Genomic DNA, 542,964 nt, shown 5'->3' with positions numbered 1-542,964 from the left:
ACTTTATGGGCTAGGCGAGTCTCCTGGCAACAGCTTAAAGAGCCAATAGGTGAGATGCAGGTGAACCCCGTTAGTGCACTGAGGCTCGGCCCCTTGTAACGGAGAGCTGTTCGTCACCTGCCGTGAGGCGGTAATAGACGCGGATCTGACAGTGTATATATATATATACATATATATATATATATATATATATGGGTGATGCGAGACACTTTCTTGTTGATATTTTGGTTAGTTTTATAGGAGATCTTTCACCATGATATCCATCAAATCAAGTCTCCTGTACTAAATTGTAAATCTATACTGAAGCGCCACTGCTTTCGACTTCAAATCATATTATGGATTTTCAAGACCACTGTGATAAAACTAGTTTAATCTCATTAATATTTTTATGGTCAGCTTCGTTTAAAGCTGCTTATAATCAACATTTCTTTTAGATTAAAAATAGATCTAATGACTATATGTGATGTGAAAGGAGTCGCCTGTGATAAACCCACAGAAAACTAACACCCAACTCTGCAGCTCCCCTCAGCTCTACAGCTTCTTTTAACACATTGTTTTGCTGTTATGGCTGCAGCTCTACTGTTCTGGTTCAGTTTCACCGTTTTCACCAGCCTTTTTTCCAGACACAGTTTGTATTTAGCAGAAAAAATAAATTCACAGTACAGCACCTGCCCAGCACCAAACAACGGACAGACAAAGTTAACTCAGTGAGAGTAAATATTGGACGTATATTCATCAGGTGGCCTGAAACACCTGTAAAGTGGAAGTTAACAGCAGGTTTGCCATATCACCTGAAAAGATAACAATAACACAGTTACTCCCAAATGGCCAAAAAATCAGTCAGTACAGGTTTACGTGATAGTTTAACTATTGCAATCTACCTTGACGGATATTGAAAAGATATAGTAACAGATTTTTGTTCTTGAGAAGAAAAACAGAATATATGTGAAAACGTTCCTTCCTTTTCAGTGTCGTGTCTCTTTAAATCGTCAGTACCTCTGCTTGTGTGCATGTGGAAGGGCATAAATCACATTGTCATAAATCAGTAAGCGTTTTGCGCCTCCTCAGAATTTACTGGAAGACATCTGTTTGTGCTCCTCAGTTATCTTCCATGTGAAGGAGGGACGAACCATGTCTGGAGGTCCAGCCGAATGTACAAAACTAATTACAGGAATAGAGCAGCAGGAGAACTAAATTGAAATTGTGCCTTTGAGTTGGAGCTTCCCCTGTGAAAGCGACCTTACCTCAGCTGCACCACTCCTCTCTTTTGATGCTCCAGGAGTTGTCTGCTAAGTGGCAGATGGCAGCGAGCCAAAGAGGTTATTGCAAGTTTAGAGCTGGCTCCCTCTGAAAACACAGCCACTGCAGGAGCTATTGATTGACGCACGACTCACTCTGTGGCTGCAGACGCTGCCAGGGTTCCCCTTCTCCTTTCACTGCATCTCTGCCACACTTTCTGTTCCAAGCTACTGAGAGGAATCCAGCTCACTAAAACTCTGCTCAGTTGTTGAGAAGCCTAGAGGGAAACACTTGCTGTTTGCATAAAATTACTACTGGCTTGACTTGCACAGCGGTGGAGAAGCTGCTTGTTTACCAGTCGTGAACTACATTTTATCACATGCATTGAGATCCTTTCATTGGTAAATGCATTACATTGAACTTTCTAAGGTCTGACTGTTTCCAAGTCACTGCAAAAACTCTGAGGTGATTCTGACCTGAAAAACTAGGGATGTTTGCTCCACCATCAGTGTCAGGATGTGTTCAGAACACTTTCTGAGACTCACATAATGACTCCGCACTGAATAACACAGCGGTGTCTCTCCTGGAGAAGTTTCAGGTGAGAAATGAAATGTGGCACACAGCAATTCCATTAAAATTCTAATTTTCAGTATTAAGAGGCAGATGAACAAACTAGCCAGGAGTTAGCTATAATATAAAGTACCTTTCCGGTAAATGGTGCTCATTAGTCGGCAGACAAATGGAACAAACAGACAGTGTGGTTTATAAAGAGTATAAAAGATAATGAAATAGCAGCAGTGGGGAAAAGCTCTCATTAAGTATTAATTCAGCAGGACGCCGTGTGAGATGAGTCGATTGTAATCCACAAATCCAGCTGCAGGTCGGTGATGGTGGTGTCCAAGTCGGTCTTTGAAGGACTGTTAAATCCTCTATGACCTTCATCGACCACTTTTGGGCAACCAGCAGGTCAATCGAATTTTTTCTCCTTCTATACAAAGTTTTTCTCTCCGTGCTTTTGAATTCCAGTTGCCTGCAAATGATGCAATCCATGAAGTCACATTTTTTAAGTGGTGGATATTTTCTGTAGGTTTCTTTCCAATACAAACTACTGGATGGAAAATAGCCAGAAATTTCAGGCCCTGGCTGTAATCATTAAATCCCAGGTACTGATTGCCAACCTTATCAACCTCCTGCAGTATCGGTTTATGCACTCAAGTTGAAAAAGTGCACTTATGGGCATTAAGTACAGTACACGCTCACCCTTTAAACTGTTTGGTCCAAGTCTAGTGAAGTGTCTTTGAACAAAAAATTAATTCCCTACCAAAGCGTTCCTCATTAGCTCTGGAAATAGTAGCTGTAGGTGTAGTCCAACAATCACATGGCCTCCATCAGTGGATGGAGTTTTCTCAGTTGTCATGGTGATGGATCTGTTGGGATGCTGAGTTCATCCCACTTTTATGACTTCTCGTCCGTGTTGCTGATCCCATCACGCAGCCTTCATCGGCGGATTCAAACCATATGATGAAGTTCCAGTCAAAGCAGGTAAGGCGGGTAAGGCACTCTGCCAGGTTCTCAAAGTCAAGAGTTAACTTTCATGCTTACAAGCTGACACGTGCAGAAGTCTTAACAGAGCAACGCTTCAACTCATTAGAATTGAAATGATGAGTCAATTAAGCAATTTGTTGGTCGACAGAAAATTAATTGCCAATTATTATTATTAGTTATTTTTCATAACTAATGAATCGCTTGAGGTGATTTCTTAAACTTAGAATGCTGAACATCTCTGCCTCCATTTTCTCCACCTGTTGTTTTTCTGTTTTATTTCATTGCAAACTATTGGTAGGAAAAAGCAAGACATTTGAAGACGTCACATCAAATCAACATTTTCAATTCAGAGTCTATCTGCTGACGAAGACCATGTAATATAGCTGAAAGTCCTTGGATAAAGCGTGTAAGTGGACTTTGAAATTGAAATAAGCATTTGTATCATCACATCTTAAGCAATGTGCTGCTGCAGTTTGCCACGTACTGTGTCCAGGATGCAGCTTTGCAGAGAATAATATGCTGAAAGCACACAGCGGCTTCAGCGAGCCGTGCCACACCCACCACATAGTGCACACTGGGATAATACAGTCTGAGGGCATTCGGTATCACTGAATGTAAGTGCCCCCTCGTTAGCTGAAAGCGGCTTTTGATTGAGATTCCAGCACATCAAGCTACAAGCAATAATTTCATGATTATCCTTAAATAATATGAGCACAGGGTGCACACCGGTGCGCTGGTGCCTTGTTGAAGGGTTTTTTTTTTTTTTGCTGTTTTGCTCATTGTGCATTCAGTCATAACAAGAGCTCTGACACTGTTGCTCTCACGGACGAGAAATAAAAATCAGAATCTTCAAAGAGAGTTTAAAGGAGAATCAAGCTTTTCAGAAATTGGCAGAAGCGAGTCTAATGGCATGGAAGCTCACACATAGGTAGTGAACCACATTTTTGAAGAAAAAGGCTCAGACTTGGCTTTTAAAAGCCACTGGAGCGTTTCCAGACACAACTTCCCTGGCAGCTGCACACAGACAAATGGATATGTGTCTAATGAAAGGCTTTTAGGGGGTATTGATTTTTTTTTCCATAAGTATGGCCAGCAGTTTTGTCCTTGACATACAATCAGACAAGTATGCAGATGGAGAGAAAAAATGTAATGCAAGATCCGTGTGTGAAGACTGCCTGCGCTTCTCCCCGTAATGCAACTATGATTGGCTCTAAATGAGCGACACTACAACATTCAAAAAGTTATTACACTCGTTAATGAGCTAATTGTCGAACCAAGCCTCAAGTAGCACCAAAGACACTTTTGATCTCCCCTCCTCGCCTCCGACGGCTCACCCCTGCTCTACGCTCCTGTCCACGCACATCATTCATCCAAATATCTGCAGTGTAATCACTTGTGCAGAAACCCTCCCTTATATTCCTCAGAGTGAAGAACTTTGAGATGCAAGTCAGCGTTTTTTACTTTGTGTGACCAGAGCCGGAGGCTGTCATTACACTAATGCAGCACTGCTATCCAACAAAGGATCTGCCACCAAGAAAATAACCTCCAGACCACAGAGAAAACAGATCTTAAGATAATACGTTGCCCTACATTACAATCTGACATGCCTTTGCTTTTTTAAAATGTGCAATTACTCATCATTAAACCTCTGAAGTAGCAGGATTTTTTCATATGGTAGAAAGGATCTCATGAGCTATCTTCAAAAGCACAACTCATACATTAATGGAAGCAGGCTGATGGGAGCGATCACTTTCAGATACATGCTGTCAGTGGCGTTTTAAAGCAGTTTCAACATTGTATTAGTGTTTAGAGCTAGAGTAAGACACAAGTCATTCTTTACAGCAGCAGCCGCCTCAGTTAGAACTCGCGAAGGTTTCAGATGTTTGAAGTGACCGGGTCAAATCTCATGACTAGATGCCCCCAAGCAAGTCACTTCACCCCTATCTCCTCTCCTGGAGCGACTCAGTGGCTGATCAGGAGAAGACAATGGCTGCACTGGGCTCTCAGCGTGAACGTGTGAATGTGAACTGCTCGTAAACAGCATCCCGGCTCAGTCAACTCCCCTGGATAAACACAGATTAGATTTATTGTGTAATCTTGTACTTTCCTTCCAGTGAACAGGCAGGTGACATTTGTTAACAGCCACAGAGCACAGATGCATTTGTCATGATAGACAGCAGGTTATAAACTGCTCCAGCTGTGGTGACTTTTAGATGTTTAATCTCTCTGTTTTGCTTGTAAGGGTGAATGCACTTTGTCACTTCATCATTATGTATGATGGAGCTGATATTTAAACACAGCAGCACCGTGGAGCACGCTGCAGTCAGACTCAACTGGGAGTGCTTTCCAGTGGGAGATTTTCTTGGGTCTTTGGTGTGCCGTGTGCCTCAGGCCTGAGTGCATGATGGGACATTTTGAGCACAGAAAAAAAAAAACTGCAAGCACATAATTTCTATCTTTTAGAGAAATAACGTGATGTGACGTGATGAACAGTTCGGTATGAGCGGACAAAAAAAAACATTTTCTCACTAAATTATTTAAAATGTTACAGCGTTTAACAATTTCAGACACTGGGATAAATGGAGTAGCCTTCGTTATTTCTCAAGAGCTGTTTTGTCAATTGGAAGGAGGGAAGTCTTTTATACAGTTTTGGTTAAATACCTAGTGTATGAACATTTAGAAACTTTCATTTGTAAATCAATCTGTACTTTACTAGCTCGCAACCTTTGCTCCCCTTTGTAGGAAGCTAGCTAACTTAGGCCAGATAAGCTGTAAATTACCTTAAATAAGCCAGTAGGCTGACTTTGTCATCAGCAGTTACACAGCCAAGGCAGTGTGATTACATATACAGTTCAAAAAATGAATTTAATGAGCTGAACTTTAAATGTATCCCTAAATGTTTTAAATCTAGTAGCAGAGGTACAGAGGGATGACTTGATCAAATGTTTATATAGCTCACTGATAGCTGATAGCCTGCAATACCAAGATATGAAATACTGTGTTGAAAATGAAAGTATTATCAACAAAACTCTTATTATCATTACTCTTATTAATAATTAATTAGATGAACTCCATGTAGGAAAATTACCGTGTGAGTGCTACGCAATTGCATATTATTTTACTGGATTATTAGTAGTTAGTCAAGGCAAAGCTATTGAGTAGTTTTATATAAGATTATTGTAAGTTTATAATACTTAGTATAAAATGATAAGATTATCATCATGAAGATTATCATTGGATTATTATATGTTTTGCTTATGCAAAATCTTAATCTGTAAAACTATAGATGTTTGAGCAAGAAGGTTCCAGGTTCGAGTCCAGGTTTGAACCTGGGGTCTTTCTGAGTGGAGTTTGTATGTTCTCCCCATGCTTGCATGGGTTTTCTCCAGGTACTCCAGCTTCCTCCCACAGTCCAAAGACATGCAGGTTAGTTGGTGACTCTAAAAAGTGTGAGTGTGAGTGTTTGTCTGTCTCTGTGTGTTGGCCCTGTGATTGGCTGGCCACCAGTCCAGGGTGTACCCCGCCTCTCGCCCAGTCAGCTGGGATTGGCTCCAGCTCGCCGCGACCCTGATGGATAAGCAGTATAGATAATGGATGGACGGATGGTTGGATGGATGGATAGTTGTTTGATCGATGAAGTGAAGTAAAATGTACACTCTAAACTGTGGTGGAGTACTTTATGTTCCTTCCACCACTGTGACTTACTCATTTTTATGCCTTATAGATGTTTTTGAATGAGATGTTTTACGCCAGGAAAATCATATATGATTACTGATACAGATTTTACACAGTTTACTCAAGTGATAAGAACTTCTCTATAGTATTATGTATATGTATATAACAAATCTATATGTATATAAGAAATATAACATCACAGAACACTGTATTGTTTCAGACTGATGGGTTCCACACTGTCTGACTAAGTGGGTCTGCGGTGATGGCAGTAACTACAGTATGTTGTTAAAAGTGCTATAATTGGGGCTGAAATGGCCAGCTGATTTCATGGTGCTGTCAACAGTGATCCTAATAGGAGCATTGACGATTCTCAGTCTTCACTAAATCACTCAGTATTTCACCTAAAAGAAAGCCCTTTGCTGTTAAATCTGCTAAATAACCTCCCCGTTTTATCAATGCAATAGATTTTAGCAGTAAATGTCAGAAAATGTTAGTCTGGGCAGCTGCATGAGTCTCACTAAGCTTGAAGATATAATCAGTAATTTATCTACATTTCATGATGGTTTTACTTTTTCATTTACTCCATATGCAAAGACAACTTCCTGAAAATATATGAGATCTCTAAGCTTAGGGAAGCAAAAAAAAAACAGCTTCTGTCATGTAACTCCCAATGCAAACACAGCCAGTAGTGAGTTCCAGGGATTTGATAGGGGGCATCACAAGAGTGCCACAATTTCATCTCTAGTTTATTCACCGTCTGACGTTGTAGGTTTATTTACACCACATTAAGTCACGTAAACATCCTATTCATCTGCAGTTGGGTGAAACCAAAAGACGCCTATTTACATAAGCTTCTTGCCATCTTATTTTGACCTCAAGGGCTGATGCCGCACCATTTTTCATAAGTAACAAGCCCCATGCATGATAGAAAATCCGTAATGGAAACAGCATTGCGCCATTGCACCGTTTCCTGAAAGATGATCTTTACAAAATCTGACATTTTACTTTATTTCAAGGTGTTAAGAGGTAAGAATAAGGCAAAAACAACGGCAGACCACCTGAAACATATCCAGGCCAGCTAACTCATTATGCTTGGTGTTATACTGCTGACCCGGGCGTCTGTGCTCCGGGTTGAAGAGTTGCTGCTGGCAAGGACACACACCTTATTTGTTTGAAAAGGATCTGAACCCAAAGTCTTGCCTTCTTTTCTGGTTTTCTGTCAGTGCACTGTGCTGATGCACAGCCACAGCAGGTGACTTTTACAGAGCCCTTAACCATTAGCTTTGTTTGGGAACCCCTCCATGAAACTTTTAGGACACCAGCTCCCTGAAGACTTCTTTTGTTCTCCGGCCGCTTGCTGAGTTAAACTTAGGTTATAGCTGTATCTTTTAACTGGCATCATATTTTAGGGGAAAGAGAAGAACCCTAACCTGTATTCAGCTCTGGCATGCAAAGCCCAACCTCAGTGCCATGAATGAGTGAGTGGAAAGCATCATCATATGGTTTGAAAAGGATGCAAGGAGGATTATTACACTGAGCAAGTACAGTGCCCCTTAAAGTTTTCCCCTCAAACTGCCTCCGGAGAGACGTTTGGCCACAGATGCTCATTTGAGGGCTTTAATTTGAGTGAAAAGGGACTATTTCAATTTAATTTACCACAGAGAAGAGTTGACTAAAGGTGGGCACATAATGATGACAGCCAAATCTATATCTTTATCCTGTCACTGTTCAAGCCGCTAAGTGAAATTAGTAACAGTGAGGCTGTAAAGGGTATGATGGTCCCGGGAGGATCCACGCTGAGAGCTGACGTGGTTATTTGTCTGTGCTGGAGTTAATAAATAATTTCAAGTCACAACAAATGCAACAATAAGGGAAGCAGTGGCTTTCAGTGTCAGTCTTTTAAATTAGAAACGGTGTGGGACCACCTTCAGTCCGTATCATATCCGGACAGCGTGTTACATCTCTGGGTGCATTTAAAGACTCCAAAAATGAGGGATTTCGTGTCATTACCTCGTGTGCTACTTTAAAGCAAATGGTGCATTCAGGCTCAGACTGTCCCTCGGCTTCTTCCAGCACACCACATACTCATTATCTTTAACAGCAGTTATAGGATTCTGACCAGTTTAGCTTTGATCTTCTATCATTTCCACAGAACTGAACTTAAAGGTGAACTCCACCAATTTTACACATGCTCGACTTGAGAAGTACTACTAATGCTGGGAAAACGGGTATATATTGTCTTCTGTGGCTTTGAATGGAGCTCTCCAAAGTGTGAAAAGTATGACCCTGGTGATGTCATGGTGATGTCATTGGGGTCAGTTTCAGCTTGGGCTTGGAGAACACATTTATAACAAAAAGCCTGCATCACAAATTGAGGTTGGGGAGTTTTAAAGGTGGTTACCAGACAAGGGGGGTCTACTGAAAAATGCTCCCTGGTTAGACTGTGGGAAATGTAGGATCCAGCACTTTTAGAGTTTGACCCACACTCAGAACTAAAAGTTGGATTATTTCAGCCTCCGCTACTTCAATTTTGAGCATATTTTTTCTATATTTGTCCCCAAATTTCTTTAAAATGACATAATAGATCACTGCATTGTGCTTTTAAAGTGAACACCACACAAAGTGAAAGATGCTGACTCTTTTTTTTTGTCTACATTATGTCATGATGCTTCAGGTATTTTCCCAATTAATGATCATTCATGGTTTAGAAAATATCTCCAGAGTAAACGTCTAATTCTAAGGATAAAAAGGTTTAGCTGATGCCATCAGAAGAAGTTGGCTCAACCCTTGAAAACGAAGTTTAAGTTTAACCACAGCATCAACAGGACTTTCACAGGCTGTACTGGCAGCAGCTTCATGACGTCAGATGAGGTTAAATACACTTTTTATTCACAAGTAAAAATGTTAACAGCAAACATTCAAAACACAAACTCTGCTTTTGTTATACTGGCAAGCTGTTGCGTTTATGGGCCTTGTCTTTTCTGCCTGCACTGTCTGGGCCTGTATCACTTTGATCTGCTCATCTACATCAGTCTGACTGCTGTTGTACAATATAAGCTACCAGGCAGATGTAAGAAAACATCAGAATGAGAAGGAATCAGGTGAATTAAAATCCACTGCCTCGCTGGCCTCGCTTGTAACTTACTGGTTGTTGTTTGGGGGGGGGGGTGTAGGAAGAGGAGCAGAAGAGGGGGATTGTTTAAGCACAAAGTCACTGATTGTCACAGCACTGGGGAGCTGCTCCAGAGCGGCTATGTGTTGCATGCCTCAGCGGGGAAAATGTCTTCGTATGCGGGCGGCAGTTCACTGGGGAGCGGGAAGGAGAAAGGGAAGCAATGATTGAGCTCCGGGTCCGTGGGCGAGTATCCCGGCAGCTCGATTGAAGGGTGTCCCCCGCACTGCACCTCTGCACCTGTCTCGTCAAGCACATTAAAAACACCCAAATTGATGTAAGACACCGGCTGGAAATCCGCCGAGGAGCAGTCCCGCTCCTCTCTGAAGATGATCGCTCCGGCGCGCTCCCTCCGGCACTGTCGGCTCCTAGAAAACTGCGCTGTTTTGTACCTTTTGATGACCACCAGGTTGATGAGCCCCAGGACGCACTCCAAGGTGCTGAGAACAGTGGAGATGACCAGACTCCTCTGGTAATCCCTCAGCTGTTCGCAGGCAGGGTTCAAAACCACAGAGTGAAAGCAGTAATGGGAATATTTCCTCTCCACCAGAGAAGCCGTGTCCCCGTCCACCACCGCGCCGGAGAAGGCGGTGAGGACCCCCAACAAGAAGACCACAACGCCGAGGAGAAAGAAATTCCTGCAGCCGGGCTTCTCCATGCAACAGAGCAGCGCGGAGCCCAGCAGGACCTGCCCGATTCCCACAAGTAGCCCGGAGTAGAAAGCCCCGGCCGCGGCGCCGAGGTGGAAATGCGCTCTCACCGTAGATCCCAACGAGACGCATCTTAATCCAACGACAACTTCGCAGAAGGCGCACACGAAGAGGAGGGTGCTGGAGAAGACGGTGCACAGTCCTTTCCCACTCAACTTCATTATATTCCACCTCTGCCGCTCTCGATCCCTCTCCCCCCTTCTTCATCCTCCTTCGTCTCCTCTGGAAGCACTCTCACTCTGGGACATCATCTGCCGGTGACTCCTCCGGTTCAGAGCGGGCGATCCTCGCCGCTGTGGCGTCTCTCTCGCATCCCCGCCGCTTTACAGGAATATATAAATAACTAATGCCAACAACGCGCTGCTTTCCCCCACTTATTGGCAGGCTGATCCGCACACAAGCGACGACCACTTTACCCCAAACCAGCTAACCGCCCATCAGACTCCTGAGGCACTCTCCTGACGAAAAGTTTTTCCTTTTTTTCTCCTCCTGAAAAGAGAGTCTCCTCTGCAGTCCGCCAAGTCCTCGGATTGAATGGTGTGTGGCGTTTTTGTGGCAGAGAAGGAGGCGGCTGCCTGAGCCGGAGATGCTTGAGGGTCCTGTGGACCAATGACCAATGACCCACGGGCCTTCAGATCCCTGCAGCACTCCTACAGGGACTTTAAACGTGCCTAAGGCGCCCCGTGGGGACTTTATAGCGTGCGTGGTGTTAAATGAAAAGGTGGTGAACGACTTTTAGATTGGTGATCGGGAGAACAAACGCCAGCAGGAGCAGAAATCATTGGCTCTCAGGAGCATTAATTCCTTTACAGCCCGTTAAAGCCCTTAGCCCTGCAGTAAAAGCAGTTTGGTAGCAGTAAATGTGAGTTCATGAATTTCATTTCTACGTGTGGTGAACAGTATTCCTCCAAATAAAAGAGTTTTGGATCGTTTCTGCAATGATCTCATGAGATATGTCTGCTCCAGTGGGTATTATATATAGACTGCATACATACTGTGATCACTGTGCGTCATCCTTGCATAATTCCCTCACAGAGGTTGCTGTTGTTGTTTGTCAGGTGGATCTTTGTGTGATCAGAGGCATTAATAATAGAGCAGAGACGGCGCTGTCCGTGGTGCTGAAGCGTCCAGGCCAGGCCAGATGGCAGCTGACTGGACTCCTCAACATCCACCCCCCCCCCCACCCCCACCCTCAGCAAAACACACCAGCAGAAACTGAACTTCTCACGTGTTGTTGAGCACACATGTAATCACCTGTTGTGTGGCTGGGGGGCGAGGCAAACCTCCATGGCGTGCTGGAGATGCAGAGGACAATCAGAGAGAGAAGGACTGTGAGGACTGTCTTTAGTCACCACACACATGTAGAGGGACATACCGCCTGAGTCATCCAGAGTCCGTGTTGTAATGCCTGACAGGAGCTGATGCAGCCCACAGTCTAAAAGTCAATGTAAATGAGCACTCAGTCCAATATGTTTCCTATTAAAAGACGAACAGGCGGGTGGAGGGTGTAGTCCACACACTACTGGTGTGCAAACACTTTCAGGAATACGTATGGAGATTTTATTTTGTCCCACAGTCCATATTTTGTCTTTAGGGTGTCAGATTAAGTAAAAGCAAGATAAGAGTCTGCAGCCATGGTCACCATCTTAGTTCAATTTGAATAATTGTAAATAATACATACAAGAAATAACACAATAAATGGTTGAGAAGCTGGAATGTATTTCAGTGAATATTACAAGCAGCTGTAGTTAAAAGTCAGTAGTACTAAACACATAGTAGTAAACACTGATGTCAAACTCATGGTGGGACAGAGTCAAAGGTGAAGGGATCCCCGAGGTCATTAGGATTCATCCTCTGGGGTCCATGAATGTCTGAACAAAGCAGATCAAGTAACTGTTGTGTTATTTCAGTCTGGATGGGAGCGGCGGGCCGACCGACAGACTGGCACATTGCCCTCCACAGAGCCGCACTGCTAGCATGGCTGAAAACAAAGACTTGTAGAAGAACCAGAGCTGGGCGAAAACATCAGAAAAAAATTACTTTCAAAACTCAAGAGTCAGCCATTTGAGAAAAGTTCGAGGATATGTAAAATGACTCCATGGCGTGACCTGCTGGCTAATTGTTGCAGCTTGTTGGACTCGATCTGTTTCCAATTCATTTACCCTGGATGTGAAAACTTTCAGAGGACAAGCACGAGTTTTTGACTTAATGAACCAGACGTCTGATGGGTGCAGGTGAGAGAATTACTCCAGGGAAGGCCCTCGCCCATCCATTCATCACAATGAGCCACCTCATTGACTGTACCAGTACAGCTGCCAGTAAGTGTGTGTGTGAGTGCCAGGCTAATTAGGTCATTACTACTCTGCATAGGTTCGCAGATAAGAGAAGGTGCTGTGAATGATATGTTGATGATCTCCCGATTGGTTGATTGATTGGCAGGCCTGCTTGCTGGCAGTGGGTGTCTCCGCCACTGTGTGTGGGTCCATTGGCAGCGATGTGGATGTCAACACCATCCACAGCTACAATGAGACTGACTGGATCCGTCACCTCACATCTTGTGACCGGGACAGACCAGGCTTCAGCAGGAAAAACCAAAGCTCTCGGCCTGTTACAGTATTGTATAATGTCCACAGTTTGCTGATCAGCAGATTCAGACCAATTTTCACATTTGTTGCTCCATAATGTGGGCGTTGTGAAGCCTTTTGAGACTGTAACTGTGATTTAGAGCTATACAAATAAACCTGGACCGGGCCAGCTCTGAAAAAAGGCTTTAAAAAGGCTGAAAAAAGGTTTTAGTTAACCAGCGCAGTTGGAGCACTCACAGGTACGCAGCGCACGATTTAATCTTAGGGGACACTACTGAATTCAATTGTCCGTCAAATTTGATGAAGCAGAAGTTGTTAACAGCATATGTCTTTCATCGGGCCACAAGGAGAGCCCAGCTCACCTCCTTAACACAGACGATTTCCCTGTCATGGTCACAAACCTGGAAGATGCTGCTACCGAAGAGGAAACTAATTCTCATCCTCAGAGGTACGAAGGCCTCTCTCTCTCTCTCACACACACACACACACACACACACACACAAGGCTGCAAGAGGTGGAAGGCTGTGGAACACTGTAAAACTGATTTAATTTCAATGTGGAGGACAAACTTTGGATCAGTGTGTTAACACCACAGAACATTGTTTTTACTTGGCAGTGGAAGGAAAACATGATCAACCAAACATAAACCCTGGAATATTCCTCACACTGTGGTAAAATCACCTTTTCTCCTTCAGGAGCAGCTTTTTTTACTCCGTACAAGTCACGGTGTGTGTGTGTGTGTGTGTGTGTGTGTGTGTGTGTGTGTGTGTGTGTGTGTGTGTGTGTGTGTGTGTGTATGTGTGTGTGTTTTGCTTCAGCTGTGCCAGGAGTCTGCTGAGAAGGGACTGCTTCAGCATCTGAGATGCAGTTTTACGGCAGCAGTTACAACAGCAGTGACAGGTCAGCCTGTAAAATCCTGTGTTGGCCTATAAATATTAATGAATCTAAAACAATCTCCACTGTTGTTGGCTTGAACTGGGAGGAACTCAAACAATGTTTTAGGAATTGATTCAGAACTATATAGAATCGATATAGAGGTGGTCTGGCCAGGATAAGACGGGGGACAGGTCCTGTTGAACAGGCAGGGCTGTGAAAAGTTAGCAAAGAAGTAAGGTGGCCAAGGGGCAAGAGTATCATTTAAAGCTGCACTGACCAATATTTTTTTTATTATTACACGGCTTTGTTGAATACTTGATTCTGATTGGTCAATTACAGCATTCTATGGTTCTGATAGTGAAAGCAAACAAATCATTATTAAATCAATAGAATAGTCAGTAGTCTATTTGTTTTGTCAAATTGTTGATTTCTTTAGCGTGAAGTCACGTCATAGGTGAGATAATGTACAGCGAACAGCACAGAGGGGTCCTGGGTCACTCTGTTGGGGTCTTGTTTTGCAATAATGACCAGCTCGCTGTACATTAAGCCTGACTTAGCAATGGATCAAATAACAGTTTGTAATGTGTTTGTAAAGGTGATGCTTGTTACAGCGTGCAACTTCAACGCTGTTGAACCCACAGACTGCATCCTACCCAAACTCCAAACAGAAACAACAAGAAAATGGTAGAAACAAACATAAGCATTTAGCAACAAAGAGCTAGATATTTGTTTCTAGGGAGTTGGTGGAGACCAAAACGGAGCTTTTCTTGTGTTTGAGCGAGCTCTGCTGCCCCCAAGTGTCAAAATTTTTATAAGCCAGTTCAAATATATCTTTAGGTTTCCATTGTACAATTGCCAAAGTGTTCAGATTAAATGATTGTTAGTAGACTGGGTTCAGTGGAGTGTTACATGTACCATTAGTAAATGCTCTTTGAAATGTTGTTTCACCATGAGGAGATTGACAGTCGGAATCTTTGTAGATTCTTACTTATACATTAACTACTGACATGCAGTTCTGGGCTCAGTTTCAGTCCTCACAATAATGAATAACCACCACCTTTATCACATCAGCAATGCTGTCACTAGTGTTACAGCTGTCAGTCACTGTCTAAATGAAATTTATTGCAAATTATTACATTTTTTTCTCTCCAAATCAAAAGTCAGTTTTCCTTAAACATTTTAATTTACGCTAGTCCATGTAATGATAGACTTAATTGGCTAACTGTTAATATTTCTCCTTGGTTTTAATGCTGTGATTATTAATCAAGGAAATTTTGCAAATTATGTTTTTCAAAGAATAAGAGTAAAGAGCACAAAGAGCCACACTAATCAAATCCAGGAGGAAGTAGAATTAAACCATAAAGACCAACAACAATTAATGTGAGAGCAGTTTCTTTTCATTCAGCATCCCTCTCAGTCCATTTTGTTATGCTTAAAAGAACTGAAGTCAATTATAAATCATCCTTCAGACATTGACTGGCTGGTCTGGACACAGCAGATGCAGAAACTTGATTAATACTTTTAAGTACATTTCTTCCACATTCACTGCCATTATTGTGATTGTTCCTCTGCGTCATAAAGAAGATTAATAGCGGTATTTGCGTAATCGATATCCATGTAGTTTTCATATATTTCTTTCCCTCTCCTCTCCAGTGCTGGGATGACGATGATGATGGTAATGATGGTCAGACAGACAGGGCTTTATTCAAAAGAAAGAAAAGGTGTATGAGGTTAAAACACAGTCAACAATGAGGTTTTCATGCAACAAGGGGCTGGACTGAACAGGGAAGCTGTGGTTATATGATATGAATTTTAATCACCTGCCCACTAGGACTTAGAGGGAGTTAAAAATGCGCTGATCCCGCAAACCAGGTGATCTGGTTTTAGACATGTTAGCCAGGATGTGGAGGAAGGGGGAGCAGTTGGTCTGGCACTAGCAGCCAGGTAGCGGAGCAGAGCCTACATATTTCAGATAAAAAGGGTCTCAAAGCTCAGCAGGGCTTTTTCCCTGCATCGCAAGAGAAAGCAGCTGAAGTGTGAAGTTAGTTTACCAAGAACAATGAAATATTTTACATTTTAGATCTTTTATTGTGTGATTCCTAAAAGAATAATGCAGATGCTATTCTACATTTTCCTAACTGTCAACAAATTTTATGTAAAGGCCAAAACCTCACTAACAATGTCTCTCTTTGATGTCCCACATCCCTACCCCTCTGTAGCTCTCAGCCTCAAGCCCACCGATTCCTCTTTCAAAATGGGTCAGAAATGAAAAAAAGGCTAAACAACTTCCTGAAAGAGCTGGGCACTGTAGGTGCACAGGAGTAAATTGTGCAGAAGTGCATTTTCAGCGGACTCTTTCTGTCACGAATGAATACCCACTTTGTGCACGAGTGAGTATTTGAGGCACCAGAACAGTACATGTGGGATTGAAATAAACTGTGTGCTCTTACTGTAATGAAGCGACATGTTAGCCAGGCCAACAGCGTGCCTCACTGATGTGTTTTAATAGTTTTTGGACAACAATGGAGCTCCATGGCACAGAGGAGTAAGTATGCATGCTGTAGGGAGAATTTATTGTTGGTTTCAAAGCTTTTGTTGATATTTAAAACAACGTAGAATAGCATCAGCCTCAACCTTTGACCATCACATCCTATTACAGAGACTGGAACACTTCATTGGCATAAAAGGAACCGCACTAAGTTGGTTTAAGTCTTATTTATCAGATTGATTTCAGTTTGCACACATTAACAATGAGTGGAGGACTCATTGGACGGAGGGTCCACACTAAAGTTAGACATGGAGTTCTACAAGGTTCAGTGCTTGGACCAATACTATTTACCTTATATATGCTTCCTCTGGGTAATATTATCAGGAAACACTCAATTAATTTCCACTGTTATGCAGATGATACCCAATTATACTTATCAATAAAGCCAGATGAATCCAATCAGTTAACTAAACTTCAAGTCTGTCTTAAGGACACAAAGTCCTGGATGAGCAACTTTCTGCTGCTAATGATGAATGAATGATGCAGAAAAATTAGTCGACACATTTGTCACTTCTAGGTTGGACTATTGCAACTCCTTACTATCAGGCTGCTCCAATAAGTCGTTAAAGACTCTCCAGCTGGTCCAGAACGCTGCTGCTCGTGTTCTGACGAGAACTAAGAGAAGAGACCACATTTCTCCTGTACTGGCTTCTCTTCATTGGTTTCCAGTAAAATCTAGAATAGAGTTTAAAATCCTTCTCCTCACCTACAAGGTTCTTAATGGTCAGGCTCCATCATATCTTAAAGAGCTTATAGTACCGTACTACCCCACTAGAGCACTGCGCTCCCAGAATGCAGGCCTACAGGTGGTTCTTAAAGTCCTCTAAAGTAGTGATGGAGGCAGAGCTTTCAGCTATCAGGCTCCTCTCCTGTGGAATCTCCTTCCAGTTTGGGTTTGGGATGCAGACACCCTCTCTACATTTAAGAGTGGACTAAAAACCTCCCTTTTTTGATAAAGCTTATAGTTTAGGGTTGGCTCAGGCCTTGGATCAGCCCCTAGTTATGCTGCTACAGGCCTAGACTGCTGGGGGACTCCCCATGATGCACTGGGCTCCTCTCCTCTCTCCTCTTCTCCCCTTCTCCTCCTCCTCTTCCTCTCCATCCTTATGCTTCATGTCTCTTTAATGTCTGTTACTAACTTGGTATCTTCCCTGGAGTCTTTCTGTGCTTTTCTCATCTCTCAGGTTCCTGTGGATCCTGGTCCTGGTTCTCCTGCTGTGGTTCTCTGGCTTCATATATTAACTATGGTCATGTTTTTCAATGTTACCATATTGCTAGCTATTAGTCATATTCCTATTGTCTGCACTATAGTCACTGTTAGTATGTTGGTTGCTGTTTGTGTTGTCCCTCTCTCTCTCTCTCTCTCTCTCCCTCTCCGTCCAACCTCCACCCAACACGGACCCTGACAGAAAGCCCCGTTAAAGGGGAGTTTTTCCTCCACTGTTTCCTAATATAATATCTGATGCTTGCTCATGTGTGGATTCTTGAATCCTTCATGTTGAATTCCTGAATCATTGGGTCTGTCTCTTAATCTAATAGTCTGGTCTAGACCTGCTCTTTATGTAAAGTGTCTTGAGATAACGCTGTTATGAATTGGCGCTATATAAATAAAGATTGATTAATTGATTGATAGCAGGTTTATTGTTTTAGTATTTCAATATGCTTCTGTTTAATTGAGCATTTAACTGTACGGGACATTTTGTATTTTTTATTTTTTTTTCTAAATAAAATCTAATTAATTAATTTTTGCTATAGAAGTCTGGCTTCCGTTTATTCTTCGTTTCTGGTCACCTCTTGATCATAATAAAAACTCTTTTAACCTTATATAAGACATTGTTTTTTAGATGCTCAAACTGTCAAAAGTTCATTGAGACAGTGGAGAGAAATATCACGTGGAGTCACGAGTTAGTTTGTCACTGCTTTTGGCCAATTTACAGCTTCCTTTCATCTGACATCTTGCTGCGTGTATTCTGTATTGAACTACATTGTGAAAATGCAGTACTTATGCAAACGTGTGCCCCCTCAAACATCTTATATGTGCTGAATGGTTCTGGTATACATGATCCTGTCTCTCAGTGTGAAACAAACACACAAAACATGTGGCTGACTCTATGATAAACGGAGAGGCTGTAGAATCCCACAGAGGATTATCTGCCTTTTCCACCATTTATAAGAAACAGATGTCTCAGAACCAAGCTGGATCTGGTCCAGGACTCTACACCGATACACTGGTCTCCTGTTAATCCACTGAGTGTGTGCTCGCATCTTAAAAAGTAGCCACTGGCATCACGAGCCTTCGTGACAACTGCTGTTGTAGAATCCACATATGGACCCCAGGACAGAGGACAGATTCTTGGCTGCAGTCTGTCCTCTTCACCTGTATTTAATAACTCCCATAGCCTGCAGACTGAAAGGGTGGTTTGTTTGGATTTGTGCTGGGTTTAATTAGTATTTTAATTACACGCTGTCTAGGACCCCTTTTCTTTTTTTTGTTCTGAGTTTAACCACTAGGGAACACTGTCCTCCAAATAATGCTTGGAGTGCTGCAGCAGGAACCTGATCTGTATTGTTTAACAAGCTGAAACGCTGTGGCCAATATCCATATTCACTTGGCTGCCTGGATTGTGCGTCGTGTGGCCTCTTTTGTAATGTTAAACAAAGTAGCTGCTTCGCACTCATGCAGACTGATCCAAAGTTACATCGATGAAACCACTTCAGGACAAAGGGGGAAATCTGTTCGAATTACACACTAAATGAATCACAGCTTTCTCACAGTGACATATGGCCCTCGTGCTCAGTCGTGTCATAACTGCTGATGACGTGAACTTGCAGATCACAGTGTCCTCCACACTAAGGAGGAAAAGCAGAGAAAAGCAAGCCCTCCTGCTCTAATATCAAGTATTTAGAGAAGCTGTAATTACACACTGCTGGCAGACCAACTGCTTGGTTAGAAACTGGAGGGATGGATTGTGTTGTAGTGTCAGCAGAAGTAGAAACAGCTGCATCTAGTGGAGTAAATCCATTTCCTAGCTCCAAGGGAGTCCAGGACATGAGGCTGTGAGTGTCAATACATGTGCTGTATGCTCCCTGCCTCGCTGGTTAGTTCAGTTTTCTCCTGGCAGCACAGCTCAGAGGACCAAACAGAACAAACTCTGCCCAATAGCAAGAAAGTGGCTCATTTAGAGCAAATGATATAGATTTGGGAAAAAAGAGAAAGCTGTGATGTTGTGTGAGTCATTGATCAGAATACAGCAGCATACTACAGCCTTTCATCTGCTTTACCACCAGCAATTTTACAAACCACTCTCAATGTAACTACAAACCGTTTTATTTGTATGTTTTCCCTCCATTACAACATAATTACATGTATTCTCAGACGGACAACAAACAAAAAAAATTCCATTTATATGAAGAGTGGGTTTATATGCACACAGCAGTCCTTTTAATGTCTTGTTTGGAGTTCGGTCACTAATGAGTGTTAATTCAGAAATATTCCCGTATTTAGTACTTAGAAATCATATTTAAAAACAACACAAAAGAATAGTAGTAAGAGTAATAAGTATAGACACTTTTTCTCTAACCAGATATGAATTTATGTGTAGTTACCCTCACTCACAGACATTAAACTGGGTTACGTGTGCATGCAAGCACACTCACAGAGGTTTGTCAGTACTCATGGCAGGGGGGCTGCTGTCAAACACAGATTTCTAGCTTCAGAATACAGAGACTGATGTATTCAGATTCAAAGAATGACAGTCTAATAAATCTAAAGGTGCTGATAACTGGCTGAATGATTTCTTAGTGCAGTTGTATGACACAGCTTAATTAAGTAGTTATTTTTCAAGTTCCTTCTGTGAAAAAAGGTGAAAGGTGAAACAGCTGACATTTAATCCACTTCTCTACCTCCCGTTTTAAATGTAACATTGCTTTTCTTATGCAAATGTTATCATTACACTTCAGTGAAAGGAACATTTCCGTATATTATTTGCTGCGTATCTGTCTAATTTCACCTCAGTCTCTCCCCCTGGGTGACCTCATGTTAGTGGTTATTTTAAGAAACTTCTTCAGCACTATACAGCAATAGCAAGTTATAGTGATATCAAACTGTGTGGATTGGTTCTGCCGACGGTAGTGATGGAGCGGGACAGGAGTGGCGATGGTGTGAGTCTCCTGCTGGTCTAGCTCATCTCCTGCTGCCCTGATGCTGGGACTGACGGTTCAGGATCGTCTGCCAGAGGCTCATCAGCGGGGCCACTGCCTCCAGACTTGCTCTTTAAAGAACGTCCCAAAAACAGCCAGTACTCCTTACGGATGGTGTCCTTCTCCTGAGCCAGAAGTTCGCAAATCTTCGTGGGAGGGGGGGGGGCAAACACGAGACAGATCAGAAAACAGCAGCACGTCTTTCAGTTAATTTCTAAGACAAAATATTGCAGACAAAATCCTTACTTCTAGAGCCTTTTTTAAAGTTTCCGTTCGTTCTTCTTCCTCCACATTTTCTTTTTGGTTGCTGCTCTCCAAGGCGTCCTCATAGCAGTCAAACAGAAATGCTAGAAGATAAGGAGAACAGTGCGTCTCCTTCAGCTCCAGGACCCTCTCCACCAGGCCTGGCTGAGATGATAGACCTCTGTCTTGTAACATCCTTGAAAGACAAAAAAAAAAAAAAAAGTGGGGGGGGGGGGGGGTTACTGTCAGTGAGCTTTTCCATTTTCAATAGCCGAGTGTCCACTTGGTTTTTCCCCTGCAGGATGTCACATATTGTGAATATTTGAATTTGGACAGCACACTGAAATATCAGTGATTTCACTGGACTCTTTCAGTCCAACCAAACAGATTTATGTATCAGAGAAAACAACTTTCCTTTTATATTTAGATCAAGAATCTGAAGCATTATATTTTACCCTTTCAAATAGTTCCATGCGCTTTCATTGTGAGGAGCCTTCCTGATCTGGTTCAGACAATACCTTCGCAAGAGAGGAAAATCAGTCAAATGCATGCAGCAGAAAATGTATGACACACACGCTGAAGCACACAGGTTGTTCAAAGGACACCTAGTAAATACACCAAGTAAATACAGGAAATGATGCTCAGCACACAAGATCATATTCCTATTATTAGCTTTGTGCCCAGATTGTCCAGAGTTTTAGGAAAAGTACTTACTGAATCTCTCTTTCCACGATGGCTGGATCAGAGAAGCCTGTGGTGTGAGAAATTACAAAATGCCTCTGGTTCCATGCAGAGTTATTCCTCACATCTTCTTCCAAGAGGCTCTCCACAAACTCCAGCTCATTGTCCCACAGTTTGTACTCCTGAAGATTGAATAAGACAAATGTTGGCAACGCACTTGTTTATGTAATCACATGGTGCTTTTAGCGGTGGCCCTGTGATGCATGAGACGAACACTGACCACAGAAGGACTCGCACAGGACATCAACAAACAACCAAATTAATAAGTTAAATATTCATTCTGGCAAATTGGCTCCCTGTGGGCACAAAACTGGATCTCAGTCCTCATTTTCGAAGCCAAACTCTGCAAAGTGCTCCACCACCTACCTGGATGACCCACTGTCTGTGCTGCCAGGCGTGGTAGTTCTTTGCATCTTGGCTGAGAATGTCTGCAATGAAATCCAGTTCCTCTGAGGGGTCGTTCAACCACTCTACCACCATACGTCTGTGATGCCTGGAAGAGGAGTTTAGAAAATAAGTCTTATTTCCTAATGTTTTCACTAAACTGAAACATTTTTGAAATGTCTTGTGCTTTACCACATCTGCCTACAACAAATCTAATCTTTTTTTAAAGAAAAACTAACATTCCTTCTTCAACCCAGTCTTATTTCTTTATTCATACTGGATTAAAGGTTAACAAAAATAAGAAATAGACACAGGCACCCTTTTCAAACAAATACTTCACATATATCAATGAGACCCGGATCATGATTTTTTTAAAGTCACATTATTTAAGAACTGCTACATAAACATGTACACATGAGATGAATTTGTCAGCACTCACCAGACTTGGTAGTTTTTGGGTTGTTCCTCGATGATAGCAGTAATGTAATTCATCTCCTCCCTCAGGTCCTTAGACAGGGCCTGCAGTAGTACTCGCCTGTAGTGCCTACACGTCCCCCAAACCCAAGAACTGTTATAATACAGTGTCAAAGGACACTATCATTTTTTTTTTTAAATCAACAAACAGATGTACTGCGACATTTTATTCAGAGGGTAAAATAAAGTGATTGTTTGACAGCTGAGAGACTGTGAAATCTTTGATCATGTCTATGCAAGCAAAACTTGAGGTTATTATTAAGATTATCATACTGTTTGACTGAGGCAGCTTTTACGATCCACAGCACAGCATTAGTCTGAGGCTTTATCAAGCATTCTCCAAACTACCACTTTAAAATTATACATTTAAAATCATATAAATGTATAATTTTATAAGCTATTATCTTAAACAGTAAAATACACACGACAAAAATCTAATCTCAATAAACAATGCAATCTCTATTGTTCTTTGTTTTCCACCCTATTATAAAAATTAAACAATACTAATTAGTATTGTTTTCCATATTCCAAACGTGCAGCGTGCTCACCAAACTGTGTAATTGGCAGCATTCAGCTCAATGGCCTCTGCTGTCAAGGTGAAGGCCCGCTCGCTCTTTTCATCATTCTTCAGGAGTGCACGGAAATAGTCATAAACATCTGAGACTGTTGGGAGAAAAACGTGGTCAGTGGTTATAAAAATCTGAATTTCACCAACCAGAACCAAGTTCTGACTTAAACTACTACTGAATATTTGTTTGGTCCAATGTCTGTGGTACCAGATTAGCATATTGCCAGAATGAAAACTAAAACTGTCCATGTCGCTTTCTCTTCTGTGTGACTTTCATCTCTTACTAACAATCCCAACAATCTTACACTTTTCAGAGTAGGCGATCTTCACAACAGGATTTGGTCCATCATCCTGGGGAACAGGCTCCAGGTCTGCCCACTCCTTTCGGTCTCTGAAACACAGAAACACGGGGGTGGATCTCCTGGCTGCTGATCTACAGTACTGCCTGAAGGTAGCTCATGTAGCTAGCTCTCCTTACAGTGCTTTGATAAACATATGCGATAGAGATGTAAATTCATAATGCAAACATTAAGATAACCTTATTGGTACGGCTGCGTCGGAACAGTTTATTAGCATCATTACTTTCTTATGTTCCTGCTTGGCAGGGGCGGGGGCCAACTTTCAGCGTTTAACCAATTAGCACAACACTAATCCCATTGATAGCTGGTTAACGTTTACTGTATATTCCCATGACACCAGTGGTTACATTATAATGGTAAACATTGACAAAACTCACTCAAAGATGACTTCAGACAACAAGTTATCAGACATGAGCCAATTATTGCAAACTAAAGTTGACAGGGAAAGTAGTTTCCGTCAGAGCAGCTACCAAGCTAGCCACCCAAGCACTTATCATCAACAAAACACTACCTGTAAAACATATATCGCGTCGGGTCAGCAAAATAATCATCCCCGAGGTGGTACTCAGCCTCTACATCAAACTCTTTGTCTTCTTTAAGGTCTACAGATTCATTTGAAGTTTCCTCGACACCTGACATCGCGAGCTTAGCGTCCTAGCTTAACCAGACTACTGTTCACTGAGGAAGGAAGGAACGTCATATCCGGCGGAGCGGAGCGCTGCCTTCAGGGACCGCGGGAAATATGTGTCTCCTGATCAAATGATCTGTTTGAGAATAGTTGTCTGACGATTAAAGCAGCATCCAGTTGCAGAGCCGCAGCGCCAGCAGGTGTGAAACAAACAAACTGATCTGATCTGTTCGTTTGCGAGAATGTCCAGGAATTTGCCATCACATAAACCGCTGACCTTTCCTCTGATAAACGAGCTGCCCAGATTTGATATTTACGACACAGACATTTCGGTTGCCTCTAAGCTCGATGGGCCTGAGAGCGGTCACACATTTTCCCATGCAGGACCCGCTTGGCTCAAACGTGTCCTGAGACACGGTGTCACATCCAGTGTACAAGATTTATTATGGATGTGGGCCACTCATTAGTGGATCCAGTGAACTAGATCTACATTTCGGTATCACTGCAAGTGTTCGTTCACATTCAATTAAATCTGAAGACATTTATTTTGGACCTTTTGCCAACAGGATATGGCTAATTTGCTCCTTCATATTTGCTCATATTCATGCATGAATCACTATTACTCACCAGTCTCTAGTGTTGGACATTTTTAGTTTCATTCTTTATTTTTGTCAACAGACCAAAGAGGACTGAAGAGACTCCAGTTCAGACAAGTTTTCTCTGGACTGTTGAAGGACCACTGAGTTTCAGTGGTTGTTATAATTACTCTCTGGCTCCCTCTTATGGCAGGAGCTGGTTGTCCTGCATTTAATAGAAACATAGTCAGAGCAGCTGTCCTTACATTTAAAAATCAACATTCAATATACCAATTTGCAATTCACATTTAAACTTTATAATTCACAAGCCAAACTGTGGACATCTGAATCAACGTCAAAAGAAAAATGGAAAGAGAAACTTCTTAAGGTCAAGCTGAACTTTATTTTGTCGACGACTCTGGACATTATAAAAATAAATAGATGATTCACAGTCAGTGGATCGTAATACAAATTGTTATCAAAATTATGTATCAGCCAGAATGAAGAATTAAACACATGCATAATCACTGTTCCATCAACATGTACATGTTCTGAATACTTCAAAATCTGTTTTTCAACAGAACCTGTTGACAGAATATAAAATCACCATTCAAATTAGACAGCTATGCAAGTGGAATATGCTTCTCTCTGACAAGCTTTCAATGATGGCTTGACCCAAAGTGTGTTCTAGTGACTGTCTTCTTGATCCAGTCCGTGCTTTTCAATGTAGCGCCTGGAAGAGGAAAAACAGACAGAACCAACAATGTTTACTTTGTAAGATTTAGTATATTCTCCCAAGACTAACACACACACACACACACACACACACACACACACACACACACACACACACACACACACACACACACACACACACACACACACACACACACACACACACACACACACACACACACACACACACACACACACACACACACACACACACACACACACACACACACACACACACACACACACACACACACAGGATAGATGCATCATTTTTTAACTGCTTCTGGACTCATTGTGGCTACAATCAATGCGATCCCTTTCAAGAACGGCTTTCACCTACAATATACAGTACATCTAAATTCTTTGTGTTCTGCAGGTACAGCTCGTCCAAGCTAGCGGCGGAACACAAATACGCTGCTAAATGCTCATCTATGTTCACCAGCCAGTCAATAACTTTGCTGTTAGCTGATCAGCAGGCAGCATTACAGTCTGTCTATCAGAGCTTTTTAAAAGGAAATAGCTGCCTGCTCAGACTGGAGACAATGCTGATGAGAACAGCGAGAGTGATTTGAAGGCCATTAAAAGCAAACGAGACAGTAAATGCTCCGTACCGCTGAGCCAATAACTACAGTTGGATGAAAACTCTGAGGGCCTGTTGGTACCACAGATCCCTTTCATGTTGCAGTTATTTGACCCAATGTTAATAAAGAAATACTGATTAGTGTAGCTTTTTAGTTACACGAGGTGTCTGTCTGCAGTACCAACTACAACATGGTGATGCATCAGGTCAAACCCATGAAACTTCTCGACCCCGAGTATTGTCAGCTTCTGTATCTCTCACTGGTTGACTGTGCTTTATGTTAAAGACACAAGACAGTTAGGAGACGTCATGTTGGTTAATCCACTTTTGACTTACTCCTTCATTGCTGTTTCACAGACAGTCTGAATCTCACACCAAACCTGTAGAGTCTAAATTAGTGAAGACAGATGTGTTTTTGCATAAGACCTTTGCCTGATGGAGCTGTAACCGTTTGTAGAATCAGCATGAAGCAACAGAAATGGTCCTCGGAAGGAATTCAAAGGAAATCTCAAACCAAATTATTATTGCAGAACAGTTCGCTTCTGCACAACTACAAGATGTTGTGCATAATGAAGCAGCTTTGGCTTTTCTCCGAGGCGTCTTATTACCATGAACTGAACAGACATGGAGTCTTTTTTAATATGTCCAGAAATATTTGATCAATTGAAAATTTAATTCCACCATGTAAGGCTGACCTTTCTGCCATTTCTGCAGCAATGAGTTGAAAAATTCAGCTCCTCTTGCAAGTAATAAAATAATCTCTTTATAATGCAACATTGCTAACAGCAAGAAAATCTCACCTTCTTGCAAAATTATACAGCGCTTCTTTTCTCTCTTGGAGAGACAAATGTCTGTCAGCTGGTGATCTCCCAAAAGTTTTGGCAGCAGGCTGTGGATAAAAAAAACTGGAGTTATCAACAAAAAGCTACACAGATCACATTTGAAAACAAATGTTTGTTTTTTTTAAAAGTTAACATTTTCATTATTTTATTAAACTAATAATTCCCTTGTAAAACATAAGGAAAAATAAAGTTCATATGTTTGCGTGTGAGTTAGAGCTCAGACACAGCAGCATGCTGAATGGTCACACCTTTATGGTGGGAGAAGAACCAGAACAATAGGAGCTGTTCCTTGAGGACCCAAACGTTGACGTCCCAGTTGCCTCCATTTGAGTTTCCTCCTTGTTCTCCAGCAGATTTGTTATGGTGGTGTCAACACAATTGGTTTTTGCTGCACACAAGCAAGAGACAACAATAAGCAGGTGGTAATTAAACACTATTCAAGTCTTTAAAGGATGTCACACTGGAAGAATGGACAGAGCAGTGAGCGGGCTCAGAATGTTAACTGGCATTGAAACTGGGCCCTACCTAGGTCCTTTACGATTACATTCAGTGGGACATGAGGCAGCACGTCCTTCACCTGTTGGGCCATTTTAGCAATCCTACGATCATCTGTGCCCAAACTCTGGACCATGAAACCAAGGCCAAGAGAGGCAGGTCTGACAACTGGAGAAAGGGAAAAGAGAGCTGACACCTCCCAAAACTCAAGGGCAATCTGCTGAATCATATGTACTGTGCTGATGTCATTTACTCACCTGTAGACGTTTGTGGTAGTGTGTGTCTTTTCCTTTTGATGTGCTCTGCTTTATCAGCTTTGGTGATCTTGGTGGAGACCACACCAAGTTCACCGGCAAGTAGCTGAAATTAAAGACACAGATTTAGTGCACAAATGCAGCAAAAAGACAGAAAAGAGTCCTTGTAGCTTACTAAAGTGATCTGGTGAAGGTTCTGGGGAAACTGGATAAACTGCCTAATCTGCATTACTGTAGAACGCCTTTTTTCCAACATATTTATTTTTAACATTTCAAATCGAATCCAGTCAACTAGGAAACATTGGTTTTACCTCCTGGACTTTGTTGGCAAACTCCTGCGTGGACTCGCCCTCTTGTCGGGATACTGGTGGGAGCCAACTGGGGTGGAAATAGTTAACAAAAACACAAAATAAGAAGTCATTCTGACATCAAGTATGTTACAGAAATGTTCAAAAGCAGCAGGAGACTATTTTACAATTAAATTTGGAGCTCAAAGCATTAAATATTATTCATAACAAAAGCAATTTAGTTTTAAAACCATTTGAACCTCATGCTCATTAGTCAACATTACTGGCCAGAGAAGATGAGCCAGGGGCTGTTAATCGTGCCAATACCAAGTGTTTACATTAGCTTATGTATTTTTCTGTCCTCAGAGGATCTAGTTTTCTCCACAAAACGAGTTTAAAAGAAAAACAAACTAATCTATTGGATTATTATTGATCAATAGGCTGCAGAATGTCAGGATTCAACTTAAAGAAGGAACTGCTGATAGAAATAATGATACAAATTATTTAGTACCTTACATGATACACTGTACATGGAGCAAAAAATGTCCACAAGAGCTCCATCAGCCAACTTGACTCTGGTGTGCTCTGTGGACAGACAGGACACAATGAAGTCCATCACGTTGTTATATTAGAGCATAGTGTGAAATGCCCTACATTCTACTACACAGAGAGGATATGGTCAATGATCGCTGTGGCACTGTGGTGTCACGGTGGCCCGAACAATCCTGGAACTATTTATAAATACTCTCACTGAAAAAAAGCCAACTTTAGCTGCTGCTGCACACAAGACAGAATTATTGCTGGTGCTGAGATGGCTGGATTAGATTTAAGCGGTCCACACTAATCAGCTTTCTGATACTTCCAGGAAATTTCACTCATTTTGTAATGATTTTCCACAGCTGAGAAACGGTATATAACATGTATTATTTTCCCCTATTGATTTCCTTTCTTCCCTTGAATGTTGGCATTTTATATTTCAGTGTCTCGTTAAGGACAGCCAAATTGTTAGATGGTTTAAAAGTCATTTCCAACCACATTAAGAAGCTTCCCCTCCTACTTGTGAAACGCTCAGATATTTGAGACTCTATTCAAGATTCATGTGGTGAATGCTGTAAATACATAATCATATTTTAATGATGTCTCCATCTTATTTTTGTATCTTCTCCGTGCACTCTATTTTCACCTTTAAATGCAAGATCAAACGGCATTACCAAAGCAATCAAAGGTCTGGTCACCCGTAAGGCCACAGGCTGAATGGAATCAGTCAGTGAGAAAGGCCAAGAACTGAGAGGAAACAAATATTTAGTATGTTAGTTGGTGAGTCTATACACTGTGAACAAATATGGTTAGATAAGCAAAATCGGGCTTGTTTTCACTCAAGAGACATAGAATTCTGAACAGAAACACATTTCTAAGTGTCATGAGACAAACAGCCAGTAAGCTGGTGGTGTGTTTTGTTCATAAGGAGTTTTGGTCTGTCTTTAATCACTTTTAGTGCATAGTTGGAAAACTAATAAAAAGTGACCTCTGCAAAGAAACATACTCTTTAAGTTTCAGTGCATCTGCAGGAGACTTCAGCTGAAGATATAGTACACACTTGCTTCTGAGTTACTCAAATTAACGATAGAAATGAATCAATTTTGCAGCTGTTTTCACTTCCTTGCACTAATTTGCCCATAGAAGTCTAGGGGGAAATTAGTAGGGGGAAAGAAGCGCCAAAGTAATTCATCTCTATCTCAAAGTGCCATGGAAGAGGAATGATAATTTGTGGCTGGCTTAATTAAATCACTGTTTCCTTTCACAACCAAAGTCGTGAGCATGAAGCCGAAACACTGTCTCCATGCAGATCCTGAACGATCCCAAACAGTTACTGCTGTCCTATAGGACCAGTTAGAGGTTTGTAGGTAGATATGAATGGAAGCGTGGAAGAAACAATGCAGTCAAAGCACAATTTGTTGGGAAGAATGCCTTATTTCCTCAGTGGGTCATACTTCCTGCTAGTCTTACATCAACGATATCCATTCACAGATAATACCTGTTGTCCTCAGTGACATGAATCAAACAGGGGATTTTACACTGAGTAGTTAGAAATGTTAGCACTAACCTGAACTTGAGCAGACCAGCACGGCCATTTGTGGTGGCCTCTTCAGGAAACAGGAGCAAAGGAGGGGTGCCTTCAGTGGAGCAGTACCTCTGAAGAGACTCTCCTATTGCTCCCTGGCCAGATGCTGAATGGATTTCCATGAAGCCTCTGGCCCAGCACACAAAGCCTGTGGAGCCCTCTAACTGGGGCTGCCGAGCAGAAAGAGAAGGCGAGATCAACTAACAATGCATTCACGTTTTTTTTGTAAACTGTAAAACACCATAATGTGCACTAGAAAAATAAAAAAGTCAAAGATGGGGTAGAGAAATATCCTGGGCACTGAGGATATAAGACTTTAATATGCTTCATGCACCCGTGCACACGTATCATCTGCAGCTGCTGAAGTTTACATACAGAACATGAGGTACTTTCATCCTTGCAGTTTCACTAGGAGAGCATTCAGTGCTTCAAACGTACACTGACATGTAGGTGATCTAAAAAAAAGTTGTGCACCAGTTCTTACCACAAATAGAAGCACAAGGATAACTGCTGAAATTAAGTCACTTAAAAGGGTTCACCTATGAAGGCCAACACAGCTTTGAATTAAACACTGTTCAGTTATCAGCAAGAGTTTAATATTTTGAGATGTACGTGAAACATCCACATCAGTGCCGGCATTTTAGTTGGTGCGTGCTGACAGGTGTGACTGGTACAGGAAGCATATTGCATTCATACAAATGAGAGCTGGCTAAATGTTTAAACATCCTGTATAACATAGTGAAGCAAGGAGGATTCTAAAAGTCAAACACTCACAGTATTGCAGGCGGTCAGAAGGTTGATTATGTTGTGGTCGAACTCTGTCACGTGATTGCATATGTACAGCTTGGTGTTTCTGTCTCTGGACCGAGGGTTCCTCTGTCTCACATGCATCCCAAGAACTGAGCACATAATCCTCACGATAAATCTAAGAGAACAAACAAATAAGGGAGGATGAAATAAGGTTTTTTTGTCTCACTGCTCTTGCACCTGAACTGAATGCAGCCATTACAGGCCTGAGTAAAAGCATGCAGCAATAGTTTTTAATGGGACACACAATAGGCAATAAAGTTAACTATCACAGTTTCTCCTTACATTTCTAAGACTATTAGTACATCACATCTTATTAATGCACACTTCGATTTATAGTAATGACTCACAAGTGACTGCTGCAGCTATAGGCACCAAAACTACAGCTAAGATGTGTCAGTAGAAAAACTGATACTTAAAAATACTTGCCTTCTAATAAAACTTTCAGGAAGTGCACAGCTGACCAAGAACACATGGACACCAATAAAAATCCGTAGTAACATCAAACAAATGCCTACTGGACAGTAAACCAGCAACATCAGGAGAACAACTGCATCTTTGGGAAACCTGTGAGACAGACAGAAACAGAGTGGTAAACAACATTTTAGATGTAGTTGATGAAAGTTGAAGAGGGTGAAAAGTCACTGCTGATGTGATCAGACTGACACTGACAGGAACTTCAAGAAATAAATAAAATGGAAGCAAACAAAAAACATTTATTTCAATAACTAACAAATAAAGCCACATCAAGATAACCTGCAAACTATCACTCCTAAGTTGTATAGCCATCTTATGTTACCAAATAATAATTATCTTTTAAAAAAAAACAATGATAGAGGTACAGTGAGAATTAGATTCACTTGGATTTCAACAATAACTCCACATTGAGTACCTATGTACTGTACTGAGAGTAATACTGCTGTACATTGGAATAATCATCCTCAGTTACCTGCAAAGACAGCAGCACTAATAAAAACCTGTCCTACACATGCTGTTTAACTTACTTATCCATTTTATTAAACACGGGTTTAACGCCTTATTCAGAGTTTGGCCATTTCTCCCAAGTTTAGAGTATTACAATGAATCACTGCTGAAGACCAACAGTCACTCGCCTCCTTCATTAGAGTCCACATTAATGAGAAATTCAGTGTGACTTCTAACCATGCCCGCAGCTTTCATTTCCTACTCTTTATTACACGTGTCCCTGTGGTCTGGGATGGCTCTTATGATGCTGGTCTTCTTCTGTCCTACAATCCGACACTATAATCAGAACTGCTGCACCTACAGGGTTTATGTCCCACCTGTATTCATGTGAAAGATGGCCCATTTATTTTTGGAGTGAATGATCGAGGCACAATTTAGCGTTACTTTTCTAATCTGCGGTGGCGTTAGTGGTGAAGTTTTTTTTAAAGTTATTCACTCCACACACACGCAGAAGTACAAATGTTTCCTCATCCTCCGCTTCAAAGAGGTTAGCTCTTCTAGAAAACTTCACTCTCAGTTTACTCAATTTAACGGGTGAAACGATCATCTGTGGTGAAGCTACATGTGTGGAGCTGATGTGTAAACTTGACTTCACATGTGAAAATGTTGCATAAAAAACGTTAGCAATGAAACATTTACGTTAACGTCATCGCCTCGCGGCTAGGCTAGGTTAGCTAGCTAGCTAGCTAGCTGCATGTTTTACAAAGTGGTTGATATTCATCAGCTTGGTTAGTTACAGTAGTTAGCTAGCAAACAATACGTGTCACCGACAACATTGTTCAGTATTTTAGTAACACGCAAGACTGTAACTGTGCTCCAACTGTGGCTAATTAGCGTTAACTGAAGGTTAACAGTAGCTTAGCTGCTATTAGCTGACTTACCGACGAAAGTCAAACATGTCTTCGATCCCCCGAGTCTCCATGTCTGGCAGTCAGACCTTTGCTCAGAGGCTAATGCTAAGAATACAACCTGGGCACTAAAAATAAATTAGTCATAACGCTGACGACAACTATTTTTGTCGTACGGGGGTTAAAGTGGCAGGCAGCGTTTTTTGTTCTCCAGAGACCGAGTAAAACTGTCGGTCCGCTTGGAAATAACAGCTTAGCAGTCGTCAGTAGTGAGGTGTTCCTGTCCGCGGAGCTAACAGCGCTAGCCTCTCTCTGCTGCAACGACAACAGTACCACTTCCGGACAGGGTCCTCCACAATAAGAGTGCCTCCTCCACAAAAACAAACTGACTTAAAATCTCAGCTAAAATTGCCATAAAGATGCACAAACTGTATGTCTGAATAGTCACAACGTGTATGTTATTATCGTTCTTCCGTGCATTAGGTGGCTGTTTAATTTCGTTGGGCTTTTACTGTCATAATAGTCCACTTATGATAAAAGCGTAGAGAATATACGGTGTGTTGCCGTCCTCTAGTGGTACATTAGATACTCGGATCACTGTGTGATACTAGGAACATTACAGTATGGTATAGACTCTATACTATACTCTAGTTTTATACTCCAACTCTATACTATAGAGTATAGTATAGTCAAACCAAAACTTCTATGGTAACAAATACATTAATTACACCTTCATCTGCCTAAACACTGTAATGTGTTCTGTTATTATATTACCTAGCAGTTCCTGATCAATGTGACCATCCGGTCATCTGTCTTTTCACCTCTTTTGTCTATTTAAGTGCTGATGTTATCTGTTCACCGGTTATTACGGTTTGCTATGAGACAACACTGTTAGGTCGTGTGTAACCTCGGTGTCCCGGTGTGTCTCTTGAACACACCCCCACAGTAATGCTCCCTGTCTCCTCCCACCGTTGGATTTGTTTGGCAACAACACTGAGTCCGCTTGTATAATCACGGCTGGCAACTCGATATCGACCTTCCTTCTAGGAAAGCAAACATCTCTCTTTTTAACGGAGCGAACAGTGAACATCGGTCCTTTCTCTCAGTGACAACCAGGACCAGCATGATGGTCGGACTCCGCAGCTGTCCGGTACCCCTGTGGCTGGCTCTGGCCGCCGTGCTGGGCTCGGTACTCGGGCTGGGTGAGGACCTCGATCGGCCTCTGTTCGGGCCTCCAGGCTCTCCTGTCCGCCTGCAGGAGTCCGACCCCGGCCTGAAGAAGGCTCTGGGGTTCGCCGAGGAGCGCTACAACCGGGGCTCCAACGCCATGCACCTCCGCAAAGTCAGCCGGCTCATCTCCGCCTCCAAACAGGTACCAATAAACAAAGACTGTCTCTCAGCGTTTATTGTGCGTTTATTCACATCAGTGTGGCGTTTTCTTTTATAATAACAGGTGTGGATGGAGAATAGTGGCGTCATAAGGATTTATTATATAGTAGTAAGAGATATTTATGCGCCATTCCCTGTAAACAACAGAGCAGCTGGGGGGCTTAACAACGGCCGGAAAGAAGGTGACTCACCTTCAAAATAATGGCATGATTTGGTCACTGCGGAATAAATTCTCTATATGTTCACAATAAAAAAAAAACAAGGGGACATTTTTAGTTTTAGTTTGCGATTCAGCTTAATTTTTGCAATTTCTGAAGAGCCTTTAAAGGAAGGCCACAGGCGGCATATATGCCTCTTAATGTGTTCGCTTTTCAATTGTGGCCGGAAGTCTTATCATTGAGTCACCTTGGCTTGACACTACCACCAAACGGCCTCAACAAAGTTGCGCTGCACTGTAATTCATGAGCGCATCCATCATGTGCAGCATGTGGCCTGGTGCCAGCAGAGTGTCCATACAGCAAAAGAAGCACCCAGATACTACAACAATACACATTCACAAAAAAAGCTTAGTGAGGCTAAATGTCATTCAAATACACACATATTGCATGATTAGATTTGAGCTCAATGCGAAAACTGCCTGAATAAGCATTTTATTAAGGGTTTTATTAATTAAAAGTGACTGTGTTTGTCTGCTTTCCAGCTTGTGAAGGGTATCCGCTACACTATAACAGTGGAACTGAGTAACACTCAATGCAAGAAATCCACCATGCTGAGGACATGTGACTTCTATCCCGAGTTAGAGAAACTCAAGGTAGGATGTGTTTGTGTGTGTGTGTGTGAGAGAGAGAGAGAGAGGGAGTGAGTGAGAGAGAGGGAGTCAGTGAGAGAAACTAGGTCATTGTCATGGTTTTAAAATAGCAGGTCGCAGTAAGACACATGCAGTATCCCAAAACAAGAATCTGCATGTGTGTGCATGTAACAATGCAGCGCTTTATTGTTGCAGCATCAGAGATGTGTTTGCTCAGATGTCACCAGTCATCTGATCTCCTGATTTAAGTTTGACTTGAAGTAACCCCAACCACCCTCATGCCTCGTGCCTATATTGCAGGCATGCGCAGCACTGACACATCACTTCTTTTTGTCTGTTCATTTGTTTCTTCTTCTTTCCTCTATTCCCGAATTTAAAGTGGAAACTTATTCCCATCATAAAAAGCATCCTCTCTATACGTTTCACTCTTAAAAATGTAAAGACACACAAGACACATAAATAACTTGCTGTGTTTGATGTTGTAATGTAGCATGTTAAACAACATTATTCCATTGACTCAATGAAAATTCAACAGTCTGCATGTTCTGTTTATGACAATATGATAAAGATAATTCACTGTTTATAATTTGGAATATTTCTGTCCTTGGTGTGTGTTTCTGTCAGACGGAGGTGTGTCTGTTCGAAGTGTGGGACGTTCCCTGGCAGGGCACCTCCACTCTGCTCAAACAGAAGTGCCAGCCGAAAGGTCAGACATTTATTATTAAACAGCCCACATTCATGTTTTTTCAGTTTATAGCTCTGCTGCAGTCAAACTACAGAGAAGAAGACAGCTACGGCTCACAGTGAATGACTGTGGCTCATCTGCGCTTGATCTAATGTTCATGTGTGGTCAGTACTGTCGCATGATGCTTTGCTTCCCAATGATGACTCTGTCAAACTGTCAGAGCTTTGCATGCTGCTAGAAACAGTTTTGATCAATTTGATCTTCATTGCTCAGTTATTCCAGTGTTTACCTACCCAGACAGTAAGTGTCTCTATACCACAGAGATAAATGAAGCAAAAGGTTAAATAGTGAAGAGTCCACCATTGATTTTTTTTCTTTCTGAGAAAAATCTATATATAGAATTTATTTAATAATCTTCTATTTTATCTTCTATCATTACTTAATGCTTTGTTTCCCCCTATATCTGTTATCAGTTGAACCTCAGACAGAAGAGACCAACAAGGTCGCGGATGTGTCCACCAGTCAGCCTCTGGAGGTAAAAATCATCCCATATTCAGATCAATAACAGGACTGACAGCAGTGTTGACGTTCCATCTTGTTATCTGCCACCATTTGTTGTGTAAACTGCTCTTATCAATTTGGACTTGAAATTGAAGATACGGTCTGTGTTGTTGATTCTGCGTGTTTGTCTGCTTATTATCTGGCAGGAGTCTGTGGAGCTGTTGGGCCAGTTCAAAGAATTCATGGTTAAATACAATAAGGTCTACAGCAGCCAGGAGGGTGAGTGACAGAGACGTGTATACTGTGCATACCAATGATAGCAACGTGTGTGGTGTGCTTCATTTCTGTCTGCACACCCTGAGCCCATCAGTACCCACAGCATTACAGTTAACAGTGAATTTACTTCACCAGCTTTAAAAAAGGCAAAGAATACCAGATGAGACACTGAATGCAACACAGCTGTGAAAATATAAGCTCATAATATGAATGTGATTTTAGAAATAAGAAGATAAACAGGTGCAGATGGAGGAAATGTCAATGTCTCAGTCAGTAAGTGGCAGATAATAGATAATGACTAAAGGATGAGATAAGGACTGACTGCTTGTTTTCGAAAAGAGATAGGAGGCTGGAGTGATACTGCTATATATATATATAAATACTGATTGATCTGATTATTGGATTCAAATATATTTATTATCAAGTAGAAAATTTGTCAAACGCATCCCCAAGTCAGTACAAGAGAAGCTGTCACAGGAAACCAAAGGCAGCGGGTTGGTTTGCATTCACAGTCGTGTGTCCTGTCAAAACTGCACAGAAAAATCACTGGACATGAAAATACATGGCAGTGAAATAGAGTCTGTCAGTGTCAGTGTTTTTAAAATGTGTTTTTTATTTGACCTTTTAATCCTGCAGAGGCAGACCGTCGTTTGCGCATCTTCCACGAGAACCTCAAAACTGCTGAGAAGCTCCAGTCTTTGGATGAAGGGTCAGCTGAGTATGGAGTCACCAAGTTCAGCGACCTGACTGGTAGGTGTAGCGTGTGTGTGTGTGTAGCGTGTGTTTGTGTTTGTGTTTGTGTTTGCATGCTTGTATTTCCACACAGTCTCCAAAGAGGAAATGTATCTTCTGCTTTTCATGTGTTGCACCAGCTTCTGTTCAAAAATCTTGTTAAGTAACACAAACTTTGGACTCCTTCTGTTTTTCTCCAGAGGAAGAGTTTCGCTCTACATACCTGAACCCTCTGCTGAGTCAGTGGACTCTTCATCGACCAATGAAACCAGCCCCTCCTGCCAGAGACCCCGCCCCCGCCAGCTGGGATTGGCGGGATCATGGAGCTGTCAGTGCTGTTAAGAACCAGGTACCAACAAATAGAGTTAATTATGGGGCAATCACCCTAAATAGCCGGTTACTAATGAATAAATGATGCCTCCAGTCTGCTTCATGCTGATTCAGGTGTGTGTATATGATGTGTGTGTGTTTCTTGCAGGGTATGTGTGGATCCTGCTGGGCATTTTCTGTTACAGGCAACATTGAAGGCCAGTGGTTCCTTAAAAATGGGACGTTGCTGTCGCTCTCTGAACAAGGTAACACACACACACACACACGTGCACAGTAGCAAACAAACACAGATGATACAATTCAATAACTTTCTCCTGCAGAAAGAAATTGTTTACATTTTAAGATAAAAAGCCATGATCTGATTGGTTCATTGATTTGTCCCTTACAGAGCTGGTCGACTGTGATGGGCTGGACCAGGCGTGCAGAGGAGGGCTGCCGTCAAATGCTTATGAAGCTATTGAGAAGCTGGGTAAGAGAGACATGACTGGAGGACATGTGATGTGTGCAACCAGTTTGAAAAATGTCAGCTTTCAGTCCCCAGTTTTTTCTTAGGAAATTGCACGTATTTCTTCAGCTTGAGCAGCCAGCAGAAGCAAATGTACCTGTGATTCTAATGCCAGGTGCAAGCTCTAACTTTTTAATCTGCATCCCTCGTGTGTTGGTTAGGTGGTCTGGAGACAGAGACTGACTACTCCTACACTGGTCACAAGCAGACGTGCGACTTCGCCAACGTGAAGGTGGCCGCTTACATCAACAGCTCTGTGGAGCTGTCCAAAGACGAGAAGGGTGAGTGAGCTGAGTGAACGACACAAAACACGGATAGATATGTCAATAGAAATTCCACCTAAAATACACAACAAGAAGCTTATTTTATGTGAAAGTAACGAGACCGTAATTAGAGTGGGTGTCAGATAGCTGTTGATTTAGCAGGTATATTAATTGTGACTAGAAAATGGCAGCAAATGGCTGGTAAATGGACTCATTTTGGTTCTTTTCTCCTCAGAAATTGCAGCTTGGCTGGCTGAGAATGGACCAGTCTCTGTTGCACTGAATGCCTTTGCCATGCAGGTAAGCAGTTTTGTCAGTGCTGTATTCATCTACTACTGTAATGACTGAATCACTCAGACTTGACACACCACTAACACCTCCATGTAACAGCACAAGAGAACATTATCGTGCCAACACACATCTTCTTTTCACTAGACTGTAACCACAACTGTATCTAATTAATCTGAATTGTCTTTTGAATGTCTGTAGTTCTACAGGAAGGGTGTGTCTCACCCTCTGAAGATCTTCTGCAACCCCTGGATGATCGACCACGCAGTGCTGATGGTGGGATACGGAGAACGTAAGCGGTTTTATCCTCTCTTCATTTACCTCGTCCCTGCTCCTGAGACAGACACGCTTGTTTGTCCTGTCCGGCTCAAGCTTCTAAAAAAACAAGCATATCAACATAAAGGATGATCATTTTGTGAATTGAGTTCACTGTATGAATGCGTCTGTGCTTTCAGGTAAAGGTATCCCATTCTGGGCCATCAAAAACAGCTGGGGAGAGGATTATGGAGAGCAGGTAAGACAACCCCACCTACTACCAGTCCAGAGACAGATTGAATTGAGAAGATGATGCATAACAACCAGTCACCAGTGTAAACCTGAAATGTGTCCGCGTGCATTCTTGTGAGCATAAAAACCTTTTTCTCAGGTGTGACTCCATGTTTTATATTCACCTCATACTGGGAATGGACACAATAACATGAACGCTTACATCTTTACTGTCTAACAGAATTCAATACCGCTGCATACAGCAACGTACTGTAGAAAACTTAACTGCTGTTTTCTATCATGATGCATTAAACTAAAAGGTTTGACACAAGATTAAAAAAACCTAACCCTAGAAAAAGAAGTTCTTTTTCTTCACTGCCCAAACAAAGTTGTGTGAGTATGTGAGTTCACTTATTGTTCTCTCTCTCTCTGCAGGGTTACTACTACCTATACAGGGGGTCCAATGCGTGTGGGATCAACAGGATGTGCTCATCTGCCGTAGTCAACTAAACCACACACACACTCACATACACCATCTTACTACATCATACTACATGTGCCAGTTGACCAGCGTTACACTACACACACACACACACAATCAATCACACACATTTGATCCAGACTGCATGATGGTCACAGTCAGACACACTTCAAGTCCTGCTGTTACTCTTCCAATCAACCAGACTAGTGTTCCACTTTGAAACCTCACACATTGTGTCAGTTTACTAAACACATAACAGCTCTAATAAAGCTAGCTTTGCTGAGAAGTTTTATAGTAAATTTAAAGTAGATTTTATGTGCGCATTTCATTCCGTTATTACCGCAGGTCATATTGATTGCTGTGTTTTAGGCAGTATTGGTTTTAATTCATCTTTCCTCACTGTAACTGAGCCCATGTTTGATAAAGAGTGTGCACTAATTGTAGTTTGACTTCTGTCTTGTCAGTTTTCTTGGATGTTTTGTTACCAGTGGTAGATCTTAAGACGGGGGTTTTGAGAAATGGGGGTTGTACCTTATATATACAGTCTGCACATGACTGCAATGCAATTGTAGAAACTGCTGAAAGATAGTGAGAGATGAATGAAGGTTGAATAAAACCAGAGGAACCTTATTCTTTGTGTACTGTGTTCTTATTTCCCCCGGAACAACAAAATGAAGCTTGAACTTCAAATACAAAGAGATTCAGAATTACATATTACTGTCATTAGATTATACTGTTTTTATTATGACATATAAAGAAACCACATTTAACATCAAATTACTGTAATGTCATAGTGCCATAAAAGGAGGCAACCTTTTACTGGATAAACATACACTGCTATTACGGTGACCCTGCTAGTATTTAATGATTAATTGGCCTTAAGCAAAAACAGCTGAGATGTGACATTAATAAAGAACAGATTATTTAAAACCAATGTTACCTTGTGTGGGAGCACCAGCGTCATTGATCTGAATGCTGGTGAACTCAAACTCCACTTCCCAGAATGCCAAAGCAACTCCAATGTCATGGAAGAACTGTCGAGCAGGTTTAAGAAACAACATTACATATTAAATAATTATGACTTGATTACACAGTCAGACAGTAAATACCAATTGATGCAGAAGAGTCAAAGTTAGATTCTAATGCCCACTTCTTTATCTGTCAGCCTAAGCCCGCTTGCATCAGATTGCCCTTTAGCCGACTGATAACAAAAAATAGACGACTTTTATTTTGAAAAGGCCAGACTACTTGACACCGGAAGTGAAAACTCTGACGTTTTCAGAAAACACGGACGCATGTGGCTCCTCTTCACTGCCTAAATATCTCAACGTGTCTTGTCTGTAAAGGATTGTTATCCGCTGCCAAGCTGCCCAGAAACGCGTCTGGCTTTGAGGAGACATAATTACTCTTTTCTTTCTTTCAAGGTAGTCATGTGACCTGCTTGCGCGGCTGAACGTGGGGATACGTTTTCAGATAGCTAGCGTTAGCTTAGCTGAATCACTTGTTGTGTCATTATTAATTTTAAATAAGCAGCTATTTACTGAAGTCTGTTGCCAGATATTATAGTAAGTCAAATGTGAAGTGTTGTCGCTCGTCCAGCCATCGCTGACATTACTGAGTTTTATAAAAGTGGCCAAGTGAAGTGGTGACTAATCAGTGTGAGCTTAGCTAGTGCTGCATTAGCTCGGTCTTAGCAGCACCCTGACCATTCTCCTCTGTCCCCAGCTGGCGAAGCATCCTGAGGATCACCTTGTACAATGTCACAGGCCACCAAGCGCAAACACGTGGTGAAGGAGGTTCTTGGAGACTTTGTCACCCCCACAGAGAACCAGCAGATTGTGAAGGTGACCACACTGTATACTGACAGTAAACAACCCACCACACTACAGTTAACTGCAGGACACTCTCCTGACTCTGGTCTCCATCCTCTGCCTGTGTCCTGGTAGGTTATCAGTAGCCGTGGCAACAACCTCCATGAAGCTGTCACGGCACAGGGGGAGACTTTCCTCGTGAGCATGCCCACGAAGTTCCGCAAGAACATCTGGATCAAGAGAGGTAACAGATGGAGCGGGCTGTTTGGATTATTGTAGATTATAACAGAGTCACATCTACCATCCAGCTCAAAAACCAGAATCAGCTTTTTTTGTCTGCGTGTGTTCACGTACAAGGTGTTTGAGTCTGGTTCTAAATTGCTCTCAATGTACTTACACACAGTTATGATAGAAATGGAGGCAGACATCTAAACAAGGACAACAAAACTGAAGAAACATAGTTAAAACAAACACTTGTTTCACGTTGGAAACACGTGGCTGCGTTTCACAGAGAAACACCATGTAAATGTTTAATATTAAGAAGAGATGTTCCAATACCATTTTTTGCTCCCGATACCTGAACCTGTGTACTGGCTGATATCGAGTACCAATCTGATACCAGTGCACCTTTAAAATATATATTGTAATTGCTATTGTTATTTAACACCTGTATAGCACCAACCCTGTGTGGATGTGACATGAGGGCTGTCACTATCACAGGGCGGCCCTGTCGTTGTGTTCCCTGTGTCGTAACTGAGCCAATATCACGTCATAACTTACCAGAAGTCGGTTGTTCTTCACTGCTCTAAAACGCACTGCAACTTGGTGTGTAGGCTGCTGTTTTTGAGCAGCAAGGAAGAATTGATTTCTGGGAAAACAGCCATTTTATCCTGATGATATAAGACCTTTTTTTTTTTCTGGACTATCAAATTATATCATTTTGGATCAGTGCGTGAGGATCAGGCATCACATACTTGTTGATGCCTGATCCAGCATTTTAGGCTCTTTTTTATTAATTATTAACTTTGTGAAAATCAGACCGTGTAGTTTTGCACGCTTGATTTCTCAAAGATGTTAAATGCTAAAATATTCTCTGTCGTGATGTTTGCAGCTGTAAATCTCTGCCCTCTGCATTTGTAATGACCTGTGTTTTTTGGTTCGTGTTTAAAATCTGTCTGTTCTCTGATGCCCCAGGTGACTATGTGATCGTGGATCCTATTGAGGAAGGAGAGAAGGTGAAGGCAGAAATCAGCTTCATTCTCTACAAAGATCACATTCAGTACCTGCAAAAACAACAGTGCTGGTGAGGGGGAACATGCACAAACACACACATTTAAACACACTTTACACAACCAACATCACGTTGTTGAGTTTAACTGAGTGGGTCGCACGTATTCCTTGTCTTCCTTCAGGCCAGAGGGGTTTATGGAGGAGACGACGGAGCAGGACAAGACTAACAAACAGCAGGACGAGGACAAAGATGAGGAAGAGGAAGTTAGCGACTCCGAAGACGATGAGAGCGATCTCTTCGTAAACACCAACCGCTGTAACTACCAGTACAGCGAGAGCGAGGAGGAGGACGACAGTGAGGAAGAAGACGATGACAAACAGGAAAGGACAGAAAATGGTTCCTAGTGGCACGAGGAGATGGACAAGATGGAGAGGGAGAGCCGGGAAAATAAATAGACATTAACCCTGACTGATCTGACGGCGATGATGATGATGATGGTCCTCATTCCTCATGCAACAGCTCCCTCTGCAGTTCTTGTGAGACAATGTTGTAGTTAAACAGCTGGGCTCTTTGAATGGACTTGAACAAAATTGAGCGAAACAATTTTTGCTTGTTGAATTGATTCCAAAAAAATCATTAATGTTGAAATTGAACTGAAATTGAATAATTTCTTATTCTTATGTCATTTCTGTAGTGTACCTTTCTACTGTATTTTCACAGACTCGATGAGCATGTGTGTATATACTGACCTCTGGTGTAGCTGTGACTATATTGCCAGTACATTAGAGTGTACAGTATACCCAGGCCCTACTTATGTCAATGTCAACAGTTCTATCCATTCATCCTCCCCCACAGAACAAAATAAACCTGTTAGAAACTCACACAAATTGCACAACTCCAAAAAGTCTCTGTTGTCACCACTGATATTTGTGTCACATTGGATCTGAGCTGCCAGCTTAGAATGACTGTCGGAGGAGAATACCTGTTTCACCTGTCCTCTCAGGGATATTATTTTAGGGCTGTTACCACACAGTGCTGATTGCAATGACATGAATATCAAATGAATACACCTACTGCTTCATGCCCCATGTTGTACCGGCATTCCTGAGCCAGTTGCCGATTTTGGTTTGTGTAATGATGACAAACGTTTTGGAAATGGGTTCATGTTTGAGCTGTGTTTCTCATCACTTGGACTCGACATCTTGCTGTCTGCATTCCCCACGACAAGAATTCAACACTTTGTTTCTGTTAAGAATGTCTTTTTTTGTTTTTTTTTCACTGTCAAAAAATCCTCTCCTCTGGATTTGCAGAAGTCATAAAAGTATGAATGCTATGTGTGAATTCCCAGAAGATGAGCTCATAATTTTTGATACGAGGCCAGCGAGCAGCATATTCCTGTTGCCAGTGGAACCAGTTGTATGGGATCTCTCTCCTTGACGTGTTTTCCCAGAGGTGGGAGGAGACCGCTTCAAATACACAACCGAGCTGCTCACTTCAACTCTCCTGCTGTTCGACCACTTTCGTAGTTAGGAGGCCCATAATGCGGTGAACTCACTTTGCATTGTGATTTTACAAGTTTTTACGTTTTTAAACAGAGATGGGAGCTCCTGAAGTCTTAAAATGTGCAAAATCTAACAAAAAAAATCCTTAAAAATATATGACCTGCGTTAATACATGCATATTAATAATCTAGCAGAAAATACATTACACTGAAACCGATTATTGAGCATACATAATAATGGTTGTTGAACAAAACAGACATTTCTTACTATTGTCATTGCTAGATAACATTGTACTTGTATCCTTATGAATAAGAACATGGTTTTGCAAAAGCCCAGATTAATTTCTCAACATTTTCATCAGCTCCTCTCTTCTCTCATGTCAATACCACCAGCTGTGGCACAGATTTTTAGAGAGACTTGTAATGTGCATAATGTAATGGATGGCAATCAGAGGCTGAAAGTAATTCCAAAACACATTTAAAAATAGAAAAAATGGCTAAAATAAGCAAAAACATTGATTAAAAAATGGTTAAATGTTGTCCAGGCTGTTGCATGTTAATAGTTTTCACATTGCTCACTGTGATTGAATATTGATGTAAATAAATACGCATCTCCTCCTCATAATTCAGACAGTGGCTGGAAGCGTTATCCAAGGATAGACTCACTGTTTTGTTTGGTGTTTGTTTCTCAGGGGCACGTCCCAACACTGTGTTTGTGTTTCTTTTATGTGGGCCCACAGTCTGATTATCTGTTTGGGGCTTCGCTTGTGGACCAATAGGATGGTGTGGTACGAACACGGCTTCTCCTCCTCCTTTCCAGGAAAGTCAAACGTGAGGAAGGCGGGGTGATGGACAGGGAGTGCGTTAAGCCGAATCATGCACATCCCTACGTAAACGTCGTCTATGGGGAACAGATGAACCCTTTTTGACATGTTGTGTAGACGTTTGGTCAACAGGCCAGAGTACACCACCCCACCACCACCTGCATACGTGGGGTAGAGGCCCTTGTAGAAAGTGTCTGGGACAAAGTACTTGGAGTTGTTGAATCGGTTGGGTACGGCTGCACCTATGACGTCTCCAACCATGAAGTCTTTTAGGGTGTTGCGCGCTTGTGGCTTCTTTAGCTGGTCCTGGAGGTAGGTGATCATATTTGGGGTGTTGACGAAAACATCGTCGTCCCCCTTAAAGACGAAGCGACTTTGGCCGCAGAAGCGTGAGAACCACCTCCAGAAGAGCACATCTTTCAAGGTGAGGTTGAAAAATGTGTCCTCGAAGTCCCACTGCAAAATATCTCCATAATGTTGACTCTCTATGTGCAGTAACTCCGATACATCCACACCCAGCTCCTCAGGGTTTTCTTTGCCCAGCAGGAACACCCTGCGGACATATCCTCCACCTTCTTTTCCCCCACTGCTGTTCCTCTTCTGTCCTGCTACCCATCCCGTCTGACCCCAGGTCTGTCGAATGGCCTGTCGGTTCTTAAAATTCAGCTCTGTTGTCTTGATGGCCATCAGAAGCAGAGGGTGTTCCTCCTCATCCTTTGCTCCAGCTCCACACACTCCATCTGGCTGGATGAGGGCTGGGTAGTCCCTCTGTTGCATGTGGCTCATAAACAGTTGCATCTGCTGTGGCAACTGGTCAAGCTTTCTCCTTGTGCTGTCCAAATCGATAACTTCAGCGAAACTTTGCCTCATTAGTGACTCCTGAAAGTTTTTCTCTTCATTTTTTTTCTTCTTGATGTTGGGGTGCAGGATGGGGTTGAAATGGCGGTCGATGGTCAGCTGGACCTGGTTCCAAAAGGCATCCCCGTACAGTTGTAACGCCCAGAAAGTTTTAGGCACCGGGGGAAAGGTCCTGTTACGCAAAAGTCCTGCGGCCACAAAGTGAGTAACACTCAGGGTGGATACCTGGCCTTGGGCCCCTGGTGTTGCTGTGCCTTTCATGGATATACACAGCACGACAGTAACATAGGCCAACAGGAGGGCCAGGAAGATGCATGGAGTGCACACACAGATGAACACGTTACGCCAGCGACAGTGGCACCGCGCCATTCAACTGAAAACACACAAAGAGAATGTTAGTTTGGACAAATCCTAAATCTCTGTGGAAAGAGATGTTTTTCATTATCAGAACACATTAAATGCTCAGTGAAAACCCAGAGCTGGTGTGTACATGGACAGAGGCGGAGATGCAAAGCAAAACAAAGTCAGGAGGAGTCATGAGAGAGAAAGGAAAAGGTTATATTTGAACACTGACAAAACAGTCTCAACAAAAGGTCCATTTAGTAGCTGTTCTGGAGTTTTTCACCGTATCACATGCTCTTCATCGGCAGATGGATTTTGCCCAGTTGGATCAGAATCATAAATTTCCCATTTTTCTGAGGACATGTGCATCTACAATCCCATGACAACTGGGTTTATGCCGTCTGCTGAGGAAGATCATGTAATGTGATTAAAAGCTCCTGATCAGCGACTAAATGGACCCTGTGGTAAGACTGTTCTGTCGAGTGCTGTTCCAGAGGTCCAAAATGAACTCTCAAGCTTGACTTTAAAATGATGAAAAGAGCCAATCGTTCACACTTTGAAGAGTAGAATACAGTCATACCAGCAGACGGACACAGGAATGGTCACACAGCGCTGTATGGTAGTCATCATTCCAGTCATTACAGATAATTACAGCTAATTCACACTCAGTCATTTTAGGCAATCATGAGCTGATCGTCCTGTTCCTCTGCTGGATGTGTGAAATACAAATGGGAAGTGTGAGTGTTTTTCTTCGCTCACCTGGTTTAAGTGAAGGCTCCTTCATTCACAGAACACTCATCTGTTTGGAGAAGCAAAGCTGGTGGTCCACTAGTAATCTGACGGCCCCATTATCGCCTCATTTCCCTCTCTAACCAGCGCTAAAGATGTAAATCCACAGAATCAGTCCAGGGTGATTTTCCTTTTCTAGCCTGAACTCATCTGCTGACTGATGAGGCTGCTGCGTTTCATTGAGATTTCTGTGGAACAATGATAAAAACGTTCTACGGGGCAGCTTTACCAACAAAACCCAGAAAGGCAGGTGTGTGCACAAGGGACACGCCCACTGACAGGTAGAGAGCAAACAGGAATGACGTGTGTGACGAGAGAAGGGCAAGTCAGCCATCAACACTATGACCTGAAAGCCAAAGAATTGTTTCTTAATTATATTTTGTATCTATTAATCTGAAATTGTTATATAGAGCAGTAAAAAGAACTATTTATCCCTCTGAAATGTAATGTATTAGAAATACGAAGGAGTTTAAAATTGTTTAAAATGTTCGTAGTGACTTTCTACTGTTGTCTGTGAGAGAGAAATCTAAATCTAAAGAAACAGACCTTTATTCCTCAGCAGGTGAGGCCCTGTGGCTGCACATTAAGCACTACAATGTCAACCAGTTCATCCTTCTGTCATCTTGAATTGGGCGAATCTTGTTGTGCAGAACAAGTCTAGCAGCTCTCTGATACCTCAATCATTCAGACAGATTAATTGCTCATCATGTAGGTGAGCAGCTTCTGTCTTTACAAAGTGACATCTGGTCTCAGCCTCATCCAGTCAAACAGGAAGAGGGAGGAGGGACTCATGTTTGAAATGTCTGGCATCCTGAAACTGTTGAGACACTTTTGGCCTCAGGGGAACCCACTGTTGCTTTGATTGAAGGGAAGCACCCAAAACCAGTCCACATTTTCCAGTCATGAGTGGGAGGCACCGTGGTGGTAGCAGTTTCAGTCCGACCTGCACCACCCGTCAGCGAGGAGAGGAACTGCCCTCCTGGTCAATCTGGAGAGGCCAGAAGAAAACAGTGAAGGAAATTAAACGGTGGTGTTATTGAAATCATTTACATATCTGTTGTTTACTGGGGGGGTATTTAGCTAATAAATGATTATTCTTATGGAGAATAGGCTTAATGTTAAGTCAGGGTCATGGATGATTAGACAGAGAAAATAAATGCACTATTTTGGATTACATACAGCATAAAGCTTCCCAATTAACAGTGTAATAATTTGTGGCAGCGGTGCACCTGTAGAGTATACTGATACACACCTGTGGGTACAAGGGGACAGGATGTAAAGTTAGTGAATCATGGGGTAACAATTTGGGAACTTTAAGAGAAGTTATACTGCGTTTAGTATTTAATTATACCAGGTTACTTGCTCTGATATTAAAGCATCAACAACAATCCGGTGGTTTGGAGGAATTTTAAAAACTTGTCCTGTCAGTATCTCCAACTTACCTGTTCTAACATCAGCTGTGTCCACCGCCAACAACTGCTGCTCCCCTGACGATACACATAGCATCCTGTGTGACATCCTGTGTGACAACAGCGGTGTTGTGTCCCCTGGAAGTACGTCCTCACCCTGGAAGTAGGCCCACACAGTAACAGCAGCACACAGGCTACAGGCCTACTGTACGTTCCTGACAGTGCTCGTTTCCCTGAACCTCTGTTTAAAAGCAAAAACACAACTGTACCCCGTAGTCATTTAGGAAATATGTAGTTAGTCGTCCCCATCTTGTTGTCATCGGTGCCCTCAAGTGTATGTATCAGTGTGTACCGTACTGGTACACTGGGAAGAATGGCTCTGTGATATTGAAGTGTAGCACTCAGCCACGACAGTGAGCTCTCATTTACACTAACAAGACTCTGGAAGTAGCAAAACTAAATGGAATACAGCCGTGATTAATTATTATCATTATTATTAATCACACCTGTGATTTTCCTGTCATGTCAAAATGTCTGCTGCTGTGAAAAAGGCCCATTTGACAGTCATCATATTCCACAATGGGCCATTATCTAAACTTTACTACTAATTTAAGTACAACAATCCAACCTATGTATTTCTCATCATGGAGTCTTCATGGATGTATAATATTTCAACATACAGAAGTCTCCATCCTGCAGTCCATGGCACATCAAATTGTAGACGAGGTAAATGGTGCCACCTAGTGCTCCTGTCTGGTGCCCCTCTGACTTTTGCCTTCTTGATTTTAACACTCGTACTTTAAATAAGCAAAGACGTAACAGATTGTGAACACCTGCCAGTTAAAAACAAGCAGTTGTTTTTTGTTACAAAGATGACAGGACTGTTTCAAAATGGTAGGAATAGAGTTTTATTTTTCATATGAAGGGGTGGTTTGGGATTTTTCTTCTTTTACAAGTAGTATGTTTTTGATAAAACTTGCAAAAAATCTTCTAGCATATTCCAAGAATGATGGACATGAAGAGAAGGGGATTTATTGCTGAATGTTAAAATGAAGACACATTTTTATTTTTTCACCGAGTGGAAAAACGATTTGCTTGCTGCTTTATCCATGCACCCAACTACCAGTACCACTAGGACATGCAGAGGGGTTGGGGGTGAGAGGAGAGGAGAGGAGAGGAAAGGAAGAGGAGAGGAGAGGGGGGGAGAGAGGGGGAGGAGGAACGGGGAGGGAGGGGAGAGGGAGGAGAGAGGAAGTCGGTAGGTAAAAAAGACAGAGGCAAACTGCTTGACAAACACAAACATGGAAGGGCTGTGTGTGTGTGTCTGTGTATCTGTGTATGTGTGTGTGTGTGTGTGAAACATGAGGGTGTGTGTGTTCATTTCAGTGTGTGCTTCATTATGTGTGACGTGTGAAATGTATGTGTGTATGTAAAGGCCAACGGGGGAGTGCAGGGCGAGGATAGAGAGGGTGGGGGGTGTTAACAATTCAACTAGCTCTAGAAGCACACTACCCTCACTTGCAGTATTTCCACATTGCAAATCCAAGATTGATTACAGTGATAATAAGACAAAACTAGCCAGACCTTTGGGCTGTGAACCCAAATAATGTTTTTATAAATTTCTAGCATGATTCCCCTGAATCGGAGGGGTTTGACGCCATTTTTTAGATACTTTCTATATCTGTGATCCATGCATCTTCTGTGTGAAAAAAGAAAACAACCAAAGAAGTCTACTTATTGGAAATTAAGTGTAATTGGGACACGTATTGTATCTGACATAGTATCATTTTCCTCAGTGAGCTTGAAAGGGTCACTAAACCCCATGTATATCTGAAGAGGAAGAGTTTCTGACACGATCAGCTGACTGTTAGTGTGCTGTTCTGTATGTACTCATCTGGAGATGGGGTCTAAATTCATCTGCTAGTTGCTCCTGAAGGTTGGTAAGAGGGTGAGAAAGACATGAAGGTGAGGGGCAATGTGAGGTGGAGGGGGCAGACAGAGACAGACACGTAACAGATCATTCAGTCAATATGACCAAGCAAAAGAATTTCAATCAATAAAGGTATAAGAATGCAAATCAAGGATGCAGTAATCAGGATTATCATATACCACCATTTGGCTGTGAGCTAAAGAAAAAGTAGAATCAGATGCAGAAACTCGCTCTCTAGCAGTGTGAACCTGCTCACAGTGACCCGCGAGCGATTTTCCCCATCAGAGCAGTGCCATCGCTACAGGGGTGAAAGGAAGTGGCGATTCCAGCCAGAGGCCCACAGCTGGAGAGGGCCCAAAAAGTTTCCAGTTGGACTATATAAGTAAAAGAAAAAAGGGAGGGAGGGGGGGCCCAGAACAATATCCTCCTCTCAGGGGACCCAGAATTCCTCGCTACACCCCTGCAAAATAGTAAGCAGATGTGGTCTGCACACAACATTGGTTGTTTCATCATCGCCATCATCGTGACCCACACACAGCGACACCCAGGCTCACTTACACACACACACAACCTTTTGAAGTAAAAAGAAAGCAAAACCAAAACAACAACTGAATCTCCCTTCTGATTCTAAGAGTTTTTACCCACGCTCCCTTAATCATGGCCACGAGTGAACGCAACAAAGCTGACAGACAGACAGGAAGGAGAGTGAGGGGATGTGGATCTGGCCTGCGGACTGAACTGTGACTGAGATGACGTGCGCTCTCTGCTTTGAGTCTTTTGGCTGTGATGTGATGGGGAAGTCCTGAGACACAGTGCGGCTCTAAGCTGCTGGCATAGGAAACGGGCGGGCTGGGCAGTCCACGGGAGGCCAGAGTCAGGCTGGATTACAACTGGATTGGTTAGGTTCGGTTTGGATCGGCAGCTCCCTGGCCAATGACTGCTCATGGAGGGAGGTTCTTACAGTGCAATGGAGCTTCTGGCAGCGTGAGGATTGGTGAGAGGAGCATGTCAGTCAAACAAGAGACCACACCCTCCAAGGTGAACAGAGGCGAAAACCAAACGAGGCTCCATGATGTGCACATACAGACAGGCATGCACACACACACACACACACACACACACACACACACGCATTGCAACCACCACCAATGTCAAAGCAGCACCCTGAACACCTGCACAGGAATCTGGAGTCACTTTCCCTAAAAACTCCCTAACACTCTTCTTTTTACAGAAATAACAACAAATGACTGAGAGGCAGCGAACGAGGACATAAATGACCGATGTGATTCATCCAAAAACCATCCCAGAAAAACTACCCTACACATCCGGTTGCGTCAGTGACTAATGTCCCTGTGAAGCGAGCGCATCGTGTAGATCATACTCATGTAAACAGACACCTTTTACACAGGAGGAATCAATATTGCATGATGACATAATCAGATCACAGTTCAAAAAGAGGAAGATCCCAAATCAGAGAAAAAACCAAAGCAAAAGGAAGGAAGAGGGTTGGTCTCTATAAAAACGAGGAGTCTTTATAAGAAAGGCTACAAAAACTCAATGGGACCTCCGACTTCAGCATACAGCAAAAGGCACCACAATATTATTCTATTTATCTAACTTGTGAAAAAATTGGCACGTAATTCTCTTATTTTTTCATCTCTCATAATGCTGTAAATCAAAAAACTTTACATATAAATATTTCCCCCCAGTTATAAAAAAAGTCTTTGCTGTTAGCTAGTAGACAATTTTTGCTGAAATGAAAATAAATATTTCATTTGTTTAGAATATCTGTCTGTTATACAAAATAAAAATATTTCTCCTAGGTGCAGGTCTCTAGTCCACTGGTTGTGTGTAGGAGGAAGGGGAGTGTGTGAGGTGGAGGGGGTGGGTGGTGGCGGGGGGGAGGTTAAGTCTTAAAGGGGCATGTTGTCAGCCTTGGAGCGCTGCGACTGGGAGCCGCGGCTCTGCCCGTTGCTGCGTGTCCCCGGCCGACTCAGCCCGCGGTGAGTCCGTGTGTCCGCGCCAGATGACGAACGGTAACCCGGGACGGTTAAGGGCGGGTCCATGTTCATGTTCTGCATACTAAGGAAAGGTGTGCTCTCCCCATGAGCATCCTCTTCCTCCTCCTCTTCCTCCTCCTCCTCTGACTGGCTGAAGCTCTGTGAGCTGTAGTCCCGTAGGCCTGCTGAACGCTGGGAGATGTGTCCGTTGAGGCGGTTGCGTCGAGGGCGGCGGCGGCTCCGGATGGGTTCCCGTGAAGAGGCGTACTCCTGTGTGGTCTCATAGGCCTCATCGTCAGGGAGACGGTAGGGGCTGGACGGTAGACTCCCTGTGCTCTCCGTCAGGTAGGGTCGCCGTGGACGCCGGGGCTGCCTGTATAAACTTCCATCCTAAGACATAAAAACAGAGTGGTGGAGTGGTTGTCAGTGGTTTGCTCAAAAGAACTTCAGCAGGGTGGATGCTAACACGGGGATTCAAACTATCAGGTTAAAGAAAAAGTTCAGTTATATGCGACAAGTCTAAATAAAAAAACAAACCAACAATTCATCCTGATTACAAGTATTGTCTGTCTAAAGCCTGACATGCAGCAGCTTATTCCTGTGGAGCTTGTTGTTAAAAAAGCACGCTCCTTCAGTATGATGAACATGGGCACTGTAGTTTATTTTGAGATGATCCCACATAAACCATCCTGCTGCTGTAAATACTAGCACACCAAATTGTAAATGTATTAATCCGCAGATGAACATAGTCCCCAGTAATGGCACTATTTACTCCTGTTTGAGTGATATTATCTAAAAAGTACAGGGCCCAGCTGTTTTGGGAAATTATTTAGTCTTAAAAAAATGAAAATATATATTTGTGACCCACTTTTAAAGATTTACGTCTTCAGCAGGAATAAACAGGCCACAAACAGGAGAACGAAGTTGCAAAACATTGAGAGGTGGATTGACCCACTGCTGGTTTTGCTCTGCTCAGTGAATTTGTTGACAATGACAACAAACAGACCACAGATCAGAACAGGCTATTTGTTATAAAGAGCATACACCCCTGTCTGTTAACTGATGGCATGTCGTGGCACCCGCTGATCTGCTCCAGTCATATGACAGTCGATGTATGTACGATATTTGCCTACGTACATCAGGGCATCGTAGCAGCGGCTGGTCGTCATCTCTGTGGTAGGCGGCAGCGGCGGGGGGCAGGGAGAGAGCGTGGCTTGTGTTGGGCGAGGTGATCTGGAAGGTGGGCACCTGGGGCGGCAACGGGGGGTAGTGGAACTCAACCGGAGACAGGCGCGCCGGTGTGGTCAGCGCTGATACATACCTGGACGGGATAGACGACAACAGATTATCACAGTGTCTGAATGTAACCTTGAACACATACGTGCAAATGTGCCAATAGTAGCACACATTTGGTCACAATTAGAATGGACCATCATGCTTAGCTTTCTGTAGGCCTGCGCTGCTTTATACTGAAAGACCTCAAAATGACCAGAGAGGACGAACTGACTGTTGGTGAGTATCAGGATGCTCACTCATCATTATTTAAATACAATTTTATATCATGTCGCTATAGTATGTAGTATGTAGCCTACCCAGCATGCACTGGGCAAGAGTAGGGGTGCACCCTGGACAGGTCGCCAGTCAATCACAGGACTAACACATACAGACAAACAACCACATTCACACCTGCAGGCAATTTAATATTTCTAGTTCACCTGATCTGCAAGTCTTTGGACTGTGGGAGGAAACTTCACACAGAGACACTGCAGCCAGCTGGCTCAGGCTCGCACGCAGGACCTTTTTGCCATGAAACGACAGTGATAACTGCTGAGCCACCTCGCCACCCACTCGGTCAGTCCCAAGAATATGAGAAATATTACTTAACATGTAGCATCACAGCTGCAAGGGTTGTATGACTGCTGCACCTCACTGAGTTGAACTTGGTTGTTAATACAGAGTTTGAACACAGCAGAGATCCCAAATTCTCCCAACACTGACACTGAGTCATTTTAGAAACAAAATGTGGTTTACGCTCAACACGAATAACATATTTCTTGCGTTAAAATCTAATGAAAAGCTACATTTGTTTGACATGATATAAGACGCCCAATAGGGAGACTCAAAGCAGATCACCACTAGTTCTATGTTGTGCAGACAAGCCACTCTCTAAATAATACGGTCTAAAACAGTTCCTCCAAACTTATCATGCTTTTTACTACATTCATTTTTAAGCTATTCAATGTGACAAACATCAACAGAATATTCATTTCACTATAAAGAAACTACTATTCTTTGCACACAGGTAAACATACATACAAACATTCATTCTGTAAATAAAGGAATGTCAAGTCTTCTTGTTAGTAAGAGGGCATTCTGGGACATGTAGGAAACTGACTAACTATCTAACTAATTAACTGGTACCACCTCACATAAAGAACTTATTTAGGTGCCATGTCAGCAGTGGTTTATTAAGACATTTTACAATATCCAGTACTGTATCTGGGTAATGTAGTGCTTGTCCTTGATGCATTGAAAAATTCATAACAATTAACTGCTACATGGGGTTGCCAGTGGGTAAAGGGGCCAGTGTGACAAAAAATTAAACAAAGCAAAAGCATTTTATAGTCATGACCATAGACAGAGTTAACTTCAAACACCATCACCTACATCACCACACACACACACACACACACACATTACCACGTGCCCTACCTGTCACTGTGAGGCGAATCTCTTAGAGAGTCGTAGGAATCCCCGTACTGCATTCCCGGTCCCGACACGTCCGTACAGCCCCAATGGGCGGCCCTCCTCGCCATGCATGCTGGACTGCTGCACTTACTGGTTCCCACAGAGCTGGATAGCCCACCGGACTGGCAGTCTGAATTCATACTCTCTGTTCGCTCCATGCTCCACGTCTGCTCCTCGTGTCTGCAGGTGTGGGTGTCAGCAGAACAAGTCTAAAATGTTACAACGGCACTGAGGAGGCAGGAGGATACAGAGGTGGAGGGAATGCTGGGTAAAGAGACCATACTCCAAAAATGATCAAATGCGTTGTAAAGCACCATCAAGTGATGATTCAGATAAGAAATACTGAGACAAATCATCCCCAGCTCCCCAGTGGCAGAGCTGTTTGTACTGCCGGTCCCAGTGACAATCAACAGCCAGCTCTACACAGTCTTTATACACTGCCTGTCCAGCATTAGAATAGCGACACGACAAAAAGAACAAGTGGCTGGTGAAGTTAAATGCAGCATTAACAAACTAAAGACGACAAACTTTTCTCTTGAGTTGAATGCTGATCAGTATTAGACTTATGGGATGCTTATGTTACTAACCTAGTACTAGCTTAACAAATTAGCCATAAAACATGATATGGCCATACAGTGTCCAGTGTGAGTCTCTATGATAGAGTGTTTCTCCTCTTGATTCAACTGATATTAATGTGATACTTGTAGAATAAAGTGCTGCAGTATATTGAGTAAGTTTTCCAAACAAGTTGAACCACACAGTCAAAGCCAAATCACATTTTCACATTAAGTAGACATAGTGGTTTCTACCCATGCAGGTAGTGTCGGCTTTAACTTTCCATGTTCATCAATGTGAGATTTCTGCAGCCATCCCAATACAATTGGGGTGAATAAAATTTTATTTTTGGCACAAAAGCATAAAAAATTCTCACAAAAAAAATTCACTACAGTTCTCAGTGGAGATACTTCACTATGAACTGAAAATATAAGACCTTATATAAAGAAAAATAACCAACATAGAGCTCGCTGTGTTAGCCATGTATGCATGCCCCTCTGCATGTGCACGTGTGGTAGGTCTACCTGGAAGCATGTGAGGCTGTGGTAGAGTGGTGTGAGCGGGTAGACATTCGGCTGCCTGCGTAGTTGCCTGCACCCTCAGCTCCGTGGCTGATCACACACTCCGTCGTTGGGACACTCTTGGAGATGTACTACACACACACACACACACACACACACATTTTAATAGTTTTGCAATGTTTTTTTAGGTAAATATATCACACAGTAAACATAGGTACATTATACATAAATATAAAGCCATATCTAACGATGAAAGGATTGCTCGCTACAGATCTGTTGTAGCACTGTTTTCATTGTCGCTATTATGCTGACTCATGCTCCTGATGTCTCCAGGAGAATGGTGGGTGTTTTCTGCCCTCTCTTTAACGTCTGTCAGCTATGTGCCACCATATTTCCCAGTGTTGTCAGTGGATCAGAGTTTTATTTACACAAAGTCTCTTTTTGGAGGAAAAGCAACTCTGAGGGCTAAAAGAACCTTCTGGGTGGAGTTAAATCGAAGTGCCAAAGCTAAATAGAGTCTATCAAAACTCCACATAAGGAGACATGAACCAGCTGAGCATACGTGGGTCTTCCTGTGTAGTTTACTGGGGTGTAGCCGACATCCAGCTTGAGAGTCTTCTTCTTCTTTTCACCCTACTTTAACATTAATAGATATCTGGGGGTATTCTGAACATTTTGACACCAAAATCCTATTTATAGGACAGTAATATTTAATTAAAAGCCCTGATATATCTGGCTTTATTTCAGCAGAGCCTGCGCGCTTTGATAGGAAAGCGACATCAGCCTGGAGATTAAAAAAATATGACTTCTCTGCCTACTGATTGGAAGCAAATAGATAAGTGTACATTCATTCGACTGTATTATTGTTACTGTTGGCTACATGAAGCTAAAACAAAATCAAAGATGCCCAGTTGGTGGTACAGTTTGGCAATCGCACCAACTCTGGCACAAACTTTATGTTTAACCAGTGTCTCAAATAAATGTATTTCTCTTGCCGTAAAATGACTTTTCCTCATTTAAACTTTCGTTCTGGTCACTTAATTTAGCTTAATTTTCAAAAGAAGGTGGTTACTTATTTATCCCTGCCTCTGAGAAAAGCTCAAGTCTGTCTGGGGAGACCTGCTGTGAGTTTCGTCTCAGCATGAACTGCAGAGTTGTCAGGAGGTGACTTAACTTCCAGCCTGTCAGTTAAATCTGACCTCAGGTTCATCTGTACCTGCCTCTGCTGTGTGTTTCTACAGTTTGGACTCACGTCAACCATGGGGATCTCCTCCGGACCGGGCCCGGGGTGGTTGGGTCCGTTGGCCAGCATGCGGTTGGGTTGCTCCACACACTGATTCTGGTTCTGGTGTAAGTGACTGTGCATCTTCTTCCTCTGCTTCCTGGAGGTGTGATGAAGAGGGAACAATATGTTATCTGGTGCTAAACTACAGACAGTGACTGATATCATTTTGCTACTCACTATAATTGCTCTTTAACAATCCCTTCTCTCTCTCTCACTCTCTGTCTCTCCTCAGCTTTCATTACTTCTTTTGCTTGCACTTCACTTGTCACATGATCGTTTTATGGTCACAGCAATATTGTCAAAGCACTGCAGCACTCTCTCTATTGCACATCTTTTGGCCACTTAAGGGAATTAAAGCTCATTCTTCTTCTCTTGTTTTCACTCTAAATTGGTCACGATTGGACGTGAAACAAAATTCCAGATAATAAAAAATACACCACAAAGAGCAGTTGGTATTAAAGCTCTTTGTCCACTTGTTGTGACTGAATATTAAGCTGTCTTAGAAATAACCGTTCCCTTTACTTTAGATCATACTGCCCACATGACCAACTAGCCAACAAACAAGCAAAAAGAACAAAGCATTTATCTGGTAGAATGTAATGAAGTGAATTATTTACCACAGCAGAAGTGGAAAGTAACTTAAAGTACATTTACTCAAGCACTGTGATATTTTGAGGTATTATTGGTACTATATACTACGAGGTACTATATTTGAATATTTCCAATAAATGCCACTTTATACTTCTACTCCTCTACATTTTAGAGGGGCATATTGCACTTTTTACTCCACTACATTGACATTGATTTGACATTGCATTGTTAAAGAGTTTTCTGACCCTCACCAAGAAGCAGAGATGCTATGACCTGAGCATCATGTGACCGATAGCCAGACAATAACTTAATAACTTAACAGACCATAGTGGCGGTGGGTTTGATGATATCGTTTTATGGGTTGTTTAAAAAAAGTTGTTTTCATTACAGTTGTATTGAGCTGTATCCTCTTCATCGTGTTATTCGTCCAGCCAGACATTCGGGGGGCTGGAAGTCTTTTGCTTGCATTGCAAAAGAATCAGAGGGAGAACTCAAACGTGGAATGTGGCACTTAAATGATACAAAGCGTTACATTAAATTATACTGAAGGGATTGTTAATTGTGGTTAAATTCTGTTAAATAGAAATATGCATTTATTTGAATAATCATGAGAGACATACTGTAATACTTTGGAGGGAAATCGGCTTGTTATAAGTCTTTCGTTAGTTTGCTTCTCCCTTTTCAAATATATTGCCTTTATTACATTTGAACCACAATCTGTCAAAACGTAACAGAGTCAGCAGGTTGATAAACTACGATGTGCAGTCTTGCAGCCTTTTCATGCACAGGTTTTGTGTGCTAGCCTTGTGGCACCTACGCCAGTTTCCGTCAGTCACATGACCTTGAAAGTGACATTTCGACTGTTTAGTGTTTGAGGTCTAAAAATGTAAAATTGATTGCAATATTTCTCAAATAAACAAAGATTAGTGAAAAGTGAGGAGAATTAAGATTATTTTGTGTAGCAGATCTTTCTGTATTTCCAAAATCTTCTCATAACCCCTCATAGTTATCGTGTGACCCTCTGGAGGAGGTCTGACCTGCCCAGATGAAAAGCAACTTCATGACTTTTGTAATGAATTGGGGCTATATAAGTACAAAATAATTGAGCTGAGTGATTGATTGGACTAAACTACATGTCAGTATGCAAAGTAATCAAACTAGTACCTTCGCAGGCAGCTTCAAAAGTTAAATGCCATTCACACATTGAGGCATCAGTAACCATCTGCAGAACACACATTTTGCTGGCTACTTTTACTTAAGTCAGATTGTGAATTGTAAATGAGTATTTTTTCTATTCATGCTATTACTAAGGAGAAGAATCTGAATGATGCTTCAAAGCATAAAAGAAGCAGCTTATTGATTTGTTTTTTTCTTCCAGTAGGTTAATATGGATGTTTGGAGTCCTTCATAAATGGGGGTTCAGTTATCATTCCTTCTTAGACACATACTTGGTTTTGCAGTAGGCCACCACACAAACGATGCCGACCACCAACAATGCGACACAGATGCCTGTGATCGTCAGCACCCGCCTCTGGTAGAGCTCCTCAGCCTCTGTGGTGGAAACACAAGCACATACAAACACACACATGTTCACATGCGCACGCACACCCAAGCATTGCAGAGGGACGATCACAGACAAGGATATGCACACACAGACACACACAGACACACACACAAACACACACATACAGTATGAGCGCTACTCCATTGATGGTAACTACAGAAACAGATTTCTCACTATTAACTGCTGCCATCCTATCCACTGTGCTGTCTATAAAACAACTCCTGCTCTATCATGTCACATTAGTTTTAACTGTAATACAGTCATACAGGGCTACTACAACACAGGAGCAATTCTACAAGTTCATAAATATTATGATGAAAAGCAGATCGGTAAACCTGCATCCTGACTTCCTGCTGTCCCTACACAAGTGTATTTACAATGGCCATGGAGGTGTAATCCTACAGATGGCACTGGAGGGGGTCTGAATGCATGCCTACATGGATGGAGTCAACAAAAGACCAGTCTTCCAGATGAAAAAATAAATTAAGCATTTTTTTGTTCAAAGTGTTAACACCACAGTGGCCCAACAGTATATAAGTTTCGTATTCACAAAAGCTCACCATAACTATGACTTAAAGCAAAATGCAGAAAAAAAACCTTTTTTTATTTCATTTTGACATTAATGAGAAAGGAATATATATGCTTTAATTATCTGTATTTTACTTTTTGTATGTTCCTGTGCTAGTATAAACAGGTTTTAAGCCGGACTATTCACTGTATAATGCTTTTAGGTGACCCTGTGCTGCTAATACTGGAGGTTGAGCATCATATTCTTGTTTGCTTTTTAAGCAACAGTGTGTTACAGTGGGCTGAAATGTTCTGCTGTGGTCTCTGGTTGAAAGTTTCAGGCCCATTTCAGGCCGAGATCATTGATGGTTGTGATAAATCTGGTGGGAAGTGTGTGTCTGTCTGTTGCACCTGGAACCACACTTGTGATGTCCCGAGGTTCTGGAGTACCCTTCCACATTAGTACAGCCAGCAGACTTGGGTTAATGTAAATATTTTCAAACCGGTTTGAATTAAGCCCAACACCGGACTGGTAGTACCAGATGTTACCACTAGGTGTCGCATGTGACTCAGCCACTCCTGAGTGGAACATAATGAGAGCCAACGAAAGAGTGTGGCGTGGTGGCGCCACAATCAGGACACCTGAACTTAACTCAATTTAACTTTTTTTTCCCCTCTAAAAATAGACTAGAATGAATTAGGAATTAGGCCCACAGGAGGAAATCAGCAGGGTCGCGAAGGAAGTGAAAGTTAGCAGTGTTGTCTGTTCTGCCCAGCTCATTATTGTTTTTAGCCTCTGCGGCTAACAGGGCTAACGTCAGCATCTGTCACATGCAACATTAAACAGCTTTTAAAGTCTAGTTGGAGAATTTTTAACTGGTTTAAACAAACACAAGAGTTTTAGGGGGTGTTAAACTCTAAACCTAATCCCAATTTTAATCAGAGTTGCTTTAGTTAAAAAAAAGTAACCATAGCTTGACAGGCACGTTGAAATTGTAATCCGTGGTGTTATGGAATTGGTTATTTTTCTGTGTGTTGGAGGGAAGTTGTCATAAAATATTTTATAATAACAAATAACTGTTTCAGTGTTCCCCATGAATGTTATGTAATCATTAATTATAAAACACTTCAGATTTAGACACTGTCACTAACAGTTGGAAACAAATATAAACTACCATAAAAGGCAATGAATACATTTTTCCTACAGAAGATACTGAATTGACCAATAGTTACACAAAAAGATCTTCTTTTTGTGTAACTATTGGTCAATTCTATTAGCCTGAATGGTTTTTGTATAATACATTTTGCTATTAGCTCAATAACAGTTCTCCAGACAACACTTCTGAGAGATTTGTCAGATGTCTACAAAGCCTGTGCTGGTGACAGGGTTGAGTCGGTTGCAGCATTTTTATGTCAGAGTCAGAACTTGCCTTTGAGAGCATCTCTAGACAGATTTGGATCACTTTGCTCTGCATTACATTAAACTCATTAAGTTCTAGCAGGTTTGTGGTGATGCTATGTAAATACTACGTCATCTCGGTGTATTTAGGTTAATTCAGACTTCTGGGCCTGCTGTGGTGTGACACTCTGTATCAGAACAGCAAGCGCAACGACACAATGACAGAAGGAGCAACAAACAGAACATGAGGGGAAGGGGAGGGGAAGGGGGGGTCAGGTAAAAGCAGAAAAAGCTAAGTGGTGAGGAAGGAGGAGCAGGAGGAGAAACGAAGACAGAGGGAGAGGAGGGATCTTAGAGGGGAGCAGGGGCGTGTCCAGGAGAAAGGCCCAGGGAGAGTACCAGTCCCCAGAAACCAGAAGACTGGTCTGACTTTGCCCCCTTATCAACTAAAACTGGATTATAGAGGCCCTTGGATTGTTAGTTATGGTCGGATTAAAGTCCCTGAAGATCAATCATTGTTTTTCAATGTCATAAACCTTATGAAACACAAATAATTTATTTGTTTCAACGTTTCTTCTCTGTTTGGACTAAAACTGAAGCTGTCCACTAAACACAGTGACACCTATGAGCACTCAGTAGTTTAAGACCATCTGTCTATGGTACTTAAGGAAAAAAGTTAATTGAATATAAGGCAAAATACATCACACAGCTGAACTTATTGATAGCATGTCTGAAATCAGCTTGAAACAGGGGCAGGTGGATCAAAAACTGTCCTCTTTACCTAATTTATCATCTCACCTTTTCCCCTCTCTCCTCCTCAAAAAGCTCTAGACACGCCACTGAAGGGGAAGGAAGGGGGCGAGGGAGGGGGGAATTTTCTAAATAAAGGGCCTCTGTAGGGATTGACAAAGCCTACGAGAGCCTTGGCCCGGCATTGTGTGTGTGTCACAGGGTACTGATACAGAAAGGCAAAGGGAAATGGGAAGGCGAGCTTGCTGGCACAGTGGAGCCAACAGCAATCGTGATTTAGGACAGCCGAGCTCTTGACTCCGACACTGAGTCAATCAAGGGCAGAATAATAAGGACAGACTATGTGGTCAGGCTTTTTTGCTTGCTTTTGGCACTGCTTTGCAAAAGCACTCGCAGCTTGCATGTTTTTATTCGACAGGCTGCTGAAACCAATATGCACATTGCCAAAGCCAGACACTTGTATTTATGGATGATGTGAAACATTCTGATTTTTGGACAAGGAAGGAAGAGCTTTTGCCCTGATACGGTGTCTAGATAAACACAATTTTGATTTGTAATAGGCCCATTACATTGTGTTTTAATTCATCTCTACGCTTTATTTCATTAATGTATATTTCCCAGTTAATGTGTCTCTTTCTCTGATGTCTACTTTTTCAAATTAGTCAGACTGTAAGACGAGTGCATGCAGAGAGGAGGGGAGGGGGGGGGTTACATGTCTTAAAAGCAGGTTAGTGGGCAGGAGAAAAAGAGGGACAGGTTGAGGGGGACCCAGTTGTTGGTTTTAGAGAGAAGATGGCACAATAATGTGTGACTGTGAGAGGATCTTGGCAAACCCTTTAAGCACAGCAAAATGAATAATAATGTTCCATACCCATAAATTTAATTCTGAGAAGGTCTGCCAGCGCAGAAAGTTGTCGTGGTAAAAGGAAAGAGACAGATAGGGTCAGGTGTAATGTCCACTTTGGAGCAGATATATTATTTTCATGTCCTGAATACGCTGAACCAGGATATAAATTAATTAGTGCTGTCAGCCATAGCGATTGACATGTGTACCGTCCAGTAACAGACAGACAACTCAGACAGCCTCAGCTCTGTGACCCCCAGAAATGACAGGAAAACAAAACTGAATGAAAGAAAAAGCGAAGGGAGAAAATGAACCAAAGGTAGAAGGAAAGAGAAGCCAACAGGCAGGAAAAAGGCATGCAGAGACAGACGGACAAAGACAGCAAGACAAGAAGCCACATCACTTACTGCTATATTTACTAGACCTCATTTCTGGAGTAAACAACATTGGACAGAAATATAAAATAAAATTATAATAGTAAAATAAAACAAGACAAAAGAAAAAAAACAAGAAAACAAAAGATAAAAAGCAGTGAGTTACTCTCCAACATAAAAACACAGTACAGTCGATGAGGCTGGCACAGCAAATGGGGGTGGGTGCTGTAACTCGTTTGACTAATGGCAATTGTGTGCCTTTGTATTGATTACAGCATACCTCTTGTATAGCACTTTGTCCCACTAGTGCTGCATATAGCTATTATAACCTTTCATGTGATTTACAAAGAAATCATCTGAGCATTCCCAATTTCCATGGCTTTGCATGCATTACTGGCCATACAGAAAAATGCCCTTGTGAAAAGTCAAGCAATCTTCTGTCCACCCTAACCTTAACTACTCTACATTTTGACAGTGCTTTACGTTTGCACCATTAAAAAAGCAGGCAGTAATAAATCAACATGGATTTAAAACAGCGGAAAGTGTTCCTTCAGTTGACTGAAAGAGCGTCACAATGCAAAATAAAAGCACAGCGTCACACAGACAGATTTCAGCATGTAGACAAGGCTTGATGATGGGGTCATAATAAGCAGACATTACACATAGTGCGATATTGTATGATGTAAAACCTGTTTTTGGTTTAAGTTTGACATTATTCAGAGTGGAACTTTCACAACAGTCAAACAGCAAAACAAGACAACATGGCATGGAGCAACAGTGTTTAACCCTGGAAACAAGAAGAGGGATATTTTTACCCCTCTATTTGATCTCCCTGTGATTGCTGGGCCAGCGATGGGAGCATGACACAGCCAGAAATTTGCTACGTTGTTATGCACGTGTCCGGGCATCTCTGGTTATCCTCTGATTATACCAGTACTGACTATATGTTTCTCAGTATCACCGCCCTTGCAATCACAGGAGAGTGACAAGACTAGCCCCATTTGCATCCCTATGATTTAAAGGAATAGTTTCCCATTTTGGGAAATCTGTGCATTTGCTTTTTTGCTGTGAGTTAGGTGGGAACATTGACACCACTCTCGTGAAAGTACAGTAACTATGAAAGCTAGAGTCAGGAGACTTTTAGCTTAGCTTAGCATAAATACTGAAGACAGGGGGACACAACTAGCCGATGAGATGGGAAGCCGCTGCTCCTGGCCAAGAAATGTTTTGGCACATTGCCTCCTGTTAAGACGCAGCCTGCAGTTTTTAGATGTTATTTAGTTACAGTTCAGCTAATTAGATATAATGTGTTAATGAACCAGACAGGCTGGCCCCATCTCTCCGGTCTTTGTGCTAAGATGGGCTAAACGTGTCCTGGCTGTTGTTTCATGTTCAACACACTAACAAAAGTGAATGAATGTATTTCACAAAAATATCAAACTATTCCTTTAATTCATTTACACTGTGATGAGAAGCAAAACACTTGACAAAATTTTGAACATATTACAAGTCAACCTTAGAACATTTCAAGCAGCACTTAGCCACATGCCATAATGAGAGATTTTATCAGATGATCCATGGATGCTTGAATTGAAAAGGACAGGTTATCATATTCAGCACTGTGAGCTTCATCCTAATCTTTTAGTTCAGGACAGATTCCACTGACATGATATCAAGACACTCAGCTTATATGAAAATCAATACCACAAAGGGACTCAGACACAAGTCTGATTACATAAAGACTTGAAATGTTGAACATATTCTAACTCTAAATCTTATTCTCATTCACTTGCCAAATTATTTGGATTTTGGATACGCTGAAGCTTCTGGTAACGACTGGCGGCTGTTCAAAACAATGTCAGAAGTACTTTGTTCTCCATCTCAAGCTTTCATTTGTCAGTCCTGCTCCAAAAAGTAAAATCAATGGAAGATTTTTCTCTTTGTTTAAAAGAGAGGCATGACCATGTATTTGTAGTTTCTATCCACATTGCCTTGATCTTTTAGTTTTTTTTTTTTTTACTGCTAGAAATCTAAACAGCACCGATGGACCATCTCCAAAGGAAAGTGACAAAGTGTCCCAATAAAAGCAAATAACCTCAACCTCCTGTATAGCTTATTGTGTTAATTCTCTGTCTCCTCTGTTTCTTTTTGTGCAGTTCTCTGGAGCGAGCTGAAAAAGAAGTATGTTGTGTGCAATTTACAGCTTAAAAATAAATTTAAATGTAAGAGTTAGAAAACATAAACAATTGGTGCTTGTTGTTGAGCTGTCAATTCTGGGGCTTTTTAGCAGATTTCTAGGTCAAGTATCCAGTTTGTGATGTGCTCTGAATAAGATTTCAAGCAGAAGGACTAGAGTGAAAAATGTCTTATGTGTAAATGATAAAATATCTTGATTGTTTGTTTCTAGTGACCAGAGGAGCACCACAGAGGAACCAGGGGAGACAGGGAGAAGAAGGGGTGGACAAAGAGGCATGCAAACTCACATCCACACACACACACACATATACAATCACTCACATTAACTTACATGAAACATAAGAGCAGCTTTGCAAACACACACCCACCCCCACCCCACACACACACACACAGACACAGACAGACACACACACACACACACACACACACACACACACACACACACACACAGCGCTCCATCCATCCAACCCCTCCGATGTAGCATGCAGCATCTCAGTGAGAAGGAGACAGACAAGAGCAAATGGACATACTGTAGAAACCGGCCATGACGGAGTTTTGACAGCGGTCCCCCGTATAGTCATTGGGACACCTGATGGAGGGAAAACAAGACACAGAGGGAGGTAAGGGACGTGGGGAGGGTTAAAGATACAGAGGGAAGAGAGAGGGGTCAAACAGGAGGAAAGAGAGGAGAAGAAGTACACAAAGACAGATAGAAAAGAAGGGAGAAACGAGAGAGGAAGGGAAGGAGGGAAACATAAGAGAGCAGAGAGATGAGGGATTAGAAACAGCACAATCCACCAACTACAGAGAGAGAGATGACCTGCATACCGTGACATCACCGCCATCAATATGACATCACTGCTACAGTTAAGACATCATCACAGTCATGAGGGTCATGTGATGGTGGTGCAGGAAGTAGGAGGGGTCAAACGTACAGTCGTTAACCTCCAACCCCTCTCACACACAAACACAGACGTACGCAAGAACACTCACACACAAATACACACTCACTATTGCCTTATAGAAGATTATGGACTCTCATTCATTGCATCCGTTTCATAACCCCTGACCAAAGCCATGATGGAATAGAAAAGCAAAGCAAAGGAGAACTTTTAAGTAGATCTGATTTATAATAGACATCAATTATTTTGATGTCCACTGTAAAATATGCCTATAAAAACTGTAAAAACTGTGAAACGGCAGACGAGGTCAGTTTATGCTGACTTCGCCTGCCATTTATTATTTGTAAAACTTTCTCAGACTCAGGAAAGTGTTTTTTTTGTACATGATGTCATCTCATTGTAAAGTCTATGCTAGACATCAATGACAGGGTGAGAGACATAATGCACATGTTGGAAATATGTGGAGAGAATACTTCTCTGGCATATACTGTATGCTGGCTGAGCCATATTCAATCCTCCTTCATACATGTTCTCATGATGCCTTTACTTTAAAGCTAGAGTCTGACATGGTCCACAAACAACGAATCCAGCTAACTGTGTCAGATGGATGACATTAACAAGATCAGTTTCACAGGCTAACATGTTAACAAGCAGTATGTAAAGAACAAGGCCCTGGTTGTGTTTCCATAAGTGTGTTTTAGAATCTGTCTGTCACCGTATAGCAACAAAAACACATATTATCCCCTTATACAGCTAATGAGGCAAACCTGTTATTAAACAGTTCCATATTTAAATGTCCAGCAGATATGGAACAACGTTAGCATTTATTTAGAATCAGGTTTCGTAGAATTTATATGAATGTAAATTGAATTTAGATTTTGGTCTCCACCAAGTGCTGAGAGAAATATTTGGGTCTTTAGGTGCTACATACTTCACTTTCTTCACCAGCTTTGTCTGTTTGCTGTTTAACGCTGTGCAGGTGGGGAAATAAGGCCGATGGGAGCTGTGAGAGTGAACCAAAACAATGAAACAATAACATTTTGGAACATGAATCACAAACAACGACCTTAAAGACACCATAATGTTCTGTGGAGGTGAAGGGCAACTGCAGTCTGGTTCTGATGAAGGACACCTTTCACATTACAATCATTTGATCCGCTGCGTTACTAATGACTGGACCAGCTTTAAAATACTTACCACAAATAAAGTGCACAACTAATTGCTTCCCATCTAGCATACCAAATGTGGATGAGATATGGAGGATGTAAACAAGCACTCACTGGCCTCCCGCATATTTTCTGGTACTTGACTATGACTTTATCAATACGATGTTGTTGTAGCAACCCACACATACGTAGTCAGAATGTCTTTGGACAGTCTATTTTGAGATGAAAGTTTAATGAAGCTGAAACTTGGGGTGTAAAAACCCAGAAGGAAATCAAAGCAGTATGTCCTTTTAAGTCATCTGCAACTACAATCTCCATTGAAAACAACATTGTTGCTCTGTAATGCTGAGCTTGCGTGTTTGATGTGAAAGCCTGCTAACACATGGCAAACTTAACAGTTAAAATACAAATGAACTCTGTAAACTGAGCCTTAACGAATGAGGAGCGGTCAATTGCAGAAAATGGGATGTATAAAATGTAAGTGGTTTTCACAAGAACATGAATACAAGAGCGACACACACACAGAGCAAAGAGAGAGAGAACAACAGAGAGAGAGAGAGAGAGAAAGACAGCCCTCCACAGTGTGTGCAAGCATGAAAATGGTTGGAATAGGTTTTGGTATTTCTTGGGCATGAATAACAGCAACAGTTTACATGCAGCTGCAGAATGTGGTGTTTTGTTTCTGGATGGGTGGCGAGCTGTCAGCGATACCTCAGGCTGAATATGATTCATATTCAGGCATCAGCCATCAAACTCACAACACTGAAACTAACAAGCAGGCTCCTCACTGCATCACAGTAACTAGAAAATTGACACACATACATGGTCCAAAATGTTGGTATATTTGATGCCAACTATTCCTTTCTATTCATTCTTATCAGCTCTTTACAGGAATAACTACAGGACCTCACTTCAACTGAAATAAAACATCTTTTTGAGTGCTTCAAATTCTGAAATGTCTTGAAATGTGTGTTATAATGGGTGTTGTGGCTTTTACCCAGCCAGGCATAATTGATTTAATCTTTTTATTACTATAATTGATAGTAGATCATCTTTTACTGCAGTCAAATAAAAAATAGGCATGTTACAGAAAATCTGATCTAACTGCAGTGCACATTATCCTGTAGATGAATCACAACAATTGATGAACCACAGTGTTATGACATTATGGGTGTGGCCCCATTATGGTCATTATAGGATAAAGAAGCTCTCTGGCTCTAATAACCATAGTGTATTTATTACAGTGATTTAGTATCTGGTCAACAAATTTATCCCGCTTAAACTGCAAGGACCTTCATCTTATCCGCATGCATATACTGTCCATGTAACTGACTGGGTATCCTTTTCTCCTCTTTCTCACCACTAAAGAGACAACTTGCATTTTGAATCAATTACAGCAAAAACCCTCGGAAGAGCCCACTCAGCAATTTCCCATAGAGTTATAAATAGAGCAGAGAGAGAGAGGTGGGAGACACTCGGAGCAGAAGCAGCCCTATGCCGGCAGAGCTTTTACTGTATATCATTTCTGTTCCCTTTCGCCTCCTCTCTTTCTGCTTCTCATTTCCCCTCTTCTCTCCACCCTTTCTTTATCTACCCGTGCTTGCTTTCCTTTTTTCCCCGACTGTACTGTTCTTTCAGCACTGAGAACGAGCACAGAGGGGAGAAAAAAGCCAGCACACCTTTTGTTCCAGCCATCTGAATGAAAGCAAAGCCCGTGTTTCATTTTGTTATATTCATTACACAAAGGCTCATCAAATTTAAGAGAAAAAAACACAGACAGCCATGGACATTATGTTCAGGCATCAATACTAGGGCGAACTCATGGCATTTGTAGATTAGATTAGATTAAATGAACTTTATTGATTCAAATTGGAAATTTGGCATTTCCAACCTATAGCTGGGAATTCACGGGCTAATGTTTCCTGCAGGCTGCCAGACTGCAGTTTACCAACAATGCTCAGATTAATCAGAATCAGAGCCATCTGCAGCTCCACATAGAAAACTATAAGATAGGCTGAAAGGAACATTGAGTAAGCAAGACACGCCAAGCTTTAACTGCCAACACTTTGCCAGGGGCCATGTTTGTATGTGCTGATCTCCACTTTAACCTCCACACTTTGTTTTAGCCAGGGTGCCTTTCTCTATGTGCTGTCCTCCACTTTAACCTACAGACTCCATTTTGCTGTACAGCATTACTTTACCCTTCAGGGAAGAGGAGATTATATGTTTCCATGGTTTGCACAAAACAGCTTGCAAATACCACCTCAAATTTCAGGGATATTAACAATTTTTTGCTGCCTGCCTGTGCCATGAAGTGCACTGATTTGCAGCTGTTGTGCCGAATCGTGAGTGTCTTCCTGTGTGAGTGTGAGCGGGGGTCTACATATCTCTGAAGGGAACAAGCCGAGCAGGCAGTCTACAGACAGCAGTCTTATTTACATCCTCTTATCCACTGGCCCAAACAGACAGGCCAACAAAGGATGACAAAGCTGAGAAGCTACAGTAACTCTCTGGAAACTGCTGGCTAGTCTGCTGCTACCTCCCTAGCCTGCTCTAGCATCTTGAAATATGTGTGTTCGTATGTAGCACAATCATGCACAGAAGGTTGTACAATGCTGCACATTTTGTACCAATAAATTGCTATACACGCAGCGCGTAATGTCTATATGTACCCTCTCAAACAAAGTTTTCTGCTTGTCAGCACCATGATTTATCCTTCAGCAATGACCGGAAGGTATATCAGATGAGAGATAGAGAGCAAGGCAGGGAGAGAGAGAGAGAGAAGAGGGGAAGCAAGGGATAGGAAAAAAAAGTTTTATATATATATATATATATATATATATATATATATATATATACACACACACACACACACACACACAAATGGAAATAAGACACAAAAAAACAAAGAGTGTAGATCTGGAACAGACACCAAAGGATCTAAGGATGGATTTCTAGCAGATACATTCAATTGTACAGGAAGCATAACAACAAAGCTCTTGATCGTGCATGACTATACATGCCATCTGTTACCCACACTGTTGGGGGAAGTGTTTGTTGCACATCCTCAAAATGACCAAGTATGTATGACAAGTGAAAGATTACAACCTCCAGTTTAGATACACATTTAACAAAGTGGAAAACAAAGACTTTTTCACAGCTTAGGTTAATGCAAAGCTTTGCTTGCAAATACAGTTTGCATTAAGCTTACGGACGCTGGCATACTGTACCATTTAATGTGTTCCAAAGAACAGCAATGTCACCAGATAGTCGTCAGTATGATACCATTTTCCTCCTCCACTACACTAGCTTAAGATGCAACATGGTACAAGCAGGGTGGGGTCAGATTACCTTGAAATGTGGCAATGTTTGTAATTAGTAACATAATTCATTGGAGTACAGAAAAAAGAAAATCGTATCTGAATACTTTTGGATCAATTCGAAATCATTATATAATCATTATATTATAGATATATAATAAAAAAAAAGGAAATGTACGAATACACTTTTTTCTCTTTAAATGTCAAAACATTTTCAATGCAAATAAAATATTCAGCATTTGGTCAAATCAAGTCACCCTTCTACAACAGGACTGGCACAAACTACAGGTGCACTGTATGTATTCTGCAACATGTGAGATGCTGTTTCTGCTTGTTTTCTGTTTGTGTAAATGTAAGTCTTGTGTAAGTGGCGGCAACATTGTCAGAAGATTTTTTCCAGTCTTTTTTCCCCTCGACACAAAGTGGAGCACTGGTCCATAAACCCTGTATGTCAGATGTGCTTTTCACGAGTAATTGGATTGGTTATTACAAAAAAATGTTGGTTGTCATGGAAAAATTATTTTATTTTTCATTTTCATAATTTTAAAACACAACAATATCTTAAACACAAATCTAATTTAATTTAATTTTAAATTTTATTTAATCAAATAATGGACAATGTAAGTATAATCTCATCTGATTACAGTTACTTATTTTTTGTAATCTGATTACCTAATCCCAATAACCTGTAATCCATCACCTTCATGATGAAGCCATGTTTTACTGTTATACCACTTTGCCAACATGCACTTTGTTTTAGTGTATTTGCTGGAACTGGAACTTGTGACATTTTCATATAAATAAATATCTGTTTTTCTCAGTAATAACTTGATGTAACACAGCAGTGATTCATCTAATATCCAGTTCATGGAAATTTTTGCACTTGCTGTTCTAAACACCTACCAGTCTGGTAGCTCTTTCCTGGGAAAAATCCTCCCACTCACAGGAAGTGATGCATTTTATTTTAACAGTTTATTTCAAATAAACAGAAGAAGAGGAGCTAGATAATTTGCATGCAGTCAACTCTGTTAACAACTCCTAGTCTGCATCAACGCGTAAATAGTTATGGCATCACTACTACTACATTTCAGATCCAGCTTGCCATTAATGTGACCGTTAGTTTGTCAAGCAGCTCGTCCTGTCTGCTCCCTACTGAGACTACACAAAACATGGTGACACAAACATTCAGAGAAAAGGAGAAAAAGAGGGAAGGAGATATTTGGAAGACTAATGTTTGTCAGACCTGAGCTGTGTATGTCTTGCTCACATTATCCCTATACAGAATCCAAGCACCTGCTCAATGTGTTAAAAGTGAACAGTGTGAGTCCTTGACATCCAAAGCTTGAGTGTTTTTTGTCACAAAATAAAAGCTGTGAAACAAATAATAAGAAAAACGGACGTTGTTGGGACGATGCGATTTGGTAGCTTCTTTCATTGAAATGAGCATCAAACCACTCTCAGCTCTTGGAGGACTGAGGTTGACACGGCACGTGAACACACCACAGCACAACATTAAGTGTCAGCTACACAATCACAGATCACATTTTTATAACAAAGGTAGAGAGCAAGGTAAATATAACATATTATAATTATGAAAAAGGGACAATGCACTGACAGTATTGAAGTCATGTTTTTAGCAGCACCAGCTTCCCCACAATGCATACGGTTAACTTTAGAGTCCAGTAGTGATCCATTACGTCATATCTGGACTTTTCACTGCTAATAATCAAATTATTAGCATCAACATGATTATAGTTGCTAAATAACTGTCATAGCTGTGGCATAACAGTGACTAATGATAGATAGTGGTGAGTATAACCGGTCATGAAATGTAAGCTAGCACAGCCTCAACGACAGCTGAATAAGATGGATACTAAAAAATCAGGACCAAAAGTTTAAATCCCTGTATTTTTTTGACACTTTAAAATCTGTTTTGTCTCCCCTGTCCTCTTTGCTTTACTAAGTGACTTGAGCATGGAAAGCGTTTCGTGGTCACATGCCAACAGAGTGACCGACTACAGAGTCAGCAGCTAATGTACTACGTCAGCGGGATGTCCTCTTTAACTTTTCATGACTGTGAAGCTCTTCTGAGCAATACTGTGCTCTGCATAAAGTTTGCTTTAGGGTAAGTAAAAGTAGAATGAGCTACCATGTTACACAAGTTAGCTGCTTGCTAATTTCTATAAACACATATCTTGCACAGGAATGCAGATATCTGCTAAATTGTTGATGGGTTCCAAGATTGTCTGCTTGCTATTCTAGACCACAGAACACAGACCAAGGAGACAAGGGTCTGCTGCACTGTCTGATATGAAACATGTTAAAAACTGGCTTGTTTTTATTGTATTACTGAGAACACCAATAAAGCTGCCCCACATACATTGTCATCACCCTGCATATTGACTCAAAACAACCCCAAAAACAAACAAAACCTGAACATTTTCCTTGGTGATGAGAATGCTAATCATTAACTGTTGGTTTCTACTAGCATATCGCTAACAGGTAGAACACACACCACTTGTTTTGTTGCTGTAATTCACGTCTCGCTTAAAATAGTGAGACATGAATTTCAGCAACTACATTTGAAATGCAAATGCATCACAGTTTAATTGTTCGTTCTTTTTTAATACCTTTGCATTTCTTGCCATTTTCTTCATGACTTTCTGTTACCAGCAGGATTTTCTGAGGTCTTGCTCTCACAAGCAAACCTCACTCATAGTAAGCTACACTCCAGTACAAACTGATACAATACATTTTCAATGCATGCGGACATAATGTCCAAGTCGAGATCTGTTCAAGCCATCTGCTCTATCCAAAAAAAAACACCTTTTCCCCTGTGACAATTGGTAAAAATGGAAAACACACGCCTCAGACATAGTGCATAGTGAGAGGCTAAGTGAGCTGCAGGTGCATGTATGTGGGGAGGGTACAACCAGGAAACAGAAAACAAGGTAGTGCAGTGCCCAGCGACACAGTGTCTGAGCCCAGAGAGACAGAGAGAGGCAGACAGAAAGAGAGAGGGAGGGAGGAGAGACGGGGGGAGCGACTACACAGTGATGGCTGAGGGGACGGGGGCCGACTGAGCAACCAACTTACTTGCAAGACAGCTGGTTAATACCATGTATGAAGTAACAGTCTCCTCCGTTGACGCAGTGGGCCTTCACCGAGTCGTTGCAGCGCCTGGCATGACTCACACCTGGAGACGGGGTGGTGGTGGTCACTACGAGGAGGACAGTCAGACAGGAAACACACGCAAACAACGCTGTCACCTCTTTGTTAAAATAAGAACGTGCTCAAATCTTAGTGCTACATATTATAGCACACTATGTCACATACCTTTCAGACCTCCTTAGTGAATTTCAAAGAGCTTAGTGTGACAAATATATCTACTTTTTGGGCAGGCATCAGTCACTTCGCTGTGCTTACTGCAGCTCTGCACTCCACTCACAAGCTGCTGGTTTTGTGAGTGGAAAGACGCAGGTTCAGACCAGTACACCTGCTCCCTCTCCCCCAACACATCTTCTTCCTTTCCAACTTGAGACTTGAAAACTTGAAGTAATACAAGTAATATTACTATGATAATGCATTTTTCCTCTTTTCTCTCATTTCAGTGTTATATTTCCTGGGTTCTCCTTAGAAAGATTTCCACAGCCTTTAAAATACTCTGATACAAGAGCTGTTCAGTACTGACACACAGAGAGACTACTCGTAACCCAACAGAGTTCGACCACAGTCAGCAAATTAGGTTTGTGATTGCAGGATCAGATTCCTGCATCTTTGATATTAAATAGCTTTGGAATACACACAGGATTCTATCATATTCTAACCCTGTTATTCTGAAAAAGGCTCTGAAAACTTTGTGGTGAAATGCTGAATGAAAACAGAATAATAGCTCAGGACGGTCAAATTTTACTATTTTACCAGTACATCCCCACTGATGTAAGAAAATGGACTGAAAACCTAGATAGATAGATAGATAGATAGATAGATAGATAGATAGATAGATAGATAGATGTCTCATTGCTCACAGATCTGCACGCTGATTATACTCGTAGCGTTTTCTTGTCCTAGTGAGTTTTCTGCCACACAGGTGTAGTTGCCAGAGTCTTCCACACGGACACGACTGATCTGCACCTTTGAGTTTTTTCTTCAGTGAAGGGGAACAAGAGCCAAAGACAGAGGAAAGCGAGAGGGAGACACAGTGAGACAGAGAGAGAGAGATACAGAGCAGATATGAAGACACTGTCACTTATCGTTGTTTCAGCAGACTCATCTCTGTCTGGATGAGAATTTAATTCTCGTTTTCAGTCCAGACAAGCAATAAATGACTGATCATTTTCTACAAATGTTCATGGTGAGTAGCCAGCAAAGCTAATGGACAATGGTTGAGTCCAAACCAGAAACAGACGACCTAATCTTTACTGGATTACAGAAACTGATTACAAGAAAAAACCCTGGACTCCCTTAAATTGCTGTAACTGGACTGAAAACACAAACCACAGAGCAGATACTTAAAAGCTGGCGATGTCTCCAAAATCTGTATCAATGACAATGACATTCAATCAGAGCATTAAGAGAAATATAGACTTTCTATACAACAGTGAAAAAGAGGGTAATATATCACCACATTTCAGTGCAGTGAAATTTTGAACAGGTGAATGCGTGATCTGTAATTATACCAGGTAAGCGCTTAGTGTGTGTGTGAGGTAACCAGTGGAACAAAAATAGGACAACGGCTGATAATATTGTTTTGGAAGATGTGTTGAAAATGATCTGAACAATGTAAACGAGGTACAAAATGAAAGCCAGCCAAATTCCACCATGCACATAAAAGGATAGGACTGGCTCAATCCATCCATCCATTGTCTATATCGCTTATTCTTAAGGGTCGCGGGGGGGCTGGAGCCAATCCCAGCTAACACTGGGCGAGAGCTGGGGTACACCCTGGACTGGTTGTCGGCCAATCAGACAACCATTCACACTCACACTCACACCTGCGGGCAATTTAGAGTCACCAATTAACCTAACCTACATGGGAGTGTGGGAGGAAGCACAGGGAGAACATGCAAACTCCACACAGAAAGGCCCCAAGTTCAAAGACTTGGACATTGAAAGAGGTCACTGTATTCATTCCTCCTCTCCGTAGTGGACATGAAGGAATCCCTCGAATGAAACAGCTAATATGAGGCTTCAGTATTCTGACTTAGCTTAAAGGAGTGAATATCTCCGTTCTGACAGGTGAATGTATGTATTGTCTGTGTTTTGTCCTGGCAGCAGACCTACATGCATTTACCACCAGGTATCCCTGCGCCATGGCTCAACAGGAGGGAACTTCATACTAAAATGGTCATAACTTTGTAAAATACCCACTTGATTGAGCTTACTCAGACTGCTGAAGCCTGATATGAGCTTTGACTGAATTTTACGATGCATTTTTACGCAGAACGAGGACTGTGGATTTTGGCCCTCTGCTCCCACAGTGTAGCTTAACAGCTAAGTATTGCTTAATGGCCAGTATGGATCGGAGGAATGATTATAGCAATCGCTGACTTTCTCACAGTACATATAGACATGTGGGAGTTGGATCATAATAGGCTTGAACAAAACTGCAAACTACGCTTAAACTTGCATGCTTTTACTGTCTGTGTCGATAAATGAAATGAAAAGGAAACTTGGGTCTGGGAAACATGTGATGAACATCCAATTCTGAACTAATAAAATGTACAAAATGAATTTTGGACCTTTTCATACACTCTCTTTTGTGCATATAAAAGTGGGGTGTAAATATTTTTTTAAAAAATCCAGTCAGACAAACTCACTTGTTGGTCTTTATTTTGAGGTCTCTGCCTTTCTGGAGCTCGTGTCCATCTTTGTACCAGCGAAAGGAAGGGCTGGGATTCCCCGTCGCCTCGCACTTCAAGTACAGCTTGTCCCCTTCCATCAGAGTCTGGCCGCGCATCAGCCGGAGCTTTGGAGCAGAGGCTGGACATAGAGAGGGAGACAGAGAGAGAGGGAGACAGAAGAAGGGGGGGGTGCAGGGAGAGAGAGAGAGAGAGAAAGAGAGGAAGGGAGAGGAGAGAGAAAATCAAAGCTTGCATTATTGAAATTAACTACAGACATCTAATTAATCTATCCGTTCAATTGTGTGAGTGTGTGTGTATATGTGTCTGTGATTGTTTATGTGTGTTTCTGATGAAAATCTGTTAGCGAGGGTTCAGATGTCAGGGTCAACACCTGCAGCAACAGGTCAGAGTTCACATGAGAAATGGCCAAAGAATGGAGGAAAATCAATGCTACAACACACATACACGCACACAGAGTGGAAAAGCACTTGGGTAAGGTCTGAATCCTGAAAAGTAAAGACAAACTGAAAGCTTACAGAGAAAAAAATCTTTCCTCAGAAACTCGCTGCAGTAGATTTTCGCTGTGGAGCAATGTGGGTGTGTTAGCGTGTGTGTGTGTGTGTGTGTGTGTGTGTGTGCGCGTGCTTCATCAGTCTCAGGAGAGTTAAACTCTCTCTCTTCTCTCCTTAAAAACTACAACAGACTGCATCACTGACACCAGCACAGGCAACACAAGCACACAGACGCTAAAGCAAAGAGACAACTCAGCACCATCTAGTATCATTTACACACACACACACACACATACACAGCCAATGAAGCGACCGGCGTATCTTACACACGTCTGTGCACAAATGTGGGCCTAACACAACGCATGGGCCTGCACACGCGCACGCGCGCGCGTGCGCACACACACACACACACACACACACACACACACACACACACACACACACACACACACACACACACACACACACACACACACACACACACACACACACACACACACACACACACACACAGTTTAAGTGCTAGGACACGCTTGATGCAACTGTTGTATAGACCCAGAGCTCCTCACAGCACTGCTGCATTCTCCCATTTACTCCTCACAGTAGATACTGTAGATGCTGAGCTTCACCAACACACTGTATGTCTCATAAATCTGGCAAATTTTGCACAACATACTGAGTACCTCATAACTCCGATTTTAGTTTTGTTTTCATTTCTTTCAGTACAACAACTTCACAGTCCTATATGTTGAGACACAGTTCAGGATTTCATATCAAGAAGTGATAAAGATGAATGTCTATGTGGTAAATTAATCCGAGATTGTTGGGTTTGTTGGGACAGTTTTGACAAAAGAGAGTAACATGAGAGGGAACATGTGGTTAACAGACTTGAACTGTAGGACCACTAAAGTTGGACTGGACCTCTCAGTCAGAGCCCAGACCAAAGTTCCTTTCAATGACTTCAGTGGTATTGTGGTCATTGATGGCTGTTTTCATGGTTAGAAATACAACTAACCAATCAACCATGACAGCTGAGACACATCAGGGAGGGGATGACCCCATCCTAGAAAAAAGCAGATCAAATGAACACAATGTCAGATGGAATAATGAAGTGAAAACAAAATGGCCAAACAGCTAATTTACCAGGTAACTAGGCAATTACACCAACCCCAGCTTAAAAGACAAGGCTGGTGATATTCTTTTTTTCATCTTATTCCTCTGTGCCAAAGGGCTCCATTTTTGACTAAAAATCTTTAAAAAACGATAAATGCACCTTTATTTTGTATGAACACACAAACTGTAGTTAATGTTTCCTTGATTCCACATACAGCAGCACTTCAGAGAATATCAAATGTTTATTAATCCACCACTAAAAAGTCCCCAACAAATGCACTTTTTATTCCTGTTCCTGAATGATTTGCTAAAATCTTCGGTGTCCAGCTATTTCAGGAAATGACTGAGCATTTTTTGACTGTGACTTGTTTTTCCATCTCCAGTAGGAACAGCCATGCTTCAGGCTGAGTACCACAGACAGAGTAGGGACGTCAGAAGGCACTGAGAGACAAACTACTACATTGGTGATTTAGGTCTTTTCATGGGATTTATTCATATTAACATAACATACATTAATAGGAGCCTTGTCCTTACATTACACAAGTGGAAGTTAATGGGGGGAAAAACAAGCTCAGAGTGAAAGTAAAAGAGGAGAACCTCTATGAAGTACCATCCAGCAGCTTGCAGTTATGTAAGTAGGATTTAAGAAGGATTTTTACACTCACAACGGAACAAGCAGCACATCTTGAAATCCAGTTCTCACATTTTGTGAGATTTAGTCTTGTCACAGGCTCGACACACACTGTTGATGTATAATTCCACGTCACACCAAAGTAAATCATCTCAACATCACCAGATGCTCTCTCTCTCTCTCTCTCTCTCCCCCCCCCCTTCCTCTCTAGCCTATAATGAGTTATGCTGAAGAATCGCGCTGAGTGTCACTGTCATCATTTATTATTCTGAATAGTTTGCCTCCTATTCTGGTATTTTGGGCTCCAGATGCCACCGTCTAAGTTAGGACTATATCCACTGTTGAGTCTTGACTCAACTAAACTCGGTCTTTGCTTGTACTCTTGTGAAACCAAACAAAGAAAAACATGAGTGCTCATTTTTCCAGGTCTAATGCAGACAGCAGGAAGCTGTTTTTGGAAAAAAAAAAGGCTCTGATTAACTTTCTGCAACTACCTGCTCAGCACCAAGTGACAGTCAGCAACTCGCTGGTGAACATAGTGGAACATTTAGCAGCAGCGGCACTTTTCTCAAGAGTTGGTAGAGACAATACAAAGCGAAAAGGAAAGTAAATATTGGACTTACATTCGTCACATACCAAACTGCTGCAGATATCATTACATTTGTCAACTGTAAGTGGGGTTTATTGTGCGTAAAAGCATCACTATACTCCATTAGAACTACTCCTCACCCTACACTACACCTCTGTGACGTCAGACTGGGGATGTCGCGTCCAACCATTTCTGAAACCGATAATTTGACATTCACACCCACTTCTCACTGTGATCTGTCGGCTGTGCAGAGGTGAGAAAGGAGCCAGGGTTTGGGCTTTCCTCTCTGGCTGCACAACTATTTCCTTCACTTTTCACCAGCGGATTTCAGTGCGACCATTCAGAACAGCTTTAAACACTTTGGTCTTCTGATGTCGTCAGACAACGTGTCATATGAACATCTTTTTGAGTAGAATCCAACCTTATATTCCCTCATTCTCTTAAATCAGACACAATAGGTCATATCTATAGTAAATCCAACATAGCGTGAATGCAGCATTAAACGTTGGTGAGTCATTCCACGGCCTTACTCCAGAAGGACAACGCCAGCTAAAAGTCAGCACAGAAGACATTCTGTGTGTAGCTCACAATTAAAACATAGAAGAGTTACCAGGATCTTTTATTATTTTGGCAAAAATGCATAAAGGCAGAGCTCGGCAGTTTACTCTGTTTACTCTGGTAATGACAAATTGTTTTTCATAGGAAATGGAGCAGCCTCCTTGTTGTTTTCATCCAGCATTTTGCTTAGGATATTTTGCAGGACACAATGAGGAAATCATGGGAACTGTAATCTAATAACAATGTACCATATGTGGAAAAGAGATGAGATTTCGTTGTGGGAGGAGCGACTTTAGGCCAATTCCAGCAGTACAGATTTGACATTTAGACTCACAATGACAAAATACCTCTGAGAATAATATTCTCTGTGTGTACTGCACTTTCCAAAAGCAAGTTAGAAAGTGCTTCACGGTCAGTAAATACATTAGAAATAATCAACAGTAAATTAACTAGAAATGCCACCAAACAAAAGAAAGAAAATATAGTAAGGGGACACAAAAATGCCGTTGAAATCGAATGCATACATAAAAAGTCTAGTAAAGATACTGTTTTAGCTTTGGTAAAAACACCATTTCAAAGTCTGAATGACTAGAAAGTTACTCTGCACAGACATTTGTACGGTGTAATTGTGGCACGGTAGCACAAGAAACATGAAGCACAACTAATAAACCAGAAACCGGTAAAAAAAAAAAAAAAACAGACAGAAATGATAGTTGTGACTTCTCTGAAAACAGGGAGTTCATTTAAAATTTGTGTGGGAGACAGGGAGTGAGGTGTTAAAATGAAATGTAGGTCTCCGCAGATTGGAATATTTTTCTAAAGCTTGGCAAAACACACACACGAGTAGGAGGTTAAGACACACAGGAGGAGAAGGAGAGGACAGCCAGTTTGTCCATACATCCAGCGTTAAATAACAGTCAATCCTTCTGTCATCTATTTATCAGTCCCAAACTACCTCAAGTGGTCAATTCAATCACATTTGCAGGAGCACAACACAGCTTCTTTTTCAGTGCTGCTCCCACCAGAACTCTGCAAGATGCCCACTTTAAAGGAAGATCCTCTTTAGCTGCATCTATCATGAGTCTGTGTACATCATCACATTGCATTTACTGTTTTTTTTCCTATGGAGGATTTCCTACAATTCCCTGGAGTTTCTTTTGACAATTCTCAAAACAAATGTGCAAACTCTTTGTACTATGCTGCTGTTTCCTTTTTAAACATACAAGTGAAGTGAGTGACAGTGACATCAATAATAAGAGTAGGAGAACCACAAAATTGATTAAGGGAATGGAATGATTAATATCTTAAGCGTTGGCACTTAGTAGAGTTATGGTAAAAATCATTGCCTTGGTTAAGTATTGACAAAGTCAATGCTGACTTGAGTCACAAGGCAGGATGTGTTTACTTTTTCAACATACAACCAAAACCACAACCTTTCCCCACCTTTTTAGAGGCCTAAACCTAACCTCACGCAAAACACTCAGGATGTGAGCCTCAAAGTCAAACACCTCATACCCTGACTACCTCCTTATGACCTCTGTGCAGCACAAGAGCATGAGACCTCCTTGGACAAAAACGTTGTCTGTGAACATAATCCAGGCAGCAATTATGTTTCCTAATGAAAGATAACTGGTAAAGTAAATTATAAACATAATTTCTCGTAGAAATGGTTGGAGCAGGAGAGCCACTGATTTTTCAGTTGAGACAGCAAGACAGAATTATTAGATTCATTTTTCTTTACAATATAGTTCTTCCTGTGTGACTGTTCAATGTAAATCCAACAATGTGAGTGGACTAAAACCCGACATTTACTGTTTTGTTTCAGGTAACTTAAATCTATTGTAGAGTTTCTACTCTGCCCACACACTGGAATCACAGACCTTTAATTGTATTAGCAATGTTTTGACCGACAACAGGTCTTCCTCAGGCAAATACTCACAGGAAGGAAATGAGGGCTATATATATAGCGAAATGACCATCATAATCCTCTAATCAAATTCAACTCTATTGTACCTGCTGTAAATATCCTGACATGTTATACTGCCATCGACATATTACCATGAAAGGAGGGGGGATTGTCCTTTAACAACTAACCTACCGTAAAAAAAAAAAAAATAAACTAAATAAATGAAAAAGAAAAAAAGAGAAACATTTTTTCTTAGAACAAATTAAAAGATTTTGCCAATTGGGTGTAATAATGTGATAATCCAATTTGCATTTCCATTGTAATAAGTGAAATCATTTTACCCCGCTGGCAAATATTTTTTTACTTGTTTTAGGACAATAAGACTTCTAGACTATATTTCTAAGATAGATAGTACTGCAGCAGCTCCACTTAACAACCATCCAGATGAGACTCATCACCTGGCGAGTCTGAGGTGAGGCTGTCAGGCTTTTATGCAGGTAAGTGTGGAGATGAGTGGTGGTAGTCAGCCTGAAGCAGCTGTGAGTGGTGAACCTGGTTACCAATGAGCTAATCCCTCCCTGGGATGCTCTCCTCAGGCAACATGGAAGTTTATTCAGCCTGGGAATGTCTGCTGAATACCAGAAGGAAATTACCCTTCATGGATGTGTCATCCACATTTCATGGATGTGACAGTGTCGGATTGATTGAATGGCGACAAATTCCCACTCCAATTTTGACTCATTTTTAACATCTGACATAATATGTCAAAGTCACTTTAGGTATTTAAACATCCTTTTGAGTTTGTCCTTTCAAAATAATAAACTGAAATTGATCCCAATGGAAATAAGCAATAATGTGGGAAATGAAAATGTTCCTGCATGTGCATGTGTTTATTGTGTAGTTATTTGAATCAGACATCAAAATGACAACCATTCATCATCAAAGACCTTCCACACTAATGCCCAAGAGTTTTAATTTCACTCGAAATTTAAAGATAAATGATCACCACAGTCCTCCATGGATCTTATTTTAGATTTGAGGATTTATCAATATATGACAGGTAGATTCTTTTATGGGTTTATTTTTAATGGCTGAAATTTAATTACAGTTACTCATAGGTTTAAAAAGCTGTAAAACACTGCTGCACACCACCGATGCTGCTTGATGTTCCAAAACCAAATCACAAATGCTGAGGAGGAGGAATTTACTGTGAAGGGTTCTCCATTAAGTCTTAAAAACACTGTCTTTATGCCAGAAACACATTAGCACCTATAGGATACTTTAGGATGTTGGACAGATGAGGTTTTAAATAAGTAATTCAATTGATATTTCCATCATTGCCGAGATCTTCATTTTCACTGCATTAATTACCAGAAACACATGTGAGATAGCACTACAGGGCAGACAATTAGACTCTGAGTGCGCATAAAAGACAACATCTTATAAATATCTCACCTCCAATAATAAATATATGAAAATGTCTGTGCGTCATTAATCAGTCTGATTCTTTATCAACTGGGCAAACAGTGAAGGTTTTTCAGGGATTTATAGGGTCGAACATGAAAAGCTTATCATTTGTGAGAAATTTACACATTTAGAGACATTAGCAAACAAAAAAGCATTAGAATAACTTAAACCCTTTCAAAGATTGTCAAACCTCCATATTGCAGCAAGTCCAAATGGGAAACCCCACTTACCATCGTCTTTCTAAGTTTTTACCTGTAAAAGTTTTAGTAAATACACTGGAGAACATCCAAGTCAGCTAATAAATCCTGCGGTCCCTGTCACAACCTTCTCTAAGGTCTTGCAAAAATGGCTATTTTTGGCAGCACTGCTTGCTAAAAAGTCCAGAGAAAATACTGTGGATGAAACAGAAATGCATTTTAAATGCACTTAATTTGGATATGTTTTAGGTTGGGGTTTAGTGTGATGAGAAAATAATTCTACTATTGCCAACATTAAAAAAAAAACGAAGCCTGCACAACAATTTCCCAGTTATGCATACAAGGAGAGTGAGAGAGAGAGAGACTCTGAAATACATGTGCATGAACACAATTAGAGTAGATTCACACATCCCACACACCACAGGCACCAAGCAAGCCATAACAAGTCTAATTCTGCAGCTGCAATTTACACACAGACACTGAGATTTTCCACAGCACCGTGAATGTGTGTGTGCGTGTGTTTACATGACAACATGTGTGATACACAGATGTGCATGTGAGCATTTTATTGTCTAATATTATATTGTATAAATACGAGTGTTGTCTGTGTGTGTAAATGTGTATTGAATGTGTGTGTGTGTGTGTGTGTGTGTGTGTGTGTGTGCACTGTAAGTTGCTGATCCAAGCCTTCTGTATCACTGAGTGATGGGAGAATTCCTTGGTGAGAGCACTGAGCGGTGGGGGAGGTGGGTGGGGTGGGTGGTAGGGTAGCCACAAATGGACAGCAGCGTCTGGCCAATAGCCTGTGACCGGCCTGCTCCACGAGCCAATCACATGTGACCAGCGTTCCCATCAGCCGTCCATCAAGAGGTCCTTCTTTCAAGGTCAGCTGATGCTCCCACCCTCTTCTCTCCCTCCTCTCTCTCTCTCTCTCTCTCTCTCTCTCTCTCTCCTCCCTCCTCTCTCTCTCTCTCTCCCTCTCTCTGTCCAGCAAAGCAGGCATCAACAAAATTGATCTGATTTCTTGCTAACCATGATCCAATAAGAGAGAGTGATATGGAAGCCAAACCAATTAGGTGTGTTCACAGACAGGTATGGCACCCGGAGAAGGCATGGCCAGCAACATGCCTGCACACATGCACTGAACGTGTGTGAGTCAGCTGACACTCTAGTGAGACAGTGAGCGAAGAGGCACAGTACATTCATAAAGTAAAAGACATGTGGGGAGGAAACTGATCTGTGTGCGTGTGTCATAGTGCAGGAATCTACAAACATACAACATGTATTACATTTGTTGTATATGTTGACTGTGAGTGTGCATACATGTGCGTGCAAGCGTGCCTGTGTGTGTGTGTTCATGTATAAAAGAGAGAAGCTCCTTCTATCTCATCCTCCGATCAGTGTGATTTCTGCAGCGCGCAGCTGTCACCATGGAAACCAGGGAGGGAGAGGGAGATGGAGAGAGAGAAAGAGTGAGAGAGAGGGGATGTAAGGCAGAAAGAAAAGGGAAAAAAGATTGAGAAAGAGAAGGAGAGTGAGAGAGAGACAGTGTGAGAGAGAGGGGGAAAGAGTGAAAGGGAGAACAAGAGGGAGGGAGAGATGAGCATTGGTTGTTGAATGGTAGCAGCCACAACAGGCCTTCATGCAGTATCACCAAGCTAACCTCTGCACAGCAGCAATACCAAGCCCAGGGCAACCTGTCCGTGTGTGCGTGTGTGTTGCAAAAAGAGAATACTTGGAAATGTGTGTGTTTGTGTGTGTGTGTGTGCCTGTCACATCCACATTTGATGAAGAAAATCATTCTGTGTGGACGTGTGTGCATGGCTGCAAGAGTGATTGTCAATAAATCATTCCCTTCCTCCCCTTTCTGTTTTTTTGGAGTCACACAAATACACACACACACACACACACACACACACACACACTGACTTGACCTTGTCTCTCATCGCTGGTGTTGTGCGTTGTTCTATTGGCTGCAGAGAGATCTACTTAAGTATAAATACACCCTTTCAGATTCAACAGAAATCACAAACACACACACTCACAACTACACACATATAGAGGGAAATGTATTGATAGATAGATAGATAGATAGATAGATAGATAGATAGATAGATAGATAGATAGATAGATAGATAGATAGATAGATAGATAGATAGATAGATAGATAGATAGGGAGGATGTGCAGAGTTGGTAATGAATAGTTAATGAAGGGCTTGCGGGCAGAACGGTGGGGAAAAGCTATTCTCTCTGTCTCTTCTTTCTCCTTTTTCTTTCTCAGGGCTGGGAGTCGTGTGCAAGTCATTCTGTGCCCCACCTGTCCTCCATTTATCTTTTTTCTTTCCCTCTCTCTTCCTGTACCCCCCCAACACTTTCTATTCTTTCTCTCCGCTCTCACCTCTCCCCTCCTCTCATCCATCTATCTTCCCTCCTCTCTCTCTCACCTCTGCCTCCTTTCCTGTTTTCATCCATCCTGCTCTCTAGCCTCTCCCTTCTCCATCTCTTATCCTCCACCCCTCACCCCACCTTTTCTCACCTCTCATCTCTCCTATCAACCCCCCCCCACACACACACACGCAAACACACGAAAACACAAACACACACACACAAACACACACACACACACACACACACACCATTAACTGCAGGTTTGTAAAGCAGACTAACAGACACAATTCTCCTGATAAGGGGACTGAAACATTGATCACATCTGTCCTCCATGAAGAGCTAAAGATTCTGCAGAAGAAAGAGGTCCCACTGCCCCTTTGGGAGAACAAACAAAGAAGATGCTAGATGTTAGAGGAAGATGCCCTACTGCAGCACTGAATGACAAAAACAAAGATGGTGAGATTTAATTCTTGTGGTGCACCCCAGGGCTCTGTCTTTGGTCCCATTTCTTTCTTTCTGCACAAGCTGCCATTAGGTTCCATCATTTTGTAAATATGGCATTGGTTTCCACTGTTTCACAGAGGACACACAGCTCTACATTTCTGCTGCACCCTGAATATCTGTGAGTACCAAGTGTACCATTTCTGGTATCTGTGAATGAATTGCATAAAATATTTTACAGTAAAAGGAGGACAAAACAGAGATTATTACTTATGGGGCAAAATGTCAAAAAAAGAACCTCACTGGACCACTTATTTTTTGGGACAACTGTGAAAATCTTCACCACGTCTCTCATTTACACTCATCATGATTATTGCAACACACAGTTTGAAGCCTTTTCTAAGAAGCTGCTCAGACATCTCCAATTGGTTGAAACAGGTCAATTGGTTTGGCCAGGATCCTTACCAACACCAAAGTAAGTGCCAATACTAGACCTACACTAAACTCTCATTGGCTGTGAGTTAAAGAATTGAGGACTGCAAAACAGCGATAATAATAAAGGACATCAGTTAAAGTGTAACCCAAACTGTCTATTAGCAACATTGAAGTTTACAAAACCATATCAAGACCCTGAAAAAAGCATAAAGAACAAGAGTGAGCTGCAGTAAGCTCCCACAGGAAGTGACAAAAGTGTTTCGGGAATTATGTGTTTATGTTCATGTACATGTGTGCTGTCTTTGCATCTATCAAGAGTTGCTCCACAAGACACTTTTCAACCTTCTTTGACTGAGGTTTTTGGATGTGTGGGTTGCTTAGCAGACTGTTCACTACATGGACATTGAAAATAGGAAGAAGTGCAAACTGTTGCTTAAAAAGTTCACCTGAGGGTAAACGCTCTATGGACTGTGGGTGTATTTAAGTCTGACACATTTCTAGTTTTGTTTCTTTTTTTACTGAGGCAGAAATGTATAAACACTAAATTAATGTAAGATCTGGAAGAAAAAAAACTAGCCTAGTGGCCTTTTGTTTGATGGGCACTGCTGTGCACTGGAGTCCCACTGGCATTTCCATATCCACTAAAATGAACTTGCCGAACTGACTAAGGTTTATTGAGGATTAAATCTGCACTTGGCAACTTTGCATGTTGGCAGCACCAAATAGCAGTGAGGGGAACCAGGTTTTTATGTTTGTAGTTAATTTCCAAGAAACCCTCTAATGTAGCCTCAGTACAGTGATCACTGCATGTTCTTTTATCAGTCGGTCAGCCTGTGATGCTTCGTACCAAAGAGACAAGAGCAACAAAGGATTTATTATGAATGAGTTCAACTTTCACTGTGCGGCGCGCTCATTTACTGCTGCTGAAGAGACAGTTTGTATCTCACTTTTCAATTGTGTTTTGTCAATTCCAGTTGGTTAAAAGGAGACTATACATGCCACTTGTTTCTTTTCAGCAAATATAATGCATCTATGGGATATAAAACAATAGGGATGTGATTTTGGATGTAAGTTGTATTTTCGCAAGCTATTAGCAAGCTAAGCTAGCAGTGCTCATTAATGAAAGTCAGAACGCTGTGGGGAACAAAAGAATATGATGACTCAATCTCAGTCTGTGTTAGACACCTCTTCTTTGACAACATGATTATAATTGCAGATAATATAAATACTGATGATCTATGGGGTCAAGCTGAAATGTATGCAGTGGTACTCTGGTGACACATGGCAGATAATGGATGACACTAATGAAGACAGACAGCAGACCTTAGTGAATGAGGTTAATAAAGGTACCGACACCCTGGACCACAGAGAAGAAGGACCCTGAAAACAGCAGAATAAATGATCACATGCACCATGGGATTATTTCCATCACCTTCTCTGATGAATCCTCTTCAAGGAAACTTCCAAATAGTGTAAAAACATATTATCGGGGTGACATGTTCCTTCATTAACATGTACACAGCCATTGTAGTTTTTTTGTTGTTGTTGTTGTTGTTATTGAGTCAATCCCTCGTCCCCAATAAGAACTACAGAGGCCATTTTTGACAGAGATTGTCATCCTCAGTAGGAATGAATGGGCTTGGGATAATGAGCCACAGACAGGACGTTGGAAAGTACAGTTTCCAGTACAAGTTTCAGATTTAATCAGGCTACAGAAAATTACTACAATGACTACAATGACTACATTGGTCAGTTGCTGTTTCTTGCACACTTGCACTTTTCCAGAATATTTAATCAAATTATAAAGCAACAAACACTTTTCTCTGCTAAGAGATGTTATCCTAACTCCACCTTAAGTTTCTTTTAATCATTTTTGACAAAGTGTGAAAGATTCACTGCTCTTAATGCCGATGATGAGGATACACCTGCTGTGCAGCTCCACAGTGTTTTACTTTGGTGCAGATAGACATGAGGCAAATTTGGTCCTGGGAGTTGTTGGAACTCCAGCATAATTGAACAAATTGCAAATAAAGAGCTTCAATCTCTCAAAGCAAGCTGACAAGGGAAGCTGAAATATTGTTTCATAAGTTAGAATTAGACAATGTATTGCCAACATCTTCTCAATTAATGATCAGAATGTTCTTCTTCAAAAGAAAATGAAAATCCACTTCTCAAAAGCAAACGTACTATTTCTGTATGGTCAAAGATATGTGAAGCATAAAAAGATGCAACAACAAACGTGTCGTACACACAGTATCCACCACAATCCTATAATAGTTCCAAGATAACGTCTGAAGAGGCAGAGTAGGACATCTGGAAGACAGATGAAGATACTCCATCTGTCAGCATCAAAGATCACCACAACAAAGAGAGATAAAGATAGCCCACCTTTCTGAGCCAAAGATAGCCTGATATAGAACAAAAGGGATGTTTTAACTCTTTTTTTTGCCCAAGAGATGTTTGGAGAGCATAACTTCCGTTTCAAAAAATCCTTTCCTCTGGTTTACATAGAAGTTGACCAGAACAGTTGCCTTGCTCAAAAGAACCTTGGCTGTGAGAAAGAGAACAGTTACCTCTGTTGCCCAGAGTGACGAAAATGCCATTTTACAACTTCATGAATATCAGGCGTCGGAAGACTGCATGCCAACTCCTTACAGTCTGCCACAGCAGGGCTACCGATGGAGAAGAATGCCAAAGATTAAAATGGCTTTCCAAGAAAAGAGTAGGACGCCTCAGATTTATCAACACAATAGCAAACTTGTTATTTTTAAATGTTTTACCTGAAATATCTACTGACACATTCTTGGCATAAACATGTCTAATTATTTAATTTTGAATTTGATCTAATTCTGTGGTAAAATAATCTAAACAGAGACATTGAGAGAGCATCAGCCAAATCCATCCTGTCTGAAACAGGCACTTTGCTGATGCAGTGAGGAGGGTGTGTGCAGCGGCAGCCGCATTAGTGTGTGGGTGGTGTGTGCAGTACATCTGCATGTGTGTGCTTGTGTGTGTCTATGTGCGTGTGTGTGTCTCTAAGTGGGGTTACACAAAGACCTCTCTCATTCACAAACTGAGCCATGTGGCACTGAGCTGGTCCCTTTAAGAGGCATGTGTCAGAGTTTTCTACTAAGGCTGACTGCTGGAAAAGGTGAGTGCTGATACATTATTCACAAGCAAGGGCACACACACACACATTCTCTCACACACGCTACATAACTGAAGGACATGTACATGAGTTAGGCCGTTGTGAGTGTGCTGAGCCACGGAGAAGTGCACTAATACCCACACGTCAAAAAGCGAAGTTGATCAGTATGATGTCAGTTGCACATAAATGAGCAAAGCATGGTCTATACATTCTCTCTTTACACACACACACACACACACACACACACACACACACACACATATATATATATACATGCAGGCAGCAGAGGGGAGAAATCCTCAGCCTTCTGTTATTCAGTGTGCATAATTTATAGCAGCCCCAGATCTCCCTGCTAATGACAGCACACTGGGGCATCTGCAGCACAGCAGCAACAGCAACAGCTAACTGGCATGGCTCTGTGTGTGTGTCTGTGTGTGTGTCTGTGTGTGAGTGTGTGTGTGTTTGTAGAGGTATAATGCTCTGTTGAGACAAGGACAGTGAGAGACAGAAGGAGAGAGAAACAGAAGAGAAAGAGGCACACAGAGGGTGTCTGAAATAGACACAGATAACGCAACAAAGAGGGGAAAAGGATGAGACAGACAAGTGAGGGACCTCTCACAACACACACACAAGCACACGCAGTACTGTCACTGATTCAACTAGTGAATCTCCCTGAATGTACATTCATGTTAACATACATACATACATACATACATACATACGTCTGTACGTTAGTCTGAGCGCCAGCTTTTATTTTGGTGTATGGTGCAAAGCCTCTTAATTTAAGAATTCCCAAACTATTGTTCCCAGTGCAAGCTGCAGTGTTTGCATATGATGCACATGAGAGGCCAGAAAAACTCAGATTCTGTTATGGCCCCACAAGCACTTCTCTCTCACTCCTGGCTAATAGAGACAATGGTTCACTGCACACCTAAAGGTGTTAACTACAAAGAAAGCCATAATGGGATTGCTTTAACGACTTGTTCAAGGGTGTGGCCTTGGATATGTTTCCTGCTACAAGGATTGTTTTGACATGCTGCCCCTGAGCAAAAATCTCCTAAATCTGGGATTTGGAGATCAATGCCACAGCGGTTTTGCCCTCCAGCTGCTGTGCACACTAGTGTGAGCCTGAGCTGAAAGACAGCAGCGCATGTTAGCCTAGAAAAGTTATACTGCTGCTGACACACATGCAAACACAGTCTCTATGCACAGGCAGTCAACATAGTGGCATATGCATGCATATTACTCTGTAATTACACACCATCACTAGCTATACACATTTATACTACATACACACAAGTGCTCTGAGTCTTCTCATAGACGACTTGGTTTAAATGACAACTTTAAAGGAATAGTTTATAGCACTTTGGTGTTTGTGTGTTACAGTAAGTACTGAGCTTAAGTCACAGTTAGTCTGGCTGCATCCAAAGTGAAGAGAAAAGCACTCCGATCCACACCTCCAAAGCTCGATAAATAACACAAAATATCTTGTTTGTTTAACCCATACATGGCTGGAGTAATATGCTGTAACTAGTTCCGTTTATCCATTAGCCCAGTGCCATACAACATAACCCAGCTATTGCACATGTTGCCCAGATGAAGCTGGCGAGCACAGGTTTTAAATTTGGGATCTGTGCAGGCATAACTGTACCAAACTTGGCAACCTCACTGTGACAACAAGAATTAAAACCCCCAGCACAGTCTTTAGCCCAACAAGTCGCTCCCTCTAAAACCACAAGTTGTAGTTTTTACATTTCTGTATATGTATACAGACGCAAGTGAGGAAAAAAATGTCTGTCTTGTGTTTAAGACTTATGAACAGATGGAAAAAGGATTTGTAAGGATAATTTATCTATTATTTACTATTATTCTATCATCTATTCATTTACTTTTCTGTTGAAAGGAAGCTGTTACTGTGCTGTGTAACACAGCCACGGTGCTATGTGCCTTCCAATGCCATGGAGGTGAGGAGAACATTAAGGAGAAAAGTAATCCTTGAACGTTTTTCTTTCCTCACTAATCTCTTAGGGCATCTGTATTACGGTTTACACAACGCAGACACAGTCTGTGAATTAGTGAGCTTCAGAGGTAGACATATCTTTTAAGTAATCATCCTACATGGTTGAGATGACTCCAATTACATACTTATATATATGATTGATGTCAATCTCCTAACTAAAAATCCAATAATCATATTTCCCCAAATGTTTAGGCCGTCACTAAAAGCACGATGACTTTAAGCTAGAGGAGGGTACAGCACCACAGCACCACAGGAGTTTACAGAATGGCGTGAAATTTTTAGAAAAACAAAACTATCACTAAACTTAATGTTCTCACTGTCAACGAGGTAAAAAGAGGCTCTGGCTATTATTACGTTTTAAAGTGTACTTTCTAATTACATCTATTTGTAATCACGAAGCTAAAGATCTCTCCCTCTCTTTCCCTCTCCCCCTCGCTGTTTCTCTCCTACTCGGCGTGGCTGACTGACAGGAGGGCAGGCATAAGCTGAACCACACACTCCAGCTACAGTCAGCTACAGCATGAAGAGAGAGACAGAGAGAGGGGGGAGAGTTGAGCTATGTAGCAGTAGATACAGCATCAGTGACAGGAGCATGTTTGGGCATCAGATAATGCTATTTTAGGAATTAACTGTCAATGTATCTCAAAAGGCATGCCAACAGCAATGATCAGAGGAGACCTACATTACGCTTAAGACTGCCTGGGATGTTGGATAGGATTGGTTTTGTACTTTTTAAGATGGGAACGTGAGTTGTCCACAGTAATTTTCTCTGAGAAAAGCAGGGAGAGAGTAGTGAGGGGAAAGCAGTGAAAGACAGCAGATCTGAGTGCAGACATACGTGTGCTCTCAGTGGTTCAGGACAGAACAAAGATTCCCTATCAATTACTCTTCTGTAGCCGCGAATTCCTTGTAAAGAAAGTTTGTGCTCCGTTCGTTCACTTCAGGTGCTGCAGCCAGTTCGGCAGAGTCTGATCTGCAATTTTGCCTCATCAAGCTGGATACTGTCTTGGTCAGAGGTGTGGCTTGGAGGGTGGAGTGGAGGCAGGGGAGAGGTTATTGGATTAGCTATGGCAGACTCAATAGCATAAACGATAAGAGAGAGAAACCTGACAGCTCTCGCCATTTAATCAACATTGGCTCTGCTTTTGGAAGATGGCTCTGCTATCTTTTATAGTGCAAAAAAGATTTACTGTCTCATAACTTCTCTCACAGCGAGGGGTCTGTGCTTCTAACGCAGCTTGCTGTAAATGTCAACATTACTGCAGAAAGTCTGAATTAAACCTCGAGACAGTAACCTAATAAGCAGTTGTTTTAAACAGATATTAGCATAATATTTATATCGCAGTCTACATTAAAATTAACAAAGCTGACATCATGTGGCTTCTATATATTCACGTTATCACAGAAATATAAAGAACACGTCTCTAAATCTCAGCAAGCTGGTCCGACCGGTGCTGGTCATGAAACATTGCAAACGAGCTTAACAATGTAGCTGTAATGGCCATTCTTTTCTCGTACAATGGCTCGGTGACGCTTTTGCAGTGTTGCCGTAGTGAATGCTCGCTCGCATTTAAGGCTCTGATATATGTGCCAGAGAGGAGAGTATGTACTGTCATGGCAGCATAAAAGTCTGACAGGTTTGTTAAGCTGTGTACCTCGTATCCAATTGTGTTCAACGAGGAAAAGTAGTGCTGCATCTTCAGTCTCTCCACATTCATTTTCCCAGCACTTAACAACAAACACTGTCTTTTACTGGGTTTTCAAAGTGGGAGAGAGAGGACAGGTGTACCGTGATCCTGTGGGCACACACCATTCAAACATTCAAATAACAGTTTGCCGAATTACAGACAACAATTTAACACAGAACTGTATGAAATTGTCTGAAAGATCTAAACTAGTCTCAGCTATGAACTTGTATGCTCAATACAGCCTATGAGCATTAAAATACTGAAAAAATGAAACAGACTTTGGTAACTGCAGCCAAAGAATGAGTAGGAGTGTGCACAGATGTGGGCGTTCCAGCTGCTTGGCTGTGATTGGCTGTGTTTAGACTTTAGGATTTGGGATTGGTTAGGCTCAGGGTGTGTGTCTGCTGACACGCCCCTTACCCCAACCCATCTTTAAGCTGCAGTTACTCCTGCCTCAAATGAAACTCCTCTACAGCATCCTCTCACAGGCTGATCACTGGCCAGGAGTCGTGCACGGCCGTACCCTGACTTTACTGCGTCCGCCCAATGAGAAGTGCGAGGGGGAGTCCTTGCCAACAACCAGTTGTACGCATTTTGCAGGGAGGGATTATTTTGTTATGCTTCACTGAAGGTCTATATGGCTGAGATGTAATAAGCATACAAGTAGACAAAAGTGGCTGCATTTGTCCTACATAGACAGTAATAATGTTTGAATATTGATTTCCAGTTGTTAAAATGGGCCCCAACTCAACTTCACCACAGTAGAATTGTCTTAAGAACTGGAGTGCAAACATTTTCATAAATCATTCAAGGCTACTAGGTGCAAATAATTGTTATAAGAAATTATGCATTTTTGGTTGACGTGTTCCTTTAACCTTGTGGCTGTTTCTGGGCATAGATTTTGCTCTTCTGCGATTCATTTTTGCAGATGAATCCAATCAATCGGTGGAAAGAAACAGAAGAGATGATGGTAGCAAACGTTAATGCTCGTATGACGCTGTGGACACTGGTTGCCACAGTGCATCTATAGTGTCACCACACACTCTGCGGTGTCTAATTAGGTTGTGTTTCTCCCTCTGTCTCTGGCTTTTGGTGTGTGTGTGTGTGTGTGTGTGTGTGTGTACAGGGTGAATCAGCTCATAAGTGGGTATCTCCTCTCCTGAGCTCTTATCCCTGCCTGGAAAATGTGTTTTAGACTGAAGCCTGATTGCAACAGCACTGTCATAAATAAATGACTTGATAATTTTAGCATGTCACAGAGGTAAAAATAGAACATCACATCGTTAGTTCAAATGCTGGATGAACCCTTTGTTAAGACATCTGAGTTATTCCCCATTATTTCTATTCCAACAATTCAACACTTTATAAGCACTGGTGGTTTGCATAGAAACTGTGTTGATTCTGGATTTGAGGAACTTAAAGACAGAAAATGAATCTTTGCATAATCACATTGTTTCAAGGTTTTTTTTCATCACGTTCACGTAACAAAGATGATGAACCCTAAAAGGTTTACAGTTGTGCTCTTAAAGCTTGTTTTAGATAAATGTGTGACACTTCCACAGTTAAAATCTTATCCCCCTCTTTTGTGCAGTAGACTACTCCCTGCCCGTGTACTTCAGCACTCAGGTTTACCACAGGACAGGCAGATGAGTTAACACAGGAGTAGATCGTACAATTGTACTTACATCATTTAAAAAGCAGAGTAGCACTTAAAATACTGAGAACACAGGTGGAGTGGATCATTTGCTCAAAAAACCCGCTTTGTCTTCCAGAGTATAGTTAAAAGTAAAGGACCTGAGTGCCTTTGCAACTAGAGATCGATTAATATACATTATACATACATCACCCTGTCTTAAAAAGCTCAGCTCATGTGTTGTTTGAGCTGACCCTGATTCTGAATCTTTTATTTTACCTTTGGAATGAAAGGGGGTCCGTTTTTTCTCTTTGGCAGAGAAAAAAGAAGGAGGGAAATGTGAGAAGGAAAAGAGACAAAGTGCATAACCCTCATCTTAAGAATTAAGTCTAAGACCTTTTTTGTGTGTCGTGTTCACATTGTTCATTTATATGAGCCATTCTGGTGACAATAAGTTAAATAGAGTTTCTCTGCACATAGCTTTTAATCACACTCACAAATGTATGTTAGTCAGAACCAGGAAGTGCCACAGAAGTTTCGGGTGACTGGCGCAGTGAAAGAAAAAAGGCAGAATTCCAGATATCCATGGTGGAAACTTGCAACAAGTTGAGAGATTTGAGGTGTTACCACCACCCACAGACTGTCAGCGCTGGTACTGTCAGGATTTTACCACAATCTGATATAAAACAGCGACACATTTGGCATGCGACACTGGCTGCGGGCAACTATACAAAGTTTGGAAAGGAGGTTAAACCTCAAGACAAGGTTCCTGTCCCTGATTCCCATCACAGGCTCTGCCTAAATACCTCTTTCTCTCTCTCTCTCTCTCTCTCTCTCTCTCTCTCACACACACACACACACACACACACACACACACACACACAGGAGCTGCTTGCTTTGTCTGTGTTCCACCTTCAGACTCCAACTGCGGGCTACAGTAATGTTGTGATGATGCAGATCTTGCTGGAAGTTTCAGTATCCACTGATCATCAGTGCCTGTCTAACCATCAGGAGGAAGCTGCAGTTTGGGGCTTAACCCCGGGTTTAACTTAGGTTTAACTAAGACTCCGTCTGTCTCTCTCACACATGCACACAAGCGTTCCCCGCCACGCTTCGCATTTCATTATGGGTGACCGGGTTATGGAGGATTGAAGTGTCAATCGGCTCGCGCGCATGCATGTGTGTATGCACGCTGACACATTGTATAGACTACACACGCGCACGCGCAGCCGGAGAGCGGCGACTGTCTCCTTACATCACCATGGCAGCTTCAGTGGCCCTTATAGTGCGGTGTGAGTGTATGGCAGGTAGCACGGAAAAGCCTTAAACTTACCGCAGTCCTCGCACAACACTCTCTCCACATCCTTCTTCAGCTCCGGCTCGCTGGCGTCCACAGGGGCGTACGATGCCTTGAATACCAAGGGCTCGGCGGTCGGGTCCATGAAAAAGATATATCTGTGGTCCTTCTCCACCGTGGTGCACGGGGCCTCGGAACCGAAGTCCCCGACGGTCACGAGCTGCTCCCTCTCGAGGCCGCCGCTGTTGACGGGCCACACGTCCAGCACTTTGACATTCACACTGTAGGGCTCCCGGGAGGAGACGTTCTCCGGGGAGGAGCGCACCTCGCCCTCGATGACCACGGCTGATCGGTACGCCTGGTCCTGGAGGGAGTTGAGACTCGGGGCGTAACAGGCGAAGGAGACCCCGATGACCAGCATGGAGAAATGCACTGGATCAAGCCTCATGCCGTCAGCCTGTGCTGTGCTGCAGTGCTGCTGGGCGGCGGAGCGAGCTGGAAGAGAGAGACGGCGGCGAACGGGCTCCGGCAGAGCAGGCAGGGCAGAGCGGCAGACCTTGTGGAAGTGTCCATGCCATCTGTGTCTGCCGCTGCTTTCCCCATACGGCTGCTGGCCTCGGATGGGGGGACACACCAGCCTAGGAACCGGAAACGGCCCGCTTCTGCATGCTTAAAAATGTGATTGCTGCATTCTCCTTCACCAACCACCCTCCCCCTCTTATCTCCCCTTTTCCTGAAAGGCAAAACAAGACTCGTAAATTAGCCTCCTCTCGAATCCAGGGCTGAAACCTCTCTCTCTCTCTCTCTCTCTCTCTCTCTCTCTCTCTCTCTCCAGCTAATAGGCTAGCATCGCATGGGTGGGCGCATTGCCTCTCTGGAAAAGAAAAAAGCAGCTTGCGCGTACAGGGGAATCACAAGAAACGATACGCACTCCACGCACACGCACACGCAAGGTCGGGTCCTTTATCCACTTATTTCGATCGCCCAAATGGTCCCAGTCCTGCAAATCCGTCAGTCGGTCAGCAAAATAGAAAAGAGAAGAGAAACCCGGAGAGGAACAGACGGACAAGATGAGATAGCAGCGGTTATCCGGTGAGGCGATGCAACAGTAGCGCGCACCCTCCAGCCGCGTCCCCTGCGCCCCTCATCAAACGCGAGCGGCTTACGTGAGCAAACATCACCTGCCCGGTCACTGGCGTCGGCTCGCCACGTCCTGCGCAAACACCCTAATGACCCGGGCACCCACCGGCACACCGCCACCGACCCAACCAGCATGTGACCATGCCAGTCGACTATGTTAAACCTCTGCGGGTGGGTGCAAGAGAAATCACGCACGCAGTGCACAGACACACGGCACAGAGTGCGTCTGTAGCCAAGCCCTGCACGGCGCCCACTGTGGATCTCCAGTGCAAGAGGTGCAAGAGAGGCTATAGGCGACTACTACACACACTGCGGATAGCTGTTGCGATGACTAACGCTGCGAAATTCTCTCAATGGATTCCTCAGCATGGCGAGGCGAGCTGGGAGTTTTAAGACTTCGGCTTTAAATGCTCTCAGACAAATGCGCTCCCTGCACGCTGCAGGAGAGCACACCCAAAACCTGACATTTTCCACATTATCATTATTCGAGTCATTGCAGTTCACCAATATTGCCTGATACTGTACAGTTTAACGACTCTGTATGGCAACACGTGGGAGCATCAGTTACCCCAACCTGCGGGTGCTTTGCCAATCCTGCTCAGCTACAGCTAATAAACCACTTTTTTCCTTTGAATACACCTCCACCAATGAAACGAGAGCTTTGCACAATATGCTCAAGCTTTTTATGGTGACCACAAGTATCCCCTCCTCCCTGCACAGCAAACCAGCCCCTGCCTCCATCTCTGTATCCATCAATCAAGCCATTCATAAGATTCGCCTTTCCCTCCCTGACAGGAGCTGTGCGCCCTTCGCTAGAGGTCAGAAAGCCTTTCATTGTCCATGCTGAGAAAGGGATAAAATATAATGCCATATAGGGGACATATGGACAGGCCTTTTCTTACTATAGATGACTGAGATGATAAAGAAAATGTATGAGAGGCCATTTCATCACAGTATGCAGCTACATCACGGCCTCATCCACCCATTTCCCCATCAGCAGGGTCAAGCCGGGAACCGTTCTCTGTCCGTGGTGCTGAAAGGCTTGACAGGTTTAGTGCTCTGTCCCAACAGGCCAATCACATGATCTCATGCAGACTGAAGGCCACAGCCACATTGCTGCAATGAAGGCCTGCCTCCTCACTGTGTGGACCCTTCTTCACTGTAATATATTACCCTAAGATCCAAAGAGTCAGCCTCTTTTACTGGGAAGAGAAAACACAGCTTCTGCCTCGTGTGCTCTCCGTGGTGCTGAACATGCAGGTTTTGGATTGTCTCGGTCACGTGTTGGGATTGTTTCTCCAGTTCTGGGACCCCCAAAGGATTTCCAGAGTTAAATGCAACACTTCAGAGACTGTGATCCGTCCAGTGACCCACCCCCACCTCTTTCCCTCTCCGCCCACTGCCCACCAATTCACCGATCTGCCTCATGCGTTCATTAGAGTCCCCATTCAGAGACCCGCCACACAATTAGATAAAATTAATAAGAGTTTCTAAATTAACCTTGAAGGCAAATCATTTGCTGACAAAGTGAAGGGGGGATAAAAAACATGATTCCTGCTGACTGACCAGGGGAGGATGGCCACCAAATTTCTCCATGATTCCCCTCATACTCGTGCTGGACCTGTGGGAATCATCAGAGGGGCTGTTTTTGGTAAAGCTCTGGGCTTTCAGCAGGGTGTGGATGAGGTCACCTGGACTGGCCTCTTGTGGTACACCTGCTGTCCAAACTGCTCCACAGTCGCTGGCTTTGTATCTGTGATGCTAAAACATACTTGTCTTAGTGACACAGCAGCTCTTCCTGTTACAGTTATTATACAGAGTACGTCTTTGACCGCTTGTCCCAGATTTTCTTTTTGCAGTCCTCTTTCCCTCATTTTCTACATCACCAGCAATACTCATGAGCAAACTCAAATCCCAACTGTTTCTATGCCCCTTGTTCGCTACATGTGGCTCTGGAAAACAGACATCAGTGGCTCATCTGCTCAAACCACAATGGAAATGAATGGACTTAAGCTAAAAACATTAAGGCTCACTTCTCTTCCAGGTTAACAAGCCATCTTTAACTAACTCATCAGTGGGATCACACAAACTGTCCTAAAAAGACATTTAATTATGGGCATATGTGATGCTTGTGGGTTTTATAAGAATTCTGCCTTGTGACTTTTATTACTTTTTGGCCTCCAATGTGAAGTTTTACCAACTGACATAGTAAAGAGAGTCTGCTTTCACTTCAGACATTTCCTTAAAAAAGGCTGATCCACAAACAATACGTGAAAAACTTTGGGTTAACATTTAAAGTGTATGCTGTGATGATCCTTTTCTAGATTTGTCTGTTGATACTGATAAACTTCTAGAGTCATCCAATCCTATTAAGGCCATTTTTCTACTTCAGGTCTGCTCCGCCTATCCGGGCCGGCTGGGAATGTTTGTTGTTATACCGAATACGATCCAGTCAAACCTGAAAGAAACTTTAATAAGATCAGAAAGTGCTAAAGCAAAACAAAATCTTAGCTGAACTGAGGACAAACACTAAGTTATATGAACTCAAAGAAAAAAATATGAATTTACATAATTATATTAAACATAAGAATTGTAAATTGTTATGAGTTGTGAACTATAGTGTATTTTTAAAACTTGAACCCTATTTAAATGTTTTTCTACCTTGTATGAACACTTAATACATGTAAATTAATATATGTTTCTTTGTTTCCAACAAGTTGATTGCCCAAGTTATGTGATTCAGAATCAAATAGTTGGTTTTTTGTTATTTTTTTAAGGCCATTCAGAAGCAGTGACACACAAGCAAGTCCAGTCATAAGCTAATGACGCCTCACAGTGTGTCAGCCCCCTCCCTCTGACTCCCACACAGTGATCATCCACTGTTCATTCAGACATTTCTCTTTCACCCAGCTCCCTTTCTCCTCAGGGACCCTCTGGGTTCACTGTCCGTGGTGCTGAAGGCTCCAGAGTGCTGTCCATGGTGCTGAAACACCCAAACCAATAACATCACATGTCACTTTTGTTCCTGTTCTGCCTTCTATTACTTTTTAGACTGTGTGCACACAGGTGTGATCTTTGTGTTCTGTCATGTGCAGCCTCCTCCTCCACCTACCTACCTACCTACCTACCTACCCTGATGTTAGTAGGCCTACTGCAGTGTTTTAGATTCACATGGGTGGGGGTTAACTTTCACTTGCAATGTACTGCTACACTAAAGGCTGAAGTGAAAATTCTGCGAAACGTTGCAAAAACAGCGCCAGTGTCTTGAACGCAGCCCGCACAGAGTACTACAGTAACACTAACTACAGTTGCTTTCATTTTTTTCATCCTCTTCTCCTCTCTCGTCTCGCGATAGAGCGGCGGAGTGGTTTGACGGGCAGTCGAGGTTGCAGCAGGCAGAGGGAGACGGTGGAAGGTAAAGCAGGGAGGCAGCATCATGGCGGACAGAGACAGTGGCAGTGACCACGGAGGGCCCACCGCAGGCCCCGGCTCGCTGCCCCAGGGTGCGATGGGCGCCATGTCCCGGCTGCAGCACGACACCGAGGAGCTCGCCTCCAAGCGCGTCGACATCCAGAACAAGCGCTTCTACCTTGACGTGAAGCAGAATGTTAAAGGCCGCTTCCTAAAGATAGCCGAGGTCGGGGCTGGGGGGAACAAGAGCCGCCTCACTCTCTCCATGTCGGTTGCCGTGGAGTTCCGCGATTATCTCGGGGACTTTATCGAACATTACGCCCAGCTGGGCCCGACCAACCCGGACATGGTGCAGGATGAGCCCCGGCGGGCGCTCAAGAGCGAATTCCTGGTGCGGGAGAATCGGAAATATTACATGGATCTGAAAGAGAACCAGAGGGGGCGGTTCCTGAGGATCCGACAGACCGTTAATCGGGGGCCCGGATTGGGAAGCGCGCAAGGCCAGACCATCGCTCTGCCGGCGCAGGGTCTCATCGAGTTCCGCGACGCTCTGGCCAAACTCATCGACGACTACGGCGTGGACGAGGAGCCGGCGGAGCTCCCGGAGGGCACCTCGCTCACGGTTGACAACAAGCGCTTCTTCTTTGACGTGGGCTCCAATAAGTACGGGGTCTTCATGCGGGTCAGCGAGGTGAAGCCCACGTACCGGAACTCCATCACGGTTCCGTGCAAAGTGTGGTCCAAATTCGGCAACACCTTCTGTAAATACGCGGAGGAGATGAGGAAGATCCAGGAGAGGAGTAGAGAGAAACGGGCCTCCGAACTGCTACCTGAGGGCCCGCACGGCGGAGATGACGGCGAAGATGACTGACGCGGATTTTAGCGGAGCAGAAATGAAACTACAAAGACAAACCTGAACTCTGAGAGAAAACGAGACTTTTAACTGTAAAATAGAAAGAGAATTTCCAAGGGAATCACCCCACACACACAACCTCCACAGACATGGGAGCACCTCTGCTGTCTCCTCGCTCATTTTACTGGATGTCACCCCACTTACCACCCATGTAACAGTAAGCCGCTGCTATCAAGGATTGAACTGTAAGATATGAACTGTTTCCTACTTGATTTAAATGACAATGAACAGAGTGTTTATATCTCTATCAAACGACAGATTTTGCACACATCAAAGCTATTTCGAAAAAAATGTTTAAATGTTTTCAAACTGGTCATATGCTAAGATTTAATCAAACATAAAACCAGAGGTCTATTATATAAAATGACAGTCTTCATGTAGAACGAATATTTGACATCAGCACAAAGAGAATATATTATGGACTTTATGAAACCAAAATCTGATACCAGATGTATAGTTTATTATAAAGGTACGCAGAATAAATATGAAAGCGCTCTCAAAGTGTATGAATTGCAGAACGCAGCACTGCAGGCCTGTAAACACCTGTCAGCATGCGTGTAGGCTCATGTTTTGAAAAGAAGTTTGGCAAAGTAGGCTATAGTCTTTAATTTGACCTAAAACCTAGTAGGCTAATGAAAGCATTTCTATCATGCCATTATGGAGAGGCTGAGACTCAAAAATGAATAGCCTATTTTGTGCGCCTCAAACAAATGGGATAAATGACTAAAATCTCTGAGCTACTATGTTGAATATCAACCCTCTTGCACCATGTCCATATAAACTTAAATGAAAAAAAAGTGCTAACTTAGATGTACTAATTATGATTTTGTGAATCAGCTGTAAAAAAAAAAATCCTTATTAAGATACCCACGTTTTCTGTGGGTTAAGTTTTTTCTTTGTTATTTTGTTGTTTTTTTCCTCTGGGGGAGGGGGGTGGGGGATGCAAAATGATATGGTCCACTTGTGGGAGCGCAAGGCGCGGAAATAAAAAAAATAAATAAAAAAGACGCGTCAGCGCAGCGCGCGGCGAGGCAACGCATCCTCTCTGACGTCATTACGACCCGTGCCTTATACACTCCACTCGTTTACGTGTTTTCACGTGGATGGTCTGTGACCTCGACCGCTGTACGTTTTCATTTACGAGTGCAGTTATGTAGGCCGAAATATATACTCAGCAGGGCTGCAGGGTTCACACCCCTGTGGTGCATGGAGCATGGGTGGCAACAGCATCAGCCGGCTGAAAGGCTGCTGGGAGCTTGGGGGCCAACACGTGGCAGTGGGCAGAAACGGGCCCTTCAGAAGAATGAGGGGCTGCTGTTCATACACTTGGAAATGGGAGGGAGGGGGGGGCTCAGTGTGTTATGGCACTATGGAGCCCAGAATCCCAAGCGGCGCCCCTGTCCCGGTGGCCTCTTATAGAGTAGAGATGTGTCTCCATGGAGCAGGTGATCGGCCCGGGATGTACCTTCCGTGGCAGCACTGGGTGTTAGCATGGAGATTCATTTGGAGATGTTACGGGTGGCTTTGCACTCCATATGCACCATGGTGTAAAAAAAGAAAAAGAAAAAACAAAAAAAACAACAGCAACAACAAAAAAAAAAAACGAAATCAGGAGCGGCTGGATGAGGCTATTCGTCAGAGCTGAGATGGATGCTGTTAAAGAGCCAGGCAGTCAGCCAGCCAGGCAGGCCAGCCGGCCCGTCCCATGCCGTCAGTCTGAGTGCAGTCCAGTGGATGTAGAGGCCTACCAGTGCAGGGCCAAGGCAGTATCTATCTCTTTATGGTGCTACAGCCCCTTGATCGCTCCATGGGGGCCTCGCCGCTCAGAATATGTCACTTTTGCATTATTTTTATTCTGATGCTCTTTTTTTTTTTTTTTTTTTTTTTCTCTTCTTCAAAGTTCTTTTCTCCACATTATGTTGTCCGAAGCAGGTCAGGTGTCTCCCTCCCAGGCAGAGAGGAAGCCACTGACTAGCGTAGGACATTTCATATTAGTGTGCAATATTGTGTACGTGCCAATAGCGGCATTGTATCACGTGTATAGACTATTAAAAGACGAAAAAATGTATAGGCTATGTGATCAGTAGATATTTTGAAGCATGACGATGAGGTTGATGCATCTGCATTATATTTCCGAAATGTGAAGTCTCTCTTCTCAAGCACTTGCTCAAAGTGAAAAAAAAGTCAGACTAGTAGTGAGGTATTTTTCCTGTCACGTTCTGTAAACCAGTAGGCTGCCTTGTCCGTCTATCAGTGCGCGTAGACTAGTTCGGGTCTTTTACGTCCCCCTACGGAGTCACCCCAGAGAAATACCCTTTCCCTTCTCATTCCTCCCCTAACACACCTAACACACACACACACAGAGCAGACAGACAGGCAACAACCTTTAACTGTCTCCATGTCAGCCTCTCTGCAGTGGGCTACACTGAAGCTGAATAGAATCTTGGGTCCAGGGGTGGCCGGCACACACACACACACCCACATACACAGTCGCTCCCCGTTGAGGCCTCTTGTTGCTATCTGAGTGTTTGGGAGGCCTCTAAAGTATTTGAACTGCACAAGGCCTCCTGTCATTAGAAGCCAGGAAACTGTGTGTTTGGAGCCTGAGCGCGACCCTTCTCTCGTCTGGGACTGCCGATCGAAGGACAGGTGAACTACGATTTGACTTTGGCTTGTCTGCGGTTTCACTTGAGTTAGGCGATAGTGATCGGCCGCAGCGGACCCAAAGGACAGAGGAGTTTGTTGTTGTTTTTACAATGAGGATCACAGTCCTTCTCTCTGATATGGGCAGGCTCTGATCTCAGGTCTGCTTCTCTTCCCCAGCTAAAAAAGGCACTGGCTCATTCTCTGTGCAGCAAAACTTGTCCAAATCCCTAAATACACTCTGTCAGACGCACAGTACATTCCCTCTTTTTGACCTGGTCGACCTCTAGGCTTACACTGAAGTGCTAGTTGACAATCACTGTTGTCCAAGTGGTTAGCTCACCTATCGGCTATATTTAAAGCAGGTTGGCCTACAGCAGCAGCTAATGCAGCTGAGCCTGGTCTGAGACAGGCCCTGTCAGAGTAGCGTGCCACCTAGGTGGCATGAAGGGGAAATACAGACTGCACGGATTGTAGCTTTAGAGGCCTCAGCTGCATAAAAGCTGCTAATGTAGTTACAGCCTGGGCCTGCCAGACATGTGGGATAGCTGAGGCTAGACGGAAGAAGATTTCCCCCGAAGCCTACCTGGGCTGAAACGGTATCACAAGTCCTATTGAATCCTCGATTTAAAAAGTTGACCTGTGCTTGATTGGGCATGCCTGTGGCAAAAGAGCCAAGGAAAATCCTCCAGAAAATCCCATCTGTTCCATGCAGGATGTTTTGGCCCAGGTTTGTCTCCGAGTGTTGGTGAAAGGCCTGATGAAGCCTGGCACCGCACTGTAGGGGCTTACCGGCAGCAGCCTACCACGACCTACCGACCGGCTGTCAGACAGATCCAGTAAGGACTTTTCTCTCTGTTTTAGAGAAGAACAGTCAATTTCTTTTCCTCTTATGAGGGGAATATGTTTCCTCACACTGCCCTGAGAATTATAAAAAGCCGATTTCCATTAAACACATGTACAAGCCACCTACGACTATGTGCCCAGCAAAGCCGTCTGAGGTCAATCTGAGTTCATCTTGAGTTCAACATGAATCTGGACACTTTGTTGTGACACAGCACTTATTCCCCAAAGTGTTCTAGCTTTAGCTTGATTGAATTTAGGCCTCCAGGAGGTGCATGCTACATGAAGACTGGAAATACAACACTTCCTTTCACTCTTTCTCTTTCTCTAATGGCCAAATATGAGGAGAGCCTGAACCTTGTTCACTTTGTGATTGCCTCACTCTGTGAAATGCACACATTTTCTTAAAGATTAAAAGATGTGTCCTCTTGTTCTGTTACAGACTGAAATCGCCAGGTGCTACTGGGTCAGTTGTGTTTTTAGTGCAGAATGTTTCTGTTGGGCAACGTGACCCATCCAGTTTGGGTCGTAGCTGCATCTGGGTTACAGAGGAGGGTGGGGGGGGGGGCACTTGTGATTTTGTTGAAAACAGTGTGATCAAATCTGAATTCTCAGTTTATGAGAGCTCGCCCAGTGTCACAGCAAAACCTGGAGTGACCTTGCAGCCATGTTGTGCCCACATTACACGGTCATCCATTTCTGGGACTCAAATGCAAAATGGTAGGCAGGTGTTTTTTGTCTTTTTTTCTGTATAAAGCGTAAGTGGTCAAGCTGTGTGCAGTCCTCAGTGGCTCCAGCTACGTTCAGTGTACATGGGTGATGGTGCACTGAAGCTTCTAGCATTGACGAGAATGATGTTTTGATTTATTGTACAGCAGTAGCCATCGTAGCAATCCCTAATCATGTTATCCTGCCTTTTGTCTGTTACTACTGCAGTGTTCGTTTTGTCAAATTTCATTTACAGGAGCTTATTCTTTGTGACCAGACCATTCCTTGCACATTTCAACCAATGGAAATAGAAGAAAGATTCAATTGTAAACTCAAAAGTGCAGCAGTAGCTACTTGTTGCATGAACTCAAAGTCAGATTGCTATGATGGCTCCAGCTGTAGGTGCTTGTTGCTCCTGTGTTGAATGGGGAGATTATTCATGTTTCTGACTGCATTCAAACAGCCACATGTACATGACGTATAACAGCAAACTTCCGCAACTGAAATGTGGGTGGCGGCTACCTGCCTCTGCCAAACTGTACAAGTACTGACTTAAAACAGACTGAACTTCCATAAGGTGTTCCACACAACCAAATCTAATCTGTTTCTGGTTTTCAGTGTTGTAGTCTTTCATTGGCCATTCAGTTCCTGGTTAATCACACAGCCAACCGCAGCCTCTGGTCAAAGCCAAGCACTATATGACTCATCACAAACTGATGACAGAGGAGCTCATTCAGTAAATCTTCTGTTTGCACACGCACCGAGTAGTAGGGTCCATCATGTCTGCAGACTGTATAGGCTACTGTTGTGTATAGTTATAAAGACGTTCTTTAAAAGATGTTTTGAAGTGTTGGGAAATGGATCCTGGATTTTAAGGGGTGGGGTCAATGCACAATGAACATATCCCATGTCACCGTTTGGTCTAAATCCCTTTACCATCCCCATATGAGATAATATGTTGTATCTTTCAAAAATATTTTATCTGTGGCGTGTGTGTGTATATATATATATATATATATGGTTTGTTATATATGATGCTCCTCCTTTCAGAAAAATATAACATGTAAACAGGAAAAACATATTGCTGTTTTTTTCCTTTGTATTTTATACTTACAGAAAGCATTGAATAAAAATGGATAAATACTTGCACTTTAGATATATTAAGAAGAATAAAAATCTGCATATTATTTTTGATAGGGATCTCACATTCAAAGAGTATAAATTACAGGCTTTGTGACTATTGCTGGACAGAGATGTATTGAGTTCTACTTATTGAAGTATATTTTGTCTGTGTGTCAGAAGGTTTACTAAAGTAAATTGCATGATAAAGTAGTGCTACACCGATATTGTTCTTTTTTTTAGTTGGTAAAAATGTCTGAAAACTGTGATAACAACCCTCTTGTATCATGTTTAACCTCTCCTCACCCCGTCTAGAATATTTCTTACTGAAATATGGCCTTTCCTGACTACATGACGATGGTGCTTACTTTGGCTTTGACATCAAGCTCATCCTATACATCTCAACATCATCATAACTCGCGTCCTTACACTTCATTACTTTCTGTTATGTACTCTCACTACCTTATTAAATTTCTGTTGATGGCAAAAAAAAGGTGTGCTGTTTTGTACATTGCTGTCTGTTTTAATGTTGGGGGAGCCTTGTTGTCTGAAAAATGACTAATCGCGCAATAAAAAGTCATTCCACACGTCCCTGTCTCTGCACAAGTGTGTCAACACTACAATCAACCATTGGCCAAATGAGCAAAATTAAACAGAAAATTCATGGAAAAATATCAAAGTATCCATCACCTGAGGCCTGAATATTGCAAAAATGTTAAAATAGCCAGTTTTACATGTATGCATACAGGTACAGACGCTATATTGACTGATACATATTAAGACCATGCATGGATGAGTTTATTTCATTCATCACGGCTGACTACCTGTGATCATTTAACTCATGAATGAAATGATCCCTCTGTCAGCTGACCGTGGCACGCTTCTTTATGTCTTAATGAATTTAAAAAAAACACAGTAGGAGGGTAACAACAGTGGAGGGATAGACGAGATTTTAAACAGTGCTCCAGACATCTGATTTTGACTTCCACGTGGAAGTCAGAGGTAGAGCGATGCCAGATTGTAGCCGCAGTAGGAAAGAGGCCTCGCTGTTGACAGAACAGTATTAACTGTAATCAGCCAGGTGAGGATTTTCCAGCCTGCATTGGGCAACAGGTCTTTGCACCAAAAAGCAATAAAACTAACGGCGCCTCACATCAAACTCTCAGTTATTGTGACCCAAACATCATAATCAGCGGATTTGGTGGCGGTGATGTGAGGAGCAGTGGGGGTTGTGGCAACAAATTGGGCTTTGATTTAAACACGATTCATGGCTTAAGTGAAATTTTAACCATGAAATAATTTTAGTTCATCTCAACTTGACGCAGCTCAGCAATGAGCCGACATGTTTTGTGGGACAGTTCAATTGAACACTAGCAGCATTATTGTGGAAGCAAAATGTTCTCGGAAGGTATCTGTTTTATTTGAAAAATACAGGCCCTCATTTTTCAATCGTGTGCCCTTTTTGCAGTCATCTGTGTTATATCAACATAATGCAATTACAGCCTCAGGGAAACTGGATGCCAAATTAGATTTAAGCACATTTTGGGTTTATCTATTGGCTCTAGAGTTTGGGCTCCGTTGTGCACTAGCTGGGGTCATTTTAGAAGCTTTATGAGCAGGAGCATACTGTACTCACCTGTGCCTTTAGACACAATGGTAGCTGCACAAAGAAACCATTGGGCTGCAGTCATGATGCTGAAGTAGACAAAAAATAGCCTCTGTTCAGCCAAGTAATGAGTCCAATCACTACATCACCAAAACTTGGCAAAGCTAACAAGCTGGCAAACTAGCTTTTAATGTTTATTTTGGTATTTCAAGCAAGTTACTATGATGAAAATAAGACAACCCAAATTAAAACACAAAACCCCCTTTGAAATAAAGTCTTTATGTGGAGAAGACACAGCGTATTGTGTAATAGCTTAAGAAATAATAAAAAAAAAAACACCTAACCAAACTTTAAACCTTTTGCCATGTTGAACAGAATTAACATCATCCAGGCGGAGCAGCTGCTTTATGATTTTTGGATGTTTTAGCTGAACGGAGGCCATTTTGGAAGATCACAGCAGGAGGAGCACAGGTGTTACTAACGACAGCAATTAAGGCTGCTCTTCGTTTTACACTGTTTGGTCACTAGGTCTTACTGGGACACCAGTATAGAGCCACCGTTAGCATAATGTTATTCTTAACACATGTGCTTTTCCTTCTGTGGAAAGTCAAAATGTATGTCCAAGATAAATTTGTCCTCAGTTTTTTTCAAAGTTAAACGTATTAAAGTGACAGAATAAAGTATAAATGTTACCTTTGTGCTGTGGTTTCCATACTCTGTCCGCAGGTTCAGGAGCACAGAAAACTCCTTCAGCTGTGTTGTATGTATGTGTTGTCCGCTTGGTGTTAAAACGTCTTATTTCACATTTCACATATTTAGCACCTTGACACCAGCATTTTTTGTAGTCATTAGAAATGTCACCATGACAGTAAAACCACCAACAAGGGCCAGCTAAAACTTCTGTGGCTTATAGACATTTTGGGGGCTGAAGACTTTTGGCAGACGCACTGCAGGCAGAAACCACACACTGTGTATACTGGTAGAACTACAACTTCTCCACAGGAGGTAGAAACTCACTAGCCTAGCAACATTACTGCTACAAACAACCCACAATGCAACACCGTCTTAAAGTGACAGGCTCACTGCGCAGCACAGCTGGACTGATGGCGTCTCCATTCAAATAGAGGAGAAGGCTGTTGTAAATAAATAAAATGTCTAGTTTTCAAATATTTTACCTCAGAATGATTTCTAAAACAGTGTTAATGTACCAATATGGTAGTATGCTGTTTTTCTTTTGTGTTGTTGTTTGTTCATTGTTCATTCTTTACTTTCAGACACACAAATAGCTTTGCAGCCACCATCTTAATCTTACTATGAAAAGTTATCACTGTTAAAAGGGCCACTTCATGTCCCAGAGACAAATTGCTACATATTTTTATAAATGTGAGCCAATGTTAATTCCAAAACTGCTACTACTCCTCCTCCACTATAAATCACAATAAAAGGTAGAATAACATTGGGGTGGTAAAAAAAAAAAAGAAGCCATATCAATAAAGCGTGTATTCGGTTGTTTGCAGGGAAGGGCTATATTTTTAAAAAGGAATGCTATTGTAGCCCGACATACGGTATATCAGTATGCTGACAATTTAGCATCCATTTGATATAACATTAAACTGTTTATTTTTAAGTTACCACCCTCAAAAGACTCTGGTTTTTTAGTTTACTGGTTTTGGAGCTAACATGTAATTATAAATCAGCCGTTCCACAGTCAGGTAATTATGTCTATTTGGCACTGTTGGGAAGTATCAGCACTCAGCATCACGACAGAAGTTTACAAATGCAATCAGCATTTCTCGGCTACTGTAGCCGAGCTTCTCTGACATGTCTGCTGATGCAAGAGAAATATTGTAAGACACCTGAGGGAGAGATTACAGTGGTCAAGTAGGCAGTGCCTTTTAAGTTGAGAGTTGATACGATAAATGAATGATAGACTTGATGCAATAGCAGAACATGTGGAGATGATACTGCACAGCACCGTGTTACACTGTGATATACTGCAAGCTTCTCCACACATTTTAATGCAAAAGATTTGAATGCACACGTGAATTCCTCCCATTGTCAGTGTGTCTGGTGCTGTGCTACTACATACAGAGTTTTAAAAAGGTGTCATGATGCAGATGATGTTAATGTAGTTCATGTGTTAGGCGGGACACATAATGCATGACAGAACACATCAAACACTAGACCTGTTTTGTGAATCTAGTTTTCTGACCCACACTGAAATACATACGGTAAAGGTGACCTCTGCTGTTATTGCATGCTCATATAGTTTGGATTTGACAAAAGTGCCAGCTGTTAAATTTAGCTCTTAAGTGCAGGCTAAACATGTTAATGCTTCAAATGTAATATCTACATAATATCAAAGATGTCGGTGGTACCCAGATTAGCAAACCAGAATAAATCACAACCACAGCCGTCTGTATAAAAGCTTACTTTATGAAGCACAGACTAAATATTCAGTAAATATGTCCTTTACATAGTATGAGCATCCTGTCAAAAAACATTTCAGATATACAAACAAAAAGACAGATCCAATGCTGACATCAAAGTGCCGAAGTCATTTTTTTTTAAATAAAACATAACAATCAACAAATATTTTGTCACAATCCTATATTACAGCACAGGCCTACCCTAGAACAGTGGGAAACAATGGTTAGCACAACAGCCAAAGTGACTATAAGGGGAAGTCTCCCTGTAAGAAAGCAGTTATTTATTCTAACAATACAGCTTTATAAAATGGTACTTCCTCTCTGAAAACTCAGCTCCACTTCAGCGTTTTGGTCTGTACAAGGATCCGGTTCCAGGATTCCAGCTGTGATTCCAGGTTTCCAGCCAAGTCCCAAAAGGATCTCAGATCCCATCAATCACTATTAATATGATATATGGAGCAGCAGAAGCGCCGTGTCCAGAGCCAAAGCTATGATTGTTCATACTGTGGACGTCCACAGCTCTGGTTATGTCTACATGCTTCTGTGTCACACTGAGGCTGAGTGAGGGGGCACTAAGCTCATCGATCTACAGTTGTGTCATAAGCAAAAATATGTAGAGAGAGGAAAGGTGTGTGTGTGTGTGTGTGTGTGTGTGTGTGTGTGTGTGTGTGTGTGTGTGTGTGTGTATATGTGTGTGTGACATTGGGCGGGTTAGGATCAATTAAGGTGCTCACAAACAGCGGTACCGCCACTCCTTCCACCACATCCTCACTTCCTTACACGAGAAACCGGCTTCAAATGTTGTGTTGCTCTGTTTGGAAACAAAAATGTGTGCTGAATGTCTGTTTTGCCTGTTCTTGGCTGGCAGAGACTTACTCAGAAAACCAAACCAGTCTCCTCTTCTTAGAAAACAAGTCTCTTCTCCTCCTCCTCACACACGGAGGATGTTTTGATGGCTACTCTGCTGGTGCAGTTGTTTTGCTGCGGTTCCCCTCTCCCTTCCAGTATGCCGACAGGTTTCTTGACTTTAGCGCCTTAAGCTGAAGCAGTCCTGCTGCTACACTCTCCAATCAGACAGCCTCTGACTAAGATAGACCAGGGCCTGCTTTCCCAAAAACATCTTCATCTGTGAGGAAGGATGACACACCCATGGAAGGAACATATCAGTACTATCAAATGCCCCATACAAAGCCAAAGGAGCTATGATAGGTCCATGTAGCATGTTATAAATCAGAACACAGAGTGGTTGGATTTTCTGTTTCCAGAGGTAAAATGTACATATGTTATCACGAGGACGATGGTTGCCTTTGTGCTGAAGATGCTTTTGAGAGATCCAGGCCTGATTGTGAAGGCAGAGAGGGCCGTTGGATTGTTTCCCAAACATGCTCGATAAATTCTTCATACAAAAACACGACCCTGCTATAGTTAGTTCTTCCTGTTGCCTACAGCTTCGACATCTCAACTGGAACCACTTTTTAAAAAAAGAGCATGCCAATGCACACACTTGTGCATGTGCGCGCACACACACACACACACACACACACACACACACACACACACACAGGCTACCCACTCATACGATATGCCTCCTACTCACACCTTCCTGCTCTGCCCTTTTTTTCCCATCTTCAGACTCCTCACACCCAGCCATACATAGTTACACATCAGCTCGACGCACCCTGTCGTGATATACTGTCAGAGGAGTATTTTGTGGGATAAAACAGAACATAGCACAGTGCTTTCACTTCAAACCGTTATCCTCTTCAGTTCAGATTTGAGTTGTAAGAAAAACAAACAGAATAATTGAATGAGTGTCAGTATTTGGGGTAACGGCAGCTTAAAAAAAAAAAAATCACAGAAACAGACATGTGATCTCTCTGAAAACCAACTGACTAACACTCTGCAAATCCCTCAACAACTAGTGTCAAGGTGCCCTTGAGTAAGGCACTCAACCTCCAGTTCCTCTGGTGGAGCAGCTTAGTGAACACTTTAAACCATGGTCGTTCCACTTGGCAGCTCCTTTACACTCTACAAACATATGCAACTGTATGAACGTCAAGGAGGAAATTGCTGAAAAAGAGCAAGCACGCTAAGTGTAAACCCTTCCCGGGGTAAATAAAGGTTTGGAGAATTAAATAAATAAATAAATATGCTATACATGGCAGGGACTTGATCCGTCCTTTTGAGAGTTTTTGTAAGTTAGATATGTTATATCTTCACACGCCACACTCCACCCATACTATAGGTCCATACACACGCCTGTGAGTGTCTGGGTGTGTAAACATGAGTGGGGAAAAAAGGCCAATATGCTACAGTAGTACCATCTCCATCTGAATCATTGCCTGACTCCTGGACAGAGAGGACAAAGGCAAACCAGTCCGTCTCTCTTTCTTTGTTCTCTATCTGGCCTTAAAATAACTCATTAAAAATTACTCAAAGTTCTGCACATAACACAAAAACACTTTTTAACTAAACACAACTGCATCATTATGAGTTTCCTTTCAAAATAATACTGATGTTGTCATAAATAGTGATCACAGCTATGATCATTTTAATGTGCAATAATAAAAGTTCAAATAATTGAGGTTTGGCGGGGTCACTTGTTGGGTATCAAGCGCGGGCTCTTCATCATCTATTGCTCAAGGACAGAAACTTATCACCAGGGTTGATCAGATCTGGGGAGGATGGTGAAGGTCATTTCGGAGGAGCCCAAAACACAAAATACTAACATAAAAACCCTGTAAAAAGCTGGAGGGTTAAGCTAGTTTGGCTTGGAGGGATGTTATTTTGTGGGCTGCGGTCTCTGGTCCTCCTTCCTCCCCTCAGCTCCTCTGTCCAGGGCCGGTCCCGGCGGCCCTCCCGTTCAGCCCACCGTGAGCCTGGCTGATGGACGGGGAGGACTGCGTCTTGCGGAGGTGGCACTCGCGGCCGGCCAGGCCCCCCTCCAAGATCAGGCCACCCATCACACTAGCCTCGATCTTCTCAAGGTCGTCCGTCTCTGCGCGGATTTTGGCCTGCAGGAGGCTGATGTATGTCTCATACCGAGTCTTCTGCTCCGAGAGGAGGAGGAGGAAGAGGGGGCGGAGGAGAGGAGGGAAAATGACACCAGTGAAGCAAGCAAGATCTAAATGACCAAATCTAAATCTGTTCCAGCACTCTGTAACCTCACAACTAGCTTTATTTATGCTAGCTTGAAAATATATCTTTATTTTGACACTAATACTGTACTGACAGTTTAAGACATTTAAAATAAATCTTTTACTTTTTACGTGATTTAAATTTTCCAAAAGAAACCGATGATGTACTTTCATTAGATTTTACATGCGCTAACTCAACATCTTCCTTCCTACTAACAAAAAAATAACAAAACTTAAAATGATACACTAAACATGTGTGGCCCTCTGTGAAGGGTTTTGTTTGTTTGTCTTAGCTGCCTTTCAACTAGAAAAAAACCCACATATATTAAACATAACAAACAGACAAATTGTAAAGCCCGTACCTCGTACGTGAGGTAGTGCTCTTTGAGCCGGAACTCCTCCCACTCGCGGCTTTTCGGGTCGGCTGAGGGCGAGTTTTTCCGGTGCTCCTCCAGCTCCAGGCTCATCTGCTTCAGCTTGCTCTCATGACTCAGCAGCTGCTCCTCCTACACCAATCACAGCCAAGACAAAAACCGGAAGACCCCAAATACAGCCAATGAGAGGCAGGCAGACACAAATAGAATATGTACAAATGCCCAACCTGTGTAGAGATTTTAAATGTAGAAGGCTGCTGTGATAAACTGCCTATTAAGCACAATGCAAAATACCAATCATAACTAGATATTTACTCTAGTATTCATGATGGTAAATTGTGTTAAAAAATAAGCCAGTATAGCGTGATAACTGCTCTTGTTCCTAATTACTGTCGTCGTCTGTGTACCTGATTGAGTCTGGTGGATGAGGACGGCAGGATGGGCCGACAGAATTTCTTCATGGAGCCGATGGCAGCAGGGAAGGCGGGAGCGGAGAACAGCGCTGCCACCAGGTTTATCCGGAAGATCCAAGACATCATCTCCTCCTCGCTACTGGAAAGAGACAGAGAGACAGTAAAGTGAGGGGTCTGTGGAGGACGAGAGAGCAGGTGAGCGCACAGGATGAACTCCGTGCTAAAGCAACGTCTGTAAGTACCATTCATCTAATGACATGAGGCTGTCGAGTTATTTCTGTTTGCATGATTATAAGTGCGGCTTTGTTAATGAATTGCTGGTTGTCTTTTAGACCATGCTAGCCCTGTCTTTATTATATTAGCTACGTGGCTAAGCTAGTTAAGATCTGCTTAATGCCTGGATACTGTTGTGATATGTGTATTTCATCAACAATGCTGTTTATTAATGCAGATATTTTTACTGTATTGTAATTGCAGTTTCACAAGATCCCAAGTAAACTTTATGGAATTACATCACATGTATCCTGGAGTTTTTTGGGAATGTTTAAACTGATTGGAAACAGTCCATGACATTCATTGATGCTTCTTTTGTTGTAGTTTGACACAGCGGGTTTATTCAACTGGCTGAAAAAATGACAGCAAAATAAGACTCACAGAGTCCCATTCACAGAGTGTAATTTAAATCAGGCCACCATCTTTAACTTGCAGTGACTATTATTTATACATTCTGTGCCTAAAATCACAATCTTAATGTTTTAGACATCATTTCATATTTTGAATTTAATTAGCTTTTTTTTAGCAAATGGGCTGTCGTTTTGACTGTAGGCTGTAGCAGCAGCAGCACTCCAGATTGAGAGGAGGCTGTATGACCTTCAAAGGGAGTTTGATTCATACTTTGGTATTCTAATTTCATCAAAACGGTGCAAGATAAATTCCATTATGTGGGAATCAAAAAGACTCTGGTGTCACAACATCCTCCTATGAGGACCTAATTAGGTATTTGTTGGTATTCTGAAGAAAGCTGTGAGCTATAATTTTCATTATCAAGAACTTCGAAAACTTTGTGATGGAAGAGGAACAGCTCATCATCATCATCGCTATCCGTCCTTTTTCCACACCAGCGTATCCTGTTCAGGACATTGTAACACCATCCACTGACAGTTTACATCAACATGTCTCATGATCTCTGAGCGTCGTCACAATATTTATTCATAACATCTTCAATTGTATTAATACATTGTATTTGTCTTATTTCTTGTATTTTCTTTAGATTTTTTACTTTTTGAAGCGTAATCAAAATGTCTCAGGTTCGACTTGGACAACTTACGGGGCATGCAGCAGAAAGACTCTCCAGTCTGAGGTTTTGAGCTTCAGTACATTAGCTCTCTTGCTGTAGTCAGTGGCACGAGTGGCTAAAGCGTGGTGGATCCGCACTGCATTCTTCAGGTCCACCTCTGAAATGTCAGCATCAGGCTTGTACTCATCCTGAAGTAAATAACAGAAAATAAACAACAGGCAAACAGAAGTTGTAAGTCTTGTGCTGTTGAGCCCAGAAATTGTGTTGTGTTTTGTCATTTAGTCTCTTATAGTTTAGAAGAAGTCCTCATCAAATGAGACAACAACAACAAAAAACTATAAACTCTTCAAGCTAATTCAATCCATTTAGGTTGAACATTTCACAACCTTACATGAGGTTAGTACAGACTTTCTACCAGGAGAGGGAGACAAAAACTCCAGCAGCCTTTTCCTCCCTTCATGCCTCTCAAACACACACACACATACACAAGCACACACACACGCACCGAGTAGAGCATCTAGCAGCATCCACCACCGCTGTCATTGCGGTGGTGGATGTGTGTTTCTATGGTAACAGAGCAGAGGACGAGATGCGGTACCTTCTGGAGATACAAGATCATTCCCTTCAGAACCGCATAGAACTTCTTCCAACCACGACGACCCCTCGGGGCTAATAGAGAGAAAAGTGAAGAACAAAACAACTTTTCTGTCATATTTACATATATATATAATAACTTAGTAGACATTTGGTGACTTCAGTCAAACGTGTGTGTGCGTGTGTGTGTGTGTGTGTGTGTGTGTGCACAATCACTCACTGCGTTTGCCGTCCATGTCAGCGTGGCTCTTGCGGGTCAGCACTCCATGTTTGTAGGTGACGGCATTTAAGAGAATGGGAATGGCGATGAAAGGGTTACTGCCATCCGTTACCCTAGCAACACGTTTACTCCCGCCCTCACATTGCTCCTCCACCAGCTCTGATAGACTCTTCCTCAGCTCCTCCTCCTCACTGCACACACAAATATCCATTCAGATAAACCTGAGCAGCACATATTCAAGTGCACCTACTTGTAAAAAAACCTTGCATGCCCCCGATACTTTTGACACTCTTGATGAACACGAGATGCATACTCACACTGCCCACTCCAGCTTCTCATTCTTGATCGAGTTATACAAGACCTGCGTGGGCAAGGAAAAAAAGGGGGAGAAATTGTGAACATTGGTTTTTTTCTTTGATTTGTTTTACTTCGTGTGAATGAAGTAGGATAAAGAATGTGAAGATGTACTTCAGTTCTAAGGCCGAGACAAAGAAAAAGATCGAGCTGACAGATTTAGTGGTGGCTGTGCTCCCTCAGGAGGAGATCTGTACCTTTAATAAGTCTTTTGAGAAGTCTTTGCCATTGTTGAGGCCATCTAGGTTACTGATAAACTGTTGGCAAGACATTTTCTTCCCGATGTTCTAAAGAGAGAACAAACCCACAGAGACAGACAGAAACAAATGAAACAATCAGTTCAGGTTTAAGATGAAATTTCTCCTTCCTAAAATATTTTGTTTTTCTGTGTGTGTGGAGCCAGACTAATCTTGAGCTCAGCTCAGTTGCTACATAAGTTGACAAAGCAGCTGATAACTAACAACCCACTTTTATCAGCTCCAACCTGAATGTAGTCTGTCAACCATCCACTGGGTGGCAGTGTGATGCTGCTGGTTCTGTTAGTGCTGATGGTGAGTGGGGCTCCACCTCCATTAAGGCTCATCCACCATCATTTTATCAAACCTTTCCTCTTGTTAACCTCTAATTATCATGTGTCATTAGAGGATGAAAACTTACAGAGGTATTTATGTATAACTGTCCCACTCTGCACAAATCAAGCCAGCAATCAAAACAGATACAGACTTGTAAGTAAAACTGAACAGATCCAATGCTGTCACAAAGAAAAGGATTGATTTGTGGCTTTTTATTCGCATTTTCCTCTGAAGAGGACGTATACAAGAAAACCCTCTTCCCTTTTCCAGGAAAAGTACAAAAAAACTCAAGTGATGTAATATGTGTCACAAAATGTTTTATGCTCCATTTAATTGTAATATCTAGGAAATCACTAACGTGGTGCATTTCACAGTCACAATCCAACTGGACAAACTGCTCAGTTTACAAATGAATTTATATTTTCATGTTAAGGTAGCAGGACACAAAAAATTAAAAATTACAAAATGAATAACCTCTCCAACATTGAATCTGCTGCTCACTTCATTGAAATTTGAACTCTAGATATTGTGATTTGAAACTGCACAGGAAAAAAGGACCAGTTCATTGCATTTCTTACTCCTTAAACCCACACTGCATTTCATTATAATAAGATGAATATCATCCGGCAAATCAGATTGTGACCATTTCATTTTGGTAAACAATACTTCAAGGAGCCAAGTATTTTTATGAACAAAACAATAATTAAATGTAAATTTATTAAATGTATAAATAACAATGTGCACATCCTTTTTTATGAGCCTAATGTGACTATTGTTAGCCAAAACGAGGAGGCACAGATGTCAATGAGCACAGTGGTAGTACTATAATTATACTTACCACCTGCAGGGGACCAAGGGGCCAGATTTGGTTAGCAGGGGAAGATTTGAGAGGGAGAAGAAGGAAAATGAGAGGATATTAGTTAGAGGAAGGACATTCAACAACTATTAGTGGGGACAGAGTTGAGCTGAGTTGAGCAGGAGGGTCTAGGAACAGCAAAGCAAAGGACCTATGATACTGATCGTGTTATGTAGCCCCGACCACAGTGCTCCAGTTTAAAACTGAACAGATGAGACTATTCGAGGAGAGGAGAGACAGAAACAGGTCAGAAAGTAGGCCGCGGAGGAGACAGAAAGAGAAAGAGGGAGGAAAGGGTAGAGAGACAGGCAAACAACAAGAAATAGAGAGAAAAGAAGATGTGAATGGAGACATGCCATTGCTGACAAAAGACGGTCTTTATAATTTGATTTGCAGGAAGATTAGAGGAAAGGGAATCCTACAAAACCAGTAAAATAGAGATCTCCAGTACATACATGTCCGTGTAGATCGGTGTTGAGCAGCATGAGGGCACAGGTTAATGTGTGGGCTCCGTCTGCAACAGGATAATACACAAGGCCAAAGTCATCTAAATGTAACACGCATGCAAATTCACATGAATAAAAAGCCATACATTCCTTTGTAGTATGTGCACATACAAATCACTCACACACCTGCAGAGCTGCATAAACAGCCTGCATGCTAATCTAATCTCAGCTAGGGCTGCATCGGATCTGAACTGATTCAATGCTTACATTTGACACATTTGAAGGTTTATGCAAGTAGAGGAGTGTAAATGTGCTGCAGTCATAAGTGTTTGCTTAGTATTAGATCAATGTGGAAAACTGTGATAGTAATGTAAAATCAACATACATATATATATATATTCAAGATTCAAGACCTTTATTTGTCACATACACAGTTATACACAGTACAATACATATATGGTATGATATTTGCCATTACCATTAATGCCATCATCATCATCATCATCCCCCTCGTGGCTCTGACCTTCAGAGGTGGGTGTCTGTGGGTTGCAGTGGCAGAAGCGTCTGGAGAAATGTACGAGGACCCTCTCTCTCTCCTGGGTCTCTCCCATCAGTGGAAAGGCCTTTAAGAAGTTCCTGTCACACACACAAATGAAACCACGAGGTCAACAGCAAGTCACATGTTTCCCAGTAATGCATCTCTGGAAAAATATATGATTGAATCACGTCTGGCAGTAAATAGAATTTGCAGAGGAATGTAGCTGACAGCTTTTTTGGAAACCTGTAACTGTCAAGCCTGCTTCTCAAAACGTGGCCTACTGGTCATGCACTCTGTAGCATATTGGCATAAGGAATGATTTCGTCATCTCTTTGTCTCTGTGTGTAAGGTCTTGTGCTGAGAACTGGTTGCACTTTTGAACTGAAAATAAATGGATGTGACTTTGTAACTGTAACTGTGTGCCAGAATCAACAGGTTTCATGCAAGTTTCAGTCTCAGTTTCATAATGTAGAAGGTCAAACATCAATAAAGAGACAAAACAATTAATCGATAAGTCCATCAACAGAAAAATAATCTGCAACTGTTGCATTTTTTATATGTCATTTTTCAAGAAAAACCAAATATTTGCTGGTTCCAGCTTCTAAAATGTGAGAATTTGCCATCTTTGTTATATACCCTTGTATACTTAACATTTTGGTTTGGACAAAACAAGACATGAAGAAATCACCTTGAAGAAACCACGACGTTAAATAGGCTAAATAATAAATCTATTAATCAAAACAATAATCGGTAGATGAATCAACAGTTAAATGAATCGTTAGTTGCAGCCCAATATTGATGGTCCCTCTGCCTTGAGCTCCAGAAAGAATTTCAGATTGAATTTCTAAGCAGTCAGATTAATGCAGGCAACTACAGTGACCTTCACTAAACCAACAAGATGTATACATAATGATGAAATGTCAAGAAGAAGAATTATTTCTACCAGACGTTATTGTGACTAATGTTAATTTAACAACCCGATGAGGAAAATGATACACGGTATTGGAATCTAATTTGCCAAGATCCAGACAATACCCAAATGAATTCAACTTTCAGTATGTTACACCTTACTTAAACACAGTGTGCTAATCTGGCTCGGTCTGAAGTGCACACGAGGGCTCTTTACTGAACACCGTGGGCTGAAGGCAGCAGTTTGAGACGACAACATGTCAGGTACAAGGCAGTGATGTAGTCCGCAGCTGTCAGCTGCACTGGCTAACTGTACTCAACGCCACGACAGCTTGATTAGCACAAAGCTAATGCCTTGTGAAGAGGGAAAGTGAAGAATACACACACACGCACACATGCATTGATGTTTACATCACACATTCATCACTTCCAAGTGCTGACTGTGCATTACCTCAGGGCTCGATCCAGCGACAGGTCAGAGAAATCAAAGAAGCTCAGGTACTCTGATGCCACCAACTGGCTGAACTCGTTACTGCAGAGGGACAGAAAGAGAGCATCAGCACATCAACGTGGCATCGAAGACGTAAGAGTGTGTTACATAAATGTTTTTTGCTGGACTAGAGAATGCTCTTCTAGTTAAGACAAAAGTAAGCTACTGCAGACGTGTTTGATCATCGCGTGTTCACGAACCAATCAGGTAATGTGACATGAGCATCTGTGTGTCTCATCTACATGTGTGCATGTTCAACCACTGAACATATGTAACTGTGTAAACATGTTTTCCTCCATTTCTGGTGATTTATCTGTCTGTCAGTCATCACATGCACGCATGTGCTGTTGTGTTGTGTTGTGTGTGCGTGCATGCTCACTTCTTGCCCAGGTGTCTGGCCACATCGCAGCGCTTGAAGCCCTCGAGGTGATAGAGGCGCTTGGCCAGCCTCTTGGCGGCCTCACAGTCGGCTCGGCAGCCATTGGCCAGAGTGTCGGTGCTGCCGCGCTCCAAACGCTCCAGACTGCCCAAATCACACTCCTCTGAGTCAGACAGCACGTCTGTGAGGCTGGCATCACTGGTGGAGAGAACATATGCGCACACACACAAACGCACACACAATCAGGTGCCTAGGTTAATGAATGGAACACATGTCCGTCGTTACACGCCCACTCACTTAACACTAGACAGAGGAAACTAAACTGCTGAGCATAAAACTCAATTGCATAAACATATGTTCACATGCACACAAACAAAAGTCAAATGAGGTTTAACTGACTTGTTATGACACTGACCCAGTTTCACTGTCACTTAATGTCCTACTTTAATGTAGTGAATCGAGAGGCTGATTACAGGGCTGAAGCAGCTTTCACCTTCCCCAATCTCCTCTAAAAACCTCCACTAATCTCAGACTGTTAACCTCTCACATAATTTAAATTGAAGTGCTCCAATATAAAAAAACATAATTCTACTTCTTAATTCCACTATTTCAGGCAAATGTAGCCTGGAAGTTAGAAAACGGAGCACTTCATTTTCAAAGCTCCATATAGTGAATAAGTAAGTCTGTGCTTGGCCTTGAGCAAAACACCCAACCTCCAACCAATCGAGGAAATTGTCAATTTCATGCTCATCACCAGGCTGTCTATCTGTGAATGGCTGTATCTGTGTGACTGTGAAGCCTTTCTGTAAATGACTGACTGTAGTCAATAACCGCTGCAGAAGCAGTTAAGCTTAGGAAAGAACAAAATCAGTTGCCAAACAGTTGAAGACATGAGAGCGAACACACAGCTTTCATTGACAATTAATAACTTTGAAAGCCTGCATGAGTGACAGACGTTCTTGAACACTACGTATCCTGTTTCAAGTTAAAACCATCACTTTGATACTGTAACATAGAAGTACCGTCTCAAATTGAAATGTTTGTAGAACCAACGAGAGCTTATTCAACTAAAAAGTAAAGAACACTTGAAGACTTCACATTACGGGATGAGGCCGTCACTCCAGACTACGATGCAGTGTCTTGCAGAAGGACACAGTTTGATGAGTTGTCTAATCAGGACAAGAGCTCACACTCCCTATAACTGTTTAAGTGTCATCAAGAGAATGGAGCGAATCAATGCGGACTATCAATTAGTGCCCTGCTTATTTATTTATGACTTACTGAAGTAGTTTGATTAAGATATTGAGCTGTGCCCACTTTACTGCATTGCTCTGTATACTTTGCTACACACAGTCCATCAGTGGGAATTTAATTAGCCTTTTTATTGTGCTTTAGACACCCTGATGGTTTGCTTTTGATTACAAGTTAAAGCAACATTTTGTTACTTTTTCTACGTCATGATGCCTTCTTCAAATCTCATTTACAATGTCCTTAACACATCCATCCCACCCAAACTGCAGACAAAACATCAAACATTCAAGAAAAATAGCGTAACATTTAACATCATCTACATTGCTAAATTATACACTGCACTATTGTTGCGGTTATTAATGAACAAAACAGCAAACTATCTCCGTTTTGTTTGGTGACAAAGAGACTGCACACGTTCACCTCCATCAGTCTAAATGGCATTTCCTCATTTCCTGTCTGTGTGTGCATCTGCGTGGCACTGTCAGCATTCTCACCAGATGATTCAGATGTTTTTTGCATAATCTGATCAGCCCAATTGCATTACGCTCACAAATTCAATACATTACGCACTGTTGTCGAAAGAGATTTGCTGGTTACTATAGATACAGCGGAAGCCAAGTGTCTTGTGCTAGAAGAAGCAGTAAAGGGATTGTAGACTACCGTACGGCTGTCTTTTGCAGTGTGCAGCACAAACAGGAATCAGATGAAAAAGACTGATACAAAAAACTGATAGAGGAGCAAAAACACAAACCAGTTTCCACAGTCAGTCCTGCCCTCACATGCTGAATGGCTGACTACGCACTACACCCCTTCAGCTGACTTTCACAAAGGGCCCTGATCTCCCCGCTGCAGGCAAGGTCACACTATCCTGTCCTGGCTGATTCATTAGGCTCCTAGAAATCTCTCTTCATCTGGCCCCTGACCTTGGACCAATTTGCAGTGGGATACCCTACAGGAAACTATTGCCCCCAACAACACAGTTCCCAGGGTCGCAGGGACACATAAACCCTCCACCATGATGAGGTGGCTCATGCAAACTCCTCCACCTTATCACGGCGACGCATCACTGCCAAGAATGACAATAAGATTGCAGATACAGTCGGGTAAAAGCAGTTTCATTTGCAGGGTGCCTGGGCTCATCCTTGGGGACAGGGTGGGGAGTCTGTATATCCGGAAGGAGTAAAATCACCGCTCTTTCAGCTGGAGAAGGAGCCAGTTAAGGTGGTTTGGCATCTGATTAAAATGCTTCCTGTACAGCTCCCTCAAGACATATTCTGGACACGTACAACAGGGAGGAGATCTCTGGTAAGACCCACAACCTTTTCAATGAACTACATATCCCACGTAACCTGGGAAAGTCACCGGAACCCCCTTTGGGACAAGTGGTTGAAAATGGAAAAATTGATGTATAAACATATTACAAAAATGCCTGCACACACTTGAAGACATGAACAGAAACACACAAAATAAAATGAGTCTGGGGTAAACCATCAAAACAATATCTAGTCTGATGCTGGCAGTGAAATTGCTTTCGCTTGTCTGGCCATATTAATTCACTAGACTCAGAGAGACCTCATAAATCATTCAAAGCTCATATCAGTCATGGGGCAAAAATGATGCTGGGCTCCCCTGATTTACTGCTGCCTGGCAGAGCCAGAACACAAACACAGAATAATAGTGAGAGAGACACAATAAGAAGTGTCAGATATCTAGTGCAGGCCTTTTGTGGCAAGATACTTGGCGTTACTGAGGGCCAAGTGGCACACAGTAAATCTATTTGTCTATCTAAAGGCACAATTCTGTATCCCCAGGCCACACATAGTCGCTCACTGTGACCGCCACTAAGTCTGTGTGCGCGAGTGTGTCAGAGATAGAGAGCATGATGGTGCATGCCAGTGACTCACATGCTAATCTCTTTGGCCGTGCACCACCTATACCCACACCTAAAAGGTGTGTCTGTGTGTGTGGGGGGAAGAGGGTGTGTGGCGGTTTTAGGGGCATCTTCCATCGGGGTAATCAACTATTATGGGATTAACTGGATTATGAAATTCTGTTATTTCACAGACTTTTCTTTGACTTGGATCAACGGCAAACTGAGGCTGATAAACTACAGAAACACATAAAGAGCTCTTTGTGTGCGTTTCTGCATGTCTTGTCAGATCATCAGCTGGGGCTTGTAAATACCATCTCTGCAAAAAGACGCTGTTGCAATATTGGACTCTTGAATGTAAACCAAGCAACAAAGACACCACCAGCCATGAAACACCCATACATCCACATTAACTGCACATTTTGTTTTTCACACTATCATTGACACAAATGTTGGGTCATCACCTCAGGCCTTGATGGCTGAAGAACTGGCTCACATTTACTAAATTGCAAAAACTGCTGGTCACTGTTCAAAGTACAGGCCAGTCATAAAAATAACCATCCTTCATAGGCTATAGCTACAAACCCTCATTTAATACCTCACAGCTGAACATTAATCTACTAAAAGAATAGTCAAACATTATTCAGTAATAAGGCCGATACCTGATTGATACCGATACCAACTGACAAAAAATCACTAACCCCAGCTTCTCAATTTCAAGGATTTTTCACCTCTTCTCCTTTATTATATTCATTGTATTACTTACATTAACTATTAATTGAAGATCACTTTCAACTCTGGCAACTTATGATGGATATTTGCCACCATTTTCAGACATTTTATGCACTAAACAATGAAGTGATTAATAAACAGCTGATATGTTGATAATGAAACTTCTTGTTACTTGCAGCCCTGACGTCAATATCACATTTTACTGCACTTAGTGATGGATGACTTATGCCTTAACTTAACCAATCTCATGACTTGACTTGCTGCATGTCTTTTCAATGAATTTTAAGCCCTGATATGGACAAAATTGACATTTATGGTAAAACATCTAGATGACTTCTCTACATTGATCAGCAGGTACTTTGAGCCCATGTGAGAATAAACTTGAGATACGTTTAAGTCACGTTTAGCCCATTTTGGTATCGAAGATGTGTTCCTGTAGAAATGTTACTTGAGTTCTGTAGAAATCTTTCGTCAGAGTAAAGTTACATTTCGCAGCTACCTCACTATTTCCATTTTGCCACGCAGCATAATGTTAATGTTCCCACCCATATGGAGGTAAAAGCTTAGAACAATGTCTGATCTGAAGAAACGTTACACTTACAGCAGTTGCAGCAAAAAGTCGAAGTGAACATCATATTCCTCTTTCCACATCGTCTCTCGGATCTCGGAAATCAGCGGTTAAAGGCGCGCTGCGGTCCCACCGCCTCATCATCCAGTAGTCGGTAAAATCTGCATCGGCCCGGTTTGTTATTTCACACAAGCCAAATCAGATCCCTTCAAAGCGGAACTCCGGTCATGTGTAACTACAGCCTAAGCGGAGATGGTGAATCAGACTGCAGCGTTATTATTTGGCCATAGTGTCAAAGGCGGGGAGCGTGTTTTCAGTGTTTTCCTTGAACTTTCTTGGCTGTCTGGACGCTCCACAGAGGAGAGGATGTTGGGGGCGGAGCAAACGGCTGGACGGACTTTTCCTGATGAATTACTCTGTTCCTAGTGGTGGCTTTACAATGGCCCTGTGTGTCCCAGCCAGCGCTACTTCCTCTGCGTTTAAGTGAAGGGCCCTGAGCCAGCAGATCAGCTCAGTATCAGCGGGACGCTGGACTCTGGAAGTTCACTGAGCTGCTTTCCAGCATGTAGTCAATTTCTGTGGTTATTTCTGTACAATCCTCCAGAGCATTGCTTCAATATGGCTCAGCAAACAGCGAGACAGAGCAGAGCCACCTAACCTTAATATAAACTAAAACACAGCAGTGAACTCTATTTAGCAAAAGCTCAAACTAGGTGTTTAGGCAGGATATAAACAATACAAGAAACATAAATGTATTTAAGCTTTATTAAGGTCAATACCGGCCTTTTATGTACCTCCCTGTGTGATGGATTACGTCCCATGTCACACACACACACACTTACACATCCTTGCATGCTAACTTCACCATCTAAATCCCCCTTTCCTCTTTCTACTCTGGTGCAAAGAAGAACAATGGAAAAAGCTGAGGACAGACAGGCAGCTGTAGGGCCAGAATTTGGGGGATGAGGTGGAAGATGAGGGAGACAAAACCCAGGGGGAAGTTTGACTGATTTTTGGACAGGCGATGAGATGAGATTCACGTCAACCTTAACATTATTAGGTACGGACAAACAACAATGACTAAATTTCCATGACGACGACAACAGCACAGAAATTCAGTCAAGGCCGGGACAATGGTATTATTAGGACCAAGCAGACGCTGCTGAATACTGATCACACATCAGTTTTTTGAGCAGCTTACTACAGTGACTCATGGATAACTGCTGTCGTTTACACACCCTGGATTTTTCACAGACAGCAGATTTTACAGGCCCGTTGAAGCACATTTGTGATGTTCTCATGGCAGCCAACACATGGAAAACACTGATTCAGTTTTAGCCAGAGGTGGATACATGAGATGAGTGCTCCTCACAAACATATGCAGTCTATTAAATGGAGTCCTTATTTTGCGCATTTCAATCAGTCAGCCATACTGTCGTCATGGCAAAGTTAGAGTGAAAAAGCAGTTGAGGAGGTCATCCAGCTCCATGTGGCCGTGTCCCAGAAAACAATACACTCGTACAAAAAAGCCACACAAGATAATTAATTACAGCAATAACCCTATTTCCTTTCATCCATCCATAATGGAAGCATAGTGTCATTGAAACTTTCTGTTGCTGCCCTGCTGTGATCGTGTCCTTCCTGCATCTGTAAGCCCTGCAAATGATGAATTATGGCTTCAACTTATGTGACGGATAATTGATTAAACAAATTTGTTATATTAGACCGAAAGTCCAATTAAATGTTGGCAGGCTGTCTGTTGCTATTTAATCTCTTTCAAGATGCCATCTCTTCTTCAATCACACCCCCTTGAGACTTGTTGGCAATAGTTCTGCAGGGGGATTTCAACACTCACGTGGGCAACGATGGAGAGAACTGTCCTACCCGATCTGAGTGGTCCTTTGTTATCGGACTTCTGTGCTCGTCACAGATCGGCCATAACAGATCCCATGTTCGAGCATAGGGTGATCTACCATAGGCTCTCTGGCTGTAACAGCAGATCTCCGGTCATGTGTCTTAGGACGCAGAAGTATAGAGCAGAGCCGATACCTGATCACCACTTGGTGGTAAGTTGGATCAGGGGGTTCTGCAGCCTTCACGCACTGGGGCGACTCGCAGCCAGTCAGAAGAGAGCTGAGCTACAAGAGGGAGTTGAGCCTGAGGGCTTTCAGTTGGCCAGTCGGTCCATGTTCCAACCCTCAGCTATGGGTGTGAGCTTTGGGTAATGACTGAAAGAATGAGATTGCAGATACAAGCAGACAAAATGAGTTTCCTCCACAGGGTGCCTGGGCTCATGCTTATAAGGAGCTCAGATATCAGGTATCAGAAATAAAGACTATTACTAGTAATCTCATGAAATGTAATCCATTACTTTCCACGTCTGGACACCATATTCTGGTATGATTTGTTTCCTGTCTCTCTCTGCCTCTGTCTTGCACACATACACATACATGAACCCAAAAAGCGCCTACTCAGCAGCAGACAATGGACAATGGTGACCTCTTACGGCTGGTTGAGACTAATTGTGTTCAGGTGTAGGATTGTATTTGGTTGAAACACAACTTTGTCTGACAACAACTAGAGAATAACTTTAACAGAGTTTGGCTTGACTTCCACTCAATACATACAGGAAGTGTTGACAGACGCCTCAGAGGAGAGAAGCCTGTGGTAAGAAGAACCTCACTCAGCCAAAACAGTCAGTGGTACAGTAAGACTGTGGGATGTGTCATAGAACATAGAGGCGAGCTATAAATAGACAGGGATACATCTGTCAGTGCTGAAATGATTCAGTTAGTGTGTGTGTCTGTGGTGAGAGGGTGAGAGAGAGAATTTGTATGTATTACTGCTTGTGTTGCAAAAGTGTGTCCACGTACATTATGTCTATGTGTGTGACGGTGTGTGTGTGTGTATGTCCATATCACTGCCTGACGGAGAGCCAGGAAAGGATAATCTGCAGGATGTTTCAGCAGCGCTATAGAACCACGCTGAGGGTTTTATTCCCAATGTGACATCCTGAAAGATGTGTGTGTGTGTGTTTCTGTGTGTGTATAAGTGAGAAACAGAAAGAGGGTGTGATGAAGAGTGTGAAAGATAGATATGAAAGCTCCCATATCTGTGTCACTGAGCGGGCATTAGGATGTACGAGCATTGTGCACATTTTTTGTTTACGCATGCATGCTGCTGGCCCGTGGGTCTTTTATGTGTGCATGCGTTTCTGCACTCGACAGTGTATATGAAAGAGATTAGTCCACACGGCAGAGCTGCTCCTCTGATATAGAAACAACTGCGCCTGGCTTTTATCTGCTCTGCTTGGGCTTAGATCTGGTAGGCTCACGAGCTAGTGGGAGGAACACACACTCGCAGAATGTTTCCCATGCAAATATGCAGTGAGAGGTACTGCACACATGTGCATGAGTAAAAAGCATGCACAACAGAACGGTCCCTCATACTATACGGTTGTCATGACTTCTGAATTATTAGTTTGTGCTTTGAAGTGGCTCGGTGCGTAATGACTTGATATTGATGTCTGTTTCTCTATGTGTTTGTCTTTGCGTGCACGAATGCTACACTACAGGTTGCATTATCACATAAGCAGCATTCAAATAGTTGTCTCCACTGGGTAGATCGAGCTGGCTGCATAGAGCAGTACAGACAGACAGACAGACAAACAAACAGACAGACAGACAGACAGACAGACAGACAGACAGAGAATGTGTTTCCATGCCTTCATGGATTAAGGTTAAGCTTTAACCTTAGTCACGGTTCCCACAGGGCACAGAGGGTCACAGCAGTTAAAGTAACAGACTGACCTACAGCCAAACTAAATGACCATATGTGATCAACAGTCTAATCTAACCTGATTGATGGACTGACAGGCTGACAAACTGCATGATGGGCAGACTGAAATGCCTGAGAACTAACAAGCAGGTTTACTGACTGTCTGACACAACACCATCACTGACTGCTTGAGAGAAACCCTTCACTTCTTATTTCCACATGAGTGTCCACGGCATGTCTACAACATCTGTAATACATGCCAATATCTTCTATATCCCTCTGGCCAGCTGCCTACTTCACTTCCTTTATCCACTGATGTCAGAATAATCAGCAGCAGCAGGAAGAGGATCTACACAGAGAGTTTGGCTGAGGTAGGTTCCTTCTCTCCGCCCGGGGCATCATCAAAGCTTTGCTTTTATGGAAGTTGAAGCCTGAATTTTGGACTGCAGTGGAGTCTATATGCACAAAGGTGGTCGAAAACAATGATGCAAAGTTTGAATGGTTTCCTTTCATTGATACGCTGCATAATGAAAACTGTTTATACAGCCAAAACTCTGTTAAATAAGATCCCATTAATGGTAAGAACAACTGACATTAGACATGCAGTATTACTGTTTCAGTTGCATTCATGAAGAGTATGTTAGACATGTGATTTATGACTCTCTAACAGAGTTTCTGCAGCATTTTGAGACACATATGGTGATCCAACTGCTTTACGCTGCATGGCAATGTTTTCCTGAGCAGACACACTACTCTGTCTCCTCCAGTGTCATTTACATAGGCTCTCTGTCACCAATAATTGTGGTAGTATCTGTGGTTTTTTGTGATATTTCTCAACTGTCATCCACTCAGGATGAATTGTAAACATGGTGGTGATCCCCAGACTATTCCTCTAGCACCATCATCAGGTCAGCATTTACATCTGTCCAATACCAGCAAAACTAATGACTTTACCATCTGCCTCAGCTGTACTTTATGTCTGGAGCTAAGATCATAGCCAGCCATAGTCAACAAGTGATATCTGGGAAATGCAGAGTAAAACACCACTACACTATTTTAAAGGGAAAAAAATGGCATTCTTTTGGAAATCTGGATGACAGACAAATACATGGACTGACTGACCATTTAAACAACTAAATGTCTGCCAAGTTGACTGACTGGCTGATTAACTTGCCATTTTTATCCACTGTATTGCAGCTGCTCTGTCCTGTAGTGAAAAAGACTAGTTGCCCATGACGCCCAAAGTGCCAAAATGTATAACTGTGCCAGTTGCGTGGCTACCCACCGGGAAGAATGGAGGCAGGAAAAGGAGAGGAATGAAAGATAAGAAGCAGCAGCAGGAAAGCCCTGTAGGGAAACTGGAAGAGGAGGTGTTGCAAAGGAGAAAGGAGGAGGACAGCAGGGAGGTGGGGGGACATGAGATGAGATAAAGTGAGATAAGAGGAATAAAGTGGAGAAATGAATTAAAAGGCAGGGGGTGAGATGGAGCAAACAAAGAGTTGGAGTGACAGAGTGAAGGAGAGAGAAGAGGAAATGAAACAGGGAAATGTATGGTAAAATGGATGGGATAATGTACGTAGCAGCCCTTGTATTAAAAACGAATTTGCTTTGACACACATCCCTTTTGAAGACGTGAATCTCAAAAAAGCTTTTAAGATGTGAATTTTAAAATCATAATGGCCTGTCTGTCTGTTCACTCTGAGCAATGCGTTCTTAAGAGTCCATCCAACGGGTGCTGTGGTGCTTTCATTATTAGCATTTTAGCCATGCTGCTTTAAGCTACTTCAATTCAACTGGGCTGAGAAGCAATTATGTTAAAATTATGCATGCTTCCTCTGAAGAATATTACAACAAAATAAACTTTGACTGTGCTTGGACTGTGTTTAGTTTTTCAGAGTAATGGCTCTTACCTCCATTGACTTGCGCAATAAGTGCTAATGCTTGTATCGTCTCACTTTAATATCCTAAAAACACAATAGTTGAATGGGCATCACAGACTTCTAATTCATGATAAACTGGATACTATGAGGGTCTTTAAAACTTATACTATCCCTTTAAGACTGACTAGCAGATGTATCCACTCTAGATTTAAGTGCTCAAATGTCTGGCAAGCTGGCTAGCATAGAGCAATAATCGCTCACTTACACACACACACACACACACACACACTCACACATTCACTCTAAGACCCTGCTGGGCAGAGGAAAGCTGAAGTCGATGATGTCATGAGATAAACAATGGCTCATTCAGCTTGGCGCTGGTGGTCAGGAAGCAAGACCGTGCTTAAAGGACAACATCTGTAAACGGGGGGAGAGAGAGTGAGGGAGAAGGGAGAGAAAAGGAGAGCCGACATCTTAAATCCTCAGTTCATCCTATAACTCATTCTGAGCTGTGGAAGCACCAGGAGAGGCTGTGAACAAATCCCAGCAGTTAGCTGAGCTGATCGTGTCGGAGGTCTGTGCCTCTATTTGGCATTCCTGCAGGTTAGAAACAAAAACTGTGCAGCGGGGCAGAGCTGGAGAGCAAGCCATAGGGATTGTATGCAGGCCAGCCAGACAGATCTACAGCCATAGATCAAGTTACATGACTTTTCCCATATGGTTCCTGTTACCACCTCCCCCTTCAGTGGCTCTGCGCTGTCTTTCTCAACCCTCTTTAGTGCTATTAAGGTAATCAAATGTAAGAAAGTAGTGTCAGCTGTTGCTGTAGTCTGACAATTCCTTGGGGTCTATGCAAATGATGGACAGAGTGGATGAGTTACAGTTCCTAGTGTAAAATCTCAGCATTGTCATAAATATCAGCTGGTTATCGGAGATGAAGTGAAGCATACTCCAGCTGTTCAATTCATTGAAGTGATTAATTTACTGGCAGGCACCCTGTATCTTATTTCAATACTGCTGTATGAATTTCAAGTGTTATCTCCCATATGAAACCACCAAAGTAGTCCTACACCTTCTGTTTCAGTTCAGAGAGGGCCTTTTGTCACGCATAAACCTTTTGAATTTGGCAGCACTGAGGCTATCTCTCCCTACTGTGCAAGTAGGCTTAAAGGAAAATGACTGAAGAAAGTAAATAACCCAGCAACAGGCTTGCTTCATGAACTTTCTGTCTGGATCCACCAGGCTCCCAGTCACAGGGGAATGAGCTGTTTCATTTCAAATGCAGCGAGCCTGCTTAAACAGTCCCACTGTTTTCATAAAAATTTAAAAGCTCTCCTATTGCAACTTTGATTGTTTTTCAGCTCTGCCTTTCTGTTTGCTTGATGCTCTTTAAGCCTGTTGTGTGAATGCAACGTTCACGCTAAAGTGCACAAAGCTATCCAACCATGTACAGTAACAGATTCCCTTCTCTCCTTTTCCAAAGAAATAAAGGATTTTAAGCTGCTAACCTAGATTTCATTTTACCAACACCATGTTCTTTATGTTGGTATGTCCCCGGTAAGGGTTTATCTGTCAACTCAGTTTGCACATCTGGACAAATGACTTTAATTTGAACAGCCAGACCACCACCCAACCCTCACCCTCACCCAACCAACCACCCTACCCCCTCTCTCAAGGCCCACAGCAGGGTCTCACCATGCTCACGCCACCTGCTGGCTAAGCCAAGGTCACAGTCTATCGCAGTAATAAAGCTTCAGGACAACAGTATGATATATACATTGCCTGGTTGCAACAACGCTGTCATAAAAAATCTAAACATTCATCCAGCTGTGTTAAACATCAAGAGTCTCTCCCCGTTTTCTTCCACACATAGCACTGATCATTGTGGCCAAACAGTCACATTTCTTCCTCCAAAAGGCTAAGCTTTTGTCCTGGTGATCATATGCAAACTTCACTCTTGCTTTTTTATGCCGCTAGAGGCTTCACCCGCGCACGACAATGCTTCAAACTGTGGCGATACAAAGCTCTCATAATAGTGGATTTAGATAAACTGGTACCTTGTGCCTCCGACTCCTTCACCAGTTCCTTTGCTGTTGTGTTGGTGGTCAGGTGAACGTGTTCAGCCCTGGTGATCATTTGCGCCTTCTCCCTCAACGATTCATTGTCTTCGTGATTTTAAGATTCTTTATACCTGTTTACGGCATCTTGCAAAGACGCTCATGCGATCTTCAGTCACTTGGAAACTGCTCCAAAGCAGGGAACCAAACTTGTGTATTTAAACTTTTAACTCAATGAAAATCAGTTCTAGTAAAGTGAAGCTTAAATTAATTTTTTATTTGTTAATTTGGCAGTTATTTTGAAATTACCTCTGATGGAAATAAAGTAGATGCCGTATTGACATGAAATATGTGGAATTTGGAAAAATATAAATAATAAATATAATATTTACCCAAGGTGTATTTAAACTTATGCCCTCTGTATATATATGTGTGTGTATATCCTGACATCTGTGTAAATATAACTGCATTGTGACAGGAGGACATTTACATCATTTACAGTGTTGCTAATTTGCAAAAAAAAGATTTTCAATACAATAAATTCAATTTAAATATATTTCCAAACTAATATGAGAACTTTGCAAAACTAGTATGAAAAAATAATTATTGGTATATTGTTATTTTAAAACCCCTGAATTTGGGGATTGCTGGTGTTAATATAAAGAAATGCACAGATAACACAGTGTCACACCCAAAGGGATCCGACCTGGATATACAGAATAAAGGGCTGAAATAAAGCACATAAACTGCATAAGTTTTTACCATGATTATCTAATTTATCTTCAAACTAAACCCAGTCCTGCAGAACAAAATTAGGTGCTTAAATAATCTAAAACTAGCCTCCTTACCTGACAGAGTTGACCATGGCTCCACAGCCCTCTATGGCCTGGGGGTCTGTATGGTATCCATTAGGGATGGCCCAGCGTCCGGGTTGGCTCAGCACAAACTCTGACCTGCTGCCTGGTATGGTGGTCCTCAGTGGGCTTCCTCCTATTCCAGCTACTGCTTCAGCTCCCCGCACCATGCCCTCCCCAGCCGTGAGATCACTGCCTGGGGCATCTGCTCCAGCCTCAGTCCCTTCTTGCTCCTGAACAGTTGCCAGCTCCAGCTCCAGGGGTTCAGGACCCTGTAACAGCGCCCTCTGTTGAATGAGAGGTGTCAGTGGCGCCTCGAAGCTGACGCAGCTGTCCGTCTCATCTGTGAGTGACAGCACGTCCAGAGAGTCCAGGCTGCTGTAGCAGGTCCCGCCCCTCAGCAGGGCAGACTCTACAATCCGCTCGAACGTGGAGCTGAAGCCGTCCTTGTTGTCCACCCTACCTTTCTCCCTCTCCTCCTCCAACTCCCTCTCATCTTCCTCCTCTTCGTCCTCCTGAACATCAACCTGTTCAACTATCTGCTCAAATGCAGAGCTGAAACTGTCCTCGTTTCCTCTCCCATCTCGCTCTTTCTGGGCCTCTTCCTCCTCTTCCTCCACTTCTGTGTCAGCCTGTTCTACAGTAGTCTCAAAGTTAGAGCTGAAAGTGTCCAAGTGTGTATGAGTCCCCCCCCCATCTCCTCCCTCGTCCTCCTCACCCGCTTCATCATCATCTTCATTCCCACCTATGCCATTTGCCAGCCTGTATCGACATGAAGAAAGAGAAGAAAGGGAAAGTATGAGAGGAATTTCGGCATATAACTCAAGCACACGTCACCTTCACAAGCAGATCATTCACATTCATTGCTGAACTCATTCTTCATTCAGGAGTAGTATGCACAATGGGCAAATATTTCTGCTTGAATAGCCACACTGACAATTGAAGCAAGATGAAAGGAGATAAAGCAGTGTCCAATTTGCAACTTCGTGAATAGCTGGAAGCTCATCTCCTATCCTCTGTCAAACCTCCGCTATTTCATCCCTTTTATTTATGGGAATACAGATCTACTATATTCTGTTTGCTGCAGATGGACATCAATAACCTATGCAAGTAGTTTCAATCAAAGAGTCATGTAAAACAGCTTAAATGACAGATATGTTTTGTATTGGTGTGTCACTATATTTCTGTGCATTTCATAAAGCAAGCATTCGTTATTATGTATTTTATTCAATCTTTTCACCTACTGCCCTTTACTATCTTTGCTGGTTTAAAACTGGTTTACTGGGTCCTACAGCTTTCTCTGCTTTTTGTGTTTGTTTTTTTTTGCAGCTCATTTAATTTAGCTTTCATTTTGTAAAATGCAAATTAGGCTAATTATGTACCAGAGAACCGCAGTGAGAAAACAGTTTGCCATTAAAACATTCAGCATGGAAAAATGGCACTCTATTATGATATTACCACAAAACATGACTGTCCAATCCACAAAATACAGCCTGTTGCAATAAAAAGTGGGACTTAAGGAAGCTGTGTGTGTGTGTGTGTGTGTGTGTGTGTGTGTGTGTGTGTGTGCGCGCGCGTATCGGTGTGCTTACCGCGATGAAAGCTAATAAACTGTTGACTGACTGTAGAACAGCTCATGTGATACTTTGTGCGTGTGGATGCTCGGTCAAAACAGATCTAGTTTTGATGATTCGCACAATAAAACAGGAAAGGGTGACAGTTGGTGGATCTGAGGGGTCTGGCCAGTTTGAATTTCATATCATATCATTTCATATCAGACACCTCAAGGTCAAAAGTTGTAGTAACCAGATATTCACACAGAAATACACTGTAAATCCTGACAGAGTGCAACAGTAAAGATGATTCAGTGAACTAACCGCCCAGCTTGTTGAGTTGCCTCTTCCTCTGTCGATGGCTGCATCTCCTCTTCTTCTTTTATCCCCTCTCCCTCATGTGTTGTCTCCTCCTCCTCCTCCTCCACATTTATACATCCTCCCCCCCTCGTCCCTTCCCTCTCTCCCTCCGCCCCTCCGTCTGTCTGATTTTCATCACCAGTGCCATCTACCCTCTCCTCTTTCAACTCACCCTCTCCTCCCTCATCCTTTACCTCTTCCCTCCCCTCTCCTTCCCCCTGTGCCCCCTCCTCTCCCTCTCTGATCTCCTCTTGTTGTTTCCCCTCCTCTATCTCATCCTTCGCCCCAGCCACCAGCTTGTCCTGCTCTGCCTGGGTGTGGGTCTCTGTGGGAGGGTCAGTGGCAGCTGTACTGGGCTCCAATGGGTTCTCTGGTGGGGTGGGAGAGGGCAGAGCCTGCCCCTCCTGGGTCATGGTGCTCTTCACTGAGGGGGGCAGAGAGCTTCAGATCAACAACCAGGGAGGACTTTCTGCAGAGCAAAAGAGACAGAATAGATGGGAAAAATTAGTATCAAATGAAGATAAAGGACCAAGTGAAAATGAGGAGGAGGAGAAGGCAGCATGATAAAATGACCACAATAACTAACGACGGACATACTGTTACAGTCATTTCATTATTTCTAGTCTTAATTGCGAGTCACAGAGGTCACCTTCAGCAACAGAACCGCTGTGTACTGTATACGTGTGTTTCTACGTGGGTATGCGTGTGTTAGAGAGAGATAGATGCATATGTCTGGAACACTTTGTCCTCCGCACCAGATGATCCCAAAACAGCTCTGAAAGGAGGGCAGGAAAAGGTAGATAAAGTAGAAAGCAGAGGAATACGGGCAGGCAGGCAGGCAGGCAGGCAGGCACAGAGAGAGATTTGTTTAATAAAGCTCAACAGATCTCTGTCAAAATGATCCTGCTAGCTCATCCGCTCTCTGTCTATGTGGAGATTTCACAGCTGAATAACTATCTGTTTCGATCCCTGCAGTGACTGTGCTTAGTGTAAATGCATGATGGAAACCTGAGATTTGAACATGTATCCTAATAGTCTACTGTTACTCTCGCTTGCATTGTTGGCTGAGCAGCCGAGACCTCTGTACAGCAGGTCTTCCTCTATCCTTTCTGAGGCTCAAGGGCAAATGCTAATGAGCAGCTCTTAATTACGCTACTGCAGAGCTAGTTGTGTTTCAATTAATGCTGGCTGATATATTATTCTTTTTATGTAAATTTAAGGTTTTTCTGTTTTAGATCAAATCTGATGAGTTTTAATCCATATTCACATGATTAGCTGATCAACTGAAAAAAATCTCTCACCCAACAATTGTGATAATCGATTCATCCTTGAAGTAAGTATCTATCAGGCAGAATCAGAAAACATTTGTTGGTTTCAGCTTCTCAAATATCTGTATGAAGATTTACTGCCTTTCACTTTTATACCATTGTTGGCCAGACGAAAAAAAATCAGACAGGGCTCTGGAGAATTGTGATGGCACTGTAAATTGATTAGGATGTGGTTGAAATGTCTATTATAATAACAATATCTTTATGTTAGCAATACACAGCATAATATGGCAAATGCATGTAAAATCAGATTGAGATTGAGAGTTAGCTCTTGTAAGCACTGAAACACAAGAATCACACAGAAAACACACACAAAAGTCCTTATACTGCTCATTAAAATGTACATTTGATCTACAAATCCCAGAATTCTGTGCAAGCTTTGTCCACTGAGATGGGTTGTGTGATTTGATCAAAAGCTCCAGCACAGCCATTAATGAACCTTTTGACGAGATTGTTTCACCAAGTTCAATTCAGTCTCAATCTTGTATTACATTCATTTGTCATCATAAAGATATTCTTATTACCTTAAAAACACTGATTTCAAACACATACATAATAATAATAATAATAGGTCTTTTGTTACATATTTCCTTTGTATCAACTGGCTTTCAAGTGATGTAGCTGTAAGGAATAATGGTACAATAATGATAATTTAAAAAAACACAATTCTTCAAATATCCAACAATAAAGATAAATAAAATATGTAATTATTGTTCATTTTGATACAGTGTTAATCAAGCTGTAGCTCAATTAGCAAAATAACAATGCACATTTTATTAAGGAGAAGCCTGCATTGGCGAAGTCGATGTTTGGATTCTGAAACTGTTGCATAGTGCAGCCAGGAAGTAGCCGTGCCTGCCTGATACAGACAGAGTCCTTAGCCACAAGAGATCTCTGCTCTGCTGAATCATCCGCAGCAGGGGATTTACAACACAACTGCAGTAAAATATTTACTGGGATTCAAAGCTTGTCTGTTGGCATCCAGATGCAGGTAAGGACCGAGCTGGGCTGAAATGAACATCCTGAATCCAATTATTAAAAACACTCTTCTCGGTGGAAATTGGTAACATTTCTGCTTTATTTTGATGTCAAACTGTGTGTAAAAAAACATAGATTCGTGGTAGAGAGGAAAGATTTGTGGCAGGCAAGGATGTGAGCCAAATTCGTATCTATGATGTTGAAAATGCTTTGGCTTAGCCCCTCAGCACGAGGACACCAGAGGCCGACTAAATGTTTCATCAGAGCTGCAAAAAGATGATGCAAATTATGCAGAGCCCAGAAAGTAAGGCAAATTGCTCCCTTATTTCAAGCTTGTCTCCTAATTACAGAAGACCTCTCCCATTTTAGGACTTCATTTTGTCACCCAAAGGCAATAGTAGCAATGAGTTCTCAATCTAAGTCCCTGTGGCAAATGTTATTATTGGAGCACTCAAAGCACTATATGGAAAACACCAACCAACATCACCTACAAAAAATCCTGCTCATTACAATACAGATTGAATAGTGGAAAACTGTCTTCTGTCACGGAGAAATACGAGTAGTATAAGTTTTAAAAATACAGTATAACATTAGCACAGACCAAGCACCGAGTGTCTCTGCTAGCGTCCTCTGCCTACACACTGACTGCTGTTGAAAGTGTGATGATCTCAAAGGACACCCTGATGGATACCCCCACAAATTCTTTCTGAATACACGTCAGTGATTGGCCTACTCATTCTTCTTTTCACTTTTTTCTTTTTTTTTGGCAAGAAGGAGCATGGGAATCATTTGCATTATCTATCAGTCACCAGGCAGTTTGTTTAAGCATACTCCATCTGCAGAAACATCTATCACTTCAACGTATGGATCGCCTATGATTCATTAATTGCATTATTACATGCATTAAGAAAGAATTGAAAGAATTTCATTATTAAGTCATTCATTTATTCATTGATAGTCAAATAATCCTACTTCCATCTGAGCCTATTGGAGCTCATATTCACACACATGTACTGGGCATATGCAAACACAATTTGCATCCATTTAAGAGAATGCACAAAGATACATTTGCACATATTAACACACAGTCAAACACACATACACACACACACACACACATACACACATACACACACACACACACACACACACACACAAACAAAACAGTGACACATCTCCATAAATGGAAACAGTGAACAGTTATGAAACCAGACACGGAAAGTGGGAATTCTCTCTCTCTCTCTCTCACTCTGTCTCTCTCTTTCTCTCGCTCTCTGTCTCCAGTGTCCTGTTTTTCTCCCACTCTCTCCCCTTCATCTGTTCTACATTATGTTTTCTGCTATCTCACAGTCTAACTCCACTCTCTCTATTCTCTGCCTCAGCCTCTCATTTTGCAGTAATTTAGGTAAATGGGTCTTAGCCAGCAGAAAAAATAGGGCTGTGAAGGTGAGCAGCGCCATGAATCTCACTGCTGGGGAGAGAGAGCAGATGTGCTCAGACACCCCACATAGATGTATGGTGAAAACACAGCCAATGACAGAGAAAGGCTGTGTGTGGGGCTATGAGACCGTGTGTGTGCTTGTGTGTGTGTGAGTCAAGTCTTTGTGTTTCTCTATATATATACAATGGCTATCAGGAGAGACTTATTGCATTCCACTTTTGTCAGCAGAACACAGGGGATCTTAAGCCTTATCAATTTCCTTTAATTGCGATCGGATCATCTGCCAATCATGTGAACAACACACAATCACACATCTGAAAACATGCCCATCCAGGTATATAAACCACCAGCCCAGTGAGGACGACATTGGATAAAAGTCGTCATTAAAAAGCTTTTTATATCTCTCGCTATCTCTCTGCCTGTCTTTCTCCCTCACACACATACACAGTACACAAAAATATCTGACACACACACAAACTCACAAAACAATGCACACACATAGACATGAATCAGGGTATAATTTATTGATCCCTGAGACAGAGCCACAGTCCACTGGGAATCTTCAGCGCCAAGCCTGACTGGTCTCAATAGGCAGAAACATGCCAAAGAAACAGTACTCAGGTAATCAGTTCTAAAACACTTCTCTCAAAGTGCTCATTTAAATGTTTATAGAAAATACCATTGGACTCTTAAAACTCGACTTGTTTTGAACTTTTAACTGCAACTAAACCAAAACTGGTGACAGAGATATAGCACTCAGTGAAAAAATACAGAAGTCAACAAACATAGTCACCATTACCGGCACTTACATTTGAATGAAATACAATATTAAAGCAACTACAACGAAATTTCATTTTGTGTTAATTTGGTGGCCCCTGCAATAAAACTGGCAGTGGTTCCCCAAAAGTAGACTGCATTTCCCATGAACACACCCACCTCATGTCCTAAAGATCTTAATCTGGTCAGTACATGTGAGTGAAATAAAGACAACTTATCTTTAATACTATTTTTCTTTTTTAAACACAGCTATTTGCGGGATGCATACCAGTGGGGTAATGTATTTATCTGTTGGTATATAAGATTAATAACTGTAATATGACGATGGGGTTACATTAAACTAACTTTAGCCAACGTGTTAGCTAGCTTTGGTTTAGCTACCAATGTAAATTAATACATTGGCGTAAAACTACATCTCACAATGTATTTCATGAATAAAATAGATATATTACACACCTTAGTCTAAGAGGGAGAGGGCCAATTCAGGATCAGTTTGGAATCTATTCATATCCTGCAATTCTCTCCATCTGACCAAGGTATTTTTGCCAGTGCTCTATCACTGTATCTTTTTGCAGTTTTTGGTTCTTCTGTCAATTCTTTTCGTTTTCTCTTTACTGACCCTGCTCCAGTATCATCCATAACTACAAAATATAACGTCAAAAGACAGACAAAATTCTCCACCTGTTTTAATTGGCAAATGTAGCACTCACTGTAAAACATCCTGGGAAAATGCAAACATAGGCTGTCTGTGTGCCATAAATCGCTTTGTAAATCATTTTTTGGAGAATGCTGGGACAGGCATTTTGAGTAACAATAGAAATAAACAACCTTCTTGCTGATGGTCTTGTTTGCTGATGTAGGTCATAGCGTTAAAATGAGACATCGTAACCAATAAAATCTCCTTGTAGCCGCTTTAGCACTAATCATAATTTCATTTGAAATTAGCTTTACAGTGATTGTTTGTATCTGGATTAACAAACTGCACCAAAGATATGACACAGTAAAATTAGCTAATTTAGGCTATTTAGACAACATGACAACAAGGCTAACAGTCAGGGTACCCATCTTTGAAAAACACACCAGCACAGTCTGAACAACAGCAGGTATTTACGTTCTTCCCATTCTGCAGACATCATGTTATGCAGCATTTGACCCTCCCTGCCTGGTTAATGCCCACGCCTGCCAAACATCTCCAGTTTGTAATGTAGGCTCTCTGTTAAAAAAAATCTAAACCTCAATGACTATAACAGACTTGACAAAGCTCCTTCAGAACCGCAGAAGTCATCACACAACTGTTTTCACAGGCCGAGTCGTATTCTCCATTAGTCAACATGACAGGTATTGAATATATGAAAGTATTCAAGCAGGGCACTTTTCCTATTCAGGTGCAGTTGCACCATGGCCAGATGTTATTGGCAGTGACTGAATATAATATGGTGCAGTGGAGAGGATTACCCAGGATTCCCTGAGAGTTTAACGAATGACAGAGCCACACAATAGGGAAGAAAATCATGTTGCAGGTTTTCTGACACAATACGATATGACAGTATTGCAATGTGAAGTGATTAAATTACAGCCTTAGCATTATATGATAGAAAGCCATGTTCTGCATGAAGACTTAATCTCCTTAATCCTTAATCTTTATCTATCTATCTATCTATCTATCTATCTATCTATCTATCTATCTATCTATCTATCTATCTATCTATCTATCTATCTATCTATCTATAGCTAGAGAGCATTTGTGAAAGCACTGCTCTGCCTGCTTACTCTCGTGTTGGGCATCACTGCACCACCTCTTACTGAGTTTAAGTGGTGGAACAGGCAGCCAATTGACCACTTTTAACTTGTCTGGCCTCATCATGTCTGTAGTGCTGCCTGCATTAATTTTAAACAAAAAAAAAAACATTTGTACAGTTCTTTTGTTTGGTCCTTCACTGCAGTCACTGACATTGAGCTGATCACCTTTTAAAATGTAAATAAATACATAGTCAGTAAAGTGTTACATATTTCATATTGCTTTGTAACATTTTATTCAAAGTAGTCTTTTAGTTTAATCAAGGGCCCAAAAAAACAGGAGAAGTAACAAGCAAATAGGATATCAGAATAGACACCTGAGACCACCAGGACAACCCTCTAAATACTTTTCATTAGGAGCTCATTTGGAATCAAAAGTAATTTATGAGGTTACTGGCTGAGTACTGATGGGTGATAATCAGACCTGAATACTAAGGACACAGAAGGAAAACCTCCTCTCCTCTTCCCTCATCCCCTCTTCCTCTGTCTATCAGACAGACATGCTCAGAAAAAACACTGCAGTCTCATTCTATATATGACCTACTGACCCTGTTCATAATGTGCAGTTGGCTGCAGCACTGGCACTGCAGCCAACACACACACACACACACACACACACACACCCAAACAACACACACACGCACACACTCAGTGCAGATATAGAGTCACCTTTCAAAAATGCTGTTGTGGTATAAGCAGAGATGCAGACAGGGAGGAAGAAAAATCATTTCCTGGTTTTTAGCCTGGAACAGGAAAGCAGGAAAAAATGGAGCTGGAAGCAGTCCAAGGTGTTTTCCTTCTTGTCGGCCTGCCTGCATACAAGTCGCACCAGCATGACAGCAGAGCCTCCAACTAGCCACACCAGCCTACTGGAGCGTAACAGTGAGCCAGCTCCCCCAAATCACCCCAATATGTCACTTCTGTGCTGTCAAGGTCAACCGTCTATTCGCATTTTGTCACTCTAAAAGCTTACATCTAAATACAGGCCCACAGTAATGTGGTGATTTATCTTGTTTTGGGCTATTTCCTTGGGCACTTCCATTTTGTCATGCAAATTCACTCTTTATTACACACACACATGCACACACAACGTATCCTCTCTGGCATCTGAATGATTTGTAAAACAGCATTCAATTAATGTGTTTCACATGTTTCCAATCCAAAAAATATATATTTCTTAAACATGGTTTCAATGTTAACAGTTTTTTTATTTGGATATTTGCAATGCATCATCTTTAAGGGTTTCGGTACTGTTGTTTCTGATCAACCGTTTAACCAATCAAGTCATAAGATGGATCAAAATGAGAAGGGCAATGAATCAGGAGAGAAGGAAGAACTAGACAGTTTGCTTGCTGCAAGCTAGTGCGCCTGTGTGTCTGACACCGTGAGTTAAAGATGATTATATTGGGGAGAGCTGCACTTTTGCCCGGGAGAGCCCACGGTTGTATTGGGGGAATGAATTGCAATGGCTCTAGACTAGACATGTAAATGTCTATAATTAAGATAATAGTGACTTTGCTTTCGGGATGAAAAATAAGCTGCTATCAAACACCTGCTCTAAAGAAGCCACCCACATCCTGTAGAGGCAAAGATAAGTCTAGGCCAGAAGCTCTGTCTGATACTGCCACAAAACCACTATATTTCCATAATATTCTTCTATGTAGGCGCATAGGACTGTGATAGTCCACGGTGGGTTTAAAGTAATCTAAATGTTCTTGATGGTGTTTTTATCTCATCTGTTGTAAGAATATACAGTGGAGCTTACTGTACAGTATACCACTGCTTTCCAGTGCGCACACCAAACCCTTTAAAATGTGCAATGAGGCCACTGCGTGCCTGGTTCTTTATCCAAAGTGTTTCCCAACACACTTAAAAAGACATAAACAAACACCAGATAGACTAGGCTTATTGTCTGTGTGTGTGTGTGTGTGTGTGTGTGTGTGTGTGTGTGTGTGTGTGTGTGTGTGTGTGTGTGTGTGTGTGTGTGTGAAAGAGAGAGAGAGCGAGAGAGCACAGCGCGAGACAGCCATGTTCTCCCAGCCTCCTCGAGCCAGTAACCATGACAACAGGATGGCTGGGAGACACGGTTCAAGCTCAATTGAGGCCGGTGTCTTTCTTTTCCTCCAAAATAGACCTTGGTCGCGTTTCAAGATCGACTTGTCCTCCTAAAAGCGGAAAGGAAACGCTTTTTTCTTTCTCTTTCTCGGGGGACAGAGAGGGAGAAAAAACACACACCTCCATAAAATCCCACGGCCCGCACGGTGCATACCTTTCAGCCCACATTAGCTCAGCACAAACACGGCTGTCCGGTGCGACCAGGCTGCGGGCTCTGTGTACATTTTCGTTCACAGATTAGCAAGAAAAACGGGAGGCGAAACCTCAACCGCAGCCTCCACGGGACAGGCTTTTACTCGTGTCGCTAATGAACTAAAACACATGATATCTAAGCATGGGCCACGTTACCACAGCCAGTTAAAACAGAGACTCAGCAGCATTCACTAGCTTCAAAGACGCCAGGGTTTGAACAGAAACCTATGTGTCCTGTAGGAAAACTGTAGGATTCACTCACCGGTCAAATGCGTCCAGTCAGATGCGGAGAAGTAGAGTCCTCTCTACATCCACACCGGGGAATAACACTGACAGACGGGCTCTTTTCTCTCCCCACGCTGAGCGTCCTTCCCCGCTGCCCCCCTCTCACCGGTGTGCGCGTGCGACCGTCGTTCACGGCCGCCGCCGACCGAAGCTCGCGGTGAAGTCTCGCGCCTCCGCGCAGGCTGGTAGGGGCAAGCGGGAGGTCCAAGCGGCGGAGGGCGATCACTGAGCGGACTGATGAATGGATGGGCGAGCGGAGGCGTCCTCCCCGTCTCCTCCTCTCTGTGGAGGCGCTGTGGGTCTGAATGGTGATTCCGCTCCTCGGACTGCTCCGGAGCACCGTCACTCTCACACAGCGCGCGGTGTGAACGGGACGTGTCCAGAGGGCCTGTTGATATCAGACACTGTAGCCTGCAGTGAAGATTAGCACTGGCGGTTGTGTTGACACAAGCCCTCCTCCTCCTCCTCCTCCTCTCTGACCACTGCTGATATAACTGCCCAGACCTACAGTATATTAGAGTATCATCTAAGTGTGTTAGGCTCTAACTTTATCAGAAGAAGTGGATGCAGAGTAAGAAGAGGGTGTCAAGTGGCTCCCAGACTGAGCACCAAGGATGCCCAGAGCACCTTGGGAGGGGACCATGACTTCCCCAGAGGGATGGGTTGTTCAGCCTGACATTTCTGTGTTTCACCACATACTGCACTAGCATGGGGAACAAATGTTGTTGGGGGCAAAAGTTGGGGAATTGACCAGAAAAACAGTTCATGCAGATGATTTACAGACAGTCAAATAGTGCTGTCCAAGGTCCAAAGTGCTGCAGCTGTCATATCCTGGATGTAGCATTGGTCATGCTGCAGTTTGGTTTAGATGGGAATTTTATTCCTGCAAGGGAAAACATGCCCCATGGAACAGTCAATAGGCTGCTTTTATAGACTGTTAGATATGTTACTCAATACAACAACTGATTTAAAATCAGAATGCCCAAACAAATGAGGTAAATTCAAAGTATGGCTCTGATCTTTGACCTGCTTGTCATTGTGAATAGAAATATTCCAACAATGTCACTGTTCTATAAAAGTTTTCTATCCATCCATTTAATATCTACACTTGTCCATCCTGTGCAGGGCCGTGCACGGCTGGAACACTCTGGGTGGGGAGTGGGGACGCAGCTTTCACACGGCGAACATAAATTTCTCTCTGTCAAATTGTTGTAAGCGATCAAATAGGCCCTGATGTTTACTCTGATCACAGAGGACACTCATTACTCGTGGTATTTACAGCATTTCCTCCTGATCTTTGCCAGTTCGTCTTTTCTAGAGGTGCTAGTCATTGTGGAGGAGACAGTCAATACTCTTTCCTTTGTGGCGGAGCCATAATTACAGCCTATCCAACAGAGAAATACCACTGATTAAACCGCTTTAAAGAAGACAGTCAGTTATGTAGGCTGGAGAACAAAGATGAATGGCTTTCAGTCTGAGCTGACATTTTCTGAAAAACTTTGATTTGAGAGTGAACATTCTTTTGTGTGTCTATATTTACATATATGTGTATTATATATGTGTGTGTTTGTGCCCACTTGGGGAATAGATTGGGGGTCTGACTTTTTCCCAATTATTAGACAGAGAGGGAGAGTGATAAATGAGGCATGGTTTGAGATATCTGTGATTGTGATGTCAAAAAGCAAATTATGCCCGTTCAGAGCCTGTGATGGTGCCGCCATGTTTGGTCTGTTGGATGGCCGAGGATCAGACACGAACTGTTACATTTCTTTACTGACAGACAAGCAGTTCATTTTATCTGCCGGCACATACAATAAATTAGCCTGTGTCCACTCTGCCCTTGACAAAGCATAGAGGACATTGCTCCCACTGTACCGGCATATGCCCACCACCCATTTTTCACTCCCTTTTTACACATCCCCCATGTGTAAAACCAGCACAGTTAAATCAAGTCAAGAACCAGTTCGAACCATTTGTGTTGTTTTTCAAACATACAGTGCAGTGCTTTGAAAGGTATTAGTCCACCGCAAGGTCAGAAACAGAAGCCAGCAGCACACAATCACATATGTGGCTCTGGGCTGTCTGCTGCCAAAATGTTTTACAGTGTTTTCTGATGTTGAATACAGTCCTTAAAGCATCCTACAGCAGTGTTGAGCTTTACTGTAGCACAGACTGAGAATCTCAGCCTCCAATCCAGTGATCTCCAGTGATCAATAGCACATTAGAAGGAGACAGAAGAAGAGGGGAGTGGCTGAAAATAGATAAGGGGAGAGGAGGAAGAGAAAAAAGGGGGGATTTCAGAAGAAGGGAGAAATGCATAAGGCATGTGTGAGGACAGAACAAAAGAGGCTGGTGTGTGTTTGAAGACAAGGGGAGGAGAAGGTTAGGGAGGTGAGGACCAAAGCGAGACAGGTAGAGGGGGGTTATGCAAGGAGAGGAGAGAACCACGGAGGCGAGGGGAGGGGGGAGGCAGAGGGTTGAAGATGACAAAGAGAGTTCAGAGGATGACCGAGGATAGAGAGAGAGAGAGAGAGAGAGAGAGAGAGGTAGAAATAGTTTGGGGGAAACCCACTGCAGACGCAATGTCAATCCTAATTACTAATTCATTAACCTGCCCAGTTCCCTTCCCCCTCTGTAGCCACACACACACACACACACATGCACTCACTGCTCCCTGTTGTGTCCCTCCTCCGTGTCCCACGAGAGGCGGAGGGATGGATGGAGAAATGAAGAGGTGTGTCTGCAGCTAAGTGACATCTGCAGGGCCGTGATGGCGGCAACGTGTTGGGAACACTGGAAATCCCTGATGTGACAATGGGATGGAGGGAGGGGAGGGAAGGGGGAGGTAACTGGTGAGGAGAAAAAGCTAACAGCTTGCGTTTTGGTTTGTTGGGGTGGGTGGTCTCCCCTGATGGTGCACATAAGTGTGTTAATGTGCACAGCTATGGTGTCAGAGTATGTATATGTGTGTGTGCCATCATGCATGCATTTACCTGTTTGTGAGCGTGTGCTCTGATGTGCAATCACAATGTGTGCTGGCATGAGGAGTGTGTGTGCATGTGTGTTAGCATATTAAATGAAAGCAGATACCAGGGAAGATAAATCAATATGCTGATGTTGGTGTGCTTCAGTAATAACATTGTGAGTATAATGAAAGTGAGGGGGAGGTGCTAGACAGACTGATGGTGTGTGTCTATAGCTACTGCTGCATGGCTCCTAGCTCTTTGTGTGTGTGTGTGTGTGTGTGTGTGTGTGTGTGTGTGTGTGTGTGTGTGTGTGTGTGTGCGCGCGCGTGTGTGTGTGTGTGTGGGCGACAGAAGTGCACACATAGATCTTAGCATCCAAACACACCAAGACCTCCTGCAGCATTCCTGTGCACATGCTCACGCAGACAACTCAATATGAAGATAGATACAATTCGCACATACAGGGACACATATTCACGCACCCAAGTGTACACACACACATACACACACACACACACACACACACACACAGGAGGATGCAGTGCTGCTGACTGAGGTGGAATTAAATAGAGAAATCCTCCAAACGAGCATCGATCCACAGAGTTTACAGCGTTGGCTCCGTCTGCCACGGCAGGCCAAACAACAGGGAGCTCTGTGAGACAGCTGGGGCACACACACACTCACACACACAAGCAGGAGGCATTGCAGACTCACATACAACGCATCCATGCACACACGCACACACTGTAGAATACATGTGCACACATGGTGTGGGTCTTTGATTTTTGATCAGAGGACTTCACAGCAGTATGTCCTTAAGAGTGTAAAAGCATGTGTGCATCTCTGATATTTTGATGCTACATTAATCTGTGTGTGTGTGCACGCACACAAGCACATGTACAGATTCACTGCTGAAGATGAACACAAATGGCACAAGCAGCTTCAGAGTCTTTACTATTTGGTTTAGTAGCATATCAAACCTCCCATGACAACATTCAAGAAGTTATTTCCTTGAAAAAAATGAATAAATAATCAAATAATCAAAATTCTGTTTTGCAGCAGTGATATGAGATGTTTACAAGTGCAGAAAGTTAAAGAAAGTAAACAGGAGTTCCAATAAACTTTTTTTTAGCTCATATTTTATATTAAGAGTAAAATTTAGCAAAGATGGAGATGGAGAGGAGGAAAATGTGTCCAAGTTGATTAAAACCTAAAGCCAACCTATAATCACTATTCTAACAACAATGAATCACTTGCTAGTTTGCATGTGAAGGGGTCCCTTCTATTAATTAGCTTTACATACATCTGTCAGGTGATTGTTTTGCTATTCTGGCCTGCAGTTTTACTATTTTGGTTCAGCTTTTAGTGAAAAAGCTCTAAAAACCCATTGTACACTACCTGCTCAGCACCAGCTGATGGAACAACAGAGTTAGAAATTAGAAACTAGCTGCAAACATAACGGAGCACTTGGCTCCATTATGTTTGCAGCTAAAGAGCCAGATATTTCCCTCAGGAGTTGGTGGAGACCAAAAACAGAGAAAAAGGAGAGTGAATACTGATTTGCCAGGCGGCCAGAGACACAGCTCCAAATCAATGTTCTGTAACTACTGGATATATAAATGGGTAACTGTTTGCTAACAAGTTCGCTAGATCAATTTTATGGGGAATGTCCGTAATGTGTTTACAGCTTGGTTGCACCACCCCAAGTGGCCCAAAAATCAACCACTATTTTAAGGGAGTTGTTGAACATTTCCTCCTTTCTGGGAGTGAGTTGACAAGACTGACACCACTCTCATGTCTGTAATTCACATTTGGAGCTAGAGCCAGGATGTGATTCGCTTGTCCTTGCATAGAAAGTTGAAGCATGGGAAAACAATTAACCTGGATCTGTCCAAAGTTAAACAATACTCCCACCACAACTCTAAAATCTCTCAACACAGTGCTTTTTATTTTGTGTAAAAATACAAAAAAATGACCATCTCCCAGAATGTCATAGCTAACAGTAAATGGTTGTCAATTGTTAAATGCAAACCTGTGGATGTTACAAGGTCACAAAAATGGACACCTGTTCCCGGTAGATAATTGTCCACCATTAAAAACGCGTATTCTGTTAATTTATTACATTTGGGAGAGGGAGTGCTGGAGGAAGCAGACATTTTATCACTGGGGCATCATCAGTAACATAATGGCCTTGTTCCACAACATCTATCTCTGCCCAGTCTCACCTGAAAGCAACAGATTCAGTGAACAAAAAGAAAGAAACATCATTCTTACCTTCAGTCTGGACATCATTATTTAGCTGCATGGCTATGTGTTGGGCTCCAGTGAATCCCTTCACTACCTCGACAGCATTCATTACCACTGAAGAGGAGGGGGACACAACATGTCAGCACTTGTGCGTGTGAGTGTGTGTGTGTGCGCACAAAAAGCATGCCAGCATGTGTGTGTGACTCTCATCTGGGTCATTATATCCACAGGCATGAAAAAGCGGGTTACAATGACACACATCCCTCCACGTGACAGACGGGGGGGGGGGGGGCGTCTTCCTTGAAGCATCAGTCACTTCCACCTGTGACCACTTGTCCTTAAACTGAGGTAGAATATAGAAGTAAGAGAGGAGATACTGTGTGCGAAAGAGGTAAAATATCTATCTATCTATCTATCTATCTATCTATCTATCTATCTATCTATCTATCTATCTATCTTCTTATTTGCTCTAAAGGAAATGGAAGTGGTTTTGAAGAATCTACTTCACAAAATTTGTCCTGAGTGAAGAGACAGAAAAATGTTTTTCTTAATGGAGAAACCCATTACCTGTTTATTTGTATGTGTGTGTATGTGTGTGTGTGTGTGTGTGTGTAAGAAAGAGTGAGAGAGAAAAAAGAAACACCGGCGACCTTGCCAACACGGTGACAGAATGCATGTTAGAGACACTGTGTGTGCGTGTGTATGTGTGTGTGTGTGTGTGTGTGTGTGTGTGTGTGTGTGTGTGTGTGTGTGTGTGTGTGTGTGTCACGCGCCAACTAGGAGTCTGCTGGGCAGCCAGGTCAACTGACAGACTGGTTACCACAGCAACAGTGCCACACTCTGTCCCTCTGTGCCAAGTTTTAAATATGCAAGTCGTATAAAAAATATGGATGTCTGACTGTCTCTTAAAAGTTTCTGGAAGGCGGCGTGTTGATCCCCAGGAGGAGTGACACAATTAAACCCTTAGTCCTGACAGCGCTACATCACTGTAAATTGGTCTAAAGGAGCGGACCTGTCTCATCTGGTATAGAAGACGTGCAAAGCGTCAAATATCCGTGCAAACTCACCCACCACTGAACTCGGTTTTCTTTCACTCAGCTTTGTTCTCTCTCTCTCTGTTGTGCAGCACGTGACCCTCCGTCTGGCTCCGGAGTTGTCACTAGTGTCACTGGTGTCAGTGGAAATGACAAGCAAAAAAGAAGCCACCCAAACAATGAATCAAGCGGCTTCTGTATGAACAGCATTGTGTGTTGTGTGTATTTAAGTGTCGAAAATGAAATTCACTGGTGTTTTCCTGTCACCTCACATCTCAGAATAGTAGTCTCAGCTGCTATTTAAATGACACTTTCTACAGACTTGTCTGCATTCCTCTTTGAGCCCAGTTGTCATTGCTAACAGTTAACAAAGTAAGTTTTGGTCACTGTTGTCTGTTAGCGGCAAGAAATAGTATTTTTACAGACAGAAATGACATTTATATCCAATGTATACACGTTATCCGCTGCACATTCTATCCAGTATTTTTCTAAACATTGTATCAGGAACATCTGCAAATTAAAGCTGCACTCATGTAACATGAGGGACCACAGCGAATTATCACCTAACTCTATGAAGCTTTTTCAGCTTCTTTTAACTCAATGTTTTGGTTTTACTGCCCACAACTTTACTGTTTTGGTTCCCTCTCACAGCTCTCATCATCCACGTTTTCAGATGCAGCAGGCAGCTGTTTTTAGCAACAAAAAAAGCTCTAAAAACCAACCGTACACTACCTGCTCAGCGCTGGCTGACAGAGCGACACAGTTAGAAACTAGCTGCTGACATAACGGAGCACTTAGCTCCACTATGTTTGCAGCTAAAGAGCCAGATATTTCCCTCAGGAGGTGGTGCAGACCCAAGCAGAGCTAAAAGGAGTGAATGATTGGGCTTAAATTTGCCAGATGGTTCGACGCACGATTCCCTGGATGTGTAAATAAGGATTTGTTTTTGTAACACGTTGGCAATATCTTAATAAGTGAATTATATGTCAAACTTTTGTCTACAGCCTTTTCCACTACACCCGAGTAGCCAGAAAAGTCCAATCATGCTGCTTTAACTATTAAAGGCTGCTCCTTGATTACAGTCAAATGTTCTCCGACATTCTCTGTTCTCTGTAATTCAGGAACATCAGTGCATCATTATCTACAGCGGATGCCTATATTGATGCCTATATTACACACTGACAATAGCAGCCTCCGAGGGTTGATGATGTTAAAGTCAGCTGAAAACTCTCTCAAACTCATTATGCAAATTATGCAGAAATAGTCAACATACGGTATCATAATAGCGCGTCACATCGACCACCCAGGGGCACATGCTCCAGCACAGCTTGTTCTGTCGGTTAAATTACTTTGGGGACTAAAGCATTACATCTGAGCGCTCTGTTTAACCACGTATATCTCTCATGTGAATCCATGCTGATGCACATCCTCTTCACAGAGCAGGCTCCATGTCGGTGCGGTCCATGCATTAAACATGGGGCGGTTGAGGGGAGAACATATTGGAATACCAATTATTTTGCCATGGAAAACGACCATGTTGTTGAACAAGGCCCTCCAAAGCATTATGGGAAGTACAATACTGTGGTAAAACTTCTGTAAATGTTTGTATTTAGGTATACAGAATTTAAAAATGCACATGGAGACACGGGAACAAGATTGATTATGCAGATTTGGTCTCAGCAGACTTACTGGATGCCCCTGCTTAATTCCTCTCGTCTTTTGATGTATGTTCGATACCAGAGGTCAAAGGTTATGGAAAATGTTGTTGACTGTGTGTTTTTGGTGACGGCCCCCCAAAATGGACTAAAGAGCAGTGCTGGATTAACCTGCTAGGGGCTCAAAGGTTGACAAAAACTAGAAAATAGAGATGCATCTCAACAGGAACAGCTCCCCCCAGAATGAAAAATCCACAGAAACACCAGTGGTATCTATTCAACCACTAAACACACAGTTCAATTTCAGCTGTCTTTCAAACAGCATTTGTTGGGGTTGTCTCTTTACTGCTCTAAATACAGGTTTCCCATGGAGGACAATTCAATAACTAGAAAATATAACTGGGATGGACTCAGTGAGCTGTATAGGAGTTTTTATTTAGATAATTATTATTTTAGTCACACTGCACTTTCATTCACAAGACATGTGTTACATGACTTGTTTTATATAACAATGCTATCCTGCTTTCAGACAGTTCAAATTAGAACTGTTGATCTATTTCTGCAGCATGACTACAGAAGTGTTGGCTTGCTGTCTTCCTTTCCTCCAGCAGAGGGTGCTGTGCAAGCACAATTACCATTTGAATGAGGCCACATGTCTAATCCTCTCCCTGTGGATTCACACATGGACACAGTGTTTTGATGAGTGTCGGGACTTTCCCAAAGGTGTGCCATAACAAAGAACCATAAAGGTGCGACTATACCAGATAGGGATAAAAAATTATTTCCTGGTACTTTGTTATTCCTGTTATTAGCTTCTGTGGAATTTAAAAGGTGTGACCATGGTCTGATTAGAAGAAACTTGCTGTTATTGATAAAGTAACAACATGCAGAGGCGCACAAATGCACAGGCAGCTGACCTGTCCTGACCTTAAACTGACCGAGAGAGCCTCACGCTGGTATATGATCAATGTGTTTATGTTTCACCCAGAAGTAGATCACCTGTGTTGTGTTTTCCCCTGGCAGACCTGACTGTGACCCCAGAGGTAAAGAGGAGGAAAAGAGAGTGTGTGTTTGCTCCTACTGTTTTATCTGTTTGAGAACCACATGGGGGAGAAGAGTCAGTAAAAACCAACAGAAATGTCTTCACTTTGACCCACTTACTGTGAACCCTCATGAGCAAAAGGTAATGATGAGGGCTATGGTTACACATGGGGTCATGGTTATACATTGGTGAGGTGGACATTAAATTTAGCCTCATATTTGGTCTTAGAAGTTAACCGTCTACTTAAATTGAGATTGTTCTGTTATATACACTGTTGCTCATAAAGTTGGAATAAAATGTTTTTTACCTCTTCTCATGAAATGATTGTGACAATGTGATTTATTCTTGATAAATAAAGTGTATATCTTCTCAACTTTACTGATCAAACTCTTCCAAACATATCACAGTGAAACTTAAACCACAATTAATCTGCAAACTGTGTATTCAGGCTTTAACAAAATTGGGGGTATTGAACAATTATTCCAACTTCATGGGCAACAGTGTAGTTGACTAAATTTAGACTAATCTGCTAATCTGCTGAGGGGTGGTAAATGACTCCAAAAACTAAATGAATGTCCTCACAAAAATAGCAGAACAAAGCAGTGTGTGTTCATGCGTCTGTGTGTGGAGACCTTGAGCTTTCTGCCCTGGTGACAAACTGAGAGACAAACAGACGGGTGTCTGGTATCACTGAAACACTGGTTTTGCTGGAAACCCAACTGTATTGACTGATGACCACTGTGGTTTCATTTTGCGTAATGCCAAGTGTTGTGGAGGTTTGGGGAAAGTCTCACTTAAACAGATGACTTTTCCTCCAACTGAAGCAAACCAAAAGTCTGTTCTAAGCTTTGATGATGTTTTTCTTAATCATGCTTTTGTTAGTTATCATATATGTAGTTAAAGCACAAGACAATGGAATATATTGACACAAAATGGACTTTGATGATGTATAATAACTCAACCTTTTTACATCAGCATTTTACAGTGTGAAGAATCATTTCAAATGGTTTACAATAAAAATCCTGATGCTTAAAGCATGACTGTAACCTTTGGAAGAGAAAAGTTAAACATATTTTACTCTCAGGGATTTTTCCGTGACAATCCTACTTAACCAGTAGCCTAGCTCATGTTGGCTGATGTTGGCTCATGTTGCTGCTCAACCGACTCAGTTTTCTCACGTCAAAACTTGATAGTTTTTTATTTTAATGGTCCTTAATTTACAAATAATTTACAAGATGGAAAAGCTCTGTAATGTGGTGCTAATTGTAAAGAAAAAAGCCTAAACTAGTGTAGCCTGAAAAACCTGTTAGCCCGCGCGCTAAAGGTCAGCTGAACATGCATAAATATGAAATTAGTTGACAGGAATGTGTACAATTCAACACATATGGTAAATAAGGACTTTTGATAAGTAATGATAATATATTAAGTTCTGTTCTATTCTTGCTTTCCCCACATTGTGTTTTGTCGTCTACTGCAGTCCTGTTGTCTAAATGTCATTTGTTAGCCACAGTGGTCACTGTTCAGCAGAGGATACCAATCTTGTTTTAAATTAAACTGTAACTTTCATCCGTAGGGCAAATATCAATGACCTACTGAGACAAAAGAAAGGACAATGTAAGAAAAGATGGGGGGGGGCAGCTAATGTTTACAACAACACTGTATTTACTGTAAACTGTAGGAATTGTACTGTAGGTCACATGGCCCTGACAGCAGACACCTTAGTCATCTACACATGAGCTGATAATGGTTGTATGATAATAGTATCGATAATCAGCCAGAGGCATGTGACTGACATGTCCACCATCCAACTGGGCTCCTCTGATTTGGCACCGTGGGGTGGGACGAACACTAAACAATGACTGCTGGCAAGATGAGTGTGTCAACAACCTGTTGACGGAAAATACCCGAAGAATAAATATCCTTATTCCTTCCTGCACATGTGGTGTTGTGATTAATGGTTTTATACAAAGCCAGCAGGACTTCCTGGCAGTAGAAAGAAGAAAGAAGGGGGGGCTGTAAAAACAGCTATGCAGAGACTGTCGGTCAGATAAAATTAAACAGCAGATGCAGAAAAAAGACTGAGAAACACTCCCATTTCCCTTTCTGCTGCATATGGAAAGGTTACAGAGCCTGCCAGTGGGAATTAAATTCCTTTCGTCCTTGAACGTAGCTAAATGTCAAAAGGGAAAAAGATTAGAAACACTGAACTATGAAGTTATTTATAGCTATATCTAGAAGGGGAAACAGTTTTCCTTGACAATATGTAACCCACTGATTATGCCTCTGTAGCTCTGTCGGAATGTAAATGAGAGAAGGAAGGAGGAGAAAAAGATGAATGCAGTGATGTCAGTCCGTCCCACTCCTATTCAGTACAAATGCAGCCGAGCAGGGCTGAGCCTGCATACCACTGCTGCTGACGACTGACCTGATCCCACACACACACACACACACACACAAACACACACACACACTCTCACACACTCTCACGTCACACACACTCATCACACCACGCTCACAGAGGCGCTGGAACTCAGAGCAGCGCTGGGAGATGCTACCGGCTGGCAGCCACTGAGTGAGTCCACTTTCCCTCCCCTGTCCTCCTCGTTTCTTTCTCTGTCCGTCTGTCTTTGTTGTGATTGCCATTCTACGCCCCGTCTGAGTTCATTTATCTCTCACACTCTCCTCTGTCGCTGTGAAATGGCCAGTGTTTTCTCAGACTGAGAGACTTTTCAAACTTTTCTCTCAGTATGCCGTGCACATACCTTTCTCTCCTCTCCCCGCCTTTCTTTCTTTTCTCTGCATGTGAGCGGAGACAGCAGCAAATCCCGGACCTATTTGCATGTTGGCGCAGAGCCAGACGTGGATGCTTTGCCTTTATATTTGAATAACAGAGCCGAGTTGATCCGCTATATTCTCGTGTTGTCCTTGTGTGATTTCTGTTGTCGGAGGTGTCTGGGGATTGTTATTGTCTGTGATTCCACGTTAATGTCTTGATTTGAGGGATTCTTGTGTGCAGTTAATTAAAGGAGCTGTGCTGCAGGTATGCAGATTCTTTTATAGGAGCGAGCAATTGAGCACTTTGCCACTGAGTGGACCTGTTTGGTAGTAAAGCTTCAAGTCAGGTCCAGTTTTTTATGTGTGTTCCTCTTAATCACAGAGCGTCTAAAGGCTCTACAACTCCTACATTACCAAACAATGAATGAAAACATGTCCTCCTCCAGCAGTAGATAACAGATCCTCACATGGACAAGAGCATGGATCATAAAAGCCTCACTCGGGAAGCTATTGATAGAGACTTGGCTGCATTAAGTTGATGGATGAATGGATGCTGGTTCTCAGACTAATGTCTACATATTAAAAAAGAATGAATTGAAACTACAGCAAGCTCAGAGTTTGGCTTAGGTTTTACTTCTGAAATTAGGAGATTCAAAATGGTGAATTGAGAGCCCCACAACAGTTGGACATTTTGGGAAATACCCTTAATGGCCTTATTGCAAAGAGTCACTGGAGAATAGTGAAACCACTCTCATGTCTGTGCTTATATAATATATGATCACCTGTATGAAGTTACAGCCAGGCGGTGGGTAGCTAAGCTTAGCACAAGGACTGGAAACAGTCAACAAGATTTATTATCAAATTCATCATTTATCTTTTCATTCATTGTTTTTAATATGTTTCATACTGTTGCATTCAGGCCTGTATCAGCTGTTAGAGGCAGAAAATAACGCTCAGTTTAGGCTGAAACCATAAAATACCAAGTCAAGTGTGGGGTTTAGTGTAGTTCTACGGCTCCAAACCTGCCGCACCTGAAACTAAAGGACAAGTTAAACGGTCATAATTAACTGTAGTCAGTGGCTACTGCTGCACTGTAACATCAGACAGCCCTCAAGTGCACACATGAACCCAATTGGCTCTCGATTAGCGTCTCAGTGTTTCAAATCTTTCAAAAGTGTGTACAGGGCGGTGACTGCTTTAATACTGTGCACACACACACTCGAAGGCTGTTTTCTGGGATTCTAAGCTTGAGAACTTAATAAATGAGTTCTAACTGGGCCAGTGTGCTGATGTCTATCTGCATCACGTGTGTTGATAAGGTGCTAAAAACAGTCAAAGTACTGTTTGTGTGTGTGTGAGAGAAAGAAAGTGAGAGAGAGTTAATGCAAACGTTCAAGTGAACTATAGTTGTCTTTTGCTCTGTATCTGTCTGTTAAGCCCAGATAGCATGCACTCATTAACGCCCTGTGTGTGTGTGTGTGTGTGTGTGTGTGTTGACACTAAACCCTCCCCTGTTTGCCTGCCAGTATTTGAAAACACAGCGACATTTTTGCTGCCTACAGTATGCAGAGTAAACACTGCATGCACACACACCAACATGTACACACTACATTTGGCATTGTGGCATTGCATTATTTGCTTAGGGCCTATTGTGTTCTATCGTGTCCAGCCAGAACAGGATTGAACGGAGGGGAACAAAACAATACAGCAGATATAATCTCTCTCTCTCTCTCTCTCTCTCTCTCTCTCTCTCTCTCTCTCTCTCTCTCTCTCCCTCCCTCTCTCTCTCTCCCAACAACAACAGTAACCTTCAGAGGTCTGTGGATCCAAACACACGGTGCCCTCACCTCTACAGAGCCCAACACACTCCTTCTGCACGGAGGAAGTGCTCCTGTCAGAGGACACTACAGTGACCTCCAGCAGTCAAACTGCACCTGATCCCACACCCTTGAAAGAAAAGGGAACCTGACTCTGGAGCAGGAAAAAGGAGCGATCATACCTGACCCGAAACACGACCCACTGGACGGAGAGACAGAGGGGCGGACGGCCATCTCTAGCACCCAGGTGAAAGAAGCAGGATGCTGGCTAAAATCCTTGAGGACATGTGGGTGGAGCCCGAGGTGCTGGAGGCCCTCAGCGAGGAGCAGAAGAGGATCCTCTTCCTGAAGATGAGAGAGGAGCAGGTGCGCCGCTGGAGAGAGCGGGAGGAGAGGGAGGAGAGGGAAGGAAGAGACGACAACAGCACCGGGTCAAAGAAAGGTAGAGCGCCACACTGGTTTAATTGAACTGGTTAAACTGGTGGGAAGCACCAGTACACAGAAAACACATAGATCACATTCCATTACACAACAGTGACAGCATGATTTACAGCAAAGCAAAGGAGGAAACTGTTGACTAAAATTACAGATTGTAGCAGGAAGGAAGAAGGTTTCTGGGAAATGTAGGCTTTATTTTGAAAGTAACTGTCAAGTATGGCCTCATTCTTTTACAGTAAAGGGTGTCACAACTAATTTGACAATGACATACTGACAAAGTTATAATAAACTGCAGTGCATTTAGCCTTCTTAAACTATAGCCAGACATTTCTTCAACATGCAAATATTTAAGACAGTAATTAAATCTCTCACCTTTTTCTTTGCTTTCTTGCTGCTCTCATATGTATCCATTAAAAATATGGCTACACCCTGCAGATTAGCTTTACTATGAACTAAGTACAGACTGGAAACAGCTAGCTTAGCTCTGTCTGAGGCTAACAGTGTCCACCTACCAGCACCTCCAAAGTTAAATTATTGACATGTTTTACCTTGTTTCAGCAAGTTTCAGTCTTACAGGGGTTATTTGCCTGACTATTTCTCGGGTGGTAGCGGTGACTTCCTGGAGTCTGTGCTACAAAGCCAAGCTAGCAGTTTCCTGCTGTTTTCAGTATTTATGCTAAGCTAAGCTAACAAGCTGCAGGCTGTAGCTTCATATTTAATGTCCAGTGACCGCTCCAGATCTTCTCCTCTGACTCTCAGCAAGAAAATGACTAAATTTGTGCGTAAAAATGTTGAACTGTTTTAATCTTTGTTTTTTCAATTTCAATTCAATTCAATTCAATTCAATTTATTTATTTGTATAGCCCAATATCACAACAGAGTGTCTCATAGTGCTTTACAAAGTTCACTGAAATAAACAAGTGTAAGCGAACAAACAATCTAATAAAGAGTCCAGCAAGAGTCCAGTTTTTTCACGTGGTAGGCTTTTATTTGTGACTCCTGGCTTCTTTTAGTTCTCTATATGGGGAGTAAATATTGTGTTTTCTCCTGAGCAACCACTTTGGGAGCCAGGAACACACATACACATTCATTGTAGTTTATCAGGCATATTCAACCACTTTTCTAAGTAATTAATGTTGAGCAGAAACTCTGAGTGTACATGATACACGTGACACACAGGCTGTGTAGTAACACCCTCTCAGTTTACCAATCTGATTAATGTGTTTAAATTACACCCAGCGTAGCCTTTTCATTGCTCTGTCAGTAGCTCATGTGTCTATCTGCTCTACCTGTCTGTCTTACTCATTTCACCCACCCTTCATCAATTTATCTGGCTCACTGTGAGCCTACTCTGGTTCTGCTGCACAATGAGAGAGTGTGTGTGTGTGTGTGTGTGTGTGTGTGTGTGTGTGTGTGTGTGTGTGTGTGTGTGTGTGTGTGACCGACAGCCTCTATCACCACCAGACGAATTACTCTACGGCTCGAAAGCTGAATAAGATTGAGTAAGCCCTGTGGTTTGGGGCGTCGCCACACTTTAAAACACGTGTTAAGTTACCGTCTTTGTTTTCCCAATCTCTGCCATGTCACCTGAGAGGCGGCCGAGCTGTGTGTTGTCTGTGTTTGTATTACACAACACACAATCCACTTCAGCGTCTGTCATTCTTTGTCCACTGTGTTGTGGCTGGGAGAGACAATCATTGCAATCAGGCCTATAAACATTATACATACACCATTAAACTAGGAGTGAAGATTTTTAGTATAAGCTGCATTTGTAGTTCATTTGTTGGCGTGGCAGTCATAAAGACGTCCTGTAATGGGAACGTCGTGTGAGCATGAACCTAAATTATGAGCAGAAACAGACGTGCCTTTGTTAGCTGCTCTCTAAGACATCTGTCTGTACAGGAGGTGATTGTTTCTATGGACTGAGACAGTATATGTTTCATGGGTCTACTGTGTCTTTTAAAGGGTAAATTGCAATTGGCAGAAAACAAACTGCTGTACAGCTCTCTGAAGATTCAAAATTTCAAGCCACACCCCAATCAGTGATGTCATGGCAGGTGTCTCACTTTAATCAGGTTGTGAGCTGTCATGGAAAAGACCTGCAATCACACCCTGGGGAGCGTGGTTTATCTCTGTCCATGATGAGCTAACAAGTAGAAACACCTCATTTTCCAGGACGTAAATGTAAGGAGATAAAAGTGTGTTTGTATTATTACAGAATTTATTCATTTACAATCAGTCACAGATATTAAGAAAAATAAGTGGCTGCTGTTATTGGTATAATCAATTGTGAATTTAAATGAGAACAAACATTCTGCTCCTCAGTTCAGCCGATGCCGTGTGAAAAACGAAGCAAAATGTCGGCTGTTTTGGGTTAAAAACTTTAGAGGGAGTTCCTGTTAAACTGCCCCGGGTCAGTCTCATGCAGCCCTGCCTGCTCACAGTCAGGAATGAGGTCACTGTTATTTATTAGTGTCATTTCCTTTTGTAATAATGCCACATTATTTCAACACATTTTATCAATATTCTGCCATGAAAAATGTTTTTGCAGTGAGTGAATGAATTAACTCCAACAAAAAGATAGCAGAAAAGGCTGTAGGAGGACACAGAAATAAAGAAAAAAGAATAAAAGCGAGAGAACAAATGGGGATCAGAGTAACAGTGAGAGAGAAGTCCAGTGCTGTTGAGTGAGGTCTATAGCTCTGTACTTATAGGACAGCACCACCTTCTGGATACAAGCCAGAATAACAGTTTAAGAGACGACTGCCTTGCCAAGAGATACTACCTCTGAGATTAGACTATATCTGGGCCACACTTACCCATTTTGTTTTTTATCTTTTTCTTTCTTTTTCCTCCAGTTTACAATAAGCACGTGAGCTGGCTGCTCGGCCGGGACGGAGACGTGAGCGTCAGTGTGATCGGAGAGGTGGATGAGTTCAGGTCCTCCAAACTCCTGCAGAGCCTCATGAACAACAGGTAGACACACAAAATACAAAGAACCCCCTTAAAAGTGTCACCTAGTATCACTATACTGACCGATTTTAGCTTTCTGACATTCACACTAACATGATCAGGGCGTATAAAAGCAGGCTGATCAACAACAGTGCCCCTCTGCTGGTTGTTTTGTTGTTAGAAGTCAAGCTACCCATCACATGTTGGCAACTTTGGTTTCAGAGAAAATCTCATTCATGGGATTTAATTTAATAAATTTTTCCAGATGAGTTCGGTGGAAGCAACAGTTTCCTGAATGTGCTTACATTTTACATTTTACTCAGGTTATTAGGTCGTGGTTATTTTATTTTTAAGGTGACGTAAAGGTATTTTTCATAAGAGCCTCATTTGTTTGAGTGATGGATTGACTGACCAGTGCAACATGCTTCTAAACCAACACAGAGGAAGCTTTCTGCCACCATAATAAAGCTCTCAGTCCCTTCAACAAATGACATGACTATGATTGACTTTGATAAGGTAAACAGCGAATCAAAGAATTTCACTCAGCTGGCCGTCTCCTCGTCCCAATTGGATTATAGGAGTTATTTGCCATATGACTGACTGAAGGATTGATTCAAAGGTTGAGACGGCTGTCTGTGGGACTAAAAATGGATGTCTTTGTCTTCCAGAGTCCGCAGTGATGATATGAATGGCATCCAGACGGTGGACTTGCTGCCAGGAAGAGAGGCCCAGCAGCTCGGCTTTAAAGAAGACATCCAGCTGTCCCTCACAGATGTTAGCGTGAGTTTACGTGTTTGTATCTGGGTGTGAAGGTGGGAGGTTGAGATGAACAGCGTATCAGAGTCTTACCATAAAACTGTGTCCCACTTACACACAGGATGACCCAGCTTCATCAAATGGTCAGCTATCTGAGGAGGACTCTTGCAGCGCTGATGACGACCCGAAGGACAGCGACAGTGAATCAGGCGGCAGCTCGGACAACCACGGCGACTGGGCTCCTCTCTACAGGCCACATCTTAGTAGCCATGGCAACCAAGCCCAGCTGTCAGGCACAGAGATGGCCGGCCCACAAGACAGAGGTGACAAAACAAGAGAGGAGGGAAGAGGTGGGGGGAAACCTCATTTGTGTTTTTGTGACAAAGGTTTAAGTCTATAATACTCAGTTTCTGATTCTAATGAGGTACATGTGTAGGGAGAAATGCTACCACATTCTAAATATGTACCATTACAAGTAAAAGTCGTGCTAAAAAAAGTCCTTACATATCAAAAGAAAGAATAAAATAAACTAATCCTAAATCACAACAGCAGAAGTACAAAATAAGACATGAAAATTTAAAATAAAAGGTATTAAATAATATATACAGCAGTAATAGTGAGTAGTCTCTTTCATAGTGTTGTCATATATATTTTATTATTGGATTATTATCACTAAAGCATTAATCTTTAAACAGCATTTAGAGTTGTAGCTGTGGAGGTCAGTTGAACTGTGTCATTTACAACATTGCATCAGATTTTAGAAACTGATTGTGTTTTGTTTGTTAAATCGTTACCTCCTAACTAACTGATGATGATCGCTGTAGTGGGGGTACAACATTTCCCTGCAGTAGAGTGAGGGGAAAAAAAGAGTGGAAATACACAAGTAAAGTTTAAGAAGGTCAAACTTACATCATATGTGATTTGTCAGATAAACACCCTTCATGGGTGAAGGTTTTTAAGATAAATAAACCATTTAAAACTCTATTGGATTATCTGAACATTGCATTGTTACAAAACATTTTACTTCATTAATGAAAACGTATAATAGAATATTAATATATCATTCTATTATCATATTAGCATCATATTTCATGATATACGGCTTTCATGTAACAGCAATGTCATACAGAATGCAGATGACTTGTGCCATTCACAGAAAGCACATTAATACTGAAAGTTAGTTCTCTAAGTTAGTAGACGTGAAAGCTTCAGCTCGGAGGGAAGACTGATCCTGAATAAAACCTGTAGACACGACATTTCTCAGATTCTCTGAATTCACTTCATTGCTCTCTCCCCTTCTCAGAGACGGTGTGTTGTGAAGAGGAAAAGTCCAAACATGGAGGTCGCGTGGCACAGCTTAGGAAGGCATTCGCAGATGATCCTCACAGCACACAACCTGCCTACACCAAACCTCCCATACCTGCCAAACCTGCTCACCTACAGAAAAGAAGCACACCTTTGATCCATTAGGACTGAAGGTGTGTCCAGCCTGCTATGAGACGACACTGTGACCCCGGAGACGCAGAGCCTCATGCACTGACTGTAATGAGCCCTGTGCAGAAAATAATGGCTCAGTTACACACTGACGGACCAGACTGAGGCCACATGCACGTAAAGAATAAGGATTCTTACGTGGACCTGAAGGATGGACTGAAAAACACTTTGTTAGGCCTCGATTCAGGGACCGACCTACAGACAGAGAAACGTCTGGAAGGGTGGAGTGAGAGAAAGACTTGAAAGCTTATGAACTGTAGTCAACCTGAATGATGAAAACGCAGCAGCTTTGATGCTGCTGAGTTCAAACACACTCTCATAGTTTCTGTGACTGACGGGCAGTCGCAGAGAGAAATGTCCACAGACACACACACACACACACACACACACACACACACACACACACACACACACAGACAGACTACTGGCTGCAGGTGAGAAAACACTGTTCAGTGAGTGCTAATGAAGTTTTATTATTCAGATGTCATGAGCAGAGGTTATTGGGAGCTGAGACAATAATTTGATAAAAACCATATTCAGGTTCTGTGCTGTTCAAAGGGTTTAAACTATTTTAAATGGGGTCTGTGTAACACATTACTGTACTGTCTTTGCTTAAAGGTCCCATAATCTGCTCATTTTAAAGTTCATACTTGTGTGTGGAGGTCCTACTAGATCAGGTTTACTTGCTTTAATGCTTAAAAAACATGTATTCTTTCTCATACCAGACATGGCTGCTGCAGCTGTTTTCAGCCTCTGTCTGAACGCTCCGTTTTAGAAGAACAGAAACGATCTGTTGCTTTGCTCTCGCCTTTGACGTCTTCATGTTACAGGAAGCTGGAGTTAGTGAGGAAAAACAATAGAGGACAGTCAGATGGATTCAGGAGGTTTTTAGTCAGCCTGCTGAAGGTCTGGAGGAGGTCACATGATTAACAGATCCCCCTCTGACATCATAAGGGGAGCCAAATCTAAACGACGTGTTTTCACACACATTTACTGAAAGATGGAGCAGGAGAAAGACAGAGAGGACATTCCTTTCTTATAGTTTCTAGACACACCAGGGACACATATTTATCCTGAAAAAACATTAAAATTAGCATTCTGCATAATATGGGACCTTTAACGCCACAGACTTTCACCAGCATTGTCCAGCATATCTGCAACAATCACAATGATGCCGGGGCCTGACGATAAAATAAAAGGACTGAACTTATGCTAAATGATAAACAGATTGTATCTATCTAGTGCCTCTCTGTTGTGGGTGGATTCGAAAACATGTTTCAGTCCCTCGCATTCAGGAGCACTGAGTGAGTTCATAAAGGACACGTCAACATGCTGTAAGGAGGAAATCAAAGCACCGACTTTACAATTATTGGAGCTCTGGCACATGAGCTGCTGTGGCTCCGTATGTGCCTCCCGACGCTTTGATCGCCTCACAGACTGCTTTCTACATAAGGAGCGTTTGAATGAGTGATGTGGATATAATGATGTCACAACTACAACTATGATTTACCAAGATTGTAGGGAATCCCACCGTGCAGTGTTTGGACAGCCACACAGTTTTAATGATGTTAGCTGAGGTCAAATAGCTCACTCATATCTTAAAACTGAAGGTGTTTTCAGCCACTGGAACTAAAGAAGTGTGTCTCTGTTTATCTTTTGATTGTATACGTTGGTCCAGACTGAAATATCTTAACTAGTATTGGATGGATCATCCTGACATTTTGTCAAGACAGTCATTTTACACAGAGGTTGAATCAGATGTTTCCTCTAGCGCCACCATCTGGTCCAATACTTTGGTGTATGACCAGATACCTAATGAGGTTCCCAAAATAAGATGGGAAACATGGTAAATCAATGCTACCTGCTAAATAAATCAACACATTGTCATTGTCACTGTGAGCATGTTAGCATGCTGATGTTAGCATTTAGCTCAAAGCACCAATGTGCCCACGTACAGCGTCACAGAGCTGCTAGCATGGCTGTAGGGTTTCTAATGATCATTTAATTGACTTGTAAATTAATTCTTGACCTTTGAAATAGCAGTTTGCCAAAAAAAAAAATTCACATCACAAGGTCTACTTACCCTTTTTTTCCAGAGCTATCAGCCACAACTGCCACCGCTATCATGTGACTGGAAATCCATACTAGGTCACATGACAACAACTAAACCATCTCCATGACAATTGATACAACTGACACCAGAACATGTGGCCAAAAGCTGTGAAAAGTGCCTGAAGTGTATGACACTCAGATACACTAACCATTGTTTGCATTTTCAATCCTTGGCCATTTTAGGACCTTTTCGACTTTGATCTCATCTTCAGTTAGTGAAACACATGATCACTTGGTCGTGGTCAGGTGACAGACTTGGCTAAGCACGAAAAAGGGACACTTTTTGTCCCTCCTGACCCGCTACGTTTAGGATGACTCATCTGCTTTGTCATAAAATTTGAGGGACTGTGAATAAAAGCGGCTCCTGTGCTGGTGAGCCGACCAAGATCTGAACACCCTCTCACACTCCTACATCTCTGAGTCAGCACTTTAATCTTCCTGTTTCGTTTCAATTCGGGTGTCCTGGACTACAGACCCAAAAGAATGAAAAAGGTGTCTGTAGACAAATATTTACAGACTGTACTGTAGCTCCAAAGGGAAATGATATGCAAAGGACACAGAAAAAGAGTGTAATTTTTGTAAGAACCTGTGTTACCATTGTACATGTAAGCTTTTTTAAAGATTTGGAGTGTTCGAGCTATAGTTACTACCTAACTATTGGGTCATATATTCCCTTTACTTGGTCACTCATTCCCTGCTTAAACTCTGCTCATGCTCACACTTTGACTCTTTGTAATTTACCTTCTATATGAGTCTGTATTGTTTGTTTGCAAAATGAGTTTATATGTCTACGTTGGTGTGAAAAAGAACAAACTAATACAACTTAAAGACTGATCTGATCTCGTTTTTTGCATCTACCACAGCTGTGTACCTTCACATGGATATGGCATGCATTCAGTATGGGGTGTTGCTGACAGGACAAGACACACAGAGGGGATGGTGTTGTTGATGGTGGTCACTTACACAATGATTATCTATTCAGTGGGATGCATCAGAAAACAGCCCATTAGAGATCAAACAGAGAGCACAGAAAGCTGATTAGCATGTGGTTTAGACTGAGACAGCGGGCGAGACGCTTGGGGAGACAGAGCCAATGGGAGGCAGGTCACGGGAAGCAACACGTCAGAGTCAACTCAATAAACTTCTCCGCATTCCCTCACCGCCTCCACATCCTCGGCCTCTGTGTTCGTGCTTCTGTGTGTGTGTGAAGGGCGTGCGTGTGAGTGTGTGTGTGTGTGTGTGTCTGTCCACCCATATATTTTGAATCATGTGACTTGACACGAGCAGTCATGCACAGTGTGAAAAGCCCCGCTATATATAGTAGGACAGTGTTGGGTTTCCTAGCAAAGCATTGTAGGAGTGCGGTCATCTTTGTCCCATAAGAAAGTGCATGTCACTGACTCAATGTAATGTTTTCATCTACTGTAGGTGTTAAGAGTCTACTGGTGCCCCTGTTTGAAATGTGTAACAAGGACCCAAGAAGCACTGAAGTTTGAAGATTACAACAACAAGCATTAGATCCTGTGCGTCAGAGATCAATAAAACACATCTTAACTCCTTCTCTGAATGAAGTCACTGTAAAGAGACAAAATGAGTCAGTCAACAGCTCTTTACTTAATGTATGTAACACCTCAGTAATAGTCTCATTGGATTTGGCACTGAAGGCCAACGGCTTATTAATTTGTAACCTCAGTGTTGGTGAATATTAGTTTAAAACTGCTGGACTGACGATAAACAGTCTAAGGCGTTTAATCGTTAATTGGAGCATAACGAGTCAGGGACTGTGTATGTGGCTACCAAGTGTACAGAGTGGTCCTTCTCAAATGTGTTCAACATTCAACTTGTAAACATTAATAACATTTTGATAAGTTATGATAGTATATACTGGCAAAAGCATAAACCTTAATTATCTTGCTCATATTTCCAAATATTGAAATACGAATTACACAGCCTATGTTGTATCTACAATACACGCAGAAGGATAACACTCATTCTTTTGAAAATACATCATGTTTTATGTCTGATATGTACAAAAACGTTGCACCGTTTGGCCTTAACCAGTGTTTTATACAGAAAAGCCTACAGGTGACCAACCCTTAACCTTAACCAACGCAACTTTGCCTAATGACTAATAATTTAGTCCTACATTTTCCAAAGAGTAATAACCAACGGCGTTGTTGATACACAGTTGTCTTTCAAAATCCATGACTGCAGTTTGGAATACAGACTCTCCATTCAAAATCTATTGTCTAAATTATTAGACTATCAGGGTTGTTTTCTCCGGCTTGGTTTAACTCCTCCACAGACACAGAGGACATGCTCGGTTTCAGAGGCTGAAAACACATGACTAGTGAACTGACTGATCTGTGTGAAATTGTTGGAGTTCCCCTATAAAACCCAAGAATCTCGACTAAAACTGAAGAAAAACGAAAGTAGCAACAGTTTTGGACCAATCAGATGACATGTTATGATAACATGTGTATATATATCTACAAACCAGTATAAAATCTGCCATGTTAGCATTGTGGCTGTATTGGTGACAATGTCTGCTGGCCCCACACTTTGGTCCAGACTGGAATATCTCAGCAACTGATAGTTAGACCGTCTCACTATTGGTTCAGACATTCATGTTCCCCTCAGGATGAATTGTAATCACTCAGGTGATACCATAAGTGCTTAACAGCAAATGTTAGCATGCTAAGATAGTAAGCATAAGATGGTGATCATGGTAAACATTATACCAGCGCATTAGCATTGTGAGCATGTTAGCATGTAGCTCAAAGCATCACTGTGTCTAAGTACAGCCTCAAAGCATCATCAGTCATGTTTACTTAAGACAAAACCGTTACACACAGAGATGTATAACTACTATATTAAAGCTGTTCTCTGTAGTCTCAATAGCATTGTGAATCTGGATAAATCATCATTCCAGCTGTTTTTTGGGATATTTTTGAGAATATGAGGCAAATTGGTAGTGTATGTCATTTGTAACTGATTACATTCATTAATAGTTTAGGAAATACTATAAAAATGTAAGTTAAAGACTTAGTGTAAGGTACATCATAGCTCTGGTCATGATGTGCTGCTCTGTTTAATAGGTGGGAATCATGCAAATTAAGCTTTGCAAGCAAATTCTAGCTCAGTGCTAAACGGCAACAATCAATTCCACGTCATGAGATGGTGTGAAAAGAAGCCATGGTGAAATATCACTGCAGGCAGACTTTATCTCCACGCTTTTCCTGACTTCCTGGAAAAGCCGTGCCTTTTTTTGAAATCAGCAGCAAGCTAAAGATTAACAGAATTTTGTGCACACATTACCTTCGAAACTAACGCCAAGCCAAACCGCCCAAGGGTCAAAACGGCAGAATGGTTTGAGCGCTAATTTTCTTTTACACCACATTTAATGGATATGTTTGAGTTTAGAATGATAGCAACCCTTTAAAGTCCCTTTGATTTCACAAGACTGAAATATGTGAAATACTCATTTAATTTGAAATGATTTTAATGGTCGTTGCTCCTGTTTTTCATAGGTTACTTAAGACCAAAGGAGAAGTAAATGGTCTATTCTGAATCCACCTTTAACAGCTTTAAGGGTCAAAGGTCAAGAGTCCCCTTTGACCCCGGTGTCACCAAAATATAACCTGAGGGATATGCAGCCTGAGCTTTTCAAGGATGTTAGAAAGCATTGTGTTCCTGTTTGGGAGTAACATGTTTTCCTTGTGTATGAGAGTGAACACAAATGGATAACAGAGGCGTAATGAGGAGTGATCTCAGAAAGATGCTGTTCCTGCAAAGCTGTTACACATTTTCTAACACTGGGGATACAGCCAATGGGGGAAGAAGAAAAAAAAAATCACAATGAGACACAGTGTCTCCAAGCAGACGCAGTGGCCAAAATTTCAAAGGTCTGGCTCGTGAGTGAGGGTCCGCCCAGCTCCAGTGCAGGTTGCCTTGGGCTGGCAGGTTGTTCTGCTGCAGTGTGTGTGTGTGAGGAGTTTTTCTCCAGAGTGGGCAGGGCCGCTGGTGCTAACATATGTAAGCTCCACAGGGGTCTGTGACGGCACACACCGGCTATCTGGACAATGCATCCGTCATTAACCCCCATCTCCCTGCGTCTCTGTCTCACTGCATTTCATTCGGCCTCCATCACTCCGCTCGCCCTCGGATCTCACACTCATCTCTCCTTCTCTCTTTGTCTGGCCCACGTTATCTTCATCCCCTGCTGTCCATCTCCCCGTCCTCCTCCCTGCGTATCTCTCTCTTTCCCTTTTCTCTCCCCCTGTGGCCTGCTTTTCATCTCTCCCAGTTTCACCCAGTCTTTCTTACCCCCTTTACACCCCCCCCCCTCTCTCCTCCCTTCTCCCTCTCTGCCCTTCACCACGTCCCCCCCTCTTCACCCTCTCCCTAGATCCGCTTTCCACCCCCACCACCTCCCCCACTCCCCTAACTCTCTCTCAACCCTCCCCCCTCCTCCTCTTCTCTGTCCTCCGTTCAATCCCTCCTCCTGCCCCCCCCCCCCCTCCTCCTCCCTTTCTCTCCTGCCATCTTGCAGGCCAGTGGAGCCAGACTGCAGGCGTTCAGGGAGTCACTGGACCTGCTGGGCAGCGGGTGACACAGATTTCCGGTGTGTGTGTGTGTGTGTGTGTGTGGGTGTGTGTGTGTGTATGTGTGTGCATGCGTGACGAGAACAGGGAGGGGGGATTAAGCTCCAAATCACTAGAAAGGCACCGAAGAGAGGGGAGGAGGAGAAAAAAAGCTGCAGATCCAAGAATTTGAAATTCCCCCTTTGTCTGGGAGATGAAGAAACACTAGACTGTGGACTTTAACTAAAAGACTGTGTGTTTCTCATTCAGTGGGAACGTTGCACTAGCATGATGTTGGAGCTCACTGCTTTTCTCCATGAGTTGGCAGTGTCCTGCGTTGGCTGGCGTGCTGCGCTTTCTCTCTCCCTCTCTCCCTGCCTGACAAGCACGCACACACACACACACACACACACAACCCCCACACCCCCACAGATGCACACACACACACACACACACACACACACACACACACAGACACACACACGCAGTCCCTCTGCGATCCCCCTGACTGAAGGCACACAGGAAGTGCAGCCGTGGCCCAATTATAGCGTGACACCTCGGGCCGGCCGTTGCCATGGTTACGTCTTCCCTGCGGTCCCCTGGAGTGTGGCGCCGAGGAAGAAGGTCTTATCACATCAGCCATCGTTACGGCAACAAGCAAAAACCCACCCTGTAGCCTCAGTCCAGCTGGCTGTGTATTTTGTTTATAATGTGTGTGTATGAGTGTGTGGATGTGAATGATCTATACTTGTGAGTAAAAAGGGAAATTTCATTAGTGTGTGAACAGAAGAGAAGGTGTTTGTGATTGTGTGTGCATGTCAGGTGAGGTGTGTTCGAGTGCATGTACTGGACTTGCCAAGGCAGTGTGTAGGTGTGTTAGTGTGTGTGTGTCTGTGGGGTTGCGATAAGGCTTTCAGCCACACCATTAGGTGACTCATAATCCACACACACACACACACACACACACGAACACACACGTGTGCATGTGTACAACCAGAAACACAGTGGCTAACAAACACATACACCCAAATCAGTATGAACACTCACACATACACAGATGTAGTATAAACCCAGCCTGTAGACAAATGCACATGGCCAATTTCTTTTATTTCAAAAGGGCAAACAGAGCTATACAGTACAAGTTGCACATGAAATAATTTAGCCTAGGCTGAACTCATTCATCTCTTACTGATGCAGTGACGGCAGAACAACAGAAACAAAACTCCCCATTAGAAACAAAACATTTGGCTCCTTTTTTTATGTTGAAACACAATACATCCAAACTGGAAAGGGATGTAAAAAAAGACATAATGTTTTCCAGATATTTACAGTCTATTTACAGCATTTTTGTCATCATCTAAATATTGACACACATTGGTATCCTTCTTTCTCTCCTCTCCAATTCACTGATTGTCAAAAGAAAGGATGGGAACGAGTGTGGACATTCTTAAACGGAGCTGCAGCTCCTCACTAAACACAAGATCTGAGGATCTTTGAACCACGGTCCGAGCACGTTATCATGGTGTCCTGTGAGTTTTTATTCAACTGCAGCTCCACAACAATCATCCAACCAGGATCCTCTGACAAATGCTGTCGACACATACATTACTATCCGTCCAAGGCGCCATTGCTTCTCTCCTGTGCCAGACCCAAAGTAAAGTCGGAGCCCCTTAGATCAAACCCAGACACTCTGCTCTCAAACCCAGGACCTCCTGGCTTCCTCTTCAGCTCCTCACACTTCCTGTATTTACAGATCTGGTGTCCCCTCTTGCGATTGCGGCAGCTGCTGCACTGTTCGCAGTTTGTCTGACGCCGACAAGGTACGCACTCGCCGCACCTCTTCCTCTTCCTTCTCCCTCCGCTGCCCCCGCCCAGGGAGCCTGGAGAGTAGCCCTCTGCCACCAGCCCCTCGATACCCTCAGCTCCCATGGCCGCGCTCCTCCAGTGGCCTCCCCCCATCTGGAAGCCAGCCAGGGGGAATAGAGCGGGGCTGAAGGGGAACCAGGCACCCAGAAAGGGTTGGAAGTCAGTGCCACATCCAGAGGAGTCCTCTTCCTCCTCCTCAGGCCCAGATCCACCTCCCTCCCCATCCCCCTTCCCTCCCTTTGCCTCCGCAGCCTCCCTTTTAGCCGGCTGGCTGCTCTGTGCACCCAGGCCGGCCTGCTCTGTGGTGGTGGGGGTCAGAGCCAGCAGCCCCGCGCGCATCAGCAGCTCTGCGGCGTGGGCCAGGTGGAGCCCGCTGGGTGACTCCCACATGTCGGGCCAGGAGGGGGCCCGGCGAGGCTTAGTGTGTGCAGGCTGGGCGGCCCGCTGCTGGGCCGGGGAGGGCTGGATCAGGCCTTTGACGTCCACGGCCGGAGAAGGGGTGGAGATGTAATGGGAGAGGCTGTAGGGGTGGTTGGAGCGCTTAAGGCTGGGTCTCAGTGGCTCATTTGGGATTTTAGCGCTGCTGTGGGCCTGATCTGGGGAGGAAGGGCCAGCGATGTCTACGGCGGTGGACATAGCAGTGCTGTTTGTGGGGGTAACTGTCCTTGTGTCTATGTGTGTGTGTGCGTGTGTGTGTGTATATGTGTGTGGGAGGAGAGGTGAGGGAGAAGGGGATTGAAGCCGATGCGGGGTTGACAACCGTCCTGCTGTTACTTCAGCCAAAATGGCAAGCCTTGGCCTGTGTCCCTATTCCCATTCTCTGCAGCAGCCTCAGAGTCCTGGAAAGCTAGAAATGAATAGGGGATGAAGAGAGGAAGGTTAAGAATAGAAATGTTGGAGAGATGAATACAGAAAGAGAGTAAACAGAGGAGATGAGCCTGGAAGATAGTGTTTGGTGGCTCAGACAGTGGCACTGAACACTGTCAGAGATCAGAGTGTGAAGAATCTGTGATTAAATAGAAATATAACATATATGTACAAAGGTGTAGAAATAAGCCCGTTTGAACAGGGATGAACAGACCCGTGTAGCAGACAGTGCATGCCTTGCCAGTGATTTCCGCATACAGGAGGCAGTATCCCTTTAAGAATTTCACGGTATATCAATGCAATCAATAACAGAGCGACAACAATATGCAAAGATATGCGCATATGCGCAGGTCAAATGTGGAGCGCGCTTTTCAAATACATTTTGACGACTGCTGTTATGTGTGCCAGCCATAGCTTAAGCTCAGCAGAGGAAGACTATATAGAGGACCGTAAAAAAACAAGCTGTCTTTTGTCTGGTATCGACGACGAGGAGCGAGGTGCGCAACGATGCGGTTGCTGTGGATAAAAAAAGCCCAGGCTATATTCCGTGTCCACATTTGTAGAAAAACTACTCGGGTTATTAAAAACGGGACTAATTCATTGTTACGGGACAAGTGTGTAAACCTTTTATTGGGTCGATCGGGAAACCTGATCGATAATTTGACCGTAATTAAGGTTACCTAAGAAGACGGTGCTCGACCGACGCCACGGCGAGCTGACCACAGTCCGAGTGGTCGCTGCGACACGGCGCTGCGCGCAGGAAAAGGCGACATAACAAAAAGGGCGAAATTCAACAGGAAGTATCGGTGAAATGTGTCCCCTTACCTTCTAAATGCGGCCCAAACTCTCCTGTCAAAAATATGATGAAGTCATGAACTAATGGCGTGGTGATTGTAGTGTATATGGACGGCGGAGCTGCCGATTCCTCCTCCACCTCTCCGTCCCGGAGGGTCTGCAAACACTCTGCACGGAATTTGGGGGCGTCGCTCAAAATGCGAAGTGGACTCTGCAGCCTAGACCGTGGTCAGAGCGACCCCGGAACATCCACAGGCACAGGCCGACGTCCACGGACAGCTGTCAGCGTGAACACCACAGGACGGGGACATAAAGGGCTCACCAACATCACCTAACGTCCCTGTGTTATAACACATTAACAGCAACACCAACAACTGCGGAGAGAAAATGTATGTAAACATCCTCAGGTGCATTCATGACCTCTCCACTGAGGAACACACGCGCCATTAAATCTTCATTATACATTATTTATTCCAGCAGACTGATATTAACGCCGTCCTGCGCCAGTTCATTCATAATTCCTGTTGTCTCAGTGAGAGCGGGTCTGTAAACATGTGTTAACAAAACATGAGGTTTACAGTGAGGAGACATCAAATCAGCCCTCTGTCACCGATGATTAACCTCATTAACCTCACATTACCTGCTCGGTACACAGCAGCAGACTGGTGATGGGACTAGAGGTGCATTTAATGTGAATATATATGATTGATGTGTTTTTAATTAACATCATTATGATTCAAATGTGACACATTTTTCTAAATTTTCCATTTCTGTCTGCAGCCCCTCAACGAAGGAAGAATAGACCCGAAACCTCTCACCGGGGTGAGGGGATGGAAAAAGTTGACATGAGAAATTATTCATTTTATGCACACCGGAAGTGCCATATACATACACGTGCGCTACTGTGACTCCATGTAACTCTTCCATGTAACATATCGTAAACACAGTTAGAAAATAAAAGCATTTAAAAACAGCAATTAAACAAATAATTTCAAAATAAAACCACAGAAAGAGGAGACTTGGAGCCAATGAGCAGTCAGACTCTGTTAGCCTGTTTAGCATGGCTAGCTGCATTAGCCTACATGCTAATGGTCGTGTAGGTGTAAGGCTGACTGTTTTCCTCCCAGCTCAGATGCTGTCCTCTCTGCTGAGCCGCCTGGTAAAGGTGACTCCTCACGCCGAGTCCACTCCACCTCTTGTGAGAGTCCTCCGTTGCATCTGGCACGCAGCCAGTTACCTCGTGCGTGCGTATGTGTGTGTGTGCGTGCGTGCGTGTGTCACTATGGGAGCAGGGGCCCACCGTATTCGCGTGCACGGTCTGGCCCGGACTATCCGTGTAAACACAGCGTCTTCTAGTGGTCACCACAAATACTGCCACTTCTTAAAATGGCCACTGGAGCTGGTGGACACTGCAGCACGGCAGCCCCCCCCACCACCACCACCACCCCCCCTCTTCACCTCCAGCCAAGGCCTCACACACACACACACACACACAGGTCCCACTGCAGTCACCACACAGGGCTGTTTACTCATTATCCCTGTCCACTGTTAATCCATAAACACACTGCTCTGCTCGGCTGCTAACAGAGGTGAAGTGCATTTGATCCTGTGGCTAAGAACACAAACAGACGCAGAGTTTGGCCTCTGGCCCTGCAGCGAGAAACGCCTCTTGAAAATAAATAGGTGAGGGCTACAGATCAGATCACTCAACAAAGTTTTATTCACAATATACAGAGCAATGAATCAAGTCTCACACACATACAGACACACATACACACACACAGCAGCCAGTAGAAAATAAATCTAATGAAAAAGCAAAATATTTCCTGTATGAGTAGTTTTTACCGTTGAACACTTTACAGATTTAAGACAAGTTTCCTCACAGCAGACAATAACTGGTTTAAAACAGCAGATAGCGTTTTAGAACTTCAAAGGATTGGAGATTATTCATTACTGACGGTAAACTTTTATTTCCTTAGATTAAGCAGCTCTTTGTGCGAAAACATAAACCATGAAACATTCATATGGTTTGTGTGTGTTCAGACTCTGGGTCGTAGATCTACATATAAGGCCTTTGCTGAAATCTAATGAAATACCGGACTGGCCGAGGCAAAGAGCTGCCAGTTCATCACGTTTCATTCACCTGCTCCACGACTGGAGGAGTCGGGAAGGAAGGGGACAAAGGTGACACCAGACGTGAAGGTACGACGCCCGCACGGTGACATGTTTCACTTCACCAAGCAGCTCCGAATGTGGCTGTGCAGTCACGGTACCTCCATGTCTGATTGTGCTGATTGTCAAAGTCCCTTCCTTATCGCTCCTCGGATGCCCTCTGATTTCAAAGTGCTGTCAGTTAATGGAGGAGCACTGTGGAATGCAGGACATCAAAATTCATCGAGATTTTCTGTTCTGAGCTACGAAGAATATCCACTGTTTGGTTTTAACAGTGACTGTAACCATCTGCGTGTCGCCGCAGGGATGGTGACAAATGATTGGACAGACTGGGGGGGCCGGGTGCGTAGAAGACATGGAAGGGCGGCGCTCTCTGATTGGCTGGCTTAAGCATCCTTCTTTTTGATGATGAGCGGTCCAACGTTGTCCCCGGTTTCATCGTTGTGTTTGGCGTGGGCTCCGTCGCAGTAAGGGAACTGCAGGGCGAACGCACAGTGGTAGAGAAAAACAAAAATCGCTCTTATCAGCTTTCAGCCCTTTGTACCTGATTCCAGTCAACAGTTAGCCAATCATGACTCATTCTCCCTGCAGTCAACAGAAAGCTACGACACTGAAACAGCAGTACATACACATTTGATCGGCCTTTGAGTTAGCTATATCAACTATGCAGACTAAACGTGTTAAAACTTAGATTTTTATGTGCTTTATTCGATGTCCATGAGGGAAATTGTGGATCTTGTTTATGCAAAGGAGTTCTCTCCCTCGTGGAGGACTTCAAGTACAGCTTGAAGCTTTAAGTTCAAGTTCAGCAAGAGGTCTATCATTTTAAAATGTAACGTCTACACAAGATGACAGCTGCACACTTGGTTACACCAACTACAAGTCAGCATCACCAGGCATTACTGGCTTAGACTTGCTTTCACTCAAACACAAAACTGAAGTGGAACTATGAATGCCTGTGAAGCAGGTCTGACCTTCTTTGACTTCCAGCAGCGACAGTACACAGCCTTGGTGCCGATGTCCTCCATGTCGAAGCTGTGGACCACTTTGGGACTATCTTTACTGACTGATGTGTTCACCTGGCCCTTTTTACAGCTTCGCCCGCTCAGGTAATGGCTGACTAGGAAACCTCCAACGGCTGCAACCACTGCGACCGGCACCGCGACCACCAGATGCTCTGGAGAGAGAGAGAGAGTCACAGTCACGGTGGCCATACAGACACAGAAAAGTCATTTTGCTAAAACCATACATCTGTCTCTTTGTCTCTCACGGCCCAATTAAAAGCATTTCACTTCATTCTCGCTGCCAAACTCCCCTCAACAGCAGCATTACACGGTGCAGGTGTGCATAATAAACTGGCCACTGAGTGACTTGCATGGCTTTGAAAGGCAGCACCGCTTGAATGGAAGGTTTTAATCACTAAGCCAATGTAAAACAGCTTTGCAATGCTGCATCGCCAGAGGCAGGGTGTCTAATGAACAGGGCCTGGCTGCAGGACACAGGAAACCTTTGAAAATCTGAGGTATGTGCGTGGGATTTGTGAAACTGCCCGTTTTTACAAGGCACCGGTGAGGATTATCCAGGTCCACTGAGCATCACATGATGTGGAGTTTAAGACAAGAGGAACAGAGGCTGTCAGTCTGCATCAGCAGCTTCACTGATTAGCTGCTTGGCTAGAGAGGCCATGATGCATCAATGTGCTCCAAACAAACCTTCTCTGAGTGACTGCTTCAAGTTGGAAGTGTTTGTGTGTCCAGCACTGCAGACTGGCAGCTTAGCTAGCAACATGGCTGTTAGCCAGCAAACTTGACATTGCAGTGAATAAGTTAAGTAGCTGTAGAACTGAAATTATTTTATCATTTAAAGGTCTGTGCGTTAGAATCTCCTAGAATTGCTCTCCTACAAGCAACTTCACAGATACAACGATAGCTGTTACTTGGCCTGGGTGATGTGGGGTCACAGACATGGTCAGTTTACGTTGAGCGGCAAACGAAAACACTCGTGTAATGCTAGCACAACATCAGCTAGCTGTAACACTTTACCTTTTGAAAGCTTGAACCCCGAGCTGGGTAACGCGGGCATCGGAGGCATTGGCATAGCGGGTAAACTCGGGGTTGTCATGTTTTCCCTGGACGGTGTGTTGTTTGCGGTCCGGCGAACAACAGCAAGGTCAACCAGGGAGTCTTATCTGAACACTGTCTGTCTGCTCCAGGAGGGCCGTGATCGGCCGGCGACGTCACTGTGCAGCAGCCAATTAGCTCTGAGGAGGGAGAGTGACGTTCTGCCAGAGCAAGAGAACAAACCACGAACTGCCAGAACACTTCCGGGTTCGCTTTGGTGCAGTATGAAGGCGGAACTCCAACGATAACCTCAGGTTCAAAGGGTTTCAGTTCAGCCTTCACGAAGATGTCGTGTCGGGAAATCGATTATACGGTCTTTTAGATTGTACAATTGAGTTCTTGATCCCCGGACCAGTAGTTTCTCAAGGTAAACGTGTTCCATGATCCACCTATTGGCTTGTTTTGGGGCTTTCAACCATATTTCACTCTCCATCAGCGAATAGTACTGCGCGTATGGTAGTGCATATCAAACGAGCAAACCCTGAGCGATAATTAAAAAGGGAGGCATCTAAAACGTTGCATGCTCCTTTATGTCACATTTAAAAATAACGAAACGAATAAGTGATGCTCTAACTTCTGCATGTAACAGCTATCATCGGCATCAACAGCTATCTTGCCTGATATTTATTAATGGACTAGCTAAATTACATAATGTAATATGGCTCACGACAGTTGATACCAAAGATTTCCACTGCGGGAGAATCATCTTGATGACTGCGATCTTTGGTGAGTCCCATTTCCCCTTCGAAAAGTTACTTCTGCTGAACCAAGTAAACATCTTACAAACATGTCCTGGATTAATTCTGATTAAGTTATTTTGACAGGCAGCAGTGTCCCTCTTCAGCAACCAATTGTTTATGTATGTACACAGAAACATCCCATGTTGAAATGTACTGCACTCATTTGCTTTACATAAATGCACCACCAGAGGGCAAAGTGACCTAGCATCATTAAAAATATAGAATTATTACTTTGTAATTCTAAGTGCAATTAATGAAGGTAAGGCTTCTATGAATAACAGATTAATCCAGTGAAATTGCATTACTTTTTTTTAAAAAAAACCCATATATCTGAAGTTTAGTTCAAATACAAACATACAGAATACAGTTGTTCTGAACTTCAAAAGTTTTGTTAATCAGAGGTTCCCCAGTATCCACAAATAAATAACTAGTAGCTATTTAACTATCAAATAACAGTGATACCATGGCAGTAATTGGCAGGTATTATACATCCTGTCAAATTCCTGTTAAAGCAGGTTATGAATGCAGCCCGTCCCTTTCCTACCTCAGTATGTCCTCCAGGAGGGCCTGGGAATGAGTCAACACAGGAGTCAAGGGTTTTTATTACACAGTTTAATCAACACACAAAGCTCAACGAGCCTCTCAGGTAATTCAATATACAGAGGTTTTGTGCAAGAAGAGTGGGTTCTCCTCGCACCCAGAGCCCAAGCCAGTCCCATAGCCATTTAAGATGTTAGCCTCTAATTTAACAATAGCAAAAAACAAAAAAGAAAAGAAAAGAAAAAAAAGCAACCTAAAGAGTTATGGGGAGGTGGGGAGGGGGATAAAAACACAGGTTAAACTAAGAAAAAATAAATTGCTTAAATACCTGGTCCAGAACCTTCACTTTGTGAATAAAGAAATGTTGGTGGTAGTGGTGGGGGTGACATGGGGTTACATTTGTGCGTGCATGTGTGTCTATGTGTGTGTGTGTACAAAGGGGTCAACTTGGGTAAGGGTGGGGTGTGAGGGAGGGGGGAGTAAGGATCAGGAGGTGTGGGGATGAATTCAAGTCCTTTCATAGAATCCAACAGAAGACCAAAATAGGCCATGTGCATTTTTTTTTCCATTTTCCACAGCCTGCTATGATTTCTTTTACAGATTTATTGTATAAAATACAGAGTGCCCTTCGACTCACACGTGCGGAAACTGCTTTCTTGAATTGTCACCTCTACAGATGGGAATTACAAGGACAACAAAACAAGAAAAGGGAGCAGAGTGTAAAAATCCCTCGATTTTATTGTCCCCCACCCTCCTAAAAAAATAATCAGGGAAATAAAGGAAAAAAAGGGTCCCCTCAACATTTTACAGATGCTCAAAGGAATGCTTTTAGTGATTAACGTCTGGGGAGGGCGGGTGAGGATGCAGGCCATTTAGGAAAAAAAAAAGGGGGGGGGGCGACAGCAGACCCTGTATGGTGACAAAATGTAACGGAATACGGTAGTCAGGAGATGGGGTCGGAGGTCACATGGGAGGGAGGAAGCGAAAAAGGAGTAGGGAGGGATGGGTGTTACCGTTGCAAGTTGAGACAATATGTACACTGGAGGGTGGGCAGGTGAGCTGAGAGGCGGGAGGGGAGGTGGGTGGAAGGAGGAAGGGAGGGAGGGGGGCAGAGTCAAACAGAGAGAGAGGGGGAGAGGACAGAGACAGAGAGAGAGGTGGGAGGTGGGGCAGAGGGAGTTTTTACAGGTACTCTGGTGAAGGGGAGGCGTGGCTCAAAGAAAGCACTCCAATGGAAACCAACAAGATCTTTTAAACTTTTCATTTGTTTGAATGGTTTTTTGTTTGTTTTCTCTTTACGTCTGAAGCTCCCCTAACCTTATGTCGTAGAGGTGGTTGGCCATGATTCTACCCCAACACTACATTGCATACTTTTGTGTCCATTCCCGAGCTATTTTGTTGTACCTGTGAACAAGCACACAGAGAGAGGGGGACAGAGAAAGGGAGTTGTTAGTTACTTAAAAAAAAAAACCTAAAACCCCAATCAGAAGACAATGTGAGTCATGGTGGTTATAAAACGTCTTTGTTGACCCAGGTTTTCTTCTCCAGGTTCAGTACGAGTAAGAGGGGCGTTTGCTGCGTCGCCAACTTCAGCACAAAATGGACCAACTGCATGTAGCTTATGTAATACCAGGGGAGCAGGTCGTTACAATGGATGAAGGATATTAAAAACATTACAGCAACACTGTTCTTGTGAATAGAGGAAGAGAGGAATGCTGGCAGAAAATTGGTATTTGTGTAAAATCACATGTTAATTTTTGTATTTTACCACTCAGTACCTCCTGTTTATTTCTAATAAGGCGGCTGCACATTGTAGAGCCCATTCAATTTGATACACTGTATTTCAGTCTGATACTGTCCACTGGTGACCAAGATGTGGAAATCAATGTAGTTTTTAGCCAAATCAAAGTGAAATTAATTTTACTGACCAATCAATTTCGTAATCTGTTCTATTAGCCACGAAACCAGCAGTGTAGAAAGGTCAAATCAGTGCCAAACACAAAAACATAATCCAAAGGGGACTTCTGCATCACCAACCGTATACATGTAGGTTCCCGTGGCAACGCAATGTGTACAGTTTGCGCTACTGTTAACTCCACCGCTTCGTTTGGTGCCATTATGGCTAAACAAGCTTGCTATATTCCCCACAGGTCTATTATCTGATCGGATATTCTCTAATCGAGAATATCAGGAAAAGAGGACGGCGTTTTTCACAGTCTGTCTAAATCAAAAACTCTGAAACTGGGTGTGCAGCACAAGTTACCACGGCAATCTAAAAGAGGGCCACTTTGTGACACTGAAAACTCAGGCTTTAGGCTGAAAATACCTCGTACGTTAGCTGCAGCTGCTGGCTGTCTGCAGGTAAAACTATGAACTTTAGAAGAACTACCCATTTTGGAGGGTGGATATAACAAAATGTCCAGAAACTGCTCAGCAGACACGGTGCGTTTTTATTAATCCCGTATGTATACTAACTCAAACTACATGTTTTAATCAACACAAGGCCGATCGATTGTTCAGGAAAATAATCGGGCATTGTGAACTTAATGAAGCCGATGCTTTTAGTCACATCCCTTGTGATTGCTGCACACTCTATACCAGTAACAAACTTTTGACCAAAATCACCAAAAACGATGTTCCGATCAACATAAAGCAAATAACTTACTTTTCCCTGTCCGTCTTGTAGATGCGGGCGATCTCGGGTACTAAGGGGTCATCCGGGTTTGGGTCACACAGCAGAGAGCAGATGGACAGGAGGACTAGAACGGAGCAGGCCAAGGTTAAGGGTTAACCAATCAGCATTCACATATAAAAACAGACAGTTTCAGAATTTCTGTCGTTTCCCTTTGGATGACCCTCGGATGGAAGTCAGGCAGGGTATCTGTCACGACTATAGAACTGGTGATGATACATGCAATTGGGATTTTGAAACAGTGAATGAGGGACAGCAGTTGTAAGCATGTTTGGTAATAACCCAGCACTGGATGACACTAACTAAAGTGACATTTACAGAGAAGACACTTCAGTAAAACACAAGGACGGACGTCTGCATGACAAATGCTGTAATACATTATTGGTGGGAAGCATTTTCATTTAAAAAGGAAGCCAACATGTTTCCCCTGTTCCTTCATTCTTAACATCCTGTTTATGAAAGGCAGTAGCATCTGCCATTTATCTGCAAACATATGTGCAGTTAAAAGCCTCAAGGCCAGCGAGAGACGGCCTACCTTTGGAGATGGTGAGAGCTGGAGACCACTGTGATCGCAGAATGTCAAGACAAATGCTGCCGTTGCTGTTGATATTTGGGTGGTAGATTCTTGTGGTAAATGCAACCTGAAAACACGCAGAGAGAAAATAAATGTGGGGTGGGGGGTGGGGTGGGAAAGAGGGGCAGATGAGAGGAGCAACAGGAAACTGAATGATGTAAAGCCGTGGCATGTTTTAGCAGGCAGGAGGCATTCTGTATGCCTCACTGTTACCTTGTTTGTGTACGCTGCGTCTTTGTACATGTTGTGTGTGTCAGCGTTTCGCTTACCTTTGGCGGTTTGAAGGGGTAGTCTGTGGGGAAGTGTATGGTCAAGAAGAAAACCCCGCTCTGGTAAGGACTGTCATTCTAAGGTAAGAGGAGAGAAACCCATCAGTGTCATTTGTGACAAGGATGACAAATAAATACATAAAACAGAATATCAAATTACAAGGGCTGCGGTCGACCGATCAACCTGAGTTACTACTATATGTTATGTATGTGAATGTGGATTCCCACTAAATCTAAAGCAGCATGATTAAGACTGTGACCAAGTGAATACTTACAGGTCCCATTATTGTGGCTTGCCAGTGAAACACTGAAACAAAAAACAGAAGATCTGGTTATGAAACACTAAGAACACAATGTGTGGCTGAGGAGTGTTAGAATAAATAATGCCACATGGAGTGTGCATGTTTATTTGTACAGTTGAGTAACGACCTCTTACATAAAGTGCAACTCAAGACAAATGGAACTACTCTTTTTTTTTTGACTTTGTAAATGGTAAAGAAGACTCACATTTACAATCAAAAATGCCCCTTACATGAATACTGTCTGTATCAGAGGAAATTGCCACCCTGGCATCAAGTGTAATTATAAAGACACTTGGACAACACAAATTGGAACCATCAGAATTTGATTTGGCAGCGTTTGATTCAACCTTCCTGTCGAGGTCAGAGGATAAATGTCACATGGAAAAAACAAAAGTGAAACACCAATTATGTGTCATGATAAGCACTTGTGGTGCAGAGTGGCTTCTTTGATGTTGGATGGCCGGAAACGTCATGTACAGAGCAATGTCGCTGCTAGTGATTTCTCCCCACGGTGTTGTTTTAGTGTCAAAACATGCAAACAGGCTGAAGATGCACAAATATGTTGAGTGTAACGCCACTGAAAACCACCCCAAAAAAATCCAGGATAAAGATGGTCATTTGTAGGACCTCTAAATAGTCAGATTTTGTTCAGCACGACTTCCACTTATGAAAGCCTGTACGCTGGAATGACCGAATCCCTGGACCCACGCTCTACAGAATGCACGCTCACTTTGGATGTTTTCATGAATTAACGAATTTGTTGAAATAAAGAAAAAGCTGTTTGAATATTGCAATAGTGCTCATGTGGTTACACATTTTGTTGGTGATGCTACTGAAACAGAAAAGCAGTGTTTCAGACAACTCACAAACAAGTGCTACATCCCCTCGAGCTAACGCAAGCACATTTGTTGCCCCCCGGTAAAATCTAGTGTTCAAATGTGAAAACAAGTGTCAGTATTTCCCAGGATACAAATGAAAAAAAAAAAGTTTCTCAACCAGAAATATTCATGTTTCATCAATACAGAACATGCTCGACTCAGCTTACAAAAAGTAGTGATTAAGCACTGCTGATTTACTGTCAAATTTGATTTTTGTATATGACAAAACATGTTCCTGTTAGAGATGGTTTAGAATGTAGTTAATGCCATTAAATCGATCTGTACGTACACAGGAATTTATCAAAAACATGCTAAATTAAATGCAGAAAGCTTTGTGAATATTTTAATTGTTTTGCAAATATTTTCACTCAAATTGCAAAACGATCAAATACCCAGTGAACCGTTTGTAACCAGTTCAACTTGAGATTCTCTGATGATCCAAGAAAATGTGCTCTGACCTGCTTAGGTCAGAAACCTCAAACACGAGACAATGGTGAGGGTACTGGTCCCTCATGGAACTCAGGTGTTTCACTAGTGATTAACATCAGCTCACCCCGTTACAGTTCCACAATATGCTTGTCAACCTATCAATCAATGATCAAATACAAAGATAGTTTTTATATGAATTCTACTGATAATTGGAAAAGTCTTGACAGATAAGTGCACAGTTATCACTGGTCTGTAATGGTAGAGCCTTTCATGTGAAGGGAAAGAACTCTCGTCATTGTGTTAGCACCACAGGACAAGATGAACCCTTAAATGGGTTGAAATAGTGTTAAATATCTCAGTATATGGTAAAACAGCTACAACAACGTTTCATCTAGCAAAACTGTTCTCAGTATATAAGCTAAGTTTCAAAATCTCCAAAATGAATCAGTTCCAGCTGTGTCACCACAAAATAGAAGTGATCATTTCATATCTAACAATACAAAAACCTTGTGATCAAAATAAAAGTTTCATGCTATGTTGCTTTTGAAAAGTAAAGAATTGAATATTAAATACTCAAGAAAAACTGATCGCGCCAATATTGAGCGGAATTAGACTGTGATGAGTGCATAGTTCAAATATGTAATCATTGTACCTTCATTAGGACAGTGGTAACCCTGTGTTACTCTCACTGCCATTATGTTAATAACAACAAGCTGCCTTTCTACAGACAGAAAAGATCTGGCAATCAGAGCGACAGTGACAGAGTCATTGTAAAGGTTCACGAATGGGTTACTTAAAGATGCACCTGTCAGCATAAACATCAGCTCACTGGTGGTCGTTTGTTATGCATCAACAGAGCAGAACAACAGTTGTATAAATATCCTCAAATGGAAACAGCAGCTTGTTACAGATAATTAAGCTGGCATGTACAGTGAAACAATACCTGTAACATGACATTTTCCTTCCCAATATACAGTAAAGGAGCTTGGTGGACTGGTGAACTTGGGGATATTAAACATATAGATTCACTTTTGAATATAATGCAGTCGACCACAATGTCACAACACAATCTTCTCATTGTTGCTTGATCATTTTGAAACACGACTAACTTACACAACACACACATTCCCGTGACTGACAATACGAACGGTACATGTGTATATTGATCTTGTTTACCCTCCACAGTGCAAGAGTGGTAAATTATCTCTATCAAATGACACAAAACGTGTGAACAAGGTTCTCCCGTGTCTTTATAATAAGGAAACATGTCTGATTTAGGTTCCACCCTGCAGTCACTCAGGTACTCATACCATCGTTAACTGGGGACTTCCTGCATGTAAAAAAGGGTGACCAGTGCCCACCTCATCATTCTTAGCCTAACTAATTATTGGGGCAATATTTGTCCAAAGATATTTTGGATCCATAAATCAACTTATCAGTGTCCAGTGTATTTATGTAAACCAGTAGATTCTTTATGGTCCATCACTCAGTGAATATCATCAGGTAGAACTGATTTTCTCACGGTGAGACAAGCCTCTTATGAGACTCTTGACAACCACAACACTCTAACACATATTCATACAAAACAAAAACACCATCACACAAAAGCATGTGAAATCTTGGCTGCGAGTAAGCAAACACACTAGTTAACCTGATAAATACAATGTCCATCACTGAAGGTTGATGTGCATTCCATATATGCAACTGTCCAATTAACCTGTTCACAGCATTGTGGAGATAGACAATGAACTTTAAAAGCTGCTGAGAAATGAGGGAACTAGAAGAATATCTGCACAGAGACACAACACAGGTGGCTGGGTCTTAACGGGAGAGCTTTGAACTGCTGGTACCACGAGACACTCAAAGACAGAATACAGACTTCACAGGCTGTATACTGTCCGCACACATGCAGTAATTATGCTGCTAAAATACAATAGATTGTACACAAACAAGCATGCAGCAATTCTACTTTTTTCTATATCTGACCTACATGGTGCAACCATTACTTTCAGAGGATCATTTGTTAGTACAATGACAAAAAGCTAAGCTATTATCTTTATAGTGTGTCCCATTGGATGGTATTAAAATGGTGTTCAAATGCAATGGATGTGACTTATTTTTTAAACAATTTATGTATTTTTTTATTTTAAAAATGGATTTGTTTCTGTATTATATGACAATAAACAGTGGTAAAAAAAGAAATCATACTTTCCATCATTTTCTTGTTTAGAAAAGTGCAGTCAGTAGAGTGCAGGTGAGTGCCAGGTGATCTCTGCTATGCCTTACCATAACCTAAACTAAACTTAAGCCCAACTGTGGAGGGCACTGTAACTGAAAACACTATCTGATGGGCACAGCAGCTGTTAACATCGGCCCACTTCCAGTCAAGATGGTGGCGAAGTTAACAGAATGGGGGGTTTATTTATTTTACATCATGACTAACTTTTTTCTGGGTAGAGAACTTAACTACAGAGTCAGAGCCCCCCCCCTACTAGTACAATATAGAGATGTTCAGCCAAAGCACACTGCAAAAGTAATCTCTGCCACTATGCACATGGGCACATACGTGGACACCACAGAGGGAGATTGCCGGTAATTAGTACAGCCCACTTTCGTAGTTGTTGCAAATGCAGATAAACCAGAGCTTGAAGATCCTTCAGTATCATTAAAGTCTCCCGTTTAGGAAAATGACTGTTTCTCAGTTCACTACAATGACGATAGACAAAGATAGGTGGATGGGGCGAACACTATATGCCTGCATTGTTAAACTGTGACCAGGTGTGGGCTGGCTGTCCATCAAACTTGCTCACTCATTTAAGATGGCATCACCTGAATGTGAATATCACTGCTATAAGGAAAAAAAAGCAGAGTGGAGTGTGAACTCAGCTTTACATTGTTAGTGCCAGCATATCTGCCCTTTCTGCAAACAAAAAAAATTAAAAAATGTTAATTTTTTGAGAGAAAAAAAAAAGAGAAGAAAGTACAATGAATCTAAGTATAAGCACAGTCCTAATGAAGCTGAAAGCTCTTATTCAAGTACAGTGAAGTCCAAGTACAGTTAGTTTTCTAAATGTAGCACCAATGGATATGTACTATATATTTTTTATTTATTTGATAGAATATTTATTTGACTTTTAATTTCCTTCTCTACAAGTTGGTCGCAGCTGGCTGTAAACTGACAAAGAAAGAGCCATAGATTTTTCATTAAAAATGCAGTTTCATATTTTGTTTCTTTTTTCACCACTGTATCGAGAACATACTAATCTGTGACTTAAAAATCTAGGAATTTACCAAATTAGATTTTTGAGTTCTGCTACACATTAATATTTGCGCTTATGTGCTTAAATTACCATAAAAACTGAAATCAAATGCCTTTTGAGTTTTAGTTTGGATCAAAAACAAAAGTGAAATTAGCACGTAGCAATAGAGTCAGGAATACTGCGCTTTTATAATCAGCCAGTATTTTCACAAGCAGCAGTCCAGGTATTTCCTGGATCTACTTGCAGAGGCACTTCCTTAATATAGTTAAATGCACTGGACTCCACACATTTTGCCTATTTGAGTTGCAGTCTGTGGTAATACAAATATTGGACAATTTTCCACATCCAAACTAACAACAATAATCATAAAATGTAATCTATGTTACAGGTGAAAGGCTAAATCCAGATAATCTGTAATAATTTATTATTATAAAGACATTCCTTTTAGTGTAATTTGTGAGTATTCTGACTAATAAATATTTGTTTCCGCTGCATAGTTGTTTATTAAACGATCTTGCCAAAATAAAGGAATGGTAAACCAGAAATTTGTTCTGGGCATACTGTTAAATTCTAAACCCCACTCACACACACACTCACACACACAGCTGCCAGGAGAGAGTTGGTTTAGATGATGAACTTACTGTCATCTCCTACTGGTCCTGCAGAACACTGGGCTGGTGGGTCCCGTGCCAAATCGTTCAACTCCTGAGACAAATAAATGACAAGTCAGTTGGTCAGGTCCTGCAGCATGGTGCAGTATTTCCACAAACCAGTGAACAGATAGGAGAAAAACTAAATAATACCTTAACTGTGAATGGCAACACAAAAACAAAACTCTTGGGAAAAGATCTCATGATTTTAATCACGTACCACTATACAGACCCGGTATATTGACTAAATAACTAGGTAAAAAGATCCAATGACGGGTGCCACAGTAATTGCTTCAAAGTCTCACTGCAATAGTAACAATTCAAAGAGAAATTCCTACCGATACAACAACACTACAGGGGCAACGTGAGCTTTGATTACCGGAGTGACCACTATTACGTAAAAGCATTTCTCCAGGTGCAGCAGGTAGCACATGTGACAGCCAGGCTGAGATCACGGCCGTACAACAACAGAGGTTTTACAATAACCAAGGCAGTCTGGTAAACTGGGTGTACGCTAGTCGTGCGTAGCTAAGTGTATCGGCATAGTGCAAACGATAGCTTAGCATGAATGCTAGGTGACAACAGCACAGAATGTCAAACGACAGCAACATAAGGCAGGCTGATCAGCTTCGTTATAAAACCGGCAAACATTACTGGAGGAGTAACCATCACCAAAACCAAACACACCATTCAGCTAACTTCATCAAACAAATGGTACAATAACGATCTGCTGCTCGCCTGCTGTCAGCAACATGGCACCAAAGGCGAACAACGCGTGGGGCCTGTTTTTAACACAGCGACCAAATGCTAACATTATCTCTTCCGTTTCCCTATGTATTTACATAGCTCCTTAACCGAATACAAACACTCACAATGTCTACTACAAACAATAACACGCCTATTTTAACATGAACACTTAAAACATCTACAGGTTGTGTAATATGAATACAACATAATGAAAAAAGAGGGAATAGATACACGCTAGCTTAGGTTACATCCATCCTTATCATTGGGTGCTACGGGGCTCTTCTTATTTGGATACCTATTAGGAAAACCAAAAAGTTAACTAAAAAGAACAACCATACATAGCAAACTGGCTAATAAAGTAAGCGGGAGAGTCCTCTTAACACAAGCTAACGTTAGCGTTAGCGCTAGCTCGGTGACTTATCTGTCAAATCAAGAAGCGAGTTAAGCAAGCTTTAGTAGCTGCAATATATTATGTTAGCTATCTTCACTACCACACAAGGGAACTACTAAGGAGATAACTAATCACATTAAACACTTAGGATTGGAAATTACTGTTTCTTTACTGTAAGGATAAAGCGTTACTGTGGTAAGCTAGCTTGACCAGAGGAGCCGTTTAGCTTATCCGAGTTAGCCAGCCACCGGGACAGATAATGTTAGCCCGAAACAGCTAACACACCGCTAATTTCATCAACGGGTAACCGGCATAGCCGGCTAAAACACACCAATACGGGTAGTATTACAAGTTAAAACAACAATTCATGAAGGGCATCGATGGTGAACCTTTGTGACATGACCCAGAGCAGCTAGTTTAGCAGTTAACTACAGTTGTAAGTGTAACGGTTCGGTTGGCCGATCTGTAGCAGCTCCAGTGAACAGACAGGCGGCGCATTGCTGCTCTCACTGTCGTCACTCGCTATTCAGAGACCGTTAGCTGGCAGTTGAAAGCAAGCCTCCGTTTTTAAGTCAATTTTGTTAAATCAATCTCTGTCTAATACACTCGACAACAAACATCAGGCAGGCAACCTTGGAACTAAACCCCAGGCGAAACTGCGAAATCCCGGGCCTCGTCGTTCACTTCCTTACCTTGTGAATTCTTTTCAGAGCCATTGTTGTGCTAGCGGTTCTGTCAGGGAAAACGTGCAATTAAAATGGCGATTGATGTCACTCTCCGTTGGTAATACTACGACTTACTTATCATAGAACACCGATACTGTACGCTCAATTTACTGATCGCTACCAGAAGGAACAACCGATAAAATTTTGAGGCGAAACTGAAAGATAGAAGGGGTAGAACCGCGGTCCTTCCTCCTACTGCAGCGGCTACCAAATCACTGCGGCCTGCGCTCTGCCAGCAGCAACAACCACAACACTTCCGATATAGACTCTTCACAATAAAAGACTTATACATAATAGTCGAAACTGACAAAATATTCCTCTCGCACAGAACCTGACACATTTAATGTAAGAACTATCCAGCTTGACTGTACTTCACCCTCACTTTCTAAGTCAAACGGTACCTGTGAAAGATTAAAAATGTGTGGGCCCTCAAAATCAGCCACACTGTACAATTGCTCACTGTGCTCCATGCAGCCAGTGATGGATGCACAGTCTGTATTGACTACTTTAAAAGGCTGCTCTTACTGACTTTTACGTGCACCCTCCACTAAGAAAAACACATGACTGGGCTGCAAGAAACCATTCTTTTCAGTAATGATCTGACGACCTACTGTTATATGCTGCTATTTATGAGTATTTATATTTATGTTGTTCTTATTTTTATTGTTCTAGTTTATTTCTTTACTGTACTGTACATAGAGAGAGAAGTTTGCTTGTACAAACTTGGCCAATAAAGGTGATTCTGATTCTGATTCTATGTCTCGAGTAAATGTTTGGTATATGAAATGTCAGTCAATAGTCAATAATGAATAAAAAGCCCATCACACAATTTTGAAGATTGCTGGTAAACAGCATATCCTCACATCGGAGAAGTTGGTTTGGAGAATGTTTCACACTTGCTCAAAAAGTGACTTAATTATCTGAATGGTTGCCTAATTGTTTCACCTCTACATATCATTTATTTTTATACCTTTTCATGGGACCGTTGAATTAAGTGTGTATGGTGAAAATAAAAAAAAATACTTTATCACATTAAAAACATTGAAAAAAACAAACAAAAAACAGCACCATCCAAAAAACATAATTTTATTCTGAAGGCCTTCCGCCTAAACCGGAAGTCTTATTGTTGGAACGCATCTCTCACTGCGCTACCGCTAGGAAGCCTTCCGCCGACATGCGCACGTAAAGGGCTCGCAGTGCACGCTGCCGACGTAACAGTGCAACCGGCATCATTGTGGCTCAGAGCATGCGGCGACAGGCCTGTGTTCACAAGGACCGGGCGGAGCCAAAATGTCTCCCCAGCACGTATTTTGCATGAGGTAAACTCCTGGAAACCTGCGCTAAAATGGTTTACAACACAGTTACAATGTCACGTACATATTTACATGCAGTGAAATGGAAATGATCATACATTCTCCAAAGCGCTGGTGATATATATCGATATAATTCAAAGTGTAGGGGGTTGTGTCATTCAGATGAACTACATGCGGGGTCTGCTCAGCGCGGAGTGATATGAGTACAAACGATCAGAATCAGCTTTATTGGCCAAGTGTGTGTGTACACATGCAAGGAATCTGACTCCGGTTTTAAGTTACTCTCAGTGTAGGTATGCTTACACACAGTTCAGAGAACAATGTAGAGGTAGGTAAAAATAGATAAACAAGGATAAGAAATCAATACACTACAACTATCATACAAATGCAATTAGATGGAAAATAGGTGTTTATGTAAATGTATAAATAACAACAATGAACATTATACAGTGTCTATGTAGGAGTCGAGTCATCCTGTAGCAAATAAAAACAAATAGTGCTAAGGAATAAATATTAAATAGATAAATATCTAATGGAAAGACTGTGATGATTTACACATGATGATTTCATGTATAACCTAGACCTATATTAACAGCACAGCCAGTGTCCAGTGTAAATTTACCAGGGTACAGCAGGACTACATGAATTTAATCAGAAATTTATTTCAAAAAACATCTACATTTATAATACAACATAAAAAAACAAACAACTGAGCTGATGACTGAACCACTTATAGTAAAAGGCTACGTAAACTACCCACTGAGAATATAAATATTAATGTAGTCATCTGCCATTTATAATTTTTGATCAGTTCGAACACTCAGGCAGAAGTTCTTGCATTGTTTACCAATTCAATGAAGATCTAATATCAAATTTTCTGATTTTTAAAGAACGGGCCTGTCCTTAAACCTTCACATCGGCTGATTCCTACTTTTGTCTCTTGCATTAATTATTTCAAAAAGATTGTCAACATTATTAACAAATATAAAAAATAAAAGTAGAATAATAAAAACAAATATAGCCCAAACAAAAAAATCTGTGGTTTCAAATAAAATATCAAGTATTAATTATCACATACTCAACATATCTTTACATTGTGCAGTGAAATGCTAAGTTGTCCCATCGGTGCTGTGCTCGTCGTTCTAAAATATAAAACATACAGACGAATAGATACATACAACAATATGAAATATTCAAAATACAGTTTATACAACAAAGAAGACACATTACAGCGAGACACTGCAGCTGCCATACACCCTCGCTGTCCCTCATTAGATTTTTTAGAAAGTCAACACATGTTTTTAAACTGTAACAACCTAATCTTAAGTAACATAAACTTTTTCTTCCTCATAATCAGACGTCATAACAGGAAATGCACAGGTGTAATGTCACTAAGCACGGCTTTGTTCCCTGCAGTCAGCCAAGATGCACCATACACGGCCCCTGCAACAGACACACATATATGGAATGTAGCCTTAATTAATGTTATTAGTTACCCCTGAGCTTTTCCTGCTGCTATGTGCCAAAATATGTGCTGACAGGCCGATAGTGACGGTGGTTTGTGGCACTGTTTGATTTTAACAATGAGAAACTAAAAATGCACCGAAAGAAGAACTGTGTTTGGTTCTGTGTTGGGTAAAAAGTACAACTGCATGACAAATAACAGTAATGCAAAGACATCAGTTTTGATAGGGAGAGATGGGAACTAAGAGATGAAGGAAACGCACATCGTTCACCCTTTGTCCCCTTTATGTTAAAATGCATGTGACCATCCATTACTTGTCTAATACTTATTTCACAAAATACTTCAAAATCTCTCAACCAAAAATCCTGTCAGCCTCAGTCTGAGATTAACAATAGCATGTTATGAGCAAAAGCCTCCAATGTGAAGAATTTTTGTGTTTTAAGTTTTCATCCTTCAAATGTTCTGAGTCAGAGATGTACTAACTGGCCTCTGAACGGAGGCACAACATGGCTGTTCCTTTGGGGCCACCTTCTGGCCAGACTTCATATGCTTTTCCTCAATTTATCCAACCAACAGCTTAGGTTTATGCTGTACTGAACATTACAGTCTAACACCCCCCCTCCGTCTTTCTTATATGTTAATAACATTATGTCTTTTGAGCCTTTTCTGTCCCACACATCAACATTATGTCTAAAAGAGCAAAGAGACATTTGACCACCTCCTACATCGCCCTCAGCCTTTGGTTTCTTCCACATCCCATCTTATACAAGAAAACACTATCCTATAGGTCCACGTGACCTTCTGTCAAATAGCCTGCTGTACAGTTACACGCACGCGTGCATGCGCCCACGCGCAAACACACACTTGAGTCGTTGTTAAGGGGGGAAGCCCTGTAATCAATGCCTCCACAGGATGGCAGTATGAGTCTGACTGTGCGTATGTGTGTGTGCGTCCCCGCGTGTGCGTGAATCTGCGTGGGAGTTCCTTCTTTCGCCATTCCGGGGTGTTGCCAGCTGCACAGCACCGCTTGCAGAGGCGTCCTGGAGAGGTAGAGTCTGCGCGTCTCTTCTCTCTCCAAGGCGTCTCTTCGCCCTTTTACCTCCAGAGTTTACCCCCACCCCTCACCCCTATTCCACCACTGCCGCTACACTAGCACCCCGAGATCCCCACCAACTCCTCCTCCACATCCCCCCCTCCCATAAAAAAAAAAAAAAAGAAAAAACAAATTTGGGATCCAAGCATGCCACAACAGCAGCTAGGTATCCGCCTATCCTCCCCCAAAGTCACCGCAGGCGCAGCAGCAGGCTTCCCCCGTCCGAGAGAGCACGGAGACTCCACCGAGTGATGCCACTACTGCAGCAAGAAAAGCACCCAGCGACCGCGCACGTTCTCGACGCCTGCCGGAGGACCCGACACCACAGTCTCGACCCTTGACAGAAGAGAGAGCCTCCCCCCACCCCCCTCGGCTCCGTTCCCGTCCCGACTCCAGGATGTCCGACTGCAACGCAAGTCCCGCCGACCGGGTGATCAAATGTAGGCATGCCAAATCCTGCACGGCCAGTGAGAGCTACCTCTGTGCCAATAATTCTGCTCTAAGTCATCGGTTTTTTTTTTCTTTTTTCTTTTTTTTTTCTGTTTGCATCCCTGTCTTTGCACTGCTGTCTCTGAATCGCACGTTGTTTTTTGCTCTGAGTTCATCCCTTTTCAGTATTGTACCACCTCATAATAAAGGAAACCTATTTGGCTGGCGAGTCACCATGCATGTGCCTCTGAACCTTTTAGGGGAAGGGAGGTGTGGTGGTGGAGGGGAAGGAGGTGGGAGGGTTGGGGGGGGGGGGGGGGGGGGGGTATCCAGTACGATACGCCATAATCAGGGTCTTCCCTCGTTATTCTATTAGAATTCACCCCCTCACCGAGGCATTACCCCATTTTCTAACGGGGGGATGTCTCTCCCTCTATGTATAGCCAAAGCTTCTGTGCGACACCCTGTGCTGCATGAGCTCCATTTACGCGCTCCACTCCTAGCGGTGGTTTCGTGTTACTGAATAATACCCTACAGAGACACAACCGAGAGAGTGATAGAGAGAGGAAAAAGCAGGGAGGGAGAGAGGGAGACGAGCATCTTGTTCCAATGAAACATCAAGCAGTGTGACGATGACAGCGAAAGGCAGACATAAAGGTAAATACATGTTAACGCATAACCTGCGATCTTTGGTGTTGTGGTTCTGCTGTGGATGTGGATGGTGTCACTGGATGATGTTGCATGTTAGCAACGATGTAAGGAGAGAGAGGGGGAGAGAGGGGGGGGGTAAGATGCTATGGGGGACTTGTCACTCGGAGACTCAAGGATTTTTGAGCTTTCTCTCTCGGTGTTCGCTCTATCCGTAGCTGCACGTCTTCGCGGTGCCCCGGTGCTGGACGTGCCGACTACCCCCGCGCCTCTGTAGGGTGGCCTACATTTACGCGATCTAGTTGTAGTTTTCGCCAAACCTGAGCCAAAGTCGGGCAATCGATGGGTTTTAATGGCAGGTAGGCTGCCAACTTTGCCAGGCCGAGTGCGCACCTCCATACCTGTGAGTTTAGTTTTCACGATATCGGCCTAAGAGGATGAAATCAGCCTGATGTTTGCTGATGTGACGTTTAAAAACCACGAGTGCACACGATGGATTTACGAGTCGCTTGAAGTCGACGTTTTTCTCAGTAAGGCCTGAATGTCAGCGGGCGATTGTGCTTCTGCCGTGCGTGTCGTTCTTCCACGTCTCCCTAAAGGTCTCCCTGGCTTCCCCCTCTTCTTTCCCCGAGTGTCAAATGAGAGAGTTTAGGGATGCTGCGCTGCGTATCCGAGCCTATTGCCCGACGACGCTTATGCATGCCACCCTAATGGTGTAATTGCATCACTGGATTATGGAATATTTAATGTGTTTATGAGATTGTCTGTTTCTGCTTTACGCGTGGGCGGCTATAGGGGAGGCGAGGAGGGGCTCCGCTCGGGTTATGATCCACGGATCTTGCACAGATTGTCGTGCTTATCGGGTCACAACAAGGCTGGCATGGCAGCGGCGCTTCCAAGCACGCAGCCTGTCACATGCGACGATGCCTGGCTGACTGTCTCTCCCACTGGCTCCCCTTAATAAACTCTCAAGGTCTCTCTGCCGGAAGAAGCGGAGCTGACAGTTGGATGCGTCGCTCGGGCATGCCCCGGTATTCCGTGCGTGCGTCGTGCTTAGAAGGGGGTGGGGTGGGCTGGGGGCGTGGGGGCTCTTGCAGTTTTTGCACGTAGGACTTGAAGACTGCATGCACATATGCCTACAGTAAGGCTGTGCCTGTGTGTGTGTGTGTGTATAACTACATGGATGCAGTTGTGCAGGGGCGGTGAGAAGAACTCTGGATCTGCTGAAAAAACCGGACTTCAGCCAAATTCACATTGACCCCCAATCTATCTATCAGTTATCTGTGCACACCCTCAAATTAGTACCCCCCCCTTCACATGTGCATGTGTATTTTTACATTTTCTGTTTGCATGTGTGTTGTAATGCAGCTGGGCCACCAGAGCTCAGCTGCCTCAACACTGGAACAAACTAAGCGGCCTATATCCTCATGCATCATCCATCATGCACACACACACACACACACACACACACACGTATATATATATAAATGCACCTCCTTCTCTAGCAAATACACAGCAAAACAACACAGCAATTCATCAGTCAGGTGAGAATGATTTAGTTTGTATGAAGCCGGAGAGGAATGGGGGCATCAGTCAAAGAGATGTCACTTATGGCGGATGGACTGCGCCCGGTAGTTCCCCACGTTATGGATTTTAGTGAAGTGATATTCAGCAGAGAGAAGTGCACGGAGATGGAGCCAAAGGACAAAGCATACCGAGAGGAACGGACAGAGAGGCAGAGAGTGTGGGGGCGAGGTGAGGGAGAGAGGGAAGGAGAGAATGTGACAAGGCCACGGAGGAGGTGAAGTAGCTGGAGCGAGAGAGAGAGAGAGAGAGAGAGAACGAGAGACACTAAGGGAGAGAGAGAGGGGGAAAAAAGAGAAGAGGGAGAGAGAGAGGAAAAGGAGAGAAAGGCAGGGGAAGTAGTGTTTCACACTGTTGAGTGGCAGGATAGCATCCTCTGACTTAACCAATGGACTTCTCGCACCCTTTTTGATTCACTTATCATGCAAACCCGTCTGTGTGTGTGTGAAAAACAAGCAGGCCTCGGAGCCAAAATGTGAGAATGTGACTCTTACTTAAAAGTTTAGTTTAATAACTTTAAAGAACTCCTCACCAATTTTGCCATTTGAAGTGCACTTAGAAAGGGTAGAACGGAATATTTTGTAGAAACAAAAAGTACAGTCTGTTACTGCTATCTCTTGCCTATAAGAATATCTACAGTAAGGACAAATGGATCCTGATATATCATTTGTAACGCAGAGAAGAGACATCAGTCTCCTTGTACCATTATTCACTGGTGTCAAAAGGCAAACCTGTACCTATGAGTTAATGACTTTGATTGTGCAAAATTTGGACTTAAACGCATCAGTGCTACCAGCAAATACCAATAAATACAATGCCTACATGAAGGCTGGTATGGTATCTCCCTGTTGATTTCCTAGAACCCTGAGGTGAGGGTCAAAGCGGGGTTGGGTACAGATGGACCTACTGAACAAGGTCAAAGCACACAGCCAGTGCCCAAAAGCTTGATTGCCAAAACGAATCAATGACAGTATAAACAATCAATGTGTAAAATGTATAACACGTTGTCAGTGGTCACCCCTGCAGCAGCAAAAAGAAGCTTTTCTGAATGAGCGTGTTCCTGTGTATTAACCAGTGGAAAACCTGGAAAACGTGCCAGCAGCATGCAATGCTTCCAGGCTAATGCTTGATTCCTAAACACAAACTCACAAACACAATGTGCATTACGGATAATGTGTAATGTGTTGCTTCCAGTGCACAACCTCAGTCTCATAGACCTTTTTCATGGCAGCACAAGTGTAATTAATAGCATTAAGGATGGCGACAGTCCATATATCAGCTACTTTCACTGTCCTGGTTACAGAGGACTTTGAGGTTTGAGGACTAGCTTGTTTTTCTCCATTATATTTTATTGTAAATCCAATACTCGGGCCAAACAAGCATTTTTGGCAGTCACTTTGGGTTTGGGACATAATAATGGACATCTGTTTATTTATGGCAGTGTAGATAAAATGGTCAGCCAGTGGAAAAAAAACTGTAGAAATAGAGATAATGAAGATAACAGCCTTCGTTGTCACACTGCTCATTGGATGCAGCAGCCCATCAGAAGTTTGATGATAAGACAGCTTTGCATCTATGTGGCTGGACAAAATATTAAAAATAACTCTCAATATGTTGCAATCCAATAGGCCTTTCACACAGGTGTGACTAATACATTAATCATGGCTGTGTTCCATTTAGCTCTTCTAGTGTCATAGCCCTGGTTATGTGCATGCTGGCTCACTGACAAGGCTCATTGGTTCCCCTAAATGCAAAAGGCACACCATTAATGTTATTAGTTACACTTGTGCTATTCCTGCTATGACTAGTCAAACTGTACAATGTGACAAGGGCCCGTGCAAACTCAGAAATGACAAGAGAGTTAATCAACACTTTTCTGACACCATATCAATAGAAAGTGAGCATTCAAATAGTCATGAAGATACAACTGCTTGCATCATATTTCACAGGTTTACTTAATGAAACTGTAAACTCAGTGGATGATAACTGTATCAGCACTTGAACTATCACTTAATCTTGTATATATAGCAACACACGTATAAACTAGGTCTAACTGCATTGGTTACCATTATCTAAGGTAAAAAGAATGAACATTTTAGTAATCAAAAGTTGATTATAAAGTAGCTCATTACATCTTTTTCTGTTCTGGACAAGCCACACTTTCCCCACAGCAGTGGACTATTTTTGCTGATTTTATGTGGTCCTCATCCCATAAACATTTCAGGAGAGTTTAAAACTAAAAAACCAGTTGATATACTTGCTGCTTTTAGGATATTGCCTGTCACATGATGCTGTGTGTGTGCAAGCATAATGCAGGACAGCGCTACACAGAGATAACTTTGCTGCCGTGTCATATATTAGGTGCCAATGTGATAAACTGTCGGATAATATGACAGAGCATGAGCAAAATCAGTTGGATCATTTCAAATGTGTCCTCACGGTCAATTATATCTTCAAATAGCAAGCTAGCATTGTTTGAATTCCTTGTGGAAGCCAAAGGCTCCCTTGCCTCACAAGGAAAAAGTAGTCCCTATTAAGTAATAATATCTCAAGGTGCTTTTATGAATTAAAATATTTTAAATGTATCAATGAATGTGTGACCAGTATTCACCAAAGCTGAGTGGACCTATATCTAACATGAACACATGCATGTACTGTATGCATTCATGCATGCACTCTCTCTCTCTCTCCCTGTCACACACTCTCTCTCACACACACACACACACTCACACACACACACACACACACACACAGACACACCACCTCTGGCAAGGCTTGGGGCACACTGGGCATATTTCCTTTTAGTGTAACATGCCGTCCCATTCCCTCATGGTTCCCCCAGAGCCCTGTGTGAGCTGTGTTTTTGTGCGCGTGTGTGTGTGTTGGATTTTGGTGTTATCCTTGTGAGCCAGGGGTCCCACCTTGACAGGTCTCTATGTGCCCTGTGGGGAGGGTGGCAGGGCAAGGGCTATTTATAGAGAAGGTACTCCAGAGAGAGAGAGAGAGAGAAAGGGATTGTCTAATGAGGGCAGGCTGTTAGGGGATGGGCCGTTGTTTCTGTGTGTGTGTGTGTGTGTCTGCGTACACAGATGGTCCTTCATGTGTGTTGTGTGCATTAATTGAACAACTTCAAACGCATCTTTAGTTGTCCCCCCATCACCACCTTCAAAGACCCATGGATCTATGTTAGCTGATCTGGGTCAAAGATGGTAGATAAACACTGACACACACACATACACACACACACACACACACACACACACACACACACACACACACACACACACACAATGCGCATGTGAACAGTCACATCTCTCCTCTCTCATACACCCCAATTTTTGCTTTCCCTTTCTCTCTTCTCATTTGCCGCTCTCATTCTTTCATCCCTCAGTTTCTCCCTCCTTCATTTATTCATGCAGAGACAGGCAGCGGGATGAGCTGCTCTCGGGAAATGTGTGTGTGATCACTTTAGATGAGGTCCTGTAGAGGGCAACACATCTAACATACGAACACACGCACATACAGGCATGCCTTCAGTCCTGGTCGATGTCACTGGATGAACACCAGACAGATACAGTCTGGGCAGCAACAGTATTGCACTGTAATGAATTGATTCATAGCCTGAACGCAGCACATACAGGGCTGTTTATACCGTGTGTGCTTTTGTAGTTATGTTTTATGTATCATGTTTGCTATTTGCTGTCGTGCAGTTTTACTTCCCGCATATTTATTGATGATTTCTTTTTCTTTATAGTTATCCGAAAACCAGTTAATTGCACATTTGTGTTGTTTTATACCTATTTAGTCACATTTTGTAACATTTGAAAGACAGACACAAATGAGGAAAGATGGATCATTGGTGACTTCTACAGTCATTTCTGCAATCTGCCTGTTCTCACTTGCTGTCACTTCCTCCATCCTGCAGCAGCCCCTCTCATTGTGAATGGCGTCCCTGTGTTATTAAAACTGATGAAATATCCCCATAATTAACTTTAGCCATTAGGGAGGATGCGCACAATAACAAGATGATTCTGATCAGATTCTGCTCCAGTTAGGCTATTAGGCCAGCCCAAACAAATTTAGGAGATTTGGTTGAAAGCTATGTCATAGATTTTCTCTCAGGCTCCCCCTCGCTGCGCTGTGATGTGGAGATTTTTGGCTGAGCTGGCAGCTTTGGCGCTTAATAAATTCCACACCGGGGAGTTCAGCAATGGAGAGTGGGCCAGAAGACAAAAGCAGTACAAAGTACATTAGGAAGAAGCTAAAAATGCTTTCACCTCTTCTTACACCCCTTGATCCAGCTCAAATGCACGCCATGCATCGTGTGATTGGTTGCTTCAGTGAAAAAGACAGTTCTGGATGGGTTACATTTTTTATCACTCCACTTTCCTGCACTTCAGAACATGGAGTTCACTGTGTTCATCAGCTGTACTCGGACAAGGCACAGCATAGACTGTACTGTCAGAAAGTCAAGTTCCCTCACAAGGTTGTTAAAATGCCTGAGAGCAGTTTCGGAGAGAAATGCTGTCCACCGTCACCACTAAAGAAGTGTGGCATTTATGGACTGAGCTCACTGTATGACAAGATAACACCATCTTTACAATGCTAATATCTGTAGGATGAATGAGTCTATCACTGATGTTTTTATCCAGTGTGTCAGTTATTTAATGTATTTATCTATAAGAACAGCACAAGTCAATCAGCATGCCTTTATATTAACCAGCTAGTTAATTTTCAAATGTAAAGTTTGGCACTATCTTCTGAAGCCAAACCATTTGGTTTTCACACAGCTCAGAATGAACGAGTGAAGTCACAAAAACATCTTAATATATAGTTTGTCCACAGGCAGGCTATTGGCAATTAGCAATTGGCTATTGGTAGAAATTCTTGAATTCCTGCATATATAAATTATGAACAATAATAATCATAACAATATGAAAAAGAGAACTGTAAATAATACCATCTTTTACAACCCACGGAGGTTTAGTTTTATTATTAGACTGGCTCCTCTGTTGCTGTTTATAGAATAACCTTCAGCTGATGAAATGCTTTTATGGTGTGTAGTGTTAGCATAGCTACTTGGTGGTCTTCCTGACAGGTGGGTCTGTATGTCAACAGTCCAGCTTGGGAACCGTTGTGGGTCAACCACTGCTTGTGAGGAGCTCCTCAGCGACACCTCCATGGCAGAGAGAGAATGTGTTACTGACATATCAGGCGATTTTTCTCATGTCCTGGTTTGACTTGTAGTTTGTTAGAATCAGACATGAGATTTATGTAATAGCAGAGGCTCTTTTCGGAGGAGAAAGAATATCCAAACGAGCTAAAAAAAAAGTTTTATTGCAGAAGCACGAAGGTCAAGTACTACAGAGGGAAATTCCTCCTGCTGGGGCTTTAACTTGCTATAAAAGATATCTTAGTGGTGGAAACATGGCTGAGTAATATGGAGTATTGGAGTTTGTAAGTGGAGGTAACGTTTGTTCCCTTTACACTAATGGACAGTCTTCTTTCAGGAGAACAGCCCCAATGTGGAAGTAGCATTTGAGAGCATTAAAAACTTTACCAAACTAAAATTGTGCAGCTCCATACTAAAGACCAGGATAAGAATGAACTTGCTAATGGCAGCAACAAATGCCTGTGTTGCATAATAATATCAGAGACTAGCCGTTCATCAAACTGTAAATGATTGGCTTGGTGGATGAGGTGGCTTTCTCAACAATTGTTGCAAAGACAGCAGTGAACTCCCGCTGCTTGTTTTCTTGCTGCTTAGCTTGCGTCATTGCTCGTGCACCAAGAAACTAACCAGACTTGTGATAGATCTCTAGTCTCACACAGTGACTGTAAGTATGCCGGTTGCACCAGACCACTTGAAGCTACTCAGTGTATTGAATCGTCAGTGGGTGCAATTTGTTCTACACAAGCTCAAGAACAAAATGTGTGCAAAGTCTGCTCTTGATGCCATCTCCAAATCACACATGACGATCCTTTGTTAGAAGCATGAGTTTCTCATACAGGCTTAGAAAAATGACTTTCATCTCCGAAGTCCCTCTTTTTAAAGCAATAAAGCCATGATCCTTTGTGCTTGTGTGCCAAGCAGGTCACAAAATGTTCAATTTATTCACTCTAATTTAACTAGGCGTCCTTTGTGATTAAAATATTGATAATGAAAAAGAATGTTTAAAGCCTTTTTGATTTGCATCCTGGAGGCTCAAGCTTTGTTTTCCTAAATATACCAAATTTCTCACTTTCTCATGCTAGACTTGCTCCAAATTGACTTGTGAATGAAGTTACAAAATTGATTAATCACAAAGGCTGTTAGAAAGAAACCTGCAGGATACAATAGTTCAGTTAACAAAGAAGGAAAACAGAAAGATCCCACTTTTCAGTGCAGTGTTGTACCTTTGTAATCATGGATATTTAGCCATGCTAGCAGCACAGCTTCAGGGATGGCAACATCACTCCATTTTGACTGAAGTATTTCAACTATTGGATGGATTATTATGAAAAGTGGTACAGATATCGCTGACATGTCCTGATTTAGACAAGAGCTTTAATATACACGAATAAGATACCTACAAATACACGAACTAGGCTATCATATAAGTCTCACAAACTGGTTAAAGATCAGTTATACAATGGAATGCATACAGTATATTGTAGGTTACAAGTGTGGATGCTGTATTAAATGTAAATGCATTTCTTCTGCATTAATGTTGTACTCCAGGCCTACAAATTCTGATGCATAATGCAGGAAGCCTTCATTATGATTATTAGCCAAAATCCCCATTTTTGCTGGTAAAATTGCTTTGAGGAAGAAAAAGTAATACAAACATGTTCCACACATTCATAACAGAATTGCAGGTTCCTTCATAATTTACAGCTTTAAACCCCAGACAGCTTTCAGGCTTCAACCACTCCATGTGTGCTTGAACCTCTCAATTTTGTCTGAAATCCAGTAGACTTCCCCCTGAATTGTGCGCCCATCGAATGGTCAGTAGTCAGGTGCTAAACACCTTCCTGGTGTGACTGTGCTGGTGCTGAACTTCTCCTTCCCCCATTCCCTAACTGCCAAGTATAGTTCCTTCCCCAAGCTCTGTGTCTCTGCTGCTCTCTACTCTCTCATACCTGCCCTACTTTCACACTGCTTACACAATTTACGAGTTTCACACGCCTTCCCTCTCGCTTCTCCCTCTTTCTCTCTCTCTTTCACACACACATACAACAGACACCTCAGTTTTACCTTAAACTAGAAATACACACACACACACACACACACACACACTGAGTTCATGTATACGTGCAAGCTTCAAAATAATAAATAATAAATAAATTGTTTTTTTCTGCCATATATGCAGCTTTCTGTGCCTTTTACCTGCATTATTACAGTTTGTGGCACAGTGTAGTACAGTACAGTAGCACAAGGCAGTGCATTACTTTACAGTAAAGTGAAGAAGGAGGTTTGGAGCCACACGCTGACTGAGCCCTGTTGATTCCTTCACACAAATACCAACATGCATTCTCTGACAATGTAGAAGCGTGCAAACCTTAACAGACATCACTCAGGCCTAACTTGAAAGGTAAAAACTGGTTTTAACATGTTGATCCGCTGTTCTTAATCAGTGCAAAACAGACCCTTCAGCTTGGCAGCCTGTGGTGTTCTGGGATGTCTCAGGGTGCTCTTGTATGTTATTAGATACTTTAAGGTGTCTAAATATGCATCCAGGTGACAAGGTGTGTCATTAAGGTACTCATGGGCATCTTCAGTGTGATCCAGGACAAAAAGTAAGATCCAAGTGGCTATGTGGTCCTGTAGTCTGAAAGTAACTCAAAACTAGAGCAGCCATAACAGTATGGTTTGTCTGTAGCAATTTTCATAACCTGATATTTAAAATTATCCTCAGTGAAATCCTCATAATTACACGTAAAGTGCTGATTTAGATTGACTGTAACTGTTCCAGTGTTTTTCATGCCCTTCCTGATGGTTCATTTAGCAACACAGGCTAAATGTTGCTGATGTTTCAGTGTGATTACATAAAACTGTGCGGTGTGGTTTCATTGGTTGTTGAGCTACTTTTACAATGAAAAAAATAAAATGTATCACATTAAAATATAATGATGGACATCAGTGTGACGGCTCACTGAAGAGACTGTGGCCTGTTACAGCGACAGGAAGAGAGGGAGAGAGAAAAGAGAAAGAGGAGTGAAAAATTGGGAAAAAATAGAGAAGGGGCAAGAGGAGAGAGTGCAAAACAGAGACAAAGTGACAGAGAGTGAAAGTGTGTGTGTGTGTGTGTGTGTGTGTGTGTGTGTGTGTGTGTGTGTGTGTGTGTGTGTGTGTGTGTATGTGTGTGTGTAGAGAGAGAGAGAGAGAGAGAGAGAGTCAGGCCTAGTTTTTAGTTTGTGATCTAGGCCATTATCTGTGTTAGCACTGGTGGGGCTCCAACAGGCTCTGTGGATCCTGCATAACAATACCTTTTATGAGCTTGTGTGTGTGTGTATGTGTGTGTACCATTGTAGGCTCACACACACTTACATTGTATGCGATCATGCGTGTTAACGCCATTGTGCCATACATGATGTACGCATGCGCCCCTGTGCCTCTGCCTTTTGTTTCTTGCCACTGAGTTTGTGCCTGTTTGTTAAGACCACTTGTGTGTGTGTCTGTGCGTGATTGTGTGTCTGGATTTTGTCGGGTGTGTGTCTTCGTATGTGTGTATGTGACTCCTCACGTGCAGCTGTACGCTCTTGCTGTATCACCCCCGTCGTCAGTCAACCCCCCTCTCCAGCAGCGCCCTGGGGGCCTTCATTATGTAAGAAAGACATTACTGCAGAACAGAGGCAGAGAGACAGAGAGACATTACTGCAGAACAGAGGCAGGCAGCCCTGATAACTCTGGCAGCCCCTGCTTCAGTACAACCCACCTAGGCCTCCATAGTACACACACACACACACACACACAAACACACACACACACACACACACACAAACACACACACACAGACACACACAGAGTCAAAGCCTGCAGCAAAGGTGTTATCAGGATAATGGTGAGGATTGAGGGCTTTGTGTTTGTGGGCAAGCTTGCTGAAGAATACATAAAATATCAATAAATCATGTTTTGCATTATAATAAATGTTTTTCTCTTTTCTTCTGCATCAATTTCTCTCATTCACTCCATCATCTGACCTCCATCCACACACCCATTAAAACCTGCTGTCCCTTCTAAATCTCAAATATGTATTATATCCCCCTTCCTTCCTCCATCTCTGTCTTCACCTTCCTCCATCTCTGTCTTCACCTTCCTCTCACTTCCATCCCCTCCCCATCTTTTCCATCACTCTAACCTCCCTCTCCAGCGGTCCCCTTCCCCCTGGCCCACCGGCTTACCATGAAGGAGGTGTTTGACGCAGAAGGCCGGCCGCGGGTGGACCTGCTCAAAGCTCACCTCACTAAAGAGGGCCGACTGGAGGAGGCCGTGGCCCTGCGCATCATCGATGAGGGCGCCGCCATCCTGCGCCAGGAGCGCACTATGTTGGACATTGAGGCGCCAGTCACGGGTATGGTATAGTGATGAGTGTCAATTAGTCTGTTATTTAGTGAACAATTACAGTGCAGTTAATAGGGCTGAACGATGTGGGAAAATAATCTAATTGGCAATATTGTGATTCGGTATACAATGTCCCTCTGTATTATTTACACAAGAAATAAATCCTTTAATTGCATCACCACAACATTGAATACAGTCAACATGTAAGCTGGTCTGTCCTGTAGATCAGGCCTATGTGCTATGATGAAATGAGATGAGCTGATGCATGAATTGATATGAATAACATCTTTATTTAGATGCTGAAATGTAAAAACATTCAAACACAGTAGCATATTACATAACATCAAGCCTTGCAATCATGTAGTATAATCATCATGATGTAACTTAATAAAATCCGAAAAAATGAACAACAAAGCACTGCAGAACGGCAGGCCTGGTGTGAACAGAAATATATGAAAAATAAATATGATCTCCAGTCAGTCACAGTAACAAATCACACAAACTAAAGTGCAGAAATATGAAAAAGAACAAATCTCCAACCCAGACTCTGGTTCTGCCTCCTTAAACATATTTTGCTAAAGCCAAAGGTAACATGAACATATTGATTTAACTTCTAAAAATAAAATCTCAACAGCCGCCCCTAACACACCAGAGGCCCAGTGTGAACATTAATTTGAACATTAAAAAAGAAATATAAATCTTACTGATCAGCAACAGTGTTGTAACAAATCACACAAACTGAAGGGCACACTGATCATGGCTCTAACTTACCTCTCTAAACATATTTGGAAGCCTCGTTTTAAACATGTAATATGTAAATGTGAATCACCTTGGTAATTTCGCCTCACCGTTTTGAATCTCATTCACTATGCCCTCATTATCCTCTTCAACATTTTAATCAGTGATCCCCGTGCTGTCTTTTTGACCCACTCGTAGTCCAGTTTTTAGCGATACACAGCCTTGCAATGCTTTTCAGATTATCTAAAAATCTTGCCTAAACCCAGAACATGTCCAGACAACTGACGTCCTGTGCCTCTTTGACGCTAAAGTCACCTCTTTCTCTGCGGTGTTGGTTTCTGCTGAGGCCATTTTCACATAGTTGTATTGCCAGCATCAAAGCTGGAAGAGTTTGGCATTATACAAGTTGTTTTCTTCATCTACTCTCACTCATTTAAGTCATGTGGAGCTCAGGGCTGCGTGTGTTCAACAGGTGTTTCCAACCCTCTGGTTGGTTAGATTGTCTAAAAATACACACATTTTCAATAAAAAAAAGAAAACACACACTTTTTTGGAGCTTTTGCGTTTTGTAAATTACATTGGGATGTTGGTTTGAATTTGGTTAAATGTTGAGAAGATAGCAGGTAAAATAAACCTGATATCAGGTACAGGAATAGTTTGATATTTTGGGAAATATGTACATTTACTTTCTTGCCAAAACCTAGATGAGAAGGTTGCTACCACTCTCATATCTCTGTGAAGCTACAACCAGCAGCCAGTTAGCTTAGCTTAGCATAAAGACGGGAAACAAGGTGAAATAAGTAGCTCACTAATTAACATAATTTGTTCAAGATCTGCAAAAAACAAAAGTGTGAAAACATGTTGCCATTTTACAGAGAGGTATGGGCTAGACTATTTATTGGTTGGGATTGGCAACTTCCTGGAGTCTGTGGTTGTTGCCTGGCAACTACCCCTGGCTAAGAAATAGTCCAATGCCTAACCCCTGTAAAACAAGTTGATGTTTTTATTCCTCAGTTTTTGTACAAATTAAACCAACCAAACATAATGTGTTAGTAAGTGACAGATAGCAACAGTCCAACAGAGACATAGAGAGGCAGAAGAATGGAGCTGCGGAGCAGGCGGCAGAAAGATAAGTAATTATGTATTAATCAGATTCCATTCGTCGTTTCATTAATCTGCTATATGTATCTGCCATCCTTTTAATATGAACTGTTGTTTGGTCGCACTTCACTGAGAGAACCAATTGGCACTTATGCACCTCACAATAGCGGGCTCTAGCTTTGGTAGTATCTGCATGTATTCCCTTGCCAGGGAAGTGGTACGAACCAAGGAGAATGTCGAAGTGAGGAGGAGGGGGAGATTGAGATCGACGAAGAACAAAAAGGAAAACAAGTTTCTGAGATAGTGACACAGAAGATAGACAAGCAGGCAGGCAGACTCAGACACTCTCAACCTATTGACACTGCCTGGCTAATGTACCTGTGCATTTCTGCATGTGTGTGTGTGTGCGTTTATGCAAATGTGAGCGGTGAGATAATTCCGTGTGGGTTGTTGTGCCCACGCAGTGTGGGAACATCGCTTGGCTTTCACAGGTACAGATCCCCGGGGACGAGGACAGACAGGCAGATGGAGAGACAGTTGATCATAAGCAGCTTAGTGCAGAGGTTCCCAATGAGCAACATATTGATTCCCGTTTCCAAGTTTCTAACCCCATAACACCCACCTGAGTGTTAACTATAATTGGAAATAGCCTATAGATTTCAGAGATAAAACTAGAGAAAATAGTGCTTGCTCTCGTAGAGAGGGCTTTAAGTAACTGTAATGCTGTGAAGATATTCTGAACAGTTTAGCACTTTGATGGAGTCACTCTGGAAATGCTCTAAGATAGACAATCTAGTGAAGAGACAGGCAAGTGGATAGTTGAAATCTGAACTGACAGGCTTTTAGGATGTCACATGAAAGCTTCTGGGAAAATACTGACGCAGGTCTGAGGAGGCAGACAGGTACAGCTCAATTTCACTCATGCCATTTTGCATTCCCAATTCCCAGTTCAAATTAAAGCAAATGCTTAGACGTAGACACAAAAACAGACATTAACATGGGAAGCAGATGGAGAGACAGACAGACATAGCCAGCCAGGCAGATGCAAAATGGCCATCGTAAAATGGCTGCAGAGGGGAACTATGACATCAACAAAAAGTGAAAGGAGAGTCCAGACAGATGGTGAGGGAGGCGGATAGGAAGATGTATGCTGGCAGATCATACAGACAGACAGTCCTGAAGTCTTTCAAAATACGAAGTGTTCAGTATGTGATGCCAGATCTGCATTAGATCCAATACTCCTGGATGTGATTTTAAACAAATCAGAGAAAAAATCATTGGAAACACGGCCATTAAAATGTGTATAGAATCAGACCACATGAGGTTCTATCAAGAAAGCTAGACGTCAGAAGTATGACTGCAGTAGATGTGAAATTTGTCAGAAACAAAGTTTTATACATCATAATTTAGAACAAATTCCACTTAATGTAGAGCACCAACGCATGCTGTGATTTAAAAACATTTATCATACAACTGTAATAGTATTTGGGCTGTCTTTTGTTTTTTAACTTGTGGAGTAGAATCAATGAATAATAAAAAAAGTAGATGTAGATTAATTTTCTGTCAATCAAAGAAGTGTTTCAGGTCTAAATAATATATAAGCATACTGATCATTAGCATTTTAGAAATTTGGCAGCGAATATAGAAACTAAATATAAAAGTGCCTTTTCTAGATCCCTGGTGCATTCCTTTACTGACAGGTGGGATTTAAACAGAGACCTCAAAATGACTGCAATTGATTCTTTCAGAAAGATTTTTTATCACTTATTTTCTGTTGTTTTTCATTTAGCAGATGAATGATGTTTCTAGATCAGCAGACAGGACAGATATACCTCCGCAGATGCAAATTGGGCCATATGGAGCCACTGAAGCAAGGACGTTCCCATATTTTTTAACTGCTTTGTGGAAACTTAACATGTGGCAGCTGAAAGCTCTGGTTTTTATTATGTTAACATGGTTGTGTGCTCATTCCACAGTGTGTGGAGATATCCACGGCCAGTTCTTCGACCTGATGAAGCTGTTTGAAGTGGGAGGTTCTCCTGCCAACACGCGCTACCTCTTCCTAGGGGACTATGTGGACAGGGGCTACTTCAGTATCGAGGTGAGGATGGATACTTGAGCTAGCAGCGCACATACTTCACTGGAGCATATATCTGATCATATGTGCGTTTTATTGTGTGTGTGTCCACTCAGAAATGTCGTTAGCTCGCTGTATCATGTATCAAGTGATCTGACAATCAATCAGTGGCCATTATATTGTATATTGCTCTGAACTCTATTATATACTTTCAACGAGCAAGGTTTTTTCACTACTGAGGTGTGCAGTTATAACACTGTGCTGTATTTAATGTATTGCCTATGCATTGTGTATGTATGACACGCCACTGTGTGTGTCTGAAAATGTACACATACCAAGCTGATGTAATTTAAAATTCATGGACGATTCAAGGTCAGTAATCATTAAGTATCACAGTATAATATGCTGCTTACTGAAGTACTGTATGGATATAAATATATAAACTAAGTGGACAAAGTATATCCAGAGACCTGTTTGGACATTTGATTCTTTGAAATAGACGTGAGTGTAATAAGATATTTTTCTGATTACTTTGTCTGGCAGAAATGCACCACAGATCAGGAGTGTGACTTGAATCCATAACAATACGAGCACATGGTGAATGTCTTAGTTTGTTGAGCCACTTAGCCACTGTGGCATAAGGGACGAATCACTGACATGGAGTGAGTTTGGAGGGGAGAGAGCAATATTTAGGCCACCTTCCTAACACACTTGAAGGGCATGCAGACAGGGGACTTAATGTAGAGCAGGGATAGTACTGTGTAAAGGTGAGAGAAAACCCTCAGAGCCACTTATAGGGTTAACAAAATGGTAACAGTGAAAACATGTTGAGGATGATTTTATCCTCTAAAAGAGGCTGGATGCAGCCACAGCTGTTTTGAATTCATTTTTTCCTGTTAACTCAATCAGAACACTGTTATTTGCGATGATTCTTGTCAAAATCCTGTTTATGTCTATCTTTAGACCTCGATAAGGATCAATTCGCTTTCAGCTCAATTAATTTGGCCAGTGGTTGTTTCATTCAGAAGAATTCCTAGCAACAGCTTCATCGTGATTCTCTGTCTCACTATGAATTTCCAGTTTGAATTTAATGAGGGGAACTGAGAGTGAAATGACTCAGCTCTGTAATACAATTACTTATTAGCAGTGATGTGCTAACATAAAGGTTGTTTTCACTGCAGTGTGTGGTTTAAAGGAATAATTTGACATTTTGGGAAATACACTGATTTGCTTCCTTGTAGAGAGTTAGATGAGAAGAATGATCCCACCCTCGTGTCTGTCTGTTAATGATGAAGCCAGGAGGTGGCTAGTTTAGCTTAGCATAAAGACAGGAAAACAGCTAGTGTAGCTTCCTCCAAAAGTTAAAATAATTAGCACCAGCTCCTTTAAAACTCATAAACACATTATATGTGGTTTGTTTAATCCATACAAAAATGACGAGTTTAGCTGTTTGTTTTGTTTTTTAGCTTTTAGCTTAGCTTAGCATAAAGAGTAGAAGGTAAAAGATTTAAAAACTCAGCCTACAATCCTGCTATGACTGAACTTAACATCCAAAAATGTTGAACTAGTCCTTTGTGTCAGGCAATACAAGAATATGCTGTATTTCCACAACACTGTCCACCGTGTTTGCTACAAGGTAATACTTATGCTGGCATTACTCGTCATACTGCATCATAAATGTACAAAAACTCTGAAACTGCCTCATTTGCCAGGTTTAATGATGATGTCTTTAATGAATAGCAGCTTAACTCTGACCAGTTTTTATGCTCTCTCCTCCCTGGTGAACCTTTAGTGTGTGTTATACCTGTGGTCACTGAAAATCCTCTACCCAAAGACGCTCTTTCTTCTACGGGGAAACCATGAATGTAGACATCTGACAGAATATTTCACCTTCAAACAAGAATGTGAGTAACTCTGGTGTTTTATAATCTCCTTCTCTGTCTCTACCTTTGTGTCAATGCCTCTCTCATCCCTTGCATTTCTGCTCTTCTTCCCACTTTAACCTCATCCCATCCTACTCCTTTGAATTAGAACAGTCATTTTATAAAGTTAAGTGGCAGTTAATGATTCTTTTAAGTATGGAGCACTCTTCTTTTCTAACCAACAGTCTAAGATATTAAATTTGCTATCATAAAGACTTAGAAAACCAGCATTCACATTGGAGAATTCGTGGCCTTTTAAATCAATAATCAGAACTGACAGCACTACGAGTGGCACAGTGCAGTGCTCTGATAATGTTGGCAGATTTATTGTGAGTTTATTTTGTGTAACCCACCAAAAATCAGACAGAAGTAGACAAACTCAGGCTTCCCTTTTCTAATAGACGAACATCAATTGTTCCTGCCGAAATGGCATTTGTTGCTGGCTTTATCAGCCATATGTTGGCTTGCTAGCTAATTAAACTGACATGCGCACTATGAGTTGGTTGAAAACTTTGTTTCCAGTTAGTTTGAAAGCAGAGCCCTGTAAGGGGAGTCTAATATATACATGATATAATACAAAAATACTGATTCATCATCATCATTCTAACATAAACTTGTTTAGCTGCACAACAGAGGTTGGATTTATGCTTTACTGTTTGGATTTGGAAACCTTTTCTAATGAAGACTAATGTGTTTGGCAAACATAACGCTATCTCAGATAAAGACTTTGGGTGGGGTCGCTGCAGTGTAAACCTCCCCGAATCCAACTGAGAGGGACAGAGTGAGTGTAGTGTTAATGTTAGCCCACGCTCTGATGCAGTAGCGTCCAGGACAGGCTTCCACACACTGGGGAGAGCCCACACAGTGGATTTGCTATTGTGAACGGGGCTTTAATGAAATGCCCCTTGGCCTTGGAAGTGACGCTACTGTCAGTAGTAAACTATTTAGTCGGACATGCTGATGTTTCACCCTTGCATAACACTACAGCACGTGGAGAAGTGCAAAGTTTGGCAGGTCTGCCATTGGAGGGGCTTTAGCAAGCAGCCACTTGCTACAGATTCATTTCCTGTCATTCAACTAATTGATGGATTGACTCATCGTTTCCACCAGAAAAAGTTATACATTTTTTGTGGGACCTCTTCTCCTCTTTTCCTCCCCCTCAAGTTTGCTCCCCCTTCTAGTCTGAATCCTCCCTCTTTACCTGCACTCCCATCCATCCATCCCTCCTCTGCTCTCTCTTCCCCTCTATTTCTCTCCATCTCTGTTCCATCTTTTCCCTCCCTCCTCCGATCTCCCCCACTGTCTCTCTGACTCTCCTCCTGTCCTGTCCGAGAGTGGGTGATTAGCAGCAAATTAATTTGGCCCTTAATGATTGGCTCAGGGACTTGCTCCTCTGTGTCTGATTGGCCAAGGGACAAGGAAGCTAATTTCCCCTGGTGCTCGTGGCGAATAGTGGTCGCCCTCAATTACCATCTGCTGTGTGTGTGAGTGTGTATGTGTGGGTGAACCACGAGTGTGTGCGAGTGCATGTACTGTGACTGCATGCGTGTGCAAGAGTGTCTTCATAAATGTTTAAGTGTCTGTGTGTGGAAGGAGCTGAAAACTGGTGGACTAGCAATAATGAGCTCTTGCTCTACATAAGGCAGATGGAGAGGTTGACAAACACACACACTGTCACACACGTACATAGATACATGCTGGCTACTGTACGCTGGTTTTCTACAATACTGGCTTCGATGTGTGTATGTGTTGTTCTCATGTTCCTCCTCCCTCTCCATCTCCTTCCTCTCTTTTCCCCCTCTTACCGCTCTCTACCTCTCCTCCTTCTCCTGTCTCCTCCCATCAATCTCTCTCCTCTCTTTATGAAATTATCATTCTCCTTTTTTCTCCTCCCTTGTCCCTGCTCGCTCTCATCCAAAATCCACCCCTCTCTCTTTTTCTTCCTCTTCCCTCTCCGCCGATCTCCTTTCAGCTATTTTAATCCTGTGATATTGTTTTGTGTCAGATGTATTGTTACGCCCATGTGTGAAATGTACTTTAAAGATGCTGCGTGTTGGATGTCTTTCTTGCTATCACTGCCAAATCAAAGGAGTTTTTCATGAAGCAAAAATTCACCCTTACAGTGACGCCTCTCTGCTGCTTCATACATTTCTTCTCTGAGGAAGTGGCATTTCTAAATCATCAGAGAGGAGAGAAACAGGTCATATGGGAGTGCTGGAGAAGAGATGGCCACATAAATTAATAACATCTCATGAAAATCCGACATGTTATTGCCTCTAACCCAAGTGAACTAAATTATGTTTATAGAGGATGTATGCATGTGTGTTTGAAGCCTTTAGATGACGGAGTTCTTTAAATCTGCCCATGTACAAGCTCCACGTTTGTTTGTTCTCTCGCTGTGTGTTTGTGTGAGATATGCAACGCTCCCAGTGACAGGGACTGACTGTACGTTTGTGGCCATGAAAGCATGTCAAAACATAGTGGGGCGCTACTTTGTTTCAAGTCTTGAAATATCTCTCCACCCCTCCAACCACCTCCAGGTAAGATCAAGTACTCGGAGCAGGTGTATGACTCCTGCATGGAGGCGTTTGATTGCCTGCCCCTGGCAGCCCTGATGAACCAGCAGTTCCTCTGCGTGCATGGAGGGCTTTCACCAGAGATCCACACGCTGGACGACATCAAGAAGGTGCGATAAGAGGCGCACACACACACACACACACACACACACACACGTACTAATGTTACTTTCATTAATATAGACCTACATTCATTTCCTGGAGACTAACCCTAACCCTGACCATTCCACTACCACTACTTGCCTAAATATTTTGAACTAACAATACTGCCCTTCAAAGACAATGTGTGAGTCTTTCACATTCTGTCTTATTAAGCTACACATCTTAGAAAATATCATGCTACTGAAACTGGATAATCTCTGGGAAAACAGAGCTAAAAACTTGTTTAAGCGCACACTTTCTGCTCACTCTGCTACAGAGAAACAGAAAACCAGCTATGCGAGCAGCTACGTACGACTATTGCCTTAAAAAGCTACATTTATTGATTCTCGTCCTACCTCTTCATAAAAAATATCCATTCTGAAGACCCAACACCTTGATAATACAGTTTGTTATTCCACTTGACTAAATGGGTCAGTGACTAAATTGATCCACACAGAAGAAAAGACGGCGCTAAACCTGCTAAAGGTAACTAGCACAGCAGGTCTCAGTAGCTGCCATGTCAGCTTTTATCTTTTAAAGTCAAAAGCTGCGATGTGATGTGGACAAGCTGTCCTTCAATCACACACTCAGATTTATTAGATTGTAACTTAGTTTATTATATATAATCACTAGAAGGACTAACAGACACACAACATCTCAGGTACATTTTTCTCATACGATCTATGGACTGTAAATAATTAAAGTAAAGTGCATTCTCTAAACTAAACTAGTTACAAATGTTAATAAAGCTGAAAGAACACATTTATGTTGCTAAATAAATGTTGCCCTTTTATTCCGTGAGGATTATCCATTATAATACATTTGCAGGTATTATTTAGATTTTATTACACTTATTTTTGGGGTAAAATAATCAGCCTACAAAGGCATTAAATTGAGGCATTACAACCTTTCTAACTGAAAGGTTTGCCTGCAAGCCTGAAAACTTTTTTCTCAACTTCATTGCCTCTGCGTTTCTGCACTCACTATACACAGCAGTGCAGCATAAACAATAGTTTGTCACACTTGTAATTGCTAAGAAAAATTATACTAAGTAATAAATACATGTAACATGTTATCGAATTACAGCTCTCAGACATTCCTGCGAGCACGGACATGAACACACACCAGCTACTATTTATGCATTAATTCCCATATGTGTTGTGAATACAGAGAATCCATAAGAAATCAGTAAACACCAGTGAAAGAGACACACACACACACTCGCTGTACATGTATACAGTTCACAGCGATACAGAGTACAAAGGCACACGCATGAACACAGACATGAGGACACACACTTCCTCATCTAATGGCAGTGTTTCCATGGTGAATCTGCTGGTGTGACATCTTCTCCCTCCTGTGTGGTAAGGGTTGCCATGGAGATGCTCCGCTCTGACAGTATGTGTTTGTGTGTGCGTGCATTTGTGTGTGTGTTTGTGTGTATGTTTGCTTTTCTATCTCTTCTGATTTATCCTATATATGCTGGTGCATTTGTGTGTGTGCATATGGTTTAAACCACAAGTAAAAATGTTATGTACCTGATATATATTTTCATCCGAGGATTTCTTTGTGTTTATGTATTTCTGTCTCCCCAAGTGTTTGACTTTTTGTAAGCTTATCTGTTTGTGTGTTTCTCTGTGTGTGTTCGTTGTATGTCCTAGTTGGATCGGTTCAAGGAGCCCCCGGCGTTTGGACCCATGTGCGACCTGCTGTGGGCCGACCCCCTGGAAGACTTTGGCAATGAGAAGACCCAGGAGTACTTTGGCCACAACACAGTCAGAGGCTGCTCCTATTTCTACAGGTATAGGACAAAATTACCCCTCAAAAGATCCATGTTGACACCAACAAAAAGAAATATTACATAAGACTCCTGATTTAGAAGAAAAACTGAAAACTTGAATATAGTCTGGTAGCCTGGATGAACAGATCTCTATGCTTGTGAGGCTCAGAGATATAAACCAACTCTCATCTAAACAAGCCAGAATGAATGCAATATTCAGAGAAAGAAAAGACACACTAGGAACAATATTCTTTGAAATTAGCAGCTGAAACATGCAGCCAGAAATACAACAGATCCTCAAACGTGTTCCTGTCCGTGTTGTGTTGGGTTCATTTGATGTCTTTTAATGATCTGGGCACCTTGTGATCAGCTGGTGTTGTGTGTGATGTGACTTTCATCTACAAATCAGGAATTTAATAAGTTTTAGGTGGACTTCAGGCTATTGGTTTGGGATGCTGGTGATGAGAAGAGAGAACGAGAAAAGCTTCCTGCATGGTTACACCACATCCAAGATCCAATAACAATCACTGGGATTTGTACAAGAGACAGAAAATCTTGGCCAGTTTACACACACACACACACACACACACACACACACACACACACACACATTCAGTGTAATAAGAAACACATAAACACAGCACATTCACAAACACATACACACAGTTCCGTTTCAGCATGAAACGATATCCCACAATCCCCAGGGAGACTGCACGGTTCTGTTGCTATGACGACTGGCTACTCCTGCCAGATATGGAGTGATATTAAGATACAGTGAGAAAAAGAGGGAGAGCAACATGGGAGGAGGGTAGTGGTGGTGGTGGTCGTGGGGGTGGGGGGGTTACAAGATGAAAGATGGAAATAAAAAAATAAAAATGGAGGAATGTAAAGACGAGGACCTGATGTGGAAAGTGATGGATGGAGCGTTGGTGCGGTGTTATGACATGTTGTCTGTGGAGAACACAGTAATTTTCTATGTTTAGCAGACACAGCATCAATCGACCAACTAGTGTATACTCCCACAGCACTGAGGAAGCCATAAGCCCCACTCAGGCCTGCCTTGTGCTCGCTGATGCCCCCTGCTGGTCTCAGTCAGACCCGACATTAGGAAACAAGAGGCCCACTCATCTCCCACTGCAAGACTTCCCACTAAATACTTCCATGTGCTTTGTGGTTTACAGCAATCTTGATATAATAACATATGACATGTTTGCTGTATAAAGCGGTTTTTACCAGATCTTTTTGTATAGCTCTTCCCCCGTATGTTTTTTTCCATTGCCTCACTTCAGATGCATGTACTTGCTCTCACTCTTTCTCATTGTGTGTCTCTCTTTTTGTCCCCAGTTACCCAGCAGTGTGCGAGTTCCTACAGACCAACAACCTGCTGTCAATCATCAGAGCGCATGAAGCACAGGATGCTGGGTAAGCTGACTGACTGTCACGGCTCAGTCCTTCTCTCAGCTTAAAAGGGAGCACCATTTAATTTAATGGCTTACCTTGACATTTCGTGTTCTGAGCTGTTATTTTTCTTTGTCAGGGGAATTGGCGCATTACAGGAAAAGTGGTTCTACAATTTTCCCTCTGTCACCCTTAAACTGTGTTATTAGCATTGTTTAGTTTGTCTGGCTGAGAGCACCAACAGCCCCAACAAAATTCAGGTAAACTAACTCATCTCTTGAAAGCAGAATGATGATGCAAAGGGTCATGCAAGGTTTGCACTACTAATCTAAATATAACAGTGGGGGCAAAGCACAATTTTCTGACCCACAAATCCATTCCTGGCATCTGTTATCTTAGTGAAAATCCTCTAAATATAATGCTGCAATTAAGGCAGCACTATTATGAGTTGTGCTGTTTGGTGAACCCATTAACAGTATTTTGTCTGTCAGGCAGCTGGGTAGTCTGGGTAATCGCCCAAGGGTCTTGGTGCACTTCCACAATGGTTGGTCAAAGGAAATTATGATTTTAGTGGTTTATACCTCTGTATCTGTAAATAGTACCCCGGTGTACAGATGAAATAGTGTGTTTAATTTGAAACAGCAGACGCTTTTAGACAGTGCATAAAAGAGAGTCTTTCTAAGCAGGTTTCTAGTATGTTATGTGACTAGTAAGTGACAGAAAAAAGCAGCCTTATCAATATGCATAGTATAAATACTTCTACAATGCATAAAGGAAGCGGAGGACCTGCTCATAGCTGAAAAAAATAAAACTATTTGTGGATGGTGGTAAAACTGCTCCAGGGAGGCTAAAGACTGTATTTATAGAAATGCTTGTTTTCTCTTTGTGAAGTTTCATTGGCTGTCGAAAGTTGCAGTTTGATTGATGTAGAAAAAAACACTGGCTGTATTATTTCCCATCAATATAAAACAATTAAATATGCTGATTTATTTTGTTCTAACATGCAAAAACAGAATGTTTTAAACATCAGTACGTAGTGCCTGCTGGGTCACAGACATGAATGTTAAGTCAGTGCTGTTGTAGTGGAGCGGTGTAACAGGCAGCCAATCAGGAGTCTGTTTGATACAGAGATATTAGCTTGCCTTGATTTGATTGGCTCATGGTCAGACACAGCGTACGGTGGCCAGCTATGGACAAAGTGTGCAAATAGGAGCAGAGCAAAACAAGAACCAGCCTGGTGCTGATGACATTAATTGCATGATCACATTTAGTTCCTAGAGAGAATAACATCCTTGACAAAGCTACAGAAAACACTGGCCCGCTGGGAACACTGGAATAAAAGACAATATGAACAGCCAACAAATTCTGCAGAACACCTAGATTATATTTGTTTATAATAGAAAACAAAATTGTTGATTGCTGATGAGTTTGGTAATTAGTGTATTCCCAAAGGTCCCGACCAGTAGAGGCTGCTTTCGTGCTTTTTTTGTGGGCACAAATGAAATAAATGTGCTTTTGTTTATTATCATGTCTAATCTCGGTGGGTTCTTTGCATGCATAAAACTGATTGCACCCAGACTTGTTTTTATTTTGAGTCACTGGGACTTTGTGCTGGCAGCTTCACCCAAACACTGCACGCTTTCAGTCCTCAGCTCAGTGGCATCTTAACTTCACCCTGTCATTTTGCCCACATAGATTCCTTCTTCATTTGTTTTTAAAAGCGTGGCTGTCTCGCCTTCAACCAGTCTCTGTCTGGTTTAAAGACCTCTGCAAAGCAAATTCTTGGTTTCCATCCACAACGTGTTTTTTTTATTTGAGGTTGCTGTAACGTGGGTGTTTTGTCTCTCTGTCCTCAGGTATCGTATGTACAGGAAGAGTCAGACTACAGGCTTCCCCTCCCTCATCACCATCTTCTCTGCTCCAAACTACTTGGATGTCTACAACAACAAAGGTCTGACACAAATACACACACACGCATGCCCACACACAAAAAGCTGATATTTGAGCCCAGCGGTGCAATTACTTTAGGCTGAACAGTAACCTATTCTTTAACGCAGATCTGTTGCAGAGCCTGGTAGATACTGATAACTATACTATATATAACTATAGTAGTGGACACAAAAGACTAATATGTGTGTGTGTGTGTGTGTGTGTGTGTGTCCAGCGGCAGTACTGAAGTACGAGAACAATGTGATGAACATCCGCCAGTTCAACTGCTCTCCTCACCCCTACTGGTTACCCAACTTCATGGACGTCTTCACCTGGTCGCTGCCCTTCGTGGGAGAAAAAGGTATCACATGCACTCACATATCCTTTTTTTGGATTCTTCCTCATACAGTACCTTATAATGACAACATCATGAGGTCAGGTTACTGATGTCGTAATAATTAAAGGAATACTCCTCGTGATTTTGAGACTGAAATTAAAATACATAAACCTGCTTCAGGCTAAATTAAGTTCTTTTTTTATCTTTACAGTTTCATTTGGAATCAACAAACACAATTAAAGTAAAAACCGCACAAGGAATAATCTCTGTAAATGTCTTAGTTTTAAAGGTAGATCCTTTTTATGTGCTTTATATGGTTCTAGTCCCACTTAATAATATTCTCTAAAAATAGCAATTATATCAGCTTAAAAAGGTGTACAACCCCTACTTACAGGATTAGGGACTTGTGGGTAACCAGAGTTTAGTCAGATTTGAGGCACTTTATGTCTTTATTGGACAGCAACAGTAGGGAGATGACAGGAAATGAGGGAAGAGAGAGATAGCAAACTGGGGACACTGAGGTTTATGGTTGCCATCTTAACCCCTCTGCCACCCGCGCGTCACCATGTCCCTGATTAAGTGTGTGTGTGCCTCTGTTTGTCCTGCAGTGACTGAGATGCTGGTTAACGTCCTGAGTATCTGCTCTGATGACGAACTCATGAATGACGGAGAGGAGATCTTCGATGGTAAAAAACACTGAACACTGGCTATTTGTTTTTTTATGATGAAACCACAAAACTGTAATCGGATGACTGAGTTCATGTTTGACTCTTTTGCAGCCAGTGCAGCAGCAGCCAGGAAAGAGGTGATCAAAAACAAGATCCGAGCCATTGGGAAGATGGCTAAAATGTTCTCTGTTCTACGGTAGGTTGAGTTCTGGTTGGACTCACTGTATGAGTGTGCACGTCTGTGTCTGTGTGTCTAGTTGTGATTGTGAAATTTTGTTTTTAAACCATGGTTGTGAGGACATTCCTGCATGGTGAGGACAATTCACCTGGTTCTCAAAACTTCATGGGGCTGTCTGAGGGTTAGAGACTTGGTGTTAAGGTTAAGGTTGGATTACGTTGGAAATCACCCTCATCAGCTAAAAAAGTTTAATAAAAACAATCCAATTTATAGAAATTAAATAGATAATAGATAAAATAGTGACTGAGGTGGGGGGCTTGGTTGGAATTAGGCATAGATGTAAACTTTGTATGCTTTATGCTTTATGTACGCTTTAAAGTGGAATACTAGAAAATCTTACAGGCCTATTAAAAATTTTAAAAATTAAAAATTTAGAATAATAACAGCAATTGTTTGGTTTGGTCCCCAAGGTGCTATCAGGGCTAGATTTGGCTTTGGGTGCTTCTTCCACAAAATAAAAGCACTAATTGAAGATTTGTAAGGTGGACATATGTAGGGTTGGGGGCTAGAGAAGGCTTTATGTCAATGAGTGTCCTCACAACTATAGAAAGACAAGAATTTGTTTGTATGTCTGTGTTGTGTGTGTGTGTGTGTGTGTGTGTGTGTGTGTGTGTGTGAGTGTGTGTGTGAACACTATGCCTGAATCAGCAGACACAAGATTGTCACTTTCAGTGTTCACTGTTTCAACCCACAAGCATGTTTTGTGTGTTTGCAGGTGCATAGTGAGGGGAAGTGTGTAATTCTTTTTAATTCTCTCTTTTTATCCACACACACACACGCGCACACCTGCTACACACACATACACACACACACACACACAACATGTCATCTCTGTCTGTCTTTTAGGGAGGAGAGTGAGAATGTGTTGACCCTGAAGGGACTGACCCCTACGGGCATGCTGCCCAGCGGAGTGCTGTCTGGGGGCAAGCAGACCCTGCAGAGCGGTGAGTGTTTCACACACTCGCACACACACACACACACACACACACACACACTCACAAGCACACTCTCAAACATAACCCTGGACACACCTTCAAAACCAGAAAGAAAAGGCAGTCCACACAGAGACAGTTTAAATATCTGCTTTGGACCGTCCTCCGATTCCCTCCTGCTCTCTTTCCTTTTTCTCCTCCTCTACTGCTGTTCTCTCATCCTTCTGCCTCACTCACTCTCTCCACCTCACCTCACCGGCGCTGAGGATACTAACAGCCTGCTGGTTGTGTGTGCGTGTGTGTGTGAGTGCAACGACTGGGAGAGAGGAAGAGACTTAGAGAATGACATGAAATAAAGGGCAGTAATACGAAGAGATAGACACTTCCTGACATGCAGCCAGCCGAAGCGTGTGTGTGTGGGGTGTGTGTGCGCTAACACCAGCTACTGCTAACACCAGGTGCCCTCTGAACCTGCCGCGGCCTCAGTGCAGCTCTGAGGGCCTCACATGACTAAAGCCTGAAACATGCCTCTGAGTCAGCAAATTTGCAAGCATCACGTGTATCCACTGACACCAGTGTCTGCCAACACAAATTACACATGACGTTAATGTGTGCACATGTTCCATTTAGTCAGTTTTTTATAGGCACAGCAGCGTATTTGTTCTTAACTGATGGTGTTGAGTCGATAGGCAGATAGGAAATGTGGGGTGGGGGGGGGGGGGGTGTAACAAAAGTCTCAAAATGGACTCAAACTGGATATGTTGAAGAAATCAAGACCCCCTTTAGGAGGAAGTATGAGCAGCGACATACCTCACTGCAAGTTACTCTTCTGTTTGCTTCGTTTTCTGTGTGGGCTCTTTTGTGGTTACATTTTTTTTTTTTTAAGTTTTGGCTTTGTTTGGTGTTGGACCAATCCACACAGTGGCCACACTTCTTCAGACCAGTGTTTGTTTGACAGCATCAGGCTGAGAAAGCTCCTGTGTGAGCCGTCATTAGTCACTCTTGTTTGCGTCCTTAAGCCAAGATGTTTACGAGCAACTGCACAGAAGCATGTTTCAGCCTTCACTCCGTTCTTCTTCTTCTCCTCTTTCTTTCTTTGTACCTCATCTTCTCTCTCGGACTCTGTCGTCCTCTCTCTCCTCCTGTTCTCCTTTCTTTCTCTTCTTCTCTTCTGTTTGCCCATCCTTCAGCTACCATTGAGGCCATAGAAGCCATCGAGACAGTTAAGGACGATGAAGGTAAAATCCCACTCATTTCACTGTGTGTGCGTGTGTGTGTGCGTGTGTGTGTGTGTGTGTGTGTGTGTGTGTGTGTGTGTGTGTGTATGTACCTGCGTGCGTGTGTGTGCAGTTGTGTATGCGTGTGTACGTGTGTGTGTGTGTGTGTGTGTGCAGCATGGCTGCACTCCTAGCCACCCATGCTCATAAGGTCATAGATTCTCCTTACCCACAATGCAGTTAGCTCTTCTAACCACATCAGCACTAATAACAAAGCCTAAAATCGCTTCACGCCACCACATTGAAACACACAAAACATACACGCACCTTTCTCTTCCCTTCTCTTGGGAAACAGGAAACACCACAATACCTTCTCTCCCAATACACACACACATGTACGCTCATCACATCTCACGCAACTTTTTGTTACGAACACACACACACACTCACACACACACACACAAGAAGAGCGGGGCTGTGGGTGGGAGTGGGTGTTGTGAAGGTCGACAGGTTCACCCAGACCTTTTCTAGTCTGCAGTGTGTTTCAGTCTTTTCTTTATCTTTGGTACAGTAGATGCTGTAGATCTGTAGAAGAAAAACATGCCATCAATCTGTTTCTTTACACTCTACAGCAGAACAGGAGCCACCTGGGATGATGCAAACAAATGAATGTAAAGTGCAAAGAGTGTTCGTATTAATTTAACAAACCAATCCTTTAAACCTCATACGCAGATTTTCACTGAACTTTCAACCATATCCAATGGCATTCTTCAGCAAATGGTCACATGACCTAACTACAGAACTTCAGTCACTTCGTGTACTTGGGTCATGTGATGTATGATGTGACCCATTTGCTCAAGAAGACCAGTGGAAATGGCTGAAATCTCTGTGAAAAACTAAGCAAGGTAACGGTGATTTTAGAATATTTCACTATAGAAATGTGTTCCCAAAGTTGAGAATTTATTTCCAAAGTTAAAACACATTTCATATTTGGAAGGACAAACATGTCTGAATGACCGACTGAAGTCAGGACGGGTCTGCCAGGTTCTTCTGTGCTGCTGAACAGATTGTGGTCATGGTATTTGTGTTTAGTGTTATTATATCCTATCTACACAAGGTCACGTATTACTGTGCACGCTTTTGCTAACTATAGTCTTTTGTGTTTGTACCTTTAGTGCTGTCTTTGGCTCACCTCAACTACAGTCCATAATTTGTTTATGCAAATAAATTATGGGTATCTCTTGTGCTATGGTTTTGTGTTAATGTAGTATAATTTGTAGCTGGGTGTTAGATTTCCGCTGTGTAACACAGTGACGTATTTGTGAGTAGCTGCATGTCTACAGAGGTAATATGACAGTAGCCGTTGTTCAAAAGTGGCAGCGATCTCTGCAGACAGACCTCCCCGTCAGTACAGGAGCATCTGTCCACACAGAGTTCAGCTGGTCTCAACGCTTTGGGTTGTAGGGTTTTATCTCATCTTGGTCATTCATTTTGATGACAAATTACATTTCAAGGAGTAGCTGTTATTTGTATCTGCTTTTATCTATTTAGAGTCTAATTTAAAGGGGCACTCCAGCAATTTATTATAATTTATTTATCATCCATAAATTGGGGGAATAAATGGTTCAAACTGAAGCAATCATTCATCAATAGACACTTTTTATTACTGACTTTTACTTTTTACTTTGGGCCAAACTCCTCCTTCTATGCCCCCATTTTGCAATAGATTCTTCTGTTAAAGGAATAGTTCAACATTGTGTATGCCGTTTGTTTAACCTGTACACAAACAAATGTAAAAACAAATTGTGGTTCTATAAAGTGTCACTGAGTCAAGACATAGTTCCAGCCTGTGACTTCATAAAAACACAACTCTGTTTTTGTATGGATCAAACAAACATGATACAGTTGTGTTAATTCGTGAGCTTCAGAGGTGCTGGTAGGTGGATTTATTTCAACTTTACACAGTGCCACGCTAACTGCCCCATCGTGTTCATGGCCATTATGCTAAACTAAGCTAAAGGCTTGCTGGCGCTTGCTTTTTATTTTCCTAACAGACAGGAGAGGTATCCGTCTTCTCATCTAATTCTCCAAAAAAGTAGGCGTAGCTTCCAAAATGTTGGATTATTCCTTTACATTTGTAGAGTCCGAGCCCTGATGACATCATCCCAGTGACTAGTAAACTAGTAAACCTGCATGTGATGAATCGGTGGAGTGCCTCTTTGAGAAATAATTTGTAGCATGTTATTTATTGAACACACTGAGGAAGAGTCTTTGTGGCAAAGCTGTGTCATGTTCATTATCACAAAAAATAAAACTTAGAATATGACTATCTTGACACCTGACTCTTGGCCTTAACCTTTGTTGGTTACAAACTTTCATGGGGAAGTGGTAACATCCAGTAAAAATAGTATGAAACAACGGCTGACTGTCAAACACTCTTCACACAGGCGAAACATGTTTTAAGGACTTATGAACGACCGCTTCTGTGCAGCTGTGCTTTGTTCCATACTCTGTGTCTCATAATGGCTTATCTACCAGGTGTCTCAGACTACTGATCTAGGATCAATGGCCAGGTCACACTGACTTTTACGTTCACTGTGAGCCACGAGGTCAAACTAATCCTAGCTCAGCATTCAGACAAATGAACACTGGCTGTGAATAGATATTAGTGTAAGAACCCCATAGAGGTGCATATATGACAGAACCTTGTTTATCCAAACCCAAAATGGCCTTCTGCTAAAGGGAGCGCAATCAGGGCCAAAATTACTGAAATGTCCTTGCTGGTGTACTCAAATGAAAGCATTTAAAAGGCGAATCAAACCAAACACAATGCTTTGAAAATGGGCAGACTGGAATTTCAATCCATTTCAGTGTTCTGAATATTTCTTTCCAGGGGTTTGGATACACAAGGTTCCTCTAACTGTCTAGTCAAATATTAACTCAATTTATGTATGTTTGTGATTGTCTGTGTGTGTGTGTGTGTGTGTGTGTGTGCGTGTGTGTGAATGCGTGCCTTACTGTCTCTGCAGCCATCCGAGGCTTCTCCCCGCAGCATCGGATCAGCAGTTTCGAAGAGGCCAAAGGGCTGGACCGGATCAACGAGAGGATGCCTCCGCGGCGCGACGCCGTCAACAGTGTGGGCCTGTCGATGGGCCGCATGAACATGGGAGAGCCCAATGGGACCGACAGCAACAGCAATATACAGTGATGGACATACACTCCCACATGCCCAGACACATACCTGCAGTTACGACTCTGACATGGTACCATATTTATAGATTCGTGTACATAGGCATATATACACAAGAAAAACACAATGCACACAACCACACACACACACACAAACATATTATTTCATACACTGACTAGGCTACATCAAATACAAATACAATCACACACACTCATACACACACACACATATGATTACCTACCCCTCACCCGTTGCCCTCAGCTGTATGTAAAGGCATGAGCGTACCCGGACTTTACCACCAAAGGCTGAGTCTCTTCACTGAACTGATCGGCCCTATTTAGAGAACTACAACCCCCATGTACCTGCACAACAACAGGAAAGAAACTACAAAAACACTCCCAATGCAAAACAGGAGGAGCTGCCGTTCACCGTGTATGTTGGGGATCACCAGTGGGTTGACAGTGTCAGCATGACGTGGCTGTGTTGGTGGTGTGTGTTGTGATGGACAGGATCAAGTGTTTGGGGTGGGGCATTAAAGATGTTTCTTTTTCCTGTTTACAGTCCAAAACAGGAAGCGGAACCAAACTTAAGATTGGTCGATTTTATAGGGTTGTGGATATGGCTGCCTGCGTGCGTGCACATGCTTCAACATGTAAATGTCTGTGCAATTATATTTGAAAGTGTGTTTTCTTTTTCAAACACGAGCAGATCTGGCCATCAGCCAGGCAACAGCGAGAAAACTTTAGACGTGTGGTGCGGTGGTTGATCTGTTGCCAAGAGATGTATGGAGTTAATCTCAGCTGCAGTCTAATCTGAGCCCTCGCTGTCCTTTTCTTCTCGGGAGGAGATTCCCATTTGCTTTTGTAGCACTAAACTGCACCCATCTTCCGCCTGAAGTCAAGCGGAGGACTGACCCCCCCCCCCAAAAAAACTCTGGTCCCAGGTCAGTTAGCTCTCGCGAAAGGCTTGAAACTGGGCCCGGATCAGATTTGACGCAAGTGTTTCTCCCTAACTGTTGTGTGTAAATAGGTTACATAGAAAGGTTTTATTGCACATCTGATGCATATGGTCACAAGATGCAAGAAGCAGTATAGAGGAAGGATACTTAATGTGTGTGAGGGAGCCGGGGGGGGGAGTTGAAATGTGAAGTCATACTCTATTCATTCTCTTTCTACATCCTCCTCTCTGTCGCTGTCTGCTACCAAACAGCAGTGATGGCCGGGAATCTCCGGCCTAAAAAGCAGGCAATGATATTTCACAGAGGAAACAGACTCTTCTGGTTAAGGCAACAGCCAAGACACCAAGAAGTAGTCCGAGGAAAAGGTCTTTGTAAAGCATTTATATTAACGCATCAGTGCATGCAGAGTTAAGTTCTTTGATAATAATGTGAAGATTATATTTGTGCTCTGTGTTTCACTATGGTAGGATTTTTTTTTTTCTTTTTGTTTTTCTGGCTAATATAAATGAACTGAGGAATAATGAATAATTTATTTTGTACATAATGTTAATTTTATTTATTTTTTGTATTCATTTTGTGTTATATTTTGTTTTTTGTTTTTCATGTTTTCTTTCTTTTTTCTCTCCTTTCTTTTTCACAGCCTGTGTTTCCGGTTTCTTTCGACGCTGTACAGAATGACAGTACGCTTCTATTCAAAGTGTCAAGTCCACGTTCTCTCCTCTCTTCTTTGTCGATGTACAGGAGTTGTTTTTAATGATAAATATGAATAACGATAAACAAATATTAAACTAGCATTGATGAATGACCATACTATATACAGAGGCACAGGCATTCAGGCAGCCAAAAGCATGATTGCATGGTTAAAATTTGCGCTGTTCAAAGCAAAAAGCAGCAAGACACATTTTAACAGAAGAGCCGGTGTGTTGCCGTCACAATTTAAAGGAAAAAAGTGTACTCTCTGATCATAATTCTTGATGATTCCTCTTGTTATTTGATGATATTTATGATTCTATGATTATTATGATTCTATTTATTATGGACATTATTCTTAATATTTAAGCTCTCTCTCTCTGCTGGTTGCTCTTCATGTTGCGTTGCTCCTTGGTTGATCTTGTTGTGCTTCTTTGGAAGAGGTGAACCCCCCTGGGAGACCCTGTGCCATAGAAATTGTGCCACGGTTCTTTCTTTCTTTCTTTCTTTCTCTTTCTCCTTTCTCCTTCTTAGTCTCTCACTCTCTTTCTGTTTTGACTCCCCAGTCACTAACACTGTAAGCATGCCCCATGGGACGATCCACTTTTTTTACTCTTGAATAAAATATGCATGAACCTTTGGTATGGATACCGAGCCTTTATTCCTTTAACCACTGAGCATGATCACACACACACACGCAAACCACAATACAAAAGAACTACCGTTGTGAGGTTACAGAGACACGCTTCATCAGACCCAACTGACTGGACTGGTTATACAGCTACTATCATATACATTCACACTGCATTGATGTGAGGACAAGAAGCATGTAAACAGGTTTAAACATAAGTGGAATCATTCTTTCAGTGCAGTGAGTCAGCAGCCCCAATGTTTTTTGTTTTTTTCGGGATTTTTCTTTGTTTATGTCCCCTCAATACGAACCAGTTTCTACTTGTGAACCCTTATCACAGTCTTAATGTCTGAGCAGTTCAAATGGGCAGCGTTTCATATACTTCAATACTTTTAATGAGCCTGAAGAGGTAAAGCTATCCAGTATGACACAAGAAATATCCAAATTTACAATAAAGTCAAAAATAAGCATGATTTTGTATAGCAGAATTATGTTATTATGTATATTATTATGAATAGTAATATTACTATTATTATTTTTATTAGTAGTAGTAGTAGTAGTATCCCCCAGGCTGCAGTATGTAATATTCCATTGCATGCCACTGCTCATGTTATAAGCCATGTATTACATCATTCATCCAGAGGTTGTCATTTTAAAGATTCACCAACTAGAAAAGTCAGTCATGAATGAGTTAATTCCTCCTTCATCATGAAGAGCAAATGCAAATCACAGAAATGATGTGTAAAGTATTCAGTATACTCCCTCTCTATGTCTCTTTACCTTGATGCTACTTACAGTTAGTCAACGGAATTTTACTGAAATGGAAAGTGAAAGTATTAAATGCGGCGGAAAGGGCGGAGAGAGGGAGAGGAGTGGCAGCAGAAGGAGAACAGAAGATAAAGGAAATCTTCTCACTCGGATCACAGCAAACACAAGGTGAGTCACGTCATTCATTTGCTTTTTTCTTGTTTTGGCAGACAAACTGTCACCTATTAGAGTTGACTTTTTCCCTCCTGTTCATCATATATATTACACAGTATTATATATACACACTTATACAATATATATATATATTCACTTTGGGATGAGTCAATAAAGTTCTTCTTAGCCTATCATGAGACAAACACACTGATGCCAACAGACCACTTAACTAGAGAGCATAGACATGTAGAGACAGAGCAACATATTATTAACAGGTTACAGCGTATACTCCAGATGTTAGGTGGCTACAACACTTCAAGACCTTGGGGGCAGCTTTGATATCTAAGAGACAGAAATCATTCAAAGCCTGGTGGATCAAAGCTTTTCTCTTCTGTGTTGAAACATACGTGTTGCTGTGGAAAAACCTTCAGATGTCTTCAGGTCATTCCAAATATATCTTTCTTAGTAAGTAACATGAGCTAAGAAGTAACATGCTGATTCGGTTCAGTGCATGAAATGATTTAGTGAGTATCAGGTGAGCTGAGGGCTGAGCTCTGATCAGTAAAAAAGATATAAGAAAATGATTCAACAGTGTGTGGCCACACCCTGATGGAGCCATACTTGCAAAATTCAGCCCACAGAAGAGAAACAATTCAGAATACATTCACACTGTACATTTACCCCCCCCTCGAAACTGTAATCTCACGCTTTATATATACAACTTGTATTTACTGATTGCACTGATCAAATTTCCTACAGTATGTGACAGCTGATGATGATGTCTTCTGTAAAAACCACTGCCTTATTGTTTAGATCTCGATAAAAAAGGCTTTCAGCAGTGTCCTGGCTGAACTGTCTGTATGCATTCAGAGATCGATACATCTGGTTTAACATTTGGGGTTTTAAGCGCTGCCTGACTCTGGGTGTCTGTTTCCTGACAGATGCAGTGCCTCCACGATCAGGATGCTCTCATCCCTCGGCCTCGTGGGACTTTGCCTAAGGTGTGTGCTGTGGCGCTGGCTGCCATAACAATAGGAGGCATCATGTTTCTGTCCCCTGAAAGGGTATTTGGCTGGGTTGCCATGGTAATACTCATCATGACCCTTGGCCCTCTGCTGCATGGGCTCTGTCTGCTAGCAGAGGAGGTGCTGTACCATTCTAACACCAGGTGAGAGAAAAGGTGTGCCTGTGTTTGTGAATTTTGATTTTTGAAAAGTAAAAGAAATCCTGGCAAAGTTTTGAATTTCAGAGCTTCTGAATTTCAAGTAGTTCTTGGGTTTTATTTTGCCTTTAGAATTGCTTAAATCTGCTCCAATCAATATTTTTACACTAACAATGGATCAAATGACTGCATGTGATGTATAGGCGTCACCCATAGTAACAAAATCACAGAGAATCATCAAATGTCACGCTTTAGTTCCACTGAGGACCTGCAGCTTTACTGTTTTGTTCCACTCATTTCCAGTCACAATAAGCAGCTGTATATCTATATCTATATCTATATCTATATCTATGTCTTTATCTATATCTATGTCTTTATCTATATCTATAATCTATATCTATATCTATATCTATGTCTTTATCTATATCTATAATCTATATCTATATCTATATCTATGTCTTTATCTATATCTATAATCTATATCTATGTCTTTATCTATATCTATAATCTATATCTATATCTATGTCTTTATCTATATCTATAATCTATATCTATAATCTATATCTATAATCTATATCTATGTCTATATCTATATCTATAATCTATGTCTATGTCTATATCTATAATCTATATCTATAATATATATCTATGGCTATGTCTATATCTATAATCTATATCTATATCTATATCTATATCTATATCTATAATCTATATCTATATTTATATCTATGGCAGAAGCTCATGTCCTGCTCTCTAAACAGCACGTTCAAGTTGCAACACTCTTTAGCACTAAAGCAAGCTGTCAGTACACTCTGTCCAGGGTGTTTCCACAGCACAGACACACACTGTTTGAATGTCAGTGCTGTGGACTGATCTCTGTTTACACTCAGAGCGATTTCTAAACACTCGTCAGTATATATATTCAGTTTTGTTTTGATGGTTCTCACAATTGCAATTGATGATGAACACACTGATAATAGTACATTGTACATATCTCAGTCTGCCAATGTTTCTATTTGGTCTTTCAACTCCGCAGAGTCTGTCAACTGTCACTCACTGAACCATTGATTGTGACTGTTCTTCTAATAGTTCCATTCTTCAACAACAACAAATGTTTGCATTTATTAAAGGTGATTTCCTTCTCTGGTCGTAACAGGTATCGAGGCGCAGGGCTGCTGAGCCATGTGATGCCAGCCTGTGGTTTGGGGGGAAGGACCCTGCTGGCTGCAGGGCTGGCAGGCCTCCTGCTCTACCTGGCCGGACAGCCTCTGCCGCACAAAGAGCACTTCCAGATACTCCTTCCCTTGGCCTCGGTTCTTTACGCACTGTTCAAAGCCCTGGGAGTCCTGGTAAGGTCCACACCAAACACACTACCGCCTTTTTTCAGAGGTCTCCGTCTCTCTCCTCATTGCAATACAAACAAGTTAATTTGAACAACGTCGTGTAGTGCAGACCTGCCAGCATTTAGGATTATGTTGCATGAAATATTCCATGTGACTCATGCAGCAGTGTACACACCTAATTTCAGATGTCCATTGAGTCTTTTATCAATACACATGGTGAAGTTGGCTGAAAGTTGGGTGAGCATGTCTATGCAACCCCATCATTCATGTTAAATAGTGTTTTGAGCAGTCATTAGGCCCTACAGTGGCTATCAGGCTGGGCTGTCATAAATTTACTGGCTCGCTGACAGACGACAAACTGCCTTTATGTCGTACCCTCATCTAACTAAAGAACAACTTGGCTGATTAACCAATCCTTACATATACATTGTATCCACTAAGGCTACACTGCATTTTCTGACCCTAATGCTTTATAATCCTTTATAACTTTACCTGCACCCACACGAGAGGTGGAAATTAGACTATTAAACTGTTTGGTTCAGTTCAGTTCAGTGCTAATTCATTACTCAGTCTACGATTCTGTGTTTAAGATTTGTTTGCACATGTACTGAACACCTCTTCTACCACACACTCAACACAGCCCTCCAAAGCAAGCTAACACTGGCTAGAGACACAGCGCTTTGGTGGCTAAACGGTTACAGTGCAGGCCACATGGTCACAACTGTTCCTGCTTGGATTCCAGCCAGAGACTTTTCCAATAACTTCCATTTGGTATCAGATAGTAAAACCAGCATCCTTGAGTACACTGTAAATCTACTTTGAAAGAGAAGCGAAACTTTAAACCAATCTCTTAACAAGGAAAAGTTAGGTGCACCTGCTGTCCTGACCAAGTGGACAAACTGTGCAGAGGCAACCTCTCTTTCTCCTCATCATTTGAGAGCTTACTGTATTTTTACAGCTCAGAGCACCATGGTAAAAGAGAAAAATAGCTCTGTTTTAGCACAAGAGCACTACACGTCAGAACAGCCCCTATGTAAGAACCCTTCCTGGAGCATCATCAGTTGATTGTAATTGATATGGCGTTTCTGGAGTAAAAATAGGCTTAAAATATGTCCTCATCAGCAACAATGACCATAACACTCACTCTGTCCTCAAAGATAATTCTGAACCAGGCTCACTGTTCACTCAAACTCCTTATTAAAACTGGCATCATTATAGATTCAAATCCTGCTCAAGCTTGGGAGTAGCTCTCTCTGTCCCCTGCTTTTGCACTAATTTATCTAAAAATATATTTGTCCTACATAGGACAGGTGCAGCTTGGGTGCAGGGATGCCCTTTTCTTTTGCCTGACACCTTCCAAGAGGTGTCAGGTATCTCCCGAGCAGAGGTGACTTGTTGTGACATTCTTCCGGCTGTTTCTGTGGTCGGTGTGCAGGGTCCGTCGGAAGTGGAGGTGTCAGACATCTGCGAGGGGAGGAAGATGAACGTGGCCCATGGCCTTGCCTGGTCCTTCTATGTGGGCTACCTGCGACTTGTGCTGCCACGTCAGTAACAAAAAACACACGCACACGCCAAGCTGTTATGGATGCTACACCCCCATCAAATATTAATCTTTGGTGATACTTGGGTTGTATTCTCTGTCTGTTGTGGTTTTTATGGAGTCCTAGTAGCCTAGTGATTCTAGAGACATGGATGAATGCGAATAAAGACGTCTGAATGAATGTGCGGCTGTTTGTGTGTGTCCGTCCAGGTTTGGAGGATTCTATCGCTACATTTTGTTCCACCCATCAGGCCAGCAGGTCCTCCTGGGGTCGTGGCACCAGGAAGCTCCTCATCCTCATACCTCTCAACACCAACATTTCTCACAAGCTGGAGGACGAGGACGACAACTTCCGTTTCTATGACAACCTCCCCGACAATGTGATAGACAGGGCAGGAGTCCGGGAGCGGGTCTACAAGCACAGCGTCTATAGGGTACTGGACGAGCATGGGAAGGTAGGCAGGGATGTAAAATCCATCCATCCATCCATCCATCCATCCATCCATCCACCTATTCATCCACTTATTCATGCATCCACCCACCCATTCATCCATCTGTCCGTCCATCCACCATCCATGCATCCATCCTCTGTATTTTTAGTGCACTGATGAACTTACAGTCACATTTTAAGCAGATAATCAGCAGCAGATTGTATTTCGATCAGTTGCACAGCAAAAAATATTCAGTCAACATTAAATAAGGTAATCAGACAACCTGCAGCCTGAATGCCACTGAGCTACTTGTGCTGCGATTCAGCTCAGTGTCGCTCTCCTTATTGCCAGTGTGACTTGAAAGACTCAGTGTGCTGACATTTTCTCCTTTGATCAGATTTGTAAAGATTGCACAGCTAAAACGCGACAGTGAGAGACAGTCACAGTAAAGTGACAGACTCGAGGGGCTCTTTCTGTATGTTTTTTAAAAAATATTCCAAGATAGCACGTCAGTGTGCTCTATATTCAATGTGTTTGATGTAGCACATCTAACAGCTATTGTACTCAAAACCATCTCTGTAGTTTAGTCGAGGGAAAGGAAGTTTGGGCTGCATGAAAGCAGTTTCTTCATGTGAGACCAGAAATAGCCACAAATTCTTTCAAAGTGATTTCCAGAGTGATGTTAGGGGCGTATTTTACAGGTGCAGTCATTCTAGGAATATGGTGATGATGAATGTTGGACTTTTGACATTTACTGCAGTACCGAGCTTAACTACTATCTTGAGGTACTTGTACTTCCCACTTAGGCTACTTTATACTTCTTTTCCACTACATTTTAGGGGGAAATATTTGACCTTTTACTTGACTGCATTTATCTGCAGAGACATTCATTTTACAATAAAATAAAACAGAGAAAAGCAGCAAATCCTAACATTGGAGAAGCCTCAGCTAGACAGTGTTTGGAGTTTTTAATGGAAAAACTGCAAATAATTGTCAAAATTCCAATTAATTTTTTTGTCTATTAGCTAATCATTGCGGCTCTGTTATAAATGTGACATTAAATGTTGCCTGCATGCTGATACATCAGTGATAATATTCCAATGGTATTTATCTAAATATATAATGACACTGATTGAGGCCATTCCACTACTCTACATTTGATCATTTAAAGCTAGACTATGGAACTTTTGAACCACTTTTGAACCAATAACACTTCTTCTTCCTCTCACAAATGAAAAGTTGAATTAATAAACAATAAAACCCACCTTGCTAAAGTCAACATACTCAAGAGATTTTGTAGATACAACACTGTTTGGTCTGGTATGACCAGTAGCTGGTTTCAGCACACGCAATAGAAAGATTTTACGGTGTTAGCGGTAGCAGTTTTGCTTAAGTAGTATTTTGAATGCAGGACTTTGACTTGCCGTGAATATTTTTACATGGTTGTTCTTTTTAAATTATCCGAGAACTCCTTCCACCTGATGTTCAAACTCATATGAGTGAACCCTGACTGAATCACTGTTAAGACTGATGGCTTTAACAACAGCTTATTTGATTAGAACTTATTTTCAGTCAAAACTTTACACCATAAAAGATTCTTGTAATAAAAGAAATACTGAGCCTTGACTTAAAAAAAATAGAGTTTACTTTCCATAGCACAGCATGAGTACCACCTCCTGGTCAAACCTGAGAATCCACCAGTGGAGAGGTTGTTTAGTAGAGCACAGTAACAGCACCATCTACCTGTAAAACATGGTAATCAAACATTTCTGGTGTCAGAGCTCCACAAGCTTTTAAAGGATTATTTGTCCATGTGATGTATCTATCTGTCTGTTTTGTTAATGTGTGTGTGTGTGTCAGGCCCATGAGTGTGTGGTGGAGTATGCAACGCCTCTGCTGACGCTTTACAGCATGTCCCAGGAGAGCAGTGCTGGTTTCGGGGAGCCTGAGCGCCGCCAGCAGGTCCTGCTCTTCTACAGGACCCTCCAGGACATACTGGAGCACTCGCTGGAGTGTCGCAACCGCTTCAAACTCGTCTTGCTCAGCGGTAGGAAGGCAGCCATGTGTGTGTCTGTGTGTGCATTTGTGTCAGTTAACTTCACACACACCTAGCAGCATGAGACAGACTGCTTTTAGGAGGATTTCAGCTTTTAGCTTATCCGCTTCCCCACAAGGATTGACAATCAGGATTTGTGTATTTATGGATTCTTTTGCAATTTATGTGTTTTAAAAAAGGTTTTGTTGATACTCAGCGGCCTTGTGATGCACATTGTATAACTAAAATGAAGGATGAAGGTCAGAGTGTCAGTGTTAGGGACTTTTCTGGCTTTGGTCCAGTTATATCTGGCCTCGTGAATATTTTATCTTTATATTGGTAGTGAGAAAGCATAATTACATTCACCGTGTAATTTAACATAGATTACTGTCTTGCCAAGGACAAATGTTTGAAAAGGGGTGGCCTACAAACAAAATCTTTGGAGGCAAACCCTAAATCATGTTTTCTTCCTCCTCTAGATGAGCATGAGGACGATCCTCACTTCCTGTCCAAGGTCATCCTCAGACACCTGCAGCAGCAAGAGACAGAGGAGTTCTGCCTTACCCCACCTCCTCAGCAGGAGGTGGCCCACCCATTCAGGACAACTTCAAGTGCTCCGCCAAGCGCTCCGCCCATGTCAGGTGACTGGCACCGCCCTGAGCCACTGAGCAGGGAGCCCACGCTCATGTTTAGCCTGGAGAGGCCTCAGCCGCTGAAGGGACCTGTTGAGAACACCGACCATTATCATGGAACAACCTAAAAACGTGTGCAGGCACATGCCAAAAGGAACACACACACACACACACACACACACACACCTCACCAACCACATTGGCAGACTGAGATATGTACAATGTACTATTATCAGTGTGATCATCATCAATTGCAATTGTGAGAACCACCAAAACAAAACTGAATATATACTGACGAGTGTTTAGAAATCGCTCTGAGTGTAAACAGAGATCAGTCCACAGCACTGACATTCAAACAGTGTGTGTCTGTGCTGTGGAAACACCCTGGACAGAGTGTACTGACAGCTTGCTTTAGTGCTAAAGAGTGTTGCAACTTGAACGTGCTGTTTAGAGAGCAGGACATGATCTTCTGCCAACAAAGGCCCATCTAATTAATATGTCAGTAATTTACTCTAGAGTGGAGCAAAGCAGGAAGTGTAACAACATAATCTTTGTGAGGGGAAAACGGGCATTCATCATGTGGGAAACATGGTCAAAGGTGGACCAGGAGACAGAAAAACATTGGAAAAGCATAGAGAATCTCAGGAGAACTCAGGAGTGGGTCTAATGACTGTATAAAATTGAAACAGTCACCACGCCTGTTTATCACAAGCACTCACACACCTCATGACCTGCAGCTGCAGCTGAAACTGCTCGGTGAGGTTGCATCAGATATGTTTACAGCTGACAGACTGATGTTAATGACGGATGGATAACACTGACAGCGCTGTGACTTCACACACAGCAGGACACTGGCTGTTTACTGAAGTAGATGTGGATGATCCTATGTCACAAAGAATCAATGGGTATCAATCAGTTTGACCACTAGAGGATTTTGTACACTTACTTTAACAAAACGTATGATTCATTAGAAATGGAAGAATTAAATCGGTCTATCATTTGATTAAACTGCTGTTACCATGAGAATGACTTCTGTCTCTGCTGCATACTGTCCATGTTTTCGTCCATTATAATCTGTTTGCGCTCTTTGAACAGGATGCATAGCTACAATGCATTAACATGTTCCCTCAGTTCCCTCCCCCAGAGTCCTCGTCAACACCAAGAAGCTGGAGCACATCACACCGGCCCTTAAACCACTCCACTGGCCTCCAGTGTGCCAAAGGATTGATTTTAAAATCCTTACTTACGAAGCACTTAATGGTCTTGAGGCCAAATATATTTCTGATTTACTTGTATGCTATGAGGCATGCAGACCTCATCTGGAGCAGGACCACTCAGTGTTCCCAGGATGAAAAACCAAACAAAGTGCAGCAGCTCTTAGTTTTTATGCTCACCGCCAGTGGAACAAGCTTCCCGAACACCTACGGTCCACTAAAAGTGTCCGTTTATTTAGGCCTTGACACATTGCGAGACTTCCTTTTAATCTGTAACTTTATCTGCTAGTTTTTGCCTTTTGTCTTTTAAACTATTCATTTGTAGGCTTCCACCCTGTGTTTTTATTATCTTTAGCATTCAGTTTTACCACCTCCCTCTCATTTTGGTTTTATGTCCCTGTACAGCACTTGCCTTGTGTCTGAATGGTAAAAGTGTATATTAATACACTTGACTTGCTTTAGTCAGACATGAGTTAATAAAACATTGAACTGGTGACCAGCATCACTGAGAATTTGTAATGATTGTTCGACTCAAGGTTAAATGCTAGTTTTTATGTAAGTGTGTGATAAAAGTGAGTTGAATGCTTAAATATAATTAGTACCAGAAGTGTGTTTTAGATATCGTCTTACGAGGCCAGAGAGACTGATAAGTAGTGACCGTATGCTGTCACCACACTCTGTAGTTTCCCACTTCCACCGAAAGACACTTCCTCCTTTGTGGTGAGTCTTTCTGATGAAAGCATCTAACCTAAATGTGATTGGTTAGCAGCTTGATGTCACAGCTGGGAGATTTCCCAAGAAGGTGAGTCAGAGAGAGGTGACCTGCAGAATAACTACCTTCCTGCTCCATGTCTGCTCTCACGTCAGCCCACTGTTTTCAAGTTAAAACTGAAGTCCATGCTCTTCTCCACCATTAATCCACAGCACTGATAGTTATGTTTCTGTGTGTTTCACATGTTGCAAATTAGTGTGGGCAGCCTCATGCATACAATACATTTTATTTATGTAACACACTATCAAAAGTGCTTTACTTAAAATGAGAGATGAATAACAGGCGCAGAGGTTCAGTAAAAGACCACAAAGCTCCTCAACATTAAAAACAAAATCTTAATAACAATTTTAAAACTGATTAAGGGTCACTGAAAGGCAGCTAAAACCAGTGTGATCATAGTTTATACCTGAATCTATACACATCACTACTTTTCATAGTTATCCATTTCTGTTACCTAACTGAGGAGCTAATCTGGGTGAATATTTTACGTGCTGGTGGGAGTTGAATAAGTCTTAAGCAATAAACAGAGGGGAAAAATAGTCCTGTGTTTAGTGGATACACTTCCGACCCTCCACCAGGTATGTGTCAGACCATGTTACTCACCTGTGAGTAAGGCAGGGCTCATGCTGCCGCGTCTAGACCTGATGTGCTCTCACACTCACTCACATACTCACAGGTATCTTACGCGCATACACTGAAGACAGATAAGAAAGTTAGATGAACAACAAAATGACATACAGACTAACTAATGTGATTTTTTTACAATCCAACCTGAGGATCATTTGATGGATTTAGTACTTTTTTCTCAATAAAATCTTTGGCACAATTTCATAATAACCTTTTTCATATCCAAAGAGAAAAATGTCAAGGGTATATTAGCTGAGCAAAGTCTGCACTCTGATATTAAAAGTCAACATAATTACTGTGAAGAGAGGTGTATTTGTTTTTTCTTTATTTCAGCCACTGTTCTTTTAAACCAGTTCACCAGATTAGAGGTTCAACTGAGGATGACAGCCAACAGCTTCAGTATTTCTCCATTCTGCATTTTTACTGTATACGAGATGTATTTTTGAAGCCTATTTTAGACACATTATGCCTTTCCATGAACCAACAACCTGCTAAATCAATACGTAAAATGAGCACCTTTGTTGTTAAGCAATACCAAGAGGTATTCAGTAAAAGTTTAAACATGGCTCCTTCATTCCTGTATGACTGTCAGGGGGGTTTGGTTTTGTGTTTTGAAGGACTGTGGGAGGTCCTCTCCCCCACGTTGCCATCAGGCTTTTGCCAAACAAAAGAAATCAGGTGGGGCACTTGTGACTGTCCCGCTGTCTCGTCATGGGATTTAAAGAGATTGCAGTTTTTCCATGAGTGCCAAGGTGCACCCCACCTCTCACCCAAAGTCAGCTGGTATTGGCTCCAGCCCCCCACGACCCTGACGGATAAATGGTATTGGCAGTGGATGGATGTTAGTAACTGTCTGTTGATTTGTTCATAACTAACTCAACTTATTAAATTTCATTTTTTAAATTTTAGACTCAGATATCTTTTTCTGTAAATATCTACTATTTTAAGTTTAAGAATTAATTTAATTTTCACTCTATTGGTGGGCTCACATTTCCTCTTGCTATATAGTATCACTTGCTGTTGCACGGACCGAAATTAATTATTTCCATTTTCCCTTTAATTGACACAGACATGTATTGTTATATTGTGATATATTGTTATTATTCATTTATTATCAATAACAGTAGCCTGTACTTTGTACTATAAGACCATGTGCCCGCCCCCCTGCTCAGAACTACTTTTACTTAGATCACGTTATGTATGATGACCTATATATTAGTCATAGGCTAGTAGATTTCCATTGCAGCCTACATGTCCATTCAATTTGTTAGCAGTTTTTACAAGAACATTTCTCGATGGATTATCAGAAGAGAAGAACTTAAATTACAACAATGTAAAATTACTCCTGCATTTAAAAATCAAAGAACAGATGAATTATTAGCAAAATTAAGTTCAAGTATCAAAAATTAAAGAAGTCATTGTGGAGAAGTATTGTTGCTGAGAGTGTTATACTATCATGTTATATTATTGAATCACTGAGGTGCATTCAGTGTCATTTTAATGTTGTTGGTTGAGATGAGTATGAATTAAGTTTTTAGGACATTTCCAGGAAGAAGCTTTGTTCTATATCTATTCTGATACGTAAATATCAATCCATTATTCATTTATTACTGGACACTTTATTTTCTATATAATTATATTAAATTAAATTAAATGCTGTGGACACGTTTTGCATTTGACACCTTTTCAGCTGACCTAGATACTCTGAGTAGTTTGTGGATTTCCACCACCTAGAGTATCAGTAAGGTTTTATCTTAATCTGTAATATTACATCATCTTTTATTAGTTTATTATATGTTGTGTTGTTAATCTGAACAGTTATCAAATGATTGTAGTGGAGTAAACAGTGCAATATTTATAAAATGGACACACTCAGTGAAGTACAAGCTCCATAAAATTATACCTAATTGCAGTAAATTTTTAATCTGTGACATAACTAGTAACTTTAATTTTAGAAAACCTCAACTAGTGTATCACCAATACATTTGTCTCTGCTGCACCGTGTCTGTTTCCTTCCTCTATAATTGATATAGTTTCACAGTTGTGGTTATTATTAAGTATAAACAGCTGTAAAATACGGATTAGCTTTAATGCTACTGGCCACACTGTGCTAGCAGCTAGCTAGCTAGCTAGGTGGCTAATGTCTGTCACAGAGAGGAAGATTAATAAAAGTAAGAGAACACGAGCAAAAGTTAATATACTTCACTTCTCTTCTTCTACCTCAGCTACTTTGTCTGCCTGTCTCTCTGTCTCTCTGTCTGTCCGTGTGTGTGTGTGTGTGTAACCTCGGGACATGTTGCGTGAGCCCCGTCAGGAAGCTTCCGGGTTGAGCCGCTAGCCCCGCCCCCGTCACAGAGCCCAGCTGATGCAATGACAGCCTCCTCCGGTATAAAAGCTCCGCGCCGCCCGCTGCTCGCTGCTCTACTCGACCCACTCGATTAATGGAGAAGACACAGACCAAGCGCTTGGAGGAGACCCCGGAGCTTCACACCCAGGAATCAGGATGGTCTCTACCGCGGCTCTGCTCTTCGGACACGGAGCTCCAGTCCAGTCGGTGGAAGAAAGCGTCGTAGAAATGATCGGAAAGTACTTTTCCCAGCGCTCATCCCCGGAGCTCAAGCCGAGCTCTGCCCGGCGGGGGAGCGTCGACAGCTGGGATGAGAGAGACAACAACTCGCCTTGTAAGTTGTTTTAAGAAGTTGGACATTTTGAAATGAATGCTCCAGGGTTGCAGTGATCACAATGGTTGCCTATAAGAACTATATAATTTGGCGGAAGAACAAAATAATTGGCTGATCTACACGGTGGAGGTGTTTTCTGATGTAACTTACCCAGGTCTTGGATCAGCTGATCGCAGGCTCACACTGCCTCTCCTCCCAGCTGCTGATTCAAAGCCTTTATTCTGATTTAGTTTTAGTACAGTACTGCAAGACACTTATCACATGATACAAGTAGTTTATTGCTTCATTGCACTGGAATTATTGTGTAAATTAGATATGAGCATAAACACCAAACTTTTTAACAGTGACAGACAGACTGACATGTCATGGAGCCTGTTTCTGACAGTTCTGGTCTCTTCTTACAGTTTCCACCGTGGATGCTGGTCTGGAGCACGAGGAGCAGCTCCTTCAGCAGGATGTGACCCAGCAGATCGAGCGCTGCCTGACTCAGGCCAAAGCTGCCACCCTCCACTGCCAGGTGCTGCTGCTGCCTCGCCAGATGACCACCAGGGTGGGCCAGGACGTGGTGCGCTCCTCTGCTGATGAGCCCTGCGGGATCTGGGGTGCCTCCATCAAGGTCTATGTGGAGGGCAAAGATGGCCTGACGGCTGTGGGGAGCATCCTCCCGGACCCAAGTGTCACCCCGACATTTGAACTGTCTGTGATCTTCAAGGCAGACAAAGACGGCGGCTGGCCGCCACTTATGCACATCTTCAATACCAGCAAAGTGTTAAAGCTGAGATCGGAGTACCGGCTGGTGAAGAGGAAGCTCTACTCCTCTGCCAGCCCTGTCATTCATGATTTCAGCTAGGGGTGAAGCTGAGACTGTAAACCCCTCTTTCACTGTTTACCTCTTCTTTTTGTGTGAATGTATTTCTAAACCTTATGTTGATGTTGGGCTACATGCACAAGGTTTGGCCTGAACCACACGGGAACATGCTTAATTTTCTGTGTGTTCTAAGGAAGATTCTTCTAAGTATGAATGTCCAACTTAGACCAGGAGGTCCAGCCACTCGTTTTCCTTCTCTGTAGCCAACATGACTGCAGTATTTTGCACAGAATGGGTGAATGTTCGAAGTGTACACTGTAAACATAAAAACAGATGGGTCTCATTCCTTTACTGTACTTTACATTTGTTATTTATGCAATTATGAAATAAACTTTTTACACAATTCCGTTGTGTTATTGTAGTTCCTAATACTGAGGACCAGAGCCAATACAGCAGTAGATGAGTCTACATATAGAGTATACTGTAAAAAGATATTCATGACACCTGCTAAAAATTATGGGCCGATACTTAATGAATTAAACAACTCTTTGAGTTGTTAAAGTGAAAATGATTACACAAGACAAAGTGTGAAAGATAATTTCACTAAGCCCATTTGTACCTGAATGCAGCTGATATCAGATTTACAAGAAAGCTTGGAGTCACGTTGCTAAAGAAATCCCTCTACCACGTAAAATCTCCATGTAGTGACTGAGACAATAAAATAAATTCCATGAATAAAACTGATGTGACTTAGATCAAATAATTTTTTTATTTAACAAATGTACAACAGAACACATGATGCATGTATCAGCTACCCAAACACAAATCTCTACATGATCCATCTCACAGGTACAAAACTTGTTTTTGTACTCCCATCTAACACACGTGACACAAACAGGTTTCTTATGCTATTTACATAGCACACTGTGGCTACATCCTAAGTGACGAGCAGGTACTCATCAGTGCTATTTCAGCAACAACAATCTCCACACAGTCTTAGCCCATTAGTTAACTCAACAAAATACATGTATCTGACATTACTGCCAACCATCTTACACAGAATACATTGATTATATGTATATTATTGTTTTTTTTTTTTAGTTTGATTTTAGATTAGACTGATTCTGTACCTTGAAAGGCAGCTACTGGTTTCCTGTTGACTTTCTATTTTTGGTCAAAGTTACATGCCGGTGCTTGTATCATGACATGGTGGTGCATCCAGGAGCAGGAACTGCTTTGCTGTTTTGTAAACTCTGTTGGTGCTTTCAAGGACGCTCAGACATCTGGAACATAAAAAGTCTGCTCCAGAACAGTAACTTTATAAACACCAAAAAAAAACACAACCAATATGCATTTCACCATGATACTACCTATCACACTCTGGACTTGAAAGACGTACAGTTATCAGATGCCTGAGTGTACCTGAATGCAACACCAAACTAAAAGAGGGTTCCTGCTCACAGTGGCAGTACCACACTGTTGAGGTTAAAGCAAAACATGGTTTCCAGCAGCGTTCACATCTCTGCTTCCTATGAGACCGATTTCTTACTGAATTTAAGGGAAGCTCAGGGCTGCCTGAGGGTACGCAGTTAATCTAAAACCTTTTGCCTTTTGGAAAACAGTGAGCAGAAATGTAAATACAATTTGCAGCTAACGGGCTAAAACACTGACAACACAGGGGGGGGGCATTCTCGCCCACCAATAAGTTAACCGGACAAAACCCACCGGTGTGGTGATGTGATCATCTTTTCTTAATGAGGACTGCAACCCTTTATTACACTTATCAAAAAGGAAGAAAATCCAGTTGTTCAGATTTCTGATTGCTTTTTAAGTGGATCATATTTTAGCAGTGATCAGACAGATATAGATTCAGTATCTTGTCTGCATTCGCTGTTGGCCCAACTTGCAGTACCAGTATTAATGCATCTGTGATTCCCTGCCCTCCGTCATTTGATCCCAAACAAACTTTTGCTGGTGACAATATTTTGTTTCTCTCCACAGCAGAGGGAGGTGATGAACGGCGTCCCTCGCTGGTGAAATGATAACTGGGGAAAGTGGTGCGCTGCACATTAACCGTCATATGGACGGGGAAAGAGGAGGCTTGATGCAGCTCAAGCGCACGCACGCACGCACACACACGCACACGCATACACACACACACACACACAAACACACAGTCCTCTTCAGAAAACAATCAAAGTGAGCACTAAGTATTCAGCTCCACCACCTCTGATTGGCTGTTTGTGTCTCATAAAGTGTCTTGTTGTATGAAATCTCAGTCTATTTCTTCATTTTGAGGTCGGCCTCCATGGCGCTACGGCGACCCCTGGTGCCTCCGTCCTGCAGCAGAGAGACAGATCAAAGAGAAACGGAGCAAGAGAGAACGTTATTAGCATATGGGTGTAGAGGTCACAGGTCAGCTGGATAGAGTGAACAGAGGCCCTGTGGCGGGCCTCCTCACACGACTGAGCTCCGCACAAACAAAACGGCACAGTCCACCTCGGAAGGCTTCCTCCCCAAATGAAGAACAGAAAAAAAAAAACACAATGATGATCAAAAAAGGAAGATTTGAAAAGAAAAGAAGGAGAAAAGAAATTAGAACATGCAGAGACACGGACAATCACACGTAAACAGAAAAACACAGGAAACCGGCATGGGGTCGTTAACCGAAGGTCGACGGAAGCTCGGGTGATGGAAGGTTACTGGAGCCTGTGTGTGTGTGTGTGTGTGTGTGAGGATATTGTGTCCAAACAGAACTTAAAGTTTATGAGGGTGACACGGACAGTGTGTTCAGAGGTGTGTGTGAAAATGTCAAAGTGACAAAGAGTGAGAGACAAAGCGGCCCTTTAATCTGACTGTAATCCTCACGTCTACACAGCGGACTGTTGGTCAGGCTTGTTCTTCAGTGCTACTGAGCATTTGATCCTACAGTTTATTAGCTTGATGGTTGGAGCAACACTACCTTTCATCTTGCCATCACAACTGTTGTAAAACCTGACTGGCTAGATAACTACTTTACACTAACAGGGAAAACAAAGAAGCATTAGAGAAAGTCTGACGTGTCTCAAGTCAAACAGGTGATCAGGTTTGACTGAAAGGACATCAGAAGACAAACAAACAGTGCTATCTTACTGTCCTGACGCTCACTGCGAGTGTGGGCGGGGTCCTGCATACCTAAACAGGACATCTTTAGCTATTTCACATGAGAGATTCCTGTATGTCTTTTTTCCCTGAGCTCTTCTTCCTGGTTTGAGGTGGTGCGGTCAGAATAAGGTGATGTCACATGTTTGTGTGCACCAATCGGGATTCAGCAACATCTGAACCAGTCAGATGGCAGTTGTGTTGCCAGGCAACTGTCAGTCAAATCTGATCAAACCACAGCCACATCCCCGATGAAGCCGATCCCAGTTTGAGTGTTAAACTCATAATAAATAATATCACAATGTTTTTATTTCCAACTCCGACTCTGATTTAGTTACAATATTTAGTGTTAGTCATTTTAACTTGAACACTCAGAGAAATTACTTCCATTTCTTATTTTTAGGAAAGCGTTTTAGACATCATGTTACAGTTTGAATTATTTTAATGGTTATAAATATTAGTGTTGAACTTGATGCTATGAGTATAGCTTGACTGATACTGAATATTTTAGGCCAATACGGATATCAAAAAAAGAAAAAAAACTGATGGTGATGTATCGGTCTTTTGTAATTTTCGCTTTTTGATTGTGACAAACAGATCAGATACATACTCCGCACACAAACTATGGACAAACTATGTGACCATGACATTGTCAAACCTAGTCTGGCATTTCTGTGCTGTAATTTCATATCACTTATCAGACATAAACACCGTTACCGACATAAGCTAACATTGGTCTGACTGATTTTTCAGCTCTACTCATGAGGATCTGTTTTATCCTCTTGCAAAGTTCGAAAATGGACAAGGCTTTTTTAAGAAGAGTGGTTGGTGGCTTTTTGTTTAGTTTTCATTCCCAGCTCAGACAGGGAGCACACTAACATGATCTGAGAGGGAACTGTTGAATGATTACTGAACATTTACAGTTACATTATTGTTGATACACACCAATAATAGGACTGAAGGTTCTAATGACTTAACTAATTAGCACTGTTTAGTACTATTTTACTTCCTTAAATGCCACTAAAATAAAAGAAAGAACAGAAAGAAAAGAGATGAGCGGTATAGGCAGATGTGTAAAGAGTGTGTTGCATTGTGTTTTTGTGTGCGTTTGCGTTGGGGCAAGCGTGTGCGGAGCGTGGCCTGGTTCTGGTGAAATCTGAGGGAGAACCTGAATACTTACAAAGAGAGAGAGAAGGAAAGCAGGAGAGGCCATTGGGACACTGTCCTGTAGGAGGACAAACATTGGAGTGAGAAAGAGAGAGAAAACACACACATGTGCGTGAGAAAGCAAGTTTCATACAAGTCTGCGTCAAAGACAGAAGCACACAGAGGAACGAGCTCCATTTGACCGCTGCACAGCACACACACACACACACACACACACACACACACACACACGTATATTCACACGTCAAAAAGACAGACACACACTCACGCCCCTATATGCAGATAGTAAATAGTTAGATTGATGTATACAGACACACACACACACACAGACGTAGATTAACACACCAGAGACGATCAGGCACATACACAAGCATGCAAACACACTCCCATACACACAAACACCATACAACAGTTCCCTTCACGACCCCTATGAAAATATCATGACTTTCATTCAGTCGTACTTCAATGTGTGAAATATGTTCTTTTAAATACTGTTCAGCAAATTTTTTAAAAGGCTACAACAGTCTCATTTCATCTCCACTTGCGCTTTGCTGTAGAGAGACCGCTGATTTTTTAAAAACATTTAATACATTTGTGGAGCAATTTGTCAAATATATTATGTACCGCAGACCATTTGTAAAATTCTCCCATACTTCTGGATTTCCCGTGAAGTAATTCCTGTCTGGAACTAAGCTCTGTTATACTGCCACAAACAACAGCAACCCTGTTACACACACAGTCAAGACTCCCACGTTCACACCGTTAAGACAAAGTAACACACACACACACACACACACACACACACAAGCGAACATTAAAATTCACTGCGGACAACAGCAGACAGTTGAGTCAGTGACAGGCGGATGCAGACAGACAGAAGTTAGTGAGGAGAGGTGCAGCCAACATGCAGGACATGAATCAGCTGGGAAGTCAAGACCAGGGATTATTATTTATTATTCCACTGACACACATTGTTGTAGTTGACCAGACGTCTCCAAGTGTCTCATGTATTCAACATCGAGTGCATGTCTGACTTGTATGATGCTGATGTGAATGCAAATATATATAGTGCCAGGTTTTTGAGACACTGACGCCAAAATCATTTATTGTGTCCACACTTGGCTGTGGTACTTCACTCTTTAAAAAAAGATGATACTGAGCGACACATTAGTCCACATCAATATAGATAATGATAAAATAGCATGGATTTAAGTGACATGTGTATAACGGTATAGTTGAATGTAATGTCTCGTCCAGTAAAATGTCAAAAGTTGGTCCATTGTCTCTGCAGAACGGAGGGTGAAACGGTTTCTCCTATAAAATGAGGCAGTTTCATTTCTATTTATTCACATTACCAAACTGTCCCATATCTATGGAGGGGAACAGCACACACACTCATCAGTGGTGATCAATACCATGTTAGGATATAGTATATAATCTGATGCAGCAGGAAATAGTGTTTAAATGTGGCAAAGTCAACCCAAACCCTGAACCATCAAAACCGTATGAGTTCCAGGGCTGAAAAGAAAAGTTACAAGTAGCATTGTTAAAATCGTGCAACATTACAGAGAAATACTAAACCAGAGTAACAAGACATTCAAATTTAAATGTTACAAGTTCATGCGTAAAGCGAGTCGCAGTGCACCGGCAGGAGCGGTGATGATTTAAAATGTGTGGAAAAACCAGCAAGGACGCTGTCTGAACATTTTGTTAATTTATTTCACCCCAGTATAACACGGCTTTACCCGCTAAAAAAATCCCTCACTTTGGATTTTGGATAACTACGCAATAACCACAAGAACCAGCCATGTAAATGTTAATGTCTGTCTGTGACTGACTGAGTGAATGTGTGTCACCACTTCCTGTGTCTGGCATTGACCTTATATTGACAAGGTGCAGCTCCCGAATGGAGTTAACGCTTGGTCGACTATCAGGGGGCCCTTGTATAGACAGCCAAATTCTAGAGCAGGACAATATAATAAATATTCAAATGCTTGAAACAACTTTTCCATTTCATAAATAAAACCTTCACAAATATATAAATGGAGAGTGTAAATAATATTTATCTGCTTTACAGACAACTGCATGTCTCTGAGACCTTCCACCACCTGTAAATATCTCATTAATTAAAGCCCTGAACACCTACTCAGGTGTTCTCAGTTGTTCTGATTGGATGTCGTCTTTGGTTCAAGCTGGGTGGAGCTGATGAACTCTGATTTAGAAAGAATTGTGGGACACCATTTCGTAACAGCGTTTGATAAACCCTTGCACATCTCAAAATATCTTCCAGATTTACTGTTGATATTTTGACACTCAACATGTTTCACCGTTGAGTTTCAAACATTAACAGTGAATTTTTAGATTTGGAGGTTTATAGAGTTCTTTACCAAAATTAGATTTGTTTGGCACTTTCACAACATTTCAAGGGAATTCTAATTTTAACCCCAACAAGTCGCCCAACCCACCTTCTCAGCTGGCTCTCCTGGCTTACGGTTTCCCTCCCTGCCGCGGAGGCTCTTGGCGGAGATGGCGCTCTCCGAGGTCTGCATGATGAGCTGGGTGGCCAGGAACTGCTGGACGTGCTCCAGGACGTCACGCTGCATCTCTAGCGCCATGTGGTACACATCGTGGTCCGACGAGTTGTACATGACGGCATTCTGAAACATCAGCATGATGTCGCGCTGGAACTCGGCTGTTGTGCGGATCACACCGGACTCAATGTTCTTCTTAATGGCCGACAGGTCCATGGGTCTGGAGCCGGAACGTGAAGAGAGAGATGTATTAAACGTTATGGTTACCATAGACACTCACCATCATATCGCTGTTTAACAAAGGTTCATTACTATTTGCCGCAAAGGAGAACTTTGGAGTGGTATGAATTCACTTCAGTTTCTCTGCAGCATGTGACAGAATATGTTGTTCATACAATATGTGTGGATGCGAGATGTGATTTGACTAAAGAAGCGAGCGGGTGCATGTGTGTTCTTACCTATGTACGATGCTGTGGTAACCAGGTGCGATGTCGTCTGACACAGGCTGCAGGAAGACACTGGCATACCTGAGAGAAACATGAATTCAGTAACTGATTTCCTTTGATTGTTTGGGGACATGCATTTAAAGGTTTACAAAAAATGTTTTTAATTCTTACTGAGATTTGTGAAGAAGAAAAAATTACCAAAATACCACCATCTAATTTTTGCAAGTGTGGGCATGAATCTTTCAAACTAGTGCTATCTTAAGTTTGCCACACGGCACAAAAAAAGCAACATTGCTTAACAAACAACTGATGATATAAAGTTCAGTCTAGAGGGAAGCTTAATTAGAGCATCTCACTTACTTTTGTGCTTGTTTTACACATTTTTGGTTTTAGTATTTTATTTAGTAATTTTAGTACATAATGCTTGCCTCCTCCTCGGTTTGCACTTATGGGGAAGACAATCAACTAAAAGCAGGAAAATATGTTTATAGCGCGGCTGTAGGGCTGCAGCTAGGTCATGTTCTTGATATTGCTTCTGGGAATGTTCTACACTCAAACTTTGACTTATTTTAGGGAAAAATATATTGACTGACTTAAAACTAAATAGATTGAGACACTTAAAAAAGGGATTGACTCAGAGGTATTGCTAAAGCATTTTGGACCGCCAAGACTTCAATTCTCTTCGTATTCCAAGAAGCCCCACCTGTGGTTGGCTGCGGCTCTCCACACCAGCATTATGGCTTTCTTCCAGATCTTCTGGGCCTGCACTGCCTCCTGGTCCTCGCCACATGTTGAACTGACGCAGAGAGAGAGAAAGTGAAAACACGGTGGAATGAAGAGAGGATTGTGAAGAGCACAGTGAAGGGAAACGGGAAGCAGAAGAGAAATCACAAGTAGAGACAAAGGCGCACACTGTTAGATTTTTTTTTTTTATGTCAGCAGCCAAAGACTGCTTAGCTCAGAGAAACTGAGTCCTCATCTGATTCAGAGGTCGTGCCATGAATGCTCATAACAAATGTCAGCTAAGCTTATTTTAGTTTTAAAGCAGCATCTCTCCTAAAATGTTATGTTGCAATAAGGGCAGAGGTTATCCTAGGACATGGCCCTGATTCCACTTTATCGCTACATAGTAGACAATGGATGAAAATACTTATTTGACACAATTATCAAAATTCTTTCTGCAACCAAGTGGACACGTACAGCTGGGAGGAAGAGGCCGGGCTGCTGGCCAGTGAATCAGCTGTGTAGCGTTGGGAGGGCGGGCCGTAACCGTCTTCGCTTTCGCTGGCTGCCCGCTCCACCTCCGACAGATAGGGACCCTCCCCCTCCCCACACTCCTCCTTCAGCTCCATCCCTTCTTCTGGGTCCCCCTCACTTCCCGCCTCCTCTTCCTTCACCTCCTGAATTAAAGAACACACGCATAGAGTCAAATGACTGTTTTGGGTTTTTTTTTTTTTGCAAAGGCTGTGCATGTGTGTCGGTGTGCACAGATATGTTACCTTTGACTCTTTCCCCGACACAGAGCTGTCCTCAGAATCTACAGGAGAACAATGAAAGTGATCAGGAAGACTTGTATATAAAAACACTTTCTGTGTTTGTGTGCGTCTACATAAGTACATCACCCACCTAGGCAAGGTGGGTTGGGCTCTGGCTGGCTCCATTCCTCTCCTTCACTCTTAACCGTCGCTTCAGTGGCCTCTTTCCCTGCCGTGCCTTCCTCTGTAACCTCACTTCCAGTTGCACCGTCATCAGAGGTAATAGAAGAGGTGACATCACTTCCGGTCACCTCGGGTGCCTCACAGTTTCCCTTGAGCTGTTCTTCTCTTTTTGTTTCTGGCTGGCTCTGGGTCTCTATGCCTGTGGGGATCAGGGCCGACATTGCAGCCACATCCTGAGACTCTTGTGTCGCATCAGAGTCCTGGACTGTGGGTGCCGGGTCTGAGGCCTTCAGCTCCTGGGTCTCCCAGGGCCCGGGGAGGGTGTGTCCTTCTGAGACGGCCTCTTCACAGAGAGAGAGAGCTGCTTCCACAGCTGCTGCATCCAAGGCCTCCACTGAGTCATCGACCTGGGAAGAAGGAGGGAAGGACAGAGCCCAGATAGCAAAAAAAGACAGGGAGTAAAAAAAAAAAAAAGAGTTCATACTCATCTACTGGTGTAAACAAGGAAAACTGTCCACCAAATAGGGAGTAACCATAAACAACAGCTAATTTCTCTTTTTGGTATCCAGGATAAGTATTACTACAATTAAACATAGTGTGTACCTTCTCCTCTATGATGGCGATGATGTCTCCTACAGTCTCCAGGTCCAGTTCGTCTCCCATGTAAGACACGGCTACAAGGTCCTCTTCTACTAATCCCGTCTCCTCACCAAGTTCTACCTTCACTGCAGCTTCAGCTTCACCCTCTGCAAACAAACACATGAGGGTCAGTAAGACCACAGTAAAATTATGTGTATTTGTGTGCATACAAAGTACATTTACCTGTGATAACCTCATGGCCAGGTGGTAAGGCAGTGGCTGCGGTGGCTGTCTGTACTCCATTGGTGAGGCTTCCTGTAGAGTCTCCCTCCCCCACCAGGCGGGGGCTGGCTGAGATGAGGTTGCCTTTCTTCAGCAGTTCTGACAGAAGAGGTGAGGGTGGCGGTGTGGCCTTCTGGGCTAGGAGCCTCTTTTGTGGGGAATCATCTACTAGAACAGCCAGGCCTCCATCTTTGGGTCCTGGTCCTGGAGCATCTGTCGCTGGTAGAAACACCCCGACTCCCTGGGCCTGGCAGAGGCAGGAAAGAATCAGACAGACGTTGGCACCGTGAGCAGCAATATCGGAAGAATTTTCTTCCAGATGGAGCTGGGATTGCCAAACACCATATTGTGACAAAAAACAAACTGGAGGTACAGAGAAGGCACTTTTGTTGAGTCCACAGTAAGTCTGTGCTGATTTCAGTTATTTTAATCTGACCAGTGATCTGGATGCTGAATTGCAGCATGTGACAACCCCCAAATCTATTACAAGAAAGCCTGACGTATACCTCTGAGTGTCAACAGAAATACAATCACTCTGAGCACTACTACGTTCTGTGAATTCAAATTCATGTCATAGTTTGAGATGGTAAAAATGTTAGTGTAGAGAAGAACTGGAAGTGTCTTTGCTAGATAAAGAAACCTGTATTTAACACAGTTTCTCTCAGTGTTGACAGTATTGTTGAGGTATCTCATCACTGCTAAATAAATATATAAGGCAAACGCTGTGTCATAGGAGTATGGTCTTACAACTGAGTGGGTGGTGGTGTCATCGGAGACAACACCTCCAGTATCCATGGGCGGCGTGGGGGCCGAAGAGTCGGCCTGAGTGTCCATGGTGGGAGGGCTGGCACCCAGAGGAGAACGCACGGTAACACTGGGCAGACGCTTGGGTGTGTTTTTCACCGCCTGACGAGCTGTGGTGGAGAAAGAAGGTCGTCTTAACAAGTAACAAAAAAACATTTCCAAGAGGCACAAAAGGGCAAAGCAGCCTATTAGTGGCAGAATTGTTGCATTTTGACTGGAAAAACCCTCCCTGGAGTATAAATATGTATATATCGTGTCCTATAACATCTTATTTTCTGTTGGTTTTGACGCTATGTCTACATTTTTAAAAAGGACCATTTGACTTATTTTACATACAAAATCATTAAGATTGTGAGCAAAACCATACAGTTTTTATTTGGAAAAATAGTAGATATTGTATTTGATATAGGATACAGAATGTACTGACAGACATCTAATGAAATCTATCATATTTTGATGCAGCTTCAACACCTTCAGGCATACCAGGTCATGTATGGGCAGTGACACACCTATGACAGAGATAACTATGAAGTTCACAAAATGCCCACAAGATATTCAGGTTTTCTGAATATGGAGACTGACCCTACCTTGGTACGCTGTTTCTGTGGCTTTCCTCTTTTGTTCCGCCTCCTCCTCATCCTGCTTCTTCTTTCTGAGGTTGGGAAATCACACAAGTCAGGTGCATTGTAATGACAAGTGTTGGGGTGTTACAGGAATTATATCTGTGTTTTTACTCACTGACCGACACAGACTATGGCTGTGTCCTCACTATAGCAGTGAGCGGTAAATCATTGTTTATGAATCACTGTCTTTTTGTGTCATCACTGACAGCTGTTGTTATTTCTGCACCTATAAAATGCAGCACTCTGCAAGTGTAGAGAATCTGCCTGTAAAGTTAGTGAAACGAGCTCACAGACAGACTGGGAGCTTTGTTCAAACAATATAACACTTTCTATGTGGACTGCCCATAAGGATTTTCTAGACGGCTTAATAATATATAACAGACATTTTTGGACAGAAATGGATAAATAAATGTTACTTCAGTTGGATTCATCTTCTAAGGACCATAATGTTTGTACCCAATGCCATGGCAATCCATCCACTTCCATCTCACTTTGTGGACCCAAGAAATGAACTAACAGAGCTACTAAGCAAATGACGTAACTATTCACATACCTGTGCTGATCTACTTATACGGTACATGTAGTTATATACTTATGTCTTGGTGTTTTGAATTTGAAAACAGTGACTTATAAATTGTATAGTAAAAGAAAGCTTGAAAATGATTGGTATCAACCAGAAGAACTGATATGAGTCTTACAGTGTGATCTCTGCCCACAGCTCCTTCAGCTGGGAGTCCATGTGACCCGTCTGTATCAAATCCACTTCCTTCTTCAACTTCCTGTCAGGACAGAAAGCACAGGAGGATTAAAGGTCAGGTCTCCCTGCTCTAACATCTTTTAACACATCTTGTACATGTGTATGTACCTGTACTGCTCCTGCGTATCCCGGAGGAGTTTTTTCAGTTCCTCTATCCTCTCAGCGGTTAGCCTACGAACGATGACATCTTCACTGGTTTCAACCACCTCACCCTTTTCGCCACGCTTACGCCTGGAGCAAAGAAGGGCACAAACACTAAGTTAGCTCACAAAATATTTAACTTCTGATGAAAAAAAAATCATATTTTCATTTTCATTACAACTATGAACACAGATGTGTGTGTCTATATTATAATACTGACTTTGGTGCTTCTGTGGCCTCCAGCAGCTCTGAGTATTGTGAGGCACAGTGCTGAGAAACAGAGAGAAAATTTGTTATCCTGAGGTGAATGTTAGTCCTGGCCTGAGGAGAGCTAAACATAGTTATCCACTCAAAAGACAAATGGAGAGAATGATTTTTAGGTTTGTAGCTTTCTCACCTTCTGTGAGAACCAGTCAGGTGGACGGCCAGGCTCTGAGAAAGGCTTGATGGCTCTACTTACAGACACCCTGGAGGACAGAGAGGAAATCCTCAGAATGGACACACATGTTGAGAAAACTATCAGAAAATAAATGCATGAAGACAGGCAGAAGGAGCTCAGGGTGTGAAAAAAGCAAAGACACGGCAGCAGTGATCTATTTTTGTATGTTTCACCATTCACATTTGAGTCCATTATTTCTGACTAATCTGCAGCTTCACCAAGATGCCACTAAATCCTGCACACTGTACCTTTAAAATGGCTTATGGAATGTCAAGTCATGTGAGATCCTACCTGTCACCATTGGGAAACTGTAACTTGCCCTAGTTTGACCTCTAGTGATGAGAATGGAGACCAGATTTAACAGTACCAGCACTTTGTCGCCATGATCTCGACAGAATATATGAGAGCCAATATGCTAATTTTAAAGAGAAACTGTTCAGTCTATTTAGGGGCAAATAGATAACAGTTACAAAAAGCCTTCAGATGTTATAAGATACTCGGACTGATACGTTTGTATAGGTTGTTTTATGTGGACAGCATCTTCTTCTTATATACTTTAATACTTATCTACTTTATCTTTTTTAGGGATGCTTTAGTGGTTACAATATTAAATATGAGCACACAATACTGGCTACCAGAAACTTCTATCTGAAAACACCGGGGCTGACATCTGCATTTAACGGATAAGATGCAGCAGTATTCATCCTTTTAGCTAATAAGAGCTAACAGATATGGTGTCTGTGCACTGGTAGCCACTGTGCTGTACCACTGATCGTGTTCAAACACAGACAGACATAGAATTGTGACATGCTGATTTTGATTGTGAGGCATTTTTCTTAATACATCCCTGTTTTCTCCTTATTGTACTTCAGCCTGACATATGGATGCATGTTCTTCTACAACAGGCAGAAATTTGTCTCTTTTCTGCGGCTGTTCCGTGAGTGAAAGACAAAGACTATCGTGGGGCTTTTCTTTTTACCAGTTCTGGTCGCCACTCCTCATAACAGAGGAGGCCAGGCACAGTTTCTCCCTGACTGACCAGGGCTCAGTGGGCCCCACATTCAGTATCTTGTGTTCTGCGAAAGAAGTACAAACACAAACAGAAATTATTACATGTGCAGGTGCTCTTGGAAGGCTTTAATATGTAGAAAAGAAACGCTTTGCACAGACAACATGTCAATTAAAGTCCAACATTTAAACTGCAACCCTCAGTCCCAATAGAACAAATACATTTGGCCTATTTTGCATTTTCCTTACTCTGTTTGACCTCATTTTTTTGTTATTCAACCATTTACACTTAATATACTTGTGCATGTGTGCAAGAAAGCACATAAACATAAACAGGGATAAACAATACAAAGCGATGAGCGGCGGTAATCTCTGTCAGAGCTGATAAATCAGTCTTCATTGCACTTTTTTTTGCTTATATCTCAGGTTCAGTATCACTGCCTGCTCTGGTTTGTTTTGTTTTGTTCTTCTCCCGGAACAATTATGGCGGTCTTGTGCCCATAACCCCACCCCTCCCCAAAAACCCCCATAGGTCTGTGTTGTATTGATGATGTACACATAATAAATATAAAAGCCAACAGCGGCCGCGCTGCTTCGCTGACTACAAGGTTTTTATTATTTATCAAAGTTAGCTTGCTAGCTACGGTTAGCTACACTGTTGTTCTTAACTTGGTAGCTAAATTCATGTTAAGGGGTTTTATTACAGCACTCCTTATATTTTACAAGTAAGTTGAAATTTAAAGAGCATACGAAACTAATGAAGGCATGTTCATAAGACATACAATTCTGTAAGCAACAACATATATTTAGCGTTAGCCAATATCAACATACTAGCGTTAGCTTAGCAATGATTACGGGGGACACTTTCACGAAGCACACACAGTTGCAATGTGTAACGTTTTATCAGCAGCAGCGCTGCTGGGTCCGACCAAACTAAACTAGTTGCAATCATTGAAGTTTGCTTAGTGCTCGTTTCTGGTATAAAACCACTCATAAAATCGAGAAAGAGTCAGAAAATATTACTCACTGCCGATACCGCTCGCCATTTCTTTTGTGATAAGGCCGTGAACACAACTTCCGCCGGACAGTTTTCAGTGTTACACACAGACGTAGCGGTGAATTGGAATCTGAGCGAGAGCTGAAAGATTTATTAGGTTAATAAAATAAGTACGTTTGACAGACTGCAGTCAGGAGTTAATAGGCTGACTATTCTAATGTCGTATTTATGTCGTTATGTTGGGTTGAACCCACGACGGCTGTTGGGTCTCAGTGTCACTAGCAGATGCTTTTTTAATTTAGTTAGTTGGTGTTGTGAGCAGGGCTGTAGTCAGGATTTAAAAAAATATTAGGGCTTGTGAAGCTTTCTGACCTTTTTCTCTACATTTGTTTTTGTATTTCATGCATTTAAATAGTTACTGTAAATTGAATCTCTCAAAATAATGGTTTATAAACCCTCTCAGCATTGTCAGGAATACAAAAAAGGTTAAATGAAAAAAAGTTGTTAAATGTATATGGGTTTAATAAATATCTTGTTTGAGGGAAACCACTCAGATTTAGACATAGTGAATGAATGAATATCAGAGACCACCATGAAAAACACCACCTGCATTTGTAGAATAAAAACCATTGTTCAAAATTTCCAATCTGTCTCACCTCTGACCACAGACCTGTAAACACACACGACAGTGTACTGACACACCACACAGTACAGTACACTCAGTGCAGCAAAGCGAGAAGTCAAAGCACCGAAGGTCAGCAAATATAAGGTTTGATGGGTAGAGTGTGGTGTAATAAGTTGTTTGCTGACTCTACAAACCAACCAGAGTCCTCATATTGATGGCGAGGTTGTGCTGAGCCCTGACAAACCTACCAGGAGAGTGTGTAAAGGTCTGTGAGCCTTTGAGTGTGGACACTAGAAGTTGGCTGATATCCCCTGAGCCTTGGTCGTGTCACTGCATAAGAATGCATTTAACTTGGTTCTTGCTTCTCACTGGAATATGCATGTGTCACTTAGACCATCAAGTGTGGAGGGATGGTTGCTAAAAACACACAGGAAATGTAAGGACGAGTGTGACACATAGGTTTAGATTTAAAAGATCAAAATGAATTTCATTGGTTCCCAGACAGTTTCTTTGTATTTCAGCACTGAGAATATGCATGTCAATGGGCTGAGGTAAGGTATTTTCTTCCTCTGAGCTGTGTGGAGTCCTTAATTGTAATCTATAAAGCTGTCGATTGTACCTACCATGTGATTTAACTGCTGTAAAAAAGCCAAAGCTGCTTAAAACATCATCACACACAAGTCCTGATAAAAAGCCCAACAAGTAACTTTGTCGAATGTGTGATTATTTGAATTCCTGTCTGTGAACTTACTTTACTGTGTGGTGTTTCCCAAAACCAGAAAATATAGAAACAGAATTTGGCTTCAGCTTTGTTTAGAGTCATGTTTACTTCTTTTAACTGAAACCGTAGACTTTTAGGTGATAAAACTACAAACAGTTTAATATCCAAATACAGGATTTGTAGAGCTTTTTAAAAGTAAAACTCAAGCACTTATCAAGGTACCTAAACCAAAACCCAGACTCTGTACACTTCTATCATCACATCTGATTTGTTACTATAATCCCAGTTGTGAAAAATAACTAAGAATTCCTTTATACCCACAGCAACCAATGCATTTGTCACTTTGTTTGACCAGCTTCCATTGTCTGTTTTATGATTATTTAATGTTTGTTAAGGTTTATGTGAGTGATTGTGTAGATGAAACGCTTTTTCCTAAACCTTGAAAACCCGACATTAAAATCAAGCACTTTCCAGACTTTCAAGGCTTTGCATGAACCCTGCAAACAAAGTGAGACCAGTCAATGTGGTGTTGATGAAGAAAAAAAAAAAAAAAAGACCATTCACAACCACATAAATATTGGCAGTCTTTATTTCAACAAGACTAAGAAATGTTGTTTAATATACATTTTCTCTTACAATTTAACATCTATCTCATCTTGGTTTTCCATAACATTTAGGAGATCCTCTGACAAGTAAAAATCTGGTGTACTGTTACGGCCTCTTTTAGAGACAACTAAAACGGCTGCTCTTTATTTACACATTTTTTTATTCTTTTCAGTCAGTCACAGTCTCTCCTCAGAAAATGAGTCCTTTCTGTTCTTGTGGGCCAAAGGCTGATGGAAGGGTTTCACCACCCGTCCAACTCAACGTTCGAGTCACTAGACTGAAGTTGCTCTGTGGATCGAGTGAACAACACCCAGCTGCTGGACCAGCTCCTGCCAGCCTGAAACCGTTGCTGCCCTGGCCCGCAAGCACAGACCTTTACCGTCATCACCCAAAACTTTTCCTCAGACTCTCAGAAAGTTGGGTTTCTCTTCACACTCGACACAACTCTTCCACATCACATGAACACATGCACAAGCCCTTGAAGAAATGTTGGTGTTGGAACACAAAAGTCAGGAGAATCGAAGCGGTTACATGCAGAATTAATGCCAAATCAATCTGCTGAAGCACTGCTTCATTATTTCAAAGTGAGGCTCCAGTATTTCATACGGGTTACTTAGATGTTTGCTCCCAAAGTTAGATTCTTAACATTGATGTCCGCGTTGATTTCTTCTAAGTCTGTTAATTGGGGACATCACTTTTTTTGGAAGAAAATTTCATGTAAGCTACAATTCACCTGTTGATTTCAAAGCCAAACAAGAGCCAAGCATGTTGTGTCCAGTAATTATCGTCAATCTTAACGGCAGCCAGCTCTTCTAGACCTGCAGACAAATGTAAAACATGCAAATCCGTTTCTCAGGTTTTACAAAATGCATGTTTAAAGCCCCAAAATCTGATTAATTTAACCAATTACTTTGAGAAATGTATCATTTTCACCCTAGATTTGCACATTAAAACACTCTGAATACTGTATTTTGGATAACTTATGTCAGTTCTAAAAGCATGTTTGCAGTGACATTAAAATACATGCATAAGTTACTGTACAAAAGCTACATGAGGCAGCATCCTTTCAGAGATGAAATAGTCAGGTAATGCATCTTACAGACCCGATTATCAAATTAGAAGATATAGAAATTCTTATGTTGTACTTGTCTGCTGGTAACAATGTACTCGAAACACCTTTCAGGGAATCTGAGCAGATAAGAGATACACACCATCAACATCTACATTCTTTTTTACCTCAAGAAGTTGCTAACAATGTACCAAGGTTAAAAAAAAACATCAGGCACCATACATTTCATTAGTTTTGGTAGCACTTGTGACAATACTTCAACATCCCACCTCAAGTTGACATGATGAGAACATGAGGAGGAGGATAGGTAGATCAAAATGGTTCAGGATGAGTCCATTTATACTGATACAGGCCGTTTAAGAGGTACAAGTGTGTGTTGTGGGACGGGGGATGTGGGCAAACACGAGCCTGAAAAAAAACTGTGCACACTGACCAAAAGTGCCCCCAATATCTGTGCACACTGTCCTCTTCCACCACCTAAAACTAGCAGTAAAATCCACTGTAGTACCTAATATATATCTTCATACCAAAAAAACAGCTAAAAATTACAACACCTCTTCAACAAAAAAAACCCTGTATTAAAATAATCTTTTCTTGATTTCATTTGATCAAAGCACTGTCTTTGTTCCTCGTCTCTAGTTTAATGTGAAATGCTCTGAACATACATGTCGCCGCCTTTTCTTTTCAAACAAGTAAGACTGTATAGAGTCAGATCCTCTGTGCTGAACTGAGCTTACAGTACCAAAAAGGGCATTCAGGACTTGTCAGCTTTGCCTTCTTTAGGGGTAATGCCAGGGGAGTCCTTCCTCTTCCACGCCAGTAACCTCTCACCAGGCTGCCAGCCACATATCTCAACTCTATCAGACACTTTCAACTCACCACCACTAGATTGCATTGACAAAGAGAGCATGCATGAGGTATGACCTTACTACCGAACAGTTTAAACTGAGGAAATTAAATCAAAAATTAATGAGGAAATTAAAAGTTAGGTTGTGATAACGCTCATAGCAGACATACAATATGCATGTTTGGGCTCGCGGAGCGCCCCGAAAGCTCTTCTAAAGAATGATTCCATCTCCGAACATAAGCACCTGTGCTGCAACTCCTCTGGCTGTATTTCTGAGACGTCTCTGTGGAGCAAAGTGAGCGAAAGCTCAAACTGTTCCTTGCTTGAGATCAACAGCTAGCTTCATAATTTCTGTCTGGCTGATGTATGTAAATGTATATATGCACAGACGCAAACATTCACAGTATGCACATTCATAATGCGCAGAAATGTTTGTTATAACTTGTTGACATTCATAACATGATTTGTTTATGTCTGAGTAATGAAAAGAAAGAACATCCTCAGAAATATGAAGATATGTCCCACCATAGGCACTCAATGCTCGACCAAACATCTTACTTACTTACTAATTATCAGATGGGAATCATTGAAGAAGGCACAAAAATGACTTATGAGATTAAATTGCCACAATAAGACAATTACATAACGTTTGTAATGCTGCAAGCAGAACCATAGTGTGGCTCCAAAAGAGCCATAAGGAGTAAAGGCTTATCTGGGGGAAAAAGGGGAAAAAAGGTGGATTTCTTGGAAGAAAATCATATTGCTGTACATTGATGTCCTTAAAAACATACAAATAATTAAAAGTGAAGTTATTGTAATATTAAGAAGAGTCCCCCCCCCCCCTCCAATGGCGGACAGTCCGTGGTCCTGAAGGCAGTCTTTTTAAAGTCACTCTGACAGTTTTCCCCTTCGCTCCGTCATTCCTGGTCGTTCTCTTCCTCTCCCTGCCCAGCCAGTTTTATCTCAGGTGGGGAGCAAGCAGGGCCAGGGCCAGCCCGCAGAGCGCCAGCGCCATGCTTCCCCGAGAGGCAACCGCAGCTGATGAATTTCTGTTCACCACCACCTGTTTGACCTGGGGTTTGCCAGGGTTCGGCGGAGTGGAGAAGTAGATGTCCCGGTCTGTGTCGCAGGATGGAGAGTTGCAGCCGCTGCCGCTCTCCTCTCCTCCACTGCTATCGCCATCTGGGGAAAACACGCGAGGGTCACATGTGTGCAACTAGGACGCCGTGTCACAAAGAGAATCATAAAGACTGCTAGCCATGCTCACCGGTGTACATATAGAGGTCATTGCCGCTGTGCGCTGCTTTGAGCCAAACCGTCATTTCTTTCAAAACTGCAATCTGGCTGCGAATCACAGTGTCTGGTTTTGTAATGTCCACGTCCACGTCAGGGTTCGACACCTGATTGGCCAGTCCGTTACCAATGACAACTGACTCGTACCTACGTAGTGAGAGAGTGTCAGTATTAGTCAAGATGTTGAAGATACTTTACATACAGTAACAATTAAATCCTTATATTTGAGTGTGAGTGTGTGTGTGTGTGTGTGTGTCTTACCTGCTTTTTGCTGTTCCATTCCAGCACTCGTCCCCTGGTGCAATCCTCTCACCTGCACACACGGTCTCTGGCAGTGTGGACCAGAACTTCTTTGCATGTTTCAGCTTCTTCTTCACATCGTTTGTCTGTGCAGAAAACAGAAAAAAAAACATGTCAGACATGAATAATTTAAGCAAACCAACAGCATTCTGGTTCTGCTCAGAGTTTTCTCAGTCCTCACCAAACGATCTAAACTGGTCCCGGCAGCGGTGGTGGGCCTGGCATCAGGGCTGTAAGGGCGGAAGCGGCCGGTGAAGCCTGTTTCTTTGACCGAACGTGTGGAACGGAAGGCCATGCTTGGTTTAGGCTGCCCACATCCTTGGAAAACCTGTCCGAAATGAACATGTATAAAGTGGAATTAGTACCACTGAATCTCTTTGCACTTTCTTTTAAAAGCACTGTAAAATGATACAGACCTTCTGCGACACTTGCATGCTGTTCTCCTGCATGTTCATGATGGCCTCTGAAATTTTCACGTCGATGGGATCCATGACAGACTCAAAATTAAAGGGCCCCTCAAGCCTGTCAGCGAGACTAAGCATGGCATCTGAGGACCAGAACATAAGAACATCAAATGAAAAACTGATTCACTGCAGATTCACTTTTTTTCAGTCAAGCTTGATGTTACAAAAAGCTGCCACTAGGGGGGAGCAGATGCCCAATGAGCAGGAGCTTGTTAGCCGGTGAAACTGAGCCGAGCTGGAGAGAAGCTGCTGCACAGCGAGGAGGCTGCAGAAACCAGATGCCTCTACAGACAGCAGCAGAGTCAGCAGCCCAGGACAGGCACATGTCAGGCTGGTATAGAAACCAGGAAACATCTTTTGGCACATGAGCGTGTCATGCAGAATGAACATAATACATAGAGAAGAGTACAGTGGATATATGCACCACCCTGAATGTAATGAAACTGATCTGGGTTTTGTGTTTACACAACACAGGAGCTGCATTCATCCTGTGGGTCACAACATGAACAACATGTACAACCCCTCCCTCTGCCCCTTTACTTATACAAGATACTAAAGAATGAGGGATGTGTTTGTACATGATTTTTTTCCAATAAACACTGTGTTCCTTTGTTAAACACATTCTTGCTAAACTCAAGTGCTATAAACCAGCTAATATACTGGGAAAAAAAAACATAACATCTCATCTGATTACTCCAGTCCCATCATTCTACACTGGTTTCATGCCCACAAGGGCAAGGAGGGTGCATGAGGCTGGAGTAGATAAGATTCAATTAAATACAATCTTAATGATCCTTTGGTGAAATATGAGCGCAGCACACAGAAGCACGGAGTTGTTTAAATATGCTCTGTTGCCAAATCAAACACTTTCAGTCATTATGGTCATAGCAGGGTGCTTTCACGGTCAGGTTAGTTTAATAATGGCTGCAGAAGATGCCCTTGATGGTCGCTTACCAAGAAAGTTGTTCCATTCTGTGTCCAAGTCAGCCTGGTTGGCCAAACACCCACGCAGCACATTCAGACAGTAATTCTGGCAGGGTTTCAGGGCCACTTGGCCCGAGCAGTAGGGACAGTACAACATCTTCATGGCCGCTCGCACACAGCTGGGAGACGCGCTGACCTGGAGGAGGCAGGGGGCAGTTAGCAGACTGTTATCATTGCACCACAGCAAAAACACTCATGCAACACCACCAGAGACGAATGCTTAGACTGTGAAAAAGCACGTCTATTAATTTTATAAGCCAACTTCACAAAGCAGTATAATCTAATCATCAATGAATCACTCACTACAGTGGAAAAACATGCCATACCAGAACAGTCAAAGTGGTTTATGTTATCAGAGACACTGTAATGGAACCGCAGCCAGTATTTCCAAGAAAGATATGAAGTCAGAAGCACAGAGGGGAGGGATGGATAGGGCCTTGAGGGGAAACTTTTCACTTGTCTGGCAGTAGTCTGACTATAGCCTTTTTTAGCAAAGACAAAAGCTTCACAAGCTCTTCTCGCTTACCGTAGAAACTTTATTGACCACCTCTGGCATGAGCGCCAGGCCGCGCACAAAGGTGCGAGCTGCGACAAAGGCCCGTGTCAGTTGGATGCGCAGCTTGCGAGGCACGTCGCCAAAGGGCTGCAGCTGCTCCGTGTGCCGGCTGACGCACTCCATGTAGGTGTCGCTGAATTCGTACTGCACGTTGACCAGCCGGAACATCCTCTCCAGGAGGTCGGCCCAGAAGTCCGACAGCATGGAGTCCAGGTTGACAGCAGCGCTGCCAGACACGTAGTACCGAGTCAGGGCCTCGAAGAAGTTCTTGAACAGTTCTGCGTTCTGCACGTACATCATCCCGTATGTTCGCACAAACATGTTGTGCAGCGAAACCTCTGCGTTTTTCAAAAGCTCACGGAAAAACTCTGTGGAGGAAAAGAAGAGGGGGATTAGTGTGATGACTAAACGCTGAGGCTGCCAAAAGGACCAGAACAAACAATCTCACATTGTTCACATTTCATGTCTGTCTACAGGGAGGAATTTATTTTAAAGATGTTACAAAGGAAATTGAATTTGTATGATGGATAACACATTGTTGAGAGCTGATTTTATCCATCTTTAACTCAGTAACTCCTCCCTGTGATTTCACTTGTTTGGACACGGCAAATTCACACTTTGTTGGTATCCCATTACAAAATATGAGGCAACGCACAAGGGCACTCTGAGGTTTTCATCAAGTTACTGAAATATACAAATTCCAGGAAGACCACAGTGTATGTAAATAACTTTAGTATTGCTGTTGCCTGACAAAACAAATATTTCCAAAGTACAACATCACTGCCACAGAGGCAGAATTATGGTACATCTAAAAGATCTTGATATGCAGTGCCCTCCACCCACATCTTTGCTTTCTGGCTCCATGCCTGTGCTGCTGACACTGTTTCAGTGACTGGTGGTTATCCCACTTCACCTGTGCCCATGTCCTGACATTTTGAGTATCTCAACAGACACAGCTTAAGCATAAAATCTTGGATGAAAGGCAGAGGAATGTGTTATGGGAAGGGGGACGGTTGGAAATGAGGAGATGAGGAGTGAAGCAGGAGGGGTGAAAGGTGGAGCTGGAGCATCTCCGTCAGGCTGAGCGGGCGGCGCTGCTCCGAACTCCGCAGACTTGCCATTCAGCAGAGACGTCTCTCCACATCAAGCCGCTTCAAACTGACCACCATCAATGGCATTTTTCTGTTGTCACATTCCATTCGCTTTCCTTTCTCCCAGCTTCTCTTGGACTGTCCTTCAGAGGCATTTTCAATAGGATTACTGAATAATGCGACCCCCCTCCCCTCCCGTATATGGACCTGTACCCCCCATCCAGCCCTGCATCTCCCTCCCTCCGCTGCTTTCACTTCATCAGTTCCTTCAGAGAGCTCTCTTCTCTACAGACAGGGAACAATGACCTACTTCATCCTGAGGAATGTCCATCACTCCCCTCGCCGCTTTCCCCCACCCCCAATAATCCAGGCCCCCTCTCCCACGGACACCCCCTCCTCAACCCCCCCCTCAACTTTCTTAATCTGAACAAAATGAGAATTCCTCTGAGTCTCTGAAAAATTCTTCACCTTCAGTCTCCCGTGCATCAAGCACACACTCACCCCCTTTCACTCATCTTTTTTTTTTAAATTTTTTATCTGCTCTCCGTCTCCCCCTCGCTGCCCCGTGTGCACAAAACTTCTGTCCCGCTGCAGATTCTCTGGGTGCCCTTTGCCTGGCTTTGAAATGTAAAGTTCCCATGCTCTCACAGAGGGAGTCACTAAACGCTCACCGCCACCAGTACACACACACACAGTCCCCAAGTAGCGCTGTCACTTCCACTTCAGACTGACACACTAAAAAGAAAAAATGAGGTAGGGGAGGGGTGAGGGTGGCTTGGGGCGGGTTAAGTTGAGGGCTTTTTTAACTCCAAATCCCCACTGTGTCGCCAAGGATACCGGAAACACTGCAGCCCCTCCATTTACCTCACCGCCATCATTGCCCCCTCCCCTCCCCTTCCCTTCCAACACACACACACACACACACACACAAACACAAAGCCAGGGGAGAGGGCACCAAGTTCCACGCTCCATTGACAGAGATTAAAACAAAAGGTCCACCCCCACCCCTGGAATGTCATAGCAGCCACAAGTTTAAAGTCAGTGAAAGGAGACAGCGGAGGTGAAGAGGAGGAGGAAGAGGCATGAAGCAGGACCACAACCCTATACTTCTCTTTTTCTATTCTACAGTTTATTAGAGTGGTAATGCCTATATGCTAAACAGATAAGCCCTGTAATGAGTTTGGACAAAGCCACTGGTTAAAAGAGAGCGGCCTGAGCAGGGTGTGTGCGAGTGGTGGCAGCAGGGGGGTTGTGGTGGTGGTGTTGAGGCTCTTTGGCCCGAGCTGAGGGTCTGAAGTATGAGCAGCATTACACAGGCATCTTGCATTGTCATTAAAAACAGTTTATGACACGCAGCCGTCTGCCAGCAGGCCGAAGAGCTGAGCACTCCCTCAGGATTTTTCCATTAAAAAATGTGCCTGTCGCTCAGCCAATCGTCTGAGAGAATCTGGGTGAAAGGTTACACGGCTGTAAGCTGTAGCTAAATGTAAGGGAGAAGGACAACTCTTGCCTCTGTGAGTGTCTGTCTTTTCCTTCCTCCCTCCCCTCACCCTGTCATCATTTCCACATGTTGCAGAGAAGGCCCTAAATTACGAGCGATGATCTTAGGCCCAATCCATCACGGGAACAGAGGAGCTGACCGGTCTCCTCCCACTCCTCCCTCCTACTTCCTCCTCCAAGGAGCTTTCGCCCTCTCCCCCGCACCCCCACCCGTGTCCTGATAAACTCTGCTCCTCCCAATCCCAGCCCAGGCAGTAATTGCATCCTATTTGTGCCAATTAGTCCCTGCGCTTCTCCCTTTTCTTACAGGATGGGATTCTGTGCCTCCTGCTGTTGGACTTCAGTGCTTCAGATGGATGTCTCTTGGTGTATGTGTGTGTGTCTGGAGACAAGGGGCCTTAATCCAAGGGCTTAAATCCCAGACATAGGCTTGCTCTGCTGGATGGGGTCAGTGCAACAGGACAGACAGGCTGAGGCCAGGACAAACGCAGTGAGGAGACGCAGAGAGGGGAGAACTATTTCTGGCCCTGGTCTTAATTGGCCATGACTCCTAGCTCCAGGCGCATGATGAGAGCCTGCCTAATCACATACACCGCTTCCTGAGTTTGTTAGTGTGTGAGTGCATGTTGTGGCGTCTGTCTTCACGTACAGTTGCAGCTGTGTTTACGCACATATGCACCCCTCTCCTCCTGACGTCATCATTGTGACCGTCTTCTTCAGGAACAGTAAATACAATGATAAGCACTTCCTGTGCCAGGTTCACCAACGGGAAATGCCTCCTTCTGGGTGTCTCGATGTGACAACAGGAAATAATAGGACAGCAACCTGAGCCTGTCACTGTATCCAGTGGGAGAGACGATCTAATGGCCCAGGTGCAAGAGAGCACAGCAGGCCTTTGTAAAGAGATCGCACATCTAACAGTTCAGAGACAGCAGCAACTTGCCTACAGTGATGAGGAGGGGGCACAAAAGGGGAGGAAGGTAAATGAAGCAGAGTGAAGATTTTCACTGTCAGCTCCAGGGCTGCCCCCTCATGGTCAAATAGATGGCAGTACTGTTGTTCAGGCTTTAAATGTTTGCATGACTTCTGCATGATTAGTCTGTTGTAATGATGTGTGTTCTGAGAGTAGAATAGTTAGATCCTAGAAGAAAAGCCTGTCCTTAAACGGTAACAATAGAAATATGACTTCTGCTGGGGACATTTTCTTGTTTGATGATGTGATATAACTGTGTAAAAGTGGACTTGGACACCAGATTGGGGGAAAAAAAACTCTTAACTGAAGCCAGAATGAAGTTTGACCGCAGATTTTTTTGTGGATATGTAAAACATTGGCAGACATTGTCTTGACAATTGTAGTTCCGGTATCGGTTCCTCAAAATCAAGACCAAGAACTCTCTTTTTATAGTTCTTACAAATTTTCATAGACGTTCAAAGGATTAAGATAAAAGAAATACAGGAACACATTCATTACAAAATCTGCAGATAAAAATACTTCCCCACCTGTAACCTCAAGGGACCAAATTCAAAGCAGCTACACAACATTTCACTTGAACTGAACCGTGACAAAAGTTCCCGTTCTCTCTTTCTTACTGTAACAAGTACGGCCATGCTCTCAGAACAAAAGGAGGAAAATGGAGCAGTATGTAGAAAGGTGTAATTTAGTCAGATTATATGTACGTGAACAATTAGTCAATAATTACGGCAAATTTTCCGACATAAATTAATACACTCTCAAAATCATTATCTACATACATTTGGGATTTTATGATATATAATTTGACTTTAAGGCAACCTGACAATTTTAATCAATGTAACGTTGCAACAATTATTCAATTAATCGATCAACAAAAAATCAGCAATTTTTTTGATAATTAAATGACCATTTAAGATTTTTCAAAGCAAAAATTCACTGGTTTATACTTGTCATAAATATACTGGTTTAAAATGTTATTATTTTCTAGTTTTTGTTGTCTTCTGACAGTAAACCGAATATCTCAGAGTGACTACTGGCAGAACAAAAAACACCTGAAAACATCTGATAACTCAGATAATGAGAATAATTGTCGTCATAGCCCTGAAACGATGTCACAGGAAGCAGTGGAGTTGAGTAAGAAAGCAGCAAAAACATGACGGGACGCAGGAGGACAAAACAAGCAGCAACATACATTAAAGACATGCAGTGAAACATGATCAACGGCGAGACGTAGGAGAGAGAGAGAGAGGGAAAGAGAAAGAAGGGTCTGAGGGGCTAACAGAGGGGCTTTGGGGAGAGTGAGGTATGGGATGGGGACAAAGGGCAGTAAGAGAGGAGGAAAAGAGGGGCGGGACAGCTCGAGCAGCCACTGCATTCCGACACGTCACATTCCTGTTCACATCTGGCTGCAATACACACGCTCCCTATTACTGACTATCCCTCACTCGCTTTCACAAACACATAAGATATGAAGCTCTCTGACCCGCGTATGCACAGGCACGCATGTGTACACACAAACTCAAACAACACGCATAACCGTCTATAACAAGCTCAATTCCGATGCATTTAGAATCTTTAAAAACTGCCACTTTCTGACGTTTTTTTTCTGTTTGAGAAAAGTCGTCATCATCTCCTCTCTATTTCATATTATCCATCTTATCTACCATCTTTCCAGTGCAACTGCTGTGGTGGCTCGGTTGGGTGGCTGAGGGTAGTCAAAGCCGCCCTGCTTCCTTGGTGACTCAGCACTGTTGCATGTTCCCAAGCGCTCCCAAGGAAACCTGATCCCAATATTTACAGGCATACACACATGTGCTCGCACACAGAGGAACAGGAAGTACAGAGAAGACTAAATCTGAAGATGTGTGTGGTCCGTCTGGAAGTGTGCATGTCTCTCTGGAGGGAAGGGAAGCGGGTAGTTGAGGGGTGGGGGGCAATGAGGCAGGGAGCTGAGACGTTGAGAGACAGGTGGACGGGCCAACAGATACAGACTGGCTGTCTCCGCTCTGGGCAGTGCACTGGCAGGTGGGAGCGTCCGTCAAAAATCATGCAACACAAGTGCTCCTGTGGGGACACTAGCCAGCAGCACAATGCAGCCTGAAAAGTGGCTGGTGTGCGTGTATGTGTTTGTTTGTGTAAGTGTGTTTGCTTACTGTCAAAGTGGTCGTGCCTCTGTTTGAAGGTGGATTGTAGGTTGGTGCTAAGCCTGGAGACGGGAGCTTTGATCTCCGTGTGGCTCTGCTGGCTCAGCTTCTCCTCCATCTCCACCGTGCAGCAGGAGAAACCCTGCGGACACACTTTCAAAGGGGCTCCTGGAAGAGATGGGGAGAATATGCTGTTATACACCGTGCAATACAGGAAACTGCCATAACAAGTCACATCAACAGGCAAAACTTCCAATCAGCTATGTTAGAAACAAGGGCATTGAAATCACATAACACATTCAGAATCTGTACTCCCACAGAGTGGCTTTGCTGAGGTTTGTTAGGTTATTCATTATTGAGCCAAATGACCAACTTGAGAGGATATTTTACGTGTATCTACACATGTAGATCGATCATTAACACAATTTCTTGCTTTTGTCTGGGTAGAAACCTTTCAGCTATTGAGTTGAACAGCTTCACCCCTCACCAAATCAAACGCACCTTGGCTGTGAAAACCCCCTTAACTGCACTTAAGTGGATTAATTGTAACACTCAGCTCAGAGCAGTCTTTAGCAGGCCACTTTATTGAGCCTTGCTCTTATCCTGGCACTTCCCTGTCCTGATTGATAGTTCAGTGCCGTAGCTTTCTCTGAGTGCTGTGTCCTTCTAAAACACAGACTTTTAGAAGAGGATTAGCTACTCACCCACTTTGCGGATAAGCCAAACTCTAGCCATGTGCACATCGATGTAGAAAAAAATCTAAAGAGACACCCCCCCCCCCATTTTGGCTTTTTATCCACATAGGGCAGAATTTCAACCCAAAAAAAAAGACACCATAAAAAATGCAAGAATGCAACAGTCTTCTGTCTGTTGTATCATCACTGAAAATGCATATGCATAATGTGACCTCAGACATCTGATCATCATGTGATCCATTTGAATGGGTGAAGCTCTCTCTCTCTCTTTTTTTTTTTTTTTTTTTTTTTAATGGTTTCTCTGTAAATAACTCTTTGAAAACAGCAGAATGCAGCTTGCTGGAAACAGTGTAAAGCTGCTGGCTTAAGTGGCCCTCAAATGCCAAACGGGGGAGATGTGAAGTGTTTTTCTGTTTCAGAACTTCAGTGTGGTTGTAGACGTGCTCTGAAAATGCTTGTGCAACAAGCAACTGACAACTTTTAAATGTTTTTTTAATTAAAAGCTTTAACACTTTCAAACAGATCTGCATTAGTGTGGACAACACAGCTTTTGGACCAAGCCAAAGACCCCAACACCACCTACTCTGAGCGCTTACTCTGTTTTCTGATTAAAACCACTATTCAAAATCTAAATACAGCCTTTGATAAAACAGCAACTGCCAACTTTGCATTCGTCCTCCCCTTACCCTCCTTTTAATTGGATGTTAAACTCACTTTTGACAAAGTCGCAGCTGCAATAATGTTTTGTTTTAAACGTGGCTGTTGGAATTTGGGAGAACACAGGGATCCTTTCACTGCATCCAGGCACCAACGGCCTGTTTAGTTTTCCCCACCAGTTCGTGCTCACTGACTCGAGGCCTGTGTGCAGGCACAGGTTACTGCTACTTGAAGGGCTTCCATGTCCTACATAGACTGGAACTTTAATGTTACCTGTAATGTGTTCCAGCATTTATTGAAATAATCATTAAACGTGATTTGGTAAATATTACTGCCCTTTCTCCCTTTAGCATGAGCAAACTCTCTATTCTCTTACTTATTAGATTGAACGTTACTGTATTTTGGCCCATGTCGTTACAGTTACTCTGGTTTGATCATCAACTGGGCGATTTTTTGTTACTCTCTCTGCCGGTCGCCATGTTTAATGCGTCGCCATAACAACCTGAGCCACGCGGATTAGTTTTTTTCTGACATCTAGTGGGTGTTTTCATTCTTTTTGTGCATGTAATAGAAACACCCATCAATTTCTATTAGAAAGGTTTGCTTTATAGCAAGTTTGCCATAGCTTTAGAGTCTGGGGTAGAACTATGAAGCTGATAACAGCTGAACATCAACCTGAGAAGCACAACGTGTTTAGAAAAGTTCCCTGGATGCTTGAAATAGTGATTACAATGCTAAAAAATTAAACTGTAGTGTCAGAAGTGACTCATAGTAATACAATCATCTAAACAGGGCACCAGTGGGAGGGATGCACCCTGGCGCCATAAACTGGACCCCTCTGTCTGGGATCACATCCAAATAAGCCTCAAGTCACTCCTTCTCTCACAGTGCTCTCCCCAAACTCATCTCTCTCCCTCCAGCCCTCACCCATTCCCTCCGACCCCTTCTATACACATATGCACATACACGCACACACACTCAGCCATACCCAGGCATAGTTGGCAGCCCCTACCTAAACATATTCACACATCACATCACTGCTCAACACATGGCTCTTTGTACCAGCGTGATTGGAGGTACAGGGAGCAGCAGACACACACACACACACACACACACACACACACACAGAGTGAACTTTTAGGTGAAACAGCCATCCAGTCTCTCCTTCAGCAGGGCCCCCTGCTTGCCCACAGCACAGGCATACAATCAAAAGGGCTATATCCACGTGGAAAATAGCCCTAGTTACCAAAGTACACAAATAAAAGTGAGATGGTCAATATTTCACAGGAATGTCTGTACAAATGTCACATTGTTAGCTCAAAGGATTAAGTCTCTGAAAACTGAAGATTCTTAGCTAATGCATACTTTGTGAAAACATTTTGGCAGCCAATTTCTCAAACCACTGGGAGAAAAATGGCAGTGCTAGAACACAAGAGAGTGAACAGTTAATAAGAACAGTTAGATCCTATAAAAATCAACATCATGCCAGTCTTTGCGTGACATGCTTCAGCCACACTATTTCACAATAAGCTTGCTCTGTCGATGCATCAGTCATTCCTCTACCATCACTGGCATGAATAGTCTTTGTGTGATGGGTGAACTGGCTCTCAGTTGCCTTATGGAGTTCCTTTAAGGGGCCTCTCACCCCTCTAGCTTCCCAAGTACTTTAAGATGTAGCAAGACAGAGAAAGAACATTGTTCAAGTGTTGTTCAGAAGAGGAAAACTGCCATTTATGGTGGTCAAAACAAGAGAGCAGCATCTTGTAAACAAACATGTGACTGTGTGTCATGGCATTCATCAGCACTCCGCTGCTTCTCTGCCTTTCCTTTGTGGGGAGACCACCATCCCCTTTAAATGGCTCATAAAATAAGTCACTTCCCTTTGACATTGTCCTGCCTCTCAAACTCTGTTCTCAGAGGAAGGATGGTGGGGGAGGTGAAAACGCCTCATAGACAAAAACCAGATTAGACACCTCACCGCCCCCTCTGCCTGCCATCATGTGCCCCTGAACCAGACGGACCTCAGGGTGCCTCCCACCTCCGCCTCGACCACCACCACCCTGCAGGCTTAACCAGCGAGGTCAGGGGTTAACAGCCACTCCTCTGAGAGAGGTCCTGTCCTCTGACCCCCCCTGTCCGCCAGCCAGCACATCCACCACACACAGTAAGTCACCTCCCAAACCCCACTCACTCCAATAATAACACCACCAACACACATACAAAAAAAAACCCATACATACAAGCAATTAAGAGCCGTAAAAGTCACAGACGTGCAAAAAATATAAATAGAAAAACATAACACTCGCATACTCCAATCTGAAGTCTTAAAAGTCCCTCAAGGATTATTTCTGTACCCTTCTGAAGCCGGGGCATCACTAAAACTGCTAAAGGAGCTGTGAGGGAGGCCATGGGGTACCGCATGTCATGAACCGCTCACAGACGTCTGTCACTAATTGGAGCCTGGTGGTCTGCGACTGAACCAAACCTCTGAGCTTTCACACAGACGTCAACATTTGTGAATAATTAAATGATAAACTGAATGCTCGTAGTCTATGTACACACTAATTCAATCCCAGTGGAATGCAGGTAATTTGAGACGGTGAATACTGGGGCAATTTCACTTCAAAACATGAGAAATGTGTGAACATATTCCAAGTTGGTCTGATTGATCTTCCTGCACATAAAATTCAGCCCCTAACATACTCAGGAGTGTGAGGTATGCAAAAGAAAAATACTTATACATACAAAGGTTGAGTATTAATTAGCTTATTATGTTCCCTGCTGTAACATGTAAAGGAGAATGCTGCCAGTCTGCTGAGCATTACTCACACAGACTGTTGTAAATTTGCACGCCCTGCAGCCATAACATTCTCCTCTTGCTCCTCACCTCTGTCTAGGGTGTAATTATCCTGGGGGGGTTAAGGGATTGGTGCCATTTGTTGGGTAACTTTCTGTTTTGCACCCCACCATGTCGTGCACAGTGGACCTGTGGTCCTCTGAGGAGTCAGTGATGCTGCTTTTTACAGTGTGAACTTTTACTTATATTTCAGGCATAGCGATTTGTCAGCTATTTCAATCAGGCAAAGAGAAGGGGCACAAGGCGAAGCCACAACTGAAAGAAGTGATTAAAAGGCTCCAAAGAGCTGCATATTTCATTTACCAAAATGATAGCGATTGCTTTTTAAGTCATTTCCCTCTTAAATTCTTTCCTGTTACAGCATGCTGTCAAATCACCCCTTTCTTTTTGTGTCTCTTCCTTTCATCTGTATGGATGCCACAGTCGTGGTCTGTATCTGGATTTTAAAAAATGAATTCCTTCTCACGTTGCTCATTCAAAAATGTCATTTATCCATTTTAGAAAAGCTTTTCCAATTAGTTTCTCAGTCACTGCTTCAATGTTTCAAACAGTTTTGATAATTTGGTACTCAGTAAAGAAATAAATAAATCTTTAATTTGAAAGCAAAAGTCTCAAAATGCTTCGCTTTTATCAGCTTTCATTAATAACTTTGGAAAGGCGACATTTTGTTCAAAAGTTGGATGTGTCATTTTGAAATTAAACGCACACATCTATTCAAAGTGACGGAATAAACGTATTTGTGGCACCATAATTGTGCAGGATTTAGCAGGGGAATCTCCCGCATGAGATCAGTGTAGTGCTTGAAAATGAAAAAAAAAAAAATCAGCAAAAGTCAAACTATGAAGTGAAGAACACGCAGTATCTGAGCCACCAGTGTCCCATTTTATACCACAAAGTTTTCACAGTACAGTAAGGAAAAGTGCTCTGCTACAATATGATATTTCCCCCTGTATTACAAGAAATCCTTTAACTAGGCGAGCTGACTGAGAGCTCAGTCTTATTTACAACCTGGAGGAGTAGCTCCAGGGGGGAGAGGCGGTTACAAACATCCACACATTCACATCAGGCTGCTGCTCAGTACGACCGCAGACTCTTGCTCAAGGGCATCATGCCAGTAGTAGTTAAAGGAGGGGAAAAGTGAGTCTTGTTCATGTTCCCCATCCAGATTTTCCAACCCCTTATTTTTTTTTTTAGGAGTCCAGCCAGTGACATCTTAGACAGCCTGACCATTACTTTCAGTGTGTAGAAATGGTGAAACTAGGGGTTGACCCTTCAGATTTCTCAAGTAGAAATGAAAACAAAACATAACAATGCTGTGCAAAGTTAAAAGATCATTTAAAGTTATATTACGTTGTGTGGAATTTCACAATGAAAAGTGAACTTAAGATCTCCGGGTCCATATTTAGCTCTTAGATTTCCACACCATGTTAAGAAAACCCCTGTAACTCTCAAAAAGAGAACAAACTATTTAAACCGGATTGTAAAAGCCAAGATAAATAAATGTAACACATGGCCATGTATTACATTTATCTTACAAACCAATATCCTGCGCACATGAGTGTACTCTGAGCTATGGCAGAATCACCGCAAAGGGAGAAAATGTTCAACAACATTATGCTGTAAGCGGAAACCATTATTAGAGACTCGGCTGTTCATATGGAGATAATCAGGGCAGGGCGATACTTCCACCTACTCTGTTTCTGCACTTCAGCCTCTTACAAAAATAGAGTAATGACAAGTTTATAGCAGGTTTGGCCACACCAATAATGCTTTTCAGCTCTCAGTTCATTAGGGAAAGTCAAAAAGAGCCTGAAATGTGCTGGCAGGGGACTTCTGAATCTGACTCAAGTGTTTTAGCAAAATGGTGGGTAGCAATGCCAAACCATGTCCATTTCACTCGACTGCTGCTCAGTGTCTCCATGCATAGCTGAACTTCAAAGCTGCAGGACAGACAGTGTAGCTGAAGTTGTGCTAATGAACACTTAAAGGGGTTTTAGTGACAGATGTCCTGATGGATGTTCAAATCCTGAAGACCAAGAGAGGAAACCTAAGGTAATGAACATCACTTTTAGTCGTGTTTGGACAGATGACTCCCTGTCTCTTGTTCAGGGATGCCAAGTGCTACGTTCATGTAGATGTCTGCAACTTGCACTGTAGATCTGCCGCTCCTTGCTGGGAGTGGCAAGAGGTTTTTAGTGTAAAGCTCCAGCTGACCTATGAGTCAGACATTACAGTATTCTCATAACTAGCCTATAGCCTGTAAAGGATGTAACTGAAGTGGGCAATGGCTTTAAACATTCAAAGTTAAGTAGTAAAATCTTTTACAGGAATCGTTTGAAATTGCAACCTGAACATCTGCATGTTGCCTCAATAAAAAGTAAGGGTCTGCATCAGTTTGTTTGAGTGCTGCTTTTTGGATTCATTCACATATGCTGCATTTAAACATTTTCTAGTTTTGGAAAGTGTTGGTTTGGTTTTGCAGCCCATTTTTGCTTCTTTGCTGTATAGTCTCCCCCAATAATGATCACCATATTGATCTAATGCAGATGTACATATAAAACAAGAAAAGCACATGGAAGTATTAGAGCTTTATATACCTCATGTAGAAAGTATGCATAAGCACATTACCTCTAAGACAAACAGCTTATCGGTAAAATGGTTGTGTGATTTGATCATATCTAACTAATACTACCACAGCGGGTTAGTGCTAATTTTGTACATTCACATCAATATATCTATATGCATTACTGTGTTTTGACCTGTGTGGTTACATGTTAAATTGCATTTTGCTGTACTGGTACTTAATGACAAATCTCAATCTAACCTCACTCTGAACTAATTAAGAGGCGACGCTCCAATGCATCCGACTTTGCCTCCAACTATAGCATCTAGTATCTATCATGTAGCTCTGATACAGTAGTTTGTCACTCGGCGTGTACTCAGCTGACCTTAAAGCAGCCATCCCTCACATGATGAGTCACAACGCTAATGCTGATTCAGGTCAACCGGAGGTGTTAGAGGTCAATTAAAAAGTAAAATCACATGGAGCAACAGTAAAATCCATCAACAATAGGATCTACAACTCGGGGGAAGTCTCTCAGTGGCGGTGAGCTCAGGAAACACCAGCTTGTGACATGAGAGATTTACTCCACTTAGAACAATGCTCACCATCCATTTATGAGGCAGGAAGTTTTGGTTTAGCAGAGTGACTCTCTGGAGTCAATACTTTCAGCTACGCAGCCAGCCACAGGGATTTGGATAATGTCTGTGTAAAAGGATGTTTCCTTAAATAAATCAGGAATTAAAATCTCTTCCACAACACAGCTGTCAAAACACCAAACTGCCAAAATTTGCTTGTCACATGGCATAGCCAGGATGAGAAAGAAAGGCGTGCCTGCTGCTGCATGAGGCAGAGCAGAGCTCATTACAATCTCCATGTCTCATCAACTGTTTATAACACAGAAGTTATTCGCTTTCACAGAAAGACTCTAAACACGGACTATTTCTCATTCTCAGTGAGAAACTGTCACATTAAAATGCTTATCCACGCTAAATCTTCCACATTTTGTCCACCAAGTGAATTATTTTCTAAAAAAGGCACACGATCTCGCTCAGCACACGCTGGGATCCATAAATCTGAGACCTCTGCCACCAGAGTCCATTTCTGATTACTAAACCAGTCGGGGCCTCTGGCCAATTAAAACTCTCCATTTGTGAACATTCCAAAACGCTGTCATCCATGAACATTTACCCAGAAGCCCCTGGGGAGATTCCACAACACTGCCCTGGCCTCTCGCTCTGTCTGTTTCCCTCTGCCGTCCCGGCCCTGCATCTCCGGCTTTGTCTCCACACACAAAAGCTCCCTGCCTACACCACTTCCCAGGTCACTGCTTTGTCAGGGTTTCAACTCGCTCCTGCACTTCCCCAAGTATATTTAACAAGTCAGAAACCAAATTCCAAACGCAGGGGCTGTTCTCAAAAGTACACCTGCTGCACAGTTTATATGAAATCTATATTGTCAAAAGAAATCTGTGTTTGACTCTTTGACCTCAGCATGCAAGACGGTGTGAGGAAAAATATAGCTTCTGAATACAGATTGTGTACGTGGCATGAAATCATTTCCATAAAATGTCTTGATAGCATAGTAAAAGTTTGGGCTGTTGATTTAACTATGCTGGGCAAGCAGTAGAAGCAATTAGAAGTATTAGAAGTATTTTATAGTGGATAGTGAAAACCTATCAGAGTAAAAGAGTGAGAGTTAAAGTGAGAAAACAGGACATTAGCTGTAAGGTCATTCATTTAGACAAGTTAATGTGCTTTCTGTATTAATCAGTCAAAAATGCCTTACGCTGAGCATCTTAGCACAGTAAAACACGTTTTTCTTACTTGACAGGAAACATTTGGCCAAAAATGAGCACTGAGGTCTGCAAGAGGTCAAGATATACAAACACAGCAGTGAAGAAATGAGATCATAAAAATGAAAGGTTAAACCGCCCAACACTTGTGCGAGCTCTGTCTCCAGCTATGGGAAAGCAGAGGGCCATGATTCATGTAACAAAGTTATGGGGAATTCATAATTCAAACAGAAGTGGTTTGTTTCGGGACAAGACTGAATTTGGGCCACTTTAACGGCGTGCTCCACACAAACCTTCTGCAACTTGTCCCACTTCCTCCTGGTAAATACAGCAACCGCTGGTGATTGGCTTGACTGTCATTCAGACCTGTTCAGGCCTCACCATTCAGCCAGGTGGTTTTAACATGACTGCCTGTGTCAAATGTTTTATGGACGACAGAATGAAACATAAAGGAAAAACAACTCAAAGCACTAACACAAAAGTTAAGAAACTTTCTTTCCAATCGTCACTCTGCTGGGAATCTCTCTAACAACGCAACCATCATAAGGAGTTGGAGGCAATGACTCACAATAACAACTGGTCTAATCTTTCACCCTCTCCACATCTTTCTTTCAGGTTATGTGCCTTTTGATGAGCCGCAGTCTTGCAGTGTTTGATCTAGTGCTTTTACTACAGATTCCACCTTGGCGCTTTAGCCCGGTCCATGTGTGTGTGAGTGAGGAAAGGTGAGTGAGTGAAAAGGGAGAGCGGAGACTGTGTTATGTTTAAGATTTGCAGAGACAGGCAGAGGTTTTGCAGACAAACGGAGAGGACAAGTTACAGCACAGCATGATTATCACAAGGGAAGAGGAGGAGAAAAAAGAGGCACAAAAGACCTTCCTGGCTTGTCCCTCTACACCAACCCTCCGTCTTTCCACTGACTCATGGCACACAAATGAAAACAGACTTTAAAGGAGAAGATGAAAAACTCTTTACTTAAGGCCAAGTGCTTTACCATGGGACCCTGTGCAAACACTGTTGTGCTGTCAGAGAAATGGACTACTGTTGAGCTTACAAATAGGTCCCCTTTAAGATGTGCTTCACACACTGCTTGAGAGCCACGCACTAGACTATCTGAAGAGCCTTTATACTTAAAAACAGTATTTGTGGCCTGGTCATATGCATGTGCGTGTAGAAGTTTCAAATAACAAATCACAACACCCCTTCCTCAAACTCCACATAATAAGAATTCCCCCCAAAAAAATCTAACTCTGTTGAAACATATGAGAGCTTTTAACAGACTTAACACACAAACAATACATTTCATCGTTGCCAGTAAAAGCCAGCAAAGCCCTCCTAAGGACAGGGAGCTCTTTGACAATGTTTATAACAGACATCCAAAAGCAGCTGAAGTCCACCAGATGTTGAGGCAGGACGGGCCCGGCGAAGCCCCCCAGGCAGAATGAGGTCAGGTACAAGATCAGGTTTCTGGAGGCTCAAAGCTACAAAAGGGCAACAAAGATTCTGATATACCTGTTGCGCCGTACGAAACTGGACACCAACGGAGGCGGTGGGAAGAGAACCACTCATCGCTGACTGTCAAAGGGACTAGAAAGCCTAAACCTAACGGTACAATGGTTTAATGGGCCTCAGTCATGGATGGCTCAGTCCGTTCCTGACAAAATGTACTGAATGTGTCGATAAATCAAAGCTACTTGCCATTCCGATGATGTATAATATTTAAACCCTGGCACGCTGACTCACATTCCCACATCCAGACAAATTTTTCTGCCAGTAGAAACCACCCTCAAAACACACTGACCAAATGATTTGCAGCTTTGGAGCAATGATTTGACAAACTATTTGATCCTTTTATGTGTGTTTTTTTTCCTCCCTCGCTTATCGGCCCTCAGCCAGCAGGACGTCTGCCATTGTTTTCTCCATGTTTTAAATTTGAGTTCTGATGACCTGCTTTTAACACATGGCATCAACTCGTCAGTCAAATTCACAGAGCTATGTGAAGCAGCCAAAGACCTGCCCATCGCCTTTTTGTTTGACAGAAGAAAGGACTTTTGAAAAGCCAAGAAGAAAAAGCAGGGGTTTTGATCTCAAACAATATAATTTATATGAAAATAAATCCAAGAGTGAGCAGCACACGGAGGGATTAGGTAAATATTAGGAAACCTATTAAGCTAACTACAGTTTTGAAAAGTGAGCTAAGTGTGAGTGACTGCCTCGTCAGTGGGAGTCTTGATGTAGGCCTTGGGAGTAATTAGCAGGGATTACAGCTCGTCTGGCCTGGACCCAGCACTGGGGTTTCAGCCCAAACACCCAGGCAAGCCCCTGGCTTCGCTCCCTCACCGCCCTTTCTAACCACACGGGCCTCTGGCGAGTCACACAAATCCTAATGATGATCACGACTATCATCACGGACATCAAGCTCACTGCGGCTTCATAGGAAATCAATTAACCTTGGTTGAGTTGCACCTACATCATAACCGCACTCCCCCGCTGGCAGCTACGTGGTGAGATGACTTCAGTGAGTGAGTGGAGCCTCGTTGTGTCAGGCGCGGGGGTTTCGCACTCCACCCCTGCAGTTTGGGATCAGAGCCCGCAGGCCCTTCGCCACACTCTGCACAGCTGGCTGAGTGACACCAGCACCAAGGTGATCAACACAAAGGAGGCGCAGGGTGGCTCAAATATCAGAGGAACAAAAAAATAACACCACCAAGCATCAGCCGCACAAAAAGACTTCGGCCGCACAAAAAGACTTCAGCAGCCAGAGGAGCTGAATGATGGAGAGATGGTGGGGAGGGTGGGAGATGAAGAATATTTGTGTCATATCTAACCTCAGTACAGGAAGTGAAGGAGAAGCTGTGATAAAACAACTTACTAACATAATGAACAGGGATGCGCTGATTAGATATTAGACCCATACGGATCAAAATTGCTGAGGCAACAACTATTATTAATGATTCTGGACAGAAATTTCCTGAATCAGTGCGTTTACTGTTTTAATAAGTCACCTCATCAAACAGTGTGTATGAAGGTCTGATTTTACATATTGTCATGCTGTATGGATCATTCCATCTTAAAGTTCGTGTGTATTCAAATGCTCTTATATACTTTACATCGGAGGTGAAAATGTTTTGAGGGGCCTCCTTAACATTAGAAGTGAGCAAAAGAAAACCAAAAAAGGCTACGAGGAGATTTGTGTTAACAAGAGACTTGGTCAAATTTGGGCATGTGCATCATCTAAAAGGCCTTTTTGCAAATGGTAAAGGTAAAAAGCTGGACAGTGGACAGGAGAGGTTGGTGGGATGAATGGAGCAGAGCAGCAAAAAAACAGTAAACCACTACTGATGGAGAAAAAGAGAGGAAATCACCCAGGGATGAGGAAGAAAGGAGAGATTAGGAATGAAACAAAAATCTCCCAGAGGAGCCGCTAAAGAGAGAGCAGAGGGAGAAGAAAATGAACTGATATGTCAGTCGGGACAGAGGGGGGGAAAAAAGAGACTTTAACAGCGTGCAAACAGGACGTGTTAACAAGGAGTTTCTGGAGGTCGCTCCCGTCATCTCGAAGAACGGAAAACCACAAAGCCAGATCAGGACTTCTCACAGTTTGTGTCAGACAAGGACCAACATAGATCCACCCAATGATACAGTCTAGATAAACTGTGGCCACTGAGGATGGACTGCAAGGCCCTTCAGGAAAACCTTGTATTGTGTTAGACACACTCATGTGCTCACAGGGGATACTAAGAGGAGCATGTTATATGTACATGCCTGTATGTCTGAGCAATGATGAGTCACAGTGCATGCATGCTTCCAGTTGCCTCCCCAAATTCCCTAAGCCTGTGACACACACACCCTAGCTCCTGACTAGCCCAACATTTCTCCTGGAAATTCAGTTGGACTTGCCCTGGTACAAAACTCTTTCCTGTCAGTCAAATCCCTCCTCTCTTTCTCTGTATGCTTCAGTCAGTCCCTCCAGTGCTCTCTTTGTTGCCGTGTGTTCCCAGCTCCAGGGCTCCCAATGTGCAGGTCTTGGTGGTCCAGTGTGGAATGTGGTGAGGAGGGGGAGGCAGGCCAGCCTAAAGGGGGGTGCTCAATTGTTCCCACACACAGCATCCACCCCCCACTGATCTGTCGCTCACTTGGCTATTTGGGGGGTGGGGGCAAAGGATGCAGAGAGATGGAATTACGGACGCTCAGTTGATACACACACGCGCACACACATCGCTATTGAATTGGTGCTATACTTGGAGCATACTAAATGAGTAGAAGAGGGAAACTTAAGATTCCACAGTCCTACATGTTGAAGAAGAGAGCTTCCCCATCACCAAATCAGGTCCAGAACGACAAACATCTGTTTCATCCAACAGATTGGATCCATGGAACATCAAATCCATTTTGATGCTTTGGCACCGTTACACCTAAAACTTCCATGCCAATAAAGCCCATTGAATTGAACAGTACCACTCTTGAACTTCATCTGTGCACAGCCTACATTTTTTGTATGCTGTGATAAGCTGATTTGTTTTGGAGCGACGATAAGGCAGCTGTTGCTGGCAGAGCAGAACGGGACACCCTGAGAGCGCCTGATCTCAGAGCTGCCACGCTGTGATCGCAGGAAGCTGATAAGAGCGGCAAGATACCGCAGACCTGGCAGGCACGTGTAGCCGCTCTGCCTCCCTCCCCTGGCCCCATCTGGACTCTCCAAGTCACAGCCAGGCTTCCCCTGGGTTCACAAGACCTCAAACTCATGATACCCAAACTCAATTACCCTGAAGGCTCACCAAACAGTTAGGGAGGGGATGTCACGTATACAGGGCAGAGAGCGACAGGAACCATCATATTATCACTGCTTCTTACTGATCTCCACCACAGAGGAGAAACTCAAGCCAAATGCTCATAATGTATTATTGATCAGCCTTCCAGGTTCCTGGAGGAGTGTAACTTGCCAAATTTGTAAATCTTGAATTCAACATCAATCTTAATACTGCCAATCAAATTACAAATATTCAGAGCATCATTATTCAGGAGCCGTCCCCTGATATCCTCATGCAACCTGACACAGGCTACACAAAAGCTACGGTCAGCAATGGAGGCTGAGGTGACTGTGCTTTGCCATTTTGAGATTCAGTCAAGTTAGGCAAAAATGTCAAATCACGGAAAAACTTTTATTTTAAATTTTCACACCTCGTCAGGAAAGGCATACAAGGCAAGTGCAACGAAGTACTTGAACGGTTTCAAAGCAAGAAGCTGTGAAGTCTATCCCATCGCTCAGGAATGTTATCAGAGATTACTGTGCATGCTTTGGTTTTAATGCAGGGTGTTTATTTAATCTCAACCCACACACATTTTCTCATTTTCCTTAAATCAATCACTGACATTAATGTTTATGCAACTTATTCCTCTTGGGACAAAATGATGTTGTGCTGAGGGGAACTTAATTTAGACTCAAGGGAACCTTACAGCAGTTCTTGTGCCTACTCTCAACTTGACTTTTAAAATCCAGATTTCAGCCTCACTCAGTATCAGAATCGACTGTATTGGCCATGTATCTGTACACACACAAGGTATTAGACTTTCGTTGCCCCTAATGTACTTACACGGAATAGATATGCAGCAAAAACCAAGAACAACAAAACTGAACAGAAGTAAAAGTTAACATTTAACTACACTGAAAATGTTTACGTATAAAAATGATGCAATTTGTAAATGAAGACAATAAAGCAAGGATGCAAGATGCTGGAATAAACACTGAATGATTAATGCAACAGGTTGCTTTATATACATATGGCAGGTAGCTATAGTAATATATGCATGTATACAATGTAAAGTGTATACAGAGTGCTTAGGTTTATATTTGACAATAATGATGTGTTAAACTGTATAAAACTAAGAAACGTAATTTAGAATTTATAGAATTATGAATGTTAGTACAGAGAACAGAGACTGTCAAACAGATTTAAGCGTTCAAAGTGACAGCCTGTGCATAGAAACTATTCTTGTGTCTGGTTGTTTTAACATGCAGTGCTCTGTAGCACCCACCAGAGTGGAGGCGTTGGAGCAGGTTGTGTCCAGGGCGGGATGGATCTGTGTTATGTATGTAGAATGAAGCTGTAATAGTATTTTAGGCCGGTAAAGCCACTGAGTAACACTAGGCTAGCCCACCCTCTTACCAGTGAGTCAAGGCTGATTCATTTGCCACCACTTTAATGGTTTTAAATTACTTTTCATGCACACAAGATCAAATCTAAATCTAATCCCAAGAGTAGTTTTTATGCTCTATGAGTAATTTCTTATTAGTCAGACTTGTTGTAACCACACCTATGGGGAAGACAGATTCTTAAATGACACACCTGAGTCTGCTTGATCCCTCGTTGCTTGGTGTAAAACCAGTTTGGGCTCAAAACCATGTTCTTCTTTCATGCATTAATTAAGGAAGAACAAAAGGAGCATGTAGCTGTGTTTCGTCTTTGTAGCCCACAGTTACAATTTTGGGACTTTGAAATCAAGATGTGCAGATTTAATTGAATGTCATCTCCCACGGGGTAAAAAAACTCCAATTAACTATCCTGCATTTCCATCAGTTAAAGATCCACAGTATGTTGAAAATACACAGTGGGACATTAAATACAACTGCTCAACAAATCATGCTGCCCTTTAAATAAAAAAAAAACTAAGAAATAATTAAAACCATAAAAATGTCAGTTTCTTCATACACTTAGTTGAGAAATTGATCAACTGTCTTGTATTTCTTCTGACCTTTTGCAATACATAATATGCCTTCAAGACAGATTCCCTTACATAATATGGCCTGATAACAAAGACAGATCTCAGCATCTCGACTCCATGTGACTACACCAGGACCATCCGAGCTCCCAGACAGCAGGAGGGAGCAGGGTGTGTAAAACATAGATCAGGGTGAATAGGACGAAAGTAACGCACTAATTATAAAACCTTAGAAGTGGGTTTATGCAAGCTGCTCCACCTCTTCTTTTTTACACGGTAATGCAACAACTACTGCAGAGACAGTTATTTTCTGCAACCAATTTTTGAAATGAGTGGGAGTTAAATGCCACTAAAGGCAGCGCTGAAGTGATTCTTATTGATAAGACTAACAAAGTGCTTCACATAAAACAAAGAGGGCAGTTTGAGTTTTATGGGATTGACCTTGAGAGGCAGCGAGATACTTGGCGGGTAGTTTATTAGTTAATTATTACAGGTGATAAAATACCAGGCCACAGTTCTACAGAGCAGAGCCACTCAAATATTGGTCTTTGAGCTATAAAAGCTCCTGCAGACTGTGTTTGCCCCAGTTCCCTGCTCTTATCTTATCTGCTGAATGTCATTGCAATAACACAACCTGTTATTTCCCAAACCGTAATGATGCAGGGCAGGCAGCCACCGGCTAAGGGGGAAGGAGCCCTCACAATGTGAGACTGCAGAATGTCTCGAGCGCACCGAGAGGCCAACGCGCTGAGGTCATGCACGCTTTAAGTTTCAGTCATAATGCACTGAACTGATTATGAGCAGGAGATGTTCCTCGTGCTGAAGGGAGGGAAAACGACCCTCCTCTCTTTGATCTCTGCCATTGTCCCATACCTGAAGCATGACATCAAGCCTGACTGACAGAGTAAACCAAAACAGATTTTGCTTGAAGAGCTGCAAAAAGGGAAGTGCGGAGTCCAGCCCTGCGATGAACAGCCTTTGACATGGCAGATGCCAGTCTGGTCAGTGTTAACTGCTCTGCTTTGAGGTCTAGCTTCAAGAGCTGGTCAATGCTGCAACTGTGCAACGGCACTTAGCAGATATCTTTTAGCATTCGTCACGTTATCAAATATAACTGTTAAGAAAAATAAACACACCCAACTATTAGTAGATAGCTTTAGATCATAAAACCACAATTTACATTCTGTATGATTACTTCCATTATTTATCTGTCATCATTAGTACAGTGAGCGTCATTTAGTTTCCCATTTAAGTGAGGTATTTCAACCACAGGCCCCAAACAAATCATCATCCAGCAGACGAGAAACTTGGAAACAAGGTCTTGAACTGCTTCCACGTGAGTGGTAAAAGATTGATACCATGGGATCAACAAGGAATTTACCAACTGAGCCTGCTGTTCCTCTGTATCACTTAATTCTGTCTATGCCGAAGCAATCAGGGTTTCCATTTCAGTTTTACATTAAAACATCTTTATTGAATCTAAAGTCTGGCTTCAGCTGAGCCTGGCGGTAATTTGAATGGTAACAAACATTCTTATCTCCACTCCGCCAACAACAACACAAGATGTTGGTGGTTACAAAAGGCAAGTTTTGAATCCCGTGCCTCCAATAAGGCTTGTATCCCACCAATCTGATTTATGATGCATATATCAAAAGGAGGTAAACATTTCAAAACTACTTCTGTGACAACTGGCAAGGATACTCTATAATTTTATGTTTTCTCTGCAACATAAGTCTGCACAGTTATGCTTTAAGTCAAGAGGTCATTATTTGGTTACGAATATTCTGATCACAACCACTCGCTTAATGTGGAACAAAATTATTTTACTGCAACTTCTGCATCACATATTGACTATTTAAACTTCTGCAGATGTTAAAGTGAAGCAACCATTTCCAATGAACTGCTTCTTTGTTTATTAACTGTTGAAACTAAAACTGTGATATGCATATGCAGGTAATTAACGGTCTAGCCCCCGTTGTAGCTTCACATCCAGTCTAATTTCAACGCAGGCTGTGTTATGGTAAGGAGACAATTAATGTTTGGAGTTCGACCTGTTACAAAGTGTAAAAGTGAAGCGCTGACAAACATGACTAAAGTTCAGTCAGGCTGCACATCTGGAGCCATTTCTCCCCTGCAAACATGAAACATTTCAAAAGCGCAGGGCTTCTGTATCTGCTTTTTGCTTTCTGGAGACCCCCAACTCTCTTTAGTGACAGTAGACCTTGTTGGTTTCTATGGATCAATTATCTCAGTCTCTTTCAATGACAAAGAGCTGCTCATTGAGGTCGGCCCTGCCTAAGACCCAGACATACACCAGGAATCTATTGTAAGGAAAAGGCACGTGTGTATAGCACACAAACCTGCACAATAAAACTGCCTTCATTCAGATCCTTCTTTCAAAACCCAGAGATGCAAGACAATTAAATCCGGCCAATGCAGACATGTTGGGGTACTCTCAATGACATTTAGCATCACAAAGACAAACAGGAAAAAAAAACAAAAGGACCTATGGACTTAAAAATAAGTTCTCAGCCTCTTTGACAGTCACCTCCAACTCAAATTCTAATGAGCCTCAACACAAAAAGACAGTCCGAACATCCTCTTACTATGCAAAATAAACTCATAAAGGGACATCAGTACAATAAAGAGGACACATACAAATTGGTCACCCTTGTCAGTTGAAATAACCCTGTGAGCATGTCGCCAAAATAGGACAGTTGTGCCCTGAAAGGTTTATGGTGTGAAAATAAGTGGTGAAAAAAGGAGAAAGCCAATTAATAAGTCCACCGAGATAAACACGCATTAGGAAATTACTTTAACAAAGAGGACATCAAGACACCAACATGACAGCGGCCATGCCTGGATGACCTACTTCTATAATTTTAAACAAGAACATCACGCTGAGGCCTCTGCAAAACTGGCAACCAAAACGGACTGAATTTAGGGGTTTGACTATATGTGTGCATATTCATTTTAACCACCATAAAATGAAAAGGAAATGAGAGATGGGAGGGATTTAAAGTATGCAGGGCACAGTGGAATTTCAAACCCCAACCCCCTTCCCCGGCTCCCCTCAAGCCTTCACTGTAAAAGCCCCCCTACGTAAGTTTCCACCAGTTAGATTTAACTCATGATTAGCTAAATTGATTCGCCTTCTCACCTCTGTTTGACTATTAACCTAGCAGCTCCCATTTATTGCCAAGCAGCCTTCATTGGAGCGTCCCATCCTGACCTGATGTAAAAGTACAACATGTGCCGACTCAGAAAATGTAAAAAACCACAAAATCAGACTAACCAAGAGGAGGAAAAAAAAAACATAAGCCCTGCTCACAATGCATGGGAGTGTTTACTAAATCACTGCAGGCTGCCTGCACTTCACAGCCATAGGAAGCCTGGAAATAAACACGGGCCTGGCTTCTTTCATTGTAGAGCGGAGCTAGTGTGTTGATTACACCTCTTTATTGTTATGAATTACCTCCAAGTATTTCCTAAATGAGGACTATATTTACCCACCGGAGGAGAGCAGCATTGCCGGTCGCACAGTCGCCTGAAGAATTCATCTCCCCACATGTTTCAAAGCTGTTTGCCCCCAAATTTAAGAAACTAATGTAACTTTTAACACACGAACCACCTCTGTGTGATTAACATGCTTCCATACAGACTTTGACAGAGGCACAAAATGACCATTTAACAAAGTGACAGTTTAACTGTTTGTTGCAGGGCCTTGTATACTTTTTCATGTCAGTGACTCCTAAACTTTACTACATCTGACAAGATTTTGTCTTGAAGAAAACCATCTGGAAAACGTTTTAAAGCCAGTTATGACTTAGCTGTCTGTGCAGTGTTGGGCGAGATAACAAAGGTCCAACACAAACCAGAGTTTCACTGTCCTTTACCCAGGCACACATTATGCTAACGCCGCTAGCTTAAAATGTTCTCATTAGCCTTAGGACCACCGGGGGACCTCTGCGGGACCCGTGGGGGGTCCCCGACCCCCACTATGGGAACCGCAACTCTGGACTGTTGTCCAGAGTTGCATTTAAGGTTAAAAACAGACCCAGAGGTGAAAAGTAAAGACTCACCGTTCACTCCTTTGTTGGGAACATCGTTCACGTTGAAACCTTTGGAGCTGTAAGCAGCACGGACTTCGTTGCAGTTTTTCAACTTTTGCTCCGCAGACACCGACAACACAACCAGCGTGCAAACCACACACAGCACCAACAGCGTCTTCATTTTGTGTCAGTCAAAAACAAGAAACTACCAAGTCACCGGCGCAAAAAACCCAACAAAAACTATGTATGTAATCGCTCAGGTGTGTGTGAGTAAGCTAGGACAAAGTTTCAGCGACTCCCACGCTGAGTTTCCTCATGGAGACGCGCTGATTTCTTCAGCTCGACAGATACTTCATTCAGAAACAACTTTCAGGGAGGAAAAACACCGAAAACGACCTGAAACGCCGCTCAGACTTCGTCCGTTTCTACCTTCGGCTGTCTGATAAATGTCGAGTACCAGACTCAATCGTAAAAACACGCAGAAGCGACAAAAACTACTTTTAAAACATGTAAAGAAAACTTTTTTTTTTAACTGCAGGCAAAAATCTCAGGAGCAGACTAAGTTACTGTTTCACAGCTTCGACGGGAGTAAAAAGCAGCGGAGGAGAGCAGGCGGTGGAGAGAGAGGCCGAGCTGCTTTTCTTCTTTCTTCCTTTCTTTTCTAGCTTTCTTTCCAAACTTGAGGAGGCCGTGGTTTCTGTAGGACAGGACACTGGACTGTATGCGCGTCGTACTGGGATCCAGATGCGAGCAGAAAACCCTAGCGGACACCCAGGAGAGAGTGCAGGTTCCGGGGACAAAGACCTGGAGAAGAGGAACACCAGGGGTGGAGCGTGGAGCGGGGACTCCGCAGCAGACCGTGGATCACACTGTCTGCACCGGTGGGAACCAGCCTGGAAAATCAGGACTGGAGCTGAGGGTGGAGCTACCCTGTGGCATTGCACAGAAGACCCCCAAAAGTCCTCAAAATCACAAATCTCTTTCATTGCAGACCCCTACTTGACCTGCGTTAGAGGGGGCTTTTCTTATCTGTTTTTACTGTCAGCGTGGAGATAACAGGGGAGATAAAAAATCCTTTGAACTAAACAGACTTCCCTGGTGTGTCTCTCTCTGTCATCGTGTAAAATAAATCAAATACTTTGCAAGAACAAGGTGTTTTCTCTTGTTTTTATTGTGAGCACCTTGGAAACAGCCCCACGCTGACAACCATTTAATGACGCACCTGAAGCCTCTCTATGACGAGAGATACAGAAATAAATCATTATTTATTAAATCAGCATTGTTTGTTTTCCAGATGTTTTGCATGGCGTTGGAGACGTAGATGTTATTTCTGTTCAGCCTTTATAATCCGATACATTTAAAGTGTGTTCAAAACCCTCGGATTAAAACCTGCCTCGTGTTGCAGTAACCATGGAGTCAAAATTACAGGCCTGTTCCTTACACAAACACAGGTCAGGCTGTGTGCTGTAAGCAACGGGGAGGTTGTGTTTCTAATATGCAGCTGCCTGTCATATAGTGCGGCCAGTGTTGTAAGCTACAGTAAACAGTGCGCTGGAAGCACGGCGGAGCTGAGCAAGTGGCCGCGGAGTGCAGAAATGATTGGTAGATCTGTGAAAATGTAAGAAATAACTCTACTGGAGGCTGAAAAGTAACCCACTTGAACAGAGAGATCACTATGAAATAATGGTTCCTGTTGTGTTGTGTGTGTGTGTGTGTGTGTGTCCTGACATGTGTGTGCATTTTGTCCCTCCATTTGGAAATACTCTATATCAACATTTCAAAATGTCATCTGCGCAACAGAAACTTAAGCTCCACCACATCCTCAGCCGCCCTCTGCTAAGAATATCTCTTGTCCCCTTCACTCATACTTCTTTCACATTTTTCCACCAGTGTTTTCTTTTGCGTGCTCTCAGAGGCAGTTTGTTATATCTGCTGTCACGCTGCTCTCTGCCTCTGACCTTTGCCCCCATTGCAACTTGTTTCTTCTAAGCTATTTATGTTTAGTTTTCCACTGATAAGACGATCAGTTAAATCAATAAAATGTAGAAATTTAACTCTCAGCCATCACAGCCTCCTCCGTGCGCTCCTCTCCTCGAGCATAATCACACACATGTCATTCTAGATCAGAACAAGTGCAGATTAAGACATTTTTCACAGATATGCAACATGGAATTTGATAATGTGTTTCACCCAGTCTTGTGCGTGAATCCCTCAATTAAAAAAGAAGTCATAATCAGACTTTTTACCCCCTGCGTTTAAACATGCCTGGACTTGTGGGGTGCTTGTGCTTGTGCGTGTGTGTGTGTGTGTACGCGCACACGTCCATTGGTTTGGGGGGTAGCACTCAGCAAAACGACATTCCTCCTTTTGTGTCCACATTCCTCAGGCGGCTCCATTCATTCTGTGTGACTGCGGCTGCTGCAGGGGAAGCCAGGGGTTGCTGAGGAGCAGGAGGAGGATGCTGGAGCTGTGTGCATGGGAGAGCGTGGGCCCGGCGCTCCTCTCAATAGGCCAACAAAAGGTAAGAAAATGGTCCAGTGCCATGGTAATTAGACATGAATGAGCTTTGAACGATGTGACATGTCTCAGGCTTTTCTCTCTGGCAGAGGAATTTCAACACCCAGCTTGGTAAAAATTGGACTGGACTGGGGAGCCCATACACACTCAAGCACCTGAATTATATTGTTATTTTAATTCTTATGCACTGTTTGATGACCCCTCAGGCTGGTGAAGGTACCCAAGCCCAAACATCTTTGTGTGACCATGAAATAGTGCTGAAATACATATTCATAGGGAGTCAATCACTCAGGCAGAAAATGCAACAATTCCTGATAGTCAGCTATTCTCACTGTTCCTGCTGACTAACATCAAATTGACCTTTCACTCTCATAATGCGTGCTGTTTCAACATTGCCCCAATATTACCCTAAGAAAACACGTGAACTCTGCATTTCAATAGGCCTGTTTGCCCTCTCTCCAGCCTCGCATTAGCATTCAGAGTATACCCCCCACCCCAACACCCCCACACCCCACCCCACCCCACACACACACCCTGGGTGAGTTGCTGCTCTCTCTGCAGCCAGCGTTTGCTCATCTCCTAATAATCAGCCTCTCTTTTCCATCTTAAAAGCTGCAATCCAGTTCAGGAGAGAAAAGCACAGCTGGATAACAATGGCGTTTTTATCTGGATCTGGGGAGCAGAGGGTGCGTGGGTGTGAAAAGTTACAGCAGAGCGCCGGGACACAGAAACAAGATTTTGAAGTGTGTTTGCAGTGACAGGCGTGTTATGTGTGGAGCTGTGAGTGATTGGCCTTGTTAAGAAAGTAGACATTCTTTAAAAATGGAGACAAAACACAAACAGTTAGCACTAATGAACCTCGTTGTCATTGTTGAGCTGCGGATGAGCGTCTGCTACCTGGTTAAGGTGGCTGCAGGGGTAAAACTAATGGGGTGCAGTGGAGGGAAACCCCACTGAGACAGGCAGAGAGGAGATGTTCTACTCAGAGTGGTTCATCATCTGCTGGGAGTGAGAAATACAGATCCAAAGAAAAACACATAATTCACATGCTGCTTTGAGGATTCAGAGAACTACCCGCACAGTCCAGAGAAACATAAATTATATGATTCATGAAGGCCTTTGAAGTGGATCAGAGGGTGAAAAGCACATAAAGTAACATATATACTTGCAACATCGTGTGTCCTATTCATAACCCCTCAGCATGCCATCCATTTTCTCTTTAATAGTTTTCCTTACATTTAAAGGAAAATTCCACTCTAAATAAAATGTGACATTCAGGGTGAAGTTATTTTGTGATCTGTCATTTTATGTTTTTGGCTTACCCATATTTCCCAACACATTATGTTTGTATACATATATAGTATATTCTTTTTTTTCTATTTTCATTTTATACAGTTTTCACTTTTGCTTATGTGATTTTTTAATACATGTTGTATGAGCACTGTTGGCCTGAGAGTTTCATTGCCAACATCTGCTTTAATGTAATTATTCTGCATATGACAAATAAAGAACTTGTAACTTAGCTAGTTTCTATTCCAACAGTATCTGTTTAACAGCGTATTTTCTCAAGGTTGATTCTGTCTGGAAAGCTATAAGATAAGATAGACTTTATTGATCCCCTATAGGGGGAAATTTAAATACTAGTGCTTTCTGTCCATAATCCAACTTAAAACTAGGCAGACATGCTTCATGTTACTTAATTCATTAAGCCTGTCACTGTGTTCATATTACTCATATTACTTTTTGCTGGGGCAGGGGTGTAGCGAGTGATGTGTTCGTCCCGCCAACATCATTTGGAGTTGATATGGAAGCTGTATCAGTTAACATAGTTAAACTTTAACGTATGAAATGTGTTCAGTTAAAAATTGATATTTCTTGACGTTTTCATACAACAGCTTGTATAACTGAATTGATCTCAAGTAGCTAGCTAGCTATGAAGGAAAATGAATTCCCCATACTTAGTCCTACCTTTTAAGATCTGATTGGTCAGTTGTCCCAAACAGCAGTCAATGGGCACAAACATCTGACTTTTCTAAATAGGTAAACCAGTCCAGAGATGTGGGTGGTGATCCAGTGGTCTGGCACCAGGCTAATGTGAAGGCAGTTTCTTAATTTGATGCCAGCTGATGGTAGTATCAGCTGTAGCTTTTATCCTGGTTAAAACTATGGGGTGTTCAAATGTTACTGTCCTGCTACGACGTAATTTGGACAGAAACCTCAAGAGAAACAGCAACGAGAAACGGAGGAAGAGAAAACTAATAGAACATAAACAGGCTGGGGAGTGGGGCAGGACCTGACCTTTTACAAACACTGTAACTGTGGATAATATGAGGAGAGAGCATAATAAACGCTTCCCACTTGAGAAAAAGTCCTTCCCCTTACCCAACAACATGCTGCATTTCAGCTTGATCCATTGTGGTTGCTGTTCGTGTACAAACTGGCATCTGTTGTTTGTACAGTGGATCATCACTCCCTGATTGTTGAAAGCTGTGCAAAGTCTAGGAAGAATCCTCTGGTCTTTGATTCTGAGGGACTGACACCAAAACCTGACATTTACTGGTGATGTGTTAGGTGACTGAATTTATTTCTGATATTGATCATTGTGTTGCTGCAATGGAAACACCTTGACATCACCTCAGAAGAGAAAAATAAACAAGTGGAAATACTCTTGAATGCACGGATAGTTTAGTTTTCAGGCTCAGGCTGAAAATGTAGCGGTTTCATTGCAGGACTGCCGAGCACTAAAGCACAGTTCAGTGTGGTTGCGACTACAACAGACCACACCCAACCACACCCTTCTGTAATGATCGGTGTCGTCAGGTGAGAGGTCCACAGAGGTCAGTGAAGCAAAGCTTTTATTCCATTTGGACCTACTGTGTAGTTGCTCTTTAAATGAGACTTGCTCTCCTGGTAAGAGGACTGGAGGTGAGTCTTTAATTTAGATGAGCTGAAAACATATTTTCTCAATCAGCTTATTTTCTCTGTGCTCTTTTCACTGTTGAGCAAAAGTGACATACTGCTGTGCACCAATCAGGATTTAGCAATGTTTGAGTCGAAGTCTGATGACAGTTGTAGGGTTGGGCTACTGTCAATGATTAAACTACATTCTCACAACTCTGCAGATTAGCTGAATTTTTGTTTTAAAAAAAAAAAGGTATGAGGATGTTTTTTCCAAACGTTATCTTTGATTATTGATTATTTAGTCATGAAGAACATTATTTAGTATCTTTAATACTTAATATGAAGATTGACCTCCAGATATTAAAATTTAAAACCAAGTATAAAGGGGTTTGAATGTGGAGTTTTTGTTTAAATATGACGTGCATGGCTCATAAGAGACATTACAGGCTTACAGGATTATCCTTGAAATCGCGTTCAATAAAAACTTTGAATATCACAAATAAGTTTGCAATCATATTGTCTCCCATCATGACTCTTGTGAAACACTAAATAAGAAATTCTGATGTGTCTTTCATGTGGTGATATTATCAACAAAAACGCAAAACAGTAAAACATGTTAAGTTTATTATACGTTGTACTTTCCTCATCAACATTTAACTGAAAAAAAAACATATTACAAGGTATTTCTTTTTAGTCTTTAATCCCAGGTCTGACACTAGTTTGGTCATGACAGACATTTCTCCAAACAAACACAAGTGTAACTAATACATTAAGTTGGGCTGCGTTCTATTTAGATGTCCCAGTGTCAGGCCTCTGCATGCTGGCTCACTGACATGACTCACTGGCTTACCTAAATGGAACAGAGCCGGTGCTGCTGTTATTAGTTACACCCGTGATTTTGCTGACATTATACGAATGGTCGTCTGTCCCTATGTGTCATCCCTGTGACTGACTGGCGACCACTCCAGAGTGTACCCACTGTCTGCTGGGATTGGCTCCAGCGACCCACGACCATCAAGGATAAGCAGGTATAGCTAACGGTGGATGGATGGATGGATGGATAGTCTGGTATGAGTACAGTCTCTTCTCACAGCTGGCAAGTCGGCTTTAATTCGTGTCTTTCCAAACATCCATCACGCGTCCTCCAGTCTAAACACGGGAGCTGGAATCCAGTTTTCGCCAAAATTAAACAAACAGCAAAAAAATTGACGTCTGCTTTAAAGCAAACTTAGAGGAACAATAATTAAATACAAAGCCTACTGTAAGAATGTGTGAAAACCAATGAAAACCAATATTACAAAATCAATTTATACACACATTTTTTATGTTACTCCTCGCTTTACCCACAGTGATAAAGAATAAGCCAGAAATTTGCAGCAGTGCTTCACAGTCCAGCCAATTATTCAGTCCACAAACCACACTTTCTTGTGAAATATGTAAATAGCTCAAATAAACATATTTTTGTAAACATGGCACCAACACAGAGGAACATACATCTGTACAGTTATCAGGCTGATTGGAGACTCGTATGATAGCCCTTGAGTCTTATAGTAGGGCTGTTACTGTTAAAAAAAATCAGCGTTACAAAATAAAGCAAATACTGACACTGGGAGTGTGAACACTTGAGTTGAGTCTGAAATAATTTAGCTATCTCTAGGACACACACACACAATGAGAGAGAAAGAGGGGGATTTAAGTAGCGACAGAGCATTTTAAGGTACAGTGCATCTTTAAATGAGAGTTAAACCTCAGCCTTTGGGGATAAGGAGTTCGCAACGGCTCCCCAGCTGAAGTCCAGTCCTGACAGGAGATCATTCACTGCCATAAAGGAGAGGAGCAAATGTTTTCCTCTTCCTCCCGCCACGTTGTTTATGTGGGGCAGTAACTTGTTGTAGGCCGGGAGTGGGAGCATTTTAAAAAGTGTGTTGTGTGTCTGCTCTCACCTGCATGTCCATGACAAAGCTGTCTCGTGATGAGCCCCCCCTGTCACTTTGTTATTATACAGGAGTCAGTATGAGAGCAGAGAGGAGGTGGTGAGGTCACAGAAGTTGTAATAACCATAGTGGGAGTGAACCAGAGGGCAGGTTTCTTATTTACACGGTGCCAAATGTTTATCTGATGTGCTTTAATAGATTTGTTGAGAACATCCAGTGATTTTCGACTAAAACAAAACAGCTTCTTGCTGAGACAGATAAAGAGAAATACAGCACTTTTTGTTGTTCATGCTTCCTTTGATGAGATGCTGAACGTTTAATCTGGAACCAGGACTTTAAAAAAGCTCGTCCCGTTCCACAGAGTTTGTAATGAATCTTATGGGCAGAGAGGTGATGGGAGTGCACTGGTCAGTGGTGACAAAGCAGGAGCAGAGCAAGCGTCACAGGCAGCGTCAGGACCAGGGAGCTCCTCCACAGCGGAGCCGCAGGTGAGGAGACACCTCCGACCCCGGCTGTTGCCAGGCGAGGGGTCAGCAGCTGCTCCTGGAAGGTGAAGTCGTCCATTGCCAGGTTATCAGCAAGGTCTGAGAGGGAGACAGACGGAGACGGAGGAGATGGATGGAAGATAGCGAAAGGAGGCATAGGATGAAAAATGCGAGAGAGGCAGGAAAAAGGATGGAGACAATTAGAAGAAACGCTGTCACAAACGCTGAAAAACATGTGTGGTATGTCTGTCCTCCATTTGCATGATGTCTTCAACAGCTGTAAAAACAATGTTACACTGGGAGAACAAGCAAAGCACAAGCCCCACATATATCCAGATGTCACATGTTATTGTTGTAGACACTTGCTGAATCACACAGACATATTTTACTGAGAGTTGAAATGTGGATTTAAGTGGTGAGATGCTGAAAACAGAACATAAAAACCACAGAGGCTGTAAATCTGAGTCACACATTTTGATTCATGTGTGTCTTCTCTATGGTGGAATATAACTTGTCTAAAAAAGGAAAATTAGCTGTTTTATTAAAATTCGAACAAACTTACAGTACCTAGGTTTGTACATTAGATTTGAGAATTAAACTAGTGAGAATGATAAAGCCAAATGTTTGCTTGTATTTGCTGGATCACTGTAGCTACACTATGTTGTAGGCACCAGGAAAGAATTGAAGTCCTGTGTAGGGAGATATTCAAGAGAAATGATGTGAGATTCACTAACGAATCGTTATCTTTGCACAACTCTTGCTTCTGTATGTAAGCATGGATTAAGAATGCAGAGGTCCCTGGATACAAAACCTTGAGGACCCCGCTGGCCCCAAACCACACTTGTGCAATCCAGGTGATCAGTCATAGGATTGTAGGCTGCCATCTGTTGGAAACACCTATAGCGTCCGATCAGCCTTTGATCACATCCCAGAGGACAATATCAAAACCTGTAGAGGCGTTCTGTCGTATAGGGATTACATGATTGCAACAATTCTTTCCTGGGTCTGCGGCGACCATATCCGTGCATTACCTACAGTGTGAAGCTTAATGGCGTATGCAAGCACATACGGCCCCACTTCCACCAAAACAATTCTATGATTCAGATTCTTCCATCAATCACACATAGATACACAAAGATGGGATGAGTCCATAGCTAGTGGGGGTTTGGAGGCACTTTGGACACTGAGCCAAAAAACAAGTGAGTCAGACTATGGCATCAGGTTGTTGGGAATCTGAGTCAGAAGAGTAAAAAATACAAGTCACAAGAGTCGCTCATGAGTCAGTTCACTTATGGAGGGCGAAGAAAATGAACTGCGATACTTAAAAGAATTACTCTTCTCATCACTAGTCCAGGGACAAATATGACCTGGATCATTTGACCAACAAGAGCAGCCACAGGCATACTGAATCTTTCGTTTTCATTATTTTTGCCTGGCTAGGCTCTAAACTGTTCTGCATTTAAAAAAAAATACCAATTAGATATTTTGGGAAATATGTGGAGAATTAGAAGAGAAATACCATTCTGATGTGTGTTAATGTTAGCTTGATGATTAGCTTAGCTTAGCATAAATATGACTGGAGACAGGGGGAAACAGTTAGCCCTGATTCTGTCCCGAACACCTCCAAAGCTAAGTAACACATTATATCTTGTTTGTTTAATCAGTGCACAAACAATAATGTAAAGACATCAAGTTGTGGTTTTCCAGGAAGTTGGGCACTGTAAATATTTCTTCCCCTTACTAACAGTCTTGTTTCATGCAAAGCTAAGCCAATTAGCCCCTGGCTCTAGCTCCAGACTAAGTGTAACCAGCCGACATCAATCTATCAATCTTCTAATCCAACTCTTGGCAAGAAAGCAAATAAGCGTATTTCCCTAAAATATTTAACTATTCCTTTGACACATTAGTGTGCCTTTCTAAGGGCTAAATATAGAGCCTTTTTTTGAAATCTTCAAGAGAACCTTTAAGTTTCTTGGATTTACTGTGTGTGAAACACATTGAGTGCTTGGCCTCTGCAGTTCCTTGGGTGTTTGTATTTTATATTCAAAAAGCCAAATGAATCCCCTCGTAGAATCAGTAGAAACACAGATGATAGTGGACTTTGTATGTAGAAAATAAAACTAAAGCTTTGGCTTTGTGAGTACAAAATATGTCCCTTCGATGGGATAAAATGGTTCAGCTTCTGACTCTATACTCCGTAGAGTGAATATAACCTTTAGACATTTCTAAAAATCCCTTATACATAAAACATAACCTTGCTGAAGGCAGAGAAGCTGGTTTAATGCTGACTCTAAGGTCCCGCAGCAATACTATCAGGAGACACTGAATTCAATCCCTCCCACATGCAGCTATTGTTTATTTTGTGGATAACACTTTTGTTTCCACTGTGCCGTTATACATACACGGTGTTGCGTGTCTGCGGTGAGGTTCTCCGGGACTTTGAGGAAATAGTCAAATGACCACAGGGACGTTGTGGAGAAAATTACATCTGTGTGGGCTGCTGCTCCCTATACCACCGGTGATACCGTCCACTGCAAACTCCTGCCTATCATCCTTAACTTTCAGCTCTCCCTCCACAACTACTATATAGATGCCCTCAAGCAATGCACTTAACTGAGCAGCCTCATTGGAGAAAATGAGTTAATGCTAGACTGTGGTTTGACAGGGAAACTCCCAGGTGTCAGTGTTTTCCACCACGTTCATATGCGGTGGAGGGTTTGCAGAATAAGGGCATAGCAACCCTCGGTTAGATAAATAAAAGTTAAAAAAAAGTGAACAACTCTTCAGATTTCCATGTGAATCCTGCATTACTCCTCAGTTGCTCCTGTGTTTGACGTTTTCCTCCCTTCTCCTCCATCTGTTCTGTACACTGCAGTGAATTCATGGTCACCTGCTGCTCTGCTCTTACTTACTGCTGTCTTACTGCTCTACATCCACAGCTGTTCTCCTACTGACGCTGAGCAGAGCTCTTCCTCCCTGTCTGTCTGTGTGAGTGTGTGTGTGTGTGTGACATATTCTTTGCTGCTTTGTCAGACAGAAAACTGTGAGGCAGACTGAAATAAGAAGCCTGAGTTATGAGACAGGGCAGGAGGATATCAGTAATAAAGCAGCTCCATGGGTAGGAATGCACATGCGTACATACACACATACATACACACACACTGGTGCATTTCTGACATACCTCACCAACAGTCTTGGTGGCTGTGCACACATACATACACAGACACTGCGTTTCTATCTCTCACACACACAGTCGCATCTGAGCTCTTAAAATAACAGATAGCTCCAAATTGAATTAGCTGTCTCATCTGATCTGTGTACTGTTCTCCCTAGTGGGAGAGGTCCAGTGGGAGGAAGTGGCTGATCTGAACGGCTGTGTGATCAGAGGGAACGGTGAGGAGTCCCACTAAAGCTTTGGCCTGCTCTCCTTGAGTAGAAACACAGAAAACGGGGCCCTTCCTCCAGAGTTCCTGGTGCCCACAGGCCCCTACGCTGCCGGGCACAATCAAAAACAGAGGAAGGAGGCAAATAAATAAACCTCCAAAGCTCCAAACGGCATCTCAGATGAATTTCTTTGCAGTTACGACATCATTTGAACAGCGGCCAGGGGACAATTAACTTTTTTTCTCCTCCTGTGTCCTCTGACATGGCAGTGAGCAGACATTCTTCGGGGCTCTGAAAGAACGATTTGTCACTGTCGACAGCGGGGCACTGTACTGCCGAGCCAATTAAGCTCAAGGTGCAATTCGATACAGCTTTTATATACACTGTGGATAAGAGGGAGGGCGGGGGGCATGCGCGTCTGCATTTGTGTGTTTGTGTGCGGATGATTGAGTGGGGTGTGCGCGCCCGTCCCTGTGTGTGTTTGTGAAAAAGCGGGAGACTAAGTGGGAGAGCATTGTGTTGGTGTGCTTTACAGCAGCAATAATGTGAGAGGAAAAAAAAGTCTCAGGCTGTGAAAAAAATCCCTAAAACCAGGGGGAAAAGGGTCTGTCTTGCTAGTTTAAACACTTTGACATGAGCAGCACCACAGAGGGGCCTTGTTCTGCAGGCTTTAAAAACAACCCAACAGGGACTGAACACTATGCAAACTTAGATCCCCTACACTCCTATGCAGGCCTGGGACTAATAATATCCTGGTATCATTAGTGATGAACACCTGTGCCTGTGTGTGTAGCAAAGTATAGACAGGATGAAAGAGAAAGAGACGAAAACACAGACAGAAATAATCCAGATCTTTCTCTTCTCTTCCTTTCTTTTCTCTTCGGGGGCCTTTTAGTGAGTAGCCAGGACAGTGGACAGGCAGAGACAATTAGGCAAATAGACGGATAACTCCTGGCTAAAAATAGAGCCACAATCTGGACCGTGATTTATGTGGCCGACATGGGGCCTTGTGGCTTTCAGCAGGGCCGAGGCCTCCGAGGCTCGTCCGTTAAAACCTTCCATTCTGAGGCTATAACTCCTCAGAGGACGCCACCTTGCTAGCGTACCCCTGCTAGGTTAATCGTGGCCTCATGAGCTCGCGTTACGACCCAGGGGAGAGGTCAACAGTCCACCCATTGATTGGTTACAACAAGGCTCCGGACTAAGAATGAGCAGGTAGGTACGGTCACATGCAAGTCAACAGCCGGGGACGCATTCAGACTTTAACTTCATGTTTTCCTTTGCGACTACTCCTCAGGAGAATAGACAAATAAATCCAGACTGTGGTTTTAGGGGGCAGCGGATGTTTGTTTGGATCCCCCTACAGTGCCTGGAGTGTGTGCGTGCATGGACGTATACATGTGTGTGTGTGTGTGTGTGTGTGTGTGTGTATGGTGTTTGAGTCTGTCTGTGCAGAGGAGAAGTGTGCAACAAAGAGGGAGGGGGGGGGAGTCTGGAGTTTTGTTTTCAGCAGTACTTGGTGCCTGAGGCTTGTCGTTTACAGTTTGCAGTTGTCACAACAAGCAAACTATGTAGAAAAATTGCAACAGTGAGTGGAAAGCCGCATTTTCCAGCACACCGCAACTACAGGTGATGATTACATGATACAGCAAATCACAGGAAAAGGTTCATTTGTGTTGTCTGGCATTTTCAGTAAACAGCAGCTGCTGAATTACGTTGAGGATTAGGTGCACATCGGTAGCCAGTCGACACATTATTATAACCCCTCTGGCGAATGTGTACCTTCATGGTCCAGTACAGTTTATTCAGTACATGTGTGCTATGCACAAAGGCCTTTTTTTGGTCAGATAAGTATGTGGAATGTTAAGTCTCCAAACACAGGTGCTCCTTATGAAACGGGGGAGATGGTTTAGATTGCTGCTACATTGGCAGACGATGTGTGCACATAACACACCTAAGCTGGTCAAATTTGATCTAGGTTTTTAAGATTCAACGGCTTAAAACATATTACGGTTTCCGAGGTAAAGCAAATATTTGATCACTTTTCTCATCTCTGCAGAACTAACTATTCACTTCAATATTACACTCAGCAAATTTAGAAATTGAGGGGCAGGTGTGTGTGTGTGTGTGTGTGTGCAGTTCTTCGTCAGGAGCCGCTCTTACAGCTGCAAAGTAGACAGAGGTTCTGTAAAAACATGATAGGAGCAGCTCCATTGATTGGGTCTTATCTTGTAGAGGGTAACAGATATGAAGCTGAAAAGTGATTATTGGCTTATTGGTCAACTTCTGTGACTTCTGTGACTTCTGTGACTTGACCGCGGCTGTTTGTCCCGGAACAATGCTGACTGAGAGTTGGGAAGGAACTGAGGGAGCGGTGCAGGATGCCTCTGTCCATGGGCTGGCGGGAATGTGACCGTCTGCTTCCACACCCACAGGCCGACCACAGGGGCGCTCGGAGAGGCTGGGAATGTCGGGCCAAGACAAACGGGACGCCCAGAGGAGGCCCTGCCCCAGGCCTTTGCAACAGCAGCACTCTCTGAGCTGCTCTGGCCTCCCAACCTCCACAACACTCACTGTTATTCTAGGCCGATAGATCCTCCCACACAGAGGGCATGAGCGTAGGACAGGAAGACATGATGCCAAAGAGGACTGAGGACATAAACAACACAACAGTCTGTCTGACAGCTCTGAAAGGTTTAAAAAGAAAGGTGAAATCAGAAGCGATTAAATGGAGTTAGGAAACAAGTGGATGGGGTAAATAGAAAACAAATGGTGTGGTGAATCCACAAAGAGCTCCAACCTGAGCGCTAAATATGTGGATTTGCTCTGATAAGAACGGAATACACTCAGCTGTCAAAAGGGGAAAACCAACCCTCAGACACTTTCTAAGTTGTGGCTTTGTGGGACCAGTCAACACCTATTAATTAACACTGTCAGTGAAGGGAGGTGGTGTCAGTGAGGGGATGACCAGCATGTTGCACCCATTAGCCTCTTCCTACGCCATCCAAATTAGATTTACTCCAATGTATTTATAGTGTCCACTTCCAGTAACAGCATATATGATCGTCGAGAGGAGAAAAAGAAGGAGGTTGAAGAGAAATAAAAGCTTGAAACAGAGACATAAATTTTAGCCGATGATTCCTTGTAGGGTCGGCTCGGTGAGGGTGGAAAGTGTGCGCGCCAGTGAGAGGGCTAAAAACCATAACAAATCAAACATACAAAGAGTCGATTCTGTGCTGAGGGCAAGGGGCTCGTTCAGGGTGGGGAGCTCTGCTGCGTACAGAGACGGTCTATAACCTCCGTCAGCTCTGCGGTCGGTGCTGACGAGGGTCAGAGGTTGGCAGGGAGCGCCGGTTAGGAGTGTTTCTGGAGAGATAGAACAATGACGGCTGTTATCAGTGAGAGAGAGAGAGAGAGAGAGATAGAGCCTGACCCAGAGAGGGCGAGAGAGAGAGGCAGGAGCCGAGCTGATGGCTGGCGGGTCAGTGCTCCAGTTTGGCCTGGGGGACGTCCTGGTTAGGGAGCCTCTGATGAGCACATTCTTCGGATACTATCTTTATCTTCTAATAATGAGGGAAGCTGACATCCCACACAGATCTGTTTACATACTCCTCTGAGGTCCAGCAGTCAGTCCGGTGAAGGAAATGTAGCTGGCACACTGAGACATGTGTTTGTTTTGTCCCTGCCAACAAACATGCAGAATTCTCCCTACATTCCTGTCATAGAAAGGCAGACTAGAAACACAGCTGAGAGTGACAATTTGGCTGGTGTGACTGTACACACAGAGAGCTCCTGTTGAGCAGTTTCACTATCTATCTCAGCCCTTTTTAGTGGTGAGCCTGCGGTTTCCTGCAGCAGCTCAGAGTCGATCGACAGCAGGACTCAAGCAATGCACACTGCATCGTTGAGTTACTTTCAAGAACAGGCTGGAAAAACAGAGTGAGAGCAGGCCGCGGGGAGAATTTAGGAGATGCAGGTGAAAGTAGAGGGTTAACATGTAAAATGCAAACCACCCAAACCCTCAACCAGGCTTTTAAGACATTCCCACAAAATGGCTGCTGTGTGTCACTGTGGCGGAGCGGAGCAGAGCAGCGGGCCTCGAGAATGGCCCCGCTGTGTGCAGAGTGTTTGTGGACTGTGGCTGAGCTGATGGACATGACCCAGGAACGGGCCTGGAATCAATTTAGTGCGTCCAAAAAGTGCCTGTGAATGTAAATAAAGCTCTTGAGCAAACAAACGCTTTTCCTAGAGGCACACACAAACACAGAAAAATGCATAGGCCTACAAAATGAATCAAACGCTGGTGGGCCCCCCTCGTGTACATGATGGGAACCCAGTTGGCTCTGTGTGCTTGTATCCACAGAAATTAAAACCAGGGCTCTTCTTCCTGCCTCCTGGCTAATCTTAAGGGTTTTATCCCCGGATTGATTTGAGAAAGCTCCATGGCGGAAGACCAACACGGGTCCAATAAGAGGGTAACTTCATCCCCATGTTCCTTTTCTCCCTTTTTTCCCCCTCTACTCTCCCATCATCCCTCCACTGCCAGCACACTCAGCCCCATAACTGTGGACACACAGGGCCTGGTGGCAGGCTCCAGTAAGTGAGAGACTGCAGCTCTTACTAACCAAGCCTGTTTACACAGATGGTGGCAAACTTCATTATTTTTGTGAGGGGCGTGGAGGAGGTGTGGAAGGAGGAGGATTGGCTGATTTTACAGAGGTTGTTTATAAGCTCAAGGAGCGACAGAGGTGGAGAACATTGGGTCAGAACACTTCCAGTGTGTAACACATTATCAAGCTCTCCAACGACACCACCCTTAACTCTTAAACTGTTTTTTGGGAGCAGTCATTGCTTTAAGCTCATCATTAATCATCTAAAAGTTGAACAGAGTCTCGCTGGCTAAAGAACTGTGACTTTGTCAGCCAAGGATGAGAGCAGTGGGCATTTCTTCCAAATCTCTTTTTGGAATGAAGATTTTGATTTGCACTGAGGCTGTGGATCGCCTTGAACTGAGCAACAGCAGCTGCTCTTTTATCTGAACCTCTTTTATTTGTCTGTAAAAAATAAAACCCAATTATACTGTTTCATAGCAACAGTAAGATCGCAGGTTGCAGAAACATATTTGGTAAAATATTAATGCATGCTGTTGCAACCAAAGCTTTTCAGTGTTGGAGGTGTTTAAAAGAATTTTGACTGATAATTTATGTTTCTGTTGGCAGTTTCAGTTGGCATAAGCTGACTATGCTAGTGTCTCTGTGAGGCTGTGCTTAGACACAGTGGTGCTTTGAAGTAAATGCTTATGTCAGAATACTATCAGGCTCATAATGACAATGCTAACATGCAGAAGCTAAGCTGGTAAAATGCTCACCACGTTCACATCTTAGTTTATTGTGCTAGCAATAAAGTTACCTGGTTAGGAGTCTGTATGGAAGGTTTAGGGATCACCAAAGGCATCTTCTGGGGACCATATGTGTTGATATTTGTTGAAGTATTTTAATCTGGACCAAAGTGTTGGACACTCTCACCTGTTCCCGTTTATTCTGCATGTTGTAGATGATTAAGTCCTGATGGAGGCAGGCTTCAAGCGGTGATACTTAGCTCAAGGCTGCATGTTTTTCGACCATGGTATCAATTGGCTCTGCTTACTGTAGAGAACCCATAGAGGACTCAGGCCATGTGGGTACCCAGATCCTGCCTCCACCCAAACACCTGCACTCGTCCTCTCACATCTGCATCGTCTGAGCCTGTTTCCGTCTGTCTCACGCTGACCTGTGGCACGCAGGCCTTCTCCCTGCCAACCACATGTGGATGACTCCTTAACTGGAAGCACTTTCATGAGCACAGTAGCTCAAATAATCAGCTTTATAAAAGTAAATGGAGCTTAAAGGAGAAGGAACAGCATATATGGCAGATGGCTCCAGTCCTGCCAGAGCTGATGTCAACAGTGTCTGGATTATGGCTTTTTTGATGAAGACATGTGGCAAACACTACTGTGGAGGACCGGCGCCGTGTGACTCACCTATCAGGTGCTGAGGTCAAGGGTTGCAGCTGCAGTTAATTAACATACCAGGTTCTCATATTGGCCACATGTACGGCTGTCAATTCGACCCACAGACATTGTAAAGAATGTTTAGGTTTCCCAGTGTATCAACCTTTGCAGTTATCAAAGGTGTTTTTGTCTGATTCTGTTCTTTCCCTGCATTCTTTCATCACCTTCTTCTTTCTTTTACTCGCTCTTTTGTTCCAGCCACAAAATTTGTTGCAGACCTGAAAGGTGAGCCCAGCCCAGCTTCTCATCGTAAGCCGCGTGTTTCACATTACAGAAATATTTCCACTTTGTATTTTGCTAACCCCTGGTGCTGATAAAATGCTCAAGAGCTTCCAAAAGAACAGCTTTCCTGCAGGGTGCTTACAGTGACCGAATGTCTGAGTGCAAGAACATAACAAGAGGCCTATTCACGCGGCTCCTGCTGAGCATGGCAAGGTACAGCACACAGCAAGAAAACACACAGGGCGAAGCTCTGGGCTGCCGGGCTGCGGCAGAGCCCACCAACTGTTAGCTTTCACACTGTTTCCAAAATGGGTCTGGAAACACAAAAAATCCATTTTAACAAATTATTTAGTCTAGCAGTTAGCATTACACTCTTAAATCTTTATAAGTGGCTCAGAATTGAGCGGTCAGCTACTGCTATAAAAAGAGACGTTTCTGTGGATGATTTCTACATTTTCACTGTGTGAATCATTTCGTTTCAAAAACAACAAAAACAAAGTCAAGAAACATTATCTCGAGGTTAGTGAGAATAACCTGCTATATTTCACTGTGTTTCCACTGATTTTACAAAATGTCAAGAGCTGAAACTTAGCTGGAAACAACTGATTAACCTCACTGGCAGGTTTTCACTTTCATGTGGAAAGCAGCATTTTAAGACTTTACACAGAACATTTCTCAGCACTTGTCGGTGCGTTTGTGAAACTGCTCTGAAAACAGTGCAGTACACATTTGAAGTGGGAGATAAAAATGAGGTGAGGATGAGGGCATGAAGAGAGGCTTTGAGGAGATTTTACAGAGATGGTGGCAGGTTCTTTGTTTCCCCGCAGAGGCTGCACCAGGTGTGCGTGAAAGCACAGAAACACAGGTGAGCCCTCATCATGGGCGAAAGGCAGTCATACTTTATCACAGATTATAGTATTTAACAAAACACATGCTGACAAACACATTACTGTATGTATCTTCAGACAAAGTAACATTTAACTATATAATAGTTTTGATGTTGTGCAATAAAGACCTTCGTTCACATCCTGAGGCAAAGTAAAAAAAAAAAATCTTTGTTGTAGAAGCATAAAATGAACCCTTGATCAGATAAATACACTTACAGGTTTTGCTGCTGCTTCAGGTAGATATTCTAGTGTACATAACATCACTGAGTCAGTCAGCTGACTTCAAGTGTTCTCCCCACTTGTGTTGCTGTCACGTGACATTTTACCACATAACATTATCTCATAAGTGGCTCTTGTGACCACAGAGGAGCTGTTCAGAAAAAAAAAGGCTTGCTTTAAACAATGGGCATGCAGTGATTACTAGAAGTGATGAAGACGAATCATTTAATCATCTGACCACCATCAGTGCCTCACCATGTGCTTTAATAAACCCTATCACATGTGTGAAGTTGTAACTGATTATAGCTGGTGTGATGGTGCAAAAACACTAGACTGATTATGTTAATGTAATTTTTATTTATTTTACGCAGCCTCTTTTGACTAACTTTGCAGTGTCCTCTTCGCAAATAATGGAATTAACTGACATGTCACCGGAGAGGACATGTGTCTGGTGTGAGAGCTATAACCAGTCCAGTGCCTGGCTGTTCGTCTGGCTTTGGAGGGGTGAGGGAGGTATGGAGGGGGGTCCCTGTCCTGGAATAGCTCCTCTGGCCTGGAATGCTCTGGGGAATGTGCGCCGTTGGGTTTGATTGGTCAGGAGGGAAAGTGTGTGTGTGCCTATATGCGTGTGTGTGTGTGTGTGCTGTGGGTGAGTCGCATTAGTGATGAGACGGTTATGGAATCTGTAGAGAATGAGCGAGGACAGATCAATCATTATGTGCGTTTGGGAACATCCTCTGTGTGGTCAGCAGCTTGACAGCCGGACTGCGTGGGGGTCTCGGCCCTGCCTCTGTCCTGTCTGCACCTTGTTGTCGTGGCTTCTGTCACCTTCATACACATCTTGTGTGTGTGTGTGTGTGTGTGTGCATTAGTGTGTGTGCTACACCACCTCTCTGCTCCAGGCTTTGTGAAACCAGATCTCCCTCGTCCATCTCAGAGGGGCACAGACAGGCAGCCCATTAGGCCTCATGCTTTGCAGGTTGACCTTTGAACCCCAGTCCCCTGTTTGACCAAAATGAGCTGAGCGGCCATGCGAGGTCAGCGTTTTGCTGGGTCATCACAGGCTATCAGCAGCTATCTGTGTGTCTGCCAATGAGAGGGGACTCTCCAAGGTCTGCAAACATTACCGGCTCATGTACTAACAGGCGCAAACAGACGTATATGTGCCTGCAGACTCACTCACACACTCATATGAGGAGCACACACTCTAAAATGCACATCTAATCTGCTAATTCACAGGACAGATAAGGTAAAACAAAGGGGATACTGAGATTGAGATGGAGGTCAGTCCATAAAGGTTGCTTTAATTTCCCGCTGTGTCAACCCTCAGCAGCTTGTAAGCCTGGGGAGACAGCATAATGACTCTGTGTGTTGAAGCAGAACTGTACAGTCAGGCTAACAGAAGTGCGCAAGAGAGGGCATCAGACTCTCACGGCCCAGCCTGCTGGAAGTGATGGCCCCGCAGGATTCCTGTGTTAACCCCGGGTTCCTGCTCTCGCTCCCTGCCTGGCGAACCCAAATCTCTGCCACAACATCCCCGACAGGAGGACTACTCCCACTGCCGTGTTTGCTCAGCTGCGCTGGCTTTGTGTCGGTGTATCGAACCCCCTTGTTCCTGCTCCCTGGCTGTTTTCTCCCTCTTCTTCTGTTTGGTTACTTTTCTTCCAGCAGTTTGTAGCTTCATTTGTTCTTTGTTTGGCTTTCGGAGAGCACGTCTGACGTTTCCAAAGGGATTGACGGCGGGGAGGTCAAGAGGTCGAGGTGAAGCGGCTACCTGAGGAAGTCTCACGTCTCCGGCTGCATAGTGTCACGGTGGTGTCAACATGTACAGTAGTCATGTAAACACCTCTCTGCTGTGTCCACTGCCTGTGTTTGGACTGCGATCGCTCTGAATCACCGCAGGAGAAGTCAGACCTATTCATGCACTTACCAGTCTTAAAGTGAATAGCTCCAATTTAGTTTGCAGGCTTAATCGTAAACAACTTAATAGCTTGTGCCCAACGTGTTTTCACAGCCCGTCTCATAAATGCAGTTTAAGGTCATTTTAAGTTATCAGTGTGAAAGCACAACCGCATTTCTAACCACACGAGTTGCACTTAAAGTTCATTTTGCCATCCACATGTCTAACCTGCGAAGATGCGTAACCGTTTGCGTCTCGGTGGCGGCCCAAGGCCTGAAATTCCAGTGCACTCATCTTCATCGTCACAGTCGCCGCTCACGAATCCCTCTTCCCCCTCATCGCTCCATCCGTCCACTCCACCTCCACCCGCACGTGACCGGGCTCTCCAGCGCTTCTCAGATACCGTCACCAGCCGCAGTAGCTGTGGGACAAACAAGGTAAGGTTAAATGCAAGGACGCTAGAACGCACTCTGCCCTCACCCTCTTCATGAATCATTCTGTGGCCGGAATGTGCCTGTGCATTAATGGTTTAACAAAGCTGTGAAAATAAATAAGGGGTGTCTCTTGATCTGAGCGTGCACTGCATGATTATAACAGTACAAGGGGAATTCCAGACAAATGCTCAGTGAGATCTAAAAGCGCTGGTATTTACCAAACTCTAATTATAATCACCAGGCAGGAAAACAGTTTTGTTATCTGTGCCAGTTTTGTTATTTTTGTCCAAATGTGATTCATTCAAAGGGTTGTGGCTGTCGCGCCATGTAATTTACTGGTAGAAAAAGAAACAGTGGGGCAAGCAGGCTGGTTTGATTCTGTTGTTACTGGCAAACATCATTGTCCTGAGTGGTTGTCTCAGGGCAACAAGGATACAATAACACCACATAACACACTCTGCCCAAGTGGACATCAAGGCCTCGAGATCTAAAATGAATGGAGGATGAAAGATGAAGAAAACACATTAATGTTTGTAATATTCTGACATAGTGTGTTTGTCATAATTCGTAAAACCTCCTTTGCGAGGAAGAAGCATAAAAAAGTTGCAGACACAATGATATCAGTCAACAGAGCAAAATGCAAACAAATAATCACATGTGAAGAAGGCCTAAAAACATGCACCACACACTCTGAAAAAAGCAGAAGTGAGTTCCTGACAGAAATGTAAGATTATTTGCAACAGAATCTCAATCCAGTTTGGTTCCTGGGCTATAAAAGCAGCTGTTGTTCAACTCAGATATTTTCCCATGTGATTTACAGAAGCTCATAATGTGTTGTGCAACACATACCAGAAGTGTTTATTGAGAACTGTGGTAAACTAATCAACTCATGAATAATACAGAAATATCCAAGAGCTGTAAATTCATTAAAAATCTCTGAATTCTTCTTGACCAAGTGGAAAAGGAGAGGAAATAGCTAACTTTATACACTCAATTACTACAATTGGCAGCAAAATGTCAGTACTTTTTTGTTGTGGAGTTTTAGAGCAACAAAGAAGTAAAAAAAAAAAACCTATCCTGTGAAAAACATGTGATTGAGCTTGGAGATAACCTACACCATCTTCCAGCCTCCACAACATCGCACATGATTGAGAGCCCTGCCAAGGTAACAGATGTGCTAAATTCCAGCCGCCTGCCCTCCAAGCCTCCTTTCATCTCACCGCTCAGCCTCCTTGTTTGTTTTTTATTGATTTCCTTCCTATCTGCATACGTCAGCATGCATTTTTTGTTGTTGTTTTTGGTTGTTTTGGCTGTCTGTGGAAGAAAATTGAGTTCATATGGGCTGTGTCTCAGGTCAGCTGCAAAGTCTGCATGGGATCAGACTGTGTATTTGTGTGTGTGTGTGTGTGAGACAGAGAGCAGAGGTATAAAAACCCTGGGCTAATCACGGAATTACGTCAGTCAGAAGATAAACAACCTTGTTCCCTTCACCCGCATATACAAACCAGTCAATCTGGGTTTTACAAGTGACATAAACTCTAAAGTTTAGTGAGGGAACACACATCACCTTGTTCCAAGCATGGCTGCCTAACAAACCTTCATTCATTTCCCAACATTGAGGCCATACACGCACGATGACCACAGAATTTCTAAAAGGCTGGTCACTCGGACCGAGGGATGGACAAACAGTAAAGTCACAGACAGGACGGCTGATCCAGAGGAACATTTCGACTTCAGCTTGAGGCCATCTAGCAAGGCGCCACCTGTTGACAGAGCAGAGCCCTCAGGTGTCACGTTAAAACATGTCCCAGAAACAAACCCTCCACATGATGTATGGCCGTTTAATGTACTGAACTGTTTTGTTAAAGACCATGAACCATGTTTGCCTGCATTTGCCGGAGTCCATCACAGATTTATTGAGGTCCCGAAATTCCTTCTCATGGTCTGTATCCTGGAAACTCAGTAGAGACTTTGGGAGGGAGGGGCGCCTCGCGAACCAATTAAAAGGCAAACAAACACTTGTAAAGCAGGAGCAGGAGAAAGATGTGGTTCAGTGTATTTTAGAACAAAACCTAAAAAAAAGTATGAAGGGCGAGGGGGAAAACATTGACAGCAACTGTCGCGCCCCCGTTTAGAGCTCAGTCTGTGTGAACGCTGCCATGTGTAACTCACCACCTGCCAGCACACACACACCAGCTCCCCTCAACACATTAACAGACACGCTGTCCTCTGATTCAGTATAGAGGCCTACTGATGTTAGAAGAAACAAACTAGACGTCAGCAGCCATGATAGTGGCTCTGTGAGGCCGTACTTTGAGCTAAATGCTAACATCAGCAGGCTGACATGCTCACAATGACAGCACGTTAACATGAGCTAATTAGCTCTAATTACAAAGCACAGCTGATGGTGATGGGGATGCCATTAGTTGTGCACATATTTGGTGGCAATTTATCGAACAAATTAAAATTTAATCTGATGGTGGAGCTAATTGGTTTGCCAAACTCATTAGGATATCATCTGGGAATCATGATTCTGCTTTTAAAAACGTTTGTGCCAATTCATCAAACAGATGCAGAAATATTTCACAGGATAAGTGAACAATTTGACCGGCTAGTTGTGCTCGATGTAACGTCAAAGGATCCTAGTCATTAGGATTCATCCTCTGGGGATCAGGGACATTTTAACCAATTTTCATGGCAGGCCATCTGCTCATTGTCAAGACTATAAATAATTAGCATTCATCATCTGGGGAGCATGAATGTCTGTGCAGAGGTTCAGCTGGCATGGCTAACAGCACAACAGTGTTAGCCATTTGGAATCAAAATCCAGTATCAGACACACATGTGAGGGAGTCAAGACCACACTCACTAAATATAGCAGCAGATGAGCAACAGATGAAAAAATAATAAAGAAAAAGGCGTTTGTGGAGATAAAAAAAGAAATTGGCTGCGTAATCATAGCAGCGGCTTAAATGAGCCATAGCAGCATGCCAAGCCCTTCTTCACAGGGGGTGGCATGGCAGTACCTCTCTGAGCCTCTGTGGCAGGGCACTGTGGCTTCTGCCCACTGGCCGACTGCCTCTGCCACGGCTGCGGTGGCGGGGAGGGGTGCGATGTATGTTTGTGTCGAAAGTGACGCTGCGCTTTTGGCATGGCTGAACCACAGCGTGATCCAGCAAGAGCATCCAGATTTACCACAAGAGGGAAAAACCTCAAGTCGCTCTGGGCTGGAATCTTCTGCAATTAAAAAAAACCTAAAGCAGAAGGAAGCAGGGAGGAAACAAATAAAAGAGACATTTTTTTTTGACAAATGCTCAGTATGTTTTCCATTAGGAGAGGAAATCTGGCACTCTCACTCTTCCCTTCTCTCTCTTCTGCGTTTCGAGAGCTGCATCGGGAGCCGACTTGGACAGACAGCTGGACACACAGAACATGTAATCAGCGCAGCTATAGGCATCCCGCAGGCCACAGGGTTCACCTCCCCTTAACACAAAAGCGCAAGTCACACCAAGGAAACACCGGCTCAAAGGCTGCACACAAAGCCCAAACATGTGGCCGATTGCTCAATGCAGGCCAGCCCAGACAGAGACACAGAAACCACAAGTCTGTCACTGCCTCCCACACATGACATGAACTCCACACAGGGTCACTGTTCGACACGACAGCTGCAACTGAGCCCCTGAGCTCAGCCACTGGGTGACCTGCAATGATAGAAATCAACCTGCACTCACTGCTCATCAGCTGTGGTCTTCTACATGAGCTGGCAGTAAGATCCTGGTTCACATTTGGCCATAAATCACAGAAATACAGGACAAAATAGTAATAATAATAAAAAGATAGGGAAACAAATATCTCAGTATAAATGCAGGATGTTGAAGTCAATGGGTGATGGTAAGGGTGAAACAGGGAGAGGATGAGTAATGAAGACAAAAAGTGTACAGAAAAGCGAGGCTTCTTGTCAGTGTCTGTGATTGGGATCTGGCCCTGTGTTATGTCCTCGTCTCCACGCACAGGACGTGTCTGGACAAGCTGCTCATGACTCGGCCCAGACGGAATCTGCTGCTCTGAATGTTTCTATCAATGCCTCAACACATCTTGTCTACAAATCTAATCTACAGAACTTAAGGCTTGGGTTCCCAAACAGACCACTGCTTACCATACGCTCAGAACAAAAGCCATGATTTCACCGTCTAATGTTGATGTTTTCCATAATTGCTCTGAGTTGAAGGCTTAAAATGCACACAGTCAACACGTGCTGTTTTGAGGATAACATAGCGATGAACACTGCTGACGTAATTTTTGGGTTTGTAATACAATATGCTGCCTTAAAGCTGCTTTAATCAATATATGTACATTCAGAACTGGTCAGATGACCATGTGCAATGTGAATGTGGGTCATATTTAGCGACAAATCAACAGAGAATTATTACAACTCTACAGCTCTACAGAGCATTTTAGCATCTCTCTGCTCATTCTTTTAGTTTTTATTACCCGCAACTACATAGTTTTGGTTCACTTTCACTGCTCTCATCAGTCACGTATTCAGCCACAGAGACCAGCTCTTGTCAGCTCTACAAACTTATTGTGCCCTACCTGCCCAGCGCCAAACGTCACATTTAGGAGCTAAAAACCCAGATATTTCCCACAGGAATCTGTGGAGACAAACCAAGCATAAAAAGAGAGTGAATATTGAACTTAAAAACATCAGGTGGCCAGAATATTTTCTTGGAAGTAAAGCGAAAACTGAGCAGACCTAAAATGTTGGTAATAATCTCATTGCACAGAAAAAAAAAGGACAAAAAGTACAGCAGGTCAGAGTTCACCAGGAAGACCCTCTGCAAACTAACAGATGTTACAGTTTAGGTAATAACTTAACTGTTCACTTCTGTTCCTATTCTAAATAATAGGTTTGTCCAAATTAGCTCATCTGACTTTTAGCATTGATGTCAAATTTCACTGATTCACTGATTAACGGTCTTATTATCGCCAATAGAAAACAAGGCCAAAACTAAGAAATTAGGCCCAAATTGTTATAAACTGAAATGATGCATTAATTATATAGTGCCAAAGAAACTGGGTCTCAAGTGAGAAAAGTAATTAGTCTTTTTATATTATCAAAAAACATAAACTGCTGCTTTTTACACTGTGGCTTTAGATCTCAGAGCTGTGTTTTTTTTTCTCCTGTTTTTTGAAATCAGTGTAGGAGTCAATGTCCGGGTCACCGTGTGACACAAATCAAACACTTTGAGTGACTTTTCAGCACAGACTATTTTTCATGATAAATGAAGGAAATGGACTTTCCGTACACGTAATCCCCTCATGTACACTGAGCTGCTGCGCTTGTATCAAGTTAGCAGACGTGCTATTTGGGGGCCAGAGCCCGGAGAAAAACAGGAGAGTGGGAATGAATGAGAGACATCATGGGAGAAAGATAGACAGACAGAGGAATGACAGGAGGCACTTTCCACAGAGTGAGTCATGGAAAGCTCCCCAGCCCCAGCACGCTGACAGCCAGAGCGACGTTTCGGACGACACAGCCTGCCCTGCAGTCCCACCCGCTCTCCGCGACTCATTACTCAACTTTTATTGAATCTGAAAAGTAAAGAGGAGGGGGGGGGGGGCTATAGGCTCTCATTCTTCTCTCTGTTCTTTCCCCCTCCTCTCTTGTCTTCCTCTATCTGTCCGCCGTCGAGTATGTCACGCAACGGGAGCCCAGCCTCAGACAGTTAATGCAGACAAGATTAATTTCCTGATGTTAATTCCAGTTGGAACAGCACACACAGAGGAAAAAAAAGAGCTCTCCAGTCCCGTGTTAAACTGGGCGTGTGTCCACTCCACCTTTCTGACTAAGCCCATAAGGCTATTTCCAGATTTCAGTTTGGACTGAACCTGAGTGAATGTTTAGACTTTGTTGGCAGTGACTCTGCTCCTCTGGTGGATAATCTTTGAAAGCTAATGAAAACTCTCTATATACTTTTAAAATAGCAGATTAAATAAATTGTTGCCAGTTTATCTTCTTGAAGAATAAACCATTGTGTCTTCTCTGATCAAGGCAGAGCATGAATACACAGGGTTAAGCCCCCCTACTTTTAAATATATCTGGTATGACAACAATTTTCAGTCTTTTTTCAGGCTAACCAAATGAAAATCCCGACTTATGTCTGTGAATATGCCTGATTGTCTGCATGGGGTTTCGTAGTTTAAAAAGTCCCATTTCTGCACAGGCCACCGGTTGCTAAATCAGATTACGCCTCTCAGACAATCTCTTTTTGTCTGCTGCTCGTCTGCCTTACATGTTATCACCGTGGTTCCCAGAGTCATGTGTTGCTAAGTAACCCTCCATTTCGACATCAGCAGACTGTCACTGCGTGTCCCATGATCACACCTAGCTGGGGCCGGCGGATGCTTGGCTGGGTAAGCGGATAATAGAGGGTGGAGTGGCCTGTGCTTGCACAAGCTTCGGTGGGCCGTGGAGCTACAACCAGCTGCTCTGCCGCTTGTAGCTGACAGACACACAGAGAGAAAATGGCTGGAGATTGCTAGGAAATAGCAAAGTGGGGGCAAGGAGGGAGATGTAGGAGGAAAAAGAGAGACAGAGAAAAAGAATTACCACATGCCAACAAAGTATGGGTGTCTAGTAAGATGAAAAGGCAAGGCGCATGTGAGGGAATGATAAAGTTAGGGAGTGCTAACACTTTGACAGGTCCAGAGAGGAGCCTCAACTCTGCTGTGCCCCCCAGAGCACCACCACCACAAACAAAAGGCAGAGGAGGAACAGAGGAGGTCTCTGACCCTCACAGGGAGACCCTCTGATGACCTAGCAGAGACAGGAAACAGGAAGTGTGACCCCTGGCCTCTTTGGGGGGCATCCTGTTACACAGCAACACGTGACTGTGCCCAGTGACAACAGGCCCAGGATGTGTGGATCAGATCAGAGACTGTAGCAGCAAGACTCAGCTGTCCGTGTCTTTGCTCCCTGACACCTCCATGAAATCTTAGATTGAGAGAAGGAAAAACCCACAGCGCACACACACACACACACACACACACACACACACACACACACACACACACACACACACACACACACACACACACACACACACACACACACTCACAGGTGAAAACAGTGCGGTTCTCGTTTATCGAGCCGGCTGCCTCGCTTGTGTAGCAGCGTTTTTATAAGCCGACTGTGTGATAATTACACCCAGTGGGGTTGGTAGTGGTGTGGGAGCAAAGAGGCGGAGTGGGCAGAGAGAGGCGACCCCGGCTCGGGCCTCAGGGCTGATGGTGGGGGGGGGACAGGGAGGGAGGGAGAGGTGGAGGTATGGAGGTAAGGAGGAATGGGTGGCAGTGGTAGAAGGGATGGTTGGGCCTCATTAGCAGGCAGACTAATTGGGAGGAAAAGGGCCCTCACATGCTCTGTCTGACCTCCCAGCCAGCAGGGGAGAAAGCCGGGGTGGGAAAGGGGTGTGCGAGTGTGTGTGCAGAGGTGGGGGTATCTTATACTTGGATTCCTAAAGTTAAGGAACCATAACCCCTCATAACTCCTCAAATCCTAAACTTACCATAAAGTCAGAAGTCTGCGGAAAGCGAAAGGATAACATGTGTGTGTGCTGCTCTAACAGGGATACCGATTCTGCCTCCACAAACACTCTGCAGCTCCACAGAGGTTTACACCAGGTGTCACACTTCATTTAAAGAACCCTCATGGCTTATCCCCGCTCACAAATATAGCAGCATAACAGCCCTCGCTTCCAGAGCAGTTGTACTTCACACACATAAAAACTAGGAAGGCAAGAGGACAAAGGCCCTGAGGGGGTATATTAAATAACGCTTCAAAAACCCTCAGTAAATAACATCAAACAGAAGTCAGCCTCTTTGACTGGAGCGAGCATAATGGCCAGGTTAGCAAGTGTAAGTTTACAAAACAGTAGGCCTAGTCTGACACCCATGGTGTCTATTAGTCTGATTGTAAGCACACCCTGTAGGAGAAGGCCACCGCATGCTGGCCTCGTCATGAAGCAACTTCCATTTGATCTCTTCTGTAATTATAACACACACTGCACTGTATTTATTCCTACATTTCAAAGAATATTTTAAGTGTGTCTTTATTTTATAGCCACTCGTATGCTTATACTGTTTGTCACGGCTGTATATGAGCTGGAATGTATCTGCTGCTGTTATATTTCTAATGTGTGTACAAGATTAACTGATCCAAGTGTGCACATTAAAAACGGCCCCAGCTTAAGTGTGTGTGTGAGTTATATATCAAAGAGTGTATTCTGTATGAGCATGCACAAGGTGTTGAGCACACGCTGCCCAGACTCTGGTGGCTCGGAGGAAGTGAGACTGCGTGATGGAATTTGTGGCGCTCGGGATCTGGTTTATTTTCCACCCTGGATTCCTGTCCTACCTGCAGGATTTTCCCAGGTTCTGGCTTCAATTAGACTGGGAAGCTGGGAGGGGAGGAGGGGGATCTAGGGGTTTAGGAGAGGGGGAGAAGGTGGGGGCTGGAGTAGGGAAGGGCGACAGAGCTGGAGTCTGTCACACACAACTCAGCACAGCTGGGGAGATGGAAAGAAAGGCAACAAACGGAGATGGATAGAGAATGATGGAAGTAAAAGCTAAAACATTGGAATAAGGTGCTAAAAAATAAAAGGCTTTGCACGCACAGAGTGTTTGTTATTCTTCGAATGACAGAGCAATTTTAACAGTAAAGGATGAAGTAATTGCGTTTTGCCGAAAGGGATTCATAAAATTCCCCAACAAAGACGTCTTTCATATGCATAGTATTCTGAATGTATCTCTCCTAAGAGTGTCATGTAGCCAAGAAGAGGCTGTCAGAATAATCCCAGGAGGTCTGACCCTCAAAATGGCAAACTCATCTGACAAATGAGTGGGAAACGCTCTGTAATCAAAGACCAATCACATAATTGCTCTATTTTGCCACTAGCTCAACCATCTCCTGTGAGATTAGTTGTTCAGAGGAGAAACCCGATACTCTGGGAAGTTAAACAGATGTTCTGAAAAACAAACTCATCTCCACAGAACAAGACATCACCAAAATAATATGTTCTAATTTGAGAGCGCTGAGGCCAGATATGTGTCTCCACAAAGGGGACTCACATGGCCGGTTTCCATAATATTAATGCAGTGTTGCAGTTATGGCCAAGTCCTCATGAGGAAAACGGCAAAACTTAACGGACTGTCATCACAGGATGCCGTCAACTTGCAGCACATGCCGAAGTACACTAGTCTTTATCAGCTTTAACATGCTGCATATACAGGCCGCAACACACAGACAGGACCTCACACAGGAATTTATTACACAGTGTAAGCATGCGCAGAACTGTCTCCTCACAGCCCTGCACTGTTTAAAGATTCCAAGTCAAGAAGCAATAACTGAAGCAGAAAGCCATTTCTCTTCATCCATTTATAGTGCACAGTTCACTTTAAACTTGGCTGTGGCTCAGTCATGACATCAGCTACTTTCGGCGTGAGAAAACGTTGTTTTATAAGCGGAGGCGACCCGCTCTGAGATTTTTTTTTTCCTTTTGGTGTTTAGTTTAGCCTCACAGAGGCACAAAGGCAAGGGTCTCCCTGCCAGACTGTCTCTGTATCTGCTGATACTCTGATCAACACTGACAACGTGAGAAATGACACATTTCCGCTGCATAGTTGCATTTCACAGGGCCATCGTCACGGAGCACTTAGGAGCGCAGGAATGAAACATCACGGGGATTAAAGTTGGAAGGAAGTGGATGCTTTGGAGGGGTCCTGTGTTCCCATCACTGTTGGAGAGTGTAGCCCCTATATTTTATGACATAGTCTCGCATACTGTGGGCTGGGACTGATTCGTGGTTAGAAAGTGGGTCAGTACAAGCTGGAAGAAGCATTGATTGTGTTCACTGCTTGAGCCAAAAGGAGAATAATGTTCATTCAAATGGAAAACGTGTGCAGGATAAAAGAGCCTCGTAGGGCTTGTAAAGACCCGTATGCGAGTGACCCGTGTCCTGAATGTGGAGCCGAATGCGTATAAAGGACCATAATGTAGACATTCTTCAACTGCAGCTCTGAACATACTCTACACAGCGCTCCAACACACAGACAACATCATGAGACTGAAATACTGCAGTTTTTAATCAGCATGGCACTCCCCTGGTTGACTTCCAGGAACATTACACATACTATCTCATTGTTGGCCTGTCCTCATACACTGCGCATATAAACAGGGCAGATGAAAGTAATTATCTGTGAGCTGTGGCCTGCTCTCTCATATCAGATGGTTAATTAGTCCATTTGCTTTTAGCCCTGCAACATCCAGAGCTGGTGGTCTTTCAACTGGCGGGGAGGCGGAGACCTTGTAAAACTGCTTTTAACTAAACAACATCACTTTCTCCAGTGCCTTCAGAGGTTGTTTACAACATGCCGGCTCAGAGCAGCTAGGATCATGAAATACTGTGTATAGTCAATAAACATTTAGCGGGATTATAAAGCAAGTTAAAAGTTGTGTGTTTTCTCAAACGTGACTTCATTTGACTCCATTGGCAGGGATGTTTTTAGCCACGCTAGCTGCATGGGTCAATGAATGGGACCATCAGTTGGTCCACCTCTTTGATACCTCAACAACTATTGGACTGATACCCATGAAATGTTGTACAGAGGTTCATGGTGCCCTGTGGATTACTCCACGTTATTCAAGCACCACCAACAGGTAACAGATATGTAGCAGATATTTTATATTAAAAAATCATGGTTTTTAGATGACTCTGCACAAACTGTACAGCTCTTTCATTTTAAAACATATTTCACATATTCTTAAATACATTATTTACATCTGTGTTGTTTGCACCAAAATACCAAGATAATTTCCTATAAAGATTCTGATTGTAATACCTTTAGTGACCCACTGACTTTTCATCTAGCACCATCATGAGGTTCTGAGGGAAATGTCTTGTGCAACCATTCATGGTCCCCAGAGGATGAATCCTACAACATTTGGTGATTTCTGACTTCTCCACCAGTGTAAGGCTGATATGTCAACAATTACTGGATGGATTTCCAGAAAACTCATGTCCCACTCATCATACAGTCAGAACTTCGGCACCAGGCTCACCTACAGACAGCCTAACAGAGGAGCCGTGCCGTCACATTCTTACATTAGCAGTGAACAATACATTTATTTCTAACATTTCTGCAAATTACGGATATTCAAATGGCAAATAATAGGAGAAGCTTACAATACAATGAAAATGGATACATAAACACCATAAATTAAAACCTCAAAAGTTACTATACGGTTTAAAACTTTAATAGTGTTATATAGTTCATAAAGGTTTTTATTGCAGGACTATTGTGTTATATTGCATCATATTGCGAGGCGTTCCTGTTATTTTGAGAACCCCAGTGATTTGTAGTAAAAATATTTGTGTAATCTGATTTCTACACAAATGGCTATGAGTCATAAACAGTTTTACTGCACATGAAATATGCAATCAGGCGCAGTGAGTCTTTTGTCAGAAGTTAATCCAGCCTATTGATGTGGAGATCTAAAGGGAAGTTCAAGCAGAAATGTGCTCGACTCTGCTGAATGGTCATCAGATATGGTATTAAAAGGTCCCATATGAATAGTCAATCTGCATAAATATAAGGCCTTCATGTAAACAGAATCAAACCCCATAAATGTCCACATGTATACCCCGTCATCAGTGCAACATGGGAGCCAATGAGATATGAGTATCAGATTACTGAGAGCATCCGATCACACACACACACTCACACACACACAGACAGGAAGAGAGTTTGACTGTTTCCATGTTTCTGAGGGATTGTCAGGATGTTTGTTACACAATAAGTTCAGTCATTTCACCAAACTGCATTTTCTTTCAAAACCTCATGAAAAGCCCATCAGGAACCTGATCCACATGATAAACAGTCTGCGCTGCAGCAGCTCTGCTTGTAATCACATGCTTACAAATGTTTGTCCCTGTCAGAGGTTCTGAAAGGTTTATTACATTAAAACACGTGTGTGTACACGTCCTGTGTTTTTAAGAGTAAAGGATGATCCAGTTTACTACAACTTTTTAGTTTTTATGTTTGGGTTTTATTTTTGTAGTTTTGGTGAGATCTGGGAATGTTGTAATGTGCTGTATGATCATCTTCTTTCCCTAGTGGACTTTTAACAATGTTGATGTTTTACCAGTTCTCAGCAATTAGTACAATATTTTCACGAGAAATGATATGATGATGATGAATAAGATCCACATTTTCATTAACTGGAATAATCTTTTAAATGTTTGCAGTCAGATGTGGGATGACTCATGCAGGGATTTTGAAGAGAGTAGGTGTAAAGGAAACACCTAACGCTCCTGTTCAAGTGTCGCTCCTCTTGCTTCCAGCCCGCACTAGGTAAAACAGCAGAGGTAATTCAGAAAATTACAGTAAACCAGGACCCCTCTGTATCTTTCTTGAGGGTCTCTGGTTGTGAGAGGGTGAGTGGAGGAAGGTCCACAGTTGCTCCTTGGATCTCCCAGGCTGTTTAAACAGGAGAGAGGGATTGTAATCCACTGTGACAGGCCTGTAGCACTCAGAGGCTCAAACAAATGCACACACACCTTTCAGAAGGAAGATGGTGTGTGTGTGTGTGTGTGTGTGTGTGTGTGTGTGTGTGTTGGGAGGTGAGGTGGTGGGAGAGCAAGCTGGCAACCACCAGGAAGCAGGAACTACAGATCTGTGGGCTGATACATCTACCTAAAGAGGCTGACTTTGAGCCTACTTGCAAGAACCTCTGCACTCAGCCAGTTCACTCCAAACGGTGGTCTCCATGGCGACGGCAGCGGCAAAAAAAGGGGGGCTACGGCCTTGATGACAGCTGAGGCTTACTGTGGATGGAGGACATAATTCCTGTCTGTCACAACAGCCTCTATCAACCTTAGAAAATGTGCCCTCATCTGGTCAGAACTGTGTCTAATGAGCAGTGGAGAGGATGAACAAAATAAAATGTGTTCCAGGTCAGTATTTTATTGTGTTTCAATAGAACACAAGCTGTGTTCAAGGTTATGTCAAAACCTTGATTCTGACATTACAGCTTGTGATGTCAAAACCTTGAAACAGCCTTGAACTCCGCCTGTCTGTGGAGTTTCTCTTAGACAGACAAAGACGCAGCACAGCACAAAGCATCTCCGTCTTCACTTGTCCTGTGCTGACCCCCACAGGAGCAGCAGAGTGAGACCTGCAGCAGCTTGAAGATCAATCACCAATTGTGAACCAAGAGGCAGAACTAATGATGAAGTAAAACCGTCCATCTCCACGGAGGACAAGACAGCTTGCGTGCACGGAGAAACTGCTCATATGAAGTGTTTAAGCTTACAGTTAAGCACAAGAACTCGCAGGGACAAAATGACTGCGGTACTTAAGCACACACTCACACAGAGGACAAGGCATGCACACAGCTCACCTGGTTGATGTGTTTGAGTTTGTCTATGATCTGACTGATGACTGGCTCAGGGGGCTTGTTGCTTCGGGACTCGGAGCCCGGCTGCGATCGCTTCAGGCCAGGCCCGGGGAACCTGACAGGACAGGAGGAAAACACAGACTCAGCTCTAGTTCTTCTGATTGTTTACAGGAGTTTCACTAGATGTGGAAACTTCAGCGCCAGCTTCATGAGTGGAAGACAATGAACTGACCATTGCTCCATCACTCCAAACAAGGCGTTCATCACCATCTAGTGTTGATAAGATGAACGACAGCTCTTCTGGTTTTTAGTTTTGGGGCCGATCTGCAAAACTGGAAAGTTCATTTGTAACTCGATCCTAACCAAAGGAATACTTTACCAAAGGACTGACTTTTCCCTCCCTGATGTTATTATGTGTATGAAGTTAAACAGTGAATAACATTTTTAATGTTTCAAGATATTCTACTAGATTTTTTAAATCTAAAAAGACTGTATTTGTCTAGGAGGAAAGCATGTTCACAATCTTTCAGCTTCTGCTTCTGTATGAATACGTTCTCAGACTGAGGCATTAAATATAAAAATTAAACTCACCACCATGAGGGTAAAACAAGACTAAAAACCTCAAAGGAGTTTAACCATTACGCAAACTCTGGCTGATAATTAATTTCATGCACATTAAACTGGCCAATTAGCTGTTTTTAATGATATCTGGTGTTAATGAGAGGACATTAGCAGAGATGTACTCTTGTCTCGCTTTGCCAGCGAGGGTATATTTAAGTACAAGCAGCCTACAGGCAGGTTCTTACATGTCTCTCTGTGTACTCTGTGTAACTGAGGAAACGCGGCTCTGCTGACACCTGAGTATGTTATCAGAGGAGGAGCTGGTGAGTCTGAAACTTTCCTGCAGGTGTTTCTTCACTCATGGCAGTGCGGGGAATTAACCCCTTCCCACCGCACCACCGCAGCTCTGTGGGTGTTTGGGTAAACTGGAGTAAGGGTTGACAACAGATCTTCCACAGGAACTACAGTGATATGAGGGGTGGTGGTGAGGGCACAGGTCACATCTCAGCGTAAATGTCATCTGCGATATTGCTGCAAATGCTGGAAAGATGAAGGACAAACGGGCAGGAGTGGAGGGAAATGATTTTCTGAGGAAAGGTTAGACAGAAAGAAAGGGGCCTTGAAAAGAATATGTGCGTGTACGTGTGTGTGTGTGTGTGTGTGTGTGCAAAGCATGAGATCATATTCATCTCTGTGACACAGCCCTGAGCACACACACAAACCCCAACGCACACACACCTTTCACCTGCCATCTTCATTCATCAGTCTTCCACTCTCCCATGAGTCAGAGTTTTCATTAAACTCAAATTACATTTCCCCAGTTATTTTTTCTTCTTATTAGCCATGATCTCACCCTCTCTCCGCTGCTAATTATCACATTAATAATGGAGGGAGATGTGTGATCCATTAACGGCAGGAAAGGAGGAAATATGGGTCGAGGAAGGAGGATTAGTGGAGAGAGATGTTGAGTGAAGATAAGGAGCCGAGACAGGTTAGTGTTTCACGCGATAGATGCCAGTCAGATAATTTCACCGAGGCGTTATTCAGCGTGTATCACCGTTAAACTGTTTTACACCAATGATAGCTTCAGTTGTCAGCTCTCAGTCTGTCATCTGATCCCTTCTGTGTCATTGTTTGCTGCGAGCAGAGCCGATCTGATCAGTTAACTCCAGTGATAACCTAATCTAATCTAACATCAATTACCATGCTATTAGATCCAGTCTGGATGAGATGCCCCTCACGCCAGAATAAACCACAGGGGGAGAAGAGATGGCGGAGTCCAGGTGTCGAGGGAATACATAATGGAGTGTGATGCTTTTCACACCACCCGATCACACCTCCAGTCCACTAGCGTGTAAACACTGTGGTTGTTACTGCTGGTACACTAAATGTCTTCTGGCTGTACGTCATGTTGAGCAAAACCAGAATCAAATTTAGATGGCATCATGAAAAGAGCTGTTAGGGACATTATTGTGTTTCACTTTGTAAAAGGAGCAAAGCCCTCTTCATTAATGTTTTCTCTGGACCCACGTCATACACAGAAAAAAACTACAACTCCCTCCTCGCAACAGGTAAAAAAACAATGAATGAGTTCAACTGGAACCACTTGTTTTATCGTGTACCTCAAATTAAATCCTAATATCTTAATGGAATATCTAATGTGAAAGTTGCCTTTTTAGCCATGCTAGTGGTCCAGCCCGAAATATCTCAACAACTATTGGATGGATTGCCATTTACAGTCATGCTCCCCAGGGATGAATTGTAATCACTTTGGTGGCCCCATATTTTCTCCTCTAATAACACCATGAGGTCAAAAATGTTAAAGTAGCATCTTGATGTTAGCGTTCAGCTCGAGGTAAAGCTGTGTCTACGTACAGTCTTACAGAGCAGCTGCCATCAACAAGTCTTGTTAACGTTTTAATGGCTCTTTTAACATCTGGCCAGAGGACAGAAGTTGAAAATCAGCCTTTTGGCCAACACATGACACGTTTACAGTAGCAGCTGATAAATGTGGATCATCCCTGAAAAACACACATTAATAAAAACCACAGACACAGAACTGTTATCCTTTGCATATTAGAAAGCCAACCTCTATGGATCATGGTCTCAGTGAGAGTTGTCTTTTTGTTACAATTTTTTTATGTAACTATTAAGTGTTTTGCAGGAAGGCTGAAATATAAAATCAATCTGGGCTGATAAAATAAAAGGGAGCTCTGCTCTTCCAAAAAAAAAAACTACCTACTACTCTACCGTCAGCCAAAAGAAAAATAACAACTCCCTCCCCCCTTTTTCTGAGCTCCTCTCTCCCCCATTCATTTAAATACAGTCCCTAAATTAAATGTTCACAGTTGACACAGCATCAAATCTTTCATCAGCTATTGCGCACGCATGAGTTTACACTGTCATTAGATCTAAAGGAGGAATGGAAATGTAATGTTTTGAGTTGACACGCCGTCACATCTATTATCACAGTTATCAGCGTAACGCTGTTTGATGTGGTGAAAAGTGCTGCTCCTCTGATCTTGGCTCCAGGTGGGATGGTATACATGCCTGATAAAAAAGCGCCACATTTAGCTCCAAAGATCACTCCTCAAGTATCGGAGACATTCGGTACCCGACCCCTCCAGCGCTTACCCCCCCCACACACACACACACACTCCCACCCCCACCCGTGCAATCTAAATTTATCTGCATGAGACAATAAGAGAATGAATGCCATGTTTGGCTGTAGAGAAGGCCCTATCTGGGAGGAAGATGATCCAGAACAAATCTCATAGTGAAAATGTACCCGGAGTGAATTTGCAGGCATATGCCCTCACAGATGACATGGAGAATTGCTTGCCTCGAGACATTGTAATCTCTCCATCATTCCGTCTCCTTTCCAGCCTCCCTGCACCTTCCTATCGCACTATTTGGTCCAGCTTGTAATCATCCCCTCAGGACAGCTTTGCCCCCATGCCAGCCTGATGTCTCCTCCTCAGACTGAGGAGGCTCTTCTCTATCTTTGTCACAGACTCTCTTTCAGCACTTTCAGAATTTATTCTCAGTCCTCCTCGGGAACAAGAGGTAAAACATTAACCTGCAGCTCTTCTCATCTGAAATGTGTGCCTCTGCATTGATTAAATTCCACACATAATTTACAAAGCAAAAATGAAAAAAGAAAAAAGGATGATATCTATAACTATCTAAGCCAAATTGAAATTGGGGCTGGCTGATGGCGCGGGCGGAAAGGAAGAAGTTATGATGTGTGGAGCCAAGGGACAGGGGTGAAGTGAAATATTGCGAAAACCGAATGAGGTTCTGCAGGGTGCACAGGAGATGTTGGATGAAGGAGGAGAGAACGATCGAAACAGCAATTAACTAAGCGAGAAGAAGGTGACAGCACGCCTGACATTAATAACATCCCATAGAGCCAAAGTCAAGATTTACACTCACACTCGGTGGGAGAGGGGGGCCCTCGTGTGAAGCTCATCAGCTCTGGGCAAACTTACCCTTCAACTCACCTACACTCTCCTCAATGCGCTGCTGGAGTCTTGGGAGATCAGGAATCCAAGCAGCCAATATGTATGACTGATTGTTTAGAAATAGATGAATAAATCTGAGCAGGTCATCCTGCAGGTTGTGTTTAAGTGTGGATTTGTCTGTATGTGCATATAGAGCTTGAGGTGTGTTTTGGAGCTGTTAAACCAGGCAAATGAGAGAGTGATTTACCTGTCTGTCATCTCCTGCCCATTCCAGCAGAGGGAGTGGTTCGCCGGAGCAGGCTCACGGCTGCATAGTGCCTCTCCAAGACCGCTGTAGAAGGAGCTGAAGCCCCTCAGGTTGGATATGAACTCCCTGTAGTAGGCAAAGAGAGGAAATGTTCAGCATAGAGAGAGAAAAAGAATAAAACATCACTTAATCTGAATATGACTCACACATCAGCAGGGAGAAGAGCAAGATAAAGATAAAGTGTCCTACAGTGAGAGCAGGCAAGAAACACAGAAGGAAAGACAAAGAGGAAGAGGCAGAGACAGAATAAGAGTGGGAATTCAACTTGATAACAGTGAAAGGAAGTCGATGAGATCCCCCTGAAGAAAGAGAGAGTAAAAGAGGCAAGAATAAGCAGTGTCTCTATTCCTAATTGACATTAATCTGGCCATTGTGCTGCAGAGGCCAGCATCCCCGCTGGGCATTATTACACTGTTCATTTAAGCCTGTTATTGCATCAGGGGTGTTAAAAAAAACACTTGAGTGGAGAGAGACTGAGTGTCAGAAGGAAACAGGAGGAAACCCGTCCACTGTGTCAGGGACAATATTTGTCTGTCAGACATTTATTGCCCCTGTAGTGTTCTGGAGAGTGTGCTGCTTCATCAGCTGAAAGGGTCTCAGTCTGGATTACCGTTCCTGATTTTCCTCACCTGCGGAGGCCAGCCAAAGTCTCATCAGAGTCTGAGGATGAGGGCTGCGTGTTGCGGGCTGCAGAGGCAGCGGGAGGCTGGGGAGGAGGGGATCCGACTGAGCGAGAGGCCCGCTGAGGAGCGCTTCCACACTTCCCGCTCACCTGCAGAGGAGAGAGGAGAAAACAGGAAACCGGGATTGACTGAGCGAATTCACTTCTTCACCCCACTTATGTTTCATTGCTCCCAGTCCCCGGCCCTAAGCCTGTTTATTAAAACTCTTAATAGCAGCGACACTGCAGACAGTAAGAACCTGTCAGCAGCCAAAGTGCCGGTCTCACTCAGCTGAGCCCCTCCGCAAATTGTCATCTGTTTGGGTTTGTTTATTTTTGGGAGGGATGAAAGCAGGGGGGGATTTGCATAACAAACAAGTCATTGTATCCTCTACCAGCCGAGTTTGTAATCATAACACTCCAAAAACGCTAGGCCTCTCCTTTGCTTCTCCTTTCCCCATATAAATGCCATTGTGTTTCCACACGGGACGACAAAACAATAATAAATAAGAAGTCCCTCTCTGTCTCTTAGAGATAATGGACCTGGCCCATTCTTCTCAGGTGCAATAAAAATGCAAATGGCTGTTAATGTTTAGCTTGTGGTTTAATGATTTGCCGGAGGTTTAATTTCCCCCGGGGATACTGGCCGAGGCTTAATTCTGCCATGTAATGTTAACAGCTAATTGTGCCCAGCTCCCTTTTAAGTGAATAGGCTGGCACCACTGCTGCTGAATACTGATGTGACCAGATAGAGCAGCACTGGACATCTTTATATGGTGGCAGTGAAGGCCACACACACACACACACACACACACACACACGCACACATTTCTCAGCACAAACAAGAATGAATCATTTTATGCAATTACTCATTACTCATTCGAACATTATGCACCTAAGCCCATTAACATGACAAACATGCACTCCTACATAATACACTTGTGGCAAACACATACATATGTTACATTAACACGCACTTGCACACACACACACACACACACACACACTTTGCACGCATGCTGACACACACAGAAATGCTGATCGGCTGCGAGACAGAATCATCAGGGTTAATCAATGCAGCCTTTTCATCCATGGATAGTGTGATAACCACAGCGCAGACACCTTCATCTAGACACACACACACACACACACACACACACACACACACACAAAATCCTGATAGTCACAGATGGTTGAGTTCTCCTGCGCCAGGCATTCACTAATACCAGCATCCCTGACTAGCCATCTCCAGTAATACTCTCCTATCGAGTACTACACACACACACACACACACACACACCCAATGCCTCTGCCACCCCATTCTCTCTCCACATCTTCCTTTTGTGTGATTCTCTCGTTCTCCTGCGCCTGGAGCGAGTGCCGGTGCTCCCACAGGCCATGATTAATGTGATTGGAGCTGTGTTCCTCTTTTTGTTTGTGCGTTCCCGGCAAGCCGTAGGGGAGTTGTGGCACAAGGGAAAGACTGAATCAGCACACGGGCCCCTCCGCCGCCTCCACCCACCCGCCGATTGTTTCCGGATTCTTCAAGGAAGGGGCTCATTAGTGGGGTATTAATATCACCCAGGGCTGGACTAACACAACCAACAGGAGAGTCTGCAGATAAAGCCTGGCTCAGCGTGAGAGCAGGGAAATATCTGCACACTTTTATCTGCACTGAGCAGCCAGCCTCACTGAGAGAGAGAGAGAGGCACTGACGACACACACACACACACACACACACATATAGCCCTCACAGTCCATGTGTCCATGCATTTGCACACCTGCATCTCAGGTTCCACAGTGCTTGTGCAAACACGGTGTAACGATAAACTCCAAACAAATCAATGGCAATGCACACGGATCCAGACACTCCAGCGTTTTATCAGGCTTATACATTCATCTTGATCACCAGGAGTCATTAATAAACAAACAGTTTCAGGAGGAAAGATGACACTGTCGGTGTTGTAACGTGGCAGGGTGCCATGCACAGCTGTAACGACATATTGGAGAATATTTGGTGAGTAATGTTTGTGTTCCAGGGGAGTCCAGCCTCTGGGAGGGACTGAGTCAGCAGTCAGCTCCCCTCTTCCTCCTCTTCCTCCTCCTCCATGCATTGTTGTCACTAGCATAGGAACTGACTTTTGGTGAAATGCACACATTATAGGCATCCAATTTCAGATGAAGCCCTTTCAAAAGTCAAAATGATGAAATAAATCTCCCTATGGGTCAAACGCAAAGTAGTCTTCACATGGATACTGTATTGTCTGGGTTGGAATCGAGGAACAATCGACGAACATGGTGCAACGATATCTTTCAGTTTGATGTATAAATTGTGAGTTTTGAGCGAGCTCTTGTCTTGTCCAAAGCTGAGCTAAAGAGCCCCTTAACAGACACCAGTGAGGTGGTACAGCCTGGACTGGGTGCCAGTCAATCACCAGAAGTAACAATAACTCAGGGATGTTAAGGATGTGCGGTTGTGTACTATAGATATGACGCATTGATATACAGTGATCAGAGCTACTTAAAACTCCCACAGTGTTTCAGGTAAAGCTCAGATTCTCTGTTTAATCTTTAAATCTCACTAATCAGCTCAGCTCAGCACGCCTATTGAGTAAATCCACCGTTCAGGAATCTCTGCTTCACTTAAATGAGACCAACAAATCCCCAAATATTTTGAAAATAATACTTTGATATTTTAGCACAAAGTTGGATTACAAAAGTTCTCCTGCATGATAAAACATACAGCTGTCAGTGATAAAACATGTAGGTGACTAGACACTGAACTTAACTTATGGTGAGATAGCTGTGCCGATCACAGTCTACTTAAAAAGGGGGATGCTAGTTTTTCATGCATCAAGGTTAAAGAGACGCGTCTAAGACAAATGGATTTCACGCTTCTCATCTAGTGCAATTTCTGAAGCATTCAGAGCTGCGAAAAGCTATTAAAGCTTGATGTCGTCTTGTTCTGCTGCAGATTTGATAGTCAGATCTGCGGGTCTGAAGTGGGTACATGATGTTTTCTTCAGAGCACGATGGCCTAAGAAGGTGCAGAAAAATGTCATGTCATGCAAAAATGTGTAATGGAGACTTGTAAGCAACCTCCCAAATAATGATATAGCATGTAAATGATGATCAGCTGGTAAAAAGCCTTAAAGGAATAGCTGAAAATAGTTGGAAGTATGCTTTATTTTTTTCCTTGTCTAAAGTCAGATGAGAACGACTTTCTTCCATTTGTATGGTAGATATGAAGTTCAGTTTAGTATGGATTAAACAAATGAGATGGAAAGTGTGATGTCAGTGAGCTTTAGGGGTGTCAGCCGGCTGATTTATTACTTTTGGACAGAGTCAGGTTAGCTGTTCCTCCCTGTTTTCTGTCTCCGTGCTAAGCTCAGCTGACCAGCTGCATAGCAACTGTGCAGATACATGAGAATCTTCTCGTCTAACTATTGGCAAGAAGGTGAATAAGACTATTTCACTCCATTTTATCAGGCTATTCCTTTAACAAACCTTGAATAAATTGGTTATACCTGAGGATACTGTGTGCAGTGATGTTATATCTTAGTAAGAAGCATGAAGAAGCATGCTAGTAAAGTTTAGTATTCAATTCAATTTTGTGTGTTTTCCATCTGGAACGGAGGAGTTCTTGTTTTATTGTGGCGTTTGATTTTTCCCTCCCGTTTCAGGCCCCTTGACTTCCTGCCCTTGTGTGTTTCCCGCCCTGATTGTTTCCACCTGTGCCCCCCTCCCTGGTGTATATATTGCCTGTGTTTCCTCTGTCCTCTGCCAGATTGTCTTGTATCCTTGTGTCGAGCGTTCCAGCATCTTCAGTGAGTGTTAGAGAGAGTTTCTTGTCAGTATTTTGAGTTTAGTCAGGTTGGTATCTGTTGGTAAGTGTCTGTTTTTTGGTGCCTCGTCCTTGTTTTTGAGCAACGTTAAAGCTGCACCTTTTTACAATCTGTTTTGCCTCGTGTCGAGCTTTTCAGTCCGTCTCCTTGTGTTTGCTTCTGCTCGTAACAGGAGGCTTTTATCTTTTCAAAGCCAAATACAAATTTGAAGAGAATTCAAACCACAGGATTGGAACGTTTTATGATTTAATTGGCAGATCTTTTGATACACATTTGGCTAGAAAACGGCAAAATTGAAACAATAATCAAAAATAATTTTATGTTTTCAAAGGTTTATCAAAAAGCCTGTGAATTAATTTATGAATAAATTTAAGCCAAACAAACACAGTGTTTATTTTTCAAACTCTTCAATTATACGTGCAAAAATATGTGTAATCTAGATGGTCAAACAATTTGCAGTTTGAGCCTTTAAGGACTCTTAAATGCCACAGTTTATCATCTATAATTCAGATAAACATACAACTTCAACGATGTGGTACAACATTATCTTATCTTTGTAAATGGCTGATTCTTGTGTCTACAGTAGTCTACATGTTTGAATGGATTAATAAGTAATAAAAATGCGGCAGACATTTAATTAGAGCTCTTGTTTCCTCTGTGAAGCAACAGTTCAGATGTGATTTGATCTGCTTGAGCTATTTTTGTGCACAAAAGGGAAAACAAAAAAAAAAGCTGACGAAAAGTGTGTTATTGACAAAAAATGTTTACAGGCACACAAAGAGATATTGGACTTATAACTAATCACCCAACTGTGTTGAGGGTGTAACAATACGCAACTCCTGTGCTCTGCAGCATATCTCCTCTAATCTTAGTCAGATCCATCATATTTCTGTCTCAACCTACTTCCCATCTTCATTTGCAGCCGAGGGGTCGCAGGGTGATGGATGTCTCCTCCACACTCTCCTGTCCTCCTTCCCCTTGGGCTCGCTCCTCACAGTCTCCCCACCATTCTTCTCCCTCTTTTTCTCTCCCTCTCTCTGTCGCCGCTTCTCTCCCCTCTTTCTCCTCAGTAACTGGTAAAAATAGAGCTTCATAAATCATGCATCTTCTCTCACAGCAGCGCGTAAGTTCGAGAGGAAAAGAAATAAATGGGGGATGAAAGAGAGAGAGAGGGGTGTTGAGGATGAGAAGTAGAGACGGAGGTGGATGACATCAAGCTTCAGGAGAGGGCTGGGAAGTTGACAGGGGAATAGATTGGAGCTGCAGGGCTCCTGGCTGCCCTCTCCGTCTCTCTGAACATTGGTTGATTCACGGTAGAGTTGCACCGGATGGAGGAAATGAATGTTAACATGCTGGGGAGCAGGCTGGAGGACGATGAGTGGTTGCCTCCCCAGCAGAGAGACATGTTTCAAGTCCAAAGAGAAGAGAAGAGATGTCTCTCAGGGACTCTTTTCAGTTTGAGTCGATCTGTTTGTCGCCCTCAGTAACAGGGATATGCACTCTCACCGGAGGAGGTGGAGGCAGTCAGAGATACTGACCACAGCTGCAGCTCTAACATTAAACCACAACACAACACATAGTACTTCGCAGATCCTTTGTCTTGCTGACAGAACATTGATGGTTTCCACTTAGCAGCCATGTGCACACATCTCAAAGCAAAGCTAGGATTTACAGAACCCAGAAGCATTTTCCTCCCACAAATATATATCTAACAACACGGTGCCATTACCAATCTAAAATCAATTTAGAATATACAAGCAGCAACTTTAAAGTCGACAATATATTTGGTCACTTAACATTTTGTCAGTACAGGACTGTGAGAATGTGGGATCGTTTCGAAAATTGTTCTCTAAGCCAAGTTCACACTGAAGAGTATTACATTAGGTTTTTATTTGCTTTTTTGAATTGGTAAATCTGTAGTGCATTTTTTTCAAATTGCATCTGGGTGCATGTAAACAGCAGCGTCAGGATAGTGATAATATGGTCTTCACATTCAAAGTTCGTCATCTGGGACTCCGCGCAGAGTCTGCCTCAGTCTACGTCCCTCCCTCCCACACTCTTAAGGTCGGCCTGCTGAGAGCAGTAGCTTGAACCGGGTGATGAAGCCAGGTCTGTGTAAAAATGTGGATCAGGTCTCTGCAGAGATGTGGGGCAGGTCTCTGTAAAGATGTGGGCAAAAACAGTCCCTGATTCCTCTTGCTTGGCCAGTTGGATTCCTGTCGTTCACTCCACTTCCTACGATGGCGGCCAGGTCCAAGCTGGGTTAGCTCAGATCTGCCCTGTCCTCTGGGACAAGTGCACTGCCCACTGCGGTGTTTGGTCTTGCTGGTGGTGGTTGGATGGCATGAGCAGTGATTGTGAGGTCCACTGCTCTTAATCGAACCCCACAATTTCCAGTGCCTAAAAATTTATTTCTGACACATTGCCCGCTGGGGTGTTGGATACCGTGGGCAGTGATTTTTTGAAAGCCTGCTGCTTTTGATCCAAAAAGAAAAAATAACAGATTGAAATAAAAACATAGCGAAGTTTGAAGTAGCTACGATCTGGTACATTTGTGTCATCATTTGTACTAAATATCGGACATTATCTGTTAGCTGGGCAGCGCTATTTCTTCTATGTCTCATGTTGGACTGAGGGAAGATAGGACACCACAGTGACTCACTATCACCCCTTAGGTACGACATCACGGACCAGACTAGCTGGTTAGCACGCTAACTCCACCAAATATTTCAGTAAATGAATGTCATGTAACATCAATACTGTTATTTCTTCACATTCTGTTCAAATTGTTAGTTGATTTGTTGTTGTTAGTTGTTTTAAACTAAAATTGTGGCCAATTCTTACATATTGAACCTTTAATACCAAGACACTGCAGTCTGTGGTGTAATTATAGAAAATTCAGTGAATAAACCACAAAAATTTGAATTTCTGAATAAAGTTTCACATCTCTTCTTCTGTGCTTACATACAAATGTGCTTTCTCTTGCTTATCCGAATGTCCGTGCTTTGCATTTCCTCCTCTGCCTCTCTTGTTCTTTATCATTTTCTTGTCCAGAGGTCGATTACCTGTCAGTATCTTTAGCATAAGTATTTCTAGATGCCTGGTTCAACCCATGTCAGGAAGAGGGTCGTGAAAGACGGTCAGCCAACACACAGTGACCCATTACAAAGGACCACAGACAACCTGTTACTGTCAGCCCTAAAAGGGTATAAGATGAACAGGCTACGAGCAACACAGTGGGACTGTCTCGTTTTTCTGAAAACAAAACCTTTTTCCATCTGAATAATTTAAAAGATGCTACAATCCCATGAAAGTGCTACACTACATATTAGCTCTCATAATAACTCTCATTTTTATATTAAAATGCAGGTGAAAATAAAACCACCAAAATATTTATCCAAACCTCCTGTTGTAGCAGCCAGTACGGAGTATTTTTATTACTTTAATGGGATTCTGGTGCAAGGTGAGCAACTTCCTTCTACATGACACATATTCAGTTGACTTCACTACAAATAGAAGTCATATGTGCTTCCTGTGTTGATGTAGTAGTGCTGGTGATGTCTGGGTAAAATCCAGGAATATCTCTTTAAAACATTCTGGTCTTCATATTATTATATATCATATTATTCCTTCCCAGTGCTGCACCATTAGCCTTTAGTGAATTGGCTGAAACCTGAAAAAAAAAAAACACTGCAATGCTCCTTTAATCCCTTAATTCATTCACACAAATCCTAAAGTGGTTATTTGAGGTGTTGTCTAATTTTGGTTGATCTCCCATGACTCCTCAGTGAGACAAAATTAGCCTTTAGGGAAACGATGCCTCTGTCCCTCCAGTGACACCACTGAGCAAGGAGTGTCTCGGCAAGATTACATTCAAACACTCACACACACAGGCACAGGCACATGACCTTGTCACAGAGTGGAACAATGCACTACCACAGCAGCTTTAATCCCATATACTGGAACCAGAGTCAGGGCCATAAACACAGTGTAAAGTCATCTGTGGTGACTGGAACTGCAGTCTTAAATAAACCCACACAGAACCTATTTAATTTTGGATAAGGATCTCACACACTCACACACACACACTCACAGGGAGCCATTTCCCCTAAGTCAGCGATTCATGGCTGCGGCCACGCCCTCGCGCTGTAGAGTAAGTGAGGTCAACCTGTGTGTTAATAAATGATGGGTTCTGAGTGGAAACCTGGTCACCGCAGGGATTCAGGGTGTGAGAGTGAAAAGTTCAGCAGATATACAGAAGCTAAAGCACATCCAGCTCTGTAGCTCTGGCAGAAAAAGACCTTCATATTTCATGAGCACTTCTCCCTCCGTTCACATGTGGTCTGCGAACAAACTTGACGGTTTTATCGCAGCTGAAACCGCACATAACGGGTCACCGCTGCTGAGGAGTGAGAGACGAGTTTCAGCGAGACGAGCTGTCTGGCGTCCCAAAAGAAAAACACGCTTTGTTCTCCTCCCTCTGCTTCCTTGCTATAATGTCTCTCTCTTATTCAGCTCAGACGAGGCGTGCTCTTGCCTTGAACATGAAAAAATAAAATGTTGTAAGTCAGTTGAATCTGTGTGTTTGTGATTTCTTATTACAAGGTGACATGTTTTCTTCGCTGGAGTGAAGAAATGTAGGCTGGATCACGTATCCTTCAATGCAAACATACCTTCCCTCACTCAATAAAAGTCTTTCAACCTGAAATAAACTTTGTAAGAACATGGTATTTCTTTCATTGCTTCATGTCCTCTGTGCTTTTCTGATGGATAGATAGTTAGATCATAATGTTAGTGCTGCTACACCATACACATTCATTTCAATGAGACCACTGTATTGGCACAATGTTGGCGAAAACATAGGGTCAACAACATCTTTATTTATATAGTGGCAATTCATAACGGCGTTATCTCATGACGTTATCTCATGAATGCACCATTGAGGTGATGAGTTGCACGTCCCCTGTTGAAGTGAATGAGAGGCAGGGCAAATATTCACAGAGATTAATGCTCGTGTGACTAGTGTGTCTTACAGTTGTTGAGACAGAAGATAAGATGATTATTTCATAGATATTTTTTTTAAGTGCAGTGTTTTGGTGTTATGTGTTAATAAACTCAAACTGGACTTCCAGTAGGTGATAGTTAAATTGTTTCATCTCTATGAACACACCCACACCAATGCAGTGCAGTTTTTAATGCAGTGCTAAATTGCATCTGACACCCACTTACTGAGTGTGTTTGTGTGCTGGACTCACCATGGCACTGAGGCGGGTGCGGCTGTTCACAGCGTGCTTCAGAGCCACCTTGATCATCGAAGGCAGTCTAAGAACAACAGCCTCCATGTCCTGCTCTCCCCTCATGGCGCCGGCCAGCTTCCCCAGTCCATCTACGTAGCTCCTCCAGTGAGGCTGCACCTCGGCTGCTCCCCCCAGGCAGCCCTGCATCACCGCCTGACAGAAGCCTCTGCAGGCTGGCGGCCCCAGCATGCCCTGGCAGTGCGGGCAATACCACAGCCTCAGCAGGGCCCGGCTACAGTCCCGGCTGGGCCGCAGATGGTCGGTGGTGTTGACGACCTCGATGCCCAGGTTCAGTGCCTGCAGGAAGACTCGTGTGGCCAGGAGGGAGCGAGACAGACGGGTCATCATCAGTTTGGGATAAGGGCCAAATGCTCCTGAGTCCTTCCAGGCTTCTCTTACACACTCCTCTGACCCAGAGGACACACTGCCCCCCAGCAGGTGGCGGTATGCCAGGGGGAAGAGGCGACCGTAGAGCACCGCCACCATTTGGTCCACGGTGGAGTCTGAGCCCAGGATGTAGAGCGACATGTCCAGGAAGAGCTGCCCCACAGAGCTCTGGGCTCCACTTCCGAGACCTGGAAACTCTGACTTCAGCATGGCCAGGGTGGAGTTACGGCCGTGACGCAGCACCAGGTCAAAGGCCTCTGCAAGGGAGCAAGAGAGCACAAGACAGAGTCAGAGGAGGTGAAAGTTTGGACACCATTTTGAAAGTTTGTTGCATTCAGCGGATGTTGATATGCCTCAGTAATCACAGCAACTATGCCAAGCTGTCAGAAAATAGGCAGCAATTTATCTCAAAAACATGAAACAGTCAAATAGATTCCCAGCAATTCCCCCCAAAACATGCTTCCCATCCTTAACGATCTCAGAGAAAGCTTCCCACGCACACACTCACTTCCCCTTTTCCCAGTTTTACTCAATCTGTTGTTTTCTCTAATGGGACAATTCACACATGCACAGGACAAACACACACACACGCACACACAATAATGCAATAATAGACGATGACTCGGAATATAAAGAGAGCAAAGCTTCTGCAACAGATGAAAAGCAGGATTTGGGGTTTGACCTTTCAGTACAACTAAAGAGCGGACTGAAAAAAAGAACCCACAGAATCTTTAAAAAGTGGCTTGAAAAGAGAATATTAATCTCAATATATTAGTCAGCCGGGAGAGGCATGGCCATGTCTGCAGGGAGAAAAGCAAACAGAGCATGCAGGAGGGAGGGGTGCGTGTCCGATGTGAGGAGGGAAAATAATCAGTAGCGTTTCAAGGCACAAAGTGAAGTCTTATCAACAAGGTGGCACAAGAAGCGAGAGCTCTATCATCGACCCGGTAGCAAAATGAGCGAGGACCCAACAACAGAGGGGATTTAAAGCTCCATTACTGAACTTAGCAGGGGAGCTGAGAGTCAGTGAAATGAAGCTTTGGACAGGAGAATAGCTAGGGATGCCGAAATCCCATTTATACCGCAGCTAGTCCACTACATCACTTTGTTGGGAGTGATAGCCACAACAGCTTTGCGAGGGCGGGGGCGCGGGGAAAGCACTGGTTTAGGGGACATTAGAGGAAGTTATTGGTTTTTGTGCCGCTAAAGCTAGCCATTTCATCTGTGTTATTTGATTTTTCTTGCTTGGGTAGTTTAATTTCTTTCTCTTCATGCTTCTGTGAGGTCAAATGAGGCTCGTCAGCCTACACAGAGCTCTGGGGCCTTGGACAGAACTGTGAGACGATGTGACAGCTCTGTCTCTTTTGTGTAGAACGTATAATGTGTTTTTCTGTGTGTAATTTCAGCCGCGTAAGGAGATCCATATGAGAATATGAAAAAAATCTGAGCGAAGGAAATGAGCATAACTCCCTCTCTCTGACAAACAGCTGCTGGTGGGCATTTAAACTATGTAAATTTGGAAAAAAGAAAGAACAGAATCTTACTTTTATTACTCAAATGACATGTTGAATTCATCGGAAATAAAACTTCTGCGCAATTAGGGCTGTTTCTGTGGCAGCCTCACTTGGTGGGGTGGAACCGGTAGCTTGTTGTGGCTAACCTTAGAAGTATATTGCTGTCAGTTCAACTTCATGACTCCACGCACGTTGTCTGAATGTTACGTTACATTTAAACACACCAAAGAACTTTAATGATTTTAATGACTTCACCACAAAGTAAAACAAGAAGTGGACATCTCACCAGGAGACTTAATGTTTCGTGTTTATGGTCTTGCACCCAGTAAGGCTCTCTAAAGGTGCATTTAAACTCAACACGCAGCACATTTCAGATGTATCACAATGGCGAATAAAGTCAATACATACATGAAAGTGCATGTGCAGAATTCAAAATTACTCTGGGTGGTGTGAGTCGAGGCAAGGACACATCCATATGAGTTGAGAGTGTTTCAAAATTGCATTTATTTTGAGGCTTTATGACCCAGTTCATTAACTTACAGAAATAATTAGAAAATAACAGAGAGAGAACTGGATCAAAGCCCCAGCTGCCAAGCAAACACGACACACGCACAGTGGAGGCTGCACATACTGTCACAGCTCCAGCCAGTTCATAACATTCACCATGTTGTTTTGCTCTGCCTTATGCTAACCTGTCCTGTCATTGCACATTCAGACCATCTGACCCGCTGCACTGCAATAACCCCGCTTGCCCATCACCTGATGCTTACTCACCTGCTTCCCATTTACCCCATCCACCAGCCCAATGTACTAGGTTCATTGTAACAGTGGTTATTTGCCATTTCCAGAGCAAATCAGCGAATATTGTATGATGTTGCCTTGTACGCTACACTTCTAAACTACAAGGCTCTGTGTGAAGGCTGTGAGTCTGTCAGCCAACTCAAGAGAAATGAAGGGAATTTCAATACACTATCTCACCTGCTGATCCTGGACCAATTTTTTGAGTACCTCTGTGGCAACCTAGACATAATTAGCATTCATACTATTACAATACATCATTTGTATACATGCACTGGGATGCACTAAAAATTCTTCACCAAGAACACATAATAGATTTCACTTAAGGTACTTTAGGAGCTGATAACCCATCTATGCGGATAGTGCTGGTGTCAGAATACTCAGAGCTGTATAACACAGTGCTAGCTAGATGGTTGTACTAACATTTGGCTGAAATGACATGTGTCATGTTTCCGATCCTCCATTTAAACCGAGAGAAAGAGAGAAGGTACCAAAGCTAGACCACAGTATAATCACAGCCTTGGTCAGTGGCAGCCACTTTTAAAAATTTTTATGGGGAAGCTCTTTCAGGTTGTCAGTGTGGATGTGGTGCGGCTGTGTGAAAAAGCTTTTAGGCTTCATTAACCCAGTGTTACTGCTGCGTTTATGTGGTTTTTACAGTTTAAAACTTCACAATAGTAAAAGTTAAAGTGAATTTGATATATTTGAAAATATGATTTCCAGCTAATTTGATAAGATGATCACATCGTAGCTGTAAAACTCTAACCAGCCTTAACAGACCGTTTAGTGGTTATGGAGGTTGGATGGTTAATACACCTGTTCTCACTATTAGCAGGCTATTACTTAATGGTATGATGACCCAATACAGGCTTTATATGAGCATGAATGTTGAAACTGTAGAATCCCTCCTATAAGACTTTATAGTGCCAACGTGCACACGCACACACACACACACACACACACACACACACAGTACTCTTCAATAGCTTCTCTCTTTCAGTATCCCATGATGACTTTTCCTCCTCTCCTCACTTCAAAGTCTCCTCAGTGAAAAGCTGTCCAGGTTATTTCTCATGTGTGTGTGCAGGGTAGTACTGGGAAAGCAATTCAACCCTATGCACTGGATAATGGAGAGGGTGGGACACACATGCACGCTGCACACTCACATGCACACCCTGATTGACAGTCTTGCAGAGAGTGCCAGTTAAAGACACACAGGGTGAGATGGCCAGTAAAAACTTTAGGGATTCATGACGGTCCATCGCAGCCCACTGATGTGGTTGACGCACCGGCCCAGATGCAAGACGATCAGTACACTATTGGGTATGTGCAACATTAGCTAGTGCCATTAAATCACAAGCAATCATAGTTAGAACAGCTGTTTTGTCAGTCAAATGTATTTCAGGCTGCGAGTGCTATTGCTCATTTTGGTCAGAAACGTTTCCGTCAATATAATCTCACAAGCAGTCTTTTGATCTGAGAGGATGAAATAGAAATACATGAGTTTTACTGATTTGGGAGGTTTCCTGTATTAACTTCCAGGTCCACACAATATGGCATGACTCACATTAAAAGCTACTGTAGGAAATAAATCACCATTGGATATTTTTTTATAGGTAGGAGATAAACCGATCAACCCAAAGTAAGAACTCCTACTAGCATACCCTGATATCAAAATGCGTACAGGTTGGCAGGTCTGCATCATTATCCTGTAAATGCCATTGGCCACTGTTCAGCAGAAGTTAGGTAGTCATGCTTTAGCCAAGCCATCTATGCTCAAACAACCTCAGTGGTAAACAGTAGCAGGCTTTGGTTGTAAGTTTGAATGTGTGTGTGAATATGAAAAAGGGTGGAAAACAGCATGCATACTCAGCAATACAGTTGCTGGGTGAATAAAGGTTAAGAAAAACATTTGAGGATGTTTGGGTGAGTGTGAGAGGATGCTCTGGAGCAGCGCACATCTGTTTAGATTTTCAGGCTACGGATGTCCTGCTGCGTCTGTGGAGCACTTCCCTCTGTGATCAATGAAGAAGCAGATGCACAGATTGCCAGCCGAGACAAGGAGACAGACTGGGAGGAGGTAAGACACTCCCACACGCTCACACACACAGAAAAACACACGCAGATGTACATAGAATGAAAAGTCTTCTATCCCTGGTAATACTAATGTGGGAACAGAATAATATTTAGTTACTGATCGAAAACTGAAGGCAGTGAGAAAATGCACATCCACCTCAAAGCTTCTCCTTTTCTTGGTTTCTATGAAAGCCTCTTAAATCAAACTCTGTAATTCAGCTGCTACCTGTAGTATCTCTTACACCACAAAGAGGAGAGCCACTTTGTAATGGTAAGAGAAAGACTAGAGGGCTCTTCATAAATGCAATTCAATGGCTCTAAGTAGTACCCGGGGTCATGGTAAGAACCATTGTGAGCCCATTTCCTCTGCATGCTGCTCGCTTTCTTTCATCAGTGAAAGCCTGTGCAGGATCAGGTATCCTCTAATGGAGGGGAGAGGGTCTATATGTCAGGGACGTGTGGCATCCTGGATACAACTGTAGGAGGTCAAGAGCACACATTACCAGAGAAGAAGCTCACAGAAACAAGCTTGAAATTAGCAGTAGTGTTTATTTTGTGTGTGTCACAGATGGAGGCAGAAGGCTGGCTGCTGCAAAAGTGTTTCTCCTCCGCGGAGCCGTGCAGAGACCTCTAGAGGGGCAGGTGCTCAAAGTTTAAAAGGGGCACATGGAACAGTATTTCAAAACACCGTACAGCAACATAATCTACAGCATAACCTGCTGAATTTAGATTCTCAAAACTGTAACATTGGGGCTATTTTGTATGTATGAATGTATGATAAGATTATGACGGAACAGAGAGAGCAATGCTTTTGAGTCACGAAAAAATAATGAAAAATACATTTGAATTGAAGTTAACATTATTAAATGAAAAAAGTAATAAAGAAAAGTATACAGCAGTTTAATTATAACACTTAACGCTGAATAGACAAAGCAGAATGATCGTATATTATATATCAATAAAATCTACTATAAAAATTTTGGCTAAGATATGAATAAGCAGCTACAGCAAATTGGCTCATTATCACGTTGTATCTCGTTTGTTTACTCTGCACAAAAAATTCAGTGTAAAAACAACAGTTCATGGATTTATGAGCTGAATTACTGCTTTTCACGGTGAATCGACTTCATGGAGTCTTGTCATCACGTCGTTAGATTATGGTCACCGTGACTCTACTGGATCTATGTTGCATAACAGATGCAGGATTTGAGAGTGATGCTGTGTAACACTAATACTATAATTATGATGTGACAATCAATTACACGAATGAAACTCCTCTAAATGTCTCATTAAAGCTTCTGTCTGTGGCATCCTGGGTCGCAGCTGCAAACGTTAGCATAACAGAGAGCACTTCACGGGTGACCTTTCACCTGCTGTGACGTAAAGTGGCTGACAGCAGTCAGGTCACTTCATGTACAGCTAAATTATAATTGTTTGTTAAATCTTTTTCTTGACAAGGAAACATGAGCAGGCTGTCACACATACATAAAAAAAATATAAAATGCACCTTGACAAAAGGGCTCTTTGAACATAAAGGCAGAAAGGGTTGGGTGTGTAAGCCCTCTCAGCCCCCTCCTTTGCACATGCCTGCTCCTCAGAGACTGAAGGCTTTTTACAGATGGATCAGAAGCACGACACGGGGGAAAACCTATTTTACCAGCCAGATAATGTTTACTCCCAGAATTATGGGCCTTTCAGCTTCCTTGGCCATTAAAATAAGGATATCCATTAGATTAAGTCAAATATTCAACAGGTACTCTTATCACAATGTCATTGAGGATACCGTAAATCTTCAGTGTTACACTGAGAATGCTTTATTATAATATCAACTTTCTCTGCATATAATGTCATTAATCAAAGCCCGCAATTAAAGTGTGATCAAGTACTGAAGATTTCAGGTTGTCTAAAGTGTGAAAGAAGTCTAATAAATCTGTGCCACAGTGAGGTCACTTATTTCTGACACCTAAAAGCTCTAAGTGACTCCAGCTCCGACATAAAACAGGCTCTCCACATAATCTATGAATGACCTGTCAAATGAACATATTTGATGTTCACAGGGCCATCAGTCTGGGTGTTACATAAGTCAACCCTGCGGCTCATAATACTCCAGACTGACTGACCGATCGCTGACTGTGGTTGACACGCTGCGAAGGCAGACAGACACCCGGCTGCCTCATCAATCAGCGGCTCATACACCTATTATCCCCAGGAGAGGGAAACATCAATAAATTACCCAGCCAATGAGACTAATCCATTTGGCTGATGGAGTGTCACCTCTAGCCGCCACAGAGATGGATGGAGGAGCCGCTGCCACCTGGTCCCGGTGACAAAACTGTAGCTGCCCAGGACGGAGGGAGAGGACTGGCAGGGAGGCTGGCGAGCCATTCACAGAGACACATGCCAGCACACTGCATTTCAGGTGGAAACCCTCTACCTCCAAAGTAATGACGGACATGACATGATGACATTTCTTCAGCTTGTTGATTGTGAAGTTCAGACTTTTTGATGGGGCTTCATTAACCCAATAGTAATCAAAATCAGTAAATCACCAAAAGTAGTTATACGGTTTTTACATGAGTGTATTGAGCATACACACACACACACACACACACAAACCTCCCAGTAGGATTTGCATCCAGTTATGATTTTATGAGCCTGTCTACAACAAAAGCAGCATCTGTTCATTGACTGTAAACAATACTTTGTTTTTCCAGACACATTTCACTCAGCTCCCACAGACCAACCTGTCCCAGGTAACCTGAGAGCAACTTCGTTTGACAAGCTGCTCTTGCGGGACAATGTGTGTCTGAGTCCGGGTGCCCTGGCTTACGGGACGGCGGCGGCGGTGAGCCCGGGCAGGGCGGGGTAGGCTGATTCCAGGAACAAAGCAGACAGGATGCTGGTAAGGCCCAGATAGCATCACCAGCCGACCATGAGGGCCAATGGACAGCGGGGCAGAAATGAGACATGTATTAGGTTACTCCATCTGTCGGAGAGCACCTCGCCTCACACACAGACACACACATGCACACAAGACATACACAACGCAATCACACAGTGCACAGTAGTGGCCAGGTGGTGACAGTGTGGGCGAACATTTGGCAAACTGTAGTGGGAGGGCAAGGTGTGAGTCAGGTGTAAGGACTAGAGCTACACGCACACATACACACACTAGCAGCTTTTCCTTTTCATTCATTTATCTGCCTCCACATGAGCTTCTGGAAAATGTTTCCCCACAGCGACACAAAATAAGAAACAATGAGAATCCATCCTCTGGTCTTAAAACCTGTAGTCTGCTCCCCATTAAGCAAACCAAGGGAAGAGAGGTCACACAGTGACTCAGACACACATTTTAAAAGAATTAGCACTTTCCTTCATTTTTAATTAATGCTTTGCCGAATATAATTACTACAAAAAAGTTCCAGTTTATTATGACGGTGGTCTACTTTTCATAGTTTTTCCATTATTTGTGTCAGTTTTGTTATCGTTGTGTTCACAAAAAGACTTCAATAAATAAAAGCCACAGACATCCAACTAGCTTTTGGTATAATCAGCATAGATCCAGCATTGGTTCAGGCAGAGCATCAGCTTCTCCATTCAAGCACAATCATCACTGGTGTACAGCACAGCCATTATAACTTGACATTTCTCACTACTACGCTGCTGATATGCTCGTGCCAACAATGTTTGCTATTGCAGCTCCCTCCATCACCCCTCCCTCACCCTTAGGTGATGAGTTACTGTTAAATTAAATTAAATCAGATTATCTGAGAGCTGCCTCAAAGAGCCTTTTTCTGCCAGATGTAACAGTACGAATTTCAGAGGTGTCTCAGTTGTTATTATTATCATTATTATTATTATCATTATTATTATGATTACAAAATGATATAAAGTAGGACTCAGTAAAATTAATTAGTGACTTGTAACAGGGTCATTTGCAAAAACGGTCCAGGAACAATGAGCCAGATCCTCTTCTATCTAAGTAAAAGACAGGAGGCACTGGACATCTACACAGACCAATACTGCTGGTCCTTCCTGATACAGAATATGCCAGACTGCTTCCTCTGCCTCCATATTTCTGTCTTTCACCATTGACTCCATTGATCCCTGGCGCTGCGGTCCTCACCGAGGTCAAAGTTCAGTTGCGCTCTATCTCAGGCAGGCAAACGGGCGCTGCTGGAGGACACTGTGTACAGCAAAATAGAGGACACAGTGAGGTGGGAAGGACGCAAGGGCAAAAGTGAACTGGAAAAAAACAGCATAGAGCTGGAGGGGAGGAAGAAGAGGAGGAGGGAGGGATTGGGGGGGGGGTTAGTGAATAGTGCCAGAACGTGTGGAGAGAAACATTCAGCGAGGCAGGCTTTGAAGCTGCATTCAAAGGAAGCTGGAGTCAAGCAGTGCCAAAGCTGTGAGACACATCGCACACCTCTCGCCAAAACTCAGCCACGGGTGAGAGAGACCTGACACCCCAATCAAATGCTCGCCTCGCAGACAAAATACGCATACAGTAGATACATCTTTGGACTCAGAGGAATCCTACCACTCAGAAGTGAAAGGCTATTCCAATAATGGACTCATTCCCAGCACACAGACGAGACAGAGAGACAGGACACACAAACACGGCCCGCTACACACACACACACACAGACACACACCCACAGACACACACCCACACACACACACACACACACACACACCCACACAGACACACACCCACAGCTCTTGTTGCTCTCTAGGGTTGTGATTTGAGGACGTGGATAAAGAGCCTGCAACCCATCCAGAGTGGAGACAGGTTGAGCAGAGATGAGAGAGGTCACGACAAACACAGCTTGAGTGCTCCACTCCAAATCAAGCCTCCAAGCTCTATTAATCCAATATGCATCTCTAAGTAGATCCTGTGGTTTAAGATGAATACACTCCCACTCATTCACCCTCAGTCTATCTTTAATGTTTTGCAAAGCATCACGCCCATGCGTCGGCTTAATTCTGCACAGCTCGCTTTGAGACAGAAACAAATGTTAAAGGAGAAATATTTGCATTGCCATTTCATAAAGTGCTTAAATACTAACGAAAGATGAGGTTCTTTCCTTTTTGAAGTCAGGGCTTTTAAGACATAAAAGAGCAATGGACTGAACTGAAGTGAACTTATAAAGAAAAGCAGCGAGGGGATACAGAGTGGTTTTGAAGTTCTTGAAACAGATGGGTGCACAGTGTGAGATAGGGAGAGAAACAAGGAGTGTGAGAGATGGAGAGAAAGAGATGGAGTGAAACAGTGAGGGTGAGGGAGGGATGGCTGGACTTAATTGTGAGCGCGGAGCTGCGGCGTCGCAACAAGACAAAGAACTTTTAGTGGATTAAAAAGTGATGTTAAAACTATCATGTCAGATTTGCCCCCTGTCAGACCTGCGGCTGGACACTCTTGTGCTTCACGATGTTGTTTTAGTCAGCGTGACCTCCAAATCCTGGAGGTTAATATTAAAACACAAGTTACATTACACTCATTAAGTTACAATCTACTCCCTTGTTGTTTGGGAGTGCATGGTTGAGACGATAACAAATCCTACTCTCCCTCTTAATTAATACAAGCTGAATTTAATGAATTGTTCGAAAGGCCAATGCCTTGCTACTTTAATAATTAATTGTTAGTTATACTGGCTCTTTTCCTTTATAATGATACACAGTATGTGAGATGGCCTGTGATGTACTGCTACAGAGAAAATAGTTTGAAGATGAGTTATCCTCGTCATGAGATCAAATGGGCTGCGTGTGCTAGTGTGGGATTGTGTTCGTAATTGACTGTATGAACCCCTGAGGGTTGAAGGACATCAGTGACGCTTTCATTGCAGAGCAGCAGAGTGCAGTGTACGGCCTACAGTGTTTACTGTACCGCTTTTTCATGACGGTGTGTGCTTGAGTGAGATTCAAAACACTGAAGTTGTGAGTGGTGGTTCAGGGGTCAGTAAGTTAGAAAAAAACTAACTAACTAACTAGTATCTGCAGGGATATCAGCCTTAACTTTGTGAAAGGGTGGATGGCCTCAGGGAGAAATAACATGCCAGCAGATGTTGATGTGGAACATGAAAATGTGGAGCTTTTTACCAGCAGCAGTTAAAAAGATGTGGCACAGGATGAAGAGCGCTAGCTGAGCTTTATGTAGTTGGCAGTAAGTAACCTTAACAGGCTTTAAACTGTTTAAACTAAATGTTGGACCCTGCAGTTCAGCAACAGGCTGCAAACTGCAGCTCACAAGTTATCGGTGCAGCTGTCACTGAGGAGGAAGGTATCAGGACTGAAATGCATGGTCAGGAGGGCACGGAGGTCAGGCAGTCGAGGAGGAAAAATATCAGCGGGAAATAAGTGAAATAGCCAGAGGCTGCTGAAAAGAAGGAGCCTGCATTGATTTATGCTGATTCAACAAGAGCGTTTGACAGATCGACTGAGAAACGCTCAGTAGAAATGGGAAAGTTATCAGAGTAAAGATTCAGAGCTGAGAGCTTTGGAGTTTGTGAAGGCAAAGGAGGCAGCTGTCTCAGAAACAGAGGAAATGTTGGGAAAAGGCAACAAGTTGAACAGTGAGTGCATAGCCAAAGACAGCACAAAGGCAGGCCTCAGAAGATGAGAGAGAATGAGTCGGTGCGGGCCTGCTGCTGCTTTAAGTGTAAACTGGAAGAATCCCTGATCGCATTGACGACCACAAAGGATGCCAGGAAGAAACAAAGAAGAAAAATGAGCTAAGACAGCATTTTGCAAGGCTGATTTAAAATTTATAAAATCATTCGTCACATACTCCTCTTCGTGGAGACGAATTAAGTCAACAATCCAGATAGTTAACAATATTCATCCTCTTTGCAACACGTACAAACCTCCTCTGTTGTAGCTGACAGCCAATCAGAAGCCATCTGCCTTCTTCCATGATCACACAGTCTTATATTCTTTTTACTTGCTGTAATCTTGTACCTTTTAACATTTTACATCAAGACTTTTTCTACGTTTAGAAACACTGATGCAACAATAAAGTGTAGTGTGAAATATAGAAATACTAAAGAAGCTACTGTTGTAATAAATGTCACACTGAGAGAACAAAGCAGAGGAGACACCTAATTCAAAAAACTGCCAAAAAAGACTGTTAAACAAAACCTGAGTAAAAGGTGTTTCTCTGGGGTTTTGACGAGCTCACAGCTAAGAACATAGGCCTTCAGTGCTTGCATGGATAAATATCAGGTTTAAGACAAGTTCTGAAGAGATATCATATCTATTGTGGGATTTAATTGCTCTGCACTATAAATCAGGTACAAAATAATGAGATAGTGTTTAGTTTTGTCAGCTGGCTATTTGTAGGTGACCAATAGAAAGTGATAATGGAGTAGATTCTCTGAAGAGGACCAAAATCTAACATAACATGCAACAAGTGTTCTTCAGCCTCATTCAAACATCCACCACAGGGAACTCAGAGACAAGAAGTCAGGCTTTTGTGCCAACAGATTTGTTATTAGTACCATAACTTACTCTCACATTCTACTCAAGATTACTCGTGAGCATTGGCGTGGGACCTTACAAAGCCTCTTGTTGCATTGTGTTTCTTGTGTATGCCTGTGAGTTTCTACCACAGTAGTGATCAGTTGTGAAGAATGTCCCATCTGTAAAGCTAACCTTGGACACACAGCTTTCACCGACTGGGTCAAAAAGCACCTCACGTGGAGCCTCGGTGGAGACATGCTGCCCATGAGTCAGTTTCCACGTCAATTGTTGTTGCTGTTGCATTTGGTTGAACTACAACGCAGTCATTGAAGTGGTGGGAAGCAGTTGAGGGATCATGCTCTTCAGTTGATTAAAAAAAAAAACCCACAACAAATAATGGACATTAAATAAGAGCATGATGTGAATGTGGACAGAACAATTTCTACCTAATTATGAACCTGTAATATGCAAATATGGTAGTTATAACTATATTATAACACATATATTGATATATATATATATATATTAATATATTACGTTTATGTGTCACGCATGAAATCAAGTTTATGTTTAATTAAACTACAGTACTATTGTTAATATTGACGAAATGAAATTGTCATTCATCAGCGGGACTTATTAGTCAGAATCATCCAAAGCTAAAACAAACATCACGGCCCAGCAGCTGAATGAAGGAGCTCCAAACACCAAAGGCGGATACGCTTTGCCACTATCACCATGTTGCACACCCACTTGATTCTCATTTGACAGCATGTTGTAGCAGACCTCATGAAATCAACTGGAAGACACCGTGCCTGGGAATTGAACTGGTGAGGGATCTACTACAATATTAAACCAGGAGGCATCTACAATAACAGATACAACTGGTGGAGAGAGGCCCCTTTGGCTTATCTAATAGCTTTACTGTTGATTACCTCAGCAACAACTACAGCCCATTAGTTGTCACACATATAACAATATGAGAAACACGAGGGGATGCAAACCCACAAGATATATCCCTATATGTAGTAACAAGAATGAAAAATGAAATATTTCTTACAAAACAGGGCAATTCTCCTAGTGGTAATAAACAGGATTAAAAGAAAACAACACAAAACTTCTGCCTTCCAACTGAATTAATGAACCAGTAACTAAACAGACTTAAGTGAACTTAAAACCAGCGTGTTTCTGAGCAGCGGTGAGTTAGCTTTCCACTCTAGTATTCTTCCTTCCCGCTAACACAGACGACACCTGCTAATCAATTCACAAAAGGGAAATAGGCCATGACGAGCTGGAGCAGTGCTCTAAGCGTAGGATATTTCAATTGCTTCAAAAAACAATTGCAGGATTATTATGCATAAGACATTTTTGAGCCAATCTATATTTAGAAACGTACATTTGGAACTGAAATGCATGTCAAATGAAAAAAACAGCTAAATAAGATTAGAGCATGGTACTAAAACCACAAAATCATTGTTGCTCATGAAGTAATATAAGTAGTATTTATTTTCCATGATGCCACAGTACAATATTAACATGGTGCAATCCCCAGTAAATGAGTTTAACAACACCTCTGGATTCACCTCCTACAAGCCCACCAGATGTCCTGAGATTTGGGGATTACAACAGTTTATGAAACAAACAGAGAAACAATTAATCTCTCAACCAAAGAGGAGGAGGAGGTATTCTGATCTCAAACAGAAAGGCTATTCAGAGAGAAATCACTTCCTACCCATAAGCCCCTATAATCTGCAAGCAAATATATTCTTAAGTGCGATGCCACAGTGGTTGGCAAATTATAATGAACCAGCAAATTTACATTAATGAAGGAAGTAAAAACATATCTGCGTTTTTAACACACAAGCATGACTGGCAACCAAATTCAATCAGTCAAACAACAGAGCAGAGATCCCCACGTTATATTTTGACATCTGAAAAATGCATTTGGCTTAGCACCACTGTGCAGCATAAACATCATTTTCGAACATCAAACATCAAAATCTGGTTAAAGCCTTTTTACAGGACATTCAAATGTGTGTAGTGCTGCAATTTACCGCAACATTGCATCTCCTGAAAATTGTCATCACGTTGCGTGGCATAATCTCCCTTTTAAATTCAACAAGGTGATGACGGAATTCATTTGGAAAGACATCAGGTGAAGAGTGGTATTGTGCAGGCAGTGGAGAGGATAAGGATTAGAAAACAAGAGTAAACCTCAGACAACAACACAACAGCAGCAGCAGCAACAGTGAGACGTAAAAGTGGGGCTGCAGCCTCAAACACAGCGGTGTGTTTAATTCATGGAACTCACATTGTCAGAAAAAAAGAATCTAAATTAAGAATAAAAATAAGTGTATTCTTTAAAAACAATCTTTAAGACATTGTTTGTTATAAAATTATTGTGTGTGTACTGTACTGGTCAGCTAATGGCTAATATGCTAGTAAGCCATGAAGATGCTAATAGCCAGCAAGTGGATAAACCATTGTTCTTAAAGTAAAATCTACACCATGAAACTCCACCTGAACAAGATACAATGTGTGATTGAACTTCAGAGGTGCTGGCAGGCATATTTTTGAACTTTTGAAAAGAGCCAAGCTAGCTGTTCCCCTCCACATCCAGTGTTTATGCTAAGCTAGGCTAATCACCTCCCAGGCCTCTGCACGTAGCGCACAGACTTGAGGGTGGTCGTCTCATTTATGTCCTAATAAAAAAAGTAAGCGCGTTTGTGAAAATATTGAATATTTCCTTTGATAAGAACAAGTTCACAGAGATAAAAGTAAGTAAAACAGCAAGATCAGTGAGTTAAATAGCAGTAACATGAAATAAATATCCAGATTTCAGTCATTTAAGTTCAATTAAATTGCACTCTGTTTGCCACAGCCGTCACTTCGCCTTCGGGAGTCTTGATCAGGGGTTACATCATCACCGCTGCTCTTCTACTCCTGCTGCTGTGTGCACTGTTGATATGATTGTTAGCAAGCATTATGTAAATAAGCATCCACCTCTTCCTTCCACAACTGTGTGACTTTGCACCAAGCAGCACTTGATTAATCCTTGCTCTCTATTTTGCTTTTCTTTGTATTCTGGGAGGGTCGTACAAAACAGGAATCCAAGAAACTACAATTACGATCATCCTCTTCTTCTCTTCAACGGCTAGAAAAACAAACTTCCTGGCTTACGAGTACTTCTCCCTCTTCTTCCTCGTTCTCCTCTTCTTCGCCTGACAGATCACTACAATACAACCGAGTCTCTTGTTTGCTCATTCGGATTTCTGAGCTTTGTGTACTTCGCTGAGTGTATTGGTAAACAAGTGCCTAATTAAATGATGCCGCAAAGTGTATGGCACTTCTCAACCTGCTCTACTATAAATAGGTGAGAGTTAAGAAAGGGTATTGTACATGATGGTGGGGAAAAAAACCCTCTCAGAGCCTCTTTGTTGTTTGTGAGAGAGAGGAGATGAAAGACGAACGCCTACGCTGCCTGAATGGCTGAGACACACCTCACCCTCTCTCCTCACCTCCTCCTCTCCCCCCTCCTCTTTCTCTTCTTCACTGCCTCCTTTCTCGCATCTCTCTCATCCCACAAGCTGAACAGGACTCCCTTGTTTGCCCCCCCCCGCCCGCCGCCCTTTACAAACAAGCACACACACACACACACACACACACACACTTGTTAAGGTTGATGCCAATGTTGTGCAGTGTATGCCTCAGTCACCAGAACATAAATGAGTCACAAACAGGGCTCACAAACAGCCTGACAAGCTCCTGGTTTCAAGGCTTTCAAGGCCGACACACACACACACACACACACACACACCCACACCCACAAAGCACAGTTTCTCTCCTCTGTCTGTCTTTGCTTTCCTTTTTGTCTCCATTAATTAGAACCTGCTCTAACCTTCGGTGCTGCCCTCCCCTTCCTCCCACTTTCGTCCCTCCCACCTCGGCCTTCATCCATCTACTGTGAAAAAGACATCTCCAGCAGAATAAAAAATGAATGTGACTACGTTTTTCAGGGGAAACAATGGGGAGAGTCCCAGCGCTGAGCAACGTTAGGCTATTTATCTCCAGGTAAAGATGTGTCTCATCCCCTACTTTCCCTCCCTCCTTCCTACTCCTACACCCCCACAGCCCCGATGCTCCTCTACAGCCACCTCACTCCCGCCTTCTCCTCCTCTTCCTCCTCCTCCTCTGAGAATTACCTCAGCAATCCATATATTACAACCTGGACCTCTGGAACCAGCGAAACGGCAACACTTTTAATTTTTAATCAGGGCCTTGGTCAGAGGGGACCTGGCTTTTTCCGCTCCCTTTCTCTCGTCACCTTTCTCTCACCTTCACTTCCACCCTCGTCCTCTCTCTCTCTTACTCTGGCTCGCCCACGCACCCCATCCCTCCTGTCTCCCTTCCCAAAGTCACGGTGATGAATGGGTGAGCGCTGCCATCTCCGTGCCCACCAGCGAGAGGCAGAGGCCGGCTAACGCGGCTCAGACGCTCTCGGGGATAGCAGGCAGGGAGGAGAGTAATTAATCCAGTAGGATGGGAGGCAGGGTTGCAGGACATACTGTGAGCTTCAGGACACTGTATGTGTGTATGTGTGTGCGTCTGTGTGTGTGTGTGTGTGTGTGTGTGTGCGTGCATGTTGCAGTACATTATTGGAAAAGGATAGAAACACCAGTTCTTTTTTATCTGCGTAAAACTGGGGGTGATGTGTTTTAGAGCACAAGGTTAGACTAGTGTGTGCACCTGAGTGTGTGTGTGTGTGTGTGTGTGTGGGTGAGCTCCTTAAATAAACACCACTTGGGTACAGACAAGAGCAGCCAGAGGCAGCACATACAAGACTGTCCTTGAACTCTGGGGTCACACACACACACACACACACACACACACACACACACACGCTCACACGCACACACACACACACACACACACGCTCACACACACACAAGCATGTCCACAATGAATCCACCATCAGCGAGGATGGTGAACGAGGCTTTTTAAAATTGTGAAGGAGGTGGGATCCATTATTTCAGCCCCTTTGTTTGAGTAAATCCTTTGTCGGTGCCGTTACTCAGAATAATCAGTAAACTCTAATTGTCTGCGGACAGCAAGGAGGACTCTGCCTCCAAATTAAATTGCATTCACCTTGATAAGAGTCTCCCAGACAACTTCGGGGTAAATGAAAGATGTGTAGGAGTTGGATGTATAAACAGGTGTGTTCTCCATCAAAGCTCCATGGTAATTAGGCCAATCCATTACACACTTTGACGGGCGCAATGTTTTGGGGGATGACCGATTAGTGCAGCGTGGAGCGCCGTACACAAGCACCTGGCTGGTTTCCTCTGGTCCATGACGTCTAACCAGAGGCTACAGCTCCATGCATCATTAGTCCTGGGCTAGCCGGCCTACCAATCACATGTCCCTATAGTGTAATAGGATAACTGAGGGAAAATGGAGGAAATGGCTTCAATGCTGTAGAGCTGCTCTGAGTGTGCGGTCTCCCAGGTTTTTGTGTGCACGTATTAATGGACAAGGCTGGAGCAATTATGGTACAAATGAAGCCAGAAAGGAAATATGTCAAACCTCTGGGATAGAATGGAACATAGCTGAGAAATGCTTGATTTTGCAGCAAACATGAAAAGCATGTGGAGGATGTGAGGTGAGGCGCACTGACAGCGCAGGCGTTCAAGAGACTGGAAATTGTGCTTGGATGTTTTGTGTCAAGCTTTCATCTATTTCATATGTACAGCAGCCAGCAGATCAGTGGGTGAATGGTACAAGACTTTTATTTAAAGTTGAGAAAATAAAAAACAAGACTAAGAGCCTACAGTCATGTTAGCACCTCTGTGAGACTGTACTTTTGACACATTGGTGCTTTGAGCTAAATGCTAACATGCTCGCAATGAAAACATGCTGTTTCGTAAGCATGCGGTTTATCATGTTCACCATCACCACGTTACTATAACATGTGAAAGAGCTCTAAGTACAAAGTGCAGCTGAGGTTGATGGGTATTTAAGCTATAAAACAAAGTTTGGTTCATGAACAAGATTAACAATTCATACTGAAGTTATAACGAATTTCCTAGCATCCCATCCAATAGTAATAGATATTTCAAAACCACAAATGTGAACCTGACGGTGGCGCTAGAGGAAAAGTCAGGAGACAGCCAAAGTCGCAAAAACACATCATCTGGGAATCGTAAAAAAACCCCCACATCTGTACGAAATTTCATGCAAACTATCGGATAGTTTAAATATTTCAATCAGGACTGAAGTGGTTGACCCATCGACAGACCAACAGTGTCACCCCCACAACCATACAGGTGTCATGGCTAAAAACCTTTTCCTGTTTTTCATGGCGCACCCTCCGCCTCTTAGTCAACAGCGGGTTCCACCATGCGATACCAGTCGGCTGTCCTGAATACACATAGGTAGAAGTAGGTGTCGTGCTGCAGCCCACATTATGTGACCCATTTTTTTTTCAGAAAAAGGAGGAGCAATCAGCAGCACAGCCGAGGGGTGCCAGAGAAAGGGAGCACACACACAGTCCCAGAGGACAGACAGCTATTACAGCACAGGAAATACAATCATCTCCAAGCCTAGAGGCTAAAAGTAAGATTCAGCAACAGCGCAGAAGAGGAGTTAGGTCCTTTTTAAGTCCAACCAGAAACCCCCACTGGCTCATAAATGTGTTTGAGCTGCTTGAAGATTTGATCAAAGATACTTGTTCACCCATTGAGGACAATTGTTGATGCACTTTCACAGTATTGTAACTGTGAAGAGACAGAAATTGGGTTTTCTCCACGGCTTCCTCCAGCATTGGGACTGTGCCGCTTTTTTTTTGTTTCTTCTTTAACTGGAGACTTTTAAGAAGCAGGCGTGTAGCTGCTGGTTTCCAGTACGGCGAGATGAGGGAGTGAAATGGTGAGACTAGATGAAAGAGGAAAGGCGAGGAGGGATAAGTGAAGATGAGAGGTCACAGCGGAGGGGAGAGCAGACTGACAGATATGGAAATTAAGTCATGGGGGAGACAGAGATACGAACTTTTCCTCTACTTCCTCTTTGTATTTACCCTTCAAAAAAAAAAGAGAGCGAGTGAGGCCTAATAAAACATTTATCATTCCAGGAAAGCTCTTTAATGTCTTTGACATTAAAAGGGCTGAAAGGAGGGAGAGAGATGAAAAGAGAGAAGAGAAACAGAGAGAGAGAGAGAGACGAGGAGGAGGAGGAGGAGGATGTATATCTAGAAGTGAATGGTGCTGAAAGGTGGAGGATTGACGGAGCTCGAAGGAGCCATAGGTCAAGAAATCAGAGGCAAAGGGGTGAAAGGAAGTAAGCGAGAAGTGAGTGCAGGAGCTAAAAGAGGTGAATTACACAGTCACAAGATGAGAGGCAGCTCTGACAGAGAACTGACTGGGGGAACAAAGACAGTCTGACAGAATTAAAGGGGCAAAAAGTCTAAAACATGACTTATATGTCATTCAGCTTGTAGGATCTTGGACAGTGAGGGCTTGATTTGTGGAGATGAACAAATCGGTGCAGGTAGCTGAGCTCTCGCCTTCGGCTGGGCGTTGTTTCAACTTTACTTGCACCATTGTCAACACGATATTTGAGCTTTTGTGTCGATACCTGACTTTAAGGGGTAACTTATTCACCGGATAACTACACAGCATGGAATTCAGCCCAACTTGATCTCTTTAATATCAGCCTCACAGTTTGCTCTCCTCACCGGGTGCCAGAGCTGTGATGCAAATGATACATCCTATTGCTTCATATTAAAAACATTCAACTGGCAAAACACTGGGGGGGCAACATGGTTCTCTTATAATGATTCATTAATTCTGCGTTATATTACTGATACGTCTGACACAATCGTTTTTTTTAATTTATTGTAAAGTAAGTTGGTGTAATTCTCGACATATGCAACAAAAACAGGTACGTGAGAATGTGCCTTCATTTTTTGGCTTAATTTAGTTATAATATCTACTTCAACAGTGTGTGTGTTTAAATTAGGTGCCTGTATTATCTAATGTGATCCATTACACTGCTACCCACCTGCAGATAACATTTTTACTAAAACTCTGCCAAAAGAAAAGAACACAAGGACAGAGAAAGAATAGAGAGGAAGAGAAGAGTGAAGTAATACTATATATATATATTTATAAAAAATAGTTCTTCTAAGTGAAGTAATGCAGCTATAGCCCTGATCTGGCTTCTACAATGGGAATGAACACCTCACATTCAGACAGTGCAGTTACAAATATATTCCTCAGATATGTCTCCTCTATGAGATAAGTAAGAAAGGATGCTCCTCAGAGGGACATATATGAACCTATTGAATGTGATATTCACCATCAGTTAGTCTGCTTTCAGTAACAGAAAGTCAAACTGATGTTGTTTGTCTTTGTATCTACAGAATCAGCAGCATGAGCTCTGTCTCTCCCCTCTATAGTTCTGTAAATGAGCTGTTCTACTTCACAAAGAGTGATTGTAAGAGGGGTGTGAGAGTATGGGAGAAATATTTGTACATTCTCTTTTAGTGCTTTCTCTGAAATATGTGTCCGAAGTGATGTGAGAGGAGAAGATAGCAAGTGACAGACCGAGACAGGAACAAAATGAATTGGAGAAATGAAAGTGAGGCAGACAAAGAAGCAGAACACAGATGGAGGAATTAATGAAAATGAAATGTGACTCCACTAAAGAAACATCATGGCTGCATTCAATCATCCAAACAAATAGATGAGCACAGGATGATCACAAACAGCCAAACAGGAATTACTCTGATGAGATTTGTCGTCATGATTGAGTGACATATTGTACATTTACGGCCTGATCATTAAGATGTTTCACATAAACAACACCAGGGTTGATGAATGCATCCTGGTGGTTGGATGCTGGGCTTACCATACGTGCAAACAATGATAAAATAAAATCAAAGCACAGCAGTAAGAATGCTCTCTTAATCCCATCAAAATGAATTGTGATTATAGATGGTTTATGTCAATTTCCTACATCTCTGCAGGCTAAAAACAATATAAAACTGCAACGTCTCACTTCATTACATGTGTTATTCACTGCTAACGAGTTAAATGGACGGCTACACACTGCACATCAGTGCATCACTTCTCACAGGGGCTGCAGGTTGTGTCACCTGTACTGACTGGAGGGCCGAAGGCAGCGGCATGACAGAAATGCTTGTTTAACACTGATGAATATTTTAAATGGATCACAAGGAAATCATCAGACAAGCTTCAGACTAACTCATTTTGATGTCCCCGCTGGAAAAAATAATCCCTACGGACCACTTATCACCACTTAGTGATGGTGAGTGGACCTCTGAGCTTAGGTGGTGTTCCCACAGTTTAAAGGAATAGTTCAACAGACTACAGAATATTCACTTGAGCTAGATGAGAAGATCTATACTGTTCTCATGCTTGTGTGAGAGGAATGTAAAGACAGAGCCGGGAGGCATTTAGTTTAGCTTAGCATAAAGTTCTTCATCTTTACACTTTGGCTTTTGTAAAGTTTAAACAAATGACACATAACATACTGATTAGTGAACCTTCAGGGTAAAGATACACTATACGGCCAAAAGTCAGTGGACACGTGCCCTTCACACCCATACGAGCTTGCTGGTCATCCCATTCTAAAGCCAGGGGCATTAATATGGAGTTGGGCCTCTCTTGCGGCTTTAATAGCTGCCACTCTTCTGGGACGGCTTTTCACAAGATTTTAGAGTGTGTGTGGGAATTTGTGACCATTCAGCAAAAAGAGCATTTCTGAGGTCAGGCACGGATGTTGCCTCCCAAAGGAGTTTAGTGGGGTTTGGGATCATCACATGGTGATGTGGGGCTCATGTGCAGCGGCTCTGCCACAGAAACCCATTTCACGAGGCTTCATGACTTTGGCCACATAGTGTAGGTGGACACGTTACCTTTGGATAGTGTTTCCTCATTTTTTCAGCTTTTATGTTAATAACATTTAGGCTCTTTAAGACGGTTAAACTGTGTGAGCAAGCTGAGTCTACAGGTTTGATAACAGCCACAGCTTGGTGATGGTTTTAACTGCTGATTAGGACTGACGCACAGTAGGTGAGTTTTATTTTAAGCCATTGTTTTGTGCATATTGTATTTTAACTGACATTATGAGGCAGATTTTGGTAATAATGTCACTTTTCTTTGACAAAACTCTTAACAAGAAACAACTCTTCCCATGAAAACTTCGAAACCATCGTCACATGTTCATGTTTTTATTTGCATTGGCTGCAAAGCAAATTACTCCTCAGTAGCAATAAAGTGAAAGCCGAGGCTGAAGTTAAAAAGGACAGCTCACAGTTACATTGAAATAGTTAAGCCAGACAGCCAAAAGGAATGTTGTTAACTGTGGATTTTGATTTTTAGCAATTTGATCACTTTCCATGACTGAGCACCTCTGTGACGGAGCCATTATTGGAGCCATCAGCTGCAGTCTCGTGTAGTTAATGTTAAACTATAACAAGCAAGGCTGAGAGTGTAAAAGAGCCCGAGCACAAATAGACAATAATCATTAACATTAACTATGCATTAAATAAACAGTCACAGTGGATTCAGCCCAGTAAACACACTGTGCAAAGCTCTGTGTGCACTTTTCCTGCATCCCACTCTGATACACAGCTTCGTCTCACCAGTCGATTGACTTTTTAAGGAATCATCAAAGGAAACGGCACCACCAGGGCGCCCAGAGAGAGCCAAGAAATGTGCTGAGCTTAACACACACTCAGTCCATCCATCATTTACACATGGGCAGACTGGCTGAGCTGTAACGTCTTTTTCATTGAATTCACACCGCCTTAACAATAAGACGAGTGTGGACGTCTATCAGCTTTCTGATGTTATGTAATAGTTTCTGTTGAATGACCCTGTTATTTATGATCATCCATTTTGAAGTCATCCATTTTAGTTCTGTGTTTTGGTAGTTTCAGATGGTGAAACATTAAGGAGGACATTTTTATATAAAAATATAAAGTATATCTTCATATATATATATATATATCTCACTTCTATCCAAAATAGTCCAAATGTTCTTCTCAATGTGACGGTCGCCCGCATCACAGTCGCCCTCCCTGGTGTTTTGACAGACAAATGTGATGTTGTGGGAAAATGTGGAGCTTCTCTCATCTGCTACATGTTGTCATTTTCAACAGCAACAAGCAGACACACCAAAGACTGCACGCAGTACAGTAAATCTATCAGACGGACAGTGACATGAAGAGACACAATAGCCCAGGCGGAATCCTTTGTGCTTCCTGGCTGTGGTTGGAGTAACAGCATAACTTATTTTGGCACAAAATTAATGTGATTTCACAGAAAATACCAGTTATGTCTAATTAAAACAGGATTAGAGGGCACGACTTAACGTTTCTGTGTTTGTACGCTGCCGAGCTGTGACCATCACATTGTTGTGTCTTGTGGAGAATTTCTCTGAAGCTGTAATTTACTGAGTCCTTCACACAGTCATTTCTGGTAATTCTATGATGTATTACACTTTGTATTACACATATGCGTGGGTCTGTAATATTCCAGAGAAACCTATGAAATGTCTGTCTATTAATGTAAGATTTAAAATAATTTTTCCAAGCATTCTTATTTAAGAATTGATCTTATTGTAAAAATATGTTTTATGATAAAGCCAGACCAGCATGGCCCATGGCTGTACTAGATCAGAGACTTTAGTCCCCTGTGAGCCAGATCAGAGTGTGATACCTGTGGCTTTAGCTTAGAAATAATGTCGTTCAACTAGATTAAAAGGAAATATTATTTTTCACAGATTCTACCTGCATTCAGCTTCCAGTATAGCAGCAAGTCTGTTTCTCACTCTTACTTATACTTCCCAACATATCTGGACCACGTTAAATAAGGATTATGGGGCCTTGTTAAAGATTAAACCGTTAAACCGTTTTTTGACTTGTGACCTCTTGCAGTTCCATCAAAGATATATTTCTTCTCCAAATGTTACTTGAATTCAAAGTGAAGTGATGCTGAACTAAAACTCCCTTGTCATTTACTTTCAATCAATCTTCATGGAGAAACACAGGTACAGAGTTTTTTATAATCAACACGGGCCTCAAACTGATTTGCGTTCCTTTAACAGAGTAATGGAGAAGTCCTTAAGAGGCGGAATGAAATGAATTACAATAAAGCAACAGGTACACATAATGTACCTGCCAGGTTCCTAGGGGATGCAGCCAGGACGCGATTTACCCAGTTTAATCAACACTTCAACAGATTTAAATCTTGACTCTTAAATTGGCAAAAATACCTTTTTTTTATGCACAGCTGCTACTGAATTGGATCTGAGTTGTTTACACTGAGATGTCCATTTATGTTTCTTCTGTTATGTGATTAAATGGACATTATATTGTATGTACGTGTACGTGGATGTATGATATTCGATGCACCTGTTGGTCTTGGTAACTTTGCCCCCATTTTCAGGTGAAGGGGCATTTGTCTGCAACACAAGAACTGGTGCTGACATTTAGTCAAGTAGACATTTTATTTACGACTGTACAGGTTGAAATCTCATGCATTTCACACATTACTGGCCTTAAGAGTCATAGGGTGGAATGCTGGGGGACATTTGCAGTAACCGGTTTGACACAGTTCGACTCTGATCCTGTTACTGATCTTGCTGCTGCATACTAACAACTACAAGTTAAAAAAAAACAGAGGCTCTGTCATCTGTCCTCATTTTAAAGTAATGAAACTTGAACCAGTATTTTCACATCAGAGTAAAATTTCATCACTTAAGTAACGACTTATTTCCACCTGAGCAGAACATTAAAGAACTCCTTCTGTGATCATGTGATCACAGAGCAGAGAGACAGAGTAGCCCCTGACAGCCTCTGGGCCTGAGCCATGGGGGCAGATAGTTCAGGTCTCACTGGGGGGGGCCCGTCACATTTTTGCCTGTATTAAGTAGCTCAGGCAAAGCCTGGACTTTATGCATACAGACACGCACACACACACACACACACACACACACACACTCCCTCCTACTGGGCCTTGTTCTTCCTAGTGCTCTGGTCCGCTGTGAGCTGCCACAGACGGCAGTTTGTCTGTCACACAGTCTGTGCTGAGCCTGGCAGTCAGACCCCAGGGAGGAATTCTGGCTCGCGGGCGGATCAGGCAGCCGTGCTCGAGCCTTCAGTGATGCCTGATCTCGCCGTGACACGGCCCCGCCACTCTGTGAAATCAGAGCTGTGAGGTGAGAGCTGCACTGTTTCAGTTTAAGCCAGGACTGACTGAAGTGACACACACACACACACACACACACACACACACCTACATGCTTTCACATTTGTACCGCATTTCATTTTAATCAAACACTTAAAAACACGCAACTTTAAATCCTACAGAGAAAAAGGCTAAAACTGAATATTCAACTGTCGATTCCAACACCCATTACAAATGAATTAAAACCGTAATGTTCAGAGCTAATCAGGCTCTCATCAGATTTCTGAATTGTTTCGCTGCACTCACAGCATCAGGCTTCAGCGTATGCTCCAATTTGTTCCAGGTATGTGGAGCACAAAATGTAAAATCTGTCTTTCTCAGGTCAGTGCTAACTCAGGGAAGCTGGAACAACAACATCCAGCAGTGCAGTCAATAAGCCACTTACAATGTGAGTAGAAGAGCTTCACTTAGAAACACGAACCAATGTTGATCTCCTCTGAGACAACCTCAGTCTAGATTTTAATCCAAAATACATGAATATAAATATTGATGATAATGATATAACTTTACTGGTATACCACTTCCCAACAAGGTCACAAAGTGTTTAACAGAGAAAAAAAAAAAGAAATAATATAAGATCCGAAATACCAATGTTAAACAGCACAGTGGCTTCAGAGTGGATTCAAATGACAGGAGAACATGGAAGTTATATATTGCATGCATGGATGGATCACTGAACAGGTCGACCAGCACTACAAGACAGCCTCTGCATGAAGCCACCGTTACTAACTTTGCATTTTTTGTTGCATAGTCAAAGGGTTTAGTCATTCATGTCATGTCCTACTGTCAAACTGAGGGAAGAACCACTTTGAAGATGTCACAAGACAGAAACCATCATGATAGATTGATAGATTTTTAGTGAGTCGACTCTGGGGGGAGAAATCCAAAAAGCAAGAGCAAAACAACAGCATTAGAAGCTCTGTCTAAGGGGCCTCGAGGTACTTGTGAATTTAGTTTCTGTGCTGGCTGCTGTCTCATAATCTGCCTATGATTGAATGTATTGTTCCATGTGGATAAAACTGCTCTGTAGGCCAACCCAACCAACTCTGCAGGGATCCTACCCAGTTCCAGGACTTATAATAGGCCATAGCACCCAGACCAGTGACTCAGCACCAGGTTCACAGTCTCCACTTGTACTCATGGGACTAGGGTTACAAAGTTAACCTAATATGGTGCCACAAGCAGTCCAACAACATCAAACCACCTCCACAAAAAGAGAATTCCGCAATCATACAAAGACAAGCAAAAGTAGCCGACATGAAGATCGGAGTTACTGCTCACTCGGCTCGGAGGGTGTGATCAGTCTGTACATCTATACATTTCCACTGCACCCTCAGGATTCATGTGGACAGCTGATGACAGTGATGACATTTGGAAAGCTCATGACAGGGAATAATCTGTCCTTAATCAGATGTTACTGCAACAACAAGCATGTTAGGTTGACCGAGAAATCAATTCTTCAGTCCATAATTAAAAATAACGCCAGATAGTGGCCGTTATTCTCTGGTTTCACACTCCTTCTGCCAGGAGTCAAATGTATATTCATTGTGAAATTGAGGAGAGTCAGACATAATTTGGGGATTTCAGTTCTGCAAGGACAGCAGCCAAAGTCAGAATCCCAGCATCATAACGTAAAGGCAAGACATGTTCTCATTTGCATATTCATGACATGCAGTGTGCATCTTGCCAGAGGCCCTGAAACCTTGTGTGTAATTGTGGGCCACACATATAAAATATCAGTCAAGCACTACTGCACTAAGGGATAACCTGATGATGATTTTCATATGAATAAATATGTGCTTAATAGCGAATTGATAAATTCAGTTTATGAAAGCTGCTTTTCGCTTTTTCTGTTCTTGTCAGCGTCAGTTCCCACGCCAGAAAAACAGTGTGGTGCAAAGACAGTGATGCAGCCTGCATGTCTAGCTGCAGAATAAACAGATGGTTTAGCTCAGATTTATTAATGTCTTTCTTTTTTTTTTTAACAATGTCTTTGATGGATGTAGGAACATTTACTTTCAGAGCAATGCGGCTGCTGGAATTTACTTTTAATCCTTCTGATGCATTAAAATCCATTCACATTATATCCTGGTATTTTATTAATTGTGTTTTCCAGAACTCGTATATGCTATTTTCTGATCACAGTAGGAAATCTTTTAACATGCATATCTCTTTTTGGCTAAAAATCTAATCAGTCTGAGTCAAGGTCAGTCATGTTACAGTGGAGCGAGTCCAGTGGAGTTGAATCAAATCAAGTCAAGCTCCTTTTTTGATGAAGTGATCAGTTTTATCGTCGTTCAGTAGTTTTAGATAAATGTGGCTAGAATGTAGTTAGTTAAGAGACTTCAAAGAGGCTCTTTGAAATGAGGCCATGAAAATGCCAGAGCACTGGTGGAGCGTGCGTCTGTCCTTTAAAGTTTGCTCTTGGCTTCCTGGCTGCGTGTTAATGATGAACAGATAAAATATTCAACTGAGTGGCATTACTCTGCATCTGCCTGCCTGCTCTCACCGCTCAGTGTGCCCAGACATATGTGCACGCACAAACACAAAGCAGGCGGGTGTCCTTCCGTCTGTCTGTCCGCCATGCTCGCACCACAGAACATCAATGTAACTGATTGTGCTATTGCCTCCAAGTTAAAGGGTTGTGGATATGGGGTCTGCCGTCAGAGCGTGTCCGAGTGCGAGGCGGCAGGCAGTTAGTCTTATCTAGGAGAGCGGAGAGTTGGGTTGTGTAATTATTTCCACTGGCTTTGATCCAGAGCAGCTTCTTCTAGACACCTGTTGGCCTCTGGCTCTGTCTGAGGCCTGATAATTAGACCCACAACCACAAGAGCGGGACACACACTGGGCTCTACACCGGCGCCGCCTCGCACACACACATGCATGTTAACAAGCATTCATTGCCCATAGTACTCCGATGAAACCTCCATCTGAAAATGAAAACATCTTTTATAATATTCATAAGTAATCCAGTTTAACTTTCTGTGGGTGGCTCAGCGGTATAAGTGCAGTGTCATGCTGGCGAAGTGACAGCCATCGTCAGTCAGACTGCAGCTCTGAGCCGCAGATTTAATTTCTCTGTGTTCTTCACTTCAGCGTCTCACTGAGAGCCTCAAAGCAGCTGCGTCCCAACTGTCATTCAAACTGCGCAGACTTTCAAATGACATTGACGGCCAAAGCCTGCAGCACAAATGACAGTAACAGCTATTGATTGTGCCTTTACAAGGAAACTTGATTCATTCGAATTTCATTCAATTTCTGTGTATGTGTTTTTTTTTTTTTATTTCATACCATACACAAAGAGACATAAAAAGATCCAAAGGGAAACGGTCAATGCTTCAGAGAAGTGAATTCTTTTTAAAAAATAATTTAGAGAGAAAGTAATTTCCTGACATGCCTTGTCTTGTCCTTTCTTTTCAGTACATTCCCAAGGCTGCCTATTATTTTTCAAAGAACAGTGCAGCTTTCTGCCAGGATGAACCGAAGAAATACAAAGAATGGCTGACCACGGCCAACAGCCACCATCAGCCACACAGAAATCCTTGTTTGGAGCCACCAAGAACACAAGGTTCTTTGGATATGAACATTTGTGTGTGTTGAAATGCAACTATGGTTTAGCGCAAAGTCCAGTGATACAATTTATCCAAATATAGTAACAGAAATGTACAAAATACCTCTCTGTAACTTCAAGACTGTTCTCAAATCTTCTACCCTTCTGTGACCGCTTTCATGTAGCTGGCAACTTTGAATTGTTCTGTTCTGTTCTGTCCATTGGTGGAACTGCTCATGCCTGTCAGTGTAACTGTGAACAGGACATTGTTGTAAGAGAGCTTGTTTACTCAGTCAACTTCAAAAGGCTGAAAAAAATTAAAGAATTGGATCTTTAGGGTTTCTATTTTTGTCTGATGATGGATTTATGGTCAATGTTAGTGGTTAATTGTAGTCCCACCACAGATATCTATGGTTTAGGTTTTTATTTACAGGTCAGCGATGGATTTCACCTGCATCATCAGGCTTTAAATGATGCTCCTCACACTAACTCTCCTTTCATTTACTTTGTGATATGAAAGTGTGATTATGTTCTGGCAATTTTTATTTTGCTTGGTCTTTTTACTGAATAGAGGACTACTGCCACGCAGTCGCCATGTTTATCAGGTTCGTTGACCGTGATAGAGAGCGGTGTGAGCACAAGGTTTGCAGCGGAGATGTGTGTTTCTGAAAAGCAGCAGCCTCTCCTCAACTTCTAAATGATGTCTTCACTACAATCTCGACTGGCAGACTTCTGGGAGAGCGGCCCATGCTGAGCAATTACATGTCTGTCTGTCTGTCTGTCTGTCTACTCACAGTAAATAAAGGCACCTAATAAATCCATTAGGTAATAGTGTAGTGATTACTGCAGCCTCTGTGCCTGAATATCCTGAATACACTTCAGTTACATCAGACCAGTGACACTCAGCATGATGAAGCAGCCTGCCTGGAAAAGATTTTACCACAATGTCAACATTGGAATCTTTTCACTTGAGAAGTTTCTTTGACAGTTAATCATTGTCATAATTATGCTTGAAGATGTTTGTCAAAGCTGCTGATTATCTGTTTGACATCCTTTCACAATACTTTACTGAATATTGTGTAATTTGTATTGTGATCCGTAAAAGTTTGATTGTGTAACAGAAATATTTTGCATCATTATTACCTGCAGTAAAGGATTACAAGCAAAACTCTTTCACATCTGCATAATCAGGGTGTTCTGACCCTCCAAAATGTGAATCACCAATGTGTGGTTAAATAAAACCTTAGTGAAAGAACATGATATATTTTTGATGCTCAATACTTTTACTCAATATTTTTTCCCATGTAGCCATATCATTATCTTTATGGAAGATCTACCAAGTACTTTTACATGTTGCCCCAGCCCGTAGAATTACAAAGGACGCTAGCCACATTAGCCAACTTAGAGTTCAAAAGGCAAGCCTACAAAATAAACAGCATAAAACATGGCAAAAACTACAGCCTCCAAGCTGAAGCTGGGTCACAGACAGTCAGTATCATCCAGTCTAGACCTTGTACTGTTACTGATGCCAAGGAAGAAGTTTGGAGTGAAATACACACACAAATCAGGTATCCAGACAATTCTGCCACATTTCCATCCAAAATAAAGTAAATCCACCAGCTCTTTACTTTACCACAGACAGTGGGAGTACATGAGGACTACTGTGTTAGTTCTTGCAGCCAACAACACAACAATTTGCATGCTTTCCCCGAACCTTTGACATCTTTGTGTTGGATAGCGAGAAAATTTCATTAGATTCTCAATGGGCCATGCTGGGGGAACGGCTGAGGGCCGTGACTGTATAGAAGTGACATCCTAACCTTATGGAAGTCCTAATGGCTCGCTTTAAGGCACACTTTATGAAAACAGGCTGCTTGCATTTCTCCGTGGATTTGTTATTTTCACACTTTCACAGTATTCATATAGCACCTAGACCTGCTTTATGGTCAAAAAAGAAAAGGAAATCTTTAATTTAACCTTTTAAAGTTTTTAAGGCAAACCTATTAGCAAATAGTTTCCTTTATGTACAAATCCATGACATTAAGTATTTCTTTGGTCTCCAAGAACTCCTGCGGAATCTCAGTCTGTGTTCAACAGCTGGTAGCTAACTTTGTCTGCCGTTTGGTGATGGCACACAGTCTGCAGTGTTATCAGAGCTTTCCACTGAAAACTGTGAAATTTGTACTTTACCCCAAAAGAATTAGCTAAAAGATGCTTCATTGTGACAGAGCTGGATGGTAATTCTCTGTTGGTTTGTCACTACAAGTGATATATTTCATATAACGTGTAGTCATTTGCTCGACCCTTACAACAGGAATTAGTGCAGCTTTAGATTTACTATTCATATGTTCATCATCTTCTATATTTTCTACCAGCTCTGTCATCACCAGCCTGCTTCTCCTTCCTCTCTGCAGCTGCTACTGAGCATGTTTTCCCCTGAGTCGGTCATTAGCCCGCACTGGCACTCCTTTAAATTTTACCCTCTTAACCTCATGAGGGCATCTGCACTCGTACTGGAGTGTTGTAAGGAGATCCAGTCACCAACACACCCTTGGGTCTTGTCTGAAGTTTGCTCTGAAATGTCGTGGTTAAACCCAACACCTCTTCTGGGATTTTATCAGGGTTCGGACGGTTTCTAGTGTGTGTGTGTGTGTGTGATCTTTGCCAAGTGCTCTCAAAAAATCCTCTGCCCTTCTGAAAAATGCATGGATAAGAGTGTGGCCATTTTGTAACATTCTACCCTTTAACGCTGCGTCTAACCCTTTAAATATCTGTGAAGTAGCAGCACACCTTGCTCAAACTATGAAAATGAAAATCTGGCATGCGGTCAAATCATAAAAGCTTTTACAAATCAATAGAGAAAAGAGAAAATAAACCGTAACAACCAAATTAAAAGAGAGATGCATTCATCAGAGAGATGCAATGTCCTTCTCCCACTGTACTGAAGAATGACTCCAAGTGATTAAAGAATTTACGATGTCCTTCATTTCACTTGAATACTGGACTAACGAGAAACATTTTAAAAGCCTGTATTTCTTCACCTGTGAAACATAACAAAACACTTTCCCTTTTAGCTTCCATTTAGCTTTTTGCCAGCATTAACCCTTCACCTACACCACTGTAATTGAATGCTATCTGTGCCAAAATATAGCATACATATATACATGTGCCCATAGGCGAATGAGAAGAAGAAGAGATGGGTAGAGAAACGTGTGAAAACCAAACAAACCTGAATACGACCTACAGTATCTGCACACAGACAGACACGTGACCTGCCTCTAAACTTTCCCTGGTGCATTTGACTGTGCAGTTTTGCTCAGCAAATAAGCCCACTTAGAAAAAACAGCTTGGCATCAAACAAAAAACACAACATAAGAGCTAACAGCGTGGCATAAGGTGTGCAAATTAAGCTGCGCAAGACAAAGCTCAACATGAGAGGAAATCTGCACTGGCTGAGGGAAACTGCAGCTCTTGTTCTTTAGATTAATGGGGTGTTTCATACACACACACACACACACACACACTCATGCACATACACACACACACAAACAGACCTTTCCTTTCAGCCTGATATGGTCTCGACCATTAAGATTATGCAATCTATTTGTGTGTGTTTTGTGTTTTGAGCCTGCTCCTAGCACTGAGACAGCCGAAATGAAGCAGGGGCCAAAGCAGGACAAGAGAAGGCTGCGGTACAGAGGGAACGACAGCTTCCTGCTAACACCTGTGACAAATCCTGCTCAACTCAGGGGAACAGAAAGCCGCTGGATAGTAAGAAAATATAACAGAAGAATAAGAAAAATGATGACAAAAAGTTGGCCTAAAAGTATAAAGTGAAATCTTGTCTTTTCTAGTTCTAGTTATTCATCTGCGTGTCAGCGGTGAGGCCTCCTCAATGGTCCCGCAATTTGCACACAGCACGCTGTGATGTGCTCCCTGAATGACGAGCACGCAGAGAGGGATGGTAAACAGACAGACAGGGCAGATGGCCAGTACTTTTTTTTTTTTTTTTTATTACAGAGGTAGAGTGGGTCATCCACCAATCAGAAGATTGGCAGTTCGATCCCCGGCTCCTCCACTCCACATATCGAAATATCCTTGGGCTGAACCCAAACACTGACAGTGAACCCAAAATTGCTCTAGAAACTCTGTGTGTGTGTGTGTGTGTGTGTGTGTGTGTGTGTGAGTGAATGATTAGCTTCCTCCTGATGGCAGATTGGCAACTTGCCATCAGTGTATGAATGGAGTGGGGATTGGTAAATGTCAGAGTTAACACACTTGGCTATACAAGTACAGTCTATTTACCATCTATATTATTGACATGATGGCTGATTTGCTGGAATGTAACGAGACAGGTGTCAGGTGGTCTATTAAACAGAAAAATGGGTAAAAAGAATTTTAAATTTGCAACAGAGAGAGAAAATGACCCTCAATTCAAGGAAAGTAAGATAGCTTGTGCTTTGAATATTCATCCTACACGAAGGTTTGCAGCCCCAAAATTGTTATGCAGGACAGCTCCTGTACTCAGCTTTGGTGAGCTTAAGAGGTGCTGGTCAGTGGATTTCGTCGGCAGCTGTTCTCCTGTTTCCAGTATTTAATCTAAGCTAATAAGCTGGTGGCTGTAGTTTCATATTTATCAAACAGACACGAGTGGTATCAATCTGCTCATTGAAAATGAACAAGCATCTCACAGTGTTAAACTCTTCCTTTAATCGGCGCAAACTGTGTCAGCAGAGACAAGACAGTGAGAAATTAGGGTGAAAAGCTCTCAGCTATTAAAGCTGCATGAACTCCTGAACTCTGTGTGACTTCAGAGCAGTGATATACACATCAGGAGGATGAGGCTGGGAGTGGCACGGCCTGAGCGGGCGAAGGCTTGTCATCTTGAGAGTGGTGGGGAGGAGGCCAGAGTTTGGCCATAACAGCCATTAATCCGCCGCTATGAGGTGACAAACAACCAGTGCTGTGACACACCGGCGAGATCTTGACAGAGCAGATCACAGATACAGACATGTTTACAAATTGAAAAGGAGACGCATACGACAAAACAATGAAATCATTCACTGAGCGAGAGTGTGCACTTACCTCGTGCTGCACAAATGAAAAATAATGACAGTCACCACAGAGGCTGACAGGTAGGAAGCAATACGAAGGGGTTGTGATGGATGAGGGGGGAGAGAGCTTGGGGAGAAGACCGAGGTAGCAGTACAGCACCCATGAGAGACGGAGGGGAGGTGGTGGAGGGCAAGAGGAGTGAGTGACAGGGTGGTGCTGTCAGCTCCTCTGTGGCGCGCTCTTCAGGGGAGCCCCGGAGCGTGTTCTGTTAAGTAAACAGCTGCAGCGACGAGAGCTCCTCAAATATTAATAGGGAGTGATCCCCTCCACTCGCCTTGCTCAAACTGACAATCCCTGAAGTGGACCGCAGCGCTTGCAGAAGGGAGCAAACATACCGGCTTCCTGTAAAGCAGCGGGGGCCACCAGGGCCGTCTGCAGGACCCACCAGACAAGACAGAGCGGGGATCAACCTGGGGACACCCAGCCACGGAGAGGACCTCCCCATAGGCTGACACACAGCCCCCATGTGGCTCATTATTATCTGTGAGATCACAGGACAACATTCCAGACTGCTAAGGAAAACACACTAAAACACAGCTCATCCCCACCCTCCGCAACCTCCATCTGTGCCTCCATCAGACGGAGATGAATTATAAATGAAAGGGTGCTCAATCTGAGAGGATCGATACTAACAAGGTCCGAGTTAGTCATGACAGTTCTTCCTCGCTGTTTTTACCTCCCATCTTCCTGCCACTCTCACTACCTGAGCTGCCTCTCAGGAGGAGACAAAAAAAACAGCCGGGAGCTAAAAAGCCACGTTAACCAGGCAGAATTAACTACTTTCAGTGCCATCATTATGAAGTTAGTAAAAAAGCATTTAGAGCTGATGAGGGGAGCTGGTAAATGAACGAGACTGCTCTACCTCCTTTGATCGAGCCACCATTCCCCCACACCCACCCCATCACCTCTCCACTGACAGGCGGGCCAGGGGAATTTTCTGAGGAGGAGTAATGGAGCTTGTCAGAGAGCTCCCTGCTTCACACCACTTAGCCTCTCGTCCAGCCAGGGTGGTTGGAGATGTAGGGATATATGGGGAGGGGGGGTGGCGGTGAGGAGGTACACTACCGATGAGGCTCCGCCGGGACTCGTAGCAGACTCCTCACCACCCAAACATTTCTCCTCACATCAGTCACGCCACGCGGGCAGAGAAGCGTGCAGCAGCTCCCTCCACCACAGTGCTTTCTTTCCTTCATTAAGCTGCTCAGTTCTGACTCGCCCTTGGGCTACTGTGCCCTCTTCACACACCCCTGCTGGGCGAACATGGTGTCCTGCTTCATCAATAATTCCTAGGGTCAATCGCTTCAATAAAAACTACTCCTTCTTTATTGTTTCAAGAAGACAGGGTGAAAATGTGAAACTGCTGTACTGTTTTCAATCTGGAGAAACCGTGTGAGATCAAAGTGTGTTATATAGGATATGAAGTAGTATGACATTAACCCCAAATCTTAAAGCCACCGTGAAATAAAAAATATGCATGTGCCAAATATACGTTAAAAAACACACACCGTCACACTTTTACACCAAAAACTCTCTATTTTCTCTCCCTGTAAATCCAAATAAATGTTTTTGATGACTAATCATGAACAGCCACACCACACTTCGTCAGCTTGTGGGTCATTGAAGTGAGCACAAGTATTTCATAAAAATGAACATTTTCTGATCTTTAAGGAACTGAAGTCCTGATGTCAAATCCCTTAACGTCTGCAGCCCAACACAATGTCTTTTTTTCTTTCATTGAAGAAATTACTTTATACTAACTATTCTAAGATAACAAGCAGCAGTAATACAGCACAGAAGTTGAGACCTTTGTGATTTTAACAAAACTGAAATGATTCATCATCATCACTAAATGCATTAGTGCAGTACTTCAGTCATTGTAATAAGGCTTCTTAAGTTGTTTTTCGAACCATGTACTTCTTTTCTTAGACTCACTTCATTACATCAAGCTGTGGGCCTTTAAAGCCACAAATACACTGTTAGATAAGGTTATATCCCATGGCTTTTTAGCTAAGCTAACGGTGTGACTCTGCTTTGGTCCAGACTGAAATGTCTCAACAGCTATCAGACAGATTATCGTGACATTTTGTACAGACTTGCATCCCCACTGGAGAAACTCTAACAACTTTGAGGAGCTCTTCACCAATCGCATCACATAACTTTATTTTGTCCTATACTTGATACTCATTCATGTTTATGACAAATAAAAAACATTCCCATCAGCCTCAGCTGTATTCTGAGCTCGGCAGCTGTCAGTATGATTGCAACGAAGATGGTGAACTTGTCAGTAATCCTGGTGGACATCAGCATAATGCTGACATTAGCATTTAGCTCAGGAGATTCTAGTTTCATCCAGCTCGCTCTCTCTCAAGACTGCTCAGTGTACGTTTGGAAACCGTCTAGTTAAAAGACACCAGTGTTGACTGATGGTGTGAGAACCACGGCTTTCCATCACACGCTTAAACGTGTAATACCAGCACCACGCTGCTTCCACCTTTGCTGCTTCGAGAAGACAATAATAACTGTCACAGCAGAAAGAGGTCAGTTGGCAGGAAGGGGTAAAGACCGGTCGTATTTCAGAAGTTAGAACAATATGGATGGATATGGATATTTTTCAGGCGAGGACAGCGACCCCGTTTCAGAAGAAGTTAAATTTGGTTAATTGCTGTTACATATTTATATTGTTGTAAATAAGCCATGAGATCCCAAAGATGTTAAGATCAGCCCTCTGCCCTGCTCCACCCTGCCCTGACATAGCTGTTATGTCCGCATGGCTGAGCACAAGTTGCGTAAGCGTTTCAATATTTCATAGGGCAAAATGAAAAATGCATCTCTTTGAACTATAAGTGCATGGTTGGACTAGGAGGAAGGGGGCAAGTTGGCAGGGTCGTGAGGTGAAGGAAGAACTTTGAAAACGGAGGAGGAGCAGAAATAAATGGGTCACTTCTCAGCGCAGCTACAGTCTTATAATCTTCCTATTCAGGGAAGCTCTGTGCTGATATTATGAGACTGCAACCTGAATTAGGTTAAAAAACTTAGACCTGTGTGTGAACTGACTGCAGACTGCACTTTGCCATAGCTGAGGATGCTTTTCATAAACAACGAGACCTTGAAGATTAATTCTGGAGCAGGTGTCCCATGCCACAACCTGCCAAACGTGGTGCACAAAGAAAAAAGATTGACAAGCAAACACCTTCAGGTCTTGCTAGGGTTGCCCCCACAGAGCTGAACTCAAATAACTTCAGATTGAGGGAGTGATGGCTTTGAGTAAAAGGGAGAGGGAACTTTTTCAGCCACAACACATGAGCTGTAAAAGCTTTAGATTTATACTGAGTGTGCCTTCCCTCGAGTGAGGATAAATATAAACAAAGTGACATCTAAGAATAGCCTCCATTTGGATTAATATGAAGACAAATGTGTTCTTTCTCAAGCACGGCTCATTAATAGATGTGGCCGTTCAAATGTGATGTTGCGTTTGCATTGATTTAGTTCACAGAAACAGCTTTGATTAAATAGGACTGTGGGCATTTCTGAAAAACAGATTTGTATCATCCATTAAGTGGAAAAAAGGTCTGACATGATGTATGGAGACGCTGGCCGATTCATTTAGAGGAGCTCATTAGCTCACTACGAGATGTGTTCATGTCAATATGCTGCTTTCACTCCTCTCCCGTTTCTTTCCCTTCCCTTTTCTTTATTTCATTTGCTTTTCTCTCCTATCGTTTTCATTTAACTTCCTTTCCTCTCCTCTCCTCTCTCCTTTTCCCTTCTCCGATATCTCCTCTCTCCTCCTTCCCTCCTGTCCTCTCCTCTCCCTTCTCCTCCTTCCCTCCTGTCCTCTCCTCTCCCTTCTCCTCCTTTCCTCCCTCCTCTCCTTTTCCCTTCTCTCATATCTCCTCTCTCCTCCTTTCCTCTCCTCTCCTCTCCTCCCTGCTCTTCTCCCCTCAGCTCCTCTCCATCGCGGCCGATGCACCAGTCGCCAGGCGTTGAGAGAAACAAAGGCTCCTTCTCTCAGCTGGAGCTGGGAGGAGCTGTCAGTCCCTTCAGCTCCGTTTGATGATAGCATTTCAAATGACACTTTGATCCTCACTCCACACTGTTTGTTTTTCCTCTATGATGAAATTCAGCCTGAGAGGCGTGCAACAGGGCACATCATTAAAATGTGGCTCAAACACAAGAGTGCCACGCTCGTCCCTAGAAACCACTCCTGACAATTTTCTGACATATCAGTGTAAAGAACACGACAGGGTAGGTGGCGAAGGAATTGTAGGGATGAACAGAAATTATGTGTTCTCCCTGCAGATAACGCTCTGCAGAGGTGACACCAATGCTGAATCAAAACTCGGGTCTTTTTGTAAAGACTGAACGAGAATGAATCTAATGAGGCAGATCTGTCAGAACTAAGTGTCGTCTGTGGTCTGAGACGACTAGAGCGCCAATTCCTGCATTCAAGCTAGAGAAAATGAGGAGTTGAGAACATTTGGAGATAGAACTACTTTGAAAAACTTCAGTTCAAATGCATGAAAGGTTTTCTTTGTCAACCAAGACATTGTTGTTCATAAGAAAACATTCAAGGACAAAAGGAAGTACATGAACTGACAAAAAAACGCATTCACACATTTTAAAGGTCTTTCATTCATTTCTAAAGTCGTTTAAAAGCAACGCTAACTAATCCTGCTCTCCGCAGGTCTTTCTTGAGTGAATATTAACATAATAGACCGACTCTTAATCTCGGTGGAGAAATCAGCCTTTGTTTAAGAATAATGATGGAAATGCGTAAGATGAGCGGCCTGAAGTGTAAATCTGAAAGACTTGGGTCTATTCTTTCTGGGGTGATAATTCTGCTATTGAAGATTTCCAGAGTCACAGCTGAAATAATATGCAAATATCCACCCCATGGGGAGCAGACCAGCTGACATATTATCAGCAGAGAGGCAGACGTCGCATTTTTGGGTTTGAGTGTGGTCAATTCAATAGACGGAGACACGAGTAAAAAGGTGTACTGCGAAGCACACGAGGCAAAAAGAGCACTTTTAACCGGATGCCAGCCCTGTTGGGGAAAGGATGCTGAGGCCTCCTGCTGAGACAGGAGCGCCTGGCAACCTACATAAAGCCCGGAGAGATAAGACAGACAGTTTAGAAAGCCAAACAATGGAAAACGAAAGCATCTAAAAATGAAAACAAAGGTTTATCTGTGTGGAGAAAAAATGAAATGATTTCCAGGAAGAGGTGTATTCATGCTCAGCTCTTTCAACAACCTCTAAGTGGCCTAAACTGAGCGAGCCACAGCAGTTATTATTCAACTCTTTCATTCTGGTTTCCCCAGGTGAGTTACTTCTGCACAAGTTTAAGCATTTCAGAACCTCTGGGTCGGGACCAAACACATTTTAGTAGCCCTGGACATTCAAATGGGTCTAAGAAGATCTCGAAGATGGACATTCACTCATTCATTTCTAATAACAATAGGAATTAAAAAAAAAAAAATCAAGCCAAAATATCCGGATACAGCTGCTGCCATGTTGCGATGGTGTCATAATTTGGAACCAGAGTGTGTGTAGTAGTGATCCTGTAAACACTACTACACACACTCTGGCTCAGTCAGGTTAGAGTTGTCTGTCAATCATGATGTTTCAACCCCTTTTTATAGCATTAAATAACTAAAGTAATACATATTGATCTGAAAACTGAGCACTTGAACATACATCAGCACGGTAAGAACTACCTAAAAGGACTGTCACTTCTTTTTTAATATTGCAACATGGGTAAAACTTAAAATTGATCTATAATAATCAGTTTGAATTCATAATTCTGTGTTTTCATACCGTTTACTGCAGTCCAGCATGGAGCTTTCTTGAATTATGGCCCCTGTAGTTCAATAAACTAGTTGAGTGTTTCCCAGTCCTGGTCCTCTGTCCTGCATGTTTTAGTTTCTCTGCTGATTCGCACCTGATTCAAATGAACGGGTCGTTATCAGGCTTCTGCAGAGCTTAATGATGAGCTGGTCATTTGAATCAGGTGCGCTGGAGCAGGGAAACACCTAAGATATGTAGGGCAGTGGGTCCCCAGGACCAGGATTGTGAACACTGAACTAGGAGATTGTTGTCTTCAAATGGAGAAAACTAACAAGTCAAGCTGAGCTCATAATCATGACACTAAACCAGCTGAGAAGTAACAATGGAGCCAATCCTACAGACAAAATCATGCTTACAGGTAAGGCTGTCTTTGTATCATGCAAATGCCTCAGAGTAACGTCACTTTGTCACTTAAGTGAGGCAGAGAAGGCAGTGCAAGTTAACCGTCATTTCTTGTATTTTAGGATAAGCTATGTGGGTTGTGTTCTAATTAATCCAAGTAAATAACAACTCAGTTTAACGTTGTTTTACCTGATGAAAATGACCCTAACATTCAGATAGAGTCAGTGACAATCCACGGCTACAATATTCACTCCTTTGTCCTACCTGACAACCTACCACATTCTACTTCCAAAGTCCGTCCAAAAAGAAGCTGTGGCTTGATGAGGACTGGGGTGTGGCAGAGGACAAAGGAAAGACAGCCAAGAAAGATCACCAGGCCATGCAGTCACCACATCATGCAGGTTTTTCCTTTTTTGGTACAATGAAAATGTTGCTTACAAATATGTAGAAAAAGTGCAAAATCCTAGTTAAATAGAACTTCAAGAGGAAACTAAGACTTGGGCAAATTCTTAACAAGAAACATGCACCATGTGACATCAGTTCAAACAAGACTTCAAATAACCGCTGGCATAAAACATCTCTTAGTAACACTGAATTATTAGCTTTCTTATTTTCTTGCAGAGCAGTGGCTGTTATGAAGCTGCAAACATCTGTTTAGACAATTACTTACGACATTGCAACATATTACGAGTCAACGCACATATTTTTTTGTGTGTACGGCTTACAATAAAACTCTTTTAACACATCCATATTATCTGCTTCCGGTTTTTCTTGCTCAGTGTAAAAACCGTGAAGCAGCAGGACTCGTGAGATTCTACATAGAGACTCGTGCCTGACATGAAGAAGTGGCACAAAACACACATTACATTCACATTCAAACCATGTCATCTTAATTCAGTGGCAAACTGCGCCCACACATCTATTTTATTTTTGCCTCTGGTGATTCACTGTTTCGTATTAGACTGTCTCCACAAACACACTGGGTAATGAGAGGAAATACTAAGAAGGGCGGCATCACTGGTGCATTTGCTCTACCTGGATGTTTCAGTGCTTATGTGTCTATTTTTTTCCTCAGGCTCACAAACACTGAAATATTTTCTCAGGCTGCTGAGAGACAGAGAGCGAGAGAGAGAGAGACCTAAAGCAGTGTAATACTGAGAATTCTGCATTATTAAATATCAATCTGTACAACAGTTTACCAACCCAGCAGAGTGCTAAAAAAGTCCCAAAAATCTCATTACAAGCAAACTAAGAAGTGACGCATAATGATAAAACACAGCAATTAAGTGAAAATCAAATTACAAGTTGATAGAAAAAGATGTGGTAATGGCTGGTGTACCCCATCGTGTCTGGTAAACGATGCTCGAAGGAGCCCATTGGACACAGCAAAACTGCCTCTGCTCATCATTAAGTTATTAGATTAGCCTGGGGCAGCTAGTAAACAACTTCAGACATCTCGCAGCAGGCATACATCCCACCAGTCCTCGCTGTTATTGGATTACTCCGGGAAACTTCTCCAGAAGACAAAATGACTCCATGGAGAGCGTGAGGCAGGGGATGATTTTTGGAAAGCGAATGATGGGAAGAACAGAGGAAAGGCCAGCTCAGGCCAGCCTCCTGGAGCACTCTGGATCGAGCGGATAGCTAACGAGCGGGAGACAGGGGATTGATGCAGAGGGCAGTGAGATCTGATTTTGATTATTGGCTGCTGGATGGAGAGGCAGCACAGGCCTGCCAGGTTCTGCATCATCTGCCTCCTGCCACATCTCGTTTGGGTTACTGGCAAGGCGAATGTCCATTCAGCACTATCGGAGACAAATGAGGGCAAACTCCTCTCAAGGTCAACAACCACCTCCACCAGGGCCACAGGAGGTCTGCCATTCTAATTCCTTATACACTTAGAGTAATTAAAACCCATCCAGAAGAAGCGGGGGAAGTCGATGGAATTTTTTGAGACTGCTAATGAGATGCTAATTTGTTGGCCCGCTAGGAATGAGGTATGAGAAACTCAAGGACACAAAAGATTTATTCACACTCCTCGTGAGTGAACTTTTTAAATGGTGGTGTGTGACTGATCCATCGGACTGATCCATTGGCCTCATCGCCTGCTGGACTCTTTATTAGATTGTTTGTTCGCTTACACTTGTTTATTTCCGTGAACTTTGTAAAGCACTGTGATACAACTCTGTTGTGATATTGGGCTATACAAAATAAATTGAATTGAATTGTGAGGGTCCTCGCAGATATCCCATAAGTTTGTTGCACACCTCAGGTTGTCCGGTGTCTTTGTGTTCGATAAAAAGATATGAGCATTCTTTCAAGCTCCTTCCAAACTCCCAGCTCATTTACAGAGCATCACCCCTGTGAGTTCAGAGTAAAGTGGAGAAAGATCCCCTGCCTCGGAGCAACGAGTGAAGCCACATACAGATCGCCCTCATGCTGCCTGAAAGTAGTCCAAGGCAGACCTGTTTTCGTACACCCCACTGTGCCAGCCTTCTATGGACTCATTGAGTCATTTCAGGAGCACCAGGCTAGCTGTCCCACTTTTTTCTGCAGATATCACACAGACTCTCTGATATCTGCACACACACACACTCTCGCTGCTCAACTTTCCTCCCCACATCTTTGACTTCATAAGCAATCGGGCCAATCCTGTCCTCTCATGTTTATTAATTGGGTTTGCTCTTTGGACTTGAGTGTGACTCCCCTCTGGGTGACGACTGTTCCTCGGGCTGCAGTGGAGCATCGAGCTGTGATGAAACTGAGCAGACAGCAGCCTGATCTTGTCCTCTCCACCAGCACTGCAGTCAGGGGAGACTCGTTTTCTGATGTGTGATTTTACACAAGCGCTGAACAACAAAAACATACCCAGATCCTGCCTGCACTGCAGCTCAGTGGCTTTCAATGCCTACGCAGTGATAACCTCAACAAATCCTTTTCAAAAAGTTAAATAAAAGCTTGTCTCATTAACAAAAGAGGATAATCTAATTCCTAATCTGCGGGCTCGGGCTCAGACTGAGCATCACAACAGGAGCAGCAGAGCCACTCTGAAGGACACACGCTGGGGAAATAACAACAATTAGAGCTGCCAATCACTGAAAATGCCAGAAGATGCTGTTGGATGAGTTTCTGCTTGATCGGGCAGTTATACAGGGCATACAGACAGAGAGGGTGGGTGAGAGAGAGGGGATGACATGAGATGTGCAATATAATCACATCCCAAAGTAATAAATCTGTGCTTAATTCAAATCTGTGCTTAGAGTAGAGTTTAGCTCAGACCTCAACACACACACACATTCACTTTTTGGTATCTTTGTAATAAGAGCACTAAGTGGAAAATCCCTGAAAACAATGAATTAGCCGAGCAGCATAAAATTCACTGACAAACTTTTCATAGTTTATAAGTCGTATATCAAGTAAAAATGCTAAACATTTTTTCTGTTCCATATCATTGTAAATTGAATACCGTCCGAATTTTCCACTAATAGTTGTAAAACAATTACACTCGTAGTTTTCCTATATGTCCAACAATAGATCTGTTTTGAAAGATTACATTTTCTATCAACATAATTGAATGAAAGTATCAGCTAAGTTTTAAAATGTTGATATTGAACATATTTGCAAAAGGTGCACATACACTACTCACAAAAAGTTAGGGATATTCGACTTTCAGGTGAAATATATGGAAAATGTAAAAAGTGAATGCTACAGTGATATTATATCATGAAAGCAGGGCATTTAAGTAGAAGCATGCACTGGTAATTTCTTCATTTTAAACAATGTATTGAAAGAAAAGCTAACAACAGTGGTAGGTATACCACAACAAAAAAATTTTCAGTGTCTCAATAAATTGGGATGTGGCCAAAGGACGTCCACTCCTCTCCTTTCTGTGACTCTTCCAGTCTCTCTGTATCACTGTTACAACCTCCTGATGACACTCTGTGACCCTCTAAGCTCAGTGAACACCTCCTTCTGAGGACTTCCTGTTTGAAGCCTTGCAATGGTGAGGTGCTGCTGATCAATAGTTAGGTGTCGTCTTGGTCTCATCATGTCAGAATGTGAACAGCATGATGAGGAGGACTGTTTAAATACCAATTCTAACTGAACCAGGAAATTTATTGGTTGATTCATGTTCATTCAGAACAGCAACTTGTGCAAAAAGTACTGAAACACTGAACAGTTGGACATGTGCATTCAAAGGTTTAGAGAAGGTCACATTAAGTTCACCTGGAAAGGTTAGAATGCATTTTAGGTTCATCCTGAAATTTCACCTGAAAGCCAAATATCCCTAACTAATCCAGGCAAACAAATTAGTGGTAAATAAATAAATGTAATTTCAGTAAACAGTAAATTCGGACCTTTGCGATGGGTATTTTTCATTGTCTAGATTAAATGCTTTAAACTTCTCTATTCTTCTCAGAATCTTAGACCAAAACAAATCTGTGCCCCCGCCTCCATTCCCCCTTGCATCTCTACAGCCCAGTTGCTCAGTCATTCTCATTTGTTGTGTGACCGCCTCTCTCAGTTTTTGTGCTACTGTGTTAGCTCAGTAGCTTGGCTGAGACTGTCGCTGGGCAGCTGCTCAGACTCATTTTTCGTTTCCCTGTGATATGGGTTTACTCACTTGACGATTCATGGACTCGCATGACTGCCATCCATAAGACCAAACCAAAGGACAGAGAGGCTCGGATGACAACACAGTTCACCATTACTCTACTTTATCTTTACACACCAAATAGTTGTTTCATGTTATATTGATGTTATGAATGGGTAAAACTCCAAAAATTGGATCCTACACTTCCCATATTGCAACTCAACATCTCTTCACCTCCAAAGTGAGGACTCGCTGCTTGTTAAACTACAATGTTTTGTTTTCTACAGATTTTACGCTGTGAACATTACTAAGTGTGAATGTAGAGGCTTAATTTAAGTAATATAATTATTTCTCTCGTGTGTAATAAGTAAGGAGTAATTGATAACCGTGGCAATGCTCCCAACGAAAAGTAAACTGACCCAAATGTGTAAAATCAGTGTAGAGCTCATGGGCACTCTTATGTCACCGCTACCACAGTCCTCTCTCCAGAGCGTTGACTGAAAACTCTGCAATAAATTTCATGTTTTATCAAGTTTTCTCAAGGCTGCTCAATGACGTGCAGCATCACATACTAATACACTCTTGAGAAATATTGCACTCCATAATTTATTTTCTAAATTAAATTCTCAGCATGCACAAGATCAGCTTCTCATTTTAAAAGATTAGATTTAAAAATGAGCATCCTGTACAGGTTTACAGACTCATTTTGAACCGACAACATCGGACCATTGAGTACAAAACAATCACTGTATGCGGGGGAAAATGGTGCTATGATCTCGTTAATGCGAATCAAAATGAAATCCAAGAGTCTGTCACGTATCAGAGTGGATGCTGCAGTTTATCCATTACGTCGTATTACCCTGGTATAAGATAAAGAGATCAGCTAAGGCTCATTAGATTGTCAAATGGCATACAAGATATTCTGCACAAGAGGCACGCATCATTAGAAATTCCTAATGCCTTACCTATTTCCTGGTATTGATCTTGAAGAAGCCTAATGTTAAAGCAGCCTGTCATCTTACTGCTTAAAAGACAAAGATAGACAGAGCCATTACTTTTTCTATTGTTTGGAGAGGTTGACTTCAAAAGGGTGAAAACCTCTGGTGTAGTCTGAGGCTTGGGAAAGCGGAGCAGGGCAGGTGGAGCCCGAAGGAGAGGGGGATGCAGGGATAGAGAGAGCACTCTGAGATGGGAGATAGAGGAGTGGAGAGGGGAAGCCCTTTGATCTCTGGCAAGAGTGAGCGCTGAAGAAAAGAGATGGAGAGCGGCAAAGAAGATTGCAAACAAGGCATGCACTCAATTCCCAATAGTGGGACGAGCGCAAGAGGAGGAGACAGACGGAGAGGGAGAAAGAAAAGTCAAGTAGATTGAGAGAGACAGAGATGGAAAGAGAGGATGACAGGGTGGCAGAGAGAGAGAGAGAGATGGAGAAGAAAAAAGGAGAGGGGAGAGAAATGAAGTAGAGGGAAAGACCAGGATGTTAAAAGGATTTCAGTGCGGGGCTGTTTGGGGAGTTCTCTCAAGCCCTATGCTAAAGCAATTAGTATTGAACCCCTTCTAGGAAAGTGCAGCCTAACCACAGCAGCAGTCTCTAACATAGTTAGAGTGTAACAACCAAGTCAAGCAAACCCCATGGTCCCCATTAAACCCCAAGTTTTAATTGGCATGTCAGGATGGTGTTGCGTTTCACAACCAATGAGTGTGCGGTCTCAGAAAAGTTGGCCCAGTGAGTCTGCAGATCCCACTCCTAGTGGAAACCCCGAGACAGTAAACAGAGCTGCTGTGCTGGATTGAAAAGGCCTGTGGAGCGTGATAACGAAAGCTTCACATTAAATGCAAAAGGGATATTTCAAAACAACTGTTGCTAATGTGGCTGCGCTGTGAAGGGAAAGTTGTTTACGCCTCAGTTGAAACCAGGTCTTAAAGTTTCCCACCATTACTTCAAATTCATGCTTTTCTTTAAAGTGTAAGAATGTAACTTAAGCTGTAAAGTAGAAATTACAAGTTAATCATAAATGCTAATATACAGAGTAAAAGTAGCGCAAGTAAAGAGGAGTAGAGCTTCAGTCATGCAGCATCACTATGTTTGCTAACATTAGCCACCATAAGCTGGCGGTCATACCAGACCGTGTGAGGCTGTAGCACCAAAACACCTGAGGGTGCTGAACTGAGCAGGAGTGCGATTCGTTGTGTAAGAATCAAACTTCTCACCTGCAAGAGGACAGCCCTTTTTGTCCTTTAACAGGGCAGCTGAGCCTTAAATGTTTTGGAATCTATTCATTTTCTTGTGGACAATTAATAACCTCTGCAAAGAAAGCATCGGCTGTGTGTCAGATCCACTGTTTTGGCAACCTTACTTTCACTGATTTATTTTACTGGATTGTTTTTTTTTTTTAATAGTACCAATGTACATTAATAAACATCACTGTTTAGCTGTTTTTTGTTTAGCATTTTGAGAAACATGTTCATCCATTTTCTTACAGAGAGTTTCATGAGACAGTTAATTCCACATTTATGCCTGTACAGCAAGTAGGAATTGACAGCCGCTTATCTTAGCATTGCTCTTCAATAGTAACAAAATTTGACACAGGGTTTGCTAAGCAGAGGAAGGCTGTACTAACCGTCTGTTGGCTCTAGCTTCATATCTACCTTACAAATTCTTATGTATCAATCAGTTGTGGTCAAACCACAAGTGCTCAAATGTTCTGCAGAACTGTGACTGGCATATTACTATACATGAGTTATGATATTATACTGATGCATTAATGTGAAAGCAGCATTTTAGTGTTACAGCTGGTTGAGGTGGATCCAGTGTTAACTACTTGGCATACACCAAGGGGTTGGCCTCCTCCAAAGGGTCATCAGAAAAATCATTGGGGTTGCGAGTTGCTTAATGGAAGAGGAAAGAAAAACAACAACAAAAAAGTTCTAATACATAAACTTACATTCCTTTTTTTTTTTTTTTTTTGTAACATCTTTGCTGTTATTTATGAAATATTGGATGGTTTGAGCTCTCTGGACTTCGAGCAGTTGTTTGAATGAAAACATGTAAGAAGTTAAAAGGGGGAATGTCTGTCTGCTTCCTTTTTTTTGTAAAATCTTATTCTGAAAAGTAAAATAAAATAAATTCAGTGGAGTCAAAACTACAGTATGTCCCTCTGAAATGCAGTATTAAGTAGCATAAAAACTTGCGTAGTAAAGCAAGTGCTGTTACCTATAAAGGGTACTTTCGTGCAGTACTAACACCAAAGTTAATAAGCGTAGATCCCAAGATGTCAGACTATCCACATAATAGAATTATCTGTGGCGAGTAAATTAAAGTAAATACACATGTGCTCCATTATACACCTACATGGTATCAGCTGGGATTATATTTTGACTCCAGAGTTGCTTCAGTTCTTTAAAGCAACAACTCATCGTGTCTAACATTTGACAATGTTAGACACAGTGGTTCCTGCTGACTTTTGTCATATATCCGCTCCCACCATCAGACCAGGTGTCATTTCACTGTTCACTCATTCTCTCTCAGAAATCACCTGCTTCCTGTACCTTCATCCGCTTGAAGCTCTCTGTCTCCAGGTCGCTTGAGTCATTTTCTCCGTTAGCTTTCTGTTAGCTAGTACCAGTCATCCCGTTCCGTCTCCTGTGACCCCTCTCATCTGCGAGTGCCCTCCAGGACCACTGCTGACTGGTGTTTTTTCACTCTGTGAATAACAGCCATCACTGACTGCAGTGCGCCAAAATCTCAGGAGGCTGTCACTTCCTGGAACAGCATGTCTGGCACCGACAAGCACACTACATCTAAAGTCACTTTAACCACATGTCTCTGCCTTTCGAACATTTAGTATAGCAGCAGCTGAACGTCTCATCCCTGTCTGCGAGCATTATGCTTCTGCTTTATTTATGTCTGACTCACCGTCTGGAGGAGTGAGCTGCTGACGTGAACAGGGGATCGGCGCCAAGAAAGTGGATACTGACTGTCTTGATTTGAGGATGTCAATTATCGGCTTGAAAACGCAATGGTTTTTTTCTCGGTGCTCCTTGAAGGAAAAATATCTCTCTCTGTTTGAATCAGTGCCACTGCTTACCTTGGAATATGGCGGCGTTCTGGATGATAAGACGCTTGAGTTGGGCGCTGACAACCTGCAGACCAGACTCCATGTTGCTGCGTGCGGCTACCTGATACCGCTCCTCCATCTTCTTGGAACAGCAGGTCGGGCCTTTGGTTTGGCAAACCTGCAGATCCGCACCTGGCAGGAAATCAGCGGAGACAGAGACAGGAGACTGGATGAGCAGAGGGAAGGAAGGGGCTCCTGAGCCACTTTTGTTTAATTTTCACAGGACTGAAGCCTCTTGCTTCTCAGGGAAAAAAACAGCTGCATCATCTGCATGCTATACACAACAAACACTATATATAACGGGTACTGCAGCCTTAATGAGGGTGTGATCATTATGTAGAGGGTGTGTTATTTAGCTGAAGTGAAAAATAAATTGCGGCTAAAAATGAGTCATCTTGATGCACATTCAAGCAATACACCAGTGCTATGTTGTTCTCCTCAGAGATCAATTTGGTCAACAGAAACTTTCCCACCCCTCTAGGGTACACTTTTCACACCGAAGAACAAATAAAGTACTTTTTAGTCGCTAGGATGAGAGACAGGAGCAGTTCAGCGTGCAGGCGAACAAACCATGAGATCAGACTGCTTTCACTATGTATGACATTGAAAAAAAAGCAGCCATGAGTAAGATTGAAGTCCATAAAATAACATTTCTGCACCTGACCGCTGACACAACAAGTTGTTTACACTGATGAGAAATAATTGGATTTGTAAGACAGCGAAAGAAACACTACGGTGACAGACATGTGTTAGTGAGGCTATGTAGCCATACACAGCTGTGCCACATACAAAAAACTAATTAAATTTGAAAAAGTTCCAGTGAGGAGGAAGATAAAGATTACAAGGTCAGAATTCTGTCTGATCAAGGATAGCGAAGGTGCCTCAGCTGCTACATCAGTGATGGTGAATGAGCTGCATCTTTGTGTGATAATACTCTGAAGGAAATCTTTCACAAAGAGACATTCTGCCTCGTATTATTACACGCACATGTCCCTACCACCACAATACTGCAGTAATGTTGTGAGACATTAAGAGATAATAGTGTATTTCAAACTCACATGGGGTTTTAACAATGATTGTACATCAAAACATCTCTATTGAGAAAAGTGGAAAATGCACTTTCTATAGACAAGCTATAAATCTCCAGCCTATTCCCAAACCACACTTCTAAAATGATGCACATGCAAGACATAAATAGGACACAACCATCTGATGCTTAAATACAAAGAGGAGTTCCCTCTCCTTAGTGCTGCCTCCTCTCCCTTCGTCCCATGTGGCTGTTGAAAGCTTCGGGTGAGGCTGCAGTCGTAACGTGCGAAGCTGCGTCGAGGAGTTGTCTGCAGGATCTGCTGCCTGAGAGGCATCAGTGACAAGAGCCTGATTGATGGTGTGGTAAACAAATGTCAGGGGAGTCTGCCAGCTTCAGCTGCCACTGCTCAGGGTGCGGAGGATAAAGAGACGAAAGCAGGGAGATTAATTTGGAGGGAAGGCTCCAAACGTGAATGTGTGTACTATATATATATATATATTTAATTCTATCAGAAAAGTCTTGATAACAAGCATGTCAAAAGACAGAGGAAAGGCTTTTGTCGAAACGGAGGCTTTATCTTAATATGAAAAGGGAATATTCCTATTGGTTTGAGGCTTTGTCTCTTTGTATCTTCAAACAATAGATCTTCAGAAACAAAGCTCAGACTGTAACAATGAAAACAGCAGGCATGGAGGGAAGTTAAACTAGCAGGAGATGCAGAGTGACAGTCTCGATAATTAATAAGTACTGAGGAGTCAAACAGAGAACAGCACTGGCTAACTCCCGGCTCACTCCTGACTCCCATCAGAGTTTAAGGTGTAGAGTCTAATGAGTGAAACGGGCAATAAAACTGTCACACAGCACCTTTTGTATGCAAACTGACAGGCTTAATATCTTGAATCAATACCGACAAAGGACTCCTGACAGATAAGATCAAGTTAATTTCAGACTGCAGGGGCAAAATTATTAAGCTGTCAATAGCACCATAGGTGAGGTGAGCGCGGCCGGTGCGGAGAAGAGACGGGGATTTAGCAATTATCTCCAGCAAAACAGACAGTTTCATCTGCACGTTTGTCGTTTTGCAGATGATAAATGCGTTTCATTAAAGAAGTTCCACAGCGGTGAGGAATAAGTGAAGGATTCGGCAGGAAAATGATTCCCCGTAGAGCTTCACAAATAATAAAATCACACCGTCTAAATAAAGCCTTTTCTCTGACTGACAGATCACTTGGGAATAAGCTTCCTGCTTCTCCTCTTTGCTTTAGGCTCAGCTCTCTTTCTCCTCCCCCTCTTTTTCTTATTCCTTGTCATCCCTGCATAGTTTTGTTCTGAGCTTGTTTCACTTCACCTACCTTGAGCATAATAGCTATCGGGCACTGGGAGCACCTTTCTATCAGTCTGTTATTGGTTAATTAGTCGATGCTTGCGTCCTGGTGGCCAATTCTCTCAAATAAAATGAAGAGAGACAAGGTGCAGGGCCAGGAGCAATTTAGATGTAAATTTCCCCCAACATACAATCTCAGCCCAAGGTGATGCCGTTAAATTATTACGTGCATTCAATCAATACGCTGAAATGGTTGGCCAGATAATTCAACATGCAGAGCAGCTGCAGTTTTCACGAGTGTCAAGGTCTTTGAATGGCTTTTTAAAAAGGCATTGATCGCCCTCCTGTTTGTCACAGCCTTATCCTTAGCTGCTTCTCTCATGACAGAAAGTTCCTGTCGAAATGCCACGGGTGAAAACTCCAGCAGGGGCTCAAACTCCAGCAGGGGCTCAAACGGCCCTGTGTACACACAGACGAGAGGACTCCTTCCCCTCACTTCTTTAACAAGCTCAGGGACTCCGAGCCAAGGGATTGGGGACAGCCACAAATACAGCGTGTGTCTCGTACTTTCCCAGCACCAATTAGAAAGCTATCACTATGCAACTTTAATGATGGAGACCATGGGGGAAAAACAAGTTGTATTAAGTTATAGAATATGTTAAAAGCTGTTCATTATGAGCATAAATTATACATCAACTACTAGTGTCGAGTGGAAGCATGGGGGACTCCTCAGCTTCCACTTGGGGCAAAATAAGCCAGTGTCACTTTGTAGAGACAATAAATGAAATAAAGATAGCGCAATTTACAACCAACCTAAGGAATAATAATATCATTAGCTACTGGGGATTACTATTGTTTTAAATATTTTTAGTGCTCACTGCTCTACTTTAAGTCGTTTGATGAAGCAATAATATGAAAGCTGGAAGCATGAATGTGGAAGAGCCCGATTTCTGTTTTTACAGTGTACACAAAACGTAGCGGGAGCAAACATGAGTGCCCTTTATTAAAGGAAAGCCGAGTGAAGAAAACACAAATCAGCATCTCGCTTCGGGTCAGATTGATCCACCTCTTAGCCCTGTGTCAATGAAACAGGAGGAGAGTTTGCTCTGTGTTGCTGTGCAGCTAATTACTGAGAAGTCCACATCACCTGGATGTTTATTTGGCATCCTGCTAAGAAATATCTATAAAACTAAGCTGTAAAGTATAATTGTTTCAGCTCGGAGAAAAAGAAAGGGGGAAAACTCCTTTGCAGGACCACTGCCCAGGATTTCCTGTTGAAATAAGTGGCAGCTGTCAGCTCAGCCTCCAGCAAACGAGGCTTACTCTTCCATTTAGTGAGAATCTGATGCTCCTCTCATGAATCAGGTCAGCTGCTGCTGTCAGAGATCCACCACATCCTCCGCTCAAACCACCACCGACACTGATGGAGCTGCTTTCACACTCATGTCCTGGGGTAAGTGCTCGTGCGCCTCCTGCACGTATACGATGCCACGATGGAGTGAACTGACACCCAGCCTCCATTTCACCTTCACACACTTCAACCACCCACAGCAACAGCCGCAACAAAGACATGAGTGGTACTCCTACGGCACAGTTAGGGATTGCTCTTTCATGTTTGTGCTGTAATGTTGGTTCTCTGCTCTCACTCCTTTTGAATCATGTTGGTGGAAAGAAAAACTTTAGTTTTTTGGTGTTTTGCCCCCTGGCACCACATGCAGCATTATTAGAATTCTGCTCTGCCTTCCTGCGGACATCTCTCTGAATCAGCCACCTCCCCCACACAGTATATCAGCACACCATATCAATACAGGCTACTTCACGTCTCCCCATCACACACACACACACACACACACACACACACTCAGAACACAGAAAGTGATACTTCCCTCAGACAAATCACAGCTAGCCATCGTCAACATTTAATTTCATCAATCTTTCATTTGCTGTCGGCTAGGCTTCACAGAGGCACTGGTGTTACATTAGGCTGCATGACAAGACCTCCGTCTCGCACTTACTCACCACATTTTTAGCAAGAACAAAGTTCAGAACAATTACAGAAGATGTAACTGTGACAGAAAACCTTCAACTTATTCTGTGTAAATTAATAATGAAGATATATTATGGATGAGGCGTGACCAAAAAAAAAGAAAAAAACTCATATACTAAATATATGAGATGTGATTGCAGCTCATTAAGGCAAAAGTGGAAGAGCTGATATTTATGGAAATCCTACCTAAAGTACAAGCCGTGGGCCATAACTCTGCAGGATATTACTTTTGAAATTTTTATGCATTGCTTAAAAGTTGCCTGGAATGATGATAGACATGTCAAAGTCATACCTGGATATAAAGGACAGCATAAAATGCTGGAAACATGCCTGGGAAGTTTAATATGCGTCACATTCTTTTGACAGAAAACACATTTCCAGTGAAACACTAAAATATAATCCATTTAGGAATAGAGTGTGACTTTTAAAGTTTTTCAGGATAGTGAAATATTTTCCCGTAGCAGCTCGGATGTGCACACATGGATGAGCACGCATTAAAAAAAAAAAATGTACTATTGTATATAAGGATGAATGAAATCAGTGAATGTGATCATTGTTGATGACGTGATGTTTGGTAATGCGACAGTTTTGGCACATGCACAGAAAAACAATAAATCTCTATTAGATTGTTCCAGTCGTGAGAGAAATCTGACGGGTCGCCAGATGATTAACAGAATAGGAGCAGAAAATTCATACTTGTGCCAGCCTACATTCAATTATGTTCACTTTGTCTAGACTTTCCTCTAATCTTTATTTTACCCCTGAAAACTGTCTGTGCACTACAAGGAGGGAAAAAAAATCCCTCTTTGATTAAACTGGTCAAAATACGCAACCGTAAGTACACGTCTCTTCCACTGCAGTGCTCCATCAAATGAATCACACATTTTACAAGGTTAAATACTTTTTCTCTGGATCCGCACCTCATTTTTTACAAAAATGTTGGTGCCACTGAAGAGACCGTAGTGCATGAAAGCCTTACCCTGGCACAACCAAGGCCATGTGACGTCCTCACTGCTTTTTTGGGGAGATCTTTAAAAAAAAAAAAGTCTTTCTCTCCCAACACTACAGAATCATATGGAATCACTTACTGTACTTTGCTTTTTCTCTGAGTCCAGAAATCACAACCCATTATATTTTTACTACACTCGTTCCCAAAGGAGGAATTTCAGGAATCGTTTAATATCTGCATTACGTCATCAAAACCCAGTATGTAACTCGTCCCTTCATCGCCAACTCATTTGATGGAGATGGCAAAATATGGAGGTGATCCTAAAACGTTTTATTACACCAAATAGTGGGGCGTTTTATGTTTTATATGGGCTATGCATGAACACATTTATTATGTTCATTTTGTTTGCCAAAAAGTCATGTTTTGGGTCACTTAAGGACCCAGAGGTGTAATTCTGTGTTATAAATATATCTATATAAAACTCCAAAAACAGTTTTCTGTAACAGACTAAACATGTCATCACGTTTAGAAGTTTTTCATAAAATTAGGAAACATCACACAGTATCATGATGATAAAACACTGATCATGCGTGTGGCTGGAGCTGTTAAAGTGGACTAGCATTTGCAGCACATGCATGAATTTGGTGCTTTATCATCAGCCACTCGCTGTGCAACCACCTCACTTAATAAAACCAGCAATTAATCTGCAACAGAGACGCCATGGGCATCATGGGAGTGTGTAAACCAAACTACCTCTTAACTGGCCAGGATGGATTGTCCTTTGGCTGACTAGTGAATTGATTTCCAGTCTAAGTGATGGTTCTGAGCAGCCTGATGAGCAGCTCAGACTGATTCCTCAGCAAAGGTGCACAGACAGCTGGGACGCTCTGCCTCAGATTTGGGTAAAGGGGGGGCTAAACATTTCTCTCGGCCTGCTTTTACCCTTTGGCTGGCAGATGAAGTGCTCAGTGGCCGAGGTGGAGGGTGTGTGATTAAAGATGGATGCATGGGGAAATGCAGGGCTCAGTGGTCGGAGCTGCACGCGCCCACAGATGGGAGATTAAACTGGGGTAGAGGGAGTGTGACAAAGTACGCTTCAAAGTGCAGCGCACATCTTTGCTGCTGTTTGATTTGAGGCCTTTTGTGATTCGTCGCACTCTTTCATGTTCACAGAACATTTTGTATTGTTCGTCTGTTCGTGGGGATGAGGTGTGAGAAGTGAATGCTGGGGAGTAATGGGGAGAAAACAGTTAACCTGGAGCACTTGACCGTGCTGACATGACACTAAAACACCCAATTAACAGTTGCAGCTGGCTGTGATTCAGCCACATGAGAGGGATCTCTGTTTACATACTGAATCAGGATGCATGCAACAGGCTCCAGTGGTACACAACATGCTGCGTTCTGCAAAATAAGATGAGGGATTCTAGTCAGTCCTCTCTGCCACTAACACCTGAATTATTTCCCCATCGCAGCTCAGAGTGTTTTCCTCACATCTCAAAAGTCACTCTCCTCAAAATACGTCTCCCTCCTCATCCCAGGCAGAGGCAGTGACACTTGAGCCGCAGTGAGCAACGACTATCCAGTTCGGATGATTACAAATTTGTTTTCAGGGTGGTCACAATTCATATCACACCACTAATCTATATTCTGTGACAATGTGGCTGAGGGAAGGCTGCCAAGAGACCTGCCTGTACATGACTATTAATCAGCTCTCATAAAGGAGGAGTGCTGATCTTTTTCTTTGTGTGCAGTCCATCATCCTTAAAACAAACAAAACAAAAACTAAGCTTGAACATTCAAAACAGCTCAACAGACCCCTGCGGGAAGATCATATCTGCTTCCTGTTTTACTGACCAAATCAAAGTTAGTTTTCCGGAAAGGTCACTTGGCTCATGTTTGGATCAATATTGGACTAAATCGATTCTGTAAGCTTGTTATTTAGCATTTAACTGGTGGTTAACATAATTCAACCTGCATTTTTAACAAGACTCTTTACGTGGCCGATAGATTTTCTCCAGAGCAGGTTGGTAAGTGTTCAGCCGGAGTGATGGCGAGTGTGTGTGGGTTGGCTCTCACCGTCAGGAGCCTTGAAATAAGGAGTGAAAACAAGCGCGACGGCGTTGTTGAGCTGCTGTGATGTCCTCTGAAACTGAACAGTGGGATGAATGTGAGTGTTTAAGGTCAGCGCTGGAATTGCAGGTATCTATTTCAGCCTACGGACAATCTGAGGATGCAGTCACCACACACCATGTACGTTGAGCTACCTGCACAGTCTTAAAGCTGATGGCAGTTACCTGACACCGGGGTTTCGGGGACCCACTTGGAGCCCGGATGCAGAGTGTGAAACACCGCGCGCACCTCCTGGCAGTTTGGCACCTGTCCGCCGGGCAGGGAGAACAGCTGGAGGAAGGCGCACAGAAAGAGCGCACTGTGCGCTGACGGTCCAGGCATGGCAGGCGAACAGCACTTAAAACAAACCGGACAGAATAGAGCAGCTGAGATAAACTTCAACACATTCAAAGTTACAAGGGAATCCGGCGTTCGCGCTGATGAGTTGAGGCAGCAGCTCCGGGAGCAGCTCGGATCAGCATCCTTCCGCGTTTCCCTTCCCCTCAACGGTCCGTCCGCCTGGAAAGCCGCTCAGCTGAGCCTCTTGGTGAAGCTGCTCCGGCGCTGATAAGTTATGAGTCCCTCTTCACTTGCGGCACTGACTCTCAGCTCGCTGCACATAAGAACGAGCCCCGGGTAAAAGCGCGCTCCGCCAAAAGCGCGCGCCACAACGTGAACCTGCGCGCACAGAGACCCCCCCCCCTCCTCTCGTGTTATAGTAGTAGTGCGGGCTGATACGTTGGCCCCGTGTGTGTGTGCGCGCGCAGGGATGGAGCTGTATGGAGGGGAGTGATGCGGTGCACGAGCTGCTGTTTAAGATGAATGTTACAGGATGCAAATAGGGCACAGTAGCTACCTGTATGGTTCACTAGTCACACACCAGAGGGGCACAATGTGGCCAGAAGATTAACATATAGTTCAATTTAAATGACACATGAGCGTCGGTTGTGATCTGAAAATGAGCTTTTATTATTCAACCACATGGAGGAACAGCACAGACACTCAAATGTGTGTATAAGCCAAGGAAAATTAACATTAACAGTCTCCTATTATCTTATATGATTACACAAATCTAATTCAATGACATAATGGCTTTTTAAAAACTTTTTCTCTTCACCTTCTTCTCATCCTGAGTGGACAGCTGTTTGACTTCCACTCAGCTCCAAGCGCCAAAACCGTTGAAATGGTGCCACCTAGTGTTCAGCAGTCAGCATGTCAGACAGCACAGAGGTCACCGTGTGCAACTCATCCTCTCTGCAAGTTCCCTGAGGCAACCAAAAACGCATCTAGTGCAACTACTACTGTGTTTCTGCTTAAATTAGTACAATCTAATGAATGAGTAACTGCTCACAACATCTGGCGGATTGCAGATGGATACTGTGCAATTTCTTTCATTTTGTCGAGTATTGAAATTGTGAAGTCATCCACCTGAAAACAGCGAGACAAAGAGCTTTGTCAAAGAAATTTAATGCTAATATGCCTACAGAGTCCAACATGACTGCATCAGGTGGGGAGAGAGAAAAAAAAAAAAAAAAAAAAAGCAGCTGCTCTCTTGTGCCTGTGGTGAATATGATTTGGAGTCTTTCAAGTGTTCAAAGGTTGGAACTGCAGAAAACAAAACCCATACCTCTACTTTTGGCTGCGTGTCTGAGAAACAGAGAGCTTTGCATGGATTTGCACAGCAGAGACTGGCAGAAGCTGAGAGCAAACCAACAAAACTCGCTGTAAACCCACCAGAGTTCCACCTTCAAGAGTAAACGGGCTGATGGATGAGGGAAGGTGACCAGCAATACCCGAAGTGCACAAACTGCAGTAGATCAGAGTGTACTACCTGCACTGTGAGCACTTTGGAACTGCCAAGTCAACATCATGTTTGGCTCAAGAGTCAGAAAGTCATGAGTCACTAAAAAGATGTCTGAGAGGGAGGCCTGCACACAAACACACTGATAAATGTGATACACGCCAACAGCAACAATCCATTCACCGGCCTGTTTATGTAACACGAGATATTGAAGCGCTACATGTACCAGTTACAGAGCTAAAACATAAGTGTTCTCAAAGAAAGAAACATGGAGGCATTTCATCAGAGATAAGAGTAGTTTTCTGGGCACTGGAGTGAAAAATATTTCTGCCCTCCAGCCAGAAGGAGCAACTAGGGCAGTAGATACTGAACTACTTCACTAACTACACTAGATGCACCTTAGCTGGAGGACCAGAAGAGAGGCGGGGGAGGCTGGAAGGGGACTGATGTCCTGGATCACTTCCAGCTCCTCCAGGCAAGACGCTTCCAGTCTGGGCCATCTGAAACAGGACAAAAAAAAAAAAAAAAAAAAAAAAAAAACAATCAATAGATGGCGGCAGAGACACATGTGTCAACTAATCCTGCAACCAAATGAAATGTTTATGCAAAGTGCATTTAACTAAAAAGGTGGCAAATCTGTCTTTTATAGGACTAAAAGAAGCACAGTCATATCTGCATTATGTTTAACTTAAAGCTGGCAGTGGCAGAAGTAGTTCCTTCACTTTAGTAAAAGTAGTAACACCACCATGTGGAAGTGCTCCATCACATGGAAACCGTCTGCACTCACATGGTTACTTGTGTAAAAGTAAAATGCATTTAAAAAAAAGATCAAAAGTAAAGCTATTACGCAGAATGGCCCTTTAAAGATTGTATTTTAACATTTGATTAATATTTTCAGATTGATGGAGGCTGGTGGAGTCAAATGAACAAATCCCCCTTTGTAAAGTGTTGAAGTATAAAGTAAAGAAATAGGTTCCATAAAGTGTTTCCTTAAATGTACTTAGTTACTTTTCACCACTACAAGCTTTGATCCCAGTTTAATGAGATCTTAGGAATATTTAGTTCCTTTGAAACTCTTGCTGGTTGTGGACAGTTTTGACTGATCACTGCGAGGATTTTAATGTCTTCTTGTTCCTGCTGGCACATTGTACTTTTCACATTTGTGGTCTGTGAGAAATCTGCACAGGTTTCACACACGAGGGGGGGGGGGGGATTTTAAACTCAGAGGCTCCATCTTCTAAAACATGAGCACAAAGAGCCACGAGGTGTGATTTTCCCTTCTCTGAACTCCAAATCTTTACCTGGAGACCTTCTAACGGAGCCACCACGAGTTCTTCAACGCGCTCGGTGTGCAGCTAAAGTGGCGCCAACAGCGTCCAGTGCTGATGATGTCAAATCCAGTCAATTAAAAAAAATCTCGATGGAGATCACACCCGCGTTTATTCAATTACGTAACTAAAACGCACACCGGCAGCTGGTAAACAGTGGCTGCATTCACTGTAAATCTTTGAGGATGATTCAAATAGAGCCCAATGTGCCACCACACCTAACAAAGACACGAGCAAATCAACTTTTTTTTAACAAATAGAGTTATTGTGGCTCCTGAGGAGCAACACGTTGAATTAAACTATTCAAGTCATCTAAAAACCGGCGTAAAACACATTCAGAGTGGTGCCCAATACGCGTTGAGCACGTTTCACACGTTCCTAAAAGGAATCAAAGCGAAATGACAAAACACTTTTCTGATTATTAAAACTTTTCAGATAGTTACAACAAGCCCTTTGCGTTGATCTGTGATGTAAAAAGAGGAACAGCAGCAGAGAGCCTACCTTTGCTGTGCTGAGGCTTATTCTCCTCAATGACTTGCCACCTTCCCAGCGTGCACAGAGCTCCAGCACCGCTCCGTACCTTACCCCGCAGATGTTGTACCCTCTGCAGCCCTCTTTGCCACCCTTTTGCACAAACAAAAAGTTCTGTCATGCATGAAATTGTGAGAGCATCTTTTTTTTGTTGTTGCTGTTTTTCTCTTTGTGGGGGTGGGGTGAGGAGCGCAGGCGGCGCACTCTTTGCGGATGTAGACCTCAAATCCCCTCACAAACACGCTGCTCCTCGTGTTGTGTTTTGGCATCAGATGCTGTTGTCTTTTCTCCTTTCTGGTGAGGCATCCCCTCCAAACTTTTCCCCACGCCATCGCAGCTTTTGCAGAGTGGATAGTTTCGCGGACCCATCTCGCTCATCCATTCAGCGCAACGCTGGTCAAAGAAGCCCAGGAGGCTGGTGACCTTTAACCCCTGTAAACCCTGCCCCCACAGTCTTCTGCTCGGTCTGCAGGAGCTCGTCCCTCCACCGTCCCGCCTCACATGCACACAAATATCACCCGAAAACCCGTTTTTTTTGTGGCACCAGGGAAGCGCACTGAGACCCCAAACGCGCCCAGAGAACACGGGAACATGGTGGCGCTTCCTCCGCTGTGGGAACGGGACGCAGCAGCGTTGCCTCACTTGCCTTCTTCCCTGGTTGAACTTTAACCCACTTTCCCATGCGGCTTTTTCTCTGCCTCCACGGGCTCTGATTGGTGGAGTTTAATGGAAGGAAAACAGCGGCTCCACATTTTGACTTTTATTCCCGTGGAGCCTGCTGTTATGAGCTCACTTGCAAGAGTCTGCTGTTGTCTGATGGATGGAGGCTCATTTTGCACCATAAATGCAGCTGTTACAGTTAAAAAAAAAAACTTGGTCTGTAGTGATGTTTCTGATGGTTTTAATAAGTTTGCAGAAAGCACAAGTGATCCCCGCACAGACAACAGCCTGGCTGCCTCCTGAGCAGGCCTCATGTCGGACACCTCCTGGTAGGATGGAATGTGTCCCAGGGTTTTGAACTGGGCTGACATTACTGCTCCACAATGGGAGGAGGGGTTATTTTTAGCAATATCCACTCGCACCACTGGATAAGTGAGTTTGACAAGACATAAGTGGTGACCAACTTTGTCCAGAGCGATGAGGCTCCGGAGATGAAACCACATGTCAGTCAAATAGTCATCATGGTCTGTGCAAACAGCAAACACCACCTAACATTTTGGTCTTTATAACCACGAAGCAGTAGCCTGTGCTGAGCAGTGATACTGATGCTGTAACACTGACTGTGGAGCTGTAATTGTATTGTAATTGTCAACATTTTGCAGAAGAACTACAGGCCACAGCAGAGCTGCAGCTAACAATGATTTTCATCCAGTAAGTCTATGAAATGCTCACTGGAGTCTCCGGGAGCCCAGGGGTGATGCCTTCAAGCTGTTTTTATCCAACAAACCCAAAAGTATTATGAAGTGGGCCTTTAAGCTTAGACTATTGTTGCATATACAATCCCCAAAGGTCCAGAATGACCTTCAGTGCTCAACACCATTCAAATTACAGGGCTATAAAACCTAAAAAATCCTCTGAAAAGTGTCATTATTTCTTGTAAAAAGCAGAAAGTCATCATTAAAATGATCCTGTAGATCATCTAATTGTTTCAGCGCCAGGTGACTTTGCACGGCTTGCACAGTATCATAACTTCATCAAAAGCTGTTGGATTGTATGCAGCAAACTTTAGTCAGTTGTTGTTTCCGCTGTGTGGAAACTTCTGAAGCCTGTTGAGCCTTTGGAGCAGGTGCACACAGGTGCTTTCACTTATTCTGGCTGATTAGACCTCAGTTTAGTTGGAGGTCGGGTGGAGCTATGCTGGGAATTATGTGAGGTCATCAAACTACATGTACTAATGAGACTGATGCAGCTTAAACAGAAAGAAGTCAGTTGGAGGCACACAAAAAAACAAATTGCCATAAAGTTTTATTTTCATGAATGCTTTCACACTTTTATCTTTTATAAAGTTATGTACACATAATTCGCTCCCATGGTAAATAAAGAAAAAGTCCAGAGTGTGGAAAGAGAAAGAGGGGAAAAAAGAAGGCAACAAAGTAAAAAAAGTAAAGCACAACAAATATTTAAACAGAAAACTCTAAATCATGAGATATATAGTATTGATGTTTAGGAGTTGGTGTTGATGTCTCAGTAATATTGCCAGTGATTATATAGTCATAATTAGAGGTAGGGTTATAGTAACATGAAATGCTTTGTTTGTAAGACTAATACAAGGTGCCAATTGTTGCCAACAGCTCCCCCTGATGGGCTGACTGCGTACAGCATGTCCTTCCCATAGAGCACATCATGACAGGACTCACATTTCAGGAAAGTTTACATGCACATTTAAACACCTAATTTGAAAACATTTTGGATTGCTTCTTTTTCAAAATGGCTGTCATTTTGTTACGCAACAGTCCAATGATGGTGGCTGTTATTACAGAGGACAGACAGCCTGTTATGTAACTTCAGTTTGTCAGTAAGCTGGAAGTTTGTTTGTGGTCACACAGATGTTAGCTGTGACTTCTGGCTACGGGGGTTTAGTCCGATGCATTACTTTGGCTTTGGAATATTCCGTTTGACAAGAAATATTCACAAAGGAGTTGAAACATTGATCGCCAATGGGATTTTTAAAGAAACACAAACACACTTTCAGACAAACTTTCTTTCATAAACTGAGTACATGACTGTGTGCACTGTGCACAGGACTTCAGCCTAATTGTGCATAAATGTTCCACATTCACAGCAGATCTTCCAAATGTTTCCACTGATCCATAAAGGTGTGACGATGATCCTGTAACTATCTGGTGCAGGGAACCAAACAGTGTTCTTTTTTTTTTTTTTTAAAAAGCCAATTAACCACAACTGAAAAACTACTGAGTGTAGTCTCTATTAAAACATATTTAAACTGACGGGATCAGTCAAAAGAGCACGGTGATAAACCAATGCTACGCTACATGAGGATCTGAGAAATGAACTAGTAATGCTTCTGGGACCTGAAATGTACATTTTAACCCTTTTCATATTGACTTTGGTTTAAAAACAAATTAAGAGGTCTAGAATTTTACATAATCATTACGATCCATTAAATGTCTTTAAATAAGGCAACATTCATTTACAAGGTACCACACTGCAATTCATTATGAATTAACATTTGTGTGGCACCAGCCAATGAAATACTTGAGTTTAAAAATCTAGTTTTCCATTGTGAAAACCAGGTCGCAGCCCCTGTTCAAGTTTGAACATATATCATCAAGTTCAGGCATGCATACAAACCACTGTTGAGTACTTTAAACTGTCAAATAAAACATCTTGTTTCGGAAGGAAAGGAGAGAGAACACAGCATTTGCAAACTCAAATCCCATGAGGTATATACTAGAAGACTGTGCGCACAGACATACAACACATTTCTTGAAATCCCTAATATGCCATTTCAGTAACAAGTAAGGCAATTATTTCAACAGAAGTCTTTTAAAGAAATAGAACTAATCAGTGATATACATGAGGAACTCAATAAATTCAGTGCTCATCATCCAAAACAAACTCACTCTTGTTTCAACAGTGCATGTGGTTATTGTCTGATCGGACGTGCTTTCCGATGCATCACAGGCATGTTACAGTGTACCTTGTTAAAATGAATTATTCTAATAATATCAGTGAAGACAAATACATGATATTTAAAATCCATTAGCGTCTGCCCCCTCTTTTATTCGTGTATTCTTTGCAGCCCGGGATACTAACTGTATGGTTGGGAGTTATTGTTTACATGAGATTGTGGTGATCCAGTTAGTTTTAGCAAAATATTCCAGTCAAGTAAAAATTTCCATCACTTACAGTCAGACAAATTCTCCAATCCAGTGTAGCAGATGTTCAATGTGTGTCAAATGAAAATGGAAATGAGGAAATTATTCAAGAAAAAAGCTTCCCTATTGAAATCTCCTCTGCATGTCAACTAATTTTTCGGGCTTTTCTATGAATATCATTTACAGTGTAACATACCTATGATGCATCCTTATGAGCAACACCTCTGTGTAAACTGCAGTATTATTTCTTGTGTAATGCAGTGCTTATGCTGTAAAGGAGAAATGTACATCAAGTAGTTTTTAGTTAGTAGTTATTGTTGTACATGAATGCTATGCTGCTATCTGGGCTCAGTATGAGGGGATGAAAATGGAGTGCTCCCAGCGAGATCAATTGGTATATCCTGGCTGTCCATGCTAGCGGTGAATGGGTGGCTGCTACCCTGCAGCATTATCTGATGCCTCGTTTCTATTTCAGTCATGTCAGCCTCGCCGAGCGCAGCCTCTAAAAATCACAGCACAATAAATTGATTCCTCTATGGTTTTGATTTTCTCTTGCTGTGCCAGCTAATGCATTGGAAAGTACAGCACTGCAGGATCATTTCTGACCTCTGTAACCTCACACGTGCAACCAAAGGCCTAGTAACTACACATTAATCACCAAAAGCTACTATGTGCTGACCTGGCCAATATGATCCACATCACCACTCAGCCAAAGCCGTATTTCTGAGGATCACTGAAGTTCCTGTACAACACAACAGCGTACAATAAGGCAAAAAAAAAAAAAAAAAACAACCCAAAGCTCTGCAATTAGTTAGACTAAACAATGTTCAGAGAGAAGAGTTACTGTAGGTTTTCAACTGTTTACCATGAAGATGCATTACAAAAATAATATATTTACTCCTCCTCAGCTAATCAATCTCTGAAACAGACAAATTTCTGAGGAGGAATTTCAAGAACACCTCAGAGTTCATGTTGGCTGTGAATGGGGTTAAGTTTCTGTCATTCTACGGTCTGTGCCAGCAACAAAGCATGTGGGAGTGTAACAGTTTAAGGTCCAACAGTACAAGAACAGACTAAATGGGTTTCATTATCACTAAAGAAGAAGCTCTATGGTTTAAATAACAGTTCTTGGCCCACTCAGGTTGCTGGATGGAAATCACCTCCACATCCACACCAAAAAAAAAAAAAAACAGAAAGTGAAGGAAATAATCTTTACTTTTTTCCTATATTTTGTAGTTAATATTAAATCTTAATGAAGCATGTCTTTTAGCCTCCCTGCCAGCCCTCTGCAGCTCCAGCCACCACCCACACGTCTACCACCTGACGGAGCAGTCGTCCCTTGTGCCTTAAGCTTCCTCCGGTGCAGTGGGCCTCTTCAGGTCCCGGATCTGCTTAATCAGATAGTTCTTCTCATCACAGAACTGCTCGTCCTCGGATCTGTCGGTCTGGAAGTGGCTCAGGAAGTCCACGAGTTTGGTCTGGTTCTTCAGCAGTATGTCCAGCACGGGCTGAGTCTTGTTGGGGTTTGCAACGAATACCTTTTAAAAAGCAGAGAGATTATTCTTCCAAAAAAGTGCATGTCTGCCCAAATGACGTGTGGCCTTTCACAGCCCAGCTAGAGTTATTAATCAGTAAAGTGATCATGCATGTTTTATGTTCACACCTTGAAGACATGGAAAGCTTCAAACTGGATGTTTCGGCTGTTGTCTCTTAGCATGTTCATCATCAGCTTCAAGTTCTCTGCCCGACTGATGTATTTTGTCATGACAGTGAAGTTGTGTCTATCCAGAAGAAGTTCCCCAAGCAGCTGAAAAATAGTATATAATTAACTGAAGACATTTGTTAAGTGAGCGCTTGACACTTGAATCAGTAGCTCAAAAGAAGATTTTCATTCGACAGAGCAGTGGAGCTTTTACCTTCAAAGACTGGCGTTTGGTGACGTAGTTTTCTGAATGCAGGAGCTTCTCGTATTCTGTAAACACCTGAGAGACATTTTGAAAATATATTAAGAACAAGGTGAGCATTCCATCAATTGGTAAATCTAAATCCACACTAGGAAGCTCACCCTGTCGTAATTGTTCTCCAGGAAATCCGCACACATTATCTTGTGTCTTGTGAGGAGATCCTGAGAGGGAACGGCAGACAGCAAGATATTAGGCTAAGAGCTGTTGGTATGAGGATGACGGAAAACAGAAAGCAAATACGGTGGCATACCTTGAAAGAGGCGAAAGCGTCTGAGGCGATGTCAAAGGTTGAGAGCTCCACGTAACGGAAGAAGCAGTAGAAGTCTTCGGAGAAAAGCACTGTCCGTGCCAAAGGCTCGTGACGCAGACACTCTCTCAGCATCATTCCACAGTTCAGAGCCACTTCTGCACTCTCATATCTGTACACGTTAATACATGTCAGGCCCAGGTCAAGTCATTTGCACCATCAGAATTCAACATGAGCTAGTTATGCAACACTGTGGATGTAGCACTCAGCAAGTCAAAGTCAAAGTCACTTAAAGGAAACTACACCCTGAACACTTTTAACACTGTTAATTTAGCATTAAATTTCTATTTGCACTCATGAGCACTTCATTTCTAGGCCTTATTTTCACTGGCAAGGTATGTGCCTGAAGATATCTGGCCAGAAGTAGAGGATTCGTCATGCAGCTACAAGGGCATTTATTAGCAGAATCATCTAGCACGTCAACGCTAAATGTCAGGTTTTGAAGTCCATCTCTGACAATCAATTTGAATGCTCCTCTTTGTAGACATGGCATTTTGAAACTAGGTTCAAAAACACAGCAGGAGGAATCCACTCCAGAAGTGGCAATTGGTAAGGATAGCTTTGATCCACAAAGAGCCGGCTCGATCGACCATAACCTAGTACGGCTTACAGCTGTAAGACATGTTGCTCCTAGAGTAGGCTGGATGACTCATTTTCTTTAGACCTGTAAAATCTGCACTCTAGTATCACTCTCTTCATCTGTATGTGTAACCCACATGTGAAAGCAACATGTTTGTGCTTGTTCCTCTGGGAGTTGTTGAAACACATACAGGATAATGTGGAACATCACAAGGCATGTTAAGGGAAGGTGATTTTACCAATAATGGTAAAAAATAGGTGACTACAACAAAATAACTAGGTTACAGTTTAGGAGTATCTAAGAATGGATTTTCCTTATGTAACTGCACATATAAAGCACTCACATAACACATGTATCAAATACTAAGTTCCTGTAGCCTGAAAAGGTGAACTTACCCTTTCAGAAGCATGAAGAGGATCTGTGGGTGTGTAGAAATGTATTCCACCGTGGGTGTACGGGTGCCAATCTGACGTCTCACAATATTGCTGAACAAATGAACCACATCCTTCTTCCCCTGTACGTAAAAAGAAACACTCAGACAGATCAGATGAATGGCTGACTGAGAGTTGATGATATGCAAAGACAGTTTTGCTTTGGGCATAGATGTTCAAATCAGGCATGCACACTCCCCCCCCAATCATTCGGCGTCTACCCAAAGCGATCAATACTTTTTACACACATAAAGTCCATTCCAGATATAAGTACGCTTTCCCCACCTCAAAATCAATCCTCTGCAGGTTTGCAATGAGAGAAATGAGGAGGTTGGTGTTGTACAGCTCTTGTGCAAGCTGAGCCACTGCTTCGGTTTGGGGCTCCTTGTCACCTGTTCCACTGAGTATCTCCTTCAGTGAAGCCAGGTTTTTGGACGCCTCCTCTGCGACCTTAATTGTGGAAAAACAGTTACTGACTGACACCGTCCGTTGGTGATGGGAATAAGAGCAAAACTTAAAATGTGAGACTGTCAAAAGAAAATCCAATACTGACCTTTTCACACTTTTTGCTGTCACCAGCATCTAGCTTTTCCATATAAGCCACATTCTCCTTCAAACTCCTGACTATTTCAGCTGGACTCTTCTGAGACTTCCCAAAAGGAAAAGGCATGGCTGAAGACTGGTAACCCAAGCCCAGATCTCTGATGAAATCAAACACGGTTACAAATATCTATGGTTTGCAATTAAAGCAATTCAACTTCCTGTGCCTCTTTGCGTCAGGAAATGGCTGAAAAGCTCTCACCTGAAGTGAGCAATGACACAACTAAGTTAGTTATTCTGTCTGACTGAAAGTCGACACTCAAAAGTAGACTATTGAGTTACACTTTTAAAGGCCATAACAACACGAACAGCTTGCTAACGTTGCTAACGTTAGTTTTCAACTAATACATTAACGCTTAAATAACACCGTGTGTGCTCTAAACTATTAGTTTATCCAAGTTAAAGTTAAGCCAAGTCGAATAAAACACCAACTTTCTAACACAAACGAGGATATAACGCAGCACAAGACGTTAACAATGTCACCGTTGCAGCAATATTCACCAGCAAAGTTGAGCTAGCTTGTGACCTAGTTAGCTGTAGCAAAGAAACAAGCAAACTAGCGTCGGGACAGAGAGTACACACATAACACTGCTGAAATATTCAGTCCAGGCTGTCAAGACTCACCGAGAGAACTCTAGTTTTGAGGCTGAAGGAGGCTCGGTGGCTAAAGGTTAGCTATCGGGCTAGCAAGTTGTCTCCACTTTCTTTTCCACTGTAACGCTACTTTGAAACGCCTGTAACGTTATCTGAGATCTGTGGCTGTAGCTATCTAACGTGTACTAATTGTAGCTACAAGTTGCTCAAACGGACGACCTTCATAGCTGTGATATTTCATGTAAATCTCCCTACTCGTGACCGTCCGCCACCTAACTCGCTAGCTGTCTAGTTGTAAAGGGAGAGTTGCTGGGCTGGCCTGTCTGACAACTTCATTTCCCTGTTCTGTTCTGTTGAAACTCCCGTCCTCTCCTCATCCCGGGGACACTGGGCGGGTATGTTTTGCTTTACAAAATGACTGACACTCCATTTTAGCCAATCACGTTGACCAAAGCAGACATGTGGAAACTCCCCCTCGTCTACCGGTGCGCACGTTTCAGGGCTCGCAAAATCCGTTTGGGCGGACAGATTACAGACTGCACGGGAAGCCCCCTCCGCCGGACCGCCCCGTTATGATAATCAAGTGCACCGAAATTCTCGGGAAAAGAAGTAGAGTTCACATGTATTTGTGGCCTTGGCACAGGCTTTTCCTACCCATGTGCATGGATTTTAACTTTTTTAAACAAGTGCAGAATGAAAGAAATATAATTTTTAAACTACAGGAGAATAACTATGCCGATTAGCATTAGGTTTATAGTAGCAGTACATAGTATAGTGCACAGGTGTCCAAACTTTTGTCACTGAGGGCCACATACAGAAAAACATACAAAGGGCTGGGCCACTCACTAGAAGTGAGCTATACTGCTGACTTTAATCCACTAGAGGTGATGTATATCGCCTCACCTCTAGTGGATTAAAGTTGGCAAAAAAGCCCTGGTGCTCGAATCAACAGCCTTACCTCCACTTTCTTGCCCCTCGGCGGACACCGTAGATTCTTTTGCGCTCACCTGTCCCAGCTGGAGCTCCATCCGTCGTACCTCCACACAGCTCATCCCATTTAAGTCCCATCATGCAAACTGCACCTGGCGCAGCTTCAAAAACATCCTCACCCATCGTGGTGCTCTTTAGCCTGCTAACATCAAGCAGCTCCTCCATAATGCAAAAGTGATCGTCATTAGTTATTAGCTGTTCTCTCATCGCACACCGCGTCTGAAACTTTCTACACTCACTTGCTCTCTTACGTTTCCTTAATTCTGCCATTTTGGGTCACCTGTAGCACATTTCTTCTTTGATTACTCATTTTATAGAGAAGCTGCCTCGTTCAGGACAGTTACTCCACCTAGCGGTGAGACTAAAAAGTACAACACAGTCCAGCGCAGGTTCCCTGTGTGGGTCGTATTCCAATACATTTTTAGAATTTCCTGCGGGCCAATGAAAATTGGACCACGGGCCGCAGTTGGCCCACGGGCCGGAGTTTGGACACCCCTGCTATAGTGGTATTCTAGTAGTCATTGTCCTTACCTAGCATATTCTGGTATTCGCAGTGAAAAACTATCCCTTGTCACTTGAATATCTAATATCCAATAAAACCCTCTCATATAAAACATAATTTACCTGGATATATTTGATATAACACCTAAAAAGATGTATCACTATTTAATGACACAAGTTTAACCAAAACATGTGGGCTTTATTTTTGTAAAAATTAAACTTTAATCTGAACTACTATTTCAACAGTAGTTAGGATTTGGGATAGATTGTCCCACAGATGTCATTTTCCACCTTAAAGAGCAACTGAGTTCAGTCAAGAAACCAACCACCACAGGCATATCACACAACACGTTTTGCTGGCCCGTGTCATTGTTGTTCTGATCCACACAGTAAAGTCTATACTTAGAGGACATGCTAAATATTGCAACCATCAACCACCAACAACTTTTTTGGTCCTTATGGTTCCCATATGATCCCCATATCATTACAGATCCACCATCATGTGCCCACCAGCAGTTGATGACAGACCCTGTGGGTTTAAATCACCCTTCAGCATTCTCCAAACATACAGTAAACCAATCCAGATGTTGATTTTTTTTAGAAGGATCAGAGGGTTTGTAATCCTTACATTACATTACACATCTCTGTGTTGTTTTATGTAGATATGTAAATACTCCAGGTTAACAACAAAAACAAATCTTAAAATCTAATCCTATATGTAATGTAATTTTGATTTTTAAGTCTATGGTCTGATTTAACCTGTTATAGACCAATGAGCTTTGGGCCCATTTTGGCCCCCTATTTACCACAACAGCCTCCATTCTGCATTGCACTGGTACCCTCCAAGTCAAGCACAGATCAAACAAGACTCCACAAGGAAGTTTAGTCATGCACCTGACTGAGATAAGATTTTATAAATATGCTCCATATGAGTGCAATAAAAACAAAAATAGTAAGCGGCCCCCAAAGGCAAGGCCTCACGATTAGGTAGCATGTAACCACTCAAGTGGTGCAAATTTGGAACATTTGCAATAAATTTGTAGCAAAATCTGCACTTAAAAAATTACCCCAAACTATGACTAATGGGACCCACTCATTTTTGAAGGATGTTATAACAAATCTAGTACTTAACACAAGGAATGATGCTCAGTCTTTGCGACAAACAGACCAGAAATGAGCAGCAACAGCTACTAACTTAATCAAAATCTGCCACGACAGAAGCGTTTGTCAAACCTCGTTTCTAGAATGAATCTACATGAAACACGACCCGCCCTTATCTGCTTTTGGGACATTGACACAAAAGTCAGTTCCATGAGGTATTTCTGTGAAGCCTGTCTGTTTCCTACAGACTCTGACCTCCTGCATCTCTTCACGTTTGAAACACTGCAGCACGGGTTCGTCCACGAGACGTTTACTGTGAAGGGCGCACCCGGAAGTGCTGCTGTCTCGGACACCACGGCTAGCTTGATGCTAGTGTGAAAACCTCACGATCACTTCTGAAGGACGGAAAGAAACACAGTCACCGCACGGAACACTTTCCCATCTTTTCTACCGACTCGGCGCTTTAATATTGTATCAGCAGGTAAGACGTGAGCTGTGTAGCAGCGGCTGGATGGTGGCCGCTGTGTTTTATGGCCTATTGTCGTCTCGGGCCGTATTGCTGGCTACCAAGCGGAGCTGCTCTCTTTTCACAGGGAGACATCACGTATGGCGCTCTTTACTTCGAAACGGTTTGCGAAGACCCGCGCCTGTCATGTTAATTTCCCAAATTTAAAGGGAAATAATCGCAGTTATTCGACTAGCAGCAGAAACAAAATGTCCAAGTGTCATATTTTCCTACCACCGACCTTTATTTCCCTTCATGAAAAGGCCCTGGGAGAGATTTCGGGGCGTTGAGATGCTCATAGTGAAAATTTGTTTTCAGTCATAGCTAGTTTGGTGGAGAAAGAGACACACACCCCCTTTAATTCAAAACTTTGTGAGAGAAATTTGAGGCACTTTTTACGTTTCACTTGCTCCCGTCACAAATCGGCCACAACATCGTCATGTAGCTCAGGACTGTGACATGAGAGCATTTCAGCGAAGAGCAGAGCTTCAAATAAAGGAGATTTGCTCTTATTTCCACGGACACTGGTGGGTTTTTGCACGCTGGCTCCGCCGCAGTGAAATCCTGGCCCTGCTATCATGGCTGTAATGGCTCTATCAAGGCGTCGCAGCACACTGCTATTGTGATTTTTCTCTTAAAAAACACCCACTTTCGTCTGTGGACTGACTACATCTTTTTAATCCTCATATTTAATGTATCTGGAGCGCCTGCAGTGCATTACAGACATCATAAAACAGACCATCTGACTATCAGACTATCATTTTGGAGGTTTGATCTACTCCTCTAAATATATCTTTACAGTCATGGATTTCCAACCAATCTTAAATGATTTTCAAGAAAATGTTCATTAATAGACATGTAAAATGTTTGATTGATAGGCAGCTGAGAATGAGCAGTGCTAACATCTCAATCATCCCAGCTCCTGGCAATGTGTGCGCATATGATGCCCGTCACAGAGAATACAGTCTGAAATTGAGAATTTCCACTGAATAATATTTATTTTGGAGAATGGGGTGGTTGCTAGTTGGGGCAGAAAAGATGTGGTAGAATAATAGAGGAGACTGTGTATGCAAAATGGGAAACATGTTGCATCATTTGCAGAATAACAACTCATAGGGAGAGGAGGGGGGGTGGGGGTTATCTGTAATTAAAAGTAGCCCCTATGTGTAAGGTAAAGTGGGTTGCATCAGATTTGGCCCTCCAGGCAGCTCATTTCCCTTCCTGTTCCTGTTTGTGATATAGGTCTAGGATGACTGGTGAATATCATTAACTGGCAAGACGATATTGTCTGCAACTGCCACTTTTGACGGTGAATTGTAAACTACATTATTGATTGCGCTCCTCAGACATGAGCAGAATCTAACAAAATTCTGGCTTTGGTCAGCAAATTTAGCGAACACCTCATATTCATAGCATAGGCCATCAGACACTGTCCATCGCACAGTCATCCCAAATGAACAAGGACCAGACGTTGAGAAAGTGTCAATCTGTAACTCTGCAACAAACGTGTGGACCCCATGTGTGATCCATCAGAGGCTGGTGTGTTTGAGGACATGGGCCTCTTCCTCTGTGACTTTCGTTCGCTCCGTTCTTGGAGTTACTTGCAGTTGTAGCTGAGTCAAAGTTTTGTTTCCAGCTGTTTCTGGGAAAGAGTTTCGAGTGGCTCCTTTCCAGAGGGTTGTATTCATTATTTCACAATACGCACATTCAGCTGGTGAAAAAAAAAAACGTGATTTTTCAGAACATGGTTTATTCTTCAATAACTAAATCTGTGAGGGATGTTTGGCAACCCTTAATAAGGACACACATTAACGACTGAACAGCTCAAAACTCTGTTATAGTATCACCTTACTGCCAATATGTTTGGTCCTCATTCAGTTCATATTTACACGTCAGGGCATCACCCACATCCTTTATCGATTAAAGTCTCATGGCATCCAGTCTGACACAGATATGAGCAAAGTGTGACAACATTGACAGTGACATCAATGTGTATGAAAGCTGTTGTAACGATATCGCGGTCATGACAAGGCAGCGTTACAGGATGATTGAGTAAAGTGGCTTTGCTTTGATAATATTTATTTAAAAAGTCTACCTACTAGACCTTTCTGTCTTTCTATCTTGCCGTTCTCACCTTAACATATTTGTGGTGTTTTTTTGGTTTTTTTTCATCAGAAACTTTGGCAAACAAAGGAGCCTTTGGTCATGTCAGGACAGAGGAAAGGAGCTGCAGCGCGGCTGCTTAAATGTGCCTTCTGCAGAACCAACCGGGACAAGGAGTGCGGGCAGCTCATAGTGTCTGACAGCCAGAAGGTGGCAGCCCACCATAAGTGCATGGTGAGGAGAGCACATTGTTCTCAACCTTTTCAGCCCGTCTACCTCCAAGACACAGTCATGCGGATTTTGTGTTTTTATGTTACTAAGGGGAAGCCTGCACAAACTCTACGTTTCATAAAGCAAATCTTCATAATCAAAAATTCATAAAAACAATAGTTTTGTTAGCAGAAGTGATTTATCTACCATGACAAATATGGCAAAATAAAAAAAATGGGAACACTTTGTGATAAGTATGTTGCTGTGAAATCAGCTCTGATGCTACTAAAACACTTTCAATCTCTGTTAATCCTGACAGTACTGTGGAAAATAATGCATCAGCAGCAGCGATACAGAATGTTGTACAAAATATCATCATCACTGTCATATCACATACTTTCTATATATGTCCTGTGCAGCTTTTCTCCTCTGCCCTGGTCACATCCCACTCAGACAGTGACAACATTGGGGGATTTTCCATTGAAGATGTGAAAAAGGAGATCAAAAGGGGAAATAAATTGGTAAGTACCCAGTGTCCTTCTCAGCATTAATGGCCGAGGAGGAGGAATATTTTTAGTTACTTTTTCACAGAGGCTCTGGCAGTAGCTCATGTCATGATATATGAAACTTTATACCTCTGTATTATTTTTATACTACCTTGTACTTTTATATTTGCACCTAAGCAGCTTTACATTGACTACATAAGCAGTGTTTATTGTTTTCATTCTGTTTTATGTCTGGTGCTGTTTTATATTTATTAGGTATAGACACACACACATTTACACCTTTTGCTGCTGTCATACTTCATTGTCTCCATTTGCCTCCGTCTTTTAGATGTATTTGCTCAATATATTGATCTTTATGTATTTTTTATTTTTTCAATATCTGTAACGGAGATTCCAGCCAAAGAATTTCACACAAGTGTACTAGTTCAGCCGGAGGGATGGTAAACCTCTTCAGTCTTTAATATATTCTGTATCTTTGCACAACCTACATTTTATGATTTTATTTTATTTAACAGCCTCTTAACATTTAGCTTTGCTGTGCACAATCTTGTTGTGCGCCGCCCTCCCTGCTGAATACAATTTGTTTTTCTCCCGCAATAATCCAATTTTCCCCACAGGGATGATCGTTTCATGATATTTGCATATGGCCTTTCAGACACTTGTGTCTGTCAGGGTCCCCGTGATGTTTGGAGAGAAATTATTACTCATACCTGCATCCTAAAAAAAAAAAAAAAAAAATCACATTCCACATTACCAATTGACAAATCCTACTGCTAGTTGTCAGCTATTCTGAATGATTGTCAAAGGGACTACATGTGCTTGGCTGCTGCTCTAAAAGATAGAGGCCTGCTTCTTCTCCTGTCAGATGTGTTCTTCGTGTCACCGGCCGGGTGCTACCATCGGCTGTGATGTGAAGACGTGCCGGAGGACGTATCACTATTACTGCGCTGTGAAGGACAAAGCCCAGATCAAAGAGAATCCCTCACAAGGGATTTACCTGTAGGTCACTTTGTTCCTTCTGCACATTCTACTATGAATACAGTTATTTGTCATCCATGTTACATTCAATGAAGATATATTTCTTTTGCTCCTGAACGTAGCGTTTACTGTCGCAAACACCGGGATGCTTCTCAGGATGGCATCCAAGGTAAAGTATGCTTCACATCTGTTATACCACTAGGCTGCATGGATGATTGGATTTACTGCTGTGTGCCTGTTTTTTCCCTTCAGTTACAACACAAATAACAACATGGAGATGCCATGAATTAAGAGTTGTTTGTAATGCACTTATCCATAATATTCTCAAGGTGATTTTACACGTCCCTGAGAAATGTGTTTCACCGCTAAATTCTAATACTTCAGATGAAGAGGGCGGCGTCGCCAATGATTCAGACTCATCGCCTCCACAAAGTAGGGGCAGAGGAAGGTTTGAGAAGGGGAGAGCAAAAGTTGGATCTCGCGGCCAGTCGGAAGACACCCGCTCCACCTCCTCACAGGCCGCGGATGAGGAGAGTTCCTCCCATGTAAGGCAACACAACACGAATCTGTTCACACACGGTGTGTTAGCTGTATGTGGCTCACTTTTGTGAGTGTTGCTCTGTGCGTTCCAGCGCGACAGGTCACCTCTTCGCGCCAGCCCAGCAGATGGCGGGCAGCGTTGCGGCTTTTGTCACGCTGGCGATGAAGAGAATGAAACAAGGGGCATGCTTCATACCGATAACTCCAAAAAAGTGGCTGCACACTACAAGTGCATGGTAAGATTGCTGAGTGTGGGAAGTGCATTTACGGTACTACCACTTGCGTCTCTCTATAATCTACAACCCTCTCCAGCTCTTTTCATCAGGGACGGTGCAGCTGACCACCACATCGCGCGCTGAATTTGGAAACTTTGACGTGAAAACGGTCATCCAGGAAATCAAGAGGGGGAAAAGAATGGTGGGAAGATGTGAAAAACCTTATTTTTGAAAGAGTCTAAAAACTACTCCAAAAAATAATTGCTGGCTTTATTGTTTTTCCAGAAATGCACACTCTGCTCTCAGCTGGGTGCCACTATTGGGTGTGAAATCAAGGCATGTGTGAAGACCTACCATTATCACTGCGGCCTGCAGGACAAAGCCAAGTACATTGAAAACATGGCGCGTGGCATCTACAAGTGAGCTCCGCTTCTACAGATACACACATATATAATCAGTTCTATGCTTTGGCTTCACAACCACATATACTGTACATCATGTGACTCCTACTTATGTGTTGTATACATAGAGATTTTCTCTATGCATTTATAGCACTTGTCCAAGATCATTTGCACTTTGATGTTAGGTCTTACATGGTCATCATCAAAAAAGTAGCAATGATACCTTCCACACCATTACAGTAAAGCCTTTCTTCAGTTTAAATGAATGTGAACAATATGATAGATGTTTCATTTTCACCTCGTCACCCTAAGCTGGATCAGAAAGCTAGCTAGTGTTATTCAGAGACTGCTTTGGTCTGACTGATTTGTATGAAATCAATTAGAATTTGTCATCTCAAATGTGTGTATGTGCAGTATTAGTGATAGAAATGAGGTTAACCATTCCATAGCTGACTAAACCCTATCCCCCCTCTTTGCTCTCAGTGCACCAATCACAACTACACATGAGAGTGAGAGTAAACAAGTTTAGATTCAGCGATGCTCAACAAAATGCATCAAGTGTATGTATGAGGCCTTCCTCATAAAACATTTGCATGGCCACATTTTTTTCAACTTCTAGTTGTGAACAAATGGTTTATATCCCTGATAGCTAAGCTGCAGCCCTCCTGTCTCCGGCCTTTATGACACCTACATTTTATTTGTCCGTTACCACCGTGAGCTGCTCAACCGTGAAACTGTCAGCAGGAATATATATTGCGTTGCTGTCATCCTTGTGAGCGTGCACGGTACAAAGAAAACATGGACCCACTTGTAAAAACATTGAGCATAAAAACTCAATAGGGGGCTTTAGCTTTACATCTTCACTTTGACTGAACCACCTCAGACTTTTAAAGGAATCACGGGTTTGTCTGATGACAGCTGTTACTTACAAGCACTCCTCTGTGGGTGTGTTTGTGTGTGTGTGTGTGTGTGTGTGTTCAGACTATACTGTAAGAACCACAGTGGCAATGAGGAGAGGGATGAGGAAGATGAGGAACGAGAGAACCGCAGTAGAGAGAGGGCAGCAATCGACCACGGAGGAACACCGTCAACGCAAGTGAATGGCAACTAGGTATGTTTAGAAGTCATGGTCGTTGCACACAAAAAAGAAATGAGGAATAAATGTAATTTAAAGATTTTTTGTGTGTGGTGGCACTCTTCCAGGTTGGCCCGTTGGATGTGACGTGGGGTGAAAACAGAAGAACCCAGAGGCGAGGGAGGGATATTTTTTTATACCAAGTCTTAGCCTACTCACAAAGTCGCGGCCTGCAAGCTCCCACAAGTCCTTCACATGGTTTCTTCCTGTAAACGGACATGATGTCCCAGTGTGCACCAGACGTCTTTGACCCCGAAACCCTGTTTTGACTTGGCTACATGAGCTTTCCACAGACTGGTGGTAGCACTGGACTGCTGCAGGACCATGAGAAGCCATGGCTAATCTTTCCCGACAGAAACGTGTATTATTGCCATGAATAAGAGCTGATGGACTGATCTTTTGATTGTCACTCACTGCCCATGTCCCCACAGATTACACGACCCACACTTGCTGAAATCGATACATTCTCGCTCTTCCTTAGCTTCTAAAGGACCCACTTTTAAGAGGGGTCTGTTTGTTACTAGTCTCTCTATCAAGTTGTGCAGTTTGATTACTTTGTTTCTGTAATCATGTCTTAAGAAAACTCTTTTGATGTTAGCCTTTCTTTCTTGATATGTAATATTTTGCTACTGTATTATCATCATGAGTAATTTTGAATATCTGGATTTCAGACAGTCACGATTACAACTTTTGCCGGCATGCAATTGGATTTTCCCACTGTTAAAGGTGGCATTTTTTTATTTGGCTGCTAAAGGGCAAAGTAGAGCTCTTTAGAAGAGTTGGCTTGACTTTGTTTGATGTACTGTTTACTTGTATCTCTACAAATGTATCCATGAATGATTGGAAATAGAAAAGATTTTATTTTACACATTTACTACGTGAATTGGGTCTTTCATTTGAAAGTGTGTCCATAGGGTGCTCAAAACACATAGCAGCGGTCATGGTTGGTTTACGGGGTGTTAAAGGTGAAGATTTCTGGTGAGGTTTGAAGAGTGAGGAATGTCACACTAGCTGCGGTGCCATGAAGTCAGACCATGCAGCTCGCGGTACACTCTCCATGCACAGAAAGGCCTGAATGCTCCCACCTGGTGCGTTCCTTCTGCCTTTAAATCACTTTGTATGGTTACATGTGTGCACTGAATTTATCTAAACGTCAAACTTAGCTGAACAAGTAAGATTTTGAGGGTAGTAGAAAAGGGGCTCATTGCTGTTTTGGTAACCTGTAAATTTACCACAGATATTATTCCTTAAAACACAACCAACTTATTTACACAATAATGACATGCCCCGATGTTTAAAAGGAAAAAATATACAGAATTCACATTTAATTCTACAATATTTCACAGCTCATTCCATGCTAGACATACTAACTGTACAACTTCAAGAGATGTATGCACTGTTTTGTACCAATGGGAAATGATGCAATACGTGTGCAGGGAGACAAAACTGCAACTTTAGTTTCACCACCAGTTGAAGTTCACAGTATCTTCACAGAGTGAGACACCCCTACACAACTATATATTATGTGATGGTTAGATACATAGATAGTAGAAGAGTTATTATCCATGATGATGCTGGCAGTAGTGGTACTCAGTTATACATAGCTGTTGTTAAAACTTCTGACTTTAATTCCCAAACTTCTGTGAGCCTATGGAGTTGGTCACAAATTCAGTGTTAGTAAACATAAGTAAACATTTCCACTGAGGGCATCATCATCATCTCTAAATCTGCAAAGAGGCACATGTCTCTGATTGTGGGCCATGAGTTTATTTTTCAAAATAACTGAGGCTCCATTAGGGTGTGGTTTCCCTCTAATGGCCAAGGTAGTTGTCGGAGACTAAAACTATTACATGATAATATTATTATCTGATATTACTTATCCAGGTCCTTTAGAAATGAGGACATTGTGATTCCCCCTCAGTGCACATCCACTGCCCTCAAAGATTCTTATAAGACCCAAAGGAAATGTGTCAGAAGTAACTTTATTTAATCAATTGCTTTATTACAGATTCTGTTCATGCCAATATGAAGATGTAGACAGTGTTTTAAACACTCTTATGTAATACCAGGAATAGGGGGAATATTTACTGCATTATCACTGCTGCACCGCGTGACGCTCATGTTGCCCTAAAAAGGTAAACCGTGTTTGGTTCAGCAGATGAAGGTCATGGTGAGGAAGTGCAGACTTCACTGTAGGACCATCAGGCCTATGGCTGCTACTAAACTATGTATTTATAAAAAAGGGGGTCATGGCCATAATAAGGAGGAATATTTTCAGTGAATCTGTCTTTTCCTGTTTTCTTTTTAATTAGCTTAGCAAGTTACAAATTGTCCGTCCTCAGCACGCGCCTCTACTCCCAGACGGGGGCGGGGCTAGCTGGTTCCCGCTCATCTGATTCGCCCGCAGCGCTCTTGCGTCATCATACACACAGCAGCGGAGCTACAGCGGAGCCGCAGCCCGGAAAGACTCAGCAGCCTCTTGAAGCAACGGAGCAGGCCGCGTCCATGCGTGTGCCGTCACAGGGGTGAAGAGTCCACGAAAACAAGTCTGGTCTACAGGTCAGCGTCCTCTCTACCTGGAGACCACGGTACACCACCCAAAACAGAACGGCAGGGACCGACACGGACATGGCGACATCCAGCTCCTGTGTTGTGGTAAGTTCCCCCCAACAACCGGAGTGAAAGAGGAGACAGGAGGAGGTCGTGGGTTACCTCCACCGTTACATGCTCACTGGGAAAACACTCTGTACACCACCGCCGCCACTGCTTTAGCTGAAGACCACGGACTCAGTGCGGGTCGGTTGTTACCTGTCTGTAACACGTTTATGCTCACCTCGGAACAATGTGGTGTGGAACGTGGCCTGCGGCTATGGAGGCTGTCATGGGCACGCGCTCTCCACGCTACGTGACGCACGAGACGCTTGGGCACATTAAAATGTGTATCTGACAGCAACGTGCAGCTTTTAGTCATATAATTACACGAGTATACACAATTACACCTGGGCTGCAAACAAGGGGGCGTGTTCCAGGCGCGCTTCTGCTTTAGAAATAACTGCAAATCATTATGTTTAAGTATATAACTGGCATGAAATGTGCATATCTGGCTTTAAATGCATGTCCAATTATTGTAAGTCCATTAAAAAGGTCATGTCTACTGTTATAGATAGATATATCTATATAGACTTTTCAAGAGGTGAATACACACCCCTGTGTAGCAGGTGTCAATCACATCAAATCAATTGCCCCTCTAGCAAATCAATAACATTTAGTCAAGTTAACAATTGGAGGAAATCCCATAAAAGATCTGCAAGGCCATGAGCACTTTTAATTTAGATTTACCAGGTTAATTGTAAACCCTCTGTTATACAGCTGCCTCCACACACTGATTGATGTATTATTGCCTGTCAAAGAAAAATGCTGTTTGTCACTCTGTTGTTCCAGTTGAACCATCTGTCAAAGTTACTCAACTTTAGTCTCAGCATTTCTGAGACTAATGTTTGCAGCAAGACTACAACGTCCAGAAAGAAGTTTGTCTTTGTATGTATGTTATTGTAGAGTTACAGCACAAGGCCTCGTGGGATCCGTGTGGACCCTGCAATATAGATAAGTTGTTCAGCCTACAATGGCCCCTATACCCAAATGAGTAAATGAATAACCAATGTGCTCTATTTTCCAGAACATTTCCAGCATGTGGAAGCCAGTGTTTTATTGTTTTACTGTGAGTGTGGCCAGCAAACTGGTAAATCCACTTGCTGAGACTGTAATGAGGTTAAATGCACATTTAGCCTAAACAGCATTTAAGGACAGTGGAATATCCTGTTTCCTGTGTTACATTTCAAATGGAATTAGCAGCACGGTGCAGTGTGACAAACGTGGGGCTTGTTAGCGGTCAATTGAGGGGTTACCTTGAAGTCCAGACCAGTTCACGGTGTTATTTTTCGTGCTTTACCATCCAACTTTTGTTCCTTAAATAACGGGCAACAAGCCTGCGGCTAACAGTGGAAAATACTCCTTCACATCATGTGACCACGAGGACATCTGCTTGATATCAGTCATTATTATTTGGAGTTGAAAGGGTGTAGCCCAAACAGATGGACATGTTTTTCCACGTTGGCTGGCATATGGGGACTGGCTTTATTCTAGTTCAGCCACATATGATGTGAGAAAGGGCCCTTTGCGTTCCAGTGTTTAGCGAAGCAGTGACATTTTGTTGACCTGGGAGGATCCAAATTCTGTTAGATTATAAATACAGAGAGTGTGCTTCCGGGCGCTCACATCATTCCTACAGCACCTTGAGCTCTGCACCAGCTTCCCAGCTGTCACACGATACCAGTTATGTTGTCTGGGTCAATTTGGCATGGAGTTTGGAAGTGAAGCAGGAAATTTGATTTAACAAAATATAACTGTTTACAGAATTGACATAATATTGAATTTCGTGAAAGCCATCTTAGTTGCCAATATCTTGCTCTGTGGACAACATGTTTACTGAGAAGAGACCTTTAGTTGTGGCAAAAGGAAGGATTCACTGAGATTTTAATGAAGGAAGGATTCCTCTTTCTAGGAATCTCTGGTTTGTCTTTACCACCACTGACAGCTGTCTGTCGCATACTAAACTGTACACAACCAGGCATTGTCCTCCTAGTTTAGGTCCTGGGGCAGAAAAACTGCTATGGCAGTGAAAAATATGTAAGGAGTCGGTGGGAAAGTGGACCACCATTGACCTCAGCCCTTTCCCCTCATACTGCCCTGTATCAGATGAGTGTCCCGTGTCACAGTGTTAGGTAATACCCCTGAGATTTTTTTTAACCCCTTTGTGTCGTGTTTTCATTCAGATCAGTGATGAGGAGCAGGGCTATGACCTGGACCTTTTCTGCATACCAAAGCATTATGCCACTGACCTGGAGAGGGTCTACATCCCACATGGACTCATCTTGGACAGGTGGGTTGCCATATTGTTTGCAACTTGAAGCTGGATTGTGAAAATGTGATGGAGGGTCAGGGTCAAGTAAGGTGGGTTGTTTGAATGGCTGGTTGACTAGTCGGTCCTAACAGAAGTCCTGTGGGACTCCAAGATGTTCAGTATGTTATGTGTATATAACCTTAACAATAAACAGAATCAGACACACTTTCAAATTTTATTAGATGAAGTGGTCATATTTTTTCCAGAAGTTGAAGCACATATTCATTTTCAAGATGACATACATCAAATGTCTGTTCTGTATTTCATTTTTCAATATTTTGACTTGAACAATTAACACAGGTAATGTGTTTTTAATGGGTTTTAATGATAATGAGGTTTTTAGTCATTCCTGTAAACTGGATCTCTGGGGTTATTATACTTTGGGGGAGCTTTAGAAATGACAGCCATGTCCGCTGACACAAACAGAGAGGAAATGAGAACTAGTGCTGACTGTAGCAGAAAACTGAATTGACTGTCCTCTCTCTCCCCCTCCCCTCCCACGCGGCCACAGGACAGAGAGACTGGCCAGAGAGATCATGAAGGAAATGGGGGGGCACCACATCGTGGCCCTCTGTGTGCTCAAAGGGGGTTACAAATTCTTTGCAGACCTGCTGGACTACATCAAGGCCCTGAACAGGAACAGTGACCGCTCCATCCCAATGACAGTGGACTTCATTCGCCTCAAGAGCTACTGTGTAATCTACCAGCTCTTCTCTTTGTATCTGCTGCTTTTTGTAGCACTTCACATGTGCTGTATTCGTGCTATTGTTTTTGATAAGCAGACGCTTTTTATTTTTTGTTTCGTAGAGAAGATTTAAAGGTTTGAACGCTCAAATGATCAGAAGTTGGTGACGTTAAGAAGTGCAGCAATGTGCCGGCAGGAAAGAGACTTCAAGCTAGCAACCATGGAACCATAGAAAAACTGGCTTTGTAAATGTTTTATAACGAAGGAAATGCATTCAGCACATCTGCTAGGTTTCAGTAACAAGGTTTCCATCCAAATGTAGCGCAAATTATCGTTAATAAACATTAATAGGTTAATGTGCATTAGGTGTCAAGTGAATTGAGATAAATGGCTGCATTTTCCCTAGTGCTCTTATGCAAAGTGTAATTTGCCTCTCATCAGCCTATTCACATACACACACACCAGTGGCAGCGAGCTACACTGCAACACTGTCGGTTGCTATTAAACCACTGCAGATGAAGAGAGCACAACGAGATGACGTAATTAAGAGTGCGGTGGAAACCCTTGTAGAAAACATGCTTAATTTGAGGAAGGCCACAGTCTCAGCTGAGCGTAAATCTTTTTCATGATATTTTATACCGACACCTTGTGTTCCTGCTCTTGAACAACCTATTACATATAACATGTCTATGTTCTTCTTGTCCTCGCAGAACGACCAGTCGACAGGTGAAATCAAAGTAATCGGAGGAGATGACCTGTCTACACTGACAGGCAAGGTGAGCAGTGTGGAGGGCATCATGATCCTAACTGAACCAATCTTTGTAGACACTGTGATCAGTGTTGTTTATAACAGTATTAAGTTAACATTTAATGAACTGAAAAGAGAAACAAATGTTTCTGCTCTTGTTGACTGCCGCTACTTTTTCTACATGAACAGACATTTTAAATGAACTGATAAAAGTTCACTGATGAATAATTTTGGAAACATGTTTATTGAGGATTAGGATGTTAGGATTATCAGAAGTTATGATGAGGATTGTGCTACATTTGAGCAAATCCAGTGCTTTCACTGTTTTAACAGAAAATGCGGGTTGAGTGACTGTAGGACTGGGAAACACAAATCTGTTCCTCCATCAGCAGCCAATAATAAACACATTGTTCTGTTTTTTTTTTAATAGAAATTCCTTCCATGTTCCACTCCCCACCTCTCTCATTATGGCTCCCTTAGTGTCTCACTAAGTCTTTTTCACTGATGCAATGATTGTTTCCTTTGTAATGAGAAAGCCACAGTCATGCAGATGTCTGAGCGTTACTCATGTCATGTCAAATTCCTTTTCAGCTCAATTACATGCTAAGATTAAATGTATCCAGTTCACTGTTTTTCACTGAAATAATTGTTCTCTTCTTTTTTACACAGAATGTCTTGATTGTGGAGGTATGTACTCACGTTTTCTTCTATAGTAAAGTCGACACTTTTTTAGTCCAAGACCACTAATGTGAATTTCTCCCATGCTGTGTTTCAAGGATATTATCGACACAGGGAAGACAATGAAGACACTATTGCAACTCCTCAAACAGTACAATCCCAAAATGGTTAAAGTAGCAAGGTAATTGGATGTCTTTTCTAAAAATCTACCTCTCACTTACTAGCTAATCTTCATTAATTCATTTGGCCTACAAAATGTCTATCTCAGTTTCCCAGCACTTAAGGTGACGTCTCCAAATATCTTTTTGTTTGATCTGCAGTCCAAAACCCAAAGATATTCAATTTGCAATGCTATAAAACAGAGAAAGGCAGCAAATCCTAACATTTAAGGAGCTGAGAGCAGACATTTTTTGGCATTTCTGCTTGAAAAGTAAAAGAAACGATTATTTGATTACGTTTCTTTTGGTCAACTTATCTATCAGCCGACTAATCATTGCGGCTCAATTTCATAAGAACAGATTGTAGTGGTTGTGTTTCTTCTCAGTGTTTCATCAGCCATCAACTTGTTTTTGTCCTCAGTTTGTTGGTGAAGAGAACACCAAGAAGTGTGGGCTACCGACCGGACTGTGAGTTCAAGACAATTCATGTTTTTGTCAGACTGTTTGTGGTGTTGGTGTAATGTGCTGGATATCACACAGTATAGTTTCCACAGTTGTGTGCTGTGCAGTGAGGTGTTGCATACCTTAATTTCAGTGTTAGCTCACCATTACAAAGACAAGTCACTGATTTCAGCTGTTCCTTGCAGTCGTAGGATTCGAGGTCCCCGACAAATTTGTGGTGGGATACGCGCTAGACTACAACGAGTACTTTAGAGATCTAAATGTAAGTATTTGAGAAAACACAGTTTGTGCCTGCTTGTTACAGTGGGTCAGACCAGGTCAAGGCCTCTTAAACAAACATGCCAGTCAATAATATGCTGCAATACTCATTGATCTTTTTCTGTTTCAGCATATCTGCGTCATAAGTGAAACAGGGAAGGAGAAGTACAAGGCATGAGGAGCAGTTCGTTTCTATTTTTAATGTATGGTTATATCTTTTCCTTTTGCAGTTCATTTTATATTTTATTACTTCATATTTGTGTCACAAAATACTCAGCCTGCTCAGGGTCCCTGAGGATACACGTTGGAGTGATCATCCTGACAGTAGCATTGCCTGTTTTAGCCACCACACACACACACACACACACACACGATAGATTCAACTTTAAAAAACAAAATCGATTGCCTTCGACAGAACCACATCTGTGTTACACAGCATGACTCCTAGCTTCACCTGAAATTAGTATAATGCTTCTATGCCCCCACAATCATTCATTATTTTTAAGCAATGGAGTAATTAAAGTTATGCAAAGCTGCTAGCTTGAAATACAATATCACAATTGTTGTGCTCTAATAAGATTTCAGAACCTCCTATTTAATAAGATATTGCTTTTATTGTAATTCTACTTCTGCTCATCAAACAATAGCTGTTTGATGAGCACTCTAAAAGAGGATGTTACAGTTTTTGCTTGTAAATTTTGGAACAGAACATTTCTCTATGATAATGTGCTGTGTGATAAGATTTTCCTCCCATACTTTCTGTAGAAAAGCAACATAGATGTTGGCTGCTGTCCGTAATTAAACACATGGGTACGCTGAAGATGAAATATCTTCTTTTTTATGAGTGTTACTGAAATCTTAATCTTAACAAAGCATTCAGGTATCCAGTTTCACTGTGTAACATAAAAGACAGATCCTGTTTTATGCTGGAAATTATGTACAAATTAATGTGTAAACATTCAAGTGACTGAAACTTATTCAATTTTATGTTTGAAATACTTAATCTGTATCTACCTGTCAATGAATCAGACATAATTGAACTTTTTTTTTTATTTCTACGTTATAAAATGCTCTTTTTCAATGGTGCCATCGCTGTAATCCAATGTTAGCTGAATTTTGCAAGGGGAGCCATTAAATGTTCACACCCCTCCTGAGACGAGTGGATTCTACTACAGAGCTTTCCATACAACAGAACACCAAATACTGGGGACATTAAAGATAATTTCTGGACAATCGGTAGTGTAAATACTGAGAAATCCAGTGGTGATGCAGATAAGATAAATGACTTCCTCCAAAAACTGTGTAGTGATTTTTTAGCATGTGTCTGTGCAGGAGGTCTGTGATTATGGCCATGGAAAGGGCATGTTTTCTACTGCATCACAATTAAGTGAGAGTTGAGAAAAGGTTGCACATTTGACTGAATTAAATACCTGCTGAAAGCCATTTTTTTTCAGAACAAATCAAACAAGAAAACTTTAATAAAGGATTGCAGGTTTTAATTTCATTTAATTCATTTATGTCGTTAATGAAAACACCAAATTTTAATCCGATTAATGTAACAAGATGGAGTAATCTGCTGCCAGTACAACAAGAGGAACAGAGGAGTGCCTGCCTGCTGTGAACAACTCATGATAGCAGAAAATATGCCAACACCATGCCTCCATATTGATCTGTGTGGGGCCTCCGGCGGTCAAAGAGAGCAGGAGAAGCAGGTTAAAACTACAAAATCATTTCTGATGCTGCAACATTTGTCCCTCTGAGGAGAAATGAGATTTTGACCACTGACATTGTAAGTTGTGTCCATGTAAGTTACCATCCAGGAACCAGGAGGATGCAGTCCGCCACAGTCCGCCTGAGCATGCCGGTCAAACACAGCGATTTCATTGGACGGGTCTGCCAACGTTAAAAGGGGCGTGAAGTTTGAAGCTAGCAGCTAGCTCCCGTGTGATCATCTGGGATCTGGTTCATTCTTGGCGGTACCCTGCAGAAACCAAAAACGAAATTGCAGAGCGTGTGTTATTGACAGCAGACACGGGTTACTTTGTTTGTGTGAGCCGCAGCAGCTAGCAGGCTGATGGACAGGAACATTTAGAGAAATGGTGACCCGGCCTCTCTCTGGACATGGCATTGTAGCTATTAGCGTCAATGCTAACTTAGCTCGTTAGCCTAGCAGGCTAGGTAGCTAGCTGGGCAGTTAACTGTGGCTGGTTCGGCTAGCTAGCATTAAGTAGCAACACTAGCTTACATTAGCTAGGATGTATACTCGCGTCATGAGAAACTCTTAACTTCACGCTAGATTAACGTCACCTACGTTGGACTTGAGGCGACTATTTATTTTGCACACAAAGTAAGCAGCTACTCGGCTTGGCTAACGTAAGCCAAATTAACGCGCTAACAGGCAGTGTTAGCTTGGTAGCGGTTGAGTCGTCCCTGCTACTGCCCTGCACCAGTAGACTAACGGGTCGGTAGCTCACAGTTGCCGGGCATTGTGCGGTATGTAGCCGTGGTATGCTAACCATCCATCAGGAAGGTTCGTGACTGGACATAACGTTACAGTGAACGTTAGCACAGGCCAGTTATGGCTGACCGTATTGCTGTGATGTGAGAAATTACAGAAATAGCGTTGTTATGGTTAATATACAACGTTAAGTTGCTTCAACTCCGGAGTTTAACAGACGACAAGGCCTTGCAGGGTGCTGCGGGTTAACTAGCGTTACACTGCGTTAGCTAGTTTGTCTCAGCTCAGTTGCCTCATCGGTGATGTTTCTTCAAATCATGTAAAGTTTGCAAAGTTTGGAGTGCAGCAATGTAACCCCACTGTGCTGGTCAGCCATTTTAAGTTCATGAATTGGTGATAGGCAGCGTTAGCTTGCAAAATGAACAATTCAGGAGTGTTGCCGCAAGAAAAGATGGAGCTGGATCTGGAAATCCCATCTTCGTTAGTTCAGAACGATGGACACTTGAGGAGATCCAACAGTGCACCCATGATTAATGGCTTAAGGTTCTACAATATGATCTAGTTACACTAATTTACTGCATAATCTTTGAATGACTGTTGTTTGTCCTTTTTCATGCACATTGAAATGACTACATCACAGTGCCCTTTCAGGTAGAAAACACATGACATATGGTTGGTCTGTGAATTTGTCATTCCAGTGATAGCTCCCAGGTGTTCCAGAGAGAGGTGCTGCGTAGCCGGAGAAATAGCACTACAGTTGTCAACAGGCCCAACATGGTACAATACTGTATTAAACACACGTTCACTCAAGTAGTATGTGTCTGAAATATTCAGCATTGAATGTTCTCTCTCCACGCATATCCTCTATTGCAGGTCCCTTCGTCGCCCATTCGTGTCCCCAGCACCAGACTTCATCAGATCAAACAAGTAAGATCGGGCGCTGCTGTTTTCAGCGTGCTTGGAAATGTTTCATGTTGAAAAGGGGCATGTCAGACCACCGTCTCCCTCTAAAGCCATAGGGAGTGATGGTGTCTAAACAAACATGCTAGATTAACAACTTTTGGAGTTCACAGGGCCATCGATCTTTCAGAGTTGATCAATTGGTAGTATCGGACTCCAACAGAGCAATTGGTACCTCCGGCGTCTAACTTCCATAAGTGAAATGCTCAACAGCACAGTTTTACCTTTCGAGATGACAACATGGTCTTCGCGCTGAGTCAGAATTAGGCCTTATTGCAATGGCACGAGATTGAGCAATGTCTAGTTTGTACGTTTGAAATCTGTATGTAACCCAGAAAAGATGAGATGACTTGGTAAAGGCCTTATAACCATTAACTCTGTGTGCTCTTGCAGGAAGAAGGTGTAGACGTGATGAACAGAGAAACTGCTCATGAGCGGTAAGCTACATATTTGTGATTGCAGTTTGTGGATAAAGAGAGGAGCTTGAATTATTTTGGTTAAAGTAAAATGCTGCTGGACATCAACCTATTCCTTATTTTCCTTTTTTTTTTTTTTCAACACACAGGGAAGTTCAAGCCGCCATGCAAATGAGCCAGTCCTGGGAGGAAAGCCTTAGTCTGGTAAAGAGACTCTTATTTACAGTGTGTCCAGCTCCCATCAGTATTGTTTACATATCTATTTCTCTGAATTCTTGAAAGTCATCTCTGTTGTGCCTTCCCACTGCATGTTTCAGCCCTGGGCTGTTGTTGGCCTCTTTTATTTCTATAGAGAGGACAAGTACAAGCATGCTAGATTAACACTTTTGGAGTTAACAGGGCCACCAGTCTCTCAAGGTCAGACTGAATTGGTAGTATAATACTCCAACACTCTATTTTAATGACTTGTGCTACATAGTACTGTGGAGATGTGATGCAAGATGAAATGGCCGCCAATGTGTTTGGCAATTGTGTGTTCTTAGAGTGACAATGATTTGGAGAAGTCGGCGTCTTCGTCTCCAAAGCGCGTGGACTTTGTGCCTGTGTCGCCTGCCCCCTCCCCAACCAGAGGGATAGGAAAAAAGGTACATCTGACCTCAGTGTGTTTACTTGCCCATAACCTGATTATACTGTGAGTAACCAGATGAAGGCAATGGTTAAAGCGTTGTCATGGTTTGCTGTAACCTGATTTTGCTGTGTATATGCATTCAGATGAGTGAATGAATGAGTTGTGTGACAGCCTGCAGGAAGGAATTTATTTGCAACAGGATTTTTGCTGCAGCAAAGAAAGGTCGACGTTTCTTTATTGCAAGACACATTAGTGGTTGTGTATAGAAATGCCTTGTTGCAACTGTTTCACTGCCTCTTTTGCTGCGTCGTCGGAGGCAGACAAATTGCCTGTCTTTCTTTTTTGATCTCCATTTTGACCGTCATTGTACAAAGATAGCATCTAAGATGTATTTGCCCTAACCTGATGCCAATAAAATGATCTTAATCGTGATGCTGATAATGTATCTTTACCTCTTGTCTCTGTCTCCTGTTTTGCTTTCTTGTGAGCAGCAGTGTTTCTCTCCTTCACTACAAATCCTCGTCAGCAGCAATGGCCTAACACCGAGCCCGATACCCAGCCCAACACGACGCTTCAGGTGAGCGACAAGTCTCCGAGGCACAACTACAGCCAATATCCATACAATATACCGGTGTTACTTTACTCTTCTAAATAAACATCTGTCTGATTAGCATCCATTTACTGTGATAGTAGAAAAAGACTTTATAACAACTTATTGCCACAATACTTGGCAATAATCATTTCATCTGCGTGGCAAATATTAAGACGACACATTGGATGCTGGTTTAACAAAGTGTGTCTTTTCTGTGCTTTTAGCCGACGGAGTCAAAGCCCAATCAACTGCATCAGAGCCAGCATACTCGGCCCAATAAAACGCAAAGGTGAGGTACCCAACAGGCCGTAATGTTCGAAACGCTTCACTAAATGCTTTGAGAATAATCATTCATACTTGTTTTAGATTCTACCACAGGAGCTACATAATTTGCAGATAACTAATGTGGTGTAACATTCAAGACAGTTTAAAGGCAATAAGGGTATTTGGATTGTATAGCAAAGAGCAAGTGCAGTTTTCAAGCTATATATTCATATAGGCAATGAACCTCACTTGTCTTGGCAAAGACCCTCTTCAAACCTTACACCCACATAAACCTTTTTACATATCTGTACACAAACAACCATACACACATTATGATCTAATTAAGGGTCAGACTCTACTGAGGGTTCACTTTATTCTTTTTTTGGATTTGGTCTCATACATGGTTAATTTGTGATTCTACAAGACAGGTTTGCACAAGGAAATGTAATGAGAACATGCTGTAGTCCAAATTACTAAATTAGTAGGGAAAAAAAACAGCTACTCTAAGGGCACTTTAAAAAAGTGGCATGTGGAGGATGAATTAGAGTCTCACAGCCTGAGGAAAGGAAGCTGCTCTGTAGTTAGGTTTGGTGCTTCAGTATCTCTTGGCAGATGGCGGCAGGGTGAACAGGCTGTTGCCGGGGTGGGTGTTGTCTTTTAATATCCTTTGGGCTCTGTTCAGGCACCTCACCCCTCTCATTTCACTGATGCTCAGTCGATGGGTACCGATGTTGTACTGGGCGGTTTTACCTGCACACTGCAGAGCCTGCTGTCCGGGGCCGCACACGTCCCGTGTCAGATCGTGATGTTTCCCGTCAGGATGCTTTCTGTTACTCCTCTGTAAAAGATGACATGGACTTGCTGAACACAGTCTTTTTTGGAGATGTTTGATGACAGCGACGGGTTCTCTGTGATGCTGATTCTGAGGAAGCTAAAAAAGATGAATATTCTTGAATTTAAACCAAACCTGTTTGTCTGTTGAGAGAACTTTCTAAAAGTCAGTGCTCCTTTACTCTGCAGGTGAGATGGAGACTGAGAGTCAGCCTAAGAGGCTCTTCCAGGGCACCACCACCATGCTGTCCTCCGATGTCTCCAACCTTTCAGATATCAGTTCCTGGTAAGAATTTGTAGATCAACAAAAAAAAAAACAAAGTCAGAATTGGTCAAAAACAGATTCCTCAGATAACACTTTAATGCTCGAGTATTCAGACAAGCACAACGTGACCTGAGGAGTTATTTACGAATGATTGACTTTGTTTGATTTGAGGCTGAAATCGATCATCTTTTTGACGTTTAGGTGAACAAATAGTCAATGGTGTGTATCATGATATGTAAAACCTCATCTTCAGGTAATTGACTCAGACTTAGATCTTTCTGGAGAAACTAGCCCTCATTATGTATTAGATGTACTGAAGCTACATACTGAGCTTCCTCTTAGTGTTGAGCAACTTCCCTTTTTTAAATATTTATTTATACGTTCCAAAACGTTGTACTTAATTTTCCACCCCATAGTGAATATCGGCACACAGTGTGCTATACACATGCAATCATTGCATGTTTTTAAGACACAAATGCTGTTTGTCATTATGATGCAAGACTTAAAATGCAGGACTTTGACTGTTGCAGTATTTGTATTTGTGTGTGTGTGTGTTTTTGTTTTTTAACCAAACTGCTATTCCATTTTCTGAGACTAGCTGCCTTAGAGTGTGAGTGCTAACACAGAAAAGTATATGTGAAAACGTACTTTTAAAGGTTCCACATTGTGCTGATTTTCAAGCTCATACTTGATCTAGTTGGACCTCCAAATACAGGAAAACGGTTTCTCATACAAACATGGCTGCTGCAGCTGTTCTCAGCCTCTGTTTGCACCCTGTTTTTAGAACAGAACAATGTGCATGTTTTGGTCTTGCCTTCGCTAACTTCTGGCTTCTGGGAGATGGTGTCAGTAAGAAAACTATGGTGCACAGAGAGTTGGATTCTCACAGTGTGGGAACAGTCTGCTGAGGACTGGAGGAGGTCATTTGTTCAACATATCCCCACTGGACATCATAAAGAGAGTCAAATCTAAACAACACGTCTTCACACATGCTCTGTTAGATGGAGCAGAACTCTTTGCACACTAGGGACACACTTAGGCTGAAGAAATCAAAGTGCATTTTGCATAATATGGGACCTTTTTTAAAAAAATATATATTAGTCCATTCACTGCTTTAGAGTAATATTCAAAAGGGAGAGAATGCTACAGTGAATGCAAACCAATGTGACCTTTTTGCCCGCAGTCTCGCTGATCATGGTGTTTCTTTCAGTCACTCTCCGGATCTGCTGGACGGCAGCCTCAGCAGCGTCGGCTCCTCCACCGACTCACCGGGCAAAATGGAGGGAGTGTCGCCCTCCTCGTCCAGCAACTCCCCGTTTGCCTCCCTCCAGGATTTGTCCCCAAAGTGAGCGTGGGACGGCAGCAGACACACTATAAAGGACTGGCGCCAAGAAGCCTCTCTCCGGGGAACAAGTTTCCTTCTCAGACCCTCCACCTCACCATCGGCTACATTTGGTTTGTTTGTGAGCGGCTGATCTTCTGGCTACACTTGGGAGGGTCTAGATATGTTTCAGTTTAGGAAATGAAAGCCATGGATGAGTTTGTTTGTGCATGTGTGTAACAGGTACGCATAGTGAAACTAGGAGTGACTGAACACACTGTGAGCACCAGCTGCTACTGGAGGATCTTGGATGGTGCTTGGCTTTCATAGTTATATTGTGTTAATAAGTGACTTTGCTTCAGATCTGTCCTACCAGTTCCCCTCACTGGAGAGAGACGTTGAGCACTGGACAAACACAGACTATTGGATGTGTACATTTCCCTGTTTTTGTGCTGGAAAACTTCTGTCCACAGGCCTTTTTGTATGTACACAGTCTGCAGATTTTGTAAGAAAAGATTTAACTTATTGTTTTCCTGCTTTGTTTGTAATTATGTACATATTAACCTGGTCAAATGTCGTACATAGTTTTAAGTTTGTGACTGGCTGTGAGGTGAATGTGGGCACAGGTCTTCATCAGCAAAAGTTTTCTTTGTAAAGGAACAAACTACTTCTGGGGTACAACTATGGAGATTTCCTTACTGTAATACTGTATGAGAAGTTAATGTTTTCTTAATATTTTTATGATGGAGGCTGTGAACTGTGGTGATTTTTTTTTTTTCCCTTCCTCCATGAGTTGCTGCAAATTTAATTGCCCAGTATGAGCAATTAATGCACCTTGTGGTTAATTTTGACTGAAATAAGGTGGCCGTCGTCGTCGTTGGGCTTTCAACACTAGTCTCCTCTGTTGCCTGAGTTATTGTCAGGATTTTTTGTAGATAAACAGAGTGTAGGAAACTATCTGTTTTTCTCCTGGCGAAATGTTCTTATTTATAGTAAAAGAAAAAAGAAGTGATTATAAAAATTGTATGGTGATAGGTTTCTATCCCCAGTAAAAGTGAACCATTTGTGTTGTCGTTCACACCAACTTAACTGACTGCTGGCACATGCAGCAAAAACAAAATGGCACCCTCACATTGTGAGCATAGAGACTGCTGTTTCTGCTGTGGTTCCATTTATTAAAATAGCTTTCTGCACAGGACGCTCAGGCCTGTGACGTCTCAGCCTGCGTGTAATCACAGAAGAGGTAAAGCTTTTTGCACCTAAACTTGCTTTCAACTGTCATGGCTCCAGTGCCGGTATCACCTGTGTAACGCCTGAACCCCTTCGTGGCTCTGCAGCCTTTTATGTGTTTGTACAAAAGGAAGTGATTGTAAGTTGTCTTATGGAGGTGTGCCCTTTTTTAATTTAAAGAAGAGTGTGGTTGCAGTTCATTTACTGAATGTGTTTTTCCTTCATACAAACGAGAAAATGGAAGAAGCAGCCAGCTTGCCCTGCTGTCAACAAGATATTTTTGGAGATTTTTTTTCTTAATTATCTTTATGAAGCATTCAGGGCATGAAATCTTGCGCTATACTGTGTCTGTAATGGAGAGGCTGTAATCTGCCAAGCTGGCTGACACCTTGCCTATGCTTGTGTCTTTTGTGATTGCAATCGTAGCGGACATCAGGACTAAATAAATTATTTCTTTATTATGTGTGTGTGTGTGTGTGGCTGTTTTGAATATTCCCAGAAGACACGCTAATGTAAAACATTAACACAGCATCCAGAGCCGTGGTAGGCTAATGCCATCCCTTAAACTCCTTTACTGGTGTGAGTCCTAAATGGTATGCAGGCAGTGGCAAACATGCTGATTTTAGATGTCAAACCTCATAACATGCAGCCCTGAGGGACACTGGGATTATTTTCAGTAACCATCATAACAAAGCCAACAGAGGCGTTATTGTCCTGTTATGTGCATCACACCCTCCTGACCCAGCTTGAAAAGTTATAAAAAAACAACCTGATTCCATCTATGAACATCATACCAGACGGCTGTATTGAGACTTTATTAAACGTTTGATGGAGCATCGATATAGTACGGCGAACAAAGCATCGTCTTTCCTTTGGTGACACATAAAAGTATCTGACTGCTGGAAAAATAAAAGCTCATTCTGATAAGGTATCCACACATGCGAACAACTGCATTTAGTCCTCACAGGCTACACTAAAAATAAAACGCTTTAAAACATCGATATAATGACAGTTACAGGTAAATACCATAACAAAAGTTTAATGGCTTTATATACATGTATCACGTTTGCATGTAGATTCCTTCAGACTCAAGTTAACCATATGCTGTTAGATGATGGCAATAGAAATACAGACACAGGGAATATGAGGCCAGACAACACTGTGAGTGGCCTCATGTTTCTTCACAGGCCCTGCTGGGAGGGGGGGGCGCTCCCCTCACACTACCTTTGACCTACACGCTGGAGGTCTCTGCTGTTTGCATCAGTTCAGTATTGTGTCAGTTTATGCGTCAACACAAATATGTGGATTTGAAAACGAGTATACGAAAATGTATTTTTCGGGGAGCGGGGTGATTTCACTAAGTACCCCGCCGTGTTGTCCCCCGGCTGTGAGCTGTACTCATTGAAGCGCGGCAGAGCCTCAGTGGTGAGTATGCTCTCTTCATCTTTAGATCATTTTCCCTCCTCCTCCTCCTCCTCCTCCTCTCTGCTCGCAGCGCTTCATGTGCGTAGGATGACCATTGTAAGAAGGCCTGGAATATGTCAAGGAACGCAACAGAACAACAGGATGTTACTCTTATTTCAGCAATGTGACTTTAAATACAACAGCAGTATAACTCTTGCTTTTAATAACTCATAATTCATGCAAACCTCACTAAGTGCATACATTAGTGTGACTCTTTGCTCACCGAGAACATAAGCAGCTACAAGTTTCTTGTTAACACTTAAGTGGAGGTAGACAGGCACAGTAGATTCTTGCTCCCCCAGGGTTGGGAGCATCAGGGCGGCCATACACACCAGGCCAAGCAGCACCGTCAGCAGACTGGGGCCTCCGGCAACAGGACGGCTCTCTGTCACACACACACACACACACTGTGATTAGATGCATCACTCAGAGTAGTTTAGCATATACATGTAAACAAATCCCATGTATTGACCAAAACCAACAATGTGGCCCCAACTGTTCATACTGATTCATAAATCTGTTATAATGGGTCAGGGATGTGTACTTTGATTTTTTTTTTTTTTCTACCAAAGATTGACTTGAACAGGAATAGACAGCGTATTTGTTGGGGACTATTTTTACAGCAGCAGGACGCTGTATGAGGAATTGAAATAAACAACAGTGCCGATAGTCATGCTAACGCAGGAAGATGTGACCCAGTGCAACAGTGTGGCTCACTAGTGCGCTTTCACTAGTTTTTGGACAACAATGGAGGAGAGAGGAGAGGAAGAACACACACGAGGCCTTGGATATTCAAAAACAGACTTGTTGGTGGGATTCATTGTTGATTTGCCGTTTTCACAGGATATGTTAGAAATACAAGATATATGAAAAATCACCACACGTATACTCTTAACCAAATTGAGCTTATTATTCAGCTTGCATTTAAGACAGAGGGAAGCCGCTTGAGCTTAAAGATCACGCAGGGTGTGTGACGGTGAAGCTGGTGAAATGATAACGATGCGTGATGCAGGTCTTGATAAAAGTGATGAGTGAATCCTCCACCACTTCACCATTAGTGCATTAGCTACAGCATACACAGAAAAGGAAGGCAAGTTTCGTATTACATGCAATGAGGCTTTAGCTTGTGTTCACTTTCAACGACAGCCTGTCGGTCCTTTGAGTAGATTATTATTTACTATTATTTTGTTTTATACAGAAATGTTACTATTGTTACACTGTGTTTGTCAGACAAATAGCTTGTGTTATACAATGTAAGATAGAACGATAATTATGATAAGCCACAAATAATGTAACCTACTATGTGCTGTAAATGGTGAAAACCCCCTAGTTTGAGTTTATAGTCGTTTGGCTCCATCTGGTGGTCACACCACGCTACGGCCCTCGGTCCTACCTGTCTGAAATGCAGTCTGTTCAAAAAACTCGCTGTCTGCAAACTGCTCTTTGATTCTGCGTTCCTCATCTTGGGGCCGGGGGCTGGGCGGCTCCTGTGAGGCCGACGGACGCAGCGTGGCCGTCACCTCTTTGCGACCCAGAGCTTTCCGCTGACTCTGCTCCGACACCTGCAGTCGGAACTTGTCGTACACCCCATAATGGCATGCCCGCACATCTCTGTGTCTGATTACTCTGTGTGGACACCGACAGTTAGACAGACTCTTTACCATCTGGCTAAAAATACACAGTCAAAACTGTCCAACAAACCAACAAGTTGATATTTAGCAAAGTAAGCAACAAACAGTAGAGAATCCACAGGGGATAAGAAATGTAGTCCTTCAGCACCATACTACTGTATGAGAAAATAATGAGTACTACACACAAAGCAAACTCACATGTCAACACAACACTGTGGCTTGACAGCTCCGGTGGCATCAACCACAGTGTACTTGTTTGGCGCTGTGCAGAGCACTGATGAAAAGAAAAAAACAACACAAGGATTATTCAGATAATCCGGAGTATATAACAAAATCATAAAGCATACATGGAAACCCACACATGTCGTGTTTTGCTCTGCCAACTGACCTTTAAACTTGAGAGCGAACTCATAGGGGTTGTAGAGGGTGAGCACCTGCTTGTGAGACGTCTGCTCATCTGCGTAGAAGACGAGCTCAGTGGGGAACACGAACACAGGAAGGCTTCCTTCCACCAGCTCAGGCTGTCGATGCTGCTGCTGCATTGGCTCCAGCTGAGCTCTTCCCCTTCCCGGTCCACGGTCTGCCTGGGCCCCCCACCCCTCTCGCCACAAACTATCAAGCTGTGAAAACTCCCTTTAGGTGGAGATGGCACTTCCCGCTCTCATCGCCTCAGGGCCATGACATGGTACTGTGAACACACGCAGGTGATGAATAATAAAGCACATTTACCTCAGAGGCACCAGTATGCCAATTATTTACATTTGGTGACGCTTTCAATTTTCATTCCACTTGTAATATTGCATTTGATGTGTATGTATTTATGTATGCAGCAGCTGCTGTGTCTAGTTTCTTTGCACCTTAATATTTTTATTGTGACAAATACAATGAAGCTTAGAAGATGCACGTCCAAGGGTTCACCTACAGCCCAACTGGTGCTGGATTTTTATACCAATATTGATATTAAGAGTTAAAAAAAATCTAAATACACTATGTTAACTAATGGCACTAAACTATGGAATGCATCTTTGACATTTCAATACTGCAATTTCATGTTCTTATTGACCAGCACATATACTGATACTCATATCTGGAATCATCAGCTGATATATCTCTTTATATATATCGGTCTATCTGTGGTTCAAACTATTCAGAAGCACATTTAAATACTGACTGCCTGTTCACTCTGACAGGCAGCTTTCTTCAAACCTGTACACTTAATTGCAACCACATACCTTTAATCTACCTTCTAATGCAGATGAGTTTCACGAGGTGCTTTTAAGCCAAAGGATGAATTCAATAAGAGTTAAAGGCAGAGCAGATTTAATGTAACTTAAAAAAGTTTATCCAACTTCGGCTCAGACTGGTAACAAGGAAGTTAGGTAGACTCCATGTGGCTGGTCACGTGTCCATGTGTTTACATGACTCGCGGTGTCGCAACACTTTTTGTTCTCCACGTACACACGAAACTAACGATTAATCCAATATATTAGCAGCAGCAAAGCTGTAGTCGAGTCACTTTTCACCCCACGAGGCGCCTTGTGTCCTGATAAAGCTAACTAGCCCACTTCACACTCGTATTTAGATTGTTAGTGAGCATAAAATGTAAGCTGCCTTTAAAATGCAGTGTAATCGTTGGTGACAACGTAAACAGACAAAAGGAAATGAGCTTTTTCTGCAAATGTGTAGTTTGTACATTAAGCACCCGTGTGATTTGGGACAACAGCACAGCCATGGTCGAGCCCTTCAGTTTGACTGCTTTTGCTCGCTCGGACACTGTAACAACACGTCGTTACAGTGCAATGCTAACGCTGCTCGGTAGTGTTACCGACGGCTAGCGTTAGCCGACTAGGAGAAGCCCATATGTTAGCCGATAGCCACTTCACGTTACACGCAGTGACATTACACACAACAAAACTCACAGTTGTTTCCTGTCACGGAGAAGTGAGGGTGAGACTGTACCTTGTTGTCAGCACACGGGGTCGTGTAACGTTAATGCTACCAACAGGGTTTGAGCTCCAGATCCCACCCTGTTGTTGTTTCTCTCCAGCCTTTTTCTCTTTGTCAATAATATGCTGCAGACCCCGCGGTGCATGCTGGGATGGCGAGAGAGTACGTGCAAGACGTCAACAAAGCTGACGTAAAGATGTTAGAGTGTGTTTATAACAACTCCATAACGTTTCTTGTGGAAAGTATGTACATTTGACCGCATACAAGCCCGGAAACCGCGCAGATTCAGCTACATCTGCGAAATACTTTGAGATATGAACTACATTAAATTGACATACCCTGTAAATCATATCAAGTAGTAGAATTTTTTTGCTCAGATACAGCATTTTAGTTTATTTTCACCACGGTGATCATGAAGGGAAAACATTGTTTACCAGGCCAGTTTCACCTTGCACAGAAGCATTAAAACCTCAATCAGTCAGGTCGATGTTGAATTGGAGCTATTTGTTATACTTCATCATGCTGACAAACGATATTCATCGGCCATCCAACCTGCTTTTCAGTCGTTGCAAAGGCAAAAAAAAAATGCAGTTGTAGATACTTTAGTTGTGCAGTATATGCAGTGAACTGTAAACAGAAGAACCTGTCCAGGAAAGATAAGGTCTTCGTATTGCTACAGGTAGGGACTGTGCTTGGCTACTGTGACTTTCCACTGACCTTTGAATCTGTGAGGTATTTTATTTATTCTATCATCTCTTTTGATATAATGTCTGAGCTTATGATTGATGAAAGTGTGGGGTTCTACGTAAGTAACGTGCTAAGGTTTTTGAGTAAATGTTAAAGGACACATCAAGAATACTATTTAACATAACGGCGATGCTGCCTTCAAGGGCTGTCGGATGAATTAAAAGCATGAGAGTACAAGCAGGACAGGCGGTAATTTGTATGTTTTTAGAGGCTTGGTCGTGAAAAGGACTTTTCCACCATTATACTATAGACATAGTATGTTTGAACATTTATATTCAATATTCAAATGTACTGAATATTCACATTTGTGTATGTTCGGTTTTTGAATAGAGATAGAACATAAAGTGCCCATCCAAGAGTCATTTTTCTCTTCATTCTGCCATTGCAGCACACAATGCAAATTCCGTCGCTATGACACTTGTTTCACAGACTTCAACAACGCCGGACTGAAATATTTTTATTTACTGCACGTGTTCTTGTTGTGTTGTGTTGTAAAGTCGGAAGGACGGAGCGTTTGAGGCACTATGAACGCTGCATGAGAGTGACAGGAAAGAGAGAGACAGACAGTGTGTGTGTGTGTGTGTATGGGGGGGGGGGGTGTATTGGCAACAAATTAAAGGAAATTTCAGGTCTATAAATATAATCTATACAGCTATGAGCGGTGTGGTTGCTTGCAGGCAGGCAGATCTGTGCTTGCACACAGCAGACGGACAGACCACACATCTGAGTGTGTGCCTGTTCCGCACACATGTGACGAACAGTGTAAGCGGATGTACTGTATGCACGAGCCATCCCGACCCCATTATATATCATGGAGGGGGCGTGGCCAGCGGAGCGGGGCTCAGCCAATGGCGTGGCGGAGGACGGAGCGGGGCGTTCCATTCGGTTAGGAGCAGAAGTTGAACAGCGCGAGCGGAGACAGAGCTGTAGAGAGGCAGATAGAGAGGGAGCAGAGGCAACGGCCCTCTTCTGGAGGGGGGGCTTATTATAACAAATATATACACACATGTGTGAACTGTTTGGCCGCACGATAGGTCATATGTGGATAACAGTTATTTTAGAAAAGCATACAGCCGCGGCTTTACATTTAAAATGCCTATTTTACTTTTCCTGTTAGACACGTCCGCCTCTATGAATCAGCGCACTTATTTGGGTACGACGTATCTGGACATTGCTAAAGGCGCGGTTGAGGTCTTTATGAAGGTAAAGAATGATTTTACCCCGACTTTTTTCAGCAAGTGTGCACCTTTGGAGAGCTTAGGGTTCCTTGGGCAAGATTGGTCGAAATTAATATATGTTGTTTTGGTTTTCTTTTTTTGACAGCTGCGTGCCCGAGACCCGGCTAGTAGAGGCGACAGGTACATGCTAGTTACATTCGATGATCCACCATACGGAGTGAAGGTAATTAGCAACTGATACAATTTTTACATTTGACAAGTCGAACGTATTTTTCTATCAGTGAGACTTTATTGTCCTTCTGGTTTGTAGTCAGTGTTGGGCGGCTTCCCGGTGGCGAAAAACGGCATTTTTTTGCTCCAAATACCCGCAGACCCGGAGCTGCACTGCCTCCGACCATCCAGCGGACATTTTGCTTTTGTGTTGAGAAAAGTCTCGGGCGTTGAGATGGAGGCGGAGAGATTTGTTATCGCCTATGACGTCGCTCTTTTTTTGAAAGTGCAATGTCTAGATTGGTCAAGAAGCCCGCCAATCATCCTCTACTCCTCCCCTTGCATCATCCCCGCATTGCCATTGGTCAATCTGGGTTGAAAGTTGATAAGCCCTCTTCATCATGAGATTTTTTTTTATTTTTATGAGTTCGCTAGAAGAAAATCATCATTATTCATATGATAATTATTTGTCATACCGACATTATCAGCATTATGGCCCAGCATACAAACACCCTCTAGTTTCCATGCCCACCCACACTGGCAAAACAAAACGTACAACCTCTGAATGACTGCAATAATTTCAGGGGTTTCATGTCAGCAAAGCTATCCTCACCACTAATCTGTTGACTTGGTTTATGACCTGGCACACATCTCTCACTGAGCTTTTCATGCCCAATAAAATACAATCCTTAGTACACACATGAACCCCCGAAGTCCCTGATCTGCTTCAGTGGCTGGTCTGTATTAGAAATCTCTTGGCTTGCCTAACTCTGTCTACAAACACTTTACTGCTCTCAGCACAACATACTGAGGACTCACCCTGTCCCATCCCATGAATGCTGGGAGATATAGAACAGCCTACCTTCCTTGTGAAGTCTCATTTTATATTTATTTTTTGCTTTGCTTCATGACAAAATCAGAAAATGCCAGAGCTGCAAAGAAATTACTTCATCTTTAATAGTAGTTGCTAGTGTGAGGTCTATAGATAATAGATACATACAGAAAGTATAGTGTAAGTCAAGTCAAAAGGCACTTCTAGTGACTAGATAAATACGTATCTGTGATTTTTCTAATTCTCCTGAAAGGTCAGTTCAAGTGTACTTTGCTGCACCACCTGCAGCTTTTTAAAAGGTACCGCAACAGAAGCAGCACTACCGTCTATCTCATGGTAACTGAACTGTATAGTAATGGAGTATAATATAATACTCTTGTATCTTACATGCCTGGGCATTAGGGATGCACTTCTAATTATCATACAGGCAACAGAGAAAATGGAAAATGTTTTGAATAATTAAACGTGTGCTCGGAGTGAGAATTTAGGGGAAGTCAGTAGAAAACTAGAGCTGGTGAACTCATCTGAATTAAGTGTTGATTACAATTCTTTTTATTTTATCAGCTGAATATTGGTTTTGTCCGTACTATCAATTGAAATATTTAACTCGCTATGATTTATGTATTAAAGTATATTTTAATAATTCATACTTACATTCATACATACATTTTTATTAAATACTTATTTTACTTAACCCCCATCAAGTCAACTGATATAAAAATGATGTGCTTTTTGAATAATGTTACTCATTTAACCCAAACTTCTGAGAGCTATTTCTTTTAGGGGAAACTACCTCAAATAGATTCTCAAACAGAACTTTTATTGCGGTATATTTAGTGTGCACTCAATCCTACAGATATCCCATGTTGTTAAGCTATATCAGCAACACAGATGAATTTGACTAGTTTTTCTTCAATAAACTAATGCTAATCTTGCTAGTCTTGCTAATTGTAAATCTTTAAGGCTTTGCAGCAGCATAATAAGTACTAGGCTTTATCTGGCTCTTTATTGACCTCCAAATGGACCACAAGTCCAGATCGTTGCTCCATGCATCCCACAAAAGCATTCTTGTGCATCTTAGCTTAAGTAATCCATCGTCTGAGTCTCCTTTTCATATGAAGTCATCCAGGTGCTGTTGTCTGAGGAGCCTTTCCTCCTGTTGTAAAGTTTGTCCTCAACCCCTCTTCCTCCTGCTCTTCCTCTCTTTGCCCTCTCCATAGTTGTTTCTGCCTGCTTTGTGCACCAAGGATCATGATGAAAGGACAAGGTTGTGCTGAATGGGGCTACTCTGATTGCATAGTTACTGAGGCAATAAATTGTTGATGTTGAGGGAGAGAGAGGGCTGTTGGGCGGAAAGAAAATAGAAATATTCTGTAGTCTGAATTATTGAGTGCAAGCTAAGCCGTACGTTTCTGCTGGCCTCCACTCGGGTCCCTGTCTGGGTTAATGCTTCTCGACTAGCCATGTGAGTGAGTTTCCACCTTTAGTTTCCAGCTGCTCAGTGATACCGCTTGTATGGCTGTGTGATATTTATCTAACGTCATTCATGTAAGTCTGAGTGTCTGAGCTTTCCTAGAAATTCCACCCTAATCATGGTTTTGGAATGATATCACATGATAATCCAAAAGTCGGCCCACTGACCCGATTCAAAGCATACATGTTGATACTGACGCTTCAAGTTTTATTCTGTTACTCTTCATCTCTATCTCTCTCTCTCTCTCTCTCTCTGCGTCTTTAGCCTCTCTCCCTCCCTCCCCTTATAAAGGAAGTGGTAAGCTCGCAGGTCATCCTTAGATTAAGTGTGAAGCAGCAGCAGACTTTTCTCCCCTCTGGAGAAAAGTCCAAGGGCAGTTTCACACTCGCGTCCTCTCCTGTGGGAGTAAACCTCCGTCAGGACAGAGGACAGGCTACAGTGGGGAAGTGTCATTTTGGTTTGCTTGTCATGTGTGAAATTAAACTCTTTCTTAAGCAGCATCATCCAGATCAAACGTGGGCCTGCATTTCAACAATATTATCTTCTATTTCCAGAGCTTGACATAACCTGATCTCATTTTATGGTTACTATAATGTCACGCTGCCCATTACCAGAGAGATGTCACATCTTAAGATTTACCGTTTACCAAAGGTGGCAGTCATATGCTCGACATGAATGTGTTTGCGGTTGTGACAAAACTCGTCCTGTTTTTCTTTGTAATTTCAAGAGTATGATTATCTGTGGGCATGGATCTATTTTGGTTTGTGGCTCTTCACGATGCGGTGGGACTTGAGGCCTCCTCTGCCTCTGTGTTGTACATCTGCAGGCTGTGCAGCGCATTCATTCAGCACACTGTGCATGTGTGTGTTTCAGGCAGGCTGGAAGGAGAACCATGCCACCTTCATGTGCGAGCTGAAGAACCTGCAGGCATCTGGGCTGACTACATTAGGTCATGCTCTCCGCACAGCTTTTGACCTGCTTAACCTCAACCGCCTCGTCTCAGGCATCGACAACTATGGACAGGTATTTGAGGCCCACATGGCTTTGCACATTTCTGTGGCAGCAGTCTCACCTGTTGAGACAAGTAGAATGAATCTTTTTTTTTTCTAAACAATCATTTTAATTAGGCCTGAAAACTCTGATTATTTATTAGTTGATCATTAGAGTACTAATTGTCAGCTATGTTGATAATCAACCAGTCATTTAAGTCGCTCCTTTATCAATCACTCCCTTATTTCGCCCTGTCAAATGTGAGAATTTGCTCCTTGTCTTGATGTGAGAACGATCGGGACACCTTTGGGGTTTGCACTGTTCGTCAGACAAAGGAAGCAATTTGACGGCATCACACACAAAAAAAAAAAGTTAGATGCAGCCCAAGTTTGAGTTATCACTCACAGTATTTATGGATCAATACAAATACATACAAACCACATGAATCTGTATTTTTATTTTAGTGGATGAAAACATGAAATTAGGCGCATTAACACAGAACATTAAAGCTGATTACTCAGGACGGGATCAGTTGTGGCACACCAGCAAGTAACTGAATGTGAAACAAGGCTTTTGTGATATGCCTTACACACACAGACAACACATGGAGGGTATGTGGAGACTTTTTCCTGGATGAACGAGGCTTTTGATAATGATTGTAACAAAGCTTTAAGCAAGCACTTCTTTATTTCTGTACCCGGAGACAAAGAGAAGAATACTGACTTCTGACCCCTCATCTTGCCTCAGTTAGCACTGTCATCAGCTCCTCACACACATCTCTCCTCCAAGGCCTCCAAGCGATACATTACTACATGTACACCACACTCTAGCAGTGACACGAGTTCTGTGCAACGTGTGTGTGTGTGAGTGTGTGAGAGAGTGTAAATCTACTTAGGCATTCTCTGTATTTCAATTAGACAAGGCTGACCCCTATAGTACAGCGTTAGACGCCTCTGTCCTTAACAAGTAACACAAGGACACTCTGCAGCTTACAGCTACAAGATTACAAGCTGCAACACACAGTTCATATCCAGGAGGTTATTAGAGGTGTGATGCTAATACCACACTAATTAATATGTTTAAGTGGACCTCTCATTTCACAGCATACCTCTATTTTGCCATTACTATAAGAGACCAGTTAGTTACCTTTGGTGTTTAAGGAGCTGAGAAGATATAGAGCCCAGAGCAATACTTTTGGCCTGCAATGTAAAGAAAAGAAAGAAGACTATTGTGGATAAACAGTGTTTGCCTGAACTTGGAGTTTAATTGCTGAATGTTACCGTTTCCCTTTCAGGGCCGTAACCCCTTCTTCCTCGAGCCATCTGTGATCATCACTATCACTGATGGGAACAAGCTCACGCACAGCTCTGGGGTGCCAGATGAGGTGAGAGCACAAACAAATGCAGTAGTGCTGCCGTGTTCTGTTTGTGCTAACGCCAACTTCACGACAGATACTGCGTTGTACTGTCCTATAAAATAATCATGGGATCTGTTTAGACTTTGCAATCGCATTAATGGCAGGGCTTGTAAAACTGTGGCGGTTTTCACATATAAAACTCCTCCCTTGTCGTCCTTGTCTTTCTTTACACTCTCTGTTGTCCAGCTGCACCTGCCTCTGAACTCTCCACTGGCAGGCAGTGAGCTGACCAAAGAGCCCTTTCGTTGGGACCAGCGTCTGTTTGCGTTGGTGCTGAGGCTGCCAGGAGCAGCCACACCAGACAACGAGCAGCTCGGCAGCGTCCCCACAGATGAGTCCGCCATCACCCAGATGTGTGAAGTCACCGGAGGTTTGGCATTTTCTTACTTTACCCTGTATTCACACTGCTGTTTGTGCTCATAATCATCACGTGCCTGCGCTCTTTTTGGTGGCACTCATAGTCCATTCTGTTATATGTGACAGTTGTCCTTCCTGCTTGTCTCTCAGGGCGATCATACTGTGTGCGGACACAGAGGATGTTGAACCAGTGTCTAGAGTCTCTGGTCCAAAAGGTTCAAAGTGGTGTGGTCATCAATTTTGAGAAGACGGGACCAGATCCACCTCCCATTGGAGAGGGTGAGTTTTTGAATGACGCACACTGAATGGAGACACGGCAACAACTTTCCCTCTGATCAATTCCTGTCTTCAAAATAGCCATGGAGAAATTTTAACAAACGTGTGGGTAGCAGTAAAAGAAGAAAAAGCATGAATCAAATGGCTTATGCACTCTGAGAGAAGTACATTTCACATTTCACACAGTAAGTTAGCACAAAGGCACTGTGGGCAGTAAAACAGGTGAAAGCAGAAGAGACTTCTTCTGCACTTTTAGACGAAAAGGAGAACTGAGTGCATTTTCTAGATTAGCCTGTTTCCTTGAAACAAAAGTTTGACCTAAAAACTATTTTAGAAAATGATAAATAAAAAAAGCTTGTTCAAACCAGTGACTCAGGTTTTGTTTTGAAGAATCTGATTGAGAAATGTGCCCCACCTAACATCATACCTTTTTTTTTTTCTAGACAACTCTGTGGAGCCAAGTCGTCCCGTGTCATCCTTCACCCCCCAGCCGTGGCACAGTTGCCACAAACTCATCTATGTGCGACCAAACCCAAAGACAGGGGTACCAGTTGGGCATTGGCCCATACCAGAGTCCTTCTGGCCGGACCAGAATTCTCCTACTCTGGTGAGCAGCACCTTTAGTCTGTCTGTCTGCAGGTTACCTCTTTATAAACATGTTTTCTTAATGTGCATGCAAATCTGACACTCTGGACCATCTTTGGCATTTTATTGTCCTCCACTATCTATAGTCCCTGTGTGTTTGCTTGTAGATGTACATCTCCCAGAAGAGACACATTTACACCCACAAACTTTCTTTTTAACTTTGACTTTGTCCCTCATATATTTCTGTCTCTCTCTCTTTTATCGGCAGTCAGTAACTATAACTTACAGGCAGCCAAAATGGTCGAGTGTCCAACTCTGCGTTCTATTTCTGTGATTTCTGTGATCTCTTGCTTTTTGCAAAGACATCACTTTGGTCCATAGCAAAGATAAAAATGTCTGACAGTTTCGTCACATGTCTCCTGCTCACAGCCACCTCGGACAGCACACCCCGTGGTGCGTTTCTCTTGTGTGGACTGTGAGCCCATGGTGATCGACAAGCTTCCCTTTGACAAGTATGAACTGGAGCCATCTCCACTCACCCAGTACATTTTGGAAAGGAAGTCTCCACACATGTGCTGGCAGGTATGGTTCACACACCCATCAGCTCTGTTGGCTCGTTTCCACTATCACTGGTGTTTGCCTCTGGGACTTTTTTATTGAAACTAGGAATAACGAGGCTGCTAGCTTTACTCGGAATATCTTTTCAGCTTTGGTAGTGGTGTCATAACAATCCTCAGATATGAAGCTTAGTCATTAAGCACAGGTCTACAAAGCTACAAACTCAAGTAATATTTGATGTCATAACTGTCCGTGTTGTTCTCAGGTGTTTGTTAACAGCAGCGGGAAGCAAAATGACCTGGGACACCCGTTTGGTTACCTTAAAGCCAGCACCACTCTCACCTGTGTCAACCTGTTTGTCATGCCTTACAACTTCCCAGTCCTACTCCCACTCCTCGGTAAGACACACGGCAGTAAACTGTTTCCTCAAAGGGGATTCAAAATTTCTGGGTCAGTAGGTCTGAGCTGATATTAAATTTAAAAAGCTTTTTCTTTTCTGGGTCACTTCATCATTTGCAATTTTACCCCCAGTCATCTTTAGCTGTAGTCATAATCACAAGTAATTGCCTTACGGCAGAGCAGAAGTTTATTTTTAATGACGCTGTACAACAAATAGATATTTTGAGTCAGTGGGGTATTTAAATGATAAATGATGATGTATGTTTTGATGCTTGCTTTAGATGTGAACATTTCTATGTGTACAGTCAGACAGCCCTGCTGCAGCGGCAGGAGATGCAGGCATATGTTTGCTAAAACTTTATTCTCAGACAGTCTTTTCCTTTTTTTATTTCAGATGATTTGTTTAAAGTGCACAAACTAAAACCAAACCTCAAGTGGCGACAGGCTTTTGAGATGTACCTGAAGACGATGCCTCCATACAATCTCATGGTAAACTAATGCTATGCCACTTCAGCTGCCTTCAGTAAATGGAATCATATTGTCTCTACACATAACTGACACCCACCATTTCCTCTTGCTATCTTCTGACAGCCCTTGAAAAAGGCGCTGAGGATGATGGGTGCCCCTAATCTTATTGCAGACACCATGGACTGTGGCCTGAGCTACAGCGTTATCTCTTACCTGAAGAAGCTCAGCCAGCAGGTAAAGTGTCCTTGAACAAAGGCATAGACCTGTCTCCTCTTCTGAGAATCATCACATGGGATCGAAGCACCGATTTGATAGGCGGATCAAGGCAACACTTACTATAAACACATCAATCACCAATCAAACACACCAATCAATCGCCAATTCATAACAGCGTTATCTCAAGCTAATGCTTTTATTTATGAACCAAAAATGCTTGTTGTGAATATATAGTGAGCAAATAAGTATCCCTGTAGTTTAAAGTCCCCTTTGCTTTAAAATCATCAACACTGACGCTACAATGGATGTACATGAAATTAAAGTGTCCAGTGCAGTTGTCTGTAGACATTATAACCCAAAACATGGGAAAAACAAACTCCTCCTCTTTGTTCTAATAGAGGAGTTATTGAATGTTTACGCTGTTGTTTGAGCTCAGCAGACGGCTGTTCAAGAGTGACAGCATAAAGACCACGCAAATGTTTAAATATGATACGATTTATAGAAAAGACTTAGAGGAACAGAAACATGTAGCTCAAAATGCTTTAATGTGTCTGTGCACTGAACAATATTCCACATACGACAATACATACCAAAAAGTTCAGTCCGACCTGAAGCGTCTAACCATGCAGTTGTGAAATGTTGTCTTTCTTTCCCTGTTTTGCGTCATTAAGGCAAAGATAGAATCAGATCGTCTGATTGTGTCTGTGGGGAAGAAGGCTCCTCAAGAAACTGGCATAAAGGTGAAGAACCACTCCAGCTCTCTGTCTCTGGCCCACCGCCGGGACTTTAAGCAGCTGCTGCAGGGAATCACCGGGGAGGGGCCCCTTCGTCTCACGGACATCAACTTCAAAGAGTTCGCCGGCTTCCAGATCGGTCTGCTCAACAAGGTAGACTCAGGACAGGAAGGAGATTTCTGAAGCATGACAGACTTTGTGTGGGTGGGAAAGTTACAGGAGAAACAGGGCAAGTGCAGTGTGCAGTGTTGTTGGTTTTGCACTGACTAGATATGCTGATTTGTTCACAGGATGTAAAACCTCAAGCTTATAGAAATGCCTACGACATCCCCAGACGGAACCTTCTGGATCAGCTCACCCGAATGCGCTCCAATTTGCTGCAGACGTCCCAAAAACTGATCCGAGGGCAAGACGAAGGTATAAAATGTTACTGTTTAAGAAAAAATACCTGCAAAAAACAACACAAGTACATTTACAGGAACTCCTGCATGGCTGCTACAGTCTTTTGTTAGTACTAATAACAGTTCCTGTGGTTGTTAGATTATCTGCACAGTGTCCCAGTGGCTCAGATGGGAAACTATCAGGAGTTTCTAAAAATGATGCCGTCTCCTCTGAGAGAGATTGACCCTGACCAACCAAAACGGCTGCACACATTTGGGAATCCTTTCAAGCAGGACAAGAAGGTGAAAATATATCAACACAAACGATCGGTTGATACACTCGTGCTCAATGCGGTTTTTAAGAGGTGTCTTCATTCAATAATTTCGTCCTTTCATTCGTCAATGTTTTGTTTTCTCGTATCTTTAGGGGATGATGATCGACGAGGCAGATGAGTTTGTAGCAGGTCCTCAAAATAAGAAAAGGGCAAATTCCAGCGATTCCAACTCAGGCGTAACTGTGAAGAGAAGGCGGAGCATGTCTCCGTTACTGCGGCGGCCTCAGACTCCACCAGGCAGCACCAACCACGTGGTGGTGGGAAAAAGTCCGGCAGGGGTCCAAGGGCCGCAGAACCTGCTCAAGCCCATCCCGCAGCACAAAGGTAGGACTGGAGATGTACCCAGAACATGAGAGCCGTGCTGTGAGTGTTGATCATAGGAATATCTAGGAGGAGTTGTTGCTCAAATGCCACTGAATTGTTACCCCCACAGGAGTGGATGGCAACAACATGGTGGTCGCTGAGAGCAACGGCGACGGGGTTCTTGGGCCTGAGTCGGGGGAGGTCTGGCCCACAGAGACGGGCGCTTTAGAGGGGGACCCGCCTTCACTGAGCCTGGAGGAGAAAGCCGGGCTGGAGAGAGCAGATCAGGGAGAGGACATCAACATGACGGAGGAGAGACCGGTGGAGGATTGTCTAGAAGAGGAGCCGCTTGTGGAGAAACACAACTGTGAGCGGCTGAGTCCACAGAGCCAACTAGAGGCCCCTGAAGCTGACCCTGCAGCGCTTGAGACCATATTCATAGCCCCACTAGATGGCAGCCAAGCAGAGCTGAGGAGTCGGGTCATCAAGGAGGTCCGCAAACCCGGGCGAAGTGAGTGTGGGCCAGTGCAGCATGTCACATTCCATTCATTTTCATTCTAACCTGCTGAAGTAAGTGTCACATTGCGAACATCTCTTCATCTGTCTGTGTATTTTCTCAGACTATGAGGCGATACTTGGACTCCTGCAGCAGGTGAAAGGACCAGTTAATGTCCAAAAGTACTTCATCCAACACGCCATCAAAGAGGCTGTCAGGTAAGACACAGTGACTCAGTGTTTGTTGTCTGTAAAGCATCGCAAAAATCCCGTCTCTGACACAGACCGTGACTGGTCAGTTCAACATCAAGATGTGTGTTACTGCAGTTAGAGCATTGACTCAGCGATGACTCATAACCACAGTGCAGTTAGTTATGCAGCTTCATGAGCCACAAGTTTGTCCTATTGCCTGCTTTTTTCTAATTGCCTTTATCTGTTGGGCAGGTTCAAGAAGCGGGTACTGATCCAGCAGCTGGAGCTGGCCCTCGCTGAGGTGGAGATGAAGCACGCAACAGCCTCACAGCTTCCCAACGATCACGGCAGTTAGTGATGGAGCCATCTTCACTTTGTTACTAGAAAAAGCAATGGCGCTTCCCTCCTCCGAAGTACGTTTTGCTGATCGTTAGATTCACCACCATGAAAGAGACGTCCTTGTTGAGTAGCCTCAAAAAGACAAATTGGGGAACTGGGGGGGGGGGGGGGGGGACAAATGCACTGACAGCAGATGCTCCCACTGTCCCTGTGCTGTTACATCACATCCTGTTAGAGGCGGAGGGTGAAGGGTTTAACTGGAGGAGGGGCCTTCAGGACGGATTCACTGAGGATGAGTACAGAGACTTTCAACATAATCCTCTTCATATTGACAGATGCCTTAAAGATCCATATGGCTTTTGTCTGTATCAGCACACTGTTCAGTAGACACACAAACACACACACACACACACACACACACTCCATTAGACTGATATACAATAAGCCATCAGATCACCACATGGCAGAGCTTGGGATGGGCAGGGTTATTATATTCCTGTTATTGTTATTCTTTTCGAAACAGACTTTTCTTCAGCTGGTCTGAAAAGTGTTTTTTCTATGAGTCACATTTTGTGCAGTAGCGTAGATTTGCAGCTAACAAGAGAAATTTGGTCCACCCAGGTTCACCTTGTACTATTATATCTGCATAAAGGCTGCACTGAGCTTTTTTTTTTTAATCTAATATTTTCCATATCAGCTAATACTGATATGCATTAGGGTTGGGCAACACTGATAAAACCTATGAGCGTATATGACATTTTATGTTGTTCCTGCAACATATATTGCGATATACCATTGATTTTCAACCGAGAAATCATTGAAAGATAAAATATCCAGATGGAAATGTCTTTTTTTCTTTTTTTTTTTTGGCTGATCCAGTCAATAAAATACCTGACAAATCAAGGTACTGCATCACATTGATGCAAAAATACAGCATATCCAGTACTGCCATGTTATACCTCAGTATAAAGTGTATGGCAAAATCTCAAATAGTAGACAATATTCTCTCATCTCATGGTATATATTATAGTATATAGTATATATTGCCATATCGCCCGGCCCTAATGAGCCTTTCTCAGTCCAAAAAAGGCCTTCACACACAACTGTTTTAGCCTATTTAATTGGCTTTTAAATGTCCAAATTGGGTCAATTATGTTACTAATTTTTTGAAGCTGACAGTGATGGACACCAATAGCATACATTTATCAGTGTGTTAGAGGGGAAATGGACGTCCTGTCCATGACATACCTTCCACAGTGTTTATCACTTTATTGATTGAGCATCATTATCCTCTTCCCTGCCATTACTGCAGCAAAATAAGAGTAATGTGAATGTAGCTGTTGGTGTCCATTTAGAGTTTACCCCTCCAGCTCCCCAACACACACACACACACATGCACACACACACACACACACACACTGTCCTGTAAATCTTCCTCCACAGCACCACAAACACTCCATTGATTCCCAGAATTCCAGCTTTATTCAGAGGAATTTCTGCATCTGTCCGGGCTCAGTTGACAGTCACCTGCTGTTGAACTTTAACGGCTGGTAGTCTGCCCTCTCCTGCTTTTTACATGAATCCGCGTTAGCACTCCACCTCTGTTTTTCCTTGTTTTTATGACAGATGTACACTACTTTTTAATGTTCAGAAGGAATATAGATTATTTTTGTGAATTTGTTTATTTCAGAGTCTAAGAAATATTTTCAATGAAATGTTTAAAGCCAATTTTGTAAACTGTTAAATACGTATATAAAATGTGAAGTTTTATGAACCTCTTTTTTTATGAAAACAAAAAAATAAACCACAGGTAGAATGCTATCTCCTGTTTTGTGTGTCAGTGTATTTCTACGTAGATGGGACATAGATTTGTCACCTTTTTACCCACAGACTAGTCATCTGTGGATAAATATTCCTCAAACTGTCTGTTTCAGACGATGGTATGCCGTTGCTGTCTGGTACAGCTCAGCAGGTACAGTATGGCATCACCTGAAAACAGAGTAATGTCTACTGTGACCTGTCATCACTGGTTGTGCCTTATTCAGTCAAAGAGTGACTTTTGTCCTTGTTTTATCTACATACTTTCAGAGGCCCACAGATGTATTAGTTCATGGGAGAAAAAAGGGGTTATGGATCATGTGAAAAACAAATTTGGCTTTTAACAAAGGCAAATTTTCAGCTTTAGATGTATTACATTATTTAGAAATAGGTAAATATCTTTGTTTAGTTAAACAGGTCTCACATGTGGCTGAACAAATCCAAGAAGCTTCACATGCAGCTGAAAGCTGAAACCAATAAAGAGGCATGGACAGAAAGCACTTGTTGACTTGGTGCAGCTTCCTCCACACCTCAGGCTAAAAGTTCATCTTCTGCTGCCACCTGCAGGCCAACATGAGCAACTGGTCAGGTGGAAATGTTTGTGATGTAGCAGTCAAGGTCACCGTAACATCTCTGCATCGCCATTATCACTTTAAGAGCAAAAGGACTTTCATCATGATACCATAAGAATTTTTTCTCCACATTGATCATGCAGGATATTATAGCACTAATTAACATCTCCCTGTTTTGTCCTAACGGCCTCGACAACTTGCAGCAGAGATTTTATCCATTTTGTCTGACCAAAGCAACATTCCAGCATCCGAATATGATTTAAGCCAAAAAGTAGATTCTGACACCTTGTAAAATCAGTATGCATTTTATTAAATTAAAAACATCTGTTGAATCTTAACAAAAAGTAAAATGAAGGAAAAAAAAAATAAACTCCACCCAAATGAATGTACCATTGCTTTCTAGCTCGCCTTAGTGTTCACAGTATCATCAGAACGGCTGCTTCCTGTCGTCTGTTCTCACATGTCGCCTCGAGTGGATTTCCTGTGGCATAAATCAAACCTCTTTAATGTAAACGGGATGTACAGATGAGCCTTTATGCTTCCAGGAAATCATCTAGGAAATAAAGGGTCCGTGGTTCGTACGAACAAACGCGTTTCTGCTCACAAAATTTTGCCCAGACAGCTGCTGAAGATCGATGCGTGTTTGAAATGAAACTGTAACGAAACAGGCATTTTTTTTGCCCCCCCTCATACAAAGGATATACAAAGGACAGCAAGATCCCACTTCAGTTCAGGAGGGACAAAAGGGGAAGATGTCTCTGTATCTTAAGACTCCGAAGCGATTACATACTGTATATACAAACAAATCTGCTTGAAAAAAATTGAAGGGTTGGCACAGTCAGTGTTGAATATGGTGGTGGCCACTTTTATGGACAGAGATGCATGTTTGGACAGCATATTAGTTTATGTACAAATACAAATTAAAGTAGAGGAAGGTGAATTCTGCCTTCGCCCCCTCTGTCTAACAAAACCAAATCTTATCTGAAGATGATGATGTTACAGGCGGGAAAGGCCAGTCTCAGTGCAAATGCTCCAGCTTGCGTAGCCGTATGGGGTTGGGAAGAGCTTGCTGGTTGCGCACAGAGGAGGGCTCCTCCTCTGGCGAGCGGAATAACACCCGACCCCGGTGATTGAAAAGGTAGAAGGATGGGTGGTTCCTCAGTGTATCAAATGTTCTGAGAGGAAAAAAAAAAAAAAAAAAGGAGAAAGTTATGAAAGCACCAGCTGTGCACAAATATTTTTCTGCTTTCAAAAGAGACAAACAGGCAGTTATAAACATGACGCCTACTGCAGCAGCTGCACTGTAGGCCGTCAGATGTGGGGCAAATTACAGGAAAACCCTACACGAAATGAAGCGTCTTGAGTCTGGAGTCAGGCCACCACCAGCCTGCACAGCCTGATTCATTTAATCAGGTAACCTCATTGAGACCAAGACCTCCTTTTCAAGAGCCCCTAGTGCAGCTGATAGAAAGAAAAACAGATTTTATATATTTCTTTTGCTCTTAAGGAGAAGGTGGTGGGCAGCATCATGGCCATGGTTCATGAGAGCATCTGCATTTGATATGTTTCTCCCTGTTGCCCCCCCATCTGCATGTCATACAGGAACACCTCCTCTTACAATGGGCTCTGCTCACTGTCACACATTTAATCTCCTCCTGTAAAAACCTACTTCAGAGCATGTGTTTTATTACCGCCTGTGCTCTCGATCGGGTATCAAAGCATAAAAAGCCAAAAAGCATGGCCGTCTGTGGCATAAAAAAAATTCAAAGTTTAGTCATATATAAACTTTTTTTAAATCAAATATCCACCAATTGGATGTATGACATCAACACTTGATGTTGATTTGGGGCAATATCAACACAACTGACTTGATGTTTGCCCTCCACAACATGCAGCACTGCAGAGAAATAAACTTCCACGAAGAGACACTTACTCATCTTACACAGCATATAAAGACGGCCATTTCCTTAAATCTGTATCTTTATGTTGCATGTGACCAATAAAACAAGTAAAGAATTTAGTAGGGAATATTTAAGGTGGTGAAATCTGAAACGAAAAGATAACACATGTAGGATCTTTGTTGGAATGTTTTTAAGTGCACTCAGTTATTCATCTTTTCGGTCTAACATGTGATGATGTGCAGTGCATGATGTAAATGTCCAAATGGTCTTCACAACGCCGACTAGAAACACCACCTCCATGCTCTTCTAGTTATCGCCTGCACAACAAAATGTGGCTCTTTGAGCAAAAGCACTTTTGGCGGAAAATGATGCCGTGAAAACCCACAAAGTGAGGGAGCCAGAGGCATCCAGTCATTCAAAGGGTCAGGCACCTGCATGAATATAAATAACAGAGCACTGTTTGACAGAGAAGCAGCACTATTTACAGGATTCTCCAGTGCCGAGATGCTTAGTCGATTACTTGGTTTACAACTTTCATAATCAAGCAAAAAAAGTATTTTCTAGTTCAGGCCTCTCAAGTGTGAGACTTTGCTGCTTTCCATTATTGTGCTTCATCGTAAATTAAACATCATCGGACAAAGCAAGTCATTTGAAAACAGCACCTTGGAGTTTTTGCCGTTTCCTGATATTGTCAGTTAACAAGTCATCGAAGAGAAGAAAGCACATCCCTTTTTTCAGTCAAAGTTCTACAGTTGGACACGGCTCTCTGCTTAGTGTGCAGAGAGACGTACCGTCATGTCATGTAGTGATAACTAATCTCATACTGCATGTAAAATAGAACTGACTGAAAATCAGGCCAAAACAGGCCCGTCTTTTCTGATTGAAGTGTTTCCATGAGGTATTTTTATTCCGACTGAACTATATTTTCTCAATTATTAGTGGAATATTAGGGATCTGTGTATACGAAGCTAATGATTTGGCACCCACTTACAGAAATCTTCCATGTATATGTCTGTAAAGTTGCATCTGGCCTTCAGATCGTATTGGCCACCGTGTAACATTACAGTAGCTGAGAGGGGGGTTAGTGTGTGTCTGAAGGGACTGATGTAAGGAAATGTTACTATAAACGCAGCGGAGGTGGTGCACATGCTTCCCCCGTGGCAGAGCACACAAACAAGCACATCATCAGGGGAGCACGGTGCTGCAGCCAGGTTAACTCAACTTACTTGTTTTTCAGCTCTGAGGAGGCGTCCATGTCTTTGAACTCTCCAGCAATGTGGACAATACCATAACAGGTCATCACGAATGATAACAAGGTCTGTAGTACAATCTGCGAAAGGAACACAGGAAGACTATGGTTAAAATCTTACAGACATCTGTGTGGGGTTTGTTGTGAAAGGATGCGTGGATTCAAGTGGACTGCAGTAAAATAAAGTCACTCACATCAATTGGTAGCGTCTCGTTTTCCTTCTCTGTGAGTCGCATGTATGATCGATCTGAGGGGAGAAGATATATTCAAGCCAGCATTACAAATGATCACAAACGCACTTAGGCAGAGCGACCTAAACATATTGATCTGAAAGAGACCATTTTAAGAAACAACATATGCAATAAACGCTACATGTCTCTGGTGGCAATATGTCATTGTTATCAGCGGATGAAGACTTGAGTCTCTCACCCCTCCGGGTGATCGCTGACGCGGCTAATCTGAGCTAGCTTCTAGTTAGCTAGCTGCTGGACGGAAAGGCCCCAGCCTGCCGTCTTATCGCCCCAAACAGTGCCCTCGGAGCCCCCCTCAAACCACCCGACACACAGAGACCCGTGCTGTCACCACGTGCACCGAAACTTACGCTGTGCCGCTGAGAAAGCTGCATGAGCTAAGGCAAAAAGTCCGACGCCGACTACACCTTTCCAAAACGACGAGGCCATCTTGAATCAGGGCGATGAGGAACTGTGTGCAGCGTCGTAAACCAATGTCGTAAAACGACGTCGTAAACCGCTGCAACCGTGACAAGATAAAAAATATTTTTAGAAATCACCAACAAGTTAAATCAACGCGAATATGTTTAGATTAGATTAGTTATAAATGTGCGCGATGTGAGACGGTTTAAATATCTGTATTGTTTCTTTGTGTTTTGTCATGAACGTAGCCCTTGTGTAGTCCGGTCTCTTACTTTGAAAGGATGAGCTAACATCCGCCTTAGACACTGCCCTTTCCTGCTAGCTAGCAGACCTTTATGTCACACCACATTTAGCTACTTATCTCATTGATATATTCTCTCACTCTGTTATTCCTTTTCCGCCAAACGCAACCATGGCAGAGGCCATTCAAAAGAAACTGAAAGCGGAATTAGAAAAATATACAGAGATGCAAAAAGGTAGGTGGCAGCTATCGTTGCATGGTTTCTCCTGTCGTGCCACGGTGTGGCGAGCTAAGCGACCATATTAGGACAGCTAGTCAAATCAACTCGTTAGATATTTCCTGTACTTTTTAACTGTTATTTAAGGTTGCAACAAAACTTTTATTATTAAAAACCCAGGTTAATACCTCTACTCACTGATACCTGTCTGCTGTTTAGATGTTAGCAAGAGCATGTCAGCCAGACAGAAGCTGGAGACGCAGCTGACAGAGAACAACATTGTCAAAGAGGTAACTAACAAACCATTTTCCCTTTAAAAAGCTTAGTTTCTGGGCTGGTGTCAGAGTTTTCTATTTTGGAGTGCTCAATGTTAACGATGTGCTCTGTCTTGTCTGTGTGTGTGTGTGTGTGTGTGTGTCTGTCTGTGTGTGTGTGTGTGTGTGTGTGTGTGTGTGTCTTTACAGGAGCTTGGCCTGCTGGACAGTACAAACACAGTTTACAAGCTTATCGGCCCAGTATTAGTGAAGCAAGACCTGGATGAGGCCAAAGCCACAGTCACGAAAAGGCTGGAGTACATCAACGGAGAGATGTGAGTCACCCACGCTGTGGTGGTGTCTGTTGTTCAGCTCTGCATGGGTGCTGTGCTGAGAGAGCACTGGGATCCGGTTAGACCAGAGCAGTAGTACATGATTGAGGCCGTATCCCAAATATCCATAACTACAGTGTGGATTCAGTAGCCAGCAGTCAGTTATGATCATTATTCAGATACCCTCAGTCTGCATCTTGACAAAGTGTACATGCTATTGTAATGTTGGAGAAGAGAGAAGATTATATATTACAGCCAGGCCTCATCACACCTTATAGAAGTCAAGTCAATTTTATTTATATAGCCCAATATCACAAAACACAAATTTGCCTCTAGGGGCTTTAAAGTCTGTACAACAAACACCACCCTCTATCCTAAGAGCATTGATTATGACTAAGGGAAACTCCCCAAAATAACCTTTGAAAAAACTTAAGAAATTGGCATGTGAACATAACAACTACTATGTAATAATGTCAACATACTTATACATCATATCATATGTATTTATTATATATGGGTAAATATTACTGCATTTCTTCCCTTGAAATAATATCACACAGAAACCTAAAATAGAGGAGAGATCCTTTTTTCCAGGATGGACAGACATGGAAAATTACATGACAGTGACAAAATTGTAAATAGACTGGAAACTTATATGAAGAATTCAGGTGATCACATGACTTGCTCTCACCGTGGAGATGCGGGAGAGAACAGACCACACAAGCACACCACTCGCACAATGAGGAGAAAGGAAACAAACACGGAGGGAGAGGGGCGGGGTGGTGGCAGGCTGAATCTCTTCAAGGATGAAGATCCAGATCTATAAGATAGAGGTCTCAGGACGGCGGATGGTCCAGCACAGAGAGGCCTGAGTAAAAAAGGCAGAGCAGGGAGACACGAAGATGGAGACACACAGCTGTGCTTGTGCGACACAAACAAACAAACAGAGGGTAACAGAGATGCAGTGGCTTTCAGAGCGTTTGCAGTATTCTCATCAGCAGGACAGACATGGACTGTAAGAACTAGGCCTTATAGATTTATTTAGCCTGAGACTGACCCACTGAAAGGATAATTGTTCATCATAAAAGATAAGCAGTTAGCTAAACGGCCCCAATAGAGTTGCTCTGTCCAATGACAACTGGGAGGTTATTTAGAATTAGAAATTGCATCGAGCTGCAGTTTAGCAATCATTACATTTTAAGTTTAATTTGATTTAAACCAACTGGAACCTCATATTGGATTATTTTTTCATGCCCTGAAGGGTAACCTCATCTTTTATTCCAGTTTACCATCATGTGTTCAAGCAAAAAAATCCCACCTCAGACTCTGTGTACCCAGTGGTATTTACGCTGTATTGGCTGTGACTGTACAAATGTCAACATTGTATTTATTATATATGGATAAATATCGCTGCAGACGTTCCTTCCCTAAAAATAACATCACACAGAATACAAAATGTCATGTCATAATCTCTTTGATTTGTGTTCGATAACACCATAATGTAACACATTACATTACACCTCCGTCTTAATGGGCACCATAATGTTGGCACCTCCTGGAAATTCATCCCATAAGTAAGCACCTGACTACTTACAGTTGGCTAAATGTGGATATCGGTGTGTATTTTAGCTGTGTTATGTTCACTCACATGCAGAGGGCAGTGTGGAGGTGGATAGACAACCTGCAACATCCCTCACACACTCTTTGTTGTTCCTGTGAGTACAGGAGCACTGGGAGTCCATCTTTTTGTGTATTATGCCACAACAGCAGAGAAGAAGTACTGATGAATCAACTTTATGATCACACTGTAAGCTGTAGTGTTTGGTGCAATATTCCCATTGCCTAGTCCCTTATGTTAGTGTGGGACACACAGTCAATTGGTCTTTACCTGAAATAGAGTGGGAAAAATTATATTCTATACAGAAAGACGAGCAACATTTCTTTTGCAAACGTAATTAATGTTCATAAATGTGTCCACATGTGTTTTAAAATGAATCTTTTTTTGTTTTTGTCCTCTTGCAGTCAAAGGTATGAGACGCTCCTGAAAGAAATGGAGAAGAAATCTGAACAGCATCGAGAAGTCTTGTCCAGTTTACAGCAGGAGTTTCAGAGAGCTCAGGGCCTGTCTGCTGGGAAAGTCTGACCAAGTGGTCCAGCTGCATGCTCACACACACACACACACACAGATAAAAGTAGAAAGGATCTGTCATACTATGATGTAAAGCTTCAACAAAAGGCTCAGTAAATTCTGCTTGTGTCTTGTCATTAATTTGCAGCCTTATTACTGTGACTTTTCTCTTGTTATTAATAAACATGTTTTTCATGAAATGTGCTTTTCCTTACGTTTTTATTGTGTGAGCAGCACCTTTGTGTGTGTGTTGAACCTTTAATTGCTGGGGCAGGCTGGTGGTCACTGGGGCAGATGTTGTGCAGTCAGTGACACCACCCGGCCGACCCACAGCTCACAGCAGAGGAACAAAGCACAGCGGTGCACCATTGTTCACACTAATGAATGTGCTTTCCCCTGCAGTCTACCACCAGCAGAGGACTTAGGCAACATGAATAATCAAAAACAAAGACTTCTAAGGTCCTCAGAGCTGAAACCTTCTTAACAGCAGATGCTAACTTGGGGCAAACAGCTGATTTATCCAGTATGACTTTATGGTCAGTAAGGCTCATCCTGCAGAGTAGTTATTGTGTGTTCAAAGGCAGTTTACTTGATTTAGGCGAGTGTTCATTTAAATATCTTTAAGAAACACAAGCTTACATTTATTTTTTTATAGCCTGTGTTGAATATGGTTTCACATACCTGAGACACACAAACACACTCACTCACTCACACATGCGCAATAAAAACACTGTCCCAAACGAGCCTGTCACCTTTGGCGCGTGGGTGGCAGCAAACCCATTAACACCCTGAGGTGTGGTGCTTCTAGCATCCAGACTCCGGCTGTAAAACTGGCCGACACGTGGCCACTAGTGTATTAAACTTTGTGGAAAAATAAAAACAAAAACATACACATATATTTATACATACATACATACATACATACATACATATATATATATATATGTAAGGAAGTCCCACAGCTTCGTTAAAGTTGATCTATTACTAGTTCTGTGGTGAGTTTTCCACCTTGTAACAAAGGTAGGACTGTAACTATGAAATCCATAGTTACATAGTTACAATAAACTGAAGACACACTTAAAATAACTAAGGGTTCACAGGAGCAGCCTGCCTATAAACACGTGAGCTGCGGCCATCAAACGGTCTGTGGGTGAAGCCAAAAGGTGATGCGACACTCTGCGTTTATTGTGTTGGCACTGATGTGGTAAAAAGCAACAGAAACAACTGCTGCTGCTCCAGACTGCTACAGCTGGAAGAGTCCTGGTCAACCCGCGGGCTTCTGGTCTGCAGTAAACCAACTGGAGACATATAAGTAGTTACATCCGCACTGACCTAATCCTTATCAACCTTACACTGACCATAAATTCTGCCAAAAGACCCGTTTAATCTTCATTTAGACACCCCCACCCCCTATCAGACGAGGCCCTAATCTGATTCCAACTTTAATTGATTTACTTAGTCCTGCGGGCTTTTCTCCGGGAGGTTTAAGCTCAAAAGCGCACAAAGAGCATCCTGTCCAGAGATCAGCGCAGCGGGACTAACGCCTGCTTTGATAATGGATGTGTCCAAACAGGCTTTGAATGAATGAATGCTGAATCCATAGAGCATCCAGACCTGTGGCCGAGGGAACTTCGTGTTAAGGGAAACTATGTTCCTCTGCGTGGCCTAACAGCTGATCGGGTTTCAGTGCATCATCTAATACTAAAGAAGACCACTGGTCATATCACCAAACTGTGATCCCCAATTACAGACATCTTCCTCAGCAAATCTAAACAACATCAGGCAGGATCATAGTGATCAGATGAGATGCCTTCCTGTGTGACCCAGGATGCAGAGCAGTTATGAGACCCTCATGTGTGCATTGATATGTTGATCGACGAGAGCTCGTTGTTTTAAGTGCAGTTTTTCAAATGTAGAAAAGCACACGGCAGCGACCATTAACACCCTGTCCACACTCCAGCGCTGCAAAACCACTTCAAACCCTGAAACTCAGGGAGCAGCTCAGGCCAAAGTCAGTGTTAAATAACCTGTCCAACACTCCTAACTGTGGCTCTGCATCTGTACCACATCTGCACATCTTTTAACATGATGGGTTTTGATGGCGGAGTTGTAAATAGACAGCATGTTTTTCGTTCACGAATGGATCATGATTTACAAACATACACTGACTATTCCAAAAAAAAAAAACTACTGGGGGGCTGGTTCAGCCTCCCCCATCAGCTCTCATGTCTCTGCCCTTTTAGTGGCTCTTCCAACACCAACAGTGTAAATTTACACCTGGAGAATCTGAGCAGGTGGTAAGAAAAACAGCTGGGCATGTGTTGCTGGTCAGCCAAAAGGGTCTGAACCTCTAAAAAGATACAACTGTTTGTTTCCCCCCAGTAAATCAACAGAAGTCCTGCGACCCAACACGTGCCAAATAGCCAAACTGGCGCAATTACGCATTTTATGAATGTGCACCCTACATATTGGCGCTTATGGTGTAAATGTAAAATGTAGTTGTTTTGTTTTTTTACTTGGAACTGGATATATGGCATGCATGTCTTACAGTGCTTGGAGGACTGGAGTGTATTTTGTAGATTGGATGCTGCCACGCCTGAAGCAGTCTGGGTAGTGGACAGTGTGTGAATGACCTCTCTTTCTCTTTTCTGCATTTGAAAAACTGCCCTAAAGATCATAGAAGCAACAGGCTCTCCACCATCAACATTTCAATAGGCAAATGTGTCATAACTGCTGTCCAGCCTGGTTTAAGTACGTGTTAACTGTCCTCTGGATGTCCCTCCTTTTCTGTAAAAGCGCAGCGCTAAAGGCTGCAACGTTACAAGCTATTCACACAGCAAATGGGCCACTCTGGGTCTGGAATGATCAGGAAATTATTTCTTTATTGTAAAGAAGGTAGATTCCAGTATCATGGTTCAATTATATACACCTCAGATAGCAAAAATAGACGCGAGAAGATTTTACGCACATGTTCAGCAACATCAAATGGCCTACAGGCACTAGTTCATGTTAAAAATAAGAGTAAGCTGCGGACATCGCCGCCTAAAAACATCTCATATACCTATTTACGGCCAAAAAAAAAGAAAAAAGAAAAATACGATGGTGCAAAACAGCTAAAACATCACATGAAAGTGGAGAAAATATGGGAAAGCTCTTCACTGTACAAAAGGATTCAGGCTGTACAATAAAATACATATGTACACAGTCTGTCGGCATCTCCAGTACTGAAGTAAAATCTGTGTCCAAGTGTCTGTCTGTCACTGAGGCCAGGGCCTCCACACGGGGTCGGTGATGTGCGTGCAGGCGGCCGTGGGGGACAGCAGCTTGGTGCCACAGTGGAGGCCTGACGTCTGGGTGAGGTACGGGTGGGAGAGCCGGTGGTGGGGCAGATGCTGAGGGGGCAGATGCTGGGGAGACAGAGCGCCGGGGCCGCTGGTGTCAGGAGCGGCCATCAGCGCCCTGCGGATGCGCCCGGGAGAGGAGCGGTGCGCCTGGGGGAAGGAGGCCTGAACTGACCCCCCGCCGGGCTCCTCTGACTCGTTGCTCTTGCTGGCTATGAAGTGGCTGACCCTCAGCAGACAGGACCTCATGCCGTCGTGGTAGCTGTCCTGACGGCCACAGACCGGCCCCTGGTCCCCGGACAGGCCTCTCTTCGTGGCCCGGTGGCCCTTCTCCACCTCCCTCCCTGTCTTCAGGAAGTGGACCACGCTCTCCAGGATCTCTGCCTTCTCCACCTTGGGGTTCTTCAGTTTCTGAAGAGAAGCGGGCACACAAGCCACTCAGTAAAGGTACACACTAATAATGTACAGACAGTAACACTTCCATTTAGACTCAAACATTGAGGCGCAGTCGTACCTCATTGTGGGTGCTGTCCAGCATCAGGAGTCTTAACGTCTCCAGACTTTGGTTGATCCGCTCCCGTCTGCGTTTCTCCATCAGAGGCTTAGAGACCTGTGAGAGTCAGACATTACAATGAAACCTCTGAGCAACATTTTAGACGGGTTTTCCCTTTTCAGGTGAGTCACTATGCAGCCACTTACCCTCCTCATAGTCCTTTGTCGAGGAGACTCTGGTGAGGATAAAGTCTTCATGGTAAAAAGCTGATCCGTGTCTGTCTGTCCGTCCGCCTGTCCTTACTGTGAATCCAAAATTAAAATGGCACGCTTGTGTCCAATTTGTTGATGTGCCTGCAGATAGCCCCGCCCGCGCGGGACACGCCTCTCATTCATCCAGCAGCACGCGGCCTTGACACTGAAGGAAATTTATATTTAAATCCAGTGAGTATATTTTACTCCATCATCTGATTGAACACAACACTATGGTCACAGTACTCTGTTATCATGTAGTGGACGTGTTTCTGTCCACGTGCTGTCAGCTGTGGGATTTCCCAAAAATGAGGGTTTCGAAAAAATAAAATAAAAAAAAAATTAAGACTAATAAGTAGCAGACTAAATAAAGGGAGTGTGTCACGTGACTGTTCACTTCATCGAAAGGTAAATTAAAGGTATAGTACAAATGAAAGTCACTTGTAGTAGTTTCAGTAGTGGTGGAAGTAGAAGCACTCACACCACAGTGTAGTAAAGGTACAAGTCTTACATTCAGATGACCAGGAGAGTTTAATGAAGGCATCAAAAGTAGCAGTAATGTTTTTCTGATATATAAGATGTCTCTGGATCAATATGACTATATGATATTTCTGCTTATTGATGAGACACCTCACCCCCACGTCTCATAGCAGGGCCTCGCCTGAGCCTCCACACACACACACACACACACACACACACACACACACACACACACACACACTCTCTCTTCACACCTAAACGTGTTGTGTTTATCCTCGGTGGGTGTGGTTTGGTTAAAAGGAGATCTGTGCGGGAACAGCTCCATGTTTAATGTTCACGGCTCCTCTGCCTCAGATTCAAAGGATGCGTCCTTTGACTTTGGGGTAGCTTTGCCCGCACTGCATCTCTGCTCGCCCTGATCCCCATAATAGGCTAAAGTGTGGAGATAACACTGGGATGATCGGATCACGGGGATCCCGTAGATTAAGTGGCTTTTCAGAGGCAATGATACTTCCGTTTTAAGTCAAAGAGAGGGCGATTAGTGGAGGCTCAGAGATCACTCATGGTAACCAAGGAAACCCACCTCATGAGACAAACCATTTCCATTAAAATAGCCCCACTTTCCAGGAGTATGATGACGTGATTACAGCTCAAACATACATTTGATTTATTCTGGTATATATATATACTAAAGATACCACATTAAGACTCTCTGTCTCTCTGAGTGTGTGTGTGGGATTTAAGCCACGTGGACCCGCCCCATAAATAAGTCCTATAACGTGCTCGCCTGAGCCTGTGATGGAAACTAATTAGTGGAAAATGTTCCCTTTAGTAGCAGAGAAATGGACCGTTCACTTCTAATATCGTGACCCGTGGGGTGGATCGGCCCGCACAGACAAAAGAGCTCAAATGAAGCGGACCTGGCCAACATGGCTGGGAACATGTCGTGGACTCAACAACTGGCCTGATTCCCGTGAGAAGGCCAAACATCAGGCGTGGAGGTGACCCGAGGCAGCGCACACTTAGCACTCAGGTGTAATCATCATCCTCACACTTCCACACATCAGCGCACAAACGTGACCTGCGGCCTTTGCGCGGGTCGGAGCGCCTTGTGTTTGTGTTTCAGGCCGCCTCCTCTCATCATTTGGTCTTTTTCATCACTTAATGCAAAGTGTTGATGTCTCGCACATCATAAAAAAAAAGCCCTCGGAGCTGCTCACTTTCTCACTTCATTTCTGTTCCCACGAGAAAAAGAAAAAGGTTCCCAGAGTCTCACTTCACGAGTGAAGAAGATAGCAGAGAGCTCTACATGTGTCCTGATTAAATTAATAAATGTTTGAGTATGAGAAGAAGCCCGTCCAGACTCAATACACAAAGTCTCCACATTTACTTTTTATGCGCCTATGAAATGTTCTTCTTACAAAATAAGGCAGCCGAAGTGTGACTTGAACCTTTCATGAGTGATGTAGATTAAAATGAGTTATAAAAAATCACCAGCAGGCTGCCTCTGTCTCACGATGCCATCATGTGTGAAGAAACCCTGTAGGTTATTGGTAATGTCATTGCCATTAAAGTTATTTGCTGTGTAAGTTATTTCACGGTACCTTATCGTTGTTTCTAATGTAGTTTCGATGTTATCTGTGGCCCATAATAAAGTTAGTGGAAACCACTTTCGGTAAAGTGTCGTCACTCACACCTGTCAGCCAATCAGAGGCAGCACGAGGTCTACTTATAATCGCCCACAGGCACCGGGAGGCTGTTTTATCTGCTGCAGCCTCCAGGAAGGACATTTGGACCAAACATCGCAACATGACCAGGAAACTACAAAATCCATCTCTGGAGGATAGCAAGAGTAGAAAAAGGGTGAGAGATTTTAATTCATGTATTTACTTGTAAAGGCTTTATAAGTAATGTATTATTGATAAGCTAAATTATAATAATCCTTCTTAGAGCACATCAAAGACATTAATGAGAACACCCTTTTGGTTTAAAGGTTTATTAATGTTACAAACAGTTTTTTTTTTAACTGCAGACATGAAAACCAACATGACTTTTCACAACCTGGCAACCCAAACAGTGTTTGGCCTATAATTAAAGCATCTAACCCTTAAGGCATCACTTATAGATACAAAGTGGTGCCATTTTTCACTGCATACACACATGGATGCAGCACGTGGATCTATGTAACATAATTATACGGATCGCTGTAGGTGGTGACATGTGGACTTGTGTCAGTCAAACAGCCGGGATGAGCGACCACAACCTCTCTGTGCTCACAAAAAGCTGTTTCTCTCTTTCAAGGTTCTGAAACCACTTGTGGAAAAGAAGAGAAGAGATCGAATAAATCAAAGCCTCGCGGAACTGAGAAGTTTGCTGTTGAATCATACGTCTGATCCAGTGAGTCATCGGGTCAACTAAATCACACCCAGCCTCTAAAAACATTAAATGGGGCCAAAACCTAACAATGATGAAATGTGCTCTCTCCCCCTTCTCACTGCTGTCACCCACAGCGGCTGCAGAATCCTAAAATAGAGAAAGCAGAGATCCTTGACTTGGCTGTTGAATATCTTCAAAAGTGGACCGACGGGAAGAACCTGGGGAATGGTGAGCCAAACAAAATAGTTGATTAACTTGTTAAAATGTGTCAAAAGTGTCGTAGAAATTCCTCTTCTTCTGTTTTAATCTCACACTCCCGCCCTACCCCCCGGTGTCTTTACACTCTCTGCAGACTCTACTCACAGCCACATGAAGACTCACGCTCCTGTGGTGGACCTCCATCACTCAGATGCTCCCACTCTCTTAAGCCTCGAGGGTGCAGGTTTTCAGCAGTGCGTGGCCCAGCTGACCAGCTACATGCACAGAATAACACCGACACAGAGGGTGAGCCTGCTCGAGGGGCTGAAACACCACGCAGCAGAGACCCAGCAGCCACACAACACACACTCCAGCCAGAGAATGACTGACACGGCTAAACGGCCAGATGCAACATCTGTGGAGGCCATTTGTGCGTCTGAGAAGAAAGAGGAGTCTCCCAAGTTCTTGTTCCCATCCCACTCCCCGTTCCAGCCTCTGTCTTGCTCCACGCCGTGCCACGACTACCTCTCCCCTCCTCCCTCTCCGTGGCTCTCTCCTTCCTCTTTCTCCACCTACGCCGCCTCTCCTCCTTTCCCGTCATTTGCCTCTCACTTCTCCTTCCCCCCCAGCCTGTCACCTCTGTCCTCCAACACCTCCTTCTTCAGTTTCTCGCCCACGGTACCCCACTCCGGCCCTGTCGCCCTCCACTGCCCCCCTCTCACAACGCTGAGATCCCCTCCACACCCTGCACCGAGGCGGGGGTCCCAACCAAACTCTTCTTCAGCCATGTGGAGGCCCTGGTTTTGATGGAGTGGACCAGAGACGGACAAACTGAGAACAGTAGAGCCACCTGGTGGGAGCTAACTGCAATCATTGGCTGTGGAGAGGATGTAAAACTCTCAGCCAGGAATGTATAGTGTACATATTATTAAAATGGTCTATATTTTGTATCTCCTATTATAAATAAAACTTGTACATGAACCCAATGTCTCTGATTGTACTTTTATCTTCTACGTAATTACACACTCAGCATGGACAAACTAAAGGTCTTATGGTTTCACTCCCAGCTAATCGTGCCATTAAAACACAGAAAAAAAAACCATCATCATCTTGTCTAAGTTGTGCCACACTTCACCTTTTTCACAGCATCACAGGTGGAACTAATAACATTAACGCCGCCTCTGTTCTGGTCAAATGTCTCAGTGAGCCAATCCCATGGTGCTGAGCTGGAACAGCTAATGGCGCTGTAGCCATCAGTGATTAATGTTGTTAGGTACACATGTAATTTTCCTGCTGTGGCGTGTTTGACTGCTGTGAAAAAAGGCCCATCAAGACTTTATTTTGAGTTCCTACAGGAAGACTGTTATAAGAGTCCCACTGGATTTGAGACTTGACGCAGTGTTTTAGACTGAAAGTCTGATGGGACCCTTTTATGTTTAAAAAAAAAACATTCTTTCTTTTCATTATTCACTTTTGGTGATTATTCTACTACTGTTCTATATCTGTTGCTCTATGTGTTGTGTCATATTCACTTGTCATTTGGGGGTTAACGTGTGTTTGTGTGTGCAGGTTTAAGCTGCATGAATGTGGCTTAACAGGAAAAAATAACATGCAAGATTTGTACTGTTGGTGCTCTGTTAAGAAACCTTTGAAAGCAAGAATAGAGAGACGAGTACAAAACAGCCTCCCTCTATTATCCTCATTAACAAACGTATGTATGGATGCTCTCAGTCACAATGACTTGGAAACATGCCTGTCATCTTTGTTGTATGGAGATCCCACATGTCTGTTAACAGTCATGACTGGGGCTTAAAGGGGAGCCCCGCCTATTTTTCACTTTGACGTGTATTTACTGGGCTGCAAGTTTGAAAATGACAAAGATGTGGGGAGTGGAGTTAGAATGCAGTGAGCTGACCAGACGTCTGTAGCTCATCCCTCATCTCTGCATGAGGCTGGAATAGAATAGCCTTTATTGTCATTGCTGTACAATGAGTAGCATAGTAGCTCGAGGCTACGCATGCTTCTACTGGGATGACACACTGGGATCACCAACTGGACTGAATTGCATTGTGGGTAATGTAGGCATCAGGTTATGACAGGGATGAAGAATGAATGGAATGATTTACTTTACACTTAAAAATGACAGTTTCATGTGTCCACTGTTTTTCAGCGTAACACATCTGCAAAGTGCTCTCTGTTATATTATTAATTATGCATTGTGTAATTTATGCTATAGTGAGGCAACAAAGAGCCCATTTACATTTACTCCAGTACTACACTTAAGTACAAACTGGACGTACTTGTACTTTACTTTAGTGTTTCTATTCTGTGTTACTTTCTACTTCCACTGTACTACATTTATGTGATAACTTAAGTGACTTTGCAGATTTAGATTAATAATGATACAAAATATATTAAGCAAATACATTATGATGCAACGTATACATTAAAACAAACGTTTACTGATGCCCAGGGGAAGGGTTATTCACAAACTACCCAGCACTTTAATTATCAAGTAATTCATATTTGCTCCACCTCTACAAGCGGCAGCATTAAAGTGGTGAAAATATGAATGCATCAATAATTATAATTCAATTATAGACTATACCTTAGTCTGAAAAGTCTGCATAATGAGTGCTTTTACTGTTGGTACTTTAAGGCTACTTTGGAAATACTAATTTTGTACTTTTGAATGCATTCGATTTTTGAATGCTTATAACAGAGTAACTATACTTTGTAGTATTGCTACTTAAAGTAGCACTTAAGTACTTCGGCCTCTGATTTGTCTGGTCCACGTGTGTCAGTTGTAGTAAAATGTTCACCGTAACTTCCATTATTTTGCAAATCTTTGCCAAAGTCAGTGACTGGACAAATGTAGTTTGCAGGGAGGTAAAAATAGTGGCAGATACTGAGTGTGAAAGTAGTTGAGAGGTTTAGAAGATGTTTACCTTCTGACCAACAGAGGGCAGCATTGACTCAGCGTAGGTGTGTGGCAAAGTAAGTGATCTCCATCCCTCCCTGACTACTCACATTGAGGATAATAAAAGGCAGCTGTCATTAGGACTAAACAGAGGATGTCATTGAGCTATTCCATTAACAATAAGCCCAAGATGCACGATCATCACTCTTCTGTCTTCTTCTGTCTCTCGGTGCTCAACCCTCTCTTTATCTGATGATCAGATCTTTATTACAAGCTCTGAATATCTTCAGAAAGGAGGCACCGATGGATTTGGCTTGAGAAAACAGAATTTATCACACGATAGAACATGTCTTTGGATAATGGTTATTTTTCCCCCTCTTTGCTCCCCTTCGCGCTGAAGAAGCTCTCTCTCTGTGCTGGTGCCATTAGTTATGAGGTAGCCATTGTTCTTTGTCAGAGAAATGAGAGGGCAGGCACATCACTGGGAGCTGGAGTCTCACACACACTCTGTCTCTCTGCGGTGTTTTGATCATTCTGCACAGACATATGAAAGCAGAGAAGGTCGCTCACGCTGGAGAGGACGATTGCTGCGGCACGGCACATAATTAATAGGGAAAGAGATCACCTCTTGGAGTGACCTGACAATGGTTGAAATCTCCTTGGCATTTTCTCAGGACACGCTGATTAGAGCTGATCCTGTTACCCTCTTTAATCACTGTTTTTGTTTGCCATGAATGCGCCCATGCATTCCAGATTTGGAGAAAACCTGAGACGTTGGGCTGTGGAGATGTCACAGGTTTGACATGGATCTCTGAATACCTCCATGTTGGCGCACTTCAAAAAAGTACAAATGCTGAGACAGGGCTGGTGTCAAACACTTTTATCTCACGTTTGCACCCTGACAGGATTCACACAAATGTGGCATGTGGCTCAGCAGCTCCTCAGGACAGGTGCTTATATCATGACTGTCCTCTGAGAGACCCAGAGAATGTGCCACGTCTAATTTTCCATTCACTTCGCGGCTAAATACCTCATTCAGTTTGTGTCAACTATGACAGCCTACATTAATTCATCTAAATTCCCTCCGAGGTTTTTCAACTTAAATCTAACTGACATTTCCAGTTTGTCTTCCTCATTCCACAGGTCTTAGCCAGTTTGTATTTAAATCCAATTGCAGAGGATTTTCTTACACAGAGGGCAGAGCTAACTAACTTCCCTTGCCAACATTTACATAAGTGCACCAATCTAAGACCATTTAAGACTGATTCAGACACTTTAGCCTACTTTCAGATTAAGAATAGCTGCCTCGGCCTGGATTACAATTCAAAAGAGACTGTTAGCAGTCGGTGTGATGTTTTATATTTGGGCAGCAGAGGGAAATTATTTTGATTTATGTGCAGTACAATGAGTAAAAATCTTGAATAACATTATTGTCCTTAACTTCCAATATGTCAAATGTGGATAACCAGATGACAAACTGTTCAAAGAGTTATTTTGTAAACCTTGAACCCATAAAAAGAGCGTTTAACTGTCTCTATTTGTTTAGGAGTGACTGTGAATTCTTTTGGAGTTGAGTCGATTTGTTTGACTAAGCTCTATTTTGGAAGACAGTCCGTGGACACAGCGCTTTTTATCAGTCAGATTTAAGGACTGCAGACCCAGTCAGCATCGCTGAGGGAGGAGGACTCCTCACTCAGATCGCATGTCAATACTCAAGAATGTAGATCTGTCACTACCCACAACTAAATATCATTTTTCCTCCCTTTCATTTCTCTCTCTTTCCCTCTCTTTGTGAGGCTCTTTGAAGTAATAGTGAAAGGATCCCAGACTGTAGCAAATTACCTGAGGACTGAAACATTTTTGACATAAGTCCTGAGAGACGGGGCAAGCCACTTTTCCTGGCGGCCCCTTTGGCGTTTTTAATCTGGGGCTGAAGGAGACAGCGGCGCTGACAGAGTGATGGGACAGCTGGACATGCTTCCAGGCCAGCAGCAACGGGCAAAAGAAAAGCCAGGAGAAGGGCCACTGCAGACATCTCACCACGGAGCCAACAACCCAGGACAGCAGACCAAAGCAGGCTGGAGCATGACATGGGAGACATCCACCTCCTCCATTTTCACTCACGGACCGCATTCATGGTGGATGAAACTGTTTTTACAAACTGATTGCTTGGGTCTTATTCTGAGCAAAAGGTTTCACAGCTTTATGATAATTAATTTCAAGTCATGATGACTTTATATATATAACACCAGCTCACTAACAGGATGGCTCGATGGATGGCAGTGCAGGTCGGTCAGTGGACTACTTTGGTCCAGAAATCCAAAATCTATTGGATTGCCATTAAATTTAGTTCATCCCCAGATGATCCCCAGAGGATGAATCCCTCTCACCTTAGGAACCCCTTTACTTTTCCTCTAGTGCCACCACCGTGAGGCTGCCTGCAGTTTTGAGTAGCCTCACACAGCCAGACCTACCTTCACACTTTGTTCTAGCACTGTGACAAGGCTGTAGAAAGGTCCAGCCGAACCCATTATTATCATTCTGTTATAAGGGAAAAAACACTCTGCCATGTTTGTATTTCTTTAAACCAATCCCAGTCATCTCGGGTGTTGCTAAACCCAGGATGCAGCAACTGTGACCTCGCAAAATGGTGTTGGGGAGGAACGTTTGCAAGTGAGGAGGAAAACCCTGGCATTAAAAAGGTGAAATCCCCCCCAAAAAGAAAATTGCCACATAAATCAGTAACTCAAAAAGAAAAAAGTTGATCACTGGGGGCCTAGAGATGAAGCCTGATATCACTGAGGCTTGTGTGAAGCAGAACAGATCACTAAAATGATAGATGGTAGGCAAACATGCAAGAACGTCCCTGCTGGACAGTAAATGTTCTAAACATATTCTGACAAAGATCCAAGCAGGCCTGCCTTACTGCTACTATTCAAATCTTCATCAAAACATATAATGGCAGGTTTTATACACACAGCCTATGTCTTGTGATTCAGACCTTGAACTTAGCACAGTGGCTGTTGGTGTAGTAGCTTCATATTTACTCTATGGATATGAGGGTGGTAAACATCTTCTCATCTAACTGTCAGCGAGAAAGAGAAAGCGTAAATGTCAAACTAATGCTCAGAGATTTTAAAATAAGTTGCCGTGACTTAAGAATAAGACATTTGACGTCAACAAAAGACAACAAAAACCAGGAAGTGAACCGTCATTAAATTCGGCTTTTTGGTGGACAAAGACATCGCAACATCCCAAAATCCCTCTAGGAGCTGGATTGTCCTGGCAAACATGCTTAAAGCAGACAGGAAGTAACTTGAGCCAAACAGGAGGGAATCAAATCAGACATTGCTAGCTTGTTTTTCAGGGCAGGACAATTATATTTGACATAAGGCGCTTTTCACTCATGCATCAGTGCTCTCCACTTTCATGGGCTGCTATCACATTGGTCCAGTGGTTTGCCTTTCTTCCTCTCAATTTTACAAAGTCATTTTGCTGGAGATGATGAACAATGGCCGCCTTTTCAGAGATCCTATAACCTTTTCTTCCTGAGGGACCCCACTGCAATCAAGTATGCAAGAGTGTATTGTCATTCGCTTTGCTTGTGCTGTCCAAATTGTAATCTTTCCTACGCTGCTCAGTGATATCTTTAGATCCAAAGGGCAATTAATTGCCAGCATGATCTAACTTGAAATTGTGTCTCTATTGGCTTTATCATATTGCCACATTCATCACGTTTATCTCATAAACTGTTAACCTAATGAAGCCAATTCTTTCAACTCTGTGGTTGTGCGGAAGAGTGTCAAGAATCAAGCCTTTCCCGCCCGTCTGCCAGTGCTTTCCTGTGTTTTGTGTTTGGGCCGGGGAGCTGTCTACTTTGTGTCTGGGAACATGCATCCTCCTCAGCCTTTGTGACCCTGTCTTCCCTCCCCCTTGGGTGGGCTGTGACCCTGCTAGCCTGCAGCTACCGCGGGTTACAAACTCTCACCCTGGAACGCTTGTAATCCCCGGGATGTACTTCAGTACACTTTATGCTCTTTGCCCCTTTCTAAAATTCAGTAAGAACCTCACAGGTCATAGGTCTCCGTACCAAACAGAAGCTGACGATAAAAATAGCAACTGAAACATAGGTCATCTAAAAATACCAGCTCCTGTCCAGTCTCATTTAGAGAATCCTTTGTTTTGCTGGCAATCTGTTGGGAACTTTTGACATTTTGTCCTGATGTCACCAGAAACAGGAGTGAGAGGCCGTTTTGTTCGCAGGAAAGGAGGCTTGATGATGTCGATGTCTTTTTCCTCGTATGTAACCTCATACTGCTGAGAAAATGTCAGAGTGCAGGAGAGAGAGTGTGTGGACATCAGATTCTCCGGGCCCTTAAGGGGCCCCTTGCACTGACAAATAGAGCAGTCTGTCCTTATCTCTACCATGTAAGAATTCCACCACTGCTGCCTTGGACCGCTGCGTCTGAAGCCAAGATTTTGAACAATGCAGAGCACACTTGAGAAAGGTCTAAAATTAGTCTCATTTTCAGTTTTGTTTGATTTTGGTTTCATTTACAGAAGCTGTATTACACTTAAGAGTGAAGTGGAGATAAAGGGTGTGATAAAAGATGACAAAATGTTCCAAATGTACCACCCTGGGACAAATCTATAATCAGAACCTGATCTTCTTTTAGAATAGAGTCTAAACTAAGAACGAACAAACAAATCAAGCTGGCATTCATCTTATTTATAGACCTCTCACTCATACATTACCAACGTGGAAAAAATGTTTTTTTATTACGGTGTCGCAAGTTGACACCTGGCAGCACTGCTGCAGATGGGCAGAGTGTGCTCTGTCTTTGGGAAGTCGGGGTTTCCCGCTGCAGCTCCATGCAGGAACAAGCACTCAATAAGAGCTACAGTAAAAGAGGAAATTACATACCTCCACTGCCAAATACCTGAGCCCTTCACCGTGCTGCTAGTCATTACTAGCAGCACGGTGAAAGGTTTAGTGGTGTCACACTGATCAGTGACTGACCAGGTAGCACTGATGCTTGCTAGCCGAGCTCTGGGGATGTTGGTCATTTGTCCATCGCTTGAGTCCACACTGAACCTGCTGTATGCCACCTGGTTTGCCATGACATTTTATAAATACATTCACAGTCCCCAGAGGATGAATCATAATGACTTTGGTGATATCCCGACCGTTCCTCTACAGTCACCATCAGGGCAAAATATCAATTAGCCTATTATGACCAAATACTTGCAAAGCTAATGGCGTTCCCCCTCAACCTTAGCTGTGCGTTGTCTTTTGAGCTGATTAGCAAATGTTAGCATGCTAACACATGAAACAAAGCTGGTGAACATGGTAAACATTCCACCTGCTTAGGGTGATTGATTATGATTTGCAGGTTTTTGTATAACTCAAGGAAAGCCTGCTCACTGACTTACGTTAATGTCTCCCTGACTGTGTGTGATACACTTCTGGTGGCGTCTGGGAACATCGTCACAGCACAGAGGTGGTCGGTATCATCTCAGTTTGCTCCACATCACAGTCAGAGATAAGTCCGATCAATAGATCAACCACTGCTGTATTAGTGTATTAATCTCTCATAGTGTTTTTTTTTCTCGGCGATGGCGTGTTTGTGTTCTTTTATTTTTGTACAGAAAAACACACCAGAGAATCCATCTAACAGTCTACAAATGGCTCCCCTTATATCCTGTCGCATTCATCCTCACATACACCTTCTTATAACTTTAGGGACATTTAAGAGATGAGCACTATCTCCCCCTGAAAAGTGTTGCGTGAGACGATGTGTGTGTAGTTTATCAGAGCTTTTCTCTCTTTCTTTTCATCCAGGTTCATATTTGTAAGTTCTTCACAAAACACAGATGCCTCTTCTTGAATAAGACGAGACTTATCTGTCATTCAGACTCCCCCTCTGTTTTCACTGTGGTCTAAATGCGCGGACCACCAACCTCCCATCTACCCCGAGCACTAAAAGCAAGGAGATATGATGAAACAGATGAGATTCTGCTCAAAGCTACGGGACCTGGTGGTACTTTGTCTGGCCCATCTAGATCGCTCTGATACGGTGTCACGATAAGTAACATGAAAGTACCCTGTCATCAGCTTTTTTCTTCTCCTCTTTTATGCCCCACAAGATCACAGCAGGGAGAAGCCTTCATGATGCAGAGAATAGACAACACTTTTGCATGTTACTGCTTTGCAGAGGCTGAATAGAGAGATGCTGGCTGTACACGAGCAAGACAGAGATTTCAAAAAGGCTGTGCAGACGTCTGCTCCCATAATTATCTACCTCATTGGCTCTTCCTTTGTAGTATCCATCACAACCACGTATGTGTGCATAGTCTCCATTGAACGGTCTCTGGACAGCTCAAAGCTCGAGGCTATCAGTAAAGTTTTATTATTGATCTGATGCTCTGTCAGACTGCAGCTGATTCCAGGAGGCCCTGAGTTCCAGTGCCAGACTGGAGCTCAGGGCCTCCCAGGCTGTGATTTGTGGGTTTCAGTGAGGTCTTGAGCTGTAGTGCCAGGACAGCAGCCAGCAGATTTACACTCTCCATCTTCACCTATAAAACAACATTTCTTCAAAGTCTGCTAATCTTATGTTATCTGTTGAAAACAACGATGGCCTTAGTGTCAGACTTAGGGGCTTGTTTCATGTTTTTTTTAAACATGAGTGAATTAATCTTTTGTCTCGAGCTACCAAGTCTTAAAACTACAAAAACATCTATCTGTCTGAGACTATAAATGGAATGGAAGTGAATGGTATTTTGTTTGAGGTACTTACAAAATTGAAACAGTTTTCAGTGTAGCTACTGCGCACCAAATATTCCAAAGTAATCCGAGCATTGCTGCTGAATTTAGCAAACATGCAGCGGGGCTGTGAGCACCGCAAATAAAACTCTCTTCACCTCCACTGCAATGTGGAGATTAATATTTTCCCGTGGAGTTAGTGAAGAGCAAACTATAGCTAAAAGGAGAGTGAGGGGGAGTATTGGCCAGGGGGCTAAAAACACAAAACCAATGTTGCTTTTGTCTGCTGGATGCGTAAGTAAGCAACTAATATGTCTAACAGTTAGATGAGGGTACAATTTGCCTCTTGTGCTGCCCCCAAGTGGTTACAAAAATGAGAAAATACAGATTTATATTATATATATATATTTTTTATCTGGAGCATCAAATACCTTTCTCGGACGCTTCTTGGTTGCTGTAGCCTACTCCGTGGCTATGGTTGCTCTGGCACACCAGCCATTGCTGGTTGAAGTAAAGCTCATCACTACTAGTGCACAAGCACAGGAATGTCTCACCACGCAGCAGATATGAAAACTCTGGCATAATGCAAAATAATACAGAGATTTATTTGACTGTTGTTGGTAAGTGAAACCAAAAACATCTGCATGGCTGGATACCACAAGAGGTATGTGAGAATTGTTTTCTTTTTCCTAATCTGGGTGTACTGACCCTTTAACATTGCTCTATTCAGGTGTACCAGCCATGACGGATAAAAGAACACAATATGGCCTTCTCAGCGCAGCCACCACTGACTGTCCTCTGGAACCGGGCACAAAGGCTCTCCTGTGGCTGCACCCTCACTATCACTAAGGAAAACCTCTGTTTCACACAGTCCTCATAAATGCCACTATGAAGACAAATAAGGACAGAGTAAGAGCTCCAGTGTCTAGTGCTGCTTGTATTTGCATGTACATGTGTTGCCTAAAATTAAGATAACATCTCCAGTTCACAGGATGACAGCTTGCTTGTTGACACAGCAGAAGCTGAATGAATGTGTAACGTCTGCCGCTCTGCAGACATTTAAACATGCTCCTATCAATGCTGTTATGATTATACGCCGCATCGTTCTGGGTCAGACCAAAGGAATGAGGTGGTCCCTCTGAAAATAAACATTAACTGCGAGATGTATTACGCCCGATTGTAAAACATCCACCAATGACAACATAAACCCTCACCTATCTTCCTTCAGGGCTCAGGATTGTAAGTGGTATTGTGATTGGTCACCACAGGTGAGGCATGTTGAGGAAACGGCATGCCTTTCTCCTCCCAGAAAACTGTCTTTGTTTGCCTCTGACAGGGGGAATGTGTAGCTAAGCATCTAGGTGGCACTTTGAGCGCCTGAAATGAGTCCCCTGTATTTTCCTAATGTGCACAGAGAGGCACTTTGATCCTCCCGAGCAGGAGAGTGTCAGCTATCTGACAGAAAGGGGCTACAGCTTGTCCTGGCTCATTTCTTCTAAAGGTGAACCAATAAATCTTTCAGATTAACTTTCCCTCTGAATCCTCAATTTCTCTCCTCTCGTCACAATACAACCATGCGATGTCTTTCTTGTTTCCCAACAAATGTTTCTGGTTTCCTAACACGGAGAGGTTGATCTGCTTAGCTGGCAACGGGTTTCTGATCACCTCACTGATAAGTTTGAATCCAATAAAAACACACCTGGGTTAGTGAAGAACCAGAGCCAACCAGACAGCTTAGTGTGAGCTGGACCAACCCATTAGATCAAGCACAGTAAACTTCACTGTGGGAACATAAATGGTCCTCTACTCAAACACTGGAACATTTGAATGACTCCCCAAACTATTCTGCCGGATCTCGAGGCTTTGAAGTCTAATTTCTGCCTACTGAAGCAGGCAGCACTGACATCGTCTTGGTTGAAGTATGGGAAATGAACTTGGGAAGCACAGGTGAAACTCTAGAAAGCTTGAATATGATATTTCCTGTGTGTTCAGCTACTCTATTCTTGGCCAGATCTGTATGATGATTAGTTACTGGGACGTGGAGAGGTATGCATGCCTTAAGAGCAGGAGGAAGAGGAGGAGAAGGCCAAAAGCGTCATCAAAACCCCCATGTCCAATAACTTCTAATCTATGTATTCTTGTTATACCAGGCACTGGACTGTGAAGGTTTCCCAAATAATTTGAAGGATCATGTTTAATATAGACTACACTGCTGTATGGGAGCCGTGCTTGTTAATGCAAGCGAGACCTCCAATTGAAAATACTTCTCAAATTTGCAGATTTTGTTGATTGATGATCAAAAACATACATCTTTTTCATGGAAATGGCTCATGCCATTCGAGAAAATCTATCCAACTTTAAGCCAGCTAGCAGCATTTCTCTAAATAATGTCGGTCAGTCCACCAATTTGGTCCAGACTGAAATATCTCCACAACTATTGGGTGGATGGCTGTGCAATTTTGATCAGACGCTTTGGTGATCCCTTGATTTTTCATGTTCCACGTTTAGCGCTAATCAGCAAATATTATCTTGCTAATAGGCTAAACTAAGACTGCGAACAGGGTAAGCATCATACCTGCTGAACATCAGCACGTTAGCATTGTCATTGCAAGCATTTTAGCTCAAAGCTGTCCATCCAGATGGTGAGCCTGGGATCTGCAAAACCCTCATGAGATCTGGGTAGGCTTAGGGTTATGATTAGGGTCAGTATTAGCAGTCCACAATGACAAACAACATGCAGAGTGAAAAAAACAACTCGTACAAACTTCGAAGGAGTTGCAAATCAAGGGTTACTTTCTAGACACGACTCTAAAATGTGCTCACATTTGCTCAAGCGTTGTGATGATGATTTTACAAAATCCACAATATCTGTCTTAAAACTGCCTTGACCACAACATTGAAGACACATTAAAGATACATTGCATGCTCATATTACTCTATGAATGAACGTTCCTCTTGACAGAAAAGAGTGTACAAAAGTTTCCTACGAAGGGGGAATCTTCTCTCACTCTTGCTGAACTCTTGTAGCTCATCACCTGTTGCAGCTTCTTGCTCTAGTTTCTCGTGTCGCCTCAGATAGTGGGGGAAATGCCTGTTTGAGTCGTGACTGTTTAACCTCTGAATCTGTGATAAGCTGGGAGAGATCAGCAGTCAGAAGCAACATGTTGAACAAGTCCTGTACAGATTCTGTCACTGAGTTTGGATTTGCATGTGTAGTTTTTAAGATCATTTTCATAAGTCTAGTTTACCTTGGGGCAATATTGATTCTAATATATCTGTCGTTACTGGTAGATGAGTCCTGATTCTGTTGCTCCTTGTGATGTTTCTCCCTTTTTTTTCTTTCCTTTACTGGTTTGTACTGTCCAGTCCTCCTGCGTGTTGTTATTTCAAGGTGGAGTTAGTGGATTGGCTGTGTTAAACCGCCCGGCTCGCTGCCTCTGTAGTGGAGTGATGTGTCTTTTCTGGCCAGGGGATTTCCTTCTTCCAGAAGCACTCAAGGTTATTACTGTGGAGGAGGATCTGAGCTCTGCTGCAACGCCTGTTTGAAGTCCCCCACAACATTTTGCACTGCTAACACTCCAGAGATCACAGCCGCAGCAGGGAGCTCACACACTGGAAAGTCAATCATATTGTCTATATTTTTGAAATTGATCTACATCTTGACAGCTGTGTTAACTGTTTGAACCCACTTTTACATCACACACACACACACACACACACACACACACACACAAGCTTTTTGAATAAATGATGTCATTGCTGATTGAATGTACATCTGGAGTGAAACAGATTACATGTCTATTGATTCACATTGATTCACTCTGAAGTGGTTCTCTCAGAGTTGGCTCAGGCTCCTTTCTGTTCTCCAAAACAACCGGGACTCAAACGGCGCTCTTGGATCACTTGCTCCCTGCGACTCGCAGAGGCTTGTTCATGTTTAGCTCTGTGATTTATATAATGTAACTATGTGAGAGCTACAGATTAATGCAGTGTATGGCAAAGCTCTGTTTAAACTCTATCTGCGCTGGAGTCCTGTCAACAGAGATATCCTGTTAACAATTACTAAACACACTCTTCTGGAACAAAAAGGAAAGCGATTTTCGTCTGTAAGATTTAAGGATTACTTGACAAGAATTTATATAAGCATTGTGCAAAAGAAATGTTCACACCTTAGACTGTAGTGCAGTATGTAATATAACACCGTTGGTCTATTACAAATGAAAAGTTGAATTCCTTAAGAATACACACACTCTTATTTGCCTGGCTCAGCTTAAAGAGTATTAATTGTTCTGTTGCAGTTCAAGTTGTCCTGTCAAATGTTTTATAGATGCATCTTCTGTAATGAGCATCCATAGAGAGCTGAAGCCCTGACATAGCTTACTACGTATTCCTGGAGTTTACTTTCCATATTCTTCATACAAGACAAATTGGCATCTGCTGCAGCACCTGCTATGAGACGCTGAAACCTTCGTGGCAAAGTTACACAAGAATTACTATGTGAGCATATGAAAAAACTAAAGCTCCCATAAAAAGAACAGAGTGGATATACTTATGTTATGGTATCATGGTTTTGTCTGTGTACATAAAATAGATCCTCTACCGTCAAGGTGTGACATTTAACCCACAAAGAGCTTTAAAGATCGTTCTTTAGGTTGCTCATAAAAATGACAATAGTTATCCAAACATATGGAGTGAAATACACAACATACTGCTGGATTTTTAGTTATTACAAGGTGAGATTTTGAATACATTTTTCTTACTTCTAGAAGTTCCAGTTTCACTTCGACACAAGCACATTTGCATGACTTTAGTCTTGTCTCACACTGAAGCTGAACTATCTGTCTTTGATATTGATCTCTGTTGATCTTCTGCAGACACCACTTCATGTGATTCATCATTTGTATGGTGCACCCACTGACACTCGCTCAAACTATTAAAATTAGTCTTTGTATCTGTCTTTGATGTCCCGCGTGCATCAGGTCTGTGGGAAAAACACCGCTGCAGCCTCAGAGCCTCCCTGCAGGATTAAGCAGTCAATCAAGCAGTGGAAAAGTTTTCTTAAGTGTTTCTGTTGTTACCTTAAATCAAGCAGTTGCTGTTTTGCCCGAGAGGATAACAAACAACATCCTTTTGAGCCCGTAAGAATGTTCTGTGGTCACTGGCAGGAATAATTAGTGGTATTCTCCAGGTTTGGACGTTGGCCAAGAGCTGGCATTTCATCTGCCACTGTAAGCTAAATGTATATTGGGTTCAAATAAGCTGAAATGGCCAATAGACGTGCAAGGTTTCACGGCAAATTCTTCTTGCGTATCGTTTTTCTCTCCCCTGTCTTTAAGTAGCTCACTCTAAGCCCTCTTTTCTCTCTTTCTCCCCTTGTTTTGTTATTTTACCTGGAGGTGCAGGTGTGAAAGGGTGAGGCCGTGGAAAAACATTCGATTCCGTAAGCTTGTCATGAAGGAATCCATTGACTGACCTCTGCATCTTGGCACACAATGACAAATGGGTTTGCAATTTTCCGCCTGACTGAGGGGCAACAAAGCACATTTCCACTTTCACCAGTAGGCAGTGAGAGTACAGTCTTCCTCTATCACGCTCTCTAACCAGGCAGTGAGCGTTACACATAGCTGGACTCTTTACTTTGGCGTTCACAGCTGTTACGGTCAAAATAGACAATTACACTCGGTATGATCCATCAAGACAAACATGCTTAAGTGAAAGCCTGACTTCACACAGTGAGGTAATCTGTTGATGAAGACAAGAAGGCTTGTTTTTCTTGCATCAGATTTTTAAGACTACCTCTAAATTTAGAGTCTTTTATGTTTAATGTAAGGAAATCTTTTTTGGATCATTGCTTGTAATGAATCTGTGTCATTGAGATTGTTGAGCTGTTAATCTGTGTGCATTTGTGGCAACCATAAGAGACACAGACATACGGTGATGTCGATCTACTGATTGTTTTTTTTTATTCATTTGTTAAGGTTTTGTATGAAAGAACCAAGAGGAGACTTGAAACCATATTTTAAATTCATGGTCACCCTGTTTGGTAGCCTAAAAAGTGGGCTGCTTTTGTGTGAAACTTATTCATAACAATGTGATGCTTGTTTTGTGGCATATTAGTGGCAGTTATGACCTATTTTGCCGGTCTTGTCTCACTTGGTATTTTATTAATTGATCAGTTGTATATATATTTCTAATTTAGCGGTCTGCAGAGCTGCACTAATGTCCTCCTGGAGAATGTGATATTCACTGTATTGTGTATACTGTGACAGGGGCAACCAAACTGGTTTCTAGTTAATAAAGTGATCAAACATAATCTGAATAGTGTTGTGTTTTGTATACAGTGTGTATATACTGTATATGAGCGTATGTCTTGTGTGGACCTGAGAAAGAATATCTTCTAGACTGAAGAAGCTAACGGGGTCCTAAAATATGACATTAATGATAAATAGTAAATAGACGTGATATTATGACGTACATGAAACTATCACAGCATATGAAACAATAATATGTGAATAAGTCTGTCATCTCAACAAGCAAAAATAAATGCCGAAATACATCATCCTCACTGAAAACATTATGTTCATACCGTTCAAAGCTTTTTTTCTATCATGCACAATGTTCTCAGTAAATATTATGTCTATTTAATCTAATATCTTGTTCTTGTTCAGATAAACATCCAGCACATATTTCTCAATCATGCAGCGCTGCACACAGTTTATGTTGTATTTCTCTGTGGGATACATCCATCTTGTTTATGAGAATGCTGCGTGGTTAACGACGGCTGCTAACCAGTGTTTTCACTGCTGATTGAATTGCTCCCAAAGCCTACAAGAATGTTTAAAGTAGAAGCTATGGAAATGAACCAATTGACCTTTTTTTCTGACCCTAAAGATCTCCACGCCCTGTGGGAGCACAAACTGTCAGGCGGCACCAGAGTCGGGAAATCAAAGGGATCTATGCTGTTATTAGTGCTGCGGCACCCTGAGACCTACTGCCACTCCTGCAGCATGGCCTCCACACACACATTGTTGTCACACAGCTATCATTCCCAAAAATGATGGTTTTAGTTTATAATGAGGATGCCAAACAATTTTTAGAACATGTTGGCATATTTCATGGCCCATTTTGGCTGGATTCCTACTGAAAATTAACCCTTATATTGAAACTTAATGTGTGTTGTGTGTATGTGTGTGTATTGTGTGTGAGTATGTGTGTGTGCCCTGGCGGGGCAGTCCAGCCGAGCAGTCCAGCGGGGCGATTATGTCCTGTAGGGATAACCTGTCATGGTGCTGAGAGCCTAATTGATGCCTCATGCTTTTCAGGGGGCAATTATAGCGCCCAAATGTCAAGACCTAATTTGTGACTCTGTAATGTGGACACATGGGCCAGAGGAAGGGGTGACACGGCTGCTCCAGAGGGACTCACACACCGGTTTGGTCAGCAGATGTGAGGGGCTGAGGCGGGGGGGTTACAGCAAGAGGCTGGAAGAGATGGAGAAAACCTAAACTGAATGTCCAGATTCTTTAAGACAACTTCCTAATAATGTGTTGGGTTCTTTTTTCTGCAAGTGATGAAAGATCTTGAATAAAAGTGGCAATACAACAATGTACAAATACTTGGTTGCAAGTCAAAGTCCTGCATTAAAAATTGGAGAATGTACTGATTATGCAGAATGGCTCCTTTTAGACTGTTATATAATTACATGTCATATAATAGGAATATTGTTACAAATGCATTAAAGCTGCTGTAATCAATATTATTATATCAACAGTGCACCAAACGACTATGTGTAAGGTGATTACTCACAGTGACAAACCCACATCATCATTTGTCTCTGTGGTTCCTCTCAGCTCTACAGAACGTTTAGCCTCTTTCAGCACAGTGTTTCCTGGAGAAATGTTTCCTAAAGAAATGTTCTCTAGCTGAGCAGCAGCGTGTTCGGCACTGTGAGTAGTTGAGATGGAGCTGGTGGAAACAACTTTATACGGCTGGCCAGTTTAATCTATGACGACACATCACATTTTACGAAAGGATCAGAAGTTTTGTATCTAAAATCTTAAGCTTCAAAGTCACTTGCAACCAACCGGTTAAAATGTAGAATAAAGTAGCACAAAAAGGAAAATCCTGAGTAAAGAATAAAGACCTTAAATGTGCACTTAATTAGAGTACCTGAGTATATATAGGCTATATTTAAGTATTTTTAACCACTCCCTCTCATGAGTGACTTCTGATATTTAAATAATATTTCAATAAATGTATTATTCTGGGGAATACAGAAAAGAAATGATTTGTTTTGTCAACCAGTGACTTCAGACTTGAGACTGCAACTGCATGAGGATAAAACTTCTGTTCAGTTTTAAACAAAACACGGTCAGCACCCTGTTAAAGTACGTATCACAGTATGCCATGTGACTTATATAACCAGCCCACATATCCCATTCCCCTCTAGTCAACCTGTCTGTGTATGTGAGTGCTGCGTTAGATGCTACAGCCGTGAGCTGCTGTGCAGATTCTCCAGCTCAGCCTCCTCCAGGTTCTGTGTTCACTTTCCTTTAGTTAAACAAAACACTGTCAGTCACTGGCAGGGCCTCCAAACGCACCACGGTGAGACTAAACCCTGCAGAAACGACAGTGTCATGGCTTTTTCTTCCCCATCTTGGTCGTCTTCTTCTTTTTTTTTTTTTTTTGTTCCATACAACACCTAAACATTGCTGTTTTCTGCTAACGTCTCCATGGAGATGCAAACAGAGGAGCATACTTTCCACTGGAGCTGACAGCTCGCGATGCGGAGTGTCAGTAAATCAGGTATGCTGCTCTAATTGCCGCTTGCGGAAGGCAGACCGCAAAATCCTCTTAGCTATGACACTAAAAATGATTGAGCTCAAACGGAGCACAATGCAGCAAGTGTGAAAGATGATTTTGTTTCAGGCCACAAAACATGAGGGATGGAAGGATGAAGGGTGGAGGAGGGATGGATGGATGGATGGATGATGTTTGAGACCACTGGCTGCAGATTTTTCCAGAAAGCCTCTCCCTCTCCCTCTCCCTCTCTCTGGACTCCAATGGAAGCCCAAAAGTATCAAGTGGATAACTCTATACTTACACTCCAGCTGTAATCCTTATAAACACGCATGCAGCTCATAATTTGTGCGCACGGCAATTTACTAAGGAATAAACAAACAACAAAGAGCCTGAAATCAATAGTTGCAGGATTCAAATGACACAAAGCTGCAGACACCATCCCTGCGCAAACACACTCTTAGAGCAACAGGTGAGCTTCCCGGCACCTCCCCTGTCTTCCCCAACGCAGCCTACTAAATATAGAAATTATGCTCTCTGATAATTGGGGGCAGACAACAAAGCCACCCGCCCCTCCTCCTCCTCTTCATCCTCATCCTCCTCCTCCTGCTGCTGCTCCTGCTAAGCCAAATCCCCAGCTGACTAACAGCAGGCCTGAGATCAGAGTGTGAGAGCTTGAGTGCTGAGGGAACACCTGCGCTGTCTGACTGGACCGCGAAGATAGACACAGAAGATCACTGACTTCCACACCTGCCCGTGGACCCATGCCACACACGCACGCACACACACACATACGCACACTTGATTGGGTTTCCTCGAGAGCCCTTTAGGGCCGCTGCTGCTGAGGAGGTGATGAAAGTCAGGGGGCGTCCATTAAGCGTGTGAGACGGCCCTCCAGAGTGGGTGCGGATGAGGGGTTTAAGTGTTTTCAGCGAGGAGCCACGGACCACCTGGAGGAGGCGGAGTAGGGGGAACAAAAGCATCTGTCTCGGGGCCAGGTAGACTCCAAAAACATCGGTTAGACAAGTGCCAAAGAGCACTTCTGGGCATCAGGTATCACAAGTCAGGATTTCCAGCGCGTTTGGAGAGATGACCTTCAAAATGTCAAAAGGGGGGTGGAGGCGGTGAGGCTCTTAGATGTGCACAAAGTCTGCTTTTCATGGCCACAACTGGGACTTGGTCTCTTCGGAGGGACTGCAGCAACAAACAAAAAGAGCTGCAGGTCAAAGTCGTGGACAAACTAAAACAGTGACAAACAGTGGTAGCGCACTCTTTAGATGGGAGAGATCTAGAGAGAGATGGGACAGGACGGGGATGAAGCGCGCCCTGTCCATCCTCCTCATCCTCACGCTTGTTTCTGCGAAGCCACTGAAAGACGAGCAGTGACGGTGTGTTTCCCAGAACAAGCACCAGGATCCGATTTTTCACGCTGTGAAATAGGCCTGCACGTGTTTACGCGCTGGACAGGGGATGTCCAGGCGCGCGCAGGTTGTAATACACAGTGGGGTGCTGTCATTAATAGATGACAGAGGAGTGTTGATGTTCAAGGTGTGCAGGTGGGAAAATCCCGCAGTATCAGCCCTGTAGACAGGAGAGAGTTGGCAGCGGGGCTGACTCCCTGGATCCAGACACCCCCACTGGCTCGCCATCACACACACAGGCGCGCGCGTTGAGATCACAGGCTGAGCTTTTCATGCCTCAACACAGATCTTCCCCCAACCGTGGAGGAAACTGTGCACACAAAGGTCTATGAGACAGTGGCTTTTACAAATCACTCATTCAGCTGCTTTGCACAGCATGAATCCAACGCCAACATAGTTTTTTTCCCCCCATTATTTAATTCAAAATTTCAACAAGTCCACCATCCTCAACCTGTCAGCAGAGGTTACTTCAGCCCTATCACTCTGACCTCCACTTTTATACAGCTGCTAAAGTTTCTGGGCCTGGGCTAAAGGTCACATTTTACATTCAGAGGTTTCAGCACAGAGGCTTTGAAGTTTTATGCGTGCATCAGGTCTACAGCTCGCCTCTCGGTGTAATGGGCTCCATAAAGAAAGACAACATTGGTCTCATAAGCAGGTTTATATGTTTAAACTCTGACAGACAAAAGCAACCAGCTAAGTGTGCCTCTCTTTTCCACTGTTGCTCTGTTGAAAGTTAAAACGAGGCTTCTTTGACGGAACATCTGTTATGAGTGGACACACATTGAGCAACTAACAAAATACCTTCCAAAAAAAGCATTCTGATCACATTTTGAGCAATTTATTGTTTGTATTATCAGTCTCTTGACTTCAGGTTTCTTCTGTAACACATGTAACAGTAGTTTGGTTAAGATTAATATGTCTACATTACAAAGACGTGTTTAGAAATTGATTCACAGTTGCCACATTGTGATTAAATGCATTTCAAATACGGGGATCTTTTCCAAATGTTGCCGATATGATTCATATTTTTGGTCATATTACAGTATATCACTAGCTGAGCTTTTTTTTTTTTTTTTTAGAATAAAAGATATAATGGTACAGTGTCTCATATAATCAATACAGTTTCTAGTGGTTTTTCTATATTGCATGTATCTAGCTGTAAAAATATATTCTCAAATAAATAAATATATAACATAAATATATGTATCTAAGATGAATAAATAAATTGTTACATTTTCGCTCTTTTCAAACAGGTCTAGACACAGGTAAGAAAAAAAACAAAAACAGAATTCCTTCAAAGTCCTTCTGAACAAACTGCGGCTCTCTGACACAGTACACAAATTAAAAGTACCATTTCAGGATAGTACAGATTCCCACAGACTCCACGTCAGCTGACGTCTAACCATAGGAGAGGCTTCCTGACCACTCAGCTCCGTTTCCCTTTCGTCTCCTATTCCACGCAGGTACTTTGTAGGGTCGCCCGGCCTCTGAAACAAACGACCCCCTCATGCCGAGCGTGCAGACATTCTAGCCTGTCTTCCTGGCCGCTGAGAGATGGCCCGTGCATTCCTACAAGAGGCCCCCGGTGCCTTTATCCCTGCTGGTCAGGCTGCTGTCCACCAGCCTGCTCCGGCCACATCCTCACGCCTGCGTCCCTCTTCTCTGCTCTGATCCCTGTCTGCCAGGGCTTTAGCAGCTATTCCTGACCCGGACCAGGCCCTCCAGGTCTCAGCTGTGTCCCAGGATATCCCTGTACAGCTCTGGGACTCGGTCGGGGTCCACAGGCCTGGGCAAGAAGTGTGTAAATTTCTGGTGCCGCCTGGATTTAGTCCCGTCCCTTGGTGTCCCGTCTTTATTTAACGCCACAAAGTAACGCGTCCCTTTGTCTCCGTGTTTGTAGAGGTTGGAGGAGTATGTGTTGTACCAGTTCTCCTCAAACTGCTCCCTGAAGACACATTCAGCTGTGAGCTTCTCCTGAAAACAAAAGGTGCAAACATAAGGCAAGCCTTGGTGCTCATGATGCAGACTTAGACAAACACACATGGATCATTTCATTATTTCTCTGACACTCAAATTCTCCAAATATGAGAAATTAAAAAAAAAAAAACTCTTTGCTGGTCATCACATGGTCAAAGAATAGTACATGGGCAACATGAATAAGCAGAGGTGGTACTCACAGACCCATACAGCTCTCCTTTGTCGTTCATCCCCAGATACAGTCCACTGTCCACCCCTCTAATGCTTATCAAGCCAACAGCCAGGCTTATGAACTCCAAAATACCTGGAGGAGAATAACATGGTTGATCTGTACAGACTTTGACAAATACGAATGAATATTATCAGAGAGGCTCAAAAGTACAAATTCAACTCTGGCAGCAGCTCATTGAGCAATTTTAATGAGCACAATTATATAATGACACTCAGTCCGTATCCACCTTTATTCTTGCTGCTGATTATTATGATAATAATTTGCTGGCCACTTTCTATTGCCTTCTATATTTTTTATTTTTACCACGAAAATATATTAAAAATAAATCTTCTCAGTATTTACCAAAACGGCTGTGGTCCTTCCTCGTGCCTTGCACTGTGCCATCCGGAAGTATTTCCAGATGGAAGCCAGTTCTGCAGTATAACTGTCTCCTCCTGAGGATCCCTTTCAGGTGCGTTAAATCCGCCGTGGTGCTCCGGGACAGCCTGTCCCCCGGTATGAGGTGCTCCCCCAGCAGCGTCGGACTGTCCCCAAGAGGGGTGAGGAGGAAATGGGACCCGAGGTGCGCGACACCATCGATGCCGTGCAGGACGCCTCCAACTTCCCCCAGAGCAGCAGCGGCAGCAGCGGCCATCGCGTCAAGGCTCAGCGGGTAAAGTTCAGAGCGGAGGTCCGGAGGGAGCGCTCGGCCGTAGCAGATACCTGATCGCTGTCACTTTTATTGCATGTTTACGTCCACCTCCTCCGCTACTTAGCACATGTACGAGGACACACGATCTCTCTCCCCTGACATGAAACACTCACCAAAACGCACCGATATCTCCTCGTTTTTGTATTTTTATTTGGGTTTTTTTTTTTTTTTAGCGCTGCGTCTTCATCAGTTGTGGGTGGCCTGCGGTCGCTGCTCAGACAGCCCTCATGTTGCATACCTGTCCACAGCGGATGGGGACGCCTCGGTGCTGGGGAGGGCTCAGTGCTGAGGGCTGGGTGAACGCTGCACTGCAGGTACAGGAGCTCCGGGAGGTTTTGCGCTCAAAGTGGCAGGGGTGGTGAGGCAGGTGCAAAACCACAGGACTAGTAATGGGCGGGGCTGTCACAGTTCAGACGTGCCCTGGCAGGGATTTTTCCCCCCCTTCTCCCAAGGCATAGAATAAGAGACGCTCAGGGAGAGAGAGAGAGAGAGAGAGAGAGTTGACGGTGCGCTTAAACTGAGCACTTTGGTCACTTGAAATTCACATTAAACGTATAAACACAAAACATGTAACACTTTAAATCAACTAGAGAGAGATGACACACAATTCAGAGTCTGTTTCTGTGTTTCTCTACAGACTGAAACATTTCCCTCACTCGCACCACTCTGACGCCCTTTAATCCCAGGGCGACCTGAAGTACCCACGGCGTTTCTCGCGAGCTCGGAGCAGCGGGCGGCTCGAGCTGCTTCGTGTTACCGCTCAGGACGCCTCAGCGCGAGCAGCCATGGCCGCCCTGCGCAGGCTTATCGCTTCACTCACTAACAGCTCCAAAACAGGGACGTTTACGGCGCGGAAACAACAAACGTCCTCGAAGGCGACAAAAGCGCTGAAAGTTATCGCAGCCGGTGTTTGCGTCACCGCCGGGGCTGCTTATTACTGGTCGGTCCGCACACAGTCCGGACTGAGGAGCCATGTCGAGGCTCGACTCTGTCATCTGGCGCTGCCCTCAGTTTCTGCCACAGACAAGGTACAGTGGGACGTTTGGCTTTCAGGGACAACACGCAGCTCACACACAGTCGGTCAAAATGACACCTGCATTTCCAGCACAAGCAGCCGACACCGTGTCGGACGCGTGAAGAAACGGTAACGTAAACATGTCGTCACCGTGAGGAGCTGTCCTCGACCTTTGGTGCTGAAACGGCAAAAGGCTCAAAGGCTGCTCGTGGATCACGTGACCTTACTTCTGCCTTAAAAGGGAGTTTAGCCTTCTGAATATATGGTGATAACAGTAATATACAAGTAGCCCTTAGAATAAGTAAATTATGGGGAAATGTTCACATATACATTGTGCTGTTTCAGGGGTCTGACAAAATATCAAGGACATTAGCTGCTAATATAGTAGCTTAGCCTTTGCTGTATGGATTTTATTCATGCTACATCAGACAGGTCTTAATTCACGTACATGATCATATTTTAGGCCATACTTGGTGGAGTTGATAGTTGATTCCTATCATTTTACCGCCATCAGTATCTACCAACGTGGACAAACATGGCTAAAAATGACTGGGGTTGAACGTTATCAGTAGGGCTCCAGCTGAAGAGCATTTCCATATTGATTAAGGCATTAATTGTTTATTCAAATAAATGATTAACTGTTTAGTGCAGAAAACATCAGAGCCTAGTGACAGCACAACATCCACAGAGCTCAAAGTGACACCTTCAGGTTGCTTGTTTTGTCCAACCAACAGTCCCAAATCCCCAAAAAGATATTCAGTTTATTGTGAAATGTAACAGAAGAGAAACAAATAATCACATTTGAGAAGCTAAAACCAGTAGACAATGTGTCTACTGTAGAGAGGAATCTCTAATATACAGAAAATGAACAGGCATTTTTTAGTTTCAGCTTCTTTTCTCTATTTTACACAACTGTAGATGTAAAAAATGGGTTGGTTCGAATTGTCTGTTGGCCAAAACAAAGTAGGACTTTTTGGCACAATGTTTACCTGCTTCCAAGTTGAATAAGAAGGTAAATAGTGTTAAAGTGTCAAAAACTGCAGCAACATTTAAAGAATACTGACCAAGTTTATTGTAAGACCAACACATTTGGCTTATTGCCTTCATCTGGGTCATCTCATTCTTTGCAAAGAACATTTAACAACATTTGGACAAACCAACTAATTTGAAGACTTCTCTTTGGGGTCTAGGAACTTGTCATTGGCACTTTTCACATAAATAGTAGAGAAATAATCTTTAGTTGCCTTCTTGACTAACAGGAACTGTTGGCAAATATGTTTCCCAATTAATCAATTATTCCGTATTGAATTGACTAATAATTCCAGCACTTGTTATTAGCTTTACACAGGCCTCTGCAGCACTGCAGTTATTTTTGCACTACGTCTGCTGCAAGTTATTTTTTCCGCCCCCTGCACAACGTGTATTTGGCCCTGTTACACATCAGCACCTCTACAGTAAGTCTCTTTAGCTCAGACATGTGCTGACAATGTTGAAAAGATTTTAATGGATCACAGGGGATGTAAACAAACATGTAAGCCATGTAAAGCAGGTCTGGTTTGCACACTTGTAGCTACAGAAGATTCCTTGTTCCATGTCTGCCGGTAGGAGGGACGAAACCTTGACTGGTGTCCACAGGCAGCAGGAATCCAGGGACACAGGAAACTGGACACTGGGACTTGGCGGAGGGGCTGACATTTGATGAGAGGCGGGGGCGGTTAGAGGGGGTTTAATGGTTAAGCAGAGGGGGGCACACATTCCCTGGGTGTTTGCTCTGTGCCCAGTGGACCTGGCACTGTGCCACCTGACAGAGAGATCCACTCTGTCTTCACCAATCCAGCCTTCTGATCTGGCTGGGTTTGAACAGTTGTAGGGACATTATCTGGTGCACAGGGATGAAAAATAGGGCTGACATAACATGCGCCCCATTACTGAATTAAAGCATGGGCCTCTTTGTTGTTCCATGTGAGCGAAGCTTTTCGTGACAAGAAAAGCCTCCGTGGATTTCATAAAAAGCATCTTTCAGACAGTATTATCACTGATATGATTTGCAATATTTCATGATGGTGTGCGTGAGTCTGTACCTGTGTGTGTGTGTGTGTGTGTGTTTACAGACCAGGACCTATGGTCTGGATGAGGGAGACGTGTTCATGTCGTCCCACGAAAACAGATTTCGCCTGTTCAGTTCGGCGGAATACGAAGGCCAGCTCTACATGACGCCACTCAACTTCATCGAGTCCATCACTTTGAATGAACCTAAGAGTGAGTTCACTGCCATTACTCAGCACCTTCCCACAATACTAAACATCCTTTGGAGGAAGGAGGGAATCATTATTGAGGTTTAGGGCTTAAAAAGTCAGAAAATTAACCAACAACAACCAACAATTGTTCAACCCTCTAAAACGTGAGGATTTGATCATTTTCTTTATTTATCTTTTTAATATGAATGTTTTTATGATTTTGATGATCTTACACAAACAGCTTTGTCACCATGGCTTTGTCAGGGTATTAAGGGCCTTTTTTTTGCTTTTTCCATCATGTTATACATCAAACAATTAATCACTTAATCATGAAAATAATTATAAACGGTCCTTGTTAAAACCTTTGCCCCTGTTTGGCTGAACAATTCCAGGAACAACAGTGCGACAGGAACAAAAAATCAGTCCTGTGTCTGTTCCTGCTTGTGCTTCCACGCATGTCAAGAACCTTGAAGATTAGGCAAAGTAGAATGATAATGGATTAAAAAGTGATGGCAAACATCGGCGTTGTTTGACAGGTAGTTTTCATACAAGAGAAAATCTTGCCTTTCTCTGTATTTACTCTTGTGCAACGGATAGTGAATGAATACAATGCAGATCTGTATCTGCTTAGTGTTTTACCTTGATTTATTTATTTAGTGCAAACTACAGTGAATTAAAAAGCAAATTGTCCTTTGTTTCACTGCTGCTGCCGCCTGTTGTTTTGCTTTTAGAATAGTTAGGAAGTCAACTGCATGCATGTGTTTTTAATGTCAATAGTTTTTACAAGAAGTCGTTCTTATATTGACTCTAGTGCCACTCACAATATACATAAATTCTGTACTCAAGTCATAGCAGCCTGGACTTGATGTATTGATGAATACTTATCTTTATACTGTCCTTATACTTTTTAAAGTGTTAAAATTAGTCAATCATTTTGTAAGAGAAAGCCCGTTATCCTTCATGAAGACTGTTAACAGCGTGCTGCACTGCAGATGCCACGCTGCCTCTATAATCTTTGCAGCTCTGTGGAGAAATCAGCCACATTTGTCAGCAACCATTTGCTTAATTACACTTTCATCAAGTCATCAGATAAAATCCTGCTCCTTCACCCTCCCATTACTTGAGATTGAAAAAATGTCCCAGTGTTGTTTCCTGGAACAGTACTTGTTGCTGAAGGCCTGTGAAGTGTCATCGGACATTAGGTTGTGGCTTGAAGAGCTTCAGTCATAACACCTGCATAAAGATAGACATCTTTACCAGCAACCCCACTTTTATGGCTCATTTATGTGGCAACAAACTCGCAGAGACCCAGAGAGACCAAACAACTTAGCATGGGTGTCATAAATGTAATGATAAGACATTCTGATTACTGGGGTTGATTATGATTTAAGGTGTGTGGCCTGCTTCACTGGCATCTAATGACGAAAGTAAATAAGGAGCACTAATGTGTTATTGCTCTCCAATGGCTAATGGCTAATGTTTTGCAAAACAGTAATCTGTTATGGTTCTACTGTGGCTATAAAAAGTGTTGTAATGTGTTTTTGTCTTTTCTACAGATGTTTAGGAAGAACATTGCGCATCACTGATGGTTTAAGCAGAGGATGGTGGAGTTCATGCCATTTAGAATTGAACCATCTGAGTCAAAACTTAAAGTGCTGTCGTGTAAATTATTCATATCAAATCCATAAGCGTGGTCGGAAGTGAAACATAGAAATAGAAAGCATCAAATGCATGCTTACATTGAGGACAATATCCCCCTTTTATCTTCACATGCTCACTCAGACACCTCACAGGCCATCACATGGCAATCATAATCCCAGCTTTAGACACAGGCTTTAAAATGTGTCATTGGAGTGTTATTGTCACTGTTATCGATGTGATTTCCTGGCCAGGTTTTTTTTTTTTTTTTTTTTTTTTTTTTACAACGCCTCAATCTTATCTTCTCTTTTATTGACCATCGGAATGCGTTCGTGCAGATACGAAACTTGTGTTTCAGTCCACATAAACAGCTGTTTTCACTTTTGTTCCCGGTTCCATATTTCTGATACAGAGTTCACCAGTGAAACATACCATTATAAGTCAGACATGTATCATCCCCTAACTGTTAACCTTGTGTTATTTAGGTAGGAGAGGATGGAAGTCCCTCACAAGAAAGGTGAGTTCTTCTGCCATCAAAGCACTTGTTGCTGTTTTACAGAATCTCCTCCTCATCCGTATAAACCCTCTGTAATTACTGTAAAGCCAACAAACATTGCATTACGTCGTGTTTACCTGGGATTTAGAAATGAATGAGGGATTTGGGATTTGCTTCTATTCTTCCAGGAATTAGACAAGATGCTGGCTGATACCCCACCTGTTTGGAAAGGATCATCTAATTTGTTTAGAAATCTTCGCGAACGAGGTGAAGTAACTTGATACATTACAGCTTCACACATAAATCCTTTGAATTTAAGTGATTTCCCTTCATGATTGTATTATTCTGTGGGTCCTCCATGTCAGTGTGTGCTCTGCATGCCAGCCTGGTATTAACCAGAGCAGTGAATGTGTTGTAAACACTATCTTATCTCTCAGTCTCAGTCTGATTACATTTTGTAGATTTATTTTCAAATAACCTCTGCAGGAGGGAATGATCCATTGATAACAGACATAATGATCCCTTCTGCTCTCTTTTATAAAAAATGTATTAACTGTTAAGTTAAGAAAAGCTCCTTTTAAACCCAAGTAAATAAATCATGAATTATTCATTTATTTTTGGAAACTTTGCTAATATATGTTGAATTGTATGCTTGCAGGCAGACACATTTTTGCATGTTAAATAAACTTGTTACAAGAAGTTTGCCAGTTTAACGCAGGCATTGTCCCGACAATTCGTACAAAATTGACAGAAAAAAATCTCTATTAAAATTTAGATAGAAAATGGGAAAATTGATCTTGCTGCTTTTTTTCTTATTTTTACTTCTGTGCATGCACAATAATATTTTAGAGCTGAAACTGTGAGATTACTCTCAATTATTTGATTAATCAGTCAACAAAAAATTCACTGGCAGCTATTTGAATAAAATAATTGTTTCAGTCATTTTTCAAGAAACAATGCCAAACATTTTCAAAACAAAATGAACAATTCAAATACGTCACTTTGGGCTCTGGGAAACTGTGATGGAATATTATTTGCTGAAATGGTTGATTGATTTAACTAATTAATCGAACAAAATATTTCCAGTTTAATTGATCATAAAAAAATCATTACTTTAAAACATTTTAACATACCTATCAGGCTGTTTGTCCTTCATGCTATTGCTCAACCAATCCTGTCATAGGGGCAGTAGTAGGACAATCTTCACTGCATACACTTCTCCGACTTGTAAACATATGGAACCATATATGAGCAATGCAGCTGCAGTCCTCATGAGAACCTAATTTTCTTAATGCGGCTTGTGCAATGATTGCACCTGCAAACCTCAATTCACAGTAATGTTGCATGAAGAAAATGAAGTTGTCAGTGTGAGTGAAGATCTTTTTAATTTTCCCACCTGGGCCTGCACACTCCCGCTCTGTAGGTCATACAAGCCAGTGGAGCATCAGATCTCACTGTTCTGCTCTCTCCTCTGTTGCTTTAGCTAAGTGCCAATGCCGGGATTTGGGGCTTTTAATCCTGCTGTTAAACGTTGCGGCTTTGTCAGGGAAAAAAGGACTGGATTGATCTGTGAACAAAGCGTTGCTTTAGAGAATGAGGGAGCTGTTTGAACCCAGCTATGTCGAGACATGTCCCACTGGCCACCCCCCTGATCACCACGGACATTATGAAGCCTAAGAATGGCATTGGATTACATCTCCGGGACTGCCACTCCGTATGAAGTGTTTCTGTGGAATTCTTTGTATTGTCTAACAACATCTACTTGAGCTCAGAGGCTCAGAGGGAGGAGGGGGGCTCCCTCCAGGAGTGAAGGTGTGTGGTATTGGTGAAACATGGCTGGAATCTTAAAAGTTTTTTTCTCAGCTTAACCCATTTAAGCTTTAAAGGCTTTGAAGCTAGAGATGTGCTGTCATTATAGGGACATACCTGTCAAACGGAGAGAGGAGGGGTGAGCACTTTGTCGTGGGGAATTTTAGATGAACTTCATCTAATGGCACGAATCACAAATTCTCTTTTCACACCTCAGTTAGTTCACTTGCCTTTACATCATTTTGTTAGCAGCAAAGTTTGAGCCTCTAGAGGAAATGTAGAAGCAGAGTAAAAACGTTTGCCAGTTTTATTTCTTTCCCTTGAGTGCTCCTCTTTCTGAAAATATCTCCCTGCAGCAAACCCTGTACCTGAATTCTTTTCCCATAACACCCAGAGCAGTCACCCAGAACTATCTGTGCTCGATTCTCTATCTTCCCAAGCAAACAAAAGCTTGGGAATGCTTTCAGAGTCAGAGGGGAGAAGCCTCCAGAGTCGACTGAGATGGTTCCTGACACTTACTCTTCCCCTCTCCGTGTCACACAACAAAGGGAGCTGAAGGACGCGACACAAAACCTGAATCGGCCATTCTCAATCAGTGACAGATCACTTGAGAATGTATTACACCTTGTTACCCAAACACGATCAGAAGCCGTGGGCCTTAAATTTGTTTGGGTTTGTGTCCAGATAGGTCAGCTCAGTTGTAAAGCCTGTGTTTGTGTGAGGGGAACACCAAGCATGAAGTAAAAGGCACCTTTTAAGATGTTATCAGCGAGCACGAGAAGATTATCCTTGTCTGAAGGCGGGCACTGTTTCTTTGGATGGCTTATTCATCTTGGGTGCATGACTTTGAACATCTGTAAACACCTTCAGCTAACTGCTTAATGCTATTTGATGCCGTCTTGTGTGAAAAAGGGAACATCTAGGTTTTTGTTTCTTAGCTTGACAAGTCTCTCTCTTTTTTCCAGGTGTCATCAGTTACACAGAGTACCTCTTCCTGCTCTGCATTTTAACAAGTAAGTATATATTTTGACTAGGTTAAACAGAATTATCTTGAAAATGATTCAGAGATTAAAGTGTCTTACTTAAATGCGATTCATTTTGTTGATTTCAGAGCCCCATGCAGGCTTCAGGATTGCTTTTAACATGTTTGATGCAGATGGGAATGAAATGGTGGATAAAAGGGAGTTCTTGGTGGTACAAGCCTCATCTTGATAATCAGTTTTAATTAAATGCATTTTGTCCATTATGTTATTCTGCATAACAACTTATCATCCTCTCATCAGCTGGAAGAAATTTTCCGTAAGAAAAAGGACAGAAAGGAGGTTGCTGAGGACATGCAAAGATTTGACCAACAGGTATGAGTTTCTTTCAAATGCCTGTTAATGGTTTTTAAAGCTGCTGTTATCAATACTTCTTATGTCAACAATGGACCAAATGACCATGAGTAATTCAAAAGGGGTTGCTTGTAATTATGAATGCACAGAAGGCTTTCATCGACTTTGCAGTCCCTGTCGGGGTTTTTTTAATAGATTTTTTGCATCTTTTCCATCACTGGACGTTACAGTCTCAATCTTGTTAATTTTCTACTTACTTTGGCTCAAAGGACCGCGTGTAACATGAAAGTTTAACTCTTGGTGACAAACTTGACTCTATAATCCCCCCTCTCCTCTTGTACTGCCTTTTGTTTTGGTTTTCCAGTTCAAAACGTAACTGTTTCTATTCATTCTCATTGCCATTGCAGCAACGGGCTGAAGCAATCAGTGCTGCGTCTAGGTGTATGCCTGTGATGTACACTAGACTAGACCACAACTAAGAGAAAAGTGAATATTGGATTAACATTTGTCACGACTCTAAATGGACACTGATGTTGCTCCATGTCTGCTCCATGTCTAAATAAGGAACCCATGCTAACCTTGTAAACAATTGGTTTTGTGCTTTCAGCTTGGTCTGCCTTAAAGTTACCAAAATATGAATCAATGCAAACCTGTATTAATTAATTTGGCCATTTGGGGGCGCTCTAATAAGCTCCAAATACAACAAGGGCATTTTATCACTATATGAGGTTGATATGGGTGACGTGTTAGTAAGCACTTGTGTACTTACTCATCCAATAGACACTTCTAGAGTCGTGTTTTTGCCACCTGACAAATATAAATCCAATATTGGCACTTATATTAACTTTATTTGAGTCTACAACAACTCCTGAGGGAGGTATCTGGGTCTTAACGCTAAATACTACACAATGTTCACTAGCTAGTTGCTAACTTTGTCTGTCTGCTGGTTGCTGCTGGGCAGATACAGTACAGTGGGTTTATCAAAGCCTTTGTACTGAAAACAGCTGCTGGGTGCATCTGGAAGCGAGATTGATTAGAGATTAGGTGAGAATGAATCAAAAGTGTAAAGTTTTGGATCAGGAGACTCTCCATAGAGTCTGCTGATAATTCTCTGTGTGCTTGTCCCCATGAGTTACACCATTCACATCACATGCAGGTCCTTTGATCACTCCTTAATGAATAAGAAATGGTTAGAGCAGCTTGACATTGACCTTGATGTGAAATATGAACTAACATGTTGAACATGGAAGGGTTTTTGCTTGCAACAGTCGCCGTGTTCCTAGAGAGAACACCGGCTGCACAGAGGTGAATGTGGTCATACAGGGCAAAACATGTCTGAGGCTTTCATCTCTGTAGGGCTGTCTTATGCCGCATGCAGGTGGATGTAAACAGGCAGAGCTGAAGAGAGCGATAAGAGCAACTCTTTGAGGTCTTATCGCACCAACACAACATGGAGGAGCTTACTCTGCCGGGACAAACGTTAGCATCTCTGAACAGTCTTGCATTAATCTGAAGCCCGTATAACCATCAAAAAGATCATTAGAATGGGCACTCTAGATTTGGAAATATAATGATGCTTTGCAAGACAAAGCTGAGGATGAAGACTATGGGTGTATTCACAAAGCTTAAGAATAGGAATAAGAATCACTTGTTATGTCATAATAGATAGCTCAAAAACTCATTTCCAGCCATCTTCCTGTTCTAAAGTACGTTGTGAATTATAAATGAATCATCTCTTTCTGCTCTCTTTTGTGTTTCAGAGCCTACAGCTGTACGGTCATCACAAATCCCAGCCGCACAGTGTATGTATTGTTCTCTCTCCCTGATGTAAAAAGAAAGGTTCTGCGTGTTGCATGTGTTTTTGGCATGCGCTCCTCCGAACCTGAAAATGTTTTCACAGAGTGAGTAAGCACAGAAAACACGCATGTATCTCAGGGGCTGACACCACCCATATTTGTGTCTGTTAACACCAGATAACCTCATTCACATTCACTGGAATACACCACTGCGTACTTCAACGTTATCTGACATATTGTCTTAGTGTGTGTGTGGTAGTGCAACTCACATGATTTATGTACTCGGCTTTTGTCAGCGTTGGGCGAGAGATTCCACTTCAAAAAGCTCTTACCTGAAGACTGACAGCGTTTTCACCCAGACCCCCATGTTTTATTTTTACAGTTTCTTGAGGAGTGGTATTTGGGCTTGGGTTACCTTTTGTGATGGGTTTGACCATGAAGATGCCCGTCAGAGAGGAGAAGCAGCACTGTGAAAAGCACTCATCAGACACACACACACACACACACATAGAAGAGCCTACAGCCAACAGAGGGACAGACCCATCTTTTCAGAGCACTGTTTGAAGACTTCAGCATTAGGTGTGTCTTTTTTTGTTTTGATTCTTCTGCCGTACTGCAGGTATCCAACCAGCAAAAAAGTTCAAAAGTCAGATCTGAAAAACACATAACAGGCCTGTCTTCAATGCTGCGGTTGGGCTTTCCCCGGCATAATCTAATTACTAGTGTATCAGGATCTTTTCATGGGATGAGATGGGAGCAGCGCGGTGCATTAAAGAGTTGTTCCGTAATTAGCTGTGGGTTCATGCTGTAAATCTCTCTCTCTGGTGAAAAGCGATGAGGCGCAGAGGAAGAGCTATTTTATCAGCTGTCTCACATTCCCCCTCAGGCTCCAGAGATGAAAAAAAACTCAATAAGATAAATAAATATTATGAAATGAAGCAAGACATCCTTAAGAACACACGTCGACGGCAGCAGGCTGTTTCTGGTTGGTTGTGTGCTTTTCAGCGCGGTGATGTCGAGACTAGAGAAAAATCTATGTTTAAATTAGATAATAGGTTAAAAAAACAGAATGAGAGCGAACGGCACCAACACGGTTTGGTTTCTAACTGGGGGTTAGAAATCCTAGTTTTTCTCAAGTACTAGGAAGACAGATTTCCTGTGATCTTCTTACTGCTCATGACACCAATTACAAGAAAACTGCTGATGACAGTTGTGTTTCAGTGAAGCTGTAGTTACAGTAGTCCCACAGCAGCTGGGAGAGTGCAGGGAGCAGCGTAAACTGTAATAATGATAATGATTGGTTAATCCGAGATCAGGAGCATGACCTCATTGAGAAAAATAGCGGAGAGTGGCTTCTTTGTTCCAGACAATACTGAGCAGGAAATTCGTGGAAATAGTTTTTGTTCATTTTAGCACATTGGTAAAATCTGCACTTCATCTTTTATATTGGGACTTAAAAGTTACACCTATTTAAAATCAGAACCTATTTCACGACAGTAGATGAAAAGGTGCCTGATAACCTGCATTTACCTCACAGCGTAGCTTCAAATGATGATATATTGGGTGGGTTCAGTTACATAGTTAACCTGGCATGAATCACCCTTCAGGTCTGACGCCCTGCATGCTTTGGACATGTGTTAGCTGTGTTGGCTCGATGTCTTGCCAAGAGGCTGCATGCATCGCTGCAGAGCAGGCTCATGTCAGGGCTGATGGGCCTCTTAGATACACCGGTGTCAGCCCGAGTCTGTTTCTGCCTGTCTGTCCCTGTGTCTCTGACTTTTTCTCCTTTTGTCTCCTGCGCCATGTTCATGTTCATGTTCATCTTCTTTTTAGTCAGTGCATCTCTGTCCCCCTGCCTGCCTTAGGAGCACCGAGTGTGTTTGTGTGTCCATCTTCGTTTCCTAATCTGTGTAACATGTGCCAGATGTATTTTGTCTTCTACCAGCTGCCACAGGTTCTTAAAAAAGACAGTCAGCATGCAGAGGCCCGGGGCATGTGGGATGTTCTGAGACGTGGCACAAGTCAAGTTCTGTTTTCTGATCTCACTGAGGTAGCCATGTCCTCATTAATTCACTACTTTGGTTATACAGTAATACTATACACCAGGTTCTGACTGTTTCTTTTCTCACAGAAACGCCCGTAGCTTCGATGATAGCGATCACAGTTTAACAGGTTCTTGATTTGTGCTTCTTCTTACGTATGAGCCCATACTCAGAGAGAGCTCCTCTATTATTTCTTCTGTAACATGTTCAACCAATCAGTTGCATGGCACGTGTTTGTAACGTGCACAAAGGAGAAATGCTGGCCCACTGTTTGGTTTCAGGCACAGTGAAAAATTAACCATTAACCCTGAGTAATTATTCAATAGCCGGGTATGTGTATAGCTATTAACTAACATCTTTCCTTAAAGCTCTCAGCATGGTTAAATAAATGTCACTGTTAATGTTTACCTGGTGCTACCATGATATGCTTGTATGTAACAAAACAGCTCATCCTGGCTGCTGAGACTGAAATACTCTTCAATATTTGGCCGAATCATTGCTGCAATGAGTTCTGGCTTGCTCTGTTTATTTGATTATGCAGAAAATGATAACATCTGAGGTGGATATCTAAAGCTATGAGGAGTCATAATGCAGTCACTTTTTTTCCTCTGACAGCATGTGGATGAGAAAACAGAGACAACGCTGCTGGTGCATTTCTTTGGGAAAAAAGGCAAAGCTGAGTTGAAATTTGAAGATTTTTACAAGTAAGTTGAAAAACCTCGCTGTCCCCGAGAAAATGATTATCTCACAGTGTAAAATGGCCGTTTGTCACTTTCATACCACATTGAGCGTCTGACAGCTCAGCCTGTAGTGGTTTTGTTTGTTCCTTTGTGCATGCGAGTTTCTGGTGGTGGCGTTTCCTGTCAGCAGCTGCTGTCCGTCTCGCTCCTCCAGGTTCATGGACAACCTGCAGACAGAGGTGCTTGAGATAGAGTTCCTCTCCTACTCCAAAGGCCTGCCCACCATCAGCGAGGAAGACTTTGCTCGGATCCTCCTTCGCTACACCAACGTGGACGACGTCAGCGGGTATCTGGAGAATGTGCGCCACAGCATACCGGACGAAAAGGTGAGCTGTTTATTCCCTTCATCACATGTTACCGCCGACAAGGGGTAGACAAAATAACAGAAACACCACTAATCCACTACATCAGCAACAACTGGAACTTCAAAACAGGCAGGAGAGATTAATTAGCTCCTCTAATCAGCAAAGATACAGCAAATGCTGTGGACTATTAATTGGAAATTATTATATAGGTGTTCGGGGTATTTTGTCCCAGGGGTATTTCAACATTTTGGGAGATATGCTTATTTGCTTTGCCCTGTCTCCTTGTTTCCAGTTTTTATGCAAAGTTAACAGCTATATATATTTAGCAGACATGAGAGTGGAGTCTTTTCATCTCAATGTGTTCTTTCCAAAATGTACAAACTATACATGTGTTAGTTAGCTTTCCTCAGACTTTGAAGCAACAAAGTTTAGAATCCACCATTCTATCATTGTCGTCCTCCATTCAGAGCAATTAAAAAAAGACACAACAATGCACAATGTGTATGAACTGCAGTAACTGGACTAAGAGTCGGGGCGTGCTCAAACAGAACTAGTTTCTAGTCGTCATAGAGACGTTTAAATATGAGGACACGAGCACACATCTTCAGATGTCTCTCCTGGAAGGTATTCGTAGTGCTTGTGTGTGTGAGTATGGGTGTATTTTAGTCGTCTGTTTCTTTGGATACTGCTCTGTGAATTAGCTGTTGAGTGAAGCATCCTCATTTTAGCTTTAATTTGTTTTTCCTCTTGGCACGCTGACCCGCTCCTCAGCCACCTCGAGTAGCCTGTTGCTAGATCTCCATTGATTATCAAGTGGGTCTCATCGTTAGGCGAAGAGATATTTTATGGCCCTCACCTTGTTAAAACAGCAAAGCGTCACAGATTAGTCATTACTCCATTTGTTCGGCTGTGTGTGTTGCCTGTTTGGCGGGGCCCCCGGCGAGAGAAGGAGCTAGTAGCTGCGGGATGGTTGAGTGGAGATCAATAGGCTCAGTGTTTGAGTCATCAGCCAAGCTTGAGATGTTTGGGGATTCATCACTTTTGTTGTTTTTGTTTATTCAAGTATCAGGTTAATCTGCCTCAGAAAAGTCTGCAAACGACCTGACCTCTTCCCAAAAGCTACAATCCTCCCCCCGCTGCTGACAGCTCAGCGTGTCCATACTGCGCAGGGAAAATCCAGCAATGTATACTTTGTCTGTTTGGGTGTGTTATCTATCTGATGGCTTCAAGGTCCCACACACACTAAAGGAATCCCCGCAGGATGAAAGGAGGCAGATTATGTTTTGTGTGAATTGTAGCACTATCCTTTGCCGGAGCACTGACACATGTGGCCATTTGTTTTATGTGGCACTTTATGATTTTTCCTGTTGCATTTCACAAGCTCCACATTTAGTAGATAAAATAATTGTTTTATGGTTGTTTTCTCTTTGCAGGGAATCACTTTTGAGGAGTTCAGGTCCTTCTTCCAGTTCCTAAACAACCTGGAAGACTTTAACATCGCCATGCAAATGTACAACTTCGCCAACCGCTCCGTTGGCCAAGGTAGAGTCCCACACTCAACAACTGGAATGTGTCTCCAGTTTACCTGGTGGCATCATACGCATGTCTTCTGTAGAACCTACACTACATGGCCGAAACTATGTGGATGACATAGTGAAACATCTCAATTCATGATGATAATATGCTGCTACAACAGATTCCACTCCTTTCCACAAGATTTTGGCACCTGGCTGCTTTCCAACACAAGAGCACACTTCAGCTTGGACACTGATGATGGGCCATAAAGTCCATTTGGGTTCTTCCACACCAAATTCAAAAAACTATTCCATTATAGACATGGTTTGTTCACTGGGGCATTGTCATGTTGAAGCAAGAAAGGCCCGAAACTGTTGCCACAAAACTGGACAAATTAAATAAATGTCCAAAACATCCTTGTGTGCTGTAGGTAAGATTGAAAGTACACAGACAGGCGCAAGTATATTAGTTGTTACGTATTTGTCAGCTATCAAGAAAAATCTGGAAAAACCTCCTGTTTGTGATGAAAACAGATCGAAAATAACAAACACATCACTGTGATTTTAGTCCTGCTTCAAGCTAAATTGTTGAATACAGCATTCAGTGCTGCCTCTTCGGGGCTGATCTATTGTTCATCTCTCACCCGATCACCTGTCTTTCTTCGCTCTTAGAGGAGTTCACCCGGGCGGTGTACGTGGCTACGGGCATCACTCTGACCCGCCACTTGGTCAACACAGTCTTCAAGATCTTCGATGAGGACCACGATGATAAACTTAGCCACAAGGAGTTCATCGGCGTCATGAAAGACCGCCTGCAACGTGGCGGCGGGGTGAGACGGCGTCCCTCTATTTCATTATCTTAATTTTGTGACACTGAAGGTTACAGGAGAGACGTATCCTCCTGGCCCAATCCCCTCCTCCCTCGTCTGTCTGATAGAGCAGCTTCTCACAGGACAGACAAGAAGGATACCAGCATTGTCAGTCTTTGTCAGTTACTTCCTAATGTGTAATCCATCAGGGCGGATACTTGCAGAGGCATCACAAAGGCACATGAATGCAAAGTCAAGTCAGATTTAGCCGCATGAAGGACAAGAAAGCAAATATGGGTTGATGCTGAGCACAGAAACACATGTTTGTTTTCAAAACAGAGCGCTTCTGCACAATTAGGCTACTTAAGTAACTATTAGCATCACAAACACCACCTTTCCTGTTTAAGAACAACTTTGAGTAGGCACTAATTATGTCTCTTTTTTCCCTGGTAGTGGTATAATTAAATACCTCCATAGCATAACGTGTAAATTACCCTCCTGCCTCTTTTTATTACTCAAACACATCTCACCTGTGAGGAGGCCATTAGTGATTTTTTTTGTGAAATTATACTGCCATCTAGTGGGACATCATGAAATTGGTCTTCTCATGGTATTTCTTTCTCTCTCTCTCTGAAACACACACACACACACACACACACACACACACACACACACACAGGGCGTCAGAGTGGAGGAGAAGTTTACCTCTTTTAAGTCCTGCATGAAGAAGGAGCTCTCAGCCAAATAGGTAAAGTCTTTTCTCACACTGTCTCTGTGAAAATGGATGAGATTAAAAACACACTGTCATTGTCTAATGCGAGGTTGTAAAATGCAACGTTATTTTCCCAAACTGCTCCCTATCATGGTGTCCCAGGCACACTGTCCCGGTATGTAGTCCTTCTATTCTGACTGAGGCCCACACTCTGCTCGCCTGAAGCATTGAGTTACACTGTAATATTAACGCCTGATCAACTGCCACCAGACACCAGCTTAAGTCTGCATACATGAGCAGTGAGCAGTGCAGTTTAAAGCCGTATAAACATTTCAAAGGAAATGCACCTCTTGGGAGAGGGCTTGATAATCTTTGCAGATAAATCTTGGGAAAGGACTTGATCTGTTTTTACAAACAGCGCTGCAATTTGAATGATGTCGTTTTTGAGAGAAAAGAGAAAATTTGCCTCAGTTTGCTTCGTCATTGTGAGAATTTGATCAGGATGAAAGTCCAGTGAGCAGTCAGTATTCCACATTGGACAATAGAGGTTCATGTCAGAAAACATAAATGCTCTACATTTATATTTTTTGACATGAATGCAACCTTTGTCAGCAGTGAAAGTCGCGATGTTTTAGGAAATATACTTTTTTCTCTTTCCTGCCAAGAATTAGATGAGAAACTCAGTGCTGCCCTCAAATCTGTCTGTTAAATAAGAAGCTGCTGCCAGCAAAGACAACACCTACCAGGCCCTAAGAATCTACTAATTAACACAGTATATGTTGTTTAATCCTAAGTGTAAGAACTGCAAGTGGTCGCTTTACAGTGGGTTATGTGTGGGTTGTTAGTCTTTACATTTTGATTTGAGCTCATGTATCAATCTTCTCATCTAACTCATGGCAGTAAAGCATCTGTCGTTACTTTCCCTGTTGTTTTTTTTTTAAAGTAAATTACTGCCTGCGTCCTGAAAATCCACAGCTGTGGTCACTGCAGAGGACCTAGATTCTTTTCTGCATACTTAAAGAACTGCTGCAGCCCTCTTGCTCCATGACTGTTTGTTTTATTGTTGTCTCTAATGTCGTCATGTCTCTCAGTATCTAATGTCTAACATGTAACATATAAGAAAGAAAGGGCCTGTATGAGAGTGATACAGATTATTTACATTAACTAAGTGTTAATCTCTGTTTTTTTTTATCTCTGTTTTGTCACCAGGTGAGGATCCCATCACCAGTACATGTCTTACAAACTGGATGAGCTGTGCCTCCTCTGTGCTTTCTACTGCTTTCCACAGGACAGAGGGGTTGATGCACGTTGCACCATCTTTTCTCAGTGTTAGAAGTCTTTAAGCCTAATGGGAAGCTGTTGCAAGTTCAACAAACAACGGCCCATTATGAACCCAACGAGAGTTTTTCAGGACTCTATATTAGACTAAATCATTTGTTTAACTGCTTTTCCTTGCTCGGAAGATTTTGACCTATTTATTGATTCATCTACTTGTAAATATATTCATCAGTTTAACTGGTTTTATTTATTTATCTAAAAGTTCAACATATTCACTGCTCAGCCCACTCTGTGTGTGTTGTTCAGTTCGATTCTCCTTTTGTTCCGACTGCACGGCGGCAGCATTGCACACATGCTTTGTCCTTGTGTCGGCTCTGCAGCCCCCTGCGCAGATCAGCTCAGGACAGCACCTCCTCTCCTCTCCTCCCCCTTCTCCCCCTCCTCCTCCTCCTGTCTCCCAGAGCGCTGCAGCTAAAATCCTCCAGGATCCCCCTGAGCCAGCAGGCCTGAACAAACTCACTCAGTCTGTGGCTTTTTCACTGTTTAACTACAGGCAGCTAACAGTGTTAATCATTTCTTGGCTCGTAAAGACAAGTGCTATTTTCATGCCACTGGCAGGGACGACCTCTGAATAAATAAATATGCAAAATATTGAAGCCATATGTTGGGACACTTAAAGGGATAAGCCTAAATTTAGCATTGGTTTTAAAGCAGCAATATATTAAAATGCTCTTCCCTTTAATCCCTGTGAGGAGGAGTCTACACTGTATCTTCTTCTCTATAGTAACCCTCTCTTGTCCTACAGTCTGTTACTGAGGGCTTCTGCTGTTTCCTGGTATGTTTGCTCTGGGTGGAGTGATGTGCTGAGTGAATCAGCCTGTTTCAAGCTGTAATATTAACCAGACTTTTAGATTTCTATCTCAGGCTACTTTCTGTTTTAATTTTGGGTGTTTGCGTCAGCTAGTCTACCTCTTGAACAGTTTCGGAAACTTCTCTCCACGTGTCATTTTATTAAATCAGACTGTTACATGCAGGTGCATTTATGATGACATCTTGAAATAAAATATTTGGATCTTTGCTTATTTTGTGCTCTCTGCCTTCCTCTTCCTCACACACAAGCACACACATGCCACCAGTTTAGCGTTGCAGTTATGATCACTGTTTTCACACATCAGCTAATAAACTGTGAACTGTGAAGCTCAGACCAACGTCACCTGACACACGGCTGTAACACTCTCTCCTTTGTGACTACTGTGGACTGAAGGCAGAATAAATCAGCCGGTTTATTCTCAACCTGAAGGCAAATCATTAACAGTATTAATCATCGGGAACCTGAGGCTGTGTGGGTGTACAAGACTAATCAGGGACTTTTTTATCTTGAAATGATTAATTCAGCAGGGTAATAATTTGCAGTCTCACACTTTAATCTGAACTAGCTGAAGAATGATCAAGGAGGTCCTCCAAGGACTCTGTAAGAGATCCACGAAATGCAGAGAATAGCTTCAATCGCAACTGCATTAAGCATCACTGACATAATTCATCACATCACCCAGCCCTGTGTTGTGTGAAAGTGGTTCCACACGATTGCCCAGTTCTTCTTTGTTTTGATGAGAGGTGTCACTTTCCCTTCAGTGTGAACAGTCCAGCTCATATCAGCAAAATAACCCCTGAAAGGGAGCCTAAAGAGCCACTTGCATGAAGTTGGGGGACTTATAAGAAACAGCAAACACACCGTCTCTGTGTGGTGATGGAACTGATTAAAAAAGCACTTAAAGTGAAATCAGAACTGGTGATTAGGGTGTTTTTACTCAGCACTTTTCGAACAACAGCGAAACTAGTTGAGTTACACACATTAATGAGTCATCTGTCCTTCCTCCAAGGCTGAGACGTCTTATTTATAATTGTGGTGTATATTGTCAGTCTGCTGCAGCATGCCACCCACCCACGAAACTGGCAACAGGTGGAAAAAAAGAATCACAGCTTAAATCCTTCTCACATGCTGACTGCATTTGTGAAAATGTTTTAAATACCTTTTGAATCAGAAAGCAGAAGATATGATGTTGAAGAGCAGTCGGAGTGCAGGCTGGCAGGCGCCCATAAAATGTATTGTACTGCAGGACCGCAAAATGCTTTGTAGGTGCAGTTGGGTGTGACGCAGCTGAAGCAGGTGGATCCTGCAGACCTTCCTCCACCTACACTGTCAGGTAACTGCTGAACAACACCTCTGATAACATATTACAGCCTGGTAAACAGTATTCAGACGCTTTCTAGCTCAATAACACCTGCTCAGAAAATGATATAAGGTGATAAAATACTGAGAAACTTGAAAAAAATACTGATGCACCTCACACTTGCCCTTGTGTCCAAAGAAAACATGCAACTATGCAGATGGGTGGGGGAGTTGATACACATCACTCAAACAACTGATCTGTGGTGTGTGTGTGTGTGTGTGTGTGTGTGTGTGTGTGTGTGTGTGTGTGTGTGTGTGTGTGTGTATGAGCAGAGACTCGCGAGTTTGAACTTATTGGGTCCATCTGCTCGCAGTGAAAAAATGTGCCAGGCTTGCAGCATCCCGCGGACGTCATGGCAACCTGTGGGGAGGCAGCAGGGGCGGTCCCGACTCCGCGTGTGTGTGTGTGTGTGAGTGTGTGTGTGTGTGAGCCGTCTGATATTTTGTTGTAGTCTGTGCTAGTGGCTGAGCAGGACGATCAGAGGGGAGCAGTGCAGCAGCAGCAGCGGCAGCGGCGGCGGCGGCGGCGGTGGCGGCGGCATCAGAGGCTGGTGGGATGCTGCGTCTGTGCAGCCGATTAGAATGATCAGAGCCGGAGCACCGATGCAGTGACAGACCACAGGAAGACACGGACACACGCGCACATACAGACACACAGAGGAAGAGGGAGGGAGAGTAACACACACGGATGCGCACGAGAAATGATCCGCTCGTAGACTATGGCACCGTCGGGCTCGCGTAGTATCAAGAGAGGCTGTCAGAGAGTTTTGTACTGGATCCCGGTGCTCTTCATCGCCCTCATAGTGGCATGGTCATACTACGCCTATGTTTTGCAGCTTTGCATAGGTAAGAAACCAGCTGTCTGGGTAGTAGGAGGTGTGTGTGTGTGTGTGTGTGTGAGGGACATGCGTCTGACTGGTGTGGTGTGTGGTGTTTTTTTTTTTTTGGTGATGGGGTGGGGAGACATTTCTATTTCAGCAGTTTTGTGGTCCAGGCTGTTTTTTTTTTTTTTTCAGATGCAGAATCCTGGCTTGTTGTGTATGCAGTGTGTGCGCTGTGTCAGTCACATGACAACAACAGTTCATGCAGGAATTGTCAGCACATAATTACAAGGCAGTGATATCTTTCTGCATCAAAACACACACAAGTTCAGTATTTTGTAAATGTAAACACAGGCAGAATTAGAAGTGTTTGGCCAGCTGCTTTTATTGTGAAGGGGCTTTTATGACATGCATTATTATAGAGAGGAGAAAATAGGATTAGGCCCGTCTTTGAGTTTCATTATCTGACTCCACCACTACCACTCTATCAGCACTATCTTAAAGACTTACTGTAATGCCTTTGGGCTCATGTAGTTGCCGAGCTTCATTATCTGTATTGACATCCTCCACCACAGCACCAGCAGCATTGTATTTTGGCAAGAAGTCTGAGTGTAATGGCTTTTGAGTCAGGCCTGCATCCTTCCCTCACGCTCCCTCCGGCTGCTGAGTGTTGGATGGTGCGGCTACAGACAGCGAGCCTCCTCAGTGAACGGTGAACACAGAGTTGACCTGGATAGTGAGTAATGGTTTCTAGGATGTCTCAGAGGAGTCTCAGCAGCCTACTCCTGTGCTCCATTTGGCAGCTTGTCAGACCACTAGGAAAGCAGATCTTCTCTGTCAAAAAGAAGGTTGAAATGGAGACGCTTTAATGAGAGCAAACAGAGGAAAGCTCAGGTTTGATGCTCTGGCTGTTTGTAAGTCTGATCTTGTCCAAATGTAGCCTGACATGCTATCCAGCTTTAACTCAGCGAGTGCACTTTTATGTTGGCCTTTTATGTCTGATCAGTGATGTCACTGGGTTCACCAGCACAGGTGGGTGAGAACCTCTGTATGAAGTGCCTGTTAACATTTCTTACTGTCAGACAGTTACAAAGTGATGCTACATGACCACAAAAAGATGCAAAATTACCACAAAGAGATGCCAAACGATCACCAGGATACACAAACAACCATGACGTGAAAAACGTTTCACGAAAAGATGCAAAATGACCTCATAAATATCGAAAACTACCTCAAAGAGATTAAAAAAAAACAACCACAAAGAAATGACATTGCAAACGACAACAAAGAGGCCGAAAACGATTACAAGATGATTAGCAACCACCAAGAGATGCAAAACGACATCACGGAGATGAAAAAAAACACAAACAGACAAATAAGACACACAAAAAGATACCAAGTGACCTTAAAAAGATGAAAAAAACAACCACAAACAGATGAAAAAATGCCACAGAGACACAAAACATCAGGGTGTCTTGCTGCATTATGGGAGGGGTGGGGGGCCTATTTACATGTCTGTGTCCGGGGGCCATTTTCTCACCATGGACGTAGACCCTTTGGAGTAACTATGACACACAGCAGCACGTTATGGATGTTCATGTTAGAATATTTAAAGTTGTTTATTTGTCATTCTTTTCTCACATTGAATTAACAATTAAACCATTGATAATGTACAATGTTATTATTGCCAGTAACCAGGGCTTTAGATTTGAGTCTTAACAAACAGTCTGCACAGCATTCAGGAGTTTCTAAAGCTGCCCCTGGCCACCAGAGAGGTCAGCCAGCGTCTGTCCCTCTTCTAGAGTTACAGAACACCACGTCTCTGCTGCCATCCACGAGATATTGAGACATCCTTCATTACTGCAGGGTGACGGAACAGCACAATCACTGTTGGATCGGACCTTTTTAAACCTTCTTTGTTTTGCAAGAGCCAACTTGTGATGCATTCGAGTCACATGAGGCGGGCAGATGAAAGCAGCAGCAGCAGCAGGGCAGGACAGCGGTCGCTCTGGGGCCAGCATGTGCTCTGCAGACAGACACACAGACAGTTGTGTGAAAGTATCGTCAGCTGATACCTCTCGTTCTGCAGCTCAGTTAATCCCATTGTCTGCCTTACATAATTCACCCCGAGCAATCTGCAGCTGACCCACTTTCTTTTAAAGCGAATGTCAGCCTTTGAACAGTGGGCCCTTTTTCCCAGGTTGTTTAAAATGTCAAATCAGGTGGTCAGAGGAAAAGAGAAATAAAGTATGGAGTGACCATAATGCTTTCATAGACACATTAATATACAGGCCTGGACATGCCCTTAATCACACACACACACACACACACACAGACACACACACTTATGCTTCACTGTCAGACTCTGGGGCTTTTATGCTGGCAAGGCGGCATGCACACGATTTTTGGCTGCATGCCTTGATTCAGCTCCTTGGCTTACCTTTCCTCAGTTCTTGCTGTGTGCATATGTGTGTGTGTCTCTGTGTGAGTGTGTGTGTGTGTGTGTGTGTGTGTGTGTGTGTGTGTGTGATGGATGATTCTGTATGCTCAGCTAATCATTGCTTAGATATTGGGACAAATATAAAACAGTGTCAGCTAATCATCCAACAGGTCTCCTCTTGTCTCTTTTTATGTTTGAGTCCGGACCTTTAGGTGTGTGTTTTGAAACGTTCTGGGGTGCCCATCAAGTGTGCGGGTGCTGATGTCGGCCTTCATTCAGCAGCTTCCCTCTGTGGGAGTTGTTGCAGCTGTCAGCATTCACACCCATAAACACACAAACACGCACACACGTTGTTCCTCCCATTGTTTTAAATGGCTTTTGTCAATGCACAGCAATGCTCATCTATATGAGAGGAACAATGAGTCGAACTATTTGACTAGGAGCGTGCTGTATATTGATTTTGTGACTGGTACGCAGGGATTAAGGGTTTACAGAGTCAGCATTTTCCACATTTGCTCATTTGGATTCTGTCAGTCAAACATGCATCATGCAACATGAGGGCTTTGAACAGAAAATCAAACTTTAATCTTCCCCCACGTCGTCCGGCAAATTTGGGAATATCCCAAAACGCTCCACAGCGTGTTCCACCATCAATCATCTCAGACCTGACTGTGTTTTCTTTTCATTCTTTATTTTTCAGAGTCCATCGAGGACACAGGAGAAAAGGGTGAGTGTTTTATGATGCTGTTTAACATCAAGAGGAATCCTGAGTGTCTTCAGCTGTTCTGTATCTGTTAGATGTTGAGTTGAGTTCAGGCCACGGGAAGTTCAGCAGCCTTCAGAGTGTGCAGAGGCAGCCCACTTCAAAACACTGTAATCATCCTGTATCAGCTGGAGGTGTTTCATAAGATTTTTTTTTTTTTTTTTATGACCTCACTCATGTTACATATTTAATCGCAGGCTTTTACTCACTGTGCATTTTGTTTCCATGGAGTCCAGAGAGGAACTGAAATGGAGGAAATCATAATTATGCTTCATTTTTAGACATGCAAGCAGCATGTGTGCATGCCGCCTGCTGGCAGTACAGTTCTAGGGATTGCAAAGTGGGTCTGTCGGTCCTGACTGAAACATAATTGCTGGCTGGATGCCATGAAATTATGTGGAGACATTCATGGTCCTCAGAGGATCACTGATTTTATTTAAGCTCCACCGTGAGGTTTACATCTGTGGCTTATCCATCCATCCAGTGTCTATGCTGTTTATCCTGAAGGGTCATGGGGGGGTAGACAGTGAGCAGACATAGAAACAGACAACCATTCACACTCACACTCACACTCACACCTATGGGCAATTTAGAGTCACTAATTAACCTAAACTGCATGTTTTTGGACTGTGTGAGTGTACCTGGAGAAAACCCACGCAAACAGGGGGAGAACATGCAAGCAGGTTCACACCTGGAACCTTCATGATGTGAGCCAACAGTGCGAACACCACATCTGTGGTTTCTATTGAAATATCTCAGCCACCATTGGATGGACTGCCATAACATGTTGAGAGATTCATGTCCCCCTTCAGGGTAAATTGTAATAAATGTAGTGATCCTCTGAATTTTCATCCAGGGCCGTCATCAGATTTAGATTCATTTTGTCCAATGACCAAATGACATTCCCATCAGCCTCAGCTGTGTTTAGTTCTAGTTAGCGAAGGTTAGCATGCTAACACACTGAGCTAAAGTGGGTAACATGAGAAACATCTTACCATCTAATCTGATGTTAACATTTAGCTCAAAGCACCACTGTGTCTAAGTGCAGTCTGCTAGCATGACTGTACACTCTTAGTTCCATCCATCCGTTGTCTATTACAGCAGAGCTGCTGCTCACAGTCTGAGATCCTCTCTAAATGTATCTACATAAACATTTGTATGATTACATGATTTAAGAAAAATGGATCCTGAATCAAAGTCATGTTCATCTCAGTGCAGCGTTATTAGAGCTGACTTTGTGCATTTGGTCCTTTTTTTTGTAATTTCACACCGACCCAGTGTGCATAACTACAGTGAATAATAATGACGTGATACTGATTTTGACTTAATAATTTGAATAATTTCTTTATTCCTGGTGAAAACAAAAGTAATTACTCTGAATCAGGCCAATATTATTAGTATTCAGTGAAGCTCCAAACTGTCACTGGTTAAATGCACATTGTTTCCATCTTTCTGCTTTCAGTTGTATACTTGCTGGTGTACCATGTCGTTTTCATCATGTTTGTGTGGGCGTACTGGCAGACCATCTTCACCAAGCCCATGAACCCCCTGAAGGAGGTGAGTGTGTGTGACTACGACGCAGCGTTATTGCCGGCTGGGATGATGAGGCAGAGTGGGGACTGCAGATGTAGGTTACAGCCTCCCTGTGTGACTGAACGCTGCATTTAGACTAATAATACTTTCCAGTGGAAGTGCCTGGTGCTGCACAGTAATGGCTGTGATCCTGACCACAGCACTTCAGCCCTGCAGGGTGAAACACACACACACACACACACACACACACACACACACAGACATCTTAGAGAGGACACTCAAAGAACTGCATTTCAATTTTAACCGAGGCAAAGCACTCATGCAGGCGAAAGTCACCTCACGAGGAAGCTTCCTGTTATGATATACGATCACTGGATCACTTGCGGTTTTGAGATTATATGAAAAAAAGAAAGTCAAGTTTCATGTGTGCTGTTTGTTATCATCAGAGTTATTTGTTTCCAGTGTTCATCTTGAATTGCCTGAGTGTCTGGAAATAATATGTCAGCTCTGTGCTGCTTTGCTCCCATTTGCCTGTTGGGGCAGAAAGACTGAAAAACAAGTGGAAAATACAGAAATACCATCACTGCTGACTGAGCTGCAGCTTCACAGTAACAGACATAACTGCATCGCTGACGTGAATCACTGACAGCTTGCAGCTTATTTGACAAACCATTTGAATTTCTTTTGACAAATGTAAGGGTGAGATTCATGAGAAATGAAGAGCACTGCTCACAGATAGAGCTTCTGATAAATCACAGGTGCTGTTTGTCTTTCCCTCTGCGTTCTGCCCTACATAGTTTCACCTGTCCTACTCTGACAAAGAGCTGCTGGAGCGTGAAGATCGGGGGGAGTCTCAGCAGGAGATCCTGAGGAGGATAGCCAAGGATCTGCCCATCTACACCCGCACCAACTCTGGAGGTACAGTGCAATACACAGGGCTGCTGATGCGGAGCAACAGGAGCGGTGTCGACTGACATGCGGCTCTCAGAGCTCATTTCACCCCCGTCACCCTGTTAGTCTGTGGTCAAGTGTTAGGAGAGGCTGCTGCTGCTGCTGCTGACGGCTGTGTGATTGAATTGACTGTGTCTCCTCAGCAATCCGTTTCTGTGACCGCTGCCAGCTGCTGAAGCCTGATCGATGTCACCATTGTTCAGTCTGTGATAAGTACGGCTCTTTGCTCATGCACCTATAGAGAAAAGACCCCACTGCATACTGCTTTGTGGCTGAGATTCAATGACACTGATGTGTGACCCTGCTGTGTTACAGATGCATCCTGAAGATGGATCACCACTGCCCCTGGTATGTACTGACGCTCTTTCATTAAACTGGATTTTCAACAAGTGTTTCATCCTTGTGATCGTATCGTGTCCCTTCCATGTTTTCACGGTTTCATGGTAAAGGGTGCTTCTTGTCTCTTTAGCTAACAGGCTTCGTAAACACACATCACACGGAAGAGCAAAGAGCTTGTTTGCTGGACACTGTTTGACATTATGATCTCTCATCATGCCAGATGCTGATTTTGGCAGCAGAGGGAGACAAATCTAATTTAACTCCAGTCGGTTCCATTTTTACTGACATTATTATCTTCTTGTTAAACGTGACCGTTTGTCTGCTCTCTCTGCAATCATGTACCTCATCACGTCTGGTGTTCAGACCAGGGAGAAATATAAGAAAATATGAATATAGGGTTAAGTCATAATGTAATTTGCCACTGGAGTATAAAGCAACAGGATCCAGGAGTTGTTTTCTGTAATGCTCTCCAAAAATGCCTGTCATGAACGTGTCCTGAGCCAAAAACTAACATACAATATTGTACTGTGCTGTACTGTACTGTACTGTACTGTGCTGTACTGTACTGTACTGTGCTGTACTGTACTGTACTGTACTGTACTGTACTGTACTGTACTGTGCTGTGCTGTACTGTGCTGTGCTGTGCTGTACTGTACTGTGCTGTGCCGTACTGTGCCATGTCCCTCTAATTCACACAAAACAAAGCAGCTGGTTGAACGCTTTCTTGTCAAATTTCCATGCATATGTTTTTCTATCTATCTACACGAAGGAAAAGAACTGCCACATATTGCTGCAGTCACATTTTATTGTAGCAACTCGCCCGCCATCTCATTCCCACTGTTTACTCTTCTCCTGCTCAGCTGCTTTAAATCATTTTCCCAAGTCCTGGTTCATTTAAAAAAAAAAAAAAAGAAGATCTTAACATGCACTAATGACAACATTTTCCCACACTAACATCCTGTCACTGTCGCTGCAGGGTGAACAACTGTGTAGGATTCTCCAACTACAAGTACTTCATGCTGTTCTTGGCATATTCGCTACTCTACTGCCTTTTTATAACTGCTACAGATCTTCAATACTTCATTAAATTTTGGTTGGTAAGTATTTTTACCACAACATGAACATATTTTTTTCCTCCTCAAAACTGTTGGGTTGCACAAAATATCTCCATTGAAGTCTGAGTTAAATATGTGGTGTTTTGATTTGTTTTTTTTTCACAAGGCTGGAGGTAGAGCACATTTCCGCCTGAGAGAATACCTGGTATGAGCCAACCAGCTAGTTAGTGGCACTGACATAGAGACAGTTTAATGAGCTCCCCTACAAGACCTGAGTAGAAATCTCTCAGATCCCACTCAGTCTCAGAGAGTCGTAGCGTCTTCTCGTAGTGTTTCTGTGCATTTATTTGATTGCTTGGTCGTTGTTTCCCCCTCAGAACGGCCTCCCGGACACTCAGGCCAAGTTCCACATCCTGTTCCTCTTCTTCTCGGCCTCCATGTTTTCAGTCAGCCTGGCTTCGCTCTTCATCTACCACTGCTGGCTGGTCTGCAAGAACAGGTCCACACTGGGTAAGCGGCACCTATGTGTGTGTTTGTTCTGTTTGCGGATGCAGTAGTTACACAGTATCAGCTCTCAGTGTGCCCACAGTTTGCACAGCGTCGTCTCTGCGCTAATGATGAAGGATGTTTCATTGCATTTTTCCCATCGTCAGTCAGCATCCTCATCAGTGCGGTGATTTGGTGAGCCTCTCTTGGCTGTTATCAGACGGAGCTCTTTCTCATTATGCGTGCACAGTGGCACACTTTGTCTGTGTGTCGAGGAGAGTGGATTATCCAGAGGAGTATGTTACAGTGTAATGCAAAGACACAAGGCTCAGGGCAGTAAGCAGCTTAGTAACAGACACTGCTAGGAAGAGAAGTCACACATGGCCAGAGTGGCCCAAGATCTGCTTTTCCTGTACGACAAAGACACTTTCATTGAGAGTCGTTCCATTCAGCAGGAGCCGTTCGTGTTGATCTGCTGTCTGAATGAGCCCCTGTTAATAGTCTGAGTGATGGTTTGTGTAAAGGCTGAGAGGGAGTGCTGTATTTATTCATCCTCATGTCAGACTAACCCCCCCCCCCCGTGTGTGTGTCCTCTCAGAGGCTGTGCGCGCTCCAGTGTTTCGCCACGGCACGGATAAGAACGGCTTCAGTCTGGGCTTCAGTAAGAACTTCCACCAGGTCTTTGGTGATGAGGTGAAATACTGGCCCATTCCCATCTTCTCCAGGTAAGGTCCCATGGGCTTTAACCGAAGGCAAATCAGAAGAAAATCACCTATCAAATAAAATGACATGAAACATTGGACTCAAGGAGGGCAAACTAGACAAACAAATCCAATAAAGCAAGTCTGTGCGTTTAGAAATGATTCATTACTTCCCCTGGCAGGTTGTTTGACAGTTTAGGAGCCACAATGGCCTGCAGCTTTGAGTCTAGACTGAAGGACAATCAGGTCAAAAACTTCAGGCTCTGCTTTTACAACCACGACTCTGCAGCATCAAGTCCAACTAATAAGAAGAGATTTGGGTTTTCTAGTGTCTTAGATTGGTGTTGTTGGCTGAAACCTGGTTATAATGTGTCTAAGCATGATGACAACAGCATCCTTTCACCCCCTTCTATCTAATAAAAGCATAAAATGGTCAAAAAATATATGAATAAAAAGTTATGCTGAAGAAATCTGAGGGAGAGAATGTGTGAATTGTTTGGTTATTATCGCACACTGATCAACTGGACAAGTACAGTTTTTAGGATACATATCCTATAGTATTAAAACCTAATATTAAGTGATTTAAAGCCCCAATTTACTCCCACTGCATCTATAATTATGTGAGGCAATGAGTGTTCATATTAATTAGAAAATCTGCGTCAATGTGCACAGCAATGGCACACATTCCCCTCAGAGAATACTTCTGTGGTTCAGATAATCTCACTCAGGATCTCAGAGAAGTGCTGAAAGAAGTCAGTCAGTGCTAAACTCAGGGATTAGAGCCCTCTGTCACTTAGTTTGAAACTAAACGTTTCAAAAGAGGAAAAACACCCAGCGGAGACGAGGAAGAATTAGATTCAGTAAACAACATCAACACTGTGAATTAATGCAGAAGCTCCAGCTTTGCAGCATTAGTCATTCATACTGGAAAATATCATAAATATATAACTCTGGGTTCATTATTCAAACATTAACTTCCCAAACTTTACATTTTTGAACGTGTGAACAAAAGTTGCTGCTGTGAACAACAAATTCAGCTGTAATTATACACAGAAGCTCATTTTGTTCAATCACTTTGAACAGCTGGTTACTGTACAGCGTATTTACACTGTGCTTTAGCATTTATAACTCTGATAGCCATCATGTCCACGCACATGAAAGAGAATACATAACAATTAAATATACTGATGTTCATAATACCAGCTGCATTGACCTGATTTATAACAGCTAGTTATTTAAACATCAAGCTGTTCATTTTACTGCGTTTTCTGCTGGTTTTCCAGTTCAGGGGACGGTTGCTCGTTCCCAACCTGTCTGGTGAATCTGGACCCCGAGCAGCCCTCGTCGCCCACGGGCTCCAACCCCGCCAACAAGAGGTGAGTAAAGAAACATGAAGAGCACGTTAAGATAGTAGAGCCAGGTGGAAACAAAAGAGTCTGTACAACTGCAGTCAGCCCCTAGTGGTTTATTAGCCCTGTAGGTTTAATGATGCAGGAAAAACCACCTCACGGTTTTAAATGAATAATTCAGATCACAGGATTACAGGATTTAGGACTATTTTCTTTAAAGCCCAGAAACAGTCCTCAGTGGGGACCATGGTCCCTGGTCTGGACCCCGCTCATGTGTGTGTGTGTGTGTGTGTGTGTGTGTGTCCAGTGCAGCAGAGGGCCGCCAGTTCCCCTCCAAGCCGCTGAGGGAGTCTCAGAGTCGCCTGCTCACCAGCACCCCCTCCTGGACAGAGAGTGACAGTGCAACAGACAAAGACAAGAAGGGTGAGATCATGTTTCCTCCTCATCATTCAGTTCACGCAACACAAAACACATTGTTGAAATACACTTTTAAAGATGATGGAGTTTTTTTCTTCTTCTTCTTCTTCTTCTTTGTTCAGGTGCCAGCAACCCCGGCATGACCATAGAAAATGAGGCGTAAACAGAGTCACAGTCAGAGGTGACACCTTTAACCCAGAAAAGTACGTTGACACTCACATATATAAACACATCTCCACATTTAAACACGCTAAATCGATATCTCTGTGTGTGATTTACCCGACAGGTCTATGCTGCCCCCTCCTCGGTGTCTGTGCCTATCAGAACGCGACGTGGTGGTGACATCATCAATATCTGTTGTTCTCCTCACTGCTTCTGAGAGGATTAAATGACTGATTATCCCATGCAAACCAGAGAAAAATGAATGATTATCATCCTCAGTATTACTGTTGTACCTGCTGCTGTCTGAGAGCGTTTGGGGCTTCAGAGCAGGTGGAAATGAAAACTGCATTCCAACAATAGCATTTTCTTTTGTTTGTACATGAATAAGCACAGAGCAGCAATGGAAGAGATGTTTTTGCACTTTGTATACGAGGGGATCAGTGTGAGCTGCTTTTGTATGTTCCAGTAGGATTATCTCCAAGTTCAGTTGTTTTGTGTTATTATATTAGCTTAGCACATAAAGAAATGCTGTCGTAAGTTTGCCAAATGTTTGCACATTGAGTATAGATTAGTAGTGGTGTTAATGTGGTGTAACTGATGCTCCTTTAGCCAAGTTTTTTTTTTCTTTTGTTAATTATTCTTTTTTTTTAAGTTGGGGGAGGGGCAGGTTTTCCACCCACCATGTTGAGTGTCGTGGACGTTGAACTGATGCATGCTCTCATCTCAGGATGTCAACACAAACACACCTTGTTGTAATGGACTGAACCACAACATGTTCTCCCCTTTGCTCGGAAGCAACAGCAACAAAAGAAGTGTATTAATTAGTAATTTGAATAAGGGCTCTTCTGACTCATTATGGCATGAGTGAGGACGCTGCTGCCACACTGGAACACCTGAGAGCTGCGACAGCGCCTGTCCCTGCCAAATATGTGAAGTGCTGTCTTGTAGCCTGCGGTCCACATCAAACTGCACCGTGCACAGCAAAGCCCCTGTGGAATGCTGCAGATGTGTTCACCACCAAAAAGCAGATACCGCTGGGTGTTTTTCTAACTCGCAACACGATGTTGTGGATGTACTGCAGAGCAAAAAACAACAGAAAAAAATAAATAAATAAAAAAAGGCAGACAGCAGCTCCAGCCGCTTTGTACAGAATATTTTCACCTTCTGAGGATTCTGTCTCTTCTCGTCTCTGGCTGGAAACTAATAAACCATCACTGAAAATTAGTTGGAAGAATGTATGCTTGTTTCAAAAAAGCTCCATGGTGACAGTGTCAATCTATATTTTTCTATTCTTCTGTCTGTGTGACTCAAGAGACAATATGGATGTGTGAGGTAACGTACTGTACAGTTGTGATGCCTTATACGAATAAAACGGACTCATCTTCAGCCTCTTCACTCGTCTCTTTGTTACGTGCTGAGAGGAAGCTGGACTCATTCACGGCCAAAAGCACTTCATGGTAGAAAAGTTTCAAGCCTTTATTTACAAAATAATCTAAAAACAATCCTCTTGTATATTGCATATTCCTCTTTTACCCCTTTACAGTGTGAAATATGTGCTGCAGAAAGAAACGAAAGAAGAGTTTCAGTTGTCAGTTTCTGACACTGACGGAGGTTAATAAGTCGTAAACCTACACTTCAACACACACCTATGATAGTTCAGGATACTATTCAACAACACAGCATTTATTCAAACGTTTTAGTACATGCGGCTGTTCTACGCAGCATGAATGAACTGGAAAGCAATACAAAAAAAAAAAAAAAGTCATTCAAAAGGCCAGAACTACAAGTGAAATTAACTTCACTGGAACAAAAAGATGTGTTAAAAAGCAACGTTATTGTTCTTTTTCCCAATGCGTAAAAGTGTTTTTCTTCTTTTATTACAACACTAAAACTCTACAAAACCTCCATTTTACTTAAAAATGAAAATTTACTCCCAACAGAGTAGTTCAGGGTGTCCTACAGCAGGTGAGCGTTTTTTTTTTTAATACTTTTGAATTGTTTTTCATTTTATTTTGAGGTCTGATGAATTTGAAATTGGCGCAGGACCAAGTAGAGCGGTGATGTGTCTGTGTTCATGTGTGCTCGGTGTCAGCGAGGGTGTTTACATGCACAAATAATACGCATTCCTCCTATGAAAAGTATGCATCTGGTACATACTGTATATATCCTCGTATGCGACCGACAGGAAAACAGCAAACAGCAACTAATAAATAATGAGGACGAAACTAGTATCCCATCCCTGTGTGAGCGGAACACTCCGGCTCGTTAGTTAAAGGCTTTTCACAGTGGGGTTAGAGCCTGTTCAGGTCATTAGAAATATTCTCTCTAAATGAACAGAAAAAAAAAAACACTTCAATGAGATATTCATGTGCACACACTCACTGAGAGCTCCCTTTCTCATAATCATACAAAGAATCCAACGCCTGAGGGGCAAGCGCACTGACATGCAGCGTTTTAGTGTTGACCGCGCCGTCTGGTCAATGTCAGACTGGCGGCTCAATAAATTAAAGTTTAAAATATAAAGAATGCAGCTAATGTTAAGGCTGAGTGTGATCGAAAACATTTACATGTTCACAATGTGACAATGGGAACGAAGAGAAGGCAACAAAGAGGAGAAAGACACCAGAAACATTTTCAGCTTTCCATATAAAATCAGGTTAGAGCTTTAAAGTGCAAAACATTTCTACAGAACGTTTTAGGAAAACTAAAATCCCGTCTTTTCAAGCATGTTAAATTGAACTGATCCAACCAGGGCCGCCTGCAAAGCGTCGTAGGAATAAAAGACTAAACTCACACGCACGCACTCACTCACACACACACACACACACACATACGCACACAGCCAGCAGGGGCTTGTGTGAAGACATCTGGGATTCTTTTTTTTCCTATTTTGACCATCGTATTCAGTCGTCTAAGGTGAGCAGAGCCTATGAGAAGCAGCTTGCTAAATGATGTGTGTATGTTTTTGTTTTGTTTCTTCCGTTATTATCATCCGGTAAGCGAAGCTTGGCTTCGGCGCCGCACTCATTGTGCACGTGAACCACAGGATGGGAGAGTTTCAGAGTGATGTCACGACTGCTGCTTGTTCGCCTCCTCTTCGTAAGCGTTCCCTGTTCCGTTCTGGACGTAGGCCGAGCCGGAGCCGAGCCCGTACAAGTGACCACAGTACTTTGCATCGTCGATATGATCCTCAAAGAACATCTGTGGGGGAAAATAAAAACACCCGATACTGAGAACAAGTTTCAGTGGAAAGTCTCCAGAGAGCCACAATATTTGTACTAAACAGTAAATCTGAAGCCAGAACCAATGAGAGGATGCTGACGAGTGCATTAGTCCACTTTCATTCATTAGGAAGGATTTTGGGGCAAATATGATTTTCAATTAAGTGATTGATTGTTCGTAATCAACAATTTTGAAAATCAATTGTGAAGCGGAGTTCTTCAATTCATCAGTTAACTGGTTAAAAGCTGATCACATCCTCTGCAAACATTGGTCTGTGCCCCCTGAGGGGCCCCTCTCACTTGAGAAGCGTACCTCTCTCATCTTGAAGAAAGCCATGCCTGTGAGTAAAGAGTCCGAGCCAGCCTGATGCTGCGGTCCGATCCTCTCCAGCTCCAGCTGCTCAGCTACCTCCTGCAGTCCGCCCTGAGAACAAAACGCCGTCGGTCACTCCATTTGCACGCTTCTGGTCAAAGTAAAACCTGAAGGCCACACTAACGAGCGATCACAACAAGGTGTGAAGCTATAAATGAATAAAACAAGAGATACCCTGTGCTACCTGCTTAAATATTTATTGATGTACCTTCAGGTTTTTACAGCTCTTCATGAGGTACTTGACATCATAAATGACTGGAAAGTACAAGCGGAGAATCTCAAAGAAGTCCACCTCCTCCTCAGGCAGGTTTGCGTTGGACAGAATCTTGATCAGGTATCCAAAGTCGTAACCACTGCAAAACACGCACACACAAACACACATGCACACCTTTTAACATTGATTTTAAAGCACACACAGGAGCAGGATCAAGAGACTCTGTCACTTCCAATCTGCCATGACACAGAGGTAATTAAAGAAAGGACGACAGGCTTTCACCTGTACCTGCTTCACCTTATGTTAAGTACACAAGACTACTGCACATGTAATGACAAGAAACTACTCCCAAAGTCCCAGAAAGGAGCCTGTGATTTGGATGAGTACCCTACTAATCAATAGCTAATAGGAACTGAAAAAAGATGAATAAGACGCTTGGTTTGATCACAACAGACCAATTATCTATCAAAGTTAAGACTGGATTGGAAAAGAGGGTGAATTAAAAGGAGCACGTGATAAAAACATACATACAACAAAGACTCTACAGAAAATCAACATGACATTAAAGCCTGTTGGTAAAGGTGTGTTCTAAATACCTGAAACAGATGACAGTGATGTTTCAAACCTAAGCTTTGTTTTTTTTTTTCCAAAGCCGGGTTATCTTTAGCCTCAGTTTGCCATGGAGACACAGTGGGAAACTGAGTATGAAATGAAGATGTTAAGAAGCAGAGTGCAGAAAATACCAGTGGAACAAAGGCTTGCTTCGTCATTACAGACCACAATACCACAACACAAGTGTTCATTGCATCATAGGACACTTTCTTGTTTTAACATGTTTGAAAGAGAGGTGATCACAGATCACCTTACCTCTCACTAAAGACAAAATAAAGAAAGAAAACAATCAAATGAATAACAAACAAACAAAACACAAAATATCAATTTTTCTGAACGCTCAGAGCACAATGTATTTGAGCCTTGTTGCCAGGCAGCAGTAGGGCCGTCTACGGCAAAGCTGCCACGATGAAAAACGTAACTGACTGCATTAAACACTAGCTACATAGGCAGATTACCTGTGAAAAGACAGCCACTTGACCCCGTCGCAGAGCACCACTCCTGACGTCATCAGCAGCTCGGCAAAGTACAGCGTCTCGATGCCTTCGTCCTCGTGCTTCTTGAACTGAATCCCTGAAGTGGTCAGGAGCTCGATGGAGTCCTGTGCATACATATCTTCTCTGGTAACAGACACACGTCACACTGTTATTATTTTAACCACAAAAGACAATCAAGCAAGTGCACGCAGTTGAAAGAATTTATCCTCAAACATCAACAAACCGACAAGATGTATTTTGACAGGGCTGTGTGAGTAATGACCAACTGTACATCTAGTCTTTGTTTTCTGTAGTTAAATGTGTAACCTTCCCTAACGTCTCATCTCTATGTGCTGTTAGCAAGCTGAGACTCTCTTACCTTCGATGAAAATACATGAACAAAACCTGCCAGTTCTAATTAGTGAGTACATTCAAATGATGGCTAAAACCATCGTGCAAACTCTAGTTATCTCAGAATACACGGCACCGAGCACTCCAATTCGAACGCCACATAAGAACGACTCAAGCACAAAAGTCATCTTACGTGAGGTTAAACTTAAAATTGAACTGCCATGTTGATGTTCCCGGAGGATATTCCCCTTGTTCGTTCATAAACGTGAGGCCAAGCTGGATTATCTTGAGCAAATCCACATTGCAGCGCAGTAACTGGTACTGATAGTCAGCGTTGCTTCTGAACTCTCCGATTGGTCTGGCTACTACACCTGGAAACTCCGTGTCCTGTATGAAGACAGATAACTCATTATGCACAACGGAAATCTGGTTGTGTCGGACACGTTCTTGTTCTCAGCGAGCACCACTCACCATAGCAATGTAATTGTATTTTCGAATGACATGTCGGATCCTCTTCAGCTCCTCCTCCAGGTTATTGGCCCAAACCTCACATATTCTTTGGCTGTGATCCACAGTAGCTGCGGGCATAGTGCCACTTCACCATGCAAAGAGAGAGACAGCACAACAAAAAAGGACTTCAAGAAGACAATTGATTCACAGACCTCCAATCTGCTGACCTGTGACAGACCAAATAATGAGAGATGGGAGGAGAAAGGCACAGAACACATGATCCCCAGATACCCAAGAAATGCTGACAACCCATTTGGCTGACAATATATAACGTTATAATAGTAACTGCAGGAAATGCAACCTGCTCAGGGTATCAAATCACTGATATGTCAATGTCAGTGTCAACATTGGGGAAGCTAGTTCAGTCTCGGAGAGGTTTGTACGTCCTCTCCACTGCAATACTTCACGTTAACTGCTAAAGTCACGTAAAAGCATCAGACATGCAAACAGCAGCAGCCTGTTTAACATATGCAGGACGTGTGTGCTTGGCCCTGTGAACATTAGCTCGTCGCAGGCTGCACTTTAGCTAGGTTACCTGTAGCAGCTAGCCGGCTACAGAGTTAGCGAACAGTAGCAGGACAGTGGAGGCTCTCAGGTGGGAGGCTGTGTACACATTAAACACACCTCTCAGGCAGACGGCTCGCTCCACAGATGACGAAGAGTGTGTGCAGGACATGAAAGAGGTGAGTAACTAGCAGGGCGCGCTCACACACACGCATATACACACACACACTCGGCGCCACTTTGATACTGCAAAGCTCACTGCAGCCTCGTGAACTTACCGTTCCCCAAACCGGGCGGTGTGTGTTTTAAGTGTGTGCTATCTAGAAACTGTATATTTGTTCTACGTTATTGTGTCGGGGGTTTTCCGCTAACTTTTAAATAGTTTATATTCAGTAATGTATCGATGTCAACCTACAGCTGCCATCATAGCTGATTCTACAACACGACGTCATCACGTAAAACACAAACGTCATGTGCGTGTGCACGGCCGTGTGGCCTACGTCATATTGATTTGACAAGTGTCCACAGAGAGGAGGGTTAAGACAAACTACTACATGTGACCCTCTCCTTCACCCTAATCCTTACAAAAGCAAATTAAACCTTTAAACGTTGTAGAGATTTAAAAATTGAATTTCTCACTGTGGAAAATATGTGGATAACATAATCTCTTGTAGTTCTATTTTTCACTTAGGCAGTTTGGTTTAAGACTAATACATTTTCTAAAAACAATATAGTGACAAAGACACAAAAAAGAAAACACAAAAGCATTGTTGATCCTCACAGTAAAATCCTCTGTGCTTGCAGATAATAAGTGAAAGCAGACAGCTGGATGAGCCACAGAGCAGCAGCACTGGTGCCCACAGGGCTTCAGGGTCTGGCTCTGGCTCATGGCCAATACAGCTGGACTGATGTTCATCAGCAACAGGGACTGGAGCTCTGATCCCAGCAATGAGGAATGGTCTTTGCTGCCACTGACTGAATCTGACTGATAACGTCATAAACTCTGGTAGAGGTTTACCTAGTAACAGTCAAAATGACACATATTGTTTGTGAGTTAAGATGATTTGGCAACTAGGATTCTTGAGAATGACAAAAAGTGGCCCTTTGGTCAACTTATATGGGTTTCTAGCTGTCCTAGCGTCCTTGATTTTGCCTTTTATATGCCTGTTTCTATCTGGTCCCTTGTGGTATCTACCCCTCTCTCTAGCCAGATAGTTTTGGTTTTATTTGTCCAGGGATTGACATATTAGTCTGAAAATACTGCATACACCCCAAAACAATGGAGCAGTCAAAAATATTTCTGCAGTCAATGTTCCAGTTACTGTGGGAGATCTCACAGTCAACATTTTTTAGTGGATTTCTTCCTCCTGAAAGAATAATCCTTATTTTATCCAGAACAAAACCTCAAACCACTGCATTACTAAACACCACTAGGGATGTGTGAGAAAATCTGTTTTTTTTGTTTTGCAAACTGGGTGAACTGACCCTTTAAAGATCAGGCAAGAACACAGTCAAATTAGAGCAATGCGATTAACAGTAGCGAATTTATTTCAAATGAAAACTGACACAAATGACACAACTTTACATTTAGAACAGTTTAACAAATTTGGCTCTTATTCCATCTGAACAAATAAACACAACATAAAGCTCCGTCTTTCATACAAGATCAGAATTCATTATGACAAGACATTTTAGACACTCTGATACACATAAAAACAACATGCATTAAAGCAAGAATACAGTGGTCAAAAAAAGTCATAGTACAAAAATAATTATAACATGCTTTGCTTGATAATATCTGCATTGTTCATTTGCAGTATTTTGCAGTATTCGTATTCACCTAATGTGTACTACGCTAATAAAGTCAGCAGTTTTGATGCTTATTTTACAGCTGAGATGGCACATATACTCAGATTAGTTGGTAATATGTATATTTGTGTTCAGGTGGTCCAGTATTCAGTAGCTCTATCACTTACTATTTATACCAGCATACACTCGTTTCCCTTTGGTACAAATTTTGGTTTGATCACAACAGAACTGGTCAAAAATGTATACAGATTATTGTAAAAGCTTATTTTTCATATCCTCTACTGTAAACATGACATGATGTGTATCGAGGTGAAATACTCCAGCATGGCCCACAAGGTGCCAAACAACCACAGCTAACCACTGGTTACAGCAGTGTAATGTCTCCAAACCCCAGCTGAGGTCACTGTGTTTCATTTAATGTCCTTTGGGGTTAAAACGCAGCTACATTACCATTTGAACTACATTTTGGGTAGAACAAGATTACTGCTGTGCATTCAGACCGAAATCCTGAATTAAGACAGCCTGCGAGAAGCAGCGACCATAAGGACAGCATTTAAATCAGGTGTTACGCAAAATGACCAAAACACTTAATGGAAAAGGACTTGAGGAGAGACATATTTGCAGTCAGTACTACAAAGATGAGTCATTCTGAATGCCATTTAGCAGCATGCACTTAAGTCATCTTGATGATTTAAGTCTTTTCTGTTAATTGTTTCATGTTCGTTTGAAAACTGACTACTTCATGTCCTTTCCCATTAAGTGTTTACATTGTAAAGCCAAATGCCTAATGAATACACACTGTGTGAGGACGACCATAGTAAAAAGCAAGCACACACAGCTAGAGGGCTCATCATTCATTTGATGAGTTGACACACTTACATGTTACTGCTTACATGTGCTTAGTTTTTGTTGATATTAGACCTCAGCAGAATCTGGGTTAAAATGTCTCCAACATTAAACAGGCTGCTGCGACCCTGGAAGCATTTCAGTTTTAACTTTCTGAGCACACTGTTATGGGTTATAATTCTGCCACCAGCATCACAGTCATGACATAACCAATATTCAGCTTTACTTTAAGAATCTACATTTCTGTGTAAGGAGTAAAATGTGGTCAGCTATTGTGAAGTATGAATGTGATCAGAGGGAGAGTCTGCCACAACACATGCAAACAAAAGTGCAAGTCAATGTTAATACCCAAATAAGACTCTTCACTGGAGTCAGCCAACAGCCGGGACAAACAGGTACAGGTAGTGTATTTCAGAGGCCACGTGGATGGCTGGTTGGTGCTGCGCCCTCCACCGACCGAATGCTACATTTGCTCAGGCAGCTGAGTAGACAGCTTCGTCAGAGTCTTGGTCCTTGGAACTGTCCTCACTGAGCGGTGAGCGACAGCTGAGGTCTGCAATCCCAGACTCCTGGTCGCTGCCGTTGGAGAGGCTCGTTTCCGATGTTTTGTTCAAGTCCTGGGGCAGGAGGATCAGGCTGCTGTCTGGTGTTTTAGGCTGACAGGGGCTGCTGGTGATGAAGCCCCCAGTGTAGTCCTGGGGGGTGTTGGCCAGGCAGAGGTCATTACCACGAGCCCACGCTGTGGGGCTCTTATCAAAGGCGGCTGCTTTCTGGGTGCCACTCCACCCCTGCTCCTGCTCCAGCTGAGCAATTTTCTATTGATAATGTTAGGCATGAAGACTACAATCACCTTCTACCACCAGGAAAAACACCGAAGTAGATTTATTTTCATGAGAAATGATGAGCAGTATGAATTTATAGCCCTGTCTTACCTGTTTGTGTGAAGCCAGCTGCTCCTCCAGCTGCTGCGTCTCCTCTTGGATGGCACTCAGATAATCCTCTACAGACTGTCGAGGATGCATCCCTCGGTCAAAACGGTTGTACAGCCCCCTCCAAAACCTACACAGAGCAAAAGATTTCTACCTCACATATCATCAACTCTTATTCCTTCCTTTTGTTCCTTGTATCATTTATATGGATTTATTAAAAACAACAGTCTAATAAACAACATGTGTAATAGGTGATACAAATTTCTACACTGATTTTAAACTAAAGTTGCTTGTGTTGTTACTGTTTGTGAGAACCTACTTAAAGCTGTAGGGGGAGGTCGATGGCCGGAGGAGCCCCTGTGTCTGGCTGTGGTCTGCTCGGTACAGGGGGTTGATGTAGTCTGCACGGTTCGTCCAAAGGTAACTCCACAAGGAGTGAGTCCTCTCACGCAATCTGTATGAATGTCAAGTGGCAGTGAAGAATCACAGACAGGGCAGGACAATAGGAAAATGTGATTAACTGGCTTCTGATACAAAAAGTAATTGATTTAAGATAATGTTTTTTGTATTTCTAGCATAGAGTCATCTCCCTTTGCACAGGCCTGGTAATGTAATATACTGCTGGCTGTCACTTCTCTTCAGTGGTCAGTCTTCTCTCAGAGCAGAGGCTCTGAGCTGATGTCTGTGCTGTGAAAAGGGAAAGAAACTGATGGCGGCTGCAGGTGTAAATCTCACCCCAGCTCTATCCTCTCCCGCTGGTTGTTGCCAATGAAGTTGCCATACTGGCAGGAGTAGACGTGGCTGTGAATGGTGATGAGGAACCTCTCGTTGAACTCAAAGGCACAGGGGAACTGCTCCATGAGCTGCCACACACACTCCAGGAACTGATCGATGATGGGAGATACCTCTTTAGGGTCTCCCACCAGGTGGTTGCACCTGGAGAGGAAGTGAGGACAGTTATGTCCAAACAAAACATCTAAATCATGGATGCTATGACAGACATATTTTAGAGTCAAACCTGTGAGAGAACTTGTGTCCAAATGAGACCCAGTCCCTCTCGATGAGAACCTGAGTGGAAAAAAAACAGTTTCTGTACATGATGAATTTCAGTATGTCCTGATTAAAGGTTCAGACATGCTGCACAGATAATCCCTGCAGAATGACTGAACCTCTTCACCCTCTGCGTGGGGTCATTTTCCTCGGACTTTAGGGCCAATTCCCAAAAGCAGACTTTCTCTATGATATTTATTTTCCACAGTGGCTCTTGGTGGATTCAAAGTTAGTGTGCACAAATCTTTCTGATCAAAGAAACAAGCCTCATGAGCCCAATATGGACTACCATCAGTCAGAATGTAACTGGATGCATGAATATGATACAGACCACCAGAGAGTTATGAGACATCCACAGTGCTACTTAAAAGGCTGAATTTCACACTGTTACTTATACAAAAAGGCTCAATATAACTTAATATAAAAAGGCAAAGGCTCAGTATCTACCATGAGTCCTTGGAGGGTCCTGTAGTAAGGATCCAGCAGCACACAGGCCACTGAGCACACCTGGGAAGTGCGGTCCCAACCGTCTGAACAGTGAACCAGGACACTGACACCCTCCTCTGCAACAGCCTGCACACACACACACACACACACACACACAATGTGCAGTGCCACAGCCCAAGCTGATGAAATAATACATTTAGAAACATCTACTGTACTCAAAATGCAAAGTTCAGCATTAATTTGTGCAAAAATTGTAGCCAGAAGGTTCGTCCCTTTAGTAGGTGTGGATTTCTTATGGCAGAAATGTCATTTTCAAGGGCCAAATGGAGCAGAGTACACACATCTGTAGCGAGCTACGTTTGGCAATCTTGGTAAATCACTCTGTGTGCTGAAATGTGTTGGAGATGTTTTCCACAAATATTTTCCCATTTTACTTCATTATGTTGCATCTGTGATGGAAATATTTCAAAAATGAAAATAAATCCAGGTTTTCTGCCTGTTATCCATTGAAATGATTAAAAAAATATATCAACAGAGGAAGTAATGCACAGTGCAATGCAATACGTTTTTCATAAGTCGGCCCCTGGCATGTATATCAAGCATGCTATCGTGCTCCCCCACCGATAGACAGTTTGTGGCGGTCACATGTCAAAAACATAGCATTATATCATAAAAGGCAGGTAAGGAGAAGACTGCTAACACCACAACATGTTCACAGATCTGAGATAGAGCCTGGAGCCAGACATATCTGTGCTTTAAAATGAATCAGTACATAAAAGGTGACCAATGAAGAAATGTGTTACCTGTTTTACCTGTTTGGTTTACCTGTTAAATCCTATAATAAATCAAACAAGCAATGAACAATGAAAACAGCTCAAATAGCTGCAGTAGTTTAGGGAAACAGATACTGGTGTTGTGCTTTTATTGTGATTAGATTGCATTGTGTTTCTGTATGATTGAACATTTTTCTGTTAATCATCAGTTAAAAGCTCTCTGGCAAATGAGAAGTTTTGAGAGGGAAACTGCTGGTTATCAGCTGACTAACACTCATTACTTCCAGTTAGGCTGCTTCTGTCTGTTGAATTAATTAACCTTAACCATGGGTGTTCTCTAAGCTTAACCGTGTGCAACCTTAAAGGATGAATCTGTTTTTTTCAAACCTGGACCCTATTTTCACATTTAGAAAACAGTGATTAGAACCAGAAACAGCTGTTTCATCACTCAGTTCAAAGCCACAAGACTCCAATGACAAAAACAATAATTTTACATCTCACAGCATGGGAGTTCTCTAGTCTATTTCTGCCTCAAGCGGTCTGTGTTATTTCAAAAAGTTAATTCTGATCTGAACTCTCACCAACCAGGCTAGCAGCACCTGTGTTGTGCAAGGTAAAATTACTGTTTTTGTCAATGGAGTCTGGTGGCTTTGAACCGAGCAATATAATGACCATTTCTGGTTAAACAAAAAGGAAAATTATTTCTGCAGGGACCCTTTCCATAATGTTGTCAGACACAATGTAAGTCCTGTCAGTGGCAAAAATGATTTAGTGTACATGCTTTGACTGGCTCAAAGATTACATTACAGCTACTGTAGCTCACCAGCAGTCCATACCATGGACTAGTACCAATACCTTTTGTACCTACCAGTCATTTCAAACCCAAATAAGTAAAAAAATAAATAAAAAACAGGGCCTAATCCCTTGATGCTGTCATATGATCATATGATGCTGTTATACTGTCAGGTGTGTGTATTATTTTGTCAACTCAGTTCATACATATGAGGGTAGTCCAGAGGATTTAATGCAGGACTGATGTACCAGACGGCATTAGTTTGTAGGTGTACCTCATAACAGGCAAGTGAGCGTACACAGGCAGGCAATATCTGGATCACACGAACACACACACAAACACAAACACCCACATACACCTAAGCTAATATTGAGTGCAGCGGTGAGGCAGACAGCGGGGATTAACCTCCAGACTGACCTTAGCGATGAAGTTGCCTGCATCCAAAACAGCTTTGATGTGCCTCAGCCAGCCTGAGCTCTCCAGACCTTCCAGGAAGTCGGACATGGAGGGGGAACGCAGCTCACACACTGTAACCACAACACAGCTGTCTCACTGGCAGGAAACATGGAGCATACCTGATCACTGGACTTTATTAAACCTCGCAAGCACTTTCACATCACCAACAACACTCACGACATTGAATTCATGGGGAATCTGTGTATGGCACGAGAAAATATGCATCACAATAGTGTATTTTGTTTTTCAAAATGCATTTCCTGCTGCTTCTCATGTGATGGTTCATTTGGACCCCAATCAATGTTTTTAGTCATGTTAGCAGCGTGGCTATGTCCAACACTTTGGTCCAGACTGAAATACCTCAACAACTGTTGGATGGATTCGCATGAAACTTTCAGGCATTCACGATCCCCTGGGGATGAATCCTACTGACTTGGGTGATTGCCTGACCTTTCTTCAAGCGCCACCATCAGGTCAACATTCTCAACATATATTGGCACAACAACTCGCGCAAACATTCATGGTTCCCAGATGATGTATCCTAATGACTTTGCAGATATCTAATATTTCCTGTAGCGCCACCATGAGGCTCATTTGTGGTTTGAGAACAGCTAGCAGGGTTGTAGACTCTTCGTCATTGTGCGTTTTAAATAATGAATGTACGACAAAGACAATAGCACAGGCAAGGCAGACGGTTCAGTACAGATCTATTTCAGTGCCATAAAGCTTCCTGCATTACGTTTGTTTATCCTGTAAAACTAAATCTAAAATTTGTTTTTCCATTTTCAGGTTCCAACATAAACATTTTGGAGTTCACAGAGGGGCCGAGAGACATGAACCCGACATTTCATCTGCTCTGGACAATTTATCACATTAACGTTCATAATTCAGACACACTTTCAGATAAGTGTATGAAAACATCTGCTGGCTCCTCAGCCATTAAGGTGTTGACAGAGGTGACAAAGTGGTTTTTGCTGACGCTTCATGAGTGTGGTGACCTGTAAGAGAGCGCCCTGGGGGCACTGATAGGAGAGCGAGCAGGTGAATGGGTTCATTCAACCTTTTATAACACTCTGAGCTGACCAGGCTGCCACTTAGAGGGGATGTTTGAGCTAATGCTGCCAGGCGGGGGGTCTTCCAAATCTTATTCAAGTGTGCAACCGGGCAGAGAAAGTCAGGCAGGCTCTGAGGGGCAGGCGCTGTCTCCAGCATTTGAAGACTTCCCTTGTGCTGCCAGGGGGCAAAGAGTTATCACAACTAAGAACAGCTATAACTTTTCAGACTTGAAATCACATCATTCTCACGCCCTCGGCCTCTCTTTGGGGGATAAGGTCCCGGATTGTCCACTCCGGGAAACCAAAATAGCTCAGAAATAAAATCCAGATGGATTCAAAGTCTTCCTAGGAGCACCCCTGCACAATACCCAGAAATTCTCCTGTGGGCTCATTTGAGGCCTGATTGCAGCACAGTCCGGTCTGCATGAGTGCATATGAAAGCCACAGGGGTAGCATGGGCTCCCGCTCTGCTTTAGTAATGTGAAGAGGCAGCAGACTTAAAACAGACAATGCCAGAAAATATACATTTCATTCCACAAACACTGATATGGTGAAACATTTCTGACAGTGATGAATGCACTGCTGCGGCTTCCAATTTGTTTCTACAGTAAATAAATGTAAATCTCAACAAGACGTAATTACCTTCTAGCATTTTTTGTTGGCTGTTTCTCATGACATGGATGTTCTCGATGCCGATGAACTGGAATTTGATGTTGGAGTAGTGGTCCTCGTTTTCATAGCCTTTTCCTGCAGCTCTGTTTGCGATTGCATTCAGCTAGAAAACATTTGATTAATCGTCAAAACATACTTTTTCACATACTGTTCTCAAGGCTTTCATTGTGAGCACATCCAGCTGGCAAAACGCAGTATGGAAAAAAGCCCACCTGAACATACAGCGTGGTGCTGTAAGGCTTTTATTTTCACATGCTGTTCATTAGGCACAAAGGGCTCACCTTAGGCCTGGTGTCCACCACATACATGAAGTCGCTGCGGGGATTGGACCTCAAGATGGCCTCCAGCATCTGCTCGTCCTCCAGGCAGCGGGCGCTGAAACCTGACAGCGGCTGGCTGCTACGGCAGATGGCAGCCTGGGAGGAGGCAAGAGGCACTCAGGCTTCATACAGGACTGTTTACTCATCTGACAGTTCACTGTAAGTGAATTATTACTTTGGATAGCATCAAGGACAAAACAAATCCAACATGTGAGAATCGGGGTGAATACAAATTCACAGTACTTTTTCTTTCCTTGCATGTTCAATTTGAATTAATCAACCACACAGTTTATCAAATCTCCGTTTAGTGGTCACGAGGGAAAGAGCCAGAGGCCGTTGTGTGATTCTCCCTTCTGGCTCATGACCCAGAGTGGGGCTCCTTTGTTGGACCCTCAACCCTGGGAAGCTGACCTCACACACATAAAGCACTCCCAACTGTCCAGTCAAGGATTAATGGAACAGATTATGGATGTTCAGGCTTCGGACACAGAAAACAGTTCATCCTTTGATTTAATGACAGAAGGGACTTAACCTCATGGGACCTTGACAAAGTGCCTGGTTACTTTTCATGGCTAAAACTCTCCTGTGAATGGTTCTCTTTCCATTCTGTTTTATTGTTGACTGAATCTTGTACTTTTGGATGTGTTCCCTATTTTCTTTCTATCTATCTATTCCATGTCTCTGAGGAATGTCGACTCCTCTGATCAAAACATGATGAGGATCTGCTTGTTGCCATGGAACAAGCAAGACATTTTTAAAAAATCACTAACAACTAAAATAGAAGAAGAAAACCTTTAACCCACGTGATCACCTGAACACAATCAGAGTAAATTAAACCAAATCAAGAATGTGGTGCTTCTCTGGTGCCGTCAGAACATGATTATTTTATTTCAGGCTCAGTTTCTATGTCAATTTCAATTTCAGTTGTTTGTAAACTTCAAAAGATTGTTAAAAAAAATCTGGTTTCAAATCAACAATATTTTATCTGCATGCGGTATCAATAACTAAACAGGAGTGACTTTGTTTACTATGGGCACTTGAGTTTGATTTCAAAAGTCACTTTCTTGCTTGAATTCTCTGTGAAATCTTTGGCTGCTTGAAGAAGGAGGGCGGTGCAGAAGATGACTGACCAGCGTGACAACAAAAACCAGCCAAGCAAAGCAAGAAAAAATGAAAGTATTGCCATCGTGACATTTTAAATCTAAATAAATCATCCCTTATCTACAGTCTTCTGACAAATATTGGCTTTGATAGGCTTTCCATTAACAGGCATCAGCCAGAGAGCCTGATTGTGTCAGCGTTGCTATGATCCCTGTTCATATCTGAGTTACCAACACCTCCTGTCCCTTGAATTAACACGAGTTGTCAAAGGAAGCAGGTGGAAAATAAATGTATGCAGTCAACTTACATGGTTTTCTTTGGAGTAGTACGACAGAGTAGGAAACCTCCCTCTACTTCTGAACTTGGAGCTGCCCACTATGACCGGTGGTGTGGCGGACTCAGGCACGAACAGCTCAGCGGGGTAAGTGTCACTCACCTTTGAGAAAAAAATAACATAACTAAAGTCTGAGCTGCTGCCATGCCCATATTAGGATAAAACGGTTCGAGTGGTCATAGGGTTCGGCTCACTGACCTTGTAGTATCGGTTGACGGGGGAGAATTTCCACAGGGAGTTTGGGAGTCCCATTCTGCTGTAATCAGCCTTGAGGTCCAACAAGTCCCATTCCTGCCGTCTCTCCTCCTCACCAACGTTGGGCTTATAGGAGAAGCAGTACAGCTCCTCATGACTCTCTGCAAGGCACAACACTGGCTCACAGCTAACGTTTGGTGTGCAAAACCTCCAATTTGTGTGAGTGAAACAGAACAAAGTGTTTAAAAGGAAAGAAAAACATTGAAACCAGAGGCTGACTCATACAAATAATTGGGAGAAAACATGTTAGCAACGTATGTGCTGGTATTATTTTTTGAAGATACCTTTGTTAAATGATTAACAAGGATCCATCAAATGATTGATACTGGATATTTTATACTCACGCAGAAATCCAACACAGAAATCGATGCAGCTGTAAAAAGCCCATAGTGACATATGTATATGTATACATGTAAATGTGTGGGTGTATGTATAGATACATATACTAATATCTGAATATGTCTGATTACGTTTTTTACAGCGAAGAAAGGAAAAGGAAAAAAAAAGCCCATAGTGGGCGATAATATTGAACTTCTGATGTAACGGTCCGGTTCTGAGCACTAACAACACAGAACTGATCCTTTGCTGACACGATAAGACAGCTCACCTGGCTGGGAGAGGCGCTGCAGGGACAGGTGAACATCATGGCACTCCTGCTCTCGAGGTATGACAAAATGAAGAACCTGGAAGTTCTTGCAGTGAATGACTAGAGGACATCCTGAGGCGGACGAGGCCCGTTTCTCCACGCTGCACACCAGACTGTGAAGCACCTGGTAAGACCGATGAAAGGCCTGTTTTATATTGCACATTGTGCACCATAGTGCATGAATGCACAGTGACCACAGAATCTCCTCAAAGACAAACTCATGTATTATCAACAGCCTGTGTCCCACATCGTGGTTAGCACTCTATTTGAGGCCTTATTCACCAAGACACATGTCTAAACATATTCTGTACTTGATCTCTGCTTCACTAATGCACTGATTTGCTGCCTACCCATGTTTCATTGCGCACTCCTGCATCGTTGTCAACAAAGATGGTGTGAGTGGCTGTCAGATAGAGGGTGCCCACCCTGCTTCTTCTGGGGGAGACTCTGTCAAGCAGCCTGACACTCTCCACCTGGAGGAGGAAGAAACAATCAGCCTCATCCTCACATGTGGTCATCCACTCATACAGCAGCTCTGACACACACACACACACACACTAACACACCCTGCCGTCTGATGTGATGGCTGAGGGCAGCAGCAGGAGGACCCCGGCTGCCTACGTGTTTAATGTGTGTGTGGAGGCTCTGCAGCCATGGTTAGCGCACTGGGCGGCTTGTGATGACACGACACTGGTGGTACAGTGCGGAAACTGTAGCTAATCACTGCAGTCAGGCCCTCCGTTACCTTTGGGAGTCGGATGTGCTCCATCAGCAGCTGAGAGGTGATCCGCAGCTTCCTGTGATTACTGAACCTGTCACAATGTAACTACCAAGAGTGGAGCATGTGTACGGTGGAGGCACAGTCCGCTGCAGGCTGAGGCTGCTGCTCAGGTAAACCTGCCATATTGTCTCCACTGCTGCCCTGATCGGAGCCGCGCCGCTGGGTCCTAAAGCCCGACCCGCTCCGGCCTGTGTGTGCTGTGTGAAGTGTCATAGAGCATCTGGGGCTGCTGCTCACCAAGGTCACTGAGCTCTTGTTTAAAAGCCAAAAGTGAGTAAAATCAAGACATTTGTTGACCCCAAGTCACTTTAGACTAAGAGGAATGTGTGACATGCGGCCTTAAGTTACTAATGAGACATAATGGTTAATGAAGTGGTTTATGGATAAATCAGCTAGCTTAAAATTGAGCTAAGCTAACCGTGGTGTAGTTGGCTTTGTCCAGAGAAATGTTTTTGGTTTTTTTTACAAAAAAAGACAATACACTATACGAGTTTTCATTACAGTCATTAGGTTTTAATTATCATTATTTGAATTTATAAAGTTTAAAGTTTCTCAATTATATTGAAATTGATAGTTTAATCCAGTTAGCTGCCTGGTAAAGACAGACCCTCCATTTTTTTTGTTCTGGATTACTTAATGTGTGTGTACGTATATATAGTTTATCAAGGTTTTTATACATTTAAAGATGGTATAAAAAGCTTTCAGAGGGTTGTTAAAACGGGGACCCACTCATAGACTAAATACTTCAGACTCCACACTATGTTTTAAACACCTGCACAGTCACACAACTGCTTCCATTTTTTCTGGCTGATTAGACCTGCTGAGGTTCACTTCGGGGCAAAGTCAGCAAGATATTGTAACAAAAATGAAATAAAAAAAGGAAGCCCCTCATTAACAATAACACCAGTTGACAGGAGACGCAGGGAGTCAGGAAGAGAGGTTTAATCTGGCAACTCAGGTGGAAATGTCCATGTGGGTGTAACAGTGGGCTCTGACTGATTCACTCTGTATTCACAATGAATTGCTTGCACACTAAAAAAAAAAAAGAGAAAAACTTGGCCGACAATGAACAAGTTAGAGCTGCTCATCGGAGAGTTTCAGTTACATTGACATTTTACTGTTAAAACAGATACAGACAAAACATCGATACGGTTTCTGCTTTCTTTGAAAGCTTTCCCCTCTCATTTCCTGCTCCACAGCATTTTTTTCTAAGCTATCAGCGGGAGACATTCAGGGACACAGCTCTTAGTTTTGAGATGCACCTGGCTAAGCTTTGGTTTGAAATGAGTGCTTCTGTTTTTAAAAACTTTATTTGCTCTGCACAAGTCAGAACTGGTATCATCTGTGCAACCAACAAGGGGTGTGTCCCAAAGTAGGTCAGCAGACAGTTTAAAATGTTATTTAAAGGCTAAATTTATACGATATAGCATTGCACATTCTGGCAGTGAGCATAAAATATCTGGAGTTTACTTAAGTGATTGTCGCACCGTTAAACAGAGCGGAAAGCTATTTTGAGAAGCTCCCTAGTGCAAACACAGATGGATCCCGCAAGATTTAAACTGGATGGATACACATTTGATCTGTGCACCCACTCTGAACTGCTATAGTTTATCAAGTCCTTTTGACATCTTCATAGTTTCAGCAAGTCGTACAAAATGTGTTTTTTTTTTTATATTCAGTGGTATTTTACACACCAGTGAGCAGAGGAACCATCTGTTGCAGGACAGTAGACAGAAAAAAACAATAAAAGTAGTTAGTTAAACTAAGCAGAAGTGATTGACTTACTGACGCCTGGCAGCCCTGCACGTCCTCTCGTACTGCGCTGCATTCATGCACCAGGAACCAAAAAAGGCTAGATTGTTCGATGATTATAAAAACCAAGTTGGCTCTAATAATATCACCTTAGATGAGCAATCATACTATATGCATACACTAATTAAGAATTATGTGTTTTGTCACTGGTACATGTCCTGTGGCAGTAATTGGCTCATATAAAAGATATGAAATGATCATGATAATGCAGAGGGACGCTTTAAAACCAAATATTTATTTAGA

General features: G+C 42.7%; 34 protein-coding genes and 2 non-coding genes across 41 annotated transcripts; 17 read left to right on the top strand and 19 right to left on the bottom strand.

Moving 5' to 3' along the window:
• Window positions 1-9,710: 9,710 nt before the first annotated feature.
• Window positions 9,711-10,502, bottom strand: LOC139207742 (transmembrane protein 271). The gene has a single exon (XM_070837493.1). It carries the CDS (start codon window positions 10,500-10,502, stop codon window positions 9,711-9,713), a length of 792 nt encoding a protein of 263 aa, XP_070693594.1.
• A 9,160-nt stretch (window positions 10,503-19,662) lies between these two features.
• fnta (farnesyltransferase, CAAX box, subunit alpha) lies at window positions 19,663-23,992 on the bottom strand. Its single transcript, XM_070836748.1, has 9 exons — window positions 23,831-23,992; window positions 23,266-23,351; window positions 22,941-23,055; window positions 22,358-22,462; window positions 21,901-22,027; window positions 21,508-21,656; window positions 21,249-21,311; window positions 20,797-20,989; window positions 19,663-20,696 (listed from the first exon to the last, which is right to left on the bottom strand). The coding sequence occupies exons 1-9, from the start codon at window positions 23,956-23,958 to the stop codon at window positions 20,529-20,531; spliced, it is 1,134 nt and encodes a 377-aa protein (XP_070692849.1). The 5' UTR covers window positions 23,959-23,992; the 3' UTR covers window positions 19,663-20,528.
• Window positions 23,993-24,911: 919 nt separating this feature from the next.
• On the bottom strand, window positions 24,912-32,783 carry aup1 (AUP1 lipid droplet regulating VLDL assembly factor). Its single transcript, XM_070837214.1, has 12 exons — window positions 32,510-32,783; window positions 31,074-31,211; window positions 30,612-30,762; window positions 29,820-30,007; window positions 28,927-28,999; window positions 28,227-28,300; window positions 27,740-27,806; window positions 27,432-27,534; window positions 27,205-27,342; window positions 26,928-27,067; window positions 26,638-26,726; window positions 24,912-25,255 (listed from the first exon to the last, which is right to left on the bottom strand). Exons 1-12 carry the CDS (start codon window positions 32,548-32,550, stop codon window positions 25,210-25,212), a joined length of 1,248 nt encoding a protein of 415 aa, XP_070693315.1. The 5' UTR covers window positions 32,551-32,783; the 3' UTR covers window positions 24,912-25,209.
• A 701-nt stretch (window positions 32,784-33,484) lies between these two features.
• On the top strand, window positions 33,485-39,850 carry ctsf (cathepsin F). Its single transcript, XM_070836810.1, has 14 exons — window positions 33,485-33,848; window positions 34,566-34,676; window positions 35,298-35,379; window positions 35,832-35,893; window positions 36,066-36,138; window positions 36,772-36,885; window positions 37,068-37,216; window positions 37,346-37,442; window positions 37,586-37,666; window positions 37,864-37,983; window positions 38,201-38,265; window positions 38,455-38,545; window positions 38,709-38,767; window positions 39,175-39,850. The coding sequence occupies exons 1-14, from the start codon at window positions 33,600-33,602 to the stop codon at window positions 39,247-39,249; spliced, it is 1,428 nt and encodes a 475-aa protein (XP_070692911.1). The 5' UTR covers window positions 33,485-33,599; the 3' UTR covers window positions 39,250-39,850.
• Window positions 39,851-40,501: 651 nt separating this feature from the next.
• eif1ad (eukaryotic translation initiation factor 1A domain containing) lies at window positions 40,502-43,137 on the top strand. The gene is made up of 5 exons (XM_070836811.1): window positions 40,502-40,644; window positions 40,946-41,064; window positions 41,167-41,275; window positions 42,226-42,334; window positions 42,444-43,137. The coding sequence occupies exons 2-5, from the start codon at window positions 40,978-40,980 to the stop codon at window positions 42,664-42,666; spliced, it is 528 nt and encodes a 175-aa protein (XP_070692912.1). The 5' UTR covers window positions 40,502-40,644; window positions 40,946-40,977; the 3' UTR covers window positions 42,667-43,137.
• A 1,288-nt stretch (window positions 43,138-44,425) lies between these two features.
• Window positions 44,426-45,814, bottom strand: LOC139207591 (N-acetyllactosaminide beta-1,3-N-acetylglucosaminyltransferase 2). The gene has a single exon (XM_070837330.1). It carries the CDS (start codon window positions 45,812-45,814, stop codon window positions 44,426-44,428), a length of 1,389 nt encoding a protein of 462 aa, XP_070693431.1.
• Window positions 45,815-51,828: 6,014 nt separating this feature from the next.
• Window positions 51,829-96,951, bottom strand: nrg2b (neuregulin 2b). The gene is made up of 12 exons (XM_070837032.1): window positions 96,540-96,951; window positions 76,457-76,619; window positions 74,666-74,784; window positions 73,734-73,857; window positions 65,780-65,838; window positions 62,707-62,730; window positions 59,064-59,166; window positions 56,992-57,121; window positions 55,743-55,870; window positions 54,628-54,843; window positions 53,053-53,236; window positions 51,829-52,305 (listed from the first exon to the last, which is right to left on the bottom strand). Exons 1-12 carry the CDS (start codon window positions 96,949-96,951, stop codon window positions 51,829-51,831), a joined length of 2,139 nt encoding a protein of 712 aa, XP_070693133.1.
• Window positions 96,952-101,005: 4,054 nt separating this feature from the next.
• On the top strand, window positions 101,006-102,876 carry purab (purine-rich element binding protein Ab). Its single transcript, XM_070836798.1, has one exon. It carries the CDS (start codon window positions 101,080-101,082, stop codon window positions 101,923-101,925), a length of 846 nt encoding a protein of 281 aa, XP_070692899.1. The 5' UTR covers window positions 101,006-101,079; the 3' UTR covers window positions 101,926-102,876.
• Window positions 102,877-112,810: 9,934 nt separating this feature from the next.
• psd2 (pleckstrin and Sec7 domain containing 2) lies at window positions 112,811-137,209 on the bottom strand. Its single transcript, XM_070836511.1, has 14 exons — window positions 136,761-137,209; window positions 134,878-135,645; window positions 121,895-122,092; window positions 121,477-121,557; window positions 120,102-120,214; window positions 119,588-119,646; window positions 117,902-117,991; window positions 117,668-117,711; window positions 117,351-117,541; window positions 117,135-117,205; window positions 116,567-116,724; window positions 115,234-115,378; window positions 114,815-114,958; window positions 112,811-114,365 (listed from the first exon to the last, which is right to left on the bottom strand). The coding sequence occupies exons 1-14, from the start codon at window positions 137,207-137,209 to the stop codon at window positions 114,138-114,140; spliced, it is 2,739 nt and encodes a 912-aa protein (XP_070692612.1). The 3' UTR covers window positions 112,811-114,137.
• Window positions 137,210-157,076: 19,867 nt separating this feature from the next.
• On the top strand, window positions 157,077-167,811 carry LOC139207593 (SH2 domain-containing protein 4A). 2 transcript variants are annotated; one of them, XM_070837333.1, is made up of 6 exons: window positions 157,077-157,225; window positions 159,245-159,687; window positions 162,542-162,659; window positions 163,304-163,415; window positions 163,513-163,714; window positions 164,695-167,811. In XM_070837333.1, the coding sequence occupies exons 2-6, from the start codon at window positions 159,507-159,509 to the stop codon at window positions 164,859-164,861; spliced, it is 780 nt and encodes a 259-aa protein (XP_070693434.1). In that variant the 5' UTR covers window positions 157,077-157,225; window positions 159,245-159,506; the 3' UTR covers window positions 164,862-167,811. The 2 variants fall into 2 exon arrangements, with proteins under 2 accessions (XP_070693434.1, XP_070693433.1); XM_070837332.1 differs by having other exon boundaries at window positions 159,233-159,687.
• A 4,869-nt stretch (window positions 167,812-172,680) lies between these two features.
• Window positions 172,681-175,371, bottom strand: cxxc5b (CXXC finger protein 5b). The gene is made up of 2 exons (XM_070836843.1): window positions 175,139-175,371; window positions 172,681-174,293 (listed from the first exon to the last, which is right to left on the bottom strand). The coding sequence occupies exon 2, from the start codon at window positions 174,080-174,082 to the stop codon at window positions 173,189-173,191; it is 894 nt and encodes a 297-aa protein (XP_070692944.1). The 5' UTR covers window positions 174,083-174,293; window positions 175,139-175,371; the 3' UTR covers window positions 172,681-173,188.
• A 1,434-nt stretch (window positions 175,372-176,805) lies between these two features.
• LOC139207150 (CDGSH iron-sulfur domain-containing protein 1) lies at window positions 176,806-179,496 on the bottom strand. The gene is made up of 3 exons (XM_070836791.1): window positions 179,323-179,496; window positions 178,255-178,457; window positions 176,806-177,756 (listed from the first exon to the last, which is right to left on the bottom strand). Exons 1-3 carry the CDS (start codon window positions 179,399-179,401, stop codon window positions 177,667-177,669), a joined length of 372 nt encoding a protein of 123 aa, XP_070692892.1. The 5' UTR covers window positions 179,402-179,496; the 3' UTR covers window positions 176,806-177,666.
• Window positions 179,497-180,737: 1,241 nt separating this feature from the next.
• ube2d2 (ubiquitin-conjugating enzyme E2D 2 (UBC4/5 homolog, yeast)) lies at window positions 180,738-191,819 on the bottom strand. The gene is made up of 7 exons (XM_070836525.1): window positions 191,565-191,819; window positions 189,726-189,789; window positions 184,491-184,522; window positions 184,216-184,293; window positions 183,908-184,013; window positions 183,346-183,439; window positions 180,738-182,084 (listed from the first exon to the last, which is right to left on the bottom strand). Exons 1-7 carry the CDS (start codon window positions 191,586-191,588, stop codon window positions 182,039-182,041), a joined length of 444 nt encoding a protein of 147 aa, XP_070692626.1. The 5' UTR covers window positions 191,589-191,819; the 3' UTR covers window positions 180,738-182,038.
• A 4,663-nt stretch (window positions 191,820-196,482) lies between these two features.
• On the top strand, window positions 196,483-228,026 carry ppp3cb (protein phosphatase 3, catalytic subunit, beta isozyme). Its single transcript, XM_070836449.1, has 14 exons — window positions 196,483-196,554; window positions 207,483-207,683; window positions 211,489-211,613; window positions 213,382-213,493; window positions 216,052-216,197; window positions 217,890-218,029; window positions 219,353-219,430; window positions 221,263-221,357; window positions 221,571-221,696; window positions 222,281-222,358; window positions 222,452-222,536; window positions 223,425-223,522; window positions 224,701-224,748; window positions 227,757-228,026. Exons 1-14 carry the CDS (start codon window positions 196,530-196,532, stop codon window positions 227,933-227,935), a joined length of 1,536 nt encoding a protein of 511 aa, XP_070692550.1. The 5' UTR covers window positions 196,483-196,529; the 3' UTR covers window positions 227,936-228,026.
• Window positions 228,027-231,073: 3,047 nt separating this feature from the next.
• Window positions 231,074-239,262, top strand: sting1 (stimulator of interferon response cGAMP interactor 1). Its single transcript, XM_070836837.1, has 7 exons — window positions 231,074-231,132; window positions 232,059-232,285; window positions 233,436-233,628; window positions 235,058-235,166; window positions 235,373-235,617; window positions 237,454-237,640; window positions 238,108-239,262. Exons 2-7 carry the CDS (start codon window positions 232,059-232,061, stop codon window positions 238,386-238,388), a joined length of 1,242 nt encoding a protein of 413 aa, XP_070692938.1. The 5' UTR covers window positions 231,074-231,132; the 3' UTR covers window positions 238,389-239,262.
• Window positions 239,263-243,176: 3,914 nt separating this feature from the next.
• LOC139207270 (DNA damage-inducible transcript 4-like protein) lies at window positions 243,177-244,765 on the top strand. Its single transcript, XM_070836942.1, has 2 exons — window positions 243,177-243,554; window positions 243,959-244,765. Exons 1-2 carry the CDS (start codon window positions 243,377-243,379, stop codon window positions 244,402-244,404), a joined length of 624 nt encoding a protein of 207 aa, XP_070693043.1. The 5' UTR covers window positions 243,177-243,376; the 3' UTR covers window positions 244,405-244,765.
• A 514-nt stretch (window positions 244,766-245,279) lies between these two features.
• Window positions 245,280-258,996, bottom strand: brd8b (bromodomain containing 8b). The gene is made up of 17 exons (XM_070836448.1): window positions 258,966-258,996; window positions 257,910-258,006; window positions 256,889-256,958; window positions 256,712-256,761; window positions 256,459-256,581; window positions 256,292-256,372; window positions 255,558-255,622; window positions 254,914-255,080; window positions 254,128-254,413; window positions 253,909-254,051; window positions 253,274-253,712; window positions 253,147-253,184; window positions 252,848-253,047; window positions 252,351-252,443; window positions 251,660-251,728; window positions 251,136-251,421; window positions 245,280-246,702 (listed from the first exon to the last, which is right to left on the bottom strand). The coding sequence occupies exons 1-17, from the start codon at window positions 258,982-258,984 to the stop codon at window positions 246,643-246,645; spliced, it is 2,286 nt and encodes a 761-aa protein (XP_070692549.1). The 5' UTR covers window positions 258,985-258,996; the 3' UTR covers window positions 245,280-246,642.
• Window positions 258,997-260,852: 1,856 nt separating this feature from the next.
• Window positions 260,853-291,983, bottom strand: gpc4 (glypican 4). The gene is made up of 9 exons (XM_070836732.1): window positions 291,475-291,983; window positions 272,118-272,276; window positions 266,371-266,768; window positions 265,815-265,980; window positions 264,813-264,943; window positions 264,578-264,724; window positions 264,358-264,482; window positions 264,071-264,243; window positions 260,853-263,985 (listed from the first exon to the last, which is right to left on the bottom strand). Exons 1-9 carry the CDS (start codon window positions 291,623-291,625, stop codon window positions 263,762-263,764), a joined length of 1,674 nt encoding a protein of 557 aa, XP_070692833.1. The 5' UTR covers window positions 291,626-291,983; the 3' UTR covers window positions 260,853-263,761.
• Window positions 291,984-299,204: 7,221 nt separating this feature from the next.
• gpc3 (glypican 3) lies at window positions 299,205-396,840 on the bottom strand. The gene is made up of 8 exons (XM_070837329.1): window positions 396,684-396,840; window positions 389,007-389,168; window positions 339,926-340,611; window positions 330,794-330,936; window positions 330,105-330,230; window positions 325,836-325,947; window positions 312,171-312,363; window positions 299,205-299,380 (listed from the first exon to the last, which is right to left on the bottom strand). Exons 1-8 carry the CDS (start codon window positions 396,838-396,840, stop codon window positions 299,205-299,207), a joined length of 1,755 nt encoding a protein of 584 aa, XP_070693430.1.
• Window positions 396,841-402,106: 5,266 nt separating this feature from the next.
• cab39l1 (calcium binding protein 39, like 1) lies at window positions 402,107-408,821 on the bottom strand. The gene is made up of 9 exons (XM_070836716.1): window positions 408,504-408,821; window positions 407,833-407,980; window positions 407,565-407,729; window positions 407,244-407,362; window positions 406,212-406,380; window positions 406,063-406,122; window positions 405,914-405,979; window positions 405,661-405,804; window positions 402,107-405,535 (listed from the first exon to the last, which is right to left on the bottom strand). Exons 2-9 carry the CDS (start codon window positions 407,947-407,949, stop codon window positions 405,344-405,346), a joined length of 1,032 nt encoding a protein of 343 aa, XP_070692817.1. The 5' UTR covers window positions 407,950-407,980; window positions 408,504-408,821; the 3' UTR covers window positions 402,107-405,343.
• Window positions 408,822-411,433: 2,612 nt separating this feature from the next.
• Window positions 411,434-418,507, top strand: phf6 (PHD finger protein 6). 2 transcript variants are annotated; one of them, XM_070836825.1, is made up of 11 exons: window positions 411,434-411,546; window positions 413,746-413,907; window positions 414,303-414,404; window positions 415,255-415,388; window positions 415,490-415,536; window positions 415,752-415,912; window positions 416,000-416,143; window positions 416,220-416,324; window positions 416,408-416,541; window positions 417,505-417,634; window positions 417,727-418,507. In XM_070836825.1, the coding sequence occupies exons 2-10, from the start codon at window positions 413,776-413,778 to the stop codon at window positions 417,632-417,634; spliced, it is 1,089 nt and encodes a 362-aa protein (XP_070692926.1). In that variant the 5' UTR covers window positions 411,434-411,546; window positions 413,746-413,775; the 3' UTR covers window positions 417,727-418,507. The 2 variants fall into 2 exon arrangements, with proteins under 2 accessions (XP_070692926.1, XP_070692927.1); XM_070836826.1 differs by having other exon boundaries at window positions 411,434-411,553.
• A 1,602-nt stretch (window positions 418,508-420,109) lies between these two features.
• On the top strand, window positions 420,110-425,979 carry hprt1 (hypoxanthine phosphoribosyltransferase 1). Its single transcript, XM_070836762.1, has 9 exons — window positions 420,110-420,313; window positions 422,491-422,597; window positions 423,130-423,313; window positions 424,014-424,079; window positions 424,721-424,738; window positions 424,828-424,910; window positions 425,309-425,355; window positions 425,535-425,611; window positions 425,738-425,979. Exons 1-9 carry the CDS (start codon window positions 420,287-420,289, stop codon window positions 425,783-425,785), a joined length of 657 nt encoding a protein of 218 aa, XP_070692863.1. The 5' UTR covers window positions 420,110-420,286; the 3' UTR covers window positions 425,786-425,979.
• Window positions 425,980-427,539: 1,560 nt separating this feature from the next.
• pabir2 (PABIR family member 2) lies at window positions 427,540-435,033 on the top strand. 2 transcript variants are annotated; one of them, XM_070837164.1, is made up of 11 exons: window positions 427,540-427,814; window positions 427,848-428,608; window positions 428,764-428,842; window positions 428,939-428,992; window positions 429,419-429,462; window positions 429,591-429,645; window positions 429,984-430,085; window positions 430,561-430,646; window positions 430,886-430,955; window positions 431,951-432,042; window positions 433,232-435,033. In XM_070837164.1, the coding sequence occupies exons 2-11, from the start codon at window positions 428,484-428,486 to the stop codon at window positions 433,368-433,370; spliced, it is 846 nt and encodes a 281-aa protein (XP_070693265.1). In that variant the 5' UTR covers window positions 427,540-427,814; window positions 427,848-428,483; the 3' UTR covers window positions 433,371-435,033. The 2 variants fall into 2 exon arrangements, with proteins under 2 accessions (XP_070693265.1, XP_070693264.1); XM_070837163.1 differs by having other exon boundaries at window positions 427,540-428,608.
• Window positions 429,048-429,190, top strand: LOC139207833 (small nucleolar RNA U109). Its single transcript, XR_011585131.1, has one exon. It is a non-coding gene; the product is annotated as a small nucleolar RNA U109 (small nucleolar RNA).
• Window positions 429,746-429,894, top strand: LOC139207832 (small nucleolar RNA U109). The gene has a single exon (XR_011585130.1). It is a non-coding gene; the product is annotated as a small nucleolar RNA U109 (small nucleolar RNA).
• A 562-nt stretch (window positions 435,034-435,595) lies between the features above and the next one.
• mospd1 (motile sperm domain containing 1) lies at window positions 435,596-439,722 on the bottom strand. The gene is made up of 6 exons (XM_070836622.1): window positions 439,627-439,722; window positions 438,056-438,355; window positions 437,866-437,941; window positions 437,430-437,662; window positions 436,260-436,421; window positions 435,596-436,103 (listed from the first exon to the last, which is right to left on the bottom strand). Exons 2-6 carry the CDS (start codon window positions 438,207-438,209, stop codon window positions 436,072-436,074), a joined length of 657 nt encoding a protein of 218 aa, XP_070692723.1. The 5' UTR covers window positions 438,210-438,355; window positions 439,627-439,722; the 3' UTR covers window positions 435,596-436,071.
• Window positions 439,723-441,300: 1,578 nt separating this feature from the next.
• On the top strand, window positions 441,301-452,827 carry ints6l (integrator complex subunit 6 like). Of its 2 annotated transcripts, XM_070837079.1 has the most exons (18): window positions 441,301-441,564; window positions 441,685-441,762; window positions 444,929-445,078; window positions 446,340-446,429; window positions 446,649-446,832; window positions 446,970-447,098; window positions 447,539-447,702; window positions 448,110-448,262; window positions 448,504-448,636; window positions 449,032-449,126; window positions 449,229-449,339; window positions 449,993-450,208; window positions 450,346-450,472; window positions 450,596-450,738; window positions 450,863-451,094; window positions 451,204-451,584; window positions 451,694-451,787; window positions 452,013-452,827. In XM_070837079.1, the coding sequence occupies exons 1-18, from the start codon at window positions 441,454-441,456 to the stop codon at window positions 452,113-452,115; spliced, it is 2,694 nt and encodes an 897-aa protein (XP_070693180.1). In that variant the 5' UTR covers window positions 441,301-441,453; the 3' UTR covers window positions 452,116-452,827. The 2 variants fall into 2 exon arrangements, with proteins under 2 accessions (XP_070693180.1, XP_070693181.1); XM_070837080.1 differs by lacking the exons at window positions 441,301-441,564; window positions 441,685-441,762 and adding an exon at window positions 444,579-444,706.
• Window positions 452,828-454,781: 1,954 nt separating this feature from the next.
• Window positions 454,782-458,329, bottom strand: mmgt1 (membrane magnesium transporter 1). Its single transcript, XM_070837008.1, has 4 exons — window positions 458,241-458,329; window positions 457,834-457,886; window positions 457,617-457,720; window positions 454,782-455,664 (listed from the first exon to the last, which is right to left on the bottom strand). Exons 1-4 carry the CDS (start codon window positions 458,317-458,319, stop codon window positions 455,508-455,510), a joined length of 393 nt encoding a protein of 130 aa, XP_070693109.1. The 5' UTR covers window positions 458,320-458,329; the 3' UTR covers window positions 454,782-455,507.
• Window positions 458,330-458,614: 285 nt separating this feature from the next.
• Window positions 458,615-461,668, top strand: pfdn6 (prefoldin subunit 6). Its single transcript, XM_070837017.1, has 4 exons — window positions 458,615-458,768; window positions 458,970-459,040; window positions 459,215-459,339; window positions 461,359-461,668. Exons 1-4 carry the CDS (start codon window positions 458,705-458,707, stop codon window positions 461,477-461,479), a joined length of 381 nt encoding a protein of 126 aa, XP_070693118.1. The 5' UTR covers window positions 458,615-458,704; the 3' UTR covers window positions 461,480-461,668.
• A 3,053-nt stretch (window positions 461,669-464,721) lies between these two features.
• her5 (hairy-related 5) lies at window positions 464,722-465,561 on the bottom strand. The gene is made up of 3 exons (XM_070837487.1): window positions 465,505-465,561; window positions 465,320-465,415; window positions 464,722-465,216 (listed from the first exon to the last, which is right to left on the bottom strand). The coding sequence occupies exons 1-3, from the start codon at window positions 465,553-465,555 to the stop codon at window positions 464,722-464,724; spliced, it is 642 nt and encodes a 213-aa protein (XP_070693588.1). The 5' UTR covers window positions 465,556-465,561.
• Window positions 465,562-467,838: 2,277 nt separating this feature from the next.
• Window positions 467,839-469,410, top strand: LOC139207733 (transcription factor HES-7-like). The gene is made up of 4 exons (XM_070837488.1): window positions 467,839-467,892; window positions 468,331-468,426; window positions 468,540-468,633; window positions 468,758-469,410. Exons 1-4 carry the CDS (start codon window positions 467,839-467,841, stop codon window positions 469,408-469,410), a joined length of 897 nt encoding a protein of 298 aa, XP_070693589.1.
• Window positions 469,411-489,348: 19,938 nt separating this feature from the next.
• fgf20b (fibroblast growth factor 20b) lies at window positions 489,349-491,615 on the bottom strand. The gene is made up of 3 exons (XM_070836803.1): window positions 491,061-491,615; window positions 490,687-490,790; window positions 489,349-490,483 (listed from the first exon to the last, which is right to left on the bottom strand). Exons 1-3 carry the CDS (start codon window positions 491,350-491,352, stop codon window positions 490,238-490,240), a joined length of 642 nt encoding a protein of 213 aa, XP_070692904.1. The 5' UTR covers window positions 491,353-491,615; the 3' UTR covers window positions 489,349-490,237.
• Window positions 491,616-492,106: 491 nt separating this feature from the next.
• On the top strand, window positions 492,107-510,211 carry micu3b (mitochondrial calcium uptake family, member 3b). Of its 2 annotated transcripts, XM_070836492.1 has the most exons (15): window positions 492,107-492,437; window positions 494,536-494,683; window positions 496,785-496,816; window positions 496,984-497,062; window positions 499,570-499,617; window positions 499,716-499,798; window positions 499,888-499,959; window positions 501,699-501,740; window positions 503,680-503,784; window positions 504,392-504,480; window positions 504,671-504,842; window positions 506,255-506,363; window positions 507,008-507,165; window positions 507,824-507,892; window positions 509,066-510,211. In XM_070836492.1, the coding sequence occupies exons 1-14, from the start codon at window positions 492,195-492,197 to the stop codon at window positions 507,890-507,892; spliced, it is 1,449 nt and encodes a 482-aa protein (XP_070692593.1). In that variant the 5' UTR covers window positions 492,107-492,194; the 3' UTR covers window positions 509,066-510,211. The 2 variants fall into 2 exon arrangements, with proteins under 2 accessions (XP_070692593.1, XP_070692594.1); XM_070836493.1 differs by lacking the exon at window positions 503,680-503,784.
• A 1,699-nt stretch (window positions 510,212-511,910) lies between these two features.
• Window positions 511,911-522,960, top strand: zdhhc2 (zinc finger DHHC-type palmitoyltransferase 2). Its single transcript, XM_070836704.1, has 13 exons — window positions 511,911-512,210; window positions 515,326-515,352; window positions 516,851-516,945; window positions 517,719-517,839; window positions 518,016-518,085; window positions 518,188-518,220; window positions 519,188-519,308; window positions 519,644-519,776; window positions 520,351-520,477; window positions 521,737-521,829; window positions 522,110-522,225; window positions 522,342-522,422; window positions 522,506-522,960. Exons 1-12 carry the CDS (start codon window positions 512,084-512,086, stop codon window positions 522,380-522,382), a joined length of 1,104 nt encoding a protein of 367 aa, XP_070692805.1. The 5' UTR covers window positions 511,911-512,083; the 3' UTR covers window positions 522,383-522,422; window positions 522,506-522,960.
• A 901-nt stretch (window positions 522,961-523,861) lies between these two features.
• On the bottom strand, window positions 523,862-529,059 carry cnot7 (CCR4-NOT transcription complex, subunit 7). The gene is made up of 7 exons (XM_070836615.1): window positions 528,921-529,059; window positions 528,100-528,223; window positions 527,822-528,015; window positions 527,260-527,421; window positions 526,184-526,328; window positions 525,916-526,026; window positions 523,862-525,582 (listed from the first exon to the last, which is right to left on the bottom strand). The coding sequence occupies exons 2-7, from the start codon at window positions 528,214-528,216 to the stop codon at window positions 525,451-525,453; spliced, it is 861 nt and encodes a 286-aa protein (XP_070692716.1). The 5' UTR covers window positions 528,217-528,223; window positions 528,921-529,059; the 3' UTR covers window positions 523,862-525,450.
• Window positions 529,060-530,187: 1,128 nt separating this feature from the next.
• On the bottom strand, window positions 530,188-541,035 carry mtmr7a (myotubularin related protein 7a). The gene is made up of 14 exons (XM_070836452.1): window positions 540,874-541,035; window positions 540,479-540,601; window positions 540,090-540,252; window positions 539,426-539,583; window positions 539,201-539,329; window positions 537,754-537,888; window positions 537,443-537,575; window positions 535,707-535,816; window positions 533,724-533,849; window positions 533,245-533,294; window positions 532,962-533,162; window positions 532,546-532,680; window positions 532,230-532,356; window positions 530,188-532,112 (listed from the first exon to the last, which is right to left on the bottom strand). Exons 1-14 carry the CDS (start codon window positions 540,895-540,897, stop codon window positions 531,771-531,773), a joined length of 1,956 nt encoding a protein of 651 aa, XP_070692553.1. The 5' UTR covers window positions 540,898-541,035; the 3' UTR covers window positions 530,188-531,770.
• Window positions 541,036-542,964: the final 1,929 nt, after the last annotated feature.

The sequence above is a fragment of the Pempheris klunzingeri genome, chromosome 9 (assembly GCF_042242105.1).
Source record: "Pempheris klunzingeri isolate RE-2024b chromosome 9, fPemKlu1.hap1, whole genome shotgun sequence".
In the NCBI taxonomy this organism is placed as follows: domain Eukaryota; kingdom Metazoa; phylum Chordata; class Actinopteri; order Acropomatiformes; family Pempheridae; genus Pempheris; species Pempheris klunzingeri.
The sequence above is the reverse complement of the archived record's forward strand: the minus strand, read 5'-3'. Positions and strand labels throughout refer to the sequence as shown.

Coding starts and splice junctions, on each gene's coding strand:
- LOC139207742 (XM_070837493.1), bottom strand. CDS start 10,502: ATGAAGTTGAGTGGGAAAGGACTGTGCACCGTCTTCTCCAGCACCCTC.
- fnta (XM_070836748.1), bottom strand. CDS start 23,958: ATGTCAGGTGTCGAGGAAACTTCAAATGAATCTGTAGACCTTAAAGAA. Junction 21,657..21,900: donor ACAGACAGTGGGTCATCCAG/GTAGGTGGTGGA, acceptor TTCAATCTTCAG/GAGTACAAACTGTGGGACAA. Junction 20,697..20,796: donor CTTTAAAAAAGGCTCTAGAA/GTAAGGATTTTG, acceptor CCTCCCACGAAG/ATTTGCGAACTTCTGGCTCA.
- aup1 (XM_070837214.1), bottom strand. CDS start 32,550: ATGGAGACTCGGGGGATCGAAGACATGTTTGACTTTCGTCG. Junction 29,000..29,819: donor GCTGGTCTGCTCAAGTTCAG/GTTAGTGCTAAC, acceptor GTTTCCTCTCAG/TTCTTGGCCTTTCTCACTGA. Junction 27,535..27,739: donor TTGCCAACAAAGTCCAGGAG/GTAAAACCAATG, acceptor CTTTAATTTCAG/CTACTTGCCGGTGAACTTGG.
- ctsf (XM_070836810.1), top strand. CDS start 33,600: ATGATGGTCGGACTCCGCAGCTGTCCGGTACCCCTGTGGCTGGCTCTG. Junction 36,139..36,771: donor GGTCTACAGCAGCCAGGAGG/GTGAGTGACAGA, acceptor TTAATCCTGCAG/AGGCAGACCGTCGTTTGCGC. Junction 37,217..37,345: donor TCAGTGCTGTTAAGAACCAG/GTACCAACAAAT, acceptor TGTTTCTTGCAG/GGTATGTGTGGATCCTGCTG.
- eif1ad (XM_070836811.1), top strand. CDS start 40,978: ATGTCACAGGCCACCAAGCGCAAACACGTGGTGAAGGAGGTTCTTGGA. Junction 41,276..42,225: donor GAACATCTGGATCAAGAGAG/GTAACAGATGGA, acceptor CTGATGCCCCAG/GTGACTATGTGATCGTGGAT. Junction 42,335..42,443: donor CTGCAAAAACAACAGTGCTG/GTGAGGGGGAAC, acceptor GTCTTCCTTCAG/GCCAGAGGGGTTTATGGAGG.
- LOC139207591 (XM_070837330.1), bottom strand. CDS start 45,814: ATGGCGCGGTGCCACTGTCGCTGGCGTAACGTGTTCATCTGTGTGTGC.
- nrg2b (XM_070837032.1), bottom strand. CDS start 96,951: ATGAGGCTTGATCCAGTGCATTTCTCCATGCTGGTCATCGGGGTCTCC. Junction 74,785..76,456: donor CTCAAAATAAAGACCAACAA/GTGAGTTTGTCT, acceptor CCTTCACTGAAG/AAAAAACTCAAAGGTGCAGA. Junction 65,839..73,733: donor ATTAACCAGCTGTCTTGCAA/GTAAGTTGGTTG, acceptor TCCCTCCATCAG/GTGTCCCAATGACTATACGG.
- purab (XM_070836798.1), top strand. CDS start 101,080: ATGGCGGACAGAGACAGTGGCAGTGACCACGGAGGGCCCACCGCAGGC.
- psd2 (XM_070836511.1), bottom strand. CDS start 137,209: ATGACCCAGGAGGGGCAGGCTCTGCCCTCTCCCACCCCACCAGAGAAC. Junction 120,215..121,476: donor TCGCTGGATCGAGCCCTGAG/GTAATGCACAGT, acceptor TGTGTGTGACAG/GAACTTCTTAAAGGCCTTTC. Junction 117,712..117,901: donor TCTCAAAAGACTTATTAAAG/GTACAGATCTCC, acceptor TTGCCCACGCAG/GTCTTGTATAACTCGATCAA.
- LOC139207593 (XM_070837333.1), top strand. CDS start 159,507: ATGCTGGCTAAAATCCTTGAGGACATGTGGGTGGAGCCCGAGGTGCTG. Junction 162,660..163,303: donor CAGAGCCTCATGAACAACAG/GTAGACACACAA, acceptor TTTGTCTTCCAG/AGTCCGCAGTGATGATATGA. Junction 163,715..164,694: donor GGCCGGCCCACAAGACAGAG/GTGACAAAACAA, acceptor TCCCCTTCTCAG/AGACGGTGTGTTGTGAAGAG.
- cxxc5b (XM_070836843.1), bottom strand. CDS start 174,082: ATGTCCACCGCCGTAGACATCGCTGGCCCTTCCTCCCCAGATCAGGCC.
- LOC139207150 (XM_070836791.1), bottom strand. CDS start 179,401: ATGACAACCCCGAGTTTACCCGCTATGCCAATGCCTCCGATGCCCGCG. Junction 178,458..179,322: donor GGGGTTCAAGCTTTCAAAAG/GTAAAGTGTTAC, acceptor CTCTCTCTCCAG/AGCATCTGGTGGTCGCGGTG. Junction 177,757..178,254: donor GCTGCTGGAAGTCAAAGAAG/GTCAGACCTGCT, acceptor TTCGCCCTGCAG/TTCCCTTACTGCGACGGAGC.
- ube2d2 (XM_070836525.1), bottom strand. CDS start 191,588: ATGGCTCTGAAAAGAATTCACAAG. Junction 184,014..184,215: donor ACCCCTTCAAACCGCCAAAG/GTAAGCGAAACG, acceptor GCGTGTTTTCAG/GTTGCATTTACCACAAGAAT. Junction 182,085..183,345: donor TACAAGACGGACAGGGAAAA/GTAAGTTATTTG, acceptor GCTTGTTCACAG/GTACAACAAAATAGCTCGGG.
- ppp3cb (XM_070836449.1), top strand. CDS start 196,530: ATGACAGCGAAAGGCAGACATAAAG. Junction 213,494..216,051: donor TTTCACCTTCAAACAAGAAT/GTGAGTAACTCT, acceptor AACCACCTCCAG/GTAAGATCAAGTACTCGGAG. Junction 224,749..227,756: donor GACAGTTAAGGACGATGAAG/GTAAAATCCCAC, acceptor CTGTCTCTGCAG/CCATCCGAGGCTTCTCCCCG.
- sting1 (XM_070836837.1), top strand. CDS start 232,059: ATGCAGTGCCTCCACGATCAGGATGCTCTCATCCCTCGGCCTCGTGGG. Junction 235,167..235,372: donor CCTGCGACTTGTGCTGCCAC/GTCAGTAACAAA, acceptor GTGTCCGTCCAG/GTTTGGAGGATTCTATCGCT. Junction 237,641..238,107: donor CAAACTCGTCTTGCTCAGCG/GTAGGAAGGCAG, acceptor TTCCTCCTCTAG/ATGAGCATGAGGACGATCCT.
- LOC139207270 (XM_070836942.1), top strand. CDS start 243,377: ATGGTCTCTACCGCGGCTCTGCTCTTCGGACACGGAGCTCCAGTCCAG. Junction 243,555..243,958: donor GAGAGACAACAACTCGCCTT/GTAAGTTGTTTT, acceptor CTCTTCTTACAG/TTTCCACCGTGGATGCTGGT.
- brd8b (XM_070836448.1), bottom strand. Junction 255,081..255,557: donor CACAGAAACAGCGTACCAAG/GTAGGGTCAGTC, acceptor TCTCCACCACAG/CTCGTCAGGCGGTGAAAAAC. Junction 253,048..253,146: donor TGTCGGGGAAAGAGTCAAAG/GTAACATATCTG, acceptor TCTTTAATTCAG/GAGGTGAAGGAAGAGGAGGC.
- gpc4 (XM_070836732.1), bottom strand. CDS start 291,625: ATGAAGACGCTGTTGGTGCTGTGTGTGGTTTGCACGCTGGTTGTGTTG. Junction 272,277..291,474: donor TCCCAACAAAGGAGTGAACG/GTGAGTCTTTAC, acceptor CATCTCTTCCAG/GAGCCCCTTTGAAAGTGTGT. Junction 264,483..264,577: donor GGACCAGTTTAGATCGTTTG/GTGAGGACTGAG, acceptor TTTTCTGCACAG/ACAAACGATGTGAAGAAGAA.
- gpc3 (XM_070837329.1), bottom strand. CDS start 396,840: ATGCCTGGACCGTCAGCGCACAGTGCGCTCTTTCTGTGCGCCTTCCTC. Junction 389,169..396,683: donor CCCCGAAACCCCGGTGTCAG/GTAACTGCCATC, acceptor ATTTCCTGCCAG/GTGCGGATCTGCAGGTTTGC. Junction 340,612..389,006: donor GAACGCCGCCATATTCCAAG/GTAAGCAGTGGC, acceptor GCTCCCTTGCAG/AGGCCTTTGACCTGGTGCTG.
- cab39l1 (XM_070836716.1), bottom strand. CDS start 407,949: ATGCCTTTTCCTTTTGGGAAGTCTCAGAAGAGTCCAGCTGAAATAGTC. Junction 407,363..407,564: donor TGCAGAGGATTGATTTTGAG/GTGGGGAAAGCG, acceptor TTTTACGTACAG/GGGAAGAAGGATGTGGTTCA. Junction 405,805..405,913: donor CCAAACGCCAGTCTTTGAAG/GTAAAAGCTCCA, acceptor ACTATTTTTCAG/CTGCTTGGGGAACTTCTTCT.
- phf6 (XM_070836825.1), top strand. CDS start 413,776: ATGTCAGGACAGAGGAAAGGAGCTGCAGCGCGGCTGCTTAAATGTGCC. Junction 414,405..415,254: donor TCAAAAGGGGAAATAAATTG/GTAAGTACCCAG, acceptor TTCTCCTGTCAG/ATGTGTTCTTCGTGTCACCG. Junction 416,542..417,504: donor ATGGCGCGTGGCATCTACAA/GTGAGCTCCGCT, acceptor GTGTGTGTTCAG/ACTATACTGTAAGAACCACA.
- hprt1 (XM_070836762.1), top strand. CDS start 420,287: ATGGCGACATCCAGCTCCTGTGTTGTG. Junction 423,314..424,013: donor TTCGCCTCAAGAGCTACTGT/GTAATCTACCAG, acceptor TTGTCCTCGCAG/AACGACCAGTCGACAGGTGA. Junction 425,356..425,534: donor TGTGGGCTACCGACCGGACT/GTGAGTTCAAGA, acceptor TGTTCCTTGCAG/TCGTAGGATTCGAGGTCCCC.
- pabir2 (XM_070837164.1), top strand. CDS start 428,484: ATGAACAATTCAGGAGTGTTGCCGCAAGAAAAGATGGAGCTGGATCTG. Junction 428,609..428,763: donor CCCATGATTAATGGCTTAAG/GTTCTACAATAT, acceptor TTGTCATTCCAG/TGATAGCTCCCAGGTGTTCC. Junction 428,843..428,938: donor TTGTCAACAGGCCCAACATG/GTACAATACTGT, acceptor CCTCTATTGCAG/GTCCCTTCGTCGCCCATTCG.
- mospd1 (XM_070836622.1), bottom strand. CDS start 438,209: ATGCAGCAGCAGCATCGACAGCCTGAGCTGGTGGAAGGAAGCCTTCCT. Junction 437,942..438,055: donor GTTCGCTCTCAAGTTTAAAG/GTCAGTTGGCAG, acceptor TCTTTTCATCAG/TGCTCTGCACAGCGCCAAAC. Junction 436,422..437,429: donor ACAGACTGCATTTCAGACAG/GTAGGACCGAGG, acceptor TGTGTGTGACAG/AGAGCCGTCCTGTTGCCGGA.
- ints6l (XM_070837079.1), top strand. CDS start 441,454: ATGCCTATTTTACTTTTCCTGTTAGACACGTCCGCCTCTATGAATCAG. Junction 441,763..444,928: donor ATCCACCATACGGAGTGAAG/GTAATTAGCAAC, acceptor TGTGTGTTTCAG/GCAGGCTGGAAGGAGAACCA. Junction 447,703..448,109: donor ACCAGAATTCTCCTACTCTG/GTGAGCAGCACC, acceptor TCCTGCTCACAG/CCACCTCGGACAGCACACCC.
- mmgt1 (XM_070837008.1), bottom strand. CDS start 458,319: ATGGCCTCGTCGTTTTGGAAAGGTGTAGTCGGCGTCGGACTTTTTGCC. Junction 457,887..458,240: donor AGCTTTCTCAGCGGCACAGC/GTAAGTTTCGGT, acceptor TTCTCCCCTCAG/ATCGATCATACATGCGACTC. Junction 457,721..457,833: donor ACGAGACGCTACCAATTGAT/GTGAGTGACTTT, acceptor TTCCTTTCGCAG/ATTGTACTACAGACCTTGTT.
- pfdn6 (XM_070837017.1), top strand. CDS start 458,705: ATGGCAGAGGCCATTCAAAAGAAACTGAAAGCGGAATTAGAAAAATAT. Junction 459,041..459,214: donor AGAACAACATTGTCAAAGAG/GTAACTAACAAA, acceptor GTGTCTTTACAG/GAGCTTGGCCTGCTGGACAG. Junction 459,340..461,358: donor GAGTACATCAACGGAGAGAT/GTGAGTCACCCA, acceptor GTCCTCTTGCAG/TCAAAGGTATGAGACGCTCC.
- her5 (XM_070837487.1), bottom strand. CDS start 465,555: ATGAAGACTTTATCCTCACCAGAGTCTCCTCGACAAAGGACTATGAGG. Junction 465,416..465,504: donor GACAAAGGACTATGAGGAGG/GTAAGTGGCTGC, acceptor TGACTCTCACAG/GTCTCTAAGCCTCTGATGGA. Junction 465,217..465,319: donor TGGACAGCACCCACAATGAG/GTACGACTGCGC, acceptor GCTTCTCTTCAG/AAACTGAAGAACCCCAAGGT.
- LOC139207733 (XM_070837488.1), top strand. CDS start 467,839: ATGACCAGGAAACTACAAAATCCATCTCTGGAGGATAGCAAGAGTAGA. Junction 468,427..468,539: donor TGAATCATACGTCTGATCCA/GTGAGTCATCGG, acceptor TGTCACCCACAG/CGGCTGCAGAATCCTAAAAT. Junction 468,634..468,757: donor CGGGAAGAACCTGGGGAATG/GTGAGCCAAACA, acceptor CACTCTCTGCAG/ACTCTACTCACAGCCACATG.
- fgf20b (XM_070836803.1), bottom strand. CDS start 491,352: ATGGCCGCTGCTGCCGCTGCTGCTCTGGGGGAAGTTGGAGGCGTCCTG. Junction 490,791..491,060: donor GAAGGACCACAGCCGTTTTG/GTAAATACTGAG, acceptor ATTCTCCTCCAG/GTATTTTGGAGTTCATAAGC. Junction 490,484..490,686: donor AAGGAGAGCTGTATGGGTCT/GTGAGTACCACC, acceptor TTTTGTTTTCAG/GAGAAGCTCACAGCTGAATG.
- micu3b (XM_070836492.1), top strand. CDS start 492,195: ATGGCCGCCCTGCGCAGGCTTATCGCTTCACTCACTAACAGCTCCAAA. Junction 496,817..496,983: donor GGAAGTCCCTCACAAGAAAG/GTGAGTTCTTCT, acceptor CTATTCTTCCAG/GAATTAGACAAGATGCTGGC. Junction 501,741..503,679: donor ACAAATCCCAGCCGCACAGT/GTATGTATTGTT, acceptor GTCTTCTACCAG/CTGCCACAGGTTCTTAAAAA.
- zdhhc2 (XM_070836704.1), top strand. CDS start 512,084: ATGGCACCGTCGGGCTCGCGTAGTATCAAGAGAGGCTGTCAGAGAGTT. Junction 512,211..515,325: donor TGTTTTGCAGCTTTGCATAG/GTAAGAAACCAG, acceptor TTTATTTTTCAG/AGTCCATCGAGGACACAGGA. Junction 522,226..522,341: donor AACAGACAAAGACAAGAAGG/GTGAGATCATGT, acceptor TTCTTTGTTCAG/GTGCCAGCAACCCCGGCATG.
- cnot7 (XM_070836615.1), bottom strand. CDS start 528,216: ATGCCCGCAGCTACTGTGGATCACAGCCAAAGAATATGTGAGGTTTGG. Junction 528,016..528,099: donor AATACAATTACATTGCTATG/GTGAGTGGTGCT, acceptor GTCTTCATACAG/GACACGGAGTTTCCAGGTGT. Junction 525,583..525,915: donor CTTTCTTCAAGATGAGAGAG/GTACGCTTCTCA, acceptor TTTCCCCCACAG/ATGTTCTTTGAGGATCATAT.
- mtmr7a (XM_070836452.1), bottom strand. CDS start 540,897: ATGGAGCACATCCGACTCCCAAAG. Junction 539,584..540,089: donor GCAGCGCCTCTCCCAGCCAG/GTGAGCTGTCTT, acceptor TGTGCCTTGCAG/AGAGTCATGAGGAGCTGTAC. Junction 533,163..533,244: donor GGACACAAGTTCTCTCACAG/GTTTGACTCTAA, acceptor CTTCCTCTCCAG/GTGCAACCACCTGGTGGGAG.